The sequence below is a fragment of the Carassius carassius genome, chromosome 29 (assembly GCF_963082965.1).
Source record: "Carassius carassius chromosome 29, fCarCar2.1, whole genome shotgun sequence".
NCBI classification, from domain to species: Eukaryota; Metazoa; Chordata; class Actinopteri; order Cypriniformes; family Cyprinidae; genus Carassius; species Carassius carassius.
In genome coordinates, this window is record NC_081783.1 from 7,476,000 (window position 1) to 8,052,715 (window position 576,716).

The window sequence follows — 576,716 nt, forward strand, 5'->3', positions numbered from 1 at the left end:
CTCCGTTCATCTTCTGAACACAAATTAAGTTATTTTTGATGGAATCTGAGAGCTCTCTGACTCTCCCATAGACAGCAAGGGTCCTTACATGATCAACGTTCAGAAACGTAGCAAGAATATCGGTAAAATAATCCATGTGACATCAGGGGGTTCAATCGTAATTTTACAAAGCTACGAGAATACTTTTTTTGCACAAAAGAAAATAAAATGACTTTTTTCAACAATTAGTCTTGTCCATGTCACCCTAGCGCCATTTTGGAGAGTATGCACTGAACGCAAACAGCGTATGTTGTTCTGTGTCAGCTGTGCCACGCAGATACGTTTTCTATGTGGCTTGTGCATTGATTTGAATGAAAACAACATATATGTGGATCTGTGAGCTCTCAGATTCTATCAAAAATAACTTAATTTGTGTTCAGAAGATGAACATAGGTCTTATGGGTTTGGAACGACACAAGTGTGAGTAATTCATGACAGAATTTAAATTTTTGGGTGAATTGTCCCTTTAAAACGCCAAATGTATATCCCAACAGAAACTGTCCTGAGAGATTTTCAAATCATCATCAGCTGTTGCAGACAGGCCCGGAAAATCAGCTGAGGGTTGTCATCTGTTTAGTCCTTTTAAAAATTCATCATGCGCTTATTGACCAATTCATCCGCTTGATGGCCGGGCAGAGAGGTTGACAAAGAGGAATGTTGTCTGCTGGAAGAGTTGTGTTAAGTTTGAGGGGTGCTGAAGAGAGATGGTTGTGATGGAATGGGCAGGGAAGGGCTGTGACTCTTCCATTGAGTGTGTAGGGGCACGCTGAATTGGGCTGATTTGCCTGTGAATGGAGCCTTTCCATTATTCTTGTTAGGGAGCTGTCACATCCAATAGAGAAAATGAAAACCTCCTTTTATCAACCTTTTCCAAGTGAAACAGAACAGGCAATAAATAACCGAATTCAAAACCGGGGGAAAGTCAAGCAGAATGATATGGGGATGTTAAAAAAGGGGGCATTTGTCAAATTGTTAATGAAGAAAAAAAGCTAATAAGTGATGTAATTTCGTCTCAAATAGGAAGATTAGAATAACAGGAAAGTTATTCATATAAAATGTAAATGTAATATAAAACATTAAGCCAAAAACAAACTATACTATCTTTGAAAAAAGTAAATTATGTCAGCTTGTGCGATTCAACAAACAGGAATTTATTTGCATTTATAAAGCAATTAAATTACCAAGTTGGTTACAAAAATATTTTCAATCATACACTCTAAATTTGTCTGAATAGAAAATAGAACCATTCCCAATGTTCTTTTACAACAACTTGCTTTATTATCTAAATACCTTTGTACTCATTGTAACAAAATGATATGCAGTGGCACATAATTAGTTTTTTGTAGCTAACCATTCCCTTTGAATGTATCCCTCATTTCATTTCAGAACTTCAAGCATATTGAGTTGGATTATGAAGGTTTGTGTAGGATAACATGGAAAAAAAAAGAAAATTACTCAGAAATTATAGAATTCTGTTATTTCAAAAGAATTGTATATTTGTTTATATATTACTTGATATCATAATAACAGCACTATGTATAATCCAAATTTCAGGCTTAATATACAATAATTGAATTTTAAGAAATAATTATAATAAGCACAAAAAATCTCAATCACAGCAATATCCAAAAAAAAAAAAAACATATTTAAAGACATATAAATGAGAATAATTTGAAAAATTACATTCAGAATGTGACCAGGAATCTAATTTAAAATTTAGAATAATTTCAGTTTTTTCACAGTGAAGTATAGGTATTTTATAGTATTATTTATTCATGCAGATTACAGGAAGAATAAAAAAACAACTATGTATTTGCATATCTTATCAAGGCAAGATGGACTGAATATAACATTCATCAGCTAATTTTCACATACTGTGACTTCCAGTGTTTTTCCGCTGGATGGAGAAAATGAATCGCATCATTTAGCCCCATCAGTCAAACTGGTAATTGATGTCTTAATTGATGGCTGGGTTATACAGTTAATTGAGCACCTTCATTGTGGACTGTCATTGTTCACTCTTTTCAAACACACTGCCCAGCAAACGGGTACAGGATAGAGCAACTCAACAAAAAGACACTAAACCAATACATGTGTTGCTTATTTATTCCAGAGGAGGTAGACAAGATCTCTTTTTTGGGGTCTGAATAGAAGAGATGGATATCAGATGAATTAAATTATTTCCTTTTTGTGAAAAATAATAATAATAATAATAATAATAATGTGATGAAATAGTATAAAATAGATTTAAATTTTTTACAAATAGGTTACAAAAATACGACCTGAAATGCAAAAAAAAGAAAAGTGTATTTTTTCATGTATGGTCAGTGAAAGGCATTTAACTTTGAGTTTATTAACTCGACTTTATGAAGTAGATTTTACATGAGTTGTTTAAAAAAAAGTTTATTCATTTTAAATGAAATTGAAATTTTGAAAACATAAATCAAAGGGTAAATTTATTTCCAATAAAACACACACACACACACACACATACAAACACACATACACATACACACAAACATTAAATATAGACTAAATGTTTAAACCCCTTAACTCTCACTCACATTTTTGAATATAGACTTGAATGTTCATGATACAAACTTAAATTTTTATAATTCATGACTGAAAACATTTTGTAACATGATATTGATGCACCATTTACATGGTAATGCAATGTTTGAATTTAAAATGGGTTTCAAAGGATGAATTTTGAGACTTTAAGTTTTCAGTTGATATATAATTTCTGATGATTTCTAAAATGTGAAAGAGAAAAAGGCAACAAGGAAGTCTTTTTTTAAACAAAGGTCGAAACTCCTGTTGTAATTTAGATTTTTGAGGGTGCACTCTTGTCATAAATTAATCTATTACTTTTCCTACATAATTTTTAACAAAAAACATTGGTAAAATAAATATTTGGGAGTCTTAGACCTTTCCAAAGATATATAGTTTGTCAAGATCAGATTAGATTTAATTGTAATATAGTGAAGTAAATGTAGGCGTCCCGCATACGGGACGGGGTGACAGGAATCAAACACACTAAATCATAAAAAATTAAATGCCAAATTAAAAACAACATTTTTTCACAGCACAAAACATAAGATTTCTGTCTGTAATATATATTTTTTGAATTATCCAAAAGTCCCGAAATAATGGAACTGCATTCCTGGAAAGTACCGACTGCATTTATCAATTTTTGATTTACATTTAAAAAATTGAATCTGTTCTCTTTTCTATATAATTTTTTTCTCAGGTTGTGGGCTTCCAACATTCCTGGTTTCACTGCTTGTCTCCGCGGTGACTGAGCGCTGAATCGCTGTGACCGATGGGACTGTCACCCATCCATCTTCACTGGCCTGGCTGCAGATTAAAGCAGAAGGATGCATAAATCAGAGCGCTAATGAATAGCTCTACTCAGCAGAGGAGAGAGGCTTACCTATTTTTCTCGGCCCACTCAGTGGCTCCCACTGATCTCTTCCAGCAATCCTTCCTCCTGGAACTCTCTAGCCAAAGCAGAATGGCCGTCAAACACTGTTTTTACTTGACTAGTTAGATGTTAAACACCCCCTAAACTAGTCTTTAAACACTGTGGGCGGCAGCAGGTATCATTGGGAGAAAGGCTGGGTGAAGCACCGGCCTCTCTGAGTATGTAATCCTGTCCTGCTGATGGTGCTGGGGGCAGTTTGCTTAATTGGGTTACAGAATACTTTAATTACTTCACTTTCCCACATTCTTGCTCTGCGCACAGACACAATGGTGGCACGGTGAGAAACTGCAACCCAGAGCCCTGGAGTGCAGCTGCAGGGTAATTATCATTACGAGCTCCATGCATCTGTATACAAACAAGCCCACAGCTGCTAACTCTCTGACACTGAAGATACATGGCACATTGATGGAAATGTGCCTGCGTATTCATCTATACATGGTTAGTTTACATTAAATACTTTTGGAAAGTTGGTGTTTAATTGTGTGATATGATCTCAGAATATTTCAAAGATTTTGCTAATTTTCATAATATTATTATATAATGTATATTGCTTTAATGAGATCATTAAGAGTAAAAGACATAAAAATATTTTATTTGTCAGTAGTCACACTGCAGAAAATGAAACTAACAAGGTCCAAAATGTATGGAAGCCATTTCTGCTTCAGACTAAAAAAAATAAAAATAAAAAGTTTACAATAAAAAAAAATGCAGTCACACTGTGAGAGATTAAAATCACAATTATAAATATAAAGGCACAATTGTGAGACATTTTATCTTTACTCTGTACTAGAGAAACAAGTAAACAGCTAATAAGATTATTTTTTTTAAAGTGTTTTTAAAATAAAATATTCTATAAAATAAATTTTAAAAAGACAAAATATAATAAAATATATTTTCTTGTAAAATAAAATAAAATAAAATAAAAATATTATATATTCACAACCGTTCAAATGCACCAGTAGTGACATTTATAACATTACAAAATATTTATATTTCAAATAAATGCTGTTGGTTTGACCTTTCTATTTATAAAACAATGTATCCAAAATTTTCTTTTTACAAAAACATATAATGCAGCACAACTGTTTTCATCATTGCTTATAATAATAAGAAATTTGTTTTGAGCAGCAAATCAGCATATTAGTATGATTTCTGATTTCTCATGTGACACTGAAAATTAAAGTAATGGCTGCTGAGAATTCAGCTTTGCCATTACAGGAATAAATTGCATGCATTGCAAGGGAAAACTGTTATTTGAAATTGTATTATAGTATTAGAATAGTAGAATAATACAGTTATAACATATATATTATCATATTTCACAATATTACAGTTTTCATTAAAAAAAAAAAATATATATATATATATATATATAGAACCTTTATGCATCACAGACACATACAAATACAACTAAATAAATTTGCAGTCCCTAATGGACAGCATGACTCTAGAGATACTGAGGTTTGAAGTAAACACTTTAAACAGCCCACAGGGAATTAGCTCATCTAAGGGTGAACTGTAAAAGGAGCATTTGTAGACTTTTTGCCCATGAATTAGCCCATAAAAGGTGGTGTGGGAAAGGGCAGGATGGCAGAGGAACAGGGTGTATGTGTGTGCGTGTGTGTGGAGGAAGCAGAAGGTGTGAAGAATAGTGTGTGATCAGTAGTGTGGATGCAGTGTGGGAGAGGGGGCTGCCCTGGCTGTCAGAACTCAGGCCCACAGTGGCCCAGCGGGAGCCCTGGCTGTGCTCCCATGATGCCCTGTTGCCGAGGCTGAGCCCTGGAATGCAACAGCACACAATGGATGGAGCAGGCCTGAGAAGGCCCTCCATCCTGATAACCACATTAAAGGCCCACCAACATCTGTTGAGACACAGGAGAAAGGCCCTATCTCTGGGCTTTAACCCCCAACAGCACTAATCATTAACCACAGCCCTGAGAAGAAGCCCAATAACAGCACCTTATTTGTCAGGCACCCTGCGGAGGGACCGAGGGGACTAACATTGTGCAATAAACAGCGTGAGAAGAGCTGGATGAGTACTCTTAATTAGAGATCTAAAGAGACGATACGTAATGCACATCTTGAGTTTCTGAAGTATTACTGATCTCATGAGAAAATGTAACTATTTTATGAAATGTCGACTTGGTTTGAAATTGTGCGATTTGATTCCTTCAAAAACATGATTTTTTTGAAAAAATAAACATTAAGGTCCACCCCTAAACACAACCAGTGGGGCATAAGTAGATCATACAAAAATGAACAAATAAGATTGTATGAATTCCCTCAAACTAAAGGTTCACACCAGTAATGATAACTATAATGATAACTATATTAGCATCCACACCAATGGCCGATAAAGAAGATGAACAAATGAGATCATGTAAATTTGTACCAATAAAGACCTGTTCACACCAGTAACAGTAACTATAAAGACAACTATAGCAAAAACTATATTAGCGCCCATGCCACCGGATGCTAACAAAAATGAACTAATGAGATGAATGTATACAAGTAAAGGCCTATTCATAGCACTAATGATAGCTATAAAGATAACTATATTAGCTTCCAAACCAACAGATGATAATGTTCTGTGTATTATAAGCACAACTGACTTTATCAAGCTCCTTGAAGTTGAGTTGATTCGATTTCTCAAAGTTTTAACGATTATTAAGACTTGTGTTATTGTTATCATTAGAGTTATTATCCAACAATTTGTTGAAACTTAATACATTAACAATTTTGACTATTTTAAATCAGTATAATACTGCAGGTTTTCAATGGTACGTGATATTTGATCTGGATGATTTTTGCAGTAAACAAACACGTAATTGTCTGTGTGCAGGTGTTCTGCATCCTCGAGCACAGAAAGACAAGATAGGAGCCAGAAACAGGTGTCCTGTCACAAGAAAACTTCTCACACTCCAGGATCCTCATCTGCCTTGAAGGGCCTTTAAGGCTGCCTCGCTTCCACAGGTTTCAAAGCCTTGCCAATTTCACCAGCATGAACCTGGAGACAAAGCAGAGGGGCTGGAGGCGGGGGCGAACGCAAACAAGAATGATGCAGAGGAGAGGTGAGTGTCTTTCTCTCTAGCATTTCATACGCGGCGCTCTCTGTATACGGGCTCTGAGATTAGGAGCTGCAGGAGGTACCCCTAATGCACGGGCTCCTCAAGTACCTCCACACAAGTAAGCCCATTCAATAGTAGCTCATTACACGGGCAATTAAATGTCGTGGGGGAAGGGGGACGAGGGGCCGAAACGAGGGCCGCCAGACCTTGTGAGGAGCCCCATCCCCCCTCGCCCACTCATCCTAGCGTCTTCACCTGGGCAGGCCAGAGCACACCTGCCTCTTCTAATGAAGATTCATGGCCTCATTTCCATTTCTGGAGTCATATCAGAGACAGTGGCGCATGCACAAAACCGTGCCTGTGTCCTCTGGTCCAGAGAGACAGATAGAATGACATGGCTAAGTACTCTTGCAGAGCCAGGGCAGCTGTGGGGCCTGAAAATGAGGTTTTGGGAGGTTTGAAGTGGGGTGCTGCGGTGCCTACGATGCTGTTCTCCTGCTTATTGGAGGGTGCTTCAGGTTCCGATCGGCAACAATGGCTGCTGTGCACTACCTTGGCTCTTCGCTTATAATGAGCAGATCTGCAGAAGGGAGGAGAGCCTGAGGAAGGAAAGTGCTCGCAAACAATTCTCACCTCTGTCCAATTCATCTCGACTTATTCATAACTTGTGCTTTTGTGATTGTTCTAAGCACTAGCAGAAAGCATATGTAAATATGATGAAACATTTTAACTACAGGGCTAATATGTTCTCACTCCTGTACCGAGGGCAACTATAAGTATTAAAAAGTGAAATTGTTTCATTCATAACACCTTGCCTTAATATATATGAAATGTCCAATAATAATGTAAATCCAAAAGGATAATTCCTTTTGTATATTCTGATCATGGTAAATGCAGTACTGTGATGAATTATGGTATATATTGTAGAACTCTCAATTATATAGTCATTAACGCATCAAACTTTTCTAAGTAACCTGTGGCATCCTTGTCTCCCCAGACTAATGCTTACGTTAATGACAATATTAAAATATTATATTATAATAATGTATTTTCCGTTTATATCTATTAAAATAAAATTTGAAATGTATTGCCTCAAGGTCATTGGCGTTTTCATGGCTTATTATCAATCTAAGTAAGATAAAGACATTGAATATTTATTCCAAGTCACTTGACTTAAATAGTTGCAGGGACCCCCTTTTATACACACACACACACACACACACACACACACACACACACACACACACACACACACATATATATATATATATATACGCATACATACATGCATACATACAAAACAAAATAGAGAAACCAAGCAAACAATATCTAGCACATTTTAGTTCACTTTCCAGGCTGTTTTAAACACACATAAAATGGGGACATTTCTGAAAAATGAAGGACGTCTGGTCACATACAAATAATTGGTCTGCATAGAAAATTTACATAAATATGTACGTTTACTCCAGACACAGGATATTGCTAATGGTTATTTAATTACATATATGTCCAGGTCTATTCAGATTATTCATTACCAATTAAATAAATGGACCGTGACCAAATGGGGATGTACAGCAAACACATAAAAACCGCACTGGCTAATCTTTTGTTAGTCATTAATGTCACTCTTTATTTTTAGGGCTGTAAAAAGAGAGGGTTGTCTTGCGGTCTGTTCCACACTCCTCGCTGAAAGCTCCATTCAGTGGTGCAGCGTGTCTCTCAATACGATTGTGGGATCCTCCCTTGTTAACATGTTCAGGCTCACCGCCTCCTCTCAGCACCTGAGGGCAAGTGGAGCACCCAGAGCTCAGGTAATGGAGAAAGAGGAAGGGCAGAGTGAAAATAAACAAGCTCAGTCTCCATCCATCCGTTGTGCCCCACCTGCTCTGCTCCATTTCAAACTCTGACACAGGCGGGCAGCATTAGGGGTCTGTGGGTGGGATTGCCTATTGCAGAGTGCTGTGATCAGAGATATTGTCAATCATTATACTAGTCAGCCTGCATTTTTGTATGAGTTTTATGACATGTTTAGTTGTAAAACCCTGGTGTCTACACTGCAAATGTACCGCACAATTCCAGGCCTCAAAGCATTATTTTATTTTTAAAATCAAAGGCCATGTATTATCTTTAAAAAAATATATAAACTACTACACTACAACTACAACCAAAAAGTAGCTAACTACATTGAAGTTGAGGGCAATATGTTTTTAAACATTAAAATAAGTAAGTAGGCTAAGTAAGCAAGCAAATAATTTGTACACAAACAAAAAGTTCTAAATGAATAAATTATTTTAATTAGGGTGACAGAATCAAACTTGAACTAGGAAATGTATTTTAAATACATCAAAAACACCTTACTTTACATAACCAAAACTTAAGCAAAGTACTAAGTACAGAGACTCGAATAGGTAGCTTAATGGCGAAATTTTTCATTTACATGAACTGTCCGAACGAACCGATTCACTGTAATGAATCGGATGTTTCAATATTAAAATAAATCAGACTTCCCAACGGGACAGTTTAGGATACACCTAAATCAGATTATCCTATGAAATAGAGAGGACTGTTTAGGATAACTGAATATGTCGTTTTATAGTAAAACTGTTCATTTACATGAATCAGACTTTAACTGAAACATTTAGGATGAACCAAATCACTAGAATCAGTCGGACTATCCAATGCTACAGTAGGCTACATAAGAACTCTTGGACATTTTATGATGAATCATTAATGATTCGGACTATACAATAAGAAATTGAGATATTTAAAATGGATCGGACTATCCAACGCTACATCAGATATCTCAGAGACCATTTAGGATGAAACGAATCACTACAATGAATCAGATTATCCAAAGCTACATAAAATAGAGGACCGTTTAGGATGAATCTAGAACGATTCACTAGAACGCTTCGGCCTAGGCCTTTACAACGATACATAAGAAATAGAGAGAACCACTTAGAAACCGAATCATTAGAATGAATCGGACAATCCAAACCTACATAATAAAAGAGAGGATCGTTCAGGATGACATGAATAATGAATCGACTTCTAACGCTACTCGTGAAAGAGAAAGGACTATTGAGGTAAGCCTATTGTCTCGCTATTAAAAATGTACCTTAGTTAGGATCAGTAGCGTCAGTTAGTTACTCCTCGTGTATGTAGGTGTGCTTTGTGCCCGAGGCATGGTTACACAACGAGTTTGTGTGTCAGAGTTTGTGCTTCTAGGCAGCAGATCTGGCTTCCTCAGCTCTCTCTCCACTCACCTGTGACGGAGCACTTCCCCTGGTCGGCTCTTATCAGCCCATAGAGGAAATACCTGCCACAGGTAAACAAGACCTTGTGACCCCCAGGCTTTGCACTCATGCACAAGCAGACAAGATGTTGTTCATTCTGCCCTGCCATGAGCATCCCTGCCCCCACCTGCCCAAACTATCTCCCACCCCCTCTCAAATGTAATCTTATCTAAATATCAGCAGGTGTAAGCAAAGAGCCTGCTTATCATGATAGATTCAGTATGCTCAAAGTTGATCAACAGTGCCTCAGCACAAATGCATTTCTGACTGCCTGTAATGATGCTGGTAGCACTCTAAAATGACAAGTCCGCTTTCTCAGAGAATATCCTGAGAAACCCGCGTATAAGTAGCTACTTAAAAACGTGTTTACTTACACGGACCTCTGTAGTTTTTTTACTTTATTGAGGCTATGTAATCTAACAACATTTTAAAATCTTGTTAGTCTTTAATGTGTAATTCTATTAACAAGAGATTAATATTTTATATACTATATTTGTAATATATTTATGTAATATATTTTTTCCATTCTCATGCAATCTTGAGGATTTTACAATGCTGATGACCATTATACACGCCATCACAGTTTTGTGAAAAAGGTTCAATAAGACTGTATTATTATATTATATTATAGCATAGCATAAGCATTAATTTTCACAGCATTGAAGTAAATTATATGTATCTAATTTATTATATTTTATTAATAATTAAAACATAAATTGTTAATCAAAATTATTTTCATGACAATTAATCATCAGCACAAATAGTAAAGTGTTCTGCTCAAATACAAATAACTGTGCAAATCACCAAATATTAGTTTTTAAAACACCAAAGAAAAATTGTATTCTCTCAGAGGCAGGGATGTGAACTGCTTAATAATCAAACAATATGTGTACTAAAATAATAAATCATGGAATTCCTACAGCATGCAACATGTTCTCTCTTCTTCTGGGACCATGTGTGAGGGTGGAAGTGTCCCTCCGGGACTAGTGACCCTACTGAGGGAGCACGTTCTCACAGGTCCAGAAGCAATGCACCCCACACACACAGAGAGAGAGAGAGAGGGCAGACCTACAGGACAGCAGCTCACCTAAAGGCCGGGACTCCTCAGGGTCAGGGTTACTCTTTCTCTCTTACCCCTGGCCAGCCTGCTCTGCCCTTCCCTACCATGTTACCTGAGCCACATGCAATGCTGCCTTTTATTTGATGGATGCAGTTTCCCACACTGACATTGATGGGTGGCAAGAGCCCCTGCAACCCCTTCCTGCTAAAACACAGTGATTGATAAAGGAAATCTGAGCCCCTGATTATGTTCAGAAAGATCTTCTGATTGTGTTCAGGAATAATCTCAAGTTTCAAACTTCTTCAATCCAAAAATATATACATTCTTAAAAAGGTTTTTATTGGCATCTCTGGTTCCATGAAGAACTTTCAACATTCATGGAAAAACCTTTAATTGTCTTAAAATAAAAAGATTTCCCAAAACATTTTGATAATCTAAAAAAATATTTTTCCACTATAAAGAACCTTTTGTGCTATGGAAAGGTTCCATGGATCTTAAAGGTTCTTCATGGACTCATCAATAAAGATTTTTTATTTTTAACAGTAACCTTTCCATTCCACAAAAGTTTCTTTAGAGTTCAATTCAAGTTTATTTGTATATTGCTTTTCATGATACAAATCATGTTTCTACATTATATTTAGGAGTAGGAGTGGTGACTATGACATAAATTTGCAGTAAAAATCATGCAATTAATTATTTTATTAAAAGAAAAAAAACTATTTTAAGAGCTGTTCACTGAAATGTACTTTAGAGAACCCTAAATAGTGTTTCTATGGCATTGCTGTAAAAAAACTCCTTTATTTTTAAGAGTGTTCCGAAAGATGGTTTTTACACTGGCATAGAAGAACCATTTGGGGTTGCTCAAATAACTTTTCAGTGAACAGTATTTTACCAAGTGTGAAGAACATTTAAATAGTCTGAAGATTTTTTTTTTTCCCAGAACCTTTTATGTAATGTTCTATGGGTGTTAAAGTTTCTTAATGGAACCAACATTAATAGGATTTTCACAGCAATGCCTTCGAAGAACCATTCAGTAAACAGTTCTTTAAAAAACATTTTTTCTTAGTCTGAAGAACATTTCTGTTCACTATAAGTGTCTTTTGTTGAATGGGAAGGTTCCATGAATGTTCTTCATGGAACCATAAAACTCCAAAAAATAATCTTTATTTTGAAGAGTGCAAACATTTTAAGATTTTACTATGAGCTGCTCCAAGCTCAAATCTTGCACATATTAAAACTTTCTTAGATGCTTTTACCAGGCTTCTCCTTTCAAACAGAAGATTAAAAGCCCAGAAAATACTCAATATCAAAATGCATTAGTTAAATTAAATCTTCCAACATCTTACATCCCAACCCAACCCAATCCAACCTGGACTTGGATAATTGAGCATCAACACCAATATGTTGATCTACTAATTAGGGGCAGTACTTCCCTGCAGATTCTGAATGAGGCAGGAGCACTTGTCGTTGTCTTATTATCAGTGGTCATTCATCCCCCTGCCCACTCCTTAATAGCCCCTGGCCCAGCAGATAGACCAGGACAGAGATAAGTAGAACAATGGGTCAGGGAGCAGACCAGGCTGACTGCAGTCTTCTATCTCTGACCCCATCTGACTGCCTGCCTGGGTGTCTGCACAGAGGATGTTGTTAAAGCAAGAGCAAACACTCAAACATCCTGCGCCAGCTCTATCACTTCCCCCTAATCTGCCTCTCTCTCTTTTGCAAGATGCTTGTGTGGATTCCTCACAGGGATTTTCACAAGTGAGTACTGTGGCCTTCTCTGGGAATGGAAAAGGGGGGTTGATTTATCAAATAAATCTGATTTTATGGACCAAAAGTGTGATCAAGTTACTTATCGGATCACAGTTTGTAGGTGATTATGTAAGGCATAAGGTACAGTCATCCAATCATGCACAGAATATACATCCAATTTTTCAAAAATAAACTCCTTTAGGGTGAAACAGGACTCTTCTGCTTTGTGTTTGGGCCTTAGCACAGTGTTGAGGTTTATTTTATGACCATGTTGTGTCCATGGCCACCTCACTGTACACATTATCCTATTTATTTTATGGTAAAATAAAATAAAAAATAAAAAAATACCACTGTACCATTGCAAGGATTAAACTTTTATGAGCATTTTGGCTAGTTTTACAATAAAGTTTACAACATATATAATACAGTAAAAACTGTAATATTGTCAAACAATATGTGAAGTAGTATTTAAAATAAATGTCTCTTTCAGTATATTTTTAAATGTAATTTATTCCTGTCATGCCAAAGTTGAATTTTCAGCATCATTACTTCATTCTTCAGTGTCAAATTAACCCCTTAGAAACCATTCTATTATTATGATTTCGAAGCAAATGTTCTGCTTTATATTTTTGTAGAAATATGGTGAGTTTTTTGGGGGGATATAAGACAAATTTATGTTGATATCCATTCATATATATTACTATCTCGGCATGTTAATCCAAAGGTAAACCAAAAGTGATTTAACAAGTGTTCTGCATGTCCTACAGCCCAGTAACTGTTAAGATGATGAGAGGAGAGAGAGAGAGAGAGAGAGAGAGAGAGAGTGGTGAAGGGAGAGTTATTGCCCTCTCTCTCTTTCATTCTCTGTTCTCTCTGGAGACTTGACAATATACACGTGCACTGTTTCAGGCCCGGGGAACCCTGGCAGAGGCAGGTTAATATCAGGAGCACTTGACAACAATGAAATGTTATAAAAAGTTGCTGCTGTAATAAGTTCTTTGTTGGGACCTTCCATTTCCACCACTTCGTATCATTACTCATCCTGCTAACCAATTTACTGGTTGCCACGGCAACCACAGCGGGCCAAAGCCAAGAGGCAAGAGTGGAATCTCAATGTGAGGAAATAACAAGTGGTGGACAGACAGAAATGTGCAAACTCTTTTACATAAGTTTGCATGAAAGTTACATTTGTAATTTAAATGGTGGTTTAAAAATAACCCAAACTGTGCTTTCTCCTGCCTCATACAACAGGTAAATAATAAAGTTGTAATGGAAAATAAATAAAGTGCAGAATTCATTAGTAAATAATTAAATAGAGAATACTGTAATTATTTACTGTAAGTTATATATTATATACATTTTAATGTAAAATGTATGTATATAGCACAGATTTATCCTTCTTTTTTAGTACCACTGCTAAAAATTACACTGGTCTAACTCTATTTTTGTTGTTGTTGTTAATGTTTTTAGGGCAGCAGCACTTCCATGCATCTACGTGACTACACCAGGCATGCTGGGATACACGTAGCTGTGTTCGGCCTGTGGAGGTATGCGGGGCCGGGCCGGTGGGCATGTGGTGAAATCCAGTTCGCCTAAGCGCACAGGTCAGCGCTGTCCAGTCAGCAGCTGCTGCCTGGCCGCGGTCCCACGCTTCCCAGGCTGGGGGGAGGATTGACAGGTCAGTAATAAAATCAGACGCCCTAGCTGAGCTCAGAGCTACCCATTGTTCGAGGGCCAGGCCCGCTGCTGCTGTTTACTCTCTCCCATATGCATTATTCAACGGCCCAGGAGCTCCCAGAGAAAGGGGCCCCATTCAGGGAGCCTCTTGCCCATGTTTTGTTTTGCTAATTTTCAATTAAAATAAACCATGGCACTAAGGGGGGAGTAAGAGGGCGCAAGGGAGAGATAGTCCCAGTACTATTTACCCTGTGACATCTAAAGGGATTAGGCTGATCACATAAATGACAATAAAACACTACTTATTGAGTATTATGTCAGTGACATATCTGTTATTTTAAATCAGGGGTAGAGTATGGGACAATAAGGTGTGATGCTGTTTTAGTTTGGTCACATTCTGCAGGGGATGTCTGAATCACTTTTGCACACTATAATAAGCTTGAGTGTCCAAACTCTGTATTATGTGCTGTCCTTTTATAATAATCATAAGGAAATGGCATACAATGTGCTGCTTTGTTAACTGATGGATTTTTAATCATAATTAATATTATGTATGAGTTGAGATAATCTGAAATCAATAGATATTCTAATTTAACATCAATATAGTCCAAAATCTATACAAACATTTTGTTATTTAAAACCAGTCACTACTGTACAAAAGCTTGGTGGTCAATAAGGACTCATCAAAAGACATTTTATAATGTTACAAAAGTTTTCTCTTTCAAACAAATGCTGTTCTTTTGAAATGTCTTTTTTATCAAAGAATCCTGAAAAAAGTTTCCACAAAAATATTAAGCAGTACAACTGTATAATAATAAGAAGAAATGTTTCCTGAGCACCAAATCAGCACAGCATATTAGAATCATTTCTGAAGGATCCTGTGACACTGAAGACTAGAGTAATGTGCAGAATTTTTTAAAACATATTTTAAAATAGAAAGTTTTTATTACTTGATTGAATAAATGCACCCTAATTCAAAACATTTGATTTAACAGATTATTCGACATAAATGACGATTTGAAGATTTGATAACAGATTGGGCTGAAAATATTGATTTTAGTTTGAACGTTTCACTCAATGAACGGTTTAACCTGCAGAACGACAGCATGACCTGCAGATCATTAAATATCAGCATCCCTGACACCATGGGCTAATCAATAAGTGCACTGATAGGTTTTTATTGTTGTTTTTTTCACACAGGAGGGGGCTACACTAACCCAGAGAGGCTGTGGACAGATGCAGTGACAGTGGGGAGTGAGGAAAGTTAAAAATTCACCACACATCTGTTACTCTGCCACAGAGCGGACTCTCAGGCACCTACCCCCGCTGTCTGCCAGCTTTCCCGTCTGCCTGGGTATGTCCGTCTGTCTGTCTGTCTTCCTGCCTGCTCCCCTTAATATGTGACTGCATGCTTTCCACCTGTCTCCCTGAGTTTGATTGACTTGCTGTTAACCTGCATGTGTCTTCTCTGCATGCTCACCACACTGTCAGCCTAACTGACCAACTGCTTCCTGTTGCATACATGTGTCCTCGTCCCCCTTAATGAGCGAACAGTCAGACGAGCATTTATATTATATTCAGCTTTAATTATAAATGACTAAAAAGACCAATCCAATTTAATCAGGATTGCAGTAATAATTAACCCTGCCAGTTATTTAGAGTCTAACCTGCCTCTTATTAAAAAGGTTTTCACAATTGGTTGGTCCAATACCCAAATTCAGTTCCATCTCACATTTTCAAAAAGACTTTGAAGTTTTTAAGCAAGTTTATTAAAACGTTTTTTATGTGATACATCAGGCTATTATGGCTCATAGTGGGATATAGAATATATATACATGATACGTGATAAAGAATGAGGCACAAACTGGGCAAAAATGTGCATTTGGGTGCATTTGCTGAAATTAATATGGCCAAAAATGAAGATGAAATTATTATTTTATCTTCATAACAGTAAAACAGGTTACTTACATAAAATGTGTACAGTATAAATATCAGTTATCATTCTGAATTTCAATAATTTGTCTCTTAAGATGATATTTAAATGCATAGTTTTATGATCAAAGTTCTGTCGTTTTTAATGTGGGGGCAAAAACATATACAGTAATGCAAAACAGTGCTGATTAAAAGTGTGCAAATAAATGTTGCTCAAAAGCCTAATGTTTTATTTCAAAGAAAAAGACATTTGAACCATGATCTCAATGTGGATGTTATTTGTACAACTATACTAAAATGACTTTTACTTGCTAACAAAAGTATAATCTATCAGAAGGCATGTAGACAATTTTGTAAAACAGGTTTTTCAGCAGTTTTGTTTGTGTTTATAATTTAAAGGCCTTAGAAACTTGTGTGTCATATGATAAAATATTTATAAAGTTAAATTATACCTTTTTGGTACATATTCAGCCTGATCTCACAATCAAAACGTACATAAATACACACGTATTCTCATGAGATCACGTTGACATTAGTATAATGCACTCTTTTGGGGCAGATGAGGAACAAAGTTGTCCTTTTGAGGATCGTGCCCCAGTGACAAGCTATTGGAGACCTTTTTTGACATTGTAGCATTCAACAGACAGAAGTGAAATCATCTCTTTGCAATAGCTTGTTTTTAGGAACTGATTTTGCTATTGTATTGACAGGATCACAGGAAATTATGACATTGAAAAACACCAATCGGAGTCAAAACTGTCTCCTGCCTGAACATCATGTATTCTAACCACTACGCCACAGCCTCCTTTTTTTTTTTTTTTGCTTTTTATTTGCATGGCTTGATTCCCAGGGAATGCATTCTTCACATATAAGATGTAGATAACAAAAAAAGTGAGGACCTTCAGATTGGGAACGCAGAAGTTCAGGAGCGGAGAAGAACGCATGTCCTCTTGGGTGTGCTGAATGGGCTTCATCCCCCGCTGGGTGCAGGTGAGCACTCGAGGCAGGCTCGCACCTGCCCTCTTTGTTCCTGACTGATGGGTTTACAGCGTGAGGGATCTGTCTGCCTCGTAAAGCCAGCGGGCCGAGGGGCAGTAAAGTCTAACTGCTGTCAGAGCTTTGTGTGAGGGTGTGAAAGTGTGTGTGAGGCCCTGAGAGACAGGACAGATCATCAGAGAGCATCTCACAATACAGACAGATTGACAAAAACAATTACACTCCTGTAGAGGATTCCCAGACTAAACAGAGAGTCATTAAAGCCAAACAAATAAAATTGAACCACTATATATAAAGAGAGGTTTAACGTTTAGAGAATGGGGTCAGCTGGGTCGCTTTTTAAGTTTACCTCAAGAGAATAAAATGTGTAATGATGATGTCTAATTATATTTAACAATGTCTAAAATTAACAGAATTGCAAGGAAAGTGGCAAAAGTGGCACAATTTACCCCACATTAGGGTAATCTGTGTCATATAAAAAGATAAAATATGGAACCATTTACATTTTAAATCAAAAGAATTTTAAAGACAAAAAAAAGTTCTATTGCACCATCCTTTTAAAGTCTTTTTTTAAACAAAGATATTAAGATATTATTTAAAGTGAACAATTTTTTCAACATTTTGTAATAGTGTTAAAGTTTCTTTTTCTTTTCTTTTTGCATGGCAAGTATAATACATTTAATGGAATATAGTGGTAAAAAAAAAAAAAGCTTAATGGTAATAAGAAACTTAGTTGAAAAGTAAAACAAGTTTATTTTTCTTACCACATTGCCAAACATTTTTCTTTTCAATTCATTTTGATATATATATCCATTTTGATATATATAAATATATAATTTTACCAGTATACAAGACTTTATATAGTGTTGTTTTGTTTCACTAAATCTTGATTTTCAAATGTTTTTATTTGTACTGAAAAACAAAACAAAAATTCTAAGAATTGTTTTTAAACATATTTATTTATTTATTTATTTATTTATTTATTTATTCTTTACTTAAAACTAATTGTACTTCCCATGTATAACATTTCTGACATAAAAAAATAAATACAATATGGTTACTTTTCTCAATCCCAGGCAGCTATGTGACGTGGTATTTCTATGTGTGGTCATGTGACAAAGACATACAGCTTGCTAGATTAAGGTAGTGATGTATCTTTCCTACTGACACATCTCACCTACATTTTAAAAAACTGTGAAAGTTTGTTTTTTGAGGTCTCACTGACCAACACCCAGCCCAGTGTTCAGTACACAGATAACTGTGCTCAGCGCTCTTCCTGCTACTGTCAGTGTCTGATTTCACACCGCTAATGACTGCGCACTGTTTACACTGCCTCCTTTATTCTTTGCAGGGTCACATTACTACTGCCTCAGAGAAAGCACACAGTACACACACCACGCCATACACACACAGACAGACCACTGATAATTTGTTTTATTTTTGCTAATATGCAAGGCCTCTTTAATTTAATTGACAGTGTCTTAAAATTAAAGGACATGAAGAATCGGTTCTAACGCAAAGGCCCTGACAGACATCAAACCTCTGAGCACCTCTGGACATGAAAATGACAGTAAAAAAATAAGCACTCACACTAATGTTTAATTTATACGATTCTCTCAGGATATCATATCTCACTGATAAGAACCAAATTACGTGATTGAAAGGAAGGCTAAGAGTAGCTTCACGATTCAAAATCTGTGCTTTTTTATGGCAAGGGCATCTTAGAAACCAATTACCACACAAGAAATAGATCATTATTTCTTCTGAGCAGAGAGGCTTGGGGGGTGGGGGGCAAAGGTGGTTGCTAAAAGGATGGGTAGGGTTTTTTAGATTGAGAGCAGCACAATAAAGACATAATCATCTCCCCCTCAACTTTTCCTATCCAACTTTCAGATTTTAATTTGCCGTCTGTGAAGTGGTACCTAATTTACTTTCGCCTCGTCCCTTCAATGCGCCATTGTTACGGCGGCAGAGACCCAGAGTTTCCTCTCTTAGCTCACCTCGGCGTGAAATTGGTTTAATGAAGCTGAAAGGTATGAAGCTCTCACAACACTGCAGATTCCAGCGACACTGCTTCATCACCCCCTCACGCCCCCCAAACTCACATTACGCCCACAAGTTATAAAGCAGCACATAAAAGATCACTATCTCTCACATTACATCAGTGGATATTGCTGTCCCTTTCAGAGTGCCAGCGCTCAGGCGAACTGCCGAGGCCGTCTGTTTCGGGGACTTGCCCTGGGTGCTTCAGATTCGCTATCGCTCTGAATCGAACTCAAGAATCAAACACACTGAGTTTGGTGGAGGAGATATCGATCGGTGTGTTTTCCACCTCGGAGCGTCCTGTCATTTCCATGCATGCAGTGACCCTGTGAAACACGCTCTCATATTACTGTTCTGACTGGGTGTGACTCTTGTGGGAATGCAACCCAAGTACTGGGAGATTATTTTGAGTGTGTCTGTGTGTGTTTGTTTGTGTGATGGTATGCTTGTGTGTGTGTTATATTAATATGATCTCCTCATGGCATATCATTTACAGCTTCTTGCCCCCCTTTTGGACAATCGCATGAAAATGCATCTGTAACTGAATATTCAGGTCTGTTCCGGTTTCAGTCCTGTTTCAGGACCTGCAGGGATTTGGACATGAAAAAAAAAAAGATTAACAAATACCAGAGGACTGCAAAGATTTGTGTGTGTGGATGTTTTGCTGTCCTTATGGGCACAAACCTTTTATAAAACAAAGGGATTAATCAATGTTTATTTGTAGAAATGGATTAGATTATTGTGCAAAAGGTATAATTAAATTAGGAAATGTGAATAGGAAGTATACGCATTCAAAATCATTGTGAGTGTGTTTAAAAAAGGCCCCCTGGAATAAAGAGAATCCCAAAGGGTTTAGCAAAATGATTCTCTAAAACCAACATTTTCTATGTAAGTTTTATTATCTTTTTTTTTTATGTAAAATAATTTGCAAATTCAACTGTTTTAAATTCATTTTAAATAAGTAAAAAGATTTATAATTTTAAAAGTTTTAAAATTGCTTGTTTTATTCTTGTTTTTATTTTTCTTCATTATTATTTTACTATCTTTTATGTAAAGCACTTTGAATTACCATTGTGTACGAAATGTGCTATATAAATAAACTTGCCTTGCCTTATCTTATTTTTCAGCAAAAGAAAAAAAAAATCTAATCATTCTTCAAACAGTATACCAGGGAAGCAAAACTGTCTGTTTTTATATAACCTCACTAGATTTTGATACATTTAGGTACAAATTTTATTTTTAAAAATATATTATTTATATACAGTCAAATATTGTATAGTATAGCTTAGTAATGAAACAGCAATATTGAATTACAATATTATTTTAGATATATTTTTAAAGTGAAAAAAAAATTCTGTGATGTAATCTTAATTTATTATTATTTATTTATTATATTATACATAAATCTATCCAAATTTAGTAAATTTGCTACAAATTGCCAATTGGAGTAAGTAAACCATATTTAAAACATAAAGATGCATTCTGAATTAAATGATTTTGTTTTAAGGATATTCACACATATTTTTTTCCCTCCAAAAACAAGACAATAATGCTATTTTGTGAGTTTGTCATACCAAAAGACAAGCCCACTATGGTCAATTAAAATTCACAGTTTATGTGACTGCCAGAAACATCTGATAGAACAAACTTTTTATTTATACAGAAGCTGATTTCCTCAAGTTTTCACTAGGAGAGTTTACTGCATTTACTTGGACTTTACAACCACTTTGCTGACATTCCTAACCCCTTGAAGAGAAAAGCACTGAGAAAAAAAAAAAGAAAGAAAAAAAAACATTCCCTAAATTGTCGCCATTATCATTTTATCATCTGTAAGCCGTCGTGCAAAACAGCCTTTAAGAAAAGGAAATTGTTCAAAACACCGTTCCCTGCGCCTGCCTTCATTTGATGCAGGCAGAAATGAGAGCGATCATTCAAACACACATGCACACATTAAATTGTGCAGCTAAACTGAGCATTTAGCCTCTAACTGAGCTAAACGCTGTTCTGCGGGGAAGGCCAGTCAGTGAGATTAGCAGTGTTTCCCGGCAGGAGTGCTATCTCATACAGGTAATTACTCAATTATCAGCAAACACGCAGATGTCTGACAATACAGACTGAAAAAAAGGCAGAATACAACTGAAAAGATGGGGGTTTTAAAAAAATCACACCTTACAGATACTTATATGAGCACTTCATGTGGACTGACTGAAGGGAAGAATGAGTCCCCTGTTACAGTAAATGCACTTCCCTAATATTACAGGAGTGCCCAGGTAACTGCTTAAATACAAATGTGTCATGTAAATATCAAACCCATAAAAAAATGAAACATATCAATTATAATAACTATTTTCTCTGATTTTACAGAGGAAAGTACCAAGTATAAAAGCACATGCAGAAACACATTTTAGCTGCTCGTGCTGTGGAGAGCTCAGGGGAAATCTCTCCAGTAATGCGTTTCCACATATTGCCACTGGTAGGCGCTAAAGAGAGCAGAACTGATTTAGAGGAGCATCTTGCCTGATCATTTTTTAGTTGTAAACAAAAACACCAAAACTATATTTTAATGTTAACCATTTGCATTCGAAAATAAGTTTGGGATTTTCAACAGGGGGTCTGTGACCTCTGATGTCAGTGACTTTTTTTTGTGAAAAACGAAAAACACAAAATTAAGCTAATTACAACCAAAGCTATGGTTTAGCTAAATGTTTGGTAATCTTTCGCTAATTAAAGTGTATTAGGTAAAACTATAGTTCTGTTGGAACACTTTACAATAGTTTATTAATGAAATCAAACTAACAGTGAAATCGATCTTATTAGTTAATGTTAATTTCAACGTTTACTAATACATCAGCTATTCAAATCAAATGCAGTATCTGTTAATATTATTGAATAACAATGAACTGTTTTATTTTTATCAACTAACGTTAACAGATTAGATTAATAAATACTGTAAAAAATGCATTGCTCAATGCATTAACTTAACCTTTAACTTATGGGACTAAAGTGTGACCCAATATTTTAGCATCACAACAAATAAATGCACGCATATGTTCCTATACACACACAGTATTACAGGCAGGCTTAAAATGAAACTTTTATGCATATGTCCTTTTCTGAAGGCCCTTGGGTTGGCAGATTAATTTCGTGTTCACAAATTAAATACCTGTAAGATTTGAGTACATTTCTCTGTGAATTGGGTGCAGTGGGCAGGACGCAGCTCGTCCACCGTGCAGGCAGACAGTTGATCCCAGTTAGAGGGGGGCTTAGTGTCCCTGACAAAAGCAAACAGGAACAGAAACCCTTTACACACCAAACAAACAGAATAATATCAAATGAACACTGAATATACAAATCTGGCTCACCTGTTTTGTTGAGCTCAGTGCATTTAAAAATAGAGGTGTAACTTTGCCATCATTGACCTGTAAAACACTATTTCAATGGTGCATCATTCACTGCTGAGGAACTGCTTGGTTTCAAAAGTCGTTTACAAAGGAAAACATGCTAAAAAAGTAAAATCGGATGAATATGATTATCATTCAGTATGACCACCTAATAACATGACTGTACCGTGGTACTTTTTTGTGAGGTTGACGCCATGAGAACGTCCCAGAGAAGTGTTTAAACAGGCTATAATACACCAACAGTTTATAAGTCAAGAAGAACATCCCAAACTGTGATCTAGTTAATGCACCGCTGTGACGACCCACCCAATGAGCTCGTTTAAACACTTCCTCCCCCTCACACAAGCACCTGCCAGCGGACACACACCTGGCTCACAGCAGTCTCCCACAGAGAGGCCCTGTGGTTCTCCACGTTCAGACCACATGGGCTCAAACTAACACACACCCGGACACACACTCACACAGGCAGCACAAATCCCCCTGAGACAGCCTGCCGTGAGCTAATGAGGAATTACAGAGGACTAGGACAGCTTTACTGGGGTTTACCTCATGAGAATGACTCACAGGAAGACCCAGAGGCCACAAAATGCATACACACTCAAACACAACACACACATGCATGCTCACACGCACAGATGCATGCTCAGGCAAAAGCTGCACTGATGCACACGCTCTTACCCACCCATGGAATCAAATCTTATTGCTTATAGTCACAACTTTGTTCGTAGCGCAGCTATGCACACCAAAACAAACATACAGAACTGCATGCACGTACGTGCAGAGTTATCCAGAAATTAGTTTTGAAGCAAAAGCAAACAAATTTAAGTGACTCATGTTGGGTGTACATCCCACACTGTGCCATTTAACTAAATTATGTGTGTTGAAGAATCACAACAACTTCAATCAAAAATAATTACTATAAAAATGAGGATGTATGTATTGAGGCTGAAGGCAGACCACAGGACATTTCAACATGTATGGGCAAATCTATCATTGTTGTAACGTTGTTTTTACTGTTCTGTAAAAAATAATAATAATTATTATTATTATTATTAAATAAATAAAACATTATTTTACAGTACATCTCTGTGTTTTAATAATTCTTATAATTAAATACACATAATAATAAAAAAAATCTACACATCTATGTTTTAATATGTAATTTATTCCTGTGATGGTATAAAGCTGAATTTTCAGCATCATTACTTCAGTCTTCAGTGTCACTTAAATCATTCTATGCTGATTTGGTGCTCAATTATTATCAATTATTTTTGGTGCTGATTTAGTAATAATGGTTCTTGTTATCAGTGTTAAAAAATGTAAAACAGTTTAAATTTTCTCAATTAAAACAATTTTTTTTGCTTTTTAATATTTGTGTGGAAACCGTGATACAATTTCTTCAGAATTGGTTCATGAATAGAAAGTTCAAGAAAACACCATTTATTTGAAATAGAAATAAATACATTTAATTGCTTTTAAAAATATATTATACATTTTGACTGGTACACGGTAACAATTGTTAACCTGCAATTGTTACCTTCAAGTGTATTTTTTACTTGACTTAACCTTAAAAAAATTGTAAAAAAAAAAAAAAAGTCTCAGTTCCTATTACATTATGATTCAGTAATATTTAATAATATTTTGACTTAAATAAAACCAGTTAATTTAGATGTTACCATTTTTAGGTTGCAATTTTTTTCAGTCTATATTATATATTAGATATTATTAGGGTATACATAATATTATGGTAAACATAAAATGGAATGTCACTCTCAATAAAGCAAGATGAATAACACTCAATACTGTTAGCATATAGCCTTCCCCTTACACACTCTCTGTGTTATCTTCAGTATGAAAACACCCTGAACAGGTATGTAACATGCAATTATAACACAGGCTGTCCTCACGCACTGCTCATTGCATGCTGTGACGTGTGAAGGCGGAGGGAGGGATGTGTTGATAGAGTCATTTCTCAAATCAGAATTCTGATAGGAACATGTAAGCTGTCATTCATCTTTCATGCATGACCAGGGTGGGGGAAAGGGGGCTGAGTAAGGTGTTTTAAATGGGTGTGTTCACATAAGAGAGAGAGAGAGATAGTAAGAGTTTAAAAATAGTTATCTAACACTACGTATTGCTTTTGGGTATCTGCATTCTTGTCTGATGTCCTTAATGCACAAACAGGTCTGTGTGAGATCATGTGTGAAAGCCTGGGAATCATGGGAGGTAGTTGACATATGATGTGGCTGACAGGCTGGCAATCATGCATGTTTTCAGTAGCCTGTGTAGGTGGGTGAGTATTTGTGTTTGTAGCACGGGTGCATGATTGAGTGATATTAAAAGATGAGGTTGAAATAAGTATGCATGTGTAAGTCTGCATAAGTGTGTGTGTGTGTGTGTGTGTGTGTGTGTGTGTGTGTGCGCGTGTGTGTGCGTGTGTGTGTGTGTGTGTGAGTGAGTATTAAGCCATGTCTGCAGGCTGAGGTGGAGGACAGTTGGCAGCAGGACTGGCACGTCTGTCAGGCCTCCACCTGCAGAAAGATCAGGAAATGACCCACACCCAAACAGAGAGTTAGCCTTTGAGCGTCCAAACACAAAACAGCAGTTTCACAGGCTACATTTTGTGGAAACCATCCTATTTGTACTATGTTTATTTTGATGAATGAAGTAATGTATACCATGAATGAACTGCAAAAACAAGCAACCTTACTGACTAAACCCAGATTAACTCTCTCTATAGAATGTGTCTTGTGTCTTAAGATACAATAGATAGATAGATAGATAGATAGATAGATAGATAGATAGATAGATAGATAGATAGATAGATAGATAGATAGACAGACAGACAGACAGACAGACAGACAGACAGACAGACAGACAAGTGATAGATAGATAGATAGATAGATAGATAGATAGATAGATAGATAGATAGATAGATAGATAGATAGATAGATAGATAGATAGATAGATAGATAGATAGATAGATAGATAGATAGATAGATAGATAGATAGATAGATGTGTTGATATTTTGCTTTGATATTTTCGAAATCCTTTGCTGTCTTTAAGGAAAAAATAAATAAAAAAGGTATTAATCTAAAAAGTCAATAATCCCCTCGTGAATGGATGGTGATCCTAAACTTCCTACACTTCCCAACTATCCATACAATACTTCAAAGCAGCGTGATGTCAATCTTGCCTTTTATTCATGGCGTGTTTACCTCAGCCATACACAGGCCTTTCATGTAAACCAGATGCAGAAGCTCTGTGTTTGTGATGTCTGTGCCCTGCTTCATGTACTCTAGGTGAAAACTAACAAAGAGAGAAAACCATCAGCATTCAGAGTCTATTATTTTCCCATAATGGGTCTGGTACATTCCTCCTCCTACTCCTTCCTCAAACAGACATCCGAGAGAAAGTGTGGATTAAAAAAGAAAACACAAAATGTTGTTGTGGTGGCCCAGGTTTGCTCAGCTGTGTGGCATTTTAGCCCCACCCAGGAGCCCAAACCCAACACAACCTCTTCATCTCTCTCTCTCGCTAGCGCATTTACAGTTGATATTACCCATGAACGAGACCTGAAAGTCAGGTTTGTCCAGTGAGAACGAATGCAACAGATAAGGACGACTGGGGAACTGGGGATTACGAAAGAGAGAGAGTATGAGGTTCACTGACTCTGAGGAGGAAGAATTGTGAGGGAAGTGGACAGAGGGACGGACCAACAAAGAAACACGCAACAGAGAGGACGGTGAGAGAGCAGCCTAGGGAAAGAGAAGTGGCTGGGAAATGAAGGGGTGAATGGAGAAGGAGAATAGAGGGGTCAGAAGAGAGAGACAGGAGAGGAGAGACGGAGGGGCGAGAGGAAGTGAGGGAGACAGGGTGTGGCCTCCAGTGGCAAGAGGCTGCAGGTTGTGCTCCCAGGGCCAAAAGTTCATGGAGGAGGTAGAGCAGGTGAGCAGGTAAGCCAAGCCTGCATGTGCCTGAGTCTCACGTGGATCTCCCTTTGTCTCCACAGCTTCACAGTGGCCTCAGGTTTCTGCCCTCTCTTAAACACACACTCCCTCACACAACCAGCCTAATGTCCCCGGCCCCCCTCCCCAAACATACAAACACACACACACACACACACACACAGAGAGTGACCTTCCACACACTTTTATGAGCATATGAAAGATGAAAGATGGAAGAGCTACAAACATTCATATGAATACATAATCCTTATAATAAAGTGTAGACCCTCTTTCTTTGAAGCAGCTCTTCGCCGTTTACTCCTTTTGTGGAAACACCCTGTCCTGTGGCGTATATACTTGCAAGAAATATGCAGATAATTACATTTCAGCAAAATTACAAGACTCAGTTTTAAGTGTTGAGTGAATATGAAACTAAGTTAGGGGAGGCTGTTTTGAAATATACTTGTATTTAAATACTACTCATCTCTTTCGTCACCACCTGACTACATCATTAACAAGAGCAAAAAATAAATAAAAATGTACAGAGCCTGAAACTTGGTATTACTTGGTATTGTTAGTCGTTTTGTATAAAAGCATCTGCTAAATGAATCAATGTAAATGTTCATGTACTATAGGGTTCACATGTCTGAGACCAGTAGTGAAAATACTTTTAAATTTGGGTGAAAATGATTATGAATTCCAAAACGTCTTCATTTTTTGTGCACACATTAAATGTAAAAGTTTTCCCAGTATCTTGAGCTTCAGTAGAAACAAGAACATCTGACTGTGACCATCTGTACAAAGAGTAACAAAACATGTTATAAAGGTACTTATTTGATTAGTTAGGTAGCTACAGATAGAGCAGAAAGAAATATTTTATTTTATATTAATTATGTAATATTATTTCTTCTTTATTTTTGTTTTAAGTTCAAATTTAATTTTGAATACTGGAATCCTTCAGTGCCATTTGAGACCTTTGGATTCCGTATACATATAAATGCTCATTCACCTACAGTTAATCACAGAAATCAAAACGCATCCAATTTACCAAAAGAGAAGAGAAACCCAACATGGAGAATCGTGCTCATGACTGGCATTGAAAATACCAGCAATAAACAGCAATACAAAAAGGCTTGACCACTACTGGAACTCAGGCTTTTAAAAGCTAATTTGCAAAGTAATGTCTAAGTAGTGCCCTCTTTTAAAGTCAATGCCAAATAATCTCACTAACAACGTTCCAACTATTTCTTGATAATTTCATTCTCCAGGTTCACCGTTGATGAATCTGGCCATAAGCTCGACCAACTTCGCTGCAATTTCCTGTTCAAGAAATCATAGTTTGCCATTTCAAGGACTCATTCAAAGTCATTAGAATAAAAGCTCACCTATGCTTTTCCTGTTACTCTTATCAAGCGCAGAGAGAGCGACCTCAGAGCACATCCTCACATCCCGGCCTCACACACACTGCCTCCTCCCTGCAAGCGAATGCTAACAACAGCTCAATCTATGTGCCATAAAGAAAACAATGCAAGGGTAATCGTTCCTCAGACAGGAGTCCAGTTAGGCCAATCAGCAGGGGAATCATCTGGAGAGCAGGGGGCTTCAGACACACTGATTGCGAGATGATTTACCTGGAGGGATAATGACTCCACGGGTCAGGCCTGCCGAGAGAACTCTAGGCTGACGAGAGACATTCAGGCTCACCTCTGGCCCGGCACACATACACACCTTTGTGTGGTGGCGTCTTTCTTTCTGTCATATGTCATCTTGGGCACCTAAATGGTTGCCCTGATGGTTTTACTACAGCAAATGCAAACCTTCCCTTTCATTTCACATCACAAAAGTCACCCAGCGAGCCACTTCCTACAGCACCGGGACAAACAGAGGGCAAGGAGACCAGTAGATAGCCAAACAATTGGGATGGGTGATTCGTATTTATTTATTTTTTTAATGTAAAGTGTATGCGCTGACCTGTGTATGTGTGCGTAAGCGGAGGTGGGCAGTGCGAGTATGTGTTTGGGGGGATAAAAGCATCAAGCGGACTCTTTATGGAGCCTCTCTTTGATGTGCTGAGGTTACCTTGCATCTGAGAGGGCAGAACAAGGAAGAGGTTCATCAAAGACCTGCCCCTGGCTTTGTGAACTTCCAGCCCACAGGGCAGATTTAGAGCTCTTCGTGACTACAGGCCATTCGCATGTTAACTTGAACATCATCATTGAGAAAGGCACCCAGAGACGCCCAATGGATGACCCAAATGGTATAGTGGCTTAGGAACACTCGGGGTCCAAGACTCTGCAAGACAAGCAGAGCCATATAAACCATATATGCATAAACCCCATATGGCAAAGTAAAACTGCATTTGTTACAGGCCCTGCTAGAAATTTTATATAAATTAGACTCGCAGAAACACTTCCTGACAAAATAAATACGAAAACCATATACTGGAGTAATGCCAACATTTGTGATAAGCATGCAAAATAATCATAATTATGAGATATAAAAATCCCAATTATGAGAACTTAAGTTGCTGTTAAATATTAAGGTTGGAGCTGTTTTTTTTCTTTTGTTTTTTATAGAAGTGTTTTGATCAGTAAAATGTAAAATTAAAATATAAAATAACTGAAATAACTGATTTCTATAGTAATATATTTTAAAATGTGATTTATTCCTGCGATTGCATAGCTGAATTTTCAGCATCTTTACTCCAGTCTTCAGTGTCACATGATCCTTCAGAAATAATTTATATTATGCTGATTTGCTGCTCAAGAAACATTTCATCTTTGATGAATTTATTAGCATTTGTTCGGAAAATAAATCTGAAATGTTTCGACTTCCCATTTTGATCAATTTAATTAATCCTTGCTGAGTAAAAGTATTAATTAATTTATTTTTCTCATAAGTCTTATTCCCCTCAAACTTTTGAATAGTAGTATGTGTTTGCAATTTCAAGAAATAAAATCACAATTACAGTCAATATATAAATATAAAAAGACACACTGAATACTATGAAGTTTAATAATGTTTTAAATAAAACTGTATACTGTTTGAAACCATGCATTTTAAAACTTTGTGCATTACCCTATTTTACTGTTCAAAATAGTGCAAAATGAATCTCAAGCATGACTGCTTAAGTTTGCAGCTCTGCCCATATAGTGGACACCCATCTCTCCAGAGGGTTTGGGATGGGAAAGAGGGGTGTGTGTTGTTCGGAGGTGGGGACAGAGGTTATGGATGGGGTTTGGGGGGCTGAGTGGGTCTATTTAGCCCTCAGCAGCAGAATGCCCCCACCTCCCATCCCTTCCCTCCCCCAGGCTTTGTATGCCCTGAGCCCCACTCCTCCCTCTTTTGTCACCCGGCCATTCCGCTTTGCTTAGCATACACAATGGGAGCTCAGTGCTCGGGCTCCTGACGCTGCATTCTGCCTGCCCACTGGGGAGCGAACACGGCCAAGCTGGGGGGACTGGGGGAGGGTGGGGGTGATACTGGGGGCCAGGAACACTGTTTGACTAAATGCCACCCTGACAACCCCCCCCCACACACACCAACTACCACCCTCACCAGCCTCCTGATCTTACCAAACACATACACACACATACACAGATGGAGCGCACAAAACAAGTGCCATCCAACCAGACCATGGCACTCGGCAGAAAAACAACCCTAAACAAACAAGTGTTCCCATCATGCCGGCTGTAACTCTCTGTGCGGCGATGGCTCAACTGGAGCGTGACTGAGCCTGGCTACATATGTGTTCTCTTTATCTCTCCAGTGGGCCGTCGGGCACCGGGCCCATGTTGAATTATAAGACCTGGCCCTCTGAGACTTTGGGCAGAAAATTAATCCACAATGCGGGGGCGCGAGTATGTTCATTTGAAACAATTAAACTATTTCACGCCCCCTTGACAAATCAATCCATGGAGACATGTGTTTGTGTTATGTAAAATTAACGGTGAGTTACGGTTTCCAAACGTCCAAAAAAAAAACATCTTTTGACTTAAACACTGGCATTACCAACAACAACAAACACATCTCACTAAAATGAAGGACTACCCCATACTAAATAGTACATAGTATACATTATATATAATCAGGGAGCTGGGAACCACTTTAAGGGGCTTTAGCAAATGTTTAAGGGGCCCTCAAAACGGTTTAAAGGTATTAAAGGTATTTCAATTAATACAATTTAATTAAAAACTCAAATAAAATGCTAAAAACAGCAATAAAATATACATAAAAATAATATATATAGACACATTAACCAACACTTTTTTTTGATCAATACTTTTAAGTGATGCCAGAGGCTTTGGCACATGATGGAGTGACTACAGGTGCATCCCCGCCAGTCCCTTCCCAAACATCTGCGTCTGGTGCCTGGACCCCACCAGCCTACTGAACACACAAACACACTGTCACATGTGGGCACACGAGCATACACACCACCCCAGAGATGGATCTGTCACAGTGGGCACAGTGCTCACCAACTAAGACGGGATGGAGAGAGTGCGGTGGTCTGTTGTGTTGTGTATGAGGGAGAAACAGAAGGTAAATGTGTGTGTGTGTGTGTGTGTATGTGTGTGTGTGTGTGTGTGTGTGTGTGTGTGTGTGTGTGTGTGTGTGTGTGTGTGTGTGTGTGTGTGTGTGTGTGTGTGTGTGGGGAGGGTTGGAGGGTGGGTTCAATTTGAGTTTCAAAGCCCTGCTTGTTCGCCTATATTTCACACCACAGTGACATCTTAAAGACCAGACAGGCCTGGTTGCTCTGCCCTCTTTTTTCCCATTCGGAGGGAGAATACAGAAGCTGGGGAGACTGTAGCAGGGGGGGATTGAAATATATGTTAATAGCCCCCAAAGGGGATCCGAATTTTATGAGTTCAGAAATTTAGTTCAACCAACCTGAATAATCAAATGTGGGAACAAAAAAGTACCCCCACCCAACTAACTAGCACTAACATCTCATACTCCCCCAAACCCCACACATACACTCTCTCACAGCCTCATTTCTCCAGCTATCAACAGCTCGTGTTCATATAGTGTAATGGTACCTGAGAACAGACTCCACATGAGTGAGACGAGAGGAAGATGAGGAAGGAATTTGAGGAAGGTGGAAGCTGACTTCATACCTGATCAGGCAGCACAGCCGGCTCCTGATTACAACACCATTTTCCCAGCGGGCCTTCTGCCTCATCCAGCACCTCTGAATATGGAGCAGACGGGCAGCCAATCACAGAGCGGCTTTCTCTCACCTAATGACAGAATTAACGCTTGTTTGGATCGATTTTCTCAGACTTTACAGGCTTTCTGGAGAAAACCACACAATGAGAAAACTCTGTATTATTGCGTGGGAGGTCTAGCATGTAACAGAGCTAAAAAAGTTATGTTTGATAGATCATAGGGTTATACTGAGCTAGTGGTATAGGAATATTTCCGAAGAGAAGTGTTTGCAGTCAGGACACAGTATTATTATATCAGTATTACTAAATATAGGTAGAGATGAAATACCCACAGCTATAACTCTAAAGCTATATTTACATTTATTTATAATATACAAAAACACTTCCGTTCAAATGTTTGGGGTCAATACAATTTTTTAATTCAAGAAGGACACATTAAATTAATCAAAAGTGACAGTAAAGGCAGTACAGAATGTTTCAAATAAATGCGGTTCTTTTGAATTTCCTATTCTTCAAAGCTTTTTTAAAGGAAATGTATCAAAGTTTCCACAAACATATTAAGCAGCACAACAGGTTTCAGTATTGAAAATAATAACACGTTTCTGAAGCAGCAAATCAACATATTATCAACATATAATAATTTTTTTGAAAGATCACGTGACACTGAAGGCTGAATCATCTTTCGATATTACTATTTCTGCTATTATAATCAAATACATGAAGCCTTAGTAAGTCTATAAGACTTCTTTGAAAAACATTTTAAAAATCTTACTGAGCCCATAAACATTCACTACCATTCAATATCATATATATATTTATTTATTTATATATATATATATATATATATATATATATATATATATATATATATATATATATATATATATATATATATATATATATATATACACACACACACACACACACACACACACACACACACTTAAAATATTCACATTGTTTCATGTAGCGTTTATCATTATTAACATGAACTAAAAACAACGAAAAATACTTTTAAAGCATTTATTTTGATTAATCTTAATCAATGTTCATTTCAACATTTAGTGATACATTTGGACCTTATTGTAAAGTGTTACTGTATTTCATTTTTTATATCTTGTGTATGTATGGTTTGCAATTTAGATTTTGCTAATTCTATTGTTTATTTATTCACTTTTTCAATAAAAACTTGACTATTACAAAATAATACTTTCAAACCAAAAGCTCTATTCATCATTTCAGGTGGAGAGAAGTTTATTTATAATCTTAATAGTAAAATACAGTTCTTTGATTAAGAAAATAACATTTGTATGGCTGTTTTCAGCTTAGAGTCACAGAAAATGTGGCTCTCCTCCCCTAAGTGTTCAGTGATTCTCTCTCCTGCCTTACAATGCAGTCCTTTCCATTAAAAGGCTTTACACAAAGGGTTATGACACTCGGGAAGCCTTTGAGGGTCTAAAGCACAAATCCCTTGAGCTCTGTCAAACTGCATTAAATCCTCAATGCTGCAAAGGATTATTAAGAAAGCATTTCTAGTAATTATTAAGAGCAATATTACATGAGCAGCAGCAACTGGTGGATCGGGACTCAAAAATGGGTCACAGTTCTGTTCTTAAAAAAAAAGGAAATGATAAACAAATCATCACAAAACAAAACACTTGTCATATCTGTTGTTGTTGATGTCAAGGTTCCGTCCAATCAAACTGTATTTCTGTATTTTGGCAGAAAGTAGACAAATTAGGCATGACTTCATCCTCAAAAACCATGGACAAAACAATTCAAGGGAAAAGAGAATATGACATGAAAAGTTAATTATGCACAATCTTTTGTGGAGATGAGAGAACAGGAATAACACTTTTATTATCAGCCATATTCCTGGTCACGCAACTGCCTGTTGCTATAAACCGGAGAAAGTGAGACAGAAAGAGAGAGACAGGCAGGAGGATGGTGGTAGTCGGCAGACCTGCAAGGGCTCTTTCTCTCCACGGACCGCAAGAACAACACATCCAGACACCGACACAGCTGTGCTCACTGAAGATTGTGCTAAAACTCACCCATGCACACACACACAACTTTAAGCAAAGTCTCTCTCTGTCTCTCTTTAATTCCCTTCCTCTCACACACATCATCATGCACTGAAAACTTCACTGCGTCAGGGTGAAAGAAGGGGCTGGCTATTGGGCCTCACACAAATCCCCAAGCCACCTTAAATCCCCATCTTTGACCCACCTGTCAGTCACTGAGGTGGTAGCTACTGAGCTTCTGCAGGCAGCGCAGCTCTCACACACAGGCCTCTTTTACATCTCAACGGACTTAAGCTAAATACTAACGACTCCCAATCAAGAAATGTCTTAACACCCATCACCATCAGCACTTTACATATTAGAGTGTATAATCCAGTCTACTGGATTCCATTATCTCGTACTTCAGGAACATTTAATTTATTAGCCTCTTTCGCTAAATAGTTTTAATAAAAGAAATTAATTAAATAATACCAACTAACAACCTTCTGATTAATTTTGAAGGCAAAACATAGGCCTACAGTTTGAATTAATAAATAAATTATAATAATAACAACAATTAAAAACAGTAAATTAAAACATGAAATCAAACAAATACCTTCTGATTTCTTGATCATCAACATTTTTATTCTGATTGGTTTACTTTACATATTTCTGTGTGTAGTGGAATTCCTTCCAAAACTCTGTAAAAGTTAAACCAACTGTGTCATTAGCTTCTAGGGGTATACGCCAGAGGGCAAACCACCGCATGTCAGACGTATTCCAAGTAAAGACAACTAAACATCAGATTTTATTCAGCGTTCACATGCAAAGACAGTCTCCAGAATAATTAGTACATGACAACAAGCCTACACATACATACCAGCTCTATGTAATTTGCAGCGAACACACCTGTTGAGACATGAATAACAAGATGCTCAGGTAAGATTGCCCCATAACACACCACACCACAGAAGGACCTTAAACCTTTGCTTTTCGTACTGTCAATCTCTGACACGTCCTCAGCCATTTTAAAGGCACAAACAGGTGCTTAATCAGGTGAAGAGAGAAAAGCGCCAAACTGACACCAGCCAAGATGACATAAAAAGGTGCTTTTTATGACTCATTCAGTCACTAAATCACCCTTTTCCCTTTTTTATCCCATAGCCCTGGCTATTAAATCACCATCTTGACCCGTTGACCCAAGGCCCGGGCTATAAAAAAGCCCCCCGCGGGTCACAGGCCTGATTGGAGCATTTGAATATGAAATGCACTCGGCTGGGCATGGAAACAGCTTGGCACTGCGAGAGCCACGCTGACCCCCAGGAGAGAGGCCCACCGATCAACGGTTCTGGGGACAGGGAGTTCTCACTCCCTCTCCCGTTCGCTCTCCCTCTTTTTCAAACACTCTAAGTATGGATTTACATGGCCCATGAGGAGGGAGAAAAGGAGAGAGGGATGAAGGGAGGGAGAAAGAGAAGGAGAGCATTTGAATAAGAGAAGAGGCAATTCCTGTTAGCATGACAAAGGGGGCTGCCATCATTCCTGATTGGTGTCACAGTGCGGGTCTATAGCCGGCCAGGCCCCCTGCGTAGCTTGATGTGTGGAGCTCAGGCATGTTTATGCATCCGAGGTGTGATATTTGCCGGGGGTTTGGAGAGAGGGATGCGAATGAACTTTTCGGGTTCGACTCGTGGGACAAAGTACGCATTTCAGAGCTTTACCTCTCATTTGACCTATAGAGCGCATGGTGAAAAGGATATCACGTTAACCCACAGCTAAAAGCCAAGATTGGTTTCCAACAAAACAGGGCTTTATAATGAGCTTTAAAACCACAATAATATTATTTTGACAAGCGAGGCCTGTAGGCGCAGTCAACATCGGCGTACACAATGCTCAATGAGATGAAAAGCATCCAAAATGCGAGGGAAAAAAGCTAGGCTTTTCTGCTGGGTTTTGTTTATTTTACGTTATCTTTGGCTACTGCTCATTAGCTGGTGTTCCTTCTCACCCTCACAAGTAGCTAGTCACACCAGCTACTGATATTTCTACAAGCTCACTTACATTCTAATAGACACTGGAGTGCTGCTCTGAGTGACAGGCTGGAGTGGACAAAATTATAAAGCTGTTGATGCATGCAAATTTGAAAATATCATATTATGCAATTGTGACTGAGACTCTAAAGGCTAAACATGAGGGAGAACCAAAGAGGACAGCACTTAAAAGCAGGACACAATGCGGGGTGACTGACTATGACATGAAATATCAAAACAAATACAACTATGCATCTGTCTTTTGTTAAATTCTATTGTATTACAGCCTAAATGCAATTCCTTATGCTACTGTGCTTCACGTCCAGAGTAAATTGAAGGAAAAGTTTACAAAATCTTATCCATTATTTATCTTCATGTCGTTCCAAACCTTCATGGGTTTCTTTCTTCTGAGGAACACAAAAGAAGATATTTTGCTAAATGTCTCTGTCATTTTTGAATGTCATTGTAGAGACAAAAACTGTTTAAAAAGTTCAAAAATGAGGGTTAGTAAATGTCCCATTTAACCTTACAGTATACGTTATGAAATGGAAAGAATGACAAAACATCGAAGCTCATTATCATTCTTTTATTGATTCAATGAAACTGAAGTGAATGAAACTGGAGTGGGGCACTTACTGAAAAAGAAGCATAAAAGACAACAAGCGTTACATTTGTACACCCCTCCAGACATGCCCTAATATGAGCCTTTGGTGCACAAATGCACATCTTTCAGAGAAATGACTGACTAACAATGGCAACTAATCAATAAACAAGTGATGCGCTTCTGCGTAGAGTCTTATTTCCATGCGCTTGGAGAACTACAAGATGTTCACCTGAGTGAAGACATTCAACAATAACAGAGGAGGCATTAGCGATTCGGACTAATGTACGTACTTTCCAAGCATCCTCAAAACCCCTGACATCACAGACATGACAAGGAGTCATCACACAGGCATAAAACTATTGTTCATCTGTCAATCTCGGTTTCTTCTTGATGACCCAACTTACACTAATCAATATCTGTGGCCTAGATGAGAGGCCTAATCTCCCCAGTTTCACATCCCTGCCCCCAACCCCTTAACCTCTGTACTGCAAGTATTGTCTCTACTTTCCCAACTGCTTTCACTCTCATTGCACATGTAGGTTGTGTATCACTTATCAACATTTTCTCCTTCTAGTATTTACCAAAATATCTGGACTCTATATAGATCTGCTTCAAAGTTTCCACAAAGAAAAATCCCTGATGGGATGTTAGTTTTTCTTTAAATGGATAGCAAATCAGTTTTTGAAGTTTTCTGCTTCTCAAGTTTTGTTTTTTCCTGAGGGAAAGACCCTAATAATCTCACATTTAGAGTTTCAGTAAAATATCTTAATGTCATACTGTAGTCAGCTAAACCTGCAACTAGACTTCAATATTTACTCAAACATTTCTCAGCAAATTCCATAATGACCAAAATTATCTAAACTATGCTATCCATGTTAGTTTTAGTTTTAACTCTATAATTTTACTGTATGTCAACAACTTTCTTGTCCATTTTTATTTCTCTGAAGGAATTTGAGGAGAAATGCCACTTTCATTGCAACTTGTAACTGCTTTATGTTTTTGGTGAAATAGTGGCTTATATGAATACATGGCCCATGAGGAGGGAGAAAAGGAGAGAGGGGTGAAGAGAGGGAGAAAGAGAAAATCACCTTCATCACTGCTTTTTTTTTTTTTTTTTTTTTTTTTTTTATAAAATACACATTTCAATTTGAATCGCATCATACAAATTCATATGAAATCGCAACCTTGTAAAACAGTTGAGATCAGGTTGAATAAAAAAAAAACTGAACCTGACATTTTTCACTTGGTTGTTTGTCCCCAAAATTGTGCCATCTGCCCTAGTGTCACTCATACTCCTGCCAATTCTATCTTGGACAGGCACCCTAAAACCTGTTTCCATCCTGCGTCAGAGAAACTCCCTGCACATGCTCCACCCAAGAGAGTAGTGCAGACGTTAAGGGCAGGGTAGTTCCTCATTCAGGGAATTTTCCACACTCTCAGTTTAGGCTCCACGGCTCTACGAGGGGTTTCACTAAAATATCATCATGACTAATTCCCCTTCAGGCCAGCACTTCTCACTGTGTTCTCACCCAAATACTACAAACGTGCATCGTTTAACTTAAAGTGTGGCCATGACTGGTTGCACCAGTGAAAAGTTAAGGTTGTATATAATGGGAACATAGAATGGGAATTTATGGATATTGGGCAAAATGAAACTAAATTAATATAATAAACCTCTACAAAATATATTTTTTAAAAATTTACATTCATATCCATGAAGGCAAGTGGTCCACAGATTGGCAACATTACTTAATAGATTCGGACTAATCAAATTACAACACAATATCACCTACTAAGTGTCTAAACTGCTCTATATATATCTCATTAGCTAAAGTCTTTCCATAAAATAGTCAGGCCCCTTGTGCTAAGACTCTATTCATTCGAATTATTTACTCTATGCTGACATCAATGCAAGTCACTTGCACCTGGACTGCAGGGCCAAGCCTGAATTGGAGCGGCAGCCGCCCTTTAAACCTCCCACTCTACATTCTTTGTGGTTGTGTAATGCCATGGAGATTCAACCATGGCTATAATTACCAACAAACATCAGAATCATTGGAGAGGAGAAACAAGTTGGCACATTCACCTAGCCTAGATTTGTGACCATCTTTAAATTTCAAATAATACTGATAATACTCGTACCTAAAATGTATGACATTCAGAAAAATACATAAAAGAAATAACATCCATATTCTAAATGCCTGATGCCCGAATTTCTTCCCTTAAAACAATGACTGGCATTTATAGCATATGAAGAACTTTTAACATCTATGGAAACTTTCTATTGCTCAAAAGCACAAAAGTTGAAAAAAAACATGTTGTTTTAGGATCTGTTGCATGAAAGGTTGTGGGAACCCAAAAAGAGTGTTAGGGGCAAACAATGAAGCAAAACGATACAGAGACTGGTGTAAACTAAAGAGAAAAGTGAAACAAGGCATCAACACATATTTAATACATGAACATAAAACGCAGAGAGGAACCAAAATCATGACACGTGCTGCAAGAAGAGGAAGAGGTTAGGTTTATGTGTACAAGAACAGCAAACATACAATAGTAAAACAAGACAATGGCCAAAAGCAGGAGAGGTGAGCTTGTCTCTTAGATAAAGTGCAGGAGAATGGACAGCTCTCTGAGGTGGGATGAGACTGTGAGGGTCAACTTAAAGTCCTGACCCCGTAAGGATTGGATGCCATTTTCCCACGGCGGGAGCTGATCTAATAGGGGCTCGTCAACGACATCTGCCCCAGTTCAGGGAGATTAACTCACCCCCACACCTCGACTCTAGTCCGTCCCCACATCCCACATGAGTCTCACTCCAGTGGACAGGCCCAACAGCAATGCCTTGAGCCAGCCTGCTAATCAATACTAGGATATTCTGTTTTTAGTACACAACACCACAGCAAGTCCAGTCTGGCACCATTGAAATACCACAGAGCCTGTTCACTTTATTTTTCAAACACACCCATTTCTTCAACTGACGTACTGTAATCTGTGTATGTTCGTGATCAGGAGTACTAAAAAAACACCTAGCAATTTGGAATGAGGAGTTCGCAATGAGAGTTGCTGAGCAGGTTCAGTGAACAAAATTGATACAGGACTAGTGCCACGTTTTTAATTCTTAGATTGGCACATGTATTCAAATACGTCAGGAATCATCATAACAATCAGAAAAAGGGGAAGGTAGACAGTATGAATAATATATATTTACTTATAAAAAAGACCCACAGCAGAAAGCAAGTGAGAAAGTGTTCTGTCTCTAATGCCATCTAACTCCAAATCCAGCATGCTTGATTATGGTAGTGTGCAATTATGTTGGTTTGGAAAAAGGGTTAAACAAACAGCTCCAGTGAGGTCATAAGCAGATGGAAGTGGGGATATGCCTGCACTTGCTGAGTGGGCACAGTGCTCCACATGACTGAGTGAGCAAGTGAGAGAGAGAGAGAAAGAGAGAGAGAGAGGGGCCCACTCTGTGCTGGAAGGGACCTAATGTATTCTGCTATCAGTACAGCTTCAATCATGTGAGTTTAAATACATGTATTTTTTTAACTGGCAATTGAATATATCAATAGTGTTACTGTGAATGTCAAAAAATAAAAACAAATCTGGTACCCAGCAAACTATTCATATCAGACATATGCAACAAATTCACCACTGCATCGGTCATAGTTGCTTTAATTATTTATTGATTTAATTTTATCTTTTAAAATTAGGAAGCATGATAACCTGATGGGCTGTCTCCAACACACTATTACTTTCAGGGAGGTCCGTTTAATCTGTTGGCATCCATAGAGTTGCACAGGGCTAATCCAAGCACAGCAATGAGGCATGGATCAAACCTGTCAGTGAATGTGGGAAAGACAGCAGCCAGTGCATGCACTGAACGGCTCTGGGGAATAAAATGCCCCGGGATGCTGTTCAGCTCATCCTATGGTGTAAAACTGTCAGGTGCACCAATATTGTGAAATTCTGTTGCACATTAAGTGTGACAATGTCATTCAAAAAGATTGTTTCATATTGCTGTGTGCAAAAATCTAAAGTGACCGAAGAATTTGAGCTCTTAAAAGTATTCCTTAAATAAAAATTTAAATGTTTGAGATAAAGGGTTTACATTTTTTGTAAATACAGATAGTATTTATAATGCAACACGCCCTGACAGTTTTACAGTTGAGATGTTTCAAGTGATTCAAATCAGCAAGTTGATTTGGCTTTGGAAAATGTGAGGTGCTTGGCAGAACGGATAATTATTGAACGCGGATGAACAAGGGATATTTCAGAAACAAGTTAAATCAAGTATCTGAGATTTAAAAAAAAAAAAAAAAAAAAAGCTTGCTATATTCAAAATTCTCAAATCCGTGTAGGTTCAAAAAAGTAAAGGATTATTAAATTAGACAGGTTTTCCAGCCTGATCTTATATGAAAACTTAAGGTCACTAGCATAAAGAGCTTTTTAGCAGTTATTTACAAAGATAGGCTTATCTATAATTTTAGAAATCAATATGTTGATCTAAAAAATATACATCTATATTTAAATTTTCAAAGAACCATTTCCAGCCAAAATGTATCTTTATTAGAAGAGAGTGTTTTTTCTTTCTTTTTTCTTTTTGAACCAAAGATGTTGCAAAGACATTGAAGATTCTTTATTCTTTACGAACATATGTTAGACAAAACATTTAGGCTATTATACATATTATATATTGAGAACTCAGTAGTTGAAATGACATCCTAAATTACATGAGGCAGTCCATAACAGCCTTGTATGTGCCTCCTTTTTCTTGGCGAACTACAACAAGAAAGGTATGGTAAAAATGGTTGCTTGACACAGACAAAAATACAATATTGTGTGATAGTCAAATCACTAAATAATGTACAGAAAATATTTAACCTCTGTCCGACCCCAAAAACATCACCACAACATAGTAGCTGAAATAGTGAAATAGCAACCAAATAATCCCTGCATTAATCACTAATTATGAACATAATTGTCAGAATTTATCAACCGTTTCATCGTCAGGTTTTGATAAACTCAAAGGATTAACTATATTTATAGTTAACCACAAACTACTTCTGAGGAACTGTATGTACCTGGACGACTCAACAAGTGAAAATGCATGAGGGTGTTTTACACAGTTTATATGCATGACAGTTCATGTGTGTTAAAAAAATATTTTCCTCCATTTATGTATTTAGGATTTTCAGTTTTATTATGTTTTGTGTTGCACATTATTGCAAAGGAGACTTGTCTCACCAACAGCAAGTAAATCTTATGAAAACAGCATATTTTGAAACAAGTTTCATTTTTATGATTTATAGTAGGCTATTATCAGAACTGAGTTTACAGTATATACACCATTTGATAATTCAGGGAAAATGACATCCAGTGTTTGGGCGCCATGCTTTAATTCAGTGGTCCAATATATAGAATGATACTTGATTCATTTACAGACAGATTGTATTTTTAGGCATTTGAAAGGCACAAATATATTTGCGGTTTAATGATGTTTAATAACAATCCTCGGGTGTTGAAATCTGCTTGGTAGCGAGCGTATCTGAATTCGCGTATTTACTTTTCATTTAACCGATCGCTTCAAATTACCACATTTGGCTTGAAGCGAATTAGTAATTCTGTCACTGGTTTTCCGGTAGACATACGATTCAAAGAACCAAACAATTTACTGAATTAATAATAATAATCATATCTAGCCATGAAGTTTTTTTTTTTTTTTTTTTGTACAACGAATTTATTCATTTAGGAATAGGATGGGCTTGAGTAGAAACGTCAGTTTAAATAAAACTCTCCGTCCCACATAATGGGTTAACCTGATACTGCCATAACATCACAGAAGAAACATTCACAAAAAAAAAAAAAAAAAAGTGGAACATTTCAACAAGACGTACAATGGTTCACAAGCTTAAAAAAACTCACTATAAATAAAACAAACTTTGCGCTTGGGACCAGCACAGTCTTTCATTTCAATAAAACCTAGTTCATAAATGAACAACAAAAAGACTACACAGATTTTTAACAAAACCGACATTCTAAAAAATAAGTGTAAACATTTATGAGTGAACATAAGCTACTCTCCCTCCATTTCTTTTTCTTTTTTGTTTTTGAAATACAGCCTCTTCACGAAGCCACGTGCCCTTTTCATAGAGACAAACTCTGACGGCAAATAAGTCAGAAGTCCAATATTCTTCTACAGGCGTTGATTGCTTTACAGCTTATGATAAAAAGCTCCTCTGCAATACAATTTATTCTGAAGTCCCCGATATGTCGTCATAAAATGCTTTAAAACGGACAACTCATTGAGATTAAAAATAGTTTCTTTTTTAAAAACGAAATTGAACTTCGATTCTTTTTTGCAAATCAAAACGTTCAAGTATCCGAAGTAGGCTACTTAAGTCTTTTTTAGGAGTCTTTCAAATGTGGGTTAGGGGTAGCGTTCCGTTCACGCCAGTCCCTGCGCTTTGATAGTACGGGTGAACGCTGTGTAACCGGCTGCTCTGTAGGCTGGCGTGGTCGGCGCTGTCTCCTCCGGGGGGCAGGTACATGCTTATCATATCCCTCAGGTCTCCCAAACAAGCACGTTGGGAATGAGAGGTTATGGCCGGAGGAGGAGAGCTGGGTTCCGTCTTGCACACTGAAGCCATGGAGCCCAAACCCATTGCACTGGAAGTTTGCTGCGTGTATGCTGGTGACATGCTGTACGTGGACGCGGCATTCATGTAGGTCTGGGCCGTGGACATCATGGGGTACTGAAGCCCCGCCATTTCGTACCGGTGCATCTGCTGGATCTGGGGGCTGTTCATGCTGGGATGCTGAGGGTAGGCCAGCTGGTCCTGCATGAGGGAGTACGCGCTGTTCGTCCAGCCGTTCATGTGCGTGTAGTCCATCCGCTGGCCCACTGACACGGCGTTGTTGACAGCGTTGGCACCCGGTGCCAAGAGTCCTCCGGGCAAGGAATACTTGTCTTTCTTCAGCAGGGTCTTGGTCTTCCTGCGGGGACGGTATTTGTAATCCGGGTGCTCCTTCATGTGCATGGCTCGTAAGCGCTTGGCCTCATCAATGAAAGGTCTCTTCTCGGCGTCAGTCAAAAGTTTCCAGTCAGCACCGAGGCGCTTGCTGATCTCAGAGTTGTGCATTTTGGGATTCTCTTGTGCCATCTTCCTCCGCTGGCCGCGGGACCACACCATGAAAGCATTCATAGGCCGCTTCACACGGTCCTGGTCGTTGGAACTGTTGTTTTTGCCGCCCGCCGCCGAGCCCGTGTTGGACTGCGGAAGGGGGCTTTTAATCTCGGTTTCCATCATGTTATACATTCAAACGACTTGGAAGTGGTGCCGCGCACTCTTACGAAAACGCTGAAGTTTAAAGAGCCTCACCCTATAAAGTAGACTGTAGTCAGTTAAAAGTTCGGAGAGATAAAACTCTGATCAAATGAGAAGCATCGAACTCTTTCAAAAGTCTCCTCACCGGTCCCGTGTGTCTTGCTCTGCTCTGCCAGGGAACTCTGCAAAGTTGTGCGCTAAACTCAGCTGTTAATAGAGGCTCGGCCATGTGATTTGGATTGACAGCATAACAATGAGCTCAGCGCCGACCAATCAGAGAGCGCCTCACACTTTGCCATCCAAGCAGCGAGCTGCCTGTGCACTGTGTTTCAGGATGCACTTTAAGTGGGATAAAATAGCGACATCAGGGGCATCTTTGCACTTTTGACAAAATGTATCACTTAGCAAATATTTTTCTAAAGTGGCAAATCCCTACTTTTCAGTACAGAATAGGTTATGGATTTCGAATTTTCCCCCGACAAATGCAGAAACTGTTCATCGTAATACAGCTTAAAATAAAGGCAAGAATCAGGTTAGATCCTAGTTATTGGAATCAACTAACTTAGGCTCTTGCAATGGCACTATAAAGGCACACTAATAATCGTTAGGCCTAATTAAATATTCAGTACATAATTAAATTAAAAGCTTGATTTATTTATTTTTTTAAAGAGAAAAGGCAAACTTGCATCCACTGATGAAAAATCTTGGCTACATCAAATGGTATGCTACCTTTTTTTGCCTCACCATTAATACAGGATTTTAATTATTATTATGATTATTTTCAAGGTAATCTCCTATTGTGGGAATTTAAGCTCTTAAAAGTGACACTGATTAAAAGTAGGCTACGATTTTAACATCAAGCAATTTATTGGCATTCTTTGTCTCATACTTTATTTTATAACTTTTATAACTCAACAGAATAATAGCTTGCTGTTACACTATAACACTATAATTGCGTAAAGACAAGCAACCAACAAAAATAGTTGTTTTTAGAAACACTCTTCGCGTTTTTGGTTAAGCGTCCGCGACGACCTTGTGAATAGAAAATTAATACAGTAACGCCCCCCTGTGGACCAATACTATATTGTGCTGAAGCAAAAAATAATTCTGATGAGTGACAATAACTACAAACAACTCCTCTAAAAACGACTTTTTAGAACTGCCACGCCAGTGTTGAGTGTACGTTAATTATTAAATTTATATACCAGCAGTTAGGCTTCTGTCAACTGCAATCATTCCGTGTTGTGTGATTTACAATTGTCCTTAGACGGGTCTCTGCTGGGAGACGTTTTCTGTCTCCCGGGGAGAACTTCCCCTACACCTTCCAGTGGGTCAGTATTAGCACATCACCCATCGAGAACATCATCATTTAACACATTCAACGCCACTGAGACTGAACGATTACAGTAGCCTACTGAATATTCACGATGGGCTTTTAACACCACACACTAACGACTTGGCCATTTAGATAAGTTTCACCGTGTGTGACCGATTTGTAGTAGGCTATACGTACACCAACACGTCTCCGTTATTTACTTTCCAAACTAGTCTTAACAAGTAGCCTACGAGTGTTGTTACCCGATGTTGTTATTCAGGCACGAGGTTTGCAATTGTAAAGCAGGGCATACATTATTCATCATAGGGCAATATATGAAAGCGTGATCTTAGGCTGATGGTGTTCTAATTAAGCATTATAATTTATAAAAAATAATAATATACCACTCAAACCGCAGGATGCTTTTCTCACGGCAAAACCACGTGAAGGTCATCAAAATAAAATGTAGCGCCTAAATTACTGAATTATAGTAGGCCTATGCTACGATTTTATTTTGATAGTATTTTTTTCTATAGCTAGCCTAGTCAAGTTAATTTGTAAAATCAAATAAAACACTAACATGCATTTATGTGATTTGTAGGCTAGAAATAATAAAAATAATCACTGACAAATAAAAGATAATTCTACTTTTCATTCAAAATAAGTAACCATCCCCCAAAACAAAAACAGTGGATTCTTTTTTCCCGTCGTTTTCAATGTAGGCAACAACAAAAAAAATCGTAATTTGGAGTATCATTAGAAATATTATAAATAGCGATGCAGCGGCAGTTACGACAACAGTTCTATTTGGAGACTTGTTCCACGAAACCGGTGATTTATCCGAATGGTTTCAGGAACATATCCTCTTGTAATCTGCTTATGGAAATGTAGGAGACAGCAGGAAAAGGAAAACTCCCAGTTACCCGGCGCTCGGTAATGAGGGCTTCTGTTCTCCAAATTTCCCAATTAACGAGAGCTAAGGCCGAGGACCACCAGGAAAGCCTCCCAGTGTTCAACATCATTGAGCTCAAAACCGAAAATCACTCACGTGTGTGATGGCCGAGCAGTGAATTGTCCATTAGTGTATAGCAGGCAATAAGCACCGTTCAAATGACCAGAACAGTCACTGTGCAGCAGATAAATACAATAAGGAGGCCATTGTGTGTTAATTAGGCTTCCACTAAAAAAATAAACGCCAATGCAAACCTTTAAAACTATTTATCAGTGCCATTGATAAATAGGCTATCAGTTCCTTACTGACTTATGTCACGTATTTGAGCTGTGAGATTTTTATTAGCTGAACGTTTTAACAACTCGTTCTGTCGGGATGAACTATTGAGAGACCAACAATATACTAACAATAAATCACCACATGACTTCTATTCTTTATCGATGTGTAAAGTCCTTTTTGTCCAGAGCCCTGGGTTCACTTGTTAATTAGCTCAACCTAAACAATTAAAGTGGAAGTAAATAATAGACACTGTTTTTCTACTCTAATAAGGGTTGCTGTATGCTCTCTACAGTTTAAATAAGTGAACTTTATAATCCAATAATCTGCACGCGACACAGATACAATTGCACTAACCAAAATTATGCGGAAAAACTATATAGTTATTTGAAATTATTTTTATGTAAAGAGACATTGTTGTAGGCTATAAAGCAATACTTTTTACCATTTGTACTTGATTAAAAAGTACAAACATAAGATAAAATTCATAGAAAGGCGTGTGAATAGCCTAATACATTTTGGGAAAAAAGTTTATAATATTAGAAATAATATTAGGCTAAATATATTTTGTCTATAGAACAATAACACGTTAAACACCATAGCCAAAATGAAACAATAATACTAATAATAATAATAATTAATTTTAATTGAATCATCACCTGCCATTTATGAGATCAAATAGAGGCTATATTTCGCCGAACCATTAACCATTGCACCAGAATCCATTTAAACGTCATACCGTATGAATTGATAACTTTTTTGTTTCAACTCACTGGCCATGAATAAGGCCAGAGTTACCATGGTTAACAGAATGATTTTTCAATTGCAGGCACAATAAAGGACCGTCTCATTGGGATTTGCATGATTTTTGAACCGAATATGCAAATGAAGATGCAATTTGAGCTCGCTCTGTTATTCCTATTGTATTTGGCTGAATGGTTGCGTCCCCTCTGTTTCTGACACTAGTAAAATAATATTCAGTGGTCAATTAAAGAAAAGAGGCTTGAGTTTGACCTTCTTTCAGATGTCACCGCGAACTACTGGGGTGATATCCTGTTGTTTTATTTGAAGCATATGAGTTCGGTATTTAAATTTAAATCAGCAGTGCTGTAAAGTAAATTTATTTGAAAAAGGACAATGCTATTTTTACCTAACTTATTTTAGGTATTTTGAGACACTAATACGTGTGAAGCGTGCTATTTGTCGATGTCACGTTAGGCATTTTCCTTATCTCTAACAGTTTTATTTATTTAAAAAAAGTTTATTAATAGGCGCTTTTCAATGTTGCAATTGAAACAAACTATATGAATAATACATATTTAATTATAAACCAGCTTTAAATAGAGAAATATTACAAGACATTGTCTATTCTCAGCAAGTTTGTAAAGCGCGCTTCAGCACTTTTTCTCAGTCACCTGCAGAGGATAACCTATAGCTTACCGAATGAATAACAATGGGACTTAATGCCACTAATGCTCGAATGAGACAAATAATAATAATCAAAAAAAAAAAACCTGACCCTGTTTGTAAAAAATAATTATAAAAAATTAACTTATTTCGCAGTTTACATTTCTCAACCAGTATAAACATGAGATTTCTGTTTGAAATTTAATTTCCCAGCGAATATAAGACTTTTTCTTTTTGTGGGGTACAGGAAATGAAATCTGAAATCAAATGGTTTCAGCATTTCACAATGTAAAAACTGATTCAGATTTCTTACAGAAAATCCATGGATCAATTTCTTTGATTTTCTTAAGTTAAATTCCATTACCTGCAGGAAAATGTAGCTACTACAGGTAATTCACCGTTGAAGACTAGCATCTGTCTTCCAATGAGGTCCACAGCTTGTTTAACTGTTTTGTCATGTTATCATACAGTCCAAGAAAATATGCACTTTTACCTGAAAAAAGAGGAAATTATATATCCATCACACTCTAGATATAAAAGGATATATATATATATATATATAAACACTGGTGCAAATGACATTCTTACTATCTTAGTTAAGTGGTTTTATTGTCCTGTTTTAGTCACCTAATTGTGGTAAGCTTTCAAATTAAAGTCCTTATTTACTGGAAGCAAGGCATGCTTGTCTAAAGCATGTGCCCTATTCAGATGTGTTGTATGTATATGTATTTATTCCACTTTTGTATATATTTTCAAGGAGTAGGATAATTTCCCCAGTAAGTATACAGTACATAAGAGAAGTATGTTGCAACAGAAGAATAAAGGCACATTTGAGAAGCTCTTTAGCCCAGCCAGTGATGAATAGGATTTCTGATCTAATGCAGCATGAAGCTAATGTGCACACATCATCTGCAGGGACATTAAGACATCCAGCACATGGTCTGAATACACAGTCCCTATATTTGCTCCCCAATGACAACATTTTTCTACAATATCTTTAACTTTCAGGAGGAAAATTTAAAGCGAAACATTAATAAAACCACATTTAGTACATGATGCGTTAAATGAAAATAGTTTTAACTACATTTATTCTATCCCAGTGAAAGCTAATTTCAATTAAACCACTGATTTAATTTAGCAGAAAATTACTATAAATATAGTTTTGATTAAATCACTGAGCAAATTCTAACAGCACAAGCAATTGTCTTTTGAGTTTAGAGGTGTTATTAGCTTTAGCTAAGTGTATCTGTGAAGGAATTTTTTTTATTATGTTAAAGCAAAATCTCTGTCTCCTGCACATCAGCAGTGTGATAATGTTTAAAATGTCTCTAGTATAAGTGTCTGTCAGACAAACGATAAGGGTGTCGTGCCTAGAGCTGATTTTCTTTTTGTTTTAAATACGAGACAAGAATAAATAAATATAACTAAAGTAAAATGAAAAACTTACATTTACATTTTTTAAAGTTCCATATAAATAAATATCACATCCTGAGCAAAATACACAGAAAGATTTTTGTTAACTCCATGTTGTCTTTTGTCAGTAAGACTTGCAGAAATGGATCAGATTTGCCATCACTGAAATGCCATCATTGGCTAATTACAGACCTCATTATTTCCCATGTATCTTTTGAATCATTTCCATGTATTACAGTTTCTCCAAAACAATAGAAACTTTCTCTTTTTTGTTTAGCAGAGAATGCTGAGTTGTCTGATTTTGCTTTGCACCAAATGTGGCAAGCAGATGGCTTTTGTTTTAAACATAATTAAGACCCCACTAATCTGGTGCCTTTTAAAAATGAAACTGTCGCTTCGTCAGACCTTCATTACTTAAGATAATATTGTGAAAATGCACAATTAATTTGCAGGGTATATCTTTAATTAATTAAATACACCCAATTTTGTAATATGATTAATGCCACAAAGTTGTTATCTCCAAATTATTCTAAAATTAATACGAAACGATAATACTTTCTGCATATTTAGCGAGAACTGAGGTTTTGGCTGTGGCAAAATCCTGAAGAACTAATTACACCGGGTAATTCATTAAATCTGGAGGAAAGAAACAAACAAGTATAAATTGATATATTAATCATGGGCTTCATTACGTTAATCTGCGAGTGATTTGAGGTGAAAATGACGAATCTCTCTTGAGCACCGAGCACTTGATAATGGAGATACTGGCCATAAATTTACCCTACATAAAGGCCTCATTAAAAGAAGCATAATTTAATTAAGAGTTAGCCATCGCCCTCCAAATGCATTAATTACCTTGGGTATGATGAGATGAGTTTTGGGATTACTGATGATTTCATTACAGCCAGTGTTGCTGCTAACTGTGGCAGGGACCTGCTGTTGTTGACAGGATAATGGATTGGGTGCCTGGGGATGAATCTGTTCACCTTGCCAGAGTGAGACACAGTGGAGACCGGACCCTCATAAGTGAACACTGCATAGTGCACAGTCCCAAATGCTTACAATAAATGCTTCTCCTTAAAAAAACCTCATAGGTTTAGTCCACCGACATCTTTATGCTTATTAAACTCGTTACTTAAGTTGTTCTTTCAATACGGTTTACAGTTATTTTGTAATCTGTACTCTACTTAAAATGACCCACTTTAAGGTCCTTTGGGAGCAAATGTGCATTACTGCCTTTCTCTGTTTTTATCATGCATTCTTGTTTGCCACTAATATGGCAGTTTGCCAACCTGCATACAAACACCCTCTTTCTTCCACTCTCTCACTTTCTGCTGGGGTGAGAAGGGCGCAGTAGGGCTGACAGCTCAAAGCCCTGGAAACTGACATGTCAATGGCAGATACAAGCTGTTGCGGTTGCACTGGCAGGGACACTTCGCAGATGCTAACTGCTTCCTCTCTGTGACAGCCTGACAAAGACATTGGACTACCTTTCAGAGCTACGTACAGACTGTATGTGGCACAGACAAAGCACTGCTCCATATCTTTAAGGACTTTTTAATCAATAAAACCTTTTTTGGTCCAAATTTGATATATATATTTATATAAGTTTTTGTTTATTTTTTTGTCCAAATATGCCAACAAATTAGGCTAGAAACGAACCTGTAATCTCAATAATTTTACATTTTCAAAATGTAAATAAAATAACTTCTTGGAATTTAAATTAGCATCTTGCATATTACAATATTGGAGTTCTTTCAATCTGAACACTCAAGCCTAATGATTAAATAAGGAAATGGTTATGCATACTCTTTAGGGAGTACTATCAACCAATAATTAATTCATGATGCAGAACTGATGCAGAATGACTGTTTTAACAAATGATGACTTAACAGAATGACAGCCCATTACTTAATTTGGCATGGATGAATAACAGGAAGTCTCACAGACAACTTCATGTTTTTTGTGTCAAAATAAAATCCTTAAACAGTTCAGACTGTTTAGCCTCTGGACTGAAGTGAAATGCTAATAAAATCCCCCCACCCCCACCACTGAACAAGCCCCCCCCCCCCCACCCCCCCAAATGTACTCCAGCCCACAGCTGCAGCTTTCCAGAAAGGCACTCACCATTGCACAGCCGCTCTTCTAAATATTTCCCTCTGCATCTTTAGGGTCCTGCAGACTGTTTAGCTGGAGAGAGCTGGGTAAGAGTCTCAAAATGTGCTGTTTTGAGCCGAGATGAGAGAGAGAAGGGCAGGCGAGCAGCAGTCTTCCAGTCCGCAGCAGCAACGCGCCAAGCCCGCCCTGCACTGGGAGCCATCGCATTCAGCCAAGATTGCTTCATACAAAAGTTGACAATGCCCCAGTGAAAGCCATTGATGATATTCAACATTTTTTAAATAGCTGAGCAGAATGGACAACATGGCAGACCACAAAACTTGGTAGGGAAACTGACCTGGAGCTCCTGAAAAACACCAGAGCATATGACAGAGAAGCTGTGAAACTGAGAGAATCTGAAATAAAACAAAACACGTTACTTCTGAAGCTAAGATGCCCAGTGCTCACAGTTACAGCATGACTGAGGTTTGTTAAAAGGGTAAAACCTAGATATTATATATAATAAAGTCAATATAGAGTTGAATATATGAACAGAGTCAATATATACTGTATACAATATAGTCATATAGAGTAATTATTGAAAGAAAGGAGGAAAAAACATTTTGCAAAGGATAAACAGTAAGCATACCGGCAAAATTGAAGCAATGCAAACACGTTCCTAAATAACCATATAAATGATGACCTTTCTGTGCTCATCCATTTCAGCCTTTAATTGTTGTTCTGATTGTCTTGAAGGCTCCTGACACTAAGTGGTGTTTTATTTCCATCTTTGTCAAAATGACAGGCATAGATTAATAAAGACATTTAACACAGCCCGCAACACCAATCTGTTAATATGCGACCTGGGGCAAATGAAGGCTTACAGACATATAGAGGAAATTCTTATAGGTTAATTTGATTTCATAATTAAATATGTGAGGTAAAGAATTTCTGTTGTATTTATGCTCTCTACGCAAAGTGGCATTATTCAGCTTCCCAGAGGAATAATGACTATTTCATTAAGAAAAGGTGAGAATCACTGCTATTGTGACCCTGCCCATCGCCCCATCTAAAGGCCATCATCACATTCACACCCCACCGACCACAGACGGCTGTTATCCACATTATTACCATACATGCCACAGGGGGCAGTTTTGTTTCACAAAAATTACATTGTTACACTATATTAAAACATGGAGTTGAACTGCTGCCACTTATTATGCATTTGTTTTCCAGTAATTATGACTCAAGACTTTTAAAGGAACTTAATTTGGACTGCTGGAGGTGTGCTCTGCATCTGGTCTGTGTGACTTCCCAGGGTTTAAAGTATGGGATTAGTCACCCGGAAAACTGTCCATCTGGAATTGCGTAATTATATTGAACAGGGGCAAATTACAGCTTTGACAGCAGAGGCCGGCCCGGTCTGATCTTACAGGTGCGTAGGGGAAGAGAGAGCAAGCTGCAGGGAGAAAGAGAGATCTTCCTGGAAATCTACGTCAGTGGCACTCATCTCAAATCATTACCTGCCATCAAAGTGCTAATTTTACTCTGCACATTACACCCAATCCTCCTCGTCCAACCCCCTCCACGCTGGGCTGGATGGGGAAGCCTGGTGGGAAAATGACATTCAATCCACCGGCTGCCCCATTCAGGCCAAATTGTCAAATGATGGCTCTCCACCTCTAAAGTTTCAGGAAGTGAAAGGTGGCACCGGCCCTGGGCTTAGTCAAGGACTGAAAGCAGTTGAGGGAGGAATGGGGAAAGAGAAGAAAATCCCCAGCATCCATATTTTGTGCCCATCTACACAAGGAATATCAGATATCATAAATTAATAATTCATACATTTCATATCTTTAGAGTAATTGTGCCAGATTTTTCACCTGTCTTTATTTTGCAACCTGAACAAAACTTGGCTTGTGATAGGAAAGGCCAATTATCAGAAATTGTAAGAGATCTTGAGGCTCTATAGAGACCAGGTTTTTTTTTTTGTTACTGTATGTTTTTCTCTATATGACTTGGATGCTGAATTTTTCTGAAAAAAAGAGAATTTTTACAAAAGAGAGTAACTGACCTAATTACATTTACTGCAATGTATATATTGCTTATTTTTTGTATCATTAATGCAAATGACAATAAATCCAGATGTGATCCATAACTGTCATATCTTTAGGCCAATGAAACAAAAGGCAACCGCTTTACTAAACGGATCATGTGCAACCATACGAAGCCGCTGGAACACAGCACATAAATGTGCATACAAACACAAGCACACATGTGCAAAACAAAAGCGAACTCTTCATGGCCAAGGCACACAGCGAATATGCAGAAATATTGTACTCAACGTAACCCCCCTTCCCACCCCACACCCGGAAAGAGGGGTGCTCTCTGTGCTAATTAAGTGCTAATGGTTGTGGCCCTGCAGAGAATACTAATTAGGATTTCTATTCTTCTTTTGGGTGAGCATGTACTTCAACACTGCCTAATGAGGGGAGGCAGGTATGTGTGTGCTGTGTGCTGGGTTAATGGGGGGTCCACTCTCAGGTCTCAGGGCTGTGGGCTGAAGAGGGGGGCGTTTCCTGTGCCTTGGCCTCTCTCACATAGAACCACACACACACACACAATGAAAAGAAACTCAATCAAGATTCTTAGTATATCTACACTCTCCAACTCGCTCGGTGCTCTCTAGCCTTATCTATACTATTTTCTATTCCTATATTCAAATATCACCATCACATCTTAAAGGGATAGTTCACCCAAAAATGAAAACTGTTATAATTTACCTCATGTCATCGTGACTTTACTCCATGGTATATAAAACAAGAGAGAATAAACCGTTTTTGTTGTCCATGCAGTTAAAGTCAATTTGGCTTTCAAAATATCTTCTTTAAGTTGAACTGTAACATAACAGTGAGTACACCATCTAAACATTTCAACTGACAGGAGGAAACTAAAATGACATTGATGATCATAAAACACATTGATTAATCTACCTCTAGTTATTAGTGACAGGAAATGTTGCAAAAGTAACTGTACAAAGTTCACAGAGTTTGCTCTTTGGACTTTTACATGTTCTGAAGAATACATCTCAGAAGGCATAAGTTAAATGAATGAAGCAATGTATTTTAACATCTCAATACATTTTAACAAGGTACAGTTCCACACTCTGCTCCTCTTGTGAGAAAGAATTAATGAATGCAAGTAATTCAATGACAACTTAACTCACTTCTCGGGGCATTCAGACTGAATAACCCGAGTTCTCAGAGAGCCATGAAAGCTGTCACTTCAAAAGTGCTTGCCGTTGAGAAAACGATTCCCGTCAGCCAAAACTTCCTGTTTATTTACAGGCAATGACTAGATAAAAATAAATAAATAAACACACATTGTGCCGAGCAGAGAGACAGCGGTGAATCTGTTGGCAGTGTAGTGTAAGTGGGAATATGAGAGGATGTGCATGCGCGTAAACACGCAGTTTGGGGGTGGTATTGGAATTACCTGAGAAAGATAATGGCAATGCATTAGATTAACTCTCCGCCCTTAAATGCGACACATTTAAGTAATCTTGTCCCCCGAAAACATGTCAATGGCTGAAAGGCTGCCTCAGCGCTATCAGGACCCTCTGGTCCCCCACACTGATGCAGCTGGCAAAACGTTACCGTCGACTGTCAAAACGCAGCGCGAGATCTAGTTATAATATAATTGAATTTTCATATCAGAGGAGACCAGAGTTCTAGCAGACAATAGGAGTGCTGAGTCCTCTCTGATATTGGCACAGACCCTTTGCCACGCGCATGAAATCAGTATGTTAATGTTCCCCGGGTTTTCTTTTTTTAAGGGCACTTGTGCCTCAGCAATGTAATACCGATGTGGTTTCTAAAAATTGCAACTATTGATAAGTAGGCAGCTAGAAACCCTTAGACCACCCCCTGCTGCTACCTTCCCCATCCAAGCAAGCAAGCTCCCAGACACTGCAGCACCCCCATCCCACACCCCTTTATTAAAATTGTAATTTATTTTTCTAAATCAGAATGACAGCTTGCTTTCTTTTCTCTGCAGCAGGCGGTGAATCAAGCTGGTTTAATTACTTTCGTAACTTCGCTGACCCTGGCACTGCACGCCTTGTGCCGAGGAAAATGGGCCGGCGACAAAGCTCTCCCACAGCCGCGGCCGCCTCTGTTCATTTAAAATGCAGGAATTTATCAAACTCAGGATTTTCTATGATTTTGTTAACATTTCACCTCCTATCTTTTCCACGTTCTCATTTGACCCTCTCGGACCGGCGTCTCCCAGCCCTCCACCGATAGCAAAAGCTTGATGCATACAGAAGTTAAGTTCATTCAAGGAGAGTGAGTGCACTGCTGGTTGGTCTGATGTATACTTACGTGCATGCATGTCAATTAAGAGACATGTTTATCACTGTCCTAAGTGGTTTGTCGTGGCCCAGGCGGTTGCCCTCACAGCAGAAGAACAGATCTGAGATGCTCAGCAGGAATCAACAATGCACTCTCAGCAGCTTCTGACCAACAGAGGTCAGAGTCATCCTGCAGTTGAGAAAGAGCATGTCAACACACAAGTCACATGACAGTTTAAAAGTGTCGACTGTGCCCGTTTAATCAGGAATATTTCTTTTTCAAAAGTTTCTCTAAAAAAACAAACAGAAGCCAGATATCTGGTCTCCCGAAACCTGCTCCGCATTAACCCTCCCAAGCTGTTTGTCTTACTAAAGGCTTTAATATGGTGTAATCCCTGCTATCACCCTCACCTCCTGACTGGCACCCCTCTGTTCCAGCCTGCCCGGCGACTGAGAAACGACGTTAACCCGGTGGGCATGATCGTGGGCTGACGGTCTGATAATTGAATGAATGATTATCTGTCTCATTAATAGACAATGATACAGAGTGCACGGCCATATATCTAGAATATTAATGAGAAGCTGCAGGGGGCTTGATAAGAAGGAAATAGTGTGGCTGCTGTAATGGGGTTTAAAACAATTTGCCCAGGTCGGGGTGGCCCAGCTGATTTGGGCTGTTTAATCCTCAGTAACCCTTACACACAGCTCGCGGCTCTATATGTGTGATCATCAGCCACATACAGCCGTGAGCCTCCAGCATCCCTGCTGCACCCGGAGCTGATTGATCAGTAACCCTCTGGTTCTGACTCAAGTCTAGGATTTTATTAGCATTTTTTCACTCACGAAGGAGGCTTATTTATTGCTTATATATTTTTATATAATATTGTGATATCTTTGAAATATCTGAAGATTTTTGATATGCCTTATTTCAATTATTTAAGTCCACATTACACTGATTTATTTCATTTATCAGACACTTTTAAATTAATAAATGCTAATATTATTTTAATGAATATTTGTTAATTTTTTGATTATTTTTAATGAACCCCAATAAATAAAAACATTCTATTTTATTCTCTCTTTAATCTATATATAATTAAGCAATATTATTAAAATGTTCTATTCAAAGACATTTAAATGCCTGCATCAAAATACATTTGACAACAGTGATTTTATATACATAGAAAGCACATTAAATGCAAGTAAAGGGTCTAATTTTAAGGTTTCAAATACATTTTGGAAGAATTAAAATATCATAATGTGGTTGTAATAATGTTTCATTGTCATTTGTGTAACACTCATATTTATGTAAAATTGAAGTTCTGACCTGTACATACTAACATATTTAAAAGAATAAGTAAGCATACTAAATTTTATTGCATTTTCAATGAGCAAAAAATGATTACTGAAAAGACATTAATATTTGGGCTAAAACTATTTAGTCTTTTATTATATCATAAATTGATTCTTGTGTTTAATATGCCTGACAAGATTCTTACACGTAATTACTTTTTAGTGGGTGTTTTCTGGAAATCATGGTAAAAATGCATTCACTGCTTTGTCATGTAATATGATATTACTTTGTTTAGTAATATGATTAAGAAAAGTTTCTTGTGAAAATGTTCATGTGGTCAAAATCTGAATTAAGAGGCAAATTAAACATTTATACTGAAGGTCTGCTTGAACACCCATGTGAATCAATATCTACCACCTATTACACTGGAAAGCAATATTTCCCTTTTTAGCATGCAATAATTGTGTTTAGGCCAGTGAAGTACCTTATTATAGGTTTGTCAGAGAGAGAAAGCCCTGTTCCCATGGCGACTATGAAAGCCATTTGCCTCCTTTTCAGCTGGGTAATGAACTTCTTTCCTCTTTATGTCACTCTTCCTCTCCCCTCTCAGCATCTCAGTCCTTGAAATCATTAGTTTATTCTTGAATGTGACAAACAACAGAACAGAGAGACCATGAAAGTAAAGTCATCATGCATCCCAGGTTGAACAGTTTGCTTATAAAAAGTACGTCTCAGTAGGTAGAAACAGAACGTCTGTATGATGGGAAAGGACAACCTTAACTCCTCATCTACTTTTTTATAAATCAGGGTTAATTCTAACATGCAGATTTTGCAAAGATGTATCATGTTTATTGTTGTTGACTGCATACATGTAAAACCTATGTGGCAATGTAAAAATCGAATGTCAATGAACTTACACAATCGTCTACATAGACATTGCTATCACCACACCTTTTTGATGAGCTGCCTGAAGATCAGATGTCACCTTTCTCTGTAAGTTAACTTTTTTGATCCACTTCAAATGTTGACTATTGTGTGTACGTGTGTATACACACCACACACTTTGTTTTGCTGTTTCGTAGATTAATATGAAATACTACCTTTTATTATCATTTTACAGAGCTATATATTTTTTTTATATATAGTGATTGATCGAAAACGTGCTTTTGTGACCAAATAAATCAATTATCTTTAGACTGTGTAAAAGCCCTTATGTCAGTGAACAACACAAAACACATAAAGGTTACTTATTGCTAGAACTGATGGGAAAAACCATGCTTCTCTGGCAGTTACATTTATTTTTTTATTTTTTGCTCAATGTCTTTTATGAGTATTGAATTGCGGTGCTCACAACATTGATTTCTCCCAAGCCTTGTCCTTGGGCCGTGCACAAGAATGAGAGGATGAAAACAGTTGAGGACATGAGAGACAGAGAGGGAGGGAAAATCAGAACTATTAAAGAGAAATAAATGTCAGACATAAAACATCACCCACCCTCTTTAACAACAACATATAAGTGAATAATATTTACCCGTAGAAGTATTACAATAAAGGGCTTACCACTTCAAAAACAAAAAACTTGCAATTGGCAACACTCAAACACTTGTTTGTTTGCTTTTAATTGTATTATTCACAGAGGTTATTTACAGATGTTTTTTTCCCATTTTGAACAAGAATCCAAAGAGTAAACTTAGTCTACACTGTAGACTCTTTTTTTTATATGCATGTATTGTGTATGGGCATTGACTTATTTGATGCCGTTTGTTTCCAAATATTCAGAGTGTTTTAGTACAAGAAAAGAAGGGTGATATTAACCCTCTATCTCCTGTGCATATTAAACTATTCATGACCTGAACAACCCCACAACAAAAGCAGCAGCCAACAGGTCAATTTATCACAGTCAAAGGCACAGAGAGCTCAAGGAGATGTGGGTATTAGTCCATGCACTTATTCCTTATCAGAGTCATTTGAAAACAGCTCTGGGGACCTCTACTGACCGAAAGAAAAAAAACTATTTCACGATCAAAAAAAAAAAAAAAAAAAAAAGGTCAAATGCAACATGTGCTATATTATGCCATTTCACACAAATATATAAAATTACTTTTTAATAAAAGCACTTTCTTTATAATAACATTTGAAATTTTAAATTAATCTTTTGCTATGTGTCCTTAAATGACACCCACAATCTCACACTGTACAGTATATATGGTTAAATATAAATTATTATATAAAAATGCATTGAAGTGTACAAAATTTTGTAAATAAAAAAATACAACAAAATACAAAAAATACAACAAAAGTTGTAAATCATACATAAATGCCTGGCAGTATAAAAAAATACATGAAAATACAAATTAAACAAAAAATATATGTCTGCACATAGCAGACATAAATTATTGCTTTACAATACATTGTCTAGCATGCTGTCAATAAAATAGATCCTTTCATTCTACTTAAGTATTTTGTGAGCAAGTATGGTCTCTGCTTCTGATTTATTTTAGTTGTGATTTTGTTTGTATCAGAGAGGGGCATATAAAACACAGGATATACACAGAAAACTCAGCCAAAGTAAACACAAAACACATTATGTTAATGCAATTTTAAATTAAACAAAAGCCATGACCAGAGAACCATCATAAAATATAATATTATTTTAAAAGAAACTTAACATGAAATAATAAAATGCATAAATTCCTAAACATTCCCACAGATGTTACATCTGGATTAAAAAAAAAGAAAAAATCTCTCCTCAATACGCCAAAACAGATCTTATTTCTTCGATCTTTTTTTCCTTCATTCAGCCCAGCTATACAAATACTCAAACATGCAGCAACACAGCTGTAGATCTGCTCCGCCAAAGGAGAAAAACATATGTACGAGGAATGAAACAAGCCAAGCAGGGATAACTGCACAACTGCAGCTCGGATTTCAGCCTCCCCCACAACCATTCACCTTTTCACTCAAAGTGCCTTTCCAACTTTTCTGTTTGATTCAAATAAATGATATTTTAACAGCATTTTATTTTATCTTTACCATGTGTTCAGTATCAACATAGAGAGTCGAATAAAATGGGTATTCTTTAATAATCAATACAAAATGAATTTCTTTCATTGGTTAAATACTATGAAAACTCAAGTCCTACTTTTTTGCAGGAGGATTTCACACTTACCATAGGACCTTTACAAATAACATAAGACACAAAAGGCTTTGTACTGGCATTTCTGTAATAACAGTCACAGGCCAGAGTCCATCTCTACTCTATAGTAGGTTTTGTTTTCTGTGTTGACAGAACCCCAACACTGTCAAACTGTCCTTGACCAACAGTGAGAAACTTAAACATTACAAGTAACCAGGAGTTGATTGGCCATCAGAGCTTTCATAAAACAAGATGCAGTTCACCACACTGAATGAAGAAAAAAAACAAGAAAAAAAACATTAGGAGTGCACAAAGGAAGCAAAAAGAATCCTTTACTTTTATCTACACTGTAGTGTTTACAAGACTGTCCTGAATTCTTCTGGATGCGTATCTGCAGAATGATGTCTGTTGACAGAGAATGCTTGGGATTTCTTTACAAAATTTGCAGCAGTCTTCCAGAACTGCTTTTTAAAAGATTACCCAAAATGTCTGGGTATGTGTATCTAGAGTCTCGACTCAGTGCCAGCTTTGGCATCTGGATTCTTAACGGCCAGCCCGATGTTGTTATCATGCACATAAGCAGTTGAACGAGTGTTTGGAGTCTTTCTAGTGAACACTCGGAGGAGTTTAGAGCGGTACTGATCCCCTGCCAGGAAGTAGAGGATGGGGTCCAAACAGCTGTTCATGCTAGCAAGTGGGCGAGTGATTTTATAAGCAAAGTTGACAATATTAAGCAACCTGCAATCTGCGTCTAGAATACGATAGGCGTAGTAGAGCGAACGGGTGATGTGGAAGGGTACAAAGCAAATCGCAAACACAACCAAGACCACTATGATAAGTTTAATGGACTTCTTCCGGGATGAACTCGGTTGACTTTGGGACAGGCCCTTTCGGGGTTGGCAAAGGGCCCGTGCCATTAAACAATAGCAGACCATGAGGACCAGAAATGGCAGGATAAACAGCAGGACCATCACCACTGAGTTGTAGGTAACATAGTTGTGAAATTCATCCGGGCGGCTGGTGTCATGACACAAAGTGTCATTTCCTCTTTGAGAAGTGCTGACAAAAATCAGTGTGGGCACCAGGCAGGCTATCACAGCAGTCCAGACAAAACCACACACCATGTGGGCATGGCGTGGCTTGATCAAAGTCATAGTTCGAATGGGGTGACAGATACCAAGGTAGCGGTGCACACTGATGCAAGTGAGAAACAGGATGCTGCAGTACAAATTAGCATAGAAAAGAAACCGCACAGTCTTACAGAGAAAAACCCCAAAAGGCCAGTGGCTGCGGTTTGCGTAGTAGTATATGAGCATAGGCAAGGAGAGCACATAGAGCGTGTCCGACAGGGCCAGATGGAACATATAAATTGTACTGGGTTTCCAGGGCCTCATCTTAGTGATGAACATCCACAGAGCCACAGAGTTAAGTATCAGTCCCAGGAAACACACTAGGGAGTATGATACAGGGAGCAGAATATACTTGAACTCCTCATTGAAGAGACAGCTGAAATTCACTTCATTCTCAGACATCGGTATCAGTGTGGTGTACGGAAGGGACACATTCCCTGAGACGCTTTTCCTTAAGAATGAATTCATTTCTCTGTTAAAATAACAAAATATGTTTATAGCAATTTTTAGAAACAGCAAGTTAGAAGTCAACACAAAATAAAGTTGAATTAAAGGGATAGTTCACCCAAAAATCTAAATTATGTCATTAATAACTCACCCTCATGTCGTTCCAAAACCGTGAGCCCTCCGTTTATCTTCGGAACACAGTTTAATATATTTTAGATTTAGCCGAGAGCTTTCTGTCCCTCCATTGAAACTGTGTGTACGGTATACCGTCCATGTACAGAAAGGTAAGAAAAACATCATCAAAGTAGTCCATGTGACATCAGAGAGTCAGTTAGAATTTTTTGAAGCATCGAAAATACATTTTGGTCCAAAAATAGCAAAAACTACGACTTTGTTCAGCATTGTCTTCTCTTCCGTGTCTGTTGTGAGAGAGTTCAAAACAAAGCAGTTTGTGATAACCGGTAACTGTCCGAAAGAACTACTGGTGATCCGAAAACCGATGCAACCGGTTCTTGACTCGTGAACGAGTCAGTCTTTTGTTCGTTATCTGGCTCAGCTCGGTGTTCATCTTCAGTTCAGTCAGTGTACTGTTTGAGTACATGAATTACTCCGGGATATTGGTTTGTTTGAACTCAGAGGGTGTGTCAGCCACATTAAAAAACTTAACAGCTTAAGTCATTTGCGGATTAATGCGTATAGACGTGAACCGTTTAAAACGATTCAGGTCGATTTGGTGAACTCGTTCAAAAAGATCCGGTTACATCGAATGATTTGTTGGCGAACCGGATATTACGGAGGTCTCACGAGGGTAAATTATTAATGACATAATTTTGATTTTTGGGTGAACTATCCCTTTAAGTGTATAACATTATGTCACAAGCTAAAATCAACAAACTACTGGCTGAACGTGTCTACTAAATAATAGACTGTTTTGTGTGCTAAAAAGTCTGATTTTTAACTCATTATAGGGGTTAGGTCTAAACAATTTTCAAAAACCACAAGAAAACTTATTCTCATAAATCATGACAACTTCCGAGATAAGCTCATACAAATCTCCCGTTTGAGCACTATGCTGTTTTATAATACATCACAAAACAGAAAGAAAAACTTTTTCGCACACGAGAATTTGTTTGGAAAAACACTGAGAGAAAGGGGGGCACGAGTTGTTTTCACGTGCTAAAACTTACCGCTCACTTAGCTTGAACGAGGTACATACGTCCCTTCACAGATCAAAAAATGCACTTAGATGGTTGACGCTAGTGATTCAAAAATCAGCTTGTTTAAAAGGTTTAGGTATCCAGATTTAACGTACTGTGAGCTCAATCTGCTGTGGCTGTGGGACTAGGTGAGAGAGAGAGAGAGAGAGAGAATTAGCTGAGGGGCGGGGAAGTTTCTCCCTTCAGAACTTCAAAACCAATTCACCAACATTAGTGACAGGCATTGGTCAATATATCATCACTTTTTTGTTAAATACTACGAGAAACCTGCTAAAACATTAAAAGACTTAGTTTCAGATAGCCTATTAAAAGAGGAACTCTTCTTTTTCTACTCATTCATGTAATTTTCTAAACTAAATCGCTTGAACTCCTCTCAGTATCATATCATGCGCTTATCAGTTTCTGCCATCTTTGCCCGTCACACAGATAGTAATTTACAATCGAAGCTCATCTCACATGCTCTTTAAACTTTACATGTGGCTTTAGTAAATGATACAGCCCAGTTTTTATGATAAAATCCTTGACGGTACATCATATGACACTTTAACCCAAACGCACGCACACATGGTGCTGTTTTCTTTCTGGTGTATAGGCCTACATAGCAACTCCAGACAGATACGCTTAATATTTTAATTCCAGGATCTTAGAAACGTTTTAGTTTGTTCTAATTTTCCCCGCGAATGAACTTCCTTTATTCTATTTATCTTTTTCATTTCACTTCCAGCAAGCCATGTGACTACTGTACATACCATATGCAAGGAATTGTGTCTTTAAATTCCAAAATAATAATGCACTTCAGTTCCAAAGAAGTTCCAGGTTTTCCAAATCCAGTAACAGCGGAAATAAAAAAAAAATGCGTTTCCCAAGAGTTCTAAGGGAGCTTATGCATAGACCTATTTGTTTTGAGCAAAGTTAATATTTAGTAAAAAGTTTAAACACAGTCCTATTTGACCAATGAAAGGTTAGTGCATGCCTGCCTTAGAGAGGAGACCTTAATGCTCATGTGCTGTAACGGATTCTTTAGTAAATAATCACACACGTTTATACATCCACACATAATATGATCCGTGTTTGGCATACGATGTAAAAATGGAAGACTTGTGTCTGGAAAGCTAAATAAACAGGACAAAAGTTTACTGTAAGAAAGATTTTTAACTGCTGGTGATCAGTTGGAGTGCCATTAGGGTGCATTACTGCTATGCTTGCAATTGTTTTATGATGTTGGCTGCAGTAATAAACTACATAGTTTGAAATTAAATAATCTGTGATGTGGTTTTCAAATTTATTTGACATTGTGTTAGTATTAGATCACTGACATCTAGGGTGTTCTAAAAAAAATTAATGTGTCATGAAATAAAAAATAATTCAGCTGTATGAAGGCTGGGGAGATTAGTTTGCATTGTTGGTATGGTAAAACCCACTTCCTTTGCAGTGCTGACCTGATGGGTAATCCAAAAGGGAGTTATGGGATATTGCGTAAATTGTACAGGAATATGAGTGGGACAGTGATTCAGGAAATGTGATGTAACTTGTTGGTCACCGGGAATACAGCTCAGTTTCACTCTTCATCTCTGGAATACATATAATCTGATAACTGTCAGGTGAAGTCAGGCAGGCCAGTGCAGAATAAACGCCTACTACTCCCACTTTCCTTTGTGTCACTAAAAAGCAAATCGATATAATGAGTCAAAGAGAGCCACAAACTGGAGTGATTAAAAAGCAGAGCACAAAAGAAAGTTTATTTGTGATAAGCTATCGTTAATATGATGTAATACCCAGACTCACTGAGATGCTTTCTTCAGCCGAGAGTGCACAAGGATGTGAACTCACACTGAACTTTCTCCCAATATAATTGTTCTCTCTGTACATCTGTCTAGATCCATCCATCCATCCATCTATCAGATTACCGCATTTACACAAGACATGTCTCTGGACATCCTTAGGACATGTTGATGTCATTACAAACAATCCAGGCTCATTGTTTTTGATATGTCTAAGATTCAACTATATCCTAAAGTTATATACTAAAGTTCCCAAAGATCCTTTATATATACAAACGACCTTCTATACCATATTTGTTCAAGTTTAAAGATGATCAAATATTGACCCTGAATAGTAGATTTCAAATGTTAAAAAAAAAATTCACCCTTTACTAAAAAATGTTTCTGTGACTTAATAAAACCATCACCATAATCTAAAGTGAATATTACATAATTTATCAAATGACAGATATACAATTGCAAGAATAAAGGCTTTTAGGGCAGTGGAGGATAATTCAGTTAACGTCAAGGTAACATCATAAATTAAGCATAGTCAGTTGGTTTTATAGCTTTATATGAATAAAAACAAATAGACCAACACTTTACAATGTGTATAAAATCCCTGTGCAACATAATTTTACACCTACAATGTTCAGGAAAAATGTGAACAGTGCTTATTCCAGTTTTGCAGGTTATATTTACAGTCGGCCAAGTGATGTAAGACCACACTGGAAATCATTGTGTTTGTTCAATTAAGCATTAAAAATCCATGAGCTTATCTCTTAAGGAAAGGGGAGTACAGCATCACTGCAATTAAATCTCTGGGGTAAATAGTAAAATATGTATTCCTCTTAAAATGAGCAGATGACTCTGTTAGCAAACGATTGGTTTATGCACTTTTAAAAGGGTAATTATAGCAAAGGGTTTCCTAGGAATAAATACACTAGGCTAAAAACATGGATATAGGCAAGCTGTGACAAGGTACTAAACCAGAACATTTCACAGCTAATGCTCAGATAAGACAAGGTTGACTTGTCATGCTATTATATACACATTAACTAAGTATGAGTATCAATATGCTCAATGCTAAAGTAAACAATTAAAGAGTGTGTTTTAGTGATAGATATGATTTGTTTGGATTGTTAGAAGCAAGTGTTGGACTGTAGTTTATTCCACTCTGTATGTTCAGGACCAAAGGGACAGAATGAACACATTGTGTGATGAATTTTATTATGAATGGAATTTAAACTTGAAAAATTACAAAGAAGAGTAAAAAAAAATGTAATAATACAAATACTGAACTTGTCATTTATGGTCTCCTGATAAGACACCTGATAATCTTTTCAGTTCAGTCCCAGATCTTGGGAAGGTTCTCCAAAATTCTTCGTCGATGAGATGGGTTAGACACACCCGCTGCACACAGCTCCTCCTCTGTAATACCACTGCATGAGAAAGGAAACATATTTATATATATGTTCATGAAGCACTGTAGCTGCTTCTGAATCATTAACTGAAGCAAATGGCTCTGAGAACAGAAGCAAATGAAGAAGTCTATGTCAGATTTTTGGCTACATCACATCAGCCTTACCTGAAGTAATCGAGATCATCCCAGCCATTACGGCTGAGGTCCAGCGTGTAGCGCTGCAAACCCAGAGTGCTGAGCAGCTCCCGCACTGTTTCTGGAGCTCCATGTAAGACTGACACCTGCAGACACACGTTGCCTTTGTATTCAACAAAGCTTAACCCCAAAGCTAATCCTAAAATCCATATTTACACCTTGCACTAAACAACATAATACATATCAGAAAATTACACAACTTACCTCTTTCTCCCAGCTGTAGTTTCTCTCACTATCTAAACCATAGTTATATCCATGATGCCTTTGCTGAGACAGCATTTGATTAAACTGGTACTTTCTGTCTACGGTCTGAAAATCCACCTCACTTAGTGATTTAGCAATTTGGAGGGCTGTAAGCGAGTTGTCTCCTGAAGCTGTAGATGGCTGCTCTACTATCCAGGGTACTGAGGATTCATGAACGGAAGCCCTTGTGGATATATATGGGTACAGCTTTGGTCCATTTCTCATTGACGGGGGTCGATCTTGCTGTAGCCTTTGATGGTCCTTTCTGACTTTTTCTTTGAGTGGCGCCTGTATGTCCCGGGAAAAAACAGAACTGTTCATGTAGGAGTTTGTGACTTTTTTAACTGATAATACTGAATCCTGTGTTTTATTGTTCTTATGGGACTGTAACAGTAAAGATGTATACGAGGAGGTGGTGTCTCTTTGGTTTGGGGATGTATTAGGAACGTCTGGACCTGGGAAAAGCTGATAAGACGAGGCAGTTGATGCCAGTTCGCTTTGATTCTCACAAGATGATTTATAGGGTGCTAAAGATCCAGGAATCTCAATCTCTGTGAAGTCTGACCTCCGAGCAGACCTTTTGCCATGGCTGTGACCTCCAGTCACTCTAGGGAGCTGTATCACAGCATCTTTGGCATATACCACTGGGGATTCATGGCCGGATGAGGGAATCTCTTCAACTCTTCGCAACACAGGCACCCCCTCAAAGATGAAGTACGCAGGATTGGTGTAGCTGTTAGGTGCTGCCATATATGAGGATGATGGTGCTCTACAGAGGGAACATGGAGTGTAATCAAAGTTATGTTCAATGGAAAAAGGTATCAGAACAGGAACATCTGAACAAGCATGTGAATAAAAATTCTGTACCATAGATAAAGTAATCTAGGTCTATCTTTTACTCACTGGTTTGAGAATGCACAGGAAGACTGGCGAGACAAATGATCCTTCATCATTTCCTTCTCATCCTTCTCCATGCAGAGCCACTCTGCAATGTGCAGAAGATATGTTTCATGTCTAAATGTTTAAATATTGTAGTAATTTGTGACAAAGCCACTGGGTGTTCAGTGAACAGTATGTTAAGGGTCATATTTCAGTGAAGGTCTCAGAATGCATCTGGACAAGATCAGGCAGCATAGCAACAAAAGAGGAAGCCATGGTAGATAGGAAAGTGAAAATAGAGCCAAAGCAGAGGAGAAACTAAAACAGTGTATATTTGAGGAAATGATTCAGTGAGATCATGTGGATAACCCACCATAAACCCTTTCCCGGATCCTACGGCGGTCTGGTGGTACATAAACCTCAATTCGTCCTCGAATAGAACCCATCTCTTCTCCTCTGTGAGTCAAGCATGTCTCAAATAGATCAGATGATTTCCCTGTTACTGAGCGAAGAGCCACACAGCACTCGCCTGAAATGGCAGAACTCACATTACATAAACAATCTATGGGCCTCCCCTGTATACACTTGGTAACTTCATGCGTTTCATGGAAAGACAAGGTGTAAATAACCTCCAAAACGCTTTCGAGACAGATTTAAATCTGATGGCTCAACCGACTTCAGGAGGTGGTCTGGGATGCATTCCAGATGAAACTGGACAAGTTTCAATGCATCTGGTTGTTGAAGCCACATATGTAAATTTTACTCTTGCCAAAATGTTGAAATAATTAACGTTATAGGCTATATGTACGGTGGCCAAGAGAAATCAATGTGCTGCAATTTAAGAAAACACATGTAAATTGAAAAAATAAAATCTTCATCAGTTTGACAACACAAGTGTTGCAAATCCTCACAGCACATGCATATAACGAAACGTACTACAAAATCTCACAACACATGCATATAACAAAACGAGCTGCAAATCCTTCACAACACATGCAAATTAAGAAACGCTGCAAATCCTCACAACACATGCAAATTAACAAACACACTGCAAATAGCACTGACCACAATGTAAATGTTTCAAGGAGATCCCGAAAAGTGTCGGACCCGGCTGGGATTTGCTTATCATGCAGTGGCTACTGGTCAGTGTTTCGTTATATGCATGTGCTGTGAGGATTTGCAGCGCGTTTAGTTATATGCATGTGTTGTGATGATTTGCAACACTTGTGTTGTCAAACTGATGAAGATGTTTTCTCCATTTGCTGGTGTTTTTTCAATTTGCATGTGTTTTATTAAGTTGCAGCGTGTTGAGCTCTCTCGGCCACCGTATTATATGACATAGCCAGATACGAGGGGGAGGATTAACAGAGTATCTCTTCAGCAACTCGACGTGCAAACTGCCACAAATAAAACTGATAATGAGTCACAGACACTCAACACACAGTCATCTTCATTAAAAGTAGTAAGACTACATTGCGGTCTTTGATTCTGAAATTAGCTGATGATCAATAAAACGCTGTGAATATCTGTTGCTTTCGTTGACATGAACTCCATTAAATTTGCATAGAGCATGGGAACTGAAGATCGGATTTATATCCGTTTTGCATTTATGTGGCCAAATGTAAATGGAACCGTTTGAACAAATCAAATAGATATCTTCTCAGAAAAAATGCATGAAGTAACCAGGTGTAAACAAGACCAATATGACCATGTTTCAACAGTGCCTTTAGTTCACAAGAAATTAAGAGGATGTGTATATTCCAGGTTATGATGTAATGGTTTCTAAGAAACCATTATTGAAACTTCATTCAAAAAGACATGATGAGCTTGATCATGTACCATATGACTCAAAGCCATCACAAGACTTCACAGACAACAGCAAGTGCTGATCCCGGAGATGCTCTAGATCTGAGAACACTGGGTGGAGCTGAAAAAGAAAAAAGATAATTTCACTTGGTGTACCAACCAAGAGTGTCAAATCCATATTAAACTGAACAAATCTCCAAATGATCACATTGAGCCAAATAGTATCAACCTTGGGGAACTGTTTTGAAGACCAGCCAAGTTTGAGAAACCCTGGTACCTCACAGCACTGAGAGTCATTCTCAGCAGAACGACGAGGCTCTACACAGAAGGAGAAGAAAGAACTTTCACATTTATCATATGACCTCTTGACATTTCAAAAGGAAACAGATTGGTAAAAAGAAACATTGATTATTGCACAAAAGATACCTTCTAGACAGCGTGAGTGGAACTCAATGAAGAACTTGGCCTTGCTAGCAGTTTTCACTATGACCTCAATCGCTTCCAGCTCAATGCTGGCTCTCTCTGAACCCAATTCTACATCCGTAGAGATGGACAAAGAGGACAGTCAGATGGTTATGACACTAAGAGAAGCGCTAAACAAATACTCAATTTAAAAAATACTTGTTGAATTATGACAGCTGATTGTATCTGTGGGGGTTAGTTCACCCAAAAATAAATATTCTGTCACCTTAATGTTATTCAAATCCCTTAAGACACTTGTTCATCTTTGAAACACAAATTAAGAAATTTTCAATGAAATCTTAAATGTTTCTGTCAGGTTCAAAAAGATTGCAAAGAAATCCCTTTGTATCAAAACATTTCAAAGGCTTCTGAAAAGGTACAACTGCATTGAAAAATAAATGTATGATTTATTCACATAAACATTGATCAAAGCACATACATAAATCACATCAAACTCAGTAAATGGAAGCCCAAATGTGTTTGGTTGACATGAGAACAAGTGAGGTTTGTCCTCATGTACTGTCACGTTTGAACTTATGCAACAACCAAAGTGGTTTGTTCTGAGTATCAGATTTGATTTAAAATGTTTGATTTAAGAGTTTCTAAGATTAACAATGAGTTTGGAACAACATTAGACTGAGTAAATGATGATTAATTTGTACATTTTAATTTATGGGTGCACTTACCCTTTAAGAATTATCTAAAAGTTTAATTGTTTTAGGCTTAATCATGCTGGTGCTGTTAAAATGTACCAGCCTCGGAAAAAAATGTGTTCAGTGGCAAAGGGAAATGGTGGTTCCTTAATTAAAAATGCACGTTCAGCAACCCCTAATATAACTCTCTGAGTTATGCAATGACCCAAAGGTCAAAAACTCCAGAGTAAAAGACTTCAGCTGGAAAGGACCCCATACCTGTTCTGGAAGACTGTGATATCACACCCACTTCAAAAGTTGCAAAAACAGGAGAGTGATCACTGGTGAAGATGTCATCTGTGCATCCTGATATGATAAGTAAAAATATTTGTTTAATATGTGCCTATTTGGGGTGCATGCTTAGAAAATCTGTCATTAAAGCTGTAAAGTTAGTCTAAAAACATACAAACCATCACCTAAACATTAGTAACATTCCATTAATAAATAACCTAATTAATCAAACATCAAATTCCCATTCCACTGAATACTGCAATTTAGATAGTTACTAAACATACTAAAGTGATGTAGTTATGAAATACTAAGCGTCTGGTCAGTGCTTGCTGTGATCATATACACTAGCTTAATATTTGTTGGAGGCCTTTGCTGAGGAGGCTGAATTGACATGTTTGAAAAGCAAACGGACGGACAGGATATGACTTTGATGGTGGACCACAGACCTACAATCATACCCAAAGTAAACCTTTGTAGTGCAGGGTAGCTAAACATTTCTCATTCCAAAAAACTACAAAAATAGCAGTTTAGTTACTTCCCTCGAGCTAAAGTGCATAGACTATGCATAGGCTGTTACATAGACTACATTTCACATAACTTTTTCTTTTAGAAAGCTTCTACACAAATGAGAATAAGAATTGAAAGAAATAGGAGTAACATACCATATGAGGTACAGATTATGTGAGACTCAGGGTAGGACTTCCACAGAACTCTATCACACCATGAGGGCCCGTTGACTTGCACCTGAGGAAAGTTTGAATAGTTTTAATAAAACAAAATAATATAAAAAAAGAAGGATGAGATGTGTAACTGTAATATTCTATGCTGCCACACCTAATGACTCCAATCATATCACTCATTTTTATTCACAGGTCACTAAATATGTAAACAGGATAATAGGATGTCATTAACAACAAAAAGTTTTACCCCACTGGACTTGTATTTCTGCCATAGATAACAGTCTCGAGAACCACGTTCATACCGATAGGTGGGTGGAAACAAAATCTTCTCCTCCTCTAAACAGAGAGAGCAAGAACAAAATCAAAAACGAAATATTAAAGTGTCTGTTAATGTCCAAAATCTTTTGTGCAATCACTGATTACATAACAATTTGATTTCATGTGTCTGTGATGTCCGCGGGAGGAGATCAGCAGCCGTGGTTCTTACTAAAGTTAAAAAAGGCCTTTCTTCTGTGCCGCTCTCTAGTCAGTTGGTCTGCGCACATTAGCTCCTCAAATTCTCTCTTTGAAACGTGCTTCAATATGTCCTGCAAAATGAAAGACATCGGTCAGGGACAGATGATCTTCAATTTATGATGCAAGTGAGCACAAGGATTCACAAAACAACTCAATGCACTTAAAGGGGTCTCCTTGGAGCAATGTTTGAATGGCTATGGATCACAGTTACATAAAATGCAGTGAGCAGGAAATAAGTAAAGCAAGAGTGACTAATATCTAGAGAGAAATAAAGTGGATTTAAGTTATGTGACCAGTGCATCCAGGTCCAGGCGGTAGTTGAGGTCTCCACACCAAAAGAGATGATTGAAGCGAAGGCTAATGTCAAAAGTGCCGAGCTGCTTTTCTCCAAGAGACAGGAGTCTGAGGATGTCTTGGAAGTTGTGGTTCCTCCTAAGACAAGAAGGAGGATCAATGCAAAACAGACACTCACAAATACACAACAAAAGTTTGGGGTGTGTAAAATGTTTTTGAAAAATCTGCAATTATTTTCTCACAAATACAGCAAAAACAGTAATTGTTATTCTATTATAATATATTTTAAAATGTAATTCATACTTATGACGGCAAACGTTTACAGTGTCACATGATCATTTTAATATGCTGATTTGATTGTCAAGAAAACATTCCTTATTATTATCACTGATGAAAACAATTGTGCTGCTTAATATTTTTGTGAAAACATTATTTTTTCAGGACTCTTTGATGAATTGAAAATACAAAAGAACAGCGTTTATTTGAAATATAAATATTTTATATCAGTGCAAGACTGTCACTTATAATCAATTCAATGTGCATTTGTTGAATAGAATTATTCAACTTTTATCCAAACTTTTGAACGATTGTGTACCACAGATAATTACACAATGTCATCTAGATGTTTCACATTAAATATTACATATCATTTGGTAGTGAAACATAGATTAGTATGTTTCTTTTGTACATCATTAGCAACTGCTTTATCATTTAATTAGAAGCACCATAATTACTAAATTGTGTCATCTGTTATAGAGGTTTATTTTTAAATGCAAATTACTGAAAATCAAAATAAAGCGATGTAAACACTTGCATTTTGAAAACACTATAAGTGTGGCCATCGGATAATGGAAAATTGTACATGCACTTGTCTTTACGGCCACTTTAACACTTGGGCCAAATACAGGAAATATGTCATTTAAGTAGTAGTCAAGTGGTCAAGTGGAAAGACCACAAGTATGTGTATTTGGGCAAACTCATCCTGTGTTTATTTGACATAATTTCCAATGAAGTCTCAGGCCAGAGCTGTTGAGCTCGGTAAAGCTTATAGCAGCCACAGTCTAATAGCTACTACTGCAGTCTAACTGTTACTAAAGTAAAACAGTGGTGCTCATAATCATGCTGAGTATATGTAGTTTGAAAATATATTGGTAAATGGCACCGGTGTTATCTCTTCTACTCATCAGTTCTGGTTCTAATATCGAATTAGTCAAAACAGTTTCTCCTCCTAACGTCTCCGCCGATTTGTGCATATGGATCGGATCCATTGGATCCATGCTATCATGTCTCTGGAGCACACTGTGTGCGTGCTGCAGCAGTTTGCGTAACTCAACACCAAACCACATTTGCCTAAATGAAAAGCATATTCACACTGTCTGTATCGTGCACTGTGTGCCACTGACCAGATAGCAAATACAAACTATCTGAACAAGTGATTGATTTCAGCCCCAGATTTCAGCATCTATTTATTGTGTACGGGGCGGGACGCTTCTGATTCTAGACAGCGTTTGATTGGCCAGAAAATCCAAAGAGAAGCTGATCATCAAAATTGTTGATCCATATTAGCAGAAGTGAGAGACTGAAAGTTTTGAATGCTTATATCTTCTAAATGTAAAGTTTATAGATATAACTCATACTGAAAGCCAAAAACTATTCATGGGGACTTTAAGCAGGGTAACAAATGCAGTGGTTCTCAAACTGTGGTCTGCGTGTTATTAGCTGTTAAAAAAAAACAGACCTAAATAAATAATTAATAGACATTAAAATAATCAACTGATTCATCGACTCATAGCAAAGAATAAACTGATTGTGTTAACACTCATAGTTGATAATCTTATATTTTGATATTTTGTCATGCGTTCATGTTCTCTTGTCATGCGTTGGTTAGCCACCTGTATGATGACCTGTTTTTCTCTGTAAAGAGAAATTATTTTAAAGATATGTGTGAATACCTGAGTGCTTTATCACTACCAGAAGTCAGATGACAGTTCACAAAGCCCATTGAAGTGCCATTGAAGAGAACAGAAACTCCTACTGCTCCCTTATTTCCTGTAACAACCGATAAAAAAATTTACATTAAAAAAATCAATATGATTAATTTATTAATTTGTTTTGCTTGGCTAAAAGACACGGATATAAAGGATGTGAGAAAACAGCAGAAAAGGAGAGTTGGGGAGTGTGTTTATTTGTTTGTTTGAGCAAGACAGACTTGTACCGAGTGTGTTCCCCAGGCCAGTTTTTACACTAGCAGTGTTTACTTGACTGATGCGTCCTTCATGCTCTGGTTTCACAAACACAGCCAGTCTGATATTCCAAAGGGACTGTACTGCCACCTACAGGAGAAACACAAAAACACACTCAATACACTCTTACCAGTTTAACAAAATTTAAAGGGATAGTTCACCAAAAAATGAAAATCTTGTCATTAATTACTCACCCTCATGTCGTTCCAAACCTGTAAGTCCTCCTTTCATCTTCAGAACACAAATTAAAATATCTTTGATGCATTCCGAGAGCTCTCTGACTCTCCCATAGACAGCAAGAATCCTTACACAATCAAGGCTCAGAAACGTAGCAAGGAAGAGATCGTTAAAAAAAAACCCAATGTGACATCAGTGGTTCAACTGTAATTTTATGAAGCTACGAAAGGATAATATTGTGCGCAAAGAAAACAAAAAGAATGACTTTGTTCAACAATTTGTCTCCTCTGCATGCAAAATGGCACTATAGGGTGAAATTGTTAAATAAAGTCGTTCTTTAAGTGAGCCTTGATTGTGTAAGGATCCTTGCTGTCTATGGGAGGGTCAGAGAGCTGTCAGGATGCATCAAAAATATCATAATCTGTGTTCCGAAGAAGAGAGGAGGACTTACAGGTTTGAGAGGACATGAGGGGGAGTAATTAATGACAAGATTTTCATTTTTTGGTGAACCATCCCTTTACTGCTATACAATCGAATGATTCATACTGCTATGTGATTACATACGAAGAAGAATGATTTCATGAAGTCAGACCTGTTTGAAGTCAATTTTGGTTGCACTCCGAGGCGTGGCTCTGATGTGTTCAGCCCATTCTCTCTCGCCCTGCGGGTTGTCCTGAGTACCCACTGCATAGATATCATGAGGCAGGGAGGCGATGGACTCGTCTGGGGTGAGACCCAGACCACAGCAAGTAACCCAGGACTGAAGCGAACCGGGTGGTGGAGTGCCCCCTGCAGGCAATATAAAAAACAACAACAATGAAATATTTTGCTGCAACTGTTGAGGCCATAATATATATATATATATATTTTTAATGATACACTGTATATCCATACCCATGTTCCATGTGCCCACAAATACAGAGATGACATCCAGCTCAGACTGCTGGCAGTGAGCAGTCTTCATAAGCTGCAGCAGCCGACAGAAAGCTTCTCGTTTCTGTGGGAGACGCATCAGTACTTAGATTTAGACCATTTAAGGTAAGCCAATTCAAGTCTTTCTACTCACCTTCATGCTTTCAAACACAAGTTCTCTCGGCGGATTGTGATGACTGTCTATGACCATTTTCAGCTTGGCAGGGCCTTTCTGAATCTTCACCAACTGCACGACTAAAACATAAAAGCAATAGATTCCATTTACTAGCCTTGTATGATAATAATGGAGACTGAAGTATCTCAGGCTTTAAGGCAAGATAAACTCACTTCTGTCGTGTGTGACAGTCTCCAGACCGAATGAGCCAGTCTTCTTGTCAAACTGCAGCACTCCTGCATCTATGTCTACCGACACTGTTTGCCTGCCATACCTGACTACCTTGATCTTGACATGCAAACACATGCACATAAATAAAATGGAAAAACTTGCATATTACCAGTGAGCAAAAAAACTAATGTGCTACCTGAAAGCTGTGGACAGTATTAGGTCTGGCCTGTTTTTTGGAGGCTGTGACAGACTCAGGAGGAGTTGATGCTTGCAAAGATAAGTTGTGATTGGTAACAGCTTCTTGTAAAGCTTTGAGAACCTGAAAAATAAACATTATATTGTTATCATCATCATTTTTATAAAAACAGCAGTGCAAAAGTATGACGTGCATGTGGTTTGTGCGTGTTTGCATGCTGTTACTGTCATATGTGTCTCTACCCTTTTCTCCAGAGATGACAACAGGTTACAGAGGGTAGTGAGCTTGTGAAGTAGATTATCCATGTTTTCTTCAGGGCCTTTCCCTGTATTCTAACAAAAATAAAGTTTATGAGACAAATGGAATGTATGAGATGAAGGAGAAGAAGCAGAGCATTATAGGCACAAAACTTGCTTCTACAGGTCGTAGCCTTTGCACTGCATGCAGAAGTCGCCTACACAATGCTAAAGTGCTGTGGGTCATGCATGGTGCTGCTAAGACAGGGGTGTTGCAAATGTATTCTGGGTGGTTGCTATGGGATTGTTTCCTGGCACAACTTAAAAGAGTTATGATATTCTGGTCTCAGGCATGGGTTCTCAACCTGGGGGCCTAAGCCCACTAGGGGGCCTCAGTAAACTTCCAAGGGCGCTGTAGGATGGCATTTGTTTTTAATTTATATATTATTGTTATAATAATAGTAATAATACATTTAATAGTAACATTGTATTGAAATGTTAAATAATATAAAATCAAGATTAACAGTGAACTATTTTCCTTAAAACACAAAATTAATTGTGGTTCATTTTTATATAAACACACTTAATAAAAGAACCTGGAAAACAAGCAGATCTGTCATATTTACAGCAGAAATACCATATGAATTAACTTGCCTTATATTGTGGGGCCTTTGAATATTGAATATTGAATATCAATATGGTTGAGAACCACTGGTCTAAGGTTTTTTTTCTACCTATTTAATCACCAGCGAAATTATGTCAGTCAGATTACTTAGAAAAGCAACAGTAAACCTTTTTCCAATGATGATTTGAGCTATTATACACACATTATGCACTAATAAACTTAGGGTTTAGGCTTGGGGCTTTGTTCAAATTCCTAATAAGAAGTATGAGCAATAGTAATAGTTATGCTTGTCTGTGCAATAAAGACCAATAAAGATCCCATTCCTGTTTGAACATGTTATAAATCTTTGCATCTGTGGTTCCCTATATGAGCCAAACAGAGTGAAATGCGTCAATGGCAAATGTTGCATGCAAAGCCAATTTTTTAAATAATGTCTTATTGATAATAGCAGCTTTTATTAGCCTTATGTATGTGTAAAAATAACATTTAGTGGGGTTGTACCTGCATTGTGGAGAAGTTGAGGTGGCCACTAGGATTATCAAACACTTTTGCTAAGGTTTCCAAACTGGACAGTGTCTGGTCAATCTCACTATTGTAAACAAATCATGAATAACTTTTTTCTTGCAAATATAACAGTCATTATTCAGATATTTGTGATTGCAGCAATGTGTGAAGGGACATGTGGTGTCTGAGAAACAGCACCTGTGCAGACTGTCGCATGCACGGCTGAGGATGCACTGAAAGTGTTGCAGTCCTGATGCGCCTCCTTTCACATTCTCCAGGTCCTTACATACATTACCATGCAGATACTCATCCAGTAACATGATGATCTCACAGCCTGCACTGCAGTGGTTAAAATTTGTATGTTAACATTTTATATACAGGCACAGACAATAGTTTGATATTGATCCATAGGTCATGTCATGTGTGAATGAATGTACCTATTTGGGCTGAGCTCCTGAAGCCTCTGCAGCAGTAAATGAGGGGCTCCTGAACTGGAGGGTGGAGGATGGCCTGTAGGGGACATTGCACCTGGTGGAGGGGTGGCAAATGTTGAACCTGGCTTCTCATCATCACCATCTGCACCAAGAAGACACCTGCGTTTGAACTTAAACATTTGAATGTTATACCTGTGGGATGAAGTGTGCATTAGCAGCCTCACACAAAATACAGGCTAATAATGTGTGCTCCGATTCGCTATTAAAACAGTCGCAAACAAAATAAAAATGAGCGACAATAAGTTTAAATCTGTTCGGGAATACTTTGTGTACTCCGTCCGTATGCGGTTTTCTGTCACAAAAGTGGGCAAATCCATGATGTCCGATTCACAGACAAATGATTCTTTTTAACTGGTTCTCTGACGAGTCAAAATGATTCACTAGCAGTTTGATTCAGACTCCCTCAGTCAGCTAATCGTTCGGAGATGTTTATTTTTACAATTGGCTCCTTTACTCAATGTTTAAAGTCTAATATATGTATAATAAAGATAAATATACATAACATACTTTTTATTATTGTTGTATTAAATGAATCAGTTTTCTGAAATCATTCAAATAGCGATATTGCACAAATACAACCAGGATCATACAATTTGTAATAAATGTATACTAAAACAACCAAAACCCTATAATTTTGTGTAAACTACAGTGAATCACTGTAATCTACATAGCCACCGAAATGTCCCTTCTTCACAGCTTACAGCTTCCAGTGAGTTAATATTGGTTAAATGCTTAAAGCTCAAAGCTGCAAACACTAAACTTAAAGGGTTAGTTCACCAAAAAATGAAAAAAGGCTGCGTTTTACTCACCCTCGAGGCATAGGTGTATATGACTTTCATTTTTCAAACAGTTGTATTAAAAATTGTCTTTGATCTTTTAAGCTCTATCATTGCATTCAGCTGGTTTTGCATTGCTTCAGTCCAAAAGATTTTAAATAAAAAGCGCCCATCCATTAAAAAAAAAGTGTCTCACATGGATCTGGGGGGTGAACAAAGGCCTCCTGTAGCGAATCAATGAGTTTTTGTGAGAAAAATATCCATATTCAAAACCTAATAATCATATTAATTTAGCTTGTGCCAATAGTTGTACACAGAAGCAGCTCTGGGAGCATGACGTATGAGATCAGCGTTGTGCATGCGCCGGTGAGTCTTGAAAAAAAAAAAACTTTGTTAACAGGAGCAAAGGAAGCAAATTTTTCTTACTTTAGCAAAGGAAAACCAGTCTCTTCTTTTTTTGAAATCCTCCAACATACTTCTTTACAAATCCTTTGTTTTGTTTTGATCTCTCCGCTGCGTTTCTGTGTTCGTCACTTCTGAGCGGCGCATGGGCAAAGTTGACCTCATAAATCATTCTTCTGGAACTACTTCATTTACAACAGTGAGCGCAAGCTAGATTCAGGTAATTATATTACTTTTTTCTTACAAAAATGCATTGATTGATGCCTTTGTTCAGCCCCCCGGAGCCATGTGAGACACTTTTGTTTATGGATGGGCGCATTTTATTAAAAATCTTTTGGACTGAAGCAATGCAACTCCAGATGACCACAATGATAGAGCTTGAAAGATCAAAGACATTTTTTAATATCACTCCGACTGGACTTGTCTGAAAGATGAAAGTCATATACATCTAGGATGCCTCGGTCGGTGGTGAGTAAAACGCAGCCTAATTTTCTTTTTTGGGTGATCTAACCCTATAAGCACTACTAACAACTTTATTGAGAGATTATTTTTGTGGGTTTAGGCTTCTATTATCCCAACTTACCTGAGCTCTCATCGTTGGGCTCTGATTCACGCATAACAGGGTAAAGCAAAGGGGCCACCAGACCTTTGTGTGGGTGTTGATAACCCACAACTAAATCACTAAGAGTACGGAAGCAATTCACCTGCACTCCCTGTGTGGCCTAAAGCAAAAACACATGACTCAATAACTCATACAGGCAAACAGATTCAGAGATCAGTACAACATAAGTATTTAAAATATGCATTACAAAATATCACAGTTATATCCTGATTAAGGGAAGGTGGAAAGGGAACATCAGTGTTTTAGAAGATTAACAGGAAAAATCATACAATCAAAAGTGTGAAAAAGTGTTGACGAAAGATTTTGAACTTTTTCGTTTTTAAACCTTTTTATCACAGCTCAGCTTAATAATTGAATAATAATCAGCTCAATTATAATTTTTATTAAATAAGAAATATTTGGAATTCTTGTACACACAAAAAATAATTTGACTATAAAAGGAAGGCAGAAATTGCAGAATTACTAGGTTTGCCACAACAAGAAGTTGGTCTAGGTATAGGGTAACTCCCAAAACAGTTTTTCCGCTTTACAGACCAAAGGTACAATTACATTATGATGCCCTCATTCTTGCATCTGCCAAACTCTACATACCGCGAACAGCCACTAGCCAGCTACCCACTGTGCACAAGTGCACACATACACACACACCACACTCTGTCTCTCTACTTAAACCATCAGGCATCATGACAAATAAAATAACCCGCTCTTTGAATGCCTTTTTTTAGAGGCTTGTATTTTCAAAGCATGGTTGATGAGACCATTTTGGCAGAAACGTTTCATTATTTCCCCTAAAATCTCCAAATAGCAGCATGTTTTCCTTCCAAGAGCGCAACTCTTGAAAAGCGATTAAAGGAAAACATAAAATGCCTCTTTTTCACAACACAAAGCAACTTAATATGACTCTTTTTGTGCATGTATGTTATCCATTCTGTGTTTTACATGAAACACACTAACATACTGTATCTCATCTCATGCATAGAAAAGAATTGGCAAAAAGACCAACAATGCATCTAGTACTGCTGTGTGGCCAGAATCTTTGACATAGAAACAATTATGTCACACATATCTTAATCTCCACACAGACAAACCCATTCCAGTCATTGCCTACTGGATCAGGAGCGTGGGTGCAGGAGGAATCTGTGTGAAACATTTTACTGACAGCAAGTGCCACCGAGGTCAATTTGAAACCACGCAGCTGCATGCTTCAGACAGCAGACAAGAACAAGTCTGCTTCTTTTTTGAAGAAAAAGAAGAAGTGAAAGTAACTAGATGAGTGTCAAGTAATTTCCATGTGAAATTGCAAATTCATTCAAAGGTAAAACCATCGCTTAAGGTATCCTGTCTAACACGGCATAATTTTCACCTGCATTTTCTTTCTTGCATATGATTAGCAAATTCCTTTGTCTGCTCACCTGCACAGCCAGTAACCCGTCTGCATCAGGGAGGATTCGGTATGTATGAACATGTCGCTGGAACCTATGGATAAGACAGACAGACTGTTGAAGATAATACAGTAAAATAAATAATTTTAAAGCAGAAGTTCACAAAAAAAATATTCTGTCACGTCAGCCAAAATGTAGTGAATGTCTTTCTGCTATGAATGTTCATGCTGCCCTTTACCATACAATGAAAGTGAATGGTAACCACGACTGTCAAGCAAGATTTTCACTGAATAGCAACTTAAACTACAGTCTATTTTTAACTCATAAGGCTTCATAAGACTGCACGTTCTGTGTACAATATTTATAATGATTTCTGCGCTTCTCCTCAGCTTGTACGGAAGAGATCAGCTCAGACATTCTGCTAAACTTCTCCTCTGATGTTTAGTGAAAAATAGCTAGCCAAACAACATAAATGGAACATTATGTGGTTTTATGAAACAATGTGTGAACGTCTGGCATTGATGGTTTCCATGGTCATCACAGGGCAGCATATTCAATTCTGAAAGTAGGGTAAAAATTCAAGGCCACAGTCAAATAAAAGACAGCCTGTTAATGTGGTCACCGAGGCCATCAGTATGTGTCATATCATACAAGATCATATTTCTGTGCCCGGAGGTTAGACAAACCAGAATTTGTGCTCATTTGCATTTTGCCACACAACCTGGAACATGCATTTAACTGAGTCCAATGAAGACACAATTAGAAAGCTCAGTGTTTCTAGGTAATCTATGAAGAGAACAAAGCACAGAGAGGAAGTGTGATTGTGTGAGTAGATGTTTTGCATGTGAACTGTTTCAGAGAGAAGAGATGAGGTAGAGGGCAAAGGGAAAGAATGAGCCAGAGCTAGACAACGACCGAAAAGGAGAATGAATGAGAGAGTAAGAAAGTAGGGAGAGCAGTTGGAGCTGGAGGGATCAGCCTTCAGGAATGTGTCTGGCTGTGGGCCGCAGTGGATAGAAAGCAGTGCGGTCACTGAAGCCTATTCCCTCCTACAGGGGCCAGAGACAGGAGGAAAACAGGGAAAACTAAGTTCTGAATAAAGTTGTGGCCTAGAGGGACTGCTGTAGACCGGATCTTGTCTCCTGGAGCTCATGTGCATTGAGATAGACAGTACTAAACTAGCTGAAAGGTGACCATCTTGCCAAAGTTCTGTTGAAACCTGATGGGGAAGGCAGACACATGGCTGTAAAATCCATTTCACAGGCACAGACTGTAGAAAAGGACTACAATAGTTCACTGACTTATTGGCAATACCTGGTAAGTATTGTGATTTACTTAAAATGTCCTTGTCACCAGTAAGTGGTGTGAATAGACAGCTGGGTGTGGTGCCAAACTCATTCTAGATATATTTCTCACATCTCAATCAAGTGTGTGTAAAGACTGGAATACAATCTGAACCATTTTTAAAAAGCTAGGCACCATACACTTAGGAAAACTGGTCAAACGACTGACGATCACACACTACCAAATGTGACCCTGGACCAAAAAAACAATCATAGGTAGCACAGGTATATTTGTAGCAACAGTCAACAATACATTGTACAGGTTAAAAAAATATATATTTTTATTTTATGCCAAAGATCATTATGATATTAAGTAAAGATTAAGTTACTTGAAGATATTTTGTACATTTCCTACCTTAAATATATCAAAACTTAATTTTTGATTAGTAGTATGCATTGCTAAGAACTTCATTCAGACAACTTTAAAGGCCATTACAAATTTGAAATAGTTGTATCTCAACCAAATACTGCCCTATTCTAACAAACCATACATCAACGAAATGCTTATTAATTCAGCTTTCATATTATAAATATGAAATATATTATAAATCAAAATTTTACCCTTATGACTGGTTTTGTGGTACAGGGTCACAGATTTCATGTTGTTCTGAACACAAACTCATGCAAAACATACACCTTGCTAGAAGATGCATGACTATATGTGTTGCAGATCTGGCTAAATATATATTAGCATAGAAAGCATAGTCCGAATACCTTATTATACACTATATTAATTTTGGATGAATACTTTAATTCTAACCACCCAAAATCTGCAAACTGGTTCTGTCTTTTGGCAGTTAGCATTGACTCATTACTCATCTGCAATTCTGTGCAGAAGTTGTGTAGTGTATTCCATTCGTGAAGTGTTTTACTCACAACAGACACAAGGCGTAGGCTCCAGGCACAGATTCGCTGTCCCTCACCAAGAAGCTGCCGTCTCTCCCCGCGCGGGCCAGCAGCTCTTCGGCTCGAACGCGGGTGATGTCCCGATGGTACCATGCTGCTGCAGTCATGGTGCTTTCAAAAGAGCTTCTTAGCAGAGTATTCTACAGACTAATTTCCAAAAACCAGAGTGGTTGATACAAGTGAGCTGAAAGATCTCATATTGATACTGTTGATTTCCAGTGATGCCAAAACCAGAGGTCCATACTGTCATCTCCTCACTGTCAGAACCTGAGCATGCAGAATAAGATCCTGAGTGTTACGATATCCAAAAGCTTTGTTGTTTACACTGTCTGTTGTGTTTTCTGTCCAATGAGCATTTTTGTGTTCTAAAGGCAGAATGCGTATTTGGCTTGAGGGCAGATACAGGACCGACCTCCTCCTCTCGTGATCTGCGCCAACTCCGCTTGTGAGAGTGAGACTGAGGTAGATGACAGAGCGTCCATATGCATGCTGCCCACCCACTGACAAACACTCCTATTGTCTGGCAGCAAAAATCCTCTGTGCAAACATATTCAAGAAGAAGAACCAAGAGTAAAGACAAGCACCAGCTCCAGACTTTGCAGATATGAAAAAGCAGTGGAGCAGTAACACCACAAATTCAAATACTTTTCCACTCGGTTGCTTTTGCCTTATAAGGGCAAGACAACACCCCTCTGAGAACTTCAGCTGATGTCTGCAAACTCTACTAAAGGACAGTTAATTCCAGCCAGAGGTTCACCAACAAGCCTTAAGTTAAGAACTAGACCTGGAAGTCATCTAGTTCTTAACATCTTGAAGATGTAAAATCAGAATGTTTGGAAACCTGGAGAATGGAAGGAGGTGCTTCACAGCTCCAGATGGCAGAGGAGGAAGAGGTCAGAAAAACTGAAAACACTATCCTGAATTCCTCTAAGTGACCTCACGTCATCAGTGATGCATGAATCGGAGTGCAGCGCTTCTGGGATCTTCCAGTCTCTCTCATTCTTCTTTCTATCCCTCCCAGGGATTTTCAGAAAAACCCATCCTGTCCCATTCACAATCAAGCTGTAACTAAATCATAGTCACATGCTTTGAGTCAGAATCTACAGCTCTCCCAGTCATCTGCTCACAGCTTCAGAAGATCTGGGTTACTGTGCTATACTTCCAGTTGTTTTTCTCTCACTCCTTTTTGGTTTCCCAGCTCTCTCTCTTCCTCTAGCCTCCCTCTCCGTCTCTCTCTCTCTGTCCAGGAAGTTAAGAACACAAGCTCCACCATATGGATACGATCATCCCCTTTTCTCTGCGTCTCTTGTTTTGTCCTTTGTCTCCTCCTCCTGCCCTCCTTTTCTTCTCTCTTTCTGTTTCCAGCTGCTTGACTAACACCATCCCTCATTACTCAGCAAAAAACTGTCTGCAAACCTCAGCACCAAACACAAATAAAGCACTCCACCTCCAAATCTCTGTTTGTTGTGAGTGGGCTATAAAAAGTCATTGTTTTTCCACTATTATGTAGATATGAAGTAAGTAAGTCCCTAGAAGTTTCTAATGCACCCTTTATGCGTAGTGTTGTCTGTTCAGTGTTGTGGCAATAGACCACAGAGGTGCCAGCATTTAGGGCACCACCAATGAAGACAAATGATCACAGAATGTATATAACATTTATTTTTATCCCCTTGAATATGTAAACCTGAAATGTTTGTGCACAATTTTCCAGCTCTGCTCTTGCTGTTGCTTTGATACCTGGCTCTGATTTGTATTTACATTTTGCATTTGAAGTCAACTTGAAATGCTGTTAGCAACCTACTGTGAAATATATACAGATCAAACACAGTTTGTGAGGACAACAGGAAATATTTTTTTTTCACTGGAGGAAGTGTTAATATGGATTATACACTGAAGCCACGGTTTAAGGTTAAAATGCAGCTTTTCACTTCATTAGATGTTAGCTGTTGGACTGGAGTTGTGTGGACTCTCTTTCTGACGGCACCCATTCACTGCAAAAGGATCCAATGATGAGCAAGTGATGTAATGCAAAATTTCCCCAAATCTATCCCAAATGAAGAAACAAATTCAACAACATCTGTAATGGTCTAAGGAGAAAAAAATATTTTTGGGTGATCAAGTAAATAAAGAAGTGAGTGAGTGAGTGAGTGAGTGAGTGAGTGAGTGAGTGAGTGAGTGAGTGAGTGAGTGAGTGAGTGAGTGAATGTATGAATGAATAAGTGTTATATACATAGTACTGTGTACTATATTTATCTTATTTTTCCAGTTAAAATATCAAAAATATAAATTGACATACCGAATGCAGAAAATATCAAGATTTTTCACATTTCTTAAAGTACTACTATCTAACTACAAAAAGTTTATTTTGTCTTGCTGTAGTGAAAATAAAAATATCTACTGGTGTATTAAGATGAACTATGCTTTTTATTAAACATACATTGTCCAAAAGCAATGGAAATATATTTTGAAATTTGGCTTCCCAATTGAATTTATCTTATTTCACAGATTGAACCTTTTAGATATTGTTAAGTAAAAACAAAAGAGATTCATTAAAAACATATGAAGTCATGAAGTCATATTTGCAGTGTAAACCTGGTTAAAGCATCTGATTGTGATCCCAATTCTTTAGATGGCCAGTCATGGATACATATATGAAGGTCACACGGTTTAACTTGCCAGTTTTTCTGTGTTCTTTTCTGAAGGTACAGTCCATCCAATTACCCCCTGAGGCATGTTTACAAAACACACAATGGATTACACCCATCTCTGACTAAGCCTAAGCCATCTAAGACATGCTCTCAGTGTCCAACTTTTCATACAGTCACAGAATCTATTTCTTCTCTTCCAGCTGAGGGAATATTGGTCTTTGTTAGCACCAAAAACGGGCAAAGAACTGTTTCCAGGGTTTTTTTTTTGGCAAACTGTTTAGATGGATCATGACTCAAACCGCACAGTAAAACTCCCCAATCCTAGCCCAAGCTGAGCTTAAGCTTTATTTTAATCACATTAATTTTTGACTGCACTGGCCGCTAATTCAGAGTGAGCCATTAAGACTAGCAAAAATCAGACTAGCAAAGAGCATTACCTACTTATTCCAAAGTATTATGTGAAACAAACATGTGATGGAAGAGGATTTGCCCTCTCTAAAGATAGATCCCTCATGCTTAAATAGAAAAAATATAGGGCTATTTAAATTCCTTAAGTTAAAAACACCTATGAAAATAATATTACTTTGTAGATCTACTAGCCTACTTTCTATGAGTGAGTAGTTAATATTAAAAGAAAATGTTTGAAAATTGAAAGAAACTCGAGACAACTTTCTTTCATTCCAGTAATGTTACAGCAATGTTTGTGTATTTTGTCTATCTTAGAACCATGAGGACATATAGAAAAGGTCTACACATCAGGAAAGAGGATTATGAATACAAGCCCATGAGCACATGAGCATTAACAATCGGTCGCTTCATGATAAACCATTTAGTTTGGTTTAACTGAAGTAAAAAAAAAAAAAAAAAAAAAAAAAATATATATATATATATATATATATATATATATAAATCTATATAAAGCTAAACTCAACTCAAAAATTTTCTAATTAAACATGATTTCTTCCTGATTTCTTACATGATGGGCATATCTGCAGTCGTTAGATAAGTCATTTAAATTAGTCATATGGGGAGTGACTGAGTGAATGAGAACACAGGAAATGAAACCAAGATGTTCAGTGCAAAGTTGAAAACAGAATTTGGTTTGGAAATTCTGAGATGTGAACCTTAGTAAAAGTATTTGTGGCTTGGAGATAGCAAAGTCACGTGTTGTCATCTAGACCACCCAATTTCAATATGACTCTGAACCAAAAAGACATATGAAACATAATGTCATTTTCAACATTCCTTTTATGACAAATAAACTAAAAAATAACATATTTGCAATGTTCAAGTCTTAATTTTGAAAGTAAAAACATCATACAACATATTATATCCATGTAAAAAATGCATATGTGATTGTGTCTAATCAATAACTTAAACCAAAATAACCCTAAAAATTTTTTTTTTATAATAATTAATAACATAATTTGCACAACAAATTGGATGCTGACTCTAGGAGTGTTTAATTGCCATCAGTTAGAGACAGAAGCTCTCCAAAGCTTTGTCATGAAAAACTAGATGGCGCAGTCCGATAGGTCCAACTCAGTCTGACATGGTGACATCGTCACATGGTGTAGCTATTGTTTTTTTTAAATATCAGCAGCCAATAAGTCTGCTGCTCAACATTCAAATACTTGAATACAGCAAGTGATTGTGATGGCAGCGTGCTTCAGAAACCCTCCACCTTCCCCAGCTCCACCTGTATAGATCTGCTACAAGGTGATTCATTATGCTACATAAGGGGTTTTCATATGTTATATGTGCAGCAGTAGTATTTCTTACATGTTCACAGCACATGACAATGTTAATGTGTTTGGTTTTGGCAGAATAGATCTTGTATGCTGTGGCAGAGCAATCGAGACTTGCTACTGCTAATACATCCACATACAGAGGCGTCGTGCCCATTCAAAGTGAGGGGGCACGTGCCCCCTCAGATTTCTGAGCCAAGTGGATTTTAAATGCAGCTTCCAAACGAAAAAAAAAAAAAAATTCAGAATAATATTTTTTATATATTTGATACAATCACAGCGGTGTGATTAGATCGTTCAGTGCACAGCATCAGCTGCTAAATTCAAATCTGCGTTCGCTGGCTGGCGCTGAGCCAGAGACAGACGCGTTCGTACAACGCTTCATGATAACCAATCAGAAACTATTCTGTTGCGCTTATGGATGCAATGGCCAATGAGAGACGTCCAGAAGAGTCATCACTGAAACGCGGTGTTTTGTTCACTTGCTCGCTGACTGAATTATTTAGCGAATTCTCTCATCAGAAACAACAAAAAGTGCAGATGTGCGTACAAATGTAAGTAAGATATTCGTTTCATAATGTAAAGTGCTTCAGTGATTTTAATGGGAGTTTTTGAGAGTGCCTGAACTCTGGCTAGACTGAATGAAAATGTTTTTTGATAATGTAAATGTTCTTTACTCTCTGTAAAATGAAAGTGTTAAAATAAGTATCTTACAATATTGTTATTAAAATTTACATTAAATGCAAATTCAGTCGTATTAAAAATATTTTATGGCATGATATGGCACTTAAGTAAAATGTCAGGTTTTTATGTGTAGTTAATAGATTACACTACATTTCCATATATTGATCAAATAACAATCTATAAAGGTGCAAAACGCGCTTACCTACAAATATTTGAGAAACGAGATATTTCCTGATATATTAAGCATGTTTGGAATTGTTTTGAATAAAAAGGAAAAAAAAAAAAAAAAAAAAATAAGCCTATATCAGTTATACAGTGCTTTCGTAGAATGACTTATACTCCCGACCCCCCCCCCCCCCCAAATGTGCCCCCTCAAAAATCATGAATGCATGACGCCCCTGTCCACATACATGCTACTGTGAACATCCAAGTAATCTTGTTGCTGCACATATGACATACATGAAATTACCTCCACAAATATAACGTACAGGAAACTACCCCTTAACAGATCTATACAGGTGGAGCTGGGGAAGGTGGAGGGTTTCTGAAGCGTGCTGCAACTGCAATAACAAGCGCTAGCAGAGTATTTAGATGTTGAGCAGCAAGCTCAATGGCTGCTGATGTGAGGGAAAAAAAATCAGTTGTGCCATGTGAATGATGAAGTGTTTATATCAGATTGAGTTAGAGCCTATCAGCCATCTAAAGTTTCATTACAGAAACTTGTACAGTATATTTTTTATTTATAATATAACTAATGAACTCCCACTACAACCAACGTAAGTGGTAGTTCAGTAGTAATGTGTGTATTTTTCAGTGACAGAAACTTCAAAAGGTCTGACAATAGATCTTACCTTACATTCATGAAGTAATTGCATTCTGTTAATATTACTTTGTTCTGTGATCACTTTACTATTTTCCATTCAGCTATGACAAATGTATTGATATTATCTGTGTTTTAGTAATCATACATTTCTGATAATTTCTCATAATTGGTGTCAGAGTGAACAAAGCATAATATTGATCAAAACACCTTTGCATGCCATTTGAGCAGAGACCACAAGCCATATAAACTTAGACCATCTGTTACAGCAGGTGTGAGGCATGATGAGAGCCCAGATGTCACAGTCTGATCCTTTTTCATCCTCAGAAAAAGGTTTACGTCAGTCACTACTCTACTTATAATAACAATATGTTCAACACTGCATTTCCCATTCAACGCCCTTTAAATGAAGCCCTCAAAGGATAACCTATAATAAAAAATAAAATAACCTTAACAAAGGTGCTTTAATTAATATATTCATTATACTGACATATTGTTTTAACAAACCCTTTTTTCTAATTTAGGTTGTGTGAGAAAGAGTTAGGACTAATAACAAACCTGTTCAGCCGTGTTTTAGAGTCATTATGTAAAACAACTCATAGTGGCACCTAGTGGCGTGGATGCAGTGTCATTGAAAAAGATGATCAGCAGTGACATTGTGCATTATGGCAGTCATGACAAATTTATTCCACAAGCAAAAGTGTCTGATAAAAGAGGGGTTTTCAAGTTTTTGCATTCCGCTTGTCTAAATATGTATTGCAGCTGAAGTTATTCAGCATTAGTGTAGATGCATTTTGACCTCTTTAACCTCCTGCTTCGTAACTGTGATTGATAGACCTCTTTGTTAAGCAATGCAAACAAAATTAGTGTTATCGAATAGCAAATGTGTTTCTCACTGTGAATATCTGGTAAGTTATGCCTAAGAAATCAAATTCAAGTTCATTTTATTTGTATAGCACATTTACAAGCTGATTGTAATTTGATGTCTATCCAAACTCAGCCTGTTAGGATGAATGTGTTCTGTGTTATGAACCTGTGAGAGCAGTTGTTACTGTTATTCTTGCCTCATGACAGGGAAAGTGATGCCACGGTGAGGACATTCCCTAAATGGACACGTGCTATGTATGTTGGAGGTGGAGCACTGGTCAAGAGATCCAAGCGTATTATCACAGTTCTGTTGTCCAACCAAATGACCCTCAGGCTGACACTCTCATTCATACGTGTACTTCTCAATAACTAATTCCTAAGTCCAATTCCGTGTCTATTTTTATACATATTGTAGCCAGAAAAAGACGAGTACTAATCAACTAATAGGATTGGGAGTGAAATTAACATTTTATAACGTAGGCTGTATAAGCCAAAGAGAGGGAGGAGAGTTTGCACTATAAAGGCAGACAAGACAAACTGGGAAACACACTAGGAAACTATCTACACTAGCTACAGAACAGTGCTCACGTGCAACAGTCAAGAGCAAAGCAAAAGACGTCCTCTCAAAACCAGGTAAGATCTGAACTGTCATCACACTTTAAGACAGCTGTTGACTTGCGTTCCGTTTATATGAGATTGTTCAGTGTGACGACTAGCATTATTGTCCACTACGAAGATTGAATTTTGAATTTGTATTAAATTTGTATTAAAGTTCTTTGTATTAAAGGATGCATTTTAGTACATAAATTGTACATAGGGTACTGCCCTTGTGGACAGCTTTGTATCTTTTTTTCTGAGAGTGTACTTAAACACAAGATAACAAATTGCTATCATGTAGACTACAGACTGAGGAGCGTCAGTTGTTTGCTATTCAGTGTCTTGATTTCCAGTTAACTAAACATTATGCTAATTGATTAACTCTAACCTGAAGGAATGAGGTCCTCTTTATCAAGAATATTCATAGTCGATCACGAGAATGATAGTCAGCTAAATGTGACATATGATGCTTAGACCTTGCATCTTGATTGCACTTGAGAAAAGATTGTGATTATTGTGTTTTGTTATAAATTCTATAGCACAACAAAAAGTGAATTTCCCTGGCCAAATAAGTGTCTTATATTTAATGTGATTTATTCATATTAATTTACATTTGAATAGTAATTTATTAATCTCAACTGTTGGGTATGCTCCTCTTTTAAATATTTCAATATTATTTAAAATATGTATTTTTTTAAATATCTCCAAAGGCCATGCAGTCCCACATTTGAAACGAATTTAACTTATCTTCTGTTAAAATGTTCATGCACATTTCTATAATGTATTTAGCAAAGTACAACTCATTTTGCACCAAGTGACAAAGATGACTAAACACTTTTCAAACATAGTGCTTTATTATTCAATGTACATTGCCGCTAGTTGGCCTCATTCACAAAGACACATTAGAAACAGATAAGAGCTAATCCTGAGTGCGGCTTCTCCGGAGGCTTATGAAGCAGTCTATCGTTATGCTAATCTCCTGTTCCCTGATTAGCTCTAGTGGATTGAAATCACAGCAGGACAAAATACAAACAAGAATGGTTTTCCAAACACTATTTTTAATTCTGTTACTTTTAATGTTGCTCAATCACACGACTGTTTTCTACTGGCACATTTTACACTCCAACCTTTTCACTTGTCATTTCAGAAAGCCTCAGGTGACTTTCCATTATCATGACAAAGTAAGTCTATGCATATTCATTTATTCCAACAATTTATAAATACTTGAAATAGGAGTCATAAAGACATTAAAACATCATAAGACTACTACAGACTATTCAATATTTTATTCATATTTATGACACCTAGATTAAGCAGCCTTCACGTAATGCGCCTACACCTTGTACACTAGTAGTATTAAATCTGTAGTGGTCTTTTTGGTTTTCAATCCTAGTGGATTACTGGATTATAAAAAAATCCCTTTTAGAGTGGATTGACAGGATTACCACAAGAGTTTAAAAGTAACAATGCAAAGCTTGGCATATGCAGATGACTAATCACCTCATGGAGACTAACATATTAAAAACATGCAAAATACAGTGGGTTCAGAAAGTATTCAGACCCCCTTAAATTTTTCACTCTTTGTTATATTGCAGCCATTTGCTAAAATCATTTAAGTTAATTTTTTTCCTCATTAATGTACACACAGCACCCCGTATTGACAGAAAAACACAGAATTGTTGACATTTTTGCACATTTATTAAAAAAGAAAAACTGAAATATCACATGGTCCTAAGTATTCAGTGCCCGGTTGCATGAAACTCCTTAAGCTAAGAAATCCCTTAGATATAAGGTTAAGGGTACCCTTAGTGAAACTTGGGTCGCAAGAAAAAACCCTAAGGGTTTCCTTAAGGAACTTAAGGCTGTTATTAAGTTTTTCCCCTTAATTTGTAGTAAAGAAGAGCTAGGATCCAAGTGCAATGAAAGGGTTTATTGAGAGAGCGATGACACAAGTCTCTGTAAACGGGAACACAGGTAGCTGCAGGTTATGCAGAAAAAAGTCACTCTTAACAGAAACGGTTGATAGCTAAGGACAAAGGATAGAACACGGGACGGTCTCCGTAGAGGGTCCTCGATGAATGGGTCAGTGGCTCTCTCTTGGTTTAGTGAACGGCTGGAATGCAGCAGGTTAACAGGGAGACCGGCTAGCGGAACCTTGACCTCTCGTCCCCACGTATTGAGCGGCCGCTATGCTCTGAGCGCTGCTCAGGGAGATCCTCAACAGCGGGAGGGCTGGACACAGTAGAAGAGAGGTTAATAGGCAATGATAAGGTGTAGCTGACCTGAACCTGACTGTAGACAGAACTGTGACAAGACTGTGACAAGACAAGACGGATACAGCAGGGTTTGTAGAAAGCCACCAGCATCATACTCCGATGAAATAATCCGACAACTGGCAAGAAAACAGAGGGCATTAAATAGCAAGCGGGTTAGAGAGGGAACAGGTGGATCGGATCAGCGAAAAGGCTACAAATGAGAAACAGCTGAAGAGGTAAAGGGAAAGAGTGAGGTAGTGACCAGCAGAGGGAGGAAAAGGAAAGGAAAGACAGAGGGAATAACCAGACTCATAACATAATTATCTAAGTGTTCCCTTAAGCATTGCTACAAAGTTCTTAGTGGCCATTTCACCTTAATAAATTTAAGGGACCAAAACAGCTCCCTTAAGTCAACTTAAACTCAAAATACGATGGCTGATTTAGTGCTAATTGAAGAGGAGGAAATATCAAGGCGTGTTTTTAATGATCGTAATAATCCCTTGGAGATGATGAATGGTTGATGAAAGGCTGAAAAGTATTATTATTATTATTATTATTATAACCACTTACGAAAACAATAATTGCCTTTTCCTCCTCTGTTTTTTTGTTTTCTGTTATGTTTGTACTCTTCACAGCAAAAATATATTAATACAAGTGTGATTTTAGCAAGGGTTTGGCTTTGTGGTTCATTATGTTCTGTTTACTGTTAGAGGTAGTAACTATAGCAACCGCGGCGATCTTTGCCGTATGTTGTCAGAAACTACTGTGAAACGCTTAGTTTAAACACTTAGGTAAGGGTGACAGTTAAGAGGTTTCTTGCAACGCTCTTAATGAAATCCCTTACCTCAGGGATTTTTTCTCCCTCAGGGAAACCCTCACTTAAGGAGTTTCATGCAACTGGGCACTGACCCTTTGCTCAGCATTTAGTAAAAGCACCCTTTTAATCTAATACAGCCATGAGTCTTTTTGGGAAAGATGCACACACGTTTTTCACACCTGGATTTGGGGATCCTCTGCCATTCCTGCTAGCAGATCCTCTCCAGTTCTGTCATGTTGGATGGTAAACATTGGTGGACAGCCATTTTCAGGTCTCTCCAGAGATGCTAAATTGGGCTTAAGTCAGGGCTCTGGCTGGGTCATTCAAGAACAGTCACGGAGTTGTTGTGAAGCCACTCCTTCGTTATTTTAGCTGTGTGCTTAAGGTCATTGTCTTGTTGGAAGGTGAACCTTCGGCCCAGTCTGAGATCCTGAGCACTCTGGAGAAGGTTTTCGTCCAGGAAATCCCTGTATTTGGCCACATTCATCTTTCCCTCGATTGCAACCAGTCGTCCTGTCCCTGCAGCTGAAAAACACCCCCACAACATGATGCTGCCACCACCATGCTTTACTGTTGGGACTGTATTAGACAGGTCCCACACATACCGCTTAGAATTAAGGCCAAAGAGTTCTATCTTGGTCTCATCAGACCGGAGAATCCTTCAGGTGTTTTTTAGCAAACTCCATGGGGGCTTTCATGTGTCTTGCACTGAGGAGAGGCTTCCGTTGGGCCACTCTGCCATAAAGCCCCGACTGGTGGAGGGCTGCAGTGATGGTTGACTTTCTACAACTTTCTCCCATCTCCCGACTGCATCTCTGGAGCTCAGCCACAGTGATCTTTGGGTTCTTCTTTACTTCTCTCACCAAGGCTCTTCTCCCCCGATAGCTCAGTTTGGCCGGACAGCCAGCTCTAGGAAGGGTTCTGGTCGTCACAAACATTTTCTATTTAAGGATTATAGAGGCCACTGTGCTCTTAAAAACCTTAAGTGCAGCAGAATATTTTTTGTAACCTTGACCTGATCTGTGCCTTGCCACAATTCTTTCTCTGAGGTCTTATTTGACCTCATGATTCTCATTTGCTCTGACATGCACTGTGAGCTGTAAGGTATATAGACAGGTGTGTGGCTTTCCTAATCAAGTCCAGTCAGTATAATCAAACACAGCTGGACTCAAATGAAGGTGTAGAACCATCTCAAGGATGATCAGAAGAAATGGACAGCATCTGAGTTAAATATATGAGTGTCACAGCAAAGGGTCTGAATACTTAGGACCATGTGATATTTCAGTTTTTCTTTTTTAATAAATCTGCAAAAATGTCAACAATTCTGTGTTGTTCTGTCAATATGGGGTGCTGTGTGTACATTAATGAGGAAAAAAATGAACTTAAATGATTTTAGCAAATGGCTGCAATATAACAAAGAGTGAAAAATTTAAGGGGTTCTGAATACTTTCCGTACCCACTGTACAGTATATTGTACTCTCTCGATGATTATAATATCAAGACTTTAATGTTGTTTCTACAGGGTTTACAAGAAGAATAGTGGCAATGGTTTGGTAAGGCTACCTTTATACTGCTTACACTTCCCATTACTTGTAATCTGCTCTGTATGCACATGCTCTCAACGATTGCCAGATCTGAGTATCAGAACTAGCCCAATGACCTAAGCCCAAACATCAAAACTCAAACCATGCCACTCCAAGACCTAAAATAGATATTATGCATAACACATATTTTTTAATTAATATATAGGCTAGTAGTAATTATTAAAACAGTCAATTTTATAAAGTACCTCACAGGAGTTCAATGGCTCCCATCCCTCACAAAACTCATCATCTAGCATAGTTTTTTCATTAGTAGAATACAATATATCAGTTTAAGCATTTCGGTCAAATATAATATGTCTAACCTTTTCATTTTATTGAGTTGGGAAGTTGGGAAAACCACAGAATTGGGAAAACCACAGAAAACCAAAGAACCCTGCTCTAAATATATTTATAATACACAAGCACACGTGGTAATCAAGTAATCATTTATTACAGTTATGCCTTTATTTGGGGAGAAGAGACTTTGTGGACCATGTGGAACATGTTGACCCAGTTGGTACGTTCTTGGTTACTTTTACTTAGATTATTCCTTAAGATTGTGGTACATTTTTACCTTTTTAAAATTAAATGTTTACATGTATATCTATACACATTATTCTAGTTCAAAAGACTTGTAATTTCCCTCTCAGATGGGGTGCTCAAAATTGATGCTTCAGCTCTCAATGGAAAGAAAGGTATGAATTAATTTAAAACATTATCATTATGAAAATATGTCATTTATTACGTTTATTTAGACACTATTTAATTTTTGTAGTGTGGATACAGCTTGCATGTGCCTTCCGCTATGGACGAGAGGATCTGGACGTGATTGGAGTTTCCTTTAGAAAAGATATCTGGATAAAGCGCATTCAGATGCATCCCTTTGAGGGTACCAAGCCCCCAAACACTCCAATGCAGGATGCGCTTTTAAAGAAAGCTGGAGAGCAAGGACATCCCTTCACTTTTGATGTAAATTCACATTTATGCATTAGGCACTGTGAAAACAATCAAGGATGTCCTTCATTGGTGTTTCTTCTGTTCTGTCTCAGATTCCAGTACATCTTCCATGCTCAGTGTCCCTTCAGCCAGGACCAGAGGATGCCGGGAAGGTACAGCAGAAAAACATGCATATGTGCAAATGCACTCACGAACATAAAACTATGATTCTTTAATATGTAATATGTCTACTTTTACAGCCTTGTGGGGTTGATTTTGAAGTCAAAGCCTATATTGCAAATGAAGAAGACGAGACAGATGAAAAGGTTGTCAAGAAGTATGTACTGCTCCATTTTAACATAAAAATACTCACCATCAAAATGAATAAATTGTTGTGCTGATTCCAATATTTCTACCAATAATAGGGATACTTGCCGTTTGATTATTCGTAAAATCCAGTATGCACCAAATGAGCTAGCAGCCGGACCCAAAACCGATATCAACAAACAGTTTATCACTGCAGACAAACCAATTCACGTGGAGGCCTCCATGGAGAAAGAGGTACAGTGTTTTAAATGCCTGTTGTTGATCATTTATAAAACTGTGATGTTTTCATCATTTGCAGTTCTATGTATATTCATTCACGGTGGATTTCTCGCCCTTCAGCTCTACTATCATGGAGATCCCATTCCTATCAAACTGAAAGTGAATAATGAGACCAGTAAAGTAGTGAAGAAAATCAAAATAAGCAGTAAGTATTTTTATAATTCATATTAGAGAACTAAACAGCCACTTTTCGCTCATTTAAAGCATTTAAAAGTGATATATACAATCATCAAAGACCAATCTTCTGAGTACCCTGCTGAAAAAAACTAACAAAAAACAAACAGAAACCCTTATAGAATTTATAATGGTTTTAATGGGGAATTGTATTGGATATAATCAGGGGCGTACACAGATGGGGGGGGGGGGGTTCCATTTGACCCAAAACAAAACACACTACTTGACAGTGTTGTCAGGTCTATGTAACAAAACCAGCCCAAAGGTCAATTTCACAAGAAAACTTTGTGTTTGTTTTGGTTTGAGATGTGGTGTTCCCTTGCGATATCTAGTGGTTGAAAATCGTTATTCGATAATCGTCATTATTAAGTCATCATTAAGTCATCATTAATTGTATCTCACTATGATCCACAATAAACTTTAACTCATTTTATGTTTCAGTTCACCAAATTACAGATGTACTGCTTTACTCAGCGGACAAATACCACAAATGTGTTCTGAATGAAGAGTTTGCGTGAGTGACAAATTTTTTCTATTATTTTTGTACCACAGTTAATATTATATTATTTTAAATAATATTATAATTGTTCACATTTTTCATATCTTTAAAAAATATATATATATATTTTTTTTTGGGTTGTTCTTGAGAGGTGAACAAAGCTCCTTTTTGAAACAGGGACCAAATTAATGCGAACTCCACCTTTGAGAAGGAATATAGAGTCACTCCTCTGCTTGCTAATAACAAAGAGAAACGTGGCCTTTCACTGGATGGAAAACTGAAAGATGAAGACACCAACTTGGCTTCTTCAACAATGTCAGTTAATCTTTATTACAACATTTGAGTATATCCATACATTGATAGCTGGAAAATATAAAAGTAATCTGTATTATACAGATAGTCATGCACTTAGTCCAAATAACATCTCTGTATTTTTATAAAGTATAAAAAACTTGTATTTATAAAAATGCAAGGCTGATAAACAAGGTGACTTCTCTGAATCTCTGTATCTCTCTGCAGTCTGCTCCCCAACATGGATAAAAAAATACAAGGCCTTGTTGTTTCCTACAAAATTAAAGTTACCCTGATGATGGGAGGTGGTCTCTTGGGAAGCCTTACATTAAGGTTTGTATCTTTACATCCCTACATCTTTTCATCTAATGTCTCAGTGAAGAGACATAGAAAGCATTTTACCCCCTTCTCTCTAATAATGACTTTTGCTGTGTTATTAAGGAAGATCTTTCCTTTGAAAATGCCCAAACACTGCTTAATGAGGAACAGTCTGCTTAGAGTTACCTTGTCATTAACCAACAATGAAAATAAATCCAGCAGTACACTGTGTGATGTGGTTTACCATTGTGAACAGTCAAAGTACTCAAGACATGTTTATCTTCCATACACAGTGATATTACTGCTGAACTCCCCTTGGTTCTGATGGCACCTAAACCAGCAGGTGAGGTTTCTGTTCTTTTATATCTAAAATGAGGGCAGCTTGGGTGTGTGAGGTATATACAGCCCAGTTTTTCAAGGATAGTTCTGTATTTATGACCACAACATATCTTCAATTTCAAGTAATACAAATTTGACCGTTTATAAAGTGGCACTGCTATGAAACATTCTAAAGAGCATAATTTCCTTGTTTTCTAACTGCATCCTTGTCTATACTCAAATTGAGCAGAAGTGTAAGTATCAATGTAAACTTTTTTTTCCATGTTGAGACAGAAAGTTAAACTTATTTTTGTTTTCATTTTGACGCTTAGACTTTGAGGCTTTAACAAAAATGAAACTTTTTTTAAAATTCAGGACGGATATCAACCTTGAATAAACTCAACAGCCAGTGACGGGAAAAGAGCAAGTCAGAAGGAGAGACACTCAGGAACAGATGCAGATGCAGATTCCAAACAATTTCATTTCATGAGCAATAGACCATAGATACTTCCTTGTTGCAAATATCGATGTAAATGGAATTAGCTGTATAGTGTTAAAAATGGGCTAAAGGCCTTGTACACTAAGAGGAACTCAATGACACTGATCAAGCATTGGTCTAATGCTGATGTCATGTTTATTTCTTCTGCCTTTATTATGGGATCTCAGATTAATGTTTTAGTTTCTTATTGTATGTGAATTTAAAATATGAACAACTTATGATAAATGTATTATTATAATTGTATTAAATTGAAATATTTTTTTTCTGTATGTGGTCATGGTGGAAATTAATAAACATTGGAGTGTTATTTGGGCCACTATCAAAGTTTTTCCTCATTCTTCATCAGGGCTTAATATAGATGAAGTGGATTTTTTTTTAAATCAATCCTAAAATTACACCCACAACCACTATAATATATTGTTAATATATATATATATATATATATATATATATATATATATATATATATATATATATATATATATATATATATATATATATATATATATGTGTGTGTGTGTGTGTGTGTGTGTGTGTGTGTGTGTGTGTGTGTGTGTGTGTGTGTGTGTGTGTGTGTGTGTGTGTGTGTGTGTGTGTGTGTGTATACATATTCGTAACTTATGTATGTGTGTATATGCACTACCGGTCAAAAGTTTGGGATCAGTAAGACTTGTAATGTTTTTTTTTTTTAAGTCTCTCATGCTCATCAAGGATGCATTTATTTGATCGAAAATACAGAAGAAAAACAGTAATCTTGCACAATGTTATTACAATATAAAATAATTGTTTCTATTTTAACATCCTTAAAAATAGAATTTATTTCGGTGATGCAATGCTGAATTTTCATCAGCCATTACTCCGGTATAGTGTCACATAATCCCTAAGAAATTATTCTAATATGCTGATTCATTATTAGAATTATTAATGTTGGCAACAGTTGTGCTGCCAAATATTTATTTATTTATTTATTTATTTGTGTGATACTTTTTTCAGGATTCTTTGATGAATAAAAATTTAAAAAGAGCAGCATTTATTCAAAATATAAATCATCCTAAAAATCCAAAATCTTTTCTAACAATATAAATCTTTGCTATCACAATTTAACACATCCTTGCTGATTAAGAATTTTAATTTCTTTCAAAAAAAAAAAGAAAGAATAAAAATTTATATTATAATAGGATGATTTATATTTTGAATAAATGCTCTTCTTTTTAACTTTTTATTCATCAAAGAATCCTGAAAAAAAGTCATCACAGGTTCAAAAAAAATATTAAGCAGCACAACAGTTTCCAGCACTGATAATAAATCAGCACATTAGAATGATTTCTGAAGGATCATGTGACACTAAAGACTGGAGTAATGATGCTGAAAATTCAACTTTGCATTACAGGAATAAATTTGATTTGAATGTATATTAAAATAGAAAAACGTTATTTTACATAATATTTCACAATATTAACATTTTTCCTGTATTATCATATAAAAGCAGCCATGATGAGCATAAAAAAACTTATGTAAAAAACATTAAAAATCGTTCTGATCCCAAACTTGTGACCGGTTATGTATGTATATATGTGTGTATTGTAGTGTATATGTATATGTGTATGTAAAGTCAAAACATTAACAATGTTTCATGAACCTGTAACATTAGCCTACTTTCATAAGAGAAGCAACGTATAAATAGGCTTCTGACTTAAATGGATGTAATGAATCATCTATAAACAGATTAGAGCAGTGAGTGTCAATGGTAACGATTGAGTCGCGGTTTCTGAATTAATTAATGACTCTTTTCCTGGTTGCAGCAGTGGATTCGTTTTAGCAGTGTCAGTTTAAACTGCAAAATCGTTTGTTCATCTTAATTCACCTCAAATAGCAGCGGCTTTGCACACTCAAGGTCCCCTAAACAGACAACCCTTATGAAACAAAAATATATTGCAGTATATTGGAAAATATCATGTAATATATTAGGCATATATTCTTATATATATTTATTTTTTCCAATATATTGCAATATATTGAAAGCGGCAATCATTTGTATATTTTGCGATATATTATGTAATATATCATCAATATATGTATTCAAATATATAATATATTAGAAAATAAAAAGGGAAAATAATATATTACAATATATCACAATATATTTTAAGAAATATATTGGTAAATATATTTTCCTTTCGGAAGGGAAACTGTACGACAAAGGTAAGCTTTACTTAGTATTATGTTATACATTCGTGTACATCGTCGTGTACTTCACCGTAAAAGCGCTTAAACTTAACAAAACGGTAAAGAACAGTGTGAGAGAATGAAGACGCTACTGCGTCACTTTAAGTGTCATCTTATTTAAACTGTTGGTTAGCTTAACCATAAAGGGAAAACAACAAACGTAATCCAGAGTGCATGTTTGACAAACGCTGTATTTTAAAGAGCTGCGGTTTTTCTGTTTAAAATACAAATTCTTTGCCATTATGTCCAGAAATATCGCTATAGTTGTAACGTCAACTCTGTATGACAGCCATCTCTGTAATCTTGTTGTCATATGTTAACAGTAAATATGTTGGGCAAATACAGACAGAGCATATTGAATTGTTAAGTTTGTTACGCAAACGACTCCATACCACGCAGCATCTGACTCTCTACTTGAATAGCAACTGCGTGATTGTTTTAGCAAGCCCAAATATTCTGTATCGTGTATCATAATATTATTGGGCCGTGTGACGTTCCCAGCATGCACTGCGCGCACTACGTTGTTTCCGGTTAGCTGCTGGCTACCGTCAAACACCGGGATGATCAGACCTCATTCACCGGGCCCGTGTGTTTCAAGTAAACCCGCTGGTCTTCGTCATTGGAACTGTAATATCGATGATTACCGGCAGCAGTACGAGAGTGACAAGCACTGGTCCGCTAGACGTCAGTTCATTGTGAAACACATTGAAGAGTATGAGGGAAATGCTCTTGATAAGCTACTGGCCCTGTCGATGGTGTGGGTTAACCATGTTTTCATGGGATGCAGGTGGGGATTGTTTTGAATAGAATAGGATGTGAGAACTGGGCTGTTTTTGGTGGTAGTTTGAGTGAATACCTTTTTAATTTCAAAGTTATACATATGTAATGCTAACCAAAGCATGTTGTCAACATTATGGCTGTTCTTTCTTTGGCCAGGTATGGCTCCCAACTGATGCACAAGGTGCTTGGTATGGCAGAAGGGATTGATATTGGTGAAGTGCCCTCGTATGAATTAGTTCCAAACACTGGCGCAAATAAGAGGCCATATTCATCTGATGGAAGTAAGTCTGTCAATGCTTGAAAACAGTCTATCTGTCTGTATATCGATCAATCAATCTTCCAACTGTCACACAAACATTTTTATAATATAGTTTTTAGCTTTGAAACATTTTTGTTGTTTTGCATCAAATAAACAAAGTGTAAATATTTTATGAATAATTTTTAGGCAATCATATTTGCATACAAATTGATATTTTAATTATGTTTTATTTCATATCTCAGCTGAAGAGCCCATGAAGAAGATGTCCGTGTCAAAATTCACATCCAGACCTCGATTTGAACCAGTACACTTTGTAAGTGGTGAAAGCAGCGGCAGTGGAATCAGAGAAATGGATGAAAAAGAAAATGAGGAGGAGCGCAGGAGGCGTGAGATGAATGATGTAAGACAAAGGGAACCAGATCATCCACCGTATAATGGTAGCCGTGGCAATGGCTCCTCTTCCTCCTCGTGCTCCCTTGAGACCGGGAGGTGCGGTTATGATTCTTGGCCTGAGCACAGAAGTAAGGATGTGGCCTCGGGCGGCACAAGTGGCCTTGGCTATGGCAGCAGAGGGTGCACCCCGAGCTTCATGGGCAAAGTGCAGCAGGAGTACACCGCTAGATATGAGGCGCATACTGCCAGACAATCGGACTCATACTCACAGGCAGGCCAAGCTGATGGATACAGAGGTTCTGGACGTCCTGGAGCCTGGGATAGTGGATGGCGTGGACTGGGATTTGGACATCAGGATAGGCCGACCTCCAGCAAGGCTTTCAACAGGGTATACAACGGCCCAAGCAGAGCTGGCACTGGCCTTCTTCCAACACCTTCACTGATGTCTTCTCTCCCTGAATCAACAATTGATGAAAAACTGAGGCTGATTACCAGAGTATCATCAGCTGTTGCTGTTACCCTGAGAGATCCTGCGTTCATGAGTGGACCTGACATGCCAAACTACAATTTCATACTCAGCCGCAGCATTCAGGCTTGCAAGACAAACCCAGAGTACATCTATGTTAATTTAAGAGATATTCCACCTGCTGACCTTCCTAAAAACAGAAAAATACCCTCTGATGGATATGCATGTGAACTGAGGTGTCAGTCTGTGTACCTTGCCACTGGGTACTCTGGGAGCAAAAACGGTGCCAGAGACCGAGCGTCAGAACAGGCTGTCAAACTATTCATGAGGCCGGTGGAAATTCGTGTCCTGCAACGGCAATACAAGCGTACTTACGTTAATGATATGGTGGTGTGCCAGGTAAACACTCCAAACCCAATCCTTCCCCCACCTCTTCGCAACCCCGAGGACAAGCCACTCCCTAGTACCAAGGGCCAGTATGAGCCTGACCGAAGCAAACACTGGACAGAATTTGTAATCATGGAGAACGCACACGATGCCATCTGTATACTCAACAACTCTGCTGCGTTCAACCGAATGAAAGTTGATTATACTTTTGACCCGGTTCCCAACAACAATTTATGGCTCTGTAGTGTGTACTTACAGGACGAGCTGGTGGCGCAAGCGAGAGGGACCAAGAAGAGCTCAAAACACGCAGCGGCAGAGGAGGCAGTAAGGAAGTTGCGAATGAACCAGGCTACTCGACAACAAGAGCAACAACAGCAGCAGAATTTTTCTGGAGGGAACCACACTTCAGACCAGCCTGGAAGTCGCTTCGCCCAGCAAAGCAACAAAAAAGCACAGAGAGGTGAATTGGTCATCCTTGAAAACTCAGATAACGCTATTTGTATAATAAATGACACTGCTCAATTTAATAAAGTGCTTGCTGACTACAAGTTCACTGTCCTGCCGGACCATCGCTGGCAATGTGAAGTTTACCTCGATGGTCAGTATGTGGCTGCAGGCATTGGCCCCAAAAAGACAGTGAAGCACATTGCAGCAGAGGAGGCCCTCGCCACACTTCGGCGCACACAAGCTGTGGTGAAGTCCAACCTCTGGAAGGAAAGCCATGTTGATGCGATTAGCCGAAATCAAATCATGGCTCGTTCTGGTGAGGAATCCATGCAGCAGGAGATCAAGGAGGACAACATTGGTAACCAGCTACTCCGGAAGATGGGTTGGACAGGTGGTGGTTTGGGTAGAGAAGGAGAGGGCATTGCTGAGCCCATCAAGGTCAAAGAGCAGTTTACCAGGGAAGGACTCGGTATGGACATGGACAGGCAGAGTAATCAGATGACTAAGCGCGATATTGAGGAAATAATTCGGAATTATGCAAGTTCTGACCGTCAAGATGACCTGCGATTCTCCACAGAGCTCAACAATGAAGAGCGCCGGCAGATACACCAAGTATCCCAAAGATATGGGCTGCGCAGCAAATCGTATGGACAGGGTCGACAGCGCTTCCTCGTGGTTAGTCGCAGAGTTCAGAAGGAACAGCTGATTGGTCAGCTACTGCAGGAGGGGCAGGTGGGACGATATGAACTTGTGAAACCTCAAACTTCACAATGACTAGGCTCAACAGGCCACCAACAATGAGAAACCAACAGATGACCATTGATAAAAGCAAATCAGTTTTACTTGTTTCCCGTTAATTTATTTACAAAGAGAATAAACTATTTTTTTTTAAAACGGAAGGTGGACTGAAGCCTGGAAAATCTGTCAGTTCTCAATGACAACAGTGTGTACCCTTTGCCACTATTTACCATGCATTTTTGTACAGTTCTTCCAGATTTGCTGTTGGTTAGTTTGAGGCCATATGATGAACAGACATTACTAACTAAACTTTATCATATCAGGAATGATATTTATTGACATGGATATTAGTGGGGTCTTTTGGCAGCATGTGCTCCTCTCTGAAATGACATTCCATTTTATGTTTTCACAATGGACAATATATCATTCACATGTCATTCATCTGTTGTAAAATAAACACTTGAAATATAAAAATAATCTTAGTAACTACAAAACAGTATATATTTTTGTCATTTTCTGGTTGTTTGTAGAATTAAATCTTTATCTCAACCTTAAATCTCTGTCTGGCAAATGCCTAAGCAGCAATCCCTGTGAAGTTGTTTGTCATTGCCAATATTGTCATCCAGTCTGCTTGTAGTGAACATTAAATTTAGTCTGGTCATTGTCCATTTCCTAGTTCAATTAATGAAATGTAAATTCTTATCTTTGTTCAAGAACAAACACCATAGAGTTTATTTTACTGTTTATTTACAAGAAGTGAAAAAATGTACAGTTTCTTCCATGGGTTACTAGTGCAAATCTGACACTCTTGGTAAATTAGAAAAAAAAAGAGGATTAGCTTAAATGGATACTGCATGACAGATTCACATCCATATGGTTGGAGAAGCAATTTAAAGTGAAAATAAATGGACACTTTAAATGGAACTTAAGAAAATCAGAAAAATAACCATGCATCTGGGGTGCAACACACACTCTATGCCAATTTGTAATATTCTGAATCTCAGGCATTCAGCTTTGTGGGAAAGACAGATCACTGTGTACCTTCAAACAATTACACAGTGTCAATAGACAACACCTTAAACAACAGTAAGAACTGCCATATTAAAAGAACAAACCACTTGCACTAGATTAAAAAGGGCCATTTCCAGCATTTGGTACTTTTCAATTTTCAAACTGGTTTTAAAAGTTCAGGTTTTCCAAGTGCAGTTATAAAAGGCATGTTTCTGAAACGTAAGCTTTCCATACAAAACAATTTATATGCTAACAAACATCGATCTTTAATGTCCTTGCAGTTCCACTTGGAACTCTGAACGAAACATTAAGTGGCATTCGGTATGACGCTTCTGCTCTGGATTCAAACAAGGATACTCAAACTTGCATTCATACTGTAAACAGTAATCAAACATGTTAATACCCAAAATGAAATCAGCCCACAGTGTAGGAGCAACTCATAAAACCAAAGAAATAAGATGACAAAAATGAGGGCAGGCCAAATAAAAGGAAGTAATCCTAGCAACAATATTTTGTAAAACTAAAGTTTATCCTCATCCAGGATAAGGTTCAGCATGAAGAGGGAGACCACAACACAACATCACTCTAATCCTGCAACAGCTACAGAACAGACAATTCTACTGAGTACGTGGAGAATGATTGAAAACACGATGTGTTGTATTTTATTCTTTGCAAGGTGGTTTTCCTCTTGTTGGCGAGGCAGACTATTGTTCATATGTGAACTGTAAGGAGGGTCAACAGTCACGCCAGCTCTGTTCCACAATCGCCGACACACGCTTCTCATACTCTCTCTTGTTTTCCTGATACAGCTGAGCTGCCTGGCTGTTGGCAGGGCTGTTTGGGTTGGGCTCATCCAGTAAAGACTGTGATAATGAAAGGTAAGTTAACAACCTGAATAATGTACTAACATTTTTTATAAAGACATCAAAAAGTCATAAAGAAAAGTTTCAAGCAAAAGAAAAAAAGGAAGTCATGTTAATTAGATTAAAAATTCCATACTTCTCTTCAGATTTTACATTCACAATATTGAATTTACAATAAGAAAGTGAATCTCTTATTTACAATAAATAAATTAAATACTTTTCATTACAAAATGACTCAACAGGAATGGAGTGAGACTAAAAATCCACCAAGCATAGGGTAATGGTGACAACTGATAAAAAAAAAAAAAAATTGTATGCGATTTTATTTTTTTTTTTAAATTCTTAAGTTTTGTATTTTGGAAAATAGAACTGGCCAAAAATGTGGAAACAAAAAACGTTTTTTAAAACCTTGGTTGTCCTTTTTTCCTATACTTGATCCTGATGTGGAAAATAGTCAAATCAGATTTCATAAATTTCCATACTGTAGAGGAACCTTGTTGTTTGTGATAAAAGCAGAAAGAAGTGCAGACATTTCATACCTGTATTGAGGTTAAAATTGAGGAAACATCATATGTTGGACTCCAGCGATTCTGAAGAATGTCCAAACATATACTACCATCTGCATAAACTGAACACAAAGAAATACAATTAGATTTTATGGTCCACTGAATCAAACTTCATAAATGCAATACTAGGATTTTAGAAATATACATTTTACCATTAGGGTGAAACATTTTGGAGACAAACCGGACTGTAGGAGGTTTGTTTGGATATTCTTCTGTAAATTCTATTGTGAGTTTGAAAGTTCCTATGACAAGTGGAAAAGGAAAATATGAAGCAAAACCATTTGCCACATGCAAGCAAAAAGAACCATACCATGCCAAATGCTAGTAAACAATTATACAGTGGCACATACAATAAAATCAGTTGTCTGTATTAGGAACCCAAAGCGCAATCCTTATTCAGCTGTCAGTTGTGGTTTAAATTAAGGTTTACATTATATTAATCTGATCAAATGTGACAGTGAAGACATTTGTAATGATAGACAATTTGATTAAAAATTTAAATGAATAAATAATGTTATGAAATATTTTTCTAAAGATAGCATTATACCAATGTTTGGAGTCAGTAAGTTTTTATTTAATAGAAACTGATTTCATTTAACATTAAATTGACCAAATGTGACAGTAAAGACTTAGTAATACCTAAAGATAAGTAATACCTAAAAAATAATAATAATAATAATAATATTAACAGCACAACTGTTTTTAGCACGGACCAGCGAGACATGTTTCTTGAGCAGCAAATCAGCATATTAAAAATGATTTCTGCAGGATCTTGTGACACTGAAGACTGGAGTAATGTTTGTAAATCTAACATTGTCACCACAGAAATGCATTTAATTGGAAAACAGTCATTTTAAATAGTACTAATAGTTTGCAATATTATAAACTGTATTTATTTATCAAATAAAAGCTATTTATGAGAGCAAATAATAATAATAATAATATTTTTAATTGACCCTAAACTTTTGAAGTTATTTCTCCAAATGCTGCATTGGAAAACTGGAGAAAAAAAATGAAATATAACATATGACATATAGTTTGTGTTTCTTGCCTTACCATCTTCAAAGGGTGTTCCTTCAGGGCTGTAGGCAGAAGAAATGGGTCAACATGTCAGGTTATACAAAACACTTGGCATGACAGCAAGAAACAAAGCCAAAATCACCAGCCAACGTGCAGCAGACCTGCGCATTAACCTTACTGCAATCCAAAAATAACAAGGCACATAGTCTACGGATATGACATTATAACCCGTTTTCTCCACCACAACAACAACATACACACAGCTCTATTCAGGACACCGTCGCTTCAAAGATCAAATAACCAGCACCTCTTATGGGGGACCACTGGCCATCTGGCCTATTTAAAACTGCTTACATTACCGCTAACAAGCTGGATGTCATCTCACAGCCCTCGAGTAGTCTGAGATAAACTAAATTGCCAGTGTGTTCTGTTCACTGCTCATCGCTGTCAAAAAATTCACAAGATACAAACCCAAAAATGACAGCGTTCCAGACCATGATGTTGTTTTCCGACGGGGCTCCGCTAACTCCTGCTGGTGGATCCTCCTGGAGACTGAAAAATAAGTTACCCGGAGAAGTTGCATTACATATACTACACAAACAGTACGACAACACGAAATACTGCACAGATAGCTTCCAAATACATGGTCGGTGAGCAATAATGACGTTTATAAATGGCTATTGTGGGGGGAAAAGTCGCCATGTTAAAGACTTGAGTGCAGCCGGTGTTCATGCAAAAAGCTACCGAGGGCCTTTAGCATTTTCAGTGTCGCTTACCGTTTAAAATCTCTCATCAGACGCCGTCTTGCTGGGGTTGACATGGTTTAATTGGATAGCCAAGACGTAAACATAAGGTATCAACGCTGTTATTTTGAATCGCTTTTAATTATTTTAATTCAACGGACGTCGGCTTCGTCGATTCGGTTAAATACCGACGTTAGCCGTTCTCTTGCTTGGATCCTCTCTAAACCCGTCTCTCTGGGACTGGACCATATCAACGCAAACTGGGGGACAAGCAACTGCTGAATGATATAAAAGTGAGCTCGTTCACACAACTGTAAACCTATTCGTGTTTTAGAAATTATTAGTGAAATATATTTGTGACTGGCTTTAATAATTCGAGTGATTTAGATTAATAGAAAATACAGATATATTTAAAGCCGTTTACAGGAAACCCTTCAAACACGTATAGTTGTAGCAGCCTATCATAGTTACGTCATCATGGGTTTGACAGTCGTGGTAGTTAACAAGAGCGTTTAATATTTGGAGTGGGGTAAAATATGTGACACTGCGGTAACTCCGTTACATTTTTACAGTTTACTAATGTACAAGAAATTAAATCACTCGCAATTAGTAGTAAAATATATTTATTGGCATTATTATTATTCGAATACATTCCTCACAGACCATGTGCTGATTAAATCTTGTAAAAAATGATCATCAGGATCACAATGACTTTATCTGTTATGTCCTGAGTAACCTGTGCTGTTTATTAAAATAGAAAATCAGTTCTTCACAGTGTACAATTTTAAGATACGAAACAAAAAGTGAACTTACATATACAGTGATTTTTTTTTTTTTTTAATGGGAGCTAAAAATTTACACCCAAGTATTGGTGACATTATTGAAGTGAGACAATTACAGTACATTTGTTAAAATGCTACATTTAACAGGCTGGCATTTTTGTTCAATTAAAAAAATATCAGTGTTCGCGTTGCTCAAAGTGAAAGTAAAAGGCTGACCTGTCTGAGGTATATCACAATCCATCCTTAAAGAATATAAACATTAAATAATGCACATTTTAAAACATTAGACAACTTACATTAAAAAAATATCTATCAATTATGAAAATAAATCCTTCACAGTTGAATTAGCTATTTCACTGAAGGCAGGCTCTCCAGGTAAGAACTCCCCAAGAATGTATGACAGCAGCATCTATGGACACATAAACACAAAGAATAGAAATGTTAATCTGGATATTTGTTTCTAAATGGATTTAACCACATAAGAATCTTAGCTAGAGTCCTCACATAAACCAGTTTCTTGTTCTCCTCAGTGTCCTGGAAGATCTTGAACACAGTTTCAACATCAGTCTTCTTGAGAATTAGTGAGTTTGAATCTAAAACCACCACAACAATTACTGGATACTGGTTAGGATGAAAGAAACATTTGTAAAAATGAAGTGGGCAGTCTAAGGCATGGGGAAATATTACACATACATTTTGAATTTATAAGCTGCAAAGCCTTCTCCTTGGTCTTTTGTTTCTCCTCACTGTCACACGGCGGCTGGAAGGATGCGTTTACTCCTGGCCAGATCTTCTCCCGGAAACTGTCAATGTAGGATGCAATCTGAGCTTCAGTGGGATGCATCTTTTTTAAAAAGTTGTTTATTTTCCTGCATGGGAAAAAAGCTTATGCTTAAATTCACATCAACAGCTGAATATCGTTGGTGTTTGAATAGATATGAAATGGGACACTTACTTCTTTAACAAAGGCTGGACTGCTTTTAGAATAGCATCAACAATGTTAATGAAGACTGAGTTACCTGAAGATGGTAAAGACAAATATTGAATGGCAAAAAAAATCTGTTTTAGTTTTAGTCCTTGGTGATCATAAAAGCAAAACAGAAAAAGGGAGTTACATCATACCAGTTATTTCCTTAACTAACTCAAATATGGCTTTGGTGGCCTCAACTTTGTCCCAGTTGTTCTGGGGTTCCTTTTTCTGCGCCTGAGGCTGATTTGCCATCTCGTCCTTGAGCTGTCCCGTTTTCTCTTTTACTTTGGCCTTTTGAAATCCATTTGACTTTTTTTTAGTTATCTTTTCTTTTTTGTTTATTTTGCCCCCAGACTGAGCACCTGCGAAGCCATCTACTGAGTCAGCCTGCAAGCCTTCAGTGTGGTTCATGACTGAGCTTAAGATATCACTCAATTGTCCTGAAGGACTGACTAATTTTGACCTATTAACAAAGATATCTAAACTTTCAGCAAGACTCTCCTGTAAATCTGAAACCATGTCCTGTTCATCAGAGGTCTGATCTTCTATATCTGGTTCTGTACTTTTGAAGGTGTCAGTTTCTTCACTATGGTTACAAAACCTAACGTTTGTAGCCACTGGTCCTTCTATAATGCCCCCCTTTGGCTCTTCATCTGTGTTGATGGAGGCTGGCTGTCCTGTCGACTGTCCACTGTTATGTACTGAGGCTCCTGCTTCATCAACCTTTTCTTCTCCTCTGGTATTATGGGACTGAGAAAAAAACACATAGTATCACCAGAGGGTGGCAGAATTCTCAATAATTTGCATTGTGCTGAAGCTAAAGGTATACGTCTACTATAAATCAACAAACTTCAGCTCTTTGGATAAGAAATCAAATCTTGATGTATGTATATTGATCCAAATACATACAATATTGATAAAAATATATATACAGTTTAAAAGTTTGTGGTGGGTAACACACAACATATTTTTTTTATCTTAACTACTCCAAACTTTTGACCTGTAGAAAATGCTGTAAATCAACCACATTTAGCTCTGTTTGGACAAGATTTCAAATATAGCTGTATTTATATTGATCCAATTATATAAAATATTGTAATAAATATACTACCATTCAAAGAGTTTAAAATGTTTTGAAAGAAGTTTCTTATGCTCACCAAGGCTGGATTTATGTTTATCAAAAAATACTCTATCAACAGTAATATTGTAAAATATTATTACAATAAAAAAAAAAAGATTTCTATTTGAATTCCATCATTTTTGTATGATGGAAACGCTGAATTTTCAGCAGCCATTACTCCAGTGTCACGCAATACTTCAGAAATCATTAGAATATGCTGATTTGCTGCTCAATAAACATTTCCTATTATTAATGTTGAAAAAAAAAGCTATATTTCCTTTTTGAACCTTTGTTCAATTTAATGCATACTTGCAGAATAAAAGTATTTACTTCTTTCAAATAAATCTAACTGACCCCAAATTTTTGAACTGTAGCGTTTCATCAGTTTCATCATGAGGTTTCCATTACGCTATTAACCTAAATCTGTTTTTCAGAGGTGTCAAGTAACGAAGTACAAATACTTCGTTACATTACTTAAGTAGAAATTTTGGGTATCTATACTTTACTTGAGTAATTATTTTTCAGCCGACTTTTTACTTCTACTCCTTACATTTTCACGCAAGTATCTGCACTTACTCCTTACATTTTAAAAATAGCTTCGTTACTGCTATTTCATTCCGGCTTGTCATCATTCAAAAAAAAAAAACCTATCCAGATAAATCGCGCCATCCGGATGGAGTGAATTTGATTGTGGTTGGATGAGAAGTATAAACAGATACCATTTGACACCCTATTGGTTTGTACGCGATCCATCGCGCCTGCACATGACACAAATCACATCACACTCCAGCAAGGACATAGCCAGTTTTGGGTTTGTTTATCAAAAAATATATTCCTTAAAAGTAGGGTTGGGTAGGAACCGGTATCCGATCGCCTCAGAGTCAGTCCCCTTAAATTTCATATGAAACCGGCGTCAGACCGGGTCTTCAGCGCGCTCTTCAACCCGCAGACCGCGAGCGGAGCAGCGCATGCGCACTTAAACACAATCAGAGGACACAAGGTATGTGTTTAACGATAGATTGTTGGAATATCTGTGTCTGTGCAGTTCTTTGTCATAAATACAGTTTACAAAAGGTCACGAGGGAGCAGTCGGTTTCTCATCTAGCTACTGTAAAGTTTTCGCTTGACACACCACAGGTGTTTCCTCCAGCGAAAATCTAGCCCTTGACACATATTACCGAACACATACTTTAATTACACTTATTTAAATATACTTCATTTAATCATACGTACTTTATACATACACTACTGTGCAACAGTCTTAGTCACGTTGGTATTTTCACCCAAAATAATGATGTTCGGCCAGTTATTTATATATTTTGCTGTAGTGTGTCAGTATAAAATATCAGTTTACATTTCCAAACATTCATTTTGCCGTTGTCAGACTGCTTGTGCATTCAAAATCGCACTAGATTATTATTAAAATTAATGGCAAACTGATATTTCCTTCTGACACACTACAGCAAAAGATATAAATAACTGGCTTAAAACCCTTTTTTGGGGTGATAATACTAATGTGCCTAAGACTTTTACACAGTACTGTACTTTACAAACGACATTGTTACTACTTTATAAAGAATGAGCATACAGTAATTCACAAGACTGATTAAAGACAGTGACAGACAGCACTCATCTGACAGAGATACAGTAGAAACATTATGTGTGGTTTAGTATTAAATAATGACCCAGATTGTGAAATACATTTATTATCATTAGATTAAGGGAAGCACAACTTGGGAAATGAGAGCATCTTAGGAGTGTGTGAAAGGAGTATGGATTTATTTTAAATATTTGTAATGTTCTTTAATGTTATCCATAGTTTTTTGTGGTTCTTTTTTTTAAGTATCAGTTCAGGCACCGTTTAGGCGCCGGTACCATTATAAAAGTATCGAAAAAGGCACTGGACCCTACTTAAAAGTTATAATTTCTCAATGGGTCATTTACCAAATGGGTGCTTTCTCTTCGTCCTCCACAAATTAAGCTACTGTAGGTAGTTCGGTAGCGAGACGTTTTAATAAATTATCGTTTGCGATTGACGACGCGATTAACAATGTTGTGATAAGTAGGCTATACCAACTTTGTAACTGGTTACCCCCCCCCCCCCCCACACACACACACACACACACACACACACACTGGACATAGCAGACGTATGTAGTGAATACAGGAAGCTATCAATCAAAAAGGTATCAGAATTATGAGTTATTTTTCATTTTTAGTTTTTGATTAATCACTTGGATTAATCATTCATTTTGACAGCACTACAATGTTTATTGTATTTAGACAACTAACAAGGGTAATTGTTACTAAGCCTGCACCAATGTTCTTGTCTATTGCCCTCGCAGATTCCTGCAGCCAAGCTTGGATGTACATTTACATCTATTAAAGGTTATTGATGACATGCCTCTGAAGTTTGACTTTTTGCACCATTACAATACTTATAGGCAACTAGTCATCATATCTCTAGTCCTTGTGGTGTGGCCTAAGCTTTTGTTCATAATGGCATTTTTTTTCCCTTACATTACTTTTATTTTTATATTTTAAGTAGTTTTTAGACCAGTACTTTTACACTTTTACTTGAGTAAAAGGCTTGAGTTGATACTTCAACTTCTACATAAGTCTTTTTAAACCCTAGTATCTATCCTTCTACTTGAGTAATGAATGCCAATACTTTTGACTCCACTGCTGTTTTTACCTCATCCTCATCTTGGCTAGGATTAAGAAAGCTTGCAAGGCCATTCAGGAAACTCCAGACACCTCCCTTATGGTCCTTATTACTCAGCAGCTGAACAATGGGACACAAGAACTGGAACACAGGCTGAGTGTGACCAAGCTGTGCATCAGAAACCACCTCCTGAAGAGAAATGAGAGGAAAAGATTTCAACTGTTAACCCCTTCTTTAATTCTAGATGTGTGTGTGTGTGTGTGTGTGTGTGTGTGTGTGTGTGTGTGTGTGCCAGCTTACTTGTAAAAAGTGTTCCAAGGCTGAAGCAACTTCTTCTGCATATGCACCATCAAGATCCTGCTTTGTTACTACTATTGCAGATATAGAGGGTAAAATGGAAGTATCCTTAAAAACAACAAAAAGAGAACAAACATTTTATAAGCAAGCAGCTACATACATTAATCATTAATAATGAGTAAAATATTAATGACTGTAATACAAAATAGTATGGGTTTTGATACAATCGATGCATTGAAGATCCCTCACTATTTCCTCTCTCACCTGCCAGAGGCTGTGAAAATGAAGTATATCTGACTGGGTCTTTTTTACATCCCAGTTGAGATTCTCGGGGTTATTTTTCTCCTCCAGGTGAAGCATGAAACAAAGCTCTTCATTTTCCTTTTGAACCTAAGACAATGGGTTTTTTTTTACTTATTAAACTTAACGTAGCTTGTACGTTGTTCAGCTTCCCTTGTCTTTAACAAATGCCTTACATTTGTAACACGGACTGCCCACTTCCCCACCCGCCACATCTCATAGGAAAGCTTGAACTCCATCATATCTTCTCGGACATTTGTTGTTAGGTCATCCGATTCACTGTCCTTTTAAAAGAAAGCACAGATAAACTTAGCTGCACCGAAAACTTAATGCAAATCAATTCAATATGCACATTTTCCATACATAATCTGAGTCCATGCCGCTTCTAAAGGAGCTTTCTCTGCTGTTTGCACCATCATCTTCAATAACAGCAAATCTTCGTGATGATAAAGCCTTCTGTAAAACATCTTGCTCCTTCTTCTTCTTCTTCTGGTATTTCTTTTTTACTTTTTTTGACTTGACCTTATCAACAAATTTAGAAAACTGTTCTTTGATCCTATTGCCTGCTTAGATAACATTGAAAAAGGTAATTAAATTACACTTTATTACATTATGTACAATTACCGCTCATAAATCAGATTACTGAGATGAAAGAGAAAGATACATCACCCTTCTTCTTTTCTTTTGTGTCTTCAGACTGAGCATCGGTTTCATCTGTCACTCTGCGTAATTTGTAAATAACAGAATTAGGCCACCAGGTGAGATGAATATGCTAAAACGTTATGTTTTTGAGATAATTTACACTTCTGCTTCTTCACTTCCCGTGGAAGATGGTGTGCCTTCCCTATCGGAGTTTAGCAGGTCTTCTGTTGAGCTTTTAGAGGTTACTCTATCCAGCTGCGAAACCACCATCTGATTCAAGATGTCTGGGTTACAGAGGCATTTCACGAGCACATCAAGAGCTAGAGATGGACAACAGGAGTATCAAAATATTAGTAAATTAGTAGAAAATACACTATACAATTAGTACAGAATAACTTAAACACTACCATTTTTTAAGTTTTGGGTTAACGTTTAGCACAAACATTAAGCAGCACACCTGTTTTCGAAATTGATAATATAAAGAAATATTTCTGGTTTACAAAATCAGCATATTAGAATAATTTCTGAAGGATCATGTGGCACTGAAGATGGAAGTAATGATGCTGAAAATTCAGCTTTGCATCATAGGAACAAACTGAATTTTACAGTTTTAAATTGTAATATTTCACATTAGTTTTTACTGCATTTTTTTATCAGATAAATGCAGCCTTGAAGGGAATATGTTAAGAAAGACAGTAAAGGTTTAATAAAGCACCAACAATCATGATTTGGTATACAAAATCAATTTGATAAAACAAATTTAATTTTGAATATAAATTAAATATGACGTTGGAGGCAGTTAGAGAAAGAATTCACTCTGAAAATGGCATACACTCACCATAACCATTGTGACCAAAGTGAATATTAATTGTTTTGATATCCATGAGTATTGTGGCACACAAAAATGAAGTTTGTAAAAGCAGTGAAATCTTGTTGAGACAATCTTTGAAGCATTTGTTTCAGAGAAACTGTCCTAAACAGAACAATGAATGCTTCATATGTTGTTGCCAGATATCTGATCAATGTTCAGATCAAGATCTTTAGAAAGTATTTAGCACAAAGTTCAGTAGGACTAACCTTTAATAGCAACAATCTCAGTTAGGACACACCGGTAGAGTTTTGCTTCCCAAAGGTACTCGGGAAAAAGGTTTCGCAGTAGAGCTTCAGAAAAGGCCCTGAGGACTGTCATCTCCTCAGACCTTGAACCGAACATTGGAGAGCTTAAAAAAAAAAAAAAAGGTAAACAAATGAACATGCTGGTTTTCATAATGATTCATTTTTATTATCGGTATTCCTGGAACTACATCAGGTGATGAGTCATAGGTTAGGACGGAAAAGTCCATGAGTTTTGGCAGAAATTCTTTGATTTTAAAACGTTAGCTCAAGAAACAGAAGACTCAGTTGCTGTACTGATGATTTCTGAAATGGACCTGAAGGAAAAATATTAATAGTGATAGTGATGTCACATGTGTCAGATATTACAAAATATCCTGAGAATAAATGATGCGTACACAACATAATGATACAGATAAACTTGCTCACCCATCTGACTGCTTTGCGTTATGCAGGTGCTGAGTGAAGATCCTAATACAACCCACACTGGTGGCAGACAGATCGAAGTTCTTTGACTTGCAAACAACTCTCTCGACTAGCAGGTTAAACTCTGTCTGTAGTGCCCTATGAAGGGGCTGACTGTCGCCCAGTTCTGGGACTGTGTACCACGGCTGGACCAGGTTAACATAGGCACATTTAAACACTGCAAAGACATTTAAAAAAATCGATTTAATCATGCACAACTGTAATGATCATCTAGTAATGCCATGTATGTGCCTATCACTTTAGGTACGGAAATGAACAGGGTATAACATTTCCTCAAAGTGTTATCGTCACACAAACCTCTGAAATATTACCATATTATCTGATCTTCTGCCTCCTGTTCTGTCATGTTTACAACAAATCTCATTGTCATGTCATGAAACTACCTTCACTCAGTATCTCCAAACATGCTTAAGAGGCACAATGGGAGCGAAGCTTGCAAACAACAACATTTGTATTTACCCTGGAGGAGTGACCTCTGTACATTTGGATAATGCTTTGTCTCAGACTCAGTTTGTGTGGTTCTGGCTGCATCAGTCTCATCACTGACACCAACATGGTGAGCCTTCATTGTCTGAAACAGGAGGATTAAAGGGATTAAATTCCTGTAATTTCACTGATGATGTCTGATATCAGTCATGAACACAGAAATGAGGTCAGTAAGAGCTTAGGGTTTTTGCTTTCTGGAAGACCCTCCATACAGAAATAAAGAACAAAAACTGATCTGATGGTTTCTTTTTGACATGAAACCCGGAACTCTCTCAACCAAAGCAATAACTCCTATTAATGATGCTGTTCGAATTCTTCCCACAGTTAGTTCTGCCTATAAATTGACTTTATTGTTATGTATCCATTTACAGTAACCATTACAGTATGTATTCAATTGCCCTGCTGAAAAATCCAACTTCTGATAGAAGCTTTGTGTTGGGACACAGACAGTGGTTTCTAGCTGGTCAGCAATGGTTATTTACATTGTGTGAGCAGAAGGACCATCTTAGGCAAGCAAGAAACCAGGTACCAGCTGGTCAGTCCAGTCCAGCAGGTTTTGGGAACATAACAGCTGGTCAACCAGCAAATGACCAGCTTGAAACAGCTAATGGAAACTTTAGAAACCATGTTCCAAAATATAGTTATGTTAGATTTTCCAACAGGACAGTGTCAACCACTCTATGCACATATTCAAAGTAGTAGTAGTAATAATAATAATAGTACGTGCGTTGATTTATATATTATGCGTCAGCAGAAATAATCGTTACCTGTTGTTCTGTTTCTTCAAGCGTGTCGTCCGTCTGAGTGCTTGTTTCACGGTTTTGCTTTTTGGAAGGTAAATTGAAAAAGCATAAAAAACAAACGAAGGCTTGTGTCCATATTTGTCCAAACTCTGAGAAGTACCAAACAAGAACAAATACAATGGCGATGAAGCACCGCCAAGTGTACATTGTTAAAAAGGTCCAGGTTCAGAAATAAAAACGCAACACTGTATTCCTCTCCTCTCTGCTTCCATTGAGACTCATGTTGCATGCAGAACCGGAAGGTAAGTGTTTATGGTTTGAGGAACTTGCGATTGTAATGTGATTGGTGCACTTTAAGATGTCGTATTTGCCCTCCCAAGATGCTTAATCTTCACAATAATATGATATCTGTAGGTAATAACTGCATGATGCAGCTGTGATTTCATGAACAAATAGTTCTCGTTTACTTTACTACACACAACCGTTTACTGTGTAAAGAAATGACAGGAGTACAGCATGCACCATGCGACACCATCAAGCATATGGTGGTGAAGTATGATAACACATGATGCGACTTTCCTCAACCACTATGTTCGCCGCAAGGTGGCCTACATTTCATTTAGGGAGTGTTTTAATGTATTCGCAAAACAGGTGGTAATAATTAATTTGTCCACTTATATTCTTGTTCATGATGATAAAAATGTAACATGACATCCTCATATTTAATACTTATATTGTTAATGAAATGCATTATACCACACACACACACACTCTACATGAAATATTGAAATGTTTATGATTCGACTCTAATGAACGAATCGGTGCAGATCTTTAAATGAACGATTCGCCGTCGTTCATGTTAGCTTGTGATGAACAACAGAGCTAACTAAGCATACGGAGGAAGGGGTCTTGTTTCGGTCAAGGATTGCGTCAGAGTGGATGGTATCATGGTATACACGGATAAACACAACTCTGCCACCTGCTGGCATAACCTTGTAGTCTACAAAAAAGGACCAAACAGTGAACGCATGAATCTTTTTGTGAACGGATTTGATTGACGAATGCTTCATAACTGCTGGTTGTGCACAACCTTCCTCTCTGCTCTTTGGCATGATCAGCGATCCAGTTCGCAGAGTAGAAATGGATTTCTGGACAGGTTCATTCAGGAAACTGGCATATGATTAAACCTCTACAGTCACATGATGGAGTACAGCACTCTGACACCGCCAGCCAGAGATTACACCCGTAAAAATAGACCCCTATGAGGGAATGAACAAGTCATGTGATCTGCGAGTAGAGTCTGCCGCCAGCCCAGCGCGAGTTTGAACCGCCTTCCCAGGATTACGTCACGTGCAACAAGACTGTCAGAACAAGTCTGCATCTTGTGTAATCGACTCATCCTTAACGCATAACACGATCCATACACATTTTTGTGATTTGTTTTACTGAACTTGACATATTTCTCATCTAGCATTAACGAAAGAGTTAGCAGGACAAGTGACAAATTCATAGGATGTGCATAATTCATATCACGGTTTACTCGTTTTACTTTCTTTAATTAAAACTTTAAATTTAAATTAAAAATTCATCCCAAATGATTTATTGATCCTGATACAGCTGTCACAGTCTTGTGTCAGGTAACCAAAAAGTGCTTCATCAAACACAATTAAAGTATATTATGAAAACACTTTTTTTAAAGCCCCTGCCCAAAAGAAATTAGTTCAACTTCTTGCACCCAGTCAGGAGGCCATGATGCCCAGAGTCCATCCACTGTTAATCCCTGCTGAACATCCTGTAATGCCATGCTCAGGAACTCACCATGCTTGAAGTGAAGGTGATACAAGGACGGATTATCGTGCTAATTTACGACTAGCCTGATGTCAGTTAAGAGGTCAGCAAGGTTTTTATCGTAAGAGGGCACGCACAAACCGGCTTTTCCAACATACTGGATTACACTGGAGGAGAGCCATTAGCCTTGCAGCCTTTATAAACCTTCAGTTTCATTCATTCCTTTTGAAAGTTATCAGGTCACCTGCAACAGAGGACAGAGGCCCAAGCTTAAAGCCATTTTTTCCCTTTAATATCTTACCTCTGGTTCCTCTACTGGTTTTAATATCAACTGATTATTTGGACAGATATTTGCCTTTGGCTAGTCAAGACTTGAGTAGGGAATCTCTAAATTACCACAAACACAAAAATACAGATGCACATAAATTAACAATTTAGAGGATACCCCAATACACTTAAATATGTAGGGCTCCAAAATAAACCAGGACTGAGTTACATTCACAGGCACAAGTGTCCCCTCAGCTGCCCTTGGCTCAGACTCAAGAACAACTATGAAGTCCAGCAGGGTATGAGGTTGCATCTTAGGAAAATAAAATACTGCCTGACACTCAGGAACATGTTTAAAGGCATGCGAATAGTCTAGCCTTTGAACACTTGAACATTTCCAAGTGACAACTCTCTACAGTGCAGTTTGAGGGTGATCTAACAGATTAGTTTCAATACGATGCATAAAACGCCCCACTACTCTTACTGTATAAGGATATCACTGCAATTTCTTACAATCCAAGACTCTCTAAACTATAAAATGCCTTAGAGGGCTTTCTGCCTGCCAATCATTTTGCTAGTTCAGTTTGCTTACATGTCTTTAAAGGGTGTGGACAGAGTTTGTTTGAATTTAGTAAGAGGGTGGAAGCCATCCAAACGGCTGAATCACACCACCTGTAACTCAAGATAAAAAAATAAAAAAAACAAGTTATGGTGTAGGTTCATTCAGTGGGTCTTTATTGTTGCATTGACTAAAAACAGACCAGCTGGAAAACAGGTAGATTTTAGTACCTGGCATTCTTTCTTTTTGGGAACGACAGTATGGTGAGGGGAACAAAAACAGAAAACAAGATAAACCGGGGCAAAAGAAAACCGCAAAAACATTTTCCCCCAGTACAACCAGTACTGACATACTAGTTGGTCCCTATAAATAAGGCGGAATTTGAGAGTCCTTCCAAATGTACAAGATATGTTACAGTTTAACATCTCACATTGAATGATGGACAGGAAACCCTTAAATGACCTTCTTCAGCTCATCATACAAGACCAGCACAAAGGCACCACCCATGCCTCTGAGAACATTGGACCAGGCTCCCTTAAAGAAAGCCTTGCCGCCCTCATCACGTGCAATCTTCTTCCAGCAGTCAATTGTGCCACTGTACATGATGTCGGCTGCAATAAAAGAAAAATGATCAATCCACTGCTACATCTTGTCAACTTGTACTGAAAAGGTGTTTAAAGTGGTAACTGACCTCCTTTGCGTCCAGACTGCATCATCATACGACGACGGACTGTATCGAAGGGGTAGGATGCAATACCAGCGACAGCAGTCACAGTCTGAGCGATCATCCAGCTGACAACAATGTGGGTGTTTTTGGGATCTGGCAGCATACCTAAAGATGAAAGAGCAGATGTAGTGAATGCAGTAATGGCACACATTGACATTGTACCCCAAATGCAACTCAAACTCACCCTTGGCTGTGTCATAGATGCCGAAGTAGGCGGCTCTGTAAATGATGATACCCTGTACAGAAACATTGAAGCCCTGGTACAGACCTCTGATGCCATCAGACTTGGAGATCTTTACCAAGCAGTTACCCAGGCCGCTGAACTCTCTTTCTGCTCCAGCCTTGCCGACATCAGCGGCCAGACGGGTTCTTGCGAAGTCGAGGGGGTAGACGAAGCAGAGGGATGTGGCACCAGCAGCACCACCTGAAGCCAGGTTACCAGCGAAGTACCTCCAGAACTGGGTGTGCTTATCTATACCATCGAGGAAGACCTTCTTGTACTTATCCTTGAAAGCAAAGTTGAGGGCCTGGGTGGGGAAGTATCTGATGACGTTTGCCAAGTTTCCTCTCCAGAACGACAGGAAGCCCTGCTCCTTCGGAATACGCACCACGCAGTCAATTATGCCCTTGTACTGCTTATCCACTGTAATCTGTTTGCTAGCATGTTGCACCTGTAAACACAAAAGAAAACCTCAATAAATCCACATAATAAAGACAATGGATGGAAAACAGTGATTGAAATTGATCATTTGAAGCCTCCACAATTACAAATGTCCCTAACTGAAGAAATGTACTGAATGAAGTGGGTTTAAAACCAAGTTGCTTCTTTATAGAACAAAACCAAAGAGGAACCACGAACACGTGATTATGCGAAACGAGAAAAAGCCAGCAATGAGTTAATACGCGATATCTTCCGGTAGGCGGTTTCCGTAAAATTAACCGAAATCGTCCGCGAATACAATTAAATTCTTGTAAAATGTTGTGCAAACTAGAAACATTAAATCAAAATGTTAGTATATGATACGCCCCTAGTACAACGTGTCATATTAAACAATACCTGGGTCTTCGTCGCTCTGGAACGCGAGCGTTAGCTTGGAAGCTAGCAATCAAGGCCTAGCTATTCAAGGCCTCCCCTTCTCGCGACCTTGGCGAAATCTGTGAGGATGCTGGTCTACCGTGTCTCGCGGAATCGTTTTAATATAAATAAAAATACGCCTTTTCAAATCCATACTAAAGAAGCAAACCCGTTCAGCTCTGTTAAATTCCAACCAAATGCTCGCTGTAAATGCTTGAGGCGTGTCTCAGGATGTTCTCTCAGGGAGGCTTGGTAAAGGTTACGGAGCTCTTAAGGCCTAACTTACTCGATGTTTTAACGAATTATTCAACGACTAGCTCGATTTTAAACGGCTCAAAGTGTACCAAAACGTCCTTTACTCACACAAAGATTAAGATTCTCGTTTAGTCAAGATGTTCACCATTTCGTTGGACTCCCTTCATTCAATGATCAATTAAACATAAAAATACCGCCAATTAAAATCTAAAAATGCTATTTGGGTTTAAATCATAAACCCTTCTAGGATTACACTGTGCTGGTTGTACTCACATTTTAGTCCATTATGTAACCGAGTTTCTTACAAATCTGGGATTATATAATCCCGATAATATTACTGCGTATATCTAACGTTACATTACCTGAAGCAGCAGTTTGACTCTCTCGATGGGGGCCACGGCGGTTTTAGAGATAGCAGCGGCAATACCACCGGCCAAGAAGTCCTTGGCGAAAGAGATGGCGGTCTCGTTCATTGTCGGATGTTCTTGGAGATGTTTAATTTGAAGAGGACAATCCCGCTCTGCCGCTGGACTAGTGTGGAATGCCGGCTGATTCGAAATGGCCGAATGAAAAGTTGAGAAGAGATTTTTAAAAGGTTCGTCTCGCGAGAACACACGTACACAACGCTTCTAAGACTTGATTGGAGCGTGGACTAAACGTCACAGATTCCAGGAGGCGGGGCCCTTTTATGATGACGGAGATGAATGGCTCAAAGTTAGAAAGGTAACCTTAAGCCCTTCTCAAGGTGGAAAACGTAAATGACAACAGGAAGTTTTTAAAACATAGAAAATGTATTTCAAATTAGTCAATAATTCATGAGTAATAATATGAAAAAACGTAACGTGATGCATACTGACAATTCAACACAGCAAGAGAATCAGGATTGTCCAGTTTTTCATTTCACATCCTGTCAAGTCGAGAGCAGTTCTCCAAGGTGACATAGCATGCATGTTTTTCCCTAGCTCGATCGCTTTCTGTCTTTAGTTAATGATCTCCAAGGGCATATGTGTAAAAGAAAAAGGGCCAACATTACAGTACAAAGGCCTTCACATGACTTGACTGTGTGGCAAAGCAAGTGATCCATTTGGGAACATGTGACTACACGACGCAATACAAAATCAATACTATCTGCATCACTACTAACTCTACTAATGCAATTCAATTTTGTTTGTATTATAAAATACTATTATACAGCAGAAAATAACATATGATAAGTATAACAGTTGACAATAAGAACTAAGATACATTTATTTATTATACTTCATAATTTTTACAATGTGCTTAAAGATTTCATCTTAACGTGCCACATTTTAAAAATGCATTGATATTGCAATTAAAAAATCAAATAGATTTTTAGTAAACAAATCTTGTCCTTTTTTACAGCTGAATCAGAGTCAGTGTTTACTGGGTTACCATGTGTCCAGATCGGCATGATGTATATTATATTACAATGCACACTCAAAATCATACTGTCATTTATGATCAAATATGCAAAAACTGCACCACAATATGACTTTTAAAGCATGTGGTTTATAAATAACAGAAGCCCTTTAAAAAGGCCCAAGAGCTAAAATCCAGTAAAATATTTATACTTTGTTTGACAAAGGCATTGCTCTATATTGTTGAAATGATGTTCAACATATTTCCTGAGAAGTTAATAAAACAGAGGTTTTAAATTTCCACAGTTCATAAAAACACTTTTTCGGTGGAGTCCAAGTCTCTAAGTCTGATGTGTTTGAAGTACTTTAGAACGTACCAAATGAACTTGTTTCAAGTGTGCATGTGCAGAATCCTTAATATCGGAAGTTAAATACAAAAACAGGTAAAACTTGTGAATAATACATTGTGCCTTCCAGCAGTACAAACAATTTATACTCATTATCAATGCACTTCTCAGAATTCTGTTTATTACTGAACTCCTTGGATTAGTTACCAGCGGTTTCCTATGGATGAACTTTGTGTGATTTTCTGTTTCTCAGGTAGCGCTTAAACTCCTGGAGTTCATGTGGGCCCAGACTCTGGTCCACGCCTGGTATAGGCTTGTAGCTTAGTGGAGAAATTATGTAGCCATTCAGGTAAAGGCAGACTTGCTTACACATCTCAAAGCAACTGAAAAGCAGGCCGAAATATGGGACGATCTAAAATGTTAAAATAAAACATAACATTAGTTACACAAGGAAGTGTAAATGTATTATTTATATAAGGTGTTTCCACAAACACCCATTAAAAATATGTAAGCATGTTATTTCATGCAGAGGCGGCACAAGAAACTTGTGGTACAATTTGTTGTATTAATTTCATATAATGCAAGAAGCAGACTGTTGTTCAGGAAATGTCTGTGTAATATAACCCTGTGAGTTTGTTATTGAAATATTAAACTTTGTAGAACCATTTACACAGAAAACATGGTGCTTGGGTTATTTTTATCTCAGTCACCACATAAGCATATAAAACACCTTCATGTCACCTTCACCATGTTGGCTGTAAGGCCACTCCAAAGAGCCATGACGCCCTTGTTCTTGATGACCTGTCTGAAGCAGTCAATCATTCCATTAAAATGGACATCAACTCCTCCACAATGGGGCAAAAGAAGACTCTGGGCCTAGAGTAAAGATTGAAGAAATATTCCTGATCATTAAGAAATAATTGCATACTTATATAAGATTCCATAAGAGAATTCTCACACTGTTGTTTATAAACAAGAATAAGCTCAAATGTTCAGTTTATATTTAATTAATTGTTTTCCAGTAACAACTGATTGCCCTACTGTACCGCATTGACCTAAACTTATCTACCCTTAAACCTTCTTGATGTGTGTTCTGCGGCTTTGTTTAATGTATCTATAGATACTTTGTTTAGAACCAAACTGAAAGTCTCAGAATATTTAGCAGCTTGCAAAGGAGGAAAAAAGTAGAACTTTTTGTTTCTAATTTAGCGAAATGAAACATATAGGAATCAGATCAGATACACCATTATGTGTACTGTGTGAGAGGTCAGCTATCTTTAGACAATTTATCTTTGGCAAAGACAGACGCTGGACACTATGTACATTCTAGGCTGTTGCAGGGCATTGTGTCCTTCAGAATGGTGTCTTGCATTGTCCTGTGTGACCTGTGCCAAAATCTATTAAAAATGTTAATTTATGTTTTTTTAAAACATTTTAACGTTTCATTCTTAACATATTTGAACAAAGGGGCCACAGCAAAGTTAAAAAAGTATGAATTTTTAACACATTAAGGGACACTTAAGTCTTGTACACTAGTATTATCTTGCCCCCTTGTGGTAAGATATAGCAACACATTATTATGTCTCAAAGATTTTCACCTGCATCTTCTTTTTAACAGATTCAAAGGGGAAGGAGAGCGTCTGAGCGACTCCTGCTGCAAGACAGCCATTGATGAAGTTCTGCAAAGATGTGAAGCGAACATGACGCTCCTGCCACAGCTTATCCAAATTGACATACACCGCATAGCAGCCAATGGAGAAGGGAACAGCACCTATCCACAGCAATCCAAACATCAAGTTCCATTAACTTTTCAAGCAGAATTGTGAGAGATCCAAAAGTAATATTATTAATTAGAAGGTTATGAGCTTTCTATTTCTTTGCAATATACTTGATTCAGTTAATACTTCACATACTCATGCTTAAAAGTAGTAAAGTACTAGATTTCTAATGTCATTAAGTATTAAATTATATTAAATATGAAACAGTGCTGTAAAAAGTACAATATTATGCTTTTGAATGTTTTGAAGTAAAAGTTTTCTAAATAAAAACACTTGATAAAGTGTAGACACTTGAAGGATGTACTTTTAAAGCGGAGTAAAAATACTTCCGCCTCCTTAATTTGATTATTCTGATGTGTAAACAGGGTTGAAATACATACCTAACACTGTGAGGGAAAAGCCCCTGTAGAGAGCCTGAAGTCCTTCATTTCTGTAGATGGTGGAGAAAGAATGCAGCAACCCTCTGTATGTTGGTTCTTGGCAATTCTGAGCAATAAGTCTGGTTTCAAGCACCTCCAGTGGATACGTTGCTAGAGCGGCAGATATGCCTGCCAGCCCACCGGCTACTATGGCTCGCCATTGTGAGATATCACCCAGTTCATCAACGTGAAGACGGACAATACTGCCAAAAAATTGAATATTGTGGTATTACAATATAGCATAATATAATTAAAACAGAACCTACGTTTAGAGGACGAGTCCTATCAACTAGATCCATCTAACTAGAAGCTTGCGTTCTGCAAGTGAACGTTGCTTGATTGTGCCATCCCAAAGAAGCACAAAGTCACTTTTAGGGACTTTTAAATTAAATGTTCCCTCCTGGTGGAATGACCTGCCCAACTCAATCCGAACAGCTGAGTCCTTAGCCATCTTCAAGAATCGGCTTAAAACACGTCTCTTCCATCTTTATTTGACCCTCTAACTTTAACACTCACTATTCTAATTCTATTCTTTAGAAAAAAATTCAACTACCTTTCTAATCTTTTTGTATTCTATTTTCTTTTCATTTATTATGCAATTGTTTGTGTGTGTGTGTGTGCTTGTGTGTTAAGATCTCTAACACTAGCTTGCTCTATTCTTTTTTTATTCTATCTGTTGTCTTTTTATTTATTATATTATTTAAAATCCCATGCTTATATATCTTTATATATACTTATATATCATTGCTCTTTTTGTTGTTTTTGATTGCTTTCACTGTCCTCATCTGTTAGTCGCTTAAAAGCATCTGCTAAATGAATAACTGTAATGTAATGTAACTGATAATAAAAACCTAATTATCTAAAGACTAAAATTTTGACTACGTAGGTTAAAAATGTTCGTAAGCTTAACAAAAAAGGACATTATACTTTTTTTATTATTATTTTCTTTATTTTCAATGACTAAAAAGGACATGAGGATAATAGAATCAGCATACAGAATGATTTCTAAAGAATCAAGTGACACTAAAGTCTAGAGTAATAGCTGCTGAGAATTCAGCTTTGCCACAGAAAACTGTTTATTTACATTTTATTAATATTATACAATATAACTGTTATATTATAAAGGCTTACTACTTTGAGTCTAAAATGTCTAAATGATTAGAAAAAATAGCCTAAATCTTTTTGTGGTATTATATGTAGAGATAATTATTACATTGTTATAATATAGATTAATACAGTATTAATAGTATTACTGTAAACAGTAAAAAAAAACGATATCCTTTACTATATTTTTTGATTATTAATCAATGACATAAGCTTGCATTCGAGAGGTACACATTCTTTTCATAGGAACAGTGTGTTCAAAACAGCCTCCACTCTTTTTCCTGGAATACTGGAACACTATGTACGGGTCTTTCTAAAACAGTTTCCGGTGTCTCAGCATTTGAAAATACACGTGTATTACACAATGAAGTTCTTCTGAAAGCCCCCTCTGATGCTCTGATGGGCGTTGCTAAGTGCATAGTTTATAACCATAGAAACACTACAGCTGATATTGGCATTTAATTAAGGCCACGCCCATTGTAGCTTCAGGATGAGACCACCATCGTGCTGGTTTTCTGAGCTACGTGATTGGCCAGGAAATGAAGGCATGATGTGTTACGTCACGTTGAGGCCAATGAAGGAAAAACGGGAAATTTAAATTATAATTTCTTTAAACGATCTATTGTAAATATAACTTCTTAAACATATTTAAACGAATTCTCACTTGTTAGAATATAATTACTTCATTATGTAAGTCTTTTTACTCGTCTATTTTCAAACGCTATCAAGCTAACGCTTCAACTTCCTGTTGTCTTTGTTTACCATCACTGCGGATCGAAAAGTTTATCATATCTAATGAACTACACAAATCAACAATACATGCATCAGGCATAAATGCTAATCATCAATCATTCATTGCTGAACGTTAAAAATTTCTTATACTTACTTTTTGTAAGTTGCTAAATGTATGGCACTGTAGGGGAACAACCGTAGACAGGAAACCATGTTACCCTTCCAAAAAGCTCGAAGTCCCTCATTCCGACAGATAAAAACAAAGCTGTGCAGAAAGCCCCGTTTACAGTGAAACGTTCCTATTTGACTCAAAATCTTCACGACTTCCAGGGGTGACGTTACAGTTTTGCTAAAAACCCCGGCAAAACCGACGCACAGTAAACTTTGAGAACTTGTCAGTCGGTCGTCCTTTTTGACTGTGGCCATACTTCATAAGAAAAGCGATTTTGTTTTCCAACCGTTTAAAGAGACAGAAGAATCGTCGGAAAATGAACACACTAACGGTTTTGTTTATCATTCAGCCATCCAGCTGTAGTGCAACTTGTCATTCAGTGGCCAGATACAGTCACATTGGTGGATATTTTGGTGAAGGCGGAGTGTGGTTAGTGCAAACGCAAGTTTGGTTGCATGCTTCCAAATCAATCTAAAATAGCTGTCAAAAAAACTATAGATGGAAAGACATGCCATAAACCATCTCGTGTTTCTCAGAGAACCATAAACAAATATAATGTGCTTTCTTTTTTCGCTTTAGGGGCCAGTATACATCATATGAAAAAGGATGAATGAATGGATCATGGACACACTATGTCAATACATAGAATTATACACTCAGTCTTTCACATTGTGCTTTTGCAAAGCCCTTTTGTCAAAACCAAAACAGCTACATGTAGCATTTTTTTTTCTTCAGTGTGTTCTTTTGTTGCTGGAGAGATGAATGAAGGCTTATTATTTCCAGAAGAAATAGGTCACATCAAAACGAATTAGTCAGGATAGAATTATGAGCATAATAATTTTTTACATCATATTTTGTGTTTGTTCACGCAATGTATAACTATTATCTGTTCGATAAAGATACTGTATAATAGGCCTATGATAGTATAATATAGTTAGATGACTGTACATTATGAACAGTATATTCTAAATAAATCTGAGCAATAGAAATGTAGCAGTAAATGACCTGCAGATGACAGTCTTGGCCCAAAAACATGAAATCAAGTTATGTTGAATCGTTTTGCTGAATCTTTAACTGTTCAATTGAAGTTGAACAAAATAATAAAATACAGTATTACAAATATTGAATCAGCTATGTATATACATTAAATATACAGTTTAATATTAAAAATGCATCTTAAATAATTAATAAAAATATAATGAGATGAAAGGTTTAACAAGAGTGCAGTAACATTAAGTGAGTGAGTGAGTGAAGTGACATTCAGCTAAGTATGGTGACCCATACTCAGAATTTGTGCTCTGCATTTAACCCATCCGAAATGCACACACACAGAGCAGTGAACACACACACACACACACTGTGAGCACACACCCGGAGCAGTGGGCAGCCATTTATGCTGCGGCGCCCGGGGAGCAGTTGGGGGTTCGATGCCTTGCTCAAGGGCACCTAAGTCGTGGTATTGAGGGTGGAGAGAGAACTGTACATGCAGTCCCCCAAGTCCCCCCATTACAAGTCACATTATCCTTATAACATGTATTTTGAATTGGGGAAAATTAACTCACACAGTTCTTCACATAGAATATTTGCCAGAAACAACTATATATTAACATACATACATACACCCAAGTTCAAAACTTTAGGGTCACAAAGAATGTTTTTTTTTTTTTTTTTAAGAAAATAATACTAAAGTGGATTTAATTCAAAAGTGACATTAGACATTTATAAAATTTCAAAATATTGCTGTTTCAAATAAATGCTCTTATATTGAACTTCATGTACTCATTACATGATTACAATTTTCACATATTATTCCGTTTTCAACAGCATATTAGAATTTCTAAAGAATCATGCGACACTGAGGACTGTAGTAGTAGTTTTCCTTGCATTCAAGTATTGCTTTTCTTAATTGTATACATTGGTTTTCTTAAGATTTTGACAGATAGATACTTTCTATATAATCAACAAATAGACCAAATTAATTGTCAAGCAGTGTCTTCTGATGATCCAGTCTGCTGGTCAGACAGCCAGGAGATGGCAGTCTTTACTCAAAACCAGTATTACATGTATTTCAAATGAAATATGCTGTTAACCTTTGCTATGACGAAGTGATATAATATTTACAAGGGAAATATATGTGGATCATCTTTATATTCAGTTTGTTTAGGTTAATAATATGTTGTAATTATTTCAGTGTATTCATAACCTCATAATTATTAGCAGAGCAATTCATAGTATATAAAATAAGCATTGTTTTATTATTTAATGGTGGTTGCATTTAATGTGGAATCTGACAAATTCATCAGTATCAGTTCAGTGGGGAACTCATCCTGTTCATCAAGCTTATGGCTTCATTTTATAACTTAGAGCAAGTATTTAGTAAAATAAGTAATAAAAGAGGGTCAGGTTTTATCTTCAGAGCTGAAACTGGTTTTGTGGGTGTTCTGTTGTACAGTGCTCTCTCCACCTTCAATACCACGACTTAGGTGCCCTTGAGCAAGGCATCGAACCCCCAACTGCTCCCCGGGCGCCGCAGCATAAATGGCTGCCCACTGCTCCGGGTGTGTGCTCACAGTGTGTGTGTGTGTGTGTGTGTGTGTGTGTTCACTGCTCTGTGTGTGTGCATTTCGGATGGGTTAAATGCAGAGCACAAATTCTGAGTATGGGTCACCATACTTGGCTGAATGTCATGTCACTTTCACTTTCACTACAGTATTTTCTGATCCACCAAACTGTGAGATGCGTAAACGACTACTCAATGCCAGTCAAATCTTCAAACCCATCATGAACAACAAACGCAATAAAGGATATCACATTGTGGCATGTTGCCCTATGTATGAAAATGAGCACATGAGTCCCCCTAATTTCCCAGCAGGGTCTTGTAGTTCCTTTCCTGTTAGGGCTAGTGTTTGTTTTCAGCCTGTATCCCCCTGCGATGTGCGCCTCCCTCCCCTGCTGAGTCGACAACCTCAGCTGCCTGTGAAGATCCTACCTCCTGTCTGTAGCCAGGCCACTTGGCTTTTTCACAAAGGCTACTGGAATAACAGTGCCTCGAGAAGGAAATGACAGTCTGTTCAAAAGAGCCACAGCATTGCACTGGGGGGCTGGTAAAGCTTAGAGCAGTGCAGGAAACATTTTATCATTGCATATTGAGGGATTATTCAACATCTGATAGTCATACCACTCAAGTAAACCCAGGTTTAAGTCATAATGCAGCATAGACTGTGAAACAGTAAACAGCCTCCTCTGGGAGTTACTATATTTACACATTCAATATTTACAGTAATGTTGCCTGTCATTGTAATCTGACCACAGTGATAATGAGTGAATTTTCAGCCCTCAGAAGCAGTAAAATCCCAGCACTTCCTTTGTATGTGACAAGAAGGACTCCTTTGATCTTTCAGTCATATGTATGTGGCTCCAATTACAAGATAATGGAGTTATACTTATGAAAGATCAAGTGTGAAGTGTGCGCATATGCTGCATCTTATCAATTAGTGGACGAGTCACTTGACAAGACGGACACATTGTGTGCTATCGAGAGAAAATATCTTCTCGGGCCCCTTTAATGTGTCTCTCAATCATGTTCTCACCTTTGTTTATTTACTGTTAGGCATCCTCTGTGATCTGCATCTACTAAAGTGGATAGGGCACTGATTTCCTCCTCCTCTTCCAAAAATTCACACAGTGCCCTTCCTGACTCCCTCATTGACTCTGTGTCCTGGACTTATTAACCCGGGAATTTCCAGAGCTCCTTTGTCTTGCTCTTCTCTCTACTTTAGGGGGCTGTGAGCAGAGGGGGCAGCTTTTGTTATTCACTGTATGCCATGCACAAGTCTGCCCTTGATCCCTGGCTTTGAAATGGAGTGCTGGAGGAAGAGAGACTGACGCGTGCAGTACTTTCTGAACTAGCCTCTCTTTCTCGTCCTCTTTATAAAAGTTTCTGCCCACAAATGATGATTAAAAGTTCTTTGCGATAGAATATGTAAAGCCAATGTAAACTACTATTTGGAGGTCCTTCACAACCCTCTGCCTGAATGATATAAGCTGTTGTGAATGTAAAGTGTCAAAAGAGGGCGCTCTTTGACAGTCAGTGCTACTGGAGACATGCCTCCTCTTGCAGACAGACTTCTGCCAGGCCAGAGATGAGAGCAATAAAGTTCTCAGCTCATTATCAAGAACACAACCCACTGCCAGGTGGGAAGGGGGAAAGATAGGGGGATGTGGAGATAATCTGGAAGAAAAGGCTGATCTGACACCCTTCACCTGGTAATAGTGCAGATAGTTGACTATTCCATTGCACAGAAAGGGAATTTTTTTATATAATATTTTTTGTAACATATTTTGTCATGTTTTGTAGTGATGAAGTATAATATATACTATAAACACTGCAATACTGTATTAAAATAATACATATAATAAACATACTATAATAAACATAAATATGAAACGTAATGTTTTATTCATCTGCTGACATGCTAAATACATTTACCATTTACTATCAAATGTGTGTATGTATGTGTGTGTGTGTGTGTGTGTATATGTGTGTTAAATTAATTATTTCAGTTATGTTATTAAAACGTATTATCTTTTCTAGTAGGCTTTTATTTAGATTTTGTATTATATATATAATACGTTTTAATAAAATAACTGAAATAATATATTTAAATAAAATAACTATTATATATAATTACTTGTATAACTACAAGTCATGTGACTATTATCCGACAAAAGAGAACTGTGAACATGCAAATGTGTTAAATTTAAATAAATAAATAAATATTATTTTTAAATTTGAGGTGGAATGCAAAGGAGTTTGGCTGACAAAAAAAAGTTTGGGAATTCTTGTTATAGGCAATTTAGGTCAGTGTTAACATTTCCTCATTACTATGAGCACTGAGAAGATTTCATTAAATCCATTTAGTTATAGAGGCTTGCAAAGTGCTAGATAGACCTGTGCTCCTAGCAGCTGGTCCTCCTATCTTCACATGTTCAACCAATAAATCAATATCAAATCTAGCAGGAAGCCAGATGGCCTCCTTCCAGACCCTCGATAGTGGGTCACAGGCCTCTCAAAGCCAGCATGGCTACTGTAAGCCAGACCTTTGAAGGCTTAGACATTCAACAAGGAGGCTATGAATGACTAAAGGGGACAAATAAGCTGTTACGACTCGGTCAGATCAATGTTTGTGTTTCTCTGAACATCAAAGGCCCGAGACTGTTTGATATGCAGCCCCCACACCTTGATCCAGAGCCGGGACAGGTAATGGGGTGGAGTACTCCATTGAGTAACAAGGAGGGGGGGCTTGTAGAGTCCTCCTCTTAGGTCTTGCTGTAGGGCACTCGATTCAGACAAAGAATCTTTTAGGGCCTCCGACTCCCTACAGAGCAGTCGGCCCCATGAAACCATGAGCATCTTCTGCTCACGGCTGCGACCTGTGCCAGGGTCTGGTTATATGGGCCTCTCTGTGGTCCTAATGGGACTTATGCATCCAGTGTCCGGTAGATAAATAATAAAATAACCATTTTATTATTATACATTTTTTGTATCACATGGTAATACTGTGGTACATTGTAATATACATTGGTGCTCAAATTCCATGGTACTTGATGGTACTTCCAAGACCATCAGGTACCATAATACTCTGTAATCTAGTACTTTTTTCTCTCTTTCTGACCATACACTACCATTCAAAAGTTTAAGGTCATTAAGATAATGTAAAAAGGTTTTTCTAATGTTAAAAAAGATTTAGATTAAAAATAAATGGTGTTATTTTGAATGTTCTATTAGAAAAACTCAAAAATCTAATATTAAATATTATAAAAAAAATTAATATTAAGCAGCACAACTGTTTTTCGAGCAGCAAATCAGCATGTTATAATTATTTCTGAAGGAACATGTGACATGGAGATTATAAATTTAAAAAAAAGGAAAAAGTTTAGCAGGGATAAATTACATTATATAATATATTCAAATTGAAAACTGTTATTTTTAATTGAAATAATATTTAGCTATTTTTACCGTATTCTTACTGAACTTATTAGTGTACCTATTAACTACACTCATCACACGCCTTCACATTAAACATCATCTAAAATGTCTTTAATTAATGGTTAATGTTCTTTTCTTGACTACATCTGGATACTTAAATTTGAATCAAAGGCTACTTTCGTCATAATTAAAACAACAGCACATAATATAGGCTTGTAAATCCATTATAAGAAACCATTTTTCACAGCAGTATGAGGCAGGATTTAAAAAGCTAGACCCCAAAAACAAGTTAAACAGTAGTTTGATTGAATGGCTGTTCACAGACGAGTGTGAAATGCCAGCTCTATGGTGAGGTGTGACTAGGGTGAAGGGGGCAGCTCTGGTCTTTGTGTAACTCCCAGGCTGAATGTGCGGCAGCTATTGTTCAGGCACGACCGCCTGGCCTCTCAGTCTCTCTCCTCCACAGCTTTGTCCAGAGCTCCATGACCACTTCCTTAACCCAGGTCAGAGCAAGGTCGTGACTTTGGTAACTTACCCCTAGACTGTCTGTGCTGTCTGCACATCCATAAATGCATAGATGTTCAGTTAGGTTGACTTTGAAATACACTTAAGGACCTAACGGGGGGGCTCTATTCAGCTGAATTTTTAATGGTAGGAAAAATTATACAAGATTGGATGAAAACCAGCTAAGGATATAGATAAAAAATGTATAGCATAATAAACAATAAATTGCATGAATCACTTCACAGAGTGACTGAGAGATTAGATAACGTGCTCAGATTTACAATGTTGAATTAACCCCCCTGTTAACCCTAATGGGCTCTTCTATGTAACTGTGAAGACACAGGTCAGTCTGGTCTCTTTCTCTTGTTCCAAGGCCTTATTGGACTGTGAAGAATGAAACCCCTTTTCTGTTGATAAGAAGAGGAAAGGCTAAAGTGCTTAAAGGCATGGTATACACAGTTTTGGTACTTTGATGGAGGTGGAGTGAAGAAGGAGGGGAGGTATATCGGCTGATAAAGATCACCATGGGTCTTTGATCTTTAAGAAACTGATAAGATGTAACCAAGTGGCATGCTGGGTGGACAAGCAGGCCCACATGACAGGTACAAACAAGTAAACACAGCCCCAGAGGTAATGTCTGCAAAGAAAACCAGATAGCTACAAGAGGAATGGCAGATGGGCAATTAGCCATTTCGCTTTGGAGAGAAGTGGAGTGAAAATTTAACAAAGCACACTTGCCTCACTGAGCAAAGTACTTTAGATTTATATTAGATATGTTATGGATGAGTAGAGAGAATTATTTATGACTTGAAACACTGGAGATCATGTTTCCATTTACCTAATGGAAATAATCTAACTTTTTAGCAAAATAAACTCTCACAGAACTTAAGGGTATAAGTAAGAGCTTGCTTCACCAAAACACAGAATCAAAGATTTTAAATACATTTTCCTAATTTGAGGGCTGCAGATTGTTAAAGTGACACTCGAATGTCAAAGTAAGGTGTAGCGGGGGTGGGCTGTGTCTGTGTGCTCCCTAGGCACTGATTTAGGGCCTGCATGTGGATGCCAGACAGAGCCTGAAGGCTGGGGGTGCAAGCTGCAGCCTGAAACAGATGCCTGGCTGTCTGGCTGACGGAGGAGGGGGGTGGGCGTTGAATAAGATGTGGGGAACTGCCTGTGGAGTTAATGTGCTTTCATTGGTCCTCCTAGCAACAGAGCTGTAATATTCACTGCACCTGCACCAGGTCTGTAAGTGTGCATGTTAAAAGAAAGATGCAGGATGTTACAGTGGATATATATATAGTACACATGTGTATAGGTAATTATGTGTATTGGCTGGTATTCATTATATAAAGGGGGGAAAGTGATAATTAAATAATCTAGCAAAGACATTTCTTTAATGACAATGCACTTTTGCAATCCACACATGTAAAGCTTAAGAAAAACTTACTTTGTATTAATAAAAAAGTTTGAAATTAAAATAAAATCAACTATGGAGTGGCCATCAGATGAGTCAAATCAAATCAATAAAATAAAATAAACTGGTCATCCATGAAGGACAAGCAGTCTGGAAATTAATGGATGAATAAAATACAATTAAATATAATTGTAAAAAATCTAATAAAATCAAATGAAATGAAATGGTCATCCATCCATGACAAACAGTCTGTAAAATATTAGTTGAATAAAATAAAATAAATTAAATTAAAATAAAATAAAATAAAATAAAATAAAATAAAATAAAATAAATATTTATCCAGGACCATTCACCCAGGACAAGTCGATTGGGAAATGAATGGATGGATGAATCAAATCAGTGGTGGATTGATCATTTGACCATGACAAGAAATTTGGAAAATGTATAAACAAAATAAATTCTTTATATTAAGATTTCAGTCTTAAGCATTAAGTCTAATTTCTGTTCATGGCTCAACGACAAAGACATAGGAACCTTCATTATCAGTTCCCTCCTACAGACATCAATAGACACATACAGTGAGAGCGCAGCTGCCCTGGTGGTGTGACTTTCTTCTGTTTGTGTTGAGGATGTTTACTGATCCCAGGAAAGACAAACAGGTTCTTTTTTTGAGGGAGTTGTGCTCAAACAGAGGAGCCAATAGGACTGATTCAGCAAAAGGGTCAGTCTGTTACTCATTGTTGCCATTGTTGTTTTTCGTTTCCTTTCACGTTGACTGTGTCTTCATACACAGACGTTCCCGTCAACAGCCAGGGTCACAACTGAAATGTTTTAGAATACAGTGGCTATACTAATGCAGGAAAATGAATTTCTGTTGTATTCACATTTGATGTATTGTATTGTGATGTATTGATGCATTTGAAGTATTGTACCATTATCAGATCTCACTATGGTTATAAATGCCAATCAGTTTATAAATAAAATAAAGACTGTACATTAAAGGATTTAAAACATATATTATTTATTCTACAAGTTACATAACTTACCACAGCCACGATGACAAGCTTTCACTGTCAGTCATCCATCGTGAGTGTAAACATCTGGGGACAGCTGCAAAAATGTGGCACTCGCACAGCTGATCCCTGCATATGAAAACAATTTTATTTAGTTTGCTTTTGCTAAATCAATTTAACTTATGTGATGTTTGTGTATCACTCTGTGTATTGTTGCTGGACAAGTGTACATGCTCACACAACAACATTTAGCAACAATGACAAATATAAAAATAGTTTGCATAATTCACTGCAAAACCAGCTTTTGCTTGCCATAATGCTTGTAGGTTTGCCCTTGATTCTTTTCTAATGACTGTGTAATTTCTAATGGACACTACTTAGTATAGTATTTTGAGGGATGGACAACCTTATGAAACAAAGAACAGTGATTGGTTTGATCTGCAATAGTCTTTGCCTGCTCTGGACTTACAGGGGCATAAATCACAGGGGGAACAAGCCTCAGCACAGAGGTTTTATGAGAGGAGACTTCCCTTGCATCCTGCAGGGGGTAGAAGCCGACACTGTTCAAGTGTCAAAAAGCTTTAACTGGCAGGATCACAAACAAAGAATTATTACTTTATTGGACATCATTTAGGAAGACTTTTTTGCCCTCACTCTGAGTAGAAGAGAACAATTAACACATAAGAGCTATTCTCTTAAAATTATAGTTATTATTAAAAGTTTAATTTGAGATATACTTCTGCTAAGTTGTCAGTTGATAAAAAAACACTCATAGACTAAAGCAAAGGTATTTGCAATTAATATGTTAATTATGCATCCATAAAACAATTATTCACATGAATTGTTTAAATGAGGACACTTAACAGTTAGACAAGTGCATTATACCAAAATGAATTATGCCCATACAAGTGTTGTCTGAGTTCAAATTTCAGCTATTCTCACAGCGCTAACAACACTATTGTCAAAACATGTGGAGAATGCACAATATTTATAGCTACAGTCATGCAGAAGAAAAATAATATAGCCCTGCAGATTAACCAAAGCCACATAAATAAATCTATTGAGATTTTGTGTACATGGGGTAGTTGTCAGACACTTTTTTGAATTAGAGGGATATTAGGAAATTTAATTTTAAACATAATTAAAATAAAAATGTCATTATCATTTTTGTTATAACAGTTTAGAAAACAAGAACAATAAAACTAATTGGAAAACATTCAAACAAGTGTCAACAATATAGGCTAAAAATGAAGAAAGTTTTTAACTGAGCTATGTTCTCAGCATGAGGGTGTTTGTCATAAATGTAAAGTCACACTGTTATTGCTATTGGGTCTGTTTACAAGTTCTTGTGTGTTTTATATTTACTACGTTTTTAAAATGTAGGCCTATTGTAGGCTATATATTTGTTTCTGAATTGTATATTGATTGATTGGTAGGCACACACTGCCCCAACACTGTATCTTAAATTGTTGGCCAAAACAATGTTGTGATAATTTTGTATGGTTTCTCATCCATATTTTCCTCCTGTTGCATGATTTTCTTGGTATTTCATAATTATTTATACCGTTTATTAGCACTGTGGAAACTTACCCCACACAGTGGAAGAAGCCCAGGGGGCAATAACTTCACTGTGCATTGTAAACATTTAATTATTTAAAAAGTATCCCTACTTCACAGTTATATTTTACAAATGCAGTATTTTTCCCGCGTTACACATAGTCGCACCCGCACGCCACGCGCTGAGTCCAAAGGTGAATCTGTTCTCTACCTGCGCAAACTTCCTGTGAAAGCGTCAGATCCGACTCGTTTTGCCTGAAACTCGTGCTGGTTGCCTCGCCCACGGTTTATTAATACCTGCCGTGTTGCCCAGTGATTTGAACTTGGGAAAGCAAATGATGAGAAGCTCATATTTTGGAGTTTAGCCGAAGTGAAGGCGGTTTATGTTTTATATTTCAACCGCGTCTGTGTTTTATTACTTCCGGAAAATCCGCACAGGTAAGAGTAGTTTCGGTCTTGAGCGTGAAATATCCAGCGCGTATCTTTTCTTACTTAACAACACACCAATCTTACAATATTTACTTTAACTTCTTCTTTAAACTACTGTTGTTGTCTTATTGTCAACGAATGTGAATAAATAGAGATTAAAAGGAAAGTAAAGCGAACATTAAACCGCTTCTTTCATAACAGGTCACCTCGAACACATTAGGTGTTTTTAGCAGGTTACGTACGTTGTGAAGATAAAGGTAATTAGGCTGAGTTAAACAAAGAAACACATGCGTTATTTGTATTGCTTCTTTGCCCAACATGTAATTCAAGGTCACTCGGTTGTCCAGGTTACCATCAGAATCACCCGTCAGCTGATTGATGAATGATTTATGGCTTCTTCTTTCTCGTGTGTCTCAACGTGTAGGTCAGAACACAGACCGAATTAAAAAGGTTAGAAAAGTTAAATAGTTTATATGTGATGATATGTGGTATTAAAGTAGCCTAAAACATATTGTATGTTTTTATAACATGCTGTTTATATTATTAGTGTATGACTTCATAAAAAGGTTAAAGTCACTCCCTAGAGAAGGTGGAGTCTCCCTTTCAGAATAAACAACTGCAACAGACTTCCAAAAGTAAACAAATATGGTTCATACGTTTTGTGTCCCATTCTTCTGGTTGTTTGCTTGTGGCGTGTATTATTTAGATAGCTAGCCTGTTTATTCCCGTAGAAGATAAAGTATGTTGTTCAAACTTGTTCTAACATTAAATGAGTTCATTCGGAAAATGAAAATTCTGTGGTTATTTACATCTAGTCTTGTATAGCATGGCTTTCTTCTAACGTGGGACACAAAACTAGATGTTGAAAGCATACAGATGAGGTTAAAGTGAATGGTGACTAAAGCTGTCATTCCCTATAATTATGTCTTCTTATTCCTTTTGTGTTCCACAGTAAAAAAAGAAAGGTATGGAATGATGTGGGGGGAGTAAATGATGAAACAGTTTTCAGTTTCAGCGAACTGTCTCTTTAAGAAAGATATGTTGATTAGAAGCAGTGCAAGTATTAATGGCTAGAGTAGACAATGTTTAATCAGGCTTCTTGCATGTTTGTATTGAATTGGAGGGCAGTAAAGAAAAACTCCAGGGTATATTTTCATATTTTTTTCAAACTTAGTCATTCTGTCGGAGCTGTGCCATTGTCCATGTATTCATTCTGTAACGGTGTGTCTGAGAGAATGATTCATGGCCCCTGCTAGAGTTTGGTAGGTGAGATGTTTCAGACTGGGTGTTCACGTTTTCTTTGATTTGCCATTTGTTCTGTAGGTGGTGGACAGGAATAGTGCTAATTTATGACATCAGCACCCTGTTAATCCTAACATCTGGAAACACTATATGGACTTTGAAACAGTCAATGTTCAGTGACTGTTTAGTGTACAAACAGGTCAATGACACATTGTGGAGGTATGTGGACTAGGGCTGCAACTAACGATTATTTTGATAATCGATTAATCTGTCGATTATTTTTACGATTAATCTGTTTATGTACTTATATTTTAGTTTTTTCAATTTTTTCCCCAAGTAAATTATTAATAAATGGTCTTTATCCTTCAGCATAGATTTTTAAGAGATTTTAACCATTTTGCACTGTCATATCCTCATCAAAAATATACCTGGAGTTGTTTTATTGTGTTAGTAATCCTTTGTCGAACTCTTCTGCAATCAGAACACTGACCCATACTCAAATTTCACAAGGAGATTTCAAATAATGTTTTCACCATGGCAGTCCTTAGAGCTCCTAACGTAGTTTAACATCCTGAACAAAGCTTATTAAGGAATCTTTCAGAACATATTTTCACGAAGAATAAGGATAAAACAGAATAAAATTGCAGTGCATTGTATTTTATTATTTACTTGGAAACAGCTTTATAGCTTTTGCTGTGAAATTGTAAACAATCCTTCGAAAAAAGTGCCAATGGCATGAAACCTAAATGGAACTCACAATTTAAAGTAAAATCCATCAGAAGGTTGTCCAGAAAAAAAAAATTGGACACACACAAAAAACCTGCTGTGTGAAAAAGAGCAGTGAATACTTAGAAAAAAAGTCAATTTCAAATATCTTTAAACATTTACCTCTCTCATTCAGTCATAATTAGGCTGCACGACTGAATTTTGAACTGGTAAACGACAAACTGATCACAGAACATGTTTGTAAAGCTTTAAATGTTAACTGTTAAAAAGCAATGTTATCAGCTTTTACGACTAAACAAATTGCAAACAACATTGTACTGGAGAATCTGCACAAATGAAAGTCTTAGGGGCCGTTCACAAATCGCGCCTTAAAACGCGTGGAAAACGCTAGGCGCACCGCTTTCTCCTTCTTTCCAAAGCGCTCGTGCAGTTGCGCCCCTGAGGCGTCTGCCTTTGCTAAGCAACCATGACGTGCTCTCTCCTTGAAGACGCGGAAATTTCAACAAAGGATAAATGGATTTGCAGCTCAAAATATCGCTTGCAGTAGCTCTGCTACTAAATTTATTTCAAAATGGAAATCCATATACAACTATGATCAGCTGTTCCTTTCATCTTGACTGAGCTTTTAACGTTGTTACAGGGAAGGATGAAGCCGATTGGTTAGTTCTTGTCACATGACCTGCGGTGCGCTTGCTGCATTCTGAAAAGTTGAAATGTTTTTAACTCGATGCGGTGCGGTGTTGGAAATAACGAACTTGAGCGCGCAAAAGACGCGATATGTGAACGTCCCCTTTTTTGAAGGCTCAAAGTATAGTACTCCCACATCACGCTGAATGCTGCAGAGACGCTGTTCGGGAAGCACGTGACATAAAACGAGGCCAGCTATTGGCTATTTGCTACTTCTCCTGCTGTACTGGCTGAGTAAAACCTCCGGTGGCTCATTACTGCCACACTTTGGTCACTGCGGATTTGAAATATGCAAGAAATGAGCCGCTTACGGCAAATAAGTTATTTAGCAACGAATCGATGACTAAATTAGTTGACAATTATTTTAATAATCGATTTTAATCGGTTAAATCGATTCGTTGTTTCAGCTCTAATGTGGACTTAGATTTCTTTAGGTTTTGCAGTGGAGTTCAACCTTGAAAGGTTCACAAACTATATCATTACGGGACAGGAGAGATTGACAACCTGCTTGTCTCCATCCATTGTGTAAGATACTCCCATGAGGCTGTGGGGTGAGTCCATCTATTTTAGCAAGGGTCGCAGCTTAATGGGGAAGGAATTTTAACAAAATGCATCACTGAGCATGTAGGTTTTTTTTATTTTTTTTATGTTTATCAAGGCTGCTCTTAGTTTGTGTAGTTTAGTAAGGCACTTTTGCTATTTAGCTACTGTGCATATTTACTTTCATTGAAGGGTCCAAAATCATATATATATTATCTATATTCCATTATAGGGATATGCTGGTATCAAATTTTCCTGTTGCGATTAATTGCTAATGCTTTTATCACAGTATGCGGTACTATCACGGTATTGGAATTTAGTTTTAAAAAAGTGTTCATAATACAGTATAACAGGTTAAATAACTTTTTTTCTTACAATAAAGCAATACACAAAAATAAAGTTAAAAGTTTTACTCAGATTAAAGTGTTAAAGAACTATAAAGACCAATCGGTATCACTTTACATTAAGACCTCATTAGTTAACTATTAACATTCACCATGAGCAATAGCTACATTTTCTACAGAAGGTATTAATCTTTGTTTAAAAAACACAAGTCTTAATTCATGTTGGCTCATTAAATAACAGCTGCCACTTTCGATTTTAACAAAGTGTTATTAAATATGGGAATACCTAAGATTAATGAATGTTCAGAAGAATTTTTAAAAAGTGAAAAGTGAAGTGACATTCAGCCAGGTATGGCGACCCATACTCAGAATTCATGCTCTGCTTTTAACCCATCCAAAGTGCACACACACAGAGCAGTGATAACACACACACTGTGAACACACACCCGGAGCAGTGGGCAGCCATTTATGCTGCGGCGCCCGGGGAGCAGTTGGGGGTTCAGTGCCTTGCTCAAGGGCATCTAAGTCATGGTATTGCAGGTGGAGAGAGAACTGTACATGCACTCCCCCCACCTACAATTCCTGCCGGCCCGAGGCTCACAACCTTTCAATTGGGAGTCCGACTCTCTAACCATTAGGCCATGACTTCCCTAATTTAATTGGCAGTTTGTTAACTAATGTTAACTAATGAAGCCCTGATGTAAAGTGTGAATTAACAATAAAGAATCAAAACACTTTCACACAATATCTAGTGCATGTTGTAGTCCAGATTAAACTGAAACAAATTTTTTTTGAAAATAAATAGCCTATTCAGTCTAAATATTTAAGTATTTGACGCAGTGATGAACACCAGCGAATGCACAAAATCTGAATGACTATTTAAAATTATTTAAATATGTTGTAGAAAGTAGCAGCTGCTTTATTTATTGGGTTTTCAGGGTAAGGGCTGCATTTTCTGCAGTTTAATGCCATCTGCTGTCAGAGAGTGAATGTGCGTTCATTCAGCCAGTCTCTCACATGTTCCCCCATGTGCTTCTCGTGTGCTTTACATCAGAGCGGCACATGCGCCTTTCAAGCAGCATACAGTTGTGTTGTGCATTTTGATCAGTTGGTGGGAAAATTATTCTTAAAATTAGGGGTGTAAATATCACATTATTGCTAATGTTTGCGAATGAAAATTCTATAATGTTTTGTTTCTAAAGCAGTGTTTAAACTTAACATCAGGTATTTTAAATATTGTAAGTGAATTTATCAGAACGTGATAATGTGCGGTATGAAAATGGGATATTTTGATATTTGCTAAAGATTGTTTAACATTGTTACTAAATCTTTGAAAACCCCTGATATATATTATCTGTTAGATTATTTTTCCGCTTTACAGTAATAAATAAATTCTACTTGATTTGCCCCTAGTGGTTATAATTTTTTGAGTTGTGAATCAACGATTTTGTGTTAATTATTGCACTCACTGGGTTATGTCCATTCAGTTATCTGTAGAATATGAAGGAAGTCAGTGAGTGAGAGAAATATGTCCTGCTTGACCTCGGACAACACACACGCATAACTCACTGTGTAATTGGCCAGAGGTTGAGCTTGGTTCTTAGAATGCTCTGCCTGCACTAGTACCACATCAGCAGTCTACACTCCCCCTCGTCCTTCGTCACACACACACACACACACTCACTCCCCTCCCCCTGGGTCGACACAGCCGGACTCTGAACGCTTCTCTCCAGTCTATTGAGGTCCACTTTAACTGCATGTCCTTGCATACACACACTCACACGCACAAACACACTCTGTACCTAGTAGAGTTGAGATGATGGGCTCTGGTTTCAGTCAGGCTGCAGGCGGCCAGCGCAGCTGTTGGGCTTGAGTTTCTTGTTTTCATGCAGTGGCTGCTGGGAGTCTGACTGCACTGCCAGCATCTGAGGTGGGTTGGAATAATGATTGAGATTTATTACCTCACGTTCATGGCAGACGGTGTGTTTTTTTTGCTTATCCATTATAGTGCCAGTTTGTAATTGTGTCATTGCATTGTGTTATTCTTTTTTTTGGTATTAAATCAATAGTAGTTTTGATCTAGTGTTAGCATTATTTATTTATGATATTCTAAACAAGATTTTTTTAAATATATATATTGTTATTATGAGGGTCACTGGCATATGAGTACCCACAATATATAAACATAAGAATGAAATTTTTAAAACATGCACTAAATTGATGTTGGTTTCAAGATTGTATTGACATTTTTAAATATCATGTTTGACCAACTGAAAAGTATTTGCTAACACTTTGAATACATGTGACTACACATTTGCATCTTTTTTTCCCCAAGTAAAATATATTATTCAAGGTAAAAAAAAAAATTATTAATACTTCATAATAATATTATTAAATTATTTATTCATAAAATATTTTTGAGTTTTCAAATAGTCACACCACATAACATCTTGAATGTATTGTATTTAAGGTTACGTTACACAAGGTTTCATTGTAGAGGTATTTAGCAGAGATTATGTGGCTCACAGAGGGAAATGGCCCATTACTGATTGGGCATGAAGTTATAACAACAAGCTTGTAATTTCTACACTATTCGTTTTAAATTCTTGCTCTTTTGGGGCAGCTGCTTTGTTCGCCCTAGTAGGTGAGTTTTGACTGCTGCCCTCCTGTCATTTCACAGAGCTTAAACCGTTTAATGAATTGAACAGTGATAGTTAGCCAAGTTCTGTATCCTCATGGAAAGGATACAGCTGCAGCTCTCTTCCCATATTGTTGTGGTTAAGTGGATCCATGTCATTTCCTGTCCAGCCGGCATGAGCCAAAAAAAGAATGCTTGACGTGAGTTTCAGTTTTTCTTTGTTCTCTTTTCCAACAGAAACTTGGGTGTAGATGAAGCATCTAACAGCTTGTTCTCTTTCTGGATTGGAAATATTTAAATGCTTCTCATCTGATGAAGCTGATGTAGAGTTTGCAAGCTGAGAAAGCGGCAAAAGCTCTCCAGCCCTGCGGACGTCCATCTTAACTTCTTCAGGTCATGGCCGAGCCCAAAGCGTCTCCACCAGCGGGCGGCGTAACATGGGCGCGGGTGTGTAAGGAATGTGGACAGTGTCATGATGGTCGGGACAGTCACCTGTTTGAATATCAGGATGAGGTGGATGACGAGCTGGTGTGCCACATTTGCCTCCAGCCTCTGTTGCAGCCCATGGACACGCCGTGTGGCCACACGTACTGCTTCCACTGCCTCAGCAACTTCCTGCATGACCAGGACTTCTGTCCCGTCGACCGCCAGAGGCTTCAGCTACAACAATGCCGTGCCTCCAGCCTGCTGGTTCGCAACCTCCTGGACAAACTGTCCGTGCTGTGCCCGTTCCGCAGCGAGTGCCAGCAGAGCATGCAACGCTGCGAGCTGCAGCCCCATCTTCACAACAGGTTAGTGCGTGCCACCAAGGAAATGTTTACCTATCACTAGGGCAACACAGCATAAAGTCGAAGAGATGTAGACATCGATAATGCAGATATCATTCTGTAGAAATTAAATTAAATAAGTTATGAGAAGTCAGTGGATAAATATACACATGTAGCCATTAAGAAATCTGCTGAAAAATTAGTGGAATTCCACTTATCCAGGTTTCATGTGAACAGAGAGATTTGAGAGAGCTGAGCAGGATTAAAGAATAGACATGAGTGGACCATATGACCAACTACTGAAAGAACAGGGAGACTCTCTTTTACATAATGGAGTTACTTAGGAATCACATGAGTGATTACTATAAAATGTGTGCAGATATTTCAGCCTCGTCACTTCTTCCAAGAACACATGGGAGTTGACGTGTTTAATTTTTGCCTGTTTAGTTAAAGACTTTAAAGGAGTCATATGATGTTACTAAAAAGAACATTATTTTGTGTATTTGGTGTAATGAAATGTGTTTATGTGGTTTAAGGAAAAAAAAACCACTTTATTTTCCACATACTGTATATTATTGTTTTTCTCTATGCTCCGCCTTCTGAAAAGCGTTCACTTTTACAAAGCCTATCGTTCTGAAAAGCGAGGTGTGCTCTGATTGGCCAGCTATCCTGTGCGTTGTGATTGGCTGAATGCCTTAAGCGTGTGATGGAAATGTTACGCCCCTCACCAAACTGTGATGACTTGTGTCTCAGCATGACAAGACAAAAACAATAAAACTCATTACATACGAGGCATTTGTTGCATCCAGTGGGGACATAAATACTGATTATAATGTCTTATTATGCGTTGCGTTGCGTTGTGTAACGCATTGACCCGAACACTGAGTGCCCCCCCCCCCCCAGAATGGTATGACGGTGAGGAGTCGCTGGTGGAGGGACGCTGGAAGACTAGAGAGAATGAAGGTAAGGCTGCTATGATTATTTTTAGTGGTTCTCTCTCATGGTTTGGCAGAGGATGTGATTACTAATGGTGAATTGGCCGTGTTGATTATCTGCGCATGGTTCTCTCTCAAGGTGGCTGGATGTTGATAGTGGTTGTGGTTGATAGCGGTTATTGATAGTGAATTGGCCACATTGATTATCTGCATGTGCTTCTCCCAAAATTTGTTAATTAAACATCACGTTGTAGGCTACTCTCACAGTAGTGGTGGAAATTATGATTCTTTCAAGAGATTTGTTCATTTTCAGTTCGTTCACCAAAATGATTCGTTAAGAATCGTTCACTGATTCGTTCAGTGATCATTTCTTCGTATTACACAAAATATGCCAGCAGGTGACAAAAAAGAGTGTATTATGTGTTATGTCTTAAGTCAACGAACGTATTCACTTGTTACAAAAACTGATCTGGCTTTATTAAAATGTATGCATAATCGTATTCAATATATAAAGTCTAATAAAGTTGTTCAGATGAACAAAGCACAAGGTTTTCTTGCCTAATTAGCATTTTAATCATTTGGTCAGACAGTTTGTATATTATATACAACCCGAATTCCGGAAAAGTTGGGACGTTTTTTAAATTTTAATAAAATGAAAACTAAAAGACTTTCAAATCACATGAGCCAATATTTTATTCACAATAGAACATAGATAACATAGCAAATGTTTAAACTGAGAAAGTTTACAATTTTATGCACAAAATGAGCTCATTTCAATTTTGATTTCTGCTACAGGTCTCAAAATAGTTGGGACGGGGCATGTTTACCATGGTGTAGCATCTCCTTTTCTTTTCAAAACAGTTTGAAGACGTCTGGGCATTGAGGCTATGAGTTGCTGGAGTTTTGCTGTTGGAATTTGGTCCCATTCTTGCCTTATATAGATTTCCAGCTGCTGAAGAGTTCGTGGTCGTCTTTGACGTATTTTTCGTTTAATGATGCGCCAAATGTTCTCTATAGGTGAAAGATCTGGACTGCAGGCAGGCCAGGTTAGCACCCGGACTCTTCTACGACGAAGCCATGCTGTTGTTATAGCTGCAGTATGTGGTTTTGCATTGTCCTGCTGAAATAAACAAGGCCTTCCCTGAAATAGATGTTGTTTGGAAGGAAGCATATGTTGCTCTAAAACCTTTATATACCTTTCAGCATTCACAGAGCCTTCCAAAACATGCAAGCTGCCCATACCGTATGCACTTATGCACCCCCATACCATCAGAGATGCTGGCTTTTGAACTGAACGCTGATAACATGCTGGATGGTCTCCCTCCTCTTTAGCCCGGAGGACACGGCGACCGTGATTTCCAACAAGAATGTCAAATTTGGACTCGTCTGACCATAAAACACTATTCCACTTTGAAATAGTCCATTTTAAATGAGCCTTGGCCCACAGGACACGACGGCGCTTCTGGACCATGTTCACATATGACTTCCTTTTTGCATGATAGAGCTTTAGTTGGCATCTGCTGATGGCACGGCGGATTGTGTTTACCGACAGTGGTTTCTGAAAGTATTCCTGGGCCCATTTAGTAATGTCATTGACACAATCATGCCGATGAGTGATGCAGTGTCGTCTGAGAGCCCGAAGACCACGGGCATCCAATAAAGGTCTCCGGCCTTGTCCCTTACGCACAGAGATTTCTCCAGTTTCTCTGAATCTTTTGATGATGTTATGCACTGTAGATGATGAGATTTGCAAAGCCTTTGCAATTTGACGTTGAGGAACATTGTTTTTAAAGTTTTCCACAATTTTTTTACGCAGTCTTTCACAGATTGGAGAGCCTCTGCCCATCTTTACTTCTGAGAGACTCTGCTTCTCTAAGACAAAGCTTTTATAGCTAATCATGTTACAGACCTGATATCAATTAACTTAATTAATCACTAGATGTTCTCCCAGCTGAATCTTTTCAAAACTGCTTGCTTTTTTAGCCATTTGTTGCCCCCGTGCCAACTTTTTTGAGACCTGTAGCAGGCATTAAATTTTAAATGAGCTAATTAAGTGGATAAAAGTGTAAACTTTCTCAGTTTAAACATTTGCTACGTTATCTATGTTCTATTGTGAATAAAATATTGGCTCATGTGATTTGAAATTCCTTTAGTTTTCATTTTATTAAAATTTAAAAAACGTCCCAACTTTTCCGGAATTCGGGTTGTATTCACATTCATAAATCGGGGATTAAACGTGGAGTTCTGTATGCTAAATATGAATACAAGCGTGTGCACAGTACCTATAACTGCGCTTTGCATTTTGCGAGATTGAAATGCTAAATGGCAGACTAACCCAGTTTACTCTCATTCATTTCATTCATGAATGAAACTCGTTCATTGAAGGGCGTATTCGTTCACTACATTCAACAAATCACATGCTCCATCACATGTCATACTCGAAAGCTATTGGCTCGAGGTTGAGTAACTCTTTGACAGGATGAAACAGTTCACGGAGCTACCCGGTTCACCGAGCTGCGCATGCGTTGCTAATAACGCCGCGCTGCTGTGGAGGGAGGAACTTCAGTGAACGAGAAATATGAGTCAGTGGATTGCGTGAACGAGAACGATTCGTTCACCTAAAAGATTCATTCAAAAAGAAGATTCGTTCACGAACGACACATCACTATCTCACAGGAAACAGTCCTCATCCTCCGTAAAATGCATTGCACACATATTTGGGTTAAACTGTTCTGGAACATTTCTAGTTGTGTCCTCTTTTGTAAGGCCAAACAAAGTATTTTCGCTCTCACAATGAAACAGTGTCTCCACAACATGGTGCCGGTGGCAACAGCGAGAATAAAAGTTACGCCTCCTTTCTTTGCGTGAACATATGGGCGGTGTGATGCAGATCTTTCCACATCTTAACTTTGATAAAGAAGATCTCTTTGAATTTGAGACTTTCGTCTTTGCAACTTTACAGATCTTCTTTATGCACCAAGAGCTTGTAACACTCCAAAGGGAAAGGAAAACTTGAAATCGCATCATATGACCCCTTTAAGTGGAATTAAGTGTTTAACCCTGCTCACAATTGTTTAGTTGCACAAACGTATAGTTTTTACAGTTCAGTATAAAATATAGAAAATCTAAAATATATATCACTAAATGGTTAATTCACTGAATCCAAACCCATAGTATATGATATAGATGATATGAAATGCAAAAAAGGAAAATCCCCTAGGGAATAAAACCCATGACTTTGGTGTTTTTGCTCTACTGTATAAACTATTGGAACACTGCATAGAATGACCGTGTGCCTCAGTGTTCATCTCCCTTACATGGGTTTTCTTTCTGCCGTTTTATCATATTCTTATCTTCTGTGATGTAAAGTGTGGTCTAAAGGTTTTTTGGCTGATAGTTCATGTGGTCAGGGAGAGCTCAATGTAAACACAGAGAGAGCAGCTGTGGGATGGGGAGAGAGGTGTTGACATGGTGAAACCCAGACTAGACCTGAATCTGCTGTTTGGAAGGTTTTTTTTTTGTTGTTGTTGTTTTTTTTAACCTGTACCATCTCCATCCCTGCAATGCAGCAGAAAAGCCTGTTTGCATCTTCATCTGCATAGCTCCACTTGTTTCTGTACTGAGAATTCACACTCCCTGAGTATGTTCAATCTTTAATAAATGCTATGTAGTTTTGCACCGATCCGATTAAGCACTGACTTGTTTTTCGCTGCTGTTTTCTGCTGACTCCTGAATATGGAAGATCCAGAGCAGTAGTCAGCACTGGTGCATGTTTAGGATATTTTTAGTTACTGTTGCTGCCATCTGGTAATGAATGTCTTGTAGGTTAATTAACAGCGGACCACTGAGTAATGATGCAGTAGTTCTCTCTGACTCAGTGTACTCTAATTCTCTCTTTCTCAGATGTCCTGCATTCAGACGACTCAGGGAAGAGGCAGAGAGAAAAAAGAGACCCTCCTGGAACCAGTTAAAGGGAAGCAAATCGGATGGAGATTTAGCTGACGACAAGTCTACCCCGATCACACGCACAGGTCAACTCAGTGGACCCTCAGAACCTGGATTGGTCAATCCGGCCTTTGAAGAGGGTGAAGATGGTATAGCAGCACTTTCTGTTTTTCTTGTACCCTTTCTAACAAATATTATTACAAAACCATATGAGCGTTAGCAGATCGATATCAAAGAATTTATGATATTCCAAATTTAATTAAAATCAGGAGTATGTTAATAATTGTATGGAATATCGTTACCAAAATGGTTATCAGATCATATTGCAGTTTTTTTTTTAATTGGTGAGTATTGGATATTTAATTGTTCATGCATATTTCCCCTCCCCTAGATTAGTTTTGCTGTCATCTAACACCCACTTAATCTACACTTAATCTTTAACATTGTTGCAAACTCACAATAACACATCAAAAAATTATCACAAAAAAAAATCATTTTATGTAGCATTTTATAGCTATATACTATTAGTGTGTTATTATTAATGAATTTAGGTAAAATAATACATTTAATGTTGGTTATTGATTGTAGCAGGAAAATAATTATTGGTTCATTAGTAATGGCTTAGAAATTAAATTTTGCGGTCTCTTTACATATATAATATTTGTATAATATCTATTTTTGTACTGTACACCACCTGATAAGGATTAGATTAGGAAAAAAATAAAGCACATTCTTGGTGTTTCTTTTTTTGGGGGAGGGGGTGATTTACAGTTGTAACATTTTTGTTTTGTGGTAGCTCAGGAGTAAAGGTGAGAATAGTTTAGCACTGACGGTGAAAAGCTGTGGAAATTGATTTGCAGCTGTGTTTACTTTTGGTTAACCTAAACAGAGGGAATCTTTTATGTTGCCCTTAATTTTGGCAGTAGATACCTGAGGCGTGTCAGGATGTTATTAATATTGTATCAAAATAAATTATGGCATTAAAAGCAACAATTGTCACTGTCTGAGAACATGTACACTCACGGAGATTCACATAAACTTTTTTCCTGATTAGAGCTCTAAAACACCTGGGGGGAGTCTGGACCTGTCATATGGATTAATGGAAATGCTGTTAGTCATAAAGTCACCTAGCAACTCTTTCAATATCTCATGGGAATATTACATCATACATTTGTGTGTTTCCCTAAATAAATGACTCACTCCAAAGCAGCCACGAGCAAACTGCTTATGTTACTGCCATAATTACTTAGTTTTTAAGCATTTGTAAATCAGGTTCCTGATGGTCTTTTGGGTTTCCAGACACCTCTCTGAGGTCCAGTCTTGTGGCAGAGGCGACTGTGGTGGAGCTGCTTAAAGAGGATCCAGATGAGGATCTGGGATTGCGTATAGTAGGAGGGAAGGACACACCCTTGGGCAACATCGTCATTCAGGAGATTGTGCGTGATTCACTGGCTGCACGGGATGGCAAGCTGGCTCCTGGAGATCATATTCTAGAGGTGAGGCATATCTCAGCTAGTCATGCTATTGTGTTTCTTTTAGGTTGTCAATCACTATGGATTTGAACCCATTAGATATTTTCCACTGGTTTTATCTCTCTGAATCTGTTTTTCTATCTAGTTCACATGTTGTCAGTGTACACACCCCAGTGTCATTGTGTTTCACATTGCAGTCACATCCCTGGATAAAGGTCACAAGATCCCGCTTTCCCAAATGTCAGGAAATTTCCATTATTGACCATATAAAAATGTAGCTGTTTTCAGTTGAGTAGACAAATTCTGTCATAGGACTTGTATCAAAATAGGTTTAGTTCAATAAATGTTCTTAAGAACTGACCCACTTTACACAAGTTTTCACTAATTGGTTATGTTTAGCTGATTTATAGTTTGTTTGTGTAGTTCCAGAATGGAAGATGGAGAAGGGAGTCATTCGAATTTGAAAATTCAAATTTCATTTAAGACTGATTTCAGAAAATGGGGCATTCAGTAGTTCTTTAGCTAACGTTAGCATTGCTGTTCTTTGTGTACTTTAAGTACCAATACCACAGTGGTGTTAGATTTTGCACTGCCATCTGTCGATGTGGATCAGGATTTTATTAAAATGAATCTAGTCAGTTTTAGAGCCTGGTCTACTACACGGCAATTAATTCCTTTATCTGTGCCATTGAAATAGATGCAACTCGGTCTCAGTCATCAAATCTTTCCACCTTGTTTAAGCTGTACTGATGTTTACGCTTGTTTTTTGCCTTTGTAAGTCTTTTGGTCTTTGGCTTAAGATCTTTGGCCATAATGAGAGGATCAGAATCTTTCTTTAATCCCATAAAGCACGATAAGAAGTGTTCCACCATCTAATTTTTCTCTTTTCATGTCAAACAACACTACTAGTGTTATCTGCAGATGTGGCAGCTAGCGAGTATGAGCAACACCTTTTACTGAAACACAGTGGATCATGTCATTTCAAAACAGCGAAATACATAATTAAATCACTTTGTACAGTCTTCATCCTGTGCGAGTAACACTATTCACATCACTCTTCACAAAAGCACATTGTATTTGTTGTATTTGTAAAAGATTTTAACTTAGTACTAAACTACAGAATTCACCTTTAAAAAGCTCAGTTACACAGTAGTGCTTCTCAGTTACAATTCAGTTCAGTTAAGCAAATTTACATTCTGGTTCCCACAATCCTACGCTCTCCTAGGATTTCTGCTCCTGGCCGTCCTGGAATGCAGTGCCTTAGTAAAGCGAACCAGCACGACTGTCTTCACATTCAAATTCAACATTGAGTTTTAATGAATGCCTCCATCTTGTCTTCTCTGAGATCATATATATGGAAATCTGAATGAAGTCAACCGTCAAGCCTAGAATGATCTGTATCCCAAGCGGAGCTTCTCTGACTTTTTTTTTTAGGGAGCTAAGGCCTATAAAGACATCTGTGGATGGCTAAGATATCTTATTTCTTGAAATGGGATCTCTCTTTTCCCCTTCTGGTTCAACACAGCATTGATTATCACAAAGGGTTGTTCCAAGCCTCAGGCAGGAAGCTTTTCTCTCTTTTTTTTTGGGTCCAGAAGCATAAATAACAGCATTATTTTAGGATCTTTTAACATGGTGTTCTTTAAAGAAAACAAAGCATACTGGTTGGATCTTAAATAAAGGTTAGACTTTAACCTGAGTTCCCACATGAACGGATATCAAGGCAATGCTTTCACTTCATGAAGGACTGAGTCTAAGTACAAATATTGACTTTAAACGTCTTTAAAAACATTTGAATAATAGAAAAAGTAGTGTTGTTTTAGCTTATAAACATGATGCATAATGAACCAAAATGACTCTCATAGGTGTTAGGTGTAAATTTGGTGCAATTGGACAGCCTTTATCTATTTTATAAATGCATCTTATTAGCATATTGTAAATGATTCATCCATACTTGTTTCATTTAAAAAAAATTAATTTGTAATGTTTAATGTTCTCTTTGGTGGCGTTATATACCAGATTTCTCCAATCATTTAATCCATATAAAAACCCTTTAGAGCTGCCTCCACCCAAACAATAAATAGTGTACAGAAGTCCCTGTCTTACTTTTCTTTTCTTTTTTTGATAATCTGTTTCACTTAGCATTTAAATGGCACAATATGGAAGAAAAGATCTGTAGTTCATTGCATTACACTGCAACCTTAAACTAACGGTATTATCTTTGCAGGTGAATGATGTCAGTTTGGCATCCATCCCCCACAGTCGTGCTGTTGCTGTGCTTCGGCAGTCATGTTCCCGCGTCAGGCTAACTGTCATGCAGGAGAAAGGCTTCAAGCCCCGGCCTGAGCATCTTGCTCAATCCTCAGCTTCTCCCCCGTCACAATCACCCAATCCTAACCAGAACCACGGCACCATCATCCAGGTCACCCTGGTAAAGCGTGAGCGCTCTGAGCCACTAGGCATCAAACTCATCCGTAAGTCTGAGGAGCCAGGAGTCTTCATCCTGGACCTGCTGCCTGGGGGACTGGCTGCCAAAGATGGCAAACTGAGGAACAATGATAAAGTGCTGGGCATCAACGGACAGGACCTGAGACATGGCACCCCAGAGAGCGCAGCTCAGATCATACAGGTCCGGAACAGACAGACAGAATCACTTCAGAGAGAAAAAGTGGATGTCTCAAACTACTATTAATACAATCTCTTACTTTTAAACACTAGATTGAGTTTTCAGGTTTTATAGTAAATGTAAGTGATTGTTATGCTCTGTTATGTGTATGGCAGGCATGTGAAATGCGTGTGAACTTCGTTGTGATGAGACTTCCTGATCTCTCAGAGGAGGGTGGTGAGGGCCAGAGCAGAGGAGCCAGGAGGGTCCTAGAACCTCAATACTTCAAGCGACGATCCGAATATATGAAGGTAAAAAGTGTGCTTCCCAAGCCCTAATCATAATGTTGACCGTTTTAAAGGGTCTTACTTGGGTGATGCAAGTTTTTGCTCACTCCCAATCCCAATTAATATATATATATATATATATATATATATATATATATATATATATATATATATATAAATAAAATATTTTTTTGTTGTTGTTGTTTTAAATATTTTAAAAGGGAGTAAAAGCAACAACTGTTTCCGATTGTAATATATTTTAAAATGTGATTTATTCTTGTGATGGCAAAGCTGAATTTTCAGCAGCCATTACTCCCGTTTTCAGTGTCACATGATTCTTCAGAAATCATTCTAATATGCTGATTTGCTGCTTAAGAAACATTTATTATTATTATCAGTGCTGAAAATAGCTGTGCTGCTTAATGTTTTTGTGGAAATGGTGATTCTTCATCCAAAAGGATGTTTTCCAAAGAACAGCATTTTCAGCAATAGACTTTTTGTTTTGTCTTTTTATTGTCACTTTTGTTCAATTTAATAACATCTCAGCAATGATCAAGAGAAATGGAAGGCATTTTTCAATTGTTGTTGCAAATACTTATGTAAATGTAATATTTAAGTTTTTCTTTTTAATAAATTTACAGACATTTGCTAAAATATTTTTTTCACTTTGTTATTATGTGAAAAAAAAAGAAAAAAAAAAGAATTTAAACAATTTTAGTATCAGGCTGCAACATGACAAAATAAAAAAAGAGTTTGGTCTGAATACTTTCTGAATGCACTGTATACATTACCTGGCCATGTAAATGGATCAAAAAGTAAAAGAGCGGTGTTTTGTAATTATAGTTCAACTTGTGGGCAAAAGCTTGGTTCCATGTTTCATATTGAGAGTGAGGAGTCACGTGCCGATTTGGGAGGGGTCTGAGCCGGTCGGCCATGATGGTAGGACACGCTATCGGTTGCCAGGGGCAATGCCTTCAGAACTTCACAGAGGCACGACTAAACATCTCAGAGCTCTTTAATTTTTACACATTTATTATGTCGGTGGAACAGAGACGGATCTACGAATATGAGAAAGAAATGGAGAAAGTAAAGCAATGCAGAAAGAAAAGGCGAAAGAAAGGGGACCTTACAGTAACAAGTTCACACCAAGCGCACACCGAGCTCCCTGCAGCGGCACCGAGAACTGGACCATTTACCTCCGTGCACACATATGGACATTGTGAATTATATTGTTTACGATGTAGGTCACCTTGCATTCACGCTGTTAATGGCTTTAATCTAACCAGGACATTTACATCTTGCAATCACACATTTAACTATCCTAGCCAACCCAGAGCTGGTCCACTTTGCAGCCCCCCAACACAAAAACCTGGTACAATATGTGTCCTTGGGCTAAAATCAAATTATAACTAAACATACACAGCTTTAGCCTACATCAAAAGATGTTGGAAACGTTTGTGTACATTGAACATCTCGTTACAATCTAGTGTTTACGAAACAGTGGCAGTTATTTAAGTTACTTTGAAAATTTTGGTCAAGAAGAGTCTGCTAAATGCGATGTGTAATTGCAACACGCTAATACGCATGTGAATAAACTTACTTAGGCCAGTGCAACGCAGTTTTCACCACCTGGAGGCTTGTAGATGGACCCAGCCGCAGCAGAAAGCCTCGTAACTTTCCAAAGATTTGTGGCTTTTAAACTCCTGAATTGTGTAGTATCTTATACCAAAACAAGATAATTCACAATGTCCATATGTGTGCATGGAGGTATGGTCCAGGTCTCTGTGCCATTCCGCTGCAGGGAGCTCGTATGGGTCGATATTTTGAATGCCTGAGAGCTTCTCCAAATACCACTGTTTTGCACTTTGTGTAACCTAAACTGTATTCCATTGTTCCTATGTTTTCCATATGTATCGTGTGAGGTACTGGAACAGTTTTTAACGCAGCATTAACTTCCAGGCATGGTAAAACAGTGCGGAATTGCAAAAACCTCCTCTACTACAGGGTTAATAACACATGTAAACAATCCTGTTTCGCTGCCGGTGTCCTGCCAACATGGCGGAGACTGTGATATCGAAGGGAGGGGCTCTGTGCTATGACGACAACTCCTCACTCTCAAAAGGTTGTGCTGCCTGCACATGTGTGCACAAGAGGTGACTTTTCATCCAGAGGCCAGTCACACCCTGCTTTTGTGACACTTCTTCACCAGCTGAAGGCAGAGGCAGCAAACACAGGCTGGATAGTGGGAGATAAAAGCAGAGACCCCCCCCTCTCTCTGGGACCCGTCCCTGATCAAAAGGCCGGGGTGCTGCTCTCTAAACTGCTGCAGCCACTGTGTTTGTTTATAGCTGGGGATCAAAGCTGGTGACAGTTAGGTTTCACCTGCGGAGATGAAGCTTGAGCTCACGCTGGGAGGAAGGGCCACCCCTCCCCCTCTGGAGGTCTGGAGAAGATGCTGAAAGGAGAGTGTTTTGCCACAATCTATGAGTTATGATGGCAGTGTGTCAGGGCCACTCACATTAACGCATCTCTCTGCTTTGCGGTCACCGTGATTTTGCCAAGTAAAACATGTTCCTGGATCAACATCTTTTGCTGATCCTGGATCAACATTACTGTCCAAAAATTAAAAAAAAAAACTAAACTTGCCTATTAAGGGTGTAAAAGCACCTGTTCCTGATTGTAAGCCTTATAGTGACATTTCCTTAAAAGTTGTCTCTCAGTTTTGATTGGTTGATTGGAATGATGTTCCTGGATCAACAAGGATGTTGATCCAGGAACATGTTGTACTTGTTCAAATCATGCTTGCCCTGCTTTGCAGCAGGATCTGGGATGTTTGCTTTTACAAATGTTTTCACCGCAGGAGTCAGGCACATCTTAAACTTTCACTTTTCACCCATTCCCCAAATACAGAACTTTCCAAAACACAATTACTAAATATTAAGCATGCTTGCATGCAGTTACAATGGGTCTGCTGTAAGTTTTTGCATAGCTGAGGTACAGTCTTTTGAGTATACATAACTTTAACCATAATTAATATTTAAAGAATTAAGCATCAACTGTTTTTCAGAGCATACTCACAACGCAAGGCTTGTTGTAGTCTGTATTTTACATTGTTACAGGAAAAAAAATTCAAATAAAGTTATGATTAAAATATATCATGGCTTTTACAGAAATATACAGAAATAAGGAATAAAACTGTTTTCAACATTGGTAATAGTAGAAATGTTTATTGAGCCTCAAATCAGCATATTAGAATAACGGGAATAAATTACATTTTCAAATGTTGAAATAAAAATAAAAATGTGAAAACGCATATAGTACTATTTTATCTAATAAATACAATTTCACAATTTTATTTTACAATATTACTGTTTTACTGTATTTTTGATCAAATTAATAAAAATTTGGTGAACACGGCACACATTTCAAAAAGTTATTGTGCATAGTAGATAAAACCAAGTTACAATCCCATTGCAAAATCTAGATCTGATAGTCCAGTGTCTGGCATAGTTGGACTGGTACAGTGTTTACATGACTATTTGAAAGGTGCATGAAACTTAATTCAGCTGTTGGAAAAATTGCTTTTACTTTTTTTTTTTACTAAATTTGTGTTGTGCAAGTCGTTTAATGTACATTATCTGGATTCAGGAGCCTCCAGTTGGGTTCTCCAGTCAAGAGAAGACAGTGAGTCTAAAGAAGGAGCCTCGACACTCTCTAGGCATCACCATCGCAGGTGGGAGAGACTGCCGCAGCCGTTTGCCCGTCTACATCACTAGTGTGCAGCCGGTGGGCTGCCTACACAGAGACGGCACCATCAAAACAGGTCATTCTCCTCTTGTCTCCATATAAAATGCTCTGAGCATCATGTGCAATGCTTGTTAACTGTGATGAAATGGCTGCTGCAGGTGATGTATTGCTGAGTATAAATGATATGGACCTGACCCATCTTACATACAATGAAGCGGTGACCATCCTAAAGACTCAGGCCGCTCAGAACACAGTAACACTGCGAGTTATCCAAACCTTTGCTGAGGAGGAGGAACAGGACGGAGAATCCAGCACCAGAGAAGACATGGACACACTGGAGGGACCCAAAGAGGACGACATTAACTGGGCTCCTTTCTGGACCCGCTGGTTGGGTCTGCCCAGGTACGTTTTTTTTTTTCTTTTTTTTCAGATATATGGATTATTGAGAGCAAAACTCAAATTTTATTTCCTCTTCTGTAACTTTTGGGTAAATATGTGGCTGTATGGGCTTAGACCTGATCAAAAATCATAATTTGACCACATCTATTTAATCCCAAGCTACATCCACTGGTGTCGTGATATTATGTTGATGAAGACCAACTGTGAGAGCTGGGGCTTCAGTATCGTTGGAGGATATGAGGAGAGTCGTGGCCAGCAGCCCTTCTTCATTAAAACCATAGTGCCTGGAACACCAGCTCACTTTGATGGACGCCTCAAGTGAGTCTTCAGTCCTCTTTAACTACATTACCATTCAAAAATTTGGGGTCAGTAAGATTTTGTTGTTTTTGATAGAAATTAATTATTCTATTTAGCAAGGATGCAGTACATTCTTTTGAACTTTTCTCTTCATCCAAGAACACAGAAAAAAGTCACAGTTTCCTCAAAAATATGAAGCATCACAAAAGTTTTTAAAATATAAGAAATGTTTCTTGAGGAAGAATTGTTGACACTGAAGACTGGAGTAATGATGCTGAAAATTCTGCTTTACCGTCACAGGAATAAATTCTCTTTTAATATGTGTGAAAATGGAGAACAGTTAATAATAATATTTCACAATACTGCAGGTTTTACTGTATTTTGGATCAAATAAATTGAGTCTTAGTGAACATAAGAGAAACAAAAACATCTTATTGACCACAAAACATTTGAATGGTAGTGTAGAAGTGACTTAAAGTGATAGTTCTCCCAAAAATGAAAATTCCTCATCTTGTTTCAAGACCTTTGTTCATCTTCGAAACAGTTTAAGATATTTTCTATGAAATCAGAGAGCTTTATGACTTTGCATACACAGAAATGCAACTACCACGTTCAAGGCCCAGAAAGGTAGCAAGGACATTGTTAAAATAGTCCATGTGACCGCAGTGGTTCAACCATAATTTTCATGAATGTCAGATTTTTCATTTTTGGGTCAACTATCCCTTTAATTGTTGTGCTCCAGTTGTCATCATTTACAAGCTATTATGAACATTTTCTTGAGTGCAGCGAGTTTGCCTCTATAAAAGGAGCTGCTTTGTTTATTGACTCCCTCCTGCTCTCCTGCAGGTGCGGCGATGAGATCGTGGCTGTGAATGGAGTCACTACAGTTGGCATGAATAACTCCTCCTTGATCCCAATGCTGAAACTGCAGAAGAACAAAGTCACATTGACCGTAGTCTCCTGGCCTGGCAGCCTGGTTTAAAGACTAGCCTGAACTCTATCACTGTTACTGGATCCACCACTGGATTTCAAGTTGATGCACAAGTCTGTTATTGGAGAAGAGATGTCTATTCTCTTAAGAACAGGGTGGAAAAGCTGAGGAAGTCTGTTAACAATCATTGACCCAAGATTTAAAAGCAAGCCAAAAGGTTGATATTATTTAATCCACTACAGGCATTTAGTGTTTCACAAGTGTGCATTGCTCTTTAAATAGCTGTAATGGTGAAAAGGTGTGAACTGCTCTTGAGGGCACTGGACATGCTTGAATTCCTGTTTAAAAATAGGTTTATTTATCATTTATCGTGCCACTTGCCTGGGTGTATATTTTAGAATGGAGCTTCTTGTTTCCATATATAACCAGTAATAATCTTTTAGAAGGTTTATGATTGACATCAAGTGGTCAGTAGTGAGGTAATAAATATAAGTAATTATTTTGACACTACCTAGAGATGGACCACATCACATTCTCATGCTGATGGCCGCTCTAATGACAATTTTTACACTGTTTTATGTTCTGAGAATAGTTACACTAGTGTAAAACTATGTAGTTGCTGTTGAGATGATAGTATGGGCTGTTTTTTAAACCACAGCTTGGCTTGTTTGACACATTTTTAAGAATGTGTCTCTTGGGTGCCTTGGATATGAATATGTACAAACACTGATCCACACCTGCCTTAATTGCTTGTATACCAAAAATGCCAATTTTTATCTTTGGCCTTTCATCAACTGTAGAATGTTTATTTGCCTATATTATCTGTATGTTCAACCCTTTTACTTTTTAATGCATTTTAGTCAGTTTTAATGATGTTCGGGTTTTTTTTTTTTTTGACCACAACTTGTGGTGTTTTATGGAAGTTTTTTTTTTTTTTATTGGAGAAATAGTGTACAAATAATGATGTTCGGTTTTTGGACAAGCACAACAAATGTGAAAAGGGTTGTTATGATGACAGAATAAACTTTTTTGTTTTATTTTATTACATCCTTGTTCTAAGCAGTAAACCGTTTTGTTAACTTTTCTGATCTGTAGAAAAATATAGTTGTAATTGATTATATTAGGTATTTTCAAAAATTTTAATAACTCTTACAGATGTCCAAATAATGATTTATTTAATATAAATATGGATGTAATCTGCTGATAATTATTCTACACTGTTCGAGATCTCAGTCTCATCTACCAGAACAACAGTGGCTTCAACATTTTAACCTTGTTTGGATTAGTGTTTACTCAAGAGTCAATGCTAAAGCCACATATTTCACTCCCTTTCCAAATGTTCATTACAGTCCCTGTGGGATTCCCAGGTAATATCTGCTGCTTTGCCCTGTTGAGGATCACACCATCTGAGCAGTTTGAAGGGCGAATGGGCCACGTGCCGTCCCACGGGGGACCTGTGCAGGATGTAAATAAGCCCTGCACAGTTTTAATTTCAGCCTTGAACTACGAACTAAGGATTAAAAGGTTTTAAATCCTGCTGACAGGCTAAACTAATGCAATAGGTTGCCAACTGTTAAAGAAAAACATGAATAATGTGAGGCATTCTTTGTATTGGAATTTGAAGTGAGGTAATAACCAAACACCTGCTGAGAATGTGAAATCCAACTGTGGCACAAAAGGATATTTTGCTGATTTAACATTGACAAATTCAGATTACACATTTCAGAACAGAGTAAAAAAAATATATATATGTAATTAAAAGCTAATTGTACATATTCCAAACGCAGATGACATGTACCAGGACAATCCCAGACATCATTTTAGGCCAAATTTGAAATTTAAGACATTCTTCATTGTGTCTTAGCCTGCCCCCTAGAGGCCATATAAAGATCAACATATCAAATTACTGTTATTTATTTATGTTTGCTGTAAGCTGTTGCTAAATTAATACTAAGAAGCTTAAAATTCATAAAGCACTAGTGAAAATGGACAAACTACCTCAAATGAAGCTGTTTGTATCTGAATCATTCATGCTGAGTTACGTTTGTTTTTCACACTCGCTCTACATAATGTTAAAACCAACGGGTCATTTCTATCTTTGCCAAAAAGCAATCAATATTAAAATGACAACTTTAAATGTCATGTATCTATTTAATCTGAATAATTTCCATTGCTAATATAATACTATAAGCTCTAAGGATTACTTTCTACAGCTTTTTGTGTACTTTTGATTTCAAATGTCACCGTATAGTATAAAGCAATGACATCAAGCAGTAGTTAAAGGCTGTATTTATGTGTACTATTATACAGACAGTAAAGTAATCACATAGTAAGTGAATAAGCCTTATAAAAAAATAAACCTATGCAAAAAACTATCAAATTAAACAGCTTACCTCATAACTTCAGTTATTAACCTATTTAATGAACAATGAATGGCCATATTTAAAAAATTGATAATGAAATAAAGGACATTTATTTAAAATTGTACATTATATATATATATATATATATATATATATAAAATTTCCTTTAATGTTTATTCATATTTTTTAGATACGGCCAAATATATACAGTCGTGGCCAAAAGTTTTGAGAATTACATAAATATTAGTTTTCAAAAAGTTTGCTGCTAAACTGCTTTTAGATCTTCTTTTCAGTTGTTTCTGTGATGTACTGAAATATAATTACAAGCACTTCATACGTTTCAAATGCTTTTATCGACAATTACATGACATTTATGCAAAGAGTCAGTATTTGCAGTGTTGGCCCTTCTTTTTCAGGACCTCTGCAATTCGACTGGGCATGCTCTCAATCAACTTCTGGGCCAAATCCTGACTGATAGTAACCCATTCTTTCATAATCACTTCTTGGAGTTTGTCAGAATTAGTGGGTTTTTGTTTGTCCACCCGCCTCTTGAGGATTGACCACAAGTTCTCAATGGGATTAAGATCTGGGGAGTTTCCAGGCCATGGACCCAAAATTTCAACATTCTGGTCCCCGAGCCCCTTAGTTATCACTTTTGCCTTATGGCACGGTGCTCCATTGTGCTGGAAAATGCATTGTTCTTCACCAAACTGTTGTTGGAAGAAGTTGCTGTTGGAGGGTGTTTTGGTACCATTCTTTATTCATGGCTGTGTTTTTGGGCAGAATTGTGAGTGAGCCCACTCCCTTGGATGAGAAGCAACCCCACACATGAATGGTGTCAGGATGCTTTACTGTTGGCATGACACAGGACTGATGGTAGCGCCTACCTTTTCTTCTCCGGACAAGCCTTTTTCCAGATGCCCCAAACAATCGGAAAGGGGCTTCATCTGAGAATATGACTTTGCCCCAGTCCTCAGCAGTCCATTCACTATACTTTCTGCAGAAGATCAATCTGTCCCTGATGTTTTTTTTGGAGAGAAGTGGCTTCTTTGCTGCCCTTCTTGACACCAGGCCATCTTCCAAAAGTCTTGGCCTCACTGTGCGTGCAGATGTGCTCACACCTGCCTGCTGCCATTCCTGAGCAACATTCTGGAGTATATGCAAATTGCTATTATAAAAACTTAAGCAGCAACTTTTCCAATTTCCAATATTTATGTTATTCTCAAAACTTTTGGCCACGACTGTACATATAAAGAGAATGTTGTTCAAAAAGATGAAAATCAGGAATTTATTAAAGGTTTCCATAGGATTAGGTAGGGACAAACATTTACAGGTACTTTAACAGAACCAATACTGAGAGCAGATTTCCTTTCTCTCCATTAGATTGCTAGGCAAAGAATCATTCGTCCTAAGCACAGCTCCCTCTCAAGACCATCTACAGAGGCACTCGACTAATGCAGTCATGTCTACAGCACATGGAGCAAAGATGTCATACAGTTACAGAAAACAGATAAGGGGAAGTTAAACCATTACATATCCAACGCTGTGTCTGTGGTTACCCCAGTAGTAGAACCACAGGATACAACATCCATGAACACAAATGAAACACACACTCCATGATGAAGCTGTACTCAAAGAAAAAAATAAGGTACAAAGTATATTCCAACAAAAACTTGAATAGGTAAATACCACTTGGTGCTAAACTGAATGACACATTACTCTTGGTAACAAATTTTGCTTGATTGGCATACGTTATCATTTTTAAACATACTACTAATGACATTGTAAAACAATGTCAAAAGCCTCCAGGACAATCAGCTTGTCCTCATGTGCTCAAGTGCAATTTTCAGCCCTAACTCGGGTGGCATCTTGTATGTACATTTTATGGCTTACTGGGTAAATAGGTCCATATAAACTGGAAAGTTACAGAGACGCGGCTTATAAACAAACTATGCTACAATAATATCTTGGCGAAAAACTAATAACCAGCTAAATTACATAATGTAAACATGTTATACCACACTGTACATCCTGTCCATGATATTTACAAGTCAGTTTGTTGACTTCCCCGTGTAGTAGACAATCGCAAAAGTGCCAGATCACATTGCTGACTGTTCCTCTGCTAGCTTCAGAAGCCCCAACGCTAGTCATCGCACTCTGAAAACATTAAAACAAGACACACTTCTGACTCCTGCACTTACACTCCCGATTTAAAAAAAGCTTGTCCTTTAACATAAGGCAAATTCACACCATAAGGTGCCTTGTTCATAATAATACCATAATATAGTATGTGGGGAGGACTTGATGGCTCTTTGGGGTAAATGCACTTTTTAACTGTATCAGAGTTAGCATTTTTTCCCATCTCTCATTATATGTAATAAAACATCTGAGTGCAACACAGGAGTGCTTCTACTACATCAGGAAATGTGCAAAATCTGCTCTAAAGCAAAGTGACAGTGTTGCGAATTCTACTGTACAAGGTACTGGGAGAAGTGTCTTGTAGAAACCCAGTGAAGACCCTCGATCCGACATATATACAAGGCACTAAGGAGAGGAATGAAGGGCCTTCCACGAGGATCCAGCAGAAGTCCTTTAGTCAGGCCTGAATATAGGATATTTTGGTAAGAACTCTATAAGAATAACCTGTAGACAGCAAATAAGACAATGTTATGCAAGCACACACAAGGGGTTAAAAATCACCAGCATCATGGTTTACAACCTTAAGGTCTGACTTTGTAAGACAAAGAAAAGAAATGACTGAATGAAACATTGAGGAGTCACATTACCTTTTTAGTTACAAATTACAGAATCACATGATAAAAGATTATTGTTGAGAAACACTGCTAAAGTGCAAAGCTTCCTACTTTAGCTTTTAACAACAGTCAGTACTGTCATTAAGTCAGTTTTTTTTTTTTCTTTGTATTTACCATACAAAGCCGTCACTTTAATGAACATGGTTGTACTTGCGACACATAAATATCACAGTTTTAAAAGTTATTTCTGCCTGTTTTTTAAATAAATATGAAGAGTTAATTTGCAAAAACAGATAATGTTTTTTTTTATCCTGCATTCCAATCAATATCAATCAAACTGCAGTTGGGTTGTTTTGATTAATTAATAACAACTAAAAATATACAGCTAACTAACATAATATAAAACATGATTTATGAAATTTACGTTTTTTCAAATAAACTCTTCATATATATACAGCATTGTTGATTATGATCACTCAAACTAATATTCCCTTAGAGCTAATCCAACCATAAAATTGGATCTTGTTTAAATTTTTTCTTACAAAACGACTAGTGAGACATCACCTTTTTGACTGAGTAATTAAAAAAAAAAACGGTACATAAAAGACCTTTGTTCAAAAATCAGTCAACACAACCCACTTGTGCATGATAAATCAGATGAATACTCTAATGAGATGATGCACAAAGTTTCCCTGACTTTTAAATTATTGCTGCACAATCAATTTTGTGGTTCATTTGCAGTAATTTAAGTAGCAGCTTATAGCCCTGAAATAAAAAAGAAATGCTTTACTTTTAATCACAGTTAAGAAACTTTCACGAAAAACAACATCCACGAACTTACATATTCCATCATGTTGTTGCTCTCACATTTTCTCTTGCTGAGTTTCCAGTGCAGCCCCAGCTGAAGGCGAGGCAGAAGAGACGGGTTAGACAAAGCCATGCAGTAGATCTTCAAAATAGACGCAAGCACTTCAGATGCTCAGACACACTTTACACACAAGGGTTAGCTGAGGTCAAGCAGTGGTCAGCGACTAGCTGAGTTTCCTTAACATGTCTGTCAGTCAAAGCTTCGAGACACAACAAAACGAACGTGGCTTTTTACTGCTGACCTTTCCACAGTCTGGTCAGACTCTGCACTATATCACTGCATCAGACCAAAATGGCTGTGAGGGCAACAAGCATTTGACAGGGGTCAAATGTTAGCAGCCATTTTAATGATTGTTATCCACCACACACCGAGCCTTGAACAGCTCTTAAAATGGCAGCTAAATTGGAGATGATCCACTCTCCTTATCTTTATGTGTCTGAGGTTAATTCTGCAATGAGCTTACCTTATGATACAATCTGTTGTTTTCCCATTCTAACAATTTCTGGATGGATCTTCGCGTCTGAAAACACGAACAAAAATGAGCTTATACAAATAAATAATTATACACAAACAGAATAGACAAACACACAGGATTTTATGCTAATCACCCTGTCAAACTCTTCAAACCAGGCTGAACAAATGCAAATAAAACTCCCAGGGCATGAGGACTTCAGAGGCATTTATGGACCAAAGCTCGTAGTTAAGCACCTTGTAAGCTGCACGTCACGGCCAATAACTTAAAATTTGTAGTTGTAAAATCGCCACCTTTCCAGAATTCAACAAGCCATGATTTCTGACATATATCAGTTTCACACACAGCTAATAAGTGGATGCAGTTTGTTACTTGCCTCCTCACTGAGAGGGTTTATTTATTAGGTGTTCAAACGAGGCAGTAAGTAATTAATATAGATTAATAGGGGTAGGACCGGTCACTCACTCTCTTGTTGAGACATATGACAGGCCACAGACTGAAGCCCACCGTACAGCAACAGCACAGGCAGCCACAGAGCAGCCATTTCACATTAACCGGTAGGTTCTTCCTCAAGCAAGCGTTTACTCGATTGATGCTCGTCTTGAACTCCTCTGGAGCAAGCTAGAGCAGATGAGAGAGATGCAAAACAGGATTGTAAATAAGTTAGTAAATGATGATTCTGTGTGCAATTTTAGTAAATATAAACAAAATGTTAATTGAAGAAAATGTTCATGAAAGAAAAGAGTTCCATATAAAGTCAAAACATTTTCTGTTTGCAGATGATCTCTGGAGATCTTGCAATTGCACGCTTGTAACTTTCCTACCGAGCTCTGACACTCTCAGGGCAAAGGGAGGACAAAAAGATGAGATAAGCCCGTGGCCTGTGGCTGCGCCGTCTAAACAACATGAATGGCTGCTCATTCCTCTCTGGGTATGTACGCCATAAAACCGGGGTCGTAATCTTTTATGACAGGATGCAAAGTTCTCTTTGCAAACAGAAAAAAGACCTCGGAATAAAGCCCAGCAGGCCTGATCTGCACCCTTCAGTCATCATAATCCTGACCTCGTCCATCACATGTCACCCTGGGTCACAATACTGGAGCTCTGCTTTATTGCCCCGCACTTCCCTCGGCCTGCTCTTCCCCCTGCAGCCTTTTTGTATTTCTGCGTCTGTCCCAGGAAGCTTCCTATTCTTGTGGACGGCAGAGTGTTTCTTTCATTATTTAGTCTCTTGGAGCGTTGTCCTCCCAGCGCTGGGATCCCTGCCTACTGGAGCCCTGGATGGTTTACTTATTGATAGATTCTGTTGCAAAAATGCAGCAAGCTCGGATTAAAACTATTTTAGAGACTTCATCAAGGGATTTTGTATTAACCAGAGGCTCATATCATGGTGAATTATGGTGTAAGGTTAAAGGTCAACAGGGAAAGATATTTTATTCACACCATAAACAAAATTCAATAAGATATGCTTTGTAGATGTGAGTTAGAAATCATTACCTTTCCTGTGAGAACAGAAGGAAACTCGGAGTCAAATTTGTTGTTTAGTCCAAACCTGCAAACACAGATTTTTAAAAAGGTTATGATTATGGGAAATAGATGTTCAGGCTAATTTCCACCACATAACAAAAAATACAATGCATTGGTAAATAACAATCATGAGATACTATATAATAATTCTGATAAAAAGTCAGAATTATTAAATAGAAATAATGAAATTATTCCATTCCAAGTTGTAATTATGTGATTAAGTCGAAACTAATGGTATAAAAAGTCAACTGACTTTGTGATAATTACTTTTTATGTCATAATTATGAAATTTCTTATGTGGCAGAAATGACCTTACAAACAGAGGCTCTGTTTGTCATGACAGGGGAGAAAAGATAGCTTGGTAAACACTGGGTTCATTTCAGTTAGATGTTAATCTTATTAAGGACTTGAAAACACAGACACAACAAAGTGAGAATGTTGAGTTTCTACATTTAGCTTGAATTGCATCTTGTGTGATGTCTGTTTACAATCCATTGCAGTACTATGTTTTGCTGTCCCGTGTAGAAACATCACGTTGTTTACTTCATTAAATAATAAAATACCTTAAAGCTCTAACTGGACTAGCTGGAGATTCAACTTCAGAAATGTGTGCATATCTGATAGGTGTAAGGGTACTTGGCACTGTACAATGAAAGCGACTGAATTAACTAAAATATTATCTCGTAAGTTTACCTCAGCCTTGTTACCCACAACTCCAAATTAAATCAAAGCTCTAAAGAGTTTGAGTGTGGTTACGGGGCAGCCTTTATCCACGGACAGCAATAAAACCATAAATCTCTGCGTTAGCAACAAGGCTTCGGGTAAGAAAGCTGATTATTCCGCTTAAACTCACTGACACAGCTGGAGAAGCTCGGCATGCGTGTATTTTGATACCACAACTTTGCGACAAAAACATGCAGTGAGCTTAGCATGGAGGCTACACACACAGACGTGAGCTAACAGTGACTAACAGCGCTGCTGCCGCATTCATACGCTTACACGGTGATGTGACCAGCCCCACGCATGACCACAGGCTCGGGACAGTGTCTGGCGAGATGTTCTTCACTCACAATTCTCTCATCTTCTTCTTCTAACTCATAAATGGTATCAAAGTCCGCCATGTTGGGCAGTAGGACGCTCATGACGTCTCTGGCACGGCGCCGATGACGTCATAGCACCAGTGCTGTGGAGGGAGCGTCATCGCAGCTTCGACTGGCACTGTACAGAAAACCCAGCTTTTAGTTATTTAGGATATCCTTGATATGAAACATTAAATTGATTTACTACTTGGGCTAAAAAATAATAATATAGTGTGAAGCCTATAAGCTATTTGTATGATGATTTATTTTATTATTATTGTTTTTTTTGTTACTGTATAGGCTATTCTCATTTTCTACATATCGTAGTCTATATTTAATGTTTTCTGTGCTATATGTTGGAAATGATTACTGTCATGTTCATTGGCTGTAATAGGCCTATGACTGGCATTTAAAAAAAGACAGCACTGTACACGAATAAATTACAAAAGGGTCCTGAAACTCTTTTTGTAATGTATTTGTGTACAGTGCTAGTTTTTTTTCACACATTCTGTATAAGCTAAACATTTTGAGTGAAGTGATGAGCTTCACAAAATGCACAAAATGTTGATTTTTTTAATCAATTTCAAGAGCTGAAATTAAATATTATTTGAGCTGTTTAATTAGATTTTTAACCCTCCCCCTCTCCTCCTCAAATAACCTATAACCAATTCAATAGATTATTACAAAATTGGCTTCTCGGGTTCTGTCAAGAAGGTATGAAATGTCAAAATTTTAAGCCTGAATGATAAAGACCAAAATATTAGGAAATAGGCCTATTTTGATGTGTTTACATTTGACATTTTTCCTGCTTGATTAATTGTTGTTCAGTGAAATTTTTTTTTATAATAGTTCATCAAACAAATCTAACAAGTCTCACATCTAATGCTTTTAAAATAATAAAGTCTGTATACTGCTACAAATAGGCTAAAAGCAAGGCAGGGGAAATCAAGTTCGTATGCCTAATGTCTCACTTTCAACTCAATTTAAAAAATAAATAAATAAGTACCAAGTACATTACAACATTAAATACTTGGGAGATTCAGAGCTTGTGGCTAATGACTGACTGATGCACCTTGCAAACAAGGAAGTTTATTGTTTTCTTCCCAAACAGGCTATGCTAGATTAAGAGGTTCCTGACAGACATATATTTACTTGTAAACCATTTTTCGATATTTAATGACATGCAGTTGTTTCCGAAATTTACTTTTAAGCTATTACTCGTCTTTTTTTTCGCCTAGTTTTTTTACTAAATCCTGCTAAACCAATGGTTTATATGATAATTATAATATAAACTACATGTGACGCCAAAATAAGCCATTTTTGTTGGTCTAAACATCCCAATTCAATTAATAGGCTATTACATTCGTACATAAATACATAGCTATGTTACTAAATAAGAACTTTACAAATTAAGTTGTGCAGCCTTACACAAGAAATACAGTCTTGTATAGGTACGTTTTAAGATTTTACAGGGGTCTCACGTTTAAAAGGTAGCGTTAAATCAGACTAAATGCTTGCTGTCCATCAAGCAAAATGCCTAAACCAAAAGAGCACGCAATATTTCATTCGTTTAAGAATAGGTATCAAGACACGATAAAAATTATTGCAAAACTTTTTATTTACACATTGTTGGAAACAAACGTTATACCCGTGTTAGGTGTGTGTCACCTGCACATCACAAGAGAAAGTGAACGACGTGCGCTTTGGACACAAACTGGAGCATAAAGCAGCCTTCCATCGCAGGTCATTGGTTTACACAGACAATAAAAGTTTAACAGTTCCAGGGTAAAGATCATTATTCATCTCGAGAAACGCTGTACCGGTTTTATTTTATTTACAAACATTTAGATACACTCACCACATACAGAAAATGATATTTATATCTTAATTGAGCAAATACAAACAAACCATTAAAATATTTATTCTCTGGATCAGACGAACAAGGTTTTTGTATGTTTTTTTTTCTTCTTAATCTTAAAAACTATTCTATTAACACAATATTTGAAGAGCCTCCAGCATTTCGTTGAATTTAAGACGTGATTCTTCTGTTGTAATCCACAGCACGCGCCTCGATGCCTGTCATGTAATAGTAGTCTGTAATCCGTTTTGGCCACGCGAGCGGTCCGCTTTCAGCGTGTTGGGAGTGCTCAGTTAAAGTTGCATCTTCTAAGTTCGAGTTCACTGAGTGACAGTCACTTGCTGTATGTTCCTCATAGACGGTAAGGTGTTCATTCCTGGGGGTGGGTACAGAGAACCGTGTATGTCTGACGGACTCATGGACCCTGGTACCGGCAGGGGACTGACAGAACCGGGGTCGCTGTGGACTGACCCTCCGCTGCCGTCACACTGACCCAGCTTCTTCTTGATTAATTTCCTTTCCTTTGCTCTGCGGTTCTGAAACCAGATCTTTACCTGTGATGACAAAGGACAAACGGTTAGAAGTATATAGCCTACGAATACCAAATAGTTTCCAATTAGTGAGATGAATCGCCCAGGTAAAAATCTAAAGTGAAGTCGTTTTACCTGTCTTTCTGAAAGCCCGAGGTTTACTGCCAATTCTGATTTTCTTCTGATTGTGATGTAGCGATTAAAATGAAATTCTTTCTCCAGCTCCAGCCTCTGATGGTCTGTGTACACAACTCGATATTTCTCCTTCGTTCTCGTTTTGCCTTTAAAAATGGGAAATAAACGAATAATTATGAAGCGATGTTCATAAAATGAATAAATAGGCTAATTCTGAAATAAAGACCAAATTAAACGTCATGCTTGAAAGATGTCACATTGCGATTAATAAAATTGTAAGGCAGGGGAAGAACTTGTGCACTGTATAATTTCTATAGGCTAGGTTATAATTATTTCATCATATTGACTTCTCGTACACTTAGTTGCATTTACTAGGCCTACCTCTCATTTTAACTATAAATCATAACGCCACTGAAATATTTAGTCAATTGTATAAACTAAGATTACGTTGCTAGATATGCAAATTGAGCTTCTGATCTTCTTTGAGGAGATTTTTTGAACAAACTGCAGAACAAAGAGACGCAAAGACACATACCCAAACGCCTTTCAGGTGTTAAGAGACAACACACGTCTTAACAAAAATTACAAGGAGATAACATCAAAAATATTTTCCTCAAACCAAGAGCAGGCTGCACTTGTTTGATGTACAGACCAACCAGCTATAACACAACAATATATTTTTATGTTCGACTAAACTCATTAAAAACACAATTAACTAGAGATTTTTGATTAAAAGTTTAGATGCAGTCACTGAAAGCTCGATGAAGTCTAACATCTAAATTTAAATATGCCATCTCAACGTCGCATGCATGTCATTACCAAACCTTTCAGTTTTTCAGCCTTAGTTATGAAACAGGCCATTCACATCAAGGTCATGTAACTTTGTGGTGGTTTTCTGTGTTGTTTTAACATGCGCCGGAGACAGGAGAACTTATGTGCTGTGAAATGTGTCACTCTTTGAGGTAATATAACCCTCATCAACAGAGACAGAGGAAGACGCGCTGCTGCATATCAAAGTGAAAAAGGTGTTGAAAGAAGTCGCCCTGAATATGACAGATAACCCTCAAAACCCGAGACAATGTAACAGGAAAACTAGTCCTTACATCTTGTTTACGGGAGTCGCAAATTAGCATTAGAAGTGACCCTGGCGCCAATTCCCAACACCTTCATTTTGCCACAACTGTGTGTCCCATGCGTCAAGGGACAATATATTAATATAACTCAGATATTCCGTTTTTTTTTTTTTTTTTTGGATATATACGTTTTCTCATATATAAAGGGAAGAAGGACAGTTAGCGTTTTCATTTCGTTATATTTTGTCAGATGTGCAATTAGCTACTTGAGGAAAACTTCAAACAATGTAAAGTGAACACATTTTTAACAGCGTTACATTTAGCACGATTGGTCCTCGAGTAAATTATCTGTTTAATATTAATCCAAAAAAAAAGAAAAAAAGAAAGAAAAGCAACTATTAAAAAAATGAAAGAAAGAAAAAAAATATATATGCTATATTTTAGACATACACTATTTTTTTCTAATCATTTTTATTAAAAGAAAATGTAGCTAGGCCTACATCCTAGTAGGCCTACACATCTTAAATTGATATTTTTATTTTACAGCACCGAGAAAATAAATCATTATCATGAACTTCTGTAATTTTGTACATTTCGATCTCTGATTTCAATACCTCTAAATTATTGCGCAATTATATGTTTTAAGGTAGCTATAACTTAATAAATAATTAAATGTGTTCCTTTTTGCGTGTAATGCCAAATGCCAAGCTTTTCATGTATTTAAAAATTTTTTTTTTTTTTTTTGAAAGACATTTGTTGCCTTACCGGTCGATGAGGACTGCACGGTTTTGCTCATCCACTGATAGGAATTGCGTCTTTCTCTCTCAGGTGAAAGCTGGCCCACGGAGATATTTTCAGGTGGCGGAGGCAGTACCGCTGATCCCGGGCCGTGCATGCCATTATAATCTGAAGAGCAGTAGGAAACTTGTCCCGGTGATGAACTGCTCATAGGTGCAGAAATAGTGTTTGGAGGTCCCAGGCTATATGCGCCCCAGTCCTCTCTCGGTGCGCCGTAAGGAGGGCCCCATGACCCCGCTGACTGCGCGTGTGTGTCCATGTTGGGCACATGATGGTATCCTGCAAAATCTGAATACTGAGGTGTGGAGACAAAATTCTGTGGTGGAAGACTGATGCCAGATCTTCGCACGGCTCCTTGGTGATACATGCTTCCCTCTTTATCCAAAAGGTATCCAACGTACATGATTCGAAAGAAACCCCTAAAATTACTTTTTTAAGGCAACATGCCAGCCATACATCAAGCCGAATATCTCTCAGAACCAAGGCCCGACTCAATACTTTTTTTCTCAATTGTGGTAGTCCAAAATGATCTCCAGGTCACGCGACGTAGTCCTTGACGTGCTTCAATCAAACATGATGTGACCCTGTTGTCAAGTTGGTGGTGGCAAAGGTATAACCAAGCCCTCCTGACGTCAGCCACGACTTCAAAACCTCCCCATTTGCATTCAAATGACCAGCCAATAAACGCCATCAAACCCTCAAAGATTCCTCTAGTGCCAGATTTTCGCATCATCTCAGACTTGCGTTCATCACTAGCCTTTTCAATAGAGTTGTAGACTCACTCAAGGAATCAAAACATTACATGGACCATTAATATTTAGTTCAAAATTATTTTCTTTACTCGAAGCCAATTTGGTCACATATGTCATAGTTTGACAAAGTAAAAAAAGTTCAAACCAGCAATTACCTTAACGATTTGTTGGTTATATTTTATTATACATGTTTAATATTATTAACAAGATAATCTATTTGATTTGTATAGTAATTTATTTGTATTTATTTTGTTAATTTAAATTGGTATAATAGGCTATATGATATATTTTAAGTGTATTTACACAAGTGAAAACAACAACAGTTTTACTTTTAATTTTATTTCTAAAGAAGTGTTCATCATAAAAGTGGAATAAGCTGTGACGTGCTCATAGGCAGGCAGCGTCATTCAGCGATTAATGCTCGCTTGAAGTTTTACTGCTCTTTTCTCTCTAATTGAGCTAAACCTGTGGATATGGGAACGCCACGTCTGCACGGTACCCATGCCACTTTGTCGCCTTCAGAGTCCATGCGTCTTTGTTAAAGGATACTCTTGTAAAAGAGGTGCAAAGCGGGAGAAGGTGTCTTGAAGTAAGGCGAACTTTTCACATTTCGAATCCCTCACACCATGACACTCTCGGGTCACACTTCACAGCTAATTCCGGTTTATGGAAATGTGAGCTATCACCTACAGTACTCATGCGACGACAATGTGTCGTGCGTGTCGCTATGTAGTCGAAATATTTAACGAGTTGTTAATTCATTTTACTGCGAGGTTTCTGGGGTATTTTAAACATTAACATATGCAGACAGTAGCTTGTCCAGGCTTGACTGTCATGTCTCAGATGTTAGGGTAGAAAAGACATGTCATCAATTTCTTACAACCACAATTAATTTTGCATTCATTCACTACACAAACATTTTATCATTGTATGTGTGCGTGCTTTTATATATATATATATATATATATATATATATATATATATATATATATATATATATATATATATATAAGCACACACACACACACACATTTGTCAACATCACCCTGTATGAAAAATTTTATGTTTTACATACTGTTACTGGTTTTCCTTGATTTGTGATTTCAGTTCATTTAAAAAGTGTTTTGTTCACACAAATGCATAACAATTATTCTGTAAAGTCTTTCAAATACCATTAAAAATAATGTTTTAAATAATTTTAAATAATTATTTCATTTTGCAAAAACAGGACATGCACACATTTTCAATCATTTTTAGGAAGGCAATGTGAACTATGCAAATATAGTTGAGTTTTTGGCAGATTTGTAATGGTGCAAAGATAAACCTTTATGAGTTCAGTCGTTTTTATGCTCTCAAGTCATAATGTAAATATTTCAAAACAATATTTAATGTGATTTCTGTGTGATAATGCATGACCTTTGAACATAGCCTGGTAAGGGACAGCATTTCCTTCAAACTGCTCCTTCAGGTACAGTGGGACTGATCATCCAAACAGTGCTTTAAAGTTTATAACAAATATATTTACTACCATTTTAATACTGCAACATAATATTTAAAGCCGGTTTTGTCTATAAAAGGTCCAGCTAATCCATTTTCTAGACTGGACCAGCTAATGACCTCTTGTCTGTGCTAGTGTATCGCTAAAATAAGGCTATTAGGAAATGTAAACTGTTGTATGACATGATTCATGTTAGCTTATGATTAATAAACCATCAGAACATGTTTATATGGTTGACTGATGACATCACTTATAGACTGTAAGCCTATGAGAACAGTAAGATGCAAGCCAGAACAAATCCACTATGATGATGTCAGGCAAATGTGATCCTGGAGCACAAAACCTGTCTAAAGTCGCTGGGGCACATTTGTAGCAATAGCCAAAAAATACATTGTATGAGCCAAAATGATAAATTTTTCTTTTAGCCAAAAAAAAGACATTAAGTAAAGATTATGTTCCATGAAGATATTTTGTAATTTTCCTACTGTAAATATATCAAAGCTTAATGTTTTATTTGTAATATGTAATATGCATTGCTTAAGAACTACATTTAGACACATTTAAAGGCAATTTTCTCTTTCTCTCTCTCTCTCTCTCTCTCTCTCTCTCTCTCTCTCTCTCTTTTGCATCCTCAAATTCAATATTTTCAAATAACCTAGTTGAAGGCTATCTCTGCCAAATATTGTCATATCCTAACAAACCATACATAAATGGTTCAAATCTTATTTATTCAGCTTTCAGATGATGTGTACATCTCAATTTACCCTTATTACTGGTTTTGTGGTCCAGGGTCACAAATGAAAACATTTTTGAATTAAATGTAAACACAATCTCAAAGACCCTATCTGGAAAAAGTATGAATGGCTGCTACAGTTGATTTTATTCATTTTATAATCTGTTCGACCATTGCTGAACTCAAACTAAGTTATAGTAAATAAATGAGTCTAGGGTTAAACTTTTACTTTTTGTTAGATATTTTCCACACCGTTTCAATGCTGCTCCAGACAATCCGCTACAAAGTGTAAATGATGGTCATTTACGGTATGTATTGGCCTATATGTTGCAAATTCACATTGCTATCTGTGCTGAATATGTGTTCATAATATATAACCTACCATAACAATGCAAAGGCCAGACGTGGGTTTTGTGAGCACAGTAGCACACACGTTGTTGTTGCAGGTGTAGGCTACGCAATAAAGAAAGCGACAGGTTAGGTTAGTGTCGAGGCTCACCACACAGCGCAGTGCCGCCCTCTGCTGGTCAATTAGCTGCAAGAGCGACTCACTATGAATTAAAATGCAGTTGCTGGACGGACACGTTTATGACACATTTTCTGATATTTATGGTAGCCTACAACACGTTATTTCTAAATCCTTCCCTTCCCTTTTTTAAAGACATGAAGAATGATCTTGAGATTTCATTATGAATTAATCAGCTCAACTACAGATGGACCTCTAGAGGGCAGTATACACCAAGTATTTTGTTTGCGTGAAATCTTGTCTTCGACACATTGAATAACGTCACACTTCTGTGTAGTTACGTGAATTACTTGTAATGATTGTATGTGACATAATCCGATACATTTCTGTTGCACAGCTTTCTAATGCTGTAACATTGCTATTCGCTATTCATGGTCAGTATGAAAATCTGATATGGCGTGACCTGTGGCCTGACCATTGTTTGGATATGATAATTCCGTTAGTGATAATGTCACAATAGACTGTATGTTCTACATAATTTAGAAACAAATAAGTAAAATGTAGACTAAAGCCTGTGCCTGCATGAGAACTGCCAAAAAAAATAGACCAAACTGAAGAGAGCCTGCCAGAACACGTTTAAGATGCTTGGCTTTGAAAAGAAAATGTATTTAGTATTTTATCATAATTCCATGTGAGTCTGTTGAAAGTTTGCAAGTGTTAAATAAGGATGGAGATGGATTTTAGAGAAATGGAAGCGGTTTTGTTTGTGCACAGTGTTTAGATTGGAAAGGATTCCATTCTCTTCTGTCTAAAGGAAGAATGCTTCATCTGAGGTTAGAGATGCTCTCATCATGACAGATTTACAACTTTTTTGGAAACTTGAAAATAACATGTGTGTCCCAAATGTATGATGGTTTGGGGACAGACTGCATTCAAAATAGTTTAAATAGTTTATATGTTTTCTCATTTTCTTTTCCACAGTGAGAATTAGTCTTGATACTGTCCATATAAAACATTGCTAAATTTATATTTATTAGGACGTTGAGTTTAAAATGTCATTGGAAATGTGTGCTATTTCAGAAATGTTAGATGTAATGTTCTTCTCATAGATTTTATAGACTACAGTCATCCCCTAGTTTAACTCTCCTGGGTAAAATCTGAAATGAATAAATGTCTTGAGAAGTTTTGTTAAAGAATATCCTCAAAATCTTATTTTTAATATACTATAGTTAAACACTGTAAAACAATTTATTTCCAACAAATTCCAAAACTGAAGAGTTGCTCTAAGACAGCATATAGTCAATAGGAGTGGCATAAACATTCATATATGCATGAGAAGATGATAAAAGGCATTAAGGATGAATATTAACGGTGAGACCTTAGTTGTTTGGTACACATTCACTGTTCTGAGGATTTCTGTCAGATACAACCACAGACCCCCATCAGTTCAGTTCATTCTGAAAGCTTTTCCCACTTTACCAACATTTGCAACAGTTTCAGATTACCATTCATCATTTATGAGTTCATCATCAGGAATCCCATCTTGTTTTTTTTACAACATAAATCTGAAGAATGTTTGGTTATTCTGTCAAAAAGCATACAGTATCTTTTAGACAGCCGTCGGTTCAGTGCTTAAGCAGTTTTGAGTCCAGAGTTCCCATAGCGCAGTAGATCAGATGTTTCTGAATTGTTCTCAATGTCAGAATTCTTGACAGATTATAAACAGTTCATTTTTAGTCATTGGAATCCAGTGGGGACAAAAAGAATTTACTTTGATCTGTAAGCCAAATTCTACGACAACTATTTTTAAGATAAACAGTCTGTTGTGATTTAGTCAGAACTCTTTGACCCTGCCTTTGGGCGTCATGGGAGTTTATTAAAATATTTGAGGCTATTTGTATTTTCGGTGCTACCTTTCTGGGAAAAGGTGGGCAAAAGCCATATCTGTGGTGAGTGAGGTCTACCCCATTGTCTCAGGCTGTAGGTGAGAGGTACGGATGTGGTTCTCCCCAAACCCGATCCAGTCATTCCCTGCACTCCCTCAGCAGAACACCGTGAGAAGTTCGAGCGGAGGGAAGAACACTCCATTAATGGTAAATGCACAGAGGAAGGAGAATGGGGTATGATAGGATTTCAAGGCATTCTGTTTTGTCACTGATTGCAGGAATGAGTTTTGGCAGACTCCCAAAGGCAGCAATATACCACCTCTGTTTTAGTGATTAATGAAGCATCTTGCCACCGGGGGACTATTTTCCTTGGGAAGGGACTCTGGAAGTGGCAATGCAGGGACTTACACAATGTTGAAAGAGAAAAACAAATCGGTCCCAATAGGAGAGAGCCTTTAATTAGATGCATACGTGATGTTTATCTCAAAGATAATTTTAGAAGATTCCATTATAAACTATTTACTGTTAAGATGAAAACTGCAATTCACAATCCATATTATATAAAGGGCCAAAAATCCTCTGGGAATCCTCATTACCATTCAAAAGGAAGATTTAAAAAAAGTTTTTGATAGCGGTCTCTAATGCTCAGTTGCATTTATATGGTAAAAAATATGTTGTGAAATAATTTTACAATTTGACATAACTTAAGAAACATTTATTATTATTATCAATGTAAAAAAAACAGTTGTGCAGCTTCATATTTTATATATATATTTTCAGGATTCTTTGATGAATAGAAAGTTTAAAAGAACAGAATTTATTTGAAATAGAATTTTTGTGTGACATTTTAAACACCTTTACTGTCACTTTTGATCAATTGAATGTGTCCTTGCTGAATGAAAGTATCAATTTCTTTAAAAAAAAAAAAAAAAAAAACCTTACTGGCCCCAGACATTTGATTATTACATTTACATTTATGCATTTAGCAGACACTTTTAAGTAAGTAACTTGCAGTGCATTCATGCTATACATTTTTTTTATCAGTAAGATTATATATATATAATTGTGGCTATATAGATTTTGTGTTATTTAGTACTTTTTCTTGGTTAATAAAATGGAAAGAAAAATTGTAGGAAATGATGCATGATCACATAATATTCATATTCATTTGGAGCAAAGGAAATTGAAAACTCTGATTAGCTGTAGAGCTCGGAGACTCTATGTACTTCCTGTGAGTTTGGAAAAATATGAGGTGTGCGTGAATTCCACATTTGTGCTTGTAGCCAGAATATGATGAGCCCTAACCCTCCCAACATCCTTCCCTTGTTTGTTTATAGCTCATATTCCTGAATCAGTTTACATGTCTCACAACCTTCATAACAAGCCAATAACACACCGCCAATCCTCAATAAGTCAAGTGAACTTTTACAAAGTACACACTGTTTATCTTTAATATGACAAGCAGAAACGGCAACAATATGCACCTTTTTCACCTTTAGCGTTTTAGCGCCAAAGCTGGGGGGCACTGTTGGCCCTTAGAAAGCTTTGTGTTTGGAGTTCTGTTTTGCTGGGAGTGATGGAGAAGCCCTTCCTTTTCTTGCTCACAGAGGTATTGTCCTGGTGACAGACAGACTGCCGTCAGCTCATCCCGTTCAGGAAATGTGTCTCTGCAACCAAGGAGCAGTGCACAGATGACACACAGCCTAACCATCTCCAACAAGAATCTAATTACAGTCAGCCTAACCTTACTGGAAATATACCTTATCAGAAATCCGGCTATAGGAAGAAGAATCCAGTACTTGACAGGCAAACCATTGTCTTTGTTATGTACTAGTACAAACGCAATCATGACTCTGAAAAGGTGCTATATATAAATATATAGATCTTTATTTATGCTTGGTTAATATTAAAATACAATTATAATACAAACAAATATATGTAGAAAATATCAGTGCATACAAATTTACTTCACAAATACCAGTCAAAATAACATTACTGAAAGCATAATTTGGCAGTATATACATTTCATTATTTGGAAGACAGTCCATCAACTATGAATGTAGTACTTGGACTTTAGCAATAACGGGCCTAACTGCTTTTACAACTGTCAATTTACAATCTGATTTAGCCAATGCAATGATTTCCCACCCATTCCAAGTAGTTAATACTGATAGCACCTACATGTGTGCAGGTTTTTACTATAATCATCATGACCATTTATATGGTGACCAGCCTGTTGATAATATTATAGCCTGCCCTGCAAGCTTTAGTAGTATTTTAGCATGAAAGACTACTGAATCAGTAACAGAATATGTTCCTCTGGTTAATAGCTGCACAACATATTACGTGCTGTTATGTATACAGTAGTGTAAACAACTTAAATATGGAAAGTACACAACACAGTGTAACTATTGTTGAACAGAGCAAGGCCGTTTTATTGTGGTCCACATTTGATCGATAATTAACATGATGTTTCCTATTAAATGTGCATGAATCATTTACTTAGAAACATTTTTCACAGTGATAGACAATGCTAACTGAGTCCTGTCATGTGTAAGACGTTAAGCTTGACTAATTTCTGTAAAATGATCCAGATTAAGAGCTATGAGGATAAAAAATACTATATGCGGGAACAAAAGTGATTTATTTTAGCTTCATTGAGCACGACTCAGGAAAACGGCCCTCAGGCAGAAGCAACAGAACCTGGAAATACAATGTGCATCCGTAGTGTTCATGATCGATGTGTCCTGCAATTTCAGATGGAGTTCTGGGAAGGAATTTCAGACCGCACATTCAATTATTCATGATCTGTGGTCTTTGTTTGACATTTGCGTCTGACAGAGTAAAATATAAGTGAAATTAATTCTAAAGAAAAATATTTTCCTAAAAGAAAAAAGAGCTTTAGTGAGCTCCGAAATAATTTTAGCAAAATAAAAATAAAATACCATATAACCAAAATTCCAGTTTTCATTACAATAAAATATTTATCTAGAATAAAATAAGAATTGCCTTTGTCCTCTCGTTCTAACCACTGAACAAATGATTTCATTATTAGCCACCATTCTGTATGAAAAATGCTGAGGAAAACAGTGCCATTATTGTAATAAAATGTGCTTGTTGTGTTCACAGTAGACTGCAGGAATACCTGAGGTGGTCCGTTTGTATGTCAGACTGCCACAATTATATGAGTGGCAGCCCACTGTACTCACACACTACCTTGGAAAAAGTGCACAGAAAGAGAAAATGTGAAACTAAATGACCAGTCCAGTACAGAATAAAGTGGGGGAAAATAAAAGAGATCTAAAATGGACCCAACCAATCAGATCTTCTAAAACTGGGTGACACTTCTGGTGGCTAAAGAATGCAGAACAACTCAAACAGGTGGTGTGGAGTAACGGACCACATAGTTATAGTCTGGAGGTGGGCTATGACATTCCAGCTCTGGGTCGAGAGAATCCTCCAGACTCAAGACCAGTGAGGGAACAAGTAGTGGGTATTTTTCCTTCTCGCCCTCCAGCAGAACTGACTCCTTACTTTTGCTCTTCATCCTGTGGAAGAAGCAAAATGATTTGAATGAATTCCAATTGAAATAGTATTATTCTGTTGTAGTTTGCTCTGTGTGTTGCTACAACTCTTCGTCTGGGGTCAACGGGTCAAGACACCCTGGAGGGAGTCTGTGAGTTTGCATTGCTTTTAGTCTACAGTCTCTCAAGGGGCGATAATTAGCAGTAAATACCTATGTGAAATGGCATGTATTGGGATTTGAACACAGAGTGAAGCAGAGCTGTCAGTGCCAAGCACTTCACATATGTGCATACTAAATGTGGGAGTACCAGGTGGAATCCAAAGGCACAATGTGGAGGGAGAATCTTGGACATAGTAATAAAGCTGTAGAAGGTCAAAGGTGACAGTGATTGAGTGGGTCCTCGGCAGGGGCCGCCTCTTTACAATATATACATCATTCTCTACGTGCTCAGAGTGGGTCTTTTTTCCCATGCCTGTGACCATGGCAACTTGTGCATGGATTTGCCAGCTGGTTGCAGGCTGTGCCCAGCTTTTCTTCATATTGGTTTGGGATGAGGAGGCCACTGGACATGGAAAGACAGGGGAGTGCTGACAGAAGCCAGACAGAGTGTTTTTAATCCAAACCTGTTGACTACTTTCATTTGTAATCAAACTTGGCTTATCAATCATAGCAGTAGAGTAATAAAATAATTGTGGAAGTCTGGTGTGGTGTTATTAAAACGAGGTTACACAGCTCTCTGGAACACTTGAATCTGATTGGTTGATCGCAGCATTTGGCGGTCAGATGTACAGATGTCTCTTGTATCATGCTGTGGACTCGCTCACAGTCATATTTGTACACTGTAGTGGACAATTTATTTTCTTATAAAGTAATTGCTCCATGTTGGGTATTATTTTTGATAATGACAGCTTTACTTAAAATACTTGATTTATAAACTAATGCTCAACCGTTTTTTCTTTTCTTTCTTTTTTCATTAGTTTATTATTTATTTATCTATGCATTTATTTGTTGGATTTTGCATATTTTCCTTACTCCTTTTTATGTTAATGTTTTTACGGTCACTTTTCAGCAATTTATTGCATTTTTGCTGAGTTAAAGTATAAAAGATTTTTTTTTTAATCATGCTAACCCCAAACCATTTTTAGTGGTAGTATAGTTTTCTTTTTTTTTTTTGTAACCGTAAACCGTAAAACAAGATCCTTTTATAGATGAAGATCATATAATATAGCCCTGGCATAGTGGTGTAGCCATTGTTTCACTCAGCTGCCCTTATCTATTACCAATCATATATTTAGACTGAACACTTCTAAACAGCATGACCATTAGTCAGTAAACTGGAGGTTGAGTCATAAACCTCCAATCAGTAAGAGATTATCACTATTTGTCTAGCTGCAATTGGTGGTCCAAACCCCTGCCCTCAAATATTAGGATGCAATATAGTCCACAGGCCCTTGAATGCAATTTAGAGGATAACCTTTGTAGATTAACCCTGGCCTTTGCTGCATTGGAAGACCATAAACGCAGTCTCAGATCTCAAACGCTTTAACAAAACCAAGGCTAATCCAGCCCAATGGCCTGCCATTAATAACTTAAAAGGCCACCTTCACTTTAGTTTTCAGCGCCATTTGCCCTCGGGCTCATTTATGAACAAATAGTGATGTCTCAGACCCCAGCACACTTTAGTCTGTGGTTAATAAATTATTAGGCTGGTCTCAGGCAAGGCAAGAACTGACTATGTTTTTAAGAAGATCATCTTAATTTTTATTAAGCATTCAATATATTTAGGTTGTATTCACAGCTTACCTTCTTTAGCAAAAATAATAGAACCCTAAATGGAATATATTCCTAATCACTAACAGTATTAAACACTCCTTCTCTCAAATACTTCTTAAATAAAATAAAGGCATGTTATTGTATGAGATGGCCATGTGCCATATCTGTAGCATGTTTCAGTGATGGAGTCAGAGGCCATTACGACCCAGGCGGTACAAACAAAGATGCTAGTCACCAGACCTTACAGCCAGCTTTAACAAGTCACACGCCCAGCCCTGCTTTTGTTGTCTGGCTGTTGAGATTGTCACCTTAGGCAAAATCTCTCCACTGTGCCATTGTCTGAGAGACTCTCGCGCAGGCACGTCTCTCAAAGAAAAGGGGTAGTGGCTGGAGTTGTGTGGAGATAGGGGGAGAAACTGTAAGACAATTGTGGCATCTACATTCCAGCCCAGTGGGAGGGTCTCCAGGGCATACGCCGACAGACCTACCCATTACTGTGGTCCAGGCAAAGTCTAAATAGTTGTGAATGTACTATACTCACGCTCGGGCCATGAAACTCCGGGGTCTGGCCAGTGACTCCAGACGCTTCAGTGTCTTCAGGTCGTCTGAAGATAGACCTATTCCGCTGTCTGACTGGCCTCCCTTTGAACAACCAAACATTATTTATCCACAGATACAATATATTTGCATTATTTTCGTAATGTGCCTTTTCTTATGAAGGGGAGAGTGTGAAAAACCAGCTCTTCACCTCGTGGATCTTGTTGGTTCCATTTTCCATGATTACTTCATCAAAGGTCTTCACACTCGCTGGGCGGATCTTGATGTTCCTGAAAGCATCAAATACTCCATATCAGATCAGTCTAGAAGGTTTCTCATGACATCATGTCTGGCAGATCCAAACAAATACATGAAACACATTACAGTGAGAGGGATATGTTCGATATCACAGTTTCCAAGTAAAAGTTCAGTTCAGAAAATAGATGGTAGAACCTTCATTCCGAGTGATTAATTACAGCTGAATTACAAAAACAAATCAGTCTGAACATATATTCGTTAAATAGATAAGATAAAGCTGTCTTACCAAGCTGTCCCGGAGTCTCTAAGAGAGGCAGGTCTGGTGGAGGTCCCCTCTGTGGGGCTCAGGTTTGAGGGGTCTGCTTTGCTCAACATGGCCGTGTTGATTGGGATGTAGTGTTTTCCCTCCTAAGAGAGAAGGTGTTTAAACATTCAGCTCATTTTAAAACTGTGACATCACCCTGCAATAAAGTTTTAAAGGATTCCACAGGAATCTGTACATAAATCTGCAAGGGAATGTGTGAATATGTTTTATGGAGACGATGTTATTAGGGGCAGTCCAGACAGTACACTAAGCTTGATTCCTTATGTGAGAAAGAGCGAGTTTGGAGGGCATCCAATTCAGATGGCTTTGAATATGTTTTGTTCTCTATGCTGTGTAGTGTAGTCTTTTACTGAGACCATATCTTCTCTTCAAGCCATTTTGTAAATCAGATTCATTTCTTACTTTATTTTTCTTCATGAGTGACTTTGCTAGTCTTAACATTTCTTTACAGTCACTCCAAACTCACTTTAAATCATTCCATTCATCACATTCATAATATATTCACCTTTCATCTATGACTAGTTGTTAAACACAGTTTAACATGGTTTTGCCTGTGTAATGGCAGTGCATTTCTCATCCCATAAAATTCTTGTGGTTTTGCTCTGGTCAGAGTTGTAAACATTTAAATAAAGTATGTGGGAAACCCATGCAATGTAATGAAGTGCATGAGACTCTCTTACCTGCTGCACACTAGCTTGTAGCAGATCTCCTAGCCTCTCTACCAGCTCTATAAAACTGGGCCTCTTGGATGGTTCTCCATGCCAGCAGTCTAACATGGTTTGATATCTATGGAGAGACACAGGCACATGTTAAAGAATGTCCTTTGAACATACAGAGTGTTTAATACGCCATAATCATAAATTGCAATTCTTCAGCAGCTACACAAACCCTCATGAATCACACCTTTTGCCTTGACCTCTAGGTTAGTCTGCAAATTCGCTTTATCCAATTATTTACTGTTATCAATAATATTCAATGCGTGACACGAGGAGTGAGGCTGAGTGTTTTCATTGCACCGTTCTCAGGATGAGAGTTTGTGTTGAGAGGAACTTCCTCCTGCTTTACACGAGCTGTCAGCATCTCTCCCCACAAGAGACGTCTGGGGTCCTTTATTTGATTTTGCAGTGGCCTATAATGGTTAAGTTTATCTGAAGGCTAGGTTTCAATTGTGAAACTCTGGGGCGTCAATGCACCAAGCATGCATTTGAGTAAATGATGACTGGCGATGATTGATCTGTATCCTGTTTATACTACGGTGTTGCACTCACAGGTCCTTATATAAATAAAGCCTGTTACCCATGAAACTCTCTGATCCCGTCTGATTAGCACAACACTGGGCAATTTGGAGTATGGAAAATTTACTGTACTAGTTGACTCATTACTTCCTTACAATAATCAACTAATATATCCATCTGGGTTTGAGTTAGGTAGTGATCAGAGAGGAAGTACTCTTCTAGTGGGTTGTGTAGGAGATTAGCAGGAGGAAGCAGGACTTCTAAAATGGTTATTTTAATGAATGATGGAGCAACTCCTTAAACTAACAGGAAGTTCAGAAAAATGGCAAATGGTGGTTCCTCTAAAATCAACGATATACCAGGATGTTCTATATCCTCTCAAGTTGCACTGACACTTGCACTGAAATGTTAGTGGAAATACATTAATGAGAGCCATTAGCATTTAGTTCGGTGGGACAATGGGAACCAGTTCATCATTAAATTGGTGAATCAGTTTAGACAGATGATTCTACAGATGATTCAATTCTCTAGTTTGGTCAGGGTTACTCCCATGGTCGGAAATATAGTAATGTTAAACCTTGAGGCCGGCACATAACTTGAAAAACAGTGTTATCAGTTCTAAAGGTGATACAGTATATTAAACTGACCCTTATCTGTAACGCTAGTTGACAACTTCTTTAAAGCAGAATGGAAAGACATTTGGGTTTTGAGGACTTGGCATCAGGCTGTATTTATGAGGGCCGAATTCAGTTTCAGGTCTGAGATCTGGTCTGCATTTTGTAGGTCATCTCCAATCACCATCTTTTATGACCTCTTGTTATGTTCAAGTGGAGTGTATGATTGCAAATGTGAGACAAACTCGCATTACGTGCTATGTTTAAAACATAAGTGCTCTGTTCAGGTTTCCAAGTGGGTATGATACAGTTACAGAATATCACATATAAAAAAATTGCCATCTTGAACTAGCCCATAGTTTCAAAACGAAGATTGATTAGAGCACTTCTTTGACAGCAGTAGGGGTTGTTATTGAGAACAGGCTGTGAATATGCGATTCAGTTCTGTGCACCTATGTAAAAGCAACTCTAATCTGAAGTTGTCCGCTTCACTTCCTTTCCACATTTAAAATTGATACCATGACCTCTTCTCTCATATCTTGTTACATCTGAAAACTCTCAGATTTAGTTTAGGCTTGCTCTCTAACCCTGTAATCACAATGGGAGTATCTTGCTGGTGGGTTTCCCTGTCTGATGCCCAGGGGCCCTGCCACTGTGTTTGGCCACCCCTTGCTGCTTGGGTAGACCGAAGCCTTTAATGTGAGCTTGAGTTTCAACTGCATTGGTGTAAGTTTGTAATGGATCCCTAGCACACATCAACTGCACTATAAACTAGCTGCCAATCAGTAGGTGCTCTTTTTCTTTTTCTCTGTGAATAATTGATCTGTTTCCATTTAAGGCTTCAGTCTTGTGTCAAAGCAATGAAATTAGATATTTCTGCTCATTTCAACTGTATCGATAGGAGAAGAGTTTCTTTCCCCAGAGTGCAGATTTCAGCTAATAACCCTAAAATGTTTTGTAGGGGGTTACAGAGTGAGGTGAAGTTTGTTTAAAAGTCTTGGGATCACAAGGAAGGAACTTACTTAGAGTCATTTAAAAAAAATAAATACTTAAAAAAATTTCCATACATTCTTTGGTACAGTGGCATGTGCTGGAAAAGGTAACAGGCACGCAAATATAAATATAAATATAAATATTATATAATGGGTAACAGGGTTGCAGGTTGAGACTGGTGAATGCTATCAGCTATTGTGTAAATTAAAAATGGGTTTTTCTACAATAAATTAAATAATAAAGGATGAATTTATGAATAGTGCATGTTCATCATTTTTGGAAACATCCAAAGGCATGTGTTTATGCTAGATTGTCATTATTTTTGTTATATAATACTTTATCTAATATATTAACATTATCTAACCGATTTCTCTCAACAAAAATAAATCATTTGTGCCAATAAAGCTTCAAAAATGACTTGAATGAAAAAATGAAAATACTCATTACTCAACATGGCAATTGTTACACAACAATTGCATATATAGTTGACAAAGAGCATTCAAATCAGGACTGCCTGACATTAGTGACACAAGCAGAGCGACTCTTACATTTCAGAGGAGGAGTATTCAGGAGCTTTCATCCTGGTGCCCTCCTTCAGTCGGCAGCAGAATTCCTCATCAATGTGTAAGCCAGGGTAAGGGGAGGCACCTGGGGAGAAGAAAGAGAATAATGGGGTTATCAAGACTTTTCCATGAAATAGAGCTCTGGCCACTTCAAAGGCAAAGGGTCTGACAAGAAGCTCACTAAACTGTGAAGTGGGTTGAGAGCACAGTGAGATCAATGGAAAGACCTCTGCACAATCAGCATCAGTGGGGCCGATATGACTGAACTTGGAAACTCTACGCAAAGCTGTTTTCTCCAGAAACACTAAATTATTAAGACAGCATGAATTTGCAGACTGCTAAGGCTTTGCAAAAACCATGATTCATGAAACAATATTTTCATTTACTTGAGTGAAATCCTTTTAATAATATCTGAACACCACTAAAATATGCAGATCATAACAATGAATCTCGGAAAAGGTCGATCTTTCATTAAACTATGATCGAAACCCCTTCTGACATAGATTAGGTAGTCATTAAAAACAAATACATTAACAGCACTTGAAATCTCCTGCAACTTTGGGAATAGAGTGCAGTAGATGTGGAGTGCCTAGAAAAACAGGGATAAGAAATTCAATCTACAACACAAAACATGAGAGTGTACTTTGAGTGCGGTGCGAACTTTTCTCCCATGGATACTATCAAGTAGCAATAATTATTTTTCTAAACTTTTTATGTTAGTCTATTTGACACCAACTTAAATCAGAGCAGCCCAGTGGTTGTGACAGCTTAGAGTCATCACCGATAATGGATTATTTATATTGTGTTTTCCTATAAATGTTGCTTTATTTTAACATGCGAAATGATGCCCTACTATTTTCCCACAGAGTTCATTGCACCCAGTGTGAATGTAGATTTGGGGGAATTTTACTGTTGTTTCTGGTTTATTCATTATGCATTTACAAAGCAAATCTTTAGAAACACATTTATATTCAAAAGCCTGAAACCAAATTTATAATCGAGAATTTTAGGGATTTAAATATACAATATAGTGGTTACATGGTATTTTGAAAAACCTTGCATTGTGTTATATGTTGATGTTATTGTGAAAACGTTATAATGGCAAAACAAACATTTACAAATATTTTTGATTTCTACACTATTACTGACAAAATAAGCAGAGACAGTTATAGCCCTCCACATCTGGAGGCGGTTGATAGCGCAGGGCACCTCATGAGCAGCCTGGTTTGTGCCAGGTGTCTTTGATCGAGTACCCTCGAGTTCATTTTATTTCTATTTGGGTGAAGCACAGCATGTGCTGAGTTGCCTTCCTACAGTACTTCATGTGTTTAACTTTGAAATGGGTGCTGAATCCTGTCTGGGCTTTTTGCTTTGGTGTAAAATGCACTGAACCAGTAAAGCAAACAAACAAAGTCTAAGAGACGTCTCAATAGAAGAAAGGAAGGAAAAGCCGACACTTTGTTTCATGGAAAACATCAGAGCAGAAAACACTATTCCAAGAACTGAACGACTGAAATCATTAGAGCTTAAAATTACATTTTGATCGTTTCATAATCGAATCTCCCCAAAATATTAAATCAAGATTGTGTGTGATAACAGTCAAAATAAAATACAACATTAGAGAGTATTTTAAACTTTTAATTGCTACAAGTTCCTGAACTGTTGCAACAGTGCTGTGTGTGTGTCTCCAATGAATAGGTGAATAAAGAGAATGTGAGTTACACTCTTAGGACAGCGATGATATTTACCAAGAGAGAATATCTCCCACATTAGCACTCCAAAAGACCACACGTCACTTTGAGTGGTATAGATCTTGTCAAATATTGCCTCTGGAGCCATCCACTTTAAGGGAAGTCTGGCCTATAAAAAGATAAACAGACCATGTTACTCTCACCTGTTAAGGAACAACTCCCAATATTAAATGTGTAGCTTATAAACCGCTGTCTATTTGATTATACAATCTGTGTGACATCTTGGCTCACACTTGACCATAAGAAAACATCTTTTGACCAGAATAATATTATCAGGGCTTATAAAATGACTAACAGCACGCCAAAGACTCTTGGCATAATCAGAAACATTTTATCTTTTTCCAGATGAACATTGACAGTGTCAGTGGTTTTTGGACCGCTATCATTTGCGTCCATCACACTAAGTAGTTTTGAAACACTGTGTGCATTATACAGCCTAACTGCACCATGAACGACATGAAGTAATTGGATAATCTTCCACACTTACGTCTCCTTTGCGGACATAGTCTGGGTCCTTGTATACATCTCTTGCAAGTCCAAAATCGCAAATCTTCACAACGTTGTTTTCAGACAACAGGATGTTACGTGCGGCCAGATCGCGGTGAATACACTTGCAGAAGTAAAAGAGAGATCCTATTACATTATGGTCTACCACACTTCATCTATCAGTTTAATGTAATAGCAGGATATAATTGTATGTTCTTTCTACTCTCAGTGTCTTAACCAGAGAAAGGGACTGTAGTGAAGATGCGTTTTTTGTCTTATTTGAACCATGTGTGGCATTACGCTGTCAGATGAAGCACATGATGGAAAGCTGTGTTAATGTAAAACATATGGAACTGCCATCGGGGAAACTCTGACCTGAGGTGAGATTAAACCACATGTGCTAAACCGCATCTTTAGTATGTGCCAATTAATCTCATCTGCTGGATGTGTGTGAATGAGTGTGTTGGATCAATAAAGTAATTTGGGTTTTTTATATTCTGGAGTTTTGGACAAGTGTTGCCAAAATACAAAGATCGATTATTTCCGTAAAACATTACAAGCCAGAAAATTATTTAAAAAGGAAATTAATATTAAAATGGGCTTCCATAACAATCTAAGAGTACAACGATACATTACAATGGTTAGAGATACTTTTCATTAAATCTTGAGTCTCTTACTTTTCTTGAAGCCAAGAACTCCATGCCTTTAGCCACTTGAAAGCTGTAGCAAATCAAGTCTTCTAGAGTGAGCACTTTCTTATACAAATCCTCTTGCTCTGCAAGAAAAGGGTAAAGGCTATTAGCAAAATTAAAACCATTGTTTTGTTATGCAAGTTTTGGCAGGCAAAAAAAAGGAAAAAAAGAAACAGAATTTCCAAGAATATCTTTTGCTACCAATCTGTGCTGTCTACAAATCTGTAAAGTTTGGATCCTATTTCAATCCCTTAATAAAGTTGTAATATATTTTGCCCTGCTTACTAGAGACACATCCGAAAGGGAGACACAATGAAATGTTGCTTCTTTTTTTAGTTGCAGACTGAGACGTGCACTTTGTCAATGATACTCAAGTGAGGGGCTTGTGGGTGGATCATCCACCTGAGTAAACAGTTTATCAGACCGGAAATAACCGGCATGGGACAGCACGACCCAATGTACCCACAGCGTACTAACTCTGGTCTGGAGGGAAGGAAATAAGAAAAAGCTTTGCGCAGTGGGTGACAGTGGCTCATACAAAATATCATTTGTATTTATGAATCCCTGAGGAAGCCACCTATCAGATTGAGGGAGAAAAACAATCAGCGGAGCCTTGAGAGCAGAAAGGGTGGGGTGGAGGTGAGGGGTTGAGAGGGAGGAAGGGAGAAGGGAAGGAAGACACTCAGTCGCTACCTTCCTCCTCTTCTTCCGAGTCGCAGTAGCTCTTATCTTCAATGAAGCCGGAGCTGGCTGAACTTCCGGTGCTGGCCACGCTCTCCAACCTGCGCTTGATGAGCTCGCTCAGATCACAGCCGGAGCTGGAACGCAGAGCCTTACCGTCCTGAGACTGTGGATGTTATCAGCACACACTGTTGTCAATATAATCCATCATCATGTTAAATCATTGCATAAATGTACAAGAGATATTCTGCTTACCTTGTAAACCACAAAATCTCCTCTCCTACTTCTCAAGTAGTTAGAAAGGTTTCCATACTTGCAGAATTCCACGATTATCATTAGTGGACCTGAGCGTAAATCAACAGAGAGGATAAAGTTTCAAAAATTGTACAAAGTTCTCATATCGCCATAGTTGAATTCTCTCTGTCAGCTTGCTCTTACCTCCACGCTTTGTGCAAGCTCCTAGCAGATTGACTACGTTGAGATGATGACCAATATGGATCAGAATCTTCAGTTCTGACATTAAAGCTTTCCACTCGTTATTTGTAGCTCCCGCTGTTGAGTGTAGAGGAAGTTGGAAAAAAGGAGAAGAGGAAAAAACTAATTAATGGAATGTCTTTCATATTCAGAAAGGATTTTTGTTTGGAATGAGAATTTATGATTATGCTGTGGTGGTCTCAAGAATGCTGTTGTATTTCAGGTCTCCTGTCAAAAGGCTGAGCTTTCAGTTACTGTTACTGTTGTTTCAAATGGATACCAGATGTTCTGTCAATATCTTGACACAATTGTGAATTAAAATTTAAAATGCTTTTAATTATACAGAAAATACAATATAGCTATATAAATATAGATAAAATAATTGATCTCTCCATCTATCTATATACACAGATTTAGATCTGTCCTATAAGCAACATAATTTGTATCATATATAAATATATATAGTGTTCCTGTAGTTCAATTGGTAGAGCATTGTGATATCAAGCGCAAGGTTGGGGGTTTGATTCTCCGGGAACACATGATAGGTAAAAATTGATAGCTTGAATGCACTGTAAGTCGCTTTAGATAAAATCGTCTGCTAATTGCATAAATTTAATAAATAAAAAAAAAATAAAAAAAAAATGCCACCAAAACAGTTTGACCAGCGCTTCGATAATCAAGATAAACATCACATTCACACATGGAAAGTATGAAATAAAAGTTCAAAGCCTGTCGTGTTTAAAGGAAACTTAAACAGACATAATGCACGCCATAAATTATAGTGGACAGATCAACATCTGGCGGCAACATTGTTACAAATTGTCTAAAGAAGAGAAACAGCACTTTTTAAGGTTCTTGGTAGTTTGTACATCATTCTAGAGAAATATATGGTCAGGAACACTATCCTGGTGACCTACTGAGGTCATGAAGTCAGACTGGGTTGCTGTTGTTTTAATACGACAGGTTTCCTGTGGTTTAGACCCATCAAAATGACACAGGAGAGCTATGTTCAACGTTGAGCAGTAATTCGTACATGATTCACACCAAAGACACCTCACAGTGACTTTTACTGAGAGGAATATTGGCGCTCCTTGTTTCAAAGTAGAGGAAGGAATGAAACCAGCATGAAGACTATTCATGATGTTAAACTGGGGGCAGACAAATTTTTCCTTTGCATTTTTGATTTTTCAAGATTTGGGTGATAGTAATCATGCAAATAATGAAAAATGTACTGCTTATCTAGCAGGCCAACATCATACTCTGGAAATAAAATAAATGTAGGCAGTAGATTTGATAATTAGAATGGATTTAAATGAAGGGAACTGCTTTTTATTAAGAGGTTACCTATAGTGCATAAAGAGACATCATTCTAGCCTCTACTTCCATGTTTAATGCACAGGGAAGACTAATATAATAACACTCGTTGGAACGCACATCTAATGAGAGCAGGGATTTATCATCATCAAGAGCAAACAAAACACCACCACCACCAGAGCGGTGCTTATCACTCTGCAAGAACGCACCATCACTAAACAAACGCTGCAGACAGTTGACCAGACGGACAGAGTTTAAACAAATACAACCACAAGAGGATACAGTCCTACTAGACCAAAATATTTGTTTTACTTGAATGCACAATACAAACTCCCTGTGTTGACTCGATATTGTTGTATTACAGTGGACATTTTGGAAATACGCAATAAAATATCAAACACTGACCAGTTGCATGAAGCTTGCTGGTTCTGGTTTGGTGTGATCTAAGAAACATCTGTTCTTGGGTCAGTGATAAATGCTACGTGTGTATTTGCACATTCAGTTCACTTACGTATGTTGTTGTCCAAGGTTTTATATCTGTGGACTATCACATGCAGCATGCAATACCCTGAGCAGCTGCTAATTATCTTCATATGCTATCAAGAAACATGCACGAATACCAAAAGATCCACTGTGGACTTCTGTTTTCAATAACTGATTTATATTTGCATTCAATATACTAGATCGGTGTATTCAATGCTGCCATAAAAAGGCTTTACATTTCTAATAGAGGAAATTTGTGATGTGAGAAAACTTACAGGAATGTTGATTACATTCAACTAAGTACTTTCTGTGCTTTTACTGCGTTTCTGTTGATCTGATAGCATTATGTTGTGAGGTCTAAAAGTCTGAAACCACAATCAAAATCTGGGAATTAGAATAAGGTTCAAAACCGAAATTTCAAACAAAGAAACGCTCTGGTGATCTATTTCTAGGTCACTCATCCTAGAAGTAAATTTGTGTAAACAGATGTTTGTTCTTTCACTGAAGCACAAGATGCTCATCGGATCACTCTCCAAATCATGCTGGAGAATATCATCATAAGGTTTTGCAGAAACTTTGAAGTTCATGCAGCTGGTGTCATTAAAAAAAAATCAAGTCAATTTTCAAATTGTAAATTGTAATGGCTTTTCGAGCCCATGAAATCATAACATGTTGCAGTTACCTTTCAGCATTTTCACTGCCACCGTTTTGCAAGTAGAAATCTTGTCTATACCAAATGCAGAGGCCTCTACAACTTTTCCAAATGCTCCATGGCCCAAAGTTTTACCTGTTACGGAGAGAAAGAGAGAGAGTGTCTACATGAGCTAACCGTGTCCTGGGGGCTCATAAATCAGGCAGGATGCCCTGTCAGGAAAGATGTGAGGCTGTAATTAAAACAGCCTGCTGAGGTTGGGACTGCTTGACTGACCCTCCACTGAGAATTCATGGAGCAGTTAAGACTGAACGACAGAAGCCGCTTGCTGATATATAAAAGCATAATATTTTCTTTTGAAAACTTAGACAACCCTGATGCCCACCGTTCTCAAACAAAAGGCCTGAGGATTAAGGCAATTAAAGAGCAGAAAGAGCCAATTGTGTTGAACTGAGTATGGATAAGTTTGTCTTTGTATTGAAAGTGAAAAAGTGAAAGTGAAGTGACATTCAGCCAAGTATGGTGACCCATACTCAGAATTTGTGCTCTGCATTTAACCCATCCGAAATGCACACACACAGAGCAGTGAACACACACACACACACACACTGTGAGCACACACCCGGAGCAGTGGGCAGCCATTTATGCTGCGGCGCCCGGGGAGCAGTTGGGGGTTCAGTGCCTTGCTCAAGGGCACCTAAGTCGTGGTATTGAAGGTGGAGAGAGAACTGTACATGCACTCCCCCCACCCACAATTCCTGCCGGCCCGGGACTCGAACTCACAACCTTTCGATTGGGAGTCCGACTCTCTAACCATTAGGCCACGACTTCCCTATTTTATGGCTCTTTACATGTTCAGTACCACAAGAAAGAGACTTCAATATGAAATTCTTCCAAAACTAAGTCATATCAGCTATGCGATCTGTATTGATAGAATATAGAAAATATTAAAAAAATAAGCATGATATCTCTAATGAGTCTAATGAGCTATGAACCTGAACCATTAACTTTTGTATCAGGAAGGACTTGGGTTCATTCCTGTTTATATCAAATGCTTTGCTCTCAGAGGAAAACTACAGTTTTTAGCTAGTAAAAGTGACTGAAAAAGCTCTTTGAACTCACCGAGCCTGAGGCGGTCTCTGGGGAACTCCCATTTGTTGCTGTCATAGGGCAGACGATCACACTGCTCATCAAGGGGGATCTGGTCGGGATCCATGATGATGGACAGGTACCCCGTCTTTAAATCTGCTGAACTTGGCTGGTAGAAATAAAGAAATAGTTCATAAAACAGAATATTCAGACAAAATAGAACAGGGTTCTGTCATTCTTCCTATGTAGTTGCATGACTGTTGGGGCTCTGATTAGATAATTTCACACACACCACTGAGAGTTTTGAGAGAAAACCATGACTAAGCAGCACATATAAAACAACAAATCAATGTATTAGTGTCCACACATTCAAAGAAAACGTTTTCAGAGTAGATGTAACTGGAGTAACGGCTGCTAAAAATTCAGCTTTGCAATTAAAGGAATAAATTGCATTAAAAAATAAAATAAATAGGAATCAGTTATTATATTGGTAACAGTTAAATATTGGTAATATTTAAAAAAAATATTTTACAGTAGTTCAGGTACAGTTAATTTATAGTTACTGTCAAGTCCTTACTAGACATGTGTAATAACTTCAGTAGCAAATGTAGCTATTGCTCATTATTAACTGTTAATGCATTAACTAAGGTTAACTAATGAGATCATACTGTAGAGTGTTATTTATTAGTCTTTATATAATTATTTTGCACTTTAATCAGTGTGAAATGTTTGACTTTATATATGTTCTGTGTATTACTTTATTGTATGTAAATGTTCAGTTCTTTTTGTTATAAGAAAAAAGTTATTAAACCTGTTATAGTTTATGACAACACTTTTTCCGCAAACTAAATTTCAGTACCGTGATAATACCATATACCGTGATAAAAGCATTAGCAATCAATCGCAACATGAAAATTTCATACCGTCATATGCCTAGTCCTTACCTTTCTTAATTTACGGATAAAGAGAATGAGCATTATCCAAAGAAACGTTGCAGCTGCTCCGGTAGACACCAAGATGATCACCTCAATATTTGGTTTACCGTCTTCTCCTGTGTGCAGAGACAGTATGTTTTCAAAGAGAGAACAAGCTGTACCATATTCATGCTTTGTGCCTTTACACTAAATTTTAGTCAGATCTACAATGTTTGTGCAGCGTTCTACTGGATAGGATCCAGCTCACTTGTTCTCATTTATCATGTACTCTGTGTTCATGTACTACATGTAGCAAAAGGAATTTTGATTTCCAAAAGAGGAAAGAGAAAGAATTCAAAGCACACTCTGCTCTCCTTGAATTAAAGTGTTTGGCTTGGGTTTGCTGAATCAAGTCAAGCTAGTTTTTTACAGGATAAATAGTGTAACTGAATTTCACTACTGAGTGAAGAGACAATCATTTATTCATATTAAACCCCCTGCTTCTTTAAAAACATTTCTCTTTGGTCATTAATGAATATCCCCAAGCCTATGAAGAGGTCAACTCCCTTGTGAGAGGACCCTGACTTTAACTCCCAGACCCCCATCATAAAAGTCTGGAATTTGCATGGTATTCCTGGCAGCCTTAGTCTGTCGTTCTCATTCAGAAGTTATTCAAAGTCTGGCCAAAAAAGGCTGTCCTGTTTACATTACTATACAAAAGATCAGTGCCTATGGGATTTTGAATCATCTTCACAAAGGAAGTGAAAGTTCTAAAACAGGACAATTTGCAGAATTATGATAATATGAATGATGAATAAAGAAATAAAAGCAAGTGAAGAGTTGGTACTCACCCACTACAGTAATGACCGCACTAGTTTTTGCTTCCCCTCTATCATTGCTGGCATGACATTCATAAGTGCCCTCATCATCCTTCTTCACCCTCTCAATGATCAGAAAGCCATCTTTTAGAGTGATACCTGAAAGCATTATTGAAAGATGCAACATATAAAACAGATCCCTGATAGAAAGATCTTCATTTAAAGTCACTGTAAAATAGCTGATTTCACCTGTGACTATATATAAATCCATTTAGTGCTTTCTCACCTGGTCCCTCTGTGACAGGAGTCTTGTCTTTGTACCATTTGATATCGGGTTCTGGCACACCCTCAGCAAAGCAGGCCAGAGTCAGGGTGCTGCTGCTGTTCACATCCTGATTGGTCAGATTCTGCATCAGCATGGGCCTTTTCCTCTCTATGCCAGACAACAAGAGAGATTTTTCTCATTAACATGCCACACTTCTATAAAATTATTTGATTATAGATATCATTATAAACAATTCAAGCACAAGGGTGAATTATTAGAATTCTGCCAAGATCTTTCACATCAACAACATGGCTCTATTCTGATGACACTTTAATCCCAATTCTCAGAAGTCTACATTAATGAAAAAATAATATATATAATATATATATATATATATATATATATATATATATATATATATATATATATATATATATATATATTAGAATTTATTGTATTGCATTTAATTACACTTATTATTAATCAACCATACAGGCTACTAATCATAAAACTGAAACAATGATGACAACAAACCCTCTTCCTGCCATTCACGCACCAGTGCTATTTGTTTCTCACTGATAAGTAACATAAGCTGGGTCTTACATTACATCATATGATGTACAGTAAGCTGATGCTTTCATAAAGATAAAATTTTTTGGTTCTTGGTAGTTCAAACTCACCATTAATAGTCAAAAGAGATGTAGTATTGACCACTTTATTGGAGTTGATGTTTAAAGCCCGACATTCATAGCCCAGAGTCTGGCTTCTAGAGACATTGGGCAACTTGATGGACAAAGATATGGTGTAGGGCTTGATCTGAAGAGTGGTTTGGCCTTTGGGAACTATGTGGCCCTGTGGACCATACCAGTGCAACCTATCGTAGAGATATCTTGTGCCACTGCAGGTCAATGTAACGTCATCTCCTGCAAAAGCTGTCGAGGGACCAATCTCAAACGGCTGTGTCTGATCTAGAGAAGGTAAAAGAAACTAAGACATTAAGAAGCAGGATGGAAAAGAACAATTCATTGAACATGTCAGTCAACATGATACACTTACTGTGTGCTTTTCATGCATAATCTGGTAAATCGACAATCAGAGAAAGCATTACTAACTCACTAAACATATGGCTAATGAGGGACCTGAAACTACGCTATTGATGTACTGCTGAAAGAGATCACCGTACTCTGGCCTGCACTACAAACACAAAACTGTCCACTGCCATGCCAGGAATGTCAAATTTGCAGTTATTTCCTGTTTCATCACTCCTAATTGGAAGCATGTTGCTGGCAAATGGCAGCAGCGATGGCTGACCATAGGAACCAGGCTAAGGCCAGGCCTCCAGGGAGCCGGCAAAACGCTTGTTTATTCACAGCAATATACGTCCCACTAGAGGAGACAGCTGTTATTACTATTTCATCCCTCTGACCAGCATTCCTGTGCACAAAGTCATCTTCACCTCTTGCATAGCACAGCATATTCTCTGGGGCTTTCAGTTCTGTTCTGGAGACATGCCACTTGACATCCTCCATTTTATCTTCTGTCTCCATTTTTATTGCACAGTTCTCATTTTTCGCACTTCACGAGTCTCGGCTGCTATTCATTCCAACTCGTTTTTTCTAATCATTCTAACCTAGGCAGCTTTGAGTACTCTGACAGCCGACACACACTTCATTACGTAACTCAGTGAATGGGTTTCTCATTTCAGACACATTTGACCCTGGTCAGCTACATATAACAGTGATTCATTATAAAACACAGATTGGCATTCCAGTACCACAGTCAATTCCAGAGTTAGCAGAACGGGGAGCAGAGTTGCAAGCCTTTGCCTGGAGTGAGGAACTTTTTTCACTGCAAAATTTTTCAGTACTGCTCTATCATAAGCATAACTAAACATAATTAAAATGACAAAATGTTCTGTGAAGATTAAAGACATACTGCATGATTATGAGTGTGAGGATAACCAAAAATTGTTGTACAGTATTTTTTTTATATATGAAAATAAAATCTGGATACATGGTATTACCCTGGTATTTTGGATATGTGTTGTGGTAGAATCAAATTAACAAAACTGTCAAAATTTAAATCAGAAACAAGTTGCCACAAATCTTTTAAAATTGATTTTTTACTTTCAGTAAATGAAAATGGTCCACTTACTATACACACTGAAAGGGATTCTCATGGTCCGGTTCCCTAGTTCATTCTTTGCTGTACAGGAGTAGATACCTGACACAGTAGCTGGTTCCACCATCAGAATGCTTACAGTCTAAGAAAATGGACGAAGATCATTAGGAATGTAAACAAGTGATTTGAAAACAAAACACAATATTCTTTTAACAGGAATAGCACTATATCATGTCATCTCAGTGCCTATGACATTAAACTTTGAGCCATTTATTTCCTGTAAGCAGACGGATCACAGGACTAGTTTAATGTACAACTGGACCTTTTTCCACTCCTCAGCCTCACACATTTAGTAGACCACATCTGGAGTTTTAAGGGCAAATGCAGCACATAGAATACAGCACAGGAGGTGTGCCTACGTTCCATGTCATTTCCTGATACACATTTAAAATGCCAGGCTTAATACTGTCACCATTCAAGTGGAACTCATTTATAGCCTATGTAGACATAATAATAATGCAGATTTTTGGCAAAAGACCAGATTACAGAGCTCTGTTTTCAGTTTCAAACAACATCTGTTTTCCTGGCCGTCACATCAAAGGTATGAAACACTCCGGGTGTATTTCTGGAGCAATATACTCATTTTTCAGCTTACTTCCTGGGGTTCACAGACTGTTTATAAGATGCATTTGAAACGTAAGAAGCATGGCTTTGGCTCTGAACAACACGTATTTAAATTTTGTGTCTGTTTTAGTTTGTAAAGATGTAGAACAGTAATATTTAATGCAAAAGAATTTTTACAGAGGTTAGGATTTCTTTTGTACACAACATTACGCTATTTTACAGACAGAAATGAGGTGTGGAGCTCATTTAATGTAAATCTGTGGACTTGTTGTAATATCACTGTTTAGTCTTACATGTAGCTGATTTTAATTGGTACACTGCACTAAAATGTACCTGAAAAACAAGACGCATAATTGGCATGCTTTTCAGCATAAACATACCTCTATTCTATGTCATGTAATTTCATTATAGAATGCACATTATTCATGCAATGTTTTGGATAAACTCAGTGACAAATTTCCTGAGTGATATTTTACATTTCTCTCGATCTGATGATGTAGTCAGAAAATCAGAGTGACCTTTCCATTTCTTCTTTTAGTTGCTGTGACAGCCTTTTCTTATTTACAAGGTTACAAGGAACCATCACAGATGGACTCTTACCAGGCTGTTATTCACAGTGCTGGAAAATTTATATGAGGTGACAGAAAGGAATTCACCCTAAACAAATCCCACCCTGTTAAATGGGGCCTTGTTATCACTGACTGCTGTGCTTCATCCCTGCAAAGCATCATCTATTTGTCACAAAAGCCTTTAAATACAGCTAACCACAAAATTTACACCTATTCCATAGTGAGAACGAACCTCCTAGCACAGGGGAGGGAAGGCATGATTGGTTTTAAATGACATTCCTACTGTGAGAATATACTGTGTCACATAAATCTGAAAGTTGTACGTTTATATTTTTGGTGGTTACTAAAAATCATTCAGAGCTTTTAGCTGATGATTTCCAGTTGAATACATGTTTGACCTGGTGTACAAGTCACACTGAGGTGTATAGGAATGCTACAAGTGAAAACCTGTGCTTCATTAAGTTTTGGGTGAGTGGTTTTGGTGATAAGGCCTCATGGGATGTTTTCCAAAATGTTTGCAGTGTTCACTGTAACATTTGGCAGCACAAGCAAAGGATGATAGAGTGACAGATATAGGAGATCTGTCTAAGCAAACAACTATAGATACTCTAGCAGTCTGGATTCATCCCTGAAGGGATACAGTCAAATTAAAACAGGGACATTGTGTACTCACTGGTTTTTCACAAATTTTTATGTGATTACAACACATTGGAGGGACCACAATGACTGCCTTGTACATAAATAGCATTTAAAGTCATCTCATGTTTGAAAACAGGTTTGAAACAATCAACATGCAGTGCATGAATAGTCCTGGGAGACACTTCTGTTTCTGATTTTACTGGCTTCAGTGCGCTCAGTAAGATGGACTGATTTATCAGTATAAACTCTGTCCTGGGGCACCACTCAAAGCAGCAGCTGCCCTGTTTACTGGCCTCTGTTCTCCACTGAAGGTGACTGAAGCGTAGCATAATTCACAGCAGAGCTAAATGAGCCTCAGCTATCAGTTCCATTAGAGGAGAACAAACATAGTCACTCACATGCACACACTGAATGTCATTCTTCACTAATCTATCGATACTTCAGCCAAATAAGACTACTAAAGTGTACTACACTGTCTCGAAACATAATGCAGATTGTTGTTTTTTTTTGAGTGGTTTCTTTATCATATTGAGACTTATTTTATCAAAATGATTTCTAAAATGGCAATTTAGCAATGTGAATGTTCAATAGACCTTCCCGTTCACTTCTAAATCAGCATTTTTCATTTGAACTGCAGTATTTTGAGGTCAATTATTTTGGGCCAAAATGAAGCTGAAAGTATCATTAAAGGGGTCATATGATGCGATTTAAATGTTTCCTTACTCTTTGGAGTGTTACAAGCTTTTGGTGCATAAAGAAGATCTGTAAATTTGCAAAGACTAAAGTCCCAAATCCAAAGAGATATTCTTTATCAAAGTTAAGACTGTGCCACAACCCCCTAAAATGGCTCATTCAAACACACCCCCACACGTCTACGTCACTATGTGGAAATATTTGCGTAATGCTGCCCAAATGTTCACGCAAAGAAAGAAGGCGTTGTTAGTGTTGAAGCAGCCATGTCAGGGAGATGCTGTGTGTATCTAGGCAAAAGCAAATGCACTTCAATTGGCCTTCCAAGATTTAAGATTTCTTACAACAGAACAGCAATGCAATTTATGGACGACCATTTCATGAACCTAGGAGAGGAGGTAATTCTGACTTTGCAACGACAATCTGGCGCTTCTGAATCAGCTACTGTAAGAATGTCTTGTTATTAGTTTAAGTATTTGCTATTGAATGTTCAAATGCTGCGCTTGAACTGATGGTAAAACTAAGGACATTATTAACTGTCTTTACATTTATTTTGGAAGATAAAGCTCGCGATTATGGAAAGGGACATCACATTTCCGTCAAGTGCTTGCGGTGTTTGGCCAATCACAATGCACTGGGTCATATGGCCAATCAGAGCAGATTGCGCTTGTCAGAAGGAGGGACTTTGTAGAAAATAACACGTTTGAGAGAGGGGGCATAGAGGACCTACAATATTGTACATTATTTGAAAAATATTTTTTTGAACATTAAAGCATGTCAACCTATTCTGTTACACCAAATACACAAATTAATGATCTTTTAAAAAGCATCATATGACCCCTTTAATCTGGATTAGCAACCCAGTCTCTGCATTATTTAAAAAAGCTTTGGTTTGAAAGTCAATTTAAACTAATACATTTTCACTTAATTATTCCATTTACAGTCAGGATGCATATTTTTAACTTACAAATATTTTACATTTTTAAAGGTACACTCAATATTTTTAAATTAGCAATATTTCAGTCATCAACACTGTATAACAACATGCTGACACCGAGCTACTGTATTTGGCTGTAGCATCATGCTAAATTTTCAGTTACCAATACCACTGAAGCAATGCAGTATTCCCATTATGAGAGCAATAACAGGAGTTATTACCAAGATAAAATAAGGAACCCTCTTTCTGGTCATGTCATCTCAACATGATGAAACCTGCTCCATGTAAAATAAAATAGCTACTTTTTACCTCATGTGAGTGAACGTGATTGAACATTTTTTTCCAAAAATATACTCATTTCTTTATGCATTAAACTTCATTAAGGGAACAAAAGAAGTGCATCTTTGAGGGCAAAACTAATAAATAACAAAATTGTAAATACTGTAATCCATACCTTGTTTTTACTTTTTAATAATTCCACCTTGTTCCTGACATCCTTAATCAAATTATGAGGATAATGGTTGTGTGATTCAGTGACATCTCCAACAGGCAGAGGATCAGTGTAAGATTTGCACCTATCAGACAAAAACACATATATTTAGAGAAATCATAACTGTTGAATCAACATTTGTAATAAGTAATTTCTGCTCTGGAGTTTACAGAGGAAGTTTTTGCCTTTTGACATCAAAGCAGGATGTACACAAGGAAATACCAAGGCGTACAGTCATAAGATTTCAGTGAATACCCTTTCACTAACTTTTTTAGCTAACGTCTTTCAAATACATTTACATTCTGCCGTTAAACACAAGGTTTTATGGAACCTGATGAACGAATGTTTTTTTTTTTTTGAGGGCCATGTATCAAGTCATGTGTTTTATGCCTTGAACCGGCAGGAGACCAAAGACCTGTTTTGCATCAATCTGAGTAGAGGAACAATCGGATTAATGAGAGTCGAGGTCAGAGAGGAAACCGCAGCGTGACAGGAAGGGCTGAGTCATGCGTCACCGTTCAAAGGAAACACCCCCACTCTCTGGTCGGCTGAGATAAGGCTGATCCCAGAACTCCATGGTCAACAAGGGATCACTGGTAACTTCTCACAGCCCCTTGATTAAGAAGACTTCTGAGAGATACCTTCGTGAGCGCAATAATGATATCTCCAACATGGGACCCTTGAAAACACTGATTTTATGGATACTTAATGGCACATTAAATAAAATATGATTATATTGGGGATTCACTCCCACAACTCACAAATCTGGCAGCGTGAATGTGGCTAATTTTTCTTTTTGGTCACTGCTCAAGAAATAAATTACTTTTACTGAAAATAAAAGAAGAATGGTTCTGTTTTTCTTCCAACTAGGGCATTGCAATTACCCTCCAATCTACCTCTCTCATTAGATGTTGAAAATCAAGTCTTCTAACCATCTATATTATGAGCTTTTGTGTTTATTGCCATCGCTGATTATATTTAGAAGAGGCAAAGTGGTATTTTGGCACTGTGGTACAAAGCCCAAAGTATTTTTGTCACAAATTTGGCAGTTCCCTCTTGACAAATAATTACTCTCAATTACGAGAAAATCTTGTCATGACACACAAACTAAGTTCAGTGGACATCCGTAGTCTTTATAAAGGTTCACTAAAAGGCTGGCATTTACACTGCAGTAGTCTTGCTTAAAGCACAATGCAGGCTTGGGGAATGAGAACAATAAATCGTCCTCACATTTACAGAGCCAGTGACTGCAAAATGTAGCTCTGGGGCTATTTTTCATCAATAAGCATACTTTATTTTGGACTTATGTCAAGGAAACGGATGCAGTTCATTTGAATAATGAGAGCTGTGGGTAAAGGCCGACATTCATCATTGACTTTAACAACTCAGCAAGAAAAGAGATCTTCAATGTAGGAGGGTACAACTCTTTATGGAGCCACAAACCAAAGCCATTGTCACAATTTTTGACACAATGAAATGTGATTAGATGTAATGCAATCTTTTATCTGATGTAAAATACTAAACAGAAGACCTGTTGATTCAAAGTAAATTGGAATATGAACAGTAACAAAAGTCAATATTTTTTTTGTGTACTATTGACTTACTCTGTAAGATTAGGGCTGGGGTCACACGGCTGCCAAAACCAGGTAATGTTTGGCATCGGAATCCCAAATGCAGTGCAGATCAGCTGGTGCCCCTCATTGTATTTGTAAGCTTGTGGGCCCCCTGGAGCCACATCCTCCTCAAAGATCTTTGGCTTAACTGTGTGTGTATGGACATAGAGATCATCAATCATTTAAATTGTCAGTCTGAGAAAAAAATACAGATCATTTGCAGATCAATGGCTAACACTAAAAAACTTTCACCTCAACACTCCAAAATGGAAGAGTAAGAATATTCAGGCTAATATAATATTCAGGGAGCAATATTGCCTTTATTGTCTCATTGAAGTGCATCTGTGCACAGTATGTTTAAAGATTTAGCATCAGGCAGATTTCAGGATTTGATGAATGATGCCCAAATCATTGCAACCAGAAATCTCTTAACTCTGTTTCCATTGTTTTTGACCTTGGTTCTTGGTTTTGCTTTTGGGACACATTAAAATAAATATTTTATATTAGGCCAAAGAAGGCAATCATAGTTGTGTACATTGTGGGAGGGAAGGCTTCCAAAAATTAAGGGGAAATCTGGGCAGCACATTATCAAAATCACAGCTCTGACAGCACATTCCAGAACTTTCTGAGACGGGCATATCAATTAATTTACTTTGATTTCTCCCAACAAATTCAAAATTTGCTAAAGAATCTGTTTAGCTTCACTGATAAGTAATTAAAATGCAACCAAAAGTATTTGATTTTGTGCTGTTGGCTATTTATGTTAGTGTTTTATGTTAAATTGTGACAGCAATTTTTGGTCCAGAATTGCTTAAAGCAAAGAAAACCCTCAGATGATCGTATTACAGGCTTTCTGCATTACCTCTGACGTCCAGCCTGTAGCTGAGGTTTCTGTAGAGACCCCTCTCCTGGTTTGACAGAGCGATAGTGAAGATCCCAGCATCCTTCTGCCTCACTTGTTTTATGGTGAGGCTGTAGCCCGCTGTCTTATAACATGTGGAATTTTCTGAAATTGCAACTCCATCTTTGTACCTATACCAAAAAATAATGTCCCATTAATGCTATAAATTAATTACTAGTGGAATACTTTTACATGGTTGCTACACATTAAATTTGTCTCATGGCATTTGATTCACATTTATATATTTTCTTTAATGGAAATCATGAATTTACCACAACACTCTGTCTGGTGCTGGCAAGGCATTGACCCGTGGCTCAAACTGCACCTTTCTACCCTCTATGGCAGAAATTAATTTGCGTTTATTATGGGTCACATTGAGGAATGGATGTTCTGTAGAGACAAATAGAAAAACAAAATACAAGAAAAATATATTTGAAACTTTTTAACAAAAGCACAAGTGTGTTAAAGTAGAGGCACAACATTACATCCTCACCGTATACAGTTACTTTAGTTGTATAATTAAGCTTTTTGTATTCGATTGTTGCTATGCAGACATACGTGCCCTTGTCCCCCATTGTCACATTATGCATGATTAATGCATTACTCATCATGACGGTTTCACCATTTTTGACCCTAGTCGTTTTTTTTTCTTGTTTGATCTGAAAGCACAGACAGGAAGAACATAATGCCAGTTCTAATCAGTTAGCAGATATGATTGGGTACAGCATTAATCTAATACTGAATGGCTTTAGGTAAAACCTCAGCACATTTAGCATCTTATCATCTCCTGATAACTCACCTGACCCTTAGGTAACTGCCACTTAAAATCAATGTAGCCATTGAAGGTGGTCTCTGCAGAGCACTTGAGGATCAAGGTGTCACCAACCACTACTCTTGGTCGTCCTGTTTTGATGGCAATGTTTTTAATCACCGCAGCTAGGCACCAAGAACAGGAGGTATCAACATGAATCCAGGTTATGTCATGAAAAAAGCTTTTGTAATTTTTAATGACAGATTTCAAAAGGTAATTGCGTAACTGGGATTTTATCTTTTAACTAAAATGACTCACTTGTCCTATAGAGCATGTAGACTGATGAAACATTTTTTTCATCCACACTGGTCACACACATAATCATGTGGTAGCTGTCATGAGGGTTCAAGGGAATCTTGAAACCTCTCTTTGGATCCCACTCCACCCTACGTTTTACATGATCTTTCATGGGATTATTCATCTGTAGAACAAGAGGAGAGAATTTATTTAGCACATTTTCTTATAAGGGACAGTTCTTTGTGAAGAAGGAAAAGAAGGAAAAAAGTTGTGCGAAGATTTTATGGCTTATGATTAGTAGCCCATCTAGTAATGAGGAAAACAGGACTGAGCTTGTCTGTGTGGAACTGATCATGTTTAAGTTGTATACTCAATTTCGCTTCTTTTGTTTGTTCGGAGTCCAAGTGCCCTGCTAGGAAAGAAGGGAAGGAAGGAAACAGGAAGGACGAATGCCACAGGTCTTCCAATAGCAGGAAGGTTACATTACTATCTGTTTCATCTGGCTTATAATTGTTTATCCATAGCAAAGAACTGTGAGAAATGACCATAGACCCACTACATGGCCACTGAGGAAAAAACACTACTGTTGAAGTAGTTCGCTGCCAGTGCAGTTCAGGACCGAATCTTTATTCAAATTATGTTGCTTACTAGTAGTATACTGTACATAATAAAATCAAATAAAACATTAAATTAGATAATTAAATTAAATTAAGTTTACTAATCATGTACAGTTTGTCTCCCTAACCTAATCTTCATGGACATGATCAAAGTTGTTTTATTTATAACCTGAGTTCCTATTTTGAGTGAAAAACAACAGTACAACGCTACCTTCCTGTTCTTACAGGAAGCAGACAGAGTGACTCCTTAGTCCTCCTTGAGATTCCCAGAGCCTATGGCACACTATCTCTATCTATACACACATGCTCAGGGCTTTGATGGGTGTGAGAAACAACCAGGCACTTTTTTCAATGTCAGATCATACAAAATACATCCTCTTTTTTTTCATATTCAAGGCTTTTGAGGCATGGAAAGCAGGTTAAATATTCACCTCCTCTGCATGTGGCCGTAAATTATATGCAAATGTTTTTATATGAAGTGGGTATGAAAACAGTGCCATTAATATAAAAAAAAAATACTCACAGTCTCAAGGATAACCTGTTGATTCGGGGATGTTGTTCTGCATGGAACCACTAAAAAAGGATCATTCCGATATGCATAAAGTGGTTCTGCATTACTGTGAGCCTCCACAAATGGATTATTGTGATCTACGATTCAAAATGAATAAAATAATACAGTAAGCACAACATTATAACAGTTTCCAGAGAACAAAGCTAATTTACTGACCAGAAACACCATAATTTATTAACTCACTTATTATTTAATATGCCGTTTTTATAAGTAGTTAATCTTTTATCAATGAATTCTTAGACTTCAGGCAATGCCTAGACATCCAGCCAAGGTGAAGCAATTAAATATCCCAGATAAAGTCAGCTCATTTTTCTTTTTAAACAGCAAACTGCCACACAGGCTGTTGGATAGCGAAACAGAAAGAGCTTGGCAGAAGGGGATGTTACTGTAGAGCTATGCTGTGAGATTGGCTTGATTAAACAAACAAGATCTTCTGTGTGCTGACAGTGTTCATGTAATAAAATATATTTTTTAAACAAACTTATCTCGTATAAACAGTGGAATCACATAGTGAGATGAACCAGGGGACTATCAGGTACTAAATTGGCTGTATTTGCAGCAGGCTGCAGTTGTAGAGGTCTGCTAAACAAAACAGTTGGTGACCCAGAGACTTGGCGAGCTTTGTTGTCATTTTCACAGCTAAAGTTATTACTGTCTTTTGCTATAGATAAACTGCAGATCAGCTGTTTTGGATATATCCTACCATTCAAAGTTTAGGGTCAATAAGATTTTTTAAAAGTCTCTTATGCTCACCGAGGCTGAATTTATTTGATTAAAAGCTAGGCTAAATACAGCAATATTGTGAAATATTATTACAATTCAGTTCATTATTACAATATCTTCTGAGGGACATTTAAAAAAATCTTGATTAAAATCTTAACAGCTTACGCAGTTGTCGAAAAGGAACAGGAAGACTCTAAGCAGAAGCCCAAACAGGAAATTATCAAAGACCAGGCTTCCAGAACAATCAAACTCTGTTTCCATCTCTAAAGACATCCAGCTTAATATAAAATCCTTCCTTTTTTTGTCACTGATTTTCTATTTCCTAGTCTTATGACAGCTAGGTTCTGTCTTGCAGATACAGTCCAGTAGTCAGTGATTCAAAACTTCTATGTGAGTGCAGTCATACAGTATAGTTACTAGCTCCATTGCCCGGGTAACAGGTTTATGTTTTTTCTAGTTTCAGTCAGGTCTACAATGAATTGAAGTTTCTCATTACTTAATTTCTTTTTTAAATCTCAAGCTTTTCTAATGGCTTGGGGGTTTTCCAGGTCCTGTTTTACACAGAGAGACCTCAAAATCCCTTGTGGCAATTAATTGGAAGGAAAGGGCCAAGTTCCTTAGTTTATCCTGTAGGGATCATTTGTAACCAAAAACAGTGTACACAAGTATATATATATATATATATATATATATATATATATATATATATATATATGTATATATATGCTAAAAATAGGTCTATGCTAAAAAGGTAAATAAGGATTCTAATTATCTTACCTTTTACGAAAACATATGTGGACACCTCATGATTGCTAGAATTTTGGTGGCTGCATGTGTAGAAGCCAGTGTCATTGTGCATCAGGTTGTGTATGACTAGCTTGCTGCAGTGCTTGTGTATTCTCTCCTCACATGGCTCAATCAGTACCGATGACACATTTCTGTTAGCCAGCTTCCAGCGGAGGGAAGTTGATCCTCTAATGTAAGCCATAAAAACATAAAATAAGCAACATTATGGACAGTTTCATAGCCAAGTAGGCTTATGCCAGATTAAATAATCATTGCAGTGAGTATCTGCCGCTGTAACATTTGATTCTTAGCAATTCATGTCGTATATTACAGAACAAAATCAGGAAAATTATAAAACCAACCACATACAACCACTTTTAGTTTACTTTAGCATTACATACACAATCCTAAAAGTAACTGAAATGAATCACATTTTTTATTGGCATCCTGAGCAACTTTAGAATTAAGCAGAAGGAGGGTTTAAAGAAAGACCGGTTTAAAACAAATCCTTCATTGAGTGATGCTTCTGCGGTTCCTGATTACATTTGTTTTAAATGCTACAAGAGCTCTGTCTGAATGACTGAAAATGAGTTTTATACTCTGAGAGCATGTCAGATTCTTCATCCATATTCTCAGTAGGGTATATTTTGCAAAGTTTTAAAGTTTGTTAGTGTCCAACTTTCACATGGGAACAGGTATTTATTGAATGGAAGTCTTCAAATGCTTCAAACAGTGTTTGTTTTTTTAAAAGGGCAAATTTCAAGGACCCCAGTGGAGAATCAGACGTATCTCACATACTACTGCTGCCTTTAAACTGATGGGTCATGCAACTTCAGCCTCAAATCTCTGTCCAGAGCCAAAGGCAGTATCTGCTTCTGGCTCACACGGCCTTCTAGGGAAGCGTTGCATTAGTTAAGATTCTTTGGGGTCAGCATTCCTGGCATGACTGCAATAGCATGGAATGCTCTCTCAGAGTCGAAATGTGTATGTTTCAGTAGTCCCCCGTACTCTTCTCTTTCCGCTACATTTGAATGGCATAGCTATTTTGGTACTATATTGCTTTCTGAGAGCCTCTCATCCCATGTCAAAGCAAAAGCAAATGAGTTTTGTTTTAAAGAGTTATGGTGTGAGATCTGTGTGCTTGGATACACACCAGCTGCCACCCAAGTGCTTATACAGAATTAAAGCTATAGTTTACACAAAAATAAACATTTTGTCATTTACTCATTTACTATGTTTCAAACCTGTATAACTTTCTTCTGTGAAACATAAAATAAATTATTTCTGACAATATGGTTTTAAAAGAGCTATTTAAAATAATTTGTTGTTTTATGTTATTCTAAATTGAGTTTAAATTTATTCTGGCTGAATACTGGAATGCTAAATTGTATAATATCAATAAAATTAGCATATTCTATATTTAGTGTTTGTGTGAGATGGACACAGTACCTGCAGATGAGTGTGAGCATGCCACCAACACGTTGAAGGTGTGTGTCTCCAGCAGGAAACAGCTGTGGATCAGACAGATGAGATCCCTCTACCAACCCTACAGAAAACGCAATACAGCAAAACACACCATCAGTGAAAAACTAACATTGAAAGTACATCCCACAAAAGCCAAAATGTGGTCAAATGGACAGCCTTGAATATAGTAATACAACACCACAACAAGTTTCCAGGTTTCTTAGTGACTGTCAACTTTTTTAAGATGTGCATTACAGTTATTTCTGGTGATTTGTAATACGAGCACAGTGCTAAACTGTGGTTAAGCAAACCACAAATGGAACACTCTAAAGTACAAGATCATTACAGTGTAATTTGGAAACTCTGATTCAGAATGTTAGTTAATAGCCTTTCTGCTCCCATGTAGAGCTGGACTGTCTGTGCTGGACAGGTTTGAGCTGGCAGAGAATTGAACACAGTGTGGTTGAGCATGTGTATACATTCTAGATCAGAGAAAGGAGGCCAGAGGTACAGCTGTGACCCCACGGAGGGGTCACCTCTGTCAGCATGTGTGTGAGAGAACAAGGCAGACCCCAGATGAATCCGATGTCCTTAAACACATCCTTCACATCAATCAGTCCCTATTTTCTACTCTCTGCATAATGCCACCTTTTTATACTCTGATGAAGAGCTTCATTTTACTCGGATCTCTCGAGATCTCTTCTGTGTGCTATTATTACAGTGAAGGTTCACTGCTGGTCCGGGGCCAGGTAAAGCTGATGATAGGAGCCATACGTACACTCGGGACAGGAAGTGGTATCATTCCCTCTGCTGCCCAGGATGAGTGACATTCGTCTCATAAGTGATTTCCTTCTTTTGAACTTACTCCCTGAACGCTTTCTGTTGTGGCACGGTAATGCAGGTTGTTTGTGTTGCCAGGCAAAAACAGTTTTATTTTGAATTTTTTTGTTATAAGAACAGCCTTCTGGGAAATATCCCTTGTGAAAAATACAATCTTAGATCAGCACGAACTTTGATTCTGGTCCAAGCTGGTCTATCTAGTGGACCAACATCGCAATGCAGATCTACAGTTTTTCAGTCCTAAAAGGACAATGCTCATGGGTGAGTCATTTAAAAAATTAATGCAAAGATGAAAGACATCCATCTAGTGCACATTGGCATAAAAAAAAAAACATTAAAAAGTAGTTAAGAGGAATGCAAAAACATGTTTTGTGTGGCCAGGTTAACTTTTTTCATTTTTTATGCATTTGCAGACATCCTCATTTTTTCTGCGCCTCACACATGTGCATCTCATTGTTAAGTCCCCATCTCAAGTTAAAAGAAGTGTGAACAACCCATAATAGTATTGATATCTATTTGAGTTCGAATATCATTCAGAACAGTCATATCTTAACTTAAGATTTAAGATCGTAAAGTTCTGTAATATGGCGTCTGTGTCCAAAATACAAGCTGAAAAAAGGATTATTATAAGAATAATAACGGCATTACACAACGTTCATTTTCTTCTCATCTACACCCATATTACTTAATCTTACTCTCTCTGATAAAACACACTTACTAATAAAAAATGAAAGTCATGTTCTATTACGCATGTATAGTTTTTCCCCCACATGACTTAAAAACACAGCTGCATTTACAGAATGAACTTACTACACCAACACTGCCACTTAATATGAACTTCCTCTCAGTATGTTTCAACATCATTGTTGTTTCACAGTCCAAGGTTAGTTGAGGGGCGGATGTAACTAGAGCTTTTCATGCAACACACCTCTACCAGCTTGATACTACCCTCTGACCAGATGAGACATAACCAGACATAATTGCAGATGTCCTACTCAAAAAAACATCCCGCCCTAATGGTGACTCTCTTATTGCACTACAAATCTGTTCTGTAGATATCTGTTTCGTAGATTTATATTTACACATGAAATTAAAAACACACATTAAAAATGTCTTTGCTGTGATGTTGGCGTCTTTCATAAATCATGACAAAAAGCCGCAGACCAAACTTTGTCAAAGACAGTAACATTGTAGGTCCACCTCACGTCTCTGACCAACACTATTCATCATGAAATTTCCTAAGCTTGTATGTTGCACATTTTGTCCTCATGTTTTATGTCATCACACATTCTGATCAAACACTGTAAATCTTAATCCATTACATCAGAGTTACATGTGGTTCACACTGTACAACAGAGCGATATTAGTCAGAGTGAGTCAAACTGGATTTGACTGCTCTTAAATGCTTGCTTACCACACAGAAGCTTTGGTTTAATTTACCAAAAAAGTTTTTATGAGAATTATTGATTCCTGCTGACATCCACATATTCTTATTTTTCCCCGAAGCTTCGTTTGCAGATGTACGCTGCATGCAAACACGAGCAGTGAATCACATCCTATAAAACCCAACAACTCTCGCTGTCTTCACAGCTGCCGTGTTCAGCAGGGGCCCACAGCAGCCCACTTAAGAAGAGTACTTTCTCATAAAACCTCCTGTCTCTGTCCCTGTACACCCACGTATTCCCACAGCACACAGACCCCCACCTGCCCCTGATGTCTGCCCAGTGCTGACCTCAGTGCGGCACCTCGCCCCCCTCTCCGCCAGCTGTGTACTGCATTCCTCCAGCACAGAGACTGAAAAATGCCAAAAATGAGGCTTGTTGTGGTGCTTCAAGGGGCCTGGGACCTGGTTTCCATTAAAGCCTATTAAAAATAAACTACAACCATGGATGAATGGAAAAAACACAGCGCTGATGCTACGTGGGTTGCCATATTCAGCATGATTAGCCTGCATGCCTCTCGTGGGAACATATAAAAGACATGTCACTGTCAAAGGCTGCACTCCTTCTGACCTCCTACAATCATGCAATCAGTCAATCAGGCGTGCTAACTGATGTTTGTAGTTTTGAGAGGAAGAACAAGAGAAGTTTCATGTCCAGAAGAGCAGAGAAGCCTGCACAAAATTGATAGGTTTAAATGTCGAATGAGATTAAAGACAAAAACTCTGAAATTAAACTAAAATGATGTGTGGGCTTTCATGGAAAGCTGATTTCTGGAGAACTATAAATAATATCAGCGTTGTGTTGCAAAACATTATGACCAAAAAACTGTTCAGAAAACATAACATGTCATTGGTCCCTGTAGGATGTTAAAAAGCTGGAACTTATGAAGTCAGATGATGCTTGAGTTTGATTTTTTTTACAGATGTAATTCAATTTACGTGTGCACTGTCTTTTGTAGCGAGGAAATCCTGTCGCTGCCCAGTAAGCATTGGTCATAATATGTGGAATTCCCTACTCTGTGGCTGGTACATGACTGCCTGTGCTTCCTGTCCACCCATGTGATGCACAGTACCGGTAAAGCAGTCTCTGAGGACGGGGCAGGGGTAATCTTTTTTGGGCTTACAGAACAATAGAAATTTATTAATCATTTAATCTTGCCACAGTATCCATTGTGATTTCAAAGCTTTACAAGCAATGAAGGCTTCTTAATAAATATAAATAATGTAAAACAATAGTAAGCGTGTCCATGGGCACAGAACCAAAACGTCAGGCATCTGTTGCACGCGACCAATCGCACATTAGTTTCTTTCCTGTCTTTTCGGAAGAAGAAAAAGTACCCTTCTGGGACTTGTAAAACTCAATAAGTACTGGATTTTTGCAAAACAGAAATTTAATGTGGCTATATAAGCTGACATATTATGACAAGAGATACTGTGACTATACAATTTCCCCCAATATATCATTTATATACTTTATATCATAAATCATGTAATATGCCTGGTTATGTACAGTAAGCTGAGTCTTACTTTATATTAAGTGGCCTTAACTAGTTACGTCAAAAAATAAGTACAGTACAATGCATATTGTGGTCATATTCTATTACAAAACACTTCTGCTGCTATTGAGGTGGGATACTGTTAAATTTAGGGACAGGTTTAGTGTTTTAGGTTGGTTTAAGGGTGGATTAAGGTGTAATGGATGGGTCACCATTGTAATTATAAATGTAATTTCATGAAATAATTACAGATCTAATTACATGCAGGTATAAGTATGTATGTACATTATAAATGCACTCTACCAACTTATTAATTTAAATGTAAGTACATAGTAGTTATAGCCCCTTAATATAATGTGGGACCCATTATTATTATTATAATTGTTGTTGTTACGCGAGAAGAAAGAGATAGCATAGTGATACAAGCCTGAATTGAGCACATGTAGGATAATCAAAAGTATTTGACCATAACAATACACAAGTGGCCAATTAAAATCAACTATTTCTGAGAGCTATATAACAAACTGTTATAATATGTCTGGTTATAAATTTACTACAATTCATGTGATAGTTTAATGGTGGTTATTCCGCTTCTTGTTATACATCTTTTACATCTTTGTTATACATCTTTTTACAATTAATGTTATTAAAGGATGGTCCAGTCTGCCACACAAACAACAGTAAAACAAACTCACGAGATGATTAAGAAGCTGATGGCAAACTGAAGGGAAACTCTTAAACAAAATTAGAGACCACCGTCCAAAAAAGTTGCTACTACACCTCCAACTGTGCTGCCTGCCTTCCCATACATTGAAGTGTTCTCTTGTTTCAAGTCCCTTTGCTACAACTACTGCTCCCTGCCAAGCCATAAGGTTAAGACAACAGCAATGGAGAATGCAGATTTGATTAGTTCCCAGATTGGTCTTTGGATGGTGGAGTCAAAAACCCAACACATAAACACAACTTGTATGAAAAATGAAATAAGATGGTAAATTAAACAAAGAACAGCTGGCAAAGGCTGCGTGGTAATTTTGGTCATAGCCTATTTGACCAAATATTGAAACCATGGAATATGAAGAACCCTGTAAGTGGATTTTATAACGCACCATGAACAGCCTTCATGGCCTGCAAAGTGACAAGTGTGTCAAAGAGAAAAGATAACTTGGAGGAAATAACCCATGACCAAAAACATGGTACATAAATGTCTCCAAAGCACACCGCCTGAGGTTCTCTTATGGTTGTCTGACTGTGCACACTAAGGATGATAACTATGACAACATCACAACTTTAGCAATAATGACTCGGAGGAACAATACTGTTTGAATCACTTTCGCAACATGTATTTTTTTCCAGCTGATGAATGATAAAACCATTGACAGCCAAGCAAAATCTTTTAAAGTGGCAGATGACATAACTGCAGTGTGTGCTTATAAATAGAACATTACTATTCCGTTGGTGTGGATGCTGAAATATAATCTTTGTTATATCTCTGTAATGTCTTTGTTTAATAAAGGGAGTAAATAAAGAAGACTACAAATACATAGAAAGCGAGCAAGCCAGAAATCATGAAAAAGGGAAAGAAAGAAGGATGTCTGCGCACAGTCTGTAATTGCGTGACTCCCCACCGCTGAGTGGATGAGCTTGAATTGCACTTGGCTGACCCCTACCTACTGTATTCCTCCCAACATGCACTGCTGTTGAACGGCTATTCAGAAGGAACATTATGGTTCTTCCTGAGCCTGGAAAAAAAAATGTAATCCAGAAAGAAATCACACTGAGCAAGTTTAAACCATGTACTATTTTGTATAGTATATGTTTAAATAACTACATATGTCACCCACATTAATAGCTTACTGTATTTACACTGCTTGAGTAAGTTCTGCATAGCAAGATGCAAGTACAGATTCAGTACTTAACCTATTTTGACTATATATAGTGCCCTGAACTTAGCAGAATACTAATTAAATAATCTGCAATATACAATAGGCTTTTATTAAGCAACATAAATAACTACTCCACTGTTTAAGAAAAAGGTTTGTCAGGCTCGATGCACATTCTGCAAACTGTAGGTTATGTTCCGTGTAGATTCATTATCATTTGAATTAAAATGTGTCTCAACTTCCTCATGCTAATATAATTTAACAACTATTAAGTTTGTAATAGTTTTCAATGGCCAACTCCTGATAACCAATATCAGATATAATTTTGCTTTATGTATATAGCCATATCTCTGTTATGCAGCATAAGTGCTTCCAGACTTGAAGCACAAAGAGAGCCTGCAGTTATGCTCTGCTTACGTTCTTCTTTTGCATACAATGTGAAAAATGCCTAATTTGTCACGTCAGTAATTAAATGTTGTATTAGTACGAGTTGGCTAGCACGTATTCAATGACTTCTGGAAAGTAATGCAATGCAGAGGCTTCTCAGATTTGTAAAATTCCTGGAGTATTTTAACTTTTAAATGGTTCAGCAAAATTTGAAAACAGAGCCCTGGGCAATATCTGGATCATTTCAAGATGTCTTATATCTCTCTACAGAGCAGCATTATTGGATATTTCTCTTACTTAAAACACATTTTATCCTTAATCATTCTCATTCATACAAGTAACTACTAACAGCCAAGTCAAAATGTGTTTCACTTCTCTAAAGTCCAATTTCTAGTGCTGAGTTTGACTAGTGGCTCTGACTCATTTCGGATTTCCAATGTAACCGCTTTAACAGAACTTTTAATTCTTAAGAAATCATGTGACATATCTGACAACACCTTATATAGTTGCACAACATGGATAAATTAACACAATTCAGCTTACAAAATTGGTCTTAAATGTAATAACCACAGTGACCACCAAAAATGGGATACGTCTAATATCTGCATGGCCTATTTTTGTCTAATGGATTAACCATACACTCCTAACATATAAAATATAATGGCATGCTCTTCCGCTCTACCATTGTCTTGAGGTGGGGCGTTTGACACACATTTGGAGTAAAGGAGCAAGCAAGAAGTCTGGGGAAGGAATCTTTACTCAGGTAGCGTGTCACATTTCCGTGACCTCTCCTGCCAGAACAATTCCAGGGTGCCTCCTGCCTCTCCATCCGCTTCCTTCATGTGTCTTTCCCACGCTCGGTGCGAGGACAGCAAGGAAATCTACTTGGAGACTTTGCAGACAAAGCTTGAAGACCTAAAAAGTCATGGGGGGAGCAGTATTTCCTTTGTTTGGATCAGAGTAAGTGCTGCTGTTTGTTTGGACAGCAGGAGGAAGACCTGTATCTGTAGTGTACAACTACTATGTCACAATGAACAATGGCATACATTACTATCCATCTTGTTTATAAGGAGATGCAGCCAGAAGTCCAAGCAGCCAGAGTCAACAATACATTTTCTCTTATAAACACATATTCTCTTGTCAAACTTGAAAACAACACTGGAACTGGAGATGTGCCCATACTACCCATTCACAGTAAACTGTTTTGAATGTTATCAAAAACACACCTGATATTTCAAACACAATGTGTGTTCCTTCTGGGAATAAGTAAATAATGACTTATAATAACGAACTAGTCACAGACAGTGGAGGAATTCAAGAAGTGCCCACTGCCCAACTGTTTTTCCATCATTAGCTGTGGTGGCAACTGGGGGTCCCCAGAAAAAAATTGGGGTCCTGCTTTCTAATTGAGCATTGCATTTAGTGCCAGAGACCACTGATGACTGGGTCTCAAAACCCAGTGATCTGCCTACCTAGAGAAAATCTGGGACCCCAAAATGGGTTCCAACAATGCATTTGGCATATAAGATCCCAAAAATGTAGTACCAAACATTGTGTAAAGGCAAGTGCATTCGGTTTTGAGAAACATAGCCAATAACAAAGTAGGTTACCTTTAAAGAATGAGAGAAAAAAAGTATTATATTTTAATATTTATATAAAATGATCATTATGCAATCACTAAATTAAATGCCTTCGGATAAGTCATGTATATATTTTTTTCTAGTACAACGCTGTCGTAAAATGTCTTTACTGCATCAAAAGACATCGTGTCAACATATTTATTCCCATCTTTTTAATTAGTCACAACACATCTTCTTCGGTAATTAAAATCGGAATAATGCAGGCAATAAACTCACCACAACCGAACATATTGTAATACATTTTTTAGAATGAAAATCATCAGAACTATCAATAAACAGTTGATTAATTCAGTGGCATCAGATGTGGGCTGTTATTCTAGCACAATACTAAAATGTTTTTTATCATTACATCCACATTTGTTTTCATCCATTTATATAAAATTTCTGAACTTCAAACCGCATCTGTTCAACATCAGCGATAGAAAGCCAAAGATCGCCTGCAGATTCACTTTCGCGCAGAAAAAATGACAAAAAGCTCGCACTTACCACTCGAGAAGAAACTGAGAAGCAGCTGAAGAATGAAGAAGCCTTTGACTGAGGATTGAACCGAGGTCATTTCGTCCGTTAAAATAAGGATATTCCGTGTAATCAGCTGTCACTTTATAGCCTATTTGGCTGTAATAGTCCAAGTATTATTATTTCTCTCGGTGAACGGTTAAAAGTTCCCGCTGATATGACCGAGACGGTTCTTTAAGTGATGCCTCTGGAGTGAAAACACCTCTCGTGGTCTCTCAGTGACTGTAAAGGTATCGCATGATACAGCGGTGTACCAAACTACCCCCGAGGGCAGGTGCGACTTTGCTCTTCCTTCCTAAAACTGAGTGAATGAAATTTCGAAAACTAGACTCTCTAAAGAAGGTCCAACAATTATATAACGATGAGAGAACTAATGACAACCGACTGATGAACTACACCTCTCCCCTCGGCTTTTCTGCTGGGGTTTCACTCTCGAAGGCTTTATATGAGTGAAGCTGGGACGGAAGGACGCAACGTCACCATAGTAACCCTGCAGCGATGCTCAAGTTCACTCCACGCGCACTTTTCCTAAGAAATTGACCCCACACATATATCTATTAAGATATTTTGTCTAGTATAAATGTAAATGAATTAAATGTTTGTGATATTTCTGTCTGATTAAATGAAAGATTTATTTTTTAAATATCCCACCCAAATGCCTCTTTGAATGTGAAGAGGCTTTTACCCTTGTTTTAAACTAGAATCTTTCAAACCTCAGCGGTCCCTAAAATATCCAGGTGCAAAAGTAAACAGGCATTGTCTGATAACATATCAGCCAAAATACCTTGGAAAAATATTTACAGGTTTTATTTTTAACTTTAGCAACAGGATGTGCAGCTAATTTTATATTAAAGTAAATAATGGTGGCTTCTTTTCACCTTCCAACACCCCATGCTGTGTGGATGCACCACCGACCGTTTGTCTTTTTGATGTTATGAATGGGAACATGCTACTTGCAATGTACGGCATCGCATTGTCCTTTCATGTCCTTCCATCTGAATTATTTCAAATGCACCGGATGTTAAATCTGTTAAAAAGGAATAAAAATGTCAAATACAACACAGTCTATTATAATAAGACATGAGTTTTTCTTCCCATTTATCGGAGGATAATGTGATTAATGTGATAATGTAAGGACCACTGATAATAGTTTACCAGTTGATTTACTTTTGTGACTCAGAAACAGTGAAGGTAGCTGCTAAGATTAAGGATGTAGTTATTTCAACCTACTTTTGATGAAGTGGAATGTCACATATTTTATAAATTACATTTTGTTCTGTAATGTTTATATAGACTTTGTATTTTTTATTTGTTAACAAAAAATTATTATGTTATTTTTGATGAGGTGTGAGGTAAATTGATCATATTTTATTTCACAATGTTTATATATATTATAAAGTAACTGAATTATTACTATAGACCTTTTCCACATTTCTGGGTTTCTCAGCAGTGAAAGTCATCATAGTTGGGTGAATGGGAGAGTACTATAAATATATTTTTTGCATTTCCATTTGCTCAAAAATCAAATGAAAAACTCCACAATAGTGTTTTCATGACTTTCAAAAAAAAAGGAAAAAAAATTAGAGACTGATAACGTCAGTCAGAAGCGAGAACAATGTCATTTTTACTTTTTATTAATTATTATTATTATTATTATTATTTTTAATCTACTTAAAGCTATAAGTTTCTGCTTTCTGGTCTGGGAGGTGAAGTATTTTTAAATCTGGCACAAATGTATAAATATGCCTGTTTATTATTATTTTTATATAATTTATGTTGCAGACTTTAGGAAATTTTGTGTGCAACTCTCTGACCACATGTCATAGGGATCATGTTTGTTTTTTCTTTCTCCTGTGCAATCAAGCCCTCTGAACTGATCACATTTCCCTCAGGCCAGCACGGTGGCTAGATAAGACTCAGGCAGAAACAATTGCTGGAAGCCGAGCACAGAGAGGAGTGGGCTTTTAAGACATCTTATTTTTGAATCTAGTGCAGTGAATACAATAAGAGAGTCCACAACCGATTCTGTGTACGCAGCTTGAGCTCTTTCCTTCAACTCAACAATGACCTCCCCTGTTAAAACAAAAACGCCAGCGTTATCAACACATATTTTCTTGGGAGTGAATAAGGTTCTAACTACCAGAAGGTGATGAATATTATGCTTAAACAATGCTATTATACCATAATGCCCAAATCTTTCAACGGGACAGAGTTGGCAATTCTGAATATACTGCAGTCATGCATGCGTGGAAAGAGTAGCTCTACATTTAACTTAATGCTTCTTTTTGACTTACATCAGTCCTTTAGCTGATTTATTTTATATATACCTTAATAGTATTAAAAACATAAGCTATTTTAAACATTTGTTACTAAAAAGTTAGAAAATGTAACCCTGGACCACAGATAACAATATTCAACAATACATTGTATGGGTCAAAATTATATATTTTTCTTTTATGCCAAAAATCATTAGGATATTAAGTAAAAATCATGTTCCATGAAGATTTTGTAAATTTCCTACCATAAAAATATCTAATTTTATTTTTTGAATAGTAATATGCATTGCTGAACGACTTTAAAGATGCGTTTCTCAATATTTTATTTTATTTTATTTATTGCACACTCAGATTCCAGACTTTCAAATAGTTTTATCTTGGCCAAATAGTGTCCTATCCTAAGAAACCTTACATCAATGGAAAGCTTATTTAGTCAGATTTCAGATGATGTATTAATCTCAGTTTTAAGAAAATAGACTCTTATGACTGGTTTTGTGGTCCATGGTCAGAAATAATTGCATTTTATCATTTATTTTATTGTTTTAGCAATGATAAGTTTTGTTAATACCGCGCTAATAAATTATTGCTCATAATTAGCTCAAATATACATGTGAAATATGTGAGGGAGAGGTGACGGATTGAAAATATTTTAACCGTGTGTGAGACACCACCTTGTGGTCATACAATAGAATTACATTTGAACTGCAGCGCGTGCGTGTTTTTGGCGGTGGATTGTCGCGAGGGGTCGTATTTCTGTCACTGACACACAGAAAATACTGACAAAATATATTCGCCAGTTTTAAATTAGGTTCCTCGACTTGTGTGTCAAAATACACAAACCTGACCGTAATATGGAGCAGTTTGTTGTCGATGTAAAAAGTAAGAATCTATTTTGTGGAAGATATGTGGCAGTTAGCTCTGTCAGGGATTTAACGTTACGTTAGCTGTTTACGTTACGTACGTTTATAAAATAACGGATCTCTTATGGATAATATTAATAATTTTAGCACTATCTGTTGTAATTATTTCAGCTTACCTTGTCATGGAGTGATTTCGCGCAGTACGTGAAGCTGTTTTGTGTTTGAAGGCTGATTTTGTCTCTTTCACAGACCTGTCAGAGAAACTTCTCCACAGACAGATCGATTCAAATTTGGATGAAGTGATTGAGACTCTCTTCAAAGCGATCTCAACTCTAGATGCAGCAGCAAAACTACAGGATTCACAGGTGTGCAATGCCCACCACAGTAGAAATCTATCATGTGTGTTTTTTTTTCCTCTGTCTTGTTTTATCGCGAGCAGGTCTTCTCGTATTTTCTCGTTATCTTGACATAACTTATTTTTTTTTTATTTAAAGTAAGTTAACTCGGAGCTTCTTAGGAATTATGTAATTATGGTTTAATCTTTAATAAATAATGCAATTGTGTTTTGTAGTTGGAGGAAATCGCCATACAGCTGTGGAACTGGGCAGTGACCAAACGTGTTGGCTCAACTATTACAGAAGAGCAGAAGGCCAAAGGTCATTTTTCTCTATCTGCCAATCATCTGCCTTTCCGTTTTGTCATACAGATATTTTTTCCTGTACCAACAAAAGAAAGTAAAAATAATGTCTCCAGATGTTTGAACAGATGTCAATTATTTGATAAACTACAAATTTGTTTAACTCACTGCACATGTTTCAGTGCGTCATGTGGCATGCAGACTTCTGTATTTATGCGGGCCTGAGAACCCATCAGAGAATATTGTTCGCAAGCAGATACTGGTTTGTGAAGTCTGTTTTTGTTTTGTTTTTATCTATTTAGATTTGCTGTATGTGAATGTAACTCTAAAATGTCTTTCTCAGATGGCAAGTAAAACTGGAAGAACATGGCTTGATTGCAAAAAACCCAAAGTTGCTGATGATTTTTTGAGCCTTGCTGACAGTGTACGTACATTATGAATGCAATCTCACTATGAAGACAACAAAAATAGATTTTGCATGTATGCAAAAATAAATGTATGAATAAAATATAATATACATGCAGACACTGTATATTGGAGCATTGAAAATACTCATGATTATTATTCTAATTTATTGACTCTGAGATTAAGAAACTAAGAATAATACTTTCACAGAGCCTGGAGACTCTTTACAGCAGACTCACTTCCCATGGAGATTGTGCAGAAGATATAAACACACCAAAGGGAGACATCGAGAAAGATCTGCTGCGGGTTTTGTCATATCAAGCTGAATCTGTGAGCAGAGATTTCTAAGCCTAAAATTAATTTCTGAATACTCTGGAACCACTGGATCAAATGTATATTTCATATTTGAGATTTAGCAGATTATTGCAATGGTTTTACAATTTACACATATATTTACATTTTAATTTTTTTTTAGATTGAAATTATTCTCTGTTGTCTCAATAGGCAGTTTCTCAAGAACAACATGAAGAGGCAGTGTCATGCATACAGCGATGTAAAGAAATGCTTCTGCGTCTCCCTAAAGAGGTGGACAAACTTGTCATCAGCTTGTCAAGTGGTGTCATTGCTTTGATTTGAGAGATAGATTTAGAAAATACAAACTTTTTAAAAAGAAAATAAAAACACCCTTTTGTGAAATTTCCTTTAGACTGGCTATCTCTCTCTCATCTGTTACAACTTTGGAGTCGACACTTACAGTCAGGGAAAGCATGAAGAGAGCACATTTTGGCTAAGGTAGGGATATCTGTAATTGTAATATCTGTTTTGTATTTTAATATATTTAACATTTCCATTTAACTTTTGTTACTACAATATAATTAGTAAAACTATAATTTTAATATTTACACACTTCCTTATATATAAACTTTTTCTGCATTTCAGCCAAAGTTATGATATAGGCAAGATGAATATGAAGTACTCACCAGGATCAGAGATGCAAGTAAGAAATATTAGTCAGCACTGAAATTAACAGCTAGATATACAGTGAGATCAAAAATTTGACCATTAATAAAAAATTTTGATCATTATAAATTAATGTCATTTATAGAAATGTGTCAGATTCTCTCATCAGAATAATATATGGAGTATATTATTAAAAAGTAATGTGCATTCACACACAATCACATTTAATGTCAAAGTCCAAACTCGGTTTATTTCCATGTCTAAATTGAATCCCAGAATTTCAGATTGGTCTCAGACATTTTTTTGCATTACCTGGATGCATTGTAATTTTACTTCCCATTCCTCCAGGCCAAAGTTTTGAGGCTTCTTGCAAAGGTTTATTTGGATTGGGACTGTCAGAAGTACCTGGAGAAAGCTCTTCATGCTGTGAGCTTGGCAAATAAGGTAAAGTGCTCCCCATGCAACCAGACTTTGACAAAGACCATCAGACTGGACTGTAGCACACACATCTTTTTATTGTTTTTTTTCAGGAGCATATGCAGTTGTCAGGTCTGTATCTGAAGATTCAAATCCTAATTAAAAGCCGAAGCCCAGATGAGGCAATAAAGTCTGGTGAGCCTGGTATCTCTACTTAAAGTGCGGTTTGTATATAGTGTGTTTTCTACCCCACAAATGTGTCCCTTCTTAACATGTTCCTTTCAACGTCAGGGCTGTCAGAGCTACTGGACTCTGAGGTTCCTCTGGAAGTGTGCTTGAGCACAGTCAAACTGCTCGTGGAAGAGAACAGGTATGATCTCTCATCTCCCGAAACAGGCACAAAAAATCATCTTCTTGAAATCTGTGGTTGAAAAGGCCAGGTATTACAGAAACACTGACATGTTGTCGTTTCAGGGAGGCTCTGGCCTTTGACTTCCTAAAGAGGGTTTGTCAGCACTTTGAGTCGTCTCCTGAACTGGGCTCTGCTCTGCTCATGCATATAGAGCTGCTGCTGCAGCGGGACAAAGAGCTGCTGGCCAAGCAGAAGATTGAGGATGCTATCACGGGTAATTTTCATTCAATGTTAGTAGCCAAGAATGTGTTTCATGTCATTACTGAATTGTGTGTTTAATAATTGTTTTCTAGGATATTACACTGGAAAACAACTAGCACCTCAGACTCTATCATCTCTCCACCTTCTTCTGTGGGATAGAGCTTCCAAAAACTTTGAAGTACTACATCAGTTTTATGTGTTAAAATATATTTTAAAACCATGTTTAGAAATGCAATAAATATTTTGGATTGAATAATCATTCAATTACAAATAAGAGTACCATTACCTCCATTGAAAACATTTTATCATACCCTACCTCAAAAGTTTGGGGTCAGTGAGTTTTTTTTTTTACGTTTTTGGAAGAAGTGTCTTATTTTCACCAAGGCTGAATTTGTTTGATCAAAATTATGGTTAAAACAGTGATATTGTGAAATTTCAAATTACAGTTCATCCATTCTTCAGTGTTATCTGTCAGAAATTATTCTAATTTGCTGATCTGCTGCTCAAGTAACTGTTGAGTTACTTAGTATGTTTGTGGAAGCCATGATACAAAAAAGATTCTCAGGATTCTTTGATAGGAAGTTAAAAAGAACAGCATTTTTTAGGAAATAGAAATATTTTGCAACAATATATATTTGCTGTCACTTTTTGGTCAATTTAATGCATCCTTGCTGAATAAAGATACCGTATTTTTCAGACTATATGTCGCACCTATGTCGCATCAGTCCAAAAATACGTCATGACGAGGAAAAAAACATGTATAAGTCACACTGGACTATAAGTCACAGGACCAGCCAAACTATGAAAAAAAGAAAAATAATATTTCACCCAAACTTTTGACCAGTAGTGTGTATAAAGAGTGGGTCTGTTTTTTTTTTTTTGTTTGTTTTTATATAGTACTATATAGTTGCAGCATGAATCAAGTAGAGCTAGTTTGAGTTCAGTGAGACAGATGTCATGTTTGTTGTCTTGCACAGGCCAAGAACTATTCTGAAGCTCTGGAGTGGTATAACTACTCCCTGAGCTTCTACAGAGCAGGCGAGTTGGATCAAAACCTTGCTAAACTGCAAAGAAACAGATCCACCTGTTTCCTGCACCTGCATCAACTCGAGAAGGTAACGTCTCATTACATGGACACAAGTTTTCATACAAACATGTCTGTTGTGAAAGTTGCCACATTGTTTAATTCTTGTTGAAGGCTAAAGAGGCTGTAGAAAAGGCAGCAAGGATTGACCCAAGCAACATTTTTACACAGTTCAACATCTACAAGATTGCTGTACTGGAAAACAATGCAGAGAAAGGTAAGGGAGAGGATGTAAAGTCACATGAGTGCCTCAGGTGTCTCATGCAAAACCTAGAAACATCAGTCACCAGGAAGTTTCATGGCAATTAATAAAAGAACGTAGCTGACTGGCTATATATTGATCTTTTGATTTGTACTATAATATGTAACCGCTTTTATACTTTTAGTCTGCAAGGAAGCGTTAAGTTACAAAAGATTTCTAATTCAAATAAATGCTGAATTTTCTATTTCTTTAAGAATCCTGAACAAATGTACCATAGTTTCCATAAAAAATATTAAACAGCATAAATGTTTTTAACATTGACAACATTAGGAAATATTTCTAGAGCAGAAAATCATTGTGACTAATTCCTGAAGGACCATGTGACACTGAAGACTGGAGTAATGACTGCTCAAAATTCAGCTTTACCATCACAGGAATATATTACAATTTTAATTGAATCAAAATAGATAGCAATTGTTTTAAATTGTAATAATCTTTCGTGGTGTTATCACTGTCCTTTGAATATAAGACAAAAAATCCTACCGACCCCACATTTTTGAATGGTATAAAATGGAAAGCTGCAGAAATCACTATAAATGTTTAAAAGCTGATGTGAATGGCTGTCTTTAATGTGTTTAATAAGCTGCCGCGGCTCTGAGAGAGATTGGCGCTCTGGCTCAGAATCCGGTCACCAGTGAGGACCGACTGCTAGTGACTGAGAACGCTGCTGCAAACCTCCTCAGCCTGGCCGCACAGATCGCCCTCGAGGTTGGCCATATTATACCAGTTTCCTTTGACTTTTCTCTCATCTGTGTATTTCAACAGAATAATATTATAAGACAGCAGTCACTGTGCCTTTTTGTTTAGTTTAATAAGCCACATAATTGTCGGAACCTCAGCAGTATTTTTCACCACAGCATGAGCAGCAGGAAACAGCCATCAAAGCCCTTGAGAGTCTGTGTGAACGCTCACAAGATGTTACTCAAATCCTCACTGCCTTGAGGTCGGTCACACATTCATTTTGACCTAAGACCCTAAGCTTCAGCCCATAATACTTATATCAGCAGCAAACAGAGCACATCAAGTATCTCTGCTATAAAAACATATTTCTTTGTCAGGTGTTTAGTACGACTTTTTCTTACAACAATGGAAAACATCAGTGAGGAAAACAGGTTAGTAGATCAGCGGTGCAGTGGCGCAAATTCAGCAAAGCTGCAACTCTAGCAATCACACACTCTCTGTTATTAAAACAGGAATGCCAACTTGGATATCCTCTTGTCATACCTAAAAACAGGTACATTTACCCATAATATTTCATTACACTGTGTTGTTTTAATCAGTCGTATTTCTCCACACTGATTTACTGTGTGCATACTGAATTTACAGCGCTTGAAAAATTATCACAAATTCATGGCCACGGAGCACAGCAGCATTCAGAAGACGCCAACTGGTTCAGGAGAATCGGTGCTTTACTCCTAAACCTCAATCTTTTGAGACATTTATTTATTTGTTGGTTGTGTTTGATTGATTGTGTGTGTTGTCTTTGTCAGCGTGGAACTCTGCCCTGCAGTGTGAGCACAGTCCTGTGAGGATGAGGGATTTCTTTCTTCTCTCCTTCCAGGTAAGTTCAAGCACAGTTCCTCTAAGTAGCTGTAGGCTAGTTCATAATCACATATGCTGATACTGTAGCTGTAGTTAAGTGAAGTTAAAGCGAGATGTGTGCTGTGCTGTCTGGCTGGGCAGCTGTCACAGATGTGCGCCCCAGACCGAGGTGTGTTGATGGGGCAGAAGACATGTCTGCTGATGGCCGCTGCTGCGTCTCTGGAGATCTGCAGGAGCTCTGATCACACTGAGCAACAGGTGGATCACTCACTCGTTTTAGCTGTCCATCACTTCCACCTTGTTAAACAATAACCAGGAGACAAGAGGCATTTTGTTTGCTTTTTAAAGTCAAGGTGGAGCCTTGAAACTTGACCCTGTACAAATTCTGAAGATGGACTAAAGTCGTATGTTTAAAATCCTTTAAAATAATTTCAAGGGGTTTCTAAGTGAAATTCCTTTTTGCTTTCTTAAGCTACAAACCAAGGCCTCCTATTGTCCACAACACTATTCGGAGGCCCATTACTCTATAAATAACATTTCTGGATTCCAGAACTTGAACATTCTTAAAGGGATAAGTGAACACAAAAGAAGATATTTTAGAGAATGTTGGTAACCAAACAGTTGCTGATAGCCATCAACTTCCATGCTATTTATTTTTTCAATACTGTGGAAGTCAATGGCTACCAGCAATGGTTTGGTTACAAACATTCTTCAGAATATCTTCTTTGTGTTCAAAAGAAACTCATGCAGGTTTGGGTGTCAGGTCAGAGTGAGTAAATGATGATAACATTGTAATTTTTGTGTGAACTATCCCTGAAGTTTCCCATAATATCTAACCAATGACTTTCCCAGTCATTTGTGATATACAGGACAAGGGACAAGGAAAAATAATATTTTTTAAATTTATTTTTAACTCACACTTTCCAAAAATGTATTATTAAAATGTACCGTATTTCCCGGACTATAAGTCGCACCTTTCTTCATAGTTTGGCTGGTCCTGCGACTTATAGTTAGGTGCGACTTATTTATCAAAATTAATTTGACATGAACCAAGAGAAATGAACTAAGAGACATGAACCAAGAGAAAACATTACCGTCTACAGCCACGAGAGGGCGCTCTATGCCGCTCAGTGCTCCTGTAGCCTACACTGAAGACATAGAGCGCCCTCTCGCGGCTGTAGACGGTAATGTTTTCTCTTGGTTCTAAATAAATGCGACTTATAGTCCAATGCGACTTACCCTTATGAAACAAAAATATATTGCAGTATATTGGAAAATATCATGTAATATATTAGGCATATATTCTTATATATATTTATTTTTTCCAATATATTGCAATATATTGAAAGCGGCAATCATTTGTATATTTTGCAATATATTGTGTAATATATGTATCATCAATATATTATTAAATGTATTCAAATATATAATATTTTAGAAAATAAAAAGGGAAATTAATATATTACAATATATCACAATATATTTTAAGAAATATATTGGTAAATATATTTTCCTTTCGTAAGGGTATATATGTTTTTTTCCTCATCATGACGTATTTTTGGACTGATGCGACTTATACTCAGGTGCGACTTATAGTCCGAAAAATACGGTAATGATTTTTCCAGGCCTAGAAATCACACTTAGGCAACATAACTAATCCAGGTTTTCCCTGTTTCATCAAAGAAAATAAAAACTAGGCAAATTAAATTAAGAAATATTGTACTTTCTAGTTAATTTAGCTTAATTTTAATGGCTGAATAGTTATTTGATTTAAAATTTTGGCTCCCTCTGAGGTTTGCCTAGAATCACTTTTCTAGGGGTTGCAAAATTAAAAAGAAATGTTTTATATATGCAATATTTACATACAATTATTAAAGAAGAATATTCATTTATTTATTATTTGTAAGTCTAACAAAAAAATACTCTTATTTGAATATACTGACAGCTCTTCATTTTGTTAATGAAAACGAAATAATTATTTCCAGCAGAAGTTCAAAAGCAAATATCAAAGCCCATGTTGGGTGTTCTCCAGTACTGTTTTTGACAATGGGAGACCTTGAAGTTGGAGAGTTTTGAGAAACACTACTCCACATGTTCTCTGATCTCAGTTTATTCTTATAACTATGACTAACCAGCAGAGGGCGCAGTGTATAATATCTGCTGTGCTTTCAGACCGAGCTCCTGACCCAGACTCTAGAGCATATTCAGCTCTGTAAAGAGATCTGGACCACCATCAAAGCATCAGGTGTTTTCATTCTTTTATATATGTTGGATTCTAAAAGCAGACTCTACCTGTTTCTCCAGAATGACAAGAATCTTAAGCATCTTTCTGGCACATACTTTCCTAGGCACTTCCTCTAAAGACAAAACAGACACATTATTGCTGCTCTACGAGTTTGAAGCCCGGGCCAAATTAAATGATCCAAAGCTTGAATCTGTGCTCGAATCAGTTTTGGAACTGGATTACATTGAGACCAAGCTGCTAGAAATGATCGCAGGTGAGCTTCTAGAACCATATCCTTTTTTTCTTTTCTTTTTTTTTTTTTTGTATTGCATATTTAAAAATGTATGGATGGTGAAATTCTGACTGAATGTGTGGATATACACTTACATTCAAAAGTTTGGGCTCAATTTATTAATTACTTTTTTTTTTCTTTTTTTTTTTAAGAACTGAATACTTTATTCATCAAGGGTACACTAAATTGATCAAAACTGACAGTAAGGACTTTTAATGTTAAAAAGTCGAAAGATTTTTATTTCATGTAAAGGCTGTTCTTTTGACCTTGTTATTCATTATTATTCATGAGTTTCCATAAAAATATTAAGCAGCATGACCGTTTTCAACATTGATAAAAACGATTCTTGGGCACTAAATCAGCATATTAGAATGATTTCTGAAAAATCTTGTGACACTGAAGCCTGGAGTAATGGCTTCTGAAAACAGCTTTGCTATCACAAATAAATTACATTTTAATATATATATTTTTTTGATCAAATAAATCTGACACCAAACTTTAAAATGTTAGTGTATAAAATACTATAAGCTCTGATGGTCCTGTACAGTCCTGGCGATGGAACCACCGGCCCATTACCCTGTTCTGTGTAAGAAAGCACTGAGGATCGCCTTGTCCCTGCACAGAAAACAGCCACAGGTCGACCTCACACGCTGCAGGTCAGACTAGCCACACTGATAGACAGCAAAAGACACCAAACTGTTCCTTGAATGACACACACCTTATACATGTGTGTGTCACAGTAACTGTTTACACAGCCTGATTCAGCTGACCCTGCCGAGCGGCGTGTCTGAGGTGCAGCCTTGCATGCTGGAGGAAGTGTGGGCCTACTATGAGGAAGCTCTTTCCATCATAGCAACCGCAGTGAGTTGGTTACTGTGACTCAGCAGCCATCACACACGACCCACTGCAGCTCAGCTTCGCAATTATCCCCATCTTTAAAAGAATCTCCTGTTTCTGTCAATGGGCTTTTAGTTATGCCTCATTTCCCAGATGCTCCATTCACCAGCTTCTTCCTGCCAATTTAGATGCTAATTTGAAATCTCGCCCGTGTCCTTTATCTTGAAGTAGCGTTGCAGAAAACGTGCATAAGCATCGGGAGTGCTATTCTGAATTTGTGACTGTCACGACACCATCGATATGAAATCACATTATATAATTCCACAGCTATTATTATAGCATCTGATCCATCCTCCTTGATATCACTAACAGACATCTTGCTTTTTCACACAGCCCGAGGACTTTCCAGAACTGGAGATCCTGTGGCTGCTGACCCGAGCGTGGAATACAGGAATCCTGCTCTACAGTCTAGCCCAGTATCCCGAGGCGGAGAGGTGGTGCGGGCTGGGAATGAGCTTCCTGAAGCACCTGGGCTCTCTGCAGGACAGCTATCATTCTCAGGTAACACTGCAGGAGGCTGCCGGGCCGGGCCGCTCTACAGCTGTTAGAGCACTGGATTTCACTGTCATGTTTCATATTCTCATTGCCTCAAGTCAGGTGCGCGAGCTGCTTTTTTCATCACCTCAGTAGGAGGTTTAATTAGAACAGCAGGGTTGGTTACAGCTATGTGGGTCGGTAGTTAAAGCAACACAGTAGTTCAAGCTAGTAGTTTAAATGTGTCATTTGGCAAGATCGAAGTCAAGAATTCACAAGATAATATTCAATAAAAACATTTTGTGGCAAGGTGTGAATAAAATACATGAAATGCGTCTCCCCAGATGGCGGGTCTGTACAGTGAGGTGTTGGACAGGCTGGATAAAGCAAAGAAGAATCTCATTATTGAGGAGTAAATGACAGCGGCTTCAGTCGCAGATGGAGATCTCAGGTCTAACTGCACGTGTTTAATATGAAGTGTGAATTTCTGTGCATGTTTTTGAGAAGCTAAGAGATGTACAATGCATCTGAGGGGTTTGTTCGTACAGTTATGAAATGGTTCATATTCATTTAATCGGAAATATTTTTGTCAGTATTATTTTATTACCTGTCATCCTGTTATCTGTTTGAGCTTTCCTCAGTTGACTAGTTCAAAACAGCTGCATTGCGATACAAAACAAATAAAAATGCATGCATTGAAATCGTAACAGAGTCACATAGTTTATTTCCAAACAAATAAACTCTTGTCCAGTCCAAAAAAAGAACAAAACAAAACAAAAATAATAATAATCGGTAGGACTGTGTTCCTTCTTGACCAGGATATAAAAGAGCAATTTTCCTTGTGTCCTGATGGGTTGTTCCACCTGTAATCATGGGGAGGACACTACTGTACAATCAAAGGGTTCATATTTGCAAGCACTTACTGCACAGGTGTGCTGTCACATCAAAAAATCATAATCACTCATAAAGACAAATCAGACCAATTCCCTCCCCATTTCAAGCTCGTGCCTTCCGCAGCAGAGACACTCATTAGTACACCAGAGCTGTTCTGATTCAATCCACTTGATTAGAAATATAGTACAATAAATCAAAATTCTTTGGGCTTCACCAACACGGCTGACCGCAATCAAGTGCGAGCGGTCACCTGCTTTTCCGCTCGTCACCTCAGTGGACCAGATCTATGCTAAAATGTGTTATTTAAGCTCCTGGTTTACTTTAATATCAATCTATGGGTTGCTGTCCACACGTCTTTTTATATATTTATATTTATATATATTTTTACATTTGTTTTTCATCTATACACTCAGACAAGTTCCACAAGATTCACAAGTAGACAGGCCGTATTGTAAGGAAGCTGGTTCCCGACTCACTAAAAAATGTTCTGATAGGCAGCTGAAGATATTTTTTTCTATAGAGAAATACCAACATTACGGCACATTTGTATGGAAATTAATCTGAGAATAAATTCAAAGTTTACTTACCTGACATTTGTGATTTATAAAACATGTTTGTCCCAGTTGTATCACACATGCATGAAGCACAAGTGAGGGGGATATTTACACTTTACAGCTATCATACCCATTAAAACAGTCTGTAAGCAGTTTATAAATGGCTCTGTTCCCTTCGATTATTCCCTGAACTCTGGTTTTGACACAGGTATGACAGCTGATTTCGCAGAGATGCTTGGTAGGTGAGCGCACCTGTTAAGAAAATGCCTGTGGGGTGGGGCGGGGGAAGAGAGTGGGCCCAAGAACTTCCCTCGGGATCCAGACTTCTTGATACAGAAAGAAAGATCGAAGGAAGTACTGTACTTCTGTATCCTGTTATGTCACAATCCCATTCCCTCCAGCTGAGCCCAAGGGCGACCACAGACATAGTGCTTACAAAGTGTTTAAAAAAAAACAAAGAGGACTAAATATTTAGAATACACAGGTATAATATATCAGCATGTCTGGGTGTTCAGTTAGAGGAGAGAAAATCATCCCTTTGAGTTCGTACTCTCTATTCCATCACAATATGATCGCGGCCCTTTAGTAGTGTAAAAAAAAAAAAAAAAAATTGTAGTAATTATCCATCAGATTCCTGAGCTCGCCAAGCTCGTCCTGGCACAAGGCTCAACACAGTGGAGTAAACATCAGCCCGGAAATGAAGGAGCAGAAGAAAAAATATATCGTTTAAAAGCTTTCATTACAAAGAACAGATTTAATCAAACCATCGTCGAGTTCTGGGGTAAACGGTCAATTTCAGGCTCCACTAACGCTTTAATATCAAGAAGGACATCCAATACAATTATTGTCTTGATTCTACCCGTTTTAAGGCTGCGCTCCTGGGCAGCTAACAGGACAGTACCTTGTTACCGTTCAGTCTGAAGAGAATATAGTCATGGAAGGTAGAGGAAGTGCAAGTGGGCTGTCTGCTTTTTAACAACTACAATGGCGGCCGAAATTGGATTTTGCTTAAGACAAAAAAGCTTTGCAAAAAAGGATTTCACAGAGGTAAGACACTTAAGTCTATTGCACTCACAAGTTAGGCCTCCAATAGGATAGGGAAACTCACAAATAGCAGTAAAATCCGAGTCTCCCTCTAAGCACTGATAGGTTGAATATTGTGTCCCCCCCACGATTGACAGGAATTTGACAGAAGCGTTTATTCATCATAAGGCAGTTTGGTGGTCTGCAGAGAGCCCAGTTACACCTGTCTACCCCCATCTTTGATACAGAGCAGCCAAAACCACAAGAAAGAACACAAAAACCCAAAGACAAGTAAATGAAATCAAACAGCCCTCAGAGTAGACAATTCTAGTGAAGTGTAAAATGTGTACCGTATCATGTAGTAAAATCTATCCGTAGGGTTTTTATTTTCCATGTGATTTCAGTTATAGAAATGAAGACTCAAACCCAAAGTTTTCCATTTTGTTCTGCCTCTGAACGCATCGCCATACAAACGGCCAGGCAGCCGATCGAGTAAAGCAAGCTGGTTTATGAGTTCTGTTTTGAAGTTTATCCGTTAGAAACATGAGCAGTGATGGTACCATCAGCAGGTTTGATCTGTATCTAGTCCTCATAAAAAAACCTCACACAGCATCCTCGAACGTCTTTTTCTATGAAATCGAATGAACGTATACAAGGTTCCTGCTTATGCCACCATCTCCAAATCCCTGGCTCCCCGTTCTCGCTTCGTTGAGACATTCTCATCTTCAAGTGCGTCCGAAACACACGAAAGGATTCGCTCAGGTTTCCCTTTTGTTTTACATGACAAAAAATTTCTTTAGGAATGGCATTTCCAATCTTGAATGGAATTGCTGAGAAACTCATGCAGGGGTGTGCACAGTCACAGTAATGGTGATAAGATGTCTTTCAATTAAGGGTAACATAATGATGACACTAAAACTTGATTTGAAACATATTAGTGAAAGGGAAAGAAAGGTGGCGGTGGTCAGGTGGGGGGCTCCGTGGAGGCGGCAAGCTCAGAGCTTCTCTGCGGACGGGATCCAGATGTAAGGGCCTGACTGCTCCTCTATGATCAGCTTGATTTTATTATAGATCTCATCTAGTGAGTCACCCTGGACTATGGCTGTTGGAACAGAGGAGAGAGAGAGAGAGAGAGAGAGAGAGAGAGAGAGCAACAGTCATACTACAGCACACTGTTAAACAGTAACAGAGGGGCTGGACTAAAAGATTCCCTCTGGATACAGTTAAGAGAATTCACATAATGGTGGGGCTTACCTGTAAAATACTCTCCAAACTCTTGTTCGAGCTTCATTGCCTTATCAAAGACTTTGTTGGCTTGCTCATATGTCTGCCTCTTATTCATTTCCCTGATAAGCACAAAGAAGTGCATTACTTATTTCACATTGCATAAGCACATGCACAGAATTACGAGACAAAATGTAGATAACTACCATTTAAAAGTTTTAAAGTATTTTTTTCACCAAGGCTGCATTTATTTGAAAATTTTTTAAAAAAAATAAAAATAGTTTACAGTAACTGAAATATTATTACAATTTAAATTGGCCTATTTTAATATTTTGTGATGGCAAAGCGGATTTTTTAGAAGCCACTACTCTAGTGTCACATGATCCTTCACAAATCGTTCCAATATGTTGATTTAGTGCTCAATAAACATTGCTCCTTATTCTAAAAACAGTTGTGCTGCTTAATTTATTTGAAATAGAAAAAGTTTCTAACAAAAATATAGAACCTTATAGAATAGAATGTAACATTCTAACAAAACAAACATGATATACATGTGTTATGGAAATTTTTAGTTTTGCTAATCTTGCATTGATTGCATTAATCTCATTTAAGTATATTTTTAACATAATGATCAAGGTAGTATATATAGTACATGGGGACATTGAGTTATTTTCTGTAACTTGTGCACATAACTGCTTTAGGTTGAAAAACAACATTTGAGGGTAAACTGTGTACCAGAGATGGGCAGTTTTTGAGAGTAACCAGGCATCTACGATGAGATGTGCATGTATTATGGGGTGATGTGCACTGAGCAACATGATTGGCTCAAAGGTCCTAGTCTGTCCTTCAATGTGTCTTTTTACATACTATAAAAAGTGGTCTTTGAGTCTGTGTGTTATCTCTTTGCACACAGACTCAGAAGCTGTGTGTAAACCAGATCATTCTCTGTAGAGAATTAAAGCAATACTAATACAAAACTCTGTTTGGTTTTTCATTCTCAGTCTCTACAAATTGTTATTGAATTAGAATTTCCACAACACATGACACCAAACCTTTGAACAGTAGTGTATATATTTAATTTACAAAATCCTAAACTTACATTAGGGCCTCCACAGATTTTGGCTTGATGAAAATGGCGATTGGATAGAGCTGTGCTTGCTGCAGTCGCTTTATGGCGTTCCCAGACACATCCAGGATACAATGTTTTCCCTACAAGAGGATTAAAGAAACCCTTTCATCGCATGTCACACTTTCACTGCACAGCAATTGCCACAGGGAAAATATTCAAGGATTAAACAGGAGATCAGATCCTCTGGCATGTTTACACAAGGGAGTCACTGACCCTTTCAGCCACTGCCCGGACAGACAGGATGCTGGTCCCATACAGATTCTCATTGAACTGGCCGGCCTCTATAAATTTGTTGTCCTGAATGTCCTTCTCCATTTGCTCCCTTGAAGCCACAAAGTGGTAGTCCTGACCGTCCATCTCATTCTCTCGTTGAGGACGAGTTGTATCTGAAGAAACATGTTTATGTCTTGCTTTACTTTTACATGTACTTCTAAAACATTGATGATAAAGATGTTGTATAGCCAGCATGGCCTTTTCTTATTACACTCACGTGGGACGCAGGATCCAAACTTGTGGGGAAACTCCGAGATCAAGTCATCATTTACTCTGTCCTTCATTGGACCCAGGATAATCACAGGCCTTGTGTAATGGACTGAAAAGAAAGCCAAATCAATGCTGGTCAAAAACTTCCAGCCTTGAGAATAATGTCTTGGCTTTCCTCATGGAGGATATTTAACGGAAAACAGGATTTTTTTTAAAAAATTTTATACAAGCTCCCTCCCCAGTCCACACAGACCTTTTAAGAAAACTAAACTGCAAACAGATCATTAACAAATGGTCACATTATCAGATGAAGTTCATATTTGCATATCAACTATTGTTTATTCAACACCTTGACCCACAAAAAAACTGCTTTAACTATGACACATACACTTCACGTTAAGAAAGTAAGGCATCATAAAATGTTGTTTCCATATAGAAATCCTGAAGCGAGAAGGTTAAACAGTCTGTTTAACTCTAATAGTTCACACTGCTACAACAAACACAAACACACCCAACTTGTGTCAGTATACTTGAGCAGAGAAAAGTATGGGAATTGGTAAAGCTAATGTAAAGCTAAATTACAACCTTATAAAAAAATATACAATTCTGAATACTTACTCTCCTGTCGAATAACTGGCTCATATGATAGAATTGTGTCTTCCTGACCCTCTGCATGACGAGAAAACATAAATATCCATATGAAATATGAAGGTTTCATTTATCATGACACCAAAACAATCCACTTGAAATACCATTAAATGAACTTATGACATAGATCATAGCTATGGATCAAATATTTTAAGCGTTTAAAGATTAATAGCATGACACTGATCAAATGGAATGCTGCACCTCTGCAGAATACATTGGTACAGATTTAATGCAGCAAGAACAAAATGGATGTTAAGAGGTACTTACTGGAGCTGCTTTCACTGTCACTGGTGTTGGACGTCAAGCATTCTGTGGATACAAGATGACTGAAGTTTAGAAATGTCACAATGCACATTTTCGCCCATATGTAATATTAATAGTATATCCAGCACAGCTTGGAATGAAACTATACACCCTCCCGTACCATCATGCCAAGAATAGAAAAGGCTGAGTGAAGAGGAAAACAAACAGAGAGAACTTTTGGGCACTTAAATGGCTGGCGTTTCCTTAGAAGGGAAAATGGTAGGATGAGGCAGCAATAGGAAATTAAGTATTTCCCTTTCCTACGACCCTAGTGATCTTAGATTCTGTGCTGAGCGTTTCCTATGACCTTGCCAGTGTTCGGTTCACCAGACAGTGATACTGCTCCTATGCCAAAGTAAACAAGCCAGTGTTGGATTCCTTACAGGAATCAAATAACAAGCATCCCTTAGATACAGTGACAACATGTTTAAACATTAAAAACACTAAACACACACTCAATCCAGTCTAGTATGAGCTGGCTTTGAAGACACACTATGGGACCTCAAGAGGTCTACTGTGGATTCACTCTCCCTTCAGTGTATCATATGGCAATCAGATCTTTGATTTAAGAATATTTATCTGTGAATGATTTGTGTTTTTAAAATTGGTTCCTTTCAAGTCATGGTTTCTGTGTCTCTTGCTGTGAATTCTTTAAAGTAAATTTATAAAAAAAATAACTTGTTGATTTTTTTATTTTTCAAGATGAACTTTTACTGGACAGAAGCAACTTAGGTTTACATGATTATACATAAATATTTATTTATTGATTGATTTTTTTTAGGAAAGATATGTTACAATGTATATGATAGAATGAAATATGAAACCCCAGGCTTTTAAGAAACATTTCTTTGTACCTCTCTCAATCATTGTATAGTACTGCATTATACGTTTTAAATGCAAACTTCACAGCTGTGATCATAAAACTAAGCAAATATCCTCTTAAAATTATTAGGAGAGTGACAGTATTTATTTGCATTTTATGCAAGTAGTCTGGTATACTGTTAAAAAATATATTGATTTATATTATAAGCTATCAGAATTGTATCTTGCCTTTTTGGCATAAATATCAGAATCTTCACCAAATTATTATTATACACCATTATTTTTACATATTTTCTTCCTCATTCATGAGATCCCTATTTTCACTATATCTACTGTATGAGCCATAAAAGCCTGACAGTTCAAATATACAAAAAAGAAGGCTATTTATTTTAAGATTTGTATTTATTTCATTTTTGTCTAAGACTCGAACCGTTTACAGGGTTACATCTTTCAATATGTACGGTAACAATTTGTACTTGTAATTGCGTTGTTTTCATGTAGGACATACAGATTATTGGATAAAGTTAACCAAATGATAACTCTCTTTTTAAGCATGCTTTAAGCAAACTCACATTAGGCCTGGCTCTATATTGGTTCGTTACACTCACTTTCTCACCTTCTAATAGACCACCTTCTTTCCCACCTTTTAATAGACACTTGATAGATCAAGTCCTACATTTTAGATGCAAAACATCTTATTTCACTCTGAAATGTGTCACTAAAATGATTTGTGACCTCAAATAATGTGTACTTTCAAAAAGCAGATGACTATTAACGTGAGAGAGAAAAAGGAAAGATAGAATAAAATGTGTGTGGTGTGTGGCACAGCCGGTTCAGTTAGCTCAGGGAACAGCTGCTTGACAAGAGGAACCACACACTTACTCAAATTCTTTGATCCATAAAAGTCATCGCTTAACCCTGGGAAGTCCTGAGCGTCCCGACAGGTGAAAGCAAGAACAAAGAGAGAGAGCAGAAAGGAAGAAGAAAGAGGTTAGTGAGAGGCTGGGAGAAGAAAGGTTTTGCACTCTCGAGGGATGAAGCAATACTAACATCACCTTGCTGTGCAATGAAAGATCTGGGTTGTCCGTTTGTAATTTAAGGGCCTTCCCATGCAGATTCATCAGTAACAAAATTATTCAAATGCTGGAAGCTCTTAACAGCTCTGACACTGATGGATGTTCTAGCACAGCATTTGAGTGTTAGTGCAGCCTCACACCTGTGAGAAGTGCTGAGCTCCGCCTCAGAGCAAGACAAAGGCTAGAGAGGCCCTGATTTGCTCTGTTTCCTCACAAAAAGGTCAAGAGCCAATCAGAAGCCATCTCCAGGGTGAGTGACAGTGACAGGATGAAGCATGAAGGACAGAGTCAGAGCCCTCGTCACAAGCTCATACTCACGTTCAGTCGCCAACTCATGCACTATATTCTCCTTGCTCTTGTAAAACGGGAACTTGCGTGATAGGTTGAAGCTTTTTTTGCGCTTCACTTTGACTGGCTGCATGGACACGAGCCAATGGTGGGGGAATGGGAATGAAACACACACACACACAAAAAAAAACACAAGAATGGGTTTCAATGTAATTCACAGCACACATGCAAAAATAAAACCAAAGATGACATGATCGCACAAACAAGTGGGGATAATGAATTTATACAACATTTAAATTAAATTTAAAGAAGTTCATTTTAAGTTTTGATGTTTTAACTGTGAATGTAACAGAGGAGATACATAACAATGAAACATGTCAAATATCTTCATTGCACAAATTGAAGAAGAAAATCAAAGGTGTCAGTGGGTGAAAAAGATGAAAATAAAAAAGTAAAAGTGAAGTGTGCAATTTTTTTTTTTTTAAATACTTTTGTATTCCGGTTAAATGTGCAGAGTCAATTACACCACCATTCAAAGGTTTGGGCTTTAAAAGATTTTTCATTATCCTTTTATTATCCAGAAACCATTTGAGCACATTCAAAACATTGCTGTTTGTTTGAACATCCTGACCCGTTTATTACACACTTCACCCTTAAAAGTTTAGTTCACCCAAAAATAAAATATGGTCATTTACTCACCCTTATGTCGTTCATTCTGCCAAACATCTCCTTTTGTGTTTAATGAAAGAAAGAAAATCAAACATGTTTGTAATAACATGAAGGTAAATAAATGACAAATGTTATTTTCGGGTGAACTACCCTTTTAAGATACAATAAAGTATTTCTCAATCCTGTTTCTAGAGGGTCCCAAACAGTCAATTCAGGTCTTAAGCCCTATTTGGACGGGACTGTTTTACAGGGAGTCATTAGAGAAATTAGTTTGACAGACATACTTTGCGAATTAATCCTGTCTGAATCGGTGTCTCCGTCTGTGTTTTTTTTCATACAGCCTCTGTAATAATTCCAGAGCAAATTACCTACTGTTTTTCAGCAAACTCTGTGATCCTCTGAGAAAAACGAATCCCATCCGAATGTGAATGTCTGTGATTGCTGACAAATTTTTTAAATCACACCACGTTATCTTCTGTTTTGGCCAATGTGAACAACCGTAGACTAGGGGTGTTGAAATTAATCATTGCATCACGATAAGGATGTGGATTCTGTCACAATGCAGTAATAGACCATAATCGATTATAGCCTCCTGATATCATTAGCATACGTGCTTATGCAAGTATAAAAAAAAAATTATTACCCACTTTTTTTACTTCGAGATCTGGGCACATTTAAAAAAAAAAAAAAAAGTTTATAGTGGCACATGTGCGCTAGAGACTATCGGATTTGTTGTCCTGATGCACGATTGCGGTCAAAACATCTGATGTGTTGAAACAGATCTGTGCATTAGTGTGAATGCAGCCTATTAACCTAAAGCTGCCAGTGTCTATGATCTCATCAGTAATCAAACAGCAATAATGCAGAAGAAAAAATAAAAACCCAGAAGTACTTTTTTGTTTACTTGTAATTGTCCTTTTCCTGCTTTATTACTTTATATTTGCTTGTATATTTTGAAGCTATATTTAGTTGGTTAAATTTTTTTATGTTTTCCTTTATTATTAATTAATTTGTGTATATAATTTAATAATTCACAAAATAAATTTGATATAATCGTGATGCATTGTAATATTGAATATAATCACTGACCTAATAATCATAATTGGATCGCATTGTGAAACCAATGACTATTCACACCCCTGCCGTACATGGTCTTACTACTGTGCAAATTGTTTGTTTATGTTGGCCTCCAGGCAAAGAAAAAAATAAAATAAAATTTTAAAAAAATTATAATAAAATCAGGAACCAGATCACATAAACTGTCAAGACTTGATGCTGTAATATCAGTCAGGTAAGATAACTCGGCTTCATTGCTGCACACAATTACATAATGCTTTAATTAAATATGTACCTTTATGAAAATTAAACAGTTAAAAAAAAAGTTAAAGTAACCAAAAATTAACCATGGCTTTGCTATACAAGCCATAGCTGAACTATGGTATTTATAGTAAAACTGGTTATACTAATGGTAATCAATCCAAATGACAACACACAATGCATGCATACAGAGCACGTGATCTCTGCAATGCCAAAGTGTACATCTGACCCTACAATTGACCCTCCCACCTCTGTTATAAAAAGATATATCGGTCCCATCTGAATTGGTACATGAAAATCACAGACATCAGGTGATGAGAAACGAAACTCAAACATAGTTTAAAAAACTAGTCCCATCCGAAATAGGACTATGGAGCACTTTACTAATGAGAAGAGAAGTTAAATCAGGTGAGGGAAACCTCCAGGACCAGAACTGAGAAGAATTGATCTAACCATCATAGCTGATTATGATGGCACAGTGCATGTTTGTAATTGTACGCTTTTGTTTGTGTTTTCTGAGAGAAATGAGATGCTCAGTAACAGGAGCCTCCAGGATACTATGAGAAGCCACCAATTCCCACACTCAGGGGAAGTGGGGCAGCTCCCATGAGCCCATCATAGGAGGAGGAGGACAACTCACTCACCCTGTTGGACTCAATCATGCCCGTCCTTGCATGGAACTTGACCGTTTTTAACCGTGCACGTTCTTTCTTTTCCACCCTGTGGATCAAAAAATATATAATTTGTATGATTGGCAATGAACAATGAACACATTCCATTACTACAGGGCAAATGCTATAATTCTGTCTGGGCTTGTTGGCAGTACTGTACCTTTTCTTGCTTGGAATGACCCCAATTTGCTCACTCTCCCCATGGGGTGTAACCAGCCGTGCCTGCCACCACTCATCATCGGAGGCATTGATGACATGCAGAATGTCCCCATAGGAGAAACTTAGGCCCTGGCTAGGGAGGCAACTGTCCCTTGTCCTGTCATAGTCAAAAAGAGCCCTGCGAAAAACAAACGAAACAATACAAACATCACCAGTGTGCTGGAAGAGTGGGTATTCAGGTTTCATTGTAAAACATCTGTTGTGTTTGATTAGAGGATGGGTGTGGAAATACACATACACAGACAACAGTACATCATTGGACATCTGCACCTATGTGTTGTTTAAATTTGTTTAGTAGATGTTTTCTCACTAAAAGCAACATACAATACACTTCCTACCAAAGGCATAGCAACCTCTTTAAAAAAATAAAAATAAAAAAATATATATATATACAGTTGTGTTCAAAATTATTCAACCCCCTTGACTTGCAAGACAATTTGCTGTGGAGGATAACATTTTATGAAATCAATTTAACAAAGGCATCAGTAAAGAATTAGAGAAAGTTTGTTAATACACTTTTGAGTGATTCTGAGAATGGAACATTGATGAATCATGATAAAATTCAAATTGACTAAACATTCATGTTCAAAATTATTCAACCCCCTTTGTGCAGAATCTTTTATTCTTTAAAATCACCAATAAACGCTGTCTGTAAGTGTTAAGAAGCTTCTGTCACCTCTCTACTACAGTTTTGGCCCATTCCACACCTGAAAAAGCTTTCAGATCACTGATAATCTTTGGTTTTCACATTGCCACTGCTTTCTTCAAATTCAACCAGATATTTGAAATGAGAATTAAGCCTGGAGACTGAACAGGTCACTCAAGTCACTCATTCTATGACTGATCCCTGAACCAAGCAGTAGTAGATTTGGATGTGTACTTTGGCCTGCAGGAAAGTCCATTGATCACCAGCTTCAGTTTTTGCACCAAAGGCATCACAATTCTTGTCGAAATGGCCTGACACTTTAAAGAATCCATGATGTCCTTCATACAGTCATGATTTCCACTTCCTTCTACAGTAAAGAAACCCCATAACAGGACTGATCCACCTCCAAGTTTGACGATGGAGATGGTGTTCTTCTGCTTATGAGCTTTGCCTTTTTTGCAGCTGATATACCGCTGATCCATGGGTCCAAAAAGTTCCAGTTTGGTCACATCACTCCATAAAACATTCATCCAGAGCTCCACAGGTCCACACAAATGAATTTTATCAAGTTCTAGTTGGCTTTTTGTTCTTCTTGATCAAGAGTGGTATTTATCAAGATGTCTCAACATGAAGGCCATACTTGTCTAGTGTTCTTCTTACACACTGCATTGAAATGGTTTTCCTCCTTTCATCGGGTCATCTTGTAAGTCTTTGGCTGTACATTGCAGGTTTTTTCTCAGTTGCTCTGATTAAACATTTTATGATATTGTGCTTTTTCTTCAACACCCTCAAAGATTTTCTCGTAAAACACACTTTAAGCTAAGGAATAAGGCTGAGAGCTGTGTCTCTAGGAACTTTCAATGTCTTGGAAATCATCATATAGCCTTAGCCTTTCTAAAGTAATACAATATTTCTTCTCTTTTGCTTTAGTGAGATCTCTGTTGACATTTTGCTACTCAAGTTCAATACATGCATGGGCCAAACTATATGTGTAACAGCTCAAGCTAATTCTGTTTTTAATAGAGTTTCTAAAGGCTTAATTGTGTTTTGAGACTGTTTTATTCCCCACCATGCAAATAAATAACATTTATTGCTGTAATGCAAAACTATCACATGATCATTTAGAAATCATTCTAATATTCTGATTTATTATGAGTGTTGGAAACAGTTCTGCTGTCTAATATATTTGATGAATAAAAGGTTAATTTATTCAAATTAATTAATTTATTAAATTTATGCATTTATTCAAAATAAATAAAAAATTCTAATATATATTCTAATATATTTTCTTTACTATCACTTTTTATCAATTTAACACATCCTTGCTGAATAAAAGTATTGATTTTATTTAAAAAAAAGAAAGAATAAAAAATACTGACCCCAAATTACTGACCAGTAGTGTATATTGTTATTACAAAATATTTATATTTAAAAAACATAGCCCCCTTTTTTTTTTTACTTTTTATTCATCAAAGTATCCTAAAAAAAGTATCACATGTTCTGAAAAAATATTAAGCAGCAGAACTGTTTCCAACTTTGATAATGAATCATCATATTACAATGATTTCTAAAGGATCATGTGATAATGATCCTAAAAATTCAGCTTTGCATCACAGAAATAAATGATAATTTAAAGTAAAAACTTAAAAACAATTATTTTAAATTGTAATTATATATCACAATATTAAATTTTTTTCTGTATTTTTGATCAAATAAATGCAGGCTTGATGAGTAGAAGAAACTTCTTTCAAAAACATTAAAAATAGTAATGTTTCCAAACTTTTGGTCTGTACTCTGTGTGTGTGTGTATATATATATATATATATATATATATATATATATATATATCCTTGCACATTTTGCAAGATTAATTTTAAATTTACAGCACTGTTCAGAAATTTGGGGTACATTTTTTTTATTGTTTTTTAAAGTCTCTTACACTCACCATGTAATTGAGGGAAAAAATAAAACCGTAATACTGTTCAATTTGATCACAATTTAAAATAATAACTATATTATACATTAGTTAAAAAACTATATATTTTTATAATGCAATTTATTACTGTAATGGCAAAACGTAATGGCAGTCTTTAGCATTGCATGATCCTTCAGAAATCATTTTAATATACTGATTTCATGGTTAAAAACATTTCTTATTATCAAAGTTCAAATGCCTAATATTTTTGTGGAAACATTTTGTGGAAACAGTGATGCATTTTATATTCCTTGATGAATACAAACTACAAAAGATGAGCATTTATTTGAAATTTTAATATTTTGTAGCATTATAAATGTTATTTTACAACATTTTTAAAATCATCATCATTTGATCAATTTAATGTTTCCTTGCTGAATAATTGGACGAATGTCTCCCCTGCATCCCTGCACAGTCAGTCCCCTGGATTTACCTGGGGTTTAGTACAGGGCACAATAGTGATAGAAGATAAACATGAAATCATGAGAGAGAAGCCAGATGGCAGATGACGTTGAGTACAGAAACACAGTAAGGCATTGTGTTCTAAGATGAATGTTTTTCCCTTGTCAGACAGGTAAATCTAAATGAAAGGAGGAAAACCAGTGGAGCAAGTCTTCGTGTTTTTCTACATACCTTTCTCCTTGAACACACTAATTACAAGCCCACTGAGACACACACATATAGTTTGCTACACAGCTAAACTGAGAACAGCATCAGGCCTATGTTTTAAGATGGAGCAGTGCAGTGTGGGATCAGCACTGACTGACATGCCTGTACCATTCTGACACACTTTTATCTCATCACTGTATTCGTAAGAATGTGAAAACACCTGGAGATCTCACACTTAACATTAACACATGTGGTCAGCTGACTCATGAACCCACAGCAGCTGAACGCTGCATAAAGCACAGCTCATCTTAGGTACAAGCCATCGTCAGGAGGCCACACATTCATTAGGTGGATTATATATTTATTATGCACATAACTATACTTACTGCGTACTATGGAAAGTTAAAACTATTATCAGACATTCTTTAGAAAATAACAAAATGTCAACTGCTTTTTAATATGAGATCCTGTCATTAAACCTGGTCAATGGCTGGTAGTTTTGCCCATTCATTTTGGGCAAATTACTCCATTCTTTCAGGTTTGATGGGTGCTTCTCCCAACAGTTAGTTTCAGATGTTCAAATGGATTCAAACTCATAAAGCCACTTCAGAACGCTTCAGATTTTTATTTTCAACTCTTCTTCAGTGTTTACTGTGGCCTGTTTTGGCTCATTATCCTGCTGGAGAACTCAGGACGTATGACTTGGTTAAAGATCTCTAACATTATCTTTCACTGAAATCTTGAAATAAATTTTATTCCCACTGCAATGTCCAGTTATAGTCCCTTGAACCCTAAACTTCTTTATAGTGAGCACTTCTCTTCAATTAATCTGGCTGAATACTTACCGCAAGTTGTAAACACTGGTGAAACTATTGAGGGAAGAATTATCAAATCAAATTTCTCCCAAGGATACCAATAATATTATCCAGGCATTTTAGGATATCTTTGTACAACAAAAATTATTTAAATATTTTAAAAAAGCTTTAAATTCCACTGCAAACACAATTGCATGTGTTGATGACAAAAATCTATAATTGAACACTTTATAGCAATAAATGGTGCCTCATTGGTATTTAATGCAAGAAAACTGATACTCAACTGCTGAAAACATGCCTCGACTATTTTAACTAGAATTTTACTTGTATTGATTGAAAAAGCACTCTTATTAATATTGAGATACCTGACGTAGAGGGAGCGTTTCTCACTGGTGCGGAGGGAGCCAGAGCCAGAGCTCATGCTGCTGTTCATCATCTGCTCCCTCAAGTCGTGGATCTTGGACTCAAAACGACTGTATTCTGGAAAGAGACAAGGCACACAATCCGTCAGCAACACCTATATTTACAGTAATATTCCGGGCTTTGCTCCAGGTTTTATGAGTGGAGGTGCTTGTAGCGCGGGGCAGAGAAGGAAAGCTCAGCAGCTTATTGAGAACTGATTAATGACCTGGAGAACAGATGGATATTAATCATGTATCTGCATGAGCTATACACTAATATCTCTTGCCAGATAATTAATTATACATATTAAGTAGAACATGCACTATTCGTATTCAGTATAAAGGAATGAAAACCTCCAACAAATGTCGGGACCTTAATCATTTTTCACAGTGAACAAGGCTCTCGTTTTAGGGAGCAGCACTGAAGCATGATGGCTGATTGTTTGGCGGACTTTTAATTAAACATGTACACCTCTGCTGCAGTGTGGTTGGGCAACTCACAAGCTTAGCAACCGAATTACACACTGAAATGCACGAGCAAACAAGACTATTGTTTTCTTAAGCACTGGGATATATCTTGTAAGTCCAATATAAATCATCCATAACAAAGACTTTATGATTTTTAACCTGCTCCGTAACCTTGTATCCAAGGACCAAAAAACTACCTTCCTAATCTCCCAAAAAACAAAACCTGAGGCAGGAATTCCAATATTTATGAGAATATGAGAACCTGAAAACTAATAATGGCAGTAACTCCAAGTCTAAAGCTCAAAGCAAAGTCGAAACTTGGACTTCATTGTCAGCAGAAAATGCGCCTGCAGGGAGCTCTTCTGTAAACGCCCTGTCTATCACAAACAGTTTAACAACATGCTGGAATGACAGGGCAAGGTAAAGTAACCTGACACCACCTGCCTGTAACCAGGGGAACACCCCAGTGGAGAGGTGGAAGGAAATGGCTTGACAAACTTCTTGAAAAACAATTATAGCAAAAAAAAAGTGAAGTTAAATGTACTGCATTAGAGAGAACCTTGTTTGCAAAATAAAGCTTAGTATTCGACATTAGTAGCTTCAAATCTACTGCACTCATCTGATAAAGAATAAAGCAGAAAGTACCTTCACCCCACTGGTCAGAAACTCTACAGGTAAGGCCATCCTTAAAAATATTTTGGTTTGAAGTAACAGTAAAAAACTTTTTTTTTTTAAAGGGTCGGTAGGTAGGTCTATATTTTTTTTTTTCAAGTTTCAATGTAAAAAAAAAACTTGCAGGCTATATAGACCACAAACAAATTGAAATCTTTGTCAAAAACATGTTTGTTTATTGCATGAATTTCAGTTGAGAAGAAAAAAAATTAGGTACCGTTATACTGTTTTAATTGCTTCCACCGCTTGGTGTCAATGCAACCTACAAATGAGAGACCGTTTACTTTGCTTTCTTGGGTTGTCACTTTGAAAAAAAATCCTGTTTGATTTGAGTGACAAGTGTTCATTGAACTTTATTGAATTTTACAATCGATTTTCCATGTCTAGATGCATTTTATACAGCAAATAACACCAAATATAGGAAAAATCACGGACAACAGGCAGGACGAATGTAAAGATTCAATATATTGGTAAAGACCAATATTTCTGATGATTTATTGGCGTGAAGTTATGTGCACAATGACAAACAGGAGTGCAACATTTTCGAAAAACAATAAGCAGAGTGAACTGCCATAATGCAAAACATTTACTGCAGGTTTCAACATGGCTGTGTTTACGATTACAAATTTCAATTAAAAAAATAAATTAATTAAAAAAAATCACATGCATAGGCGATTCTAGCCCGAATCTGTATCTGTATGCATGAGACTGTCTGAATACCGGCAGAATTCACATTATTCACATCAAAAAGAGAAACACTGTGCAGAAGTATTATTTGCTGTTATGCGTGTTTGTCCGAAGCTGCAGTTGCTGTGTGACGCGTGTTCCAAAAAAAAAAAAAAAAAAAAAGACGAAAACTGGACTCACTCAACCTTGTGTTGGTTGGTCCAATCGATTCGTGCAATAGATTTTCGAAGTTTTAGACTAGGCGGAAGAAGGGATGGGAAAAAATCTGGGCACAGTTTTTCAAGAACTTCGTGCCAAGTTAAAGCGGTGTCAAGCTGTTTTAATGAAATTTTTTGATGTATTATGGTGCCCGAACACGTATGACTTTGAACAGTGACCACAAACATTTTGTTTACTACAGCCGCAGCCATCATTACCAAGCGCGAACCATTGACTCTGACAGTAAGTGAGAGTATGAGACGAAGCGAACGCACAGGCCATAGTGTGACATCCGTGTAAACATAGATGACGTCACAGGGTTTTTTTTAAAGAAAGAACATAGTCTTCGTTTGTATGTAGGCCTAGGCAATTTATATATTTACAATACTTACTAAAATATAATTAATATTATTTTATTGCTTTTGTATTAGTTGTTTGAAGAGTAAAAAAAATAAAAATTGGTCGGTCTTAACGCAAATGTACAACCGGCAAGTCGGTCGGACTAAAAGCAAAAAAATAAAATAAAATAAAAATTGAGTCGGTCCTAAATTGACAGGGTCGGTCGGGTTACTGCAAACAAGAATATTTTTAAGGATGGCCTAATAAAATACACATATGACAGACAACACAGAAAGCTGGGTCCTGTCCGTTAGACACACAGTTCACAACATTCAAAGACTAATGCTAAACCGCAAGGTCTTCGTTGTGACCCGTCAACACAAGATCAGGGGAGAATCTGGGCCAGCTCTGCCTCACACTCACATGGCCTCACTTGCCTTCATTGTGTGCAGGGCTTTTTTATTTTTGGGGAGTGGGGATTGGCTGCAGGCTGCCTCTTTGTCAATTCAGTTATATAATATTGCAGCCATGTGCTTTTTGAACGTGAAAGCATGTATAGGGACTAGGTTATGATTAGTACAGCCCTCTTAACAGGCATGCAAGCTAGTACCACAAACAGATTTTCTTTACCGAGTTCTGATAATTTTATCTGATTTAATTAATGAGCAATATGTAACATCTCACAATTAAATGTGAAAAGACATTTTAGTATAAAGATGTACAGTGTGAAAAAATGCATATTTATTTTTTTTTATTTAACGGTGTCACTGAATTATTTGTTTTTGAAGATTACCAAAAGTGAGAATTAGATGACAGCAAAGCCAACCACTACTGGTCGATATACAACCAATACTCATAAATAAAATAAAAAGTAAATAATATCAGTCACTAGCCAGCATAGTTCAGACTACAGCTCTAAAGTTATATATATATATATTTAATAGATATACTATACATACATATCTTCAAAAAAAATAAAATAATAATAATGCTAAAAAAAAAAACTAAACTAAACCGCATGAAACAAATATTTTATTATGCCAAAAAAAACAATAAAGTACTTTTTTTGGTTTTTGTTTAGTTTATCCTTATGTTGGTGTCCTGATTCTTAAAGTTTTATTTTATTTATTTATAACAGCTATTTTGCAATTTAATAAGTTTTGGTTGCTCTTAATGTTCAGTGCATTATTTATCGATTAGATAAAAAAGATGCAACCTGAAGTAGTGACAATCTTTTCTGCATCGATACATACATTCAAGTTAAATTAATTATCGAAAATTCAAAACAAATGCAGACTGGGGACCTTAATGTACTCATTGGTTGTTGATTGGATGGAGGCAGGGAATGTGAGGTTACAGCTGATTGTAAGAAAGAGGTGGCGTTAAGTGGAGGAAATGACTGAATAAGTCTGTAATTTCACCGCCAGACTGATTTATAACATTGGTCAAAAAACTATTTAATATATGCAATAAGATCAATACCATGAAATTTGAAAATATATAGGGCAAATTTCCTTTTAATGGTTTAAAATATCTAAGGTGTAATTTATGTGCTTAACATGGAATGCAAGGCCAAATAAGAAAATGTGTTGTGAACGTTTGTCCCTGCTAGAAACAAAAGCTTCACAGTTCAAGTTCAATCACTGTCCCCTAAGTTAATGTATGACAAGAGGAGTTAAAATTTTAACAGAAACTGGTCTACAAATAGACTCTGTCCCTTTCTTACACACACACACACACACACACACACACACTCTCAAGTAAAAAGCCATAATGTCTCTAATATCTCTGGTTCCCACCTAATTCAATGAGCTATTCTGGCACAAATTAATGTGTCACTTCTATTTCTATGTAGACGTAAGAGCCATTGGGAGGGAGAGGCAGGTCATTTATAATCCAGGAGCGTCTGACTAAGGAGGAATATGGGGGAGAGCGTGCCGAAACAGATAACTTACACAGCAACATTCCTGTCATTGCTCACATTGACACCAGAGAATGAACTATGCACTGACATACTAAATATTAGTTACATTGGCTTTTAATGCACTTCAAATCTTGTCAAGGACTATAATTGATTTCCAATCCTCTTTGCCAGTCAAATGTATCCACGTTTTTTGATTAGTGTTTACAGCTAGTTAACACCATCTTTGACACTTTATGTTTTTGGTCAAGAAAAAATGTTTGAAAGTGTCAAATCATAATAAAGCAACAGCAACACATTTAACATAAAATAAACAATATTACAAAGTTTTGTGTTGTAGTTTCCACTTAACTACAAAATGACAGTAATGTTTAGCATTTTTAGGTTAAGTGACTTCCTGATTTGGCCCTTCCCTGCACCTGTCCTCCTGATCTCTGCAGGAAGCTCCATATAATATCGCATTGAACAAACATGACGAAGAAACCTCGGGCCTCAAAGAGCAAATATGCCGGATCATTACGTCAGAACTTAAGTTTAGCTCAAAGGTGAACTTCCCTACTCTTCCTACTAAATAAAAGCACCATATTGCTTATGATAATATAAAATATGAAGCACTAAATGACTTACTGTTGGCTTTTGTTGTGTTTATGGTTTGAATATAAAAAATTTCTAGAGAAATCCTCGAGCAAACAAGTTTAACGATACCTGCGTCGCGCAGCAACACAAACCGTCACTGACTAAACATATTAGGTTAGAAACAGCATTCATGACGTCAGCCCAACGGCTGAGCAGCTTCATACGTTGTTTTCATGACTTTTATTCATCTTTAAACGCACTAACGTTAACTTGCACTATGTTGAACATGTAACTCGAGACAACAGATATCCATTGTGGGCACAAACAACGACGCTTTCCCTTTTCAGCACAGCAGATTGTATCACATAAAGCAATTATACTGCCAGTTTAACTTATAATAAAACCACACTGTGTTTTCCATACTTTACACAGATATTTCCTGAAAATACTCTATGAATATGAGTTGAGGTGATCTTACCGGGCGGCGTCTAAAGCGCTGTGTTCAGCTCAGCCTCTCGTTGTCCAGCTCACTCCAAAAACATTTTAGGAAAGTTAAAACGAGTCAAACAATGAAGAATAAACTAGCGAATGCCGCACATCGACGTAAGGAGATATGTCGCTTTCTTATGCTTCGAATCGACACGAAAGGTAAATAAATAGTAAAGAGTTTAATGAAAATGTATCGGTCTGTACTGCTTCGCTCCTCCCATTCCAACAGCGGCACCTTCTTCTTTAAAACCGAGTCTCATTCGCGCTCGAGACGCGGGATTTCAATCCGTCCCGCTCACGCGACCAGCGCGCGCTTATTCCATCTCTCCTTTCAGAGAGACTCTCGTGATCCTGCAGATGAAACCTAACCCTGCGCCGAGAATAATCATTCTAACGGTAAAGTCAGACTCTTCCTCCACTCTGTGGTTCTTCTTCTTCTTCTTCTACTAGTGTTTAATGGCGGTTTGGCAGACCAACATAAATGGTGCATTTCCGCCACCTACTGATCTGGAGTGTGGAGTGTACTTGGCTTTGGAAGAGAAAAAAAAAAAAAAAAAAAAAAAAAAAAAAAAAATTAAATTCTATTTACTATTCCTGTTTTATTTAGATACTTAAATAATAATTCATGAATTCTTGATTGTCTTATTCCATTTCCTAGTAATACTTTAATTGAAATTGTATCAACTCCCATCCTTCCTAACTCTTGACTTAACTGTTGTCTCTCCCTTTCATATGCAGCACATTCTAAAAGAATATGCTGCACTGTTTCTAACTCCCCGCAATTGTCACATTTTCCTGTATCATGCTTCCCTATTTTATAAAGACTATAATTTAATGCAGTGTGACCAATTCTTAACCTTGTAATAATGACATCTTTTTTCCTATTTCCATATCTTTTCCTCTCATTTCCAACCCGTTCCTGAATTTGATAAAGATGTCTTCCTTTAGAGTCATTATTCCATATCTTTTGCCATTTTTTACTAATTTCAATTGCTATTAACCTCTTGATTTCTGATTTACTTAATGATACCTTAATTTCTATTTGTGGATGCTTTAATGCTTTCTTTGCCAACTTATCTACCTCCTCATTACCATCCACACCCACATGTGCTGGCACCCAGAGGAAGAATACCAATACCCCTAACTGCCTTGCTCTAAATAAACCTTGCAAAACTTCAAATATTAAATCTTGTCGAGATTCCGATTTTCCACTCATAAGACTAGTGAGAGCAGCCATTGAATCCGTACATATCACAATTCTTGATGGTTGCACTTCTTCAATCCACTGTATTGCTAATATGATAGCTAGTAATTCAGTAGTAAATACTGACACATGATCCGATACTCTTTTTGCAATTTTTATATTAAATGTAGGAATGAATACTGCTGCTGCTGTTCTACAAGACTCTGGATCCTTTGACCCATCTGTAAATACCTGTAATACTGAATAATATTCTCGATTTACATACTGTTCAACTACTAACTTAGTTGGTATGCTTATTTGATTATTTATTTCTTTATGTATTTGTAAGTCAATTAATGGCATAGGATACATCCAAGGGGGAATTGCTGGTATAGGAACAGAAGGGGCTATTAAATATTCTTTCAATCCCAAGCTATTTGCCTCCTTCCCTACTACCCAACCAAAGCTTTCTATTTCTTTGTATTCATACTCCCAACATTCCTTCAAAAGTATTTTTACTGGATGACTTTCCAGATGTCCACATACACCAGACCAGTATCTCATCCTCAATTGAAGTCTGCGTTGTTCCAATGATAATTCTCCTAATTCAACTTGTAATGATACTACCGGAGAAGATCTAAATGCTCCACAACAAATTCGCAATGCCTGATTTTGTATTACTTGTATTTTTTTAAGTAAAGTTTTATTCGCAGAACTGTATACCATACTTCCATAGTCTATATTTGACCTGATCACTGCATAATAAATTCTTTTCAGTGACTGGCAACTTGCTCCCCAGTCCGCACCTGACAAGCATCTTAAGACATTTATTCCTTTTTTACACTTTTCTATCAATTTCTGAATATGAACTCCAAAGTTTAATTTATAATCCATCCACATACCCAGAAATCTCACTACATTGACTTGTTCCAGCTGATTACCATACATTTTAATATTTAACATAGGATTATTTTTCTTATTTGAAAAACAAATTACTTGTGTTTTTACCACAGAAAATCGAAAACCCCAACTATTTGACCATTTCTCCACCTCCTTCACTGCTTTTTGCATTTTATTCTCTACAAACAGCCTATTACGCCCCCTTTTCCACAATGCCCCGTCGTCTGCATACAATGATCTTCCTATTCCAGTCTCAATATTTCTAAATATATCATTAATCATTAAGTTGAAAAGAATAGGGCTGCTCACACTTCCCTGGGGAGTTCCATTCTCAATTGAGAGAATCCTAGAATATGCAGACCCTACTCTAACTTGAATCGTTCTTCCAAACAAAAAACTTGAAATCCAGTTATACATTTTTCCCTCAATTCCCAAACTTTCCAATTTCATTAACAGCCCTTCTTTCCACAACATATCATAAGCCTTTTCAACATCGAAAAAGACTCCCACCAACATTTCTTTATTAACTTGAGCTTTTCGAATTTCCGCCTCCAAACTCAGAATTGAATCCATCGTATTTCGCCCTTTTCTAAATCCGCTTTGACATGCTGACAGCATACCTTTACTCTCCATTTCATACGTCAACCTATTCATAACCATCCGTTCCATAAGTTTGCATAAATTGGATGTCAATGCAATTGGTCTATAACTAACTGGCTGGGAATGGTCTTTTCCAGGTTTAGCGATTGGCACTATTACTCCATGTTTCCAACTCACAGGAATCTTCCCTGAATCCCAAATTTTATTAAAAAGTCTTAAAATTATATTCAATGATCCATCTGACAATTGCTTAATCATCTCATAACAGATTTCATCCTTTCCTGGGGAAGTATGTTTAACCCCTACAAGTGCTCTCTTTAACTCATATAAAGTAAATGTTGAGTCTAACCTACTTCCTGACGGAATCTTCTTTTCATATATATGCTCATTCTCTTTCACTTTCTGTTCCCTATACTTCTTCATATTATCTGTAATATTATCATTACTATGCACCTTTACAAATGCTTCCACTAACATCTCTGCTTTATCACTATCTTTTATCGCTATTTTCCCATGTCCTACTAAAACTGGAATATTAATATTTCTCTGAATCCCTCCCATCTTCCTAATCATGTTCCAAACATCATTTATTTCAATGTCTTCCCCTATTCTATTGCAATATTCTCTCCAGAACATTCTTTTTGCTATTCTTATTTCTCTCCTAACCATAGCCTGAGCTCTCTTAAAAATAATGTAATCAGTAAACAATACAGATTTTCTGGCTTTCTTCATTGCTTTATTTCTTTCCCTCACTGCCTTACTACATTTTTCATTCCACCACGGGACTGCTTTTCTTCTACTTATAGTTTTCGTTTTTCCTATTACTTCCTCTGCCGTATTTCTTAACACTTTAATTACTTTCATACTTAACTCTTCTATTTCTTCAATTTCTCCCATTTCGTTCATATTGTTATTACACAGTTCTTTAAAAAGCTCCCAATTAGCTCCCTTAAATTTCCATCTTGGCATTCTCTCCACCACAGTTTGTACAATATCCACACCAATTTGACACCATATTGGATAGTGATCACTTCCCATTGAACTTTGCTTGCTTACACTCCATTCACATTTTCTAGCTAGATCTTCTGAAACCAGAGTAATATCTAATGCTGAATTACGCCCATTACTCACATCTATTCTTGTTATACTTCCATTATTAATACATACTAACCGTCCCCAATCTAGCATTTCTTCCACTATTAACCCATTATAATCTGTTTTAACACTCCCCCATAATGTATTATGTGCGTTAAAATCACCACACCATACTACCTTCTGACTAGTATTACCTCTTATTTTTTCCACTGCATTCTTACATAGCTTTTCACACGGATTATAAAAATTAATTATTTTTATACTTTGATTCCCTTCCCATACTTCCATCATCAACGCCTCTTGATCCTCACTCACTTCTACATTCCTGTATCCCACCCCTTGTTTTATAAATATTGCTACCCCACCTCCATTACAGTTTTTCCTATCTTTCCTAATTAGTTGATACCCTTGCAAAACAAAATTTAACTGAGGTTTAAACCATGTCTCCTGTATACATATAATATCTGGTCTTTTATCCATATCAGAGATGAATTTTTTAAACTCTTGTCCATTAGCTATTAAGCTTCTCGCATTCCACTGGAATATTAAAAGCACCATTATGAACCACCACATCCTGCTTGCGTATTTGTTAACTGCATCTTTAATTTTTCATTAATCATTTCCACAGAAATCCCCTCAATCTCTAGATATTTTTCAGCTGCTTTTATTATTATTCTGATTCTTTCAGTCCGGCTTTCTGTTTGCGCAGAACAATTCACCACTTCAGCTATAAAGGTTACAAATGCCACATTATTCTTAATCCCAAAGCTCTCTTTAGTTTTTCCCTGAGCCGTTTCCATCTTTTGTTGAGGAATTCCTTTACCTTTATCCCCTGATTCCAAAGTATTTCCTACTTTCTTCACCGCCTCCGAATATGACAATCCTTCCTTTATTCTTACATTTTGCACTTGAGCTGCATTTTTCCTCACCTCACATCCTCCATACCCCGCACTATGCTCCCCTCCGCAATTACAACACTTGGGATCAACTCCTTGCTCGCATTTGCCATATTCATGCTCTCCACCGCATCTCGCACACCTTTGTTTACCTCTGCATACAGCCGCTACATGTCCAAACTTTTGGCATTTGTAGCATCTTAGTGGAGGGGGTACGTAAAGCCTAACCGAGAAACTCATAAATCCTAAAAAGACTTTACTTGGCAGCTTATCCTCATCAAACTGAATCATCACTGATAGACTATCTCCCCTTTCATTGTTTCTATTACATTTAAGTCTTTTCACACCAATTACTGCGCCTCCCGTAAGACCTTTCTTAATCTTTTCCTCTGTTACATCAGTAGGGATCCCTGTAATTACTCCTTTAACCCATTTCTTTTCTTCTTGAACTGAACAATTCACACCCTGTCCCATGATCGTTTTAATTTCTAGAGCCTTTTTCTGTTGTCTACTGTCCTTACAATATATAATCAATCTACCATCCCTCAACTTCTTCACACTTTCAACCAGTCCTATTTTTTCCTTAATCACTTTAGATAATTTCAGTGGATTAATGACACTGAAAGATCCAGCATCTAATTTCAACAATACCTTAAACTCTTCTTTCCTTCCCCTTGTCACGTGTAATCCATTCTCACTTTCAGTTTCCGATTCATTTCTTCTATTTTTCTTCCTTTTCCGATTTCCTACTGTACTCCATTCACTATCTCCACCTTCCGCGCCAAAATTTTCATCCTCCATTTCCGGATCGCTACCGGATTCTACTCCACTTCCTACCATGCACACTCCAGTCACAGATCAGCTGTCTTCCGCCAGCGAGAGCCTCAGGTGATAGGATCCAATTTCCAAATCAGTTCCACTCTGTGGTTTTCAGGCAATTTAGTTTTTTGCCCCCTCTTTTTTTCCTCTCAGGTTGATCCCTCCCACTTCTGGCACAGCTTCACCCCAAGTACTTTCATTCAAGCGAGTGAACTGCAGTAGTGTTGGGAAGTCTGAATAATTTTCATGAATCGGTTCTTTCAAACAGTTCATTTCAAAGAACCGGGTTCAGTGATTCTTTTACGTCATCGCACGGTTGCTGTCACCCGATTTAGCACATTACCTATCAATTAAATTCAAGTTTATTTGTATAGCGCTTTTACGATACAAATCATTTCAAAACAACTTTACAGGAAAATTAAGTTTCTACAATATTTAGTAGTAGCTTATAAGTGGTGACTGTCAGTTTATGTGCATATGACAGGAATTTTCAGAAAAAAGTTAACACAAGACAATCAACCAGACGATGAACACTATTAGTCACTAATGTGACTGTATAGTAAGTAGCAATGTTTGTTTGATCAAGCCACACGCTTGCCTATTTCCGATTAGTTTCGTTAATAAAAGTAATAATAGGCTATAAATACATTTCCATAATCCAAGACTCCTAGTTCAAATTGTTGCAGCTGTGAATCATCTTATTAAAATATATTTAGAATCTAAATATCATTTGCTGCAATGAATTGCTTATTGTGAACCAGTTCAGGTAATTAAAAAAAAAGATTCAAATAATGATTCATTCCAGTGAATTCCAAGAAACTTAAACGCAGTCAAGCTGTTTCCATGCATAGTTCTGGATAAAGCTTTATTATTGAACACTTCACTGAGCAGAGTATGTAAAACAAAAATCTGCCCCCTTAATTCTACAACAGCCAACCAATCATCAGTCCCTGTATGTCCTCATTTGCAAATAAGGATTCTTTCTCATAAAACTAGGCGAGGCTAAGTAGTTCACCTTCTTAAAGGTACATGCAGTAGTATGCCGCTGTGATGGAGTGATTACAGAAGCAGGCAAGACACAACAGGCACACATGGGTGTGTGAAGAAAGCGAGAGCGGTTTGGGGTCTTGATGCAATAACCTAAGTACAAAGGTGATCTTTTCTTAAAATCACACATTCAATGATTTATTGCATATTTAAAGACCCTACAAAAAGCTAACTTACATGCATCAGCTCAAACCTTGTCACTGTTAATCTCATGCATTGTCCTTTAGGGAGCACAGTTTCTTTTGCAGTAACAAACATCATGGATACACACTGAAAGAGCCACCCTACCTTCTGGTCTGTACTGGGCAATGATGGTCACCGTCTGTCCAGCCCTTTTCAGTGCAGCAGCAGCCTGCTCATGGGTAGCATTGCGCAGGTTTACACCATTCACCTGGGAGAATACCATAGTAACAGATTAAAACAACAACCCCCACACCCCACACGCCACACACTCACACAAATCACATGATGCAATGCCAGCTCTAAGACTTCATACCAATTTAAGGAGCAGATTGTATTAGGAATCATGAAAAAATCCATTCCTCTTTCTTTTCATATATTATACATGAAAGAATATATATGTTTTTGGGTTTTGTAAAGAAACAAATACTTTTATTCACTAAGGATGCATTATATTGATTGAAAGGAGGAGTAAATCAGTACTTTTCTTTCTATTCTTTAAAGAATCCTGAAAAGAAATGTAGGTTTTCAGAAAAACATTAAGCAACACTTAATATATAACAATAATATTAAGTAAAGATAACAAATAGTTCTTAAATAGCAAATCAGCATAACGATCACAATGATATCAAGATCCAACAATACATTGTATGGGTCAAAATTATAGATTTTTCTTTTATGCAAAAAATCATTAGGATATTAAGTAAAGATCATGTTCAATGAAGATATTGAGTAAATTCCCTTATGGAAATATATCAAAACATAATTTTTTATTAGTTAAATGTCATGCTAAGAACTTTATTTGGACAACTTTAAAGGTGATTTGATTTTTTTTGCACCCTCAGATTCCAGATTTTCTAATATTTGTATCTCAGCCAAATATTGTCCAATCCAAACAAACCAATTAAAAAAAATTACACTTATGGCTGGTTTTGTGGTCCATGGTCACATGTGTATAAAATATATTAAAATTAAAAACAGTTATTTTAAATTGTAATAATATTTCACAATATTTCACTATTTGTTTTTACTGTATGTTTGATTAAATAAATGCAGCCTCGGAGAACATAAGACTATGGAAGCTGGTTTCCACCACGGGATAAAAATAATAAAAGTCAGAATTGGGAGATAAAATATTGTCCTTTAAAAAAATTATTCCATGAAGGAAAATGGCTTCCATGTAAGACACTTTACAAGACACATCTTGTAATTTTAATACTGTCCATCTTCACTATTTGAAAACGAGTGTCATGGACAGTTACTGACCGACAGGATGCGGTCTCCTCTCCTCAGCTCTCCGCTCAGGTCAGCTGGCCCCCCTGCCAAGATGAAAGACACGAAGATGCCCTCTCCATCCTCGCCGCCCACAATGTTGAATCCCAAACCAGTGGAACCCTTGTGCAGCAGGATCTTTCGCGGCTCTCTGCCAAGTAGAACGACAGAGTCAAAGATCAGGATGGACTCAGATCACCACAGCAGTAGGGAGAGAATGAAAGACAGACATGTATGTGCAATAAAAAAAGAAATGTAGAGGAAAAACCACATTAAGAAGTTTGAGAGTTGGGGTGGTTTTTAGATGTTTCAAAAATGTTCACAAAGCTTAATTTATCCCAGACTGCAGCGAGAAAGAATGAAAATTCAGAGGGCAAAGGAACAATAATAATGTTTCAGTCTAGCCAGAAGGTAAATTATTATTTTGCATTTCGTTTTCCTCCTGTCATTTACAGAGAGTGGAAATCGAGATGAACAGATAGCACACAATGCTCTAGTCATGACTAGAGGACACTGGCAAACTTTTGTCCACAAAGAAGCTAAACAGCAAGTGCTCCAGATTTGTTCCAGAAATGAGCGCTAACACATATACACTGATAACAAACACACTTTGTCACTCGGCACAAAACACGTTCACACATTGAGCTCATCCCTGCCTTGTGCAGAACTGCGGTACTGTTTTAGCAGCCATGATTCATCTGCAGGCAGAGAGTGATTCCAGACTGCCCAGATCTGGCACACCAGCAAGACTCAACTACATTCAACGGCCGTCAAAAACCCTTTCTGAATGTACTGCAGAATAACACAAAAAAACAGTTCCCTAAAATGCAACACACATCCACGTTTGTAGTGACAGCTCCCAGCTTTCAGCAGTGCAGCACACGTTTCTCATTAGAATTCTGTACTACCACAGAACTCGGCTGGCTCTCGACATGAGCCATTCCACCTCCGTTGCCCATGGTACAGCTTTATGATGCTGAAAACAGCAATTTTACGTGAGCGGATGACATGCTTTTAGGAAGTGTTTTGTCAATATATGAAACATACATAATGAACATACAAACTGAATGTGGTGAACCATGGCCTGCACAACAGCTCCCTGCCTTCTGCCTCTCTGATGGATCTCATCAATACACAATCTTTTCTTCTTCTTTTTTTAGTTCCTTTCTATTGTAGTCTGTCCCTGCTGAAAGCTGACAAATTGAAAATGCTCTCACACACACATACAGTACATGCTTAACATCTGTGATTGATTACCTGGAAATACTGGAACCAGAATGAATTTCATTTGGTTATCTTGGTTTGAACATGCAGTGCAGAGGTTGCTACAAACACACATTATAATTAACCTGTTAAAACCCTGAAGAAATACCAGACAGGGTTGTTAATAATTTGAAACTGAAAATGTTTGCATCCATGTAGTTCAAGAAATTTAATTTCCACAGAAAACTGTAATGAAATGAAAATGAATTTAAATGCAATTGGCAAAGGGTTCTGGGAAATGAAGTGTCTTACCACCCTGCTTCTACCATTAGGCATACAAACCTTTTCACAAACACTGCTTCTATAAAGCATTACTTCGTATAAATTCTAGCTTAAAATTTTATTTGAGTTTCCTTAAATTCAAATTCTAATTGCAATTCTATGTTTACTACCTCAGTTTAAATTTAATTCATTTCTGAATGGCACACAACCTGGATACCTTGCCTTGCTGACTAAACACTAAGATCAGGTTGATTAAATAATAATCAGAAATAATAAAATGAATGAAAACAGAGGCATATGAAACTGGTTTTATTTGAACTGAGTTAATTAAAGGCAATTGTTATTAATGTCTACATCAGACACTTATTAGGTCTAGTAAATGTTTGTATTAAATTAAGTGAACATATTCTTTTAATTAATTAATTAATTAGTTCTAAGAATTTATTTCAAATTCATACCTTTTATACCAAAGCAGATATGTTGCTATTGAAGAGCTGTACTATACACAGCTTCCTGGTGCACAACAAGATAAAGCAGTTAACAGATGCAAACAGACTAAAACTCAAACCACTACCTGGACCAACTGTACCTGTTCATGAGGGTGATACTTGTCTGGCCTCGTCTCTCTACATTGGGCTTTACCATTGGCACGGAAGACGAGATGTTGACAGTGAACATGGTGCCTGGCGCTAGCTGCCCAGCAGGGTTATGAAGAAAATTATCCCAGGACTCCGTATCTCACTTCAGACCAGCGGTGAATGCCGTATGTGTATATTTGTGCTTTCTCTAAGTGTAGGGGGAGTGATGGGAAACAGCACCACATCGCTTGTCACGCTGTCACCCCTGCAGCAACAGGGTAAGACTTAACTCTTACCAAGCCACATTACCAAGCCTCTCCTACTATCCACCATCCAACACAATAACACATCCTTGATTTTGAAGTTATCGATCAGGAATTGATTGGATAATGAAAAGTAGCTTATTCGTAAATGAGTAATTGCATCTGCACGTGAAACAAATTCTAAGAAGCTATTTAATTGGTTAACAATGCAATAGTTCATGTGGCCTAAGTGATGCCAGTGTACAAGGAAAGTTGCTTCAGTGGAGAGACCTTTTTTTAATTAAAAATGAGAAAGACTTGTTTTTCTTTGCAATAACTTGCAAAAATGAATTGGTTAGTATAAGACCGAAATGTGCATTGAGAGAGTAAAAATTGTCTGTTTTGTCTATATGTTATCTCATACACCTTATTTTGCAAAGTGGAGGGTAACCAGTGTGTTTGCATTATGAAAATACATTAGAATAATAAAGAAATACCTGTTTGCATATATCAAGCAGCATAATGAGCTATTTTGTACAGCTAAAAAAAACTAAGAGCAATTTACATCAGAAGCCTCAAATATTCAAGTCACAATTGACCTTGCCTGTTCTTATGTTAAGAACAAGGTGGGTATGGTGGACATTAACTTTTGTAGAGTGTTTACTGTTGTCACTCCTTCTCTAACCACCACCTACTTCCACCCCAGCTTTGTGGCACAGGATGAAATTTCCTGACCTCATTGAAGGATGACCACAAGGCTCAGAGGTATACAGGGTTGCAATGCCCCAGTGCAGTCTGTCTGCTTCTCTTTCCGTTCTAAGTAATTGGCTCTGGTTGGGTGATTAATGGTGGACACAGTGGATACTGTTCTCCAGAAACACGCAGAAACATAATTCTTCTTGGAAAACATGTTCTATTTGGCCAGACCACAGGTTTATGGCTTTCATGGCTGCTATAGGCTGCTCTCTCTCTTCCTCTTTTCTCTGTGTTTTCAAAGCTCTGGGTACAAACCATCGATCTCTTCCTCAGAACACTACTTCAGTCCCATTTGACTCCATGCCAAGAGAAGTTCAAGATATTTCCAGCCTCTCCGAGCAGCTAAGAATAAACCAAGCATGTCAACAGTTTACAATCAGGTGCGTCACCGAGTAAAGCTGCCAAAAACTACCCCTGTTCAATCATATTGAATCCCGCCTATGTATATACAGTAGTTGCTTCAGCTGTAAGTTACCCTGCTATCTTAAATGAGTGCAAATGTATGTACTACTAACCTCTAATTAGGAATAATGGTTGAAATAACATGGCAGATTAACATGGCATAACAGATTAAATTACATAAATTCACACTTTAAAAGTTTGGACTCTATATGATTTTTGAAAAAAAAAGTAGTCCTGTATGCATTAACATTATTTGATCAAATATCAAATATACAGCAATATTGTCAAATATAATTACAATTTACAACAACTATTCTATTTGAATATTTTTGAAAATGTAAAAAAATTTTTTTTCAGAAATCATTTTTATATGATAATCTGGGCATAAATATGCTTAAATTGTATTTATTTATTTATTTGTGGAAACCATGCCATTTCCATCAGGATCCTTTAATAGAAAGGTAAAAAAAACTTTATAAATTTGTAACATTATAAATGCCTTTTTATTAGTTCTTCAGTGCATCCTTACTGAATAAAAGAATTATTTCTTTTTTAAAAAGAAATTCTCAATTAACCCAAACTTTTTAATTGTGTATATTTGTTATATATTACAGAGAGATGATTATGTAAAAAAATAAGTTCAGCTGCTCTCCTGCAAGTAACTGATCTTAACAATGAACGTTCCCATGGTGCCCTGCTTCACTTGCAAGACAAAAAATGTTAATTAAATTTTTAAACGATCAAAATGGTTTTGAATCAACCATTTTTGAAAACTTATTATTTACATATTTAAGTAAACAAATAATTTTATTTAATGACTTTAATGTATTGAGTTATTTAATTTAAACTGTATATCTATTATAGTTTGCAACATCAAACATAACCAGATAAACTGCAATGCACAGCTTTTCAACTCTACATCTGCTTTCAAATTTAAAGACTGCTTGGTTAGGGGACTAATAAAGGTTACTAATCGCCTAGTGTGGACTTAACCTACCAAATAAAAACCATGCAAATGGTTGGTGCACCTCTACCCTTCAGCACTTTCTATGCAAACAGTTCTAAATATTTTTTTTCTTTCCCAAAATTCCAAACCTGTATTTATTCGGCTTCATATTCACCCTGTTGTGCATGTGGCACTTTTTAGTCATAAAATACATCAAGTCTCACCAAGTGATGTAATGCACTGAATGGAAAAACAAACTCCATGAGTCATACAAGGAAGCCATTTCTGAAAACCATAATCAAACATGGTCAGAAAGGGCCTGAACTATTGGAAATTTAAGATCTCTATGTCTGTCTGGCTTTGTGAGTGTCTCTAAATGCATGTCCGTCATTTCTGAACAAGAGTGTGTGAGCAGATTGTCATTAGCCTGTTCAACTGGCGGCATGGCTGATTATGTTCTGAAATCCGAATGGTGGGTGGGAGATCTCCCCCGAATCTCCATAATGTATTCGGCTGGTAGAGAAGCCAAGAGGCGGTTAGTGTGTGCTGGGTCAGATGAAGGGATCTAAATGTGTCCGTGACCGTGCCATGCTAGTGTGGGGGAAGCACAGATGGGCAGAGGGCCTATCTCAGTCTCTCCTGTGACTCAGTCATGTACACACACACACACACACTGGCAGAGTCCTCCAGGAGTGAAGTGACACTGTACACCAACACAAAGTATATATGCCTGTAAACAACTTTTATTAGGCTCTAGGGAGACTTCCAGGGTGATTGTGATAAGGTTCAGACTTACTTTGACAGCTTACTTTGGGACAGTGAAAAGCAAAGTGGGATAGTAGAACACTATTTATGTACTTTGGTAGGCGTAGCCCTGCGTAGGTTTAAATATTGTGCTTCATACTGTGTGTGTGTGTGTGTGTTTAGGCTGCATGTCAAAGGGAGTGTGTGTTCATGTCAGCACATTATGACAGACTGTCTAAGTGTATCTGTGTGTGTGATGGGCATTGGCAGAGCATCCTGTCCTGTGTGTGTGTGTTTGTGGCCTGTTTTACCCCATTCAAATGAATCATGACAGCTTCAGGAATGTGCGCCACTATTCATTTGTAGTCTGACTGCAAGAATCAGCCTCTCACTTCCCAATACATTTATGGTAAGAGCAGGCCCTACTGTTTATATTTACATAACTGCTACAGAAGCCAAACATTCCTGTGTTGGAAGGATCCATGAGTGTGTATTTATGTGTTTAGAGATTAATTAATCTTTTGTGACTGCTTCAGTCACACCTACGGTAATGCTACTATACATGTTGATGATGAGTATACAAACATACACGTGCAGGAGAACAGAATTGTTATATACATTTATGATCACACACACATCCTTGTGGAAGAATAGCTCTGCATATAAACAAGTATCCTTCATATTGTGTTGAAGGTTGTTCTAGTTTGTTCATTTTTTTTAGCACTCTTCTATGCACTTGTATGGGTGCTGCTAGTGATCTATTGATTAAAATAAACATAGTGTCTGTGATATATACTGTACAGCTCTAGTATTTCAGTGTAAGCATTTGGATTCTACCAGACCTAAATTGTAGGTTCATCTGTTAATAGTACATACTTTTCAATAAACTGCATGATCAGTGGTATCAACAAGTGAGCTGCTGACGAGTTATGTGCTAAAGGTTAATATTAGCTTAATATTAATACTTACTTATGAGGCCCTTAACTGTCTAGCTCCTGCATACCTAACTGGTCTACTATCATGCTTCAATCCATTACGTTCCCAATCAATAACCTACAACTAAATGTAATGTAGAAACTTAATATTTTCTGTAAAACTGCTCTGCAACGATTGGTATCGTGAAAAGCGCTATAAAAATAAGCTTGAATTGAATAGTGGTATGTAAAGTGGATGATACCCATCCCAGACAGCCAGTCACAGTACATCACTCAGACTAAGACTGCTTCAGAGAGCACACACAAAACACCAGCACATTACATGGGCTGGTAAAGGACGATGGCTTAGACTCACATATTATCTGGGATTATACATATGTACAAAATGGGCAGGGTATGAATTAGGGGGAGTTTGAGGGTGTTGAACACTCTATCGACTTGCCAAATAAAGTCAAAACAAAAGGCTGCAAGCTTCTTAAATATATTTTAATAGCATTTTCAAAGTTTCAATAACCTAAAAAAAACTGTATGTACAATATATGTTAAATAGTTGCATTTTTCCTAAAGAGAAAACAATAGTGGGCTATTTGAGTGCTTTCATTCGGGATCAGTATGAAATGTTACCTCATGCATAATTAGTGGCAATATTTATCTTTCATCAATATTTAAATTTACAACTTTTACTCTTCTGAATAAAATGTTTTTAAGATGCTATGGTAGGGGCGGCAAAAGACTATTTACTTTAGGTTGGGAAAGATTGAAGAGACAGTCTAAAAAGGCAACAAAAAAATTCTGCCATCATTTAGTCACATAATGACTTGCATCTGTGGAACGAAAAAACAAAACAAAAGATATTTTTAAAAACTTTCACTGTATAGGTCTTTTTTTTAATATATCTTCATAGTGACACAAGTCATACAGGTTTAAAATGACATAAGGGTGAGGAAATGATGACAGAAATTGCATTTCTAAATACTATCTCTTGAAACTATGTCTTTAAATCTGAACAGTCTGTGTTCCTAAAGTAGCCTCCTGTTTAATTTGCACACTGAGGACGCGACAGACAAGACTAGATCGGGGTAAAATGTTGCAAGCCTTCATTCATTTGACTCTTTTGACTCTAAAGGTTCCTAAAGGTCTGTTTACACCAAAACAAATATCCGGTGTGAAAATTTGGTTAGATAAACATTTTAAATTGAATTAATGTTAATGTGTCTGTTCAGACCGCCACAAACATTTGCATGGCATCAATGCGACTGATTTTATTTACATTTCATCTCACAGTGAATAAAACTGGCCATCCAATAGGATTTTTCTGTAATTTGTGCATGAGTGGATTTGAAAAGTGACATCTGAGTGAGTGACAGGGTTCCCACAATTTTTGAATCGATTTTCATGATTATTTTTAAATTGTTTTCCGGGAAATGTTGATTATTTAATATATTGTACTCATAAGTTCTAGCTGCCATTTTAAAGCAAAGGTTTTTAAAAAATATTACATTTGTAGTAGAAATTTCCTTAAGTATAGCAATAAAAAAAAAAATCCCCTGATATTTCCTTTTTTTTCAGGACTAAAGAAGTGATTGACTGTGAGTGACTAGATGAATCCATGTACAGTTAAATGGCGCACTGTGTCCCAGAATAACTAAGGTAGTTCCGCTTTTCTAAATGTACCACCTACTGTTAAGAAAAGTAAATCTGCATTTGCATTTAACCCATCTCCTGTTTTTTACACATTGGTCTGAACAGACAAATCGTCTGCGAAAATACGAACCAAATTTTTCTGCCAATCATTCGTGTCGGTGTAAACAGGCCTTGAGGGTTTTAATACCACAAGCTAACAATGTGCTTCATCTGTTAAGGAGTATGCGGCTCGAGGCAGGGAGCAGTTTCACCTCAAGGCCTTACCTGTGTCACGCTGCAGGTTGGGGGAAGGAGGGTGGCCGTTCGGGGCGGGGGGTAACTGTCAGGTTAACTAGACTATGCTAAGCTAAGCCAGGCAGAGCGAGAAGCAGTGGTTAGTACCTGCCGGTGTATGGGACCAGGCTTTGACACAGAGCAGGTGGGGTGGGGCTGCAACCCACATCCCCAGACCCCCTGCTGCACAGATGTGGGGAGGGAGGGCTGGTGTCCCCATGAGGTTTGTGGATGGCACTGTAAATGGGCTCGGCCCTATTGGGGGTACAGAAATCACACAGTAAATGGGGCGCTTTCAGACACACAGAGACAGCAGACACAGAGACATACTGTATGAAGACACGTTACACATGCACACAGACGGAGACAAACACACACATGCAGAAGTGAGGATGCATTCAGCTGGATGGCAAGAGAGGGACGAGTCAGCTCTGGGGCACGGGCTGACTCACAGGCTCCAGGGAGTCCCTGCTCAGGGAGGTGAAACCCACCTCATGTCCAGGCAACAGTGGCCGTGACTTCAAAACATTTGACCCCATGCCAGAAGCATCTCTTATATCCAGAGTTTTTGTTTGCCGTGTTGGGATTCGTGTTGGAGACTTTATACACCCAGTCATGTTTAGTTAAAGCAATATTCACAAACACTCCACCACAGAGAGGCATTACACACCTCGTAGACGTTCTTCAGCCCACAATCGACACCTACTTAAAATCATTTTTATTTGTTCTTTTGCCCAGTTACATCAGAAAATGTGAACAGTATCGCCAAAAAGAAATTAAACAACTAAAGCTGAAGAACTGTAGAACAGACTGTGTGAAAACAATGTTCTTTTCTAATCAAATTTATATATATGGACATGCAAGTGTTTTTTTTTGTGATTTGTGCATGAGTGCATTTGAAAAGTGACAGGGTTCCCACATTTTTGACCAATACATTTCTAGTCAGTTTCCATGAGAATTTGGTTTGTTGAGTTTACTTGGTCACAATTTCTCACTCATTAAATATTTTAGAGCTGAAGTGTTTAAAAAAAACAAGAAAACTATATTAGTTGTGAACATTTCCTTTTGCAGGACTTTCCAGGCTTGAAAATGTTAAAATTCCTTGATATTTCCAGGTTTTCCATGGCCGTGGGAACCCTGGAGTGGAGAAGTGAGTGATTGTGAGTGAAATGATGGGTAAATCCATGACTCTGACCTGGTGAAGTCCTCCTCCCCCAGCATGTGGCGTGGGACTGGGGAGTACCTCGAGGGGGTGACCTGGGGTGGTGGGTACACAGGTTTAGGCTCCATGCCTCCCATGTAGGCCATGCTGGAGTTGTGTCCGACGTGGTTGTCCACCATGGTGGGGAAGGCTGGAGGGAGGCCGAGACCAGTAAAGGGAAAAAAAGGCAGATGATTTAACCAGGTAGTTACAAAGGACCAGATTATCTTGAAAATGTGTATGTAATGCATTAGCATACATAGTTTAGTTGTAAAGGTAGATGCACAACTTAATTCAATTCAAACTACAATTATAATAATGTAGCATTCTAATTAATCTATAATGCCTAAGTAAGGTTTTCGGACATTATCAGCATAAACCCTTTTAATTTTGATGACAAAACTATGAAAACATGTTATAGATATATAAAAAATACAAATTCATGAAATACATATATAATATTAAAAAAAAACCTGGTTCAAATTTAATCCAGTTATCAGGCATTACAGCTGCCGAAAAAGCAAGTCTGATTGTGATGTGCATATACACTACTTCAAAAGATTTGGGTTGGTAAGATTTTTTTATGTTTCTAAAAAAAGTCTCTAATGGTCACCAAAGATGCACTGATTAATACAGAAACCTACACAAATCCAATACAAAATATAGAAACCTTATTTGATCAAAAAACATAATACTGTGAAATAATACTGAATTCTACACATTTCTGTTTCCTGTTTTAAAATTATAGTTCAAATGTAATTTATTCCTGTAATGACTTCAGTGTCACATGATCCTTCAGAAATCACTGTAATATGCTGACTTGATGCTTAAGAAACAATTCTTAATGTCAGTGTTGAAAACAATTGTGCTGCTTAAAGGGGTGGTTGACTGTTTTTTTATTTTTTTTTCTAGGCTTGATTCTGTTATGGGGTGCAGTCTAACGTGTTAATTCTTAGTAGAAAAAAAAATATTTATATATATATATATATTATATATATATATATATATATATATATATATATATATATATATATATATATATATATATATATATATATTTCAATGAATTTTCCTTTATACAACACCGCTCTGTCCCTTCTCATTTGAACGCTTAGATGAGTTCCTGTTTTTATGAAGCCCCTCCCTCAGAAATACACGATTGGTTAGCTGGTCCAGTGTGTTTTGATTGGCTAAACTGCCAGCGCTTGTCTGAATGTCCCGCCCCTCACCTCAGCAGCATGTGCTCTGGTTGTAAACATTGGCATTGATTATATTGCTTATCCATTTGAGCATGGTTGAGATGCAGAGGATATTAGAGAAGATTATTGAACAGAACCTGTGCAAGCGCGGCTCTTGATATGTTTTTTGTTTGTTGTTGTCTCATTCTTTTAGATATGCTGCTATTTGTAAATGCTAGTGCATCGGTTAACTTTTAATACAATATTAAACTGCCATAATTTTAAAAGACATAAAGATATCTCTACTTGCATGATCTTTCAGCGCTGCAACTTTGCAGCTATTGTTTATGCTCAAACAGTAAAATTACACACTAACTAATGTTAAAAAAGTGAAGTCGCAATCAACCACCTTTAAAATTTTTGAGGTAACCGTGAACCATTTTTTCAGTATTCTTTGATCAAAATAGCAGCATTTTATGAAATAGAAATCTACTGCAACATTATACAGTAAATGTTTTTACTGTCACTTTTGATCAATTCAACATGTCCTTACTGAATGAAAGTATGAATGGTAGTGCATGTCCTTTATTATCTAATCAAAAACAAAATCATTATTGCTTGCTTTAAATTATAATTTCAGGTTACTTTAATGCATTTATGTCTGAAAAGGGTTCGTGCTGATATTGGCCATAATTCCACTTTGAATTTTGGAGGGCAATTTACTGTATGTACAATATTACTGGATTAAACCTTCATAAATACTCTATGAGGAACAATACCATAGGTGTACTTTCATTCAGAGACTTTCATTAGAGACTGGCTTATCTTATCTTTTCAACTGACTGAAATAAATAAAATATATAAAATATTTTAATAAAAATACAGTTTCATAGCCAATAAGAGATATTCAGCCACCATTGACAGGCGTAGCAAAAAGTAAATTTTGGCCGATGTGTGCATTTGTGCAGGTGGATTGTGTGAAAGCCTCGTCTCTCAGTGGGAGGGAGGGATTGGTGCTGTGATGGGAGCAGCAGTGCAGTGTGTGTGGGTGTCTGAAAACAGCACCCACTGCTACACCACATTACTGTTACAAAACTCCACAGCACTCACAGGCACTGCACCACTCGCTTTCATTACAGGGTTAAAGATAAAAGCAGATAGGGACGCAGGTTATATTTAAAATGATAACCACCAAGTCCCTTTCATGTTTATCAATGCAGTAATGGACAGATTTTAAGCTCATAAGGGCATAGGGTGGATGGAGATCAGCAAAAGAAGGTACATACTGCTGGAGTAGTCTGGTGGGGCGTACATGTCGTTGAGATGTACTGGTCCCGGCTTGGCCACTTTCAGATAGACCATGTCTGAAGTGTTCTTCAGGGCGGCCACAGCCTCCTCATGACGCACATCCTGAAGTATGATGTTATTCACCTGTGAAGGCAGACACACACACGCATGTTACATCGGCTGGTCTCTGAAGCGTGACTCAGAATGTTCACGACAGCACATTTGAAGATAATGGAAAGGAAACGATTGGTGTGGAGGCCGGAAGGCCCCACACTTTCTGCAACGACGCTCCATTCTCCGGCTCTCAGTCATCCGGTCACAAAAGGAAGGATGAGAGGGAGGGGAAGCTGGAAGGGCGTAGTGCTTTTTCCTTTGTAGGGGCACCTACATACTACAGAAAGCTGAGTGTTTGATGGGTAAAAATGTGTCTGATTTGTTTTGAGGATGTGGAAAGAGACAGGTCTGAATTGGACTTGCAACCAAACCCACCTCTCTGAAACGCTAATTTAATGTCAGTAGAGGAGAAGAGTTTTATATATAACTATTTATTATTATTTCAAACAATTATTATTTTTACTTATATATTAACTAACGGGTATATTAACTAACATACACTGCAAGAGACAACAATAAAAAAATAAATTTTAAAATGACATAAAAAATGTATATCAACTAAATAATTACTTACAAATTAATTAATAAATAGCAAAATACATAAAGGCAAATAACAACATTATTTCTTTAGAGAGTTATTCCTTTATTTTAAAAAAACTGAGTTAAATAAAAAAAAAATGGGTATAATATTTAAGATATTAATGATCAACATTTGCAAATCTAGAAATTTTAAGTATTAAAAGCATCTGCTACAAGTATTTTAATGATATATATTTAAATATTTATTCATTCTATTTAGTAAAGTAGCAAGTTAGCCTAGTGGAGAAACTTGGAAAGATTTTTTTTACCCTAGTTAATTTATGCAAAGTTTTTAAAACAAAACAACATGATGCAAACTGAACATCTAAGAAGCTATTGCTAAAGTAGATAAATTCATCACTTTATTTGACCTTCTTACTCTAGCACTCTCTATTCTAATTCTATTCTTAAAAAATAAAACTTGCCCCTTTTAGACTTACACTCAAATCATTTACTAACTGCTTGTTTTCTTATTCTTTTTCTATTCTTTTTGTATTTTATCTATCTGTCTCTTTTTATTTATTATATAATAAAAAAAACATTGCCATGTGTAGTACGTTCAGCTAACTGAGTTATAGCACTTGCGTATCATTGCTCTTTTGTTAATTTTGATTGCTTCTATTGTCCTCATTTGTAAGTCACTTTGGATAAGAGCTTCTGCTAAAGGACTAAATGTAAATGTAATAGGAAGATATCACTTAAATTTTGAATTTTGTCCAACCGTGCACATGACAGAGCATCACTTTCAGATCCTACGTTCTTGCAATGCACCATTCCCAATAAAATGAATGGATAAATAGTGTTAGCTGATGCAGCATCTGCTCTAGTTTGTAGATGGACTACACAGAGACATAAGTAAAATTTGACCAATTCTAGGCATTCTGTTCAGAAAATCAAAGTCCCAGACTGAATTAAAATCATAATTTCCAAGTAAAGAAAGGGAAGTAATGGCACACTTTACATGTCTGCAGTTAAAGCAGCCATGATTGATGTGTAGCCTTTTAATTATGACATTTATGACAATGTCAAAGCCTGCTCAGTCCCTGGCACTAGCGTGCCATGCACGTGTTTCTCTTTATCACAGCTGTGCCCTTGTTTGAGTTTGCACTCACCTTAACATCCATCACACTGTGGCCCATAAACCTTCACACATGAGATATATCGCCTATAATACAGCATAATAGTCTACAACAGTGTCTGTGCTCATTGAAGCATAAAGTAATTCTCTGAAAAAAAAAGTCTTGCAAAGATATGCAATGTGTGGTTCTACATATAGTGAAGAACACAGATTCATGTGTGCAGGTGAAATCTTACAGCCAGTAGGCGATCGCCTGTCTGCAGACGTCCATCTTTCTGTGCTGCTCCACCTTCGATGATCTTTGTGATGTAGATACTGTTGTCGCCCGGGATGTGCTGGTTGCCTATACCACCAGCAATACTGAAGCCGAGACCTTGAGTGAATGGAATGGAGTTATATTTTTAACCAAGAAATCAGATCTTGCGAGGTTTAAGTCGACACAATATGGTACACATAACCCAATTTATTTTCTCAATGTTGCATATTTCCAAGAGAAACAAGCAATTCAGTGAGAAAAATATTATGAAAAATGTGCACTGATGCATTGCTCACATTAAGAGTAACAGTAAAAGGGGTCAATTCGTATTCAGAACTAGTTCAAAATAATTCAGAACTGCTTTGGGATACCGTACATAGCATCTAGCTCAAATGTGTTGGTATACAAATTTAGCTCGTCTTACCTTTAGGCCCTTTGAGTAGGTTAACCTCCAAAATGGTCTCAGGAGGAGCCTGTCTTCTGCGTACCAGCAACCTGACCACTGGGCCGGCCTCCTTCAAAGCCTCTACTGCCTTGCTGTGCACAACCTCTGACACGTCCACATCATTCACCCGCAGAACACAGTCATTTACCCTGAGACACAGGATAAAGCAATATAATAAAGCAAATGTAATGGATACATACACAAAAAAGTAGTGAGCTGCCTTGCAGCCTATCGGCAGCTTCCTTCTATGACAGTTTTCTAACTGCCAACTGTCTTTGAACCTCATAAGTGATTAATATGGAACACTCAACATAAGTTGCAGTCACATTGGCAAAATTTTATGTCATGGTAAATTTCCCCAAGCATTAAAAAAGTTAAATCATTGTCCATTGTCAATAGAGTAGTAATGCATTAAAGCACCATATACACAGTAGTCACTTTCAAACCAAGCAGAATTCTGTTGGTCAACTTGCCAAATTCACACGAAAACTTGAACGTGTGGGGAAATGTTCCACTGTTATGCAGAATTCCCAATTGCATGGACTCCTTTTGAAATGACTGGATTTAAAGTGCCCCTATTATGCCATTTCAAATATTGCCTTTCATGCATTGTGTAATGGAGCTGTGTGTGAATGTAAACAATCTGCAAAGTTATAAAACCGAAAGTACACAAAATAAAGACTCTGAAAAGCCTAAATGACTTGCCAATAATTCATATGTTCTATACACTGGCCGGCCACAAACAACGTGACCCACCATCAAACACTGTAGCTTGTTTGTGTGGTTAATATCATGTCAAGAAGATGCTGTGTCTTCTGTTGTGAAGGTTCACACCATTCTACGGAAGACTGCTTCTCTAATTTCCAGGAGTTCAACATGGGATTCACAAAACACTTGTTCAAAATACAGAATAACAAAGGGTGTATAATGGACCAATCACAACCGACTGCACCATCTGAATAATCAGAGCAGAGTAGCCTTACAGAAAGGAAGGGTTTAGAGAGACTCAATCTTAGAACTGCTTTAAAAGAATCGTTTGAGAATCGTTGGAAAATTAGGTGATATTTTGAGAAAACAAAATGTTTTTTTATATATATTTAGGAGACTCCCAAAACATTATTAAGAACCTTATAATGGCATAATAGGGGCAACTTTAAAACTTCTCCAAGCAACTGTAAAATTGACAGCAACTCCATATGCAACAAATAGAGCTGGGAACTCAATTTCAATAGCTTGGCATTATCATGTTGTCAAGCTGACATTAGTTAGCAGCTAAGCTCATACTCTAATAGGATAAAAATACTTAGGAAAACAGTACATTTTTAATTACAAATAACTTTTTATAGATATTTCACTACTGAGTTTTCTCTTGCCATGTCTGTCATCATTGCCTCCGCCACCAAAGGACACATGTGATGCAGCTTTAGAATTTGGTCAAACTAGGCAGGATAATTAAGATGTCTAACTTTTGAAACAGCCATTAAGTGGGGAGTCCGGTTACGATGCTTTAAAATACTGCCCATGTAAACAGCGCAGTAGGTTTTGGAAAAAAAGTTAGAGTTGCACAAAGAAATATTAGATCCTGAGAGAAGTATCACTCACCCTAGTCTCCCATCCATGGCGGCGGCACCACCTGGGATAATCTTGGTGATGAAGATTCCTGGATCATCAGGAATGTGTGGATTATCCACACCTCCAGCAATACTGAACCCGAGGCCAGAGTTGCCCTATTGATGACATACATGAGTAGATTATTATAGATAAAGAAATGCTGAGTTTTCATAAAAATCTGCTTTTCAGAAGGCACCTGACTCTCAATACGTTGTAAACACTATCTAGGCATGGACAGTTTTCTGCTGCTAAATATAAGAATTTCTGGTGCGCATTTCAAGAATCCAAAAATCTTATCCGTTTCCGCCTATTTCCTCCCTCCGTACTTCATCACTTCTTACACTGCTGTTTTTATTCCAGTGCCAAAAAGCTGAGACAGGCTGGTCTGTCTGACAGTCACATCTCAAAAGACAGACCCTAAAGCAAACAGCTGAGAAAAGACTTCACTTTATTATTTTCTATAATTAATGAGCAACGGTCGCAGCAAATTAGTACAGAGAGGAGCTAAGACATCCCAGTGTGCCTTTCCTGCTCCAGAGCCACTGCGAGAGCTCCCACTAAAGAAGCGAACACACCCACGGACCTTTTAACGTGTGAGAACCTAACATAGTTTATTTAGGCCTCAGTGTGCAGAAATGGCACTTAGAGAACAGCCCTGCAATTATGCTGAAAGCTCAGAGAAGCACCCAAATCCAACATCCACTGCTGTTTAATGAATGACCTATGCAGACGGATTTAGATTCATCTGCACTGAACAAACTCCAAGTATGAAAAGACATTGCAATGTTAAAACAATGCTAGTTCCTATGATAATTGCACCTGTACACAATGAACTGCATGGTATTGCATGGTATCTGACAAGGGGTGCATTTTCAGTACTCTTTACTAGTCCAAAAAAGTTTTTTTTATAATTATTATCATAAGCTTACTGATTTTAATGGTTAAACTACAAAAAAATAAGATTTATAGATTTTATAGATATCATTTCAAACACAGAGACTTGTGTTTTGAAAAGGTACCAAATTACATTGCATAAAGTTCAATTTCAGGCATTAGCTCAACATTTACTGCCATCTAGTGTCCAGATCCCCATAGGTATCAATGGTTGGAGAAGAATATTGGCAAATTTTACAAGACCCTAAAAAACAGACATATAAAATAGCTGAATGATATTTACCCTTTCCAAAATGATTTCTTCATATTTATACATGCCATCACTCCCATTCACCTGCAATAGACAAAAGAATAATAACAGACTCATTAGACATGATGTAATGCCACAAATTATACACAAGAAGGTCACAACTATAATTAATTATGTAAAACAGAAACGCTATAAACTCAGTGCAATAAAAATAAGTGGTATGAATCATGTACAAGGCATAGGGCCGACAAACAGTCAAAGACAACTCATTATAACGGTTAAATAATAATTGCACTCTGCATTAAAGCTACAGTCCACATCCGCTGTCATTTAATCTGTGCATATTTTTATTGTTATTATCTCATGTACATTGGGAAAGGTTTAGCCCGAGTTGAGGGGGAGAATTCCACGTGGCAGGCAGTCAGGCAGGCAGGCGCTACTGGAGGTGCTGAGAGCATGGAGCAGATACTTACATAAGGGCCTGCATCCAGTGAGTCTGCGTTCACAATGATGGGGGGAGGGTTTGCCTGTGAGATGAAGAGATGCACATTACCTCAGTGTGTGAGGATGGTGGCTCACACGTATGCACACACACACACACCCATACACGCACGCTGTCATGAGGAGATAGTAAATGCATGCCATGGGAACAGTGGGTCTCAACAGAGCATGGTACATCATCACCATGATGTGACGCTTCAGGGGGAAGAGTGAGGACAGGACTCGAGGTGTGAAGATTACAGACGGCCTGTGGTCTGCCGTTGAAAGAGAACTGCAGTCGAGCCGAGGAGAGACAGTACTATGTGTGTTATTGCCCTCTGGCTAGTTACATTTTTCATGTTTAAGCAATATCTCATAAATATCAGCACGGCTATGATTACACTTTTTTTTTTTACTTTTTGTATTAAGAAAGGATGAATTCAATTGATTGAAAGTGACAGTAAAGACATTAATAATGTTACAAGAGATTTCTACTTCATATAAATGCTTTAACTTTCTATTTATTAAAGAATCCTGAAAGATTTTTTACTGTTTCGACATAATATTAAGTAGTATAATTATAATATAATTATAAATATTAACCGGTTTCAGTATTGACGATAATAATATTTCTTGAGTACCAAAGTAGTGACTGCTGAAAATTAAATTTTGCCATCACAGAAATGTAACTAATAATATTTCATAGTATTACTGTTTTTTTTATCAAATAAATGCAGCATAAGTGACTTTAGTACATTTAGTTTACATTTAGTAACATTTTAGTCTTGCATTTTAGACACAGTAGATGGAATTATTTGGTTTATTTTTTGGTCTTGTAATAAAAATATATCCAGAGTGGGCTCATTTCTGTTTTTTCAGTGTAACACAAAAGGAGAAATTCTGAATCTTTTTTTTTCTCCATAAAGCAATGAAAGGCATTCAGAAGGGGCTGTCAAGCTCTAAAAAGGTTAAAATTGCCATAAAAAGCACCATCAGTGTAGTCCAGTTTAACTCATGTGCTATATTTCAAGTCATACAATAGCTTTGTGTGAGGAAAAAGACAAAAACCTAAGAACTTTTGGGAGTTTGACAGTCACCATCTACATTTAACTACACAAGAGCATATTTAACATTGTGCAGAATAATCTTATTTTGTGTTACACCAAAGAAAGAAAATAGGGACAACATAAGAAAATGTCAGACTTTTTGGTAAAGTATTCCTTTAATATATAGCCAAGAAGTGGGAATGTACAAATTCATGTCCTCATGTCATTTTAGGTATTGAATAGAATAGCCCATGCTCTTAAACCATATGAATGAACTGAGGCAGTGGACCAACTGACATTCATGGCCTTTCACATGCAAACCTTGTTGTGTTTGTGAGTATTGATCTGATTGATCTGTGGTGAGGTGATGCTGACAGGGCCGCCGGGTGACTAGTAGAAAGGAGATGTTCACTACCTCTCCACCCTCTTTAGTACTTAAGGAGTGAAGCACTAGATTATCACTCCAATTCATACTAAATCCCACAGACCTCTTGTAATCAAGCCACACACATCCAGTAAAAATATTGAAACATATTTTAAATGAGATAAATTCACTCGAGAAAAAAAAGATTGTAAGATTAGAGAATATATCTTGAAGTAAGTATATTTTTAATTTTGTTTTACCAAATTGGCATATAATTTTCTTGCTTGGTTCAATCATAAATAAGCGTAATTTGAGATCTATTATTTCAGGGCTGTTATTAGCCTTGCCATAATCCACATACACATAACGTGAAATAACACACATTTCTAAGATCACTTTTGACTGCTAAGTGTACATTGTGTGCACAGGTGCTTTAAACAGTCAGAATTTTGAACATGTAAACAAGTGGAACTACTGTAGACAGCTTTATATACCGTTCAGCTATAGTGCACAGATATTTACCGCCCCCTCACTTTCCCTGTGGTTGTCAAAGCAGCTACGGCTGATTGCCATTCGGTTGCAGACCCTGAATAATTTGTGCACCTCTCTAAGCCAGTAAAGACCTGAAAAGACCATTCGAGTTACAAGAACATATTCTAAAAGCGTTTCCTACGTCACCACCTCTATTTTCACCTGACACTTCCTTCCTCATGACAGGTTTTCACAGGTGCAGACAGCACTAAGGTACAGCTAGCTCTCTAGCACTGAGGTTAGCGCTGGGCAAAGGAGCACTGGGTAAAGAGCTGCTCTTAAAGTCTAGAAGAATCTCATTGGTGAACAAATGCAATATTATAAGACGTATGCTTTTGTATCGGTTATTTATGTACACACGCAGCCACCATTTTTTTTAAAACTATAGGAAATCAGGAGTGAGTAATTGGTAAGTGCTGACTGATTCTAGTTGTGTCCCTACATACATTGTACTTACTGTACACAAAAGATTATGTACTCTGCCAGAGTGTATGATTTTTATAAGAGTAGTGTCAATTTATATTAAATGTTTTTTGGTTTTTCACTTGAAGGAAATGACATTTCAGACACAATAACTAGTTGCTTTTTCCAGTTTAGCATGGAAAAACAAAACACTGAAAAAATCTTCAAAATACCTGCTTCTGTGTTCCGCAGAAGACAGAAAGTCAACCAATCGATTTAAATCTTATATGAGATAACACAGGCTACTGTTCAAAAGTTTTGGGTTGGTAAGATTTATGTTTTTGAAAAAGGTCTCTTATGCTCACCAAGACTGCATTTATGTGATCGAAAATACAGTTAAAAAAGTAATAAAACATGTAATATGATATTACAATTTAAAAAATATATTTTAATAAATGTTTTAAATTCCTTTGAAGTCAAAGCTGAATTTTTAGCATGATTACTCTACTCTTCAGTCTCCCATGACTCTTCAGAAATCACTCTAATATGATAATTTGATGCTCAGTAAACACATCTTATTATTATCAATGTTGAAAACAGCTGCGCTGCTAGATATTTTATGGAAAATACATACATACATTTTATTTTAGTATTCTTTGACCAACAGAGAATTAAAAAAACAACATGATAAACATTATAAATCTTTGCAGTCACCTTAAATCAATTTTATAACAAAAAATTTAATGAATAAAAAAAACAGACCCAAAATTTTCACCGGTACTGTACACTGTGATCAGACAGCTAAATATTACAGTGGTGTTTGTAGTTGTCCTTTCTTAAAATCTCAGATGAAGGTATGTGGGCCAATAAAACATCTTTCCTATCATCATCAACTCACACTACACTGTATATAAGTCCAGGTTTCTCACTATCTGCTATTGCTAATTGGCTCAACAGTTTCAAAAACAGAAATGACAACCCTTTGACAAAAATAGACACAACTGTGAAAAACAGTGCACTAACACCTGTGTGCATCAGCCTATGTGCAAATCAAATCTTAAGCTTAAACTGGGAGCAAAATGACAATATTAAAAAGAGCTAACTCACTTTATCTTCAGAACTGCGTTTTCAGTCAGACATCATTTTGATATGTTTGTGAAAAGGCCTCTGTGACAAGTGAATTGTATACACCCCCTTGTATTGTTGCAAAAGAGCAAAGCATAAGTGCAAAATGTCTGCACAATACTCTGCACACCATGTAAGAAAATCTTGGACAATAAATTATACTTATTGTCACAGAGGCGCCACAGACAAGGCTGAAGCGTTTTAAAATCAGTGCCCTCCTCTTCTCTCATCCATGGAGATATTCCAGCACAGAGAAAGTGATGCAAGGAAACAGGTGAATATACAGCCTGCCATACAGCACCATTAACTCTCCAGATGCTAATTAAGCATGAAATGTGTTGTGGTAATAACACAACAGACCTCCTACGCTATCGGCCCCTTAAACCCATCAGAAAAAAGCCATCGTCATGGTCTAGGGGATATGGGCAGTAATCTCTATGTTTCTATCATACAACACAAACAAATGAGATAAAGGAGGATGATAATCTCAGACACAGTAATCTGGAATGCTGCTGCTGTCTTTGGAGGAGCCGGTGGATGAATGTGCAGAGGTGTCATATGATATCATATGACAGCGATATGTGACCTGAAGTGTCCATGTCCTGAAGAGAGGCTTAAACCCTCACTGCTCATAACTCTCTATCCCAGATTAAAAAGCAGAGGGATGATGGAGAGGTGAGGTGGTGGAGTCACACAGGGGCGTCACCAGCCCTGGGCTTTTTGGGGTGAAGTCATACAGATTTTTTTTTCGTGCCTCTAATCTTTTTTTCACCCTACACAACCGCTGCTGTCCATTGTTTTGCAGTGAGAAGATCAAAAGCAACATGTAGCACGGTGCTGTGTACATACAAGGGTTACTCTGTTTTTTAAGAAAAGCACATCTATGAGAAGCATTATGGAGCAGCAGTAGTGACAGTCTATAGCCACAGCTAATCATACAGCTACCATTCACCCCAAAGTTTAAAAAGAAAGTTCTCTCATCATTTAGCTACTCACCCTCATTTTGTTCCTAACCTATATGGTGTTCAGGACACATTTTGATATGTTCAAAACATGCAAATCACTGAAACATTTTTCAATATTATCTTCTTTTATGTCTTAAGCCTTGAATTTGACATTTTCAGCGGTGGATGCCCCTGGACAAGAATCCAGACTGATTCCAGATGTTCACAAATGCTGGCATCACATAAGACTGGCTCGAGAGAGGTGAGAATACAGAAGCGGTAAGAAGAAAGAGTGACAAACAGCACAAGGCTGGAGGGTGTCCAGATGTGGCAGAAGGGAAAGACTAAAGGGTACGAGAGCGATTAGACAAATCTGGATTAGATTACAATAAATCCCTTAATTTCCTTTTAATTCAAAGTCTAATCATTAAAGGCTGTTTTTTAACAGCCAGCTGTCACTGCACCGTTATCTCCAGCTGCAACACACACACACACACTTACATGCACATTGTGTCTGAACATACAAGTACTGTAAACTCAAAATTTGACTTTCATCATCTACTTATTCAAACTCTGTCTTTGTTTTTTTCACACAGGTTTCTTGTCTTTCTCTTAACAAACCTCTGTAACATCTACAGAACTGCTGTCAAATTGTAATATCTCCATGTGTGTCCACTGATGGCTCATCTGCCAGATTTGTCTCCATCTGTTCCAACCTAGGAAAATCAATGAATAAACATGTCTCTGTATCTCGAGTCAATACTCTGGATAGGCAGCTCATTTATTGTAACTGTTGCTTCGGTTTGCTCATTAGAGGAGTGAATTTGCATTAGCTCCCTGCGCAACTGCCGCTGTCAGGCTTTCCTAATTGGACTTGTCCAGAGACCCTTGGGGCCGCAATCCGACAAAGGCTTTCACTGAATCAAGGCAAGCACCGGGGCAAGCGCTTCATCCAAATTGTTAAATAATCAATGTGTTCCTATGGCAACGGCTACTCTGGCCTCTGCACTGACTGGAAGGAGCGGGCAAAGTCTGCCCTCCCTCGTTTATCTCTTTCAGGATGTACGCTGGTGATGACGCCATGACAGTGGTCCATTCTAGCCACAAACTAGAGTGGGATTAACATGCCCACCCAGTCAGCCCCATTCGGTTCTGTTCGAATCACACATTGTACATGAAAGTCAATCACACCATTTCTCAAGCCTCAACAACTGCACCATTCAGTGCCAGACAGTTTTTGGGTGTGACCATGCGCCATATCAGCACATGCTTGACCTTTTAAACCATATCAATTGCCTTTCTAAATATAACCCTTTATATAAAAGAAAAGCTCTTGTTTCATAAAGAGCACACGGCACAGGATAATTATAGAAAAAACATGTTTTTTCAGTACTTAATTGGTTTATTTAGAAAATTGTCCGACCTCGTTCACACACATTTTTATGTAAATGATAATATACATTTTAAATAATTAATTTTTTTCTTCTAAATAATAATATTACAAATGTTAATACACTAACTTTTAAAAATTTTATATTACACTCCTACCTGGATATTCAATCAAAGTTGCATGAAGCTTCCGCATACATTAATAATAATAGTAATATATTATTATTATTATTTATAACATTATAATTATTATACTATTAAATTATTATTATTATCATTATTACTGCCAAAAATTGGATTTAGTCTTTTTGTCAACTTGCTTTAATATTTCTTTTGCGAACCGACTGATCATAGGCCTCATTAATCTGAGTTTATGCTGACAAAATAATTATTTTTCACTCAGTGATTTAAGTGCATAAGCACAGATCAATTCATTGTGCTGAAACTGTGTTAATTGAAAGAAAATATGGTTACAAAAAGATTCAATCCAAGACTGGTGATAATAGTGCATAATGAGATATTTACAAGTAAATCCAAATCCAACAGCCTTTGCTCACTTGATCCCATCATGAAGGCAGCTCTGTCAAGTTACCAGGGGAGCAAGCAATTCATTTAGAGTGTGAATAACTCATTCTTCATGAGCTATAAACTACAGCACACCTAGAAGGGTCTAGATCTGAAATTGTCACAACTCACAACTCACAGTCTGCAGGTCTGTTCTATTAAACAATGTTAATTCAAACAAGTACAACTATTCCTATATCTAAATTGAATACAGCTTAAAGGTTTGGATTTAGTTTATGTCCTAAACCAAAAGCAGAGATTGTATGCTCAATATGTAGAGAGGAAACTAAGACAGAGGAGTAGCTACTCTCAGATCCTCTCTTGTTAAGCCTCAGTGGGTTGTATAAGCCACGCTGCAATTCAATCAATAAGACTTAATTACCATGCATCCAACATTGCGCTAGGGTACAGGTGCCCAGGGACACCAGAAGGGGAAAGTCAGAGACGCAGGAATGTACGTGAAAGAGATGAGAGATGGACATCTGAAATATTTTTTTTTCATTTGTACTCCAAAACAAGCACAAGCAGAAAACATGTTGCAGGTGATTTAACACATATGGGAAAATGCAGAAATTGAGTCGGGACGGGTCTCAAAATGGCAGTGTTTTGGTTACCATAGCACCACTGACTGTAAATAAACTGAATAAAGTGTATAGTTTGGACATAATTTAAATATCTCCATCTTTCACTGTCATTCCAAACTGGTATGCTGTTATTTTATTTTTATTATTATGGTGAACATTATTAATTTGGATAATGACTTTAATTTTGGTTTGTTTCTCATGTAAACCATTTCTAAGGCTTCAAAACATATAGTATGTATTGACTAGATCTAAACAGAGTAAAGAAAATACCATATTATATATATATATATATAGTGTTCCTGTAGCTCAAGTGGCAGAGCATTGCGTTATGAAGCGCAAGGATGGGGGTTTGATTCCCCGGGAACACATGATAGGATAAAATTATAGCCTGAATGCACTGTAAGTCACTTTGGATAAAAGCGTCTGCTAAATGCATAAATTTAATTTAAATTTAATATCTTTATTTACAGTATTAGGCAAAAACTACAGGTAATAATTCTTGAATAATATCTATTTTTCATTTCAGAGAAAAAAATAGCTGCACACGGGTTTGAAATGACAAGGGTGAGTAAATAATGACAGATTTTTCATGTGGGGATCTTTATGAATTGAATTCCTGTGATCGTAAAGGAACCTTAAACAGCAGTTTTTTCTGTATCCTTTCTGCAAAGTAACTGAAGCATGTCCTGGCTGTGTGTTCTGTTTGGTCATGGTGAGCAGCTCCAAATGAGCCTCAGTGAGGTCACCAATCTGACCTTCAACTAGCGCTAAATGATGATATTAAATATTACATGGGCTATAAATAACCTAAGCTAGCCTGAGTGTACAAACGAGTGTGCCTTTAGCATCTGCGGTATGTAATATATGGCGAGTTATGCAGCGTCAGTCTGACTATCGGGAGCCGTTTGACGAGGAACACATCAGCAAAAGACGGGTTAATAATTCAATCTACCCTGCCCTGTCTGATCACTCTGTTGCCAGGTTACATGAACCACTGCCGCAGCGGTGCTGTAATCATCTCTATCATTACACTGTGAACACAGCCTCAGTCACCATTGAGATGAGAATTCAGAGTGCTCTGCATTCTATCACAACAGGCTGAGAGAGAATCTGATGCAGCGTTGGGATGCGCCACTGCATCTGCTGTGGAGATTTTTACTAAAATGTAACTGTACTTCATTACATTTATATAGAATGAATGAAACAAAAAACAAGTGCTGTTTTGAGTCCAATGCTCGCTTCTTCTCTGCCACTGGCTGGTTGCTACCCCTTGTTGCTAAGCTGAGAGCTGTGCCCACTCCTCTGCGTGGTGTCCTGTGCCAAGAACAAGGAATATATTCAATCAGGAGTTTTTTTTTATTTTTTTAATCTGTGTTGTCTAGCTGTCATTAGGAGAAAAGAGACTTCAGGCCTTTTAATGTGAGAGTTCATAAGAAAATGAAAATTCTGCCATCATTAACTCATATTGTACCAAAACAATATATATATTTTTTCTTTCAAGAAACACAAAAATGAGACATTTTGATAAATGTTAATGCTTCTGTTTTTCGATACAGTGAAAAAGGACGGTGACCACAGGTACTGCCTAGCTTTAAAAAGGCAAAAAATTACCTACTTAACTTGGGAACTATAATATAATCTAATATAGTTTAATATAAAAATTCATATATTATACCTCATATTTATTCCAGCTATATAATATAAGAATATAATATAAATTATGTATCTATAATTATTATAATTATTTAATATTGATAAAAAAGTTATTTATGTATATTCCAGTGAAATACAAATATATTTGACAAGCAACTTGACTCTTTTGAGACTTGAAAGAATGTATTTTAAGTTACTGAGTTTTGTTTTTTTAAGTTTTACGCAAGTCTTAATAAACCAGCAAAATTATTTAAACCAGGTTTATTATCTAACACAGTTTAATTAGTAAGTTAAGTAGCCCACACATTTTTGTAGTGCATGGGTTTCAAAAGACACGAGAGTGAGTAATGGCAATATCATTTTCAAGAGAATTTTATTCCTTTATGAACTGCAATATTGACTGTAATCTTTTCTCTGGCAGGCCTCATCCTCTCACATCATGACCTTGCTGCATGTTGCATCTCCAGCAGTCACTCTGGCAATCCATAATGCTCCGTGCAGCAGGCAAAAGTGCAGCAGACGTGATTCACAGTCTCAGACATAACTATCTCTGTAAGCTTTTCCTGCGAGCCTGAACGCAGCACAGAGATGAGCACAGACACAGTTGGCACAGGAGTGGCACCAGGGTCACGGAGAACGCAGTATAATCCATTGAGAGCTGTGTTAAAACAACAAACATAGATGACAAAGGGCACCTCTGACTCCATGATCCTCTCTTCCATTCTCTCTACACTCTCTGAAGTCATGACTACAGGATCAGGGCTACATCCCTGAACTCCATCACGCCCACATCGCTCCATTCACTCTGTGTGCCTGCCTTCAAATTGGCTGACCAATTTGTGTAGGATGTTGAAAGTGAAGAATTACAGTAAGTAGGACAACGGCAAGAACGACAGCAGAAAAACAAGTGCTGTGCCACTACTTTCTGTGCGCAATTATGAATACATTCATGAGGACGTTTATCCATATGCTGGTGTATTTACTGCCAAATAGCAGTGAAAAGAGGCTTTGTTTTAAATGTTTGTATCACATCAGGAATTGCCAAAACAATCTGCCTCCCACAGAGAGGCCAGATTTGCAGTCTCTCTTGCACACCTTGGACAGGAGACAGAGAATATCAGAACTGAAGCCCCATAGCCAAGATCTCCACTGTGTTCCGAGTGACCGTCACTGACTTTCACATTTTCATCAAGCCCACTGATCTGAGGACACACAGACCGTTCACAATCAGAAGCGGAGGAACTGTTCGTACGATGCATTGAGAATATGATTCAGTCCATCAGAGAGATGACGTGGGCCGGGTCTTATGGTTAGGTAAAAGGAAAGCATATACTGATCTAAAATTAAATATACTTCTAATATCAACCTTTTTCATACTGTATGTATAGAGATGCAATTTAATTTTGTTCAGAGCCATTTATAGTATTCACCATCTATTTCTGTTATGCAATAACTTGCTCCATATGGAGAAAGCACAAAACTCGGCAGAAAGCTTTGCAAATTTCCACAGAATTGGAACATCCGACATTCCCACATTTCCACACACTCCCTTGTGTATTAGTTTTGAAATATTTTGGCTCATTTCATTATGCTTTAACATGTTTAATGGCTGCATACCACAATAAAATCGGCACAGAAAATAAAAATAAATAAATAAATCCATCTTGCCAGGCAATAAATATTAAATTTGTCAAGATACTATGCAAACCGATGTACAGTCACAGATATATAGTGGGTATTTTCATTTAATTGTATTTTAGAGTCAGAACTACCCATTTTATAGAAAATACATTACCTTTCAAATATTTAGAGTCAGTAAGATTTTTACATTTTTTAATCTTTTAAAAAAAATTATACTTTTATTCAGCACGAATTGATCAAAAATGACAGTAAAGACTCTTTTAACGTTACAAAACATAAATTCAAATAAATTATGTTCTTTTGAACTTTTTATTTATCAGGGAATCTTAGGGGGGGGGGAATCACAGTTTCACCAAAAATATTAAGCAGCATGTTTTTAACATTGATAATAATAAGAAATGTATCTTGAGCAGCAAATTAACATGTTATAATTACATTTAAATGATCATGCGACACTGGAGAGTAATGGATAAAATTAGATTAAAATGAAAAATTTCATTATTGTTTTTACTGCATTTTTGATCAAATAATGCAGCTTTGGTGAGCATATCTTGCAAAAAAATAAAATCACTTTTTTTTTTTATAGTGTATTAAGCAGAGTTAAAACAATATATTCAACTTTCACCCTTAGACAACCAAGTAAGCAAGGAACACACTAAAAACCCTAATATAAAGCCAATCAAAACGGCAAAGGATTTATGATTTAAAATTCAGAACATTATGAAGATGACTAGAAATGTATTATTACAGTAAATCATGAAGGATGGGATTCTGTCTGTCATGAGTGAACAATGAAAAACAAGAGATCAAATACCTCAAAAGACCAATCAAACGCAATCAGACTAAATTCTACATGGGCACCCAGGTCCAAAGCCAAACAGTTTTATTCAAGCTAACAACTCTCCTACGTTGTTCAAAGACTTTTTACTTGGGTTTGAGCTTTATTTAATAACTCATAAACCAAAAGTAATTACATAAATGACTCTTGCTCATTACTCCATATTCTCAGTGGACGGTTTGATGAGAGAATGCTCAAAGGATGTAAATTGTATTTAGAGCTGTCAAGCAATCCGCCGTTTTAAACAGACACATGCTGGGAGGTTCATACATTCCCCGTAATTCATGTCATTAATCACCTTTCCTTACACTGAACAGTCATAGAAAAGGCAAAGTGCTGCTCTTTTTCAGGGTTGTGTCGGGAGGTTCAAAATGTCACGGCGGCCTCACGTCCCCTGAGGTTAAAGCATTAAAAATTTGGCATGCTGTCACTGCTTCAGCGAGGGATGTTCTGTGAATGACCACAGTCAGCCCAACACTCATGGCAAAAATGATATTAGAGAGTTCACCGTAAGCAGACCTCCGTTGCGTCATTCTCTCAGGTTCAAACGCTGGCCCCCGTCATCACGAGCTCTGCAGCGATTCAGATGAGCATATGCAGTGCTTGGATTTGGCTGATTATATAATTGGAATTTTAAAGTGGAATATTAATCCACTGAGGGCCCACATTCAGTTTTATAAGCTGGCTGATCAGGATCTACTAGAGCGACTCCAGCAGCCTATTCAAAGCGCGGTGACTCTCTGTGTTACACAAGCCACACACTCCTGTAAGCCAGAAGACTAAAATAGTGCAAACTCACAATATAGTGGCATTCCCAAATGTTATTGTGAGGGTTAATATGCAACGAGATTATCCAGCAATGTACTAAAGAGCTTACGTAAGCGTTCATGAATGTACATAATGCGTTTTTGTGTGTGGAGGTCAGGTTTTACCATCATTGTGGGGACATTAGAAATAAAAAAACCTAAAATCACCTACATTAATGGGAGCAGTAAAGCACCCCCCACAAAGAAAACGGCTGAAATGTACTGAAATAATATCACAAATAATTCTAACTGATATCAGATTACTTGTAATGGCCACTGATAAATATCAGATATTAAAATGCAATAATTTCTTTTGTAAATATATATTTTAGAATGTACTACAAAGTAAAAAAAAATGAAGATTAATTTTGATTGGGTAAATATTTTGTGTAACAGTATTATGTTATTATTGTTTTAAATATTTCAATTGAATGAAAATGTTAAATGCAGTCTGTAAGTGATCATTAAATGAAGGTAATCTAAATGTCAAAAATCAATATGTAAAGTCACTGCCATGATAATGATGTTTAGTTCAAATACTTATTATATTTAACGTAAAACAATCAATCATGCTATATTAATCAAACAAGATTAATAGATCGTCAGAGGTAATAGAGCAAAGAATGCTTTAAGAAATGCTTTAATGGGTGCCTAGGATTTATTTATTTTTCACTCTTCTGTTTCCCAGTACAGCCACGCTGTCACGAAGTTGTGATGACTAATATCAAATAATAAAGCTTTTTAGGTCTGCAGGACAAAAATACAACAGAAGCATCTACTGTAGTGTGTGCTTTAGCATCTCAGCTTCTTTTTAACATGTCACAAGTTTCTGTGGGTTTTGCAAGCAAGTCTGTGATATGTTAGAGACTGTTAGATAAATACACGCATGTTAAATACTGTAGTATTGAAATAATTTCATGTTGATCATTTTAATTAATCGATTCATTTGAAAATGCTTTGATTTTAAATTATCTGTAGAAATGTCTTTCGCAAAACGTTACCAAAATTTCCCAAACTGATTGTAACGGATAACGAATAAAAAGAATAATAATAATAAAAAAGAAATCAGCTTTTCTTTGAAAGTACATTGGCAATCAATCTACATACACCTGTATCAATGCTCTACCCTTAGCTCTTAGCCGAGCTGTAAATGAATTAAGACAACCCCTCCGCAAACCTCAAGTGTTAAATCAAACACAGATGCGCTGCCTGCAAACCATGTAACGGTGGGCCGATAATCCAGAACGTTATCTGTACAGGCTCGGCACAACCCTCTAGTATCTGTGGCCTGAGGCAGCTGGGACTCTCAGATATCAGGGATGTTCTGCTTGATTTGTATCTCTCTGGAGAGGAAGCGGGAATGAGCAAGTCTGTGTGCAAGTGGATGTATACATACAAACCATTATTACTCCATCCAGCCAATGTCCAATGAATCCAATTCAATGTGTTAGAAAAGCATAACATCTTCAACCTCTAGAGGGCCAAAGATCTGATTAAAAAACTGGATCACATTAGTGTGCCCTGACATGAGTCACTATGGCATGCTTGTATCCTGAACACTCCCAATATGAGAGCCGAATTAGGCAAGGTGGAATAAACGCTGCATATGAAAAATGAATTAGTGACACTTTATAATAACATTAATAGTGGTATTCACAAAGGAGGAACACAGAACTAGTAACCCTACGTAATTAAACTTAGATGCGTAACTCGTCCCACACGCTTGCAATATGGACATACATTATGTTTCAAATCATGCAGCTTGTTAATGAGAGATGTGCTCTTACTTTTCTAAGCGATCACTATTTAAAAACAGTTCTTGACCTCTGATAAAATTTATTCATCCACACCCTCCCCCAAAAAAAGAGACTAAAGCAGGACATTGTCTCAGCAAATGTTAAAATTCTAGCTATTTTACATAACGATTAATATTACATACAAACTACCATACTGTAATACATTTTAATATATAAAGCATATCTATATTTTTATAATATGTATTTGTGTCAACTACAGAGTGATGGTGTAATTACAGCTGCTTTTTATGCACATTCTTTTAGGGAGAAACAGAGACTGGCAACATTAATTGCATTAGTAAACAGTGTTAAAGCACTGTGCATAAACATTTTCTGAAAAAAGATGCTATTTCGAAGAAACTTTTGAGGGGAAACGGGATGAGAACAAGGAGAACGAAGAAAATAGATGGTTAAAACACTACGAAAATTGGAAATGTCCAGAAAATGGCTGAAGGGCTACTTAGATAATGTGAGAGATGACACACAGAGCATGTCTGCATGCAAGAAACACTCTTTACTGGCAGTCTCATATTAACAGTATCTGAATGGGATGAAAAAGCATATCAATTTGCAGTTTTTCTATTTTTAAAAGCCACATTTAATGCATATATTTTAATATGATCAATGAAAAAATTAGGTGCTAAATAACCTTTTTAAGCTGGGAACTTACATGTATACTTTTTACATCATATTTCTATAGTCAATATGAAGTCAAATACAGTTTTTCTAGTTGCATTTGCAGACTTAATTTGTATTCCAATTAATGCTGTCACTCTAGTGAACCTGACTGCATTTGTGGCACATAAATCCCTCTGTTTTGTGAAAGTATTTCAGCTTGTTATAAAAACAAATTCACAAATGTTGCTTTATCAAATGTTAAAAGTGGAAAGCAGTAATTGCTCATTTCAATGTGATCTTAGACTTAAATGTAGCTTTTTTAAGTGTGGCTCCCAAAACAACACACAAAGTTCAACAATCAATTAAACTTTACAACTGGGCCTACAAAAAATAACCAGTTGTATTTTTGTCACACATTTGAATGTTTTCTTTAATTACTATACCTTTAAACAGTCGGTATAAAGTAAGTCTTACCACAGGTTCTAACCCTTAACGCTCACAAGTGAGTCCACAGCAGAGGTAAAAGCCAAAAAGGTCTAAAATTACAAGCAGTGGAAAGCTCAAAAGCTCCGTTGAAAGCACCTACAGACTCCCACAACACAGAGAGAGTGAGAGGCTCGTGGATCAGTACTCTCCAGTTATTGATTGTGATGCATGCAGATTCTATGATCTCTATGAAAATGCAGCAACTGATTTTTGAAGCTTCACACAGGGAGAGGGGAAGAGTAATGGCACAAAAGAGGGAATGGCTGTGCAACCTCTCTAAAATTCATTGGGATGTTAACCATTAAACTGAAGCAGCAAGGAGGGCTTTGTGACAATGCTGCAATAGCAAGCAATGCTTGTGCCGTGGCTCTCGGTGGCATGTGTACATGTCTGCCTTCCTTGTCAGCATAGTGGATGCATCCAGAACTGAATAAGATGAGTAAGCTGACCGATATTCTTCTGTTTTCCAGGACAGTCACCACTGCGATCAGCAAAAACAAGAAATGAAACAAAGCAGGTGAGCAAATAAATATACAGCTCTCTCTCGACTCCCCGACCCACATGTGGCACAGAGCGGAGCAGGGGAGCTACGCTCCAACAGGGCCGCCAGCTGAGAGCATATGGCTGACAGGTCAATGGCCATGAGCAATACAGTCACTCACATTATTACCCACACAAATGTGTTTATATGGGGAAATATCACAATGTGTAAAGCTCACGCAGTGGGTTAGTGCACAGAAACATCCTGCTGCAGGTCAACGGATGACTGGAATCTTAATAATGTGCTTCATTTTTCATTACGAGATCCAAAGATTAACAGTCAAGCAATTTCTTCAACTCTTCTTCAAGTTCATAAATAAACTTAGGGCTCGAAAATAAGAGTGGCCTGATGGCTAGGGGATGACATGAGACAGTTTTGGGCCAGCTGATCAGGTCAGTGCTGCGCTGGCACTACTTCTTTCATTTGCTGATCATATTCATGCAATCTTGCGCAATTTGTTTTCTGTGATGTGTTGAACATTCTGTTTTAAATTCTGCCCATTTAAATAAGAATAATCTACACAAAGGAGGATATGTTGAAATTTTTTACACTGCTTATATATATATATATATATATATATATATATATATATAAAAGTGAAAAATATTAAATTCAATTCAAGTTTACTTATATAGCGCTTGTCACAATACAAATAATTGCAAAGCAGCTTTACAGAAAATTAAAGTTTATATCTTATCAGTGGTGTTGATCTCAAGTTGATGTCTATATGTCCATAATGTCATATAATCAAAGAGACGGTGAAAACTATTAGGTGAAAACTATTAACAGCAATTATTATATGTTGTGATCAAACTTATATCAAAATATGGTAGTTTTGTATGTTGTCTGAGGAAAAACAATTTATGGAAATAATTTCGAACCTTGCTTTTTGAGACCATTAAATAGTTTAAACTGGAGTTCAAAACATCTGACATAATAACAGAACTAACACTCACTCTTGAGTACAAGACCACAGTATGTGATTTTTTTTATTTGTCACACTGTTTAAAATATTCACATAAGATGATATGAATTTTTATTTTCATTTCCTTAACAGTGTTTTCTTTCAGTGCATGATAGATAAAGGATAAACAGGCAAGTAGCCAAAAATAGAACAATAAAGGCCATCAGAGTTGGGATTGTTTGAAAACATACAACTTCTGTGCATATAATATGCAAGACTCCATCACAGAACAAACCAAACTTCTATCACACTGCAAGTCCACTAGTTCCCATAAAAACACAGTCAACTATCTCTTTAAAGTTTTCTCAGGGACAAATCTTTACCCTTTCTCTGTGTATAAAAGCCAACTCTAAAAGTATGCATAAATATTGCAGTGTGCCTTCTCCTCTGTTTTATAGTGCATTTGCAGTGATTTTCTATGTGCTCCTCCGTCGTTTTTTTATAGACTGAGTACATTTTGTTTTAAGAACAGGTTTATAAATGCTTGCGTGTGTGTGTGGCAAATATTTTGAAGTAGGATGATGGATTGATGGATTGCATTCAGCATCCTTGAGCCTTCTGACAACTGATACTTAATCAGCAGTGAGAAGGCCATGAAACAACGCACTCTAACAATCACTTACTGAGCAAAGTGATAGGTTTTTCAGCTTTGTAGATCTCTAGATCAATAACATAATGCTGTAAATGAAATGAACTATAGGATGTGCTCATCTTCCTGCAGGCCAGCTGCTTCAATATGTGTGTGTAGAGAGGATAATGTGATATAGCGAACCCAGAATGCAAAGATAATATCACTGATCTCAGTGCATATGCAATGTAGTAAAAATAATCATTTTGTGCATGTCAAGGTAACTGCAGCGTCAGCAAAAAAAAATCATGTCATGAAGATGCACGATCATGTCTGTAAAATGTCACCGAATTCAGCTCTCTTTCGGGCAAAAGGATTTCTAGCCTTCTTGTCTCTATGGCAACACCTAAAGTTAACTGGGTACCTATGCAGTGTTTGGTAGAATCAAACCGTGTTCTCCTACAAGAACATGTTTCCATTTAAAGGAATGTGGCAAGTCTTAGTTATCTCTTTTAACAAATGTGCTATACTATGAAGTAAAAGCAGGACAATGTCAAAAATTGTCAGTGTCAAGAATGTTTTGCGTGTTGCACAAGGATAGGATTTACCTCATTTGTGTACATATCAACAATATTAACACTATTTAATGTACTAGGCCTATACTGTTTTTTTATTAATTTTTTTTAATTGCAAAATAAAATTTTGAATATTTTCAGATGAGATGCATCAAATAGAATAAATAAAATACAATAAAACAGAATGTACCTTATATTAATGGTATTTACAAACAAGATTTATTTAGATAAAAGTTTGATCACATAAGATTGATCCTACAAAAATAAATACTTAAAAAATACCAAAATACAAAATAAATTAAAAAAAATAAGAGAACAAAAAAATCTATATATCAATATCTATTACACTTCTATTTCCCCATTTCATCTTTAATCTACTAAAGTGTCTCCACATGTGTGGCCTTATAGTAAATTCCCAGTTCTCCAAAAGGAAATATATTGGTTTTGGTGTCTTGGGGTACCAACCCTAAACTGGTCTCATCTGGAATGGATGGAACATAACCCCCAACCCTGCAACCCAAAACCCCACATTACAAATGAAAATCCAATTTGTTAAAATTTCTCAAAAACCCAACCTCCTCTCAGATGAATACATTACTATGCTGATGTTTCAAGCTAGCGATCCATCCGTAAGCGCTCACATATGCTAGTCCTGCTCCTGATTTATGACATGCATAATCAACTGAGGAACTTGGCTTACTGCTGAGATCACAAGAGCACAGAATCTCACCTCTGATATAGCAGGGTGCACCATTAATGAGATGCTTTATAAAATAAAGAAAAACCTGAATCTATTTCTTGAATTCTCTTGCACTGAATGCACTGTGTTGCCAGGTTCATTCTAATGAATGCAAATACTTGATCAAGATATATTTCTCATAAATTAGCTACACTGGGCATCAGCAAAAGAAACCATTAAGGCGTTTTATCACATGTAACCTAAAATGGATAAATGTGATTCTAGTCTGCTCTCATAACCTCCCAATTGCAACTGTCCAGGATACTGGATAAAGCTGTTTTTGATGGCATATGGCAACAGTTATGCTGACAAGTCCTTTCAACACAATGCACTTGCCATTTACCTTAGTAATCTTACAAATAAAATAAACATTTATAGAATTTATAACAAATATAATATATGGCAGCATATGAAAACGATGCTCCACACCAACTCACTAGGCTAAATCTTTTTAAAAGGATTTAAATAATCTTTATAATAGTCTAAAAAGTCTTTATAGAATGCAAAATGTGAAGAAAAAAAAATCTACATAGGATAATAAATTGTGAATAGCATTTTATACAGTGTCCATATTACAAAGTACCCAAGTCAGGACAATTACAACAGGGCTAACAAAAACAATGCGTCATTTGCTCCAGGAAATAATTACAAATTAAATGCCTGTTCAGTGCTTAACCCATACAATGACGCAAGTGTAAGAGCTATTAAATATCCATTTTTAATTATCTAATAAAATATAGCTTGTAGTAGACACAAGAAATATACTATGCTTGCTTTACTACTGTTTTACTGATGAAAATAAATGTTTTATAGTTCCCCTGCTATTTAATATGCAACATTTAACATGATTTATTTGTTAAGTTTCATATCTCGGGAGGACTGAGGAAGATAATGATCTATGAATCATCTATACTATAGTAATGGTTGATCTTATGAATGAGACGATGAGAATCTAAAAAACAGCATCATTTGCCTTTCTCTCTAATTGTAATGCAGCCGGAACACATACTGTCATGTATATTTCAACATCATTTCAGCATGGTCCATATGTTTGCAGCTACAAGGATGAGTTAACAAAAAAACTTCCTTCTTGATATGATGCAAGTGCTTTATTTCTAAGATGGAGGCTGTCTGAATCACAGCTGGGGGTAAGAGCTGAGGACATCTGAGGAGTAAAGCCTCTCTTAAAATCTGCTCCTTCATTCCCACAGATTTCTTTTAATACACTTCAACATTTGTGATGCACGCAGTTCCTGAGCACATGTACACTGACAGACAGGTGACTGAGCAGGATGTGGAGTGTAATTTAGCATATAGCCCCATCGAGAAGTGAATATTAATATAAAGACATCACAGAATCACAACAGAAAAGCATCCAGCACTAGCAAGAACAGTACATATGCCTCACCTCCAGATATCATCATTTACTTACAACAGGCACATATATCAAAAGAGTATTCTGTCAAAATGTTAACATCTTGTGATATTTGTTATTTGTTATTTAACACTAATCATAACCATGAGATTGTGCCATAAAGCTCAAGAGCGCAAAATGATAAATTGGTGCCTGGAGACAGACGGTTCATTCTGAAGATGCCTAGTTTTTCCATACACATCTCTTGCTTTGACGAAGAAATTTTGTTGTAATCCAACAGCTGACCATGTCTTTTGAGACCACCTCATCAAATATCTACTAAATCAAAATTGGCCAAAAAAAAAAACAATTGGAATTTATTAGTCAGACTGTGTATGATTCACCACTGCACATTGTTTTCTCTAACATTTTAGACCACTCTTTTCTAATCATCTGGTTCCTTTCTGTTAACATGCACTTTTCACAATCCAATCAAATTCAGATCAATAAAATTAGTTATAGATTATTAAAAAAAAACTTGTCCTACATTATTTCTCATTTAGAATCCAGTTTGACACATAAATACATCAAATGGGTTGTGAAAACTGGTTCTATGTTGATTTTAAAACCAATGCACAAATGATGAATAGGCAATACTGCTTTAAAGTTGAACTGTGTTGTTTTGTTTAATTTAAATCCATTCTCCAAATACACAAACACTCATATTAAAGGAAAAAACTAAAAACTGCAGCGCTTTCAACATTAGGGGGAAAGATCTGTTTTGGTTTCCCAATGTGAAATGTTAAAAACAGCTCTTTTCTGTTTGGTGATGCTGGTGGTGCAGAAACCCCACATACTTCACCATTAAAGCACAATACAGAGCTGAAGCGATGGGGTGATGCAATTTGGCCACAATAACACCGATCTGTTGATTTGCCACAAAATGAACGAGAATCTTCTACATGATTTCTCTCCCGCAATGAATATTATGTTTTCTGCACATATTAATGTGTTTATATATTATACGCACTCAGAGCGCTAGAAACCAATAAATGTGTCCTTACAGAAAGTCGGGGGCAAATGCTAGCAAACAAATCCAAAGCTCTCTGTTAAAGCGTCTCCTCTTGCGGCTCCACCAACTGCCGTCTCTTATGTAACCCACTCGGTTTCCTCAGCCCACCTGACTTTATTGGCTGATTTCTCTCTTTTCCACATTGGCACTTTCACCTGTATTACCAACTTTCCTGTGCCGTTTTGATGATTTCCAATTCCCCTCCCCCATAAAGGAATGTTTTTCCCCATCATTCTAAGCCGAAATCCATTCATTCAAATTTTCCCCAGAAGCGATAGCTTTGGCAAATGAAATGCATCTACAAGGCCTTCAAAGATAACTAAAGCCTCTTTAATAATCTTGACAGGCAACAGCCTGGCCAGAGGAGGAGAAACCAGATGATCCATGGTCTCCTCACATACGAGAAGCTTTAATAGTGTCATTGTCCTATATACCTCTGTTAAACAATTTCCTTCTCATTAATTAAACATACACTCCATCAATATGCCCTAGGAGTGCTCGTGCCTATCAGGTATTGCATTTGGCGCACGGAGATATATGGTTGATTTATTTCACCTCTCTGGACGCCATACATCAAAACGAGAAAGAAATTATTGCAGAAACAGAGAATAAACAGGAAATGTCACATCTTAAGGGTTCATTTATTCGGTTTACAGCAAATGCTGCCAAGAACACATGCATAATTCATGATTAAAACAAAAGGAATGAGTGAAAAACTGCACTGCTTTTGACTGATGCCTCTCCGATCCTCTGAACAGAGGCAGAATTAGTCAGCTCCTTGCTCACGCCTTCCCTCCCTATGCTTGGTGAAATTTCTCCCTCGCTGCCACCGAGATCTCACCCTCCATTTTCTCTGCGTCTCCGCCACTCTCTCTGCGTTCTCTCTCCCTCGGCCATGCACCAATACCAATAAAAACCTGTGCACTCACACGCACCCCCACACCCTGGACATGCACACACACTGAAGGCACAGAACATGCATGTGGGCTCGTTCTCACACGATAGCCTGCTTCCTCCATTTTATACATTCAGAGCGACCCTTCCCCCACCCCTGCTGCCACTTACACACACACACCTCACTTAATTACAGCTTCTGCTCCCTGGTTCTGTTTGAATATGAGGTTAAAATGCAGCTAAAACAGTGTGTATTATGCTTCACAAGATGCCTCATCTCTCAATGAGCAACAAGAACAGCAGACTGGAAACGAATGAGAAACATGCACACACACATAAAACATCTACACCTTCACCTCACAAATCTAGAATCCATTACTTGCTGGATATTAGATTTGATCATGTGTTTTGCCTGGTCAGCAGTGTTGGCAGGTCACTGCCATCCTTGAATTAAATTGGCGGAGCTACATGCACTTGTTGCGTGGTCACAGCGGCCCTGTCAATCCTTGTCAGATGAGGGTTTAGATAAGTATGTAAGTAGGGGATTGATGAAACCATACAGAACTGATGGAGCAGTAAATACATGAAGATTAAACTAGTCTGAGAGAATCATTCTTGACGAGCATACTGTAAGATTACAGTACATGCAGAATGAAAGGATCAACACTGGATGAATCCCTTGGAAAAAACGATGCATCTTCTAGCAGCTACAGGGGAGCTTTCTGATTCTGCTCAATTTCAACCTAGCGAACACATATACACCGACTGCCTACTACCTGCTGCCTACTCTCAATGCCCCCAGCGGCACAGAAACAGCATTTACCTGGTCGTACCACTCCCGGTTGGAACAGGTGCATTCGGGCCACCATCCTCCTTGCCCTCCTGAGTTGTTACCGTTCACCTTGGGGCCGCCCTTGGATTGGCTCTTGGGGTTGGGGCCTCCAGGACCCCCAGCTGACATCATTTTCCCTTTACTTCTTCCCAATGTACCCCCTCCGCCCATTCCCCCTCCTCCACCCGAGGTTTGGGGTGGTAAGGTCTGGCCGCCTCCATAGCCAGCCGGGTATCCGTAGGGTTCGGGCTGCCACTCTCCATATGCCGGGGCATCCATCCTGCGCAGGGCGGCCATGCGGGTCACTTCATAGCATTCTGGGCACTTGCAGCAGTGGTGATGTTTGTGCATGCTGGCTAGTTCACACGGTGCGTCGCTCTCTGTCTCTTTCTATCTCACTGCTGCTGCTGCTGCCTGCTCAGATCAAACGCAGCGCACAGTGCAGCTCAGCTCACGAAACGGCAGCAGGAATCTTCACAAGCCCTGTTATCCTCCTCTTTGTTCCTCCCAATGGAGAAATAGATGAGATGAGGAGGTAGCAACAGGGCGATGAAAAATAGAAAAAGCTTGGTGGTCTTCCTCCGGTCGATGTAAAAGGTTTGGAAATATAATAAAATATAGTGTGTATGATCTCGGAATCAGAGACCAGCCCCGATGGTCGAGTTCTCTTCTTGCTTCTGTTGGTTCACAGTGATATGTATATAAATTCATAGATATGTATATTCATTTGTATATATGCATATATTTACACACACATAAATACATATAAAAATATTGATATAAACAGACAAGCACAAATACAGTTATATACAGGTATATATGTATACATATATATTTCTATAAATATTGATATGCGTGTGTACAAATATATATATATATATATATATATATAAACAATTTCTATATATATAAATGATATCCGTGATCAAATCTTCCTCTGTATGTCTCTGCTTGCCAGATTTCTTCCTTCTGCGTTTCCTCCTGTTTTGGGAAGCGTTTTCTTGCCTTCTTTCTCTCACTCTTTTCCCAGCCTGCAGAGAGGAGCTGAGCACTGGATTGACTCTCAGCCTGCTTGCCCTAGATGTGGATTATACGGAGGGATGCAAGCAAGCGAGAGAAAGGGAGGGAGAGAGAGAGAGAGAGGGAGAGAGAGGGAGAGAGAGGGAGATGCGTAGCAGCATCCCTCCAGCACCTCAGCCCTGACAGCCACAGCCAATCAACTCACAGCACAGCCATCAGCAGCAGCACCAACACAGGACTGACTGCTTCAGTGACTGCTCTTAAAGGGCTAGCGCACCTGAAAATCAGCCAGCACACAGAGCCAGAATGGAGACGCAGAGAGCGCGTTATTCAGCTCCACGGCTTCACTGTAAGAAAGACTAGAAAAAGAGACTAAAAAGAAAGCCTTGAGGGTCTATACTGGAGACGGTCTACATAAGGGGCTGATGGATGACCATGTTTGAAACTATTTTCCGATTAGATTAATTTGTTAATTTACTTTAGAATAAAATAAACCATACACTTTGAAAACTACAAACTAGCAATGAAAATATGTAAAATGCTTGAAGATAAAGTCCAAGAAATACTGCACTACATCAAAGACAAAAAAATATTTGTCTTCAAAGAACAAAACATGAATGAAAATAACATTTGATATAATTATGCAGACCTATAGCTTTAAACTACTAGTTGTCTCATAGTTATGTTCTGTCAAAACACATTTGTATTCTTAAATGAATTTAGCCAAAATCTGGTAGTGTGGAATGATCTGAGAAAATCATTTTTAAAGTGAGACTGTTTTCTACAATATTTCCTGTTAGTTTTCTATTAACATCTTTTCATATATAATTGTTAGGTCTATCCCTGCTAACGCTTCCCAGCCAAGCACAGAATTTTCTGTATTTCCGTGTTTTCACTGGTAAACACTCGGGGATGCTATTACTGTATGTATCACCTGAAGTCCAAAAACGGGCGTAAAATGTCAGTCCAGAAAGTGATAATGGACTGTGCAAGCAATCTACTGCATCTTTTCTTTGATCATTGTACTGAATGATCCAGATGTAGTATTTGAAAAAACACGATTTTCTCAGCTTTTTGCTTGAAATTTTGCATTTTTATGAAACATACTCAATTGCTGATAAAAAAGAATGCTTAAAGATAAAATAAAATTTATAGAGGCTATGTTCTTTGTTTTGGTGTATTGCATGTGTATAGATATTTATACAACAAAATATTTTGGGGACCATGACAAAAACGCTTGTGGGGCAAGAGTTAATTGTCTTTAATGTAGCCTACAGTTATTTGGTTGTTAATTTTAAAAGTAAAAATCGTTGGTTTAAAATATATCATTTAAATCAGATATTAATAAAATTTATAAAATCAATTGTTCTTCAATTAGAATGTGTATTTACAATAAAGTAAGAAATAATCAATGTAGAAATTAATTGATCAAATTAACTACATCATTTCGAGAAAATTGCTTATTGAAATCCTTGGAATCTACAGAATCAGAGTCTTGAGTTGCACAATTTCTTGTTATTGTTATTTCTTTATGTCAAGACAAGACATTACTGAATTTACTGACTACTATTGTAGATGAAAATCTGCATACCTAAAGGCAATACTTCCACAGCACTAAAGAAATCCATGTTAATTTGATTACAAGTGACTCCCCCATTGAGGGATTTGAATGGATTACTTATACTGAAATGGAACAATTTTGTAGCTGAATCTAAACAGATTCTGTTAGACTGTTGTACTATTACAAATATACTAGAGCATAAACATTAGAAACCAAATGAGTGTTTACTAATGCAACTATATGCATGCATGGACATTTGTGTGCGTGTTGCTCTGTTTATGCATGTGTGAATTCACTTGTTTTTTTGTGGCTGAGTCAGTTCTAATAGGCATTGCACGCTATTCTATTCCGACCCCACCAGGAGGCACAAACAGCAGGCTAAGCCACACTTAATTATATGCAACGGTAACTCACTTCATTACCACAATATAGTATACTATTCCGGCAAACTTTCAGATTTCCAGGAGGAAGGCCAATCGGAGATAAGAACGGTGCAAGTATCACACAGAAAAACTGCCAATCCCAATGGGGAGTGTACAAATGGTGCTTGGTGGCTGAAAAAAGGCAATGCAAGCATATTCATCACAGCACACATGACTGGCCACATGTTACGACCACCCTGTTCCCTCTGCTCCCCTTGTTTATACAGCATGTTCTTATATAGGATGCAGACCTCCATGGTCTCCACAGAGGAATTTTTAATGTAGCTGGCCAAGGATGAAGAAGAAAGTGGAAGACAGGGAAGCAGAGCGTGCTTATATGCATGCATTTCATGCTTGCATTATGTCATGTGTTTGTGTCGGTTTCTTCCAGAGTGTGAGTGCATGTGGGCGTTTCTAGTACCTCTAGGGAAAAATGCTGCTCCTTAAAGAATTACATAATATCAAATCTTTAAAAAAGACAGTCACAGCCAATCAATGGCAAAGTCTGTCAATATTAGCTGTATATCAGTACGCACATGACAAAGGGTGATTACTGAGAAAAGAAAACAAGATGGTGAAGTTATTCAGATCAAGACATTGCACCACTTCCGCTGCCAAAAATGCTTATAGTTTAATGCATGTAAAGGGGCCATGTGTTCCAAGTAACATTTAATTGCCTCTTAAATGTCATCCAAGATGTTCTTGCTACAGTAATTACATATGCAAATGTAAATCCAGTGCAAAACCGAGTAGAAATGCTATAAATATTATTTGATTTAAAGCTGGTGCAGGATGTTTTAATATGGCTCAAATATGCTTATAAAACTGTATTCATTTCTATCTGCAGCCTTATTCTTTCTTGCAAATGACCACATAGAGAGACTGTGTGATGGGAGAGACAGATGCATCCTCCCAGGCTGAATGAAGAAAAGTACTACAGATGGATGGTTAAAAAAGAGACAGTTTAAGAAAGCACCTTCTATCTGCTTGACAGTTTCGACTGCTCTTTGACTAAGAAAAAAATTGGAGTATCCTTAGTTCATAAAATATATCTGCAGATATTATATATAGTATTCTATACTGCATGGATACTCTGAGAGAATTCCTGGAGAATGAAAACCAATCTCTGACCCACTCTTGAGAAATTGGAAGAAAGCCTATTGTTGATTTATGAAATAACTGAGAATGGCCGTGTTATGGTTTTACAAAGGGATGTAGAATGTACTTCATGACACACAGCATATCTTATATCTGACAGCCTCATTGTCAGTTTCTGCATTCCCACATTACATAAACCCCCCAGCCGGACTCACAACCCCCACATACTCTCTCACATCGAAGGTATCTTATAGAAAATATCTGGAATTACTGTGCATTCTCATAGCAGCCCATGTGACTGCACTCATGTCACCTGACAGGATGTATGTCCATATAAGGCAAGATGAGACACAGGCAGTCTTAAAGGGGCAGTAACATTCTTGAAGATTTCCTTTGAATGAACCGCAGAGAATTGCTGTAGGAAACAGGTGCAGAGCAGCCTTTGAAATACTGTGATTATAGTCTATATTGAATAGGCAACATAAACATGATACAGTAATTACTAATGCATGACATAACTGCAAACACTATGCATTTTGAATTGCAATGAATGTGCTGCTGGAAGGCCAAGAGAGGGTTTTGGGTTTTTACCTAAACACTCATAGAGTCGTAGCTCCTCCACATTGATACAATAAACTAAAGTTCCTGTGAAGACTGTGACTCCTATTAATAGGCCTGGTGACAGAAAACAGCTGCTGCACCAAACACAGCACATCCGACTGACATCGTAATGATAAGGGAAATGAGAGAAAGAGAGAGAGTGGAAAAGAAAGAAAGGGAATATGAGATGCTTGTGAAATGACTGGAGTACTGAGAGGTCTTGAAGAGAAGAGAGGTCTGATAAGGGCCACGTACACTGCAAGAGTGACAGCCGCATTTAAATGCAGGGATGAATCCCTAAATTATTGTTCTCTGAGGCTACGTTCACAGAACCAGTGTTTGGGATTGACAATAGTGTTGAATTGTCCTGTTCACACAATAGTAGAGGGGTGAATAATGTCTATATGAACAAATATGGACTAAAGTCCCCTAGATAGCCTTAATTAATAATGCCTATAATATCGTCAGATAAAGCTGCATGATTAAATTAAAACGAAATGGGTTATCAAAAGCTTCAGTTTCATTAAATATATGCTTGTGATCAGGGGTCTCATTTATAAACGTTGTGTAAACACAAAATACTTTGTTTTCATGTCGATATACACATTTACATTAAATATCCCACTCGCATTAAAAGAGATTAACACTGAAATTACATAATTTTACAAACAACATAATTGCATAATTTCATTAACAATAAACAATTTTCCTGTGACATGTTATTTTTATTAAAGCGAGGAGTGCTATAGGTGTACAATAATTAATCTTTAAACTAAACTAGAGACCACATGTTATGAGAAATATTTTAGCTAGAACAATGATCGATGATGCGTACTTACTGCGATATTATAGCGGACACTGCTAAATTACTGTACAACCACAGCTGCAAGGAGGTGTTGATGTCGTGTAAAGTCATCTCTACAACATTATGAAAAATTCCACTATATTTGAAGGACATAACTAGGAGAAAATGGTAAGATTTGCATGTTTCCTTTTTACAATACTTTGTCAGTGAAGCGCTGAATCAGACAATACTCTGCAGTAAATGTGTTTATCTATTTCCACTAAAATAGCTAAAATATGTTTATCTTATCAGCAAAACTGCATACATTTAATTTGAAATAATCTAAATTCTATTTGGCCAGTGTAAAAGAATGAGATCATCGAAAATATCTGAGAACTATTTGAAACCATTTCGTTTTTATGGATATTTCCATGTATTTATTCTAAAACATAGCAGGGATACTATTTCCCTACTGTCTCTGTGTTCAACATGGTGTCACGTGCATGGGAATTCACATGTAAATGATATGCAGATGAGGTTATGAATAGTAAAACAAGGCGGCTCCATATATGGTGATTTCGGGGAGGAGATGAGTTGGAAATGCACATACGCACAATCTTCCCCTGACTGGGATTTATAAAGAGAGTTTTGTGCAGGTTCTGGCATGCGCATGGTTTTATAAATCTGAAAACTTTTGGGCGTACGCAAAATCTAGATTTTGTGCCTGCGTAAAATTTTAGGATGAAATCTACGGAGAGTTTTATAAATGAGACCCCTGGTGTTTTTAGCATCTCAGAGCAGCTCGGCTTACAGTAAATAATCATTTTAGAGTAAATAAAATTAACACACATTTGGGAACATAATATGCACCAACAATTTATCCAAATTTGTAATGAGTAACGCTTAAAAACCTGTTGTCAATAAAATAAAAGAGTTAAGGGTTCCCTGAGGTTTTCCACTAAAATGAAAGTTCAATAGTTTAATGATTGGAAATAGATACAGGTAGGCTACTGAAATTGTACAGTTGTACTATAAAATAAAATTATTATTATTATATTACAAATTGTTATTACCATATGATTACAATTATTATGTTACAGTTAGCGATTTCATGGTGTTTAATATTTGTACTTAGTAAAAATAATTATTAGAATTATTAGTAGTATAATTATTATTTTAATAATAATAATTATTATTATTATTGTTGTGGTTGTTAGCAATAGTAGTTGTATTTTATAGTCATATTAACATATATCAAATCGAATTGGTGACAAAAACTGTGCAGCCCAACAAAGAAGTGTAATTTTTTAAATCATAGTTTATATTATAAAAAAAGTATCAGAAAAATCGCAATTAATTTTTCCCCCCAAAACCATTCAGCCCTATTGACAGTGACCAAAGTAAATAAAGATGGTGATATGAAAGATGGAGCCTGTCCTCCAACAAAAAACGACCATATAGGTAGTTTGTGCAAGCACCTTATTACGACCTATATTTACGTTTTAAAGTTAAGCGCCCTCTAGCGGGCGTAAAAATAGTGTTGCGTCTGTTGTCATGAAATGACGTATCACGTCATTATCAATCAAAACGCATGTTTATTTAAATGCAATGTGTGGACTTTTTCGCCGATCTCACAGTATTTCCTACATATTTTACTAGGTTGCTTATTCGTTCGAATGACCACACCTAACCCCACCCCTAAACCTAACCCTCACAGAAATCATGCTAAATTATGGTTTATTGAGCATATACATTTTCGTGTATATCCGTTCCCTGGGATCGAACCCATGATAGCATGATTACATATCAAGTTATAACGCAATAATCTACCAACTGAGCTACATGAAACACAAACCAGAGTGCAAATAAAAGAATACAAAACATTAACATGAAAACGACGTTTTGCCGATAGGGGCGCAATTGTAGGATACGCTCTTATGGGTCGTATTTCAGGGATTTGGACAAACGACCTATACGAGCGTATTGGTTGGAGGACAGGTTGGAGCGATAGTAAAGAATGTCGATTGATTAAAAAAAACAACAACAGAGCAATTAATTACTTTGACAAATTTAACTTAACTGACAGTAAATTTTACTGCTGCTTATATATGTTCTATATAATTGTGTATGTGACTAATAAAAATAAAATAAATAAATTCCAAATAAAAATTGGAATGTGCAGAGTGTGGTTTCCAATTTTGTTTAACTGAACTGTGTGTCAACTATTTTCAGTGCTCTGATGTGTCTTTAAATACGTAATCATCAACTCTTAAATTAACTCTCAAATTAAAGTGAATTTGGTCGTAGACTGTGGTTGTCACTTGCCTAAATGAGCTGTATGTATACAAAACAGAATTAAACTCTCAGAACAGGAATGACATCCGTATTTAGCTGCAGTGTGTACGTGGTGAGATGTTGTAGGTGTTGAGAAGAGGGATGAGTAAAAGAATCGTGCAAAAGCCTGGAGAGCAGAATAAACAGAAAAGAGCAAAAGTAAAATGTATGCAACCATGAGAAAGATATGACTAGACTGAAAATGACTCTGGGGGAGGGGAGGGGGTAACTCAAAATGTTTGACTGGGAATGAAAAAGCCTGATCATAGAGATGGTTTTGAATGCAGAGGGAGATTCCTTTGTGCTGCCAAATACATATTTTGCATTGTTAATTCTACATCGTCTCACATTCATCCATCTCGAGCATCGCATATACACCCTGTCAGATGCAACACATACAATTTTGCCGTGTTATGTGACTGAACGCATATGAGAGATGCAGAAAGATGCAACAGAGACAGGAAAACAGTGACAGAGAGAGCAGGAGCGAGAGAGGCAGCCAGTCTATAGGGATGCAAGTAGGGGGAGGAATTTGGTTTCCATGGCAACATGCGGAAGGCTGAGCTCTGGGTGTCCGTTCCAGCTCTAACTGCGTTGCACTGCACCGGCCCTCGCATCGCCTCACTCCCCCATCCTCCCCCACTCTCGTTCCCTCTGCAGCTCTCTCTTCATCACTCCCTTCCACCTCATACCCCTCCTAATGTGTGGAAGACACGACACCACACTCAGCTCAGCATCAGCCAGCCCTGCTGTCAACAGAACGCTGTGCCTTGTGCTTTGATGTAGACAATGGAGGCTCTCTGTTCTCAACGTAGCGGTCCCACGCTCTTCAGCCACGACCCGAGACCACACCCACACTGCCATCTCCATCTCACGCCCCCCGTCCCTCGCGCTAGATCTCCGCTCATCTGAAACGCCAGCACCCGCAGGCAATGTGCCGCCACATGCCGCTGGGGGTGCTGTGATTGGGAGGACGTGAAAATGAGAGCTGCCATGATATAGTAGGACCGGATTGTTGTGCCTTCGTTCAGAGTATTTCTGAAAGACTGGGTGATTAAGAGCATCATCCTGGCTTATTTCTTTCCGTTTCAGCTACATTGCAGCCTAGCTACTATCTACATATATGAACACACAAATGCAGTGCAACCATCCTCATGTATGCATTAATATGAATATGTCTTATGGAAAACATCTCTAAATCAGCTTGTGGTCAAAAATTAAACAGTGGAAATGTGCTTTATGATTACATCATAATCATTTGTATTAAATTTCAAGACCTAGTGCCCAACAATAAGAATTTATACAAAATTCATATTTACCATCCTGATATTTTAACTGCCCCCAGAATGTTTTACAAAGTTTTAATATGTTCAAAGGTCAAAGTACTGTACCAAAATAATGTAATAGGTTTTTAATTTACAACACTTCTGATGTTATTTTTTATTTCAGTGTCTGCTATAAATTCAAACTCAGGAAAGGGATGCCATACAGTCATCTGTTTATAATTTTCCAACCCATCCTGGGTGATGTAAAACCTCAACTTTTATACGGCAAAATTCCCCACTACAATGTTCAGCATATCGCACAAAACTACATTTTAAAGTTTCCAAGGCATAAAAACACATATGCTTGATCAAAGAACCTATATACTGGCAGGTCGTGCACACAAAATGTGCAACGGTTTTTCATAGTTTTCCCATGTATTTATGCACTAGACAAGTTGACTTTTTTCTTTCAATTCTTTCCATGAGTCCAAAACACAAAAACTAGTTCTGTGTGAACAGCCCATGAGGGAAAAAGCCTAGCATGCACTTTTACGAGCTGTGCTTCAGATATAACCAAAATATCAACAACTGTTTTGATATTGATTTGCTGTGCTGTGTATAACACTGAGACTTATTTCTTCAGACAGCATCTAAAAATTCAGTATTAACACAAAAAAACACACTGATCCTGGGCCATTAGCCCATACTTAATTTTTAACCAGTGAGCACTGGCACTGAAATGAAGTAGACATTCTACATCACACAGTAACAAATCCCCATGCCAGGAAAGATCTCATGACACATTTAAAAGCACCATTTTTAAGGTGTTATATGTTCTAAATTCTTGATTTTTGAAAGAAAAATTACGTTTTTAGCAGCCACTGACCTTTGGTGTCTCTATATGAGAGCGGCTTACCAGTCCAGCCACTCTCTCCACCTTCTGTGAGCTCCTCCTGCTGGTCACTCGCACCCGTGACACACCCTCTTCACCAGAGGTCTGCCAGTACAAATTACACAGATCAGAAAAAGCTAGTGGTTAGTATGCTGAATACATAGCAAAAATCATCATAAAATCTAATAACTAATTCTATGGAAAATGTAAATGCTCTGATATAATCCATATATATATATATATATATATATATATATATATATAATAAATCTAGTAAAATAAACTAATGTGGAACCGTATTTTTTACATATTTGTTTATTTGGAGTTCCACAGGAAGATAATTTTCACTATGAACAACTGAACAACCACTCCTAGGCTGTGGAATATTCCAGCATGGGCACTAAGATTTATTTGTTATGTGAACGGAAAGTATCAGACAAACAGTACCATTTCCAAGGTGGTTTAGATGAACAGACATCTGTATTATAATAAAAGAGAAAACAAGTGCCAGCAAACACACACACACACACACACACACACGCATTAAAACACTATCCACAACTATAACATCTTTCAAAGTCTGACAACTTTTTCATATATCGCACTTTAGTCCAAAATAAACACAACCAAGGCTTGATTAGATTAGTTCCTACCTGTTTCTCATAACGTATGGCGCACTCACAGGCCACAGGCAGCAGAGGGCAGCCTTTGGAAAAGGCCATGACAGCAGAAGGAACAAAGGCTCTCTCACTTTCCCTTCCCAAAAGCTAACAAACTCAACTCTAGAATGTTCTTTTAGGATTTGTCCCATTCTAAAACTCTCATAACCGTGTGTGTTCATATAAACAAACACACAGAGGCATGCAGGGTTGCAGCAGTAGGGCCAGGCCACACCCATTTAAGAAAAAAAAAATAGAAAAGAAAACAAATAAAGTCATATCTACAATCACAAAAAAACTGCCTTCAGGCAACATTCCACAAAGCACAATGCAAATTTACCGTTTTTATCATTGCCTTCATTGGACCACCATGAAATGATTGGAAAAATAGTTGCTGCCAAGCCCCAGGTTTGCCGTCATATTATCACTGGCTCAGCTACGAGATCGACACTGCAGCAGAGAACATGCAGGATTGCTGCAGTCTCAAATCCAGAGAGGAACATGGAGGCGCTGCTGGTGTCCAGTGCCATTGAATCACTGCTGACACATGACATACTGCTCGCTAGATATACTGAGGCTGGATTATGTACTGCTTGATACATTTAAAAAAACATTTTTAACCAACATTCCCAGATATAAAACAGATACCAAATTACGTAACACTGTTTTGTTATCAACTGTAACAGTAGCTAATATAAAACACAAAGGGAAGACCGACTGCCCCTTGCTGTTTTACACAAAGGCTTTATAATGATTTTGGCTGTAAATTATTCCAGAGTCTTTTTTTCTTCTGCACCAAATCGGGGAATTTGCAGACTCATTTCATTTAACGTCTCTCAGGTGACCGCACGCTATGAATGCTAATGAAGCCTGAGCTGGACATTCACTCAGATCTAGCCTTTCTCGCTCTCAGAGAACTAAACACACCGATTCAGACTGAGGCCTGTGATGGTCTCCTCTCCACCACACATCACATAGTGACCCCTGCAGTATTTTTGTGGAACATGTGTCACATTATGATGCTTCTGGAAACTGCCAGTTGGGGATTTGAAATGGAGAAGATTATGCTCAAAGAGACTGTCCGAATGTCCACTCTTCATTTGTTTCATTAATGTGTTTAGCGTCAATCAAGGCTGCATAAATATCAATCATTGCTGGGTTTTTACCGGAACATCTACCATAAGTATTTTACCTCCGCACATATATACATGTTTTTGAATACTCAAAAGCATGTATTACTTAATCAAAAGTCTAGTTCTTCCATAAAATCATTGTTTAACCAAGTATGCAAAAAACAATGTGGATAACCTAATTTTACCCTGAAAATCTTGCCTGATTTTCTTATGAGCACTCACTGAAACCCATCAGATTATAAGAAGCTATAGGAAATTGCTTTATTCCTTGTTGAAAACAGTTTAAACAAGCATTCTTGATTTTTCTGGGGTACTTGGACAGTTGGAGTGACTTGAGTTTGCAAAGCTGTTTGCAATAAAAAACAAAAAATTTATTTACATTTACATTTATTAATTTAGCAGACGCTTTTATCCAAAGAGACTTACAATTGGGGAACACATCAAGCGATTGATCTTAAAGAGGCACAGGAAGTGTTTGCCATACCAAGTTACAAGCATTGTTCAAATAAGTACAAGCTAGACAAAGAAAAATGAAAGAAAATATCATTTAGTTTTTTGTTTGTCAGATAGTGATGAAAGAGGTGAGAGATTTAATAATTCCACAGAATTTCCCACAGAATCTCCCTGATTTTAAATTCTCTGAAACCATTGAGATTATGGGAAACTTCATCCTATAACATTTTAAAAACATCAGTCATAGGGGACTTCTTTACTGGACGAACAGATACTATTTTAGTCAAACCCGAGTGTATGTTTGTGTGAACCCTCAGAGAGACCACAGAGTGATCCTCCCTCGCCGCAGTTGCTTTTAACAAATTCCAGACAGAAGTTGAGGTTATTTTCTGTACTCTCCCTATAAATACTTTGCATAGTCACATGATTGCAGACACTTGTAACGAAAGGTCCTGGTGACATCATCACACAGCCCACCGAGGAGCACTTGGTGTTATCACTGCAGTGCCTTCTAGATATGACTAATGTTCTGTAGTGTCTGTAACTTCCACATGCTCTCTCTTTCATTCTTTCCCTCTTTTTTTCTATTTTTGTCCAGCACTTCTCTGTAAACGTCCCTCCCCTCTGTTTTTTCTAAACCTTTGTCTGTGCTAATCGCTGTTATTGGGGACAAAGAAAAGTACTAGGGACAGATATAAACACACTGCAAAAGTATCATAAAATATGGTCAATAGGATTCATCTACTACATTTCTGAAACCATATGAAAGCTTTGTGCAAATAGCAGGTCAAATTTAAGATATTCACTGATAATCTTCCCTTCTGTGCGCTGTTAACTGCTTCACCTGTCAGTGAGCTAAACTTGAGAACCAGATCGGTCAGATTCATGGAAGATAACAAAGATATAAGGGTTTGGAAAACATAAGGGTGAGTAAAATATAGCTGCCCTTTCTCTAGAGCTCTTACCTCCCATGTGTCCACAGAGATGCTGTCTTTAACTCCATTTTGTGCTGCATTCATTTGCAGGGTAACCTCGTAGCATTCCTGAATATCTGAGAATAATGGAAGAGCAATGTCACTGAGGGAATCTGTTTAAATAATGCAGGTATTTATGCTGAAATATGTAACACCTCTGCTACATTTTTAGATTAATAACAAAGCATATGAAATAGAAAATGTATAGTATAAATGAGGCTGGCCTTCCAGCATTTATGTTACCAAGAGAAAAAAACATCCATGCTAAAGGACTATTTCACCCAAAAATTACATTTCCCATTTACAATTGTAATTTACTCACTTTTAAGTTGTTACAACCTTGTATGCCATACTTTACTGAGTGAAACATTTGAAGGAAAATTTTATCAGAAAAATATCTGAATGAATGAATGAATGTGGAAGGAAACTAAGAACTCCCAAAAGGACTGAAAATATAATAAATCATCATAAAAGTATCATAAATGTACTGTACTTCATGCTTGTGTCTTAAAATAGACTTGTTTCACTGAATTCACTGAAATCTTGCTTTAAACATTTGTTTAACATCCATGGACACTATTTGCCTGCTATGGCAAAGAGCAGCTTGAACATACTATAAATATCTCATTTTGTGCTTCACAGAAGAACGTGAGTCATATGCTTTTGAGAAATATGTATTTAGCCCCTAAAGGTATGCAAAGATTGTTAAAAAAAAACAAATAAGAAAAAAATGGGAGGACTTTGCATTCAAATCACAAAACATTTGGGGTGGAATGAATATGATGTAAGAGAAATAAATATATATGTTTCAATACTTTGGGGTTTTCTTGCAAAACTTCTCCACTATCATGAGGAACCTTGCATTCTTGAGCCAAACATTTGCGTTCCCCAAGAAACTTTAAAACACAAAAGTTTTGCTAGCGAACGCAGAAGCATTGAAATACAATTTTTCTATCAACATGTGCCCTTAGGAGTTCCAAAGACATGAGAATGAGTAAATTATGCCAGAATTTTCATTTCTTGAGCCCCATCAATAGATTAATAAAAAAAGCAAAGGTGCACAGTCTTCACATGCCAACTGAACAAGGTCAAGAAAGACCAATGTCAACCTTCGGCTCAACTTGAGCATTGTTCCCACTATTGTGGGATATCTATTAATATCATCCAGCGGCCACATCCAAAATTCCTGTCCATACTGGGTTTAGAGAGCCGGAGCAATCATATTCACTAGAGATGCTTTTAACGTGACTCATTCGTGACAGCGCAGAGCCTGCAAACATTAGCAGAGGTAACAGTGGCTCTGGTGTTGAGGGTCAAGCACAAAGCTGTGAGCTGTTTACACTTGTGCTAATTGGAACAATTGGAATAGCATGTTAAAATCATCAGTGCACACTAGAGCAGAGCTGTGGGATTATTCACATAAAATTAGTACATGAGAAGTTTGCTTGGACCACTGGAATAAAACAAGGGGTGTTGCAGTGGCAAACTGTTGAGCTTTTCTGAAGGTACAAGCATTTGGACAAAAACATAAATCAGTCCTCGACATGGTTGTCCCCTTTTTTTCACAAATGCCTATTTACAGTGCAGTCACATTTACCACTGCTCAGAGATATTGAGAAGAATTCCAGTTATTTTAATAGGAACCCATGTGATCTTACCCACACAAATTGCACTTGTCTTCAAACTTGTCAAGCGAATTCGCTCACTGACCAACAGAAAGCTCCTTGGTTTGAAAGTAAGTTCTGTAACAATGAACAGTGGACCTGTTTAACAACAAAGTCTTGCCAAAATGTAACTAATCTGACCGCAACTTGCATGTACAGTATAAGGCCCCATATTTTCATAGTTCATTCAAAAATCACTTTTAGAATTAGTTTTTAAAAAAATGTGTTTGTCCATTGCAGCTCTTTCCAGCTTTAACTGCTCCTACTGACTGTTAATTCCAGTCTTAAAATGTGGAGGCACTTGTTTATTTGTGTGTTAAAAACAGACCGTCAGTTCATCATTGACTTTTTCTGTAGGTATATATTGTTTCGCCAGTAGGTGACAACAAGTTTTTGTGAGACTTAATAATATAATTTACTATTCGCTTAGTTTACCATGTCAGCTTACAGTTTACCATGCTTAATTTGCTTAATTTATAATTTAAAAGCACTGATTACTATGCAAAATAAATGACACTCCTGAGTGAGTGAATCATTCCCTAAACCGATTCAATTATATATTGATTTATTCAAAACTGCGTGTTGCACAGAAACAAAGGTGGAACTTGCAAAAAATGGACAAAGTATCTCAAAATATTGTGGAACAATCATTCTGGTGGTCTAAATATCAGCATGGCTGCAATTCTTTAAACAACAGCATTCTTGCTTGTGTTCATTTCTATGTATTTAATATTTACATAGGCCTATTCTGACGGTTACATCAAAGATTGGGATGTTTCTGGTCTCTTAATGGGACTGCTACTGTCCTGGTCGTATCCCCAAACCACCTCTTCGCCCCTTCCAACAAGACTGATTTGTTTCTTTACCCCACCCTTTCTTCCTCTCTATACGTCTTACCTCATTACCTCTCAGGTCACTAACTGCCGTGGCCTGTGGTCACCAACAGAGGGACGACCAGCTGATGAGAATGGAGGGAGACAATACTGCTGATGTCACCCACACTCCCACACTGGCCCACAGCCTGGACTAATAACATAATGAGATGCCTGTTACCTCGCTGTGCCTTTGAAGAATAATGCACTCTCGGCCCCCTTTGCACTGGAAAAAACGAGCTAGTCTTTTTTAAGACTGAAGAAGAAAGAGCTCGAGAGAAAAGCAACTCTTTTTTTGGACAGATAAGCAGTGCACTCAGACTAGCGGTGCATGCGGACCGTGTACGTGTGTGTGTTTCGTGGGGAGGGGTTGGGGTTCTGTTAGGGGCAGTAATGGAGTCTCACTGGGGTGCAGCGGGAAAGACAGTAGAAGAATGGGGCTATGTGACTCATCATGGCTGTGTCTGTGTGAGCCTGCGTGAGTGGGAGGAGAACAGTGTGTGGGAAGCAGTTTCATCGCCTGGCTGGTCAGAGCCAGATGAGAAATAGAGGTAGCGGAAAAAAGAAAAAGAGCGACGGGGAAAGTAAACTAAAGCATCGAGTCTTCTACTAAATGCTGTATGATTATAAAACATGCAGGTGTGGGATGAATGGAAATGCATAAGTGTGTCAGACAGAAACACCTCCTCGTTTAGTAAAGCCGTCCTGAATGTCTTTGAAGATATGTATGAATTATATCTTCATCGAGGAGACCTTTCCCCTCAAATGCATTATTGAGTGAAATATAGCAGGCAACATCAATGATTATTCATGTCTAAGGCTACTTGCTGTCATGGATATAACAGATTGTGTGTGCACTCAAATTTTTACAGTTGAATGCTAAAAATCGGTTCTGCAAAACAGACTAACATACTTTGATATATGGGCACATTTATTTCAGACAAAGTCCTGGTGAAATGATACTTTTTTTTCCTCCAAAAAAAAAAAAAGTGTTTCAGCAGAATGTTCCCAGAGCCAAGTAAATCCTAAAAGACCACATAAATTCCTGGCCACTGAACAAAAAACACAAAGTCCTTTTGCTTAACTACACGGAATCATTTTTACAGAACTGCTCTCGTTTTCAATTGGTTCAGCTCATTTCAATGTCAATATTAAGTTAACACGTATTTGATTTGTTGAAAACTGACTTTTTACACTCGGCTGTTATGTTTAAAACCATCCTGAACCAGTTTCCCACATATACTGATTCTAAACTATATTTCATAGTTTAAAAAAGTACTTTACAGGTTATTCATATTATATGATAAATTAATCTTCTATCCTGTGTATTCAATATAATTCTCACCTCTTTTACTCTGTAGGTCCCTTGAAAAACTATTATTAGTGACCCAGCTATAACATTTTTTACATTTTTCAATATATATACTGTTTTTAAGCAAACAGGTCCTCAACAGACTTACTCTACCGTTCTAAAATTTGGGGTCAGCAACATTTTTATGAATAATTGTATTTAATTAAATTTATCAAAAGTGACACTAGAGACATTTATACCTTTATAAAGATCTATTTAAAATAAATACTGTTCTTTTGAAATACTGAAATTTTAAGCAGCACAACTGATTTTATCATATATATTGAACTGAAATAAAATGTCACTATAGTACAGCTGGTGCTATAGTCTTTGATTAAATAAATGCAGCATTAATGTGAATTAAAAAAAACATTTTATACAAGGAGAAAGTGAAGTAGGCTGACTTGTTATAGTATATATATAAATACTGAAAACTGTCTAGAAGGAACTAAAACATGATAACACAAAAAGAAACTCTATACTGAGTACTGAGAAAGTAAGTACTGAGGAATTATGGACTGTCTGTTTCCCCCAGCAATAAAAATAGCCCTGCCTTGATATTGGGTCATATTTGGGCACAGTCTGTGTGATCCCTATTCTGTTTGTGTGTTTGGAAACAAAGGGATGAGTGTGCAGTTAGGAAAACCTTTGTTCGAAATTGTGCAATCATGCAGACAACCAAACAAGCCCACGGTCGAATCTTCCTCCCTCCCACAGTGCATCACAGAACTGAATTGTTACAAGCCTCATTGTATCCCCAATATATTTGATGATCACTTTTTCTTTGATGCCACATAAAACAAAGGGCTTTCAACTTAGAGTCTAAGAACACTTCAATTTTGTGAATGAGATAATAATGATAATGACTGAGGATTAAACATCATGTATAAGCCATGATATTCGGTCACTTAAAACCCCAATATTAAAGCTGTATTAAACTATAATCATACAAATCAAAATATAATAAAAAAATACTATAATATTTAATATAAAATAATATCATATATTCTGACAATACATTCTTACTCTTCCTCATTTTTGCTAGAATTCATACTGTATTCCCTTTTTTTAACTCTGGCCAACACCCAAGAGGCTGGAGAGACGATTGAAACCACATGTTGCTCTCAGCTCAGCCTCACATGACCCCTCTCCCCAGTACCTGAGAGAGAGAATGGGGCGCCCTGCACAAAGCAATACTCTCTTCACTTTGGCCAAGAGCTGTTTGTTTATCAATCTACCAACATGCTATCCCACATTACCGCTAATGATCCAGCCTCTTTCTGGAATTTGTGGAATCCTTATCCTCTTACAGTGCTATGCCAGTTTCGAGCTGAGACGCTCATGAGTGATTTAAAGTCTAATAAATTAGTGTATTTGCAACATCTGTTTGGCTGCTGTAGTCAAACAGCTTTATTAGAGGCACAGGAAAGTATATATATACCTTAATGCCAGTGGCAGGAGCAATTTTTGTTTTCGAAAATGATAATACCCTTTACCCCTAAATCACAAAGCTTGCCACTATGAAAAAATAAACAGGAAGATTTAAGTGACTGACATCTGCTGTAAAACCAGAGGAATCACAATAAAAGGTAAAATCTCCTCAACAGAATCCAAATGGTTTTCGACTAAAAAAGAAAACAACTTCCTTTTCAAAAAGTGTGGGGTCAGTAATGTTTTTTAAGAAATTAATAATTTTATACAGCAAGGATGCATTAAATTGTTCAAAAATGGCAGCTTTTAACAATATATTTCTCTCTCTTATAAATGCTGCTCTTCAAAGATTGAAATCACAGTTTCAAAAAATATTAAACGACATAACTGTTTCCAACATAGTAAAAAATAGGAATGCTTTGATCGGCAAATCGGTATATTTGAATTATTTCTGTAGGATCGTGGGACACTGAACGCTGGAGTAATTACTGCAAAAAAAAAAAAAAAACAGCTTAGCATCACAGGAATAAATTACATTTTAAAATATATTTAAATAGAAAACAGCTATTTTAAATGGTAATATTCCACAGTATCATGATTTTTACTTCATTTGAGAGTAGTTTATGTGATCAAGATCAAAAAATTACTTGTATTATATACTTTGAAATCTTAAAGAACAACAACATAATTTTCCCTTATAGCCTTTAATTGTTTTTAATTATATAAACTTGATATACTTTATATATTTACAGGGTTAAATAAAACAGACTTCAAACAATAGACAATAAATGTCATTTTCTATGCCTTTTTAGAATGACCAGCACATGCACAACATAAGCCTATCATGCCCAGTATCATATGAGAAAACCCATGAGTTGAGATCAGGGGAAACCTGTCCCTCTCCTCACTACAGTCCTATGGCAACGCAGCTCCATGGCTTGATCACGGCCCCTGTGGTACTGCTCTTCTGCATCACAGCAACAGCAGCAGGCAAGCCTCATTAAAGCCTAGACCTGGTCATTAAGATAACCACTCAACCATTTCATAATGGGACTAATTTGTTTCCTTTGCAGGACAAAAACTAAAAATAAGTTAGGAAACCTCTTATTTTTGTTAGATGCATCTGGCATGACAGTGATACCTATACTGTTACTTGTGTTTTCTTATTCTGGCTGTTGTGAGACATCATTAAAATGTGACAGAGCACATCCACAGTACTGATGAATCAGCTGGGGTTGTGAAAGTCTGACTTATTGTGTAACTTGAGAACAGTGCCGCAAACTTCGGCAAACATTCAGAAAGTCTCAGATACATGCAAAAATCAAGCCATGATTAGAGACAGCAGTGAGCAGCGATTTCAGTTTAAAACAGACAACCTTTTGTTTTTATTCTGAAAGAACCTATTCATGTGGCTTAATCCAATAAATCAAAACTAGGATAATGGAAATGAGTGCAAAAGATGAGCAATGTGTCGGATTTCTCTCGTACTAAATAAGTAACTCGTATAACTCATAATTTGCAAGGCAGCATCAGCAATGTTAGTTTATTTGGTGAAATATTATATCCTAAAGCCATTTTTAATGTAAACAAGGACATTGAGGAAGCTGGTCCATGGACAGAAAACAAAATGTACCATTTAAAAAAATATCAGCAGTGTTTAGTTAAGCTGAACAAACTGTAACATGGCTTCTTGGAACATTTAGCTTAGTGTAGAATGCACTCAAGTGGTACAGCCCTAAATAATGACAGTTAATCATTATATGTTTTGAGAGCCAAACACACAAACAAACCTCACCCAGCAGAGCCTGAAAAAGATGACTGCCAAAGATGGAAGAGACCTTCTCCACGCTGGTCTTCAGGGCCTGCTCTTCTGGACTGGTCAGACTTGCTTGGTACTGTTTCAGTAGCCCAACTGCTCTTTTGGTATCTGAAATAAAATAAAAGACAAGCATTTCTATTTCAGTACAACTCCTTCTCATTTGAAGGCCTTTTCTCCATTACCTACATACGCTTTCTGACAGTCTGAAGACATTTTTAGATGCATGTCTAATTCTGAAAAGGCTCTGCACTATGCTACATAGATGCTTGAAATCTGACATTACTTGCCTATAATTACAAGAACCCCTAGAAAGGGTGTGCAGCCAGATGTTCAACTCAACCAGGGCTGTCTAACAACAGTTTTTCAGCAAGCAGATAAAAATAAATGAATGATTAGTCTTGCGTAACAGCCTGTGTTATTTGATGGGTTACTCATATGGAATAAAAGAGACCATATGGCAAACAAAAAACAAAAACACCTGAGTAACACTTAAAATGCATTGGATAACAAGTGGTGCTACAATTTAGTTATTTTTGTTTTTCAGTTAACCAGTTAATTGTCATGTTCACACAGGTGTCCTGGAAGAGTAATCACAGGTTTAGTTCAGCATATTAACTATGAGCTTGAAAATGTATCTGTTGTATCCAATAAGCAATACAACAGCAATAACAATGCGAGTGAGGTTTATTTAAACATTTGTTGTAAAAGGTTTTAATTTAAAATCCTGCTTATAATTTCTTTAAATGAAATATTGCCTCGATAGCACAGTGGTATTTACAGATTTTTAAGCATATTTTTTTTAGGGTTGTGTTTCTTTCAGGTAATGGTAAGGGAAGAAGAGATAGGGCAAAGGTAAAGCTTGTAGGAGTTTCCACATCATAGATTGTGATGGGTTAAACAGACCCAGTGTGTCGCCTGTGCTACACTTGACATTCACTGGGCTTCTCTTCTGTAAAGAATAGCAGTTTTATTAAAAGTTACATAATCTCACTTCAGACTAATGCTTCCTGTTTCCCTTGGGGTTTCCAAAAGATTCCTACGTGAAAATACACATATTTCGAAACTGAAAAATAAAACATTAAAAACAATTAAATCACTGCTAAATCTTGTTTAGCCTATAAGATATCGTCTTTATTAAAAACTGAAGCTTAACTGTTTAAACGGAACTTACCATATTTATGTAGCATGTTGTGAAGACTGAAAAGTGATCCTGTAAATCCAGTCTCAACCTTTCGACTAGTTCTCCAAATAAATAATAACGCTATCAAATCCTTTTGGGGTCAGCTGTAACTTTCAAGTTAACCCCGACCAGACTTTCAAAAGTTTTGTCGTAGTTTTTCCATTCACATTGACGATATTGCTTCTTTTTGGAAGTTCTAGTAACGTTATTAACGACGGGAATAGAGTAACTCCAGTTGGCAGCAGATGTTTGTTGTGGAAGCAGTAAGAGTGTGAGGCGGATTCCCGTTATCTGCCTTCGGCTCCAGCTTTGGGAAGTTTTGAAGGGAACCAAGTGAAACTGGAGGGCGGTCTGCAATAACAGGGTCTTACTCATCCAAATAAACGATAACAAGGCTTATTAATGGGCTTGTCTTCATAGGGGAAAACATACAGCTTTATTGTACAACGGCGAAGGGGAATCATATGTGATGTATTAATTTGTGGCTAGCGAAGAGAAAGGAACGGAAATAATGGGTTGCAAACTATCACAATAAATAGACCTGAAATATTTTTCGTTAGTCTATCGGAAAGCACCAGAAAAGGATGATGCAAGTTTGACCATGGAAAGTATTATTACGAAGTAGATCGTGCCACCTACTGGAGAAACGGCGAAGGGGTCTGTAGAAACCAATTGACCTTTTATAGCAATAATGATTGTGTTATAATGAGGGGAAAACACATGATATTCGTTACTAGCTTGTTAGGGGTAGTTTTTCCTCAGTGTTTTTTTAATTCGATGTCGCTCTATCAACGCTTTGGGCAAATGAAAATCCCGGAGTGGATTTGGTTAAAGATCGCTCAGTGTATTATCTCTTCAGTGACTCTGCTCCACTCACACATGCTGATCCAGACCTGCCTTCAGTCTGTGCGCTGGTTGGTCACACGTTCAGTGGCATAATCAGAGGTGGGTAGAGTACCCAAAAACTGTACTCAAGTAAAAGTAAAAGTACTTCTAGAAATATTTACTCAAGTAAAAGTAAAAGTACTAGTCTTGAATAGTTACTTGAGTAAGAGTAAAAGAGTATCGGATAAAAAATCTACTCAAGTAGTTAGTTACTAGTTACTTTGGGTCATATATACTGAGCCTATTTTTATTTAGATATATAGATAAAATGTATGTAATGTATGTGTGCGTGTATAAATGTATATATTTCATCAGCCTTTACTCCAATTTATGTAATTTATTATAAAACCCTGTCTGTTTACTTAAGTAACAGATATAGGTGTCATACCATAACATATTTTTAATATGACTGACTTTATATTAAATGTGAATTTAACATTGAAAGTTAATGTGATATAAATATTGCTACTAATCTTTCATTGTTCAGAAAGAGAGCAAATAACATTTACATTATTAAAGATAATTTTCACAGACAGTCTAGATTTCAATCACTCTCAGAAACTCCCATTAAAATCACTGAAACTGTTAACACTGTGAAATCAATATCTTAATTATAGATTCGTACACACATCTGCACTTTGTTGTTTCTGACGAGAGAATTCGCCAGAAAGAGGTATTCAGTCAGTGAGCGAGTGAAGGAAGCACCGGCATTTTAGCGATGACTCATCGGAACACCTCTGATTGGCCAATGCTTTAATAAGCTCAAAAGAATCATGTGTGATTGGTTATAATGCGCAGCGCTGTATAAACGCATCTATCTCTGGCTCAGCGCCAGCCAGCGATCACAGATCTGAATTTAGCAGCTGATTATATGACTTGCTGAATGTACTCACGCCGGTGTGATTGTATTAAAATTAGTAAAATCTTAATCGGCTATTTTTGTCGTTTGGAAGCTGCATTCAACTTGACTCCCCTCTGTTATAAGCCACACACGTACAACAAACTAATGTCAGTGGTATCGTGTACTGTAATCGAATGTAGCCCAAGTTATTACCTGTTAAACAGTAGACAGCACACGCGGTGTTCATCTAATAAGGATCTCCATCGCTAGCAAATAATAGCCTTTGCAGATTTCAATTCAGTGCAGTTCCAGCCACGTTTTCAACGCTCTTTCTGTTCTTAAACGTTACAACTCCGAGTGAACCACTTCAGACGCTCAGCGCGTGCGGCAGCTAGGGAACTGAACGACTCATTCAAACTGATTCATGAACCAATTCACTCGTTTGCCAATTGGTTTGATCAAGCCTTTGAACAGAATTGACTCAAAAGAATGAATCATTCGCGAAAGGGCAATCGCTCATTGCCCAGAGAAAAGTAGACGGCGCGTTTGGAATAAACTGAAGCACCTAACATTTATTGCATTAAGATGAAGTAACGAGAGGAGCGTCGCCCAAAGTAACGAAGTAAAAGTACAGATTTTTCCCCAAAAATTTACTCAAGTAAGAGTATAAAGTACCCATCTTTAAATATACTCCGAAAAGTATTCGTTACCCCAAAAAATTACTCAAGTAAATGTGACGAAGTAAATGTAACTCGTTACTACCCACCTCTGGGCATAATGCAAAGTATTTGTGATCAGTTTATTTGAAACTTTAGCTTTATTACATTTACATCATACAAACATAAAGATTAAGCTTTCACCATTTTTATACAAGTAATTCACATTTTAAAAGTATGAAAGTAGCCCATGGTGCACCAGTTCAGGGTTGACTGGTCAATTTTTATTTTTTTTATTTGATGAAAATCTCACATTCAGTATCACAAAATATTATATATATATATATATATATATATATATATATATATATATATATATATATATATATATATATATATATATATATATATATATATATATATATATATATATATATATATATATATATATATATATATATATATATATATAAGAAGTTATGTTGTGCACTTGTGGCTGAGGTTGTGTGGCTGGTTGGCACAATTTTTAAAGGAAACGGAACAGAATTAAGTGTTTCTTTTAAACCAAACTAACACCACTTAACACAAATTTGCCATATAGTGTTTTTAATGATTAAATAAAAATGTATGCCATATTTTAAAAAAATGGCCATATAGTGTTTTTAATGATGAAAAAAAATGTATGCCATTTAAAAAAAAATTGCCATATAGTGTTTTTAATGATTAAATAAAAATGTACATCATTAATTTTATTTAACTTTTACAATCTTTTAAATTATCAATAGGGAGACTTTAGAAGATGTCTTGCTCCTCAAAATATCTGTTTATACTTGTTGTGCCACCCACGTATTTAGGACTGCAGTATATCAATAAAAATTACTTGTTAATCACTCAGACAAAGTTATCGTTCAATCAGTATGGGGTTTCAGTGACTGATTCTTGAAATATTAGATATTTGGATGGCATAAAAGGTATAAACAGGTACTTTGAGGAGCAAAACACTTTCTAAAGTCTCCCTATTGGTTGTTTAAAATATTGTAAAAGTTGTGAAAATTAATAATATATCATGAACCATTATATTAGCTAGAAATTATGTTACATGGAAAGCTAAATTAATCACAGATATCCAAACTGTACATCAAATTTAAAAGGATTCCCATTACTAATATTTATAAAGTAATTTTTATAGATGTCTTTACACAACCAGTGTGGGTCAAAAGGGCAAACATTCAGTTTTGTGGCAACACCTAAATATTATGACCCCAAAATGAACCCTGTACCAGCCAGATCTTATGTTGAGCCAGACTTAAACCCCCTCTTTTTCATTTGTCTTGAATACCCCCATAAAAAACACTATAAAAATAGCAATTAAAAATATCTATATACAAATTTTGTTCCTTTAAACACTGTGACTACAGTTATTGTGCTCATGTTTTACTGCAAAACACTTTTTCTGTTATTGACACTGAAGACTGTTAAGGTTTGGACAGGTCCAGAATTGTTTACATAAGTAAACAACCCTTGTAAAAACTCAAGTCATTTAAGAAAAGTTGCAGTTCTGCTGACATCTGTCAAGAGGTGGCAGCACTGCATAACATGCTGCCCTAATGAGGAAATAATTATATAAATTCTCAAATCAAACAATGTATTGTATATGCAGTCTACATTATTAGCACAAATATTGTGAATTTACTGCATAGCACATTTAACATGGTGTGGTTTTCTCATAATGCCCACGTGAACTCCTTCAAAAAGTGAACCAGGGAAATGCCCTGTAGTGTCAGGGATGGCATCATTTAGCGAGAAAGCAGGGGGAAACTTCTCTCGCTTGTATTCTGACGAAAAACATGGCTTTTCCTCCTCCTGTTCATTAACAAAGAGAAAAATGTCCATTATAAACTCACTGCTCCATCATCATTTGAGTGACTCTTCAATTAGTGGCACTTCTGACTATGTTAACTAAACTAATTTAGAAGTTTACTTAACCTGCCATTTCTAATATACAATAAATATGTTTATGTACAAATATTTATTATATTGTCCGCATAAGCATGTAAATTTAAATCAGCATTTGAATTTATAATACCCAATAATAACTTATATTTATAAAATAATCAATTGTTTCTGGTATAACCATATTAACACTTTTTATGTGTGTATTATACATGGGAAAGTTAAAAAGAGAAATTCTATTACACACTAGAAACACTAATAAACAATATTAGAAAAGTAATTAAATATACAATTAACAGGTTTACAGCTATTATAATCAACACATTAAAATCTCCAGCAAAAATTCTGTAAAAAAAAAAACAACAACAAAAAACAGCATTATACTATATGTGATGAGTATCATTGCTTACCTTTGCCAGATAAACAGGCCACACATCAACAGTAATGATATCACATCAGCCGAGATCCATATTCCCATGTAGATATTAGGCTTCTTTCATTATTACGTGCAAAGAGAGATACACAAACACAAAGGATTCCAGTTACATATTCAGACAAGCCCATGTGAACAAGAAATGGAAAAAAATCTTCTCTTTTACGGCAGAATACACAGTGATAGGTGACAAGATAGGCTGAGCTTTACCAGATGCCAGTCAGGCTTAGACATGTTTTTGAGGATGTGGCAAGCATTGGTGGTCACTGAACTGGCCCCTGAGCACCACAGTAATGAGAAGAGCCAGGGCTCATTCACAACCCACAGATTCACGGACACATTTTTTTTCCGCAGCTCACTGTACAGTGAAATAAAAAAGAAATGTATGTCAAAATAAAATCTTCCCTCAAATTCACTTGTCTTTGGCTTCATATCAGCGACCTTTAGACAGGTCGCGACAAGCCAGTTTTCTCGTCACAATAGACAGGAGTGGCAAAACCGTTTTAACATGCAGTCTTATTCATCAGTCAAGATTTTCTTGTTTAATTCTATTCTTTCTTCATCTTTACTGTCAGGTAAAATTATAAAATGACAGGTGCACCCAACCAGATACAATAGCGTCTGGAAAAGGTTTCATCAATCATCATGTGTTGTATTTTGGTACCTCTGCATTCCTGCTACTATAATCATTAGGAGATACATTTGTAGGTTTAAGCTACAGATCGGCATTCATTTTTCATTTCATTTCTGTCATCTTTGTAAGAAAATAAAACCCTGTGAGAACGTTCCCTAAGGCTGTGAGATCATACCAACATGGATGACAGCAGCATCATGTCTCTGCATGTCAGATAGGCTGCACCGATCCTCCTACACTTACCTTATTTCGTGAGCATTCAGTGAACTGTATTTCATATTCAGAAAGCTTCCACCATCCGCATTCATGTCTTGTTCATTATTATACACCTGCTTGAACCCTGGTGCAATGTTTCTCACTTCGTGCCTAAATTCTGAAGGAAGCCACCATATCTGAAAGTGATACACAATATTAAAATTACATTCAGTGGTGTAAAAACATTGTAACATTAAACTCAAAACACTAAAACAAAAATCAGAAATGTTGCCTATGTAATAGAAATAAATATTTAATTTCACTGATATTATTACCTTGTCTTGTGAGATGTCTGATTTTTTGATTGTTTCAGTGGTGTAGTAGGAGTCACTGTTTTGGAATCCTGTTGAGTTTTCATCATTTTTTAGGTCAAATATGAGGGAGACATTATGCTTTTTGGCCATGACTAAGACTTCATAAAGAGATGGTACTGTCTGGTAATTAGCCTCCATCTTCTCTTCCTTTGAGAGTGATGCCACTGACTGAAATGGATCTGTCTACATTTGAAAAATCAAAAGATCTCAATTGAAACAAATTTGTCATTTTGACATCACACTGCTGAAGAACTGATACTTTTGCTGAAGAAAAGAACTTTTTGTTCTCTGCTCGATATCTGCTCATACTGATTAAAGCTGCAACTTCAGTGGAGTTCAAGGTTGTTTGCTCTAATCAACAGACATTCCTTTTCATGTTGACTCCGAGATGTTGACTGCTTTATCTAGTTTGCATTCAAATTAAACTGCACATGAGCTGACTTTACAACAGATCTTTCGTCATATAATATGATAAATATAATTGTGTAATAATTTGTTAAAAAAAAGAACATTTCTATTTCCATTATATTATTACATTACAGCAATTACTGTCAAATGTGTTGGACTATATAAAAGCTATATATATTGGAAAACTTAAATAAAATAAGGGTAATTGCAGATAAAGGTAATTGCAAAGTAATTGCAGATAAAATACAAAAAAAAAAAATTCTTTGTCCTCACCCTTACAAACCATTCGCCTGCATTTAAAGTCTGTAACTCCTCCAATGTGAAGTTAGTGTTCACGTCGCCATCTCGACCTAAAAACTTATCCTTCACGTCAGTTGTTCGCAACAAAAAGCTTGAACCATTGTCATGCATAAGAAAAGGCTTCTTGTCCTTACTGAAAAAAAAGAGACGAGGATTAAACACACACATAAAAACACTGTATACACATACATATATAAATATACACACAAAACCAAAGCAAGTGTTTCGTGAAACAATCCGTTACCTGAGTTGCACATCTGTTTCAAATGCCACCACATCACACTCTATACTCTTCCTGAATGACATCATGGTGTTCTCTGGAGCCATCTAAACACATCATTATTTATATTTAAGAGACCATTATTTTACTAAATAAATATGTTCAGGTTTCCATGCCCTGTTTCAACAAAATTCAAAAGCTGTAGCATATGTGTTCTTCACACGCCTCTGTTTCTATTCACAGTTAAGCTCCAGTACCCTGGTGAGTGCAGGGAGACAAACCAACAGAGCTTCAGATGTCAAAACACCTCCTCCACTTTCACCGCCAGAGAAATTTAACAGGTTTTATAGGAATTGAAGATAGTCAGCTATTCAAATGATATTTTTGGATGTGGACTACATGTTCTGTAATGACTGTAAATGTTTTCACTGCGATTATTGTATCTATAAATTGCTAATATTTGAAAAATGTTCCAACAGACTGACATGTTAATGAATTACATTCTCCCAAGTTGATAGCATATAACCTGGGAACGATGCCATAATCATCATAATCCTAAACCGATTCAGAAGCTACAGCAGATGATTCATCGTGTGGCATGTCAAATTTATTCTAACAAAATTATGTGAAAATTCTCATGCAGTTTACCAACAGCATGAATAAACAGCAAAGACAAGATTTTGATGGGCACGCCAGTGTAAACATGTTTTAACAAAAGGAAAGTATGTCTCAAAATGAAAGTTACAACTAAGGCATAACCACTTACCATCGGAGCACCACGGTGTCCAATGAGAGCTGGTTTTGGAGGAAGATTATTGGTAATGCATGGAGAGCAGATAGCAAGAGGACAGAGAAACACAGCAGCAGACACTACCAGGAAGGTCATCATTATTAAAACCTTACAAGCTACAAAGACAACGACACACAGAAAAATATTCAGACACAAAGACTGACATAATTTGGCATTATTAAAGGCGTCACTGGTGCTAAATTTCACATTTACATCAACTGGTAACATATAACATTATGCTGTTAACATTATGCTGGTAACATTATGCTGTTCATAATGTGTATATAATCCTACATTGCTCTGTTCATAATGTACATACTAATCCCTACATTGCATTCCTATTTATATTCTGTATATACTCTACTCAATACTGTATATAGCAGCTCCACTGTACATTCTGTATATCATAGCTTCACTTACTCTGCACTTTTATGTATATAAAACACTATATTCTTGCACTTCTGGTTATATGCTAACTGCATTTCATTAGCTCTGTACTTGTACTCAGCATAATGACAATAAAGTTGAATCTAATCTAATCTAATATCAAAAGGTATAAAGTACACACTAAAATACAGGTAATATACAAATTCTATTTATTTGAATTTAAATAAATTTTTTAATGTCTGTGCATTTATCTGCTTGCTGAATAGCAATCTAACAAGCAATATAATGTGCACTCAGAAGCTGTTTTGGAGACACTGACCAGCTGTTTTTGCTCTATGATAACTCTGGAACACCAGCCAGCTGATCAAGGTCAAAGCCACCACAGCACCCAGCTGCAGGAAAGGAGCAGTGGCCTGCGGGAAACCAAAGAGGGGATTTTAATACACTGTGCAGTACAACAATAGTGGTGTAACTAGAGATATGGACACCTGAGTGACAGTCTTGTGATTAATACAGTACACTATAACATCATGCAGAGGGATATGCATGCTAGTGGAGTAAAATAACACACTGCCATATAGAACAGATAGGGTAACAGGAAATACAATGCGAACCAGCTGCAAAGACATAAAGGACAATGTACCATTACTGAAATGATGAATGGCTGAAGGCTTCTAACCTGAAATGACATATAGACAGTTTTCCACTCTTCTTTCCATTTTATACAAATTCCAGCTGTGCCAAAAGTAACAGTGAGGAGACCTAAAAACAGAAACACCTGAACAGAGAATCATTAATGTACTGGGATCATTCATTAACATCTTGTAAACTTCCTTCATGCACTATGACCAACAATGATATAGATTGTTACCCAACAGTTAAAGATAAATAATATGAGATTGCTTCCTCAAATATGAGCACTGAGGTTCTTTTGAAGCTAATTTTATATTCAGATTTTATGTATAATAATTGATACATTTACCTGAAGTAAATTTTCAAATATATTTATAAGGGGCAAAAATGGTTTGTTTTAAAAAAAATATATAAAAACTGCTTTCGCTCTTTTTACATTATAGTTTAAAAACAATTGTTTATATAATATTTTCATAACTGACTTTAAGATGGCCTGAGTGTTAAGAGGGGTGGTGTTGGCGCAGTGGATAAGACACATGTCTTTGGTGTGAGAGACCCGGGTTCGAACCACTGTGAGACACCAATGTGTCCCTGAGCAAGACACTTAACCCCTAGTTGCTCCAGAGGCGTGCGACCTCTGACATATATAGCAATTGTAAGTTGCTTTGGATAAAAAGCGTCAGCTAAATGAAATGAATAAATGTGTCTGGGACAAGATATATACAGTAATAACGCAGAGAAGGCATTTAAGAGGTAGCAAAAATACCGACAACAAAAAGTTGAAAGGGTAAGGATTACCTTATGCAGACAGTGTAAATTTAAGGGCTCTCTGATTGCTAAATGCAGCAATCCAAATACCTGAAATAATAATAAAAAAAAGAATGTTCTCATTGGTATAGCCATTGTTTATGAATGCTATAAGCTGAGCAATCTGGATCACATTGTCCCCTTCAATGTTTCCATTCTCTCTTCTTACCAGCAGAAGAAGGCAGTATATGGCCAGCACAGCAGAAACAACCATCACTATCATGTACCAGCTCACCCATTTTTTTAAGGTTTTGAAGGCAAGCCTGCAAAGGAAAATGAAACCGCAAAACGACAACCAGGTTTTACATGTAAACTTGGAAATACTTGGAAAAACTTCATTTATTTGATAAAATAATACATTAAGACAGTAATATTGTGAAATAGTATTTTGCCACAGCAGAATTATCTACACAAATTTACTTTAGTGTAAAAGTAATTTATTCTGGTCATGCAATGTGGTCATATAATCAGCAGGTGTGTAATTGTGTTTATGTGCTCACCAGTTTACATCATCATGGTCGTTGAAGGCAATAAAACAAACGTACATCCAACTCAGGGCAAGTATGGACACAAAAGACAGAAAGGAGAACCAGCAGCAAGCCCTCTATATACAAACAAAGCAAAAATTCACACTTCAATCATCTCTTTTCTTTTTCAGAAAGCTCTTCTCTTTGTCCTATTTACTGCACTAAAAAGAAGAATATGTTTATTTAAAACTTTCCCTCAATGCTCCACATGTGTGCGTGACGTGATGATTTAAAGTCATAGGTTAGCCACAAATGAGAGCCTAGGGACATTGGCACTGAGCCATCGTCTTCTCACGTTGAGTTTCGCCTACTGATCCCAATATTCAAAATAGGGGCCAATCTCTAAAGCGAGTGGTTATTATGATAGCTGATTGTTACGAGTCCATCCCACACAGGGTTTTTTCAAATCTCTGAATGCAGTGGTAATTGTTTCTGACACAAATCAAAAGAATCGGGAGCCTTGCTTTTGTATCCAGGCTACTAATTAACATACTTTTCTGCCTGTCATGATCATCAGTCTTCACAGCTTTGTACTCACTTTAAAGGAAAGAGCATTTACATGAGAATCGTTCATTAAGGAGGCATTCAGTGACAACAATTTTCTTTGATTCTATTCTAGATTTATTAGACATGGTAAACTATTCCGCTTCTCTCAACTGATCGTGCCAAGTGAAAACAGTCTGCAAATTCTAAGAGGTAATGGGTGCATCATTGATGTGCAACTTCATTTTGCAATGATGAGAATAAAATAATAATATCTCACATTTTGTGTCCTGTTTTGACTGTTCCATTGACAACTGTAGATTCCTCTGAGGAAGGTTCGGCAGATTGAGAACATTGTTGTTGTTGTTTTCCTCCTCTAATGATTCCAGCTGAATGTATATGGATGAATAGGGGTCTTGTCCAGGATGTAGTGAGGTTAACTCATTTATACTGGTGCAGGTGTTTGATATTGAATGACTCACTGCCTGAAATCGAGTATGAGGGAAGAGAATACAAGATGGTGGTTATGCAAGGAAACCTGTTCTCAAAACTGAACTGAGCTCACAATGCCTGGCTTAGTTAGTTAAAAGCCCTTGAATAAGGGTGAGAGAGAAAAATATAGGTTTCAGTCACATGACACAGCAGGTATGGAAAGGTTAAATTTAATTATGAAGTAGAAGCAGAAAACTATAACACAATCTGTCACTCAACTGCTACAGCTGTGAATGATAAAAAATATCATCTATTTTAACCACACCCTATAATAAAATGTTGCCTGATGTTGGAACACAGTAATCTGAGTGTCCTACTGTAAATTATATGAACAACTGATATGAGATATTAAGGATTATACGGAGCAAGTAAAAATGCCTTGCCCCTTGTTTTGACAGGTTGTGCATAACCTGAAATATAATCTTCAGTGTTATGACGATGTTCTTTCTGTGGAGGCATTTTTTGTTTTCCAGGTTCAGTGGGTGTCAAGACTCACGATCAGATAAACATGTCTTAGCAATAAGTGTTTTAAGTGCTAAAGGCAACTCAGTAAGGAGCTGATTAGCACATCAGGAAGGCAGAATCATATTAGAACCAAAATATGAGTAAAATGCCTGTATGTTCTCATATCTAGCAAGGAAAACAACCTATAATAAGTGCTTAAAAAGTTATCAAGCAGCGCAAATAAAGCCTTTGTTGAACTTGTGTAGTCCCTCCTACTCTGCTAGGTGGAGAGAAATTGAATTGAAAATGACAATGGAAGCTCCAATACAGGCATTTATCGGGGATAACAAACTCAGGCATCAATCGGAAATTACACCCAATCCAAGGATTGACATTTCACTTCAAGTCTGGTTTGAAATTGTTACAACAATGTGACACATTGACACAACAATAGGCTGCTAAGATGGATAGGATATGATACAGAATTTTCCCCTAATAGAAGAGATAATAGATAAAAAAAAACTGGGAACAAGGCCCTCATATGTTTTGGGAACTATTAGAAAATAAGAACTGTAAAAGTTTTGAAGAAATCAAAGAACAATTTGGTCTGGTAAATCAAGATTTTTATAGATTTTTGCAAATGAGGCATTATTTAGAGCATGATATAAAAAAGGAAAATTTTGATGTTGAGGTAAATATTATTAAACTCTTTATTTCCGCATACCAATCTAAACTAAACAAGAAACTAATTTCGAAGATATATTCAGTGATAGAAACTTTAAAAGGAGATGATACACACTACATAAAACAAAAATGGGAAAATGAAGCAAATATAAAATTGATGGATGAAGAATGGGAAGATCTCACTTGGTGGGAAAACTTATCAGACAAAATATCGGGATACAAGCTGTTGGTGGGAATGTGGGGAACAGAATGCACATCATGTTCATATTTTCTGGAGTTGTCCTTCGATGGAGAAATCTTGGATGGAACTCCATTACGGGCTAATCTCCCTTTCAATTTTGAAATTTTTTATTTGGGAAGACTTAATATGCAAGGCAAAAGAAATCTGAATTGTAAAATGTTTAAAATTATGCTACTAGCAGGAAAAAAGGGAATTACTAGGAAGTGGCTAAAGGTGGATGCGCCAAGAAAGGAAAATTGGGTTGATGTGATGCATGTACATTATGGAGAAAGTGACGTACACTGTTAGATTTGGTTTGAGAGGTTGTGGAATGGATTCTTGGAATTTATTTTAATTTAATCTTTTCTTTTGTATTGTGGTTGGAAGGGGGGGGGGGGTTCATTTAGTTCTGGGGGAAAAAAGAGGACGTTGTAGGACAAGATTAAAATATGTATTATATGACCAAATATGTATTTATGTCATGCAACTTCAATTATACAAATACCTGTATGTTCTTGTGTACAAATATTTTCACACTCATAGAAATAAAAATTGCACAGTGTCAGTCGAACCTTTGAATAAATTTGAATGCTGAATGTTTATCCTGATCTTAAAGGACTCTTTTTAATCTAAAGAAATATACATTAATTCATTGTAAAAAAATATATATTTAGGGTCAGAATTTTTTTCAATACTTTTATCCTGCAAGAATGCATTAAATTAACCAAAAGTTATAGTAAAGACATTTACAATGTTACATACAGATTTTATTGCAAATAAATGCTGGACTTTCTATTCGAATGAGTATTGAAAAAAAAAGATGTCTTCCACAAAAATATTAAACAGCACAACTGTTGTCGACATCGATAATAAGAAATTTTACTTGAGCACCAAATCAGCATTTTATGATTTCTGAAGGATCATGTGACACTGAAGACTGGAGTAATGATGCTGAAAATTCAGCTTTGCATGACCAGAATAAATTACTTTTACACTAAAGTAAATTTGTGTCTTAATGTATTATTTGATCAAATAAATGAAGCTTTGCTAAGCATCAAGTGTGCACTAGTGCTTCTCAAATGTCTACAAATGTCACAACATTTCTACAGTTCCTTTTGTTTTATAAAAGGATAAGCTGACAATACCACTTCTTGGATCTTGTCACGAGATCTTGATTTGTCAAATCTTCACTTAGCATCATAAAATCATACACATCATAAAGTATCAAAGGTTAGTTTTAAAGCTCAAGATATTCACTCTTCAGTGAAGTATACTGTCTGTCCGCCAGGTAAACGGATCGCGAGGCCAGTGTAACTTTTAGGTCTGGTACAGATTATGACATACAAAAATATATAGGCTATAGGCCCATATGGATGAATCATTAAAAGATCGCGATCGCAATTCAAACACACGCAATATATTATTGCTATGACGATCATTCTCTACATTCTCTACAAATATATATTTGAAATAAATGAATGAAAATATATATTTGAAATAAAGGAATGAAATCGATTCGATCGTTTCTGAAGGAATCTCTCGGTTGAATGAATTAGACATCAAATGCATTTTAACAGTCACTGGTCACTATCTATTGCGTAACAGATGGCCTACAATCTTTATTTGAAGCGTAATGAGTTCCAAAGGTCAGTTTCTCATATTGAAAGCGGCTCCCACCGCATCAGCTGTATCCAGATTTACGATTTGATCTTGGATTATTTGGTTCTTCAAAGCTAATCCTGGATTTGCTGTCATAGCAACAGGTCCTTAAATTTAAATCTGTTTGGGAGGTTTAATATGTTGAGTCGTGCAGCTTTCATGGAAGTGGCTAAATGGAGCGCACCAGATGCAGATAACATGGGGCAAATTGAAGCTCAAACCGCTCATGTCATGTCAAACATCTCAGCCCATGTCAGCAGCAATATCTATATAAACCACGCTGTATTAAAGAAACAGCTCACACAATGTAATTAACATCAAAATAAATTCACAAGAGCAAGTATATTGTTTGCACATGTTTATTTACATTAAAGGCCAAATAACTAAAATAATAATAGCACAAGTATAGATCTGGAACATCTTTAACTCTGTCTAAATATCAATTAATAATTGCAATGCCTTCTGATCCGTTCCTTAGGAAGGTGTGCTAAATAGCTACTGATTAATGTAACATAAAAATACTGTACATATTTATATATGTTTCTATTGTATTATGGAGGGACACTTTCATAAACTTTTCTATACCCCTCTGATTATACAATAGTAAATATTACAATAACATAGCACAAAAACAGTGATCAGCAATAATGATAAGCCTTCATTCACAATAAAAGTAATAAAGTCATATAGATCGTAACACAGTCTCTGGGTTAAGAAGTGGATTATCCTTCATCTGAAAAATTTGTCTTTTCATCCTGAAATGCGAGGCAACTGTTGTATCACAATAATTAGGGACCATAGTTTTCACAAATCCCTTCACTCGATTGGGATGTTCTCTTTTACTCTGGACTGCAAGGGCAGTGACTGTAACATATTGCATATTTTGCAATATTAAACATATACAGTCTATTTATTAAACATGTATTTATACAGATTTCATCAGGCTCAGAAAATTCTTCAAAAAGAACACAAAGAATGGCCTTCGCAGCTGCCATAGTTGCAACTCTTGCGTCATCAGAACAGGGTGTTCAACTCATCACTGTTTCCGTTTAAAAAATGTTTTGCTCCGTTTTTGTCGGGGCTGAACGCAGCCATGATCTTGACCCTTAAGAAACTTTAATTAATGCTGTCATGTAACAAATCTGTTCAAATATAAAATTCAATGAATTACTAATTACTTCATTGAAAAGCCTGTACAAATATTAGAAATTGTGAATATAAATAATTATTAGTAATGTAAAAAAAAAAAAAAAAAACTGTGCACATTTCATTTATCTGTTATAAAATGTATGTAGTTTTGTTCGCTTGGCTGTTTCCTTGTAAAAAAAAAAAAGTCCAGAAATTTGTCAAGTTTTTGCTGATCGTGGTTACGGGTAACGATACATAACCCCTTTTAAACCAACCCATGAATGTGCAATTATCTCAAATAACACAATCCAGCCATACTAATCATCAACAACAGGTGCGTTCGAAGAACCGAATTAGCCAGATCCTGTTTAGCGCGATAATATCATCTTGAATGTGCTGGTGGACTCACTGATAAACATCGTAAACATGTTTCACGGTATCTGGGTCAGTGCAATTCCAGATAAAAAGTCTACATTATATTTTCCTGTATGAAGGATACATCTATGTTAGTAAAAGCATGACAAGAAGTCTATTTGAAATTTGAATATACCATCATACATTGTAAACATTGCAGTGAGCAGTTTCTTTAAGGAACAGCGACATGGTTCACAAAAACCCAGGGTAAACATGTTATTCAGACTTGACAAAGAATAAAGGAAACTTGCCAAGTGTTTAGTGGATGTTCTGGATCTGCCGACAGGTATGGCAGCAGATTTAATAAGTCACTTAACTCCCCATTTCAGGTCAGACAAGTACTTTGTCAACTGTAAATCGTGATTAAAAGACCCCAGTCGAGATCCTTATCCAGCAGGCTGTCTAAATCTATAGAAATCATCCAGTGTTGGACTAATTCCAGGATTTTCTTAGCATGACACCACACTTCTCAGAGCATACCACAGCTCCTTTGTCATTTTTATGACCTGTGTTTTCTTAAAGGGTCTTTTCTTTTCCGTATGAGCCAATTTCTAGGATTTTTTTTTATTATTCAAAGGGTCTTGCAAAATCTTTTACTTTTCTCTTAGGTGTATGTCCATTTTTTAGGGACCAATAAAATACATTTATAAAAGCACTTATAAAATACATTCAACAAGTAGAACTTCTGAGCCAAACAAAGAGTGTTACGGAGTAGTTGGCATCCAGATTCTGCAGAAGTAGCTGTTTTTTTTATCTAAAAAACGTATTACAAAAAAAAAATTGCTTTACTTTAACAAGTTCAGCAGACATGAGTAAAACACATTGTACATTTTTAAAAAATATCAAATGCCAGTATAAATTGGTTAAAGGGTTCATATTATGTGATCTCTTGTTTTCCTTTTCTTTACTGTTATAGCTATTTGTGCGTGTACTCATTCAAACACGCCCCCACATGTCTACGTCACAATGTGGAAATATTTGCGTAATGCCACCCAAATGTTCACACAAAGAACGAACACCACAGTAGTGTTGATGCAGCCATGTCAGGGAGACAGATGCTTGTGTTTCTATGCAAAAGCAAAAGCACTTTATTTGGCCTTCCGGAAGTGGATGCACAATGTTAGAATTTGTTAGAATTAGAAGATGTTAGATGTTAGAATTTGTGCAACGCATTTTATGGGTCAATTCCTACTTTGCTACGACAATCTGGCACTTCAGAATCAGCTACTGAAAGAATGTTTTGTTATTAATTTAAGTTTTTGCTATTGACTGTTCAAATAAGGAGTTTTGCACACGGTAGAGTAATGCTTTGTGTGTGTGTGTGTGTGTGTGTGTGTGTGTGAGGAGATCAGTGTCACATCACAGCAGTGAACAGCCTGTCAGACATCATAGCACCTCAGCTGTCTCAACCGTGACTTGTGTACTGCATCAGCACTGTGTTTGTCAAGCGACTCTGTTGCCCTTTCAGGGTTGAACTGATGGTAAAACTAAGGACATTATTTAATCTTTACATTTAAGTCGAAGGCTGTAGCTCGCCATTATGGACGACAAAATGGGCGTTTCCGACGCATGCTTGTGATGTTGAGCCACACAAAGACTTTTTGAGACTAACACGGATACAACAACAGTTTGTTTCATATGAGATGATCTCTGCCAAAAAGATGTATCCATTTGTTTTGAAAGAAAAAAGAGGTTCCAACTCTTAAATTGTTGCTGACAGAGTTGACAAGTACACTACATTTGGAAAGAATCAGGTACACCCTAATAGACAAGATTTTGTTATTTGAGAATTTGTGACGCCTTTAATTTCCTTTTTACAAACTTGTGATTAATATGTTCATTATGCCTTCAGTACCTACTTTTACAACTGAACTGCACTTATGGGTCAGGTTTTTGGGTGGGGTGGGGGGTTCTTTTTTATGTTTATTTGGAAACAGCTGTTGTAGCTGTTGCTAGGTATGTGACAATGTTTGATGTAATACTTTTAGAAAAGGGTAATATTTTATATAATCATGTGCTTTTAAATGTTTGTGCAGATGTCAATGATGGTTTGTGCCAGAGTTGGAGAACTGTTGTCGTAGCTGGTACTAGTATGTGATATATATGTTTGAAGTGAATGTTTGTTTTATGTTGTGCTGTATTGAAATGTGTATTGTTGTATTTATGTATGTTATTCAATGTGTGGTGTTTTAAAAATTATTTTGAATGTTCAAGCCCAATAAGGAAGGTGTCTTTCTGGCTCTGTTTTGAAATTTGTAACTATTTATGTCTGATGTCGAATATTGCACACTTGCATATAATATATCGGGGATGTTGAACCCTTCTGGTATAAACTTGCTTAGATTTTTAACAAATTTTTTAGATAGATTTTTTTTACAATTATTATTTCAAGAAATGTTCATTATTCAAAATATGTATTAAAGAAAAAAGAAAGGAAAAGAAAAACAGTCTATGCAAAACTGTATGTAAAACATGAATCAAACGGCCAAGTGAATGCACATGTTGTTGAGAACAGTGCATGTGACTTGTCTATGTTATGAAATAAAATAATTAACCAGTTGAAGAATTGTTCATGAAACCCTGAATTTCACTTTCTTCATTAAACTTGAACTACAGACTTCAGACTGCTGTGATACGCATGAAAAGCATGTGCCCATTTTTCTAGAACATACAATATTACAGTAAGTGAATTAAATTAAGTAAATACACTAGCTCTGCCTAATAAAATAATCTAGTTGTTGATGTCACACTTTCTTTATTAAAGCATTTAAGTACCATCGTGTTGACTGCGAGAGCCTTCAACCCATCCTAAAACGAATTCACAACCTCAGGTCTTGATCTGCAGTTCAGTGACATCAAGGGACATTTACATGTCTTTTTTTTAACCCAAGGGCATTTAAAATATTATTAAGGTTAAATTTAGTTTATCAAATCGACCTCACAGACACATTTCTTTATTTGCAACAAGCAACTTGCAATTTGTAATAATTTCCAAATCCAAGTAAACGTTTAACAGAATCGTGTTTTTTTTTACTCCATAAACACGGTTTAACTTTAACCTCTTGATAACCCGTGATTTGCCAAAATTCTGAACTTTTGTTTTTGCAAATATGTGCATTTTTTTAATGGTAGCATGCCATGGTTTACCTAAATCTGTTTTTTATATTTATATATAAGGATGCTATAAGCACCTGTAATGACACACGATGATATTCAGTTCGCACGCCATTCAGTAATATTAGATAAGAACAGATCTAAGTTAGTCCGAGAGAGAAAACTGATTTTACATATGTACGTTGGTCCCTTACCTTGCTTAAAAAAGTACATATAATAGTAAAACCTCGTCAGACTCCCAAACTTCAGCACTCTTCCGCAGTCTGAGCGCTCGAGCTCGTGCTGAGACATAAATCCCGTGGAACTAGTATTAATGAGGCGCTGACAAGAATGAGCTTCACATTACTTGAAGGCTGCTTTGTATGTATGGACAAGCACCATTGGAGTTCCCAGAGGGCGCTCAAAGAGCTACATTCAGATTGGGAATCTTAAGAGTGTACCCATTTAAGTCTTATAAGAGCATGAGATGCTGCCTGACACATACATTTATATTTTCCTATAATATATTACAGTGACTGTAAAAAAAAATAAGAATAATTTTATAATAATACATTTGACAAAAATGAAAATTTTACAAAGAAAATATATTTTTTTAATAAAAAAATATATATTATATATATATCTAAGATCTGTATAATAAAATTTCTGTCCACCGGCTTTATCCCTCCTTTATGTACATTTGCATAAACATATGCATGAATAAACAAGTATAGCCTAAGGAACAAATAGAAAAATCAGAAGTAATAAAATAAAAAAGACAAAAAAAAGTCATTTATAAACATTTAATTTGAATTAAAATTTTAAAAATGCAATAGTTTAGACATATACAGGTAATAATATGTGTGGAATATGTGTTTCCATATAGATCTTAAGGCCAGTAACCCAAACAAAATGTAATGCTATTGTTTCTCATGCTGTTCTCATTTTGTGGTTTTACAAATAATGTATATTTGGGTGGCTGACATATAGCCTAAGCCTGATTTGTATTTTTTTAAATATATATATATATATATATATATTTTTACTTCAATTATTAGGCATAAAAAACAATGAGCTGTGTTGTACTGACTCGTGAATTTCCAAAAATATGTGGTCTTTTAGATTTTGTTTTGGAAATTGGATTTATTTACCAATTTGGTACATTTGTGCCTAAAATTGTCATATGGTGTGACATAAAAGTCATTCTATATAAAATGTAATTGGGATATTCTCTCCCTAAATAACTAACTTCACCATAAATCTTTATCATTACTATCTTAAGATTTTAAATTATTTGGTGCAGATCCATTAGATTTTGTATTATTTTTCTAAATCATGCAGAGTAAGACATCTCTCCTCAGCCTTTCCAGATATTTTAGAATATTTCTGACAAACCCTAAAAAAAATTAAACATTGGTTTTAAACTTTTAAAAACGTATTTATGAAACTCACGAATATGAACAAATCAAACACCATCTCATGTCAAGAACCTTCAACATTAACATTTTAAGATTAGAGAGTGTGTGTTTATAATTGTAGTTATAATTGTTAATCAGTAAAAATGTCAGCTTACAATTAGTCAAATGTTTTAGATTGAAAATACATAGACATTTATAGTATTAGTAATAACGGATAATAACAGATTTACATGGAATCTTTAAACTTCAGTGGAAGCTGAGAAGACAAAAACATTTCAGAACATATTAAACTTCAGCCAGTCAATCTGTGAGAGTTTGTCATACCTATGAAGAGAATCTGGCTCAGATATTGTGCAAACTATTTAATCACAGCTGTAAAGTATGCAGTCTGGTTTATCTGGACACATGAAGACATTTGTCACCTACTTGCTTCACTCTTATAAGAAAAGGTAAAAAAATGAAACTTTTGAGGTTCCTGGAGATTGCAATTGTGGGGGAACCCTAAATGTTCATTTTCGAACCTTTTTGAAAAGGTTCTAATTGGAACCTTCACTTAAAGGCGCATTAATGACCCTCATCAGTTCCTTTATGAACGTTTTTCTTGATAAAAATAACATTATTATTATTATTATTAATATTATAAAGTACTAATAGAATTTGACTATATAAACAGAACACCATGATTGTCCATAAACTGTTAAATACATAAATATGTATTACAAACAAGCCAACAAATACATACATAAATAAATAAACAACAACCAATATGATGCATTTACATACATATATATTCATTCATTCAATCCCCAATTTTTTTTTTAAATAAATAAAAGCTGGCCATTGTGGGTGGCATATTGGTTTTGGCATTTTGATACATTAAACAGTTAAACAGTTTTCAATAAATATTCCAACTTTGAAGCATATTCAGTGTTGAAGATGAAGTGTAGAGCTGTGTTCACATCATCTGCTTCAAAGACCTCCTCCTCCCCTTCCATCATTATTTCTAAAAGAGACTATGCATCCAAGCCACGTCCAAAGTGGAAAACTGTTCTTTGGTCAGACGAATTCAAATTTGAAGTTCTTTTTGGAAAACTGGGACGCCTTGTCATCCGGACTAAAGAGGACAAGGACAACCCAAGTTGTTATCAGTGCTCAGTTCAGAAGCCTGCATCTCTGATGGTATGGGGTTGCATGAGTGCGTGTGGCATGGACAGCTTACACATCTGGAAAGGCACCATCAATGCTGAAAGGTATATTCAAGTTCTAGAACAACATATGCTCTCATCCATACGTCGTCTCTTTCAGGGAAGACCTTGCATTTTCCAACATGACAATGCCAGACCACATACTGCATCAATTACAACATCATGGCTGCATAGAAGAAGGATCCGGGTACTGAAATGGCCAGCTTGCAGTCCAGATCTTTCACCCATAGAAAACATTTGGTGCATCATAAAGAGGAAGATGCGACAAAGAAGACCTGAGATAGTTGAGCAACTAGAAGCCTGTATTAGACAAGAACGGGACAACATTCCTCTTCCTAAACTTGAGCAACTTGTCACCTCAGTCCCCAGACGTTTGCAGACCGTTATAAAAAGAAGAGGGGATGCCACACAGTGGTAAACATGGCCTTGTCCCAACTTTTTTGAGATGTGTTGATAGCAGTGAAATTTAAAATCAACTTATTTTTTCCTTTAAATTATACATTTTCTCAGTTTAAACATTTGATACAGACATGGGGACTTGTGACTTGGTGACTTGGACTCGAGTCGACTCGAGTCGCTATTTTTATGACTTGTGACTTGACTTGACAAAAAATAATAATACTTGAGACTTGACTCGGACTTGGAAGTTAGACTCGGGACTTGACTTGACTTGAGACAGGATGACTTGAATGACTTGAGTGTTAATCACATTATGTTTTCAGTTTGAATATAAAATATATAAATTATTTTTAAAAAATAAAATTGATTACTCAGCTGGAGCGCAGGCTGAGAATCGCGTTGTCATGTCATGACATCATCAGTCATGCCCTCTCTACCTTACGCAGACCACGCCCACTTAGATCAGATATCACATCACATCAACATCTCAGCTTGAGGGGTACTGAGGGTCATCGCTTTTGTCGTCAATAATTCGCGCCTAAAAACGCGTGGAAATCGCTAGTCGCGCCGCTTTCTCATTGTTTCCAAAGCGCTCGGGCAGTTGCGCCCCTGAGGCGTCGAGCGTGTCGCACCGCGTGCGAGTCGCGACCGCGTTGCTTTCATTATGAGCGCGCATACCGGTGGCGCATACATGGTGGGATAGGCCACATCGTGCTCGGCTTGCAGACAAGACTCGCGAATCTTATATTTTGCAAGTGCAATACCTTGTAATAGAGGTAATGACTTTAATGACTCTGAGAGAGAGAGAGTGTGTGTGTGTGTGTGTGTGTGTGTGTGTGTGTGTGTGTGTGTGTGTGTGAGAGAGAGAGAGAGAGTGAGTGAGTGAGAGAGAAACACACTCGTGCTTCACCTGATGAAGGAAACCCAAACTGAGTCTGACTCCAATCACAACCCCAACATTCAGAAACTAATTGACAAAAATCTGAAGTATAATTATGATTAAAAATGAATTTGAGCTCCAAACCAAACTCCAGTGTTATTCGGCCCTAAACAGAACCACAAAACTGGCAAATTACTTATCACTCAAGCAATTAAAAGAAAGACAAATCCTTTCAAAATATCGACTCAGTGATCATGATTTGGAAATAGAGATTGGTAGACATAAAAGATCCTGGCTACCGAGAGAAGAGAGGCAAACACTGAGCTGAATCAAACAGAGGATGAGAAACACTTCCTTCTTGTCTGTCCCAAATACAGCACTACAAGAGAAACATTCTTCCCACAGTTTGAAGCTTTGAATCCTTCATTCTTGTCTCTAAATGACTCGGAGAAATGACTCGGGGTGTTCAGAGAGGAGTCTGTTGGATGTTTAGCTGTTTTATGGACTCAATGTTGAAAATGTAAAACATTTCTGTTGGCAGAAGTGAAAAATAAATAATTTTATGAAGTTACAATTTTGTTTGATTCCATGATGTATTTTACTGAACATGAGTATTTACAATGCAAATCCAAATTATTTTAATTTACTGTTACTTATATCTTGTCTTTTAACTTTATTAAGATCAGATTCTGCAGGTAAAATTACAATAATAAGGTGACTTGACTTGGACTTGACTTGACTTACTACAGGACTTGACTTGACTTGACTTGACATAACTTGTGACTTGACTTGACTTGCCCAAGAAAAAAATACTTGGGACTTACTTGAGACTTGAAGGTTAAGACTTGAGACTTACTTGAGACTTGCACATGTGTGACTTGGTCCCATCTCTGATTTGATATGTCATCAATGTCGTATTCTGAATAAAATATTGACATTTTAAACTTCCACATCATTGCATTCTGTTTTTATTCACAATTTGTACAGTGTATAATTTTGTACAAAATTTTTAATACATTATGCCAATGTATTTTTCGATGAGTCCGTTATGTTAGTAATAATAACATTACACGCTTGACGGAAAGGGTTGCCTTGCATCAGGTGGTCACAACAAAACTAGCCCAAACTAACCGCGTTTCAAGGGGGCCCCGGATAGAAATTGCGTTCCAGGTGCTAAAATAACAATATTGGGGTCGCTTCAACCTGCGGCGCGGACATGAAAAACATCCTGCGGCAACAGTGATGAAGTGTGCAACATTGTGATGGATAGTAATGTCTAAAGGACACAGAGCGCTGTCTCCGTGTGACCACAACAGCTTGAAGTTGTCCAGTGTGGCACTGCGGTCAAGAGAGCCGCCAACTGCTGCACTAATAGAAGTACGGCTATCCTCTGTGTATACATATCCTTACAAGTACAATTTTTGCTGGATTATTTGTGTCCCCTTCCAAAATTGCTCTTGAGAAATGTTGTTTATCCTCCCTGTTAGATGAAATTTATGCCCCTGCCTCTCAGCAGGATTATGCCCTCTAAACTTAACCTCCTCAAAACAGTATTCTGTGCACTGACGCCTCATCTTTTTGAAAGAGTTGCAATCAGATGTCTCATGTTTTCATGTTGATGGCATGCCCAGGTGTTACAATCACATGATTTTGGTTGAGGGATGTAGAATGGTTTGTATCTGGTGAACTGCATGTAAGACATTCTGTGCAATGTATCACTCTTACCATTGAAGACTTTGTGAAGTGTGCTTGTAAGGATCCTTCTTTGTTTCTTATCTTTTCTTCCAATTGTGTCCTTTTTCCAGGAAGCAAAATGCTGTTCTCATCCAATTGCAAAAAAGCCGTAACCCTTTTTTCTCTCTCACTGGACAATTTTTTAGCTGCTCGGAAGTGGAACTTCTCACTATTAGTGCGAGCAGGCTTTTGCTCTATTTTCCGTTCACATTTTTTCCTGTATTTTTCTGCTTTGGGGTGTACTCTTCTGTTTTTTCATAAGTTCCTGATTTTGCCTTTTAACTTTAAGTTGTTTCCTCAGACTATCATTTTGAACTATCAATTTGCTTGGTATGGATTCTTCAGACACCTGTAGATTCTCAATGGGGCATTCAGGAGAAGAATCGGTAGACTGGACAGAAGGTTCTGGTGTGCTGTTCATTCAGTAATGCTTCAAGAGATGGAGGGTTCAGGTTCATAATGGCATTCACTTCTTCTTTTCTTTTTCTCTGTTTCTTTTGTATTGTGTTGAAGTTACACTATGCAGGCTGTTGCCTAGACTTCCATCCTTCCCTATAGAAGATGTCTGTCCTGTGTGAACATGATCTCCTTACTTTTTCCTCCTTTCCTTCAGGAAACAGTCGCACCATATGACGTTTTGTTCAGTTTAGCTAAAAACAGCTAGCTTATACTTAGCATGTAAATTGCCACATGGCGGCAATGCTTTTCAAAAGCTAATAAGTAAAATTTGTAAAAAGTGTTTCATTTTTATGTAAATAATTTCACACAATAAGACACAAAACATTGACCACTAATGAGCACATCAGTGACAGAGATTTCAAATTAAAAATTAAAACGTCAGAACTTCACCTTCACCTTCCAAATTACTCCAGAGAGGACACTGCAGCTTCCTGGAGTGTGACAATTTTGATGTTTAGATAAAAATGTGACGTAGAGGTCTTTATGCACCAGTAATTGCTGGTATAATATCTTGTCAGAGGAACAACATAAATTTTTTTTTTTTATAACAAATACCCATTTTTATTAGTAAATGACACAATGGGCCGGTAGAACTGCATGTCATGTCACCCTACCATTTACAGAATGTGGAATACTTAATAGGCTTATTAGATTGGATTTTTATTTTTCTAATAAGCATGTATTTTCAAAGTATAACAAGACATTGTATATTTCTTAATGTAAAGTTTTTAATGTGACATTCAAGTCTTTCCAAGAAGAGGTAGAGTGAAAAAAAACAGGTGTAGGATATTTTCAGTTGAAGTATTGGGTGATTGCGTGACACTCTAGTTAATTATTTCTCATTTCTACAGCAGATTTACAGTATAAGCTAATGAACTGAAGCCACTGCTTGCTTCTGTTTCTACTGAAACAGTCCAGAGCGGACAACAGGAGAGACTAGGGTTTGTTGACCGACTTTATTTATTTATTAGAGTTTATTTTCAGATTAGGTAGTATTTTAAAGCCCATTTCTGATTAAGCACATACCTAAAAGTCTTGCCTACAAAAAGAAAAGAAGAAAAACACTGCACCTATCCTTCAAGTTTATTTATTAAATGCAAAGAAACATAGCTAACCTTATGATCTTAAAATCCCCTGGAAATTGGGCAACGGGACACGAAGGAGACTTGCCAGGGAAGTGACCGAGAGGACACATTTACAGAGTTTGAAAGGTCTTTGGATACTATGCGCGAAACTGTCCCAATATCAATATTTTCTTTACCTCTCCATAGTTTTTGTTGAGGAAAAAAAGAAAAGGAAAAAAAGAAGAAAGTGCTGGTCACATGATCTATAGTAGGGCGGGGCTAATGTTCGCTCGAGGAGTTCTTGGTGAGTTGAAAGAAAAACAAAACCGCTGAGCAAAAGAAGCTGTATATTTTGCTTGTCTTTAATTTAAGTATGATACTATTTGTATCGTCAGTCCATTCTCGCTGTGTTTTGGTAATTTACATGCCGTAAGCTCATTGTGCAGCGCATCTTGTGTTTACTGTCGAGTGTTAGCACGCTAGCTTGCTGTACGCACTGTACAATGAGAACCGTAGAGAGTGAATTTACATCCCTTTGATTATAAATCTTTGGCCATTTCATGCTTTAGCCATCAGTATACATTTACAGTTTTGTAAGAACCTTATTTATTAAAAGTAGAAAACAAACCTTACACTTCAAATATATCGAAGATGATTGTCATCATAAAGTCACTGTTAACGTTTTCTCGCACCCTCATGTCTAGCTCGAAAAACATGGACCAAAAGATTCCGTACGATGATTATCAACTGCCAGTAGTGTTTCTTCCTTCCTATGAGAGCCCTCCTGCATGGATCCCTCCACAAGAGGTGACAGTTATTGGAGACTACGTTTTCAATTAATCTTTTGTCATCATATTGACCTAATTGACATTTTTCTTTCTTCTAATCAGAGGATACATCACCCTGACTACAACAATGAGCTCACTCAGTTTCTACCTCGCACTGTAGTGTTAAAAAAGCCGCCCGGTGCACAACTGGGCTTCAATATCCGTGGAGGAAAGGCCTCCCAGCTTGGTATATTTATTTCAAAGGTCAGTTTTGCCAATTAAATCCTTCTTCGTTTATGTTTCAGCTAAAGAATTGACTTCATCATCGTGGTTTTGCTCAAAATGTTTTGACAGGTGGTGCCAGATTCAGATGCCCATAGGGCAGGACTGCAAGAGGGCGATCAGGTCCTTTCTGTCAATGATGTGGACTTTCAAGACATTGAGCATTCAAAGGTAAGATCTGATGAGTCAGTCTGAAAGACAGAAGCACGCTGGATATCTCATCTTCTAAACAGAATTGGTATGATCTTGATTTCTTTCCTAGGCTGTAGAGATTTTAAAGACTGCAAGAGAGATTTTGATGAATGTTCGATACTTCCCTTACAGTGAGTATTATATGCATCTTTCACTTAAGACCGTAATCCAGCTCATTTCAAGTGTTGTTCTCATCCAAGAGTATCTAATAATCTGATATTACTGAATATGATGTGTGCAAACCAAATGTGACAGTAGTGAGTATTTCAGTCAGCTGATTCAGCTGGAGTTCCTGACAAAAATGTGTGTTGTGTGTCTTTTTCTAGATTACCAGCGGCAGAAGGAGAGGACTGTACACTAGATGGCAGAGCTGGCCTTCATGACTGAACCGGTTCAGTAACGCAGCTGATGAGGTGTTGGTGTATCAGCGAAACCTTCAGCTGCTCTGAATCATCTTCCTCCCACTAACTATCTTCTCTGACTAAGAGACTGCTCAAAGAAATCATCTTCAAACACTTCACGACATGCTCCTTCACCCATAGTGGTGATTTTGAGCTGTGCCAAAATTTGAATGCAGCTGGTGAAATTTTCTGATACTTTCCCCTATTCTGTTTTCTCATCTCTAGGAAAATGTAAATATTCTATGAGATATGTCATGCGTATGAAAAGAAAACATGGCAGATGTGTTATTTATTGAATGCAATGACTATAGGTGGTTACATCCTGAATAAATTATGATCTGCTATTGATATCTTCACTTAGAGGCATTTGTTTAATGAGGCTGAAATTGTTTAATATATCATATATTATTTTCATAACTAGGTCTTTTTGTGATTACATTTCAATTTTGTATTCTAAATCAAAGCATTTAGTGTTTTAATTATTGATGTCCTGCTGACAGACACATTGCTACGGACTACTTAATTGTCATTAAATCAATCTGCTCATGAAAATGTGATTTCTGTGCTCATTAAAAACATGTATGATGAAAAAGACTCAAAGTGGGGAGGGGGAAATGTAAGAAGGGAATATTATATTCTCAGATCTTTTTACATTCATGATGTCGGGTAGTTTGGCTTTGTTAATGTACGGTATTAACCGGTGGTACTATAAATACTAGGTAATATTTAAGGAATAGTTAAGCAAAAAAGGAAAACTTACTCACGTTCAACCCGTCCAAGATTTGGAGGAGTTCATTTCTTCATTGGAACAGATTTGTTTAGGTTAGTATTTACATCACTTGCTCACTCCTATGCAATGAATGGGTGCTGTCAGAATGAGATTCCAAACAGCTGATAAAAACATCTCAATAATCCTCATGACTCCACTCCATCAAATTAATGTCTTGTAAAGCGAAAAGCTACCTATATGTAAGAAACAAATCCATTAAAATGGATTGCCAAAATAGATCCAAAATCCTTAATCATGCTTCCTCCATTCTGATGTCCTCCTACATCAAAATCCAAAAATGTCTTTATTCTGGATTGGTTTATTACAAATACAGCTTTTCACTTTATTTTAGTAGATGGACTGGAGTCTTGTCGGTTACTCCTGGACTATTCATGTTTCTGACAGCTGTTTGGACTCTCATTCTGACGGCACCCATTCACTGCAGAGGATCTGTTGGTGAGCAAGCCAGGTAATGCTAACTTTCTCCCAATCGGTTTTGGTGAGGAAACAAGCTTCTTGGATGGGAAGAGGGTAAATACACTTTCTGCAATTTTTTTCTTGCCATAATGTTCCTTTGACATTGAACCAGTTTATTTAATTACATCATTTCATTACACAAAATTCAAACTTAGCTTTTACGGCATTATTGGAGCTCAGTGGAACAGATGGTTGTTTATATGCAAATACTGGGTATTTGCCCAGGGTCATGTAAATTAGTATGGTGCAGTGCCATTAATAAACACTAAAAGATGCAACAATCTTATTATCAGAGAAAAAGAAGAGTTTTCGAAAGGCATTTTAAACAGAATTTATTTAAAATTTATAAAGTATAAAACCATATTACCCTTCATGGAGTTAGGACTTCACATACATAAAATTCAAGTTATCAAACACACAAATTTACATATCCATCCTTCCTCAGAAAGAAAACCATCTATCAAATGTATGGGTAACTTTGATCCACTGGTATCATGATATTGCTAATGACATTTTCTTTAATGTTCAAGGGCACATACATAACAGAAGTACAGAAAAGCCCTCATTACATTCCTCTGCCTTCGGTTTTCTTCTGCCCGTTACAGGCAAATTAACTAAAACCACTTCAAGTAAGAAACGTTGAGGTAATACCACACTGGGTCTTGGACCGCTTTGGTCATATTACAGGGCCTTTAAATCAGGTTTTCTCCCACGGTTACTTGGTGTCAATCATTTTCACTCATGCCATTACAGACACACCTCTTTGAAAAGGCACAGAGATATAAATACACAAACACAAAAGGGATGACATTTAGAGGAATCTCTCCCCAACCATGGTGACTTAAAACAAAAGATTCCCTGTTTAACTAGATTTATAAAGAAATAATAAAAAAAAAACAATTCAATAACATGCCTTACCAAAATTATTTAGTAATAAATTAAAGATGCAAAAAAGGTCTCATTTAAGAATGAACCACTTTCAAAAGGGTTTTTTAATTAAATTAAGAAGCAGAACTGCAAAGTATTTTCTTTTGTTCAAATAAGCACCACTATCGCACATGCAATGGCGAAAGAAATTCAGACGGGTAATGGAATGAGCAGATCTGTGCACCAGTGATTGTAAACACTTACTCGGTGAACGGGAAGGAGCAATGTTGATGTTGAATGTTGTAAGCTATAAGTGGGGTGAGAGATAACTGGACTGACCCGGTCACACAAACCAGAGTTTGAAAGTTTTAGCTGCTGTCCTCATTCTCTTGAGCATCTCTGGTCGAGCTCTCATCCACGTTCTCGAGCGAGTCTCCGCGCTGGATGGACAGCTCTGCTGGATCCATCAAGGGCAGTTCACTCTGTATGGGATACAGCCATGGCTTATGATCTGGAGAATTTGCTGCTTTCCACGCAGGGTAGTTCTGACCGGCTTTATGGACGCTTCTTAAGACCTGTGAAATGACAGGAGAATGAGGGAGCGGCACTAGTATCAGCAGAAGTGACAATGAACGGATCATTTTTTTTGTTCTTGTGTAACCAAGACAATGAAATGAAATCCAGTTTTACTTCATTTTCAAGCTGTGCAATGACTCAGATTGCAGTAAGTCATTTTGCTAAATCATAGCTGTAAAAACATGTTTCTAGTTTCTGTCTGGGTCTCCAGCATGTTTGGCAGTACATTATCAAGTATCATTGTGTAAAATACTGCCTATAAAGTCTGACTTCTAAACTAAAGTTAATGCGCCTGATTTAGGTTTTAATACAACAGCATAACCAGAAAAGAAACAATCCACATATAGATAACAATCCTTCTTTCACATCTGAAACACCTGTAGTATCATGGTTTCCACAAAAATATTAAGCAGCACAGCACAACGGTTTTCATCATTTAGAATAATGAGACGCTTCATGAGCAGCACATCAGCATAAAAGACTAATTTCTGAAGAATCATGTGACACTGCAGTAATGATGCTGAAAACCTACTTTGTCAAAGGAATGCAGTTAGTTTAAATTGTAATATTTCACAGTATTACTTTACTGCATATTTATCAGATAAATGCTACCTTGAGGAGCGTAAGAGAGTACAATCTCATAAAATGATAAAACCTTAAAAGCTGTTCAGTGGAAAGACAAACACCTCAGTGTTCAATAATAGCTTATAAACACTAAGCATGATACACAGTCAATGTTATCAGTGCCCTTTGGACAGAGATACTGTCAGGGAACACTGCAAACAGCCTTCCACATGCAGTTATAATTCACAAGACTATGAAATGGACAAAAAAAAATTGTTTATAATCAGTTATCTTTAGACAATCTGAACACTCAGTGAGGGGTGCAGAGTTAAAGGGGTTTCTAACAAGTGTAAAATGAGTCCGTGATTATTGCGAATGATTAATAAAAATATTTGCATTTAAAAAGGAGCCTAAGCAACACTCTCCTGTAAATAAAAAGAATGACTGTAGTCATGCAGCATACAGACAGAACGAGATAAACAAGTTTCACTTTTAACACAAGTGCTGCGTGAGCGTCTTCAGTATAAGATCTTCCAGAAGGTTCCCATAGTAACAATTGTGATTTCACAAGCCTTAAAACACAGGCCCACACAGAAAGACACTCGCATCCTCAGATGCACACACACACAAAAAAAAAAAAAAAAAAAAACACCACAAAACTTACTTTTGGTGCCAGGACCTGAGATGCTTTGTTGACAACCCACTTCGGAAGAGAACCTAACAGATTAAAAAAAAATAATTACAAAAAAGGAAAAATTAAAGTCTTACTGTAATTAAATGATGGGTGAACATTTCGAATAAAGCAGGAAATCGGTTCATACCTTTGGGATCAGCTTGTGAGAGGTACGTGAAAATGCAGCTGTTGGGCCCCGTTGGTTGGATCAGGTAACCCGTCAGAAGGGAAACGGCCCTTACCAGATCCTTCCGTGGGGGAAATTTCTAAAATGATAGCAAGAGTTAACTAGTTATATTAATAGATTTTTATTTCATGAGCATTATATTTGATGTTAAAACATTTTCTCCTACACTAATGTGAGGAGTGAGGAGATGGATGCAAACTTGTTCAAAAACCGTCAATATTTTTGCTCTTCGATTTGGTTCTAAGTTGATGCATGTAACAAAACATATTTTAACAGAAAGTGTAGGTAAATAGAAGATGTACCGGATGTTTCACGGAAAAGTTAATGATCACATATTCATTTTCAGATGCCTGCCATGAGCGCAAGGTCACCACATCTCTGTTCTTCAATGGCTTCGGGCAGATCCCTGTGAATAAAAGGGTAAAAAAAAAAAAAGAGAAGAAATTAATGACCTGCAGGCCCATATATAGCCACAACACAAAAAGTTGACTATAAATACATACAAAAACAAGGTCCCAGAAGGCTTTTCTTCAGCTCTTATCACACTTTGATAAGCTACTGTGCTGAAGTCTTTACAAAATGTGATGGGTGACTACCTGAGACTAACAAAATCCCCAAAAGAACCACTATAATGACTATAAGAAATAACTCACTAACTGACATTTTAAAGATGACATGACTCACATGAATAATAGCCCACGTCAGCATTAGGAGCCAGACGAGCAATGTCGAAACTCTCAAGCATTGTAGGGTCCCATGTCTTCCGGTACACGCTGTCAAGAAGCACGTCATACATGCTAGCAGCCGATACATCCTTTATGTTTATCCTACACTGTATTGGAAACAACGCATTTGCATTAGTGTTGTTATGGCAGCAGTACACACAGGACTAAACATGTAAATTAAACGGACAGGTTTTAGAAAAAAAAAAAAAAACTGTGGAATTCATAGAAAAGATACGTAAAATAAATTATATTAAACCCACACCCTTACATTCTCATAAGTACTATTGAATCAGGTCTAGCCAATGACCTTTTAAATATGTCATGATGTGGTAATGTTAAAATGTATCAACATTTTCCATTCTGGATTGGGGTCCCTGGGTCTGTAAAGTCTGAAAACTACTGGTTTAAGGGATTTTAAGGTAACCTCGACACCATAAATTTAAAGAGCACACTGTATACACATGACATCACAGATAATTAGATGCAGGCAGGCAGACATCTTACCTTGATTTTGTGCACTTTGGAATAGTTCCCTTTGTTGTTTGTGGAAGCAGATAAAGGGGCCACTTCGACCCAGACCTCCATGTCATTTTTATCATACTTACTGAGCCAGTTCTCCGTGGACAAGCACTGTCTTTTGAACTCATTAAACATGGATTCATCCGGAATTATTCCCGAACCGCGAGACATAACGTTACCTGAGACAGCAGATTCACACTAAAAACACTGCGAGAAATAACAAGATCAGTTTGAGAGATCTTGCTTCTACCAAGACTGAATATGTTTGTTTCGTTCGCAAAGTATGAGGTGTAGCTATCAAGGTCACAGATTCACTTTTCAAGCTCGACAAGATTTTTCTCACAGATTCCTGACCAGGCGTCAACGCTTGCGTGTGGAAAAACCTATAGTCACCACTTCCGGGAGTAGAACAGGTGTATTAGAACGCCGAGGTGCGCAGCTGGTCAATCAGCGCTGAGGCACGGTTATTCAGCACACTGAGACATGATACTGATGTGCTCTCGGGCTTTTATGTTCTCAAGTGTGACTGTTGGAAACTGGCGCAAACTGGGTGTGAAGGACCGCCCGTATTGATTGGTCATCCGGGTGCAGGGCCAGTGGTCTCTGCAGCTCCGCTGATTTGCATGATTAATTCATAACGGAACCGCTGAGACGAGCTGTGAACTCCGCCTAGTGTTCACCAACCGAAACCCGTCAAATCACCGGCACACCATACACCGGCTCGTGCGGTGAATCATCTGAAGAAACTGAATTTCATGCCTGTTTCTGTTCTGTGCGTTCTCTGGACTATGGCACCAGCCGTGGGTCAAATAGAACTTCAGAATCTAAAAGCTTATATATTAAATGTATTTAAAACATTTATTTTAATAAATGGGCCAAACAGTGGGCCAAAGCGAAATTAAGAGTTTAAAAACAAATGTTTAAATTTTGCTATAAAATATTTATTTTAATAAACAGGACAAACAGTGGGCCAAATAATTTAAAAACATTAAACTATTATTTAACCTTTTGCATACTGCAGTAAACATACTTTATTTTTTTTTTTATACATTAAAGTTTTTTTTTTACATGTGTTATATATTTTTAGATATGTATACAATTGTATAACAAACACATTTATTATAAATTAACTTATTTAATTTAAAAAATACAGAACATTTATTTTTTTGCTTTAGTGGATATTATTATATGAGTAATATTTATATCTATATTTATAAGGCAAGATGCCTCCTTAATGCATTATAAAATATGGGGCTTAATCAGTCAATTAAATATAAATTTGTTGCCACTGCAGATAATGTGATCAAAATATAATGATATTTACTATCTGTAATGATTATAATCTAACTAAATCAGCGTAGTCCATTAGAACTATCCAGTATTATACAGTCAAACCAAAATTTCAGACACCCTCAACATTTCTCAAATTATTTCTCAGAGTTAAACTGTTTCAGAACAAATTCATCTGGATAATGTCAGATAACTTTGCTAGAAAGGTACGTTATGGATTTCAATGAACCAAAAATTATTCAGCTGTTAGATTGAAGTAAACAGTTGGAAAATACCAATTTAGGTCAACCAATTGCCAAGCCATGCTTAATTGTGTTCAGTCTGAGGTTGAAAAGAAAAAACACTTAAGCAAAACATAATTAGGCCAAAGTGAATATTTTTTAGTACCATTTAAAAAAAAATCAATTTTACTGGAAGTCCACTGTATGAAGAATGTTTGGCTATAATATGACAGTTTACTTTATTTTACTATCAGCACTTAATTAACTATAGTGTCCTGCACCCACTAGTAAAAAATTATATCTGGTGTCTGAATTTATTTTTGGTTTGACTGTATATGGATAGGCCCTACATACAGAAACTAAATGCAGCACAAACAGCAAATTTGGTGAAATATCTTTATTCATGTGATACATTTTGGTGTCTCTTTAACCTTCCATTTTTTACAGCATATAATAATAGTACTTTGATCACACAAATTTTGCTAAACACTAGACAGCGTATTTCAAACAGAACCAACACACTTCAGAATAGCACACAGCTGAGTATTCAGTCAGTGACACATGACAGAGCTGTTCAGGAGGGTTTTCACTCGTATTTATTTTAATTCTTACATATCAAACCATGTTTAAAACACACGTGATGCCCCTTTTTAGTCTTAGTGATGAAAGGATTTGTCGGTTTACATTAAAATGAGAGGAAAAGCAACAGCGCTGGTGGGTTCGCTGATACCTCTCCAGCAAATAAAAGCCCATTCAAGCTATACTGTAGAAACCCAGCATTACAGATGGGCTGTGAAAATCTTTAACGTGACATGACTAGGTCTTTCTGATACAGCAGCAAGGCAGCAATGCAAATTATACATCAACCTTTGATTCCCACACATTGCTTACTGCCATTCCGGTCAAGCATACGACACACTGTTTCACTAACTAGTGAGATAATAAATAAACACACGAAACCAACAGTCTCACGACAAGCAATACCAAGACGTGTCTGTACATTAAGCAATAGTCGTGTTGAAGGAAGGAAGGAATCTAAATATCCCATTGAACAAGCAAGGCATTTTGTGTAAAACCGTCTCTAAACTGCATGCTGTTCCTACACTTGCGCGGCAAAAAAACAAGGCTGAAAATGAGAGGAATTAGTGTGAATTGCTTTCCATATCCAAGCTCAGAACGAAGGGTTTCGTTAGTACATACACTTTATTACAATTGATGTTAGGTTTTGTAACTACAGTTGTGGATAAGCCAGTAAATATCCAGTTTTGACTAAATTAAATAGGTTTACAAAGCAACTTCCCTTTTCTAAGATTGTTAAATCCTATTTTTTTTCCCCACAGCTCGATACATTCTACATCCATGCAACCCTCTGAAGATTCCTGTAGAAAACTAGCCTGTCCAGAATGAGGCTTGTCACAAACAAAACCGCTTTTTTATCGGCCACACGTGTATTTCCTGAAACAAAAAGACCTTTAAATGATATCTGGTCCCTAAAACCATATTTAACATGAAAACATCAGATTATACAGAATATTGTGTCCATGATATTTCACAACAATAAATTCAAAAGAGAACCCTTCTGTATCTTTCTTTAAATAACTGCTGCCAAAAAGAAAATAGTGTAATGCTCATGTAAAAAAAAAAAAAATATCATGAATCAGTAACACAAATTTACAGCCTCTCGTTAAAACAAGTTCTTCCTCCAGTGAAATTAAAAAAACAAGGCTTAAAATGATGCCACCAGCCCCAGCTCTGAAACACGGTAAATTCACAACGACAGTGACGTCACTGATGTGTGAAGAAACTCAAGATGTGATTGTATGTGATTTTATGTCAGTCTGCAATCCCATTTAATGCCATGCAGCCAGAACAGATGAGAATCTGAATGGTTTTAGTATTTAATCTATGCTGTGATTAACTTTTTTCCCTATTAATATGTGTATTTTTGCAATCCATTTTAATACAGAGTAATAGCACATCCACACGGTTACTCTGAAAAGTCACTGAGTCGAAGAAAAGAAAAGGTTGTCCGCTCATGACACGGGGCCGTGAGAGGAGCGAGTGACCACTGAGAGGCAAGCTGTTTGTGTGTGAGGGGGTCTACTGAGCGGGACGCAGGGCCTGGCGGGGAACGAGGGTGGTTACTAGCATGAGCAGCTGCTCTCAGTAACCGGCAGCTCCGGAGGCTTCTCCAGTTTGATGTCAATCACTGAAGGTTCAGGTTAAGGATCAGAACATGCATAAATATGTCCCTACCCTTGGATTACCTTACATTCATTTCTTTGAGATGTCATTATATTATGAAAAACCAAAACCTGGCTTGTGATCTCCTGCTCCAGGCTGATGCAGACAAACTGATTGTGACATTTTAAAGTGACTGATGTCATATTTGTCAGAAGTGCTTTACGGTGCATGTGAAGGATACTATCCTCTTTGCTTTTCTCTGGTGTACTATCCATTCCAGGCAAAGCAGCAGCAACACGACGAAACAGCTAGAAACCCCCCCCCCCCAAAAAAAGAACAATCATTACTTAAAAACTCTGATGCTTGGGTCAAATGTACATAAATCAATGCATTTTTTATATAATATAATATATAACTTAATGTAGGGGAGAGTGGGGCTAGTTATCAGACAGTCAATATAAATTTTTCTTTTTTTTATTGATAGATTATTATTTATAGACATTGTAGCTATATTAAAAAAAACAGATAAATTTGCAGTTCAATGATTGATCTTTCAATCATTGATCTTTCGTGACAATATTTTTTGGCATGTCGTCACACTATATGTTTTATATTAATTTGAACTAAATGTTTTAAATCCACATACAAAATCACTGCTAGATAACAGGCATTTGCTTACTTGGAAATTTGACTCCAAGGAATCCAAGGAATTTGTATTTTTTAGAAACTGAGATTGTTTTATAAATAGAAAGCTCAAAAGAAAATTATTTATTTGAAATAAAGATCTGTAAATGTCTTTACTGTCAACATTTGATCAATTTAATGTGACCTTGTCTAAACCCCATGCTTTAAACCGTAGTGTATCACTTCTAACAATTTTCTCATGTGCAGCTACCCCCAGTCTCCTCTATTTAAACTGAATCATAACTCCCAGTGGGTATAGATGTAAAAGGAGTGCATTTGTGATGACACTAGCATTCTAAATAAAACAAACTTGAAGAGACTCCAAGTTCTACTCATTCGGACAATGAAAAAACCAATACAATATGCTAATTAAAAAGCACAATGTCTAATGTCTACATCCAGTCTGTGAACTGCAAGTGGTGCTACAACACAGCACATATAGAAGAATCATGCTAGCGACGCTTGGCCAACATGCAAAGGACATCTACGACACATGAGGAGCAATTCAAGCTAACCAAACAAAACAAAAACACAGAAGAGCAGCCCAACTGCACAGGACACCTGTGAATGTGAGGCTGGGGCAGAATGGGTGGGGCAGAATGGGTGAGGCAGAGAAAGACAGAAACCAAAGTAGGCACAAGATAGAGTGGTGGAGGGAAGGTAGGGCTGGGCCATCCTCATTTCTCAGTGATTCTACCTGTTTGACATTGTAGCCAGTCTTTGCGCTGGTTTCAATGAACATGACATTCAGTTCCTTAGCCCTCTGCTCGCCCTCCTCCGTGGTAATCTGTCTGCTCGACCGGAGCAGGGAGGGAGGAAAGGAAAGAAATATAGACAGACAAAAGAACTGCATCAAGAAGAAGAGAAAGAGACAGAGACTGACTGAGGTTCACATTAGTATTGGGGAAAAAGAGGAATTAGTGTTTTGATAGGACCCCGTCACAGGTTGAAAAGTTGAGAAACGGCTGAAATCATACCACTGAAAAGAGACCACTTCACTGCAGTTCAACAAAAGGCTACTCACAGAGAGCAAATTTGTTATCTGAGGTCAAAAAATAAATGAACACCCTATCTAGGGAAGTGATAGCACTCTGGTCATTAAAATATCCCTTAAAGAGCAATTAATATTCTATCACCATTAATTCACCCTCATGTCATTTCAGACTTGTTTAACTTCTTCAGTGGAACATGAAAGAGTAACAGAATAATAGAAGAATTTCCGAACCCCTTTCATCCACTTCTTCAGTACAGTAAAAAGCAGCATGGACATTTTGCTAAATGTCTTCTTTTGTGTCTGGAACAACATAAGGGTGACATAATCTATTGGTTTATCTACTCCTTTAATGTTTCTACACTGCATCCAAGGAATTTGTAAAAGTTTAATCTACTTCCAATAGTGAATAATTTTGGCTTTGTATAAGGAAATTTTAGAGTGCATTTACAGATAGTTATTGCCCAGACTGAGACAGAATCTGTGGCCATTTTCTGCATTTGAGGGGAAAAGTCTGCAAAAAGGGTTTAGATATGGTAAAATTTGTTAGAGTTAGACAATTATTGTTAGCTGAAAACAATCAACATCACTAAGTATTTAATAAAAGGACACACAAGAGGTAGGAGATGTAAATGACATTCATTTCAATTAATCAGAAATCAGCTTTCTGCTGAATACTGTGGCTGCTGAATACATGTGGGTATTAATGTTACATTCCTTCCATCTTTCTTTTTGGTTTCCTTTGCCAGATCACAACTGAGAGGGTTGGTGATTGTTTTATAATGGAGTCAGTTCAGTAGGAATCTTTATTCCCTAATTTATTTGAGTTGTTGCTTGTTTGCTAGGATTGTACTGTAAATGTACTACTGTTAGGGTTGCTCCGATCACGATCGGCCGATCATTAATGCCCAAAAACCGGCTTTACTGACGAGATGCGCATAACGATCGGCCGATCGTGAGCGGAGCAACCCTAATTACTGTCATTGTGTGTTCAGTTCATTTTTACAACGTGAGTGCAGAGTCAAAATTATTTCCCATGGAAATCGAAAATATGCCACAGAGTCTGTTACATAAACAGGTACATAATCTTAGGCCTGCACTACAGCTATATCTTTTCACCCACCTGTTTGACGTTATAACCAGCTTTGGCGCTGGTCTCTATGTACATCACACCCAGTTCCCGAGCTTTTTTCTCTGCTGCATCTACTGACACTTGCCTGCCATTGTCCATAGTGCAGGTGCACATAGTTCAAATGAGAATGGATATGAAAAACAAATAAAGTAATGAGAAAATAAATATAAATCAACATGAAAACATGATCAAACAGAAAAGCAAAAATGGCACAAACTGCTCAACATAATATTTAAATTAATGATAAAGAGAAAACTGAACACAAAAATAACTTAAAACGTGAAGTCTGAGGGATGAACAAAGGATGTATTTATCAAACACCTCCAAGTGCTTTACCTTTTATCAGCCAAGTCTGTCTTGTTGCCAACCAACATGATAATGACATCACTTCCTCGCTCTGTTCTGACATCATCTATCCACTTTGAGGTTTGCTGGAAAGAGTTGAGATCTGTAGAACAGAGGGGGAAAAAAAGTCAGACAAGGACTAATTAAAAAGAAAAAAATATGTTGTGATCTGTTGGACCAGACTTCATTGATTGAGTGATTGATTAAAAATCAATTTGCACAAATCCAAATTTGGCAGTGGTCAAATCACACTTGATTCACTTCAAAGCCAAGCTTTCTTAGAAGAAAGTGTGCAAGCAGACTGTTAGTATGAAGATTAAAAAAAACAGAGAATGGTTAAGTTAAAGCACAGGTCATTTGGATGCTCAGTAACAGCAGTTTGCTGTTAAAAGAGAAGCACGTACAATCTACTTTTCATTTATTCTGAATTAAATACTAAAAAATATAATTGTTCCCAAGCAACGATACTTAGATGAACTGCCATGACCTAGAAGCAGCTGGCATATTGTGCTAACTGTGCCATGGAGGCATAAATCCCTGCTGACCCAATGAGTGAGGCTCGGACTCACTGGTGATGTCATAGACCACCACAGCAATAGTGGAGTCTCGGATGTAGCTGGGAATGAGGCTGCGGAAGCGCTCCTGCCCTGCAGTGTCCCACAGCTGGAGCCGAACCTGAGGGACCAGCAAACAGTGGTGTGCAAGGAAAAGGGAAAGAGAAAGAAGGAACAGAGAAAAGAAAAGACATAAAGAGAGGATAGGGCAAGGGAGCAGGGTTAGAAGAAAAGGACAACATCAAAGAAACAAAACATGAAGGAAATGGAGAAATGCGCCTACAAAGCTGACCAATTTTCACTCATGAAGTTCTGTATTTATAGATCATGACCTCAAGAGTTTAGGAAATGAGAATGATTTTAGACATCATCTGTAGGCATTTCTCCATTCCTGTTCTCTGAATGATGCTGCTCTCTGCGAGATGCTTTGAAAATGGCACTCCATACATGTAAGTATTGCTGGACATGCTTTCAGTCTAAATCACATCACTTTATGGTTTTGAAATATTCATAAAAAAATCCCAAATTGTTTTAATTAAGCCCCATAGATTGAAACTTAATTATCATTTGCACGCCATCATGATGTTGCAAATCTGTATGACTTTCACAAAGTATTCTAAATAATGTTTTTTGTCCATATAATGAAAGTCCATGGGGTCCAAAACATTGACTTCCATTGTACAGACAGAAAAAATAAGCAGAAAATATCTTCCTTCGTGTTCATATCATGGTGCAATGCCATTAAAAACCTTAAACACAAACAAAATAATGTTAAACCAAATCCTACTTTTTACAAGCAACCAGTGCAAAAATACTAAAACTGGAAGGAAATAATTTATCTTTTAAATTTTGTGTGAGTGTTTTCGATACAGTGCAAGTTAATGGGGTCCAACGTTGTTTTTGGATCCTACTGATTTTGGTTCTAAAGAAAGTAAGACATACATATTTGAAACAACATAAGAGTGTGCGTTTTTTTTACCTTACTGTATTTAACTTTACCAGGAATGCTCAAATAAACCAGCACACTAATAAAGCTCCATGAGTGCCATTTACTCAAGCGGTACCCAACTTGACCCCACCATGTGGTGAAGCAGGAGCACTAGCTACCTACTTGCTATATCATAGACCACCACTGCGGCTGCTGAGTCTCTGATGTAACTGGGAATGAGGCTACGGAAGCGTTCCTGCCCAGCAGTGTCCCACAGCTGTAGCCGAATCTATGACCATCCATGCAGCACAACAGGCATGGGGACCCATTCAGCACCCAGCCATGGAAGAGAGTGGGGTGAGGTGGACAAAGACACAACCCAACTTAAAAAGGTGAAATCAAAATAAATGACAAACTAATGACATAAGTGTGATGAGCTACAAGCATGCACGAGGAATAACACAAATGATAACCGTGATGAATCTGTGACAGAGACAGTGAAATCACCTGACAGACTTCAAATAAATAAATATAGTTATCTTTTACAGACTTAACAGGTGACATTAGAAAGAAGTCAAGGTGAATGACTTGAGCCAGTGTGTGTCAAAACCATCTACTATACTGGTACTAACACTGTCGGTCAATATCTAAACTAAACCAGGCTTTATACAAACATGCTAGCTTTCCAATAAAACAAAAGGCTTGGACACACAGAGACTCCTTGAAATTATTCTAGAAACGTTGATCTGTCCTACCGTGCGATCTTCCAAGTACATGGTTTTTGACAGAAAGTCTATACCAATAGTTGCCTGTACAGAGAAACAATGAGTTAACTTAGTGCACACTGCAAAACTGGTCACTCAAGGAATATTTATTTTGCTCCTTAGACTTTCTATCTTCTGTGGAACACAAAAGGAGATATTTAGCTAAATATTCATATTGCTCCACTCACCAGAGTCTGATAAACAAATGTAAAAAAAAAATACAATAAAATTGTCCTAATTCACGGAGAATCTAATTTGCTCTTGTGGATATTCAAACTTTTTTTTTTTATCAAGACACACTGCATCAAAATTAATATCACATTTGGTTCACATGTGCATCATCTACAGATGTATAGATGTGATTTGAGAGCTAAAAAACAAACTAAATTAATACTTGTCAAGTATCAAATGCAAGCCAAAATTTACCATTTTACACTGTTGTTCAAACGTTTGGGATCAGTATTTTTTAAGGAAATTAATACTTTTATTCAGCATTTAATGATGCATTAAATTGATCAAATGAGGTAGTAAAGATATTTATAATGTTAAAATAACAAATGTTTCTTGATCACCAATCAGCATATTAGAATATTTTCTGAAGGATCATTTGACACTGACGACTGGAGTAATGACTGCTGAAAAATACATTGTATGGGTCAAAAAACTACATTTTTGATTAGTATTATGCATTGCTAAAAAATCATTTGGACAACTTTAAAGGTGATTTTCTTAGTACCGGTATTTTGATTTTTTTGCACCCTCAGATTCCAGATTTTCAAATAGTTGTATCTTGACCAAATATTGTCATATATTAAAAGCTTATTTATTCAGCTTTCAGGTGATGTATAAATCTCAATTTCGAAAAATGAAAACTTAAGACTAGTTTTGTGGTCCAGGGTCACATTTGTTATAAACTGGAATAATATTTCACATAATTGCTGATTTTTTAATTTTTTTTTATAAATAAATCTTGTCTTGGTGAGCATAAGAGACTTCTTTTAAAAATACAACAAAAATCTTTCTGACCCCAAACTCTTGAATGGCATTGTATGTTTACCTAGAAAGCCTAAAGATTAAATACACATTATGTTTGTATGATTATAATGTTGCAAGTAAATCTCTGACCTGAGATATCTTCCACAAACAGCTTAACATTGGCATAATCATAATATTAAAATATGTATTTTTTTTGTTTTTAAAAACAATGTACATTTTATTATAAAGTGTAATGGTCACCAGCAACAACAACAAAACATATGGCTAATTAATCATTTCATTTCAACAGACATTACTAGTCTGCCTAGACTAAAGAGCTTTTTTTTTTGCATGACTATTCTACAAAGTATCTGTTTGTATTCCAAGGAAGGATATTTATAAGTAAGTTAACTATTTCTTTTAGGGACCACGACTGAACCAAACCTTAATGCTACAGATTTTGACAAAGTCAACAATACTTCGGTCAGATTTTAAGATGCACAGTAACATGGTAAGCATTTGTAAACATAACATGGGCTATGACTGTCACAGCAGGTGTTACCTGGTATGTATTATCGAAGCTGTCATACATAAACCTGGTGATAAGTGAAGTTTTGCCCACTGTGGAGAAAGAGAAAAAGACAAAGAAATTATAAATAAGGGCCCCCCTCACAGTCAATGCGTCTCAAACCTAGTGTACTCCCTACATAGACAGCATGTTTGACGTTCGTATCGAAAGCATAATAACAAAGATGCGGTCCATCAGGGAAGGGGATGCAATGATCTGCAGGATGAGTCTGAACTCTGATCGCTGTATTGGCAACATGGGTGTCACCGTCCTGATTCACATCAATGCAGGCTAAAACATGCAGGAACTCTGCTTTACGACAGCTCGCTGCTCGTTTTTACGTCCGATCCAGCCATTATTAAAAGAAAACGTAAATGTGACGTGGATGATGTGGCAGTTAAACATCCCTGATGATGTGGTTTATGATCTCACGATCTTGATAGTCACAGCCGGCTAGTTAGAAACATGCTAACTGCTAACTGAACCGCGAGCTAGCGACCATCCTTACAACTGATAGTATTGTTTTACACATTGAAACATGTTCATTCACGGCTGTAGCGCAGCCTTCTTTGCATTGTATGTGTTAAAAACTAACTGGTCACAAATAAAAGGCCTTTAATATGGAAGTTCTCTGTTGTGGCTAAGACCAGACAACACAAACATGCTAATACAAGGCTTCCTTCGATGTCTACAAGCGAGAATACATACAAACTGAGGGGAAATAACGTTACATACAAAAAACACGCACTTTGTAGATTACAGTAGAATTGAGTTAATAATCGCAAATCGTATCTTTCTAATATACGTTAACGTTATTTTGGATACTGCTCGGATGTTCAATGCCACATGATCTCTGCTCGTTTTGTTCGTGACAAACGTTTTCTGTATGTTTTACTGCATTTTAAGTGCATGTCCACAATAGTGTCCATTTAAACTGTCAGATGATTATTTTCGTGTTTATTTGGTAACATTTAATCCTTCTGTGGCATCCTTTCAGCTGGCCTGTCCGTTTCTCTGTCCACGTCTCACATATCTCAACACTTACCGCTTTGCTCGCCCAAGAAAACCAGCTTAAATTTCCGCAGAGGGTTGCCAAACTCTCCGCCACCGGTCGTAGTAGACATTTTTATCGAGTACAATAAACAAAAACTATCTAAATATTATTATTTTCTCTGCGCGGACGAAGGACACACCGTACAGTCCAGTGACGGAGCTCCGATGAGTCTTGAGTGTGACAGCGCCTCTTGGTGGCCAGAGATGGAAGCGCACTACGCGCTGTGGCCGTGTTTCACAGCCTATTATTTAGAGAGCTGCCTATTGAGGTTCCTGTTAAGCGTTTGAAAGCGAATATGATGGCCAAAATGCTGTCTTAGTAGGCCGCTGACTAGGTTTTGAGACAAAATCTATTTCTACTATCATACCTAACAATTGTGTCGCAACTAAATCATTAAATCATCAGTATTGCTTGTGAAATGAATGGACTTACAATAAATTTTCTTCATATAATTCCTACAGTAGCTGTATTAATGATCATTTTAAGCATACTTACTATATAAATATTTGATATAGATTTTAACATTTGTTTTAGGGTAAAATCTGTGTGTGTGTGTGTGTGTGTGTCTATAAAATCATTTGGAGGTTAAATTATGAAATAGCATATCAGTTTTTTAAACGTTTTATTGAAAATGTACACCATGGAATCTTACTACAGTTAAATATTTCACAAATTTCTGGTATCACATGGGTGGGGGTAATTGACATTAAGGGGAAAATATGGAAGATGACTAGAAAAATGTAGGCCAGTCTCGACACCCAAAATGTTTCACACAGAAAACAGTCACTTGTCAATAAAGACATTAATCATTAAAACATGTCTCGACATTAATGCGCAAAATAGCTCCTTATAAATTTTATGTACTGCACATATGCATTACAGTCAGTACCTCGCAACTGACTTATTTTAAATGAAATGACTGAAAACTCTTGACATATATCTAAATACAATATTTGGCAAAATGGTAACTTAATGTAACTGCACATTGTACCTGGAATAAATACATGTAATAGAAATTTCCAAAGAAAGAAGCGTATGTTTAAGCAAAGAATAACTCCATTTATAAACAAAAATATGTTCAGGGCATGCAAAAGAACAGAAGATATGGCACTGAATGTGACCTACATGGTATTTTAATAGGTGTGTCATTATTCTTGAAGATTTTTTTTTTTTTTTTTTTTTTAAGTATAACTATATTGCTGTAAATATTTATGACTTGAAATGTATAGGGCAATACAAAACATACAATACAAACCTCTCAGATTTAGCTTATATTTAACCCATGCTTTCAAATAAAGATTCTCATTAAATTACAATGAAATATCTCTTGCTTAACAGGAACTTTCGGGCCCAGTTTCTTTGGATTTTCTAAAAATTCACAGCCAGCGTGTCAATGTTTTCAAGTCTTATTAAATATAATCTTACTCATCTTAATTCACACCCTAAATAATACATATGTTTGCAAATAAGTTAGTATCCGTTGGCTCTTCACAGATAAAACTGTATTAATGTTGATGAGGACATGCAGGTTGATTCACAAACACATGTATTCATGAAAGAAACAAAATCGTTGTTTAATTGAACAGATTGAGACTGCAAAGCAATATCATAGACAAAAAGCTAAACTGAAAAAAAACTCCAAAGCATTCCTTTAGTTCACAGCCTTTGACTCTGGTGTCACCAGCAAATGTCTGTAAAAATACTAATGAGGGAATGCATTGCTTAGCATGCCCTAATTTTAAAACAGAGCTAATATCTGTTGAAAAATACCATGTTAACCCCACATAAGGCCATGTTCAACAGGGCACACACACAGCATTAAAGAAAAAAAAATTCAAACAAGGCTGACGGAGCGAAAAAGACAGGAAAAAGAGTGGACGCTTAGTTCTCGTGGAAGCTGCAATCCCCTCTTCCAACAGGTGGCCAAGACAGAGTTAAAAGAAGCTAGAAGAAGAGAGGAGACAAAGGGGGATTAGAGAAAGTATTAGGAGGCCACTGAACTCGACAGCACCAGTGGGAAGACAAGTTTATATCAGTCAATTGGAAATGTATTTTCTTTTGCCAGCCAAAAGCATGAAGCATTCGGAATGTGGGTGGATAGGAACACACCGTCCTTCTGCCTTGCTTCAAATGCATTGTGCATTTGCTTTTAAAGGTGCATAGATTAGCTCATCTCGTATTTTCCATTTAAAAATGTGGTCAACATTAACCTAATCTAAAACTTAGTGAAGAATCAAACAGATTAACTGGGACAGTGGTCATAATAATTGTATTTTCCCTCCTCAACTCTCAAGAAGAGGCACACATTTTAAAGAAATAGTTCACACCCTAAATAATTTCTCTCTCGTGTACTGAAGTTTGTTTAGTCATCAGAACAGATTTGAAGAAATGTAGCGTTGCATTACTAGTGCACCAATGGATTCTCTGAAGTGAATGTGTGAAAACTAACTGATGAACTGGAGTGGTGTGAATTACTCGTGGATTATTGTGATGTTTTGATCAGATGTTTTAACTCTCATTCTGACGGCACCCATTCACTGCAGAGGATCCACTGATGAGATGTAATAAGTGATGCAATGCCAACTTATTCAAATCTGTTCTGATGAAGAAACAAATTCATCTACATCCTGGATGGCCTGAGGTGATTAAAGGTTTCACAAATTTGAATTTTGGGGTGAACTATTTCCTTTAAAACATATTAGTCACACAATGCATCTAAAATCACACACCGCAAAAAGCACAGCCTTAAGCAAAGGTTTTGGTTACACAATAAATACAAATGTTAGTAAAAGCTGCAGAAAGAGCCCAAAAAACAAGAGGTGATTTATGAGAAACGCAGAGGGCTTGGTCCACACTGCCTCCCCTTATCCTTGGGGTACCGGTTAACCAAAGAGTCTGGGCCTGGTCCCTTATCAAAGCCATATTACTCAGTGCAGAGCCAGGGATTACTGCAAAGAAAAGTAAATACACACACGGCAGTGAGCAAGGGCACTGGAGGGAGCAAAAGCGTTAATAGATGACTAATATCAATCACATCAATACCAACCTGTTGAAAGACCAGCATCCAGATACAGTACAAAACACTGTTATCCAGCATAGAACCAACAGAATCACTCTGATTTAGCTAAACAGTCTTTGATCGTAGCTTTGAAAATATCATTTACAACTTGAGAAACTCAAAATGAATCTGTCATTTCCTGCAGTGACTCAGAAAACTCACCTAGACTAAACTTCCTCATACTTATAATGACGTTTATGTCATTTGACTTGTGGTGGCGGTCAACACATTTCACTTGAGAATACAGGCCAAATCTTTAGAAAATACATTTAGATGTATGATTAGTCTCATTATATACTGTATGCTCAGTAAAGCATTAAGATGTAGTAAATTACTTCATAGGTTAAAGTCCAGCTCCTCCTTAAATCAAATACCGGTAATCAAAGAATAAATTGAGGAATCAAGATTTTTCAATACAGAGAAAGCAAATCAAACACTGGCCATGTCACCCTGAGTGCATAATCATTCAGTTACACTTTTATGAATAATGCAAATAATAAAATGTAGAATCAATTGTCTGATATTCATGCACAATGACTTTCCCACAGTTTGAAGGTTTATGAAAGAATGCCCTTTATTACTGATACAAATATCGATCCCTTCGCAACTGATATTTGTTTATTAGAAAGTGATTTTTATTTTTTTTATTTTGTGAAAAATAAAATGTCATGAAAATAACGAGTTAAAAAAGGTGCTTACATTTGGATGAGACGTGCCAAAGTTTTTCTAAACTAATACAAGCATAGCAATGACAGGTTTATAAAAAAAACATTGAGGTAAAGCTACAGATGACCAGACAGCATCTGTATAACATGCATAAGCTAAAATGAGACAAAACATCATGCTCCATTAGAAAACGGTAAAATGCCTTAAATCTCACTGCAAGACTGAACTGAAAGCAGCTCATACATCTTCCTATTATAACTCTAATGACAATTATGGTACTACTAATAGAATTTGTCCCATTTTAAGCTGTGTACTACTGCATACCCACAACAGCTTCCACGCATGTTAAAGTTGATTCAAACCCTCATGCAGAACAAAGCAATATCATCATGACATCATAACATAGCAAGTAAAAACAAAGAAAAAAAAAAGAATAGCATGTAATTATAAGAAGGATTTCATTCACAGTTAATATCCCTCCTCAGCTGTGTTATGCATGAAACTGGGGGGACGGGACGGGAGAGAGGGGGGAGGGAACGGGAACAGCATGGCTCAGGAACACTGAGGGGGAAGAGCTCATTCACAGCGGGCAGGGGGAGCACTTTCTACAGGAATCCTGAACTGGAAATGAGAGAGAAGGAAGATTATTGTTCCCTACAGGTTACACACTGTTGTATTCACACATTAATTAAAAGACAATCAAAAATATTAGTAGTGCATCTGTTAAAACATTTCAAAGCGGTTGCAGGGGTTGCATGTGGTAAGGCTTAGAATTGTTCTCTTTGTACCAGGTAAAATTAATTACGTGGTCGCTTCCGTTGTGTTATGGACATGAACCGGATATCCCAACTTTAACAACTGTGTTCTTTAACTATTGCTAAGATGTCTGTGGCAAGGGATGGCTGACTCAACAACCGCATTATTTTAAGGCAAAGTGGTGGACTAATGCGACCCAGCTGTAGGAGCCGAGCCATTAAAGGCTCTTTTGTGCAAGATCGTGGAAGAGCAGTGGAGTGCAAACAACAGCAGACTGTTATGGATTCAGATGGCAGATGGCTGCACATCACACAGAGAGAGCAATAAACTCTCGCCTGGTGCTGGTGACATAATATCCCCTTCTGCTGCCACAGAGACGTACTTCACATTACCAGCACATTTTAAGCATGAATAGGAAAAGCTGTAATTACTACTGCAGTGCTTCAAGACCGCAATTACAGGATCAGTCTAACTGACCATCATCATTACATGTGTTTTTGTAATTTAGCTCCGATTGAGGGTTGGTGCCTTAAGAGATACTTTGAAAGCCTTACCAGCATAAGGTGTCTCATGCAGGACTGGGAGCAGGTGAGGAGTTAACTGGAAAACAGCATGGATGAGACGTACATGACACGTGCACACAACAAGACACCTTACATGCAGCATTAAACAAGGAATACTCTATATTCCCTGCCTTGCAAGAGCACTGAGGAAAACTGTACCATTTCTCTGGCGGCTATCTTTGATATATCCACAGGAAAAAATAACACCCACAGGAGAGTGGAGGAGAAAGTGGTAAGAATGTATGTAAATATTGGATTTGGACAATCTTGCACATTATGGACTGCAAAAATAAAAAGCATCTCTTTTATTACATGATACCAACAATAAAGTGTTTCCTCAGTATCTCATTGCTGTGAAAAGTGCTGCCTTGTGAGGACATACAAGAAGCTTAAGTGGGGGAAAGAGTTAAAAACTGAAGAGATTGATATGAAAAAAACTAAAAAGTAAACCTTGTCAGTGCAAGTGTCTTCCTCCCACATAACACTCGAATGCAGCAAATCAGCTTGAATACACAACCATGAATGATTACCAGCATTATTGAAGCAATTTATTTGAGCTCTGATTACAAGTACCCTTTTCAGATTGGATGTGCTTGATTGTAATGCAATAAGCGAATGCAATATTGTTAATGTTATAATTTAATGCCATGAAAACTAGAATTATAGAGCATATATATTTATAACGATATAGAACTGTCTAACATGTTATATTAATACAAGAGTTCTACCACACACCAGACTGGGTAATGTAAATAGATGCAGTGGATGTTTTATATTATAAATGCACGACAATACGAGTATCTTCACTACTGTTCCAAAGTATGGGGAAAAATGTTTAAATAATACTCTTATGCTTACCAAGGATGCATTATTTAGTTAAAAACAGTATTAATGTGAAATATTACAATTTAAAATAAATTCTAGATTTTCATATATATAAAAAAGCTGAATTTTCAGCAGCCATTAGTGTTGATAAAAAAAAATCATTATAATATGCAAATGTGGTTCTTATGAAACATTCATTATTTTAAGTGTTGAAAACAGTTGCTGGTTAATATATTTTGTGGAAAGTGTGATTTAAAAAATTTATTTTAAACATACCTACCGTAATCTAAATCTAACATCTAATTTAATGCATCTTTGCTGAATAAAAATATTTACTTAATTTTTTTAAAAAGCATAACATTTTTAACAGAAGTGTATATGCTAAAACTTGAGCTTTCTTTTTTTATATAACTGCACTGTCAAATCCATTACTATTTTTCATTATCTAAATGTAATGTTGCAATATTACTTGAGCGTTCAGTGAAATGCACACACGTGTACAGATGTTCACACATGTTCTCCTGCATCGTGATCTTCTGGTATCTCGGGAAGAGAAGGTTGTGAAGGTTAGGAACCTAGTGGAGGACAGTACTTACTTTTTCCTCTCTTTATCCTTCTTGAGTGTGGCGGAGCTCCCTGCCTGCTGATTCTGGGCCTGTAGCAGCTCAGCAGCCGTCTTCTTCTGCTTGAAGCCGTTTAGCTCATCATCGAGAGCCTTCTTCTTGTCCTCTAGTTTCTTCTTCTCATCCTGGTGGAGCTTCTTGAGACGGTCAAACTTTTCATGAAGCTGTGACGTGAACACCACAGAGTCAATATATGTTACTAAACAAACAAAGCTACTGTGAAATAGTTCAATTTATATAACACTCACTCTTTAAAAAAAAAAAAAATGTTTGGATGCATTTGTTAAATGCAGACCAGCTATACAGCTACTGCAGTGTATGTACATACCATGTACTGCATGAGCTGTAGATAACACTTTGACTTAGGGCTGCACAATTCATCGAAATTAAATCGCAAAAGGCAATAAATCGCGATCAGGCAGAAGCTGCGATTGTCACACTTATCTTTCAGTGCAGCACAGTTCTGTGATCAGCAGTAAATATCCATTCAAAGGCCACGCTGAAAATCCAGATATATCGCGAAGAGGAAATTCAGGAAATGCCTATCGCTGCAGTTAAACAAACTGAATATAGGCTGCTTTCATTGATTTAACGTGACTAATAAACACACGACAACGGCAATATATGGTTTATCGGAGTTCTAATTATTATAATTTTCATCATAATAAAGTATATCTATAATGAAATGCTAATCGACATAGCCTTCATCATTGCTTAGAATACAATTAAATATTGTGTGCCTTAATTATTCTGTTTAAGAAGCCACATCATCTCAAAGAAGGATTTATTTTAAACACTCGACTGAAGTTATGAAGTGAATTTGTAGTTAAAACATGTTATTAAATGTGGTATTTTCACGTGCTTTCAGATGGAGCAGCATTTACTACACAGAGCCGTAGTTCACTGAGAAGATACGCAAACAGCTGTCATAATACAGAACGATTAAGTCGATTTCATAATCTTACGATTATATCCTCTGTGATTATGAATTAATTTTGCATAGCTTGTCAGATAACTTCGGCTCTATGTAGTAGATGCTTCTCCACCTGAAAGCCGGTGATGGAGATTTACTGCTAGCTAATCACAAAACAAGCTTTACTAACTAAATGCACATAACAACCGTGATTAATTTGCGTTCGATTAATCATGCAGCCCTACTTTGACTAAATGTTTTGACAAAAGTGCTTTAATGACAGTCTTCAAAAAAACAAAACAAACAAACCTCCTTTTCTGCCTCTTTCAGCTCTGCCTCCTTCTCTTTGACTCTCTGGACAAACATCTGCCTCATCTCCTCCTCTTTCTTCTGCAGCTCACCCATGAACTCATTCCTCTTGGCCTCGTATGTTTCCTGGAGGCTGAACACAACAAACCACACACAAAAGATTATTGTTTTTAAAGGGATTATTCACCTAAAAGGAATAAAACTGCTGAGAATAAGCCACTGAGTTCATATAGATTTGCTTCACAATGCCTTTTTAATATTCTTGGATCTTTTAGGTTTTCGTTAACTGGACTTTCAATGAAGGGTCTCTTAATTTGTTTTGAAGATGAACCAAACTCTTATGGGTTTGGAATGACATGAGGGTGCGTATATACAGTAAGTGAATCATCACTTTTACCATTACATTTAACATGCCTGTAAATGCAGACTATAAACCGTTCTGTCATGGGTTGTGGTGGAGAACTTTTCCAGATCATTCACCTGAAGGGTTTGCTGTCAGGGTCTGTGTCTTTGAAACCCATCTCCTCCAGCTTGCAGCGACGGTATAGCTCATAGTGGCGCGTGTGAGTCTGCTCTCGTAGGTCCTCCATGTTGACCCTGATCAGCATTTCTCTCAGCTTCACAAAATCACAGTGATTCTCATTCTCCACTGGAAAACACAGAACACATCATGTCCAATGGAAAATTACCACCAATTGCCACAGTGATACTGGCACAAGAAAAGAGAAGGGAATAAGTTCCTCCTGGACATGCCATACACATTAATTAATGCATTATGTTCAAGGGTTGAGTTAGCCTAAGAGTTAAAGATCTGGGTAGTTAGTTAATGGAAAAGTTGACACTATCATAAATAACAGTGGTACAACAATCTATTTTAAGCATGCGTTTAATTCTTATAGGGATGTATATAAGCTGTTTTGTATGTCATTGTGTAATTGAAAGACTTTATTGAATATCTGAATTTAAAAAAAGCAATAAATCTTGTAAAGACAAAGTGATAAAAAAGAAATGGCGACTATTTACAAAACTTAAAATGGGCACTTTTAAAATGTCTAATACCCTTTTTAAAATACACTTAAAATGTTAATTTTAACATCTTGATGTTACAAAAAATTAGACTTTTGACAGCATTATTCCATTTCATACCACTGATACAAGGACATGACCTCTTTAACAGTCAGTTTGTATAACTCTGACCAGCTGTGATCTAGTATTGTTAGCACTACCAACATTCCCTGCAGCTGTTACTGTAACAGTATAAACACATAGATTATTTTTTACATTTGCTGAGTGGTTCTTGCCTCTGCAAAAGTTCATCTGATTTTTACCACCTCACTAGCTGATATACAAATGCATCCCATTCTACATGGTTTTAATGCACGTAACTTTGACCTTTAATCAAGTAAACTAAAGCCATAAATCAAGAGTAAACACTTCACAAACAGCAGCAGTGATGCATGAAATCACACACATCACATAGATCCATTTTTTCCTCAGTCATGTCAGTCTTCCATCAGGCTAAATTAAGTAAGAGCACGTGAGCTGCCCTGTGGCTTCATGTGCTGATAGAGAGAGAGAGAGAGATTCAGAGTGATGTCACAGACAGCCTGAGGTTTAGTCAGAGCACTGCTGCTATAATGTTACGCATCAAATCACTGCATGCATACCACACGTTAACGAAGACTGACAGGACAAATTGAACATATAGAACATGACAAACATTGCCCTGCTGTGAAAAAAGAATGCAATCCAGAAAGAAGAGGGTGTGTTGAAAGGGAGTGTCCAGGGTAGGCGCTGCAGAAAGGGAGGGATGGAATGGGTTTGGATGTCCTGAACAAAAAGGCCAGGGCCAAACAGCGGGAAGAGCTGGGAAGTCGTGGCCTAATGGTTAGAGAGTCGGACTCCCAATCGAAAGGTTGTGAGTTCGAGTCCCGGGCTGGCAGGAATTGTGGGTGGGGGGAGTGCATGTACAGTTCTCTCTCCACCTTCAATACCATGACTTAGGTGCCCTTGAGCAAGGCATCGAATCCCCCAACTGCTCCCCAGGCGCCGCAGCATAAATGGCTGCCCACTGCTCCGGGTGTGTGCTCACAGTGTGTGTGTGTGTGTTCACTGCTCTGTGTGTGTGCACTTTGGATGGGTTAAACACAGAGCAGGTCACCATACTTGGCTGAATGTCACTTCACTTCAGCTTAGTGTCATTTCCTCTAAAAGACGTGACCAGCACTTACCCTGGACGGTTCCCCAAGGGTACTGGCGTGCTCGCACCATCTTGTTCCCAATCTTCACTTCCTCAGTGCTTCCCACCACTGCAAAAGGCAAATGACCCTGCAGAGCACAAAAAAACCCACAAACAAATAATTTAGCAGAAATACTCCAGTCTATTTTAAGTTCCGACAGTAATAGACTTGATTATGCAACATTTAAATCAATTTGATTAACAAATACATGCCGTTCTGTGTAACTTTCTAAAATCACGGTTTACACAAAAATATTAAGCAGCACAACGGTTTTCAACATTGATAAAAACATCTAATTAAATGCATTCTTCTGTCAACCAGAATGGTTCTAAGAGAGCATTAACACAGAGGAATAACATAGCATCCACCTCCATACTTAAGTACTACTACATTTCAGTGGCAAAACCCTCAAAGAATTTACCTTGTTAAGATAACATTTACTAGTCAAGAATGGCCTTTAAAACCACAGAGAAAAATCTATGAGGGCACATCCCACTTGAAATGAGTGGAAAGGGACCTGAGGTCAGCTATCTTTGTTTTCAATGGTTAACCAGTACTGGAAGAGCTCCACAGCAACACCACAGACACAGCCTGCTCTATACGAGCGTGGCTATCCCACAGTAAAAACATGCTGTTGTGAGTGTCCACTGAATGTCAATGTCAATGTCACCTTTATTTATATAGCGCTTTAAACAAAATACATTGCGTCAAAGCAACTGAACAACATTCATTAGGACAACAGTGTCAATAATGCAAATGCACTGATGCACTGAAGAAGAATGCCTCTCCTTTTGTGCTGTCATTTCCTGTGAGCAAACACAAGCAGGAAAGCTGGACACCATATGGATTCTTTCTCACTTAAACTGTTGAACTGTGATGTGAAATGAGAACTAGACAAGCACTGTAGAATAAAATATGGCTATGTTGTCTCCAAGCAAAACCGGACATAGTACAATTATGATTGATTCTATGTAAAATGATTTCAAGTGGAAGAGGAATGCATCATTCTTAATCATATTTCTGTTATCAAATAATACAATATACTGTAAGCACATTTTGTTCTCTTATATAGCACAAAGTAACTAGATTTTAGACGTAGGAACACAAAGGCAAAAAAACACACAAAGGCAATATTGAGTAATTTATCCATGTTCTGTGCACATATAAAACACAGACACAGTCGAAATGTGTCATTGAAGAAGCTCAATCTAAATGACACCTTTTCGTTCAATGATTTTGACCCTTCAAAGGGGTTTCGGCTGAAAACTAAAAATTTGACTTACATTCATGGTTGAGTTGATCTCTGCCACAGTCTCATCGTCGGTGGGAAACTGGTATATCTGGACGCCATTGCTCACCAACTCACTTGTGATCTTAATTTTGAACTTAGCAAGTTCACTCTTTGAGATGGCATCTGATTTGGCGATGATCGGGATTATATTCACCTGTACATGAGAGGCATTTGGGAATAATCAGTAATTAAAAATCAAATCAATTTATATACACAAGAATTAAGATGACGATCAAAGTGCATTTAAAACCCCAAACAGCTCCAGTGAGTAAATATTTCCCTTTCAGACAGCTAACACTCAACCACTCAAGCAGTAAATTACTAAATACCGATGTAAGCAACTCAAAGCAACCTCAGAACATCTGGCTAAGTCCAGATAAATATAGATACTCAGCTTCTCTCCTCTTTTATGCCTGAGCAAACTGAATAAATGGCACACGGAGTGCTGAAAAAGATTACATTTACTTTATGTGCAGAGGTTGCTGCAGACACATGTATCTGCACAAATAGACTGCTCTTTTTAAATTTTTAATTAGGAGCAGCTAATGCAATTAAAATGAAGTCCATAGAAAGCTGTGAAAGCTTACATAAGCTCAACATGCTTGCATCTGAATGTACCTCAAACTGGAACAGAATTAAGCATAAGTAGATACTTGATATTCACTTTGAAACCAACTCAGAGAGGACATTTAAAGAGGAAGTTCAGTTGGACTTTCATTATGTGTTATATTAAAAAAAATAGCCTGGATGTTCTTTAAACATTATTTTGTGTTCCACAAAAGAAAGACATAGTTTTGGAACAACTTGAGGGTGAGTAAATTATTTTTATTTTTTGATAAATTCTTCTTCTTTAATAATTATTATTCTTTTAATCTCAGGTCTCATGGGAGATATAAACTACCTACAGCAGGATAAGTGCTAACCATCCTAATGGGGGGGGGGGGGGGGGGTAATCAAACACCCCTGCTCCACTCATGACGCTCTCTCTCACACACAAGCGCACATATGGAGTGCTCTGATCCCACTCACTCAGTTTTTACACTCCCTGCCACCCACACCACCATCTAAATACTATTCTCAGTAGCCTGGCCACTAGCTTTACACTTTCTCTGTTTCGTGTAAATTACTACTGATGAATTGTGAGGTTCACAAAGGCACTTTAAATAAAGGTTTAGCCACAGTGTGAGTACACAGGCATCTCTTCTCAAGCATACGAGGCAACTGTTAGGCTCAGCTGCAGATCTAAGAGAGCATCTTTGTTGAGGGAGTCTGTGCAGCACAGAGAGAGATGAAAGAGAATGCAGTATTACACAGCTGACCTTCAATGACTCCAATGACATTAAACAGCATAGCCATCAGCTGAATGCTTAATAACCCACATCAACCATTCTGCACAGTGAAACAGTAAATAATGCTAAGCCACATATATGGAGCAGACGTTACTGTTATTATTTGTTAAATTATAGTTGTATATGCTATAATTAAAACAAATTTATAAATTATATTCATGAAGTAGTGTATTTTTTATTCAAATACTGCACTGATGAAGATACTTCTACCGCTGACCATATCATCAAACTTTTTTTTTTTAATAAAAAGCATTACTAACCTTACTGTCCAACTTCTTCATAGTAACCAGGTCAAGGGACTTTAGCGAGTGTCCAGTGGGGGCAATGAAATACAGACAGGCGTGAATCCGTGTATCATGATAACTGTGCAGGGTGCGTTTAATTTTCAGTTCCTCCTGAAGGTACGCTTCAAACTGAGCATCGATGAACTCCACAATAGATTTGTAACTGCAAGTTGAACAATGAAAGAAGTGGAAATAATTACCTTCTTGGCCTACAGAATCAGAAACCTGAAAGTGGGGCTATATCTGGTTTCCTTATAGCATCCAAACTTTATGTTATAATGAGCTCCGCACACAAATGTGTCGCATGACAGAGATCAAGAAAAGCAGGAACAACAGAATTCCTTTTTGAAATTTTTTCTTATGAAAAATGCATCAAAGACTCTGAAGTCCCTAAATAAACAAGGGCATCAGAGTGTGGCAAATCCTCTGTGGAATCTTTTAATTTATTGTTGCACAATAAAAATAAAAATAAAAAGTAATCCAAGACCATGTTCTTTGCAATCATGACTGATGACAAATAAAGTTGATCTTAGATTCTCATCTGAGGTTTATTATCCATTCTGAAACATATCAGGCTGAATTTAATTTATAATAATAATAAATTATGATTCTAATAAAATATTTCACACATTGACAAAATTAAAACCAACATGCATTATTAAAGGGATGGACAATTCATTTTGCTGAATTTTCAAGGACAACGGTTTCACCTAAAAATCTTTCCTGTTTTTGGGTGAACTATCCCTTTAAGTATTAGTAAGCATATTTTACTTATAATCAAATGACAAACGTACACGTGGAAGATTATAACTAACATTCTAGATAATCCTATGATATTTTTTTTCTGTTTAAAGCAGCTAGCCTCATTTGATCACAAGACCTCACCTGTCCTCTTTGTTGATCTGATCTCCAAAGCCTACAGTGTTGACCACAGTGAGCTTGAGGCGAACGTTGCTCTCCTGCAGCTCGTATGTATTGGATTTGAGCTGTACTCCAGGCTGATTGTGCCGTGTAGGTTCACCCTCAAATTTGGTGTTGAATAGGGTGTCCATGAGGGTGGACTTTCCCAAACCTGTCTCGCCTGGAAGAAACAAAGCAATAAGCTATCAGGCTCTTAATTTAAGTTTTAAAAAATATTACTATGTACATTAACAATTCTTAATTATTTTATTTATAATGGCGTATGGGATATTTTAAACAATGAAAAGAAAGTTTGCTATATTATAGTTGTCTCTGCATAATAGACAGGAATAGGACTTTTTAGCATCAAAATTACACACATCAACTTTATTAGAAAAGTGCAGTATTTTGCTGATGCCTACACTTCAGATTTTAACCCGTATAATATGTGTGTAAAAGTCTAAAAGCCATGCAGCAACCCTGGCTCAGTCTGCCTAAAGGTCCTATTCTTGCTTTCCTGACAACCACAAGCGCAGTAGAAATGGACATCATGCAACACCACCAGAATTTTAATTATATGGATGGCTCACATTTGCCATTTCTTCATAAACTCAGCCTGCAGATCCCATTCCCACAGGCCCCTCACTACAGGCATGAGCGAAAAGCCTCGGCTGACACCTAAAAATAAAGCAGCGATTTTCTACCCAGATCAAAAGCTTATGAACAGTGACTATCACAAGGTATGAAAATACTGAAAAAATTCCTGAAACTGAATTAAAGACAAGGCAGGCATCACACACTGATAATCGCATAACTCAATCAAAGATGATGGTTATATGAATCACAAGTATCTCATCTCTTCTCCAGATAATCACGGCATGATATTTACAGCATGCCAAAGCACTCAGCATTCACTAAATTCACCTGAAGCATTGAAGCTGAACCTGCATATGAATGATCAGGAAGAAGAGAGTAGAGAGAGGCCTGCTTGACAATAGTCCCTTGCCATTTGCCAAATTCCCTTTATACTAGTTTCTAGAGTTCTGGCATTACCTCCTTAGAGCTTTAGCAGAAATGGGATAAAAGCCCTGGGAGATGACCTGAACTTTAAGTGATGCTAACAAAGAATCTGAAACAAAGCTGCCTTCATATAAATAATTCAAAAGGCAAAGTGAACAACAAAAGCATGAAGAGTTCATAGTACCACAGGCTAAAGATTTAGCTAGAATTTTACTTGGGTTATTGGCAGGGACAAGATGATCAAGAACCTAGTGATAAATTCATTATTTTTATTTTCTCTTGAAGTCCACATCAAACGTAATTTTACATCTGTAGCTTCATATCTACTATAAATGTAAATTCATATGTAAGCTAACATGCACAAATAATATACTACAGCTTTGATTTTAAAAACTGTACATTTATTTAACATATAATTACATTTTGTGTTTATCTATTAAGCAGACACAAATGACTTTTTATCAATTCATGCATTCACTAGTAATCATACTGGTATTGTTATAGCACCTTTTAACCTACAGAAACACTTTTTTACTGATATGTTACCAGTAAAAATAGTAAGCTATTCTAGGAATTGTAACTGACATACAGGTATAGGCCAGATGACGTCACTCACCTGTTAATAAAAACAAGAGTGAACCTGCACACTCCTAAAATCTAACTCTGTTTAAAGGGATAGTTCACCCAAAAATCTAAATTATGTCATTAATAACTCACCCTCATGTCGTTTCAAACCAGTAAGACCTCCATTTATCTTCGGAACACAGTTTAAGGATGCTTTCACACCTGCCTCATTTAGTTCAGTTGAATCGTACAAGAGTTCATTTCCCCGTTTGGTGCGGTTCGTTTGGGCAGGTGAGAAAGCAGCAATCGCACTCGGGTGCGCACCAAAAGCGGACCAAACAAGCGTACCGAGACCTGCTTGAAGAGTTGGTCTCCGTACGCTTTCAAACGAACTCTGGAGCAGTTCGTTTGTGGTGAGAATGTGATCCAACCTTGAACAGACCAGACTGCAAAAAGTACTGATGATTTTTGGACTAAACCAGTTGCCGTAGTCATTATGCTGTGCATTATGGGATGAGGAAGTGTTTGTTGACAGTTTGCACTTTAACATGGCAGCTTGTGGACAAACTTGGAGTAGTGAGGAGGTGCGTAGCCTCATAGAAATTTAATCAGATGACCATGAGCATGTCAGAGTTAAGAAGAATTAATGCACGCCTCCGCTTGAGGTTACGGGACAATCCCGCTTGCCGTTTGCAGTGCATTAGAATGTTGTTTTCAAGCCGCATCCGAGCTTTATTATAGAAATTTATTTTTTGCATATTGTGGTGTATACAAACAATGTAATAGATTATGGCCAGGGACAAAAGCAGCCCGCACAGTCGTCTCTCCATAGTTGTGTTGTCTCCGTGTTGTTTGCTGGCTTTTCCTCTTATGTTGGGATTTTCCCGCACGTAAATTCTGACAGCAGTTTAGGAAATACGTCATGGCCAATGAGTGATGTAGATGTTGTCATGTGACTTCATTTTGGTTCGTTTCAACTGGTACGGACCAAAGCAATCAGTGTGGTGTGAAAAGGAACCAAAAAAGCTGAAAATGCTACAATGTATAATTGTTTGCCCTTGGTTCGGACTAGAGCTGAAACAACGAATCGATTTAATCGATAAAAATCGATTATTAAAATAGTTGTCAACTAATTTAGTCATCGATTCGTTGCTAAATAACTTTTATTGGACGTAAGCGGCTCATTTCGTGCATATTTCAAATCTGCGGTGACCAAAGTGTGGCAGTAATGAGCCACCGGAGGTTTTACTCAGCCAGTACAGCAGGAGAAGTAGCGAATAGCCAATAGCTGGCCTCGTTTTATGTCACGTGCTTCCCGAACAGCGTCTCTGCAGCATTTAGCGGGATGTGGGAGACTGGGAGTACTTTACTTTGAGCCTTCAAAAAAGAAGAGTAACCTGTAAACTCTGCACTACTGAACTGTTTAAGGGGACGTTCACATATCGCGTCTTTTGCGCGCTCAAGTTCGTTATTTCCAACACCGCATCGCATCGAGTTAAAAACATCTCAACTTTTCAGAATGCTGCAAGCGCATCGCGGGTCATGTGACAAGAACTAACCAATCAGCTTCATCCTTTCCCGTAACAACGTTAAAAGCTCAGTCAAGATGAAAGGAACAGCTGATCATAGTTGTATATGGATTTCCATTTTGAAATAAATTTAGTAGCAGAGCTACTGCAAGCGATTTTTTGAGCTGCAAATCCATTTATCCTTTGCTGAAATTTCCGCGTCTTCAAGGAGAGAGCACGTCATGGTTGCTTATCAAAGGCAGACGCCTCAGGGGCGCTTCTGCGCGAGCGCTTTGGAAAGAAGGAGAAAGCGGTGCGCCTAGCGTTCTCCACGCGTTTTTAGGCACGATATGTGAACGGCCCCTAAGACTTTTATTTGTGCAGATTCTCCAGTGCAATGTTGTTTGCAAATGTTTAGTCGTAAAAGCTGATAACATTGCTTTTTAACAGTTAACATTTAAAGCTTTACAAACATGTTCTGTGATCAGTTTGTAGTTTTCCAGTTCAAAATTCAGTCGTGCAGCCTAATTATGACTGAATGAGAGAGGTAAATGTTTAAAGATATTTGAAATGCACTTTTTTTCTAAGTATTCACTGCTCTTTTTCACACAGCAGGTTTTATGTGTGTGACTGTCCAATTTTTTTTTTCTGGACAACCTTCTGATGGATTTTACTTTAAATTGTGAGTTCCATTCAGGTTTCATGCCACTGGCACTTTATTCGAAGGATTGTTTACAATTTCACAGCAAAAGCTATAAAGCTGTTTCCCAGTAAATAATAAAATACAATGCACTGCAATTTTATTCTGTTTTATTCTTATTCTTCGTGAAAATATGTTCTGAAAGATTCCTTAATAAGCTTCGTTCGGGATGTTAAACTACTTTAGGAGCTCTAAGGACTGCCATGGTGAAAACATTATTTTAAATCTCCTTGTGAAATTTGCTAGAGTATGGGTCAGTGTTTTGATTGCAGAAGAGTTCGACAAAGGATTACTAACACAATAAAACAACTCCAGGTATATTTTTGATTAGGATATGACAGTGCAAAATGGTTAAAATCTCTTAAAAATCTATGCTGAAGGATAAAGACCATTTATTAATAATTTACTTGGGGGGAAAATGGAAAAAACTAAAATATAAGTACATAAACCGATTAATCGTAAAAATAATCGACAGATTAATCGATTATCAAAATAATCGTTAGTTGCAGCCCTAGTTCGGACCAAATGAATCGAACTAGAGATGTGAAAGCACCCTAAGATATTTGAGCTCTCAGTCCCTCCATTGAAACTGTGTGTACGGTATACTGTCCATGTCCAGAAAGGTAAGAAAAACATCATCAAAGTAGTCCATGTGACATCAGAGGGTCAGTTAGAATATTTTGAAGCATCGAAAATCCATTTTGGTCTAAAAATACCAAAAACTACGACTTTATTCAGCATTGTCTTCTCTTCCGTGTCTGTTGTGATAGAGTTCAAAACAAAGCAGTTTTGTGATATCCGGTTCGCGAACGAATCATTCGATGTAACCTGATCTTTTTGAACCAGTTCACCAAATCAAACTGAATCGTTTTAAACGGTTCGCGTATCCAATACGCATTAATCCGCAAATGACTTAAGCTGTTAACTTTTTTAACGTGGCTGACACACCCTCTGAGTTCAAACAAACCAATATCCCGGAGTAATTCATGTACTCAAACAGAGTATGTTTTCTTACCTTTCTGGACATGGACAGTATACCGTACACACAGTTTCAATGGAGGGACTGAGAGCTCGCTGACTACATTTAAAATATCTTAAACTGTGTTCCGAAGATAAACGGAGGTCTTATTGGTTTGGAACGACATGTGAGTTATTAATGACATCATTTCCATTGTCGGGTGAACCAACCCTTTAAGCATACGTCTGGCCTCCTCTACCCACTTCTGATTACTCAAAATGCATTGCTGCTTTGTGTGAACATCACCCTCTTTGTTATATATTTTAGAACAACTACAACTTTACAACCCAACGTTAAACAACACTGAACTGAAATACACACACCAGCATGCTAGTCCAAACTTACAGTAAACACCTCCTGGAATCAAGAGGCAAATTCAGTTGGCACAGTCTCTCTGCCAAACTAATACACATGCACACACCAACATTTTCATCATCACAACATAACAGGGAGAGATTTGATGACACAGGCAAGCCTATTTCACCAACAAGGTGTGTTTGTATTATATTTTACTGACCAGGTCAAATAACATGCAAAACAGCATCGTCTGAAAGATTATTTCCCCTATTTTTTGTTAAGTGTTTTTGAGAGTAAGAACAGATCTAGTCTAACCAGTCAGCCAAACCACACATGAAATCAGTGTATGAAACCGAATCGTGAGTTCCTGCAACTGCTCTCCATCAGTGCACCAGTAATTAGTAAGTGGGTCACAGGACAGAATTAGTATGCGTTCACAGAGAAGGGGTGTGACATACACTGAAGCAAATGGTTAGTTTAGCCCAGAGGAAAAAAGGAGCTCCCGCATGACACACTCACCCACGCAGAGGATATTGAAGCAGAAGCCATGGTTGACGGACTTGTTGACCAGCTGGTCCGGCATGCTGTCGAAGCCAACATGACCAGAGAGTGGGACGCCACGTGCACCTTCTCCCTAATATGAAATAAAAGCAAACCATATGAAGGAAACATGCATGATGACTTCCACCAAAAAAATATAATTTGCACAGTTTCTCGCTCTCAGCAATAGAAAGTCTTTGCAAGCATCTTAATTTATGAAGATGCAAAAAGAAACACTGTCAACTCAGTTAGTAAAAGTACATAACATGCACCACATTGTAAGATCTCTGACACAAGTTGTAATACTATGGTACAGATCTCAAAGGGTTCAGCTTTGTGCACTTCCTCTTTCCTGTCTGATCTCAACTGTCGAAACCACATTCAGGCAGACAGACACGAAAACCTTTTTGCAGTTACAGACAAATGTTACCGTTATCAAGTAATGCAGATACCTGTGAAGCAAATCGGTTGTAAATAACATAACACAAGTGTCAAATTTAAGCCATAGTATTCTTCAGCACTTCCTCTACCATTGTTCACACAGGTCTGCCACCTGGCCTGCCAAAACTCTGTCAGGAAAGGCTTTTTTTGCTCACATTTACAGCATATCCTTTGGTGTGTGGGTGTTTGCATGTGTGTGACCTATGCGATGAGCTGAGCGAACGTGCCAAATCATTCAATTTCTGATCAAATAATAAAAATGAAGAGTGAGCATTCAATCAGCACAGGCCTAATGTGATAAAGCTCCATTATCCAAATGGAAACATTAAGTTAAACTGCAATATACTGTAATCAAAAGTGCATCCATTTCAGTGAGAACCAATCAGCACAGATGATCAGTCCTGTTATGAGGATTACTGAGGAATTACACTAACCATAAAATGGACATTTAATTAACTACAAAACAGGGGACTAGGAGAAGTCAGACTGTTAGAGCATCTTATTGACTGGACTGAACAAACAGTCACAATCTGACCCATATGTGCAACATCCCCAAACCAGACAACTGTAAGACGACCAAAGGGGGTCATCAGGACTCAAACACAACACTGGCTGCTCTGTAACCAGAACATACTGGATCCAACCCTTGGTTTGAAGAGAAAAGACTGCTGTAGACGTAATTTACGATATCTAACAGATTTTGAGCTCAGATTCGAGGCTGCTGCCTCATGTTAGCTACTTATTCACATTAGAGACGTCAGAATGAACAGACCACAAGCTGCTACAAAATGCATCTGAAATTGTTTTGTACGACTGTTTCTGACATAAATGTACTAATACTTGATGAAAGACAACGCCCAGCGCGCTGAGGGGATATGAGGATGCTAATACAATTAAATATAACTGTACTAGGCGCGCTCGAATTAAATTGATTTTACAATACAATGACGCTCGATAATGTGACGGTTTATTTTTTTAATCAGTCGTGGTCACTTCAATCCGTGAGGTTCATCCGTTATTGTTGGCCCTCAACATTTAGCCATTTCCATCAAAAAAGCTTTATGGATATAGCTGTATGATTTAAAATGTATGAATGAATCTGCTTATGTATTCAAATGGTGAAGATAAACAGTAACAGACGTTAAGATACTGTATAATTAATCAGCTTGTTGATATTGGGTCATCACGTTCAGAATGAATTAAAATCGAAACCTATTTCATTCTACTATATGTCATACCGGCTAAAATATCTGTCGCCAATCGCCAGTCTAGTTTGGTAAACCGAAAGCATATTTTTTTTGTAATAAAACAGTGCTCTTACCGCTTGTCGAGCTATCTCAGTGGCCGCCATGGTTCTTTCCTGCATCAACCCTTCACAGGAAACTGCAGCGCGCACACCAAGCTCCATCCAAGCTAAGATACGATGGACTGTTCCATTCATGTCTGATGCCATCGCGGCTTCTGTTATTTTGTAATTGCAGTTTTAAATTATTATTACATACGAATTAACCTATATCTGAAATACATATCATTTGATAATTACAAGACTCAAAACACTCTGATAATCAAAATATCGTAATCAAAATCAATAAGACCTCATTTAATTAAATGGTATAGTCCTCTTCGTCTTCAGCTCAACTGCTGAAATACATATTTCTACAGGTCTTAAAACCACAGTAAAGGATGTTTGCTGAATGGCGCAAATGTGTCAGAATATGTTTTAAATATTCAAGATTTCAATATATTACTGTTATAAAGCAAATATGCAACGTTTGTCTACTAATTAAATGTTTAAATGACAGTGTAAACACAATTTAATATCATTATGCATATGCATTTGACTCGTAAATTAAATTATATTGAATGTAATATTTTAATATTTCTGAATATTATATTCGTATGTTGCTGCAAGGTGATTTATTTGAAAACTGGCGTAACTTTTCATAAGGAAAAGCCTTCTTCATATTAAATCATATTGAATTAAGCAGGGTTCAGTTTGCAAAAAATAAAAAATATTTGCCTACTTTTCTCGGTTCCATCAGCCAATGAACAGATGCAAGTGTCGTGGGTTTGAAAACGAGTGTTGATTTAGTGAGTGCTATTTGAACTTTAGACTTTATGGAGGGGAGGGTTTGGTCGTCGGACATGGCCCGTGATGAAAACACACTCGAATAGTTTCGGTTAGTTCACAGAAAACATTTTCTGCTTCTCAGAAAAGATAAACTGAGAGAAACCAAGCATTCAATGGTTTTTGGAGGTCTATAACCCGCAGGAAATCATTTGGTTGAGACTAGACATCTTGGATTAGGGACGAGGGAGTCTACTTTGAAGAGCTGTGAGGACAACAGGTGATCCGGATGGTTTACCTGAGAGCAGGTATTCATTCACTTCCATCAATAAAACTTTTCGAGAACATGAAAATAACGCTCGGTGTAATTTGTACCTGTCAGACATTAATCAGACGTATGCTAACTAAACGTAAAAGGCAAAACTACTTGGCTTATAGAGTAAAAGATTAAAAAAATAAATTGTGATAACTAATGTAAAAAGTAGCCTAATTTGTGGGAATGTTTTGTTTTGAAAGCAAATGTAAAAAGAGGAACACGAATGAGGAAGAAGCGCGTTTCTTTCCCCAGGGAGACAACTAAATGAGTCATGCTGCTTACATATTGTTTAACTCTTAAAAATAGGCCTATATATATATATATATATATATATATATATATATATATATATATATATATATATATATTATATATATATATAGCCTAGTTTATTTATCTTTTTATTAAGATTTATTAAGATATTTATTTATATTCATTTCTCCCCACCCAGATTTGAACATTTCATAGCCTAGAGAGGACGGTTTTCTCTGGTTATGTAAGCCTTTTTAATTTGGATCTTATCTAAGTAAATCACTTCCCAGGGATCCGACGGGATGTATGAGGGGCCCATCAGCTCTGAGGAACATTTTAATGACCCTGTGGAAGAAGCGGCACTGCCCTCAGAAGAACCAAAGGACTCAGACTGTGAAGCTTCAGGCAACAATTTAAGTAATGCATTTTCACTTAAAAACAGGCTAACAAGAGAGCCCCGCTCAAATCTTGAGGGGCGATTGTCAAGACATGGGACTCGACCCGTTTCTCCTGCGGTTAGCGCCTCCTTGCGCAGATCCAGATTTCAGAAACAGCTGGAGGAATCGGGCAGCAGCGCCTGCCGCAGACTGTCAGTGGACGCGTCCGAGAAGGGCTCCCTCACACCCGCTATGCGAAAGAAGTATTTGAAAGAGTTGTTTTTGAATAATAAATCTGGATTGTCATACATTTTATCATCCAAAGACGAGCCGTCAGAGTTGGAGGGAGCTCCGTACGGAGACACTTTGAACAGCAGTGCGCTCTGCGCTTTGGATCCTATGGAGCACGCCTGGATGCTTTCAGTTGTGGATGGAAATTATGACATTATGCTGGAATTTCTCTCTGAAGACCCCAGTTTATTGAGCAGAAAAGACTTTATCAGTGGTTTTACGGCTCTCCACTGGTTGGCCAAAAATGGAAAGGATGAGACACTGATTCAGCTTCTCAGTCATGCAGAAAAAGAGGGGCTCTCAGTGAATGTGAACTTGAGAGGCAGTGGAGGTCTGACACCTCTTCATGTGGCTGCCATGCATAACCAGTACACGGTCGTGAAGGCTTTGGTTGGTGCATTCAGTGCTGATATAGATGTCATGGACTACAGCGGGAAAAGAGCATGGCAGTATCTCAAAGACAACGCACCAAGAGAAATGAAGGATCTTCTGGGGGCTTGGGATGATGAACACTCTGTAGGGTACTTGAATGTGAATTACAGTGCGAGTCAAGCACAGCCAGCTGAGGAACATGCTCAAGAGAGTAGGGTTGAGGTGGACAGTTCAGGAGTCACACGGCAGCGATTCTCATTTAAGAGGCTGTTATACAATATTGGTCTGCTTGAAAAGATCTGAGACTTTACCAAAATTATGTCTTCAGGTAATTACTTGAAATTTGCTCCTTCATGAGTAATAAAACTTGTATATTTAATAATGTGGGAATTGCTTAACTTTATAACAGGGCTGGGTATTATGATGAACCTTAATTAATCAATCTCCATGGAACTTAACAGTTTTTTTTGTTTAAATATGTATACACACACACACACAACTTACTATTTTAATTATTTTTACTAATAAATAAGGTTTAAATTATTTGCTCTCAACCATTAGAATATGAAAACATGATTTACTATACAAAAAGTTAATAAATTAAGCGAGTTTGATTAAAACAACAAAAAAATTTAATTTGGAAAACAATTTTTCATATCCCATTGACATTTGCTCTTGGTAATAGATTCACTTGTTAAATTAATCCCAATACACCTAGTTAAATATTCAGGTCAAGTGATTGGATGATTAAATAGTTGAAAACAGTAATAGCAGTTGATAATTTATTTGTTTTTTTTTGCAGTCACACTTGAGTGACCTTATGAATTTAAGACTTTTTGCTTGAAATAAACCTTTTTAAGGGCTTTATCTGTCGGAGAATTTATCTTTTTAGACCCACAGAAACCCATATATATATATATATATACACACACACATATATATAAAAATTCAACCACAAATAAAAGGGCTTTTCTCAGAGAGTATAAAAAGCTTTAAAGCTCAATGGAAGCCAGTAAAAATAGTTTAGTAGCAAATCTGTTTTTTTTGGTGCCCCACAAACGTTGCAAATCCAGCCACTGGAAAATGTCAACTTTGACATTTGACATTTTCACAAAAGAGGAGGATACGAATACTTCTGGTTCGATGACAAATCTTTTATTGTTCAGCAAGAACATAACCAGACTCTGTACAAAAGAGAGACTACTGTTCCAGATAACATGGCTTCTCTCCAGCTCAGGACTAGTTGGTGGTCCTGGCAGGGAACAGACGGAGGGGGAAGCTGAAATATAAATCGTGTGTTTACAAGCCCAGCTTGGTCCTTCTCCAGTGTCTCCTCTTGGAGTTGTACCTGTAAAGAGGTTTGCCAAGATAAGGCATCACAAAGGCAAACAGACAATGAAATCAATTACACCACACTCTAGGCTTTTGTAGTACACTGCATGACTCATTAACTAAGTTACCAATAGAGCAGCTGAGAAAATCATTAATAAGAGGGTTTACAATGAAACAAAATATCCCATCAAGTAAATGTCAGTATAATGTCTCAACAAAACGCAGGGGAATAAACTCCAGGTATATCACTTTAATGCACTGTTAAAGTTACAGCAGCAATGCACTTCCTCAGTGTAAATAAAAAAATTAATTAAAAAAAGAGAGAAATTATAATCCACAGAAATATGTCTCCACAACAGAGCACTCGCATGTCATATGGGACATGACAGTATTCATGACTCCAGAGTAGAAGGATGCTCTCAGCAGGATAATGACAGTACTCCCACAAGATTGAGCACTGTAATTGCGTCCTGCTTTTGTTGGCTAAGTTACTATAAACTACAGAACCAGAATCAAGGACTACTAGCACTCAGCTAATGTTAAGTGCGGGTATAGTTCAGCAGCGTTCAGTGTCAACAAACCTGATCTTGTTGCCGGTTTTCATCCTAATCCACTGTGGGATCGGCCTGTTCTGCTTCTGCTTCTTAGCGAGGAAGCGTTTGATTCTGAAAGTCTTATGCGACGCCTGAAATAGAAATGTGAAGCAGTTTATAATCCAGCGTTACTTCAACGGGGAAAGAAGGACAATGATCTTATTACTTCCTGAACACCAATCTATCAAATACTAAATCCCACGCCCTAGGAACTTAGACTGATATACAAAAGTTAAGAGATTTACAAGAGAACAACTACCTCTTTACGGATGTTTTAAGATTTCCACTTACCATTTCCCAAAACGCTATCCGTTCACCGCTATGGCGTTAGCCGAAGAGAAGGAACCATGGGAAGAGCAAGCATTGTATATCCGAGTCACGAACTGGGCCGCTCCTTCACGTCACAGCGACACCCAGCGGCTCCACGGATCACAAGCTACTGGAAATAATTTGCTTTATGAATTTTTTATAACATTGTCCCAGTTAGTGCGTCAACCATATTTAATATCTTAAATAACCCCTCCTAAGTCCCCTTTTTATTCAAATAATGTACAATAAATTGCATACATTAAGAAAAGTGGGATAATGTCAGAAGAAAAATTCTTTTTTATTATTATTATTTTTTTGTATTGCTAACAGCCATTTTTTTTACTTATGTAAGTATTCAGCAATATCAGCATTATGATCTCTCTCATAAAATGATGAAAACCACGCACAAGGCTTTAAATGGCTAAATTAACTTAAAACCATAATACTATCAACTTTAAAATCTTAGCTACATTTAAACTTAGATTTAAAAATTGTGAAAAGGTGACGCAATTGCAATTTCGCAAACACTATAAATCACAAAAACTATAAAACATCTTGAAATCTCAAGAAATTTCCTTTAAAAAAAATCTAATTTTTCAATAAAAAGCACCCATGAAGGACACCCATTTCATGGAATGAAAACAATTAAATTTTTTTACCAAAGAAATGTAAATGACAAAGAAAACGAAATACTCCAAGTAACATATAGGTTGTTCATTTATTGTTATTTGGATTTCTCTTCACATTTTGACAAAGCTGCAACTATGAAAGAAAAACAAGCTGTGTTTTGAGTTAAGGATTAGATACAATGGAACATACACTTGGACGACAGCACAGTTTCCAAACCAAGCTAACCAGAAGTTGGTAGGATATGCTTCAATTCCAAAACTATAAAAGGTCACATCTGTTTTTGCATATAATTTAGTCAACTTGCAGAAAAGAACTGAAAGTGATAAAGGCATCAGCTTTATAAAGCATGGCTCTTTTTCCACTTGACCAATCCATAATCAGAACAGAAACATAGTAGATCAGCAGGCTTTTTAAAATAGCTGCAGGCTACATCCATGCTCAAATTTACTACTGATTGTCTGAAGTGATAGTAGGTTTTGGGTAAGGCGCCAAAGATCTTTCTAAAACAGAACATTGAGAAATCGTGAGCAAGTTGGATCAGACCTTTCATAAACTATGAGACAGAAAAGCATGTGAAGTAAAACACATTTGGCTGTGTACCAAAAGTAAGGTCACTTTGAGATATCATGGTCCAATTGCTTTGGCTTCTCTCGTGATTAAGCCCCGTTTCTCAAATCTAACCGTCGGTTAGGACTTGCCTTGCTCATGAACAGGAACTTTTGGGGGCTCCTTCAGGCACTGGAGGGCAACAGGTATGTGCTCTCATGTCATTGAGTTTTTTTTTTTAACAGTGGGGGGATTTCTTTTGATGTTTTTGAGGTGTTTGTCCTGATCAGAACAGAGCCCCTCCTCTCTGGAGACATCATGTCATGCCAGCACAGAGCTGTTTCCTCACTCAGCAGCTTTCTCTTGAGTGTTCTTGGACTCGCGCTCAGGTCTCTTCTCTGCTGCCGGTCCATCTCCTCCTGGTCCTCCTCCACCCCGGTTACGGCTCCTCACCCCGGGCTGGTACAGCTGAATTGCAGGCCGATCCTATGACAGAAATGTAAAAGTTACAAGCAATATTTGAATCACAAATTATACACGTACAACTTTTTGAATGTTGTTATAAGAAGTCACTTCTGCTCATCCGCATATGCTCGGGCTGCAGTTTTGGATCAAAAACATACTAAAAGTAGTAATATTGTGAATTATAGTTTTCTATCTAAATACATTTTTTAATACTAATAATACTCCAGTCTTCAGTGTCACATGATTCTTCAGTAAGCATTCTAATATACTGATTTGGTGCTCTAGTATCAATTATTACTGGTGCTCAGTTGTTCCTATTATTAATAAGGTTTTTGTGGAAACAATCAGGATTCTTTGATGAATAGAACAATCAAAAGAAGAGCATCTATTTCAAGTTTTGAAAGATAGTTTATCACAGTTTCCACAAAACAATATTAAGCAGCACAGTTTTCAGCATTGTATTAAAAAAATATTTATTTATATTATGTATTATTTTGAGCAGCAAATCAGCATATTAGAATGATTTCTGAAGGGTCATGCAACACTGAAGACAGGAATTAAGACTACTGAAAGTGCGGCTTTGCCATCACAGGAATAAATTACATTATAAAATACATTAGAATAAGAAAGAACATTTACATTAGTGCGGTCAAACGATTAATCAAACCCAAAATAAAAGTTTTTGTTTACATAACATGTATACTGTGTATATTTATTATTATGCATATATAAATACACAGACATGCATGTATATATTTAAGAAAATTTTTACATTTCTATACAACATACCGTATATATGATATATTTTATATTAATATAAATATATACATGTAAATACATGTAAATATTTCCAAAAAATGTGTTGCATGTGTGTGTCTTTATATATACAGTACACAGCACACACACATATATTATGCAAACAAAAACTTATTTGGGATGCGATTAATCGTTTGACAGCACTAGTTTAACTTGTAATAGTATTTCACAATATTACTCTTTTAATGGTATATTTGATAAAATATATGCAGCCCTGGTGAGCCTTTCAAAAACATAAAAAAAAAAAAAAAACACGTATTTATTTCAAACCTGTGACTGGTAGTGTACCTTGTTTCTCAGACGGTCTTTTCTGGCACTGTCTTCTTTTCTGTTGTCCCTTGTTGGCTTTTCAGGGTGAGCATTAACGGAAGACTCTCTGGTGTTTTCATTTCTTCTTTTCTCCCAAACACGCTCCTTGTCTTTCTTCCCCTCATCATCTCTCTTTCTGTAGGTGTTTTCTCCATCCTGACGTTCTCTTTTCCTCCGTTCTTCATCCTGCCTTCTGAATCGTTCTTTTTCTTTCTGTCTTCGCTCTCTCTCTCTGTCCCGGTCTCGCTCTCGATCTCCATCACGGTCTCTGTAATTTTTATGCCCACTATCCTCTGACCTGAATACCAAAGCATATTGACACCACGATATGTAATGAGATATGTAATGTTTTTAGTAAGGCTGGGGATGTCGAGTGCAACCAACTTACTTTCCCCCATTCTCTTCTCTGTGTTCACCATTCTGACGCTTCTTTGAGTCTCCTCCTACAGGAATTCGATCTTCCTTCTGTTTCTCTCGCTCTTGTTTCTTGGGCTTGTCCTTTGGCTTCTCAATATCCCCGTCATCCCCTTTCTCTGTTTTTTTCAATAGCTGAAAGACAAAAAAAGTTTATATTATCTTTCAAAAGTGGGGATCAGTAAGAAAAAAATTTAAACTGTTTTTAGACATGGACGCATTTAATTGATCAAAAGTGCCAGTAAGGACATTTATAAGGTTACAAACGTTTGCAATCTCAAATGCTGTTGTGTTTTTAAACCTTCCATTAGTGATAGAATCCCAAAAAATGTATCAAGGTTTTCACAAAAATATCAAGCAGCACAACTGTTTTCAACATTTACAATAATAAGAAATCAGCTAAAATATTAGAATATTAGAATGATTTCCGAAGAATCATATGACAATGAATACTGGAGTAATGACTTGCCATCACAGGAATAAATTACATTTTAAAATATATTAAAATAGAAAACATATTTTAATCTATAAATATACTTAACAAAATTACTGTTTTGTATTTTTGATCAAATAAATGCAGCCTTGGTGAGCATATAAGATTTATTTCAAAAAACATAAAAAAAATGTTGTTGTATGAAATTTTTTGTAATGAATCTAGGTAGTCAATAATATTTAGAAATTTATGTACCTTGATTTTTGGCAGTTCATCTTTAGGTTGGTCCTTATCCTTATCAGATGCCTTTTCTCCTTTTTTATACTTCTCAGCATCTTTTCTTTTTCTTCTGTCCTCCTCTCTCCACTTGCGCCGTTCTTCATCTCGCAGGCGTTTTCGTTCTAGTTCTCTCCGTCTCCTCTCTTCTTTCTTCTCTTCTCTTATCCTCTGGGGAGAACAGGATGAGAGACCATGAATACACTACACGTACAGTATGGCATATTATATGTGGAAACAATATGAATTGGGTGTCAAGATAATGAAGAAAGCAATGAAATCAGTGACTATTGCACCCTCACTTTACCTGTTTATTCTTAAGGAAGTCCAAGAGAGGTGTTGTTTTTTTAGCTGGGGAAAGAACATTTCAGATGATTATGTAAAACGAAGAGCAAAGACTATTTATTTAAAATTGTTTTGTTTAGAGGTTTTGTGCTGAAACTCACAACTGAGTTCCTTAGTCTTGGCCTCTATTTCCTCAATTAAAGTCTCAGGGTTGGAAGGAAATTTTTCCTCGTCACCATTGTAGAACTCCAAAAAATTTTTGTAATCAACATCTAATAAGACAGGTAAACAAATGATTAACTATTTGTTTGCTGTGGTAAAAATAAAATGTAACAAAACAGATAAATATATTTCACCATCTTCAATCGTTCCACTTTTTGCATCATTCTTTTTGCTCCTTTTCTTAGCAATTTTCTGGAATGGTGCAAACTCAACAATTGCCGGATATTCTTGACCTATAATGTGGTAAAAAAAAAAGAAGATATAACATTTCTCACTGTTAGAAAAGCACAGCAGAAATTTACCAGCACACAAATAATCTCAGTCTGAAGACACTTTGACATTTAAGGCATGACTTTGCAAAATTAAAACCACTGATTAGCAATTAAACACTGCACCCTGGAAATGTTAGTGACACGCAAAAACCAAACCTCGATTATCAATGAAGACATAGCCATCAAACCGGTCTCTGAAGAGAACTATGTCATCTTGATTTTTGAAATTCAGATAGGCTCTGGCAAACAGATGAGGGAAAAGACTGCAAATAAACAAACATCTTGATCAGCCATTAAATACCTTTCATTGTGTTCCAGTCCTATGTTTTTTTTTATTTTTTTTATAAGACCGCATCTACAAACCTAGTATCGCTAGAGAAAAACTCCAGGTAATCCAGCTCTGGAAGAGGCTGCAGTTGTTCCACTAAGTCTTCTTTAGTTAGACTTGGAGGGAGACGTCGAATCACAATCTAAAAGATGTATAGAAAATATATAAAAAGAACAAAAATCAATACTGGAATTACTTGAATTACTGGTATTACTGTTTAAGTGGAAGAGTTGTAAACATACATGCACGTGCTATATATACACAAAGTAAAGTCTATGTTTAACTGTGATTGCTGTGTATAATAATATAACAATGTCTAAAAATATTATTTGACATTCAAAACACTATACATTATTGTTTGTGGCTGCATGTGTCAAAGTTTCTAGAAGATTCCTCTCTTTTATTGTGCTAACTGTCAAAACTTTGACAGTGGGGTTTGCTAACCAGTCTGTAAGTATCAGGCATGTCCAGGTGATATTCAGCTGCAACGTTTAAATCAAACAGAGTAATATTTAAACATGTTAGTAAAAACACAGCTGCAAACAATATTTCATAGTATTTTAAATGAAAGCGACTAGCTGCGCTGTTTATACTCTGTAGCCAGCTAGCCTGCTAACTAACTACCTTTGTCATAGCCTCCTTCTTCTCTTTATTTAGCTTCTCTGGTTTCTCAATTTCATCACATTTTATTTCCACTTTCTTTTCTCTGGGACGCGTGTTTTCCTTGTCCTCCTTCATTTGCCAACTTTTGGAGCGATATCTTCGTATGTTTCTTGTTGTTATCAGTCGAGTCTGCTATCTCTCTCTTCACTGCTAAACTTTCCGAAGTTGGTTCTTCGTAACACCAGCAGACGTCTCTGATTGGCTACAGATCATGGCGCAAAGAGTCTCTCGATAAAGCGTGGCGCGTCCACTCTTCGACTTTGTCGTTGTCAAATGGACTCATACTAGGAAGAAAACTCTATTTCGATGCTATTAAGTTACTATTAATGACACTAGCAGCATATCTCCCACAATATTACATAACAAAATGTAACACTTCCTATAAATGTAATACTTGTCTCTTTTTACTGCTCTTCCATGAAGAGCGGACAGGCTAGACATTGCTGTGCGCCTCCCTTAACTATTTTTAACATTTGGCGATAACATTCAAAAATGATTTAAATGTGTTTTTATGCTGCACATGACCTTATTAACAAAGTGGTCAAAAGTCTATTAATACTTTAGTAGTTTTAGTAGTATAAGACTTACGCTAAGAGACACAAAGCGGCGCTACAGTATTACAGCGGAGGTTTTCAGAGGCGGAAGTGGATTATACACATCTCGGAAGTTGTTTTGTGACCGTCAAAGGGGCAGACATTTTGGCCCATGTAGACGTCATTTTTGCGAGATTCTCTGAAGAACAAAATAAATCTCGTCCTCTGCAATAATTTCTCTGTGTGTTTGTACAAACATATTTCATCACAATCATGTGGTATGAGATATTGCCCGGTTTCGCCATTATGACAGTTTGTCTGATGATCCCTGGCATCGCAACTGCTCAAATCCAGAAGTTCACAAACGGTGGCAAGGTGAGCTACGATGATGATGAGCAATGTTTTTTCACTCTTTATCGTTGAGCATGTACTTTTTTGAATCTTTCAATATATATAAACATTTGTTTCAGCTTGACATTTGTCTGATGTTTGTGTTTGTGTTTGCTCTCGTGTAGTAAGTCTACAGCAGTGCTTCCAAAACCTGTCCTGGAGGCCCTGTTCCTTTTGTAAGTGTCCCTTATCTAACACACCTGATTCCACTCATAAGCTTCTTAATAGAGACTGCAAGAACTAAATTGGGTGTGTTTGATCAGGGAGACATACAAAACGTGATCCTCCAGGACAGGTTTGGGAAGCACTGGTCTACAGCATTTATTATAAGAGTTAATACTTCTTGCATTCAGGAAAAGAGGATTGTACGGGTTCCCTATCACTGGTATTTGATGGAGAGAGACAGGAGAGTGTCTGGAACTGGTGCACACTACCATGCCAAGGTAAAACTTGCATAAGCTTTTATAAATTTGTACCAGTACTGACAATATGCTTGCAAAACCCGGCAATTTAATATTCTTTGTTTATCTCACAGGGACTTGAAAACATCAAATGAAGATCCATCAAGCAACAATTGAAATGTACATTTTGTCCAGTTGTCTATTAAAATGTTATCTTTAAATTATGAATTGGCTTGCTGTTGTCTTTTTTGTTTATATGTTTATACTGTTTCACTGTGGTGTGAATATACATGTAAATGATTTGTTTTCATAGTTTACTGTATTACGTTCACGATTGCTTTCCCCAGTTAACTGAGGTTTTATTTAATAGTAATTGGGCTTAATTTTGATTTTGAAACACGAGTTAACTTATCTTGAGGCCACGAGTTAGTATCTTGAGGCCACGAGTTAGTTATATATATATATATATTTTTTTTTTTGACAAAGTGGGACCAGAGGGGCTCCGTAAAGTAGTGTGTGTTTTGGATCAAAAATAAATGCCAATCGAACAAAAATAAATGTCAAACCTTCAGAATCACTTTCTGATTTGCTGTCTTCCGAGTGCTTCCTGTTCTTCCTCTTCTTTGATTTCTTCTTCTTTTTCTCTGTAGACAAGATACCAGATTATTTATTCAACAACTTCTGCTTCATATTTGGTTAACAGGCTTTAGTGATAAAGCACTGTGTAAGTGAGATGGTAAAGAATAATTTACCCTGTGAACTTGAATCAGAGCTGCTGTTCTTCATGTCCTGTTCTACAGGAGTGTTCATCTGAGCTATTACAAGATCGAGCACAGAGTATATGATGAATACATTACTGTACACAGAATGTTTCAGACTATCAACTCAATTTAAGCTATTGTCACTGCACAAGTACAGTTAAATTGTTTTTTTTTATCACACACTTTTTTTAATTCAAAATAAAAAAAAATACAAATTTAATAATTTGTTATTGTAAGTATAAAGTCATAAATCCGGTCTATAAACTTCCGTTTGTTCACCACCAGAGGACATTATCCACCACATAGACTCTCCCACTACACAGACTGTTCCACTCCCCCCGTACTCCATTTACCATAATCCTTTGCCTGGACACGTCATCAATTGCAATTACTTGTCTTTCATAAGATCTCATCATCAGTTCATAGCTGTCTCACATTGGAAGGACTTTAAAAGTAGCACACACACACACACACTCTCTGACTTTGCTGGTGATTGAATGTTTAGCCTCCTATTGTCTTGCCTTCCTTGTTTCCATGTTTTGATCTTGGACTATTTCCTTGTTTTTGATACTTTGCTGCCTACCCTGGCCATTGCCTGTTTATCTGGATTACTCTTTTGTCTTGTCTCTGCTGTTGTTGTTTGCTGATGTGTTGATCCTGCCTGTTTCTACTACGTTCTCTGAATTAAAGCTTGCACCTGGATTCCCAATTTGTTGTCACGACTCCTCTTATGTTACAGTATGATAAGCATGTCTGGGTTACTTAATATGCTATATGACAGGATGAAAACATTGCTAGGTGTTATAAAAGTTTTAGTTCAAATAACAAAATTGCATTTATTTATTGTTTCTTTTTTTGCACATGACAGTTTGCCCCATTAGTATGTATATCTAATGTACATTCAGTGCTGGATAGTAACTGATTACATGTAATCAGATTAAGTAGCCTAATTAAAATTAAGTCCTTTTAATTAGATTAAATTACATTTTAAAATACTAGTAACTTTTCTATTGATTACAGGATTACATAATCACACAATAGCAATTTATTTACTTATTTATTTATTAATTCCTCTTTTTCTTCTTTTGTTCCTTTCTAAAATATTCCATACCACTTATATCAATTCAGAAAGTCTTTCAGTTTTGTGGACATTCACACAAAGACCAGTCACTGATCAGGTGGCTTTGATTACACAGAATATTAAGAGGCCACACAGCATTTGACCACTGGATTTACCAAAATTATTTTAATTTTAAAAAGTTTTTTCTCAACATTTCAACATTGCATCAACTACAGATAAACACATTTATTTTTATTTGCATTAACACTCAGTGGGTTATTTAACCATATTTCTGTGTCTTTGGAAGGCTTATGTCTTTCAAACACATTCAAATGCACAAATTCATGTTATTTCGTATTTACATAATGCAATGTAATTTTTTAAATAAATTTATTTTGTTTGTTGTTATTTTAATTTGACATTTTTAATAATAATATTCATAACACGAAATATAATATATTTTCTTTTTCTTCAAAATTTTTTAATCAGTACGAGATTATCCTAGTTAAATCAATATGATATTCAAAAAGTAGTATTTTTTATATAAATTATATTACCTAAAATGTATAATGTAATGGATTACATTACAAACCTAATATTTGTCATGTCATTTGGAATCAGTAACAGATTACAGTTTTCAAGTAATCTACCCAGCACTGTGTATATTTAATGTATAATTGTGTTTGAATACAGGATTCACAAAAATGTTTGAAACTCTGCTAGAGAGAATACACATTTTGGTAATTTGGACTTGTGACATATTATACTGAGATTTCTATATGAGACTAATAACACTGTAATAAATTTTTATACAGTCTACAACATGTCTATGACAAGTCTTGTCATTCCAATAAATCACTTTGTAATTTTCTGTTTTCCTCCTCTAAATATTAATAATAATAATGATAATTTATTTTAGATAGCACTTTTCTACACACTCAAAACTCTACATACAACTGTACAAACACTCTACATACAACTGATTTAAAAAAAAAACTTTATGAGGACAAAATACGCCTGAAACAACAATGTAAAACTTCTAATGCTTTTCAAATGTATGTCATTTGCCCCAATTTGTTGGCTACTTAAAATAATTATCTGTATTATTGCATTATGCATTTTGTTTACCACTATACACCTATTCATATGTGTACAAATACAAGTAAAGTTTAAGAAAAATTCTTCCTGTCTCATTGACATTCATCACACGTCTGTCGAGGCAGACTGTTGTGCGTGACTCCTGTAGGCTGGCGGAGGCACGAGCGCCAGACTCGTTCATCTCAGACAAGGAACTCGAGCTCCGTTGTGTTGTCCACGGCAACCGACTCACGTTATCGCTGTCATTATTGTTCCTCAGCAAAGGGAATCGTGGATTTTAACGGGTCGCTCTGCAGGTATATACTTTTGGTAATTCATTTTCGAGAATGTGGGAGATTAAAACTTTAATTCATCTTCTTCAACCCCATACGCGTTGCTGTGCATCATAGAGTCAGATAGGCCGCGCGCTGCCGCCAAACCAGGAAGGAGAGTTGAATTTAGCCGTTTGTTTTTGTTTTCACTCTGACCGCAGCACTCCGGGGTCCTAGCGGTCATGAGTGCTAACATTAAAAAGCTGTGGCCTCACCGGAATAGCACATCAAACTAGTCAAAGGCATTCGTTTTTCTGTGTCACTTTTAAAGACGCATTTGTCTAATGTTATATGCTTGTCTTTTGTTGCTGTACAATTAGCTAGCTAACGTTAGCGTTCCTGCGATGTCCACATTTGGTTGCTTTGAATTTATAAATTACTTTGTATTCAACTTTTAAGTAATGTTTAGATCGACTTGAGAGAAAAATATGACGCAAAAATATGATTTGTTATTCATAGAAATCTTAAATGTGTATGTGTACATTTCATTCATAACTAAAAGTAAAATGTAGAAAGCCTTCTATATGATTTTTTGTTTTGTTTTGTTTTAAATAACATTTTAACCCGTTTTCTATTAGATTTGTTCTTAATACTTATCTGTTCAAACTGTTAAAGAACATTAAACCATATTTTACCCTTTTATCCACAGGCATGTCGAAACTAAAGCTAATATCTGCAGCAGACACTCAGTACCCAGCATTACTGTTAAAGTCCATCAATGATGAGCGACACAGCGGTTTATTCTGTGATGTCACCATAATCGTGCAAGACCGCAAGTTTAAGGCACACAAATGTGTGCTGTCTGCCTCGAGTACCTATTTCCGTCAACTTTTCGCAGTTGCTGGACAAGTTATAGAGCTGAACTTCATCAAGGCAGACATATTCGATGTGATCTTGAATTACATATACACATCTAAAATCTACAGAGTTCGCTCAGACAGACTCGAGGATCTCATCAGCGCTGGTCAGACTTTGGGAGTGACATTCATAGCCAGTTTAGGAACGCCGCTTGCACAAGTCAAAGGATTACCGGGCCTTTCCAAAGAAAGTGAGAACAACTGCATCCATTCCTCTGAGAAGAATGACACCGGAGGCGAGAATATGCCGATCATTACTGAGACATTCTCACTGTCTGCTGAAGAGTTCAACATGGCGTACCCTAACACAGAAAAGGAAGTGGACTCGGACAGCGATGATGTTCTTTTTGTCTCAAAAACAGAGGCCCCTCAAGCTCAAAAGACCAAGATATCAAACGTTAATGATAAAGAAGGAGGGCCAGAAGCTAAAAAACTAAAAATGACAAACAAGGAAGAAATCGCCTCTAATGATTCAACAGCCCAAAAGAGAAAAGAGCTATCTTCTGAAAGAAATACATCGCTCCAAAATAACTTTGAGGCCCTGCCCGATGTTGTGATCCTCTCAAATCCAGAATCCAGTAGCAGTGATCTCACTTCACCTGTAAGAACCAGCTCAAACAGCGAGCCCACCACCCCAGCTGGTGTGAACAGCCTTCCTTCAGATGCTCACAGCACCTCGCTGCCTCTAGACAACAACGAAGTGCTCGGAGTCCAAAAGAAAAAGGTTCTTCTACAGCACTCGCCTGATCATCCTGGAAAAATTAGACTGTCGGATGTAAGGCCGACATATAGCACCAATAATGGACCAGTACCAGCAATGAACATAGTCCCGGTGGTGTTGGAGAAAAAGACGATAACTTTAGACAAAGCTTCGGAAATCGATTCGCTGTCGCCGGGTTGTAAAGTGTACGCTAACATCGGTGAAAACACCTATGACATTGTTCCAGAAAAAGAGGATCCTGTAGAGGGATCGGCTCCTGGTAGGAAATCTCAAACCCCACATGGTGTTCCCAGTGTGAGTGATCACTCGCCTCAAGGAAAGAAAAAATCAAAGCTGGATCAGGAGGATCACTATGAACTTATCATGGATGGAAAGACCTTTTACGTCTGCATCGTGTGCAAGCGTCCCTATGTGTGCCTGACGAGCCTCAGGCGGCACTTTAACACTCACTCATGGGAACGGAAGTATCCGTGCCATTACTGCAGCAAGGTTTTTGCCCTGGCCGAGTACAGAACCAAACATGAAATCAGTCACACGGGCGAAAGACGGTACCAGTGTTTACTGTGCAATGAAACCTTTCTCAATTATCAGATTTTGTCCACCCACTGCAAGCAAATGCACAACCAAGACCCGTCGGGAAGGAAAGAGAAAGACGACTCGTGCAACAACTTGTATCGGCTGCTGCCTTGTAAAACATTGCAGTTCAAACCATATTCTTTCGTGTCTGAAGAGCCGGGAGGGATTCCGGTGATCGGTGAAGATGGGACTATCCAACATGTAAACCCCGACAAAGAGCACTTTACCAACCAGCCACTTCCAGCTAGCCAAAACAAAGCACTGACCTGGGACGACATCTTTGTAGAATCCGAAGCACAAAACAGGCCGGTGGCTCCACCTCCACGGTCTATCGACCAAATAAATGCAGAAACCAGGAATGAATTTGAGTTTGTTATACCAGAGACTTACTGAGCATGCTTGTGCACAGCTCTGGCTCAGGTGCCTTGTTCCTCTGTATGTGCTTTTAATTTGAGAGGCGAGTGGTCGTGCTTCTTTGGACCATTTGAATGAAAACTCAACTTCAGCATCCATCAACTCATGAAAGTTGTTTAAAGGTGCTTTAATGTATATTTAGACAATGTATTACTTAGTGTGGGTTTACAGTTTAGTTTCACAATCCATTATTGAATCGTAATAATGCTTCGTCACATAATATGACTAAGTAGACAAAACATATTTTATGTACAGCTACATTAGATCTGTGTAGAGTTGACTTTTAATATTTTCTTTTCCCATTTTTATTCCATTCCATGTCGTATGTAATTAGTAGGGATCAAGAACAGTTTGTTACAGTTTTTACATTTATGTAATTTTGATGTGTAATTGCATTTCCAAAAGTCCAAAATCATGCCTTTCGTTTTCAAAGTTTCATTTGTCAGTCAGCTTCTTATGGTAGTTATTAATGATCGTTTGGCACTAGATAGTTCAGTGTTAAGGGCAGTTTTCGGTCCTGCGGTAAGAAACAGTTTGAATATTTGTATTTATCATTTTTGATTGTCAGCAGTTTTTAAGAAGGATGGAGTAAATATTTGAAATTTGTAATGTCCTCTGTCCAGTAATTATTGTTTTGAGGTTGTTTATTTATATGCTGGCCATATATCCTGATATATTTCCCCAGACAGTAATCAAGACCTGAAGAGAGATATTCATCCCTCCTCCACTCATGTCTAGAGAAACAAGATACTGAATTGTTCAGGGTATTCAAAGGGTCATGTTGGTAATAGAGAGGACCTCTACTTTACGGTTGAATATTTCGTACATGTCATTTTAAAAATATTATTTTTTCAGCATAGTTTTAGCAGTTATTTTAGCTTTGTGGACTGAGAGAAGAATCTGTGAATACAACGAGATTCCTTCAGTAAGAACTAGTGCTTTAACACCATAACCATGTACATGATAGTACTGAAGACCTTCATTTTAACACTTTCTTCCCTTTTGGAACCTATTTATTATCAGGTCTTAGTGTGATATAGAATGAAATAAAACTTTGAAGAAAGTGCACATGTATTTCTTTTATTTACAGCAGCATGATGAAAGTGATTAGTATTTTTCAGTATGATAACCACCAGTCAATATAAACATTCCTGGCTCTGTTTTAGAGTGGATCTTGCCGATGTACATATTATAATGCACTGATTCATAAATATAAGTGGATGAGGGATAAAATGGATTCAATGGTCAAGTGCCAATGGACATGTTTGGAAATGCAGTGTGATAATGAAGCAAAATGTTTATTCCAGCTATACAACTCATATTCAATACTAAGCTGAACTATCAGTCTTTTTATTTAAAATATTTAACATCAAATGTAAACATAATGCTTTCATGTGACATGAATGTGGTCAAAAATGAACAAACGAGACAAAGATCCACTTTACAAGTTTTCTTTATAGAATGTGACTGCCCCCAAATGTCAAATAGGAAGTGATAAAATCATTGAATTTGAAGTAATATCTCTACTCACAGCAGTAAAGGACAGTGTTCTGTATATAAATCAAGCACATGAAGTACAGTGTATAGACATGACATTCACAGTGAACACACAAACAGACAAAAAGGAGAACACTTAGTCTTAAGACTCGATTCTGTTGTGTTACGAGAAGGCAGTTTGATCGTTCTGTATATGTACAACATATACAACATTGCACACACTGGTATATTTGCACTGTGGAGGGAAATTCTAATTATTACATAGTGAACATTGTAGGTTAATATGATGGTTATTTATAAAGCTAAGCCTCCTTTTTTTAGATCGGTAAGTCCTGTCGGCAACACAGAACAGCGGACGAATGTGAAAAAATATACAAGTTTTGAAAGCCCTCTCATTCTTCATACCACTATGTAAGAGCTTATTACTTTGCATGAATAAAGCAAAGGATATTTTTTCCACAAAAGGTTATTCGAATTTGTGACATTACTGTGTGCTTGATATAAAGCAGAAGAAACACCACATATTACAGGTTGGATCTTGGATACTAATGAAGCACTGAGGACAAAAATAAGATTCAGCCTAAATATATGTACAATTCTTTGCAATCTAGCTGCCTGAAACAGTTAAAAATAACTCGAGTATTTATCTAGAACTGTGTGAATACAGTCAATACTGAAGACAGTAAAGTGCAAATTAATTGCTAGATAAGATAAGAGACTCATCCTCGTGCCGAGAGAGCAGAGGCGATGCGAAAAACTTTATGCCACTTTGGAAGTGAAATGTTCATATTATGGAGTTACGCAAAGGAAACTCAAGTAGGCGACCCATAGACGTTACCTATAACGGGAAGAAGAGGCGAGCCAGGTGGAGCCTACTGGAAGTGAAAACACATTTTAAGGCTTATCTGTGAACAGTCTTGATCTCATATTCAGGCTAGTTGTTATTAGGTATAGTCCTCTTGGTTCGAGGCTACATCATTTGAATATTTGACACACCGGGTTTGACTTAAGCGAATCCTTTCAAGGTTTAATGTGGCATATTTCATATGCTGAATGGTGATGAATGAGCGTGGTTAATGCTGTAGTCTCTCTTTACTTAACCCGCTGCACAGGTGAACCTCCTCCTCTGAAAGTCGTTCATCCAGAACAATTATTGTTCAATGATGGGTACTCCAATATCCAAAAATGCCCAATGCCAGTTCTCTATGGCAGGAAAATGTCTTCCTTAGACTGGTCCCTTAGGGGCTATATGGTGGGGGCTTCTCATCAGGTTGATAATGAGGAGGAGAATAACGAGGCGGGATCATATTTGGCCACATATGACTGGCTCCAGACTGCGAGTCATCAGACAGGACTGAAGAGTCAGGAAACATGCTGGCACCCTGTAAAATCACATTAGCACACATATCATACACCTTCAAAACAAGTATAAGCTCTAAAGCTCTAAATCAGGATTACTATTGTTAACTAAAACTAAAACCTGAAAAAATAATGAGATGTTAACTAAAAATAAAAAAATTTGATTTTTTTTTTTTTTACTTATTAAACTTACAAGGCAACATTAGTCATTTTCCTTTAGTTTTAGCTACTAAAATAAACAAAAGAAAATAAACTAAAACTAAAAAATAAATATTATATACATATTTAAAAAACACAATATTAGTGCTTTAAAAATAGAAAATATAAAAAAATAAAATATAATTATTTTTTTTAAATAAATATTCTAAAAGGATATCAATGATAGTGAAGTAACCGTTCTTGATAAATTAAATATTTAATTTTTTTGTACTAGGGGATGATCTTATTGTGCTTATTGTATGAATACATTTTTTTAAATAATGGTTTGCTCAAACTTTACATAAATTGACAGGCATAATAATGATCTTTATGTGCTTTTTTCTTATTATATTATATTTTTATTATATATAGACAAATTCAAAATATTAACAAAAACTATAAAAGGATATCAGTGATGGTCAAATAACACTGCTCTCAATAAATTAAATATTGCATGTTTTATACCAAGGGATGATCTTTTTGTGCTTTTTGTATATTTGAATACATTTTTAAAAACAACTTGATTGCATTAAGTTCATGTTAACTGACAGGCATCATTTAAAAATAAATAGAAATATACAATATAAACATTATATTACTATATTATAGTGTAGTAATAATAACAATTCTGTATGTACATTTCATATATTATTAAATAACACGTATATGTATTATATTTTATTTTATTATATATGTATAGCATTTTCATCTCATCCAACAAGCATTGTAGAAAAAGTCTATAGGATTTGCTAGAGTGTCTTATAAATGCCCACTGAAGCATGCAACACAAAGTGGGCTGACAGCTCAAAGTGAATGCGATTACCTGAAGGTCATAGGCAGTGTATGGAGGTAAGCAAGGGTCAGTGTTGTAAAAAGAGTTGTTGGATGCTGTGGGTCCAGGAGTTTCTGGGGGCGGAGGAATAGGGAGAGGTTCTGGCTCACAGGAATCTGGTGCTGCTGTAGGCATCTTTATAAAGAGAAGGATGAATGTCACTGGATCTCAGAAATCCTAAAAAATGCACCTATATAGGCTGTACTGTATTTAAATCTCACCATGTCCTTGAATCCCCCCAGCACTGCGGCGGTAATGATGCCCAGAAACAGAGCAACAGTGTTGAGGAGAGTAGCAGACCACAGCAGGTGGTAAAGATGCACAACGTCCTGGCAGCTCCGCACCTCTGTGTACTCGTGGTACCCTCCTCGCAGTTCCACTCGACTGAGATGGCGAGGACAGAAATGTATTACCGTGAGAGGCTCATAAAAAAAAATACAACACATATAGGTGACAGGCTGAGCAACAAAAGAGGTGAAGCATGACAGAACAGCAATTCACGCAAAAGAAAAGAACAAAACAATCTGCATACCAGTGCACATCACTCTTAAGAAGAGCATGAAATGGATAAATATATCCAGTCTCTATATTTAAGCTCACTGTCATTAAAGACCCTTTACTTTTAATCTAAATTAACGCTGTCTCTCCTCACCTATGAAACAGGAACCAGAGAACACACTGTACATTAAGTACAGCGACTGTATGTGGCCACACTCAAGATTTTAACAACAACAAATAATGGGCTGTCAATGTCATTGAGGGGCTAAAAGTGGAAAGACCTACTTCCAAATCATGGATGATTTCCTAAATTTTTTCAAAACCTCTTTATTCTGAAGTCCCATAAGAGGATGCTCTCTGAAACATAAATAAACACAAATGTTCTCTCGAACAGAGCTGAATTTCAGGGATAGAAGCAGACACCATACAAGCAAATATAAACCAAAACCAAGGTAAAACGTAGATAGCATTGTTGTAATTGGTTTTTAATTTTTTTTATTATTATTTTTTTATTTCTTTTTTCAGATTGCCGGTTTGCAGAGGGATGTATCCAAATGGGACTCGCACACACACACATACTTGCCACAGTTGTAAAGTTCACAGCAGTAGCAGGTGTTGCTCTTCACACGCAGGTTACAGGAGATGCGAGATGCGGTTTGACAGTAAACCTGAAAGACAGATGTGCTTTCTAAATGGGAATTGAATATACTAATAACCAACCCCTTAAATTCAGACGCTTGGAATTTGGCAAGAGCACTTCTCTCAGTCTGACGACTCACATCTATATCAAACGCGTTCCCGCTGGAGTAATATTCACATCGGCCAGCATATAGAGGTCTGAGGTCCTTTGAAACAACAACAGCAGTATGCAATTACAGAGATTTAACTGTGACAATTTTCTGAAGAACAGAAACATGGTGTGGAAGCACTTACTATATGTCTTGCAGCAAAAACGCCATCCACTATAGCACAACAGAAGGCCGCCACCACACCAAAGCTGATGAAGACAATGGAGGCCACCAGCTGTAAGAGAACTGCAGTGTCAGCTTATTCATCTGAGGCTCAATGCACGTGCATTCACACCTGGGCACTGTTACTATGTACGATTACTTACAGAATCAGATTGAAGTGGTTTGTCTAAGATCTTGTAGATGTGTCTATTATGGGATATGGAGATAATTTGGACTGAATGGATTCTGCCTTATTGCCACTTAACTTCGCTGATTTCCATGCCTTTTCACAACCAGTCATTTAGATACCAGTCACTCCATTCTGTCTTGTGGCATTGTAAAATCGAGAATATGGAAAACATTTAACTGCCCAAATCTGATTAATAAATAATACAGTTTTGTCTTATTTTTGATATGCTGTATCTAATCTAAATTAATGCATGTCTTAAAACAGTTCATTCTTTTCTAGAAAAAAGTTTGAGATCAATGGAAATGCTTCTATTTGGCGTTTTTCTAATTAAAAACATAATGATATCTTATGTATATTAATATTTTTGTTATAAATAATAAAATATATTAATATCCTACTACTCAAAAGTTTGGGGCTAAATATATTTTTTGAAAGACATTAATATACTGTTATTCAGCAAAGATGCATTAAATTGCTAAAAAAAGAAAAAAAAAAGTAAAGACATTTACAAAAGGATTCGGGATAAAAATTATATACAGTTTTGCAACTTTAAACAGCACAAAGCACTATTTAAAATATAATAATAAGCAGCAAATCATCATATTAGAATTATTTTTGAAAGCTCATGTGACAGTAAAGACTGGAGTAATGATGCTGAAAATTGTAATAATAGTTCACAATATTACTGTATTTTTGGTCAAAAAATGCATGCTTGGTGAGCATAATATACGTATTTCAAATACATCTTACTGACCCCAAACTTTTGAATAGTGGTGTATATCATATTTAAATATGTAATAATGCTTTAAATATATTTTATATGATTTAGTATATTCAAATATATGTATATTATTAATAAAATTACCATGTATAATACTTATATTTAATGTATACAACTTATGTTATCAGTGAAAGGAGAGATAAGGATTTAAAAAAATTATCATACATATCAGAATGCCTTAATATTTGTTTTGTCTTCATTTAGTTTTAATGACAGCAGCGCTGAAGCTGCATGAACTGAGTGAAACCTGAAGATCATGTTCTCCAGCATAATTTGAAAAGTATCCAAAGAGCATCTTGTGCTTCATGGAAACAAAAACATCTGACCATCTGTACAAAAGGATTTGACATGCTCAATTCTACAAATCTGCTTATTTGATTAGGGACCCAGAAATAGTGTAGAAGCATCATAACACTTCGCTCCTTGTTTTACATTGTTCAAAAACTAAACATTGCTTATTTCTAGAATCTCAGACTTACAGACACCAGTCTACATGCTCTAACCACTTCGACTACAAGGATGGAGTGTGTATCCTGCACTCTCCCAATAGTAAGTGTGTCCCTGTGTGTCTATGATCTGGCCAGCCATGCCGTCCTAGTGTATTCTTTATTTGGATTGTGGCACCTCCTATTCCCTCTGCACTGCAATGGCTTCTGAACATTCCTGCCTGGACATCCATCCCGCTCCCCTTACAGTGAGCTATTTCTGGGTACATCTCACCACAGGGCTTGCAACATGCCCTGCTATTCAAGCTCAAACCTGTGAGCCATTTCTGCCATCATGACATGACTAAAAACAAGCAGCTGAATCTTAAAAATGTTTGTGTTTGTGCAAGTATTTGGTTAGAAATTGGATGATGGAATGCACAAGCACAGAATTCGATATGAGCAATGTAATGAAAGACTCCTTACCATCTGCCTCTTATTCTCTATCAAATGAGCACCAATGATTCCCAGAAAGGACCCAAAGCCGAGCTGAAAATATCACAGGGTGAAACTCAGTCATGAGAGTTGCAACTCTATCTAAAATATCATCCTATTTAAAAGTCTTAAAAGTAGATGACCTCACTTCATTAAGATCCCACATACAGTCTCCCACAAATACTTTTGTCTTTCTACAAGCAGCATAGCTTAATTTATGGTGTTGTCAACATCCTAGTTGAGAGCTATATATGAAATCTGGCCATGTCCCCGCCATATAGTATTTCAAAACAGTCCCCTGCAGAATACTAGAAAAACACCTGTTACTTGTACAAACCGTTCTGGACTGTTAATAATAAAGCTTGTATGTTTTCTCCTAGAGTGGCTGTTGAATAATAAATGGATGAGTTCACTCAGTTCAACCTTACGGTAATGAGGTAATGGCCACTGGTCCCCATTATGGCTGAAAATAATTAAACATGAGGAATTTCCTTTCCTGCATTACTTTACATCACAAACCCATTAATAGACCAAGTTTATGAACATTAGTAGTATACTTACAATGACTCCTGGATAGTAGCCACCGACAGTGATGTTTTGTGTCCTGGTAGTAGCGGCCAGACCAAAGACCAGGATGAGTATGGAGACGATTAGGAGCATCACTGTTACTATGATGGACTTTCTTTTCCTCCTCTTAAATGATCCTGGAAAAAACAATGGAGTATGAAGAAGCCATGACACAACACCCCTTCCCTTGGGCAGCATTTGGTTACTCCTTCTTACATTTTAGGCACATTCGTTTTGGGGTGAAGCAAAGCAAAGCTAAATAACCAGCGTATTTGACCTCTTGTATGTCTATATATACAACTGCAAAGGCACGGCCACAACCCAGAAAGATGTAGGTGATGTAATATGATGGGTTTTCTATCATCAAACAAAACATATTTTAACTATTTTAACCGCATGATAACAAAATTTCACTTACGGTTGTGTATTTTTTATTGACAAAATCAAACAGTGCTACATCGACATTCGTTGGGGACATCCGAGACATGTAGGAATGCAGGTTACGGGACGCTTATTTATTTATTATATTTATACGAGTCACTTATTTCTCTCTCGTGCTGATATATATTCTAATAATTAGAATGAATAAACGTTGCTAATCGAGTTTAAATGTAAAAACAAGCGTAATTTGTCCTCAGTTTGACCGTAATGGTCTGCGGACGCAGTGAATGCCGTTGACCTTGTACTTACCCGTCGCATCTGAGATTGGTATACCGCTGCCTTGCGCATTCAGCCCCGCTGGCATTGTAACGTCAGGATATGCAGCATTAACTGCAGTTATGACTTCAAGTCAAAAACAATGAACCTAGTCAATGAGACAAAGATGCGTTTCCTCAGAGCCAATGGGTGGAAACTCTTTTCCTGCCGTGGCATTCTCTGACACCGTGCGTCCCCCGTGTAGCCGCGCTTCTCTCATCAGCATCTGGGTCTGTTGTTCATGAATCCGCTGCCCTCATCCCTTCAGCGGAACGCCGCACGGAGCACAGCACTGCGCATGCGCAAGGCAGAACCGCTCGCTGTTCGAGTTGGTCAGGATTGGAAGAGTGAATCATTGCGATTCGGTTCTTTCGAGCAGTTCGTTTCAGAAGAAACCTGTTCAAAAATAGATTCAGAGGTTGTCCCTGAATGCATGTTACACGCTTTAAACGTTCAAGTGAAGTCATGTCTAGGCACAAATCGCGGTTTATAACTGTTTAAAAGCCTCCTTCCAATCAGTTTGCAGTCGTGATTCAGTTTACAAAAATTTAAGTCATTTAGAACTTAAATAGAATTCCAAAGAACAACTAAAACCATACAGGTTCTTGTATGCAGTTGCTGGACTGCATAGCTAATTTCGCAACAATTCTACATATATTCGCTACGTTTTATAAGAGAAGCTTGCGTTTCGCAGATTATGTCACCTGCTACATTTCACATAGAAATTGGTCTGGGAATATCTAAAAAAAAACAAACTAACAATTTGGTTGGTTAACGAGAAAAAAAGAACATTTTATATAATCTATAAAATAATACTTTTGTGTAAATTGTCTACAAAAATCGCTATTTAGAAAGCCTCGAACTTTAAAGAAGCCTAAAGGCTACAATAATTTACTACAATATTAAAGTAATGAAAGGGCGCCATCATCAGGTAGGTTAGTTGTTGAATATACACAAAAGGTTTTAACAAAAAAAATGAGTTTTAAAAAAGTTCCCTTTTTTACGTGCATTTTTAAATTTTATTTATCGGTCGTGCAGCTTGAGATGTAATTGACATACACCAGGCTCCTCATTCCTCAATATAGCACACACATTGTTTATATTGATGTATTTCTTTCTTCTTTCTCTCTCTCTCTCTCTCTCTCTCTCTCTCTCTCTCTCACACACACACACACACACACACACACACACACAAATAAATGAATGTATATAGTGATTGAATAAATGATAAGCAATTGAATGTTGCAGAGTTCAAAGGTGTTTGCAGTTAAAGGAATAGTTTGAGTTATGCTTAGTTTTTTGGTAACACATTATGCTAATTGCTGCTCCCACAGCAACATATGCCTATATCATACAGGCTGGTTGTATTTAGCCTAACTGAATAGAAGTTAATGGACTTTTAGAATGCCTTAAATTTTTAACAAAACGAGCATAATTAAGTTGTGCTTGTTTGTGAAAAAATTGAAGGAAATAAAACGCTACATTAAATATTGATCTCTATTCCTCCAGCCTGGTTTTGTCACAAATTAAATGATTGCATCTGCTCGTTTCAGACCTTGATTGTCTTTCTTTGAATGACCTGCTCTTCACCAAAGAAAGTAGAAAGAAGCAGACAAGAGCGAATTTTCCATGACGCGATTTCTTTTCAGGTTTCAAAAAATCAGCGGCTTCACTGAGCTCAACGTGATGTGTGTACAAATATTAAGCTTGATGTCAACTTTGTGAATTTATTACGCTTTTGATGCCAGCCCAGGCCAAGGCTGGCACATATTTCACAATTCTGCGTTTGTCTCTTTAATGCGTTATGTAATGCGCGTGAATACTCTCCCCAGTTGAACAGCCCAGCGAGTCAATGGGGATTGTTTAGTGAAGGGTCCTGCATTCTAAACCTCACTGTCCTAATGTATTTGCTGATGCCGTACCAAGTGATTGACGACGGCAAATGTAGATCAGAACAGAAACGGATAAAGCTGTGGGTCTTTGCATAGAGCTTGTTTCAGCAGACAATGATACTATGTGGTGTGCGTGTGCAGAATTCCACTAAACGAAGCTGCTGCCAAAAAAAAAAAAGTCCACTTTGTATCCCACCCCCACTTTCCCTCTCCAGCTCAACTCCATTCACTATGATGCTCGACTCCTAGCGAGAAGTTCCTCCGCACCCAACATCTGAAAGAAGAAAACTCTTGAACAGAATTAACGTTTGTGCAGCCTGAAGACATCGCCTCAGTGCATTCATCAAGATTTTATTTCTGGGGGCACTTTAAATATAAAAGTTTTTCCTAAGGCTCTCCCCTCCCCATTTTTATTTACAGAAGACATCGAAATATTCTCTCATCCTCTTCACTTAAAAAAAAAGGCATAAAACAATTATTTCACACAGTATTTGACTTTCCTGGATTGCTGCAGACTTTATTTGTGGACTGAAATCTCTGAGTAAATCGCCTGGACCGCTCGTATATGTGATTGGTTTAACAAGTACCTTTATTCTTCAGTGAGAGATCATGGAGCGCGACTCTACCGCGGGAGGGGCGGAGGACCTGCTCCTGGAAGACAAAGTTTCAAAACTGGCAAGTGACCATAACCATAATACACCAGAGTTATGTGGTTACTTTTGATTAGGGCATTGTAATGACCATTCCTGGCTGGATTTAGAGCTCGGTACAATATATAATAGTAAACTATATAGTAGTAGGATAGGCTATTACCCAGTTGTTGTTCTAGTAGCCTATACATTTTTTTTTACTCATTACTGGTACAGTAAATCTGTGTCACCCAAGTTTTTAACCTACTCATCATCATCACTACTTGAGCTTTTTCTACCTGAGCTGGTTGTTAAAATGACTTTTATTGATGTAAGCAGGTTGAATCAGTCATTAAATAACAAATATGACTTATGTTAACATACCGAACCCTTATTGTTTCGAACTTTACGGTTTTTAAAAGCACAATTTTGTGTGTGTCTTGATATTGAGAATGAGTGTGTAACATCTGGCTGAAGAGTGACCCTGCAGATCTTGTGCAGCTGTGAGGGGTTAGATCTCCCAACATGGGTCAGCAAGTGTGTGGGTCCTCTTCTGCCTCTCATAGATCAATGGGATTGTGAGACGTCTTTCATTCACACCGCTTTCATGCACTTGCTTTTCACATTTTTGAAGCTAAATATTTGTCTAACCCTTCTCCTAGCATTCCCTTAATCTTTAAGAGACAATATCATCTACATTAAAGTGAGTTTTTAGATGGTCTTTTTTTTTTTTTTACTAATGTGATTCATAACGTACTTCTTTATTAACTTTCCATATTGTTTTAGCGTGCAGGATCACTTCACAAACACGAACTAGCTGAGGCCATGGAAGTGGAACAAGAAGGACTGGTAGAACATCAGCCTCTGGAGCAGGACGACCTTAACTTTGAGAAATGGAAGCCCAAGCCAAAGCCCAAGAGGACGCTGCATGAGAAAATCGATGACTTAAAGACTTACCTATGGAACGCAGAGACTAAGGAGTTTATGGGCCGCTCGGGGAAGAGCTGGAGTGAGTAACAAGACAAAATCATTTTAAATGTACACAACAAGATACCTATTTCAATGGCAAAACAAAGGGCATTTGTCTGTCAGTGAGGGAGCACATCCAAATTATACTTGGAATGTAAACTAAGTCTTTAATTAGTGATGTTTAATCTTGCCATATTAGAAAAGGCAAGTGAGACTACTGCTTATTGTTTTTGCTGATTATTTTCCTTTTTTATTGGAGTTATGGGAGTGCGTTGCAGGGATGAGGGGTGATGAACTGTGCTTCTGCTCGCTCAAGTGTGTGTGGATGTACACTCTGTCACTGTGGGTGCATGTGTGTGTGTGCATGTTCAAACTAAGTGTTTACATAGGTGCACAGATAGCTTAGAGAAATCTTGACAAAAACAGACTGCCTGGGGAATGGTTCTCGGTGGGAGAGCGAATGTCACAGTCCCTTCACTGGCCCGGGATCACATTCCATTTACCCCTACCATGCTTTCCTCTCCCTCTTTCCCAAAGCTCCCTTGACCTCTAGATCTCCTCCAACACGCTCTCAGATCTATGGCACAACTTAACATGTAGTCTTTTTTGTCAGCGAGCATTTCCTGAAGACGTCTGATGCAGACAGAGCAGCCATTCGCTGCCGCTAAACATCCCGATGCCAAGCAACACAGCAAATTACCATCAGGACGAATGCTCTTGACAGCAATATGAAAGTCTACAGAGGAAAAATCTCAACGCACTAATGTCCTTTGTTGAGCGTTTGTCATAATGCAACATCTCTATGCTTTACATTGGCATGATACGATGGGGAATGTGCTGGAGGTGGTAGTCTTCCTTAGCGCAGGGGAGGGGCTGCTGGAGTGCTGTGATGCATGTCCCATGAAAGGAGAGTTCAGAGGCCCCACAATGCCAGAACAGGGTGATCGGGCTCCTTGGAGCTGGCTGTGGCTCTGTATGGCTGCAAAAGACCGTCACTGTGATGGCAACCGGAGGTTCACTGTGTTCCTGAGTGAAGGGACAGCTGGGAGAATTTTCACCAGGCTCAAACAGAAAGGGCTTTGTGGACGGGCTTGCAGCTAGTCCCTGCGAAATTGTCTGCACAGCAAAAGCCGATTCGTTTGAGGACACGTCCCATTTGATCAGCTGTTAATGAACTCTTAATTGAAAGTTGCTGCACGTTTTTATTTTTTTGGGTCTCATATGATAAGATTCATTGACTTTAGTGTTTTGAACACTTTCACAATGGAAAATTTATGGCGAATGAAGGATTAACATAAGGTTTAGTATTTGAATGGTCAACTAAATCAATACATACATAAGAAAGAAATTCCTATATGAAAAACGGTATCATCCTGATTGCGATAGTGTGCATTTCAATTGACTAACTGTTATGTAAATCAGTTATTCTAACCGATTTAAAGAGGTTTCATCAATGCAATCCTGCTTTACTCATTTTGAATCTGTGCCTGTTTTCTTTTTCTTTTTTTTTCAGGCCTTATTCTGCTCTTCTACTCAGCATTATACATTTTCCTTGCGGCTATGTTTGCTGGTTGTATGTGCTGCCTGATGTGGTCAATTAGTCCGTATGCTCCCACATACAATGACAGAGTGATGCCACCAGGTTGGAAAAAAAAAATTACATTTTACTTTGTGAATATTCAAAGAGTATACATAAAAAAGATGAATAATTATTGTTGTAAATCTTTTATTTTTATTATTTTTAATATAATGTAAAATCTACAATTGTAAATTATTTAAAAATAATATTTGTTTAAAAAATAAAAATAAATAAAAAATATATATAAAAAATAATTATATAAAATAATTTATCATTATTATAAAATAAATCATATATAAGTATATAAAACTTATACCTGTGTTTTTTTTTCACTACACTTCAAAATCATCTCTTTCTCCCGGCAGGTATGACTATGTTTCCTCATGTAGATGTAGCTCATGGGTTTGACATTGCTTTCAATGCCTCTGACCGAAGCTCGTGGAGGAAGTATGCGAAAGCACTGGAAGCCCATCTGAAACGTAAGTCCTGGTTGAGAGAACAACTAAGCTTATTGAGTTTGGTCATACACTCTTTAATAGAGAAGATACGTTTTCTGTTCAGCAGGCACAGATTCAAATCGCTCCAGCACACTGTTTAAGAAGTCCTGCGGTCTATAGAAATACTGACAAGGAGGGAAACCCTTTTGTGCGCTCAGTATAACTGCTCAGTGCTGCCAGGGCCCCACTTTTTGTGCTGGCCTGTAAGTTGTAGAGGCCAGGCTGGGCAACAGCTATTGTTTGGTTATTTTATGGTCCCTCTCTCTCTCTTTTTTCTCTTCCATCCCTTTTATTATGGTTTCCCGCTGTGGCTGTGTTCAGCCTATGACGACGGAGTGCAGGACAGGCGGAACATTAACTGTGAACGAAATTCGTATTTCATCCAAGATGACTTAGAGGAGAGTGCCGAGCGCAAGGCATGTCAGTTTAAGAGGTCCTGGCTGGGTGAATGCTCCGGCATGAAGGACAAAGATTTTGGCTATTCAAAGGGAAAACCCTGCATCCTCGTCAAAATGAATCGGGTGAGATTATAATGTAATATACAAGCCTCTAAGCTCTGTCTGAAATTGTCTTCTAAAATGAGTATTTTTCCCAGGCTCCTATGTTTATGTTAATGTTTCACTTTAATGGCAAAAAAAAAAAACATGTTCATTGCTATTAAAGTGAAATTACTGAACCTACACAACTGAACCTAGAAAAAGCATCATTTTGGAAGACAATTTCAAAAGGCACTTAGCTGCTTTGCATCTGAACTCTTCAAATATTCTTTGTTTGAAGAACAAAACCTCTCCAAAAAAAGAATAAATAAATCTCTGAAGCTCTAGTGCCATCTTATGGTTGAAATAAGCAATGACTAAATGAACAAATTGAAGTAGTATTAAGAGATCAAGTGATATGTCAGACACTTGACTGTTTTCTGTTGTGACAGATTCTTGGGTATCTGCCTGGTCAAGGCACTCCAGTAAATGTTACATGTGGAGTTAAGGTAACAATTAATGACTAGTAACTAAATAAAATAACAACCAAGTTTCTTTGCAGTATGTCATTAAACCGTGACAATTTTGAATTTCTCCAATGTTTTTCCAGAAAGGGTCAACTGAAGGCCTAGGGGAAGTCCAGTTTTTTCCAGAAAATATCTTTAACTTGCAGTACTATCCCTATTATGGGAAACTGAGACATGTAAGTGATCCTACATAACATTTATCCCAGAATTCCTCATGACTTTATAGCATTTCTCATTATTTCTACCAACAGGTGAACTACTCTTCCCCTCTGGTGGCTGTGCGCTTTCCCAGTGTCAAGTATGACACCCAACTACACATTCAATGCAAACTAAACGGCAAGGGCATCATCAACGATTCAGCAACCGACCGTTTCCTGGGTAGTGTGTCTTTCACTTTAGAAGTGGGTGCGTAGGGGGGCAGTAGACCTAGATAAATCGAAATTAAAATTCTCAAGAGTATGTTATAATAAAAGAAATAGCACACTGGGTTTTGTCTTTACCCATTAGGCCTCTGATTATGCCTCCAGCAGCCACTGTGCTAAGCAAAGACTGAGATTCATAGATCAGCCGCTAGAGACTGACACCTGCCTGGATTTCATTATAGGATAAAATGAAATATGAAAACATGTAGGTTGCAATTATAGCTATTGAGGCATAATCACTCAAACGTATTGTATTCTCTAAAGTGAGATGCAGGCAAAAAATTCTCTAGATCTGTGTAGATTGTAGAATTAACATTTATTTAACCTTTATTGATCAGCTCTTTTGCGAAGTCAGATGTGTATATAACAAATTAAAACGGAACAATTTTATTTTTATGACTTTTCTCTGGTAAGTCTGTCTCCTTTAAATTCCCCCTCTGGATGAAGAATAAGTCAGAGAACTGCTTAACATTATCTTTTTGCCTGTTCATTTAATTGAATTACTATCAGAATTAATAACTGATTGTACATGTTTGGACTAAATTTTTATTTTCTTTTGGATGTGCAACTAAATTTTGAATACAGAGGCAAATGTATTTTACTGAAATGTGGGACAGAAATCCCATTTCATCATTTTCACAAAGCTTCATAATGAAATACTAGTTGATCTTTCTTTTGTCAATCATGCAACCGACCCTTAAAAAAAAAAAAAACTAAATAGAGTCACAATTAATCTCTGAGTGAAAATATCTGCTCAATTGCCTGTAAGGGGGATTTCAACAGTATTATTTATTAATTGTATATGAATATATTGACATGGTACAAACAGCTACAAAGTGTAATAGTGTGATGTTAATTGAAATATCCACTGGCTGACAAAGATTTGTCAGCTCATGTTTTAGACAATAAAGATGAATGAGAATTAACGGAATCAAACCTTTCTGATCACTTTTCTATTCTCTTTTAAACCAACAAATCATTTGTGATATGCATTATATTGTCTAGAATTTAAAAACTGCTTGAGATGGCCACTTGGAATAAATTACAAAATGTAACTTTACAATCTTTTGAATTGAAACTAACTAAACTCAAACACGTTTGTGCATTCAGTAATAGGCAGATCTTACTGTAACATGCAGGCCCAAGTGATATGCTTCTAGTATTCCAGTAACTTTAATAGCAACACTGCTGATCTAATTGGGCAAGAATTGGGGAAGTCGTGGCCTAATGGTTAGAGAGTCGGACTCCCAATCGAAAGGTTGTGAGTTCGAGTCCCGGGCCGGCAGGAATTGTGGATGGGGGGAGTGCATGTACAGTTCTCTCTCCACCTTCAATACCACGACTTAGGTGCCCTTGAGCAAGGCATCGAACCCCCAACTGCTCCCTGGGCACTGCAGCATAAATGGCTGCCCACTGCTCTGGGTGTGTGTTCACAGTGTGTGTGTGTTCACTGCTCTGTGTGTGTGCACTTCAGATGGGTTGAATGCAGAGCACAAATTCTGAGTATGGGTCACCATACTTGGCTGAATGTCACGTCACTTAATTCCATCAGTGGAAGCTAGAGGTTACGACTGTGAATAGTCATGTGAACCGTGTAAAACTAGTTGCCTCAGGCCTAACATATGAAATCAACATGTTCTGCTGAAATTCTTAATCCGAGATCAGAGCAAGAAGACAAAAAGAGAGAGGAAGACTACTGTACAAAAACAAAAAAAAACATTTTATTGAAATCTTTTCCACTTTGAAACTTGAACCAACATTCTTAACCTGACAGATTAAGATCTTACAGAGAAGGAACAAAGAAATGTGACTAAAAGGCACACTATAGTACATCAATGAGATTCTTTCTTAGTGTTCGTTTTAATAGCTAAAACCTTTTTGGGGGGGAAGGGGGGGACTATGAAAAACAAAACAGTATACAAATGAATTGTTTAGGACACATTAGTACCGTCACTATGCAGAGCAGAATGAAAATACACAGGAACTTGTAGCTTTGGTTTTACAAATGGTGTATTTTGTACATTGTATGCATGTGACCAGAGAAATGACAAACTAAAATCCACAAACCCCTGTACTAACAAGCCTGTTGTAACACTTCCTACACTCCCTGAGAGGGACCTAATGAAAAGCAACAAAAGCGTGATCAACAAAATCTTGATATTCAATGCTGGTAATGTCACAAAAATAGTGTCCCTTTTTAATTCAATGTGCTAAGTGCAATAGTGCGACTTATCATTAGCTCAGCTGATTAAGATATTACACCAGGATACTTTTCACCCCTAATTCCGGCAATAACTTATCCATGCGAGTACAATCACAGAACTAATTGAGCATTTACATTCAATGGTTAATAAACTCAAAAGACTCCCAATTCTAAAATTGCAACACTCATAAGAGTTCACATGAATAGAAGTCACAGCAACCAGAACTGAGCATCCTTAGAGCAAGAAAAACCAAAACTCCCATTACAAGGAGGAATAATAATTATTTTCCCCATGCATTTAACATACAGTGCAATGCCAGTGGATTTTAGACAGTCTATGCTTACACTAAATAAGTGAATCATGCCAGTCGACATTGCGTCAATTGTATTTAAGCAGAAATATACCACATCATTCATTAAACATTTAAATCGCACACAGGAAATGATTAGAGCTCAGAGATACAATTATGTAGTAATGATAAAATTATGCAATTGAAAGTGTTAGAAATAGGAGTGTCATCAGCAGTTAGCGCTGCCAGATGAGGAGAGTTGAGCAGATTGCAGGGCAAAAGAGGAAGCCAACAGGACCAGGAGAGAGAGGAGGAGCAAATATAAATGGTAAAGGACAAGCCGGGGTTAGAGGTAAGACAGCAGCAGCTTGGGTTGTTATACAGACTGGTAACCAGTGCGACTCTTCCGTCGGCCAATCAGGTAAGAGATAAGCACTAGGATGATTAGGAAGCTGAGAGCCACACCCACAGCAATGGGCACGAGAAAACTCAAATCAGAATCCAGAAAACATTCCTCCGCTGGGAGAAAGGGAGAAAGAAAGGGAGGATAAGTGAGTTAATGCGGAAATAACAGTTCTGTTAGGCACTCAAAAGATTTTGTTAACCACAACAGGACTCACAATTCAGTCAGATCGATGCAGAATAGGCATTGTATTATGTGCCATACAGGCCTACCTTAGAATCACCACATTACATAATGTATTCATATTTGAAATATGAAACTGGTTTCAAAAGAATTTTTGTACATAAACCGAAATGACTTGAACTTGTGGATGCTTTCATATTCTCCGATTTATATTATTAATCAAACTGCTCATAGCCAGAGGTCGGACTTCTCTTTCTTCCAATCAGATAGGCCAGTAAGACAATAATAATAATAATAATAATAATAATAATGAGGACAACCAGAGCAACTCCCACCGCTATAGGGACAATGAAGTTATCAGGCTCATCTGCGACGCAATCCTCAGCTGAAAATTAAGAGAATGAATGAGGGAAAACAAACAAAACCAAAAGAAACGGCAATAATGTGTCAAACTGCAATTGAAACCTATCTGAAACAAAATATTTTGATATTTGCATGGCAGTTAAGGAAGACTGAAAAGATGGCCCACACCACTTTTAATGTTATACACAATTGTCTTTCTCCATTTATTGCAGCTAAAAGCCCATTAAAACAAAGCCATTCCATTGCAAAAACGAAACAACCAAATTTCATGAAACACATCAAATTTTTAGGGCAGTCAGATAAGGAATCCCTTTTTTTTTCACAAGTCTGCAAGCAAAAAGCTTCACACAAGTATGCCCCGAGGAACAAAAAAAAAATCCATCTTTATTTTACAAGTAATTCATGTAACTGATTGGATGGTAAGCACAAGTAACAGTATTAAGCAAGGCACAAAATTACCAGTGACCAGTTTTGAAGGTTTAATTTGTCCTGGCTATGGTGAAAAACACTTACAAAAGATTGTGTGGGTGCTGCATAGACTAAATTAGAATAGTGCATAAACAGTGAAAAATTCACTGGAAATAAAGAGGGGAAAAAAGATTTTTTTTTTTTATATATAATAAATAAAATCTGAAACCTAGAGAGACACAAGAGAAAGCAAATGACTAATTCTGAAAATGCTCAGCAACTGAAAACAAGTCATGTCAAATGTAAAAAAAAAAAAAAAAATCCACTGCTGCAACTAAAGACAATTCAAACAGGTGCAAAAATGTATCTCACAGCAAATAGTTCACAAAAAGCAGAACGCATCTTTCAGGCTTTAATTCAAAATTTTGAAGTGTACCTGACTAGATGGTGGATTTATAATTGTCCCTTTTCAAACCCCAGTAAAGGGTAAGCAAACATTACCAAAACTATTTTGTAACAGCATTTAAATGCCAGTTAGCTTTTCTTTGTATTGTGCTTTACACGAAGTGTCACTCAAATACACCAGGCCTACATCTATTACAATGGTCTGCATTTTTAAAATGCTTGTCATGTATTTCAATCATTCAAGCACTTGCTTTCCGGTTCTAGAATTTCAATTGTTTGAACGGGCCGTCCAGCATGTTTAAATGTTTTTACCCTCACAGCTGCTCTGAATACAGGACAACCAACATCATGCAAAAGCACCTGATTTCAATAAATGTTAGAGTAAAGGCCTGTTTCTGGAATTACTTTTAATATTTAACTCAAAAGCTGCAAGACAGGTGAATAAAGCGGTTTCAGTTTACAGCGGTCGATACGGTTATGATGGAAATGGAAAAAATTAATGTCTAAAGAAGCAAGTGCAGGGTCAAAGATTGAGCATTGAAATTGGCCATGACCAAGATTTATGAAACTGTTGTTCTTAGATTCAGAATATTTAAAATCGAAATGTACTGTGACTATAGCATTTTAAGAAATGAAATAGGTGGTGCTTTAAGCCAAAACACAAATAGACCATGCACTTACTTCACAACACAATGGGGGGGGGGGGGTTTGGAAGACATGGTGCACACACAAACTTAAATCACAATAGGAAGCTCTGGTCCTGTACCTTTTCAATATATTGCAGTTTAAGGACTGATGGATTAAATTTACCACATTAGGACAAAACATTTGACTCCTGTGGCAGGTATCAGTTGCTAATTGAAACTGCACAAAAACCCACAATATTTACAATGGTCCAGGAACAGGCTTGTGTGTCCCTTAAAACACCCAGGATTTGACGCTGTGATTTTGCTGCATTACAGTGTTTGATATCCAGCATAGGTCCTTCTTCGACCAATCACGTATGCAATAACAACAATGAAAATCAAACCAGCCAGAGCGGCACCAACAATGATTGGGATTAAGAGGCTGGTGTCATCCATTGAACATTCATGGGCTGCAGACAAAGAGAACATGAACATAAGATGAAGCTGCGATCTTCTCATCAACACCACTCTCAAAGACATAAGTCACAGACACTTGAGCTGGTAAAACAGGGCCATTTCTGAGCCTTTACAGAATTATTCATCTTTAACATTTAAGATAGATAATCAATCATTACTTTATAGTAGCTCAGGTCCATTCAGTAATATTAGCATACTGCTTTGTTTAAATTAATAGTAATGCCATAAAAGTATTTTTCATTGTTAGTTAGTTTCATGTTAACATTAGAGGACTATAGTTAAGTGTTGCCAAAACTAAATATTTAAACATTATGCTCTTGCCTCGCATTAAGACTACAATAGTAATTTGAACTCAGAGCTGTCAGGATCAGTTTGGGCAGGAAGTTTTAGACTTCTCATACAACGGTGTTTGTCATGTAATTTGCTTTTGCATATAGGCCTACATCTTTGTACATACTTTCAATGAACTTGGGGCAGTAGCTCACATGTGATAATGAACACCAGAAACCATGGGCTTATCAGAATTAGTTGTCAGATGTGAGCAGGGCCCCAAGTTTCTAAATTAATACTAAAGTGCTGGAAAGCAAAGTGGCTTTTCACACCACTCTGAATAGCAATGCTTCTTGAGCTGTAGCGAGTAGCAAAGTAGCTGGTAAAATACAGAACTAAAAAGGACAGAGTTCAGTTATGGGTTATAAATGCTGTATAATTACCTTTGAGAATTCTCAGCTTTATTTTTAAGCATCACAAATGAATACATACCGGCGTTAAACTGGTTGTTCTGGACAGCAAAGGGCTGCACTTGTAGCTCGAACGTGTTGAGGGTAAGCTTGTCAGTGATGTTGTAACTCTGCTCTTTTTTGCACATGTAGGAGCTTCCGACAGATGCCTCCCACAGAGACAGATTGTTATTGGAGGCATTGAAAAAGTTTCCTGTTGAGGTTACACCAATCAGAGGACAGAATGTGATTACATGACAAGAAATGCAACACTATTAAGATTGCACAAAATATTGGTAGCACACAGGTCAGGGCTGATGTCACAATTTGTTTATTTAAATTTTTATTTTTTAATCAGTTAACATTAGATCATACTTGAAATCTAACCCTCACTTTGTTAACCTAATAATTTAATAGAATTTAAAAATGACTGATTATAGTTTTCAGAGATTTAAGTTTAGACAAAATATAGAAACTTAATGTGGGCTTATTATTGTCTTTAGATGAGAACAACAACGAGAATAAAAAGATTATGCATTTAATTTTCTCATTAAATATGCCTTACCAGTTCCAAGCTTAACAGAGAGAGTCAAAGCATGTAGACGGAACTTCAGTGAAACCTGAGGAAAGGGACACCCACAGTCAGATGCAACCCGAGATCATGAGAATGTGATTACTTGTGTATGAACTGGCAGTTTTGCTAGAATGTGCACAATTTTGTCATGACGGTCCAATTCTAACCCAATAAATTGTAATCAGGTTAGATGAAATATTGAATTCAACACGTTTGAAGACAAGGCTGTGAGGAATAGACTTACAGTCTTTAAAATGCCATGCACTCTACAGAAGTAGAAATTATGATTTTGAACAAGTCACAACTTTTAAATCGGTTTTATGGAGTTTTAATCTACTTGTCAGCTGAACACTATGTTGTTCAGCTACAATACAATCCACTGAACACACCATACTTCAAATCCATCACAGCCTTGTTTTCATTCCTGTCAAAGTTTAAAAATGGCCCTACCCTGACTAAGGTCAAAACCTAAACATAACCCTAACTTGGTCATAAGCAGACAAGCATAAAGACTCACAACATTTAAGAGTTGCCAACAAATGGCACAAAAAAAATAGAATAAAATTCCAACCAAGAACCTCTACTACCCCTTTGCCTCAGTGGACTTTAGTCGCCAGTATATCAGACTCTTCTTTAAAGACTTACATTTGTAAAGACAAAAATAACGGTGATTTCTTCTGACATCAGCAGAAGGGAAGAGTCACTGCCACCACTTCCACAGGTTCCACTCACTTCCGTTACGTTAGCACTTGGGTCAAAATTAAGAGTCTGAAAGCTGGAATTCTAAACAAGAAAAAAAAAAAAAAAAAAAAAAAGATTTGCAGTGGAGTAATAGCTTTTCACAACAAATATCCATTAAAGTATCACGAACTTCAGTTCTTGCATTCCTCTGCACAGACATTATGTACCTACCTCACTCATTCTGAAACTAAACTGAAGGCCCATCTTTGCCAAAAGACAGACTGTGTCACTGTCTGACTTGACACTGTAGTTTCCAACAGTTGGGTTGGGAACAGGAGGAGAGGTTGGAGTTGTAGCGGTTGTAGCAGAGTGCACGGTAGTTGGTGCTTCTGTGGTGGAATTCGTTGTGTTGTGATGAGGGGTAGTTGGAGGTTCAGTAGTAGATTTAATTGTGTTGTGATGAGGGGTAGTTGGAGGTTCAGTAGTAGATTTAATTGTGGTGGAATGAGGGGTGGTTGCAGGTTCTGTAGTAGATTTAATTGTGGTGGAATGAGGGGTGGTTGCAGGTTCTGTAGTAGATCTAATTGTGGTGGAACGAGGGGTGGTTGGAGGTTCTGTAGTAGATTTAATTGTGGTTGAATGAGGGGTAGTTGGAGGTTCTGTAGTAGATTTAATTGAGGTGGAATGAGGGGTAGTTGCAGGTTCTGTAGCAGATGGAGTTGTGGTTGGACCTGTAGTCACAGCAGTAGAACTGGCAGTTGAAGAGGGTTTGGTGGTGGTTGGAGAAGTGCCAGAGAGGACTTTGCTTGTACTGAACTCCTGTGTTGCAGGTAATGATGAGGTCACCAGATCTTCAGCATGCACAATACCTGCACAGGGTAGAAGCACAATCTTATTTCCTCTACTACACATTATCGTGGGGTTTCCCCGTGTGACACTGATAAACAAACCTGTCGTTTGAACCTTCCAAAATCAAGTTTAGCCAAACAGTTATAATATAAATGCCAAGTCATTAAACACATAAAAAAAAAAAACATACAAACAGGTGCTTGGTTCAGCCTTGTCAACCACCTTTGTGTGTGTAAGGAAATAAAAACAGCAATCCAGCACATTCTGGTACCTTCCTTCCTTCCTTCCTGAGGGGCGGTAAACTAACACTTCAAAATATTGCATTGTATTTGCTCTTGTCTAAGACCCAACTGATTTAAGGGCTGGATACAGCACACATTTTGTTGTTCTAAAATGTTTTTTTTTTTTTTTTTTTTTTTTTTTAAGGAGTTAATGCTAGTTGCCAGAGGTAAAAGCCAATTCACAAAATTTTGGGCATTCAGAGGTAATAGATTTTACAGAAAGAAAAAATACTGTGTGATTGGCACAGTCTTTAGCGTCATACTAGGATTCCATCCAGTTGGAGGATTTTAAACCCCTTTGATATTTTGAACCAATTTTTAGAACACATCGTTATCCTTTATCATGCATCTCTTAGCAACAAGGTTCAAGTTTCTGCTGGAGTTCGTGGGTTTAAAATGACATAATCAGGTAGTTTGTGTGATCCTCAGTCATTTAGTGTGCAACACCCGGTTTTTCCCTCTGTAACCATTTGCAAAGTCATCAACTGTATAATGACTAGGGTTTAGAAACCATTCAGACTCTAGATGTTGTGTAATGAATGCCAGCATTTAGATCACACTGGGTGACTGTCTCCTGTCCTGTAGTTTGATGAAATTATTAACCTGGTACTTCACACACAAACTCATCACATGATTATGGGAAGTCGTGGCCTAATGGTTAGAGAGTCGGACTCCCAATCGAAAGGTTGTGAGTTCGAGTCCCGGGCCGGCAGGAATTGTGGGTGGGGGGAGTGCATGTACAGTTCTCGCTCCACCTTCGATACCTTCAATACCACGACTTAGGTGCCCTTGAGCAAGGCATCGAACCCTCAACTGCTCCCTGGGCGCCGCAGCATAAATGGCTGCCCACTGCTCCGGGTGCGTGTTCACAGTGTGTGTGTGTGTGTGTGTTCACTGCTCTGTGTGTGTGCACTTCGGATGGGTTAAATGCAGAGCACAAATTCTGAGTATGGGTCACCATACTTGGCTGAATGTAACGTCACTTCATTATGAAGGAGGGTAGCTGAGAAACACACTCAACAAGCACTTCAGGATCACATGCTTGAAGTTAAATCTGACAAGTGAGACAAATCCATGTCACAATGAAAATGTTTAACTTAAAAAGTAATTAAAATGTTGAAGTGAGTATTCGTAAACATTAAATACAGCACGTTAGCCTGTCTCAACACTAAATTAAGTGACAATTATGACAAAGAAAATTTGGTAAACACTGGTTAATTCATCAGTAGATGATTTTTTTTACAGCACTAAGCTACCTAGCTTGAATCACACCGTCAGTGTGGCGATGTCTGAAAACTTCGTGAACTACCAACCTAGACAGCATTTTTAGACATCAAACTTGCACACATTGTTGTCCATGTAGGCAGCGCGCTAGGTTGAGACCGATTGAGACACGGCAGGTTTTTCCTTTTTTTTTTACTTAAATTTAGTGCTTACAATTTAAATTTTACTAAATTATACAACATATAAAACACCTAAACATATTTTAGCCGTTTGTTGCGGTTTTAAATTTTAATTCTCAAACAATCTAGCATCTAAACATCAGAAACTGGACGGTAATACAACGGTTTATCTATTAAAACGAATTTATTAAATGCATTGATAACTGAATTGTATTAATGTGTTGCAAAAAAAATGCAAGGATAGTGAATATTTATCTCTCAAGTCGATCACTCTGATTATCTAACGTGCTTCTACTGGCGCAGGTAAGAATTCGTGCTAGTGCTAACGCTAACAGGGTCTCGCGCTGCTGTGGGCCTGCGATAAACTCCCCAAAATAAACCCAATATCTGCTTTTGTAAAGTGTCACAGTCTGAAATGAAACACGCAACAACATAGTCGTACGTACCACTCAGTAGGATAAAGAGCAGGGTCAAACAACCGCGGACAGCCATTGCGACGGGTGGATGTTTCCTCTGAGCAGACAGACGGTAAGTGACGCTTGGACCGAGTGTGACCCGGTTCAGCAGCACTGTGAGCTCAGCCTCAAACCTGCGCTCATATAAATCATATGACTGGCCCACACTCTCCTCCTCCTGCACATGGGCCTTTACGTCGAGTTTACAACACTGTTCATTTGCCAAACCTGTGTGTAATTAAATCAGCTACTGAAATGTTGTATTACCGTTTCAGAGCGCAAGAAATACACCATTGGTTAACTAAAAGCTAACAAAGTAAAATGTGTTAGGTTTTAGTGTTATACAAATACATCTATGATCTAATCACAGAAACTATTATAAAACCACTATTAATCAGACCATTTATTTTTTCATTAATTTTGTTACCCAATGAGGGAACATTTTGTCATTAAACAGCACATTATACACATATTTTCTAAAAAAGACAACATTCCATACCAGAAAATGAATACCAAAACATTTATTTATTCCTTTTAGGTGCTGATTTTCTTCAGTCAGATTTAAAGGGTTAGAATATTTTATTTTCAAAAAACTTATGCTTGGGGATTTCAGAGTTGACATATTTATATAAATATTGCTATTTTATGTGTGAAAATATAGTATTAGTTAAGTCCTCTATCCAAAAGACATCCAGTTTCTGAGGCTATAATTAATCACACTTTTTTCTTATTCATGTAAAGAATTTTTAATGCTTACATTTCTGATAATCAGTTGACCCTAATTGGTTTCAATACAATTCAGCTCTGATTTTGAGGAAAAATTAGAAAAAAATCTGTTAAAAAACAGCTACATTTTAACATTGATACTTGCAATGAAAATTATAAACTGTAAATATTATAAACAGTACTGCAACAATTGTTCAGTATCATAATCGTTTTCAACAACAAAATATGATAACATTTGGGGAACTTGGGGAAAAAAGCTATTCAACATTTTCACTGTAGCCCATGAAAAAAAGATAATGTTAACTGAACACTTGCTGTCTTTGAAGTTGCTTGTTAAGTTTCCACAGTCTGTGATGATTTGGGGTGCAATGTCATGCTTCCTTCTGCTGACCAGCTTTTTGAAGATGCTGATTTCATTTTCCAGCAGGATTTGGCACCTGCCCACACTGCCAAAAGCACCAAAAGTTGATTAAATGACCATGGTGTTGGTGTGCTTGACTGGCCAGAAAAAAAATTACCAGACCTGAACCCCAGAGCGAATCTATAGGGTATTGTCAAGAGGAAAATGAGAAACGAGAGACCAAAAAAAAAAAATGCAGATGAGCTGAAGGCCTGGGTCAAAGAAACCTGGGCTTCCATACCACCTCAGCAGTGCCACAAACTGATCTCCTCCATGCCACACCAAATTGAGGCAGTAATTAAAGCAAAAGGTGCCCCTACCAAGTATTGAGTACATGTACAGTTAATGGACATACTATCCAGAAGGCCAACAATTCACTAAAAATAAATTCAATGGACACAGGCTGAAGTAGTTTAAGTCTCTGGTTCTTTTAATTATGATTTTGGCTCACATTTAACAAAAACCCACCAATTCACAATCTCAACCAATTAGAATACTTCATAAGACCGTATTCTAATTAGTTGAGATTGTGAATTGGTGGGTTTCTAAGTTTGAGTTGAATTACTGAAATGAACTTTTCCACAACATTATATTGAGATGCACCTGTACAGCACATTATACACGTATTTTCATTTCATTTTAAACATTTTTTGAATCACAAAAATGTCATAAGTCAGACAAATGCAGTTTACGTACAAAAAAAAACATAACAGAAATGTTATTTGTAAATTCTATTTAATGACTTAAAACACATTGGACATCCTCCCCATTAAAATGTGACAACTTGGCATCTATGAATAACATTTAAGATGATTGTAAACATGATATAGTTGACCACAAAAATATTAAAATGTTATGATATTGACATTTTAGCTTGGATGGTGTAATTCACAAACACAATTTCAGATAGTACAAGTGTTTTCAAGTTTTGAGACCGCTCTGCGAATTATGTATTGTAAGCCGCTTTGGATAAAAGCGTCAGCTAAATGAATAAATGAATAAATCTATTGTCGCCCCCTGATGGAGAAGACCGGAAATGTCAGGCCTCGCGCTTAACCAAAGCAACGGTGGAAAGTACTTCCGGCGGGTCAGCGTCGCCTCTTAGGAAAGTTACTGTTTCCCCGATGACTTTTCCTCAAACCTAAAATATCAGTCCATCTCCTGAGCGGAAAGACGGCGTCGGGCAGAATGCTTTAACGCAAACAGCCTTCGGCGAAAAGCAGTTTGTAATCCAACGGACTTTGTGCAGCGCCGGAGTGCGCGCGAGCGAGAGGAAGCAGTATTCAACCATCTTTCCTCTGCTGGCAATAACAAGAACAGAGAAGGGTCCAAGTGGGGCTGCACTTCTCAGTTTATCCTCATTTTCTCTTTTTTCATACTCGGAGCAGCGAGGTTGCACGTCCCCCGACCGAGACCGAGGAATAGAAAGCATCCACTCACCGGGATCGTTGCTTTAGTAGATTAGCTAATTGATTTGGTATTTCGTTTTTCATGTTTCCAACAGGTTTACCTTCCCCTAACCCCCCACCGCCAGCCCAAGAGCCCAGACCGGCAGCTTCTGATGTTCACAACGACAGTAGCTTAACGTCTTCTAAGAAGAGGAAAATTAACAATTCAGAGAAGGAAGACATTGATTCAATATCTTCGTCTCCTAAAGCCATTTGTAATTCCTCCTCCACAACGTCCAGCTCTTCCAGTTCACAGCAGCAGCAGCACATCCAGAAAAAGTTGAGGTTCGAGGACCCGCTGGATTTGATTGGACTGGATGTGAAGATGGCCGAGGAGTCATGTAACTCTGCTGAATCGTGTTCAAAGGCGAGAAATGTGTTCCTATCTGGAGGTGTCGGGCTTCATGCTAACGGACTGACCAAGTCTGCGGGCTCCGCCACCTTCTCCAACAGCAAACCCGGTGCTGCGAAGAAACTTGTTATCAAGAACTTTAAAGGTAACGTTAGGGGAAGAGACTGCAATCCCCCTAGTCTTCTTTGAAATATGATATGCTGTGTCTCAAAACTTAGCGAGCTGCCTGCCTAAACGGCATTTTGGGCCAAACACAGCTGCGACGTCCAGAAAAGATGCCTAGTACCTAAAGCAGTAGTAAACAACTTGAGTTACTGTCTCACAAAAGAAAATGTGCTGCTGAAAATGACTATTTGTAACTGTCTTTTGATTATGGAGGAACATCACTTGAATCAACAAAATCAAAACAAAAACTATTGATTGAGATGTGTGTGTGTGTATATATATATATATATATATATATATATATATATATATATATATATATATACACACATGTGTGTGTGTGTGTGTGTGTGTATGTATATATATGTGTGTGTATTTATATATATATATATATATATATATATATATATATATATATATATATATATACAGTACAGACCAAAAGTTTGAACACACCTCATTCAAAGAGTTTTCTTTTATTTTCATGACTGTGAAAATTGTAGATTCACACTGAAGGCATCAAAACTATGAATTAACACATGTGGAATTATATATGGAATTACATACATAACAAAAAAGTGTGAAACAACTGAAAATATGTCATATTCTAGGTTCTTCAAAGTAGCCACCTTTTGCTTTGATTACTGCTTTGCACACTCTTGGCATTCTCTTGATGAGCTTCAAGAGGTAGTCACCTGAAATGGTCTTCCAACAGTCTTGAAGGAGTTCCCCGAGAGATGCTTAGCACTTGTTGGCTCTTTTGCCTTCTGTCTGCGGTCCAGCTCACCCCTAAACCATCTCGATTGGGTTCAGGTCCGGTGACTGTGGAGGCCAGGTCATCTGGCGCAGCACCCCATCACTCTCCTTCTTGGTCAAATAGCCCTTGATGCCTTCAGTGTGACTCTACAACTTTCATAGTCATGAAAATAAAGAAAACTCTTTGAATGAGAAGGTGTCCAAACTTTTGGTCAGTACTGTATATATGTGTGTGTGTGTGTGTGTGTGTGTGTGTATACATATGCAGCAAAACTAAGAATATTTAACACGTTTTCATTTTTAAAGTAATAATAATATAAGTGTTGTAACATAAAACCAGCTTCATATTTCTGCTTTTAAACCCTCAAAGTGCATTTTTAGCCTCATGATAATGTATTTACTGCAATTTATCTGTACTGTTTAACTTTTGTCTTAAACTCAAAAACAATTTAATTAGTGATCAACATAATGCAACATGTCATTTGCATCTTTGTTTAGTCTTAATAAAGAAATAACTGCAGTAACTGTCTTATACAAGCAAATGCTGTGGTGCTGTAACAGATGAGAACAGCTTTTTATTTATGAGTGCTAATAGATTTTATGTAACTTGCAGTTGCTTATGATGGCACATCTCTTGTGTAAACAAAATCAAAACCTGACCTTCATTGAAACACTAACCAGTGTTTATGTTTCTTGTTTATACACATCCTTCTTTTTGTTATAATGTTATATCAGAGAAGCCCAAATTACCGGAGAATTACACGAATGAGACCTGGCAGAAGCTGAAGGAGGCAGTAGAGGCCATACAAAACAGCACTTCAATAAAGTACAATCTAGAGGAGCTCTATCAGGTAAGTTTTATGTATATATTCTTTTATCATTTAGTAATATTGTACATGGAATCTAATGCTATTTTTTCCCCTTTGTCTTCTCAGGCTGTTGAAAATTTGTGCTCCCATAAGATATCGGCCAAGCTCTATAAACAGCTCAGAGTGGTCTGTGAAGACCATATCAAGGCACAGATCGACCAGTTCAGAGAATATCCTTTTCTTTGCTATGAATTTCTCTTTTTTTTTCTGTTTCTTGCTGTCGTAAGTTGAGAGTTAAAGTAAAGAGGATGAATCAGGGCTCAACATAAAGAATTTTTTTGTTTTCTTTTCATGGGTCGAAAAAATGGCTCATCACACACGATACAGTTATTAGAAACTTTTTTTTTTGCAGATATTTTGAGGATTTTTTGACGTATAAAGTTTAAAATAACCATTTTGTAACATGATAAATGCCTTTACTGTCACTTGTGATCAATTTAATGTATCCTTTCTGATTAAAAGTATTAATTTCCTTTAAAAATTCGTACTGAATCTTAACATCTGCATGGCAGTTTCAGTAATATATTTTAATTTTGAATTAATCATGTATTTCTTAAAACAAAAGTAGCAAAATTAATTGTAATTTTATATAATTGCTGAACTTTTGACAGAACTCATTAATGCTTTTGCTAGAAAACTATGGCAGACAGTGCATATGATGAGCTAAATAAACAAGGGAAAATTTTTCAGAAATGATGAGAGGTTGAGTCCCTGGTAGTTAAATAGGACTGTCTGCTTACAGACTGCTAATCATAACTGTGATAAACAGTTTCTTAACTCTTGCCCTACGGATGCCCTAGACAGTGTTCTGTTCCTCAAGAAAATAGACAAATGTTGGCAAGATCACTGCAGGCAAATGGTCAGTCTACTCTAAATCTCTGTGTCTATATACGTTGAAAAGTTGAACTTTTTATCAAATGTTCCTATATCTAGTTATTTACCTGTTTGGAATAAAAATGCTTTTAATACAAAAACATTGTCTTTTCTTCTAGATCATGATTAGGAGTATATTTTTGTTTTTGGATCGCACATATGTTTTACAAAATTCAATGCTGCCCTCAATCTGGTATGTCTTCACACTTGACGAAAGATATTGAATTTGTAACACTGGCACTGTCACCTCTGCTGTCTTTTATTTACTACCATTGCTTTGCTGCTCCTTCTGCTGGTGATTAATGATACATTTATGTTTTGTCTTCAGGGACATGGGCTTGGAGTTGTTTCGTTTCTATATCATCAGCGACCTGAAGGTGCAGAGTAAGACAATCGATGGGATTCTGCTTCTTATTGAGAGAGAGCGGAGTGGAGAGGCTGTAGACCGCAGTCTTCTGAGGAGTCTTCTGAGCATGCTCTCAGATCTGCAGGTTAGCTCACCTGATTTCTCATTTGTACTCAAATCAATGTATCTGGGTTTATGTTGCATTTATGGCATAACTATTTAATAATGCTATTAATAATTTTGACTTTCTAATTTTTTATTTTTTTACTGCGATAAATAAATATACATGTATTTCTTATTGTTTGCTTAATTGGCATGTCTGTATAAAGTCAGTAAACCCAGTAACTTTCACATGACACAGACAAGGATACAAAATAAGTATTTTTATCAAGTCTGTTTAGTTTGGCATGTATTTTTATATTTGCTATAAATATTATATATATATTTTTTTAAGTGCAAAAGCTCAAACGTTTTTTGCTGAAAAAAAGCAAAACACTGAGTAATTATGAATATTAATGCCCTTATTTTTTTTTAAGCGAGTGTTAATGTAGGTGTTCATAATTTATGTTTCTGCTTTTAAACCCTCAAAGTATATGGCCTGTTTATCTCCATGGTAAGGTCTTTACCGGAACAACTTGCTTTATTTAACTGAGGGATGAGTCAAATATTTTCATTACTCACCAACATTATGCCACATCCTGTCATTTGCATCTTTACACTCAGTCTGTGTGGTAAAAAATGTAATTCTGCATTAATGCATTGAATGCACAGAAGTTTTCTACTGTGCTTGTCTAGCTTTTGATCCTTGATATTACTTTAAATTGTGTGGCCAAACCTGTTAGTTTTAGTGTTGTTGTAATCACACATTTGTTCATTTCATGACAGATTTATCAGGATTCATTTGAGGATCGCTTTCTGGAGGAGACAAATCGACTGTATGCTGCAGAGGGCCAGAGACTCATGCAGGAAAGAGAGGCGAGTTTCACATCAGGGGAACATAAAGTATTGATTTAGAAAAAATATATATATTTTATTGCTTTATTATTGTGATTCTGTGAGCAATTAATTGACACGTCTTATTAAGCATACATTAGCTACAAACTGGTACTTTGATACAGGCTAGATTTAATGATGTAATCACCCTTGGTTGTTGTTTCAAAATGATTTACACCCCTACAAAGATATGCTGCTATTTAGTTTTTGTGGAACATTAAAATGAAAGAACCTTTTCTATACAATCAAATTTCATAGCAACCACAGGCTTTGAAGTATTCCAGGTGACTTGTGTTCTGTGGTCATTTGTTTTATGATTACTAGTATAAGCCATAAGGACCACTTTTATGGTGCTTTTCTGTCTGGCCTTTAGGAACTGTGTTTGTTTGGAGGAAAAAAAAAGATCAAAGTGAAGACGTTTCAAAAAATAAACACATTTTTGTGAACTATGCTTTTAAATAGATTTTCTTTTTTAGGTGCCAGAGTATCTCCATCATGTCAACAAACGTCTGGAAGAGGAGGCAGATAGAGTCATTACATACTTAGACCAGAGTACACAGTAAGTATGCAGAGAATATAAGCAACATTTACAGTTAGTAGTTATTTTGGTAAAAAAGATATGTGAACGATTGTCTTTTTTTATTTGTAGAAAACGCCTCATTGCCGCAGTGGAAAAGCAACTGCTTGGAGAACACCTCACTGCAATACTTCAGAAAGGTATCATCTTCATTGAATGGAGATGATTGACATTGTATTTGGTGTTCAAATGGTCAGCCATCCTCAAAATGAGAAGTGATTTACATAAGTGCTTGTTTTCTTGTGCCACTCTAGGTTTGAATAACCTGCTGGATGAGAACCGTATTCAGGATCTGTCTCTGCTGTACCAGCTCTTCAGTCGTGTGAAGGGAGGCGTGCTGGTGCTTCTGCAGCACTGGATCGAGTACATCAAGGTGTGCAGGGAACCCATCTAGATGGCTGAGAAAACCATCATAACAGTTCTGAATGTGTCTTGTTTTTGTGTCTCAGGCCTTTGGAAGCACAATTGTCATCAACCCAGAGAAAGACAAGACAATGGTTCAGGAGCTTTTGGATTTCAAGGATAAAGTAGATCAAATCATTGATGTGTGTTTCATGAGGAATGAGAAGTTTGTTAATGGCATGAAGGAGGCTTTTGAGACCTTTATCAATAAACGGCCAAACAAACCTGCAGAGCTAATAGGTCAGTTCACAATGTTTTCCCACCAATCATTGAGGGTTTTTGTTTGATTGAGAATTTAAAACTGGTTGGATCAGGACAAACGTTCACTAAATTTTTGTTTTCTATAGCAAAATATGTAGATTCAAAGCTCCGTGCTGGGAACAAAGAAGCGACTGATGAGGAACTTGAGAAAATGTTGGACAAGATAATGATTATATTCAGGTTCATTTATGGTAATACAATTTTTATCTTTATTCTCTGTTCCAAAGACCTAGAAAGTTTTCAATTGACTGTCTAACCTTTATAGACTTTCTCATCTCTCTTAAGGCAAAGATGTTTTTGAGGCCTTCTACAAGAAAGACTTGGCGAAGAGATTACTGGTGGGAAAGAGTGCCTCTGTAGATGCAGAGAAGTCTATGTTGTCAAAACTGAAGCACGGTAAATTACATTTCTCCTTTCATATTTTATTCCTAAAACTACCATTTTCAGTAACGCAGATGTTTTCGAAAGGCTGTGTGAAGTAACAAATGGTGAATTGTGTTTTTCTTGTAGAATGTGGAGCTGCATTTACCAGTAAGCTGGAAGGGATGTTTAAAGACATGGAGCTGTCAAAAGATATTATGGTGCAGTTCAAACAGGTATTTTCATTTTCATTATTCATTCATTCATTCATTCCATTCACTTATTTTGTGTCTAGTTACATCTTACAAATCTCTCTTTTCGAATCTGCTCCTCAGCACATTCAATGCCAAAATATTCCTGGGAACATTGAGCTGACAGTGAACATCCTCACTATGGGCTACTGGCCAACATATGTACCCATGGAAGTACATCTGCCTCCAGAGGTCGGGTCCTTGTTCGATATTCCTTGTTTCTACATGGCAGTAATACCCATAATTCAAATTGTTGGCATTATAATTCATTTTAAATCTTTTATTAATACCTTTCACTCTCCAGATGGTGAGATTGCAGGAGATTTTCAAAACGTTTTACCTGGGCAAACACAGTGGACGGAAACTACAATGGCAGTCTACGTTAGGACATTGTGTTTTAAAGGCAGAACTCAAAGAGGTAATCCGCAACTTGGCGTGAATACCGGACTATTAGCTGATCGTAATATTTATTACCTTAATTTAGGTAATTTAGCTTCTCCACTTTTTTCACAGGGCAAAAAAGAGCTGCAGGTTTCCCTGTTTCAGACGTTAGTTCTGCTGATGTTTAATGAAGGCGAGGAGTTCTCTCTGGAGGATATTAAACTTGCTACAGGCATTGGTAGGGACACTTGTGACAAGCAAGCGCGTTGCAATTTATTCACATTGTTGAGAGATGCTATTCCATTTAATGTTAAACTTTATAAATTCAAAGTTAAACCAGGGTTTCTGTGGGTCTTAAAAAGGTCATAAAAAGTCTTCTGCAAATTAAGGCCTTAAAAAGTGTTAAATCGGAGCAGAAAGTCCCGCTATTTTTGTTTTCCAGTATAAATATCTAAACGTCCTTAAATGAAGTTACATTTACTTGAACATTAAAATGTTAAATTAAATCTTTAAGTACAGTAAAAGTGATTTCCATATTCTAGAGAGGTTGGAATCTTAGCTATTCAAGCCTTTTTTTTAATTAATAAAAAAAGTTATGAGATTAGTTGAAAGTTGCATTTTCAGACTTTTTGTAGTGTTGCTAATACAACTTAGTGTTCTCCCTATACATTTACATTGAGAACATTGAACATTTAACACCTCCTGAAGAAACCCTGTAAACCTCACAGACTTTTACAAACTTCCAAAATGTTTAACAAATTTGACAACATTTAAAATACACATACACTTGCAGAGGACGGTGAGCTGAGGCGGACTCTGCAGTCACTGGCCTGTGGGAAGGCGCGTGTCCTTACCAAAACCCCAAAGAGTAAAGACGTGGAGGATGGAGACAAGTTCTCTTGTAATGATGATTTCAAACACAAACTCTTCAGGATTAAAATCAACCAGATCCAGATGAAAGAAACGGTACTGTCCCAGCACAGCTCTCATTTGATTGTTGTTGTCTGAAAGTTATGGTCTCATGGTTCTTTGTTGTACCTCACAGGTGGAAGAGCAAGCCAGCACAACAGAGAGGGTATTCCAGGACCGTCAGTACCAAATCGATGCTGCCATTGTTCGAATCATGAAGATGAGGAAAACGCTCAGCCATAACCTTCTAGTGTCTGAAGTGTACAACCAACTTAAATTCCCAGTCAAGGTGAGGTCATGGTTGCCATATTGTTTTGTTTTCACAGTTAATGGAGTAGTTTCACTGGATTGGCTATAAATGGATGTCTTGCAGCTAGACTAAACTGTGAGTAAAACAAAACTAGAAAACTCCCAACAATCACAAAGTGCAGTGTGCAGTTTGTGCAGTGAAAGCTTTGTGCATTAAAATTAAAGCATTTTCAATTGCATGTTGCACAATCACATCTGTGAACAAATTTCTTTTTATTCAGCACGGATTGATTAAATTGCTCAAAAGTGACAGCAATGACACTGATGTTATGGTGTTACAGAAAAATATTAAGCAACACAACTGTTCTCAATATTGATAAGGTTTATTGTGCACAAAATCAGCATATTAGAATGATTTCTGAAGGATCATGTGACACTGAAGACTGTAGTAATGACTGTAGAAAATTCAGTTTTGCCATCACAGGAATAAATTATATTTTAAAATATATTAATTAAAATAAAGTTATTTTAAACTGTAATAATATTTGCTGGTTACTATTTTACTTATTTACTATTTTACTGTATATACACACACACACACATACATACATATACAGTTGTGGCCAAAAGTTTTGAGAATTACATAAATATTGGAAATTGGAAAAGTTGCTGCTTAAGTTTTTATAATAGCAATTTGCATATACTCCAGAATGTTATGAAGAGGGATCAGATGAATTGCATAGTCCTCCTTTGCCATGAAAATTAACTTAATCCCCAAAAAACCTTTCCAATGCATTTCATTGCTGTCATTAAAGGACCTGCTGAGATCATTTCAGTAATCGTCTTGTTAACTCAGGAGAGAATGTTGACGAGCACAAGGCTGGAGATCATTATGTCAGGCTGATTGGGTTAGAATGGCAGACTTGACATGTTAAAAGGAGGGTGATGCTTGAAATCATTGTTCTTCCATTGTTAACCATGGTGACCTGCAAAGAAACGCGTGCAGCCATTTTATGCGTTGCATAAAAATGGCTTCACAGGCAAGGGTATTGTGGCTACTAAGATTGCACCTAAATCAACAATTTATAGGATCATCAAGAACTTCAAGGAAAGAGGTTCAATTCTTGTAAAGGAGGCTTCAGGGCATCCAAGAAAGTCCAGCAAGCGCCAGGATCGTCTCCTAAAGAGGATTCAGCTGCGGGATCGGAGTGCCACCAGTGCAGAGCTTGCTCAGGAATGGCAGCAGGCAGGTGTGAGCGCATCTGCACGCACAGTGAGGCCAAGACTTTTGGAAGATGGCCTGGTGTCAAGAAGGGCAGCAAAGAAGCCACTTCTCTCCAAAAAAAACATCAGGGACAGATTGATCTTCTGCGGAAAGTATAGTGAATGGACTGCTGAGGACTGGGGCAAAGTCATATTCTCCGATGAAGCCCCTTTCCGATTGTTTGGGGCATCTGGAAAAAGGCTTGTCCGGAGAAGAAAAGGTGAGCGCTACCATCAGTCCTGTGTCATGCCAACAGTAAAGCATCCTGACACCATTCATCTGTGGGGTTGCTTCTCATCCAAGGGAGTGGGCTCACTCACAATTCTGCCCATAAACACAGCCATGAATAAAGAATGGTACCAAAACACCCTCCAACAGCAACTTCTTCCAACAATCCAACAACAGTTTGGTGAAGAACAATGCATTTTCCAGCCCGATGGAGCACCGTGCCATAAGGCAAAAGTGATAACTAAGTGGCTCGGGGACCAGAATGTTGAAATTTTGGGTCCATGGCCTGGAAACTGCCCAGATCTTAATCCCATTGAGAACTTGTGGTCAATCCTCAAGAGGTGGGTGGACAAACAAAAACCCACTAATTCTGACAAACTCCAAGATGTTATTATGAAAGAATGGGTTGCTATCAGTCAGGATTTGGCCCAGAAGTTGATTGAGAGCATGCCCAGTCGAATTGCAGAGGTCCTGAAAAAGAAGGGCCAACACTGCAAATACTGACTCTTTGCATAAATGTCATGTAATTGTCGATAAAAGCCTTTGAAACGTATGAAGTGCTTGTAATTATATTTCAGTATAATATAATTATACTGAAATATAATTGGTGTTGGCGCAGTGGATAAGACACATGTCTTTGGTGTGAGAGACCCGGGTTCGAATCCACTGTGAGACACCAATGTGTCCCTGAGCAAGACACTTAACCCCTAGTTGCTCCAGAGGCGTGCGACCTCTGACATATATAGCAATTGTAAGTCGCTTTGGATAAAAGCGTCAGCTAAATGAATAAATGTAAATGTCAGTACATCACAGAAACAACTGAAACAAAGATCTAAAAGCAGTTTAGCAGCAAACTTTTTGAAAACTAATATTTATGTAATTCTCAAAACTTTTGGCCACGACTGTATATGTATGTGTGTGTATGTGTATGTATATATATATATATATATATATATATATATATATATATATATACGTGTGTATATATATATATATATATATATATATATATATATATATATATATATATATATATATATATATATATATATATATATATATATATATATATATATATATATATATATATATATATATATACGTGTGTATATATATATATATATATATATATATATATACGTGTGTGTGTGTATCTATCTATCTATCTATCTATCTATATATATATATATATATATATATATATATATATATATACGTATATATGTATGTGTGTTTTAATAATGTACACGTTATGCTGTTATACTGTTTTTCATCAAATTGGTGAGCAAAAATATCCTTTTAAATATCTTAATAACTGCAAACTTTTGAAAAGTAGAGTTTAAACGGTACTTAAGTTCCTGTGTCCAGCTTGTTGTGGAATGAGATGCCTACATAAAAAATAAAAATGACATTTACGTGCATTACGTTCAGTAAAAATAATAATTTAGCTTTCACTTAAATTCTTCACTGATAATCAATATTTTTGTCTTCATATCTCAAGATTGCATATAATATGAGCAATATGAATATTGTTCTCAGTGTCACCAAATTTGTAAAATTTAATTTTTTTTCTTTTTTTCTATTTGCAGCCTGCTGATCTGAAGAAGAGGATAGAGTCACTTATTGACAGGGACTACATGGAAAGGGATAAGGAGAATCCCAATCAATACAACTATGTGGCTTAGAGAGAGAGAGAGAGAGAATAAGAGGGGTAGATGAGGGATGATAGAAATGACAGGAGGAGGCTGTTCTCAGTGAAGTTGTTTACTTCCCTTAGCACATGGAAGCCCTTGTTCCAGGTTTTTTGTTCACTTTAACATCTTCACCCCAGTGACCAACAACCGAATCATTTTTCTCTTCATGGCTTTGACAGGGTAGGGTATGTTTTATTACTATCAGAATGGCATGTCCAGTTAGAAGAAAAGACAATACAGAACTGTTTTGTTAAAATGCTTCTGAGAATTGGACCCTTATAAGCTTAAAAAGAAAAGTTATTTATTTTCAGACTTGGCTCCATGGCTTTTGTTTGTCTCTGGCATGCTTTTTTTTCATGGTTTATTCATGCAAATATCACAACATATTGACGTATTACCTGTGCAAACAAAACTAATACCAGATTGATTGAATTTGACTCACTTGTTCAGTCAGTGTTGTATTGGGTAGCAGTGTGTGAAAACAGGTTTTTTCTTTGCCAATGTTTGTACAAAGAAAATAATATTCAGCTGATTGGTCACAAACAATTTATGTTCTGTGAATGTGATTTATTGATAAATAGAACAATTGAAATTTAAAAATAGAAGTAAAAAAATAGAAATTTCACAGTTTGTGCCAAGATTAGATGAAAACCAAGCACTTGTTTTGTTTGTAGGAATGTTAACGCTGCTAAACACTAACTTTTACATCTTCCTCCTTTTTCCCTCCCTGCTTACACCTTCTCACATTTCCTCTTGTTTATTTTGTATATACATTTTACACACAACTTTGATGTTTGACACTCTCGACTACATTGCAACTTCATTATTTCTCCCTGGAAACTCTGAACAAGCACAGTAGCACCATTTTATCATTCTAGTGTTTCCAAGTTTATATAACCCTTCAGTTTTGAATTCGGCCCATTTACTGAGAAGTTCCTCTGTGTGGCGTCACTGGATCTGTCTGTGGAATTTTTGGCAATGGTGTTTTGAGAAATCATACTTAAGTGGACAGTTGAGCAGTGTCTGGAAAAAGTATGCTTGTTTTTATTGCCTCAGAATAAACAACTGTATGTGTTTCCATGATCTTGTCCCTCTTATCAGTTTGCAGTATTTCATTGTTCTTGTGAAAAAAAAAAAAAAAAAAAAAAAATCATTGTGTAAAATAGATATTCTAACAATAACCATTTACCGTAAAACCTGACATTGTTTTTTCTTTTTTTTTAATAATTGTTTTTTTTTTAGTTGGCTCAGATTCTAATTTAATTTAAACCCTTTCAGCAAATTTACAGTTTCATGTAATAAATAAATGTAGAGTTTTGTGGACTAGTTTGTTTTTAAAAACACATCTTTCAGACTAGTTGGAAGAAAACATCCAAAATACATTAAAGTATTTATTTTATTATACCTTATAAGTGTCTATAAATTAAAGGCAGTTTTCGCAAAATGTTTTTTATCCCCTTATGCCCCAAACTAGAAATCTCCACATTAGTTTGTTTATATATAATCCATAAAACATTTTATTTCTAAAAATATAATAATTTTATTTACCCTTCTGGCTCTTGACATTGTTTTCTGACGATGGAGTGATATAAAGAGAGAGAAAACCCCTAATTTGTTAGCAAAATTACTTTTATCTATCTAGTTTCAGGTTTCTGATCTGGAAGTGTATGCAAATTAGTGCAAATGTAATTAGATAACGCATTATATGAATATTCAAACATTTCAGGGGAAAACTGTACTAAAAAACAATTGTCTGAATGTGCTGCGATCAGTTACAATTTTAACTCACTTTGACCATACTGACTTTATCATTAGCGATATAAGTAAAGTTTTACAGATGTATTGCAAAGTACATAGCATTATTTTGTTACTGTTATGTGTACTTCCACCTCTCGCCGTAAAATGTTTAGCACTGTCGTAAATGTCGTAAATAGGAATCACTTGCGGTTGATGTGAAGCGTGGAGTTAGATCGTTAAATCTTCTGAATGTTTAGTTTTTTGGTTCAAAAAAGCTAACAGTTACGAGCTGTAAGATCACACAGATAGGAGGACAAGAGTGACCGATAACGACCTGCAAGGATGTTTAAAAAGTAAGCTTGAGCCGTTGTCAACCTTATAGATAGTAGCTAACACAACTTAGCATCGTCATAGTAATGCAATGTTTCAATTAACTAGCTTTAGTAGCTTTACCTTTTCAATAGAGATAAAAGAAATGTTGCATGTAAGCGCTTACCAGTTATATATGGTATTGTAATTTAATATCTGCCCTTAATTCTGTAACCGAGACATCAACCTGTTTAGCGAACACTGCTAACTTGCTCTGTCACAGCTGACTTTCATGGTTCATTGAAAATTATTCATCGGTTTTCTTATGTTTTTAGTGTTTTTTGCACTTACTTTTTGCTAAGATACTTCTAATATTTTTTAACTTGAACAGATGATAAGCAAACTGCAAAAAAGACCTTGATCGCAAAAGATGTTAACATCAAACATTGAAGGACAGACACTTGGTCAGTTATTTAATTATAAAACAATTGGTAATAATTGTTATACCAGACCAGTTTCTTCATTTCGCCATACTTTGCCATAAAAAAGTATGGCTAGATCTGGTGTCATCTGCAGGTATTAGACATTAAATATTCTAATTACATTATTTCTCTTTGTCTTCATAGATTTGATGAAAAAGAAAATGTTTCTAACTGTATTCAACTGAAGACGTCTGTTATTAAGGGTATAAAGAATCAGCTGTTAGATCAGTTTCCCCAAATCGATGACTGGCTCAACCAGATACTGCCCAAAAAGGACCCTGTCAAAATCGTGAGATGGTAAGTGTTACACAATATGGGAAGTCGGTACTTATTGATTGGCAGTACTAAAAGAGAGTATCTCATTTAACATGGAGGTCTGATATTTTGTTTACATTTCCAGTCATGAGCATATTGAAATTCTTACGTTAAATGGAGAGCTGCTCTTCTTCAGACAGAGAGAGGGACCCTTCTACCCCACCCTCAGACTTCTACACAAATGTAAGACCGCTTTTATTTTCATCACTAAGATGCTTTCCCGGCTGAAGATATTGTCTCAGTTTCCAGAAGAAGTTACACTTGCTGTTCATTTGCTTAGTCTAATGCCTGGTACTCCCATGTCTGTTCTCCAGATCCCTTCATTCTGCCACACCAACAGGTAGATAAAGGAGCCATCAAATTTGTTCTGAGTGGAGCCAATATCATGTGCCCAGGCCTCACATCACCGGGAGCCAAACTCTACCCTGCTGAAACAGACACAGTAGTTGTATCTTTCCAGCTGTTAGTAATATTTTCTTCTATGACCAATGAATCACAATGTTTTAATGTAAAGGATTAGTTCACATCTTTTGTCAATTCCATAAAGGACACAAAAACCACCATATGACTATTGATATAAAAATAAATATATAATAATGATTATTATTGTTCTGTTCATCATACAAAGCAATGGTATGCCTTTTTAAAAGCTATTTTATGAAAAAAAAATATACTTTTTTAAAATGAAAATGTGTATTCAGCATACACGTTTAAACCGCAAGTAAACAATGACCATAAATCAGTGTTTAGTAGTTTTTATTTCATTAATATTTTGAATTATTTAATTTTTAATAGTTCTGTCAAATGCTTTTGACATTTTTGTATTTTGTTTATAATTCTGTTTAGTTTTAATTTATTGTAATTTTAGTTTGAGCAATTTTAGTGCTTCATCCAAGGCACCATACTAATATTTAGATTTTATTGTATTTCAGTTTAAATTCAGTTGTTGGAAACAACCTTTTAATAGTTTGAGTCAACAATCGCATAACTGCCATAAATATATACATTTTAGAGCAAACAATTAGTTGTGTTATAGTTTTATATGTAATAGTTTTGATTGGTGTGCGTGGCACATCACAGGTTGTTGTCCTTAAGGATTTGTTTTCAGGCTATAATGGCAGAAGGGAAGCAGCATGCTCTTTGTGTGGGAGTCATGAAGATGTCTGCACATGACATGTAAGTGTTTCTATGCATCTCCTGCACTTTGAATCACCATTTGGCATTAAAATGATTTTTCAATTTTTAGTTCCTCTATCTTCTAGAATACAGAATGTTTAAAGCTTGTTTTAATAAAATAATAATTACATTAGATCTATGTAAATCAGTCACCATTTGTTTAATCTCTGATTTATAAAGTTTATTGGGTTTGGAAAACTAAAATGTTTCAATTGGATTTCATTTGAAAATATTTTCTTGTCTCGCTTCACTGAACAGAGAGAAAGTAAACAAGGGAATTGGAATCGAGAACGTTCACTATCTGAATGATGGACTGTGGCACATGAAGACGTATAAGTAATGACAGACGAGAGGATGTGGTGGAATCGTTTGGACCCATTATCACCAGGCTGCCCGTTTACTGTTTACATGAATGGACTCAACTGTGTACCACGCCGAAAGCTTTGAAAGTGTCCCCGTTTTAATGCACAAATAAAACCTGCATTCAAGTCATTCCAAACTAAAATGGTCTCTTGCTGCAGTGAGAGCTGAATGCTGTCATGGCAGCTTAAAGCATGTTTAAACAACAGTGTTTGTATGTGTATTTCTCAGTTTCCCAAGACGGAATCATTTGGTATTTGTTTAGATGAAATTGCTTAATACGCCACATGCCACCATATATCCAAAATCCGGTTTATTTTAAGGTAACTGTAATACAGGGAGAACCAAAGTGAGGTACATTGCATTCAAATTTATGTGCATTTTCTAAAAAATCAAAACCAATAGTACAGGGTCTAAGTCTACACTTATTGGATCCTCTTGTCACTTTATTATGTTCATTCTGATGCCACAATTTTTAGGCTAGAAAATATAATGGGTAAAAAGTTTCATAAACAGAAACTTTTTTTTACACTTTTAGTTGTAGACTGTAGTAATCAACAAGAATTTATTAATGTATTTATCAACAATGGAATATATTTAACCTCTATTGTAAATCTAATATATTATAAAACTATAAATTCCTTTTATTTCCCTTGAGAATGAATACACTTTTTTTCCCATTATAGGAATCAAGCTTTGGAATCAAGAACAGCTGCAGTAGAATATGTGTTCTCGTCCTCAAATTAAGAGATTTTTTAGGTGAACTCATCCATCTAGGTGGTGCAGCCAGGTATCTGGGCCAAGAAGTCTTTCAAACAGCAGAGACTCATGCTACATTATCATTCAACCACCAAGTTTGTAGAACTGACAGTGAACCATTTGCCTTTTGGAAATATTGCTGATCTTGGGCTGGTTGATAACTAATAATCAATAATTAATGGGCAAATCAATAACTGTTGTTGATAATCCAAGTCTTTTTCACACCACACTATCAAATGCAGAAATACAGAAAGAAATTGTAAAATGCATTACACTGTTAGCTCCTGGAATCCATGCATTTATTATAGTATAGGGATTACTGTGGGAAGTTATACAGAGGAATACGTGATCAATTTATATCTGATAAAGAAGATGTGTGGTCTGAAAGCTGGACAGTTCAGCATTATTCTGTTTATCAGAGGAAATGATCTTAAGAGTGAATCCATAGAAGATTTTGTGAAGAGCAGTAACTGTGCAAACCTCAACTGGCTGACCAAATTCTTAGAAAACAGATACCTGGTTTTTAACACCAGAGAAAAACGAGACCGAACTCAAGTTACTGAAATTGTAAAATGACGATTACATCCAACAAAGAGCAATATTTTACAAACAGCACCAACCAAGACCTGGAAATGTCTATTAAAAAATGGGTAGAGAAAATACTGCAAGAGAGGGAGAGGCTCAAATTTAGAATTTAAGAACCAAATATGAGAAAGAATCAGCTCAAGAAAAGACTAAAGTAATAGGGAAAAAAGTGTAAATAAATTAAAAGTAACAGAAATTTGACAACAGAATTGGAGAATTGGAAAATGAAAAGACATGACAGAATGAGTGAAACAGGATAGAAAACAAAAATGAAACATTGAAAAACAAGAAAATCAAGAACTCGAGAAAATACGCCATTTCTTCAACAGGTCAGCTCTGTCAGAGTTTAATAAATGGCTACAAAACATAATTTTCATTTATTTATTAAACAAACCTATCAGAATTATTGCAATCTGTTGAAAAAAATAAAGTATCCATAGAAATTAAAGAGTATTTAATGCATATTGATTTGTTCACTGCACTGTATCATATATAGCATTCTTTTATTTGTAACCTTTATTATTACTCAAAGCAAGTGAGATCAAGCATCCTGATGTTTACTAAATAAAAAGTAGTTAAGAACAATTTAAAAAAAAATCACAAACCAGTGTATAATGAAGTACATCTGAATTATAGGAACAATATTTGGATTCGTAAATAAATACACTTCTCTATCCAAAAGTAATTTTACAATCTCAAGTATATTAACCTTTCAAACCACATTAGTTTGATATTTTAAAGTGTGATATAGAAGGTTTACCATACAGATGCCATGAAAATATTCTTTCCCCTCTATACAACATACATCCAAAAAGCACTTTAAAAATATTCAAAAGGTTCTTAATTTTCATTCCTAACCCCATATGTGTGGCATTCATAAATCTAGTGTATAATTTTTATTCAAAATACGATCAAGTGCACAAAATTATCCAATACTGGCCACTCACGAAACACTTATATGCAAACAATTATCCTTTTGCCAGAATGCACTTGTAGCAAAAAGCATAGCATAACCCATAACTTCCAAGCACCAACTTTCAGAAGGCATAATCACAAATCTAGTAAATACTGCACATCACAGATGATTCAGCCCTGCACCCAGTTATGATCAATGTCTCATTCTGTGAGTGACAGAAACAGTTCCAATACAGAAGCCATGAGGTCAATCAGTCATTATCAGAGTTTTTAGGAGGCAGAAATGTCAAGGAATCATGAAAATCGTGTCCATATGGCCGAAGTCTGTAGACGCCGTACATCAAAACCTGCATCTGGCTTGGAGACATGCCAGCGAACGTGATGGCCATGTCAGGACAACAGGCCTCCACGACATTGGCCGGGTTTTGGCCCATGCTGTCAGAAATCAAGGAGCTGACGCTCTTCTTGTTAAAAAGCCCTTTGCCTTGCGCATCCTCTCCGTTTTCAGCAAACACCCCGCTGTATTGCAGACAGGTGGCGAGCTGCTTTTCTTCAGGTGTCTTCCACAAGGCACGTCCTCGCTCTGGGCATCTGTCCTCATCTTTGAACATCTGTATCAGCCTCCTCATTGCTTCATAGCTCAGCACGATCCCGCTGTCATACTCCACGTAATCCAGCTCTCCAGACTTTTCCGTGTGGCCAATGTAAAACGGCTGGCTTGGATCTTTATCCAACACCAAATACTTGAGGTTCTCTATAATTGCGAATGTAGTAGGCCGGGCCACGAAGAACCAGCGCAGGTCTCCAGCATTCTCATAGGCATGTTTGATGGCTTTGCGTAGCCTAGCCCACTCATCCTGCTCCTGTAGGTCAACCGCCTCTAGAGCTTTGGACGATTCGGACGTGTAGAAGACAGATTTGTCGCAGTGTTTGCTCCACGTGTCATTGGCTGTTGCCCAGTGGACCAGTAGCTTTGGAGTGACCATGATGAGACAGTACACTCGGACCTGGAGGGGCAAGTCAGACATCTGAGACTCTGATAACTTCTGTAGTTCATCTTTGCTGAGAGGTTTCAGATGATGGTGGAGATGCTCGTGACCTTCTGAGTGGGTTCCTGAATTAAAGGTCTCAAAGAAAGAGATCACAAGGCAGAATAGGCCCCCTAGGATAATGCCTTTCATAAATGAACTGCCCTCAGACATCATGATCGACTATGACCCTGTAATAGATAAAAAAAAAGAATGAAGCAATAACAACGACAACACAATCCTTTAGAGAATTTCATGAGATACAACGTACGTTTTTGTTCCCAATGACAATACAAAAGCTATTTTACAAAGCAGCTAGTCAGGTTTTCTGTATACTTAGAAAAAGAAACGCTAACTTTGAGAACAATCGGCTAGATTACGTTTGACTGCAAGAACCGATTAAACATTTGCCCAAAACTACTCATTCCAATAATAAGTTAATTAGAATATGATACCTTTCAATGACACAGAATATTGCTCACATTCAGACGCTAAACAGTCGCTTTCAGTTCCGTACACACAACCGGAAAACAAAAAAAAATGTAGTATCTGTTCTGGAGACAGTTTTACTTGCCCTCCATCTAATTCATTTGGACGGAGAAAGGTAAGAAAGCTGGTTGCAGTCCGGCGCTAGTACTGGCTTCTAGAACACGGATGTTAAGCGGACGTTGAATCCGCGCGAAAGGAAATGTGGGAAATGTTGTTCGTTTGTGTTGTCTCGCTGTGACGAACGCGGTGATAAAACTACAAAAAAAATCTCGATTTTCCAGGAAAGTCGGAATTGATTTTTATGCTTTAAAAGTTTTACAGGGATACATACAGCTTAAGCTGGAAGCTAACAATAAATTTACTTGTCTGCCTATTAGATTGTTTTTTATTAACATCTACACCTGCTCTAAACTTAGCCCTTACAATAATGCAAAAATAGTAATTATTGTTGTAAAGTGTGACAACAATTACTCTGTATATGTGAACATTCCCAGTAGCCCCGTATGCGTATGTATCCCTTCTAGCTTTAACCGTTTTACAGACGTATAACAACTTTTGTACACAAAATATAGCTATATTTATAAAAAATACATATCTACAAAAAATGTATAAAAGAGAGACAAAGAACGATAAAAAAAAACATGGTATGAGCAAATCAAGTAGCTAAATAACTAAACGTTTCACGTGCTTTCCTGTTTTCAAGTAAAACACTAAGGAATCAATTAATTTATTAATTCAAAAAGAAAAACCAACAAATAAATAGACCTTTCATTTACTTTGTTTAGACTTTTAGTAAAATTTAAGAATAAAATAATACATTAATAAATACTTTTCAAACTGAAAAATAAACAGACTAATAAAAAAATGTGTTTTATGTTAAATAATATTTAAATATAACAATAAAACTGTCACTGCAGGGCCACTGTCCTACAAAGTGTAGCTCCAACCCCAATTAAAAAGCTAAACCAGTTAATCAAGGTCTTACAAGGTATACTAGAAACTTCCAGGCGCAGGTTGGAGCTACACTCTGCAGCACAGTTGCCTTCCAGGACAGAGAAGATTGGACACCCCTGGACTAAGTCTGTCGAGCCCGTGGAGAGTGAAGCATGAGAACACAGACATGCTTTATTAATATAAACATTTATTTCTTCATTAGTCATATTTAGCTCATTTTAAAAGATCATCAAAGTAGAAAGATGCTTTTTGGAACCAGATGGTGCAGTTACAGAATCTACCAGCAGAGGCCAGGCCAAAGGGTTATGCCTTATAGCAGATTGATATCTACACTATCTGGTTCAAAATAAACATCTGTCTCCACTGACAGTCTTTGAAAATGAGCCATGTGTTCTGACTAAGTATTTTCCTTGCCTTCTTTATTCAAGGTAGTGGACTTGTGTAATTTGTGAAGGAAGCACAAGTCTACCACTTGCTTGTTATATGGGTCTGTTTTTGTATTTTCCTTGTATTGTTTTCAAACCTATCACCTCTTCTTGCTTTTTATAAAGACAGTCTTTCTCTCGCACATGGTTATTAAAAGCTTTCTTATTTAAATAATCTTTGCTATAGTTCATACAGTATTTCCTCCCCACTGTCTCTAATGGACTCCTACACATAAACTGGCTGAACTTCATCTCTCACGAGCTAAGCTGAGTATGCTGAATGCTGAATATGCGCTTACAGAATTTTACATATTTACAAGATTACACATGCAATACAAAGGCTTTCTCTTTTGTGCAAGATCAGAAGAGATAAAATACTCATACAGCTGTCAATGGTGCATATACATCCAAATAAAGCAGCTTTTGTTTCTCACCTTCCATTTGATTTCCTGAATATCTTTAGTCAAAATAGGGTTTTTTTTCTTTGAAGGAAGAGAGAAAAATGAAATGCTATTGCATAGGAAACCATTCAGAAGCACACTATTAAACAACAAAATTTTTAGCACAATTTTACACACAATAAACAAAACACAGAACAACAAATATACATACATTAGACAAAGTAACAAAACCATATATAACAACAATAGACAATGTTAAAATCAAATAGCTATGGCTGGAATAGGCCTAAAATCGAATAGACCTTAATGAAGTATCCTTTAACGTGCTGAAAATATCACGCTCGCCAAAAAGGCTAAAAAATAACAATACTGGATATTATTATTAGAAGACAAAATTCCTTTGTTCCCTGTACGGTGTGACACTGGCCCTTTAAGAAGAGACATTTCAATCTAGGCGTGTTTCCTGCTCCAGAAGAGAATCCAGCCCTGCTTGCATCCTACGACACGAAATTGGAGCAAAGATTATCTTGCACATTACTCACATAATTGCTGTATAATCGGCATAGATCACAAAAGGCGTTACTCCGATTTATTTTGTATCCTTTTAAGAGAAAAGGGACGAATAATCATCTCGGGATAGACGCTTTTAAACCAACCTAACCAATGACATAAATGTCAGTCGGTCAAGGTCCACTCACACTCCAGATGTGCGTTTAGCGTTTATACACGTTTATTTCAGGCAAGCCTCGCTTTCTCATTCGAAATCTGTACACGTTTTATGAAGGGAAGCACTTTCAAATTGTGGCAGTATGGGGAATCTTCGTTTTTGGATGAGGACTTTGCTTTTTGGTATTTGATTGGGAATTTAACCATGGATTTAAGTAGCCTACAGAAGAGCAGATATGTAGCGCGACAGACTGATGATTTTAAGAAACACTGAAGATCCGCGAGGAGCCACGGGAAAAAACCTACAAACAAATCGTGCGGGTGAAGGAAGAATTGCATTTTTGACAAAAAAGCTCCTGTATTTGTATTGCTGATAATAACACTTTAATCGGTCGTTAGTCTCAGGTTAATCATTTAGTGGACACGGCTGTAGTTTATTTCAGGTTAAGCTGACAAAAGACAATCTGCTTGTACCTTCGCTATCATGTCGGCGGTGATGATAACGCGCAAGGTCTCTCGAAAATGGGAGAAATTACCTGGGAAAAACACCTTCTGCTGCGATGGACGGGTTATGATGGCTAGGCAGAAAGGAGTATTTTACCTGACCCTGTTTCTCATCATTGGAACCTGCTCTCTGTTCTTCGCCTTTGAGTAAGTGCATCTAATTGGTGATTATTGGACATAATCTGCTCTGCTAGAGACGAGATAAACTGTTAGTGTGCACTGTTACAGTGGGGGATTTCCATTGTAGATGGCTTTTGTTTAATGCCATTGCAAGGATGAAATAGTATCTTTAATAAGCAGTCAAAACATATTACAGCCACATGGTAAATGCAACAATGTTACGATAAAAAGTATGTGAAATATTGAGGACCGAAACGCTCTGATGTTTTGGAGTGAAAACACGCCATCTCTTGTGCAAGCTGAATTTGGTTCCTGTACGCCATGGCTGTGTTTTCATATGACAACAAAAATGTTCGATTCGTGAATGAATCGGTGTTTTGATTCAGATGTTCTTAATTGTTTGGAGCGGTTCACAAAACCGGACTGAACGATTCTTTTGCGAACTGAATCACTCCCAGTAATTCTTGAGTGAACAGTCGTCGACTATTTAAACCGAGAAAACACTTACTTTAATATTCTTTTATGTGTCAAAACATTTATATTAAATTTCACAAATAAAATTTCTTGTGAGAGAATGTGCCTACAATTTAATCTTATGGCAGTTTTAGCACACATACAAACCACTGTTTAAATAACGTTTTTATTAACACGTGCCAAAATTTGTAAATAAATTGTTTTGTGGAAATGAAAGCTAAATTAAGATTCTAAATTGATAATCAAAAAACTGAACTGGGAAACAATACAAATATATAAACATAATAAACAGAAGTGTATTTGTTAGGGTACATTCATTGATCTATAATAGCAGTGGGTACATTACATTTTTTATTTATATCACGTATTATGCCGCGCCGCAATTTCAGGAGAGTAGGCTATGTGATGTAAAACCGTGTTTTTATTTGTTTTTTTGAACCGACTCTTTGAATCGAACCGTTCAAATGAACCAGTTTGTGAGAATGAGTCAGACTTTCTGTTACAACTGTTACTGACAGTCATAATTAACTGGTGATGTCATACGACAGTCTCCAGTAGGACAGGAACGACTTAAATATCCACAAGAACAAAAACTATTATTATTATTTTTCTTATTTTTAATTTTGGGCTACAAAAATATGTAAGGTTAGTTTTACCATCTGTATAAGACAATAGGGTTTTGTTAAGGAGAGCTATAAACTAAAGAGCTTTATAACCTGTAGATCAACCAACATGAACCTAAAACAATTTAGTACCCAGCTTAATCTATCCATCCATACATCCATCTAATCTATTTATATATATGCTAATGAAAAATGATTATATTAAGATTTATGGCAGATTTTCGAACTGTGTGAGATAATTTGCGTGTTGATGGATGGGAAAGAGCTGTGTCATCTTTGTTATTGAAACACACTTTCACAATAGCAGATTGCTGTCCATGATGATAAAGCTGCATGTGCTGCAAATTGGATATGAGCTCTGCTGGGTGGATATGAGCTCCCTTGTGTCGACTTTGACGTCTGTGGTCGGTGTTTCCTGAGACTTGAGTGTTGTGCCCTGCTCATATCAAGGATCTTCCATTAGGCCTGTTCATCAGCGAAAGGAAACAATTCTGTCCCTAGTCAGAAACACTGTCATGTATGGAGCTGCTGGCTCCTGTAGGGTTTCACTGCACACCATGTTCATATCGCTGTTACTGATAATAAGTCCTCTTGAGGCAGACATATTAGCATAGAGACTGGGCTAAGTGCAAAAGTGTGATTCCAAATTGTTTAGCTAATAGATGAATTGGGATTTATTTAATGGCATTTACACGTTGTTTGTATCAAGTCATCTTTATGGACTAAACTTGCCATTGGGTTTGAAACCATTTAAAGAGTGTATGAATATTTTGTTTATTTTATATATATATATATATATATATATATATATATATACACACAGTACAGACCAAAAGTTTGGACACACCTTCTAGGGCTGGATGATTTTATTGGTCGACATGCAAAATTTGCTTTCATCCGAAAAAAGTACTTTGGACCACTGAGCAACAGTCCAGTGCTGCTTCTCTGTAGCCCATTTCCAGCACACGCCTGTGCACGGTGGCTCTGGATGTTTCTACTCCAGACTCAGTCCACTGCTTCCACAGGTCCCCCAAGGTCTGGAATCGGTCCTTCTCCACAATCTTCCTCAGGGTCCGGTCACCTCTTCTAGTTGTGCAGCGTTTTTGCCACACTTTTTCCTTCCCACAGACTTCCCACTGAGGTGCCTTGATACAGCACTCTGGGAACAGCCTGTTCGTTCAGAAATTTCTTTCTGTGTCTTACCCTCTCGCTTGAGGGTGTCAATGATGGCCTTCTGGACAGCAGTCAGGTCGGCAGTCTTACCCATGATTGCGGTTTTGAGTAATAAACCAGGCTGGGAGTTTTTAAAAGCCTCAGGAATCTTTTGCAGGTGTTTAGAGTTAATTGGTTGATTCAGATGATTAGATTAATAGTTTGTTTAGAGAACCTTTTCATGATATGCTAATTTTTTGAGATAGGAATTTTGGGTTTTCATGAGCTGTATGCCAAAATCATCAGTATTAAAACAATAAAAGACCTGAAATATGTGTGCAATTAATCTAAAATATATGAAAGTTTAATTTTTATCATTACATTATGGAAAATAATGAACTTTATCACAATATGCTAATTTTTTGAGAAGGACCTGTATGTATGTATGTATGTGTGTGTATGTATATATATATATATATATATATATATATATATATTGTCATACTGTCTCTAAGAATGTTTTTGGCTATTGATAAAATTCTGCCTGTGTGACGATCACAATTATTAAATATCACCCAAGGTTATTCATAATATAGTCCCTGACTCCCTGCTGGATCTTTAGTTTCAGTAGTGCACATATATTTTTATGTGCACTTTATCTTTTATTTAATTCATAGCATGAGATTCCAGAGGAGACTGACATTGTTTATGGAAACACATGGCTTCCAGCTATTTTGAATTTACAGAGAATTATTTTTTGAGTATTGCTGAATGCTCACACTATTGTGTCCTCATATACCTCTCTGTCCATGGGGCCTGTATCTGGACAGTTTATTCCTCTGCAGGCACAAGATTGATCAGCAAGGCTGGTCTTTGGATAGTTCTTTCTAAAGATTTTGTGTCTCTGAAGAGCATGTATCCCACCTCCCTTCCATTCTTCTCATGTGTTTTTGTTTGCTGAAAATCTCTTAATCTTATATTTTAATTTCTGGCTGTTAGTGTGCACAAGATTATGCAAGTTGCATTGCATTCATATTTTTACTTTCTTTGGATATCAGATTTAGAATAATGTGTTGGTTGTGTAGGCTAGAAATTTAGTAAAAAAAAAAAAAAAAAAAATTTCCGTGTGTGTTTCAAAGTAGACCATAAAAAATAGTGCTGATCCTGCACTCACTATAGCCGAGGGTTTGGTCGATTGACTGGAAGGAAGAACCACTTGCTATTTGCCTGTTATCTTCAACTTAAAGATTAAGTGTGGAATTCAGTGTAAATAAAATAAAGATATATTATTATTTTTTTTAATTCTAGAATATAATATATTGAATGAGCTTTTATTGTTTATTTTTAGTATGTAATCTTATTTTGTTTCTATTTGTTGCCAAGGCAACATCTAAAATTTTTGTAGATTAAAAAAATAAATAATTTCTTTAACAATAACAGCACTGAAAAATCTCATATCCCACCATAATTTGCAGAAAAATCTACACCTAAGCCATTTGTAGACCGAATTTCTGAAGAGTGTAATACTGTGACACTATCAAAACAAAGTGTTCAGGAAACCTGTTTGAAAACAGACAGTTTCTGCAGTTCTGTTTGGTATGTTAGTGATGCAGACCTACACCCTTCACCTTTATAATACTTCATCTTCTTATTAAAATGGTTCTACACCAGTGAAACTGTTACATAGCTGTACTGTATGTGTTGACAGTCATCAGATTCTGGTGGTTGTGTTCACCCACTCATTCATTCACTTTAGAAGTACATGGATCGGGTTTCACTCTGTCTTTGTCCTGTATGTTTGTTTTATGGAATTGTTGCTGAGCAGTTAAATGTCTATACATTTTATAGTGGATAGTTACTCGTGTTGTTGCAGAGGAAGTGTGTAGTGTATGACTGAGTCAGTTTCACGATCTGTGTGAGAGGGCTCCCGTCTGTTTCTGTCCCTCTGCAGGGTCGTGATAAAATAGAGGAGACAGTTTATACTTTAGGATTATTATTTTTTGTGTCTGTGCAATGTGAGTGCAAAACTGGAACTGTGGCAAATTTGTCTTCATGAGGGATTAGGATACAGTTTTTTTTTTTGTGCCAGTGATACATAATTCATAATTCATACATAATTGGCATACTCTTTATGAAGAATTAACAGAGGTTGTGCAAGTAATTTTTAGGCATGGCAACATCCCGGCATTACAACTTATATCAGTGTAACACAGCTGAAATATCCTTTTGTACTTTATCAGTACATATTTGTACTTTTTGTACTTTATACTTTACGTTACCTACACCTGTTTGTACTTTAAGCTTTTATGAGAGTCCTTTATCAGAAAGAATGGCTGCTGATGTCACACCCGGATGCAAGATTGCAGTTTATTTGTTCGCTTCTTAATCTTTCCACACTTTATTGTTAGTGCTATTGCATGCAAATTTAATATCATCATCATCAAGTTTTGCAATGCAAAATCAAAATGAATGAGGTGATAATTTGCATGTTGAATGATTTTCTAGGGAATTGCTTGACCTTTCATTCCTTAACAGTTTGACCTACTTTTTGGTTTTGATGCACATATCAACGTGTGTTTCCATCCTTAGAAGTATAACAAGTAGAAAATCTTTCTCTCAGTATTTAGTGTATCTGTTATGGAAGCTTCTCAAAACTAAAATAGGTAATTAAGAGCCTTCAGTCTTCAGTGTCCCATGACCCTTCAGAAATCTTCAGAATATGTTGATTTAGTGCTCAAGAAAATAATTCTCACTATTATCAATGTTTGTGGAAACAGAGATACATTTTTTTTTCAGGATTCTTTGATGAGTAGAAAGTTCAAAAGAAGAGCTGTTTTAAGTAGAAATCTTTTGTATCATAAATATTACTGTTGTTTTATCAATTTAATGCATCCTTTCTAAATACACTTCTTAATGTCTTTAAAAAAAATTGTATTGATTGCAAACGTTTGAATGGTAGAATATGAACGTGAGAGCTTATTGCACATCAACACTGCATTCAGCATCACTAACTGTGTTATGTTATATAAAATTGTCTTCGGATTTGTTTCAGCCTGAACCAGGTTGTCACAATAAATCTATATGTTGTTTTAAAGCATCATCCATGGTTTTTCTCTCCTCATTGGCCTTTCCGGTGGCGTACAAGATGCTTGCACCAAGCACTATCAGTAACGATAATTGGCAGGCCTCCATGCCCCCACCAGTCTCCACCTAGAGACCAGCCAGACCAATGAAGCAGCTCTATTGATTATACGAACAAACAGCTAAGCCTTTTCATAGCCAGCCATAAAACTCTGCTGTTGTGCTTAATGTTGTCTTAACTGTGGAAAACAATCCTTTTCACCTTGTTCTCTGTGGAGCATAGTGCAGATAATTCACTAAGGTAAAGCTGTGAAGGCAAACACAAGGGTGGAGATGCTATAACACAGTGACGGGAGTAGCTTTGTATGTGTGTGTGTAATTTGAACTAATTATTTAATTATACTAATGCCAGAATTCACGAAAAAGTATCTTTGGTAAGCATTTTATGTCTTCTGCTAATATGTTGAAGAAGTCGACATGAAATCAGAACTGACCCTGTTGACTGACCCTGTGTTTCTGGTGCTGTTGTAAATGATACATCCGCTAGGTTAGAGAAAAAACGAATCATTTTTATTTGTAAGCTTGAATCAGAAAGAAATAACTTGCACTGTTAATCATTGATAATGTTAACCGAATGGCTGTTTAGATATTTGTTTTAGCAAACTCTTAAACTTGTGATCCAATATCCTGTTCCAGAGCTATGTCACAGTACGGAAGTCAAATGGAAATTGGTGTTGATTTTCAACAGTAAAGTGTTGACTATGTATACTGAGGCACAATACTTTTTTGTGTTTTCTTGTTGTTCTGTTGAGGAAATTCATTGCTAATTATGGTGGTTCAATAACCTTGTGCATCAGTAGTGGCGATAACAGAATTTGTACTGTTATATTGGAGCTGCTTATCTTATGTATTGATTAATATGGTGAGAGAGGCCACATCCAGCATTGCATGATGCTAATGTCCGGGAAGCTTAGGGCTCTGATAGGAACTGATGATGGAGCAGGTCCAGAATGATACATCACACACACACACACACACACGCGGTTCTCCTCAGTTTTCCTCCGCTTTGCCCCAGCACAGCTGTCATGATAATAAATGGATTTCCCTGCAGTATTCTGTTCATGATCTGAGCAGTGGAAAGTTTTATCGACCGGCTCTGCTCTGGATTTTTTCCCCTTCTCTTTATGTCTTCCAGTCTCATAGTTTTAAATGGATCAAACTAATCTGACCCGTTCCACAGGTCGATTTCTAGTGTATTGATACCTCTGGTTTGCTGACACACCAGTTTGTCAACCAGCTGAACTTGCACCATGTCTCACTAGAAATGATCTTTCTGTTGCTAATACTTTTAAGAGCTGCAATATGTTGTTGTTCTGTGTGCTGGACCTGAAGGAGTGTATGTGACGTGTGAGGAGATATACCCACAGTCTAGTATAGACTGATTTAATTAGTTTTCTAGTATGTATTGTAGAAGGTTTGGTTTGAAACTTTATAGTTTGCATTTTGTGTGTTATTAGAAGCACTTAAGATTTAATTCCCCAAAAGAAGGCCTAGTCAAGTTTAGTTTGTAAATCTTTTTGTATTAACGATGCATCAAAATACAAGGTGTGTTGAGGAGAAATACTCTACTAAACTATTGGATGTAGGTTTTTTTTTTTTTTTTTTAATATGAATGAAAAAATAAGTCTCTTAGACTTGTGACAAATAGAAAATATTACAAAAAATATTATAAATATGTAAGACATTATCTGGAAAACATACAGATTTTTGTTTCTACTGTCTGAGTATTTTTAGATGTGTATATAAACATGCAGGATCCTATAACGGAAGTTTTATTATTGTTAAATCTGAACTGAAATAAATAACTGAAATAAATAAAAAGTATAATTATAATAAGTTAATTAGAAAATTAGAATTGTTTTAGAAAACATAATTAGAAAATTAGAAATTGTTGTCTTGACAATTAACTGTACTTAAATTATTAGTAGGCCTACTACAATTTATTACTTGGTAATAAAATTATATATTTTAATAAAAATAAATGAAAGCTGTAAATAAATAATTTAACTAAAAGTTAAATAAAAAATAAAAATGACAAGTCGGTATCAAAAAATAAACTAAAATGAAAACTGAAAATATACAAATAAAACCTATTTTAAAAAACATTAATAAATAGTACATAAATAATACTGGTCACCCAACTCCATGTAAATAACCACCCAAAATACCATAGTGGCAACTTTTGAATGAGCAACCACAACTTACATTTCCACTATGCACAAAATCTAGTTCTGTGTGTCTTTTTGTATTGTGTTATTAGTAGGGGTGCACTGATAAAGATCGGCCGATCATTAATGCGCATCTCATCAGTAAAGCCGTAAATTCCATCAGGTGCGTGATTTCACATAGAGCAGCTGTTACTACACAGAGCCGTTGTTAACTAACTAGCTGCGCAAATCCACGTTCATTATCAGGGTTTATTTGTGCAGCGTGTCAGTCACGCACCTGAGGGAATTTACCGCTGGTTAGAGAACCGGCTTTACTGACGATATGCGCATTAATGATCGGCCGATCTTTATCGATGCACTCCTAGTTATTAGGACTTGTCATGTCTTCTCTATCTCCCTCACTGTATTGTAGTTAGTGTTGTAAAGATGTCCTTTGCTTGTTCATAACGCTAAACGTAGCAAATTTCCCCTGAGAGTGGATGCACAGTGCCTGCGATGAGCTGAACCATTATCGTGATGTATTAGCCATACATTATCTTAGTATAGCAGGTCTACATTGAAGGAGAGAGTGGTGGAGGAGAGCCAGGGTGACCCTATTAATAGCTCAATGCAGTGGCCTGTGGAGCCGACCAATCTGCTGAAGGCTGAGCGAAGGGAGGGATTTTTACAGGACCCAAGTCATCTGCAATTTATGAGAGCAACCAAATTCAGTGGTGTATGGCTGTCTGCCTGACTGGGTCTGAAAAGACAGTGCCAGACATATATTACAAACCCGCTTCATCAATGACCTCCCCTCATTTATTTCAGGGAGAAAGTAATGCTATATCAAAAAGATAACAAAAAATGTTTTTGTGTTGGATTTAGGAAATTCATAGTCGAAAGCATTGGTGTGCCGACTGAAATGTTTGTGTTTGATGGGAAATGTATGCATCCATTGCCATTTTGCTTCAGCGTCATTAATTTAACATTTTTTGAAAGGAAAAAAAAAACTCTTTAGGTTCAGCAGCGTTTATGTGTAATGTGAATTGTGTACATTTTAGCCGCTTGCATCAGCAAACAGAATTATTTTAAAGAATATTTTTTTTAATTAAGAATGATTTTACATTACTTTCTACAAACCATTTCTATTACTGCAGGGTTATAGTTCAAAACATCTGCTATCCAGCAGAAATTTTTATTTGTTTTAATGCAAATTCTTTATCTATTCATTGTCATTTATTTTAGTTTGAAAAAAAAAAAATATATATATATATATATGTGTGTGTGTGTGTGTGTGTGTGTTTTGTTTGTATTATTATTTTTGTCTTCATCACATATATTATAGCTGTGGAGTTTCCTATTTTTTTTTACTTTTATTTCAATAATAGAGCGATTTCACTTTCAGGTTTATAAGCTCATGTAACCTCTGTGCTGTTAATTTCATGTTTTGCCTGCCTCATTTGTAATCCTTCTTGTTCACTTGTCCCGTACAGGTGCCCGTACCTGGCAGTGCACCTGTCTCCTGCCATCCCTGTGTTTGCAGTGTTGCTCTTCGTCTTTGTCGTGGCCATGCTGCTCCGAACCAGCTTCAGTGACCCAGGGGTGCTGCCACGGGCTCTGCCGGAGGAGGCCAACTTCATTGAGATGGAGATCGGTGAGTGTGAGGGTGACTGAGTTCAGGGAAGGGGATTTGAAGTCTAATGCTATCGTTCGCACCAGCAGTGCCACCTGCGGGTGTTTTGGCCCAGTGAGTAGGAGAACATGAATAGTCTAGTAAGCGTGTGGCGTAAGTGGGATGCTGTTAGCCCAGACCTGCTGATTAATTTATTGTTTTGTTTTGTGATTGAAATGGCTGAGTGCGTTGGTCCATGAACCCTGAGGGTATCTGGCAAACATTGTGTTCTTCTTTTCTTCAAGCTTGATGGGCTTATTGGTTATATAACTTTTTGGGAAAATCACAGATGTTGAAGAACAGATGTATTTTGTCTTCAGATGCATTTGTATTTTTAGATATACATTTAAGCAAAAATCTCATCCTTAAAATTACAAATCGAACGAGGCAAGAAACCTTAAAACTTACGTCTGCTTACCATTCTTTATTTCCCTCAAATCCCTTTACATAATTTAATAAATAAAAAAAATACACTTCCCAAAAATATCCCACGCTTATGTTGAATTCACACAAGTGAAATTTCAGAGGACATGAGCTGCTCCAGGAGAGTTTGAATCTGATCAGTGCATGTCCCAATCTCATTTCTGCCAATGTGCTTTTCTTCTTTACTTCACTTTATTATCCATTAAAGGCACAAATAAGTAAAATAAGAAATAGATATTCTTCACATGACTGGTACACACCCACACAGTGCCATATGTCAACTGACTTGAACAGAAACCAGTGTCATGACTATTCAAAGTGAAAATGGTGTCTTTTGCCGAGGTGTTTGGCAGAAACTGATGAGGCTCATTCAAATCCTAAGGCTCATTTGTCTTCTCTCTTTTTTTTTTTCTTTGACAAAGTATCTGCTCAGCTCAAGCATTGACCGTTAAATAGTAAAAGAAATGGCCTCAGTAGATTGCCTTAGACCTTTGTCTATCCTGATCTACAGTGAGTGCATTGAACCAAAATGCCCATTGCATTGGCTTTCTTTGCCAAAAAAGAAAAAATACACATTTACCCTGCAGCAAAAATATATATTTTCAGTGAACTGAAAATACAAAAGAAAACCTCAAAATAGGCTTAAATTAGGGAATTCATGCATAGTTTTTTTGCACGCTTGTCCTACTTTGAATGTCAGAAAGGTTAACTTCACTGCATCTGACTAATTAAATGCAATTAAATTGGATTATCTTGCTGCTCTCATTTTGCTAATTTTGCTTCTAGTGATTCATTTGTGTGGTTTTGGCTCTGTGGGAAATATTGCCTTGTCTAGTTCAGTCACCAGTCTGTCACTGTTCCCTGCACTGATTACAAGATAAAGATGGACTCATCTCCCAACACTTCTCTCCATTCTTCCTCCCTCTTCTCTTCTCTTCTTTTCTCCCCTCCCTGGTTTCTCTTTTAACTGAGAGCAGTGTTGTTACACATCAGCACCAGTGCTGAAGCTCAGACGTGCCTAGGGGCAGTGCAGCATTTGTTATTACTGATGTTCACTAAACCAGGACATCATTTCTCTTGGCAATTCCCCTGATAAACCAGAGTATTCTCTGATGTCATTAAATATCCACTAACCCCTTTCACTGATTTTGATGTGGAATTGTTCTATGGTTCTCTCTAATAGGGTTGTGTTGATTGATTTATACAGATTTCCTCTGCTCTATTTCAGCATTCCATCTTTAATATGCTATTTTTAGATGAATTTCTGTGTGGCTGATGAAAAGTGGCTGATGCTGGATCAGATGCAAGTTTGGATTTACCGTTTTTTTTTTTTTTTTTTTGTGGATTAAGAGGCAGCTGTGTAGTTCTGTCTCCTGAGTGCATGCTAATGCAACCATTTCACTAGAGTATAAAAGTACAGAGCTGACAAATGCAAGGAAATTACCTTTTGAAAGAAGAGCTTTTGCCTTCAGTGTTGTCGCTATCCGGATAAAAGGGAATCATTTTGAAAAAAAAAAATGCAAATAAAGAAAAGGGAATAGAAAAGATGCTTATTTTTTTCTAGATCTCTGGCAATAACAGAAAAAAAGCAATAATATAAAATTATTTTCCTTAGAAAGCAGTTTATCATTTACATATGTGAGCATTTTTAGTGAAAGTACATGCACACCCAATTATTATAATTTTTTTGCATTGTTCAAATAAGTTATTCTCTGGTCAAATATTTTTGTAAAATGATCACTACACTGTTTATTTAACGGTTGTCACTGGCAGTTATCTGTGCTAGCTCCATCTTCTCACATAATCATATCATGATAAGATTTCATATTTATTTATTTACTGATTTATTAAGGGGGATAATGTGCAGTCAGCATGTCATTAATGCAAAATAAACCCCTTTAGTGTGATACAAGATCTCTCCGCTTCATTTCATGGTCTTAATCGCCATCAAAGTTTATTTTGTGATAATGACTGGCTTATCCCTTTCATTTTTCTTTTGAAATTTTGTTTTAATCTCATTCCGCTGCAGCCTCAGTGCAAAAATCATTATACTTGTAACTATTTTGTACTTGAGGGTTTGAGCTCTTTTCACAGAGCTACACACTCTGCTGGGTCTGATTTATTGGTGTTTTTTCATTTCTTTTGTCACTGAGTCATGGCACGCGCTGGAGTGGCCTTGAGTGAGTCCTTTATCAGAGGCTGTGTTATGTGTCATGCATATGGATGTTAATCGACCCGAGTGGCTGCTGGTTGCCATGTTGACTGTCTCTACTCATCTCTTGCAGAAGCAGCCAATGGGAATGTCATGGCTGGACAGCGGCCTCCGCCCCGCATCAAGAACGTGCAAATTAACAACCAGATCGTCAAGCTGAAGTACTGCTACACCTGCAAGATCTTCAGACCCCCACGTGCTTCCCATTGCAGCATCTGCGACAACTGTGTGGGTGAGTGATTGTCCCTAACATTTTGCATTAAAAAACATTAATGCTACCTCAGATTGTGTGGCTTGTTGAAGGAAGAAGTGCAATTAATTAATATACTAATATTTTTACTAAGTATTAATAAGTCAAGAAATGAATTGAACCTTACAAGGCCTAATTAACTTTCAAAGTTTCAATGTAACAAGCTATTTTGCAGAACCGTTAGTTTTTTAGTTTTCACTAGATTTATCATTTGTTTTGTATCACTAAAATAATGTGCTGTTGTACTATGTCTACATACAAGCATTCTTTCGTTTTGATATAGTTGCACATGTTTGATACTCCAGAATACTCCAGTGAATTGTTAAGATATGAGTCAGACAGCATACGCACTTATTCAAACATATGCTGATATTAGACAGTTCACTGAGGGCTCAGTTTTGCATCCTGAACACAGGATCATTTGTTTGAGTGGCCTGCACCTGCCCCACCACACACACACACACACACTAGTTTGAATATCATCTCCCTCTAAGAAGTAAAATTTCCGGTCTCTGACAGAAGATCCACACTCACTGAGTGAGAATGTAGAAACCTACTTGACATGAGAGTCTTAAGATTCTGTGTGTCTTTCCCTCAGACCGGTTTGACCATCACTGTCCCTGGGTCGGAAACTGCGTAGGAAAGAGGAATTACAGATACTTCTACTTGTTCACACTCTCGCTGTCTCTACTTACCATTTACATCTTCGCCTTTGACATCGTCCATGTGGTTCTCCGTGAGTATCGCAGCAAGAAAATGTGTGTGTGAGTGCCTGAACGTCTTCACTGTTGACATCCATAATCGGATTGTTTAAAAGAGGAAATTACATTTTCATGTTATCAATAACAATTTAAAATGTACAGACAGTCACGCGGTTTAATGGTCATAGTTTCTAGGAAAACAAGTGTCTTAAAGTGACACTCAGTATGTATGCGAATACGGTTCTCTCAAGCGTGGCTTGGTCGGGGAGTGTTCAGGATATCAGAAGAGCCACTGTACGATGTTTCCTTTGAGCTTTCCTCGTCTCAAAGTGCTCTATAGACCATCAGAAAGAGAGAAGCAGAATTCACATGAATACCTGGGCAGTTTGCTCTGAGCGTCTGAACTTGATTTAAAGTATAATACATTGTGACTGTCATTCATTTTGAGGTGTAATTCCATGATTTTTTTAATGTTTACATGCACAGATAAATTCAGTCGTACCACAGATTCTGAATGTGACACGGATTATGATTGTTATGTTTCCATAGCAACTAGGGCTGCACGAATAATCGCATGTGATTGTCATGCGTGTCTCGTCAGTAAAGCTGGTTCTGTGATTAGCAGTAAATGTCCATCACCTGCTTTCAAATGGAGCGGCACTTATATACAGAGTTGTAGTTCACTGACAAGCTACCCAATATCGCGCTCATAACCGCATGCGATTCGTCTGTGATTATGACGCGGTATTGGGTAGCTTGTCAGCGAACTACGGCTCTGTGTAGTAAGTGCCGCTGCATTTGAAAGCCGGTGATGGACTTTTACTGCTAATCACAGAACCGGCTTTACTGACGAGACACGCATGACAATCACATGCAATTAATCGTGTAGCCCTAATAGCAGTGATAAGCTTTCAGAGAAATGCATACTTACCCCACACTAGAGGCCTGCAAGCCCGATGGGTCCCGACACGCTGAGTCCATTCGGGCCGGGCTTGGGCCAATTTTGTTTTTTTAACAGGTCGGGCTCGGGCTCATTCAGCTTCTCTCCTTTTATTGTGCCCATATACGTGCAGAGCACACATAGGCTACTGTATGAAATACTGTTATAACGATTATAGGCTATTATACATATTATGCACCGCCTACGCAATATGCAACGCATATACACACGCATTAGCATACAGGTGACAACTGACCATGCAGAGCATCAGGGAGAAGTTAGAGCGCTTCGGGAAAAGCTGCATTTTGATTACCATGACATACAACGAGACATTTGGTCATGTGCAATGCTCGCATTCTCCACATTAGACGCACCTTTAAGAAATGCATCTATACGGATTATGATTATAATTAAAGAGTTTTTGTTTTCGATATGTTTTAAGTACTAGTTTAAAGCTTTCATATAGATATATTTATCATGTCTGTGAAGCATGTATTCACTCGGTTTCGGTTCATTTTTGTGAAGCACTCCTATTCAAGACCAGACGGAAGAAAGCGCATCATGTTTGTTTTATTTATTTTATAAAAGCACGTTTAACATTTTGTTGATGATGTGAGTAAACAAAAAAAAATGATAAGCTGTCGGACACGGGCCGGGCTCGGGCCTGAGCGTCTCTGGCCAGGGCCGGGCTCGGGCCTAAATCTAAGGCCCGTGCAGGGCTCTACCCCACACCACATCGACACCGGATACATGTGGCACATCGCAGCTTGATTATAACAAAGCTATCTACACTGACTTTCCAAAAAAGTGAAGCTGATCCCTTTATTTTCCCCTTCCATTTGAATTTTTTTTTCACAAATATCATATGTGCGAGACAAGTTTATGCGAGGATAAATCAGCTCTGACCTTTTCATCATAACCAGTTTCTGCGGTTTGAAATCTGGCCTATTAATTTAAATAATATAATCTAATCTGACCATACATATCCTCAATCATTGGTCACCCTAAAATTAGTCCATGCAGCATATACACTATTATACAAGTCTTCTGAAGCCTTACAATTGCTTTGACTTGATTGAGATCTAAGTTTTTATATTGAACCAAATGTCATCATTTCAAACCTTCACCACCATAGGTGTCATGTACTTTGAGAGCTAGGTGAAAATGAGTAATGACATCCGTTTTGTTCAGTTTCTCACATAGTTATTGTATGGCCTCAGAAGTCATATATATATATATATAGCATATAGTCACATAGAGATAGACAGAGATGGAGACTCACTCATTCATATTTATTGAAAGGGCAAAAGAAACCAGAAAATTGAAAGATTCTGTATGATTTTGATCAGTACTGTTGTTGTTACTTGTATGTTTTTGAATAGTGGTTGCTTCTTATAGTTATTGTAAATGATGTAATGTAATGATACTGGCCATGAATAAAGCCATTGTTGCTGAAATGGTGGTAAAACACAAATAAATAAGTCACATAGACTACCCTAAGATCCTTTTTATTATTTTTCTTTTGCCCTTTTTTGGAGTTTTGGGTAAACTAGTCCTTCAACAGATTTTCATTAGTCTGAATGCAAACCTAGCTACTGTGGTTGAAAAGGTGCTTGTAAACGAACAGAGCAAACTTCTCAGCTCTGGCAGAGTGTGGGTGGATGTGTGAAAATCCTCTGAACATGTAATAATGGGAGATGATGGGACATCTGATGCTGTGAGTTACTGCTTGCATGCATAGATACATGAAGTAAATAAATATATCCTGTGTGTTTTATAGGTTCAGTGGACTCAGGATTTCTGAATACCATTAAAGAAACTCCCGGAACATATCCTTTCGTCTTGGCTATAGAACCACTTCCTGAAGATTTGAAAGCAAAATGAGCTCCTGATAAACCTGTCATGCTGTAAATCATGTATCACGATAAAAACTGTGTTTGTGTACTAGATTTCTAATATTTATTTTATGTATTTTCTTTTCTAAAATTCTTTGTATTGCTGAGCAAAGAAATATCAAAGTTTAAACACATTGTTTACTGTGTATTGTAGATCTTTTTGAGCATGTTGTTTCCTTGACTCCACATTGCACTGTGTTGGAGGTTCTGGTGTGTTTTTTCACGCTCTGGTCTGTGGTGGGATTGACTGGTTTCCACACCTACTTGATCTCCCTCAACCAGACCACCAATGAGGATGTGAGTCTGTTTCTTACCTGTCTGTTCCAAAGTCTACTGTCGGTTCTTGATATGGCTAGAAAGATAAACACATGCCCTAGAGCTTTTCAGAACACTAGATCCAGCAGTTACCTTGGCAACAGTGCCATCTCGGTGATAAGCAAGCACAGAGAACATCTCAACAGGAGTTTTATGTACAGTATATACAGTATTTATAGCACTGTTTATGAACAGGGTGCACATTGATGTCCCATTACGCTTTTATAGTATTAGAGGCACAAATCCCATGTTTTATAGTAGCTATTTGGTATGTCAGATAAGCTGTTATGTAACATAAGATTAACTTGCATGAAAAGAAGCTTTAAACGCATCAGATGTTTATAGACATTATAAAAATGAAGATTTTGACCTCCAGAGGTTTTGTATTTTGCCTGTATCCAACAGATACACATAATTTGACATTGGTATTAAAGTCATTGAAGTAAAAATATTTATTTAATAAAACCTCATTTTTTGTTTAAATATAAACTATAAACTAAATTAATTTTAATTATAAAAAAGCAGTTGACATTTGTATCCCAATCTTTGCTATTGCCACATATTTTAGATTTAACAGTTTAAATAATTTAGTCTGTATATAAATCTCTTAAACCTGATGCATACCGAAGGTTTTTTTATTTTGACGATTTAATGTTCATCTTCTAGAAAATCACAAAAATCAGGGTTTATATTTAGTTGCAAAAGTCACAGTAATTTAGTAACCGGTTTTACCCTATAAATAATAAAATAATATAATAATAGTAATAATAATATATAATATAATGATAGAAAATGTAAATACATTTTATAAAAAAATAAACAAATAAATAGAAACCTTCAAACTTTTATTTTAACAAGTTAGCAAAAATCCCAAACCCCACACAAAAATAAATAATAAACTCTGATCAAAATTTTCTTAAGGTTAAGTATTTATAAAAATAAAAAAGTCTTAACACATGTATATATAATGTTTAGGTTCCCTGCAGCGGTTTAAGTTTATTAATGCTTTGATTTAGTTTAGCAGAATCTGTAGTTTTGTGGCACTTTCACACTTAGCCCTAATGATTAATTTAGGATGTTTTTTTGTTGTTGTTTTGCCACATTTGCCCTCTGGCCCTTTTCTTGTTAATGAGAAGTGAAAAATAGTGAGAGTGAGTAAGGGAGGAAGCGAGAAGGAAGGATGCAGTTGCTGCAAATAATGTGGTGTGACATGATTGTCGTTCGCCTTTTGATTTAGTTTAAACTGGATTCTGTATCAATACCTGCAGACTCTGTCATAGCTTCCAGTCAAATTCAGATACATCTTAACTTTTTACTGAAACCTAAAGCTGGTGTAATAATTTTGAGTGGAACACAACACATGGAACTTGGAAACTTTAGATGATTTTCCCCTCCAGATTTGCCTGTGATGCATACATACATTTCCATCTAGGAGCAGATGAAACCGTAAAGGCATGTCTTTTTAAGATGAGGAACCTTGAAGTGCTTAACTAGATCAAATTGAATCCGTAGGGATGGAATGGCTAGAATTGAAAAGGCACATTTAAATAAAAGATAACAAATACAAGATTCTTTTTTATCAAGCTCCTATTTGCACAGATGCTTTATAACTTGAAACATCAGAGAGCAGTGAAGAGTCAGTAGAGAGTTGGAGGCTGAATTGGATTGTAAAAGTCAGTGGCTGTTCTGACATTATGCTGGTGTTATTTTCAAAGTTCTAAGACCTTCATCTCTACTGTACAGATCAAAGGCTCGTGGTCTGGAAAGAACCGTGTGCAGAACCCTTATAGCCATAAGAACATCATCAAGAACTGCTGTGAGGTTCTGTGTGGCCCTAATTACCCCAGGTAGGAACATTAATGTAGTTTTGCTTGTATACAGGGGTGCCACAAAGTGGTATAGCATTGAATAGGATGACAAACTTAAGTAAGCACCTTTTTTTGCAGATGCCATGTGGTTTGATATATGTAAGTCAGGAAAATGTCACACCTGATCACAGGATTATATAACTCTGTCTTTCTCTCTTCTGCTAGTGTGTTGGACAGAAGAGGGGTGATGCTGGAAGACTCGACTAGCCCCACCCCCCCTGCTGCATCTGCTGCTTCCACCTATAAGAGCAGCAACCCTGTTTCACAAACCACAGTAAGACAGCATTTTTTTATGAGTGTTTGAGTGAACAAGTGAGTGTTCATTTGGCTGAAATGTAGCTGGCTGCCTTACTGTGCGTTGAGTAGTGAGTCTGCAAGAAAGATCCTAAATCAATTACCCTAAGAGCTGAGAGGGTTAGAAGGCCAGGAAAAAGATCCACTTGGAGTAAATGAATGCATTAAGTGACAATACACAGGATCATGGATATTTATATGTAATTATATATATATATATATATATATATATATATATATATATATATATATATATATATATATATATATATATATATATATATATATATATATATATATATATATATATATATATATATATTCAGGCTAACATTTTTTTTACCTAAAGTGTTCCCTGGGAATCGAACCCACAACCTTGCACCTTGCTACATATATGTATATGTGTGTATGTGTGTGTGTGTGTGTCATACATATACATATATACATTTATCCCACGAGATGAGATGTATAGGGAAAAATAGTATTTTATTCAACTGAAAAAAATAGATAAAAAAATGTATGTGCATATTGAAATTAACTTGCACTTTATGATATTAAACTTCTATTTTAATGAGTTATATGGAGCAATAAACAACATGTAAACTAGAGCTGCAAGATTCTGGATAAATTGAGAATCATGTTTTTTTTATATATAGGACTATAAATTGGAGATTATGATTCTCTCATAATTCTAAAGAAAAAAACCCAACAATTTACTAGTTATGAAAAAAAGTTCATTGCATTCATTGCAAGTCTTTTTTTTTTTTTAAATATGAATTTGAATAAAATTAAATTAAATTAAATTGAGTCAGCGTCTCAAATCATAGAGACCTGTTTCTCAGTTGGAATCTTTTGAATGAATTACTCAATGACAAATACTTTTTTTAAACGGGCAGTTTGTCGCCACCCCGTGGCGGAAGAAGATATTGCCTTACAATACATACACGTGTTAAGAATAAGATACTTTCGTTTTGATCGCTACTGTAAAGAGAATAAGTGTTATACCCACACTATAAACATTTATCAAGTACTTCTGTTATCTAAATGTCTGTAACACAAAAATAATTATGTGTGGTTGAAAAAACTGTTTGTGTTGCTCTTTCTGGATCAGCTGCAGCATGAATGATTACTTAACATGGGTGAAAACAAAACGTGCTTCTCAAGCTCCACTGACACTCGCGAGTCGCGATGTGAAACAGTCATGATAGACATAGCTGAATCACTAGGCTTGTTTGAGATGCGCCTTGCCTCGCCTGAATTGTAAGCGAGAGTAGGCGGCTGCAGTAAGGGGAGGAGTTAAAAAAGTGCAGGCAAGCCGGACACTTCCTGAATCTCGCTGTGTTGTGGACTGCAAACGTCAGCAATGGAAGAGATCGCGTTCGCGTTCTTTATCGCAGACGAAGTGGATGCAATTGAAATACCACTGCTTTTGCACGAAGATGGTTATGATGAGGAGAATCACTTAAGGTGAAGTGCTCATTACTTAAAATGGCTTTTTCAGTAAATAGTAGGGATATAAATCTATCTGGTCTTGGTATGTTGCAAGTTGAATAGATCTAATGAAAATAAACAGTCCAGACTGCAGATAATTCAGCACTAAATAAAATAAAGGTTTAAAGGATTTAATTAAAACGTAAAATAAATGTTTTCTCTCTCCTAGGAATGTCCCTAAAATTCCTCACTTTGTTGAGAATGTGGTCCATTTGTACAGTCCTTCTGAGTTTCAAAGTCATTTCAGACTTTCTAGAGGTCATGTGGAGGTATGTAGGCAAACAAAACATCATGTTAGGCATATGCTCCCCCCATGCAAATTCATGTGTCCATGGTTTTATTATATGATAACTATTTTTTTTCTCTTCCTAATGCAGGATTTAATTAATACACTTGGTCCTTTTTACATGAATAAACAGCAGACTAAGGTGCCGCTGACAAACAGTATACTTGCCTCTCTATGGACTCTTTCCAACCAAGAGTCCTATAGAGGAGTGGCAGACAGATTTAACATAACCAAATCTACAGTTTCAACACACCTGCATGATTTCTGTTCTCTTGTAATAACACATTTGTCACATTACATCTCCTGGCCCAGAGGACAAGCCCTGCACATATCACAGTTAGAATTTGAAACAGCTGGGTTTCCTAACACTGTCTGTGCAGTTGATGGATGCCACATTCCAATAGTAAAACCGCACTGTGAGAATCCTGTGGCCTATATCAATAGGAAACAGTTCTATTCTGTAATTCTTACAGGATTCTGTGACAGTCAGCGGCGGTTCTGTCATGTCAGTGTGGGTCACCCTGGTAGTTGGCATGATTCAAGGGCATTTCGGTTGTCAGAGGTAGGCCGACTTCTTGAGGAAGATCCACATTCCCTGGTTCCTGAGGGCATGCATATAATTGGAGATTCTGCATACCCTCTCTCGCTTCAGCTTATGAAGCCATACAGAGACAATGGCCACTTGACTTTCAGGCAGAGATGCTTCAATAGGAAACTGAATTCTGCTCGTGTAGTTATTGAGCATGCATTTGGAATTTTAAAATCAAAATTCAGGAGACTCAGATGTCTTCACATGAAAAAAGTAAAGAACATTTCTTCTGCAGTCACAGCCTGTTGCATTCTTCATAACATCTGCCTGAAATCCAATGACCAAATTGACGAGGATCAGCAGGCAGATGTTATGGAGGATGAGCCATACCCACCAGAAGCCCACATTCACAATAATGCTTCACATTATAGAGATGCAATCTGTGGCCGCCTGTGAACATCACATTTACTTGTTCTACCTTCAACAATTCCCTCCATTAAACTTATCTTAAGAAGGTTTTTGATTTAACTGTTTTGTGAGGTGGTGGATGGGATTGTACAGGATTATTTTAAGCACTTACTATCAAATGATTGACATATATTCTGCTAGTCAACCACTGTCCCCTCTCTAGGGAGGAATGTTTGTGTTCTCTATAATAATGATGTGATAAGCAATAAAATGATGATACACATGGGAATGGATTATATGGTTAAACTTTATTTTTTAATAGATCGATTATCATTTCCTGGGATTTACTGATTTTTTTTAGTTGTTCAATGATTTCTCCAAGGCAGGTAAGAGATTTTTTTTCAAACATCCTTCTCCGCCTCTCTTTAAGCCTTCTTCTGCGTTCCAAGTCAGGCCGCACTAGTGACTCTAGAGCAGCTGTTCTCCTCTCTGAATGCGCTTCATAAACTTCACAGAATGTTGATGCTGTTTGTCTCCTTCTGTGCATTTCTTTGGAGGGCATAGCAGTGGAGGGACCTGGTTGTTCTTCTGGGAGAGGCTGTTCTTGGGAGCCTGTGGCCTGTGCAATTGAGGACTTGGTCTGGGATGAGGTAGTGTTGAACAGAGGAGTCGAGCAGATTGTGCCTGATGGTGCACTCCCAACTCCAGATTTCCCAAATAAGTCTTCCATTTCCTTTGAGAAAACATGTAAAACAATGTAAATAGAGATGCTTTAGAAATTATTTTTTATGTAAACCCAGTGATTTGCAGTAATTTCAATACAAAAAGCACACCAACCTTGTAATACTCCCATGTAACTTTTCCCTCTCCTGTTGACCGACACCGGTCTTTAGCCCTTTTGTAAGTAGTGATCATGTTGCCAAGTTTTTTGCGCAATTTTTCATTGCTGATGTTGTAACCTTTTTCTTTGAAGGCTTGCTCCAGCTTTTTGTAAAATGCTATTTTATTTCTGTAGTACAAATGCAGATACATTTGTGTGAGGTCAAGCAGCAGCAGCGTGGTCCTGTGTGTGAATTCTATGAAAACAGCCGTTTAAAATTGTGAAAGATCAACTTTATACATATTAGAAACAGTGCATACCTTGTTGGGTTTCTTCACATTCTGACTGCATGGAAGGGGATTGAAGATTGTGTGTTTGTGTGAGATTTATTTTCCTTGTTTCAACAGGGCACTCGACAAGGGATACTGGATGATCAATCACTGGAGGGGGACACTGAGACAGAGATGCTGGACGTGGAGGGGGAAGTTGAGACAGAGTAGTAACAGGAGGGGGACACTGAGACAGAGATGCTGGACGTGGAGGGGGAAGTTGAGACAGAGTAGTAACAGGAGGGGGACACTGAGACAGAGATGCTGGACGTGGAGGGGGAAGTTGAGACAGAGTAGTAACAAGAGGGGGACACTGAGACAGAGATGCTGGACGTGGAGGTGGAAGTTGAGACAGAGTAGTAACAAGAGGGGGACACTGAGACAGAGATGCTGGACGTGGAGGGGGAAGTTGAGACAGAGTAGTAACAGGAGGGGGACACTGAGACAGAGATGCTGGACAGTGGGTAGTATCTGCTAAAGAGAACACAATAATAAAAAATCCCCATGATCATTCTAAACGTTATAATGTTATTATGGTTAAAAGAAAAATGCCTTACCTTGTTTCTGTTCTGCAGATCTCACTTGTTGCATTATATATGCTGCATATTTTTTGTCTATAAAAAACGAATTTCAATCAATAAAAATAAAATTCATTATTTTTACATCATCAAGCAACCAATTTTTTATTTATTTTTTTACTTACCATTCTTTATTCTCTCAGCAATTTCTTTGCTTACTGTTAATGTGATTGCTCCCTGGGAGTCTGATAGTTTTAGTAACATATTCTCCATCTTGCTACAATTGTAAACTTTGTGGATGCCTTTTATAATCAAAGCCATAATGAGAAATGATGAGCAAACAGATGCTGCATTAAATTTACATTGTTATCCCTAATTATGGGTTAAACATTTAAGAGTGGGACATGGCACAGCTGATTAACTTGATGTATATCCTACTTAAGGGATAGTTTACCCAAAGAAAAAAAATCTTTGGGTGAACTATCCCTTTTTTACATGAAAAATATTCCATATAAATATATTACACAATTGTGTGTCACCTTAATGTAAGTTTGGATTTCATGTTTAATGACCAATAAAAGTGTGTACAGCTAATTAATATTCAAAAATTATATAAAACAAAAACACATTCTAAATTAAGAAATTAGCATGCATTTGTGGGTTTTGTTTACTGCACTCCTGGAATAAGACATACCTAGATAAAGATCTTAGATAAAAACACAAACATGAGGCCTTATTGTAAAACCGTCACATTAGATATGCATGTTTGATTGACTAATTTATTTAATGGATTACTGTTGTTCAAAAATCTCAATGTACAAAATTAACACAAGCATGCAATACAATAAAGAGAAAATGACAACAAACAGAACTTTAAACCAAGAAAATAAAAGGGTATATAAAGCACATGTCCTAAATACTTATAGTATTATGCTAATGGACTTCTTGGAATTAAGGGAAAAAAAATATCAGCTGACATTCGCTGCCAATGACCATTAAGCTGTGTCGTCAGCAAGTCGTTTCCCATCATGCTTTTGATCAGCGCAGTCGGTGGAGAGCAACTGCGCGCGACTGCAGAATCCGACAGGTGCGCCTTGCGCTCGCGAGAGATTTTTGACATACGTCAGCATGACATCAGAGCAAGGCGGACCGCACTCGGACACATTTCTAACCGGCATGCATCTCGCGCTGATCACCGGTGATCGATTCTGCGCAGATTTTGCTCATCTCAAACAAGCCTATTGTCATTCAGGAATAAGTTTGCGTGGGTGTTTGAATTGAGATCGTCATCTTTTTCGCCAAAATGATTCACCTTGCAACTCTAATGTAAACAAAGCAAATAATTTTGCAGGATATCGTTGTTGTTGTTTTTTTTGTGTGTGTATAAACTATCATTACAGTATACTCTTTGTATATTGTAACAGAATTAGTTACTTTTTATGGATTACATTGGTAATGGATTAAATTATTTCAAAAATTTTTGATTCTCCCTTATTCTTATTTTGTCTCTTTTAATTTCTTTTTAAAACTCCTACTGTGTCATACCATTTAGCTTTTATATTCACAAAAGCTGTGTAAATAAATTCGCAAAGCATGCTTCTGAATTTGGGTGAAAAAAAGCACCTCAAGCAATTAGACAATGTATGAAACAAATAATTATGTAAGTTGCTGAACACTGGTTGAGAAACATTGTCTTCATCATATCCAGTGACCTTCACTAACTGTTGATTCTTATATAAAGTTTTTGTTTTTGCTTTCAACTAATGTTACACTGAAGTTCATTTTGCATTATCATTTAATTATAATTATCATTATCCTTCTCTCTCTTTTATTAAGACACCTAAGATTGATGAATTTTGTTAAACAAAAGAAAACTGAAATCTTTCCAAGTTCCCTCTGAACCCTGCTAAGCACCCATTGGGTACATGTACCCCGTTTAGGAATGACAGTACTGACACATTCACATTCTTCCTGCAGAAATCCTCAGCTCCCCTGATTCTCAATGAACATACCCCCGATGAAGCCAAGCCCAGCATTGGTGCAGGCCCCCAGAAGAGCACCAGCTCCCCTAAAGAAGAGAAACCCCCCTCGCCAACATCCCCTAATGCTGTCGCCCCTGCAGTCATCAAAGAGTCGGCCCACTAGCTTTGAAAGCCTTCTTCTCCAGACTTCTCTCAACCCTCTGAATGTGCTCACTTACAGGAACACACAGAAAAACTCATGACTCATTCAGAGCAGTGGTCTGTGCTTTCTGATACTCTTTCACAGAACGGGACCCCTTCAGCCTGGATCCTGCGCTAGCACACAAGACAGGATCTGGAGGTCTTGAGACTCTCCTCTCTGAATCACAGCATGATGAAACTCACAATGAGGGAAATGGGGAGCCACAGACTGAATGGAATGAGAATGGACTACCCTGAAGCGTAATGAGGACATTATTTCCCTCGTAAAATGTTCGGTTGTTTTTTCAGTGTCATTACCCGTTTCTGTATAGCCTGCCTCCATTATTCCTAACCATTTGTGTGCCCTGTAAAACCCGTTACTAGCTTCTATTGTAGTTGTGCAGAATGCCCTTTGGATTAGACTTCTTTGTTTTCAAAGTGTTACAAGGAAAAGTGCTTTAGCCATAAACGTACATTAAGGCCCAACAAATCTGCTTTATTTTGATGACAGGGCCATTTGGATCAGCTTAGTAAGTCAGTCGGTTATAAATGTGATTCAACTCCGTGTCAGAATTTTACAATCAGCCTGGATGGTAGAAAGCAGAGGCTGTAAGATGTTTGTGTCAGTGGGTACAGGCCGATCTGCATCAGTAAGTGTGTGAGAGTGCCTTATCTATGCTCTACCATTACATCTACAGAGGGCTCCATAATGCCCTAAATCTACTCATACCTGTAATTAATCAACTTCATTTTTAGACAAAGCCAACGATCAGTGAGAATGCAAAAAAAGCCATGGAGTAAATGTATATAATGTAAAAATGTCTAAGAAGCTGCAAATTCCTTCTAAGAACTGGAAAACATGCCTGATTTATTACTATTATTTTTCAGCTTATCTTATTTAACAAGGTTTTTCCACATCCACCCGACATATGAGCAACCTTTCCTTTCTTCCTTTTCACTGAGAGTCAGATATTACTACTCCAGGCCAAAGTAAATGAAAGCTAAAGTTGAATTTACATCTGAAAGTGAACTTTCCTGAGTCTAGGCATGGAGACGTTGGCCAAGTCTCCTTCAGTGTCATTTAAGCATGCTTTTGGATTGAATTAAGAAATTGTGCTTGTTTTTCTTTTTCCACTTTCTTTTCACAGTGTTTAAGGTAGCAAAGCTTGCCCCAGTGTATAAGCGAATGCGTATTGTAGTCACCTTTACTGATTTCACTGTAGTATGTTGAAGGTCACTTGTAAGGGAACACTTTATGGACAGACCTACAGACATCAGGGACCTATGGACTGTATATTTTTACACGAATTCTCATAGCCAGCCACACATTTGTTTCAGAGAAGTAAACAGGGGGAGTATTATGTGGAAAGTTTAGAAGTGAACTAAGAACGTTGTTTGATTTATTGGGAACAGCCAGCTTTATAATGTTGCCAGTTCAGTGCCAACTCACAGCAGTATATAAGCTGGAACGTTTATGAGAGTGATTCGTTCGATTGTTGTTTCCTTTACTGATGTTGAAGAATGTGTTGAGGGTAAAAGTCCTTTATTGCAGGAAACGTAGTTCTTAAGAAAACCAACAGAATGTGCTTCTATCCGATTTTTAATTTTTAGCAGATGGGTTTTTTTGTGAGTACTTTGGTGTGAACGTGTGTGTATGGAAGATGTGAATATTCATTTGCTAGGCCGAAGGTAAATGGTAATGTGCTTAAAACTGCGCTGAACGAATCCCACTTTTTTTTAAGTCATGTAATGTGTCATAATAGACTAATTTAGTAAATAAAGCCAAGTCTTTAATGCCAAGTCAGTGTAATGTATAAGTTTGGAATATTAGCAAAAGATAGTCTGCTCTAGATATTTGGATACGATGCATAACATACACATTATACGGCATCACGAATTGAGTTCTGTTCACTTTGCTTGGTAATAACACTGTGATCGTGTATATCCTCATACTCTTCACTTTCTACTTATGAATTTGTGTGTATATGTGTTCATTAAATTATATGGTATTATTACAATCTCTTTGTGGTGTAGTTTCAAAATTTTCTTTTTCTTAAAAAAACACAAACAAAACTAGCGAAATAAACAGTGAAAGTACAGACATCAGTATAAATGACAAACAGAAGGCTAAAACGGAATACTATCAAAACAACAATGGCTTTGAAAACATATGACAAAAATTACTATAAACAGGAACCAAAACAGAAGCAAAAGAACAAAACTGAACAATGTGCTTTTCCTCTTTCATGTCTGACAAAAAGAAAAAAAAAAACATTTTGGAGGGCACCAGTTGTTTTACCCTGTACATTCATTTCGGCAGAAACCGTCGAACAGTAGTAAATAAAATGCTACTTCATAGCTAAACGTATGATGATTTTGAAACTTCTCAGATATTAGAGAATCACAGTTAGGTCATACACATCACATTTACCAGAAAAAGATGTCTTAAATATTTAACCTAAGCTGAGTAAAATCAATATTTGGTGTTTCGGCATTCTTCTTATTTTAAGCCGTAGGTTTAATCCATGGAATATCACTTCATGCACATGCTGTCTGTTTTTCAAAAACCTTCACCTTTGTTTCAGTTTCTGAAAAATGATCTCAGCGAGAATAAAGGATGGTACTTTCAAGATCTCTATACCATCTTTTAAGAAGACCTATTGGCTTCCATATGGGCTGTGCATATTAACGTTTTCTTTTTCATGAATTTAATCCAGCACGTGGATGTAACATCCTTTCTGTCAGAGAGGATGAGAGAGTTTCAAAGAAGCAGGATCAAAAGAACATTCTGGTGGCTTCACTCGGTTTTAGCTCTCAGGACTCTCCTCTACCTTCATCTCCTCCAGTTGTTCCTGAATTGCATTGAGCTTTGTTTCTGTGTCCGGATCAGTCTCCGGCTCCGGGGGCTCTTCGCGTCCGTTTGCCAGGTTCTCTGTGCTTTCGTAACAACCCGAGTCCCGTGGCATTTCAGTCTTTTGCTCCTCTGCATCAGATTCGTCCTCCGCTGGAGAGCAGAAAGGATGTTAGCACATCAAACAGACTGCAAATTAGAAATATGTAATGAAACAAATACGGAAAAAAAAGGCTAGACTCAATGGCTCTTTAGTGGACTTACAGTCATGAAGCAATTCTGCTGCTTTCAGTATCTTCGCACGTTGCTCAGGGTCTGTAATGTTCAGTTCGTTCAGGTGGGACTCCTTCAGACCTCTGAAATCCTCCAAACTCTGGAAGCCGTGCATGGACAGGACAGATTCCAGCTCCTGGACACACAATGAAATCAGTCAGAGCAGATCCTATTGTACTGTGATGTAATGGCCCAAGTGTTAAAGAGAAAGTAACTTGGGACTTACAGTTAGGCCCATTCTCTCCAGAACTTCCTCCAAGGTTTGTGGTTTGGGCTTGTTCTTGCGTCCTTGACTCCGGCATCGCTTCCTCTTTGGTGGTGTTTCCTGATCTGGTAGTATTGTGACGTAGATGAATTTAAAAGAGCCCACTTTGTTGTTGAGTTTACCAGTCCAGGTGCCTACTGGTGGCTTCTCAATAATCTGGATGATGTCTCCTTTCTGTGTGTTTTCAAAAATGTCAGTGCACAACATACAATACATATGCTGCACACTCATTTTTTTTAAGGATTTGTTGCATCCAAAATTCTGTCATTCTTTACTTGCATTACTGTCTTTCGTGAAACATAGAAAAAATACATTCTGAATAATATACTGGTTGTTATTATTTCATGATTGGGAATTAAAAAAATCACACAGATTTTATGGACCACTTTTTGGTACTTTCACAGGGCTTTTGCTGCTTGAATGCTTCAGGTCAAATGTCTTTGTAATTGTATGGAAAAGAGCAGCAGTACAATTCCTCACATTTTATTTCAAAAGCACATTTTATACCAGGGTTATTATAGTTTAAAAATGGCTACTTAATATGAAAATAAATGTTAACTGAAATAAAATACAATTATTTCAGGCAGCTGCCAAGGAAACATTTCTCATTTACATTTAGCTTAACTCTGAAGTACTGAAATAACTATATGAAAATGTCTATATATAGAAAACGAAATAACTAAAACGTAAACTAAAATATAAATAAAAATGGAATATACTGTATGAAAATAAAAACAAATATTTATAAAAACTATAAAAGTGTATCGATTGTTTACCATTTTCATCCACAATAATAATTTGAACTTCTTTACATAAAAAGGATTTGAAAAATACCATAAATAACAATGAATAGAATATAAATTGGTTAAAAATGTATTTAACGTATTTAAACAAATAAGAAAAGAGAAGAATACATAAATAGACCAATCGAAAAAACAGCACTTTTTAAAAGGCTGACCTGTAGTTTGAGGGATTCCATGTCATACGGGCTGGGGGTGAAGTCAGTGTGGACGAGGGCTCTGCCGCAGAAGGGCCCTGTGTAGTTGCTGTCCTCCAGTCTCATGCTGTCTCTTTGGCTGAAGCCACTGTCCAGACTCTGCCTGTCAGCACCTGCACATCAGGAAAAAAAAATCAATCAGCCTCATGATCTTGCTTCAGCTTCATATCGTGCTGAGCTGAGCTGGCTTACATCCAGAGAGCTGGCGCGTGAGAGGGCTGTGCATTGTGTCCTCTGAGCTGTTGGAGCACACAGATATTCTGTTCCCGGCAGTGAGATCTGGCGTCCAGTCAATTGGAGACATTGGAGACATAGAGCCGTCCTCCCCACTCTCGTTCTGAAATCAACAAATTTAATATAAATAATAGTTCATTTTAATTCATATCCTTATGAATGTCTTTGTGACCTAACATTAAGCTACTGAAAATAGTGCTGACTGTATAAAATGTTCTAATATCATCCACATGGGGGAGACAAATTCAATATGTTACATTAAGTGCTTGCTTTTCTTAAACAGGCTACTAGTATGTTAGCTTGCTTAGAAAAAAGAAAGAAAAATCAGAAAAATTTAATCTGTTACATTAAGTGATTTTTTTGATGGTACGTTAGTTTATAATAAAATATACCAAACTGCTAAAATAAGATAATAAACATTTATAGAAATATTTATGGGACCGAGATATTTTAACAGGATTTTTAAATGTAACACTCTACAATAGGGTTGAATTAATTTATATTAATCAGTGCATTAGGTATCAGTAACTAATACTTTTACAGCATTTACTGATATAGTTTAATGCTAATTTATAAATGCAATTAAATTACATATCATTTATAAAATTGGATGTGGAAATTCTCAAACATCTGAAATGATAAAAACAATATTTTCTTTAGCAATTAACATTAACCAAGGTTAATAAGTGTTTATTGTTATTATTATTATACTTTTCAACTCACCCCCTCCTCCGCAAGGGCTTTCTGTACCATCTTGGAAGTTTTACGGGTCATTGTGCGAGTTATGACATTTCTCCATTTCTTTCCCAGTTTCCCGTTACTTTTCCCTGAATCCTCCGGTGGTGCAGCCTCCAGCTGCTGAAAGAAATTTCACAAAAAATGATGCTGTTTTTACTGAGCACTTACTCTTCCTCTTGTTTAAAAAGGTCTACAGGCAATGAATAACTGTTTCTATACTGCTGGCCCTCATAGACATGTTGTTCTGTCCTAGCTCCATCATTAAAGACACTGAGACAGACTTCTGTTAGAACGTATTGCCTTGATTTAACCTCAAGTAACCTTTGTGTTTTTAATGACTGATTGCAGAACTCTTTGATGTGTTTTTCATAACCCATCTGTTATGTGCCATGTTCTGTTCAGAGGTTTGCCCTGGCCGAGCAGAATCAACGTGTATTTGTTTGTGACATAACCTCATTATGAGCAGTGTGTTTTAAAACTATGGGCCCCTGTTCTCAGGAGGATTTCCAGTTAAGTCTGTGACAGCGGTTTTTCTGTTTCTACCCACAGTGTGACTCCTCCTCTCTGAGCTCTGAGAGAAATGTAACAGCCTCTTCCTTTTAGGACAAACATGTGCTGTTATCAAAGACACAGACAAAAGTACCTGTCGACATCAAGGGGATTTTACATCTGACTGTTACATTACCTTTGTGTTTATACCTCAGCACTTCACTTAAACTCCTGCACAGAAACCTATCCCATACCATTAAACAATTTCGATACTGAACAGGAGACTGTTTTAACAGACAAAAAATGTATTAATATTTATTAAATTATTAATTAATTAGAAATATATTTTAATCAATTTATTTGTTTATTAAAACAATGTCTTATTTGAAAAATATATACACATAAAATGTTACAAATGTTTTAAAAGAAGTCTCTTATCCTCACCAAGGCAATGCAATTAGTTATTCAAAAACAGAGTAAAATTGTAGTATTGTACTATATTATTACAATTTAAAATAACTGTTTTTTATTTGAATATATATTTAAATATATTAAATATAATTTTCAGGAGCCATTACTACAGTCTTCAGTCGTCATTTTAATATGCTGGTCAAAGAAACATTTGTAAAAATTATTATCAATATTGTTTTGTATTTTATTTTTATTATTATCAAAATATATTATCAATATAGCTGTGCTGCTTAATATTTTTGTGGGAAAAAAATTGATGCATTGTTTTCAGGATTCTATAAAGTTTCCAGAACAGCATTTATTTGAAATAAATTTTGCAACATTATGTCTTTACTGTCACTTTAGATAATTTTTATGTCCTTGCCCAAAGTATTAAAATATATAAAATGTATCTTGTTGACCCCAAAACTTTTGAATGCAGTGTATATAAATATAAATTAACAGATAACTCTGTTTTTAAAAAAGTTCATAAATCATATATATTTTAACTTTTTTTTTTTTTTAATACTGCATTCCAATTAATATCAATCAAACTGCAGTTGGGTTGTTTTTATTAATTAATTAAACACAATAAAAAACAATAAAAACATAACAATAAAAAAGAATGATTTATGAAAATGTATAGTTTTAAAGTTATCTGTTTTTGCAAATAAATATAAATATAAGTATAAAATGCATCACAGTTGCTCTGCATAAAGAAGCACAATTGTCTACTTCTCTGAAAAGCAGACAGAAGGCTAAAGCAGGCTCTCTGCTTGGATGGCTCATGAAAGGATGACATCCTGTCTAGATATTTTTAAAACAGTGTGGCTTTCAAATGAAACAGTTATTAAGCATCATACTAGCAGTTTGGGTTAAGGTTAACTGTGACTCTGAAGTTGTTTTATTACACAACTTCACATTATCCAATATTTTGATAATCATGAGACAGTAGTACGTAGGCGCTTGAGAATGGAAAGCTCATCTCTATAGTCAAAGGGATAGTTCACCAAAACTGAGCATTGTGTCATGACTTAAGGCCCGTTCACACCAAGAACGATAACTATAAAGATAACTATAAAGATAACGATATTAGCGTCCACACCAGCGAACGATATTGTCTGTGTATTCTAAGCGGACGTGCGTCGAGCTCATTACAGCAGGATTGATTCTGATTGGTTGGCAATGTTTTTATCGTTCATCAGAAAAAAAATCGTTCTGAAACTGATTCCAACGATATCGTTTCTCTTTGCCTTTATCGTTATAGTTGTGGTGTGGACTCCGCTATTCTTTAATATTGAGAACGATTTTTAGAACTATATCTTTATCGTTATCTTTATAGTTATCGTGCTTGGTGTGAACGGGCCTTTACTCACCCTCAAGTTGTTCCAAACATTCCTAAAGAAGATATTTGGAAGAATGGTATCTTTTGACTTCCATAGTATTTTTACCATGCACTGGCAGTCAACTGTCAACTGTTTGGAACCTGTTGGGAGGTGGACAAATGACAATTTCTTTGACAAACCACTGCACTTACTGTTTCATCCAGTGTAGGCTCAGAGCTCACTACGGGTGACGACGGCTTCGGCTTCATGAAGTCTTTGAAGCTGCTGGACCTTTGCAGAGTCAGCTGTGAACACAGAGCAGGTTCTCATCACAGACTAATTAAAGTCACCATACAGTACATCATTCAGATTAAAAGATTGATGATAACACTTGCTTTAACTCATGTGTGTTTTGTAGGGTGGAAAAACCATTGAACTGTTCACAAAAAATTAGCTTTCAGTTTTCACAGACAGGAAAATGTGTTTGGTGACCCTATGTCAATGTAACTTCTCAATGTAGTTGTTTACAACAATGTGTCAGTCAAATCTTTCTATTACAAAGGGACAAAGACTCATCCTAATTAAGGGCCATTGGACTAAACATAAATTAGAATTACATTTAACAGATATATAAAAATTCACTTTTATTCTGTTATGGTATAGTGGGCCAAATCAAAGGTCATAATGAGCTAACTTTGGCCTGGTTTGTGCACCGCTGATTTATTTGATAAAATAATATCATTTTACATGATGCTCATTTATATTATGAAAACAGATGCATTTAAATTTTTACATTGACACTGTATTGCAAAGTGTGGCTTGAACCAGAGTAGTTTCATTCAAGGCTAAGAAACTTTTTTTTAATTAATGATCGTCATTCAGTTTGGGTTTTGTGGGCTGCTGTACATATTTGCTCTAATTTGATGTTTTTCTTTTATCAAAACCTTTCACTGTGCCACTTTACTTTAGCACAGGAAGTGGGTAATGTCACAGTCAACATGCAGCCAATCCCTGCAGAGCTATGCACTATCTAGACAACACACGACAAACTGCAATCTGCTAAAACAACTAATTGCAGAGAGATTGTTAAGCTGGTAAATACTGGTAAAATGACCTCCTGTCAAACTATCAGTGCACAAACCTTCCCTATAAATTTCCCCCAACACAGTGACAACACTCTGCATCATCATGAGATGTTGAAATATATTTTTGACAGATCTCGACAGAAATGATTACTCATAATCTAAAGCATGGCCAAAGAGGAAGCTGCAACATTTGAGATGATGTGGAAGTATTTTCATTTACACCATGGTTATCCATGTCAAAACTATGCTACATCCTCCGCTCTGGATATGGATATGAGAAAGGCATTGGTTAAGACATTAATAAAAGACATCAAAATAACTGTAATGCACATCAGCAAGATTTTCAGATCTCGCTTTGCTAAGGTTCCATGCATTTACAAACCACCTGCAGTTTCACAGAGGAGAAATATCGAAACTGTTGGTTGTTCCACGCAAGATGTGAATCAAATGGAAAATAAGAGTAATGCTGTAGAAGCAGTTAACCACTGATTGAGAAGTGAAGCGGGCTGTGAAGACCTACGTAAATGTCACTTTGAATTGAGGAGCTGCGTTTGGATGCTTTGCTCTGATGAAGTATGAACTGTTTCAGGATATGTGGTATGGTCTGCTGTCTCTACAGGAACTGCTGCACAGCCATGCATTTTACCCAGAACAATCATAGAGTTTCAGTTCTAACAGGTCTGAAGTCAAACAGGACAATTTACAATAGGACTACTGTTCATGTAGATCAAAAAATCCTCTCCAAGTACTGTTGATTGAACAGTTAGCAAATAAACCACATGTGTTCTGGCACAATGAATTTGTTTAATATACCTTCTGCTTTCTAAACCACATATTATGTGTCCCTTGAAGGAAAATTTCATTATTTCTAGTCTTGCTTTAATTGGCCAAAACTGGGCCGAACATGCAGATTAATACACAAACTCCTACCTTCTTCTTTTGCACCTGGGTCTGCTCCTTTTCAGATGCGTTGGATGGTTTCCGTCGTAGCATCTTGATCAGTAGTGGGTGGGCAAATTTCTCCTGAGGACCACGACTATAGCTGTGGCAGTGTGTCTCTGGGCTGTGAACTAACTGTCGGTCTCACTGCCACGGTGCCGCTCACAGAGAGACAAAAGCCAACAGAGGAGGAAGAGGCAGAAGAAAAGTTCTTCTCTGATCGCTGGAGTGGAGAACTAAACGGAGGAAGTCACATGACTAGACAGGAACTTATTTTTTTTGAGAGGTGGTTTTGGTTGAAATGGTTCATATCATAAAAAAATAAACAAACCAGATACAAAAAGATGAAATAAGACAACAACATAATTACCATTTATTTATATATTCAGTGAAACAGAACATTCTCAGCCTGAAACTTTGTAACGGAGCTCAGATTTGAGCATTAGGAATTATTATTATTATTATTATTATTTATTTATTGAGATAAACAGTGAATTGAGTCTCTGACTATAAATATTTAGAATATTTGATTAAATATTCTTACATTTGTAAATCATGTAACTTATATATATATATATATATATATATAAACATTTTATATTAATTTAAATATTTTTATTTTAGTTTTTTAGTAAAATTATTTTTTATTAAAATTAATAAAATTATATTTATAAATATATATATATATATATATATATATATATATATATATATATATATATATAAATATATATACACACACACACACACATTACAATATCATTTTGTTTTAGTAAATTATATAAATAAATAATTAATTACTTATATATATATATATATATATATATCATATATTATTATTATAACATTAGCGATTATGATGCGTCTGGCAACTAATATGTTAAAGTAAAAAAAGTGTCCTAAAAGCAAAGACTGACGTCTTTGTGTGTAAGTTTGCAGCCAGCTGGGAGAGACAATAGAGGAAGTTTCTGTGTGTGTGTGTGAGTTGCCAGAGTTATTTTTGTTTGTTTTTTAAACACCACGTGGTAAGATGTCAGACAAAAACGAGCCTGTCATGAGTATGAAACATCTGAGCCAAAGAGGCTGGTGTTTATAGCACATTTCAGCTGCCAGTAACATGTAGTGCATGACTTTAGATAAGAACAATATTTTCTGTTGTACAAGCACAGTGACAACTTTAATGAGGTCATTGTTTTTAAAACCTGCAGTTCCTCTTTATGTACGGTCACGCCATCCAGAGCCTCGGCTAGCAAAGAAACAAATGACAAATATACAGTATCGTACCCATCAGTCCTGTTTTTGTGAAGATAAGGAACAATACTGAAAGTTGTTTTGAGCTGGAGGAGCCAAACAAAGAAGCGCAGAGAGAGAGAATGAGTGAGTGAGCGGATGTTTGAGAAACCGCACTCACACCTTATTGCGGTTCTGACAGAACTGTTGCCAAGCAACAGCACCTCTGCAGGCATGAGACCTTCATATGCAGCAGTGCTATTGACAGCAGCTTGCTTAAGGCCTGTGACAATAAAAGGGGAACCTTAAAACTGCTTCTCAGAACGCTGTTAAGATGTGCGTCTGCTCTGATATCTGTGTGAGAGATAGGACTCGCTTTCATGCTGTCACCATGTCAGTTACAGTGCCCTAAATCATGCCCAGCTATAAAATCAACACACCCATGTATAACAAACAACGGCATGTTATGACACATTGTGCCAATATGTTAGACAAGAGTGCTCACCAGTCATTTTTACAAGGAACAAAAAATGGGATCCGTGGATAGCTTGATTTAAGTTTTTAAATGACTGCTGACGGTATTTAAATAAAATGATTATAATTTTCATGTTAATGGAGATAAATGTGAATTTGTGGCAATGATAAAAGATGAAGCAATGACAATGATATATGGCTTTGGCTTAATAGAGAAGTACCAACACGAGAATAAAAGGTTATAGTAATGTTAGAAACATTAAAAATCTTCTAGCTGAATATAAGTTTGACGGCTGCACGATGATTTACGTCAAGTATTAAAGCTCTAGCTTTGCTATAAATCAGTTCGGAGTTCGGAGTCCATATGTCCATGTCACATCAAAGCTACAATGAGCCAGTCTCATTACTGAACATTATTGTTACCTCCGCATAAAATCTTACAATAAAAAATATTTTAAACTTTTTTTTAATATTGAGCAGGTAATGTCAGGGGCATCGCTAAAGCCTATTTACTGGGTCACGAGCACCAGTGAAATATTACTGTGCCCCAGAAAATATTACTAATAAATCCTTTTAATGTGAGGGATTAATGTATATTGTCCTAATAATAATTTTCTCTGGTAATATTTAAGCAATAATGTCATATGCTTTTTCCATCCGCTGCTTACAATAAGAAATAGTGATGCCAGATACTGTATGCAAATGAATCGCTCTTACGATCTAATTGATCAAACAAATTTGTAAAAAGGTATAAAATGAATCGTGATTTGTTTGATTTATTCAGACAGTTCACTCAAGCACTGGCTCATTTGCAGAGGTTTGGCACACCGTAATAGTGATGGTTTTAAAGTCAGTTATTTCTATCTTTTGCTGTAGCAAGTCAGTAGGAAATATCAGTTTATATTTCCAAACACTCTTTTTGCTATTATTTGTATTAATCCAGTGATTTTTGTTTGCATAAGGAGTCGGACAGCAGCCAGTGCTGTACATAGAGATCTGATCTCACCATCATCCAGTCTGTCTAGAATAACATGAAGAAACAGAACAAACTGAGACTGAGTCAATCAAAAAGAATTGTGGCAACGTCTCCAAGATGCTTCAAGAAACCTACCTGCAGAGCTTCCTGAAAAACTATGCACCTAGTGCAAAAGCTGCTTTAAAAAAGGATGCTCACACCTTGATTTAATTTAGTTAATAGAAGTTAATTCATAAAGAAAATATATTAAAGACATAATTTTTGGCAGCATCCTCATTTTACATGATTTTTACACAAGTGCCTAAAACTTTTAAGAGTACTGTAGCTTTTGCAGGTACAGTAGGTTTCTTGAAGCATCTTGGAGACATTGCCACAGTTCTTCTGGATTGACTCAGTCTCAGTTTGTTCTGTTTCTTTATGTTATTCCAGACAGACTGGATGATGGTGAGATAGGGTGACCACCCGTCCCGCGTAGCGCGTGCGCGCACAACGTTTGAAGCCCAATTCATGCGTCCCACAAATTGAGACTGTGTCACGCATAATCAATGCTTGCTCAAAAAAAGTTGGTCGCTCATCTATATCTGGAATCACCAACCCGTCGATCGCGGTCGACAAGTCGATCTTGGAAGCATTTTAAGTCGATCGCGAAGATTTTTCAAAATCTGAGAAAAAAAGGTGCGAGCCTCCGGTGCGAGTTGGGAGGTGCGAGCCTCCGCCGACTGCGCGCGCACCTCCTGAAACAGTCGACACATTTATACTTGACGCAACTGTTTTAGACTGAAAACCAGACCATACAACTGATTTAGACGCGGGTGCCGGTGTGATGAGATGTACTAATATCCGTCTGCTCAGACATGATTGTTTTAGGCCTGTAATTGATTGATTATTGAGGTAATAGGGATGGCACGGTTCGCTGGGAAAAAAAAAACAAACCGTTCGGTTCACCACACACGTTTCGACACGCGCTTCAACTTAAATCTGACAAAGCATCTGTAATATCATCTGTAATATGGCTTGCTATAAATGGCACGTAAAAAACAGGGTTCAGCTAATAAATGTTTCTGTTGATGCATGCGAATTCTGGCTTCCCGGACATTACAAAAACATGAGAGAAAAAAAAACCCTGGACAAATCATTCACTCTTGTTCAACGCGAATGCTGTATATGAGCAGTAATTCATTCCGTCATCATTACTTGTCATCATCTGGGTGCTGATATCTGTGTTTAAACTAAACTCATTTAAGCTTTGTCAGTTTAAACATTTAAGAGCCAGAGGAAGCGAGTTCGCGCGCGCAGTGAGAAGATTTGTGCATGCGCTCAGCGCGCAAACCCGCGCCTCGGCACGCGCGCAAATACAAGCTCTCTCTTAAGTATTGTGTTTAAATCGACAAATTCTCACAAAAATCATGTCAAAATGCCTGTTTTGGTAAGTATCCTACAGCAGACATAGCCGGCTGAACGTAGGCCACTGTATCAGTGCATTATCTTAAAGTGACAGTCTTTATATTAATCGAATAGCAACAACAAAGAAATCACTCACTGCTCCTGATTAAAAAGATTTTGTAACTTTAATAAAGAACAATCTTTAATTTATACAGTCAAATATGCGATGTTGTTTTACATTTGATTACATTATTCAATTTATGTAGCTAAAAATTAATGTAGGTCTGTAATTTGTGTGAAAATATTTTTGAAGAATTGAAGGATGACTTGTCATAATATTTTGTATGCTAGTTGCAATAACCTGAGTATTTCCATTTTGAAGTGTTTGAAATAGGTTTTAAAAGGGAAAGTGAAACAGTACATTATTGGCTTAGGCCTGTAATTGACTGATTATTGTGTTTAAATCAAAAACCACTATCAGTGAGTCTGCCCATGGGGTGGGGGCACCACCGCGCACGGCAGTGTCCCACATTGTCCCTCAGAAACATACCCCTTGTCCCCCCTTGGGCTTATTAGCAGGTGGTCCCCCTATGGTGAGATCAGATCTCTGTGTACAGCACTGGCTGCTGTCAGACTCCTTATGCAAACAAAAATTGCTGGATTATTACAATTAATGGCAAAATGAGTGTTTGGAAATGTAAAATGATATTTCCTACTGACACACTATACAGAAAAATATAGAAATAACTGACTTTTAAACCATTTTTAGTTGGTGGAAATTCTAGTGGTCTAAGACCATTGCACAGTACTGTGCATATACTATTATTTATATGTTTTATAATGATGAAGGCTGAACTGTTGGGCAGCAGTTAAATCTCAGTGTTGAACTGAAATTAATCTAAACCTTTTGAAACATGCAGATCCATTTAAGATATATGCTTTTTTTCATGTTACTGTGTCATAAAGAATTATGTTGAGTTGCAATTGATGGTGTCTGGTTAATATTTTCACTCAGTGGAGTGCTCTGTTTGACATCTGGAATTGTGACAGTTAAGTATGAAATCTCAGAACACAGAACACACAGGCTGCATCCGAAAGCTGTAAAATGCTGCCTACACACAGGCAGGATAAAGAGGTATGAGGACATCAAGGTATGTCTGAATCCAATGATCGTGTCACATCCTGTTTACTGAGATACTTTCATATGAGTGATTTCTGAAAGCAGCATAGATGTATCCTTCGCTGACTATGATACCTACAAACCTGTGCTTTCCATTCTGTGACAGTTAAGCTAAAAAATAAAAAAATAAAATAAAAGTCGCAGTTGATGGTCGGTTTATGTGTAAATGAACGACTTTGACCAACTTTTCCAAGTTCTCTGTATTTTCATGTAGATCACCCGTCTGTTGTTTCTAATAAGTCAGTTTAAAATCTGTTTTGCGAGGTAAATTTACATGCAAACGCCGCCTGCAAGTCATTACCTCACTGCCTGCCTAAGCTTTCAGACGCAGTCATAGATAAACCAAAAGTAGTGGAGATACTGTAGTAATCTTACTTTAATAAACTATAGATAAACAATGATTTTCTTAAAATAATATATTCATACATTCACATGCAGTGTATCATTTTTAAATCTTAATATTGTCTTTCTTAATTAAACATACAACTTATGTCATAAAATACATTATAAAATACTAACAGTTCAAACACAGGACAAATCCTAATGAGGCATTAAATCCATTTAAACTGGCTTAAAAATGGACATAACAGAAGAATTAAGAGAGCGAAAGAACACTGTATAATAGAAAACTTCATTTAAGTGTGCTACACTGGAGCTTTTCTGTTTGTACCTGAAAGTAAGTTTGTCACCTCAGCCCACAATAGGAGCGGTTACACCCTTTAGTGCTTGTTTTACAACAGGTTATGCAGTAAAACAGAGGGCAGCACTGTTACTAGCAGTGTGACTGAGGAGATGACAGCTGAAGCTTCAGCCATAAGGAAGGGTGCCGTATGCTTCATCATCCAGTCATACTCCTCCTTCAGCGCCTGCCTCTCCAGCTCAGGACCCACCACGCTCCGGATGGTCTCATAGTATTTGTTAAGCCAGTGCAGCTACAAGACAACAACAAATAAAATGCTGTCAGTGAGTGTTTTCTGATAGGGCCATTTTCAGCTAACCCACAAACCCCCCACCCCCCTCCCCCCCACCCCAAGACTTATTTCCAGTGAAGAACGTTAGTGGGCAGAATTTCAAAAGAAACCAACACTAGAAAACAACTTGTACTTAAACACACAAAGCTGTGGTTCTTAACCCACATTTTTTACACTGAAACATAGATGTATTTATATTATATATATCAAACAACACATGATATGAAAATAAACACATGAAACTAATATATGAATTTCACTAATTCCATTCAAAAAGTGAAACTTGTATATTATATTCATTCATTACATACAGACTGATAATTTTGATGATTATAACAGACAACTAAGGAAAATCATGATTTGAGTCACTGTCTGCTGCTGGTTGCTTGGTTGTTAAAAAAACATACAAAAAAATATATATATTTAATTAACAAGAAATGCTCAGAACATTTTCTAAATCAACTAAATAAAATTAACGAAACTAAATATAATCACTTTGCCATTACATAGAAAACTTAATTATTTTAATATCTGGAACAGTAGTATAAGCTTTTTTTTTTAGGGGGGTTTGGGGGGGCGGGCTCGGACCGGTAATTCTGATAAGCTGTCGGACACAGGCTGGGCTAGGGCCAACAGTGGTCCAACAGAGTTCATCAATGTCAAAATGATCGATATGGCCAATCAAATTAAAGAATTCGGGTCTTACTGTCACAATGCAACTAGAGTCTGTGGAAAGATGTATGTAATACTGTATTAGAAAACTGTTTTACGATAGAAATGTTTAGCAACCGACATGGATATGTGATGGTACAGTGTGAATCTACAATTTTCATAGTCATGAAAATAAAGAAAACTCTTTGAATGAGAAGGTGTGTCCAAACTTTTGGTCTGTACTGTATATATATATATAATATATATATATATATATATATATATATATATATAATATTTGCCAATAATTCTGGCAAAGTGCTTAACAAAGAAACAAACAAAACAAAACAAAATATTTTGTTATAAATACTTTATGGCACTATTACAATACCTGCTCAGGACTGAGAAGAGATGCGTTTATCAGTTTTCTGTCATAAGGCACCAGTGAGACAGTTTCAAATGTCAAGTAATTGTTGCCATACTTGAAAGTAAAACAAGAAAAGAGGAATTTTATTTTAAGCAAGAAAAACATGCACATATTATTAATATTTCTTCAGGCACTGCCCTTGGCTAACGGCAGTGGATTTACAGAGCTATGGACCCTCAGTCAGTTGGATGTACCTTTGTAGTAGCTGGAACAGTGACAGCAATGTCCTCTATCCTTATACCAAAGTCATTCTCTTTGTAATAACCAGGTTCTAGAGGAGAGTTTGTCAGTTTATAACTGTAATTATCAAACTAAGACGATCGTAATGAGCCGCTTAATGATTCCTCACCAATTGATGTGAACATCCCCTCTTGAAATGGAATATTATTGGACTGAAAACCCACAGGCCCTATCAGAGAGAAAACAAAGACCTTAGATGAAGGGATACAGCATATGATCTATATATACACTTGCCTGTATATGTGTGTGTTTTTGAAAGTTTTTCTCACCAAGGCTGCATTTATTTGTAATAAATAAATAAAATAAGGTAAAACAATAATATTGTTAAATAGTGTTACAATGTATATTTTAAAATTAATTTTATTACCAATTTCTAATTATTGTCAATGCTAAAATATTTTTTCCAGAATTCTTTTAATAGAACGCTTTAAAGAACAAGATTTATAAAACGGAAATCTTTTGTAACATTATAAATGTATACTATCACACATAATTAAACAAACTTATCCTACACTTTAAAATATAAGTGTATATAAAAATATAAATATATAATATACAAATATATAAAAACATTACAGTCAGACTTACATTCATGGACTCCAAAGTAGTTGCCCACACCATGACCTGTGCCATGACCATAATTTAAACCAACTTCCCACAATGCTCTTCGTCCCAGCATCTCCATGTTCACGCCTGTGGTGGGAATAAAATCACTTGAACGGTCGGCACATGACAGGTTTTGTAGTGGTCACTGTGAGAAGTCTGCAGTGTATATAGCGCCCTCTTGCGGAAGTATCATGGCATGGTCGCTTGAATGGAGATTGTGATTGAAGATGAGGAACTGCTCACCTCTAGTTCCAGCAGGAAAGATGGTTCTTGAAATCTCAATATTTCCCATGAGCACTCTTGTGTAGGCCTCCTATCAGAGTAGGAAATGGAGAAAACAGTTTTCATTTCAGTATAAGCATCCTATTATGCTTTGCATCATTAGTAACTCCATATGCCTGCTATTCAGTACCTTTTGAAAGTCATTGGGTTCACCCCAGTGCACAGTACGTGTTATATCAGTAGTACCATCACTGTTAACATAAATCAGACAGAATGCATGCATGAGCTTGGCTGTGTATTGTTTTTTGCACACAAACATATCTATGTACTAATAGTACTATGAAACCCACAGGTACTGTCCTCCAGAGTCAACCAGATACATCTCATTCACTAACAGCTTCCTTGCAGTTTCATTAGATGGACTGTAAAATAAGAACAATGCAGGTAATTATAAGTAAAAATAATGATTATAATTCAAGCGTGAACAAAGAAAAATGACTGAAAAGCTAAACATTATAATTTGGTGAGAAGAGGAACAGTATTCAATACCTGTAGTGAGCAAGAGCAGCATTAGGCCCACTTGCAGAAATGGTCTCAAAACTCGGCCCTCTGCTGTTCTTCTGTTTGCTGTCAAAACACAGTGAAGGGTTTTTGATTCTCAAGAAAATGGAAGTTTACAGTACACAAGGAAAACATCTTCTAAATTAACATCCTTGATGAAGGAACAATTTCTACTTGTGCAAATAATGTCATTCCTGTAATGCAAGCTTATAAAGTAAATAAATGTACAATTAAAATAAATAAGCAATGCACAATTTAAATAAATTAATGGTACATATACTTTTGGAACCGACAGCCTTGAAAAATGAACAATACAGGTAAAAGCATCTTTTTTACTGTATGTGAGTGGTATCAGCGAAGAGGGTTTAACTCCACTGCTCTGTACCTGCGACACTGATCGACAAAATGTGCTGCTGTAAGTTCGTTCTCTGTGCCTTCTGGAACTTTCTTCTCAAGCCACATCAGAAGCTGCATGACTGCGACTGCATCCCTAACCTGCGGGGAAAAGGATGGATGTTCACCCATCATGGCTGAGAAGTACAAAATCACCCACTTGAGACCAGACGAAAGCCAGACAGAGGGGATTAATTGAAGCAGTTGACAGAGGTCTGGTTTTAGGCCATAAAACACCAGAACCACATGTCCATGCATGTTATCAAATGCAGTTGTTTTCGATTGAAAAACCTTATTCTGCAAAATATGTCAATAGAACACTGAATACAAGCAAACACCATGAGGAATAAAGGTCCCAATATGTTTGATGGATGTTGTGCGATAAGGAGCGATAAGACATTGATGCTGCAATGAATGGAGACTGTCTAGCCTGCTAATGTGGCTTTATGATGTGATAAAGTGCCCCTCAATCTAGAAATTATGATAATACAACATGTATCAGTCAACAGTGTCCATCAGGGTTATCACCGCTTTACAAAAGTCATTTGGGGAGAAGGCTGTGTGTGTGTGTTCTCTTACATGAGCCTCTTTGAGAATACGCTGCTCAGTCGCATCTTTCACTGCTTTTGTGGTCAGTACTGGAGAGTAGGTGCTGGTCAGAAGTTTGTCCTTAAAGACATAAGATATGTTCATCAGCAGTAAAATCTTCACCTGTACTGTGGGACTCAAGCAGGCTTATGAAATTATAATTTCAGACAGGATCCATCCATCCATCTACTTATCCATCCAGCCATCAATCATCCATCTATCAACCAATCTACATCTATCCATCTATCTACCCTGCATCTAGCTATCTACCATTTATCCATACGTCCATTCATCCACCTACCTATCTACTCATCCAACCATTCATCAATTGATTTATCCATCTACTGCCCATCTATTCAACTATCTACCTATCCATCTAGCTATCTACCATCCATCCATCCACCTATCTACCAGCCATCCTATCTACCATCCATCTAGCTACCCACCATCCATACATCTGTCCACCAATCAACTCATCCATCCACCTACCTATCTACTCATCTATCCATCAATATAACCATTTATCTGCCCATCTATTCAGCTATCTACCTATCCGTCTAGCTATCTACCATCCACCAATCCTTCCATCCATGCATCCATCCATCAATGAATCTACCCATCCATCTAGCTAACTATCCATACATCTGTCCACCAATCTACTCCTCCACCCATTCACCTATCTACCCATCCATACATCCACCCATCTACTTATCCATCCATCCATCCATCCATCCATCCGTCCAACAATCTACCCATCCATTCATCCACCAATCTACCCATCCATTTATCCATCTATCTACCATACATCTACCTATATACTCACCCATAAACCTATCTACCCCATCCATCCACCCATCCGTCCATCCATCCATCCACACCTCTATTTATATAGATTTGTTTTGCACATCGTAGCACATCTAGTCACAATAAGTAAAAAATACACACAAATAGGCTCTAATTTAATGTTCACCATATATTTATTTACATATCTGTCAATAAAATAATTTCATTTCAGACAGACCAGGAAGGGCAAAATAAAGTGGCTGAAATTGCTGTGCAGTGTGTCAAGAATAGAAATGGCTCCTCTGATTATATCAATCTAATATTGTCACACAGTGACATGTGCCTGATGTAGATGTGCATAACTATACTTTTTTGACAGATGCAAGCATAGAGGCTTATTTCTTCGGATCCAGGTCTTACCTCAGTGATGAGCTCATACAAGGCTTGGTTGGTGTACTCTGTACCCACCCACACCCTCACGTCGAGTCTCTTTAGATAGGACTGCAGGTATGTGCGCACAGAGCTGTACTCAAGCAGCTGAACACAATAGGAATGGTAGCAGGAAGAGTTCAGGTACACCTTCAACTCTTCTGTAATTCGTTCAATGTGCACAAAGAGCCTGATGAAAGAGGCTAGTTAGAAATTGTACAGCACACCAACTAAGTATAGTGCTATTAATATGAAACGGAGGAACTTGCCATATCTCATCCATTGACAGCAGAGTGTAAGAATAGAAGAATGGATTAAAAGGAATGTCATTGCCTCGTAGATTAAACAGCCCTGAAAATAGAGACGCAAGCTGAAATTGTGGCCTGACACGAGATTTACAGAACAATTCAGAGAAACTCTCCTGCATGAGATGGCTTTGTGTTGTGCTGTTTTGTGCTTACATGCGGTCTCGTCCAGAGCTGAAAGCAGCACAGCGGTGGGCTTGTATGGATTGTCACTTATTTGGGCTCGTATCTGATCAACTTTCATTGGCCAGGTCCTTTCTGAATTTCCACAATGTAAATTTGAATTACAACAAAACCTTCAAGAAACAATTCACCCAAAAATGAGAATTCTGTCACCTTTTACTAACCCTTACAATTGCTTTTCCTATGCAATTACAATAAAAGGTAACATAGAGGCATACATATAAGACTGATTTGCTAAAGATTCACTATTTTGAATCAAATCTGTTAAGTGAATCAGCTTTTTCACTTGGTTTAAAATGATGTATTCATGAATCAGACTGATTTTTGTTCTCAAGTTCACCACATTGACTCAACGCTTCAGTCTCGGCAGGAAGATTTTTAGTAAACAGCACTCAAAATGTTCATATGTTTCTCACACAAAGCTATAATATGAATTCAGAAGACTTATAAATGATAATAGTAATAAAACGCACAACTCATTCTAAGATTCTTTTTGTGCATCTTATTTGAAGTTTGAAAAAGAGGAAAAGAGCAACAAGCACAGAATTTCCCCTTTTATGTCCCACAGAAAAACAGCCATATACTGTAGTTTTACACCAACATGTAGTTATTTTAGGCTGACTATGCCTTTATTCATGCCTCATTGATTTTATCTTAGCACCAGAATGAACTAAAATATTTCCTCTGTGAGCTGTCATTACTGTAAGTTATATCACTAGTCATTAGAGATTAAATCAGAGCTTTATTGCTCTGTTTGTCATTTGCACTATTCGCTTGGTACTTATCAGTCAAGTGATGCTGATAAGACATGCACACACCGATGACACTGTCAGGTAAACGTGTGGGGTTGTCAGGAGGCAGAGGAGGTCGATCTGTCCATATTTTATCCACCAGGTTATCAGGAATAGACTTCAGGATCCGGCCTGCTGGAGCCAGGTTGGTGTTGTAGACGCCAAAAATGTCTAAAGCAGCAATGAATAATGACCAGATTATTCACAACTGATTTAATCTTTGTTACTAGATTTGTTGCTTATGTGATCATCTTAATATAGTTTATATACACACTTCAATTAAAAAGCTTGCTTTAGTAAGATTTATTTTTAATGTTTTTGAGAAAAAGTCTCACCAAGATAAAAATAGTAAATATATAATCATTCTTGTGAAATATTATACAATTTCATATATATGTTTTCCATTTTTTTTAATGTATTATCATTAATATCGTCAATGTTGAAAACTTTTGGGGAAACTGTGAGTCATTTTCTGACATTTGTTTTTATTTTGATGAATAAAAACAGTTCAAAAGAACAGCATTTAAAAAAAAAATAACAGGAAACAACACATACTTTTAACTAAATTTACATAAGAAAGTATTTTACTAGCTCTGTTTGCTTACCTACAGAGAAGAGGAACGGGTCAAAGCCCACCTGATCTCCCTCAGGGATCTCTAAGATCAGCCAGTTGGTAATGCTGCGAATGGAGGCTGTGATCCAGTAGAGTTAGACCAGGAATCAATAGAATAACATCTTTCAATATCCTTTAAATATGTGTTTTAATACATTCATTCACCTACATGTTCAACTTCATTTAGACAAGTTTAAAATATTAATTTTACTCTTATAATTTGCTCCTCACCATCTCGCTGTAGCTCCCAGTTACAGTCCATTTGTCTCTCTGCCTGAATCCAGTAGCGGCTATCGGTCCACAAAACAGCCTTGTTTTGAGTAATTACTGCTGTTCCTAGAAATTAAAAACATACTCTTGTTAGTTATAACAGAAGACAGGAGCGGGCCGTTTGTCAGGGACCAAAGAAGTGACAAACAAAATGTGACTTAGAATGATGCATGGTGATACAGCAATATTTTGAAACACACCTGCAGAGCCAGTGAAGCCAGACATCCAGGCCAACCTCGCATCTCTGGGGGCGATGTACTCACTCTGCCAAAAAACCATACACAGTTACTATCACAAAGGTAATGTCTGGGAATGAAGAAGACTGAAAGAGAAGACGAGGTTTAGGGGGTCAGAAATGAAAAGCCTACAAAATGGACAAAAACACAAATTCAGTATATTTAAAATTTGGGGATGAATAATGTTTAATCTTGTATATCATTTGATATATTTCATATTATTAATTCTAGACCAACTAGTTTTGGATTTAGTATGTGGTGTCTCTGCATAGAGAATGTGCATTTAAAACAAACAAAAAAAATAGTTTTTGTCTAGAAATAACAATAAAAATATTATTATTTAAAGCCTCTCTTGTATTTTTGTTGATTTGATAAAATTATATTAGAACTTATTTGACATCAGTATACAGTTATGGTTTGTGATTTTATATGGTTATGAAAAAAAGTAAAAAAAGAAATATAAATTCCAGGAGACCAGTATTGCCTCAAATATAAAAGTTCATTTCTGACAATCTTTCGAAGTTACCAGATGAGCATCTGTGGCTGGGATGATGTAAGCTGAGATGTTCAAGGGGATCATGGATGCTCTCAGATCACGAAGCCTCAGAGTCGTGTTTACAGCTGTTGGTGGCAAATACTGGAGCAACGAGAATGAATCATTTAAATATATTGCATCAAAATTATCACAAATTCAATTTTCAACCCGTAATTCCAAACTCAACCCATATAAAAACACTTAGTTTAACTGATACAAAACAGAGAAAGTTTACAGATAACACACATACAGCTCGTTGAGATCAGATCTGGGGTGTGCATGACCTAAAAACTGAGTTCTTATCAGAAGAGAAGATCTCTTCACTGAGAGGCCAGATTAGACCTGTATGCTGTTGACGGTTATTATTTTCTCTTTCCACTGCTCTCTGAGCTAAAGATGATTCCTAGCAGAGGGCTGAACCAGTTGTGTGGATATACAGAGGAAAACATGGACAGACTATAGATAGAAGAATAGAGTACCGGAGGAATTGCCGAACAGTTCCTCTCACTGCCTGATCCTTCTTTGGCCCACACAGCATATCTGCCTCCTGTGATGACACACGAGAAGAGACACATGCAGAACAACAGAGTAACTGTTTTAAACTCAGCACATGTGGTGAACAAAGGTCAGCAATTGTGGTTAAACTTATGCCTTTTATGATTCGAGATGACAATGTTTTCACATTACATTATGACTGAAACAGTAAAAGCAAGCCAACAGCTGCACAACAACTCAAAAACATGCATAAAATCTCACAAACCACAATGTAAACAAGCCAAATATAGTAAACAAACCATACATATAATCATCTTATGAATTAAAAAAACATTAATCATACAATCTCTTACGGATTCGTTTTATGGTTAAAGTGAGCAAACAAATTACATTTTAAGGCAGAATTCATTTTTAGGCTAATGGCATGCAAATTTAATTTACACATAAACCAAACAAACATGACACAATGACAGATGGTGACCAGAAATGTTGCCTCAATGAAAGTCTTACTCATACAGTGCATGATTGCCACATAGTTACACCACACCAGCAAGACTAAATCACCATCATATACACAATTTTTTTTTGTTACCTTCAAGAACCACAAGACACAGAGCCAGCATCCAGCCTGAGGAGCTCATTTTAGACCATCTGCTCCAAGCAAGTCCACACACAGATTGTGACAGCAGGGCATGAGAGTTTCTGTCTTGTGTGTGTGTGTGTGTGTATGCAAGGGTGTGTATGTCCTATCTGAAACTACATGCATTACCAGAGGCGTCCTAACCAGATCCATGTGCAGTAGCTGAGGGGGAGGAACTTTGGCTGTGACTCTAATCTTTACTACTGTAATAAAAGCACAGTGTCTCTCTCCCTATGCCCTTCTTTAATGTGCAGTGCATTTACCCAGGCATAGCGAACAAATTGCTGGTCGCATAAAAAATAATAGCTAATGTCTCCTGTTACATATGTACTGTTGGCTAGTACGTTCCTGAACGCCCTCTTCTAACAACACCATCACTCTGCCTTTCGATGTCAGGAAGTTTCGCAAGAAAGTTTTATTGTGCAAACACTTAAAGGGATAGTTCATCCAAAAATGAAAACTGTCGTCAATTTCTCATCCTCATGCAGTTCCATGTATTTCTCTCTTCATTGGAACATACAATGAAAGTGGATGTGGATGATTTCAAGCTCTGAAATGACCTAAAAACTCTATACGTAGTAGAAGTAAAGTAGTTCAAACACTATATTTCAAGACATATGAAGGCAAACAGCAACTTTGCGTGATGAAAATATCCAAATTTAAGTTAGTATTCACTTAAAATTTTCCATTCTGCAGTAGTTCACACTTCCACATATTCAAACTTCACATCACATGAACTTCTGTTTTTTTTTTTTTTTATTCCAGAGGATTTCTTTTATAGGGGAGTGGGGTGAATTAAACCCGCGGGTAAATTGAGCCACCCCTTGTTTTTAGGCAAAAATTGGTGATATATGACCATAAATATGTGAAGAGTTATGTATTTTACTCACCATGTGATGAAGAGATACCCATGGAATAATTGGTAACTACATTTCTGTAAAATAAAAATAATAATAATATTAAACCAAGGCCCATGCCTCTTGTGTTTGAACAATTACAGACAAATCTGTAAGATCGGTTGTGTGTTTGTGCTTTGGGAAGTTATAATATAAGGCTCACTACTAGCATTATGTTAGCTCTAAACTGCTGGATGATACGAATGTGTTAAAATGGAGGGAGTGGGGTAAATTGAGCCAGTGGCTCACCCCTCCTTATGATTATATATTATTTTACTGTAATTCTATATTACATTTCATTCTATTTAGACCAACTCTTTTTTATTTGTTCTTTGTTTTGAACTTGGTTTTGCTCTGAAAATTTAAAATAGGCCTTGTTTATGAAAATTGGCCATTGAAGTTTTTATGAAATAGTACTGTATTTCCCTGCAGCATTTATAAATGGGAAGTGGGAATACTAGCCCAGTTCTGTAAGGTCAATTGCAGTCCATTATTGTTTTGTTTTTTATTTCTTTACTTTGAACTTTATTTCGTTCTGAAAAGATATAAACTTCCTTTAAAGTTGTGAACTGTATCTTTTAATTACCCCAGCATCTTGAGCCACAGGTGGAGGAAAACCCTGGATGAATGGTCAGTCCATCACAAGGCTCACACATAGATTCATAAGAATAATTTTTATTAAAATGTTCTTCCTTTGATACAGCTTGACTTTAGACTTAGATATCATCCATCCCTCCTTTACTTAGTGTACAGAAAAAAGCAGCTTGAGCATTCTTGAGCAAGTGGCCTAAAACCACTTGAAATGTACCATGAAAGAAGTCCATGCAATTCGAGTACTATATTTCAAGACATGTGAAAGCATTGACTAAAGTGACTTAAGTAATGACATAATTTGACTTCACTTTAAATGACCTCTCTGAGTTTAGTGTAGATTTTGACCAAAATCATCACTTTGATTTCAAACAATCCAACAGAAAAGAACTTTGAGTTCATCTCTAATAAACAATAAGAAGCTCAGATAAATTAAATAATACTGCATGTCACTTGATTGTTATATGAAGACAAATGTCTAGACAGAGATAATTACTGTGCCAGTCAGATCCTAGTGAACAGCTGAGATGTATGTCTGGCTGTTCCTCTGCCACCAGACTCATTACTGCATAGCAACAGAGTCATTTGCAGACTAGGAGGAGATTTACCTCCTTGCTGAGATGTTGTATTCATAAAAGCACATTATTAATACAAAATCTCTACTCAGGTGTTCAGAAAGTTTCTGAATATGAAATTAATGTCAACGTGAAATCAAAATCGGTTCTATTTCCTTTGTAAACATTGCTGATCTTATTTTGAATGATTAATCTTTGCATTTTAAAACAACTGTTGGATTTCATAAAATTTTAATAAAAGATAACAACCTTTCCTCTGAAACAGATTACCTCTTTCAGTGACATCACACATCAATAACAACATAAAAATACTTTATCAAACCATAAAACCCAGCAAAAGGCCGTTACTAATTAACACAAGAACCCACAATCAGTGGAGATAAGATAAAACCACACCCAATATTTTCATCATTAGGGACATCATCTGAGTAAATTTACATAAGATTACAGACAGAGACCGTTTGTAGCACAATGTATATCCAATGTGAAATCCTTGTCTCTGTAAGGGTTACTAATCAACCAGCAGTGGGCAGGGTTGCTCCATTAGTTTTTTTCTGGCTGTAGTGGTCCTAACTTGATATGGAGGGAAATATTATACAGAATAAATACCACTGATTATATTATTTGCAATTATATTGAGCCCTTAAACATAGCTGAATCAGAGCAGAAACATGAATATTCAAAATCTCTTAAAAACTATTTTAGTTGTAAATCAACTTGGAATGAATGAATAACAGTGCTATGAATGCATCACTGATTCATTTAATAAAAGCAATTAAAGACAGGAAATATATAAAATCAATAAAAAGCTGGAGTCTTCTTATTATACATTATAAATTATACATTCACATATATACTCACATACCCCAGTACCTTTTTTTGACAAACAGATTTAATTTGCCTAGTTGACAATTTCCTATTGCTGCTTATTTACATAAACACAAACATATGCGATTGCATATACTTTATGCAAAATTTATTCAATTGCACCATTATTTACAAGCTTGTAAACACACAGACAGACTCAATTATGTCCTGAACACAATAAGTATGTAGATTTGCGTGCTCACATGCCAGCGAACCCTCCCCTGAAACCAGTGGCTGTCTTCATTATTTGCTCAAATGAGCACAGTGCTCAAAGTTATAGATGGATATTAATAAATGGTAGCCCTGGCAACCGTTCCCTGGTAATGTGGAGCAGCACAGGGAGCCACAAGCAATACCTCCACTGACAATACCTCCAGAGCAGCTGAGCCCAGATGGCCTCACACTCACATCCATAGATCACTGATCTCAGATCAGTTCTGAGAGCAGCCCAGTGCAGTCACACACTACATTTCCAATCTACATTGTAATCTGTGACTAACGCAGGTAAAGCAGGGCATAAGATATTGTGTCAGGTACCAACAGGTGAGTCCATCCATACCAAAAGTTCTATGCTGTTATATATAACGGATTTTTGCGAAGCAAAACAACAGCAAAAAAAAAAAAAAAAAAAAAAAAACAACCAACCAAAAACAACCAAATAAACAAACAAAAAAAACCTAGGCAACAAAACAAGAAAGCAAAGGAAAGCAAAGCAACAAAAAAGAACAAAGCAAAGCAACAAAACGAAACAAAACAAAGCAACAAAAAACTAAACAAAACAAAACAAAAAACAACACAAAACAAAACAAAGCGAATAAAACGAAACAACAAAGCAAAGCAACAAAACAAAAAACTAAACTAAACTAAACTCAATAAAACAAAACAAAATGAACAAAGCAAAACAGAGGCTTTTAGTTATTTGGTTTTATGGGGTTTTGGACAATTTTTGGCTGGAAAGGGTGATTTTTGGCTGCAAAGATAAACCAACTAAAGTCAATCAGTCAAATCAAATCAGTCAAAACCAGCAATTAATTTTTTAATTCAGGGTAGAGATTTGATGGAGGGAATGTTGACTTGGATCAGGAAGAAACCACCTAGAAATGATTTAGCAACCATTAAAACACCATATTTCCTTTAAAAAGTGTGAATACATTATCTCAGTAATGTTTAGTATTTTGCTCTTCACATTGTTTCCCATGATGTTGACTGTGTCTCTCACCTGCTCACTATAAGTCTAACGCAGTCAATCATTATCTATGTGACTACAGTAGTAACTGTCAAATGCCTTGAGGTGCTGAATCATAGATATCAACGCTAGTACAGACCAAGGACACACAGCATGTGTTTTCCCCTTGAAATATGTTATGTGGTGTCAAATGAAAAGGAGAGAGAGATAGAAGAAAAGAATGTGCCTACAAAAACAATGTTAAGTGCACAGAGGAAATCCTTCAGGAGTAGCATATACAGTAGGAAGCCTCAACTTCAGTCCACAGTCCCTGAGCAGAGGAAACAGAACCCATTGCATTACAGAGCCCCTTCTGTCAACACAGACAATTTTAGGTCCCAAAGTCACAGACTGTGAACATAACGATTTCCCTTAAGATTAGATCGATTACTGTGTTTTTGGCATGAACAAGCAGAAATTTATCTCTAAATGGTAATTGCTGCAAACTTCGCTAAGTATGCCAGATTAAAAACAGGTGGAAGTTCTGTAAAGTCTGCAGCATGTTTGAAGTTAGCTTTTAACATCCAATGCCAAACACTGCAAGGAAATATTTCGTCACCATGACCGAAATGCTCTCTGAATGTTTTTGCAATATACAATGTATCATCCAGTATACAGTTTTTCAGAGTAACAAAGGGAAGTAACGAAAGTTGAAATCATCATGTGCTGCAATACACCATATTGTGATGAAAGGAGACAGGAATGTAAAGATAACACATGGAATGGATCACGAAACTGGACACACGTCATCAGAGTGATCTAATTGAGACTTCAAGCTAATTCTATACACTATGCTTACTGACATATTAGAATCTAATTAAGCGAATCATACGTTTCTATCATTAGATCCACCCATTTTATCTAACTGATATTCCTGGGACATCATCGGTTGAAAAAAAGAGATAACCTCAGATAGACCATGGGACTTTGAAGTAGAAGTGAAGTGGGGCTGGTGTGGAGAAGGTTCTAGCAGACCATGGGAGCTGTCAGATGCCAGTCGGAGTGACTGATGATTGGGGTTGGTGTTCGATCCTGATGCTGGTCCCTGATCTGTGTAATCAGAACCTGAAAAACGGTGGGATTAGACGGGTCAGACAGGAGATATAGATGTTGAACTTCCCTCTCGGCTGTGCTTAGACACTCAAAGGCAGAGGAGTTTTACATAATCAGCGGGTGGTCTCCGGGGTGCAGGACTAGAGCTGTACTAATACACACACACACAGTCTCACACTCCACACTCAAACGCACCCCATGCTGCTCGCACCAGAGGAAGAGACCCCACTGTGCGTCTACTCCTCAGAATTAATGAAGGTATGTGGAAATGCTCTAGTTTTGAATAACAGAGAGCTCCTCAAAAGAAAGTGAATATGGCGCCTGAATTCTGTTTAAACAAATGCAGGCACTGTCTGTGAATAGGGTAAAAAGTAGGGCTTAAAACAAGGAAAAGAAAAAGAAAAACAGAGAAAGGAGGTACAAAAAAATGTCAATCTTGGCAGCAAGTCAAATTAAATTAAGTAACATTTTATATAATTGCTTTTAATTTTCTAGGTTTGCAATTTTCACAACCAAAAAAAAAAAAAAAAAAAAATTTTTTTTTAAAGCACAGGGTTGCCTAAACAGATCAAATTAAGCTGTTACTCAGTATGGGCCAACTAGTTTGAGAATAAATAATATAAAAATGAATGCCCAAAATTTTTCTTATCAATAATTTGGGTAACAAGCTTGAAGATTAAGGTCACTCTACAATATATATATATACACACACACATATATATATATATATATATATAAATTAAAAATATTTAAAGCACATAATGTCATTTCTAAATGGTGTAAATGTTAAAAAAATGTTAATATTTTTGCAATAGGGAGAAAATCATGCATAACTGTTTTTTGTTGTCATTAAAATCAGTTAATAATTAAAACCATGTTTACAAAAATTAATTTAATAGATCAATGTCAAAATTCTGACAATGTATGCTAAAATCCTCATTTCAAATTTTGAAACAGATATCTACATTTCATGCTAGGTTAATTTTCTATGCTTACCAAACATATCCCACAAAAAAATAATTTTCTTGCCTATAATAATTTACCAAAATATCAGGACACCACAGTATTTGTGGAATGTGCTAACAGTCTTTCATGATTTCAGGTTTGCTGGGTATTTTTATATACTTTGTAGTGGAAGTGCAATTTATCTTCCCGTGATTGGTTCATCACATTAAATCAAAGATGTCCTAATAAAACTTCTCTCCCTTCATTCACTTATAAATATTTATGTGTGAGAGAGAGGGTGAGGGGAGCTGAAAACAAAGTCCAGCCGAGGGTCTATTGCGGAGGAAGAGGTGAAAGTGAAGTTTCTATTAAAGTCTGCTCTGTTAAATATTTATGGGTCAAGAGTTACTTTTGGTGATACCAGAAAGCACAATGGCAAAGAATAACCTTCCAGACTTGCAGGACAACCCCACGAGCCCTCTGTTCCTCTCTCTCACACACACAGACTAAAACAAGTGTGTCAAGAACACAAAGATCCAAACAACCTTTGTTATGCCGAAACTCAGATTTCTCCTCAGAAGGCCCTCATGATACATAAAGAGAACAAGAAGCAGCTGGACTATCAAGCCATTACAGTGTGTTATTCGAAATTCTGCTCTCTTTATTGCAGTCATATATTCAGAATGAGAGTCATCCCACATCTCTTTCCCACAGTCCTAAATGGGCATAGTTCAAATCAACAAATGTGCATCTGAATGGCTGTGTTTCAAAACCTAGTGAACTACCTAGACTATCTGAATGTAGCCCATCTCTCCCCTGTTTTGCCCTGCAGTGGACGCTTGGGCCACATGGAAAGTGAGTCTCTTTATGTCTCCGGCACATTCCGATGCTCTGAGAGAAGAGTAGGCGGTGACCTGTCACAGGGTCTGAGTGTTTACCAGGAGGAGGAAACAGAGCTCATTATGTTTATGAATGCGGTCAGTGTGGTTAGCTGGACATGAGGTGCATCACTGAATATTAACCTACACTGAGGCTAAACGAAACGTTTAAGACACGCATAGATAGACACATTCAAGAACATTTATTAAGCCCTTTAACCACAAGAGGAACAAGGTCAAGCAGAAGCTATATTTACAAGACTGTTAATAATGGCTGGAACCTGCTGTGCATTAAGCCAGGACAGTGCTTCTCATGGAGTTTTCCCTAGTGTTATATATAGTTAAACTTATACTGATATACACATACAGTACATCAGTGTTATTATTGTTAAACTAAAGCTTAAACTATTGCAAATTATTTTCAGTAATTAAAATAAAACTGAAATATATGTATTAGGTACATTAGGAATTTTTGCCCTGACAACTGAAACAAATTTCCTGACCTACATTATGATTATATCTTCATCTTAAAGTCCTCTAGGAGAATCCAATTAAACGAGTAATGCACATATCATTGTATTCTTTCCCCACTTAATTATCAGCCAGAATGAGTAAATCTCTCTGTGGCAGACAGTTTGTGAATGTCTAAGATAATCAGTTCATTTAAAGAGGTCGTTTGAGGAACCTTGAAAATGTTTGGTCGATTGGATCAAAAGTGGCATTCGACCTGGAGAGTTTGAGAACCAGTGAGGTAGTGAGCTAAACCACATCCCTGACTGTCCGAAAAGAAATCTCACAGTCTCCATAACCAAAAAGACTGGGCTGATAGGAAGGCACTCGTCACATTTAACAGATGCCATTAGTGGCCAGAGACCTGTGTGACCTTGTTCAAACCACACTACATCTTAAATCTCCTCCAGACACGAGGGTCACAAGGTCACCGGTGATAAGATGGGAGGAAAAACTAATTGAAATGATACTCAGACTGTACGCAGCAGACAAAGAACGGACATGCCATGACTTCAAAAAGTACAACAACAGTGATTTTGGCATCCAATGCTCCATATTCATTCTTGCTTTTCCACTGCTATTCCACACTTAATTCTGACAGGTAAATTAAACATTCATTCGAAGGCATTGTATTTTAAGGTTCAGGTCAGGTGCAAAAAGAAATAAATCAATGCCTTCAGCACTTTCAAGTGGCATTTATTCCTCAGAACAGAAAATCACAGCCTCTTGCACGAAGTCAAAAGGGAAGGGAAGATGGGATTAATGGAGCAAGATGCGAGTCTAAAATCTGATAAAGGCAAAATCTGAGGCATTTTTTTCCAAACAATGCACCGCACACCAGACTCCATTAGACTTCCCGGAGTCGATATTCTGAGCCTTTTAATGATGTCCAGCAGCCAGACCGGAGCGATTAAGTCAGGCGAGTGCCCGTGCGCTACAGGAGGATATCGACTCAGGGGACTGAAGGAAAACATCCAAACAACCGAACGAGCAGGTCGGTAAACAGGACAATACAGGGAGGAAGGGAGGTCTGGATTGCATGCACCCCAGCCGCTACTGTCATGGCTTCCCTTCTCTCTGGCATCCTGTCTCTTGGCTCATTTGTGTATGTTTGCATCTTTGTTTGTTAAATGATACTGTAATTAATTGCCTTTTAATTTGCCATTGGACATTTTCCAGTTGAATCACAGAGGATGTTGCTGTACTCTCAGCTGAGGAATTCTGCAATGCTTCATGGTGACTCTAATCAGACCAACAGCTTAAACATACACATACACACACACACATGTCTGGACCATATGGAGGTTCTCAGCTGGCCAAATGGACCCTACAGCTTGATTAAGGGCGGATATTTTTAAATTCCTCCTTTTCCTAAAGCCTAATCTTGGATAAGAGATTGCATATCCAAGGGGTTAAGCATGTTAGCATGACTAACAATAAGATAAAGCTGTCCCTTTGATTCACAATTAACTGGGTTTTATTGGGACACCATGTGAAGTAGTTTTCACACTGAAATATGTGTTGCATAGAAATAACTCCAGTCAATAGTCTGGATTGAACCTGGCACAGAGTCTGATCCACGTATTCAGAGAGCAATAATTAGCTTGAAGAGGGATTTGCTTTTAGCCTAACCCGACCTTTGTAAGCTTTGTGAATAATGGCCTGAGACTTCTACTAACAAACGGCACATGCAGAAAAAAGACCACTGCTGAAAGACAAAGTGTTTTTTTTCCCTCTCTAAATTCCATTGGGGGACTTTTGAGGCTGTCCCAGCGGGCCACAGACTGGACATAATAGAGGAACAAGACCCCAGGACAGTCAGTCAAGATGTGACTGTGAGACTGGCTGACTATTTTTTTGAGACTGTGTGTGTGAAATTCACAATACCAGATGTAAAATACTTATTAAAGTTTCACAACATTGCATTATTGTGACATTTACTGTAGTTACACTCATTTCTTCAGAATTCATTATCTGGATTTTACTCATATTGTTGAGAAAACGCAGAAATATTTCTTTACTGAGAAGTAAAACAATATTTTAATGAGCTCTGAGGGTTATTCTGAAATATTTCAGAAACACTTCACAATAAGGTTCATGTTAATGCAATAGCTAACATGAACATGCAACAAGAATGAATATGTCAAATTGTACAGCATTTATTCATCTTTGGTTAATGTTACTTAATGTTAACAATTTATTATTATTACAAAATAAAATATTTGTTTTGTATTTTATTACATTTTACAATGTAATTTATTCCCGTGATGGCAAATCTGCCATCAGCCATTATTACTCTTACAGTCTTCAGTGTCACACAATCCTACATCGATTATATCATGATTATATCAAGACTTGATATCTTGATGGTTGAATCTTTAGTAAGTCTTTACTGTGACGTTTGATCAATTTAATGCCTCTTTAGTGAATAAAACAAATGATTTCCTTGAAAAAAAAAAAAAAATTCTAAAGCCAAACTTTTAAATATGAGTGTATACTAATACATTTTACATTAGTGTATTACTTATAAATTAGAATTAACCTTCAATAAGTTTAATAAAGACAATACATATTTATATTGTGTGTGTATATATATATATATATATATATAATTTTTTTTTTTTATACAAGAGAAATTGTGTTGCAGCTTTTATATTATATCTCAAAACATCCACTGCACTCATTTTGTTGGAAAATTGAAGCCTGCAAGGCAATATCATACTGACAGACAGGGACACATTGATTTTGCTCTCCACTGGGAAAGAGCAAATGAAAGTAAGAGACGAACAGAAAGACAAAAAAGTGAGAGAATTGAACCGATAGATGAACATGAAAGCAGAAGGATCAGCCTGACACATCCTGTCAAACCCTGAGTGTGCGTCACTGTTGACCCGTAGAGAAAGGAAACACAGCCATTTGCGCACACACACACACACACACACACACACACACACACACACACACACACACACACACACACACACACACACACACAGCCAAGCTGCTAGTTCTGACCTCTCTAACATTTTCTTTCCACTCATCTGGTGACAAACTCTATTTTTAGGCCATTATATTCCTGGCACTCGTACATTTCACCTATCAGTTTTCACTTGCTCATTTAACATTTAAAGACATTAAAGGTGCACTCCCTTCCTCTAGCCTTTAATTCAACAATCTGATACACAAATGCACATATACGATGTTGATTTCAGATTAAAATCCTCAAAAACACATTTGAAGCACGTAGGAAAAGGTCATTGGCAGATTTGTAAACACTTTCCGTGTGCTGTGTGTTTACTTTCAGGTTTTGTGGCCTTGAGGGCTCCTCAGAACTTGCTAGGTTAAAGTAAACTGCAGTGCAAATGGGCCGTGGAGAGACTGCTGCATTGCTCCAACGGTGTTTCAGGGGGAGGCTGAAACACACTGATTAAAGTTGATTGAAGCCCTTCAGCTCCTAGACAGACGCTCACGCTGCGTCCATCAGATTATGTTTAAATCAGAACAAGTGTTTATAAGTCTGCATGAGGTTGAGGTACATTCTAACCTGCTCTATCATCCTGAGAGACTTGTGGTTACTCAGAAGGGAGCAGTTCTCCATAAGTCATAAGAAAAATGGTCAAAGCAGATGTCCGGTCAACATAAGCATCCCTCTGATGCCTGTCCTTCTCTTTTGGCTAGTTGATTCATGATCTCAGCCTGCAGTCTCTTAAAGACTAACAAAACAAGAGAAAAGCAAAGCCAAACAAAGCAGAGATTTCTTAAGTTATGGGGGTTTCTGAATCGTTGGGTGCCATGTGAGTGAAGGAGGAAAAGGAAAGCTGTGTCATGGGAATACAGACACCCACCGAGGGAGCTGAGGCCATCACAGAGAATTTCCTGATTGTACATCAAACCTTTCAGCACCTCAAAACATTATGAGTCTGTATTGACTATATACCACAGTCAATGTACAGAATAATAGCATCAAAAATTAAATAAGCGATAAGAAGCAAAACGTGGTATCTGGACACGGCCCTTCATATACACATAATATCAAGTAACTTCCTTACAGGTTAGCAACTATGGTTTTGGGAAACGCACATTGGTCAGTACTTCTCAGCTTCCTAATAACAGAGATAAACCCTGAAACAAAACAAATGAGGGAAAATTACCCTAAAAGTTCCTCTTGATCTCTTGGCTAAAGCTTCAAGGTATAAATGGCTGGGAGAGATGTCTACTGCTTAGATTAGCAAAGACATTCATTAACTTACCCTGACACACTGACATCATTGGTTTACAAAGATCATACGTCATGGACAGTCACGAGAGCTCAGAATGAGCATATTTTAGGCTTAATCCAATAGTTCTTCAGCAGCTTGCATCTTTGCACTGAAGCTAACTGCAATGACTCCGCTGTGTTTATGACATGTAAATCCTGCAGCTGGACTTAAAGCATAATGGAGCTCTTCATCAAAAAGATGAGTTTGGAGTGGTCACCGAATTGATCCATGTTTCATCTTTTTCTCATGAGAGCTGCCTTCTGCCTCTTTCTCATAATCACATCAGACTCAAAACATAAATGAACAGAGAAAAAGAGCTTAATAAAGTGCCGAATGTTAACACAGGAATTCATGAGAAGAAAAATATGTTCTTCTGCTCTTAAAACATAAAAGTGCAGTAACAGTTTATAAAACACTCTAGCCTGAACAGAATGACTCACAAGAAGAAATGAAGAAAAAGAATGTGTGACATGAAAGGGAAAAATATGTGAGAACAATTTTATAACACAGTCTACACTACCAGACTAAAGTTTAGACACACTTTCTCATTCAAATATATTAAGTAACAAATGGAAGTATGGGAAGAATGCAGTGATCCCATCTGGGACGCTTTTCATCTCTATTAAAAGAGCTTCCATGTTTGCTGTCCAGTTTTTGGCTGCTATAACTTCACTATCCAGTTACAAAATTAATTAAACAAAACCAATTAAAATAATTAGTGCAATTATCTAAAAAACAATAGGTATGAACAACGTATTTTTGCCTACAAAACTCATTTCAAGCATTTATCATGTAATAAAAAATGCAACTATTTTAGGAATTTTGTATTAGTATGATCTGATTTGTATAAAAACATACAATTGTTTTTTTTTATAAAAAATCTAAGCATTAAGGTCCATTCCTAAACGTAAACCTCAATGGTGTATGAGCAGTTTGTATAAAAGTATAAAACTAAGGTTGTATGAATTCACCTAACAACTTGCCAATAATTTGCTATATCAAAAAAAAAAAAAAAGGGTATACAGATTGCCACAAGTGTTGTTTTTTCCTAAGACCCTGAAAAATTAGTATTAATAATATCAATACTATCAATTATATTATTATACTGTATGTGATCAGTTTTAAACTCTTGATAATATATTTGGATAAATTGTTGTTTAAAGAAATAGTTTGGCCAAAAAATTTAAAATTCTGTCATAACGTTATCCTAAAACTTCCATGATTCCAAGAAGCTTTCAAGCTCCAAAAAAAAAAGACAGACTCAAGCATCATAATAACTAATGACTAACAGACTAATGCTTCATACAAATTGTAAAAAAAACATTGCAACAGTTCACTAGAGGAGGGTTAATCAATGAATAACAATATACATTTTGGATTTTTTTGAGTGAACAAATCCTTTCAGGAGGTTACACATGAGTGCAATATAGCTGACAGCCATTAGACTGTACTTTGAACCAACAAACCAAGAACCGAGTCTCAATAAACTATGAGCTGATCACACATGTCCGAGTTAGTGAAGGCTGCCAGTGTGCCTTTCTCTCTCCAGCCCAGGACGTGTGTCAAGTGTCCTCTTTTCTCATCGTGTCACCAATTATGCATTCTGCTGCCACTGAAGCACTCCTGGCAGCGCTATGCTTCTGTCAAGGACATTCAGTCTGGCCTCTGTCAGATGGGGCACTTGTCAAGCTGCCAGTGCACTCGGTGACACTACCCTTCAGAGCACACTGTCAGCTGACCGCAATGAATTAATACATAAACCAAAACCACCCATGAGTGTAACACACGGGTTATCATGGAGAGGCAACCTCATGATCTCCCGCTTCGAGCATCCCATCAAAACAAGGGAAAAACCCTCAACAAAAGGCTCGGTGAATTATATGAAGTATACAGGTGTTTATATTGATGATTAACGGCATGGCCATTCAAACAATGCTGAAATTCTTGGCCGCGACAGAGGATATGGAAGGAATGGTTGCACTAAAATTCCTGGCTATTTCCTCGACGCACGCAGCTCTGTCTTAAGGGTGAGATTCCACAGGTCTGGATGGACAGCAGGTGTGTGGCCCATGCGGACTTTCCAAGGATGTAAAGTCAACAGAAGACCCATTACTGCTCTTCCCTTACATCTGAAAACAAAGGCACTGGAATTCAAGAGGATGCATACTTACATGCCTGTGATTTTAAAGATAGGCTCCTCTGTGCTGGATCCTGTCCGGTGTGCCAAGATATTGTGTATATTCATTCAGGGGAAGTTTTTCATCTGCTTGAGATGAACAGATAACTGTATTAGTCTAAGAGGGCTCTTATGGTGGTGTCCTTGAGAAACTAACTGAAAAAAGAGAAAAGAACAATGGAGTATAGAGAGAATAAACTAGGCTTGATTTACACATACTGTATACAGTCTATATATTTTTATTTTATAATTTAATATTTAATTTAATTTAATTACTTTAAAAAGCTAATCTAGATGGATGTCTTTGTTTTACAGCATCTCACGCCATGAGCGCTGCATTTTTTTAGACACTGTATCAAGATAAAAGTAGTTGGAAAACATATCTCACGACTTGTGCTTCTGTTCTATCCTGTTGTGCTCCATTCAGCTGTCTTTGTATATAAATATAAATAAAATAGCTAATCCGGCTGTTCCAGTTCTTTGAAGATGAAGGACCATTTATGCACATGGAAGTACTCATGTGTGTTTAATCACATTTAAAATATCACCATGGTGATTATGGGAGATGGGCTTAAAAGTAGAAATTACACATAATTGGTTCTTTCTCCACATGAACGCTTTCTCAGAAGGCATATGACACTGGGCCAAACAAATAAGCCTACAGCATGCAGAAATGACAGATTCGGATTTAGCATATTTCAGTAAGTGTATTGAATAGGCTGATTCTGAGTTGTAAACAGCAAGCTCATTCAAATTAAAGTTTTTTGCCAAAGGACGTAAACACCATATGTTCACCGTTCTTTCTACTGTTAACCAAAAAGTAATTATTAATGGAGCACCTATGTGTTTTTTGGCCAGGAGTCTGAAAAAGAATTGCTGGTAGACAGTGTAAACTCCAGCATGGTTTGAATATCGGACTTCGAACTACAAGGTGCTGATTAACAATAACAAACACTATAGTGGGTGGCAAACTTTTCAGTCTAAGAGGAACTGAACTTTTGGAGTTTGATACATTGTAATCCAGTAGAGAGCAATGAGTTCCTTAACTGCTCTAAAAAATTTTTTTTAAATCATGTTAAAATTTATTTATTTTTCCCCCTCAAAATAATCAGCCATATTTGCGTTTCTGCTACTTAGATGCCATCATTTAATAGAAAAAAAGTTTTGAAGCATATCAGCTTCCAGTTTGCGTCCAAAATGTCACCCTTTAGCACGATCACCTCAGCTTCGGCCATTCTGTCACAGTGTTTCAACAGACTGTGTAGATGGATGAGTCCATTACTGTAGAGCTCCACGCAGCATGTCCAGCTGCAGCCGGACTTGTGCTCGTTCTGTCATAGGATGTCACCTAATTGTTTGGATTAGCGGAAACAAACACATTTGCAAAACAAACAAACAGAAATATCTCCCACCTGACAACTTCCTGATGGTAAGAAAAGAAGCTGGCCCGCTGCATGTGGCTGACAAGCTCGTCAAGTGCCGATGGCGCTGGTCAGCCCGGTTCCTGTGGGACCCGAGGCTTCCTGAGCTTTTGTCCTGGAGATCTACTTTGTGGGCCGTGGAATGGTGCATACATCCAAAACATGGTGCAATGAGGAGCAGCTGTTCTTTGTTTCACATGCACCATAGTTGAGGGATGGGATCACAGACAGAGCTGCAAAAACAAATATGACTCGTGGAAATGAAGGTTTACAATTATCCTTCTGCATGTTATATGAGCCACATTAGTGGGGCCTATATAAGCACATACACATGCACTCACACACACGAAAACTGTAATGCCAACACAATTTCCGTGGCTTCAGAGAGAAAAGCTACAAGCTGGTATGGTGGTACTTATGTTTAAAATAACTGTATACATTGGGTCATCTTGTAGCAAAGATGAAATTGGATGTATTGTTTTATGAGGGAAGGCATACCGGATTGGTTACACACTCACGCTAATCAATGACAGGTGTGTCCAGCACTGAGAGGTGTTAACACAGGGGCCCAAGCAGTGCAGCCTTAGGGGAGGTCTACGAGCTGAGGTCAAACACACACACACACACACACACACAACAGAGAGGTTCAAAACATGGGGTGAGTTGTAGCGCTCAAAGATAGGTTAAGTCAATTGAATTACTTATAAATTAGGTAAAGGGATGACCATGTTGGGGTCAGTAAGGCTTTTTATAAATTAAAATAAAAAATCTCTAAATGTAAAAATATTTTAGATTTTATAAAATATATTTAAAATATATAATTTATTCCTGTGATGGCAAAGCTGAATTTTCTGCTTCATTACTTCAGTCTTCAGTGTCACATGATGATTTGATAATCAAGAAACATTTTATTACTATCAATGTTGAAAATAGTTGTGCTGCTTATCATTTTTGTGGAAACTGTGATAATGTTCGCCCTCAGCATTATTTGATGAATCAAGCTCAAAATAACAGTGCTTATTTGAAATGTACATTTATTGTATAAATCTTTGAAAGACAGTCTGCATGACCATCATCTTAATGTTGTAAATCTCTCTGTACAAATAATATAATTTGATTTGTGTCAATTTGTGTTTGTGTTTAATGAATGTTAAAGGGTTGAAAAAAAACCAACTGATTATAAAAACATCAACATGCACTTGCAGACGTTCTATTATTATTATTTTATTTTCTTATTCTCATTATTATTTCCTGGTTATTTAACATCCATTAACCTAAACTCAAATCAAACTATAACTCAAAATTAAATTCATTCATTTTTATGCATTTGTTCAATAATCACTTGTTTGCTCTTTTAGAATAAAAGCTTTTTAATGTCACATTTTTGAATTCTTAAAATGAAATGGGTTAGAGCTTAGGAAAAGATGAAAGATTATTGCTATAAATTTTCCTGTGGCTCAGTGGTAGAGCATTGCATTAGCAGCGCAAAAGGGAACACATATACTGGTAAAAAATAAATGCATAGCCTGAATGCACTGTAAGTCGCTTTGGATAAAAGAGTCTGCTAAATGCATAAACTACAAAAATATTTGTAATGAATTAAACTTCCTATTCATCCGGAAGAAGGAGGCGGGAACCGGCGGACAATCAAATAACACTTTAATAATCACAAAATAAACAAAACAGCGCACCAGCCCCTCACGGACGACTGGTGCGCACAAAATAAAACCAAAACCTAAAATAATGCCCAGGCCTGGTCCTCTCTCGTCCTTCACTGTCGTCGCTCCAGTTTTATATCCTTCCATCTCCTACGTGGGACTCGAGACCGGCGGTGGGTCGCAGCTGCCACTGATTTCCCAATCATTGCCGGCCTCCCTCCTTGTTCCCACGTCCCTCGGCCCCGCCCCACTCGCCACAATATTATTTAGCAAAGGTTATTTTGCTAAATTTATGAATGTCCATGTTTTTTAATAGTCATGTAGTGTAGTGTAGCCAATAGTGTTGGTTATAACAACAGCAGTGTTTGTAGTTGACATTAATTGACACAGGTAAGGTATAAGTTACAGCTACCCAAATAACTTACATTTTAAACAGACAAATGTGGGAAAATTACATTAAAGTTATTCGTGTCAAAGATAGTGTTACAGCCATTGCTGGCCTTCCCAATATACTATATTTTGTTGTCATGAGTGAAAAGAGGTTCAGACAGTAGGTCATCCAAAAGTATAGTACACAGCCTGAGAGCAGAGCTAGCAAGTTTGATCTTGTAATTTCCTAGCTCTCAATGGGTGTTCAAAACTGATATGAACATTGAGATGGAATTATAATACTGTACAAATCCCCTTTTACAGATCATTTGTACCATGTAGTGTGTTTAAGATGACAAACTTCACTTGTCTGGTAGGGTCATTGGTTCCAGAGAAGCCCAATTCCTGACATGCAGTAGAGGTTTGGTCCACAGGGATTTATCAGACAAGACAGCGCTCACTATGTGTAACTTTTTCAGGAGGTGTGCGTCAGACAGCCTCACAGGACTGCTTGTGAGAATGCCAAGGGCTGGTCGCTGCCGGATTGATACAGAACGCAACACGCCATCAAACTTCCACTGAAATGGAGCCATAAAAAATTTACCAACCCGCAATAAATTTTTCACTCCAAGAAAACTTGAAGTGGTCCAGTGAGTAACAGGGCAGGAAAAGAGGTTAAGACAGGGGGACACTCGACATCGCAAAGACTCACGGAGCACCAGACAAGTAGAGCAAAACCACACATAACCCAAACACTTAACCAGTGCCTTCAAAAGTATTTAGAAACACAGTGCACAAACTTCTGTTGCGTTAAACAGTAAGTTCTCTGTAACGCTAGTAATTTTTCATTTGTTGGCAACAAAAGAACAAAATACGTCAGTGTGGTGAAAAGCAATGTCAGACTATGATTAAACCTGCAGGAAAGAAGCATTTCTGGTCTAGTTTTAGTCATGGGAATCTTGAATTACGTGTATTCTGGTCTTTTGTGTATAGTTATAAATTCATGCATTTAGGATCATTCACTTGCACAAGAGGGCTGAAATTTAAGACCAATTTATATGAGACTTTTTTTCAGTATAAACTCATTGTGCCTGAAAAAGTCCAAAACATTCTAGGTCCATAAACCACGATAATCCAAATAGGTGTAAGTATGCCAAAAACGCAGCATGAAGCTGTAAAAGGAAAACCAAAATGCAAAAGCGAGACATATCTTTATTTTTGACCAAAATGTTTTCTGTTTTTTATCTTGCATTTGCTTTTGGTTGATTTTTCGTGACAGTCAATTCATCGCACCATACGCTCACAGTGCCAATAGACTTTGTGTTGCAACATTTCCAAGTTGGCACTAACATCATAGGAAGAATATTCATGACTTACAAAAAGCAAGAATTGGTGACCTTGCTAAACCTTTCTCAATATCTGAGCACCTGTTTTCTGTAAATAACACTGAACATCTGCACTTCACCCTGCACCATTATAATCCATCTACTTCTTCCTCTCTTCCTGGTCAAATCTCTGTCCCCAGGGAATTTGGAGTCCCATCACAATCCCATGGATTACTCCCATCCTGCGCAGTGGCTTTTGGGTGCCAGCGAGCCGCGGCTGTGGACACAGATGGGAGCATAGCCTTGTGATAGCTTCCATATGTCACAGTGTGCTTCTGAGGGTGCTTTTAATTTTTTCCTTTTCACATTTCTGTTTTTGCCCCATCTCTCTTCTTCCTCATCAAATGTTTTGTTGGATGAAGAATAGGACAAAAATCAGAGCAAAAGAATAGCCATTTATAGGAATGGTTCACCCAAAAACTATATTAAAGTTATATGGGTTAAATATTATATAAGGCAGAATTTTCACTTTTGAGTGAATTATTCCTTGAATCATACCAGTGGAGAAATACATCTTAGATTTGTTAGTTGAGTTAAGCCCTTTATGAACCTATTACTATAAATTTTCTGGCCTTGCCATGGATGCTGAAAGCCAAAGATATGATGATCCGGTTCTTTAGAAGGGCCATGCTGTGCCTCTAAGGTCTTGCAAACATGAATAATCTGTTTAGCATAACTTATCTGTCATAGACATTAGGTTGTTAAAGTCACCCCTGGGGAGCAGTGACATGGATCTGTATGCCTCTAAGGTAAATAAGAACTGAGAGAAAGCAAAAAATATGCTTTTGACACCACGAGCATGGGAGGTTCACTCACCTGTGCTGACACATATGGTCAGTAATACCTCCCCCCCGATTATAATCCTTGAAGTCAACCTCATTAACCAGACATCCGCATTGAACCCTAACTGAAAAGGGGCAGAAAGTATGCCTGTCAATCAACACCAACTGGCTGAAAAAAATGCATGTAGAAAAAATGATCCAGGAGCCCCAGACTTGAGACCAGCTGCACTTTCTCATCACCTAAAAAGTCTGGCTCTAGGTCAGACTGAGACAAAGAAATTGTTTCAGACATATAAATAACTTTGAAAAGTAAGATTGTCAAGTTACATATTAACATGAGCAAAGGTTAACTGAAATAAATTAAAATGTAGATTATTGTTTAAAAAAAAAATCAATCAGTCATGCCTTCTTTTGATATTAAATAATGAATGATACAAAACAATTTAACTATTATCAATAAATCAGGTACCCTTTAATAAATATTACCACAATATAATTTTGATTTATAATATTATAAAAACGTAACACAGTGTTAACTAAAACTAAAACCAATTAAACCATTTTTGTTACTTTTTTTGTTGCATTTTTGTTACTGCTGCCAAAGCAACATTTGTCAGTTTTATTTAGCTCATTTAGTTAACTTGATGCACTAAAAGAACAAAAACTAAAACTGAAATCAAATGAATAAAAACAATAAAAACCACTATATATATATATATCTATTTATATATATATATACACAGTACAGACCAAAAGTTTGGACACACCTTCTCATTTTCTCAACTCCTCAGAGTTTTCTTTATTTTCATGACTATGAAAATTGTAGAGTCACACTGAAGGCATCAAGGGCTATTTGACCAAGAAGGAGAGTGATGGGGTGCTGCGCCAGATGACCTGGCCTCCAGAGTCACCGGACCTGGTGGCTACTTTGAAGAACCTAGAATATGACATATTTTCAGTTGTTTCACACTTTTTTGTTATGTATATAATTCCACATGTGTTAATTCATAGTTGTGATGCCTTCAGTGTGAATCTACAATTTTCATAGACATGAAAATAAAGAAAACTCTTTGAATGAGAAGGTGTGTCCAAACTTTTGGTCTGTACTGTATATATATACATACACACACACATAAATTTTAAAATATAATGAAAACTGAAAATATATAAATAAAAACATTACGGAAATACAATCAATAAATAATAATATTTGAATTTATTTTTTATTAATCATGCCTAAATTAACATTGTCTAAATTAATTAAGATTTATACTATTGTTAAAAAATGCAATTAAAATGATTAATTAAAAGTTTTTATTTATTTTTTTATTTATTTGTTAACTATCAACTACCCATGGCCCCTCAACTGTATATTAATGCAGACATTTAACTGCCATCAGAGCAGGGTCTCAAAATCGGAAATACTTTTAGCATAGCATTTTATGGTACTTTTAAAGACACTGAGGCCAAAAAGACATTATTAATTCAAATTCTCTGGCATGCAATTCATTCAATGTAACATTTTAATTAATTTACAGCACAATTCAGAATCCATTGCAATACAGCTCTGGACAAGAGGCACCTGATCCAAATCAAAGAACCCGTCCCCAGAGACGGCACAATAGAGCAATGTTGACTTAAGTTCAATCCAAGTTATGCATGCTCACACTTACGCCACGGCTGCCATTGTTTAGCCAGGAAAGTAATGTAAACTAAAACACTGTAAAACAAACAGAGTCTGTCATGCTTTGCATGATTTAAAGCATCACCTTTGAAATGTGGTTTGTCCAAAAATCAATTCTATTATAGCATTACAATGTATACATACTGCATCTAAACCTGTAAAGCAGATCTAATGCACTAACACATGCATTACCATCCAGTGCACGTAGGGTTTTTGACAGCGCGCTTTGTGCCCAAGCCCTGAGTCAGCTTCCCATGCAAGATCATCTGTAGGGAACATGCCACACTTACAGGAACACTCTAGCAGCCTCCTGGAAGAAAACCACAAAGTGATGGCGTCTGAGGGGAGAGCTGAGGCTAATGACCCCGTGCCTGATAAAGTGATTTATGATACCCCACGAGGTGACAGAACCAAGTAGAACTTTGGTGAGCTTATATTGAGGCTGTGGTAAGGGACTCCACTGACTCTCATAATATTCTTCTGATGTTTAGGGGGTATGTGCTAATATCATATACAGTACACTGCTGTGCAACTTACAGAGGACTGCATTGCTAAGCAATCCTGTGTCCTATCAACAGAGAGAAAAGCAGGGTGATGACAGGAAATTAAGAGCAGACATGAAATTCGACTAGATAGGAAAATTTTTCCCATCACACAACTTTACTATATTTCAATGACTGTATTTTGTAACAAGAGATATACAAATTGTTCAATCTTAATGCTATATTTTTGAAAAAAAAAAAAAAATCATTTACTCAACCTCATGTCAAAACCTGTATGACTTATGTGGAAGATAAATGAGGTTGTTTTGAGAAAGTAAATGCTCTTGTGTAGGCACTTTATAGGGGATGATTTGAGTCCACACAGATGGTCAATATGACAACAAAAACAACAAATATGTCCATATGAACAAAAACAAAATGCTCAAATAACACTCAAATAACCATGGTCGGGCCAGGTGTTGCTGAAAATTTTGTAAAAAACAAAAAAAAAACAAACAGAAGAATATCATGGCCAGTTTCTTTTTTTTTGGCCAATGTTGGCCATAACAAAACAACCCAGCATTCCAACACTGATGTCGAATTCCTATGCATGGCTAACATTTTTAACATGGTTAACATCCACTGTCAAAAATTGTTCTCAAAATTGTGCATAATGCGCTATAAGCATTATATCTGTCAGCAGAGTCACTCTCTCTGAGGTTTTCGTTCCTTTTACAGCAACAACTCTACTACCCAGAATTTGTTAAATACATTTACCACTTCTAACACTGAATTAAAAACAATAACTGTCAGACTGCCAGCTGTGAGCAGTGTCGTCATTATTCTCAAGTCTGTGTTTTGTGCTTTTGAGCAGTAAAAGAAAGTAAAAGATATTTGCTAAATGTTGGTCCATGCACACAAGCAGATGGCTTGTGCTATTTTTTTTTTACATCAGTGTGTAGCATATATTTAAAGCTGCAGTCCGTAACTTTTGACGCTCTAGCGGTTAATAAACAGAACTGCTTGCGTCTTGCGGAAGAACATTGTAGCCGGAGCTACTTCTCTCTGTTTATGTCTATGAAGAATCACAAAGGTACCGGGTTACTCCGCCGCGGTACCCCCGAAGCAATCTAAAATAGTCAGAATATAAACACTTATTATAGATGTACCCTAGTGATTCAGGACAGGCTAAAAACACGGTTTGGAAAATGGATTCATGGTGTACTCGCTTATTATATACAATTTGTAAATCTTGAACACAAAAAAAGTTACAGACCGCAGCTCTGATTGGTTGTTTCTTACCGGGAGCGGATGAATTTCTGCAAATGGCAATAGGACCACTGGGAGGAGCCAGAGGAGCTTGATTTTTTCACAGATTATCTGTCTCATATTCTACTGTCAGGACATAATGACAGGTTTCACAAATACATTTTTACAAAAGTTACCTACTTCAGCTTTAAAGAAACAGTTCACCCAAAAATCTAAATTTGCTGAAAATGTGTTGAAGATGAGTTTGTTTCTTCATTGGAACAAATTTGCAGAAATTAAGCATTACATCGCTTGCTTCTTCTCAATGGATGCAGTCAGTGTTGGGAAGGTTACTTTGGAAATGTAATAGGTTACAGATTACAAGTTACCCTGTTTAAAATGTAATAGTAGTGTAACTTTTTCAATTACTTTATTAAAGTAATGTAACTAATTACTTTTGAGTACTTTTTGATTACTTTTCTAAATTTGTGAAAATTAAAGAATAATAAATAAAAGCATATACATCAACTTAAATACAGTTATCTAATAAGCATGTGACATATTCTGTAATAAACTCCTGAAACATTGGTGTGTTTTTTTAAACAGCTTTCTCTTTGTATATGATGATAGTTTTCTCAAAATAAGTAAAATGCACATGAAGTGACACAGAGCAGTTCTAAAAATTATGTTTATGTGCTCGTGTACTCCTATATTGAGGCAGCAGAGGTTGAAAACACTGCAAGCTTCAGTAGGCCTATAGTAAATGAAACCATGTCTTTGCCATTAATTCAGACTGGAAAATTCAAACTCATAGAAACAAATTCATGGACAAAACAATTTTTTGTATGGACCTGACATAAAAAAGGTTTAAATCTTTAATTTGGGGACATGCAAAATAATTAAAAGTTGTCTCCTGAACTGCACCTTCACTTCCATTTTTCTCTTCAGTCTCTTTATTTTGCCCTGTTATCCATCTCTCTCATGACTTTAATACTCAAGATTGAACCAAACTATACTTTACAATACTCTACAATACTACAATATCTTTATCGAAAAATCCTAATACTGTACACGAGTCATGTTTTTCCCTTACAAAAAATTACCATGCTTTTATTAGCCTATATAAAAGTAAAATAACCTTGTTTTTTTTTTTTTTTTTTTTTTTTTGCAAATGGATTTGTATTTATTCTTAAATAAATACATTTGTAAAATAATTTTACATTTTTGGTTACCACAGTTAAACAATAGTAACCATTTTCTCTGGATTTATAGTTAAATATTAAAATGTTAATTTTCGTAAGGGTTGTGTTGTTGTCTGTCGTAGCTCCCCCTAAATCTATAAAAAAAAAATTGTTTTTTTTTTCAGCTAAATTACTACTGTAACATTACAACTGATAATAATGATGTCCTTTATATAGTATTTTGAGTGATGACTGATGAGCAACGTGCTGCTGCTTGATTAAATAAATAGAAAAACAAAGACAAAAAAGCATTTTTACAGATGAAATTGACCTGAAACCCTGAACAGTAGTTCTGCTTCTCTGCTCCAGCAGTCCTCTCTCTCTCTCTCTCTCTCTCTCTCTCTCTCTCTCTCTCTCTCTCTCTCTCTCTCTCTCTCTCTCTCTCTCTCTCTCTCTCTCTCTCTCTCTCTCTCTCTCTCTCTCTCTCTCTCTCTCTCTCTCTCTCTCTCTCTCTCTCTCTCTCTCTCTCTCTCTCTCTCTCTCTCTCTGTCTCTCTCGCATTGATTACTCTGAGTCTGATCCAAACCGTTTGGCGGAGGCGCGGAGAGCGCGCGAGTCATGACTAACAATTCATGACTTATTAGAGATTTAATTATCAAATGGCGGATTCGCAAATGATGGCTTTAGTACATTCGGCGTGCAATTATACAATAACAATATTAAAATAGAGGGGCAAATCATCTGCCAGGCCACCGGGAATTGTCCCGGTTCTCCCGGTGTCCAGTCCGCGCCTGATTTCCACAGACACGCAGAATGTGCAAGTCATATATTGCATCTTTGGGGCTTAATATTTACAGACACTACTCCATGTCATGTTTTGATTCAAGTGTACTGACCTACTTTTGATTTAGTCATCCAAAATGCGGCATATTCCGTCCGCGTTAGGCATTTCGTTTTTATGACTGGATTCTTCGAACCAGACTGTGTTTCCGCATCCCGGAAATTATTAGGGCGGTATGTCTCAGAATAGTCAGTGCAATTTGGGAAAGAATCAGTTAAATCAGTATGTGGATGTGTGTAAATATTCAAATGTAATCCCCTTTGTAATCGTTAAAAATTTCATAAGTAACTGTAATTTAATTACTCATTTTTTCTTAGTAACTGTAACTAATTACAGTTACAATAATTTTGTAATTAAATTACGTAACGGCGTTACATGTAACTAGTTACTCCCCAACACTGGATGCAGTGAATGGGTGGCATCAGAATGAGAAAGTTCAGACAGCTGATAAAAAACATAATAATCCACAAGTTATTCACAAAACTTCAGTACATCATTTGACATCTAGTGAAGAGAAAAGCTGACAATTATTAAGGTGTTTTAACTTTAAACCTTCACTTTTGGCCAAAAATACAAGCTCATAACCCATACTTCCTTCAGTCAAAAAGTCAAAGTCCTATTGTCCTCTCACATCCACATCTCTATATCTTGACTGGTCTGAGGTTAAGTACATTTTCAGCAAATTGTAATTTTGTGAGTAAACTATTATTTTAAATGGCCTCAAGCTAAAAACACTTATCCTAAACATGGTCCTCTTTAATTTTGTTGCGCTCTGTACATCTTTTATGGACTTGTGTACTTTGCAACATTGACACTTTTATTGAACTGAAGCTGATTAAAACTAAACTAAACAGCTGACACTGAATTTGTTTAATAGCCGCTCAGTTTGAACACTGTTTAATTTTAGCACCATTACCACTATTATTTTCCTTTCTTTAATGTGAAGCTGCTTTGAAAGGATCTATATTGTATAAAGTGTGATTTGTAAATGCATCAAATAAGAAAATATGTCGATTTGGTCAACCCTCGTCCAAATGAATTAAGGTCTAAATAGGGGGCAGTGGCGAGTATCCACAGACATACAGAGATGGTGCACACAACTACCTTCTCAGGTGGGTGCCCGGTCTTACTGCTGGACGTCTGCCTGCGCGACAGATGGCAGGCAAATGCGGAGGTACCCGCCCAGAGCGCTAACTTTGCTGGCTAGTGCTAGCCTGCGACAGTGCTTGCTATCTGTCTGCCTGTATCTCCAACGAAATACCCCCATTATCCTCAGAGCCATCATGAGATTAAGAGGGGTATATCAGAGAAACCGACGGGACAGCTGAGCCTCATTATCCAACATATGCTGTGATGTTTCAACAAAGCTTTGGTTTGTATCTGGTTATTGATACAAAACGCGTTAGGTGAATGAATGTTGAACCAGGCCTCACCGTTCAAGGCAGAATGAGATGAGTTCAGATGAATGGCACGCAGCATGTTCAGACCAATCAGATTTAGGCAATTAGTCATGTAAGAGGGATCACTGGTCAGGATGTCTTTAGATGAACTCCATTTGCCCTGCTCAGTCAGATTAAATGGGGCACATACTCAAACAGATTTAAGCAGAAATCCTCTCTCAAACCTACACAATGATCATCATACAACATCTGAGATCTACTGCATCGATTTCAGCCTACTAGAAAAAAAAAATAGCATACAAATGTATTTATTTCCCTAAAAGTAAGCAAACCTTCCATTAAATTCTTCATTATTTCTTCTGAGATTCTTCAACACTGGTTAATCGTTTAATAGTCAGCATTCTTCTGTTCAAAGAGGCTCATCAGAGAGAGATGAAGGCATTTAATATGAGCTTGTGAGTGTGTTTCATACCTCCTGCTATTATGTCTAATAGGGTTGGGAGGAAACGATTTGATCTTTTGCAGGCATGGGGCATCTCAGAATCTAACAGACTGAAACACAAAGACCAGCGCTCACCAGCCATCCCTGGTTTTTCATGTAGACATATGAGGAGCTCCCCGTTGAGCTTTGGAGCTTGTGGATCAGTGTTTTGGGCTTCTTATTCTCTTGATCTTCTGAAACAGCCATCACATCTGTCTCCTCTGTGATGTCTGCAAGGGTAAAAGGACAAAATGTCACATATCTTCAGGCTATTTTGTCATAGAGGTAGAAGGAAGAAAAGAGGAAGGTCAAGTAAAGAATTACACAAATCAAAGAAAAAAATTCACTTAACTTAGTAAAATTTTTTGTTTTGAGTGGAAAGAAATTCTAGGCTACACAATCATGGAGAAGACTGCTGATCTGACAGCTGTCCAGAAGACAATCATTGACACCCTTCACAAGGAGAGTAAGCCAAAAACATTAATTGCCAAAGAAACTGGCTGTTCACAGAGTGCTGTATCCAAGCATGTTAACAGAAAGTTGAGTGGAAGGAAAAAGTGTGGAAGAAAAAGATGCACAACCAACTGAGAGAACCGCAGCCTTATGACGATTGTCAAGCAAAATTGATTCAAGAATTTGAGTGAACTTCACAAGGAATGGACTGAGGCTGGGCTCAAGGCATACAGATGCGTCAAGGAATTTGGCTACAGTTTACGTATTGCTCTTGTTAAGCCACTCCTGAACCACAGACAATGTCAGAGGCGTCTTACCCGGTGTAAGGAGAAGAAGAACTGGACTATCGCCCAGTAGTCCAAAGTCCTCTTTTCAGATGAGAGCAAGTTCTGTATTTCATTTGGAAACCAAAGTCCTAGAGTCTGGAAGAAAGGTGGAGAAGCTCATAGTGCTTGAAGTCCGTTGTTAAGTTTCCACAGTGATGATTTGGGGTGCAATGTCATCTGCTGGTGTTGAGACTAAGAAATGCAGATGAGCTGAAGGCCACTGTCAAAGAAACCAGTGCTTCCATACCACCTCAGCAGTGCCACAAACTGATCTCCTCCATGACATGCCGAATTGAAGAAGTAATTAAGGCAAAAGGTGCACCTACCAAGTATTGAGTACATGTACAGTAAATGAACATACTTTCCAGAAGGCCATCAATTCACAAAAAGGGTCACTTTTTTTTAAATTGGTCTTACGAAGTATTTAATTTGTTGAGATTGGTTTTTGTTAAATGTGAGACAAAATCATCACAATTAAAAGAACCAAAGACTTAAACTACTTCAGTCTGTGTGCATTGAATTTATTTAAAGGAGCTATGATGAGGTTTTTACTTAAAAAAAATGTTTAAGATAGAGTTTTCATTTGTACATGTATGAGCCAACCATGATGTAAAAAAAAGAATGACACCTCGACTGTCCACCAAGGTTGCCTCTATCAGCCTGTAGACTCAATTGTGCGTGGAGGAGTCGGGCCCAGATTGGCGCGAAAATTCACAAAATGTGACGTCATGCGCGTTTTCGTCTACTTGGGCTTACAACCGTACGGCACGCCAGCCATTATAGTAAGCAGCAGCAATAGTGTTTTCAAATGGACTCTGCGGATGGAAAGAAGCGACCAGCCTCCAGCACAATTCAGACACCCACGGATACTCCTCGTAAGTAAAAAAAAAAAAAAGAGCGTGCGCACTGAGAACGAGCATGAGACTGGCTGCAGTTCCTCTAACGGCCACTGGTGTCAGTAACGGTTATAAATTTCAGAACCTACGCAATGCTCCTGTAATACACGAGTTTCACAATTTGAGTTGAATTACTGAAATAAATTAACTTTCCACGACATTCTAATTTATTGAGATGTACCTGTATAAATATAACAAGGCAGCAACATAAAATGTTCAAATTAAGGAGTTTGAAAACTTTTGCAAGGCAGTATATATATATATATATATATATATATATATATATATATATACACACTACACACATACTAAAAATATGTTAAAGAAATACCTCACCGCATGGTAAAGTGACTCAATAAGGAAAAACATTTCAAAGGTGACATGAGCTTGACCTCGGTTGACTTTGATTTTTCGAATCTGTCTAATACATTATGCTTGTGATCTTTGACATGTTCCATAGGTTTAATCAGCGTTTTTGGCACTGGGCTGTAATACTGCACACCTCTCTGCACCTGGTCACAAACGCCTGTGATTGAATGCCATGTGTTTTACACGTTCTTTAGATTCTGTTTGAAGTGATCACCCACATCACTGAGGCCTTGCCTCTTGCAGTTGGGGTGCTGATGGCTTTTGGCTCAAGTTCTAGTACCTGTGTGTGTTTACTCTCTCTGCTGGCCACAGACACCAGGAAGCACATTCACTGCTTGGCAGACATCCAGCTCTCCTGAGAGAGAGAGAGAGAGACAGAGAGAGAGCCTGCTACATCTGCACCAGATGTACGGCTGCACCGGGCCAATCGTTAGGGTCAGATTGATGATTGCTTTGAAGAAGGTGAAAATCCTGATTACCTTTTGTTGGAAAAATCTCACATTTTTGTGCAGGCAAGTAACTGCTGTCCATCAATAAGCTAACATGCCAAGACACTACAACACCTTACCCAAAATCCTCCAATCCAGACAGAGGAGTGCTATGGGTTCACATGTGTGGCTGCCTACTACATGTTTCCACAACTAATACAGTGAAAAGTGCACTAAAAACAAATCAAGAAGACACTGAAAAAGCAACACCACATTTTCTGGCCTACAGAAGGTAAATAGTCCTCTCATGTCTCAGCATGGCTACAGGGGAAAATTGAAATCTGTGGAGGTGTTAAAACTTTTGCAAGCTGTATCCTGAGCAGCACAAACGACGACAAGTTCACTATAAATAGCTAGGTGTGCTGTTTTAGTTGAGATTTCATTAAAATAAGTGGTATTCTCAAACTAATCGGCCGTAAATGCCTACATGAAAAGTGAATCACAGGGCATATTGAACATATTTAAAAGAGATACACCATCAATTACACTAATTTAACCAGATTATGGAAGATGATTTGATTTGGAGTGCAGGTATATGCTTTAGGCTTTAGTTAAAGCTATTAAAAGCCAAAACCCTTACAAGTCATCTTGCAAGCAAGTAGTGATGACTCCAACAGCTGTCCCTCAAACAGCATCAGCGTTCTTAAAGGAACAGTTCACCTAAAAATGAAACTTTTGTCATCATTTACTTACCCTCATGCCACTCTGAAAGAATTACTTTCTCTTGAAGAAGACAAAAGAACAATAATGTTAGGAAACATGCAATATATAGACTAAAATTTAAACCTTCGTAGAGCTCTTTTGGTTGCATATTTTTGATTACAAATACAGTAAAAAAAATATTTGGAAAATTATGAAAATATAAAGAAATATTAAAACTTTCTGTCAACAACAAAATATGATTTACCACAAACTTTTGAATTGCATGTTAAATTGTTAAAGGAGCATTATAACAAAATGCTTTGAGCTGGAATGGTCATGTTCTAGATAGGAACATGGGAACAACTATGGAAACAACTTTTGCTTAAGTTAACACATTAATCACTTTCTACATGTGTTTATACAGCTACAAACAAGCCTGTTCAGGGTAGACTGCTGCACATACAGTTTCACTGTAAAGGACTTCTAACCTACTGCCACAATGAACTCTCCCCTAATCATCTTTAAAAACCACACAATTGCACTGAAGATGAAGTGTGCTGCCCTAAATCAGAAAATATGTAGGACGTTTTTGTCTGTATTTTCACAGACCTGTCTCTTCATAGAATAAAGACGCAGTTGGGGACGTTTAGTCAACATTCGATAATGTGAGCCATAAATCAGTCATACACAGGATTATGAAGTGAATCCTATGGTGCAGACGGCTGGCCTGTAGCCAACATACAGTATGAACAAAGGTTGCCTCTCCACGTCTAACCAGAAACTTGTCCTTTTTAGTATCCTGTCCAAATTTCAACATCCTTCTCCAAATGATTTTTCAGTTTTTCTTACTTTCTCTCTCTCTGCCTCCCTCCTCCTTTTTCTAATTTGCTGGCCACAGTTAGAAATCAGCCGACTGGGACACGCCAGTAATTGAAGTCTCCACAGTGATTGCCTACAGCACCGCTTTTAGTGATTCACGGGGGAGGTTTCCTGGGGGAAACTCAATAAGCTGCTCAGCGTTAACTATAGTCATCATAAGACTTTTTCCACCACAGGATGTAGAACAACACTTGTTGACAACATCTCAAAATAGCATCAGGAAGCATGACCTATGAAAAACTGATAATACCAATACACAGGATTCAAGGAGCATGAGGGTAATTCATTCAAGTGCAGAGATGCTCACAGAACTTAAGTCTGATTAATAAAAGTCAGTGTTTGAATTGAGAGAAGGTGGAGAAGTAGTATTATGCTGGTGATATGGTCAGATGGAATGAAGTGACCTTCGCTTTTAATAGGATACTGGCATGACTGGATTAAACACTTATTTTTAATAGTAATATTTATTGCTTAACATGAAAAAAATAATTATGATGAGGGAAAGATTAGCTTTACCTTTTGTAATCAGAAGCAGTTCCTGAATATGTGTGTATGTATGTATGTATATATATATATATGTATTATTTTTATTTTTTTATTAATCGCAAACAAACAGCACAGCCAGCTTTGTACTGACTCCTCTTATGAACTGGTTTTAGTGAGTCAAAATAATTAATACCTATGAATAGGTTCTTTTTAATGAATCAGAAACATACTGCATAACCAGAGTTGTATCGATAAGCAAATGAGTAACTCTTATGAACTGTTTTTTTTTTGTTTATCAAACACATACAACTTACAGCTAAAGACAGACTTAAATCAATAGTCACTAATTGGTTGTTTATAAGACAAAGTGTAGTTAAAGATGCACATTATGAGTTATTTTAGTAGTATTTTCAAAAAAATGTATGAATCTGAAAATTATTTGTTATTGTATTTAAAGCTAATTATTGAATTATATTTATGCCACCTGAACAAAAATAGCAATAAAAAGATTTAAAAATAAAAAATAAAAAATATACAGATTCAGAATTGTTAAGAATCTGAACTAGAACAGTCAAATTCTTTTAAATTCTTTACAAAATGATAAGTCTCTTACAACACTATATGTACCCACATTTCAGTCCGATACCTTCAGCTTTGCCTTTGTTCTGTTCAAAACCTGTCAAGCAGTCTTCAGTTTTAAATTAATGAAAAAAAAAGGTCTTTTCCCTTTAAAAGCATTCTGGACATGTGTATATATATAAGTATATTGGTTGTACTCTTGAAGGTTTTTAGATCCTGGGTAAGGTTAATGCACACATTTACAGTGGACCTTGAATATATTTGACCTTAAAATGGAAGCATGATACATATTCTATATGACATCCAGACCGCTCTGAATCACATGTAGTTGTGACCATTCCCTGATTTGTGTGCAGCAAGGGTGCACCTGGAACTGCATACTGGGACTGTGACCGGCGCACAGTGAGTGTGTGATGAATGACTCCATGATCGTGCACATTTAACAACCTCCTGAATCAGGTAAAATCAAAACCCCATGAGTGGAAGCAGGTTTGTAATTCAGCAAGCTTCTAGAAGCAGCAACATGTTGAGCCTGGGTTAGAGAGCGAGGGCTTGATTATGGCTCAATTGGGCCCGTGTGAAAATTGTATTCCATTATTGCAGCTGTCAGAATATTGCACTTCTGAATTTATCATATTCCGGGTTCTGTGCAATATCTTTTTTACTCAAAACTGGGAACAGAAAACAGCATTTAGCCTTAAAAACACACCATATCTTACTCGTGTGGTCTGTGTGACGCTGTCCTCACTCTATAATCAACGCCTGGAAGGAAGCAGATGACATGATTGCCTGTTGAGGAACTGATGTTACTAATTAAAACAGGAAAAGTGATGACTCCTCTCATCCTCACTGAGTTATCATGCTCACTGTAGGCTTTGGCCTTGACGTAGCCCCTCGTTTCTTCCTCCTGATAAGTGCAAGAAAGAGGCTTTAGGAGAAAAAAGGAAGGAAGGCCAGAGACACTATCACCCTGGCTGTTGTGGTTTTAGCTCATGATGCAATTTTGAATATAAAAAACAACAAAGACGCTTTGGGTTGGAACAACAAAAACAACCATGCAGGATGTTTTGAATTTTTTTAAATGGGTAGTTCATCTAATATTTATTTACCCTCATGTCGTCCTAAACCTGTATGACTTACTTTCCTCAGTGGATCCCAATACAAGTTATTCTGAAGAACAACATTGGACCCCACTGGCATTTTTCAAAACATCAAGAAAGTCAGTCAATATTTTTGCCTCTTTAAATAAAAATATGCTTCAGGAATAAGTTATCTTTCCCAGAGCAGCAAGGATGACTTTACAGGCCAAATGCATATCACTCTTCAGCTGTTTAAGAGTTTTCCCGTGGTCTACATAATCTTTAATGAATCAGAGTGTATTTACACAAAAAGGTCAGAGATATTCCTCTAAGCACTCCAGAGCTGGACTAGGAGGCTTGACATTAATCCTGAGGGTAATGTGGGCCTTCCTGTGGCTAATGAAATCTGAAGCCTGAAAATGGCCGCACCTAATGACACTCCCTGACAGTTTTTGAATAAAACAGCCATGGCTGCTGGGATCAGTCTAAATAGCACACAGATGGCCAACACTATTTTCTCTTCTTTTCTACCCCCTAAGCACTTGCATATGGGATCTAATTTACTATCTCAGAAACACTGGTCTCAAAAAAGCTATTCTGGATATAGTGCCTTTTGCCTGTTTGTTTCACTTGGGTTCTAAATATTTACTGCTAAAAGAAACCGCCATATGTTTATAAATGACTACTGATCAGAATAAAAGGGATAATCCACCAAAAAAAATAAAGAAAGAAAACTCTTCCATCATGTAATCACCATGATGTTGTCCCTGTATGACTTCTGTTGAAAGAAAAAAAAAAAGGAGAGCTTTTTGTCCATTTAATGGAAGTTAATTGGCTCCAGTTGTTTGGCTCTCTACATTCTTTAAAATTCTTTTTGGGTGGACTATTCCTGTAAGCTACCATTCATATAATTGCATCACATCATTATGAATAGGTATTTACTAATTTCTTTGACTGTACTGGAAATTAATGCTAGTTTTTACATCATTATTTGCAAAAAAAAAAAAATTTAAATAAAAAAAAAAAACACTGAACGGCAGTGTGTGCATACCCACACATCATAAAGCATCAGCATCTTACTTTGTCAAAATATTTCATAAACAACCTTGACACACAATTTCACAAATCTATCCAGTTGTTAAAGTATTTTTTAACTGTTTGCACGGACAAAAATATACATTGGAGGTGTTACAACACAGAACAGATTTGAACCTGACTGTTTCTCATTAGTGATGGTGTTGCATTTTCTTTTAAATATTTTGTCATTCTGCTCATCTGCACAATGGAGAAAAAACATAATATAACACAGTTTTTTGAAATACAGCAAACAAACTGAAACTTGAGAAGAGATAAACTGCACAAGATGCTCAATACTTAGGGGACTAAGTATTACTTAGCAAGATACATATTAAAAAAAATAATTTACTGTTTGAAATGATATGCAGGTTTATTTACCCTGTTATATGAGGATAGTATATGAGATGCTAATTATGTGCATGATAAATGGATTTAATTTCTCATCACGCAGTAGTGTATTGTCTCTCAAATAATTCAATTTACCAACTGTTAACTCGTGGGACTGGGAGAAGACTCCTGTCAGAATATTTCATATATTTGTGCCATCTCTAATCAACATCAAATTAAAATTTCCAAGTCCATTCTTGACATCTAAAACAAACAAGACATTGTTATGTACAACTGAATAAAAATCACTTTTGACAGTCCACGAAGGAACACTCATCAAGGAGCCCTTGCTTCTGTAAAAGCCCTCACTCTTCTGGGAAGGTTTTCAACTAGATGTTGTAAATGGCTTCAAGGATTTACTCACATTCAGACCCAAGAGCATCAGTGAGGTTGACCAGTAATGTTGGGTAATGAGGCCTGGCTCACAGTCGTTGGTTCTTTTCATTCCTAAGGTGTTGAGGTTGAGGTCTGGGTTTTGTGAGGACCAGCCAAGTTCTTCCACACCAGACTCAGAAATCCAGTGGCCTTGCATTGTAATGCTGAAAGAAAAAAGGTACACAACACTTTACTAAAAAATTATTTTAGGCAACTTGCATTCCTTAAAGTTGCTAAAGGTGTACTTTTACTTAAGCCCAAACTGCTGTTTTGGAAGTGAGATGATCTCCTGCACCTAACAGATAGACAGCTCCACTCTTATGCTGTGAGTGTCTTTTACCGCTCACATTAAAAAGCTGTTTCAGCCACTCTCTAATTGCTGAGATCTGAGAAGCTTTACATGACATATTTGGCACTCGCAGTCAATGATGATACGCTGTTATTACCCCCCGTTGGCTCAGACATTTTTGGCAGCTCTTAATGTGATGATCCGAGTTGGGAATGTGCTCCCATTTTTGAACCCCTCAGCATTAACCACTGTCCTGTACTGGATAGGGCACAGTGTGCTCTGTAATGGCATGCTTCGCTCTCTTCTGGGTCAGGTCTGGCTGTCTGTAGGCTTGGTGTTCAGGCATAAAGCGCCTCAGGAAAGCCTAAGGACACAATCAATCAGCCAGAACTGACTGACATAATGATTCATTCAGTGCACATCCCTCACTGAAATTTCTATCCTTGTTCACAAACCTTCTATGGCAGACTGGGACAGTTAGGAAAAGTTGATTGATCTGGACTAAACCAAACATCAAAGTTCATTTGCAGGCTATGAGTGGACAAACAAGTGCATTACAATCAAGTGGACTGATGGCTGAGCACCTCTTCTGCAATATTTTGAATCAGAGAAGCACATGTCATCTTGGCCCGGACAGAATGAGGCATGGTCTAATCCGACGGAGAGCGATTAGTGGACACTATGAGCACCAACTGAAAATATTTACACACACACATTAAATAAGTCACACCCTTGCAAATGAGTGTCCATGTGTATGTGATTAATCTGAGGGATCTTAGGCGTTCCATTACATCAGTACTAACAATCACAGTACAAAGTGGGTGTGGGGATCTGAATTCATAGTTTGGGTCACAAAATATGAATCTCAGATGCAAACTATGAATTCAGGTTCCCACACTTCATGAACTAGAAAGACCTAAACATGGCTAGACTCAAATCTAAAGGTCAACTTTACACCAAAACTGAATTTCTCGATTGAAATTCTTCATGAATGTGCCTGTCTTATCATACACAATTCATTAGTGAATGTTAAACTGTAGGAAATGTCCATAATCTTCCATGATCTTATTAAAATGTAATATTCTCCACATCTGAAATCAGTTACTTTCTGCTATGAATGTTGAATGTTATTATGAATGCTATTTTAAATAATTAAAATAAATTACAATAATAAGAACAAATATGTACCAATTATGGATCTATATACTGTACTATATACTGTACACACACACACAATCTCAATCCATCACATTATGAAGGTTAAATGCAGTTGAAAAGCCATTTCATGCTAGTTTTAAAATGGGTGTAATCATAAAATTGTTCATTTTAGCTGCAGATCTTTCGAGAGTCTGTGGTAAAACAGCTGTGAAAAGTACTGAAGATAGAAAATCACAGATAACAGATAAGAAAAAGTGTCTGAGCAGCTAAATTACCACATGAGACAGATGAAAGATTTCTCAGTACTATTTTGAAATGCTGGTCAGCAGCTTACACTGTGTGCTGACTAGTGTGAAATTGAAAAATCTGCGCAATGTGAAGCAAACCATTTCAGTCCCACCCTTTAAATCACAGGTATCAGTCAAAACACAAAAAAGAGAGAGAGATTAACCTGAGCACGGCAAAGAAGAATACATAAAAGTTTTGGAAATAGCAAACAAAAAACATCCTATATACAGTACACACACAAATGCATGTTAAAAGACATAAGAAGAGTTTTAAACATATTCCTCTAAATCTGTGCTATGTGGACTATACTGATTCCCTCACTGAAGGTCTAGTTGCTACGTAACAGAGAAGGGTCAGTGGCATTGTGAAGGGTGAATGGATTCCTCCAGAACGGTCCATTTATCAAGTGCTGCCAACATGCCAAACGCACAAAGGACAACACATCCACCACTAGGTCCTGTTCTTTTCACCGTTTCTTTCTAACTCCCCCCTTTCCTTCTTTTATTTTAACCTTTATCTTTGTCCCTAAATCTCACAAAAAGTTCACAAATACAACTTCGAATTTCCACACGAGATGTTAAATGCTAGCTAAACACAGAAATGGGACACCAGGGATATGATAATATGAAAATTCTTGCAAATTTGTAAGTTTTGTCGCATAAAAACCACCACTTAAGGTTCCTTGAATGACCTTGCTAATAAGAACTCTGTACGATATGAAAAAGATTTCATATGTTCTCCATTTCTATGAGCGTAAAACAAAACCGCTGCTAATGAGTCCCTGATCATGTTGAAAAATGACCCGAACATGCACCCCCCACCCCTGCCCCTGCCCCCGCCCCTTACAGGTGGGAACTGAGGCACGACCCACAGAACGATTTATGATATGGATTCGCCGGCCTCTGAGCTGGTCATTAAGCAGTATGGGTCATTAGCCTTTTTTTTTGCCCATTTTAGCCGATAACAAACCACAGCTGCACCTCGAGAACTATTGCTTCTGACTTTATGCATGACACAAAATAATTTGTATTTACGGCTTTACGCACTAAGGCAACGCTACATGGCGAAGTGTGAATTGTTAAGTTATTCTTCACAGACAAAGCAAAGAGAATTCATAACAGGGAAGGTGACAGCCCATCAAAGATGAATTTCACAGAGGTAAGCAACAAAGACCGGGTTCAAAACACTGCCACTCAACCATAGGTTTTATATGGAGGCTTCTTATTTCCTTATTTCCTCAAAGCCAAAAGCGGGAATCCACCGCATTTCCACACCTCACATTTTTCCCTTTAATTCTGAAATTGTGTGTCATCTCCAGAAAATAACAGACTGAGCTTCTGACAATGACTTTGAGGGCAGTGAGTGAAACAGCAATCCATCAGCGTGGTCATGGTGAATGTAGGGTAAAAACACACTGCTGCTTTTACGGCAGATGACCCCGTAACTGCACTTAATACATCCGTTTCTTTATTGACTCCTTGCCTTGTCTTTTATTCACCTTGGCCTGATTGCATCTGAGCAAATAATGACCTCTTCATGAAAATGACTGCAATTTTCCTGCAAAAGTCCCTGGTGCTGGCAGACTGCCGCAGCAATACACAGAGGAGAGAACGGCAGACGTTTAACTGATGCTAATGATGAAATTAAGAACGCAGACCACTAATGAGGACAGAAAAAAAGTCTGGAATTCGAAAATCTTTAACGTGCTATAACACTATACTTTGCATAATTAGCACTTTCACGTTCCACGATTTCTGTGCAACAGTTGCTGTTTTTCATGTCCACAAATTGTAACCTCACATTATCGGACACGTTCCAGACTAAACATGAAGTGTGCAACACCTGGAATATCGGTTATCGCACATTAATGGGATCTAAGATTGGCCTGGCAGTGGAAACTGTAAACAGGAGAAATTTTCGAGAAAGGATAGTGTGGTCATTTGCAGATCATTCATGAAGATGAAGATCATTAGAGATGATGGAGGAGTGGGCATTGTCCGACTTCAAAGTCCTGTTCAGGAACACTTAAGGCCCGTGTGCCGCTAGCGCTCTTCCTGAAAGCAGTCTCTTATCTCTCAACTTGCATCAGTTCCACAGACTCTGATCCACAGCCAGCCTGACACTCTACTTTCTAACTCCGAGAACTTACAACCAGCATCCATTAAAATCAAGCCGACCGTTTCTAAACTGCGTGCGACGGTGTGAACTGATTACAAGTCCGATAAGCAGAATATCATCGGGGAGGAAAAGGCAACACGCTCTGCTATGGCTTTTTCTATGACCTCTCAATTTGTTTTGACTTCTTTTCATCTTACTGCTACAATAAATGAACTCTGGATCAAGATGAACAGCATATCTCTTCTTTTAGATCATTTTTTTTAACATGACAGAGACAGGAGAGAAAGCAGAGAGGGAAAAACACTACTAAAGGAAGGAAGGATCTGGAAAGCAGCGCATAAAGAAAAACAACAGCACCATTAGAAGTCCAAAGAACCATGAGAAAAGTTGGCATGTATCTCCAGTGCACACAAAACTCCACTAAGCACACAGCTATAATGGATCCCGGAGATGTATTCATCAGATCCTTTGAGACACAGACAGCCGGGTGACTTCAAAATCAGCGCAGGCATTATCTGGCACCTGTGAAACTATCCCAGAGATGCACATCTCTGATTAGATGCTGGCTGTAAAGTCAAAGCTCTTGTGAGTTTATTTTTTTTTTAAGTTTCTGGAGTAAACCTATGACAAAGAGTATGTGGGCTTCAGACTGTATAAAGACATCTCTGTTTAAAAACAAGACAGCTCATTGATTATGCACAAAGACCATAGGGTTTTACAGAAACATGCCTTAAACGGCAATATTTACTGTCTGTACAAGACCAATAAAATATAAAATAAAAATATATAGATCAGCACTGTTCTATGAATTAAATAGAGCAGATCAACAGGTAACACTTTAGAATACTGTTTCTTACTTACTACATAACTAATAAGGAATTATTGAAGAACTAACAGGTGATTATTCATTAACACTTAACTCACTACTGTTAACTACTAAGAAAGATGTGTTAACTAATCAGTATGTAATAGAATTTTATGATTGTGTTAAGTAACAGTTAGCTAATCAGTAACTAATATATTCTGTCATACCTCCTGAAGAACTACTATTAATTATCTACTAGTTAGTGTTGAAGAAAAATAACTATGAAGTAACTACTAATGAACAGTTATACGCAAAAAAAACACTGTAATAATCAGGCTGTGTCCCACAAATCAAGTACTTGAGTAAAAGTACAGATACCCCAATAAAATATTACGCCAGTAAAATTATAAGTAGGTCTATTCATTTTCAAAATTACTTGAGTAAAAGGACAAGTACAAAGTACTACTACAGTAGCAACTTTGTTACAGCCCACTTATTAGCCTATAATGGAAATGAAATATGGATTTTGTTTGCTTCTAAATGTTTAACTTTTGATTATGAAAGGTTTGTTAAATTAGTTCAAATGTGGGCAGTATACATGTTAAAATGGAATAAAATATGCTGTATTAAGAAATGTTCTCATCTGAAATAAACAGATGAGAGTATTTTAAAAAGTTTATGATTACTTTTATAGGTTGTTCTTAGTCAAAATGATGTAGTTTATTATTATTTACTAATAGGTTCACTTTAGAATTCTGTAAGTCCTGCAAAATTATCTGATAATTCTTTATTAATTACTAATGGGTTCCCTATGTTTTCACTTTAGAATACTGTTTCAGATTCTAAGTAATTCTTCAGGAATTATTTGATAATTCTTTATTAATTACTAATGGGTTCCCTATGTTTTCACTTTAGAATACTGTTTCAGATTCTAAGTAATTCTTCAGGAATTATTTGATAATTCTTTATTAATTACTAATGGGTTCCCTATGTTTTCACTTTAGAATACTGTTTCAGATTCTAAGTAATTCTTGAGGAATTATCTAATAATTCAGCCTGATCTCACAATCAAAACGTACACATTTAGACGTAAATTAAAACTGTCCAATACGTATGTGCCTTTACGTATTTACAGTGTCGTTAACGTATTATCTGGACGTAATTAGAGGTTCGATACGTAACTAAATTTACGTAAAAACAACCTCAAATACGTACAGATAGAACGTTTTCTCTGACCAGTCAGTTATCCATAGAAGCTCATGAAGCTGCTTTTCAATGCGTATCGGATTATTATTATTATTTTTTTTTCCCTTTTTATAATTTTTTTTATAAATGTAAGATCCCTAAACCCCACCCGAACCTAAACCTACCCATTTTATACAGAATGTTAAAAGAATAAAACATAATAAAACACAATTTTAGTAAAAATATAACATTAAAACGTTATTTTGAGCCACTAACGTTAATCCTACACCTACCCCTAAACCTACCCATAACCATTTCTTAAAACTACATAACGTTACTGTTATAAATAAACAAATAACAGACAAACAAATGTAACATTAATCATTTATTCTTTGCGAAAATATTAACAGTGGTACCAAAAGTAGTTCAAATGATAATGAGTTCCAGTCGCAGTCCTCTCTGAAGGTAATAGTTTTTATAAGGCGCAGAGCAGAATTTAATTTATTAATCCGTGAAATTATGAATCTTCTCTCCGTGAAGGCGCACTGGCGCAGTACTGATTTCAAATGTCTATCAACTGAAACACAGCATGTCGCAATCTATGACGAATAAGGTGAGAACCAATGAGAGTTCGATATCAGTGCCGTAAACCATGTCGTAACGTTTCTCGAGGGTGGCGCACTGGCGCTATTTTCAAATTCGAATCATAATCATATCATAACAAGCGCAGGCTTTGACTGTGACGGTCGCTGTTGCTGAGAATGAAGATGAAGATCGATTGATAAAGGGCTGAATTTGGATATGTTCCTTGCAAACATCTGGATTCTAGAGATATGGAGTACAGCAAACAAATAAAATGGATGTGATTTGTAATTTTATGCTGTGCTTTTGTGTATCTATTGTTATAATGCCAGTCATTGGATAGGAGAAAATCGCACAGCAAAATATTACAAAATGGTTAAACAATTACATAAATTGTATTCATTTTAAGGTTTCAAAGTGTAGTCTCGTTTAACATTATGTAATCCCCGAAACGAGTCTGCAGCATGCACAGAAATGTTATTTCCTATTAAGTAGATGAGTAAACTGCTTTCAATAAATTCACTAAAAACATGTATTGATATGACAAATACAACAGATTTAAATCATTAAGGCCACGATTTTAATATTAATACATGGGAATTTATATACATTCACACTTTACGTTAGATTATTTAATTTTTTTAGCTGCTAACACGTAAGTATTTTTACGTTTTACTGCTATAAATACGTCAAAGTTGTACGTTTTTATGTGCATGAAAACGTAAGTAATGTACCTGTGGTAGAACCACATTTAACATAAAAATACACACGTATTCTCATGAGATCACGTTGCAGCTGAATAATTCTTTATTAATTACTAATGGGTTCTCAACATTTTCACTTTAGAATAGGCCTAATGTTTCAGGTTCAAAATAAGTCCTTCAGAATTATTTGATAATTAATTATTAATTACTAATGGGTTCCCTATGTTTTCACTTTAGAATACTGTTTCAGATTCTAAGTAATTCTTCAGGAATTATCTGATAATTCTTTATTAATTATTAATGCGTTCCCAATATTTTCACTTTAGAATAGGCCTAATGTTTCAGGTTCAAAATAAGTCCTGCATAATTATTTTATAATTCTTTATTAATTACAAATTGGATACCTATATTTTCACTTTTCCTCAGGCTTTGCCTTACATACAGAAATTGAATTAATGGTAATGTGGTATATGCTGAGGAGGCACACATACAGTACTGTATATAAAATATAAAAACTAAGGTATGTTATCGCAAGGCACTGGAGTCGTGGTGGGGTTCCTGTCGGAAGCTGAGTTCTTACAAAACACACTCACAAAACAATTTACTACATAGGCAAAACCTCTATAAAATGTATTGCATTTATTAATATTGCATTTTCATACTACTAATAATATTGCTAATAAATTTTATATGAAAGGGTCACAATTCAATGTAATTGTGTAAAACTGTTCATTAGTAGTTACTTCATAGTTATTTTTCTTGAACCCTAACTAGTAGATAATTAATAGTAGTTCTTAAGGAGGTATGACAGAATACATTAGTTATTGATTAGCTAACTGTTACTTAAGATAATCATAAAATTATATTACATACTGATTAATTAACACATCTTCCTTAGTAGTTAACAGTAGTGAGTTAAGTGTTAATGAATAATCACCTGTTAGTTCTTCAATAATTCCTTATTAGCTATGTAGTAAGTAAGAAACAGTATTCTAAAGTGTTACCGATCAACATATTGATCATGCAAAGGTCAAAATAAGATAAAAAAAATACTGATCAAATGTTGCAAAGGTGAAAAAAATCAAATAAAATGTTGACTGTACTATTAAAATACAATTGTACAGACCAACAGAATGCAACTCAGTGTACATGCAAAGGTGAAAAATAAATTTTGGGGTTCCTTGCAATGACTATGAAGTGAAAAGCATTTGAAACCTGGTCTGAAATGACAGTGACCCTAAACTGTCATCCCATGTTAGGCATGTTAGCACGCTCTCACTGATGGGCCGGATAACCTGGATTATGGAGACAGCTGCTGCTGAGTCACGCAACAGTGGAGCCAGTGTTCACTGGATATAATTGGCTGGTCCAGGGTAAATAATGAGCTAGAAATTAACAACTGTCTGCATAGCCACAAATCCTCTGCAATAAATTTCCATTAAAGCAACTCACAGCTCCAGAAAAAAAACAAAAACAAATTGCACATTAGTAAAGAAATTACTGGATTAAAAGTACGAGAATGGTAGAAACTGCATGGTTTGTTTCTATTGAATAGCCATGGCTGGGTAGACGTGATTATGGGATGAAAGTTTAATCCACTGACATGGTGTTTGATATTGGGAATGTGTGTATATTTCAATATTTCACTAATAATGCTTCACTGCCAAAACTAGCTAAACATCACAGAACATTAAGTAGTTATTGGCTTTTCAGTTTTTAAAGGCCTGGAAAACAGTACTCACTGTATAATGCTTCAGTAGCCTGACTTTTTTTAAACCAGCAGATCCCTCAACAACATTAACAAACATCCGCCTGCATTTATTCAGGTACTGTGTTTGATGCCTGGACTAAACAAAGATACAATTAAGAGGCGGATAACAAACAGGAAGAACATTAATCAAGAATGCAGGCAAATCATAAGGTAAACATTTCATGTCATAAGTTGACGTTTATAGCTTTGGATGAAAAAACACCTGCTGATTTTTCGATATTGATAGATATCACTAAACTTGAGTGGGCGTCAGCTTTGTTTTCTATGACCCAGATTGAATTCAGTTTAACTGAAAGGATAAACATTCTTCACTATTAATAAATCGTTAAATCAGGAAGGGTTTCGCATGATGAATGGCATCGGCACGTGAAAGCGGTAGCTGACTGGCAGTGTGCATGGCATTCAAAGCACTTCCTGTAAACATCCAAGTACTTCCTGTGAGGTCAGATATGCCAGGTGCATCATGAATAGGTCTAATAACAAAGCAACGAGAAAAAAAATTCAGCTTTGAATTTAAAATGAGAATAATGCATATGAACGGTACTTAAAATGTCACACAAAGATGATTAAAAGTAATTTGGTGCAATTCTTTGGGGACTTTACAGTCATGCATGCTCTTATGTATCTTTCTTCAGCATAACAACATGCCATTCATACTTATAGTTACATTTTGTAAATTTTTGTTAGCCTTGTGTTAATCCTCTCATTTAAATGCCTAATTGCATGCATGTCTGAGCAGATACCAGCCATACATAAAACCTGGACAGTGTTCTCCAACAAATTATCTCCTGGCTAAAATTAGTTCGCTGGAGGATAAGCACCTTCAGACTTTGCATTGGACAGTACCAGACGAGAGGATTACTTCACAAAGAGCGAAGGCTTCAAGTGGACCATGCTTGAATGGAAGGCACTCATGTTGTTAGGTCTGAAGAGGGTGTTACAGACATGCATGCCTGGGGCCGATGACCACAGAAAACAATTCCACATGGAGCCACAGTCCAACAAATTAGAAGAGAGCAAAATTCAGGTTGCCCCGAGAAGCCACTTCATTTGTTTAAAATGTATTAAATTCCTGAATAAGCATCAGTGGAATTTAGATTACAGCATCTTCAGTCTCTTGGAAATGAAAAAATCAATCAACAGTGGTATTAATTGTTTGATCAAAATATTTGCAACACAAAGTATTTCGAATCATTATATTTAGTCTTGAAAGACACATAATGATGCATTATGAGCACTGAGCTAGCAATGAGAAGATATTTTTTAACAAAACCATATGGCAGGCATCTTGATTAAAACAATTCTGACAACATTACAGCACATAATACGTTCATCCGTCCTCAACTACTTCAGTCTCTTGGCCTCTAGCTACATTTGTATTTAATTCTCTTAGTGACTGGATTATGGGAATGTCCATCTGGGCGTTGAAAATTAAGAGGGTGGGCCATAAACAGTTTAAATTGTGGTAGATTAATGGCACCAGAGTTTGTACATACAAATACAAATGAAAACAAATATTTCAAGAAAAAACAACAAAACTAATGGAATAAGCTTACAATACAGATCAACTTTACATGCATGTAACTCACTCAATAGAAGAAATATTTTATCGCTTCAAGGCTTTTTCAAATCACTCACCATTCAATATGAAAAATGAAACACTTCCTGTTTATTGGATGACAGAAAATTCGTGCAGTACCCAGTGTACCTCTGCTCAGATTTTCATCAGGCCTTTTGTTCTTGCAGAGAATGGAAATCTATACACAGAGCAAAACAAATGACTCAGAATCAGCAAATCAAAGAAAACCCTGAAAGAACTGATAAGTTTTCCTCCATCACACACAAAATAGACAGAAAATGTGCCACCCAGTTTATGGAAGTGAACTGTGTGGTTCTGTTCAACTCGTCAACGTGTATATGAGGAAATGTTTAAGAGAAGAAAACCATCTTTCCTTCATGTGATGTTGTTTCCTGACACGCACCACTTAGACAATTTTGAGAAGGGTATCTGTTTGGCTAATTTCAGAAAGCTGCCCTCTTCCTCTCTCTCTCTCTCTCTCTCAGTGGGAGGGTTAATGATGATTGTGGAGGGGGGGGGGAGTCCCCTTTTCCGTGACCCCCAGAGTCAGGGATACATAAGCAACATGAGGGACTTGGGCTGCTTATCCAAGACCAACCGACTCTCTCACACTCATTCTACCGGACTTCCAATTCACAAAAGAGAAACACGCGCATCACGGCAGGAGAACTCAGACAGAAACCTGCCCTCAATCTCAGCGGCGCTGTCACACACTTGCACACAGATATACAAACACATTCAGCCACGCACACACACATAGACACACGCGCACACTGAAGAGCAAACAGTCTCTCTCTCTCTCTTTCTCTCTCGCTCACCCACTCTTCTCTCCCTCCCATCCACACACGCACACCACTACAGTATATCAGCTAGCGACTGGCAGGGAAACAGAGGGGAGAGCAGAAATGAATGTGAAGATCTTGACGCTGGTGATTGTGCTGGTGGTGTCTCTGCTGTGTTCAGCCAGTGCTGGTAAGTCGGGAGCGTGACGGCTGTTGCCTGGAGCCTCCCCGTGTTTATCTTTTTCTCTCTGCTGTTAGCCTTGGGCTTGGGAATGGGCAGCTGTAGTTGATCAGTTACCCAGCATGGTTAGCCTTCTGGGGCTGGGGAGAGGAAGGAAATGGCACCTGGCTGCGCGCTATACTGCACTGCAGAGGTTTGGTTTGTTATTGTGCCCATTTAATGTAGTTAATTGTGCCATTGGTGAATTACTTGACGACTTTACAGTGACATATGTAGGAAAATAACGGTGATGATTATGATGTGATGATTCTTCCTGGTGTCATGTAACACTTGGCTTTCTAGGATTATGTACTCCTGGATGTCGTAAATGTAAGGTGTATGTCTATTCAGTATTGTGGTGCATGTAATTAGGGGTTAAAAACAGCAGATGGTTGTATAATTTGCATTTCACAATGAAAACGCCAATATTATCCCTTTAAAGGTGTATTTGATTCTTTTTTTTTTTGGGCTGTGCCACATCATGGATGAATTCTCAGGGCTAAAGCTACATAGATAAGAGTTTGTATGATTTATTCCAAAAACAATCTGCTATTGTACTGTTATGTAATTCCTGCTCAAACACCATGGCTTTTTTCATCTGCCTCTACAATAAAACCTATTATGAAGGATGTCACACAAGTCTCAAAGCTCTGACTGAAAGCTCCAGTCAGGTGACCAGTGGCCACCCTGCAGATGTGATGCAGGTAACAGGCTCATGTTAAAAAAACAACTGTGGCCCTTGTGTAAATGCTTTCATCTCTCCGGCTGCTGGGAAGCATCTGTGTTTGAAGGGTGCTGGCTAGCGACTACTCTGCGTATCAAACGGCCCCTTACGCCCTGCATTTCCACACGTTTGTTACGGAGACGCTGCTATTTTGGTCTCTGCACGAGTAAATGGGAAGCAATTACCTTGCATTACAATGAGTGTGGAGTCTGAGCCTGATCCTCGGAAAGACAGGATCAGGCTCAGTAGCTATGGCTACTAATGTCTGATCCAGGTCAGACTGCCTGCTTGTTGTTATTAGTAGTATTATCTCCATCATGAGATGGAGGTGAGGGAGCTGTGGGGAGCCTGAGCTGCGCGCTGTCGCGGGAAGGTGTTGGAAGCGGCGCGGTGTGTAGGCAGCGGGTGTGAAGCCTTTCATCTTCGGACACAAGCTTTTCTAGTACAATTGGAGTTTGGTGGAAATTGGCATCCGTCTCAACCGTACGATGGGGGTGATCTATGCACTGCTTTTTCTCAGGTTGAAAGAGGGTGGGGACGCGTTGGAGAAGTCATGGTGCAACAGGCGACAACCGCCTAGGGTCTGCGCATACCTCAATTTGCTCGTCTTGTAATGGGCTCCCTGTCAAGAATGGGCAAATCTCGAGCGCATTGAGCTGTTCATAATTCATCCTGAAAGCAATCTGTCTTCCACTCTCAAGTCTGGTATGTAAACACTTCATATTGTGGAAACAGTTCAGCCACTCTGAGTTGTCAGTCCGAGTCCAGTATCGACGCATCATCTTTCAAAGTCACGGAAGCGCGGGATGAATCATTTCAAAAATACAGCCTTGAGAGCACACATGCACGCAAATACATGCACAGAAGTCCTGAGATGGTGTAATTTTAGCTACTTTGTTTGTCCTCTTCGTCCAGGTGAGGGTGTGGAGATCAGATCTCGAGCTTTATCTGTTTGAAATCAACTTTTTGGAAAAGGGCGATTTCATGCAAGCTGTCAACAACGCAATTATTCGCTATTAAACTTTGAAGTGGTGTTAGAGATCTTGCATGGGCTTGTCGCTCGAAGTGTGACCCCTGCAAAACAAATATAGGGCTCATTAGGAAATCTTCAGCCACACAATGTTTTTTTAGAAGAAAAAAAGAGGGGAAAGAGGAGGATATTTTGTGAAATAACACCAGTGGCCTTGTGCTAACAGCATGCAGGAAGCATTAAATCATAATTCCATGCGTCCACCTAATGTGAAGGTGTTGCGTTTATGCACTTGATTATAGGGGCCATGGAGAGTACACAATCAGCCAAACTTTTCCAGATGTCCAGTGATAAGATGATCATCATATCCGAACAGCATGAAGGAGATGAGCGCTACAGAAAGGTCATTACAGGATTATGGAGAATCATTCAGCGGTGCTTTGAGGCATGATAGATTTTTGGCTGAGTTCCTCTCTTTCACAAGCATGCACGCACACACATACGTGCACACGCTCACACACACATACAGAGGGTCAGTGACTCAGATCTAATTTATGACTAACCTGGATATCCTCTACGATTTCACTGTAAGGATTGCAGCGTAATTTGTCAGAGACTGTAACACAAAAGGATGTGCAAATAAACTGCGAACAAGTATTGTGATGTACCAATATGGATATAAACATGATATCATGTCGTTCCAAACTCACATTACTTTTTTCAGCTACTGAATACAAATGGAAAATGTTGAATGTTTATGCTGCCTTTTTTAATCCAATGAAAGTGAGGAGATCAAACTACAAAAACAAACACAAATAACCATGAATTTATCATAACAGTAATAGTAATATCATAATATAATAACAGCAACGACTTTTCTGCTGCATTTCAAGTGTTCTGAAACCTAGTTCTAGTATGAAAAAAAAAAGAGTAAAATCTAATTTACAAAAATCTTGAATTTCATGCAGTTTGAATATGTGTATTTACAAGTTTCCATATGAACAAACATGAAAGAGTTGTGGTAGAGGAGATGATTATCAGAAAATATTACATTTATTAAATTAAATTTGGCATCAGAAGACTTAGAATACAGTCATAATGCATCACTCTTTTAATACCTCAGTAGTGCTTTTTGCTGTTTTTGGTACTTCCACTGGAAGAGGAAAGAAAAGAATAGTCTGAATACTCTCAAAACTCGCTAAACTTCTCTTTTTGAAGCATTCATGTATCTCAAATGGTTGACCACGGCGCTAGGAACACCAGTGTCATAGGTTTGATTCCCAGGGACTCCATGAACAGATGAAAGTTGCTTGGACTGCCAAATTTAAAAAGGCACTAAATGTTTCATGTAAGAAAGAAAACCCCAAAAATTTGGAACTGAAGACATGAAAGTGGCATAAAGTTGTTCAATTCTCTGAACAGTTATTACTTTATATTAAATATACACAGTTACTTAGTATTTTTTAAAATACATAAAGACCTTTCAAACAGATCAAGCTAAGTGTCATCGACTGCAGTCTCTGCCATACTTCAGAAATGTCTGCCTGGAGCTGTGGAAGTGGTTATTTTTTCCGGCTACACGGCTTGGCAGAGCAGAACCAATAAAACAGTGCCCTTTATAAAACGGAGTACATTTTCTGAGCTCTATTATAACTCATGTGGGGTAACCTTTGAGAAAAGCTCCCCAATGGCAGTTCGGAGGATGTCTTGACATGTGTGATTGCTATAGGCCAGCATAACGCAATTCAGAGAACTCTGAATAAATCAGAGCACCTCCACCATCAGACATAAACAGATGCAGAGGAGAAAGAAAGAAAAGAAAAAAGCAATCGTACAGCCTTCTGATGTGGCGAGGAACACAGCCGCTAAAATATTAAAAGGTCTTTAAAACTTCCCAGCTGGTGGTCTTCCTGAATTTGCAGGTGGACAAATGTGGGGAATATAAAAGGCCCGGTGCAAAAATTGCTTCAAATGGATACTTGCTAACTGCTCTTTCTCAGAACCACACGCTCATCTGGCTTAGCTACATGCCGCCTGCACCCACAAGCAGGGCCCTTCCACTAAACATCAGAAAACATATCCCCTCAACACCCCCAAAATCTCCCTCTTTCCCCAACTTTAATTAAAGCCAGATACACCGAACGCCTCGCAGCGTCCACAGGGGCCTTGTATTAACCTGATTTATGGCTCCCTTTTCAACTATTAAATGTTACATTTATTGTGGTTGCTGATCAGATATGATCAGAGTGGACATTTTTATGAACAGAGAGGCAAAATGCTGTATAAATATTTCAAGTTGATGAATAAATGTGCTTTAATTATTTTCATGCTCAATTTGAAGAGAAAGTAATGAAAAACACAATTGCAGCACACAGGCCTGATTTTGTTCGCATTTAACCAGAAAAATGCAGAAAAATGGCGCATTGTTGTTTGTACTTCTATCGTGAGCTTTCCCAGATTATTTCAGAAGTATATTACATCAAACCTTTAGTTTGATTTAAGACTTCTGCTGCTGCATTAAATCTGTTTAGAAACACAGAGCCGGGTTTTGATTGCTCAGAGCAGTACAGATGTGAAAAACTGACTGGACTGTTTATGAGAAGTGTTTAAGAGTTTTTGGAACACTTTACTGATGCCCCCACTGGGACTACCCATAATTCCAAGCCTTGAGGTACAAGATATCTGTGTTATGCCTTCAATTTAATTGCTCTTAATATCACCAATACAAGCCCAATCCTCAATGTTTTCTCTGATCTCTGTAATACAGGGCCATGCACATTAAATTTAACACCCCTGTGCATATTTTCCTTATAAAGTAATTATTATTTTAATTAGTAATTTCTTTTTTTAAATGTCCAGAAGGAACAATTCAAAACTGAAAGATATTAGATGTCAAAGCAAAACTTAGCATGCTTTATCATTTCCTGTCTTTCACAAATGAGGTATATGCATAATAGTTGATATCATATCCCATAGGAAACAAAACATACTATTGCGTTGAACGAATAGGTCTTGTTTGTTAAACTAGGATGTAGAAATTGGAACCGGATTCTATAAATACATATACAATTCAGACAGAGAGTTTACTCAAAGATTGTGAAGCTTTGCATTTAATCTTATTCTGGTTAAACACTGTGGTTAATATACCAACATACATAAACACAAAAGGTAAATGAACTGTCAGTAATTAAAAACGGCCTGTAACTTGACCCAAAAAGTTACTGTGAGAACCGGGCCAAATTTTATAAATCAAAAACACAAGCAGCCATTCACATCTGAGCTGTTAATCACGCACCATCAGTCAGTTCTCGTCCACATGACACATATGTATCTTTTCATGACTGATTGTTTGGTGTGATCTCAGCTGGAAATATCCCAGCATGCACTGGTTGACACTCCTTTCAGTAAATAGGCACTGGGCCCGAAGCAGGAGAATTGAAGCTATGCCGTCACACATCCACTTTAAAGACAGTAAGCATGTGGGCTCACAGCTGACAGAACAATAGTAAGTGGTGGATGTGGTTCATTACCGATTAGAGAGCCCTTGGAAATAGACTGCCGGAGAATCTTGTCGCTTAAGAACTAGCGTTTTCTTGTTGATTACCAACATGCTGAGTTTGAGCCCATCACTGCTGACGAGAATATCTGCCGAGGCAAATCCTCTTTGAGATGGCACGCTTTTTTTCCCTGGAAGCCAATTCAGAAGAAATCGCACTTAAGATGCTTTGCATGATCGGCTCTCTTGATTTTCTTGTACTTAAAGGTCCAGACTGTGGTAACCTCTACCCAGCGATTCACCCCTAACAATCTAAAGTGCTGGTGCAAGAGCTTGAGCAAGTCTTAATCAGCCTTCTCCCCTTTTTTTCATCTTTTCTCTTTTTCTCAACACATCATTAGCAGTCAAGGCAGCAGCCGTAGCGCTTTGAACCTGCAGCTTTCTGATCATTCGGAACCGGTCCATTTCTAACCACATTATTATAGCTTTGCGCTAATTTGGGTCATGTGTAGTTTGCTTGCAAGGCTGCACACCATCAGAGAGTGTCAGAAACGATCAGAGAATGGCGTGGTGACAAGAAGCTACAGCCACTTTTATCAAAGCACCGCACTTATTTTCAGTAACGGAGCTCAACATGGAGGTGTGGGAAAGTCTGTGAACTTTTCATGCGATTTTGTTTCTCTGCGGAGTTGCAGAACACAATGCACGCCTTCATTTCCTCCTGCAAGCCACGTGCTATCACAGCAACACAATGCTGAATATCAAACAGCCCCCGTTGCAATGGAGTACAATGCAAATGACGGCTGATCTGATGGACAGGGAAAGGGTTAAGAAATCTTACTGCTTACCTCACTCTAATAATGGACCTATACTGAAATTTGTAAACTGGGAAACCTGATCCATTCCTACTAACAATGTCATTCTCTTGCTCCTCAGTGAGAGCCTTTCACAGCGGCTGCCATGGAAACGTGGTTTGAGAGCACGTTAGAGATTGGTACCAGTTTATGCCAAGGCCCTGTGCTACTGGTAGGCATGCAATAAGCAGCGCAGCCACTCCAGGATTCAAAACGCCAGGCTTCTGATTTCAGACGCCGCTTTGGGAGTCCTACTTGCTTCTTTAACTTAATTTCCATATCAGAAGTAGTATATATAGAGACATAATAGCACACTGTTAGGAAATTTTGTGTAACAGGGACTTATTTATGAGCTAGGCAAGTGATTCATACTGGGGTTTCATGCTAATTAACGTGTCTCATCCTAGGCATAATGCTCATGATCAAGTGTGACTAGCTAAAGGATAGTCTTAGCGGGCATCTAATTGGCATGCCTGCGTGTGTGGCAGAGAAAAAAGCTGCTAAGTGTGGAGCTCTCTCTCTCTTATTTCATTGAATGAATGTCCTCTGAGACACTGGGGATCACGCCTCTGACGTCACACACCATCAGCTATGGTTATACCCCCATGGGACGCCTCTTCTCACACATATGCAAGGCAAAACAAAGCATCGACAGTCACGCACATGCACATTCATTCACAAAATTATTTTGGGAATTATTTGGCCTGACTGGAAATTATTAGAATGCAGTGTTTACTCACACACAGCATAAAAGCCACACCTTTCTGTGTTCTATTTCATACATAGATGAAAATTAATGTGAAAATGTGCAGCCAAGCATTTACATGCATATCAAAATATGATATGAGATGATTAGCAGAATTATAATATGATATGTAAATATTTATAAAAAAAAAAAGATGGGAAGTTATAAACTTTTACATTGTTACAAAAGATTTCTACTTCAAATAAATGCAGTTTTGAACTTTTAGTAATCAAAGAATCCTGAAAAAAATGGTGTCCACAAAAATAATATATTAATCAAAAATATATTAAAACAGAAAATCGTTATTTTAAATTGCAATAATATTTCACAATATTAGTCTTTTGCTGTATAAATCTTACTAGTCCCAAAATTTTGAACTGTAGTGCAGATATTTTTGACTTGACTTATAAAAAATAAAAATGTAATATTCAATGAATTCTATTGAACGATTTGTAAACATTTGAATGTCTCTGTAGTTGTTCATTCGTGAAATGCATTCTAGCAGTTGTCAGTATGTAAATAATACATTTCACTGTCGATGCAAACATACAAAACTGCATGTGTACCAAAACCACATTTTATATAGATACGGCTATATAAACCAGTTCATACATCACCCTACACACTGACTGCTTTTAAGTGTAAGACCCCTGTAAGTGCAATCAAAGTCTTCAAAAGGCCTGTTAACTTTCTACTTTTGAATGACAGTATGAACAGGATCCTCTGTTCAGTCATACACATTCTCCCACACAAAACCTCATTAGCTTCAGACTGCCATTAAAAACAAAAGATAAGAATATACGCAAACCTCCATAACATTTTGTGCCACCTTTGACTTATGATGTGGCTGTGTTGCTGCTATCCATTATGCATGTTTGTGGAGACGCCCTTACGAGAGCTGTTATGACTGCAGTCTCATGCTGTGGAGAGAGTGAGGCTGGATGTCTGACAAACACATAGGCATGATCCTCTCATCATACCCACCACTGCATTCGTGTCTCCACAATAAATAGATAGGGTGCGTCAAGGAGAATATTCTGTAAACAATGACAAATAAATCAATATTCCTGTATAATATTGCACAAACAAACTAACCAAGCGAGACGGTTTTTATTCGCATAGACGGAGCAATTATAATACACATTGATTGGTCGTTGCATTCGGATGATTTAAGATGGGTAGTGGTGGAGGTGCTAGAAGGGCAAATGTATAAGCAGAGATAATGCATGTAGTACAACCAGCCATAAACAAGGGTTGCCCTCTCCTCACCTGGTTCTGCTTTGCGTGTAAGTAGATCTAATCTCTCACTTCCTGGAGTAGTGAGTAAAAGATTAGATCCATCTGGTGCCCCAAGCTTAAAGGTCTTCAGACTAGCCTAAACTTTGCACCTATTGGAAGTCACGGTTCTTTATTTGTTGTATTGTGTGTTTGTACAGGGAGTGTATTGTAAATTTAGGCCAGTCCGAAACATTCAGTAAACCATTCTTTAGATTGTGCTCGGCCCTTTATAAATGTTGCCTACCCTGGGCCTCGCTCTCCCTGTCAGGAAAGTGCTGGGTGATGGATAACTCTCTCGGCTAAGAGGCAGCCCTGGGATTTACAGGGACACACTATCAAACACAAGGTGTCCAGCAGAGGCTAGGCGTGTTAAAAAGTCAAAATAATGGATAGCACCTAAGGAGTGTGCTACTAGAGGATGAGATGGCAACAATTTGGCTATTTATAATCAGCCTACAGGAAAGCTGATCAAACTGGACACCTCCTGTCATGCCACCATCTCTGTGGAAGCAAACTGTGGTCAGCATTTCAGTGTTGCCAGAATTCTAACTAAATTCAACTTTAATTGACTAAATAACTCCCAAAGACATGCTTAAAGGGATAGTTCACCTAAAAATGACAAAACTCAAACTACAACATAGGTTGATTTAAAAAAAAAACAAAGCCTATAACAAGCTCTACATATATGGCTCTTCTGAAGTGTAAAATTTGCTCAGTAGCTCACCTAGTAAAGTGCACACTGCACTAGGGTACAGGTCCTGTGAAACACGAGTTTGACACGTTTGCTTTTGTTAACTCTATTGGTTAAGTTTAGTTTAGGTGGCACTTTATATGATGTACAATATATGTACAATAACCACCAGCCAACAGCCAGATTCATGGTCATCTGTTTCAAAGGATATTTCAAAGCAGTTTTAGCCTCACTTACTTACATTTGACTTTGTCTATGAAAGTGCCAAACGTGCAAGAAGGAACATGATAATATTTTCCAGAAATATTCCCGGGGTTTACATTCACATCTATGACTTTCCCCTGTGGACCACAAAAGAATATATTTTGAAAAACTGTTTTTATCTATACAATGAAAGTCAAAACAACACTGTACCCCATTGTCTTTCACTGTATGGACAAATAATTCAAAAATAAGCATCCGTCACCTGTGTTCCACAGAAACAAGAAAGTCATACAGTAAAGGAACAATATAAGGGTGAGTAAATGTTGACAGAATTTTCACTTTTGGATGAACTATACCTTTAAAGGTTTGAGGTCTTCAAATAAGACTCTTGGTATCGTGAGAAACATCTATTGGAATATTACTTCCTGACTTGCTTGGCATTAGATGGTGAACCTGGAAGAAATTATGTCGGTGAGAAGGAGGCCCACTATCAGCACCATCAGATCTAATGCAATAAGGAGGCTAGAGCGTTCACAACCCTGAGTGGGTCTAGTAAACATGCAGCTAGTTAGGAGAAGATTCCATCAGGATATGCCATCTACTATAGTATATCCACAGTTATTGCTCTTGTCACTTTGTATTCGCCACAGCATGGGAAGATACAGCCCACAGAGTAACAAGGAGCTACGCAGATTGAGAAGAAGCCAAGAGTCATAAAACAGACAATGAAGTGATTCGGAGTGCTTAAAATAGACCTCTGTCTTCATCAGTCCAATGCATGTCTTGAGTTAATTCATAAATGCTGTTCTCATCACCACCAGAGATTATTTTTAGCAGCCTTCTTCTTGTTTGTGGCCTAGGATGACAGTTTTCTGAGAGATTTGCTCCCCTTAAAGCTAAGCGGGCAGCAAATGCTGCCTGTCAGATGGTGATGGCAGGAAACAAAATAACTGTGTCATTATGGAGAGGTCTATGACAGACGCCGATAGAAGAGCTGCAGTGATGTGCTGTGTTCAGCTCAGCCAGGTGTAATTACAGCCTCTTCTGCCTGCCTGGCCAAAAACGTTGTCTTTTTGGCCGCTCAGAGAGATTTAAAGACTATTTCGCATGCTAGGTGAACAATACATTGGGTTGAGTGATTATGGTACTGGAAAAGAAAAAAAAGACTTCTCAAAGCTGATCCTGAGTGTTTTAAAGGGGAAATTTCGGATCACATGGAGCCTTTATACATGTTAAGCCCTTCAGATTATATATCTTGAATGCAGACAGAATGTGTAAACTTGCTTCATTCATTTCTGGAGAAATAACAGGAGGATAATGCTCGGATTAGCAGGCCTGGTTGGAAAGATGGGTTTTAGCATGGTTTCCTTTCATGAGACGCTGAAATATGCAATGAAGTCTTTCTGTGGGGCAAATGAATTAGTCTACTGTTCGGTGCAGTAATCTGCTGTGAACGTGTAATGTGTCAGCTAAAGGCGATTAGTTTGTAAATGTAATTTGAACTGTCAGGAATTTAAAAATATAGTTTGAGGATATTTAGCAATGTGATCAGCCTCACGTCGAACAGACAGTGCACATTCTGTATGATCTCAAGGCTGTATAATAAAGCAACTCAATTTATATGGCGTTAGCTGCTTGTTGTGAATTAAAAACAGAATGTCATAAAGAGAAGACGAGAAAACTCTACTTATTTGTACAAACCAGATATCTAGAAGGTCTAACATCAAGCTCATTCTCACAGTAACTTTTTGTTTAATTCACAACAATTACTTGTGTTATGATATTTTACAACAACAACAAAAATGCTGTTCCCATGTAGACTTTTTAATATAGGTTGTCTGTCCCTCCCCAGAGAGACGTTAGGAATGTTTTGACCCAATGAGACTAATCTCATTCAAGTTCTTGCTGGGAAAAGGTTAATGGGATTCCCTGTTTACTCTGTAGGATAGGCATTTGTTGAGCTCTTACTGAAAGATTCCTTTTTTAAGACATTTCTGGTGGCGTTTTTTTTTGCATGCGTTGGAATTAAAGAGAAACATAGATCAAAAGGTTAAGACAGAAAGACGTATGCATAAAAGGAAGATGAATTTAGAAGAACCGTATGAATAATCTTCATTTGCTTAAGCGGAAATAGGATAGCATGGTATGTGTATAGTATAGAATGAAGCATTGGAGAACAGTGGCCTGAAACAGAAAACATAACTGATGATTGACCAAGCACGTTTACCCATTCATCCCCTTCTACAATGTAGGAAAAGACAGGTCTGATTGATTCTAGCTTCTGTTATTAGGAAGACTGGGAACTTTCCAATGGAAAGACATCCAATCCCTATCATGCACTCAAACAAAACACCCTAAGAAAGCCAATTCAAGACTTGAATGGGAGATCAGTGACATCAGATAGTGCTGCGCAGATCAAGGTCTTCCCAAAACCTCCCAGAATGTTTGCTCTCTCCGCAGGACTTTGTTTGATTTTTCTAAAGAGGTGAGAGGTTAGCGACGCACTGATGTGGATCAAGCTGTGGATATGAGATGGGCTTAAAGGATCTACGCACACTTATTGAGAGATGACTGGAAACATCTGAGCACACTCACAATCGAGCAGTGTAGTGCACACAGACACAGACAAAATATGTGGCCAGGACAAGTGTCTCCCCAGTGTTTTTGAGACAGACACTTCTCACTTGATGTGAGAATTTCAGAGATTGTATGTAAACAGTGCGTGTGACTGCTGAGGGACTTTCATTGGCTAAATGGTAGTTGTTGCTGCAATAAAAATTTTTACTGAAATGTGTATTTTTTACTTATCCTCAAATTAATATTCAATATAATTTTTTTGTTAAAATCAACTTAAACTGTAAAACAATGATTCAGCAAATGGTGAGATTTGGGGTGGGTGGGGTTGTTTGGAAACATTGTTTTTTGCCATTCAGTTACACACTTCACCTTTAACCGAAGTGAATATTTTCTGTCACGTTTCATAATTCACAAACCCTCTTTTTGCCCGCAGGTCCAATGGCCTCCACCGAGCATAGCAAAGAGCTGGAGGAGGTGGGCAGCATGAGGACTCCTTTGCGGCAGAATTCCGCTCGAGCTGGCCGGAGCCAAAGACCTTCTGGCTGGAGGAGGAGACGCCCTCGACCCCGCCTCTCCCATAAGGGGCCCATGCCATTTTAGAGCAAGGTCAGTTGCCTGAGCAAAAATAAGAGCCCAACAGAATATGAGTAACAAATACGAGGAGTAAAAAGCAATAATCAAATCAAATTTTAATTTATAAATGGACCTGGATAGGCCTTGAGGGAAGCAGCACCGGTCTCAATTTCTGAAGTTTTGTTGAGTGCGTACTGAGAAAGGCTGGGAATTCTGAGGAAAGGTAGACTGTGATTGATAGAAACCTGCTTGTTCATTCAATTTTTCCATGAATTATAGATTACTACTGGCACAGAAAAACTGCATGTCTTTATAAGATTACAGGACTTTAGACTGCTGGGCTTTTGTGGTCCCAATCTCCTCCAGCAGATCTACAAAACAATCTCCCATACAGAGTGGAATTTAATACATTGTCAATGTTGTATTTTATCCATGTCAACATGATTCCGTTATCCTAATAATGCCATTTAAATTCCCTAATAAAAGATAATACTTCTGTATCTCATTTGAACTGCTTCAGCTTGTTTTTCACATAAAAAGGATATTTAATGTAACGTCTAGATAAACAATTCCTCAGGCAAGCACTTAAATCTTTTTGTCTAATAAAAGTGTTTTCTCTTCATACAAACATTGCCTCCATGAAATTTCCAGTGATGTAGCACCAAAGCCTTTATTTTAACATGGACTCTATTAAGGAAACATTCAAGTTACAATGCCAATAAATACAAGAGAACTGTATCTGAAAGATCCTATCAGCACATTTACATTTTATTACTTATAGTCTTTGCACTAAAATGCTGACACACAGTTTTGTGGTTTTTAAAATAGAAAGAATGCATTAAAAAATCTGTGAATGGCAGAGAGATAAGCCCCTTTCACACTGCCATTCCGACAAATACACGGGTAAAGTGTTCCGGCAATTGTTCCCGGGTCGCTAGATTTTGCACTTTCACACTGCCAGTGATTACCCGGGATATGTGCGTGCTTTCACACACAACCCGTAAAGATCCCCTATCGACATGTGACATCAGGGCGAGACGTGTAATGTACGAGTTGAAAACATTAGGCACGTTATACTTTCACTGAAGCAAGCGAACGATCTCGGTGTCAGTGCGGAAAGTGAGGAACAAACTGATCTCTGCTTCATTACAGTTTGCACATGTCTTTTCGTTGCGAACGTTGATCATCGTTCAAAACAGCCGGTAAATAAGTCACGCGATAACGTGCGTCATCACTTTGACACGGCATTATATCTGGCTTTTGTTCACACAGCGCTCGTCCAGGGTTGAACCCAGCAATGTTACTGGGTCCCCGACCCGGGTTCAATGCCGGAATCAATCCCAGGATGTGATTGCTTTCACACAGAAGGCAACCCGGCAATGTTCCGGCTATATGCCGGGGCCTACGTGCAGTGTGAAAGGGGCTCTAGGGACTCTTTCACAGCTTTTTTTTTTTTTAAATGAACGGAGTACAATGTCCCTACAGGAGGTCACAACACAAGTCTCGCCATAAATTAACCTCACATAAGACCAAAATCTATCGAGAAGGACAAGTCAGCTTTTTATGGCATAGTTAATCATGAGAAATGAGGGCAATAAAAAAGTGAGAAAACAAACCCTCAGATCTACCACAGTTTTACAATCTTTAGCGAATTACATTTTTCCCTTTTGGCAAACAAGTCCTATTCATATGTTTCATCAATCCAAGGGAAAACACCATCTTAACATCCACAGAGGTAGACACACAGAGCAAGGCCTATGCATGCACTCCCATTCCAACCAATGAAACGCACAGATCCTTTGAGTGAGTTGGGCAGTCAATGCTTGTTTTGATCCCCAGCATACTGGCAGCACAATGAGGGGAGCTGCAGGAAGTTGTGTAGCTCCATTAAATGGAACGGATCAGTGACTCACAATGTAGAGTCCACAAACAGCACTTCAACCACAAACAAGACGAAGATTTCTCTTTCATTCGGCTACTTCTTCAGCTCCCTTCATGCCATACAACAGTTTAAAGTTCATGTCTTTTAGCGCATTCAACCACATTCCTTTGGGCCCAGTCTGTTAAACCAGTCCATTTGAGGCATCTAATGTGCCAATCAAGTCTGTGGTACCAAACCCCCCAAAAATTCTCTTAATCCACTCACAGTTCATTATTTCCAAAATGTGATACATTTACATTTAGATTCATTTACTTGACAGACATTTTATCGCTAAAGAGAACATGTTGTGATAATTACTGTACGACACAGTACAGTAAATCAGTCCATGGCCCAGATGGGACTCCCACTAAAGTGTTTGACCTGCATCTGGCTAGTGTACAACATCTCACATTTTGTGCAGTGTGAGAAACGTAGCCTCACACTTCATCATCTATGGCTAAAACGGGGCACAGACTGACCGGGGCAATTAACTCTCCTCAAGGGCTGATAACAGACAGAGAACCACCGAACAAGGCCACAGTGGAGGCACTTGAAAGGCTTTCTCTCTTTTTTCATTACACTGCACCACCTTGCCTCCAGATGAGAAGGATGTCTTCATTAAAAGCTTGATCGATGGCATCTTTTCATACAAGAGTACAAAGGAAATCATTGTTAGTGACGACTTGGAATTAGACTGACTTGTATGAACAAGTTTTGATAATAACGTTTTAGAAAAAAAAAATCTAAGCCATTTTTCCTTAAAGGAATATACAGTGTTCACAGTTGAAGGAATAGTTCACCCAAAAATGAAAATTTTGTCATAATTTACTCACCCTCCTGTCATTCCAAACCTGTAGTTTCTTTCTTATGTTGAACATAAAAGAAGATATTTTGAACAATATTGAAAAATCAAACAGTTCATGGTTCCCAATGACTTTCATAATAAGGAAAGAAATGCTTGGAAGCCAATGGGGCCATCAACTGTTTCATTATCAGCATTACTCAAAATATCTTTAACATAAGAAATTAGAACGACATGAGGGTGAGTAAATGATGACAATTTACAGTTTTAGATGAACTATTACTTTAATCTCAGTCAACAGCACTTTTTTTGATTATTATGATATAAACAATTAAAAAATATTAATTTTACTGTTAAAACCCTTCACATTATTTAGGCTAAAAAGTTTTTTTTATTATTTGTGTAATTTTTATTATCATTTAATGATTCTAGGCAATGAACATTAAATTGTATATACAGCAATAGTTCGTAAACAAATTTCTTTTTTTTTCACTATGAAATCTTGTTAACACACATACTGTTTATGTCTTTTGGTTATACCAGTACAGCACTAAGTATATTAACATTTACAGATTGGCCATGTTAACTTCAGTTGTAAATTCTCACTGTAATGTTTATTTTTAAACAAAAGAAGGAAAAAGTCATTTTTGTGGTAAATTAACATTATGCCACAAGTGCTGTTGATTGAGCCTGTATATGACTGACCAGTCTAACTAAACAACATGTTGGACAAGGCTTCCTCATTGTGAATACTCTAGGAAGTAAACTGAAAATGAGGTCAAAAGCTCAGCTGAAGATTATGAGAACTGAAGGTTGTGGTAATAGAACACAAGCAACAAAAGAATGAACAACCCGTTACAAGATCCAGATGCCACAACATATAAGAGAAACAGCACATGTTGAGGGACCTCCTCTTCAAAGACTTCCTAGCACAAAGGCACTGCACTGCAGAAAGCTAAAAATTGGAAATCTGCCTCAATTCAGTACCAAGGGGCACACTGCATGATTACAAAGCAACTGCCTGACACAAAGTTTCTCTTTTAAAGTACCCGAACTCACTGTTGTTGGTATATTCCGACAATTGACATGATGTCATACAGCACAAACAAATAAACATGAGTTACAAACAAAACATGGTTTAGATAAGAATCTCTGGTGCTGCACTGTACATGACTCAAACGACCACTATGCAGGTGTAAGAAAAAAAGTAAAAAGATGGTTCTTATCGTTCAATGGGCACTGTTGTACTGGAAGAATGAAGCTCATCGACATCTAAAGCTATCTGAAATCATTGTGAAGTCATGAAACAAACACTAAAAGATGACCTCATTGGTTTACATAGATTCCTTGCTCAAAGTGAAGTGAACAGAATTCCAGCTAGTTGCACACTGGATGCATGATAAGTGACAGACTTGACGCTGCAAATCATTTCAGCAGTTTTGCATTAGCATTTTGATGAACTAAATGTGTGATAGCTTAAAGGGATAGTTCAGGCAAAAATAAAAACTCGAAATCTGTACAACTTTCTTTTTTTCTCTGGAACATTAAAACATATTTTAAAAGTATGTCGGTAACCAATGGGCAAAAAATACAAAAGAAGCCAACAGGAACCAAAACGTTTTGGGTACCAATATTCTTCAAAATATATTTTTTATGCTCCACAAAAATAAGAAATGGATATAGTTTTGGAACACCATGAGGGTGAATAAATCATAACTGAATTTTTGGGTATAGTATAGGACACATCTTTGAATACCGAATGAAACATTTCACTAATTTTTCAGCTTGTCTCAATGGATTATACAGCTGCCTTCACCAATTTTGCTAGCAATTTTGTAGTTAGTTCACAAAAAAAAAAAAAAGCTTACTTATATCATTCCAAGCCTTTAAGCCTTTCAAGCTTCCAAATCTTACAGATACACTGTATATATATATATATATATATATATATATATATATATATATATATATATATATATATATATATATATATATATATATATATAAACACTGAAAGTCAATGGGGTCCAATGTTGTTGTTGTATTTTTTTTTTAATCTAAATGCAAAATTATTTATGTTCCATGATGTTTTGGAGTAACCTTTAAGATTATTTAATTTTTAATGACTTGCTCTTTTTTAGTTCAGTACCCACTACATTTGCGAATTAGTAAAACTACAGAAAAACACTATTGGTTCCTGCATTGTACCTTATTCATGTGTCTTTTCTTTTGTCCACAGGCACAGCTTAGAGTGCCCTCCCCCTTGGTTCTGATTTCTATGCTCTTCCTTTGCCTTGGGGGGCCTTGCAACAAGGGGCCTTTGCTAGCCCAGCCTGAAGAGTGATGTCCATAGCACCTGCTGGTTCTTCAAGCAACTCTTCTTCTGTCCACAAAAAAACCAGGACAAGCCACTCACCCTCAGCTCTACGAAGAATTGTGGGCCAGGAATGGGGGTGGGGGGTATTGAGCCCGAGCTATCAGATTCTGTCTCTCTCTGTCTGTCTCTCTCCTCCTGTGGTTTTCCTCATTTGCTTTCTAGAGCCCTTTCATGGCCACACTTTGCATGATGTGTGAGCAGTGGGGAGCCTGGTCTAAACAGTTATAGTCCGAAAGCGTCAGTTTCTTCTCTGAGGTGTGCTAGTCCCATCCTCTCCAGTGTGAAGGTGACCACAGCGCTTTGTCCCATTGCTACGTGTTGGCAACTCTTGGCTAATAAATGGTGTTTATAATGGAAGAAAGTGGCAGGGAATCTAACATAAAGGCACAAATGCTCAAGCCCATTATGGCCAGGTCAGGAACATTATTTTTTTTTACATCTTACACAATTTACCATCTACCTACAGCAAAAATTGGCCAGTTAGCTTAGTAATGGCATCACTGAGTGCATTTACATGGCAAACTGCTCACAAATGCAATTATCAAAAATGTTTTCTTATAAAAATCCTGACAAAAAATATTTCTTAATGAGTCTAGTTTTGATGCCAAAATGTATACACATTGTTTAAGCATCCAGAACGCTGATTGTAATGTAAATGCAATCAATGTTATCGGGTTCAGTTATAACTACTGATTACATAATTACCTCTAAAAATGTTGAATTACTATATAATTAATTGGCACATCTATTTAAAACAGCTTGATTACATCTCATATTGCTGTCCAATGGTCATTATACATCATCCTACCGATGGGCCTAAGAGTTGTCAGCCATCTGAAGCTTAAGGATAAAGCCCCAGTGTCTCATTATCGAAAATCACACTCCACTTCCATGAGCAAGAGATCATCGTCCTGAGCCCTCTTCTCCTCCCCCATAACACACGCTGCTTTACAGCAGAGATGCATGACTGTTAACTGGCCAGGGTGATCTGCTTCACACGGCGGACCATCTCTCCTTTTAATGAAGTGCCAAATAGCAAATCTACTCCACAGTGCTGCCAGGAGAAGAAAAGTAAACATGTTACCTCTTATCTTGGGGGTAGCATAACATCTAACCACATGTACGCATTTTGCCATTTGTTTGAACATCCAGTGTAAAGTCAACGATAGCATGGTTAGACCAAAAAAAAAAAAAATCCTTACAGATCTGATGATTTTCCCAATGACCGGATTCTTTGACAGAACTCTATGCCTTTATTTGACATTATACTGGAAATGATTTCTCATTCTTTTGTTGTTATTTTTGTTATATTTCAGTTCATTTCTCAGGGTGCTGTGACACAAGCCTGTATGGTCTATATTACATGCATATATTTAAGAAACACACATTATTTGTATTCACACCATATAGCTTCATGCTTATGTATACTCCACTTTTTAGCTACATGTTATCCAGACTACGTTTTTACAAGCCATTATTGTTTTCTCCCCATTGGGAGCAGTTGCCTTTTGAGTTTGAGCCTCTTTGGCACAGGTGGCCACAGCCTGGTTATTAAACCCCATTGCTAATCGGTTTTAAAGTGGAATCACTAAAATATCTTTCAAGTCCGAAAGAGCTCACAAGACAAATTGGCATAGATTGACCACAACACCTTAGCATTTAAACGATCTATGATGTAATAATCTATAAAAAATAAGCAACTCTTAGCTTAGGCACCGTAAGACCTTTCAGTAAGACACAAATTATGAGGCCGAGATGAGAGGCTTTTATGAGACTGTTAGCTTCACTCATAATTCCGTCGCTTAATTAGACAATGCAGCAAGTTATTGCAAATTAGCATGAGTCCCTCCCCCATTTCCTGTTCGGCGTTTCTCTGTGTTAACAAAAAAAGAGAGTCGTTGCGTATATCCACAAACATCACCTCGTGGCAAAATCAGCTCTTCATAAGAGAGTGCCTAAAAAACCTACATCAGTAAAACACCCCGCCAAGCTCACCTCGATTAAAAATGTATCTAATCTTAGGGCACTGTGAATACTAATAATTCCAGTCATGCCATGATTATTTTATACCCTCTCAGACAGAGATGTGGATTTCATTAACGTCTTCTCAGAATGACAGTGCTCCTGAGAGCTCTGCTTCATGGATCAGTAGGTCAGAACCCAGAGAAGATCCAAGTTTGGGCAGCTGAGTTGCAGTACACTTCATCTGAAGAGTCTGTTAGAGGTGCAGAGTAATGCCTGTATCCATACTGTTGTTCATGAATGTACCTTCACCATCCTCACCAGAGCTGAGCTGAGGGCAGTCGAGCAGTGTTTAAGTTCAGTTCAAGCCTTGAATCTTGAAAAACTAGCCCCCTTCCCACCGATGGAGATGGTTATCGTTTCATCAAACATCCAAAGACAAATATGACAAAATCCAAAGCTTGCTAGATCAGTGACCCCTATCAATCACTTGGCTTTCCTCCAACACCTTGCTGTATGGACATGCAAGGCTGCACTTTTGCAATTCCATTATGCTGCTGGAAAAGTAAATCCTGAAAACAAGTCTTTTGGCATGTAATGGTTTTCCAGTGTCTTGTGACAATTAAATTGACTGATTCTTGTCTAGCTTGTTGTCCAAAGCCTACTTTTCGATAGAGTGTGGAAAGCTGTATTTTATTTTTGTGTGTATATGGTCGTATAAAAGTGTAGAAAATATAGTCTGCTGCACAATATGTTGTGGACACAAAAGAGCTTTCTCACCCTCCTCTGCCGTCAAACCTGGGCCATTGTCCCCGTCAGCACATCAGGTTAATGGAGCTTGCAGTGTCAAGAGAACAAGCATGTCCAGACTCAAAACTGAAACAGCAAACACACACACATTACTCTTACAGAGCACAAATCACTTTCTATAAATGTTTTTTTTTCTCTTACAAGAAACTCATTCTTTCTCGTGTTTCTGCCCATCATAAGTCCTATGCACTTGTACACACGTTCCACATAATCATTCAGAGGTCTTTAGTTTAAGTACAGACCTTTGCATGGGGGAAAAGGATCCAGAAACTGTTTGTATTTTAAAAACAGAGCTGTGATGATTGATGCGTTCCCCTTGTGTCTTAATCGATGTTTAAAAGCAAAGGATACAATACAAAAATCCTCTTTGCCCTGATTTGATTCATTGCAAGACATTCATTGGCGGACACGGTTTCATATTTGACACAGAAAGAGTAAATGCCCATTTGGCCGCTTGTTTTCCATTAGCTCGTCATGGTGCATGTAAAATGTGGTGACCAGATCGAGTAAATGAAATCCAATCCCAACAGTTCACAAATGTTCACCAACTAAGAATGATCTGATTATTCTGTAGCTTCAAACAAAACTTCACACCCATAAAGAGCTCTAGCTTTTATCCAAAACACGCATCCATTCTCATGGCCTGTTTGTTCAGCACACCCATCCATTTCAATTCTCAAATTCTGTAGTCAGGCCTGGCATTTCAACAGTATTAGTGGGCCACGTAAAAAGTAGCGTAATGGCAAGGTATTATTCCTCCTCTTTATTCCTGCTGGAGGTGTGTGCTCATCAAACTCACCTGGCCAAATGTACAGTCCCTGTCTCTGTTTTGATGTTGAACTGGGCAAAAACAAATGAATAAATAAATGAATTAAACAAGTGTATCAGAAATGGTTGAAATACTGTGTACATATTTGAACTTTTGATTTCTAATTTATAAAAGATAAGCTTTAGCTCTTGGAGTACTTATTTTATTTTTTTTCCTTTCATGCGTAGCTTTGTGTTTTTATTTTCTATTTCTGTAAAGTGTGTAAATATATCTTTATGATAATAAGTAATATTAAAAAATCTTATTTTAAGAAACAAGTGTGAGTTTGTCCTTTTTCTTCATAAAATGCTACAAAAATAATTTGTCAATCATAATCATTTTTATCAGGTTGAAAAAAAGATACATTTTCTACCCCATTATAATATTAACACATGACAAGCTAAACTATTATGATTTAGTGATCACTTCAGAAAACTTGATTGGATAGACTTGGAAAGTGAGCCAAAAATACAATTCTGTCATCATTTTCGTACCCTCATGCATGTGTAGGACACAAAAGAATACAGCTTGAAACATGAATAAATTAAAATAAAATGGTCCATTGTAGTTGACCACATTTATGTTCATGCACTGTATTGACTGAAACATTCTTCAATAAAAAGAACAAATGAATGGTTTATCATAATTATGACATAAAGAGTTAAAATTACGAGATGCATGACAAGAAGTCAACATCATCACAGTTACAGTATCTTATCTCATAATTTCAACTTTTTATCTCATAATTACTTTTTATGACATAATTATGATTCATCATAGTTTTTTCCCTATATGACCAAAATTAGCTTATATAAGAAATTTATTCCTTTCTTTTTCTGTGAAACACACACACACACACATAAAGACAATTAGTTCATAAAATGAAACTGTCAAATGTCAGTGTGGTCTAATGCTGTTTTGAACACCAATGGCGTTCATTGTTTTAGATGAAATAAATAACAGAAAATTATCCCAGGAACATAAATCACCATCAAACTACCTATCATTTTGACAACTTTATTTGACATGAAGCTTAAACTGAGGGAGAGAGAGAAAAAAAACAATAAAAATCTATATATACACCAGAAAAAAAAAAGATCTATATGTTCTGTCTGCAGGCTCATTGCTGCTCTCTCCATCGGGAACAGCTCTGGGAAGTATCTGCTTAGCATGGTGAGCTGACATGGCCTGACAGGCAGTAGGGTACCTCACGAGGTGATCGCACCCCGATCCGGAGAGGTTATGTCATCAAACTTGGGTCAGCTGTATAATTGGTCCGGGGGTCAGTAAGGTGATATGGAGAGTGACAATGAAGCTCTAGAGTTACAGTGCAGATCTGTGCAGGCTGTTATGTACCCCAGACTGCTCAGAGATCAGGAAGCAGTCTGCTCACTCTCACTGCAATAAAAGGTGTCACCGATTCCCATTAAAGCTAACTTATGGATTGAGCTGGCAACCCTGGACCTATGAAGACTTCTTCTAAATGATGGAGAAAAA

At 37.1% G+C, this 576,716-nt stretch overlaps 34 protein-coding genes, 4 long non-coding RNA genes and 1 other non-coding gene across 76 annotated transcripts; 14 read left to right on the forward strand and 25 right to left on the reverse strand.

Annotated features, from left to right (window-relative positions):
* The first annotated feature begins 424 nt into the window (after positions 1-424).
* On the forward strand, positions 425-3,494 carry LOC132110092 (uncharacterized). Its single transcript, XR_009424583.1, has 3 exons — positions 425-459; positions 534-600; positions 3,290-3,494. It is a non-coding gene; the product is annotated as an uncharacterized LOC132110092 (long non-coding RNA).
* Positions 3,495-18,762: 15,268 nt separating this feature from the next.
* LOC132109523 (uncharacterized) lies at positions 18,763-31,937 on the reverse strand. 3 transcript variants are annotated; one of them, XR_009424511.1, is made up of 5 exons: positions 31,814-31,937; positions 28,776-28,988; positions 22,710-22,766; positions 22,511-22,619; positions 18,763-19,931 (listed from the first exon to the last, which is right to left on the reverse strand). It is a non-coding gene; the product is annotated as an uncharacterized LOC132109523 (long non-coding RNA). The 3 variants fall into 3 exon arrangements; XR_009424513.1 differs by lacking the exon at positions 28,776-28,988 and having other exon boundaries at positions 31,814-31,931; XR_009424512.1 differs by lacking the exons at positions 28,776-28,988; positions 31,814-31,937 and adding an exon at positions 28,082-28,737.
* A 9,178-nt stretch (positions 31,938-41,115) lies between these two features.
* LOC132109524 (transcription factor Sox-3) lies at positions 41,116-44,020 on the reverse strand. Its single transcript, XM_059515672.1, has one exon. It carries the CDS (start codon positions 43,815-43,817, stop codon positions 42,918-42,920), a length of 900 nt encoding a protein of 299 aa, XP_059371655.1. The 5' UTR covers positions 43,818-44,020; the 3' UTR covers positions 41,116-42,917.
* Positions 44,021-60,323: 16,303 nt separating this feature from the next.
* LOC132109525 (P2Y purinoceptor 4-like) lies at positions 60,324-63,590 on the reverse strand. The gene is made up of 2 exons (XM_059515674.1): positions 62,829-63,590; positions 60,324-61,666 (listed from the first exon to the last, which is right to left on the reverse strand). The coding sequence occupies exon 2, from the start codon at positions 61,660-61,662 to the stop codon at positions 60,568-60,570; it is 1,095 nt and encodes a 364-aa protein (XP_059371657.1). The 5' UTR covers positions 61,663-61,666; positions 62,829-63,590; the 3' UTR covers positions 60,324-60,567.
* A 1,463-nt stretch (positions 63,591-65,053) lies between these two features.
* Positions 65,054-84,505, reverse strand: LOC132109526 (phosphatidylinositol 3,4,5-trisphosphate 5-phosphatase 2B). 3 transcript variants are annotated; one of them, XM_059515676.1, is made up of 28 exons: positions 84,117-84,500; positions 83,174-83,326; positions 80,985-81,048; positions 79,534-79,672; positions 77,716-77,854; positions 77,477-77,617; positions 77,276-77,363; positions 76,156-76,245; positions 75,914-76,036; positions 75,720-75,834; positions 75,526-75,626; positions 75,354-75,456; positions 75,052-75,248; positions 74,255-74,372; positions 73,992-74,088; positions 72,039-72,177; positions 71,717-71,816; positions 71,477-71,565; positions 71,212-71,293; positions 70,538-70,624; positions 69,591-69,698; positions 69,394-69,482; positions 69,198-69,285; positions 67,732-67,887; positions 67,383-67,464; positions 66,441-67,248; positions 66,207-66,322; positions 65,054-66,060 (listed from the first exon to the last, which is right to left on the reverse strand). In XM_059515676.1, the coding sequence occupies exons 2-28, from the start codon at positions 83,308-83,310 to the stop codon at positions 65,967-65,969; spliced, it is 3,690 nt and encodes a 1,229-aa protein (XP_059371659.1). In that variant the 5' UTR covers positions 83,311-83,326; positions 84,117-84,500; the 3' UTR covers positions 65,054-65,966. The 3 variants fall into 3 exon arrangements, with proteins under 3 accessions (XP_059371659.1, XP_059371658.1, XP_059371660.1); XM_059515675.1 differs by having other exon boundaries at positions 83,174-84,499; XM_059515677.1 differs by lacking the exons at positions 65,054-66,060; positions 66,207-66,322 and having other exon boundaries at positions 66,507-66,767; positions 66,935-67,248; positions 83,174-84,505.
* Positions 84,506-90,281: 5,776 nt separating this feature from the next.
* On the forward strand, positions 90,282-99,233 carry LOC132110093 (arrestin-C-like). Its single transcript, XM_059516682.1, has 15 exons — positions 90,282-90,603; positions 91,715-91,748; positions 95,162-95,192; positions 95,679-95,739; positions 95,873-95,917; positions 95,998-96,191; positions 96,272-96,331; positions 96,419-96,495; positions 96,584-96,719; positions 96,825-96,909; positions 97,380-97,452; positions 97,615-97,752; positions 97,957-98,061; positions 98,340-98,389; positions 98,740-99,233. The coding sequence occupies exons 2-15, from the start codon at positions 91,741-91,743 to the stop codon at positions 98,775-98,777; spliced, it is 1,101 nt and encodes a 366-aa protein (XP_059372665.1). The 5' UTR covers positions 90,282-90,603; positions 91,715-91,740; the 3' UTR covers positions 98,778-99,233.
* Positions 99,234-101,577: 2,344 nt separating this feature from the next.
* Positions 101,578-104,720, forward strand: LOC132109527 (NF-kappa-B-repressing factor-like). Its single transcript, XM_059515678.1, has 3 exons — positions 101,578-101,876; positions 102,026-102,150; positions 102,371-104,720. Exons 1-3 carry the CDS (start codon positions 101,650-101,652, stop codon positions 104,593-104,595), a joined length of 2,577 nt encoding a protein of 858 aa, XP_059371661.1. The 5' UTR covers positions 101,578-101,649; the 3' UTR covers positions 104,596-104,720.
* A 569-nt stretch (positions 104,721-105,289) lies between these two features.
* On the reverse strand, positions 105,290-109,004 carry LOC132109528 (ubiquitin-conjugating enzyme E2 A). Its single transcript, XM_059515679.1, has 7 exons — positions 108,796-109,004; positions 108,491-108,571; positions 108,056-108,081; positions 107,152-107,241; positions 106,973-107,061; positions 105,899-106,433; positions 105,290-105,856 (listed from the first exon to the last, which is right to left on the reverse strand). Exons 1-6 carry the CDS (start codon positions 108,837-108,839, stop codon positions 106,305-106,307), a joined length of 459 nt encoding a protein of 152 aa, XP_059371662.1. The 5' UTR covers positions 108,840-109,004; the 3' UTR covers positions 105,290-105,856; positions 105,899-106,304.
* A 364-nt stretch (positions 109,005-109,368) lies between these two features.
* si:rp71-46j2.7 (uncharacterized) lies at positions 109,369-118,596 on the reverse strand. 2 transcript variants are annotated; one of them, XM_059515681.1, is made up of 16 exons: positions 118,391-118,596; positions 117,597-117,708; positions 117,081-117,294; positions 116,616-116,758; positions 115,699-115,858; positions 115,566-115,618; positions 115,260-115,459; positions 115,073-115,180; positions 114,861-114,986; positions 114,600-114,704; positions 114,330-114,488; positions 110,667-111,264; positions 110,500-110,563; positions 110,238-110,347; positions 110,049-110,137; positions 109,369-109,953 (listed from the first exon to the last, which is right to left on the reverse strand). In XM_059515681.1, exons 1-16 carry the CDS (start codon positions 118,571-118,573, stop codon positions 109,861-109,863), a joined length of 2,517 nt encoding a protein of 838 aa, XP_059371664.1. In that variant the 5' UTR covers positions 118,574-118,596; the 3' UTR covers positions 109,369-109,860. The 2 variants fall into 2 exon arrangements, with proteins under 2 accessions (XP_059371664.1, XP_059371663.1); XM_059515680.1 differs by having other exon boundaries at positions 110,238-110,413.
* A 2,539-nt stretch (positions 118,597-121,135) lies between these two features.
* On the reverse strand, positions 121,136-123,604 carry LOC132109532 (ADP/ATP translocase 3). The gene is made up of 4 exons (XM_059515684.1): positions 123,400-123,604; positions 121,892-122,378; positions 121,672-121,812; positions 121,136-121,591 (listed from the first exon to the last, which is right to left on the reverse strand). Exons 1-4 carry the CDS (start codon positions 123,508-123,510, stop codon positions 121,434-121,436), a joined length of 897 nt encoding a protein of 298 aa, XP_059371667.1. The 5' UTR covers positions 123,511-123,604; the 3' UTR covers positions 121,136-121,433.
* Positions 123,605-124,547: 943 nt separating this feature from the next.
* LOC132109531 (solute carrier family 25 member 43-like) lies at positions 124,548-129,368 on the reverse strand. Of its 2 annotated transcripts, none has more exons than XM_059515682.1 (5): positions 128,951-129,367; positions 126,922-127,163; positions 126,362-126,534; positions 125,505-125,639; positions 124,548-125,175 (listed from the first exon to the last, which is right to left on the reverse strand). In XM_059515682.1, the coding sequence occupies exons 1-5, from the start codon at positions 129,220-129,222 to the stop codon at positions 124,981-124,983; spliced, it is 1,017 nt and encodes a 338-aa protein (XP_059371665.1). In that variant the 5' UTR covers positions 129,223-129,367; the 3' UTR covers positions 124,548-124,980. The 2 variants fall into 2 exon arrangements, with proteins under 2 accessions (XP_059371665.1, XP_059371666.1); XM_059515683.1 differs by having other exon boundaries at positions 125,040-125,175; positions 125,494-125,639; positions 128,951-129,368.
* A 7,839-nt stretch (positions 129,369-137,207) lies between these two features.
* LOC132109534 (uncharacterized) lies at positions 137,208-145,342 on the reverse strand. 2 transcript variants are annotated; one of them, XR_009424516.1, is made up of 3 exons: positions 145,219-145,342; positions 137,925-138,020; positions 137,208-137,659 (listed from the first exon to the last, which is right to left on the reverse strand). It is a non-coding gene; the product is annotated as an uncharacterized LOC132109534 (long non-coding RNA). The 2 variants fall into 2 exon arrangements; XR_009424515.1 differs by lacking the exon at positions 145,219-145,342 and adding an exon at positions 139,660-139,792.
* Positions 139,653-162,484, forward strand: LOC132109533 (ligand of Numb protein X 2-like). Of its 2 annotated transcripts, none has more exons than XM_059515686.1 (11): positions 139,653-139,886; positions 146,292-146,845; positions 151,660-151,850; positions 153,001-153,197; positions 155,401-155,802; positions 155,955-156,089; positions 159,714-159,888; positions 159,971-160,214; positions 160,371-160,529; positions 161,355-162,298; positions 162,390-162,484. In XM_059515686.1, exons 2-10 carry the CDS (start codon positions 146,451-146,453, stop codon positions 161,488-161,490), a joined length of 2,034 nt encoding a protein of 677 aa, XP_059371669.1. In that variant the 5' UTR covers positions 139,653-139,886; positions 146,292-146,450; the 3' UTR covers positions 161,491-162,298; positions 162,390-162,484. The 2 variants fall into 2 exon arrangements, with proteins under 2 accessions (XP_059371669.1, XP_059371668.1); XM_059515685.1 differs by lacking the exon at positions 139,653-139,886 and adding an exon at positions 145,183-145,346.
* A 2,592-nt stretch (positions 162,485-165,076) lies between these two features.
* Positions 165,077-170,640, reverse strand: LOC132109537 (cysteine-rich hydrophobic domain-containing protein 2-like). The gene is made up of 6 exons (XM_059515688.1): positions 170,422-170,640; positions 169,393-169,447; positions 168,361-168,516; positions 167,887-167,943; positions 167,397-167,456; positions 165,077-166,445 (listed from the first exon to the last, which is right to left on the reverse strand). The coding sequence occupies exons 1-6, from the start codon at positions 170,562-170,564 to the stop codon at positions 166,395-166,397; spliced, it is 522 nt and encodes a 173-aa protein (XP_059371671.1). The 5' UTR covers positions 170,565-170,640; the 3' UTR covers positions 165,077-166,394.
* Positions 170,641-172,531: 1,891 nt separating this feature from the next.
* Positions 172,532-175,489, reverse strand: LOC132109535 (homeobox protein CDX-1-like). Its single transcript, XM_059515687.1, has 3 exons — positions 174,863-175,489; positions 173,025-173,170; positions 172,532-172,913 (listed from the first exon to the last, which is right to left on the reverse strand). The coding sequence occupies exons 1-3, from the start codon at positions 175,296-175,298 to the stop codon at positions 172,680-172,682; spliced, it is 816 nt and encodes a 271-aa protein (XP_059371670.1). The 5' UTR covers positions 175,299-175,489; the 3' UTR covers positions 172,532-172,679.
* Positions 175,490-182,092: 6,603 nt separating this feature from the next.
* LOC132109538 (vascular endothelial growth factor receptor kdr-like) lies at positions 182,093-222,092 on the reverse strand. The gene is made up of 30 exons (XM_059515689.1): positions 221,637-222,092; positions 213,452-213,548; positions 211,994-212,190; positions 210,446-210,570; positions 209,327-209,489; positions 209,057-209,193; positions 208,751-208,916; positions 208,530-208,647; positions 208,219-208,388; positions 207,348-207,504; positions 205,708-205,828; positions 201,828-201,936; positions 200,354-200,641; positions 199,695-199,841; positions 199,442-199,567; positions 198,621-198,727; positions 197,710-197,845; positions 196,618-196,722; positions 194,103-194,216; positions 193,920-194,008; positions 193,677-193,830; positions 192,969-193,066; positions 192,293-192,415; positions 191,803-191,914; positions 190,040-190,139; positions 187,330-187,435; positions 186,611-186,732; positions 186,278-186,356; positions 186,071-186,171; positions 182,093-183,778 (listed from the first exon to the last, which is right to left on the reverse strand). Exons 1-30 carry the CDS (start codon positions 221,704-221,706, stop codon positions 183,604-183,606), a joined length of 3,912 nt encoding a protein of 1,303 aa, XP_059371672.1. The 5' UTR covers positions 221,707-222,092; the 3' UTR covers positions 182,093-183,603.
* Positions 222,093-224,665: 2,573 nt separating this feature from the next.
* tex11 (testis expressed 11) lies at positions 224,666-235,305 on the forward strand. Of its 2 annotated transcripts, none has more exons than XM_059515704.1 (29): positions 224,666-224,821; positions 225,052-225,167; positions 225,374-225,458; positions 225,622-225,701; positions 225,783-225,863; positions 226,055-226,174; positions 226,349-226,429; positions 226,551-226,636; positions 226,784-226,841; positions 227,153-227,248; positions 227,335-227,416; positions 227,513-227,591; positions 227,696-227,847; positions 227,927-228,012; positions 228,812-228,949; positions 229,033-229,135; positions 229,764-229,888; positions 230,038-230,123; positions 230,239-230,292; positions 230,374-230,414; positions 230,507-230,584; positions 230,671-230,741; positions 230,864-230,980; positions 232,895-232,967; positions 233,071-233,220; positions 233,786-233,894; positions 233,994-234,099; positions 234,469-234,636; positions 234,954-235,305. In XM_059515704.1, exons 1-29 carry the CDS (start codon positions 224,794-224,796, stop codon positions 235,023-235,025), a joined length of 2,721 nt encoding a protein of 906 aa, XP_059371687.1. In that variant the 5' UTR covers positions 224,666-224,793; the 3' UTR covers positions 235,026-235,305. The 2 variants fall into 2 exon arrangements, with proteins under 2 accessions (XP_059371687.1, XP_059371686.1); XM_059515703.1 differs by having other exon boundaries at positions 233,979-234,099; positions 234,954-235,304.
* On the reverse strand, positions 235,305-325,330 carry LOC132109539 (disks large homolog 3-like). 12 transcript variants are annotated; one of them, XM_059515691.1, is made up of 26 exons: positions 324,925-325,330; positions 323,730-323,861; positions 316,608-316,693; positions 313,392-313,502; positions 281,089-281,142; positions 280,649-280,699; positions 279,463-279,587; positions 277,840-278,009; positions 277,396-277,532; positions 275,386-275,532; positions 272,918-273,090; positions 271,831-271,977; positions 263,712-263,868; positions 262,554-262,656; positions 250,340-250,454; positions 245,871-246,047; positions 245,684-245,759; positions 243,753-243,782; positions 243,084-243,180; positions 240,832-240,873; positions 240,535-240,585; positions 239,924-240,025; positions 239,647-239,819; positions 239,404-239,513; positions 238,335-238,426; positions 235,305-238,182 (listed from the first exon to the last, which is right to left on the reverse strand). In XM_059515691.1, exons 1-26 carry the CDS (start codon positions 324,938-324,940, stop codon positions 238,076-238,078), a joined length of 2,781 nt encoding a protein of 926 aa, XP_059371674.1. In that variant the 5' UTR covers positions 324,941-325,330; the 3' UTR covers positions 235,305-238,075. The 12 variants fall into 12 exon arrangements, with proteins under 12 accessions (XP_059371674.1, XP_059371675.1, XP_059371677.1 ...); XM_059515692.1 differs by lacking the exons at positions 313,392-313,502; positions 316,608-316,693; positions 323,730-323,861; positions 324,925-325,330 and adding an exon at positions 303,413-304,506 and having other exon boundaries at positions 272,918-273,074; positions 275,388-275,532; XM_059515694.1 differs by lacking the exons at positions 243,084-243,180; positions 313,392-313,502; positions 316,608-316,693; positions 323,730-323,861; positions 324,925-325,330 and adding exons at positions 242,572-242,617; positions 303,413-304,506.
* A 2,488-nt stretch (positions 325,331-327,818) lies between these two features.
* Positions 327,819-336,084, reverse strand: LOC132109542 (glycerophosphoinositol inositolphosphodiesterase GDPD2-like). Its single transcript, XM_059515705.1, has 14 exons — positions 335,740-336,084; positions 334,950-335,053; positions 334,619-334,712; positions 334,441-334,500; positions 333,689-333,787; positions 333,329-333,422; positions 332,599-332,738; positions 331,857-331,939; positions 331,586-331,745; positions 330,866-331,087; positions 330,579-330,727; positions 329,912-330,059; positions 329,679-329,761; positions 327,819-329,178 (listed from the first exon to the last, which is right to left on the reverse strand). The coding sequence occupies exons 1-14, from the start codon at positions 335,812-335,814 to the stop codon at positions 329,112-329,114; spliced, it is 1,578 nt and encodes a 525-aa protein (XP_059371688.1). The 5' UTR covers positions 335,815-336,084; the 3' UTR covers positions 327,819-329,111.
* A 14,808-nt stretch (positions 336,085-350,892) lies between these two features.
* LOC132110094 (PDZ domain-containing protein 11) lies at positions 350,893-352,750 on the forward strand. Of its 3 annotated transcripts, none has more exons than XM_059516684.1 (6): positions 350,893-351,056; positions 351,457-351,559; positions 351,643-351,783; positions 351,874-351,972; positions 352,064-352,124; positions 352,320-352,750. In XM_059516684.1, the coding sequence occupies exons 2-6, from the start codon at positions 351,467-351,469 to the stop codon at positions 352,352-352,354; spliced, it is 429 nt and encodes a 142-aa protein (XP_059372667.1). In that variant the 5' UTR covers positions 350,893-351,056; positions 351,457-351,466; the 3' UTR covers positions 352,355-352,750. The 3 variants fall into 3 exon arrangements, with proteins under 3 accessions (XP_059372667.1, XP_059372668.1, XP_059372666.1); XM_059516685.1 differs by lacking the exon at positions 350,893-351,056 and adding an exon at positions 351,064-351,167; XM_059516683.1 differs by lacking the exon at positions 350,893-351,056 and having other exon boundaries at positions 351,434-351,559.
* Positions 352,751-353,955: 1,205 nt separating this feature from the next.
* Positions 353,956-358,398, reverse strand: stard14 (START domain containing 14). Of its 2 annotated transcripts, none has more exons than XM_059515707.1 (7): positions 358,095-358,398; positions 357,737-357,949; positions 357,192-357,339; positions 356,810-356,913; positions 356,469-356,586; positions 356,312-356,364; positions 353,956-355,082 (listed from the first exon to the last, which is right to left on the reverse strand). In XM_059515707.1, the coding sequence occupies exons 2-7, from the start codon at positions 357,920-357,922 to the stop codon at positions 354,876-354,878; spliced, it is 816 nt and encodes a 271-aa protein (XP_059371690.1). In that variant the 5' UTR covers positions 357,923-357,949; positions 358,095-358,398; the 3' UTR covers positions 353,956-354,875. The 2 variants fall into 2 exon arrangements, with proteins under 2 accessions (XP_059371690.1, XP_059371689.1); XM_059515706.1 differs by having other exon boundaries at positions 357,737-357,930; positions 358,106-358,388.
* A 1,246-nt stretch (positions 358,399-359,644) lies between these two features.
* LOC132109544 (ras-related protein Rab-6B-like) lies at positions 359,645-369,623 on the reverse strand. Of its 4 annotated transcripts, none has more exons than XM_059515712.1 (8): positions 369,433-369,623; positions 368,382-368,440; positions 366,836-366,889; positions 365,168-365,273; positions 364,590-364,701; positions 362,828-362,921; positions 361,688-361,754; positions 359,645-361,471 (listed from the first exon to the last, which is right to left on the reverse strand). In XM_059515712.1, the coding sequence occupies exons 1-8, from the start codon at positions 369,509-369,511 to the stop codon at positions 361,407-361,409; spliced, it is 636 nt and encodes a 211-aa protein (XP_059371695.1). In that variant the 5' UTR covers positions 369,512-369,623; the 3' UTR covers positions 359,645-361,406. The 4 variants fall into 4 exon arrangements, with proteins under 4 accessions (XP_059371695.1, XP_059371696.1, XP_059371692.1 ...); XM_059515713.1 differs by lacking the exon at positions 365,168-365,273 and adding an exon at positions 366,264-366,369; XM_059515709.1 differs by lacking the exon at positions 362,828-362,921 and adding an exon at positions 364,245-364,338 and having other exon boundaries at positions 369,433-369,621.
* A 423-nt stretch (positions 369,624-370,046) lies between these two features.
* Positions 370,047-390,767, reverse strand: LOC132109545 (septin-6). 6 transcript variants are annotated; one of them, XM_059515719.1, is made up of 11 exons: positions 390,628-390,767; positions 388,845-388,959; positions 383,204-383,399; positions 382,295-382,481; positions 380,678-380,839; positions 379,386-379,482; positions 377,635-377,803; positions 377,155-377,287; positions 375,906-376,096; positions 374,644-374,661; positions 370,047-371,385 (listed from the first exon to the last, which is right to left on the reverse strand). In XM_059515719.1, exons 1-10 carry the CDS (start codon positions 390,757-390,759, stop codon positions 374,658-374,660), a joined length of 1,386 nt encoding a protein of 461 aa, XP_059371702.1. In that variant the 5' UTR covers positions 390,760-390,767; the 3' UTR covers positions 370,047-371,385; positions 374,644-374,657. The 6 variants fall into 6 exon arrangements, with proteins under 6 accessions (XP_059371702.1, XP_059371699.1, XP_059371697.1 ...); XM_059515717.1 differs by lacking the exons at positions 370,047-371,385; positions 374,644-374,661 and adding exons at positions 373,048-373,786; positions 374,476-374,521; XM_059515718.1 differs by lacking the exons at positions 370,047-371,385; positions 374,644-374,661 and adding exons at positions 373,048-373,786; positions 374,935-374,987.
* Positions 379,350-380,444, forward strand: LOC132109546 (uncharacterized). The gene is made up of 2 exons (XR_009424518.1): positions 379,350-380,047; positions 380,170-380,444. It is a non-coding gene; the product is annotated as an uncharacterized LOC132109546 (long non-coding RNA).
* Positions 390,768-392,144: 1,377 nt separating the features above from the next.
* LOC132110095 (ankyrin repeat domain-containing protein SOWAHD-like) lies at positions 392,145-393,398 on the forward strand. Its single transcript, XM_059516686.1, has one exon. The coding sequence runs from the start codon at positions 392,245-392,247 to the stop codon at positions 393,283-393,285; it is 1,041 nt and encodes a 346-aa protein (XP_059372669.1). The 5' UTR covers positions 392,145-392,244; the 3' UTR covers positions 393,286-393,398.
* A 717-nt stretch (positions 393,399-394,115) lies between these two features.
* Positions 394,116-395,331, reverse strand: LOC132110096 (large ribosomal subunit protein eL39). The gene is made up of 3 exons (XM_059516688.1): positions 395,199-395,331; positions 394,896-394,999; positions 394,116-394,330 (listed from the first exon to the last, which is right to left on the reverse strand). The coding sequence occupies exons 1-3, from the start codon at positions 395,199-395,201 to the stop codon at positions 394,282-394,284; spliced, it is 156 nt and encodes a 51-aa protein (XP_059372671.1). The 5' UTR covers positions 395,202-395,331; the 3' UTR covers positions 394,116-394,281.
* Positions 394,657-394,791, reverse strand: LOC132110257 (small nucleolar RNA SNORA69). The gene has a single exon (XR_009424632.1). It is a non-coding gene; the product is annotated as a small nucleolar RNA SNORA69 (small nucleolar RNA).
* A 584-nt stretch (positions 395,332-395,915) lies between the features above and the next one.
* LOC132109547 (regulator of nonsense transcripts 3B-like) lies at positions 395,916-400,993 on the reverse strand. Its single transcript, XM_059515720.1, has 10 exons — positions 400,837-400,993; positions 400,248-400,354; positions 400,041-400,147; positions 399,747-399,845; positions 399,552-399,662; positions 399,413-399,456; positions 399,085-399,276; positions 398,371-398,531; positions 397,962-398,280; positions 395,916-396,878 (listed from the first exon to the last, which is right to left on the reverse strand). Exons 1-10 carry the CDS (start codon positions 400,948-400,950, stop codon positions 396,738-396,740), a joined length of 1,395 nt encoding a protein of 464 aa, XP_059371703.1. The 5' UTR covers positions 400,951-400,993; the 3' UTR covers positions 395,916-396,737.
* Positions 400,994-401,530: 537 nt separating this feature from the next.
* LOC132109549 (NADH dehydrogenase [ubiquinone] 1 alpha subcomplex subunit 1-like) lies at positions 401,531-402,423 on the forward strand. Its single transcript, XM_059515721.1, has 3 exons — positions 401,531-401,783; positions 402,152-402,241; positions 402,334-402,423. The coding sequence occupies exons 1-3, from the start codon at positions 401,682-401,684 to the stop codon at positions 402,352-402,354; spliced, it is 213 nt and encodes a 70-aa protein (XP_059371704.1). The 5' UTR covers positions 401,531-401,681; the 3' UTR covers positions 402,355-402,423.
* Positions 402,424-405,251: 2,828 nt separating this feature from the next.
* LOC132109550 (transcriptional regulator Kaiso-like) lies at positions 405,252-409,065 on the forward strand. The gene is made up of 2 exons (XM_059515722.1): positions 405,252-405,414; positions 406,079-409,065. The coding sequence occupies exon 2, from the start codon at positions 406,081-406,083 to the stop codon at positions 407,974-407,976; it is 1,896 nt and encodes a 631-aa protein (XP_059371705.1). The 5' UTR covers positions 405,252-405,414; positions 406,079-406,080; the 3' UTR covers positions 407,977-409,065.
* Positions 409,066-409,434: 369 nt separating this feature from the next.
* On the reverse strand, positions 409,435-416,778 carry LOC132109551 (transmembrane protein 255A-like). 3 transcript variants are annotated; one of them, XM_059515723.1, is made up of 10 exons: positions 416,480-416,776; positions 415,784-415,926; positions 415,214-415,276; positions 413,315-413,404; positions 413,161-413,226; positions 412,961-413,049; positions 412,667-412,738; positions 412,105-412,267; positions 411,875-412,018; positions 409,435-410,876 (listed from the first exon to the last, which is right to left on the reverse strand). In XM_059515723.1, exons 1-10 carry the CDS (start codon positions 416,532-416,534, stop codon positions 410,733-410,735), a joined length of 1,029 nt encoding a protein of 342 aa, XP_059371706.1. In that variant the 5' UTR covers positions 416,535-416,776; the 3' UTR covers positions 409,435-410,732. The 3 variants fall into 3 exon arrangements, with proteins under 3 accessions (XP_059371706.1, XP_059371708.1, XP_059371709.1); XM_059515725.1 differs by lacking the exon at positions 415,214-415,276 and having other exon boundaries at positions 416,480-416,778; XM_059515726.1 differs by lacking the exon at positions 412,667-412,738 and having other exon boundaries at positions 416,480-416,775.
* A 1,886-nt stretch (positions 416,779-418,664) lies between these two features.
* Positions 418,665-423,590, forward strand: LOC132109552 (protein ATP1B4-like). Of its 2 annotated transcripts, none has more exons than XM_059515727.1 (8): positions 418,665-419,052; positions 419,793-420,015; positions 421,489-421,617; positions 421,920-422,033; positions 422,373-422,572; positions 422,980-423,036; positions 423,138-423,230; positions 423,306-423,590. In XM_059515727.1, the coding sequence occupies exons 1-8, from the start codon at positions 418,987-418,989 to the stop codon at positions 423,465-423,467; spliced, it is 1,044 nt and encodes a 347-aa protein (XP_059371710.1). In that variant the 5' UTR covers positions 418,665-418,986; the 3' UTR covers positions 423,468-423,590. The 2 variants fall into 2 exon arrangements, with proteins under 2 accessions (XP_059371710.1, XP_059371711.1); XM_059515728.1 differs by lacking the exon at positions 418,665-419,052 and adding an exon at positions 419,461-419,709.
* Positions 423,591-425,175: 1,585 nt separating this feature from the next.
* Positions 425,176-433,967, reverse strand: LOC132109553 (lysosome-associated membrane glycoprotein 2-like). 2 transcript variants are annotated; one of them, XM_059515729.1, is made up of 6 exons: positions 433,788-433,967; positions 431,040-431,677; positions 430,773-430,910; positions 430,119-430,173; positions 429,597-429,767; positions 425,176-426,488 (listed from the first exon to the last, which is right to left on the reverse strand). In XM_059515729.1, exons 1-6 carry the CDS (start codon positions 433,831-433,833, stop codon positions 426,346-426,348), a joined length of 1,191 nt encoding a protein of 396 aa, XP_059371712.1. In that variant the 5' UTR covers positions 433,834-433,967; the 3' UTR covers positions 425,176-426,345. The 2 variants fall into 2 exon arrangements, with proteins under 2 accessions (XP_059371712.1, XP_059371713.1); XM_059515730.1 differs by lacking the exon at positions 425,176-426,488 and adding an exon at positions 428,591-428,827 and having other exon boundaries at positions 433,788-433,966.
* Positions 433,968-435,933: 1,966 nt separating this feature from the next.
* LOC132109554 (cullin-4B-like) lies at positions 435,934-448,383 on the forward strand. Its single transcript, XM_059515731.1, has 20 exons — positions 435,934-436,867; positions 438,379-438,494; positions 438,579-438,682; positions 439,302-439,371; positions 439,505-439,578; positions 439,714-439,876; positions 440,617-440,706; positions 441,201-441,283; positions 441,374-441,441; positions 441,556-441,674; positions 441,751-441,943; positions 442,051-442,155; positions 442,250-442,360; positions 442,475-442,560; positions 442,660-442,767; positions 442,880-442,993; positions 443,089-443,194; positions 443,750-443,922; positions 444,002-444,154; positions 447,196-448,383. The coding sequence occupies exons 1-20, from the start codon at positions 436,414-436,416 to the stop codon at positions 447,289-447,291; spliced, it is 2,586 nt and encodes an 861-aa protein (XP_059371714.1). The 5' UTR covers positions 435,934-436,413; the 3' UTR covers positions 447,292-448,383.
* An 823-nt stretch (positions 448,384-449,206) lies between these two features.
* On the forward strand, positions 449,207-451,811 carry LOC132109555 (malignant T-cell-amplified sequence 1-like). The gene is made up of 6 exons (XM_059515732.1): positions 449,207-449,390; positions 449,973-450,125; positions 450,229-450,326; positions 450,458-450,591; positions 451,252-451,319; positions 451,578-451,811. The coding sequence occupies exons 1-6, from the start codon at positions 449,380-449,382 to the stop codon at positions 451,657-451,659; spliced, it is 546 nt and encodes a 181-aa protein (XP_059371715.1). The 5' UTR covers positions 449,207-449,379; the 3' UTR covers positions 451,660-451,811.
* A 1,589-nt stretch (positions 451,812-453,400) lies between these two features.
* LOC132109557 (C1GALT1-specific chaperone 1-like) lies at positions 453,401-455,677 on the reverse strand. Of its 2 annotated transcripts, none has more exons than XM_059515734.1 (2): positions 455,537-455,677; positions 453,401-455,157 (listed from the first exon to the last, which is right to left on the reverse strand). In XM_059515734.1, exon 2 carries the CDS (start codon positions 455,141-455,143, stop codon positions 454,190-454,192), a length of 954 nt encoding a protein of 317 aa, XP_059371717.1. In that variant the 5' UTR covers positions 455,144-455,157; positions 455,537-455,677; the 3' UTR covers positions 453,401-454,189. The 2 variants fall into 2 exon arrangements, with proteins under 2 accessions (XP_059371717.1, XP_059371716.1); XM_059515733.1 differs by having other exon boundaries at positions 455,422-455,576.
* A 2,020-nt stretch (positions 455,678-457,697) lies between these two features.
* Positions 457,698-483,665, forward strand: LOC132109558 (palmitoyltransferase ZDHHC9-like). Its single transcript, XM_059515735.1, has 9 exons — positions 457,698-458,552; positions 467,556-467,716; positions 470,443-470,601; positions 471,218-471,355; positions 474,041-474,087; positions 474,348-474,452; positions 476,214-476,317; positions 476,504-476,612; positions 482,991-483,665. The coding sequence occupies exons 1-9, from the start codon at positions 458,386-458,388 to the stop codon at positions 483,156-483,158; spliced, it is 1,158 nt and encodes a 385-aa protein (XP_059371718.1). The 5' UTR covers positions 457,698-458,385; the 3' UTR covers positions 483,159-483,665.
* A 2,115-nt stretch (positions 483,666-485,780) lies between these two features.
* LOC132109559 (SAM and SH3 domain-containing protein 3-like) lies at positions 485,781-493,050 on the reverse strand. Of its 2 annotated transcripts, none has more exons than XM_059515738.1 (8): positions 492,813-493,050; positions 491,010-491,102; positions 488,519-488,650; positions 487,754-487,898; positions 487,523-487,674; positions 486,526-486,738; positions 486,291-486,435; positions 485,781-486,179 (listed from the first exon to the last, which is right to left on the reverse strand). In XM_059515738.1, the coding sequence occupies exons 1-8, from the start codon at positions 492,873-492,875 to the stop codon at positions 485,983-485,985; spliced, it is 1,140 nt and encodes a 379-aa protein (XP_059371721.1). In that variant the 5' UTR covers positions 492,876-493,050; the 3' UTR covers positions 485,781-485,982. The 2 variants fall into 2 exon arrangements, with proteins under 2 accessions (XP_059371721.1, XP_059371720.1); XM_059515737.1 differs by having other exon boundaries at positions 488,519-488,653; positions 492,813-493,049.
* Positions 493,051-498,249: 5,199 nt separating this feature from the next.
* Positions 498,250-519,836, reverse strand: xpnpep2 (X-prolyl aminopeptidase (aminopeptidase P) 2, membrane-bound). The gene is made up of 23 exons (XM_059515315.1): positions 519,794-519,836; positions 513,065-513,222; positions 507,956-508,109; positions 507,348-507,415; positions 506,860-506,970; positions 506,298-506,361; positions 506,059-506,163; positions 505,820-505,906; positions 505,242-505,385; positions 504,397-504,498; positions 504,205-504,286; positions 503,927-504,125; positions 502,715-502,804; positions 502,128-502,237; positions 501,731-501,808; positions 501,532-501,603; positions 501,372-501,432; positions 501,203-501,272; positions 500,942-501,046; positions 500,463-500,522; positions 500,308-500,384; positions 500,078-500,167; positions 498,250-498,996 (listed from the first exon to the last, which is right to left on the reverse strand). The coding sequence occupies exons 1-23, from the start codon at positions 519,834-519,836 to the stop codon at positions 498,796-498,798; spliced, it is 2,331 nt and encodes a 776-aa protein (XP_059371298.1). The 3' UTR covers positions 498,250-498,795.
* Positions 519,837-576,716: the final 56,880 nt, after the last annotated feature.

Coding starts and splice junctions, on each gene's coding strand:
- LOC132109524 (XM_059515672.1), bottom strand. CDS start 43,817: ATGTATAACATGATGGAAACCGAGATTAAAAGCCCCCTTCCGCAGTCC.
- LOC132109525 (XM_059515674.1), bottom strand. CDS start 61,662: ATGAATTCATTCTTAAGGAAAAGCGTCTCAGGGAATGTGTCCCTTCCG.
- LOC132109526 (XM_059515676.1), bottom strand. CDS start 83,310: ATGACTGCAGCAGCATGGTACCATCGGGACATCACCCGCGTTCGAGCC. Junction 77,364..77,476: donor GCATGCGACAGTCTGCACAG/GTGCTGTTTCTC, acceptor TGTTTACAATAG/TGAGATTGACCAGACACTGT. Junction 71,817..72,038: donor GCCTGGACCTGGATGCACTG/GTCACATAACTT, acceptor TTCATTTTGCAG/GACATATTGAAGCACGTTTC.
- LOC132110093 (XM_059516682.1), top strand. Junction 95,193..95,678: donor AGAATAGTGGCAATGGTTTG/GTAAGGCTACCT, acceptor CATTTATTACAG/TTATGCCTTTATTTGGGGAG. Junction 98,062..98,339: donor TTGGGAAGCCTTACATTAAG/GTTTGTATCTTT, acceptor TTCCATACACAG/TGATATTACTGCTGAACTCC.
- LOC132109527 (XM_059515678.1), top strand. CDS start 101,650: ATGATCAGACCTCATTCACCGGGCCCGTGTGTTTCAAGTAAACCCGCT. Junction 101,877..102,025: donor CATGTTTTCATGGGATGCAG/GTGGGGATTGTT, acceptor TTCTTTGGCCAG/GTATGGCTCCCAACTGATGC. Junction 102,151..102,370: donor GCCATATTCATCTGATGGAA/GTAAGTCTGTCA, acceptor TTCATATCTCAG/CTGAAGAGCCCATGAAGAAG.
- LOC132109528 (XM_059515679.1), bottom strand. CDS start 108,839: ATGTCAACCCCAGCAAGACGGCGTCTGATGAGAGATTTTAAACG. Junction 107,242..108,055: donor AGGAACACCCTTTGAAGATG/GTAAGGCAAGAA, acceptor CACTTGTCATAG/GAACTTTCAAACTCACAATA. Junction 106,434..106,972: donor CAATTTTAACCTCAATACAG/GTATGAAATGTC, acceptor TCATTATCACAG/TCTTTACTGGATGAGCCCAA.
- si:rp71-46j2.7 (XM_059515680.1), bottom strand. CDS start 118,573: ATGTACACTTGGCGGTGCTTCATCGCCATTGTATTTGTTCTTGTTTGG. Junction 116,759..117,080: donor AACGCAAAGCAGTCAGATGG/GTGAGCAAGTTT, acceptor TTTTTTTTTAAG/CTCTCCAATGTTCGGTTCAA. Junction 109,954..110,048: donor AGAACAAGAAACTGGTTTAT/GTGAGGACTCTA, acceptor ATGTGTCCATAG/ATGCTGCTGTCATACATTCT.
- LOC132109532 (XM_059515684.1), bottom strand. CDS start 123,510: ATGAACGAGACCGCCATCTCTTTCGCCAAGGACTTCTTGGCCGGTGGT. Junction 122,379..123,399: donor GAGTCAAACTGCTGCTTCAG/GTAATGTAACGT, acceptor TTGTGTTTACAG/GTGCAACATGCTAGCAAACA. Junction 121,592..121,671: donor GCAGTCTGGACGCAAAGGAG/GTCAGTTACCAC, acceptor CTTTTATTGCAG/CCGACATCATGTACAGTGGC.
- LOC132109531 (XM_059515682.1), bottom strand. CDS start 129,222: ATGGCCACAGTCAAAAAGGACGACCGACTGACAAGTTCTCAAAGTTTA. Junction 126,535..126,921: donor CTTTTCCCTCACAGTGTTAG/GTATGTATTTCA, acceptor TGCTGTGGATAG/GTGCTGTTCCCTTCTCCATT. Junction 125,176..125,504: donor TTACAGCCAACATGGTGAAG/GTGACATGAAGG, acceptor TTAACATTTTAG/ATCGTCCCATATTTCGGCCT.
- LOC132109533 (XM_059515686.1), top strand. CDS start 146,451: ATGGCCGAGCCCAAAGCGTCTCCACCAGCGGGCGGCGTAACATGGGCG. Junction 153,198..155,400: donor CTGGAGATCATATTCTAGAG/GTGAGGCATATC, acceptor TTATCTTTGCAG/GTGAATGATGTCAGTTTGGC. Junction 160,215..160,370: donor CGCTGGTTGGGTCTGCCCAG/GTACGTTTTTTT, acceptor TTTAATCCCAAG/CTACATCCACTGGTGTCGTG.
- LOC132109537 (XM_059515688.1), bottom strand. CDS start 170,564: ATGAGCGTCCTACTGCCCAACATGGCGGACTTTGATACCATTTATGAG. Junction 169,448..170,421: donor GGGGCTGGTCACATCACCGT/GTAAGCGTATGA, acceptor CTGTGTTTGCAG/GTTTGGACTAAACAACAAAT. Junction 167,944..168,360: donor TCATATGTCTCAACAAGAGA/GTGAGTGACCGG, acceptor TCGTGTTTTCAG/ACGCGAAGATCCATCCAGAA.
- LOC132109535 (XM_059515687.1), bottom strand. CDS start 175,298: ATGTACGTTGGATACCTTTTGGATAAAGAGGGAAGCATGTATCACCAA. Junction 173,171..174,862: donor CGTGCAGTCCTCATCGACCG/GTAAGGCAACAA, acceptor CCATTTTTAAAG/GCAAAACGAGAACGAAGGAG. Junction 172,914..173,024: donor TCGGGCTTTCAGAAAGACAG/GTAAAACGACTT, acceptor TTGTCATCACAG/GTAAAGATCTGGTTTCAGAA.
- LOC132109538 (XM_059515689.1), bottom strand. CDS start 221,706: ATGACCTCGGTTCAATCCTCAGTCAAAGGCTTCTTCATTCTTCAGCTG. Junction 205,829..207,347: donor CCCAGCCCTAATCTTACAGA/GTAAGTCAATAG, acceptor TTTGTCTGATAG/GTGCAAATCTTACACTGATC. Junction 186,357..186,610: donor AGAGACTCCGGGACAGCTTG/GTAAGACAGCTT, acceptor TGATGCTTTCAG/GAACATCAAGATCCGCCCAG.
- tex11 (XM_059515703.1), top strand. CDS start 224,794: ATGGAGCAGTTTGTTGTCGATGTAAAAA. Junction 225,702..225,782: donor TTGTTCGCAAGCAGATACTG/GTTTGTGAAGTC, acceptor TGTCTTTCTCAG/ATGGCAAGTAAAACTGGAAG. Junction 230,124..230,238: donor CAAATCCTCACTGCCTTGAG/GTCGGTCACACA, acceptor TTTCTTTGTCAG/GTGTTTAGTACGACTTTTTC.
- LOC132109539 (XM_059515690.1), bottom strand. CDS start 303,772: ATGCACAAACATCACCACTGCTGCAAGTGCCCAGAATGCTATGAAGTG. Junction 277,533..277,839: donor CCTACTCAAAGGGCCTAAAG/GTAAGACGAGCT, acceptor CATTCACTCAAG/GTCTCGGCTTCAGTATTGCT. Junction 273,091..275,385: donor CACCAGACTACTCCAGCAGT/ATGTACCTTCTT, acceptor CCCTTTACTGGT/CTCGGCCTCCCTCCAGCCTT.
- LOC132109542 (XM_059515705.1), bottom strand. CDS start 335,814: ATGTTCTCAATCTGCCGAACCTTCCTCAGAGGAATCTACAGTTGTCAA. Junction 331,940..332,598: donor GACACCGTGGTGCTCCGATG/GTAAGTGGTTAT, acceptor TGATGTGTTTAG/ATGGCTCCAGAGAACACCAT. Junction 331,746..331,856: donor GAAACAGATGTGCAACTCAG/GTAACGGATTGT, acceptor CTTTTTTTTCAG/TAAGGACAAGAAGCCTTTTC.
- LOC132110094 (XM_059516683.1), top strand. CDS start 351,449: ATGTCTAGCTCGAAAAACATGGACCAAAAGATTCCGTACGATGATTAT. Junction 351,560..351,642: donor CATGGATCCCTCCACAAGAG/GTGACAGTTATT, acceptor TCTTCTAATCAG/AGGATACATCACCCTGACTA. Junction 352,125..352,319: donor TGTTCGATACTTCCCTTACA/GTGAGTATTATA, acceptor GTCTTTTTCTAG/ATTACCAGCGGCAGAAGGAG.
- stard14 (XM_059515707.1), bottom strand. CDS start 357,922: ATGTCTCGCGGTTCGGGAATAATTCCGGATGAATCCATGTTTAATGAG. Junction 357,340..357,736: donor CCAAAGTGCACAAAATCAAG/GTAAGATGTCTG, acceptor TTTCCAATACAG/TGTAGGATAAACATAAAGGA. Junction 356,914..357,191: donor TGACGTGGGCTATTATTCAT/GTGAGTCATGTC, acceptor TTTTATTCACAG/GGATCTGCCCGAAGCCATTG.
- LOC132109544 (XM_059515712.1), bottom strand. CDS start 369,511: ATGTCTACTACGACCGGTGGCGGAGAGTTTGGCAACCCTCTGCGGAAA. Junction 364,702..365,167: donor GGTGGTCTATGACATCACCA/GTGAGTCCGAGC, acceptor TCTGTTCTACAG/ATCTCAACTCTTTCCAGCAA. Junction 362,922..364,589: donor ACAGACTTGGCTGATAAAAG/GTAAAGCACTTG, acceptor CCGGTCGAGCAG/ACAGATTACCACGGAGGAGG.
- LOC132109545 (XM_059515714.1), bottom strand. CDS start 390,759: ATGGCATCAGACATGAATGGAACAGTCCATCGTATCTTAGCTTGGATG. Junction 379,483..380,677: donor AGATCAACTCAACCATGAAT/GTAAGTCAAATT, acceptor TGTGCTCTGCAG/GGTCATTTGCCTTTTGCAGT. Junction 377,804..379,385: donor CCCTTGGGGAACCGTCCAGG/GTAAGTGCTGGT, acceptor TGTGTTTTCCAG/TGGAGAATGAGAATCACTGT.
- LOC132110095 (XM_059516686.1), top strand. CDS start 392,245: ATGTATGAGGGGCCCATCAGCTCTGAGGAACATTTTAATGACCCTGTG.
- LOC132110096 (XM_059516688.1), bottom strand. Junction 394,331..394,895: donor AAAACCGGCAACAAGATCAG/GTTTGTTGACAC, acceptor ACCTCTTTACAG/GTACAACTCCAAGAGGAGAC.
- LOC132109547 (XM_059515720.1), bottom strand. CDS start 400,950: ATGAAGGAGGACAAGGAAAACACGCGTCCCAGAGAAAAGAAAGTGGAA. Junction 400,355..400,836: donor AGAAGGAGGCTATGACAAAG/GTAGTTAGTTAG, acceptor TACATCTTTTAG/ATTGTGATTCGACGTCTCCC. Junction 399,457..399,551: donor CAAGACTAAGGAACTCAGTT/GTGAGTTTCAGC, acceptor TTCTTTCCCCAG/CTAAAAAAACAACACCTCTC.
- LOC132109549 (XM_059515721.1), top strand. CDS start 401,682: ATGTGGTATGAGATATTGCCCGGTTTCGCCATTATGACAGTTTGTCTG. Junction 401,784..402,151: donor AGTTCACAAACGGTGGCAAG/GTGAGCTACGAT, acceptor TCTTGCATTCAG/GAAAAGAGGATTGTACGGGT. Junction 402,242..402,333: donor GTGCACACTACCATGCCAAG/GTAAAACTTGCA, acceptor TTTATCTCACAG/GGACTTGAAAACATCAAATG.
- LOC132109550 (XM_059515722.1), top strand. CDS start 406,081: ATGTCGAAACTAAAGCTAATATCTGCAGCAGACACTCAGTACCCAGCA.
- LOC132109551 (XM_059515723.1), bottom strand. CDS start 416,534: ATGCCAGCGGGGCTGAATGCGCAAGGCAGCGGTATACCAATCTCAGAT. Junction 413,227..413,314: donor TTTTTGCTGCAAGACATATA/GTAAGTGCTTCC, acceptor GTTGTTTCAAAG/GACCTCAGACCTCTATATGC. Junction 410,877..411,874: donor ACACTGCCTATGACCTTCAG/GTAATCGCATTC, acceptor GTGATTTTACAG/GGTGCCAGCATGTTTCCTGA.
- LOC132109552 (XM_059515727.1), top strand. CDS start 418,987: ATGGAGCGCGACTCTACCGCGGGAGGGGCGGAGGACCTGCTCCTGGAA. Junction 419,053..419,792: donor AAGACAAAGTTTCAAAACTG/GCAAGTGACCAT, acceptor ATATTGTTTTAG/CGTGCAGGATCACTTCACAA. Junction 422,573..422,979: donor TCCTCGTCAAAATGAATCGG/GTGAGATTATAA, acceptor CTGTTGTGACAG/ATTCTTGGGTATCTGCCTGG.
- LOC132109553 (XM_059515729.1), bottom strand. CDS start 433,833: ATGGCTGTCCGCGGTTGTTTGACCCTGCTCTTTATCCTACTGAGTG. Junction 430,911..431,039: donor TTAGTTTCAGAATGAGTGAG/GTAGGTACATAA, acceptor TTTCTTGTTTAG/AATTCCAGCTTTCAGACTCT. Junction 426,489..429,596: donor GAACAACCAGTTTAACGCCG/GTATGTATTCAT, acceptor CCTTTCTCCCAG/CGGAGGAATGTTTTCTGGAT.
- LOC132109554 (XM_059515731.1), top strand. CDS start 436,414: ATGTTTCCAACAGGTTTACCTTCCCCTAACCCCCCACCGCCAGCCCAA. Junction 441,944..442,050: donor CAAACCTGCAGAGCTAATAG/GTCAGTTCACAA, acceptor TGTTTTCTATAG/CAAAATATGTAGATTCAAAG. Junction 442,156..442,249: donor TATATTCAGGTTCATTTATG/GTAATACAATTT, acceptor ATCTCTCTTAAG/GCAAAGATGTTTTTGAGGCC.
- LOC132109555 (XM_059515732.1), top strand. Junction 450,592..451,251: donor CTGAAACAGACACAGTAGTT/GTATCTTTCCAG, acceptor ATTTGTTTTCAG/GCTATAATGGCAGAAGGGAA. Junction 451,320..451,577: donor AAGATGTCTGCACATGACAT/GTAAGTGTTTCT, acceptor TTCACTGAACAG/AGAGAAAGTAAACAAGGGAA.
- LOC132109557 (XM_059515734.1), bottom strand. CDS start 455,143: ATGATGTCTGAGGGCAGTTCATTTATGAAAGGCATTATCCTAGGGGGC.
- LOC132109558 (XM_059515735.1), top strand. CDS start 458,386: ATGTCGGCGGTGATGATAACGCGCAAGGTCTCTCGAAAATGGGAGAAA. Junction 458,553..467,555: donor TCTCTGTTCTTCGCCTTTGA/GTAAGTGCATCT, acceptor TGTCCCGTACAG/GTGCCCGTACCTGGCAGTGC. Junction 476,318..476,503: donor TGTGGCCCTAATTACCCCAG/GTAGGAACATTA, acceptor CTCTTCTGCTAG/TGTGTTGGACAGAAGAGGGG.
- LOC132109559 (XM_059515737.1), bottom strand. CDS start 492,875: ATGCTACGACGGAAACCATCCAACGCATCTGAAAAGGAGCAGACCCAG. Junction 486,739..487,522: donor TGGAATCCCTCAAACTACAG/GTCAGCCTTTTA, acceptor GAAAACACACAG/AAAGGAGACATCATCCAGAT. Junction 486,436..486,525: donor TGGAGAGAATGGGCCTAACT/GTAAGTCCCAAG, acceptor TTGTGTGTCCAG/GAGCTGGAATCTGTCCTGTC.
- xpnpep2 (XM_059515315.1), bottom strand. CDS start 519,836: ATGACGTATGATCTTTGTAAACCAATGATGTCAGTGTGTCAGG. Junction 505,907..506,058: donor CTGGGAGCTACAGCGAGATG/GTGAGGAGCAAA, acceptor ACTGGATCACAG/CCTCCATTCGCAGCATTACC. Junction 500,168..500,307: donor CTGTTCCAGCTACTACAAAG/GTACATCCAACT, acceptor TTTACTTTCAAG/TATGGCAACAATTACTTGAC.